The sequence below is a fragment of the Leptidea sinapis genome, chromosome 44 (assembly GCF_905404315.1).
Source record: "Leptidea sinapis chromosome 44, ilLepSina1.1, whole genome shotgun sequence".
NCBI classification, from domain to species: Eukaryota; Metazoa; Arthropoda; class Insecta; order Lepidoptera; family Pieridae; genus Leptidea; species Leptidea sinapis.
The window spans coordinates 7,124,501-7,610,777 of NC_066308.1; the positions used below are offsets into that span (position 1 = coordinate 7,124,501).

A 486,277-nucleotide genomic window follows, 5' to 3' on the forward strand; every position below is an offset into this window, starting at 1 on the left:
TCTTCGGGATCCTGTTTTTGACGGTTAACCATCGGCCTCGGTCCCCTATAAAAATAGGAGGCGGGCGCTTGGTCGGAGGCGGTACGCGGGCTTTAGCGGGCGCGGGCGCGGACGCGGGAGCGGAGCCAGTCGTGGCCGCGGCTTTCTTCGCGGGTGTGATATCCAGAGAAGGCGATTCACGACCGCGCTTCTTCTTGCGACTGACGGTGATGAAGCCGTCAGCATCCGACGCGACACTCTCCGCTCTCGACGGTAGAGCGGTTTCCGGCCGGGCCGGTGAAGCACTGGAAGCCTGAGGGGCTACCGTGCGGTCAGGACTGACCGCGGGGACCTTAGGGGTCGCCTGCGCGTCAAAGTACGCCTGAAGGACAGGCGGACGGGCTGATCGGGTGATCACTTTCCTCGGTTTGACCGAGGCCACGGAACTTGCGTCGGACGCATTACCTAACTCCATTTCGGATTCCCCGTCGGAACTCGAAACGTCAGTTGTCGATTTGTATTTTTTGGATTTCGCTTTAATAGCGGCATCCACTGTCTCATTTATAGATTCCTTCATTAACGGAGCGATCTTCTCCGTGAATAATCTATCTAAGAGAGCGCTGAAGAAGCCCTCGTCGGGAACCATTGGTGAAGCCATGGTTGTTATTATAAGTTAAGCGGGTGACAACCCCCGCTGCCCGAGTCAGGCAGAGGGGGAATATAATGATAAAGTGGACAACTATACTTTTGTTGTACACTTGCACATTAATAAAATACTATTAATAATAATGAAATATACAAAAATTAAAAGAAATTAATAATAATAATTAAGCCTAAGACTTAGCTTTGCTGGATGTGGACTGGCTGGGCCGGAACCCCGATGTACGCTGTGCAGGCCCCCACGGAGAAGACACACACGGCACGATCTGCAACACTCACAACATACACGATTAGCGTGCAGAATCACGAAACACAGCACAGGTGCTAACTAACACGATCGTAAAACCGGGTAATTAACACTTATAATCACTAAGCTACGTTCCGCGAAGGAACGTAACAGGTGCGAGACTCAAAGAGTCCCGAACAATAGCGCGCGATAACAATAGCTAGCCCAGGTGGCCTGAGCAGATAGTGCGATAACGCAGGTAATAAAATATTCGAAGGAGGACAGATAACGCGGCACGTGTGCTCGCGTTGCCTGCCTGAATCGAACTACGTGTTCGGAGGTTTTGGGTGTCTCTCATATAGAGTAAAAATGCCCTCGGTGAGATGATGGAGCCCTGTGGAACACCTGCTACTACTGGATGTGGGGAGGATAAACTATTTTTGACTCTAACTCTAAGAAATCTATTCGTAAGGAATGATTTTATTATTCTACAATATTCAAAGGGGACTTGTGCTTCGAATAATTTGTGAACTAAGGCATCATGCCAGACGGTATCGAAGGCTTTCTCAAGGTCGAGTAGAACCATACCAGTCTGGTGTCTGAAGTTAAATTGGTGTGTTATATGTTCGACTACGCGCGCCAGTTGGTGAGTAGTCGCGTGTGACCTTCGGAAACCGAATTGTTCGTCAGGTAGGTTTGATTCTATAAGTGAGTTTATTCTATTATTAATTAAAATTTCTAATATTTTACTTTGTGTGCAAAGTAAACTAATTGGTCTGTAGTTCGCGGGGGAGGTGGGATCTTTTCCCGGTTTGTGAATCGCGGTGATTACTGCTATTTTCCAGGACGAGGGAAAATAGGTAAGACGAAGGCACGCATTAAATATATTAACTAAGGTGTCTATTGCTTTTGAAGGGAGGTGTTTTAGAAGTATGTTCTGTATGTCGTCGTGCCCGGGGGCTTTTCGCGGTTTACAGGTTTTTAAAATTAATTTTACTTCGCGAGGTACAACTGGCGTAGGTGCGGTCGGTCCGTTTATTTTGTAAAGGTGGTCTAGAGACCGCGACACCTCGCGTTCGGTGTCGGGGTCGCTCAGATCCACGGTGAGTCTATGCTGTCGCTCGAAGTGTGTACCTAGGGCCTCGGCCTTTTCAGCGTCCGACCGGGCGGGGCCCGAGGGGGTGCTGAAACAGGGTAGAGGGGTGTGTACGTTTTTGAGGCGTCTCGCGAACTGCCAGAGGGAATTGTCGCGGGTGTCAAGCGATTCGAGCTTTTTGTTCCATTCGTTGGAAGTGAGAGATTTTATTTTAAAAGATATTTGGTTTTGAAGTGAGTTAATAATCGTGTTAAACCGACGCGTATGGAGTCTCTGTGCGTGAGGTTGGTATTGGTTTTTTAGTTTGATAAGTCTTGTTATGTCGTGTGGAAGTTTGTTTGTTTGTTTCGGTGTGAACGTCGGGATGTTCGCGTTACGGGCTTTGATTATAGCGTCAGTCAGTGTTTGTATGGCGTTGTCCACTAATTCGGGTCGGTGTAATTTTAAGGAGCCGGGGGAGGGGAGGGCTTCGTTAATCTGTTTTTTATAAGTGTCCCATTTAGCATTACCGTATTTAAAAATAGGTCGCGAGATGCGCAGGATGAGGCTATTAATTTCGAAAATAATGGGACAGTGGTCCGAGATAACGTCGTAAGTCAGTGGGTCTGTAACGTTTGTGATATTTTTGGCAAGGGTGAGTTGTAATTTAGCGGCAGAGTGCCTAGGGTTGGAGGGGAGGTGGGTCACTTTGTCCGGAATTAAAATATTATATTCGTGACCTGCAAAGTGATTAAAAAGACGCGATCCATTGGAATTTGCTCGATTGCAATCCCAGTGTCTATGGCGGGCGTTAAAATCTCCGGAACAGATGACGGTGTTGCCGAGAGAGAGAGCTTTTGCGATGGCTGTCGTGATTCTACTGTCTTGCTTAGGGCAATAAAAGTTAACTATTGTGATGGGTGTCTGTCCGCGGTGAGACTCTAATTTAATTGCAATTATATCGCATATATCATGCTCCACCGGTGCTACCTATGTATCATTGTTTTTGGTTTCATTTGAGTTTAATAGTTTTATTATTTGTCTGATACCAGTGATTGGTTTTGTTATGCTCGCTTAAGTGGCATTGCTTGTGGAGATGTCGTGGGGCGAGTCGTTACCTTCCCCTGTACATACATCCGAGGGTCACTCTCGTCCACGCGCGTCGCGTGTGGTGATTGGTCGATTCAATCACTGGCGATATCTTTTGTGTTGGTTATAATTATAAAATTTAAATTGATTAGAATATATATTATATTTATAACTAGCTGACCCGGCAAACGTTGTTTTGCCATATTAATTATTTTTAGAGTTTCTTGGACATTGCAACAGTACTTAATTTTTTTTAAACAAAAGAGTTTTTGTGAAATAGACGTAGCCTCAGTTACTCCTTATTACATCAGCAACCTGCCAATAAACTTCCCGTCAAAATCGGTCCAGCCATTTCAGAGATTAGCCGGAACAAACAGACAGACAGACAAAGATGGTAAATAATGTTATTTTGGTGTATGTACCGTATATATATTCATATAAATGTAGTAAAAAAAAAAAAAAAAAAAAAACGTTTATTTACATATTACAAAAAGATACTCCAATTTTATTTATATGTAAAGATGTATAGATATAGATGAGTATCGATAACTTTTGATTTGATTTCTTAAGTTAAGACAAAATGGGTGTGCATCTACTGCAGTTGTTACTCTTTTGAGGTTTTATATGTATATATTTTCTCACTTCCTTTCCTTTTTTTGGTTTCTTGTCTCTTCTTCTTATTAAATCACAACCCCAGTGAGGTGTTTTTTACCAGTGGGAGGCTCCTTTGCACAGCATGCCGGCTAGATTATGGGTACCACAACGGCGCCTATTTCTGCTGTGAAGCAATTATGTGTAAGCATTATTGTGTTTCGCTCTGAAGGGCGCCGTAGCTAGTGAAATTACTGAGCAATTGAGACTTAACATTTTATGTCTCATGGCGACGAGCGCAATTGTAGTGCCACTCAGGATTACTGTTTTTTTCAAGAATCCTTAGCGACACTGTATAATGGGCAGGGCGTATCAATTACCATCAGCTGAACGTCCGTCGAAAGTCTCATTCGTTATTTTAATAAAAAAAAATTTTGTTTTTTAAATAAATAAGTATAGTAATAATTTGTCTGGTCACTTCAACAGAAAATACAGTAAATATTCAGTCGAGACGCGCTCTAACTTCATCAACTCCGCTGAATTCCCCATTCATAAAATTTAATTTTCCGCTCTTCATAACCAGTTGTTTTGTTTGAAGCTCTCGTTCGATATTGCAATGTCATATCTTTTATTTTTTTAATTTCTGCTTTATTTGATTGTATGAGCTAGAAAGGTTACTGTTAAGGTAAAAGCAAGGGTTTATATTTAGACTGTTAACCAGCTGCTTTCAATGTAATATGATTTCGTAGTCAATTTCAAAATCAATTTAAATTCAAATATTTTTATTCAAAACTAGCTAAACCGGCAGACTTCGTACTGCTTCAATTAATACATAAAAGACCTAAACTTTTGTATATGAAATAAACTTAAAACAAACAAAAGAAATATTTTTTTTATTAAAACAAATAAAAAAAATCGGTATGAATGAAATTTTATTATTATTTACTAACAAAACGGAGTTTTCCTGAAATACTGGCTATTTATAAGGTTTCATTTTGATATTAACAGACACACACATGATACAGTCTGTTAACTTTTCAAATTTAAAGCTTTCTTATAAACTATATTTTATGCTTTTTTTTTGTTGTGCGGTTAGGTTAAGAAATTTTTATTTTTGACAAAATTTAATATTTATCTATCTACATATTGTAGTTTGTTGTCAAATATTATTATTTGCGTTCTGAAATTTGATTTGTGACAAAACTTAAGATTTATCAATTTACATAAAAAGATATAAAAATTCTGATTAGTTATTCATTTTAAACTATTATTTTAACTTGATTTCTGAAGGACCGCGACGGGGGACGAAATACCGATGAAAAATCAATATCGTTGTTTTTATTTAATTCCGAGCATTTTCATATTTATTCAGCTTTTAAACCTTCCTGGACTTCCACAAATAATTCAAGACCAAAATTAGCAATTCATTTTTACATATATAGATAGGATTTAAAATCTCTTATTGAATGTCAAAAAGTACCCATTCGAAATAGTGTGCCTTAGACATGAGAAGAACGGGCGCTAGAAATTCAGCGGACCTTTTTTTTCATAAAGATATGGTTACAATATAATATCGTACAATAAACATTTATAATTAAATAGCCTGAGTGTGTTCGTTCGAACTAGGCGCCACGTAGACAGATTGATGTACTATTAGTGTCAATTGCCAATGTGTCAAGAGTTTCTCGCCACCTCCGCAGTTCCGCCGCGACCACGATTCATGCAATTGGATCGAAATATCGGCATCAAATTAATAAAATATATATTGTGAGTACCCGTCATAATAATTACAATCATTATGAAAATCATTTTAAATGTTATAATAACTTTTATCTCACAATCGTTTTATAACAATTCCTTTAAATTTCGTAACACATTTGTATTGTACATTTTCTGGGATCATATTATAAAAGCATATACATCGCCAAATAAAAGACTTACTTAGCCGACCTAACCGAGTAGTAGGCATAACAAGTTGATGTTTGTTCTTCATATTAACATTATGACTGTCGCAGTGTCTAGCAAATTCCTTAATGTGCTTATTAACAGTATAGAACATTATTAAGAATATATTGAGATGCAACAGTCAAAATGTTTATTTCTTTGGATTCTTCTCTTAATAATGCTTTATGTCGATATTCATGATTAAATAGAATCTAGATCTTAAGTCCCCCGTTAATCGATTCAGAATTACATATCAATAATTATGTTTATTTCAATTTCCAAATCCATCAATCCGGGTAGGCATATTTGACATATGGAGGACAGCTGAATTATAACTAGATTTAAAGACAACATCTATTACCATCAGCTAAACGTCATGCTCGTCTAGTCCCTTATTTTCATAAAGGACTCTAGTCCTAGTTATGAAAATAAGGGACTCTCAAGAGGACAACTGGAGTCAAAAATGTCGATCTTATAATCTTATAGCTGACCCGGCAAACGTTGTTTTGCCATATAAAGTATAATTCACGCGATAGTTTTATAAGTAATAAAATATTGCCTATATTATAGCCTGTACATCATTTTGTTCTATTGTCAATAGTTTTTGCAGCGCACGCAAAAATAGGTTTTCGATTTTACACCTTGTGTTACAAAATAGCAATTTTATTACGAATTCCTTTGAAAACATAGCCTATAGCCTTCCTCGATAAATGGACTACCCAACACTGAAAGAATCATTCAAATCGGACCAGTAGTACCAGAGATTAGCGCGTTCAAACAAACAAACAAACAAACACTGCAGCTTTATAATATTAGTATAGATTTTGGGGCGTTAGGGAAAATTATTTGAATAGAGTGAATTTTTACGATGCGCGCACACACCAGTTGGCACAACGGCGCCTATTTCTGTCGTGAAGCAGTAATGTGTTACCATTACTGTTTTTTGGTCTGAAGGGTGCCGTAGCTAGTGAAATTACTGGGCAAATGAGACTTAATATCTAATGTCTCAAGGTGACGAGCGCAATTGTAGTGCCGCTCAGAATTTTTGGGCTTTTCAAGAATCCTGAGCGGCACTGCATTGTAATGGGCAGGGCGTATCAATTACCATCATCTGAACGTCCTGATCGTCTCGTCCCGTATTTTAATAAAAAAAAAACCGTCACGCAAATTCGACACCCTGACGTTAGCTGGTCAGCTAGACCATTTGTATCATACTTTAGCTACTTGGTAAAGAGGCTTGGGACATATATATGAGGTCACTACAAGAGGTCTACTGAACGACAACCAATGGACGGTAATTAAATTAAATTCCAATTTATACAAGTTTTTAACCGACTTCAAAAAAGGAGGAGGTTCTCAACTTGTCGGTATAATAATGATATTTAATAACACGTTATATAACAAAATTATGCGGTTATAATATTTTCAGAGGTTGAATTTAATAATTTGTTTATTACAATATTGTTCTTTCTACAAACGTAAAACAGCACGAGGAATAATTTTTGTTAAGGATTTTTAATTTTGTTATGCCAAATAAGAATATCTTTTTGTCGTACATAAGTACACACACACACTTTATATTTCATATTTATAAAATTATAAAATTGACTGAAATATGATATTCTTTCGCTAGTTTCTCCAGACAAAACGCATAAAAGGCATTAATTTTCTCAATATTAATTCCTTTAGAATTCATTTTGATGCGATTTCCTATATTAGATACTACTACCGCTTCGGAAACAAATGGCGCTTTGAGACAGAAGAAGCGTCGCATGAAACTCTCCCAGCATTCTTTTAAAATAATCGTAATCTAGTCCCAGGCTGTTCGTTCACTTAGATATTCAACTGTGGAGTAGTAGGATTTATGACAGAGCCATTTTTTAACAAAACATTTAAATTTATTTATAGATAATGTCTGAACAGTGGCTGGGACTTTATTATAAAAGTGTATACATTTACCCTTAATGCTATTATGTATCTTATGAAGCCTTTAGACAGATTTCATAGACGATCCTGTAACCGTAATTAAATCTTATTCAAGAGCCCACTCAGAATTTATTTTCATCATAATTTGTTTTGAAATATTCTCGACACAAATAAGTTTTTATGTGCCAGCGTTGAGACTGTCTGAGTTATTATCTGCTAATTTAATTACAGCTTCAATACAATTAATTATGACTCTAACAAAAAAGTAATAAAAAAATACAGATTAGTTTATGTAGGCTTTTTTTTATGAAAATAAGGGACAAGACGAGCGGGACGTTCAGCTGATGGTAATTGATACGCCCTGCCCATTACAATGCAGTGGCGCTCAGGATTCTTTAACAACCCAAAAAGTTCTGAATAGCACAACAACTGGCACTCACCTTGAGACATAAGATGTTAAGTCTCATTTGCCCAGTAATTTCACTAGCTACGGCGCCCTTCAGACCGAAACTCAGTAATGCTTACACATTACTGCTTCACGGCAGAAAAATGGCGGCTGAATGCTTAACAGAAATGAAACCCTTTCCATTTGAAAGCTTTTGGGGTTTAATCATAGAAATAAATTATGTCTTCTACCGCATTTATCACGGGGAGAGTTGCGAAGGGTTGTTTGACCAGATTCCTGCCACCGAATTCCACCTTCCTACGACACGCCACAAATTATGATATAATCCCCACCATCTGGATTTTGGCGTTCTTCCACTACGCGGTTTTCGAGGAATTCCACGTACAGCCAAGCTGTGGAATGAGCTTCTATGTGCGGTGTGCCCAGGTCTTTTACCAAAATCGAAAACCGCAGTTTTGGTCCGAAACAAAAGAACGTCGAACTTTGAATTAAATCCTATTACCAAAGTACTTCGGATCCGAATAGTGCGGACGGATTTCGAAACGAAAAAGTAAATGAGAAGTGAATTTGGGAATAAGGTAAACGAAAAACAAAATGTCTAATCGTGAACTTCGTATCCATCTTAGGATTCGAAACACTTTCATTACAGGAAAATGTACGATCCGTCAACCGAAACTACGTATTTCGATTTTGGTAATAGGTCTCCAGGTCGATACGACATGAGTAACTTCAAAATAAAAAAATGTGTATGTACGTATGTACGCAATTCTTCTTCTTCACGTGCCTCTCCGACGAGCGAAGGTTGGCAGTCAGCTTTGTAGTTTTAACTTTTTGTTCTTCGCGAGGCGAAATAGTTCTGCCGCACTCGCGATTTCTGTCCCCTCTCGGATGTTGCGCAGCCAACACCTTTTTCTGCGACCTACGCCTCTTCTTTTGGCAACTTTTCCCATCATGATGAGTTGTAGGATTTCGTACCTCTCCTGCCTAAGCACGTGACCCAAATATGCGACTTTCCTCACCTCATGGTTTGCATGAGTTTGCGTTTTTTATTGACGCGGTGCAGATCTTCCACATTCGTGAGCTTGTGAGTCCAAGTGTAATCAAATATAATTAAAGTGTTCAATACAATAAGCGAGATTTCTTAAACTTGTTTAAAAATTGAAATTATATGTTTATTTATTTAATTCTCATCCATTGGTTGTGGTTCAGTAGCCATATTATCAGTTACAAGAGACTTGGTAGCTGAAGTATGATACAAATGGTCAGACCAGCTAACATCAGGGTGTCGACTTTGCGTGACGGTGTGCGCGCGCATCGTTAATTTTCAGTCTGATATTTTTACACACTTTTATACACTTCAAAAATTAAACATTATAGTAGTTTATTAATAAATATAATATTAAAAAAGTAAAAATAAACGTCAGACAATATAATACCGAATTTCCTCAAGAAAAAAGATTGCTTACGATTTTTAATGTAAAAATATAAATACTTATAAATTTCATGATAAGTTCTACATAATGTTGTAATACTGCAATATGTTTGTCTACCGTGTGTTTGGAGTGAATGGAGAGGTTGTGATTGGAGAGAAGCCTCCTGGTTTTCTGTGCGACTAGAAGGGAATAAATAAATAAAAAAATATCCCAAATTCGTTCTCTGCACCCTCGAGAACCTCGGATTGGATATCCATATTGTTGACATCATAATTTGGCGCGTCGGTCAAAATAATAGTTTTATAAATAATAGCTGGCAACGGCGCCTATATAGTCTCGATTTTCCGTTTCATCGAGTTTTAAATCACAACGATTCTAAAGAAGTTTCACTTGAACATATTTCGTACCTTTCATTTCATCATTAAAACATTTTTGTTGGAGAAAATTTATTGAAGTAGGCGTTACTTTGCGGAAATCCATAATAATACAAATATTTTGAGTTTTCTATAGTGTTATTTCCGCCATTTTTTGTCTTTTAAACGAGAATCTCGTGCCAAATAATTATGGATTTAAATTATCAAAACTTTCGTGAGACAAAAACATTTGGATACTTTTTGTCGGAGCAAAAATATCTAGCCATAAACAAAGTGTAATTTAAAAGCAATCAATGACAGCGTTCAAAAAACGAACATCGACAATCACACTCTGATCGAAATTGTTAGTCAAGTCTCGGCGCGCGTGGAAGCGCTTTTTGCAATTATTTTTTATTTATTTACAAAAAAACATAGTAAACATGTCAGATTCCGATATGACTTTAAGTGATGATGTTGACGTTGGTATAATATTAATGACACTGCGAAAACCCACGGAGATAAAGAAAGTTATCGATACCATTCCGAAGCCGGATAGGGCTGTTCCGAAAAATGGCCTTCCACTTTGGTATAAGCTTGGTTTGGAAAGCAAGTTGCCAGTACCCAAAATGCCCAAGGGCAAAATTGTGTTTTCACGTGGGAGAATCGGTGAAGACGTAAGTAATTACATACGTACATACTTTTAAAAGCAGATCTTGTTCTTAGAACTGAGTATTGAAGTATTTTACGTAAGTTTATTTCTTTGACCCTCCCAAATCACCATGACTCGCGACTGTGTGAGTGTTATTGAAATTTTTGTTTTTAATCAAACTAAAAAAAACAAATATTGAATTAGGCGTTACTTTGCGGAAATCCATAATTATACAAATGATTTAAGTTTTATTTAGTGTTAATTCCGCCAATATTTGTTTTTAAAACAATTCGACACGTGTTTCGCCTCTACATGAGGCATCCTCAGGACGTGTTGTCTCGCCAAAATCTGGCACGAGACTCTATCTCAGTCTGAATCAGAATCAAATGTCAGAATTAACACTAAAGAAAACTTAAATCATATTGTATAATTAAACTTAAATTAGTTTGCTTACAAAAAAGATTAATCTCTGGCATCTTTCAAATTTTGTAGCTTATATATGCTTTGAATTTAAAATACATAACACTTACTGTAGATATGTGATCCCACTGTCTGTACTAATTCTAGTAGTATTATTTTTACAAAGTTTTACTTCGCATTTTAATTTAAATTATTAGTAAACTTTAACGGAACTTGTGGCACGTCAAAGTCATACATTGTTCGAGACTGGCTCGAGTACGCCCACTTTGTGACAACGCCTGCGGTATCTAGTTGATGCGCAGCGGACACCAATCCTTAATCTAAGTTATTATATGTATATCAATATTGATTTATTTGGAATTAACAACAGCGATTCAATTTTCAAATTGTTGTTTCCATTAGTAGGTATACATGTATATATATAAGCAAGCAGGTCTTGCGAAAGAGAATTTAATCTGGCCTACTTGTTTATTTATTCAGTAATCCAATTTAAGCGGGACCAAGTTATGTGCAAAGGTTTTTTTTTATGATTCATAAGATTCATATTATCTAACATTAATCCCTTAGATTAACTATTGGTCTCCGCTGCGCTCCAACTATAAGATACTGCAGGCGTAGTCGCAAAGTGCGGCAACTAATACTACGACCAAGTGGGCGTACTCGAGCCAGTCTCGAACAATGTGTGACGTTGTTCTGTTAAACTTTGCTAATAATTGAAACTAAAATGCCGACTTAATAAAAACTTAAGACTTTGTAAAAATAATACTACAAGAAATAAGAAAGACACTGGGATCGCTTATTATCATCAGTAAGTATTTTATTAATTACAATGTAAAATAAGACGAAACGTATGATAGAAAATTTGAAAGATGCCATTGAGTGTCAAGATGCCACGCACACAAGCATTTATTTTTATTATAAAAATAAGGGACTAGACGAGCAGGAGAGCGTCCTGCTGATGGTAATTGATACGACCTGCCCATTTCAATGCAGTGCCGCTCAGGATTCTTGAAAAACCCAAAAATTCTAAGCGGCACTACAATTGCGCTCGTCACAATTACAATCTAATAGTTGCCATAATAATATTGTTCTTAGGTAGTGCGGTATCTAGTTGGAGCCCAGCGAAGACCAATCCTTAATCTTATCTATCCCAACACAATGATATATATTTTTCTTCCATTTGCCTTCCTATCCAATGTCTGATAGGAAGCCATTATACTTAAAGCGTTTTGTGCACACTCACCAGTGGAAGGCTCCTTTGCACAGGAAGCCGGCTAGATTATGGGTACCACAACAGCGCCTATTTCTGCCGTGAAGCAGTAATGTGTAAATATTACTGTGTTTCGGTCTGAAGGGTGCCGTAGCTAGTGAAATTACTGGGCAAATGAGACTTAACATATTATGTCTCAAGGTTACGAGCGTAATTGTAGTGCCGCTCAGAATTTTTGGGCTTTACAAGAATCCTGAGCGGCACTGCATTGTAATGAGTAGGGCGTATCAATTACCATTAGCTGAACTTCCTGCTCGTCTCGTCCCTTATTGGATCAAAAAATGTTAGTATATTAAGTAGGTACATTTATATATATTTTGACAAATCGTCAAATTGAATCATTTTAATATCCTGAATGTCTGTGTGTATACGGTATTTAAATTCTTTAATACCTATTTTTTAGAACCTATTATTATTCACTATCGATTACTTATTCAGATGTTTTTCAATTTCAAGTTAATTTATTTAGAAATCCGAACTACTATCATACCATTAATGACAGAAAATATATCCCTTTATATCACAGTAAACCTTTCAACAGAATATTAGAGCTAAGTAATGAGATATTGTCTTTTGAAAGCTCAGGAAATTCACCGCTTTCTACTTGAAGGCTTTTAGAACGGCGTTGTGACTTCCGTTGAAACCTCGCTCGCAGCCTTAAGGTAAACTAATAGAGGCTAATACACAATTGTTTCTGCTTACATATACCTTCAGAACCTTGATTTTCTACTAATCACTACATATTTTAAAACAACGGACTACGCTGCGTCTGTCTGTCTGTCCAAATAATGGACGAAGAAACCAAAAAATATAACGAATGTCGCAAACGTCAGAAAATTTTTGGAACCAACTTCACCCGTTTCTTTTGTGTTACAGTGATGCGCGCGCATCATAAAATTTCACTCTCATACTCTCATTTTGATAACGCGCCCAAAAGAAGTATTACTTCAAAAATGCGTATCTTCTTCAAACTTGATTATGAACATATTTTTAGATTTCTCCTAAAAAAATAAAAGTAAAATTAAATTAAAAATATTATTAGACTTCATAAAAGTCAATCAAATTATTACGACAATATAATGTAGCCGCGGCCCTACTCGCCTCTCGCCTCGACACGACGCGCGTGCGACACAAGCACATCCCACCTCTAACTTAGTATGTAGTTGCAAGCCTACCTTGGCTGATACCGACTCCAAAAGTAACATAAATTGTAACTACATTATATTGTCGTAAAAATTTGATTGACTCTTAGAAACACGGGATGCACTAACGTTCAAATAAAAGAAGAATGATCAAAATCGGTTCACCCAGTCGAAAGTTCTGTGGTGACAAACATAAAAGTCGAATTGAGAACCTTCCCTTTTTTGAATTTGGCTAAAATTATCTGACCATAATAAAAAGTATAGATTTTATATGAGCTTTGTTTGTCAATACTCTAGTATAACTCTATGAGCGTCCTGCTCATAGAGTTATATACTATTATATAAAAAAGAATCATAGCATTAAAGTAATCATAAATTAAACTCCCATAACATTTCGACTAATTCGAATCATCAATATCAATGAAGTTACGTATCAGTAACTTCATAATAAATAGAACTTGCAAAACAATTATATTAATGCTGAGGCTATTTCGCGGTATTGTAGAGTTACTTACATCCATATCTCATTACCTGGTTATATAACACTATTAACTTATGTAATTATTTATGTGGCTATGAGTATGTCTATTCGTTTTTTACATCCTTCTGCTCTCATTTATTATGCCTATTTTATGTATTTGTTTCATATCATTCCATTTTTGGTGAACTACTTAAGCAAAACATATATTTTTCGTTGATTGCAAATATATGCTAATAATCTCAGATAATTTATATGTCTAGACTGTGACAGTTGTGAACACTTCGAAAAATAGCGGTGAACTGTTAACCTCTATTTTCAGAAACGCAACTTAAATAAAGTGACATACGTCGCTTGTCACGCACACTAAAGTAATAAACCTAGTCTGTTGTCGTTCTTTGACTAACAACAAGTATCTATTCATATAAATTATACAAGCTAATTTAACCTACATTACAGTAAATTTTTGTATATTATCCATAATAACAAACGCGCTGCAATGGCACTTAAAGCGGCAACATATTAGGCGTTTAGAAGCGCGCGCTATGCTAACGCGCGTTTCTAAAGGCGCGCTTGTAGATACGCCGCCATTTTGTTGTACATTCGATCGCGCGCTTTTGTATAGGATGGACGCGTTATTTACAAAAATGGTGAACGAACATCTCGATACAGACTTATTTATCGATGAAGTCCAAAAGCGTCCAACCATATGGGACAAGGAAAGTCCTGATAATAATAATTATCCATGCGTTACGTTGAGAATCTTAGGTGCACATTATGTGCACCTAAGATTCTCTTAGCCTCTGCCGCCATCTTTTATAGCGACGGTATAGAAGCCACACACAAACATCCACTTTGACGTCCATTTTGATACTGAGCTAGATTGGACGTAAATACTACGTAATAAGAGGCGCAACTGCCTAAGTAAAAATTGAAATTTAGTGGTATGAAACGTGCAGTTGACATAAGTTTGAAATAGTAGTAATTACAGTGTCGCGATTGGCCAGGAAGCATAATCCGGCTAAGTTTGAAAGCGAACAGTTGCTTATAACGTAGTGGATTTCGGCTATCTCCCTTTTTTACAAGGTTATAGCCGTCATCTGTCAATCTGTCAGTGAATCGCTTTTTAGAGTTTCGCTAGCCTGAAATTGGATACCTTGACCGCGCTCGTAAAACGCCGTGCTGAGTGCGGTGTGTGAACGCTACCTACACCCGCTGAAAGCATCGCCGAACGCCTAATGTGTACTTGCTGTTAAAGTGAGACAGTGTAAGCAACCAGTTGTAACAATATTACTATATTTCAGGTACGAAGACTTGGTCTGGGTAGAGACGAGCCAAATCCGTCCTTTGATCTAACAGATCCATATTGCTACAATGTCTCCTATGACTACGTTCCCATGCACGACCCACACTTGGCCAGTCACTTTGCGCAGAAGCCGGCGAGGACCAGAATGAAGATCCTCGGGTATTGCACTAAGGATAATAGGGCCGTCTGCTCTCTAAAAGAGTTTAATCAGTACAGAAAATATCTATACAACCAGTTTATGGACAGAATCCACACGGCTATCAAGAGAGTGGTACGTTATGTCATTACTTAGATGAATTATTAATTGTAGGATTGGTTTGTTCAGCTGCCATCATAACACTAAAATGTACCTGATGTTACCTTTTATAGTAACTAAATTAAGGAAAAAAAATAAGCCCGCTGAGTTTCTAGCGCCTATTATTCTCAGGTCTAACCATACTATGTCGAATAGGTAGTAGTTTTTTGACGTTCAATAAGTGATTTTAAATCCTATTTTCAATAAAAACATTTGAATTTGAATTGATAAGTGAAATGATATATAAACTGTCAATACATCTGTTAGACGTTATTGGTATTGCAAATTTCCACGGGCTACGGTTCACATTTTCCACCAAGAAAATTAATATAACGGTGTTTAAAAACTCGTGACAGATGTGAAAAGTTCATTAATGCGGGGCTACTACGAAATACAACTATTTTTTGTTATATATCAAAAAGGAAAGTAGAAAGTAAGATAACCTTAACAATAAAAGATATATTTGTCTACAAATTACTCTTCGTATTTTTTAAAATTATCACATCTTTATAATAATAATAATAAATCTTTATTTGTTGCAAAAAAAATACAATTTTGCTTAAAATTACCCTCGACTCCCAAACTAGGACAGCCCGTGACATGAGGGTTATAACTTTAGTTTTGAGTCTGTATTATTTTATGTGTTACGATCCGTTTTAATACATGTTAAATAGTTTATGGTTTGTCATTGTTATTGCTACCCAGTGTTTATATAATTTCTATCAGTGCAAACTTAGCTGACGTATGTATATTAGTGTCAAATAAGTACTAATATGCGGACGACCGAGCCTTGCTCGTTTTTTTAAGAATGTACTAAATTTGAACAAAAAAAAAACTAATGGGACATCTGGAATCGAACCCCGTCCCATCTGAGCTACTATAGTCTTGTATATCTTACCTATTAAACAGCTTGCCTGAGGAAATCCCACTAGAAACCAGTAAAAGAAAATTTAAAACTAAACTTAAGAAATATTCATTGTCAACACTGCCTTAAAATTAAAATGAGATTTTTAATTATATTTTTTATCAATATTTGTTAATTAGACTTAATAAGAATTAATGTATTACAAGAGACTTGATCCTGCAGACAAAATGTCCAAACAATTTTGCGGGACTATGCTAGCTTTTAAGATTCTTTCTGTAAATGATTAATAGTATAAATAAATAAATAATAAAATATAATGGCGAAATTTACCTGTCTTATGTTATTGTAGGTACTTTCTCATTAAAACACGGATAAAACTACATTTTATAAAATTTAAACCTAGCTAGTTCGATTTATCGCCTTGAAATCCCCTATATACTAAATTTTATTAAAATCGTTGGAGCCGTTTCCGAGATTCAGGTTATATATACAAGAATTGCTCGTTTAAAGATATAAGATTACATTGCTTGTTTCGCCAATAAATAAATGGATATTCCAATCAAACTGAGCTCATATATAATAAAGCCAAGCGAGACACCTCAGTTCACAAAATATCCACATAGTAAAGTGCATTACGCGCGTAAAGAAATGTTTATTCTTCAAAAAATGTTTGAACAGGACGAGCGTGCCCGAGACGACTTAACCCTGAAACGAGTGGACAATGACGTGGCAAGAAGACTTATGATATTCACGAAGGCTGAGAGAGCCAGGGAACATTTGGAAAGGATTGCACAAGAGCATGCCGACGAATGGGAGGAGAAGAAAAGATTGTAAGTTGAATACTGATAGTGTTACTTAAAAAAAGTGTGTGTACTGATGTATGCACGCAAGAAGTTATACTTCTTTGGCCTAACGAAACAAAAATCATTAAAATGCTTTAGTCCTTCTGCTATTCTACTTTTTTAGAAAGAACAATTTTGTAAAAATCTTGCGAAGATGGCTTTGACAATTATTTAATAATGAATACGGGCTGTATGGGCTTGAACCGTTTGCCTGTCATAATAATGGACGAAGAAACCAAAAAAAAATATCGAATGACCTGTTACTTTTGTGTTACAGTGATACGGCGCGCATCTTAAAATTTCGCTATCATCATTTTTTCATAACGCGCCTAAAGAATTATAACTTCAAAATATACGGTCGTTATTGCCGCAATAAAATTATTATTTAACACTATCAAACGAATCAAACTTACACTTTTCCGTTGACCTATGAAATTTGGCAAATATTATACCGTCTTAGCCTACAAGTATAGGGAAATATAATGTACCCTCACTTCTAGGATTAATTCATACATACATACAATCACGCCTCTTTCCCGTAGGGGTAGGCAGAGACCACTTCTTTCCACTTGCTACGATCCTTACATAATTGTTTTGCTTCGTCCAAATAAAATTTGCAAATATTGGGGTTGAGCAGGTTATGAACTGTAAAGCAAATCCTGTAGAAGCCACAACCTGAGAGTTGAGCAAAATATACAAGATTTTATGACGATACGTCACTCGAACGGTTAGCTCAGTCGGTTTGAGCACTGGCACGGAACGCCAGAGGTCCTGGGTGTTGTTTGTGTTTCACCTACCGCGACACGTCACAAATTAGGATTTCATCCCCACCATCTGGATGTGCGGTTTTCAATTAAGTTTCTTCCATCTACTACAAAGCTGTGGAATGAGCTTCCTTGTGTGGTATTTCCGGGACGATACGACGTGGGTACCCTTAAAAAAAGCATATACAAACCTTAAACGCCGGCAATGCTCATGTGATTCCTCTGGTACAATCAAACCGTACACTAGTTTGTCCTATTAAAAAAATAAAAAAGTGTGTCAGCTCCAACGCACGACTGGAGTTTACTCCTCAAGAACGATTATCTTTGAACAGGTGCTAAACAAAATCAAGTCCAATAGAGTCGGTTACAAACAGACATACAGCAAGTAATAAAAGCGTATTAATTAAAAAATCTAATAAATCCTTAACGCTCCAAATGAAAGGAAATGCCCAAACACAAAGGTCCATCAAGGAAGTTACATTTTGGCACACCCTAATAGATATAGTATACTGTGTATGCTAGCTACACACAAGTATATACACACACACACACACAACTGAAAAGTGAAACGTGCGCAAGAAATGATGCGCACCAAGAACGTTACTATCCCATTTGATGAGTAGGTTTTACTCTCCATATTTTTCTCATACCGGGCGCCTTATATGAAAATCGATTCTTAAGGAGTACACTCCAAAAAAATAAAGAAAAATATGCAGCGTAATATTAAATAGTCCTGAATTTTGTAACGTTACTTGAAACATTATCCATTAACACTCGCCTCAGCTTGCTACAAGTACGTGACGACGGCCAGCTGATTAATGGTGTTTTGTTTCCACTACGTTTGTGTGAAACTATTTTGTTCGCTACAAATTCTGTAGTCCTCACGAAAATGTACCAAGTTTATGAAGAATTCGATGCTAAGAATGCTTTTGTCTTGGAATTTAATTTTAGATGTATATTTCTCGTGTTTGAAATAGAATTTGAAGGTTGAAAATTGTCATAAAAACTGTCATAACCATAATGTTAACACCAGGAAGAGGCATAAATTTATAATGCCTACTACTCGCCTGAATCGAGTTAAGTCTATTATGGGGCGATGTATATGTTTTTACAACAAGATCCCAGAAAATGTTCAAGACAAAAGTATTACGTTATTCAAAAGAATTCATTCATATTTGCCAATGTGTGGCGTGTGCATTAGTTACTTATTTATTCAAAATACTTTGGGGCTAATGCCAAGCGTGGCTGACTGTTACGACTTGTCAATCAAAATCTGTTACAACAACAATAAATTCGCTTTCCTTTTATTTCTGGGTGTATGTCATTCTCATGCTTAGCTAAATATACGGTTCCACATTTTTCTTTAAGACTTTCACTTATTTATAATGCTGTAAATGATTATCTCTATTGGTAATTCCGCTCAATTCGACAATTCGATTAGTGTTTCGTCTCCACACGAGGCATCTTGAGGAGCTGTTAACTTGCCAAAGACTGGAACGAGAGCTCGCTTTATAACATTTTAAATATGCAATAGATTGTTGCAAAGTAACGCCTTAATCAATTAATTTGCCTCCCTTTGTATAAAGCAAAATATGTAATTTAGAAAAATCTATACACAGTCTTATTTTTAGGTTACTTTCCTTTAAAATAAGTACTACTTGACGTATTTCTAGTTATACGTATTTAAAAACTAAGAAATTTCATTCATTCGTTGCCTTATTTAAGTTTTTTTCAGAAAGCAGAGTAGATATAGGTACGTTTAGTCATCCACGATGTAGCCCGTATTCACGCCCGACTAATTGGCTTCGTCGAATGCTCAATGTTCGAGAACTTTCCATTTGATCTCTCGATGCTTTTGTTACGTGTCAGATTCGTATTTCGATTCAGGGATATTGGAAGTTTTTGCTGAGATAAAAAGTACTCGAGAGAGTGATTTGATCAAAGGTCGAAGTACTTTCTTTCTAGCTAGATATTTACTCTCAGGTATGCTTTAATAGGGTCAAATAATATGTAATAGTATAGAAGTCGCACTCCGCAAAATCAATTAGAGAAATAGAGACTCTTGCAAACATACAATAAGATGTAATTCAGATCGCACAGCGCTACTAACCTACATTTTTATTCACGTAGAAGTTGCCTCTCTTTCTATCGCGTGACTCTTACCTCTTCTAACCACATAAGGGTTGCCTTCTTTAAAACTGTAGCTATCTAGTGTAATGTATGCGTTGGGTGACAACGACATAGTCAAACCTACTTAGTACATGTAATAAATAGGTAGCTATCATGAATGGTAATTTAATTATAATAATAATCACTTTAAATTAGATTGTTTAAGCGTCTTTAGGAAGCTTAAAAAAATAATTTTGGATCTCAGGGACCTTTAATACGCTTTGCGTTTTCTATGTTTCTCCATTTTTAAATGGTCGGTCGGATAGTGATGTAGGTGTTGAGCAAAGCTCGTTGAGTCCGTACTGTAGCCACTCTGTAGAGGCCGCCGCGCGCACTTTGGATTTCGATACCTATACGGGGAGTGACACAGGCCTGATGTAAATTTGAACTGTGGTTATTTGACACTATAAATGCGTATTTGGAATATTATTTAGATTGCAATAAACTAGTTTCTTCAGATACTTTCTCATATTTAAGTTATATCCATTGAAAAAATCCATCGATGGATCTTTTTACACTTTTATATCCACTTTGATCCATTAATCAAGACTGTTGTACATAGTGGATTTTTATGGACAATGAGTGTCAAAAAATCCATTATTAGGATATTAATACACCAAGTGATTAAGAAAATATTTTTTACTATAATGTATGTATACCTAATTAATATATACAAGTTTTAACTATTACATTAGAATATTTTGAATTATAAATTATTTATATTTCCAATTCATCCTAAACAGGATACTTATGAATGTTCTCCAAAAAAACTGAAATTGTATGATGAATGATAACTTTCAAAGATATATAACTACCTAAAATTTATTTATTGTAATGATTCTGTTATTATGGTTCATAATCTGTTAAGAAAAACCAATTCATATATTTTTTGTAAAATTTGTTAAATAAAGGCATCAAGTTAGAATTTTTGCTGTTTTTGGAATGAAACAATGTTAGACGCCGCGCCGTCCGAAATATAACCGGCATGAATCAAAAAGGAACCCTCTCCCAGGGGTGAGGGTTCATATCATAGAGGCAATTGGGCAGCGCCTACCTTGTTATGAACCTAAATAAATAGAGTACTAGTGTTAAAACCAATTTAGTTTAATTTGGTTCCGATATATTATAACCAAACTTATTTTTAACGCCCTCTCATAATTTTTTTCCTTAAGCTAGATACTAAATATCTACGGTAAGCCATCTTTTCATATTCCAAAGCTCAACTACGACTAGTTAAATCCACAGTGCCTACCTTGCTAGAAAATCAATGCACGCCCCTGCCCTCACCTAAATGCAATGCAAAGCTTAGTGAGCAGTACGTCTACGATTTACTAGACTATAATTGCATCATATCAACAAGTTCTACACTTGTCACGGATATACATCAAAAGGATAAAGAGGGTCATTGTCCAAGTATTCGTCCAACGAGCAATTTTAAGTGATCTTGTCTCTGAGCTGTAGACAATTTTGGAAGATTCGATTGTCCAAAAGGATGTGGTATTACACACTTTTAGCCTCCTTCATGTGGCTCATGCACTAACTGCTATATAACACACCTCGTGGAGCATATTTCTAATGGTATAAGACACAAGAAAGCGATTTCACAAGGAAGTTGTCACAGGAAACTTGTTGTCACGAAAAGTTGTTCTCCCTTTTGTAAATTCGTGATAGATTTATAATTAGATTTACAGCAATTATTTTTTTGGAGGCCTTGCTGCAACAAAATAATATTTTTTGCGTTTCAGACGATATGTTTTATATTTCAAATAGAAAAGTGTGTTTTAAATAAAAATCTTAATTTATATAAATTATGTGACACGTTGTTTGTCCGCGATGGACTCCTAAACTAGTGAACGGATTTAAATGGGGATTACTTCATGGGGTGCAGTTTAGTCCAACTTGAGAGATAGGATACTTTTTATTTCGATTTGGCATCCATAATTATTTTAATTTTCAATATTTATTTGTATCGACATATTTTCTATGAGATAATTTATTGACGCACTTAAACGCCGGCAATGCTTATGTGATTCCTCTGGTACAATCAAACCGTACACTAGTTTGTCCTATTAAAAAAATAAAAAAAGTGTGTCAGCTCCAACGCACGACTGGAGTTTACTCCTCAAGAACGATTGTCTTTGAACAGGTACTAAACAAAATCAAGTCCAATGGAGTCTGTTACAAACAGACATACATCAGAAGCTAATAAAAGCGTATTAATTAAAAAATCTAATAAATCCTTAACGCTCCAAATGAAAGGAAATGCCCAAACACAAAAGGTCCTTCAAGGAAGTTACATTTTGGCACACCCTAATAGATATATTATGCTACATGCGTAAGCTATCACTCAGTATACTGTGTATGCTAGCTACACACAAGTATATACACACACACACACACACACACACACACAACTGAAAAGTGAAACGTGCGCAAGAAATGATGCGCACCAAGAACGTTACTATCCCATTTGATGAGTAGGTTTTACTCTCCATATTTTTCTTATACCGGGCGCCTTATATGAAAATCGATTCTTAAGGAGTACACTCCAAAAAAATAAAGAAAAATATGCAGCGTAAAATTAAATAGTCCTGAATTTTGTAACGTTACTTGAAACATTATCCATTAACACTCGCCTCAGCTTGCTACAAGTACGTGACGACGGCCAGCTGATTAATGGTGTTTTGTTTCCACTACGTTTGTGTGAAACTATTTTGTTCGCTACAAATTCTGTAGTCCTCACGAAAATGTACCAAGTTTATGAAGAATTCGATGCTAAGAATGCTTTTGTCTTGGAATTTCATTTTAGATGTATCTTTCTCATGTTTGAAATAGAATTTGAAGGTTGAAAATTGAAGTGTCTGTTTGAAGCAAAGACTTAGAATATTGTAGGATTGGCGAACAGACTTAGTTGTCCAGCATACGCGGTTAAAATATTAGACAATTAACTGACATAGATGCGGCGCGACTAGTATACTTTGGTTATTTCCATAGTATTGTGTCCTATGGTATATTGCTTTGGGGCAACGCTGCCAATAATAATACAATATTTGTGCTGCAGAAGAGGGCTATTCGCGCTATTTATAACCTAGGTCCTAAAGAATCATTGAGAGCAAAATTCAGAGAATTAATTAATTAACATCTTGTCAGTTGCTTCTCAATATATTCTGGATAATATAATGAAATATGTTCATAGGCACATGAGTGAATTTGCTCGAAACTGTCATAACCATAATGTTAACACCAGGAACAGGCATAAATTTATAATGCCTACTACTGGCTTGAATCGAGTTAAGTCTATTATGGGGCGATGTATATGTTTTTACAACAAGATCCCAGAAAATGTTCAAAACAAAAGTATTACGTTATTCAAATGAATTCATTCATATTTGCCAATTTGTGGCGTGTGCATTAGTTACTTATTTATTCAAAATACTTTGGGGCTAATGCCAAGCGTGGCTGACTGACTGTCAATCAAAATCTGTTACAACAACAATAAATTCGATTTCCTTTTATTTCTGGGTGTATGTCATTATCATGCTTAGCTAAATATACGGTTCCACATTTTTCTTTAAGACTTTCATTTATTTATAATGCTGTAGATGATTATCTCTATTGCTAATTCCGTTCAATTCGACAATTCGATAAGTGTTTCGTCTCCACACAAGGCATCTTGAGGAGCTGTTGACTTGCCAAAGACTGGAACGAGAGCTCGCTTTATAACATTTTAAATGTGCAATAGATTATTGCAAAATAACGCCTTAATCAATTAATTTGCCTCCCTTCGTATAAAGCAAAATATGTAATTTAGAAAAATTTATACACAGTCTTATTTTTAGGTTACTTTCCTTTAAAATAAGTACTACTAGACGTATTTCTAGTTATTCGTATTTAAAAACTAAGAAATTTCATTCATTCGTTGCCTTATTTAAGTTTTTTTCAGAAAGCAGAGTAGATATAGGTACGTTTAGTCATCCACGATGTAGCCCGTATTCACGCCCGACTAATTGGCTTCGTCGAATGCTCAATGTTCGAGAACTTTCCATTTGATCTCTCGATGCTTTTGTTACGTGTCAGATTCGTATTTCGATTCAGGGATATTGGAAGTTTTTGCTGAGATAAAAAGTACTCGAGAGAGTGATTTGATCAAAGGTCGAAGTACTTTCTTTCTAGCTAGATATTTACTCTCAGGTATGCTTTAATATGGTCAAATAATATGTAATAGTATAGAAGTCTCACTCCGCAAAATCAATTAGAGAAATAGAGACTCTTGCAAACATACAATAAGATGTAATTCAGATCGCACAGCGCTACTAACCTACATTTTTATTCACGTAGAAGTTGCCTCTCTTTCTATCGCGTGACTCTTACCTCTTCTAACCACATAAGGGTTGCCTTCTTTAAAACTGTACCTATCTAGTGTAATGTATGCGTTGGGTGACAACGACATAGTCAAACCTACTTAGTACATGTAATAAATAGGTAGCTATCATGAATGGTAATTTAATTATAATAATAATCACTTTAAATTATCTTGTTTAAGCGTCTTTAGGAAGCTTAAAAAAATAATTTTGGATCTCAGGGACCTTTAATACGCTTTGCTTTTTCTATGTTTCTCCATTTTTAAATGGTCGGTCGGATAGTGATGTAGGTGTTGAGCAAAGCTCGTTGAGTCCGTACTGTAGCCACTCTGTAGAGGCCGCCGCGCGCACTTTGGATTTCGATACCTATACGGGGAGTGACACAGGCCTGATGTAAATTTGAACTGTGGTTATTTGACACTATAAATGCGTATTTGGAATATTATTTAGATTGCAATAAACTAGTTTCTTCAGATACTTTCTCATATTTAAGTTATATCCATTGAAAAAATCCATCGATGGATCTTTTTACACTTTTATATCCACTTTGATCCATTAATCAAGACTGTTGTACATAGTGGATTTTTATGGACAATGAGTGTCAAAAAATCCATTATTAGGATATTAATACACCAAGTGATTAAGAAAATATTTTTTACTATAATGTATGTATACCTAATTAATATATACAAGTTTTAACTATTACATTAGAATATTTTGAATTATAAATTATTTATATTTCCAATTCATCCTAAACAGGATACTTATGAATGTTCTCCAAAAAAACTGAAATTGTATGATGAATGATAACTTTCAAAGATATATAACTACCTAAAATTTATTTATTGTAATGATTCTGTTATTATGGTTCATAATCTGTTAAGAAAAACCAATTCATATATTTTTTGTAAAATTTGTTAAATAAAGGCATCAAGTTAGAATTTTTGCTGTTTTTGGAATGAAACAATGTTAGACGCCGCGCCGTCCGAAATATAACCGGCATGAATCAAAAAGGAACCCTCTCCCAGGGGTGAGGGTTCATATCATAGAGGCAATTGGGCAGCGCCTACCTTGTTATGAACCTAAATAAATAGAGTACTAGTGTTAAAACCAATTTAGTTTAATTTGGTTCCGATATATTATAACCAAACTTATTTTTAACGCCCTCTCATAATTTTTTTCCTTAAGCTAGATATTAAATATCTACGGTAAGCCATCTTTTCATATTCCAAAGCTCAACTACGACTAGTTAAATCCACAGTGCCTACCTTGCTACAAAATCAATGCACGCCCCTGCCCTCACCTAAATGCAATGCAAAGCTTAGTGAGCAGTACGTCTACGATTTACTAGACTATAATTGCATCATATCAACAAGTTCTACACTTGTCAGGGATATACATGATAGGGATAAGGAGGCTCATTGTCCAAGTATTCGTCCAACGAGCAATTTTAAGTGATCTTGTCTCTGAGCTGTAGACAATTTTGGAAGATTCGATTGTCCAAGAGGATGTGGTATTACACACTTTTAGCCTTCTTCATGTGGCTCATGCACTAACTGCTATATAACACACCTCGTGGAGCATATTTCTAATTGTATAAGACACAAGAAAGCTATTTCACAAGGAAGTTGTCACAGGAAACTTGTTATCACGAAAAGTTGTTCTCCCTTTTGTAAACTCGAAAAATCGTAGACAGATTTATAATTAGATACACAGCAATTGTTTTTTGAAGGCTTTGCTGCAACAAAATAATATTTTTTGCTTTTCAGACGATATGTTTTATATTTCAAATAGAAAAGTGTATTTTAAATAAAAATCTTAATATATATAAATTACTTGACACGTTGTTTGTCCACGATGGACTCCTAAACTAATGAACGGATTTAAATGGGGATTACTTCATGGAGTGCAGTTTAGTCCAACTTGAGAGATAGGATACTTTTTATTTCGATTTGGGATCCATAATTATTTTAATTTTCAATATTTATTTATATCGACATATTTTCTATGAGATAATTTATTGACGCACGGTTTGACAGTTCCGCTGTGAAACAATTTTATTATAACAACAGAGAGCATTTTTTAACAAATTATTCTTGATGTTTTGAAATATTATTGGCGAATTCCTATTAAACAGTATTTTTTTTTATTATCTACAGAACAACGTCTGTTGAGTCAGCTAGTATTTATATATTATACAGGCTAGCAATTATACAATTCGTGGCAACAATTGAAATTGTATTGTGTACAATGGAAACATAAAAAAATTACATAAAATTACAAAAATTAAGTAACAGGGTCGTTTTTTAAGAATATTTAGTTTTGTTTTGTGTCCATAATTTTTGTGTTTATTTGCATCTTTTATACTTTAATATCTCCGCCAGCGTGTTTCGACAATTTTTCTAAGAAGTGCCCAATAGATGTGTCTATGTTTATAAGTTCAGTTTGACAGTGGTGAATAAAGGCATGTATTTTATTTGAAACTAGCTGACCCGGCAGACTTCGTACTGCCTCAATGGATAAATAAAAGACCTAAACTTTTGTATAAAATAAACTTAAAACAATCAAAAGGAATCCTTCTTTTTATTAAAACAAATTAAAAAAATGCTCGGTATGAATGAAATTTTATTATTATTTTCGATTGATGATGTTACTTACTTACAAAACAGAGTTTTCCTAAAATTCTGGCTATTTATAAAGTTTCAATTTAATATTGACAGACACACACAGTTGATACAGTCTGTTAATCAATTAAAGATCTCTGATAAACTATATTTTTTGATTTTTTTTGGTGCGGTTAGGTTCAGAAATTTTGTTTTTTGACAAAAATATAGATATAGATATAGATTTATCTACATAAAAATAATATGATAGATAGTTAACAACTGTCGTTAACGTATCTACTATAGTTACTTAAAATTAATAAATTTTATAATAATTAAATTTATATTTTACCTCCTGAGAAAGTTAGAAAGATATAAAAATTCTAATTAGTTATTCATTTAGTATTTAGTATTTCAAACTATTATTTTAAATTTTATTTCTGAACGACGGGGGACACATCGAAAGAAAATCAAAATCGTGGTTTTTATTTAATTCTGAGTATTTTCATATTTATTCACCTTCTAAACCTTCTCTGGACTCTAAATTAATTTAAGACCAAAATTAGCCAAATCGTACCAGCCGTTCTCGAGTTTTAGCGAGACTAACGAACAGCAATTCATTTTTATATATAGATTTGTGAATCCGTCCGCGTTGAATAGTTACTTTGGGCAATTTTTTTATTATCTTTTAGGATACTTTTCAAATACTACAAATACAAACTGCTCTTTCCGCTGCTGGCAGCGCTCTTCTATAATACAGCGCATATCCCTTGCCATTGTGGACAGTCTCTTAAATAGTATTTCTCTGTGAACTTTAATCTCCTATTTCATCCCCATGTAGGTCAAAGTTTCAAAAATTCACGAACAAATGTTTATAAATTATTTCTTATCAAGTCCCTTAATAGAAAGTTTCATGGTTTTATCTTCGATAATGACGAATATCCATATAAACTGCCATCCTCTATTTCAAACCCTCCATTTATTTTTTGCAATAAATGGTAGCTTATGTCCTATCTCTGTACTAAATTTTATCAAAATCGGTTCGGTGTTTTAGGCGTGAAAACGTAACAAACAAACTTACATTCACATTTATAATATTAGTAGGCTATATCTCACATTTGAATTTGTTCTTGTAAAGTCACACGAAAGTTTGATTTTATCAAACGCTTATACATTTTTCTTTTATTTCCGTCTTTCCACTTCTAGCATTGGATTGAACTTGTGCCAAGTTCCAGGTGTTTACTACCTACCGGAGTTTCTGGAGACATTAATTTATTTGCCCCGAGCTCTTACTTTTTATAACTTTTTGAGTATTGCATTTAATTCTTGCCAATTATATCAATTCAAAATCACTTTATTCATGTGGGACAAGCAAATGACACTTATGAATGTCAAAATTTTTCTATTCTTTTTATATTTACCGCCACTTCGGAAAGGGTTGAGCTTTAATTAGAAGAAGTGGCAAGAAACTCGTTGTAACTCTTATAAATAAACATTTACAGCTCATCTTTTAACAAATCATTTCAGTTGCAATACTAAGATCTAATACACGTCAAGTCAAAACTATTACAGCTGTAAAAACGTCGATAAAAATAGACTTTAGAACTAACCTCTATTTTGAGAAATTTTCGCACACTAACATAACACAAAGTTTCATACACCGCGAGTGTAAGACGTAGCTTGTCACGCACACTAAACTAATATTCCTGGCCTGTTTTTATTGGTTGTCTAACAGCAAATTACTCTATCTAGACGTATAAAATATGTAAGTTACAATATAATATGTAAAGTGATGCAACAAAAATACTCAAACGTCAAATACTCAAAGACTTAAGCGAATAAGTCAATATAATTTAATGTAAATTTATACGTAGAAACAAGTACAGTAGAGTTTTTGAGTACAGATTTTTTTTCGTAAATAAATAAAGGTATTATGAGAGCAAATGATTAGCATTAACATTTTATACCGCATCCCTTTTTTTATACGCTTTTATTAGCTACATACGTATGTCTGTATGTAACGGAATCTATGAACATGATTTTGACCCCCTTCAAAACGTCGAATTAGCCCGCAATTTGGCATACTTATTAAGGATGGATGACAATTCAATATAACAAAAAAAAACTAAAAAATGAAAAATAAATAATTGTTTAAAAATAAATAAAAAGGGGTGCTTTTGAGGATATTATCAAAATTACCCTTCTACTTATATCTGTTCATAAAATATTTATATCGTAATTCGTCGTAGCGTAATGGTCGAATTTCAACAAATTTCGTATTTAACAAAAAATATTTTAAACATACTTTGTACATAATATAAAAGTATTTATTTATGTGAAGCAAAGAGATATAAAATGTGCCGTGATGTTATAATTTCACTAATGATAATATAATTTACCGGTTCATTATCAATGGACTTCATTTCTTGCAATTTAACGGTCTGGTTTTAGGGACATTTAAATGTCACGGGTACACTTTAGTGATATTTTAATAAAGCTAGGTATATTACAAATGAAGTTAGCAGTGTGAGACGTCGAGCGTTCTGATTGGTAATTTTTTACACGCAATTTGCTAAACAATAATAATAAATATTCGAGCGTGTATACAAGTTTCCAACTGAAATTATTGTTGAAATAGTAGTGAACCAGGGCTGATTCGGTTCTTGCACTCGCCGGCCGCTGCCGCGGCATGCTGTGCTCGGCTCGAGCTTTGTGTTCAACAGTCTAAATTGGTTTTTGAGACCTACTAGTCCACAAAGGCCGATTCGCTTAGATACAAATTAGTTGATTACACTAACACATAACAAAATAAAATATTATCAATAAATACAAGAAACCGACCAATTAGAGACAACCTCATAAACTAACGACCAGTAAAATTGACAAAATATCATTGTCATACAATTTCAGTATAGTGTACCCGTGACATTACAATGTCACTAAAACCAGGCCGTTAAATTGTAAGAAATGAAGTCGATTGACAGTCTACCGGTAAATTGTAATTAATAATAATAATATAGCCATTTTAAAAGGCATAAAAGGCATTTATTTCCTCAAAATTGATTTCTTTAGAATTATTTTTATGTCATTTCTCATATACTAGATACTACTACCGCTTCGGGAACAAATCGCGCTCTGAGAGAAGAAGAATTTATTCCATATCTCGAAAAAAATAGTGTTCATTTCAAATATTGTTAGTTTTAGATAGTATTATTTGCTTTTAGTACAGTTGTTTTTTTTTAATTTTTCTAGATATGGATCCAACTATATCCACTACTTTCTGTTAAGTGCTTTCTGCATCCATTGTTTTCCTGCTTATTGGGCTGTGTCATCAGCCCACCGTTTTATTGGTTTTCCTAAATTTCTTTTTCCCTTAATTTCGATTTCCTACATTTCGTTTTCCTAATGTTGGCCACTTCCAACGTGTAAATAGTAAATTATAATTACGCTAGTGAAATTATAATATCATGACTTTGACAATATACCTGCGACAAATGTATTAATTTATTATGATCGTTCGCTCAAGATACTGTCTAAAATGAATCGTCAGTAAAATGCAAATGTGCACTAACGATATTAGCGTCGTACCGCGCTGGCTCAAGGCAGTTTCTCATCAACCGGCTGCAAACTTAGTAAGCACATTTGCATAACCCATTTAGTTGCTGTTGCCTGTTGCAACGATGCACAGCATTCATCTACCACGATTTTGATGAATGTTTACTGAATTGGTTAACAGGTGAATAGATTAACAATTACTTTGTTAACAGTCTGTGTATTTGTTTGTTTTCTAAAATTTAGATATACTATAATTAATCTACACCCATGCTTTAAATCCTCTATTAAAGATTCTAAAATAGTTAGCTTATTGCCAACATTAAAAAACGAGTGTTGTAATGAAATTCAGTACAATATTACAACACTCGTTTGGATGATATTATGGTTACTAGGACAGGCTTTTTTAATATTAGCAGTAAGCTAACTGTTTCAGAATCTTTTTATAGAGGATTCATATTATGGGTATAGGTGAAGTCTTGTGTGCAAGTGTTGATAATGAGATATTAAAACACTCATGTGATACTTTATCACACGAGGCGAAGCCGAGTATTTTAATACCCCTTATTACAACAACAGTTGCATAAATAACTTTTAAAAAATTGCGTGTGTGTGACCATTTATGTCAGAAGTTAAACCTGCATTGTGCATGAACCTCTTAACTGCATATGAAGTCCTGGTACATGTTGATAGGATGACACATGATTTAAACCATTATGAATGACATTAGTATCACCGCTACCATAATATTTATGTTCTCCTGCTGTCTATATAGTAATACGTTGTGTGCATGACGTCAGAATTATAATAGAAATATTAAAGTATGCTCGCATCACATAAGACAATCTCTTCTTCAACTATGATCTCCTGGTACCAAAACACTGTATAATGCTACCTGTCTCGTTTTGTCCCACATTAAATCTTATGAATTAATATGTGTGTCTCTTTTTATTGTCGTGCTTTTTCGTTTCATCGACTTTGAAATCACAACGATGCTAAAGAACTTTTCACTTCAAAAAGACACTCGCATACTCTTTAAGGCTAGTAAGACTCTCGTAATCTTTATATGTCAATAGCGACGGTAATTCTTATTTAATTTTATTGTTTTTACTGTTTTATTGCTGATTTATTATACATAATTTCGATTTCAATTCATGAAGGTACATAATATTAGTACTTAAATCATAATACTTTTCACAGAGCGAAAGAGCAAGAGAAGAAGATACAAGCTCGTATGAAATATCTCGCGGAGTTCAATGAAGAACAGCGGAAGGAGCGAGCAGCTCGTGCGCGCGAGAAACAGAATAGAATTAAACAGAGGGTGCAGGCGGCGGCGGAGATAGAGCTGCGACGAAAGATAACTATGGTGAGACTGTGGCGAGCGAATGAGAAGAAACGATTGAACCGGCTCAGGCAAGAGAGAGAAGCGAAACAGAAGAGACTGGAAGACGAGGTGAGGATTAGCACTTGGACATTATAAAACTTTGTTATTAATGTGGACGTCTATTTTCGTAAAGTGAATCTCCTTTTTTTTTAAATGAAAATAAGAGACTAGACGAATGGGGCGTTCAGTTGATGGTTATTGATAAGCACTACCCATTACAATGCAGTGCCGTTCAGGATTCTTGAAAAAACCCAAAAAATTTGAATTGCACTAAAAGTGCGCTCGTCACCTTGATACGTAAGATGTTAAGTCTCATTTGCCCAGTAATTTCACTAGCTACGGCGCCCTTCAGACTAAGACACAGAAATGCTTACACACTGCTTCACGGCAAAAATAGGCACTGCTGTGGTACCCATAATCTAGCCGGCATCCCGTGCAAAGGAGCCTCCCACTGGTAAAAAACATCTTAAAAAGTAATTAATGTGGAGGTCCATTTTCGTAAAGTGAACCCACTTAACTTTTTCTTACCAGCTCTTTTATTTATGGAAGAGAGTCTAACGAGCGTATGGGTCAACTGGTGTTAAGTGATCACCGCCACCGACATTCTCTTGCAACACTAGAGGAATTCCAGAAGCATCGCCGACCTTTCAGGAAGGTGTACGCCCTTTTTTCAAGATACCTATGTCGTATCGTCCCGAAAACACTGCTTAAGTTAAGCTTTGTAATACGTGGACGAAAGTTCATTGAAAACCGCTCTGTGGAGGAACGCCACACATCCAGAATGATATCATAATTTGTGGCGTGTTATGCGAAGGTGGAATTCAGTGGCAGGAATCAGGTAAAACAGGTCTTGTCAATACAAACAGCATTATGAGATGTCTCCTAATTCATTTGCAAGATTATGATAAAAAATAAAATTGACAGAAAAGTTAAAAGTAAAAAAGGAAAGGACAAAGGACAGTACTTGAAATTGAATTTTAGTTGTGGATTATGCGAGAGTTTTAAAGATGTATTAATTGTAAATATATTTTGAACAGGCCAACCAAAAGTGGAAGGCTCGCGTGGACGCTCAGAATCAAAAGATACAACAGGAGGCTCTTTTGTTGAAACTCTATTCTGACGACATGCACGCAGCCGCCGCGAGAAGAATCAGGTACTAGTGTTTTAATTTAATGTTATTTTATAGTGTAAAACAATTCGCATAATATAATAGTGTATTTCACTCACATACGAGCAAAAGTGCTAGCAACTTCTAAGGAGTAATTTTATTTTTTAAATGTTTATAAGATTTTTTTTTATACATAAATACATGGTTTGTAATTGTATGGTACTAAAACAGGGATATCTTATTCGTATACTAGATTTAAGACGTCGTTCACGTGGTATTCGAATCAGACATCGAAGAGGTAAACCTTCTTGGAAAGTCAAAAATCGGCAGTGCCCTAAGGGGCCGAGCAGAGCTAAAAATCTAGTATTTTTTAGATACACCAAAACCTAGAGTGCCGTACGGCACAATATTCCATCACCTAGTTCTGACCCTTATTTTGTTTATAAGATGGTTTATTTTGGCATGGTCTTTTAGCTTGTTTCAATAGCTTTCTGATACATTCACACAAATTAACCTATTAAAAGCAATCTATTGCTACACGTAAAAGAACGTACACATTGAGAGAACGTTGCGCGAGCACCAAAATCGTGTCGATCTTAGAAATACCGGGTGATCAGAGTTTCTCGGAGCGGAAAGAAAGGAATAAATCAAGATCATATTATTAAAGATCCCTCTTTAGTCCGTCTGAGACCCTGTTTGATTAACTGACTGATTAACGTTTGTTACTTTAGAAGGTGTTTATATTTATTTATGAACAACATTCTTAACCATTTTAGTGGAAGGACATAAAATAACCATAAAAAATAAAAATCACATCGCAATACACAACGCCATTAGTGAAACTTTGAAAAACATAAAAAAAATTGGTTGGGCCTAGAAATTTCTTGATCTGAGTCTTCTTCCAAGAAAACACGTTGTTTCACACAAACTTTGCTAGCCCCTTAAGGGTTGAATTTTCAAAAATACTATCAAGTGCACATCTACGTCGCTAAAGGATTTTTTGTGCAAAATTTTACTTTTCTAGACCCTGCAGTTTCAGCTGTGCGTTGATGGATCAGTCAGTCAGCTTATGTCCTGTTTCAATTTCGTCTGCGTAGATAAAGGGTTTTAAAAATAATAAGTAACTAAGTTTGTAATTAAAGATTATCTCATATCCTATTCCAGTTCCGGTTCCCGTCTTCGCTCCCATTCCCAACATATTATATTGATCTTATTTAGAGGAAGATTGCTATGGCAAACTAAACCTACTATTGGTATAGCTATAACTCATCGTGAATTTAAATTTTTCACAAATCCCGCGGGAACCATAGATTATGATATGTTCTTTCCCAAGCTCTAGTCTATCGCTGTACCAAATTCCATATAAATCGGTAAAAGCGTAAAAAACAAACTTATATAATATTCCCATATATAATATTATAGTAGGCATGTTTATATATTCGTATACGAGATATCATTGTTACACTGTAAGCCGCAAAGGTTAAATAGAATATAATTTGATAGGGCACTTACGTTACAGTATTTAATTCATTAATTTAATGATATCGATGCCCCAGGAATAATGATAATATGAATGAATTAATTATCAGACAGATGCTTCTGTGGTAACTTGTGGTTTTCTTTGACTTTCAAAATATTTTTATACGTGCTACTTAGGGTGTTTTGCTTTCATATTTTATTGTGATTGAAATTTTATTTGGGCAATGACGTTTTAGAGCTTAAAAATAGATGGATAATCACTTCAATAACGATAACCCTAAAACCTTAGATTAAGGATTGGTCTCCTAGATACCGCATTACTTAAGAACAATACTTTTTTATTACGGCTACTATTAGATGCTTATGTGCGTGGCATCGTGACACTCAATGGCATCTTCAAATTTTGTAACATACGCTTCGTGTTATTTTACATTGAACTTAATAAAATATAAAATACTTACTGATGTTAAATTATCCCTGTGTCTTTCTTATTTCTTGTAGTATTATTTATTTTTAGTTTTATTACGCAACCCGGCCTTTTAATTTGAATTATTAGCAAAGTTTAACAGAACATTTGCCACGTCAACGTCACACATTGTTCGAGACACTTGAGCGTTGTATTAGTTGCCACATTTTGCAACTAGGCTGCGTTATCTGGTTGGAGCGCAGCGGAGACCAATCCTTAATCTAAGCAATGGATGGATAAAACATAGGATGGCACATAGATATAAACATGAGATATTTTAAATTGAAATCCTTGTTTCTTGTGGAGATTAAATGTAAATTTTTTATGTTATATGATCTTACTAAGGCATATTTATGTCTGTATACCAGGAAAGCAGAAGTGTACGCGTACAATACAGATTTGGAGTTACAGCGACTTCGGCTCGCTAACTTGAAGTTGATGCACGGCGGAACTGCTAAAGCTAATCAACTGGTCAGGAAAATGGGGACAGAGTTTGAAAAGGTATGCGCTGCATTTTTTTTATGACAATAAGGGGCGAGACGAGCAGGACATTCAGCTGAAGGTAATTGATACGCCCTTCCCATTACAATGCAATGCCGCTCAGAATTCTTGAAACACCCAAAAATTCTAAGCGGCACTACTATTGCGCTCGTCACCTTGAGACATAAGCTGTTATGTCTCATTTGCCCAGTAATTTTACTTGCTACGGCGCCTTTCAGACCGAAACACAATAACGCTTACACATTTCTGCTTCATAGCTAAAATAGGCGCCGTTGTGGTACCCATAATCTAGCAGTGCTTCTGAAGCGGTAGAAGTATCTAGCATATTAGAAAAGACATCAAAAAGAATTCTAAAGGAATCAATTTTGATAAAATAAATGCCTTTTAATGGAGCCTCCCACCGGTCAATTTATGTAATTATATTGCAGACGTACTACACCGGTTTGCCTCCTGTACTATGGAAGCAAAAATTCCTACTTGTTATGCGTGTAGATTTCTTCCTTTCTAAATAAAATGTGCGAGAAAGGAGTTTGGCTGACCTGTGATTACAAAAAAACGCGTCAATAAACTTTAAACAAAGAGGATAGTAGTCGTCTGCGCGATCGATATCATTATAAAAGTTGAAGGCATGTCGCTGATCGCGTTGCAATTTGATGAAACTTTACTTGCTCGAAGTTTTCCTGTCTTTGTTCTTCGAAGACGCTATACCTACTGCTCTATAACCTGATTTTTAAAGCATTTTATTATTAATTATAATTATCTTTATTAACAAAATTGAGCTAAAGTTTAATGCAGCATAATTCTGGACAGATAATATATAATTTTTTTAATATATTATGAAGATGGTATGATCAAGGAAATAAGACCGAAAGGTGTTTTTTGTAACAAATTTTAATACCACCTACAAAAAATTTACGAACAAGAGATCATCTAAATAGTTAACTTTTAAATCAAATAGATCAATCTGTTAATCTTTGTAGAATAAATTACGAATGACTAATTTTCGAACAGAAATCGGATAGAGTAACATCTCACTCGTGAACGGTTGCAGTGAAAGTGTGTCGACGCAAAAAAAAAAACAAAATTCAAATTTCTGTATATGCTATTAAAATATGTACAAAATTACTTATAATCTACTTATTATAGAAATTTACAATTAAGTCTCATTTAAGTAGGTCTCAGAAACTTAAGGTCTTTGTATTGAGGGATAAAAACTTTATTATGCTTAAACCTAATATGGTTTGTGGGGGAAAATCCAGGTAACTGGGAAAACCTGGCTATTTGCTATCAGTGTGTCGACGCGAGGGAGACATCGCCTTTTATAGACCTTCACCCTGTCCACCTGTCACTATCAACAATTATAAATTATAATGCAGTCCACGCCAACAGACAACCAAAGCAGGCGCCATTGTAGCTGCCATTTCTCGATAATTATCATGCATCATAATTAAAGTTTTATACAAACCTGATATTTTATATAGAAGTTAGAAAAAGTAATGTTTTTTAGGTGCTACGGCATTAGTTTAACGTATTTTATTAATGGTAACCGACAACCTCAGCCCATAATAATGAAAATATAACAGACGACAGCAAACGAATCAAATTGCGGCAGGCAATCTCCAATATAAAGTTGGAATGCATGTAAATTAAGATGCGCTGATACCAAACATCTGATTTTAGTCGAAACGTGGTGCGAAAGGAATGAGTCTTGAGCTGGCGCATCGGCTGGCTGCGGAGAAAATGACGGTAGCGATATCAACCCGAGGAGACAGGCTGATGACGTTGGGCCAAGCACGGGCCCTGATGGATATCGAGACGGTGCTGCCCAGTCCTCCGATAAAGATAATCGAAGAGGTGCGTTCTTACTATTTTGTTCCTAAGCCGTTCATCCGATTGTAATTAATATTTATTAATGAAAATAAGGGAAGAGACACGCAGAACGTTTAGCTGATGGTAATTGATACGTCCTGCCTATTACAATGCAGTACCGCTCCGGATTCTTGAAAAACCCAAAAATTATGAGCGGCAATAAAATTGCGCTCAAATCACCTTGAGACATAAGATGTTAAGTCTCATTTTCCCAGTAATTTCACTAGCTACGGCGCCCTTAACACTGAAACACTGTAATGCTTACACATTTCTGTTTCACGGCAGAAACAGGCGCCGAAAGCGCTTGCCAATCCTGTGCAATGGTGCGTCCCACTGGTAGATAAATAACGTATTTCACAGAAATGGAATATATATCTTGAGTTTCTTTAACTCCCATATATACTTTAATATCGTTCTTTAGTCCATCTATTTTGTTTTATTACATTTTTTTCATTCTTTAGAAATACACAGGCAAAGAGACGTGCAAGACAGCTAGATCTAGAAATGGATTAGTTCTTTCAATAACTAGACTTGTTACTGATTTCTAATAACAGCCAAAACTATAATAAGCTAGCTTGATTTAAAGGCTCCTTCATAGGCTTGGTATTTAACTTTACAATAAAATACCAGACAGTATACAAGGACTCACTGAACAAAAATTCAAGAAAAATTCTTTGACAAAGAAGGCTTACTATAGTAATAATAAAGTATAGATTATATAGACTCTATATTATAGAGAATAATGATGCATGGTTCTTGTCTGGTTCAGCACAGGTCACCTAAAATTGTATGATATTATATTAAATAGGTTAAGTTGTGAAATTATTTGAATGATGGACTGGGTGTTGATTATCAACTCTTCTCCCCATGTCAAACCCCTTTACGAACTGATGCAGCTTCATAATGTTTACAAAGTGTTGTTGCAATATGCTTTGTTTTTGTCACTGCGCTAATGTAAACAACAGACGTATATATATAGGTACAAAGTCTTCAAGAAAACGCGAAGCAAATGTAACTGTTTGCGTATAATCTGAGTTGACTTTTTTTAATAACCGTTCCATAGCTGGTGGAGGGTGCAATACGCGAGTTTGCTCGACGTCGCTCGAACCTCTTGATGCTGGATATTGAGGGGATGGTGAGAGCGAGGGCTGCGGATGTCTTCTTCCAAAACTTCCGCCATCAAACGAAGAAAAGGTAAGATTCTAAGCACCAGTTAAATGAAGAGCCAGTTGTTGAACCAAATCATTGTATTTGTTGGATGCAATTACTAATTGTTACAGTAACCACTACCATCATGTTCACAGAGCACACAAACACTGAATCCAAGCTCTAAAGATTATTAAAAGATGTTTCCATTAAACCATAATTTATATTTATTCAGTGCATTCTTTATTACTTTTTTATGAAATAATTTATATTATTTAAACACGATTCATATATTGGATGCAGCACCTTACAAACTAATTTGTAATGTTTATTACAGCCATTGTAAAATACTCTTATTTGATTGAAAAGAGTGGACGTTGAGTTTCTCTTTCTTTTTTTACAGGTCAAGTCAGTATCAGGTTCTCGATTTTCTCTTTAATTTTTATTTATTACCATTTTCCGGTTATTATTTTCATTTAATATTCTATTTATAATTCATTAATACCACTTTTCCGTTTTAAGATCTTCACTTATTAAAAGAAATAATTGAAAATAAGAAATTGAAGGTTAGATTATTAATTGGTTATTAATAATCTAACCTTCTAATGGTAATTAATATGAAAACATTCACCGCGAACAAAATAAATAAAAATAATAGCTGGGAACCTAATTAAGGCGAATACTTCTTAATGCAAATTTTGATTACATTTTTTGGTGCATATGAATGTTTGAAAATATGGATAAATGTATACTCGTTTTCTTGAGTCGACTATATTGCCAGAGTTGCCACACAATGCAAAACATTGACTCGCCTCAAACGCCAGCAATTTACTGACTACTACAAAATGAACGGGATGCTTACTCGGATCCGAGTGGTGAGCATGGAATGTTTTAATATAACGTTGTTATTGAATATTAACGAATATGGCTGTATGAGCTCGAATCATTTACTTGCCCTACTAATGGACGAAACTTAAAACCGGAATTTACGGAAACTTGCCGTAACCGACTTCCGATGCATTGTCGTCCAGCTACCTCGAAGTCGCGCCTATAGACGTTTTAATTCAGAAAGTACTTATAATAATAATGGGTAAATTACGGATAAAATATAAACACCCGAAGAAATGGAAATCACTTGATACTGTTTTTTTTTATTGAACTTTAATAAAAATCATCGCAGAGGTCCAAGAGAGTCGCGGTGGGGCCGCCATGTTATAACGGAGCTGGCTCAGAAGTTCGTGAAGGGGGGCGCGGGGGGCGCAGGATACGGACGGGGGGCAGGGGGGGCCGCAGGGGGCGGTATTGCGTTCGGCGGGATTGAGGAACATGAGAACGAAATACCTGCCGAGGGCGACTACAAGAGCATCAAAGATCGACCACCTACTCCCGTGGTGAGCCATATTTGAATATACGTTAGGGATCTATAGGAAATCTACAGTTAAAAGTAATATTTTTTTTAAAAAGCCAAATGACACGCAAACTTAATAACACCTGCAATTTTAGCGCATGTCTGTTTATCTGTGGAGGCTCATCTCAGAAACTGTTAATTCAAATTTGTAAGTGGCTTTTACTGATGGGCTGTGGCAAGCTCTGGCCGTTTCTGAATAGAATATGTAATATACAAGTACTTCCAGCAAGCTTTCAACCAATTTGGCTTTGCCTCCCAGATGACCGACACCATTTTAATCAAATAAATAAATAAAAAAAAATAACCGCGGATTTTACAATCACTTGAGATTTCGAGACCCAGTATTCCGATACTAGGCGAGTCAACTTCGTCTACTTCCTTCTAGACCTACCTCCTCCCCATTTACTTGGGGTCGGCCTTTCTTGTGCTTTCTTTCCATTCGGTACGGTTTTGCGCCATGTTAGCCATTAAAAAAGCTTCTATGTAGTCTTTTTGGACCATCGTCAACTAGGCGGGTGGTCTTCCACGCGTACGCTTTGTTATTGGCATGTCTAGGGCAAGCTTCACCATATTATGATCGTCTGGTCGCCTTTGAATGTGACCGAACCACCCTCAGCCTTTCTCTTTGACCTTGTCGACTATTGGGGTAACTTTAAAACTTCCTCTGATGTACTCGTTCCAGGATTTTGTTTAGAAGTGCCAACCAGCGTAGCATGCGCATTTCTGTCGTGTGCAGTTTATTAAAGTGGGACTTGTTGGTCGCCCAACACTCTGATCCGTGTCAAGGATGAGGCGAGGCAACTAACAAAACTTAGTAAACTTCTCACACAGTAGAATATTATTACATAAAAAAATTATACGTACATACGAATTAAGCGGCTTGTTGACAGTACTACTAGGCACATTATTCACTCCAATAAATTGGATCCTTTTCTCAATAATAACATGAATGATGGCTTCTAGAAAAAAGTATCTTATAGTTGGTTTCATAAATATATGTTATTTTGGCACTGGACAAGAAAAACTTCATGTTGCTATTAATCGTCATGATGTTGTGTGTTGGGACTAAATGAAACGTGGCTTAAGGACGGAGAAGAGGGTCGCGCGCCTAAATTTTCGAATTATCGCCTGGCCCACATTCCACGTTCACGACATATCCGCAGCCGCGGAGGTGGAGTCGGGTTCTATATAAAAAATAACCTTAAAACTAGAGTATTAAAACATCCCAGCTGCAATGATATCGAATAAATGTGGATAAAAGCTTAAGCATTGGCGGCAAAAAGCTTGTAGTTGGCACTGGCTACCGTCCACCATGGCAGAACACTGACGTCTTTATTGGAGCATTGCATGACTTACTTATAAGTTTCTCTTGGGCTGATATCATAATCCTAATAGTAGATGTTAATATCAACATTTGGACAAAAATTATTTAGGATACAAGAAGCTGATGGACTTTTTAGCCATCACGAATTTGTCGCAACATGTCACGAGCCGACACACTTTTCATTCCATGGGGAAACCTTATTGGATTTAGTTTGCACCGATATGTCGTTAAGGCGTGTTACAGTGGAACATATTAATAACCTAAGCAATCACTCTTTTATTTCGTGCGACGTAAATGTAGCGAAGGAAAGGTCCATTCCTAAGCACAATTTATAGACCTATCAAAGACATTGATCCAAACTTATTCAGTAACTCAATAGGACTGGGAGTATTTTTCAACTGTTGAAGACTTAGATAGCTATGTTTTCAATTTTAATTACATCTTGCTTTCTATATTTGATAAACTTGCTCCAGTAAAAATCGTAAAAATAAAATAATGACTATTCGTGGATCACGTACAATATAAAGCAAATGATGAAACGTAGGGATGAAGCTTACCTAAGATCTAAAATATCTAAAAACAATGCACATAAATTAAAAAAAATCATCTTTGATGCCAATGAACGTGAAAAAAAATGCTATTTCTTTGGAAGACAATAAAAAAAAATAACGTACATAACAAAGGGGAAACTGTACTTCCAGACCACCATATGGCGGATGAAATTAATAATCATTTCCTCGATGTACCTGGGAATAAAATTGCACCTGCTTCTAAAATTGATTATTACCTTAAACATAAAGGGATTTTTCATTCTCAATTACTACTGTGTTAGAAACTGATATTATTAAACAACTTCGAATATTATTATATAATTCTTACATTTAAATGCATTGGGGTGTGATGGAATTTTATTAGATATGTTGAAATTATCTGTACCGTACACAAGTAATATTATAAAAGCTTTAATCAATCTCTCCATTGCATCGTCAACTTTTCAGACTGCCTGGCGTAAATCCCTAATAACTTCGATGCCAAAAACTACAAATCCATCTTCTTTTAAAGGCCGTTTAGTATTTTACCATGTATTTCAAAAGTCCTAGAAAAAGTGAACAAGTGTGAACAGCTCAGAGGATTCTTAGAAAAAAATGATTTACTTCCACAGTTACGGTCTGACTTCAGGAAACATAGGAGCATGACTACTGCATTACTAGATATGGTTGATAATGTTCTTGAAGTCCAGGATAGAGGAGAGTGTACTATTTTGATTTTATTAGACTTTTTCCGGGCTTTTGACTCAATAAACTATGAACTACTCTTAGCGAAACTATCTATTTACGGTTTCGAACCTGAGACTAACTGCTGGTTTAAAACCTTTATTTGTAATCGTTCACAGGTCGTCAACATTAGATCTGAAAATAGTCTTAGCACTAGTATCTCTCGTTGCGCCCATGTTTGTGGAGGAGTTCTCCAAGGTTCAATTTTAGGGCCACTTTTGTTTATACTTTACACAGCTGATGTTATTAACTGTATAAAAAACTGCAAATATCATATCTATGCTGATGATATACAGTTGTACATATGTTTTAAAGTAGAGGATTTGGATTCTGCACTTACAAAAATACAGGAAGACCTAAATCGTATTTCGATATGGTCAAAAATAACTGTCTTGAATTAAATGCGAAAAAAACAAAATATATATTATGAGGAAGTAATCATCAAGTAAACATAACATCAGAAAAAAAACATTTTTTTATAAATGGAGTACAAATAGACAGTCTCTGAAGCGCGCAACCTGGCAAATATATTTGACGAATCCTTGCGATTTCAAAACCATATTCTTGGTGTCGCCAAAAATAGTTTTTATAGGTTACTTTACCGAATCAGAAATGCGCTAAGCGTTTGCGTTCGCAAAGAACTATGTGAATCACTGATTCTAAATTTAACTACGCAAATACAGTGACTGGGCCTAGGTGTCTTCAAAAAACCTTATACAAAGGGTACAAAATGCTTACACAAGATTTTATTACGATGTTCCTTACCGCGCACACATAACACTCTTTTTGAACACCAACAACATAATGAAGATGGAGTTTCGTAGGCAGTTACATTTTGCCTCGTTACTTTTTAGTGTGGTTAAATATAGAATACCATTTTACCTATATAAAAGGCTTAAGTGGTTATCGGACTCAAATAAGAGTTATGAGACGCGTCACGGTAAGATTCTTCTCGGAATGCCTCTACACGGTACAGCAGCATTTAGGGGTAGCTTTAAATACAGCGCCTCCAAATGCTGGAATGATTTACCGCCACCTATTAAACATCAAAAAAGTTTTCTTTTTAAAACAAAGTGAAATCTTTTCTATTAGTGAAACAAAAGTGTTCAGAGGCAAAAAATAATAATAATCAGAAAATAAACAGCTTCAATAATAATATTTAAAAAAAATGTATCCTATTTATTATAATAAAAAATAAAACTTTTAGAACTCCCATTAGAATTCAACCTATTTAGTTTCTTCTCTTTTTGTAATATTTGTAGACGGTCACTTTTAAGATCTATAAATAAAGGAACCGTGTTGTCTACGGCTGCTGTCAACAGGTCGACTTGGTAGGTACCTACTGAAAATCAGTGTTGGAATTGGGGTGATCCTTATTTCAATTCCAAAAATACTGAGTGGGTGTCCGATCGTGACGCCGTATTTTTAATTTTGTTAATTTTACTATGTATATTATGTTTTGTGTTGTCATGAATAAATGAATACTTTACTTTAAAAAAATTCCATGTGTATGTCTAAAATAGTTGTTCTTGAAACTCTTGGAAAACTTACTCGTAAGATTGGCAACCTACAACTGTGCCGTTTACTATTAACCAATTTTTATAATAGTATTTAAAATTACAATTTCAAATATTCCCAACAGCCTTCCAAACTTGAACTGGCTGAAGTGACATTCACGGATCGTTTGGACGATCTACCGGACCCTGTGGCTATTGGCTCGGATTTGCCGGAAAGGGCAAAGCTCCTTGAAGTAAGTTAAACTTTATAAATATATATAAACAAAACGGTTATTAAATCAAATAAGCAAGACACATTCGTATGGAAACTATTGCCCTGTGCTGCCCCGGGGCGTAAAAAGAATAGGGTAGTCCCAGGTCCAAGGGTGTCGTAAGAGACGACTACGGGCTTTTTGAAAGTGGGAGAGTCACGCTGCTGTCTTATGACGTCAGCACAATCGGGCCAGACTCGTCCGGGTTACTTACCACACTCGCACAGAATACCGGCGTGAAGTAGCGGCCTAGTGCCGCTATGTTTCGCATAGGTTAGCGTCGAGGACCGGAGGCCATGCCCCCCCCCCCCGTCCTCCTCACCCCTTATATTATATTATATATATTATATACCAAGGATAATAAGGATATAGACCCCGGATATTTTTATACCAAGCTCTGTAGTACCGATCAGTGGCAGATCACAGCCCTGGTTCGATGCGTCAGTTAAAGCAGCATCTGACTGCAAAAAACAGGCGTATCGAACTTGGGTTGCGGCGCTGTGCTCAAAGGATCCGAACTGCAAAGTTCTGAAGACGAAATATAACCGTGCCTCCAGATTTTTTAAGCGGCAAATCGCCCGTGCGAAATCGAAGCACGTCGTCAAAATTGGCGAGCAGCTTTCCAGTTACCCGACCGGAACACGCAAGTTCTGGTCGTTGTCGAAAGCTGCTCTTGGTAACTTCAACCAGCCGTCCATGCCGCCGTTGCACGTGAGGAATGACACCCTGGCCCATACGGCAAAAGAGAAAGCCGATCTCCTGTGCACTCTTTTTGCCTCCAACTCGACTCTTGATGACAACGGAAAAACACCGCCGACCATCCCGCTGTGTCAGAGCTCCATGCCTGAAGTACAGTTCCGACAGAAAACTGTTAGGCGAGCTCTGTTTTCGTTGGACGTCAGGAAGTCGAGCGGGCCGGATGGCATTTCTCCAATCGTGCTTAGAACGTGTGCCCCTGAGTTGACGCCGGTGCTAAAGCGTTTATTCCGGCACTCTTATTCAAAAGGCGTAGTCCCTGATTCATGGAAGTCAGCCCTTATCCATCCGATCCCAAAAAAAGGAGACAGTTCGGATCCGGCAAACTACAGGCCTATTGCTATTACCTCCCTACTCTCCAAAATCATGGAGAGCATAATTAACCGTCAGCTCTTGGTATACCTTGAGGGTCACCAGTTATCAACGACCGGCAGTACGGCTTTCGCCATGGTCGGTCGACTGGCGATCTTCTGGTATACCTAACACATAGATGGGCGGCGGCTATTGAAAGCAAGGGGGAAGGCCTGGCAGTTGGTCTGGATATAGCGAAGGCCTTTGATCGTGTATGGCACAAGGCGCTCCTCGCAAAACTTCCATCATTTGGGCTTCCCGAGAGCTTATGCAAGTGGACCTCCAGCTTCCTCACTGGGCGCAGCATACAGGTCGTTGTCGACGGTTATTGCTCGAATCCCAAGCTCGTGAACGCTGGAGTGCCCCAAGGCTGTATGCTATCTCCCACGCTGTTTCTTCTGCATATCAATGATATGCTGGACACCGCCAACATGCATTGCTATGCAGACGACAGAACTGGTGATGCCGTATACACGGGCCATGCAGGTCTCTCTCGGGAAATCGTCGACCAGTGCCGGGAGAAACTTGTGTCTTCTATCGAGTCCTCTCTCGAGAAGGTCGCGGAATGGGGTAAGTTGAACCTTGTCCAATTTAATCCCCAGAAGACTCAAGTTGGCGCGTTTACCACTAAAAAACCCCTATTTGCCGTATCACCGCTCTTCGAGAACACTTCCCTTAAAGCCTCGCCTAGTATCGGAATACTGGGTCTCGAAATTTCGAGCAATTGCCAATTCCGTGGCCATCTGGAGGGCAAAGCCAAACTGGCTTCAAAGAAACTGGGCGTCATAAATAGAGTACGGCAATACTTCAAGCCGGCCCACATTCTAGCGCTCTACAAAGCGCAGGTCCGGCCTCACATGGAGTATTGCTGTCATCTCTGGTCTGGCGCACCCCAGTATCAGCTCGATCCATTTGACCGCGTGCAACGCAGAGCAGCTCGAATTGTCGGGGACCCTGTACTCTGTGAACGGCTGGATCACTTGGCGTTGCGTAGAGACGTCGCTTCATTGTGTGTCTTCTACCGCATTTATCACGGGGAGTGTTCCGAAGAGCTGTTCAACCTGATTCCTGTCGCCGAATTTCACCTTCGCACGACACGCCACAAGTTACGATATCATCTCCACCATCTGGATGTGTGGCGGTCCTCCACAGTGCGGTTTTCAAGGAGCTTTCTTCCTCCTACCACGAAGCTGTGGAATGAGCTTCCTTGTGCGGTGTTTCCGGGACGATACGACATGGGTACCTTCAAGAAAAGCGCGTACACCTTCCTTAAAGGCCGGCAACGCTCTTGTGATTCCTCTGGTGTTGCAGGAGAGTGTGGGCGGCGGTGATCACTTAACACCAGGTGACCCGTACGCTCGTTTGTCCTCCTATTCCATAAAAAAAAAAAAAAAAAACTTATTATTACTACGGACTAAGGGTCCATAAATAAGCCCGAATTGCATTGATCTGGGAATAACCTTTTTATGGAAGACAACGGACTGATTTCAAGTGACCACCGCCAGACACATTCTCCTAGAAAAGAGAGGACACACGCTTTCTTCGGCATATTTTAGTTAGTTAGGTTAGTGTATGCGCGATTGCTGATCATGTAATTAAAAAAGAAGATGATCAATATTGGAATGAGAGAGATAAAGAAAAGAGACAAAACATCCGTAGATCAGTGTTTCTTTAAAATATTGTTTGTTTGTATGTCAGTTACAAGAACATTCACTTCGCTAAAACTCTTCTGGCGATAGCAGTGGCTGGTTCATGAGCAACACTCGTGCACTGGCACTGTTTAATGTGACCGAGGACTGCTATGTTACTTACTCTGTTCACATAATGCGAAGCCTCCTACTTTATTCAAAATATTGTTAGTCTTTTTATAGGTCAAATGATCGTTGTGCATTTTGCATTAACTTTTTTATATAATTTATTGTTAATTACTGAAATTGTAAGTATCTGATAATTTAAAGTAGCAATGAGTCTCTTGTTACTCTTAGGGCTATATTACATCGGGACACCACAGTAGTGCAACCATTCGCGCCACCGTGGTGTCCGTAAGCTACCAAACTAGACACCATACAGACACCAGAGTCATGATGCGTCCGAGCTGAAGCGCCACAATATTGTTTGCGTAAACTGACACAAGGTGAGTAAGAACTACGTCCTACCCGAATCCGATCTGTACCCGTGAAAAACGGTCCGGTGTAGTCGTAGAACTACATATTTTTAATGGTCGAGGGAAACAAATCGGATCTAGTGCGTAAACTACCATAAAATAATAATAATACTTCGGACCGTGTTTTCACGGGTACGGATCGAAATCGGGATCGGACGTAGTGCGAAAGCGCTCTAACTCCCTATAGAGCTGTATATTTTTGTTGGTAGCGGCGACTGGTTGCGCCACCGTGGTGTCCCAGTGGAATATAGCCCTTACTCGTTGAAGCTCAACGTTTTTGAAGTGTTAGATCGTGAAATATAAGAGTTTGACACTTTTTGCATTATGAGCGTCATTGATCGACCTCAATGAATAAAAGATTTATCACATTTGATGGCTTACAGATGATAAACGCTGCAGCTAAGTTGCTGTCGCGCACTGTCACAGAAGGTGTTTCCAAGGGAATGGACATTATTACTGGAAAAGTTACGTTACCGTCAATGAGACAACCGAGTTAGTGCTCACAATATATTAGTCTAGTTATAGTAACTTTATTATCTTCTTATATTATCTGTATTGTATAGTGTGTCATAATACTTCAATATTTGGAAAAAAAAGTAGTCCATGAAGCTACTACAAGCGTTTGCAAATAGGGAGCTTCCAGCTTGTGAATTTGGTACTGTCGATCGTTGATACTAAGGGTTTAATACATCCACCGCTATCCTGTGAAAGTTAAGGTTTTAAAGCGTTGCTTATTATGGATTCCTTGGCATGAGGCACATAGTCTAACAGTATAGTGCAGCAGTATACTGCAACTGTATAGTGCAACTGTATAGTGCAACAGTATAGTGCAACTGTATAGTGCAACCGTATAGTACTGCATTATAGTGCAACAGTATTGTGCAACTGTATAGTGCAACAGTATAGTGCAACTGTATAGTGCAACAGTTTAGTGCTACAGTATAGTGCTTCAGTATAGTGCTACAGTATAGTGCAACAGTATAGTGAAACAGTATAATGCAATAGTATAATGACGACATTGCCCTGTACTTTTCCCGGGGCGTAAAAAGAATAGGGGAGTCCCAGGCCCATGGGTGTCGTAAGAGACGACTAAGGGCTTTTTAGAAGTGGGAGAGTCACGCTGCCGTCTTTTGACGTCAGCACAATCGGGCCAGACTCGTCCGGGTTAATTACCACACTCGCACAGAATACCGGCGTGAAGTAGCAGCCTAGTGCCGCTATGTTTCGCATAGGTTAGTGTCGAGGACCGGTGGCCATTCCCCCCCCCTCCACCCGAATATGACAGCGGTACTAAAAAAGATTTTACCCCAGGAGGGTACCGACCCAGAGTTGGGGAATCCCTCCCCGGGCACTCTAGCTCGGGCTGCCCTTCGTATTCTGGGGAGGGCACAGAACCACGCATGACCAAGGACAAACGAGGCAGTATCACCACGGCACCCCGCTCCACACTTAACGTGGACTTTTGCAATATCAGGGGAATTCACTCCAATTTAAACGCCGTCTTCCACCACCTTGAGACGGCGCAGCCGGCCTTGCGTTTCCTTACTGAGACGCAGATATCTCGACCTAGCGACGTCATATTTAACGTACCCCGGGTACAAAATTGAGCACAATTTTTTGCCTCATGCCGGGGTATGTGTGTACGTTAGGGAGGATATCTGCTGTCGCCGTCTCGGCAATTTTGAGGGTAGGGACCTGTCCACTCTCTGGCTCCGCGTAGATTTAGAGGACCGCGTCCGCATCTATGCGTGTGTCTACAGGTCCCATAGTGGTAACGCAGAAACCGATCATCTCATGGGCTGCGTTCAAGCGGCAATTGACGACGTACTTGCACAGATCCCCTCCGCTGAAGTCGTAGTCTTGGGTGATTTCAACGGGCACAATGCCGAATGGCTTGGATCACGTACCACAGACTACGCAGGACGATCTGTGCATAATTTTGCATTGGCGTATGGTCTGTCCCAATTGGTTGAGTCGCCAACGCGGCTCCCGGATGTGGATAGCCACATGCCGTCCTTATTGGATCTTCTGCTGACTACACATCCCGATGGTTACCAGGTCTTTGTCGACGCCCCTCTCGGAACGTCCGACCATTGCCTGGTCAGGAGTGTAGTGCCTATCCGACGCCAACGTCGCAGACCACCAGCGACCCGCCGCGTTTGGCAGATTGGGATAGGATGCGTTCCTTTTTTGCATACTACCCTTGGAGCAGGGTTTGTTTCCCTTCGGATGATCCTAGTGCCTGCGCCGTTGCAGTAGTCGATGTGATACTACAGGGTATGGATATTTTATACCAAACTCTGTAGTACCCATCGGTGGCAGATCACAGCCCTGGTTCGATGCGTCAGTTAAAGCAGCATCTGACTGCAAAAAACAGGCGTATCGAACTTGGGTTGCGGCGCTGGGCACAAAGGATCCGAACTGCACAGTTCTTAAGAGGAAATACAACCGTGCCTCCAGATTTTTTAAGCGGCAAATCGCCCGTGCAAAGTCAAAACACGTCGTCAAAATCGGCGAACAGCTTTCCAGTTACCCGACCGGAACACGCAAGTTCTGGTTGTTGTCGAAAGCTGCTCTTGGTAACTTCAGCCAGCCGTCCATGCCGCCGTTGTACATGAGGAATGACGTCCTGGCCCATACGGCAAAAGAGAAAGCCGATCTCTTGTGCACTCTTTTCGCCTCCAACTCGACTCTTGACGGCAACGGAAAAACACCGCCGACCATATCGCGGTGTCAGACCTCTATGCCTGAAGTACAGTTCAGACAGAAAACTGTTAGGCGAGCTCTGTTTTCGTTGGACGTCAGGAAGTCGAGCGGGCCGGATGGCATTTCTCCAATCGTGCTTAGAACGTGTGCCCCTGAGTTGACGCCGGTGCTAACGCGTTTATTCCGGCACTCTTATTCTAAAGGCGTAGTCCCTGACTCATGGAAGTCTGCCCTTGTCCATCCGATCCAAAAAAAAAGGAGACAGTTCGGATCCGGCAAACTACAGGCCTATTGCTATTACCTCCCTGCTCTCCAAAATAATGGAGAGCATAATTAGCCGTCAGCTTTTGGTATACCTAGAGGGTCACCAGTTGATCAACGACCGACAATACGGGTTTCGCCATGGTCGGTCGGCAGGTGATCTTCTGGTATACCTGACACATAGATGGGCTGCGGCTATTGAAAGCAAGGGGGAAGGCCTGGCAGTTAGCCTGGATATAGCGAAGGCCTTTGATCGTGTATGGCACAAGGCGCTCCTCTCCAAACTTCCATCATTTGGGCTTCCCGAGAGCTTGTGCAAGCGGACGTTCAGCTTCCTCACTGGGCGTAGCATACAGGTCGTTGTCGACGGATATTGCTCGAACCCGAGGCCCGTGAATGCTGGAGTGCCCCAAGGCTGTGTGCTGTCTCCCACGCTGTTTCTTCTGCATAACAATGATATGTTTGATACCTCCAACATTCATTGCTATGTAGACGACAGCATTGGTGATGCCATATACACGGGCCATGCAGGTCTCTCTCGGGAAATTGTCGACCAGTGCCGGAAGAAACTTGTGTCTTCTATCGAGTCCTCTCTTGAGAAGGTCGCGGAATGGGGAAAATTGAACCTTGTCCAATTTAACCCCCAGAAGACTCAAGTTTGCGCGTTTACAACTAAAAAAACCCCATTTGCCGTATCACCGCTCTTCGAGAACACTTCCCTTAAAGCCTCGCCTAGTATCGGAATACTGGGTCTCGAAATCACGAGCAATTGCCAATTCCGTGGCCATCTGGAAGGCAAAGCCAAATTGGCTTCAAAGAAACTGGGCGTCATTAATAGAGCACGGCAATACTTCAAGCCGGCCCACATACTAGCGCTCTACAAAGCGCAGGTCCGGCCACACATGGAGTATTGCTGTCATCTCTGGTCTGGCGCACCCCAGTATCAGCTCGATCCATTTGACCGCGTGCAACGCAGAGCAGCTCGAATTGTCAGGGACCCAGTGCTCTGTGAACGGCTGGATCACTTGGCGTTGCGTAGAGACGTCGCTTCATTGTGTGTCTTCTAACGCATTTATCACGGGGAGTGTTCCGAAGAGCTGTTTAACCTGATTCCTGCCGCCGAATTCCACCTTCGTACGACACGCCACAAGTTCCTCACTGGGCGTAGTAGTATCATCCTCACCATCTGGATGTGTGGCGGTCCTCCACAGTGCGGTTTTCAAGGAGCTTTCTTCCACGTATTACAAAGCTGTGGAATGAGCTTCCTTGTGCGGTGTTTCCGGGACGATACGACATGGGTACCTTCAAAAAAAGCGCGTACACCTTCCTTAAAGGCCGGCAACGCTCCTGTGATTCCTTTGGTGTTGCAAGAGATTGTGGGCGGCGGTGATCACTTAACAACAGGTGACCCGTACGCTCGTTTGTCCTCCTATTCCATAAAAAAAAAAGACGACATGGCCCTTATTTATTCCTCCAATTCTAGTTACGTATGTTTGTTAGTACTTTCATTTCTTAGTATTTGTTTCGTTGTTTGAATCCTTTTGACGAAGACTTCTTCTTGATTTGTTTGAATTTTTAGAAGTTCAATCATTATGAAAATAATTTCATTTTTCCCCGCGCTCGTAGTGAAATAATGTTACAATTTGCAAAACTGTCAAACAGTGCGTCATTGATAAATCTCATAGAATTATTTCAAACAGAAATAAAATTTGAAATATAAATTTTAAGGGTTACGAATCGAAGTAATAGCTATTCCATCTCTCAAGTTGGATAAAACTGAATCGTAGTTTAGAAGTACATCGCGAAAAATCAATGTGACACCAAATTTTTATAGTGAAAATTTTATTACATTGTCTCAAACTTTTTCGCCTGTGTGTTGCATGTCGCGTGACGTTCGGGCGGCGCCTATAGTTCAAAGCAGTTGACCGTGTAGTGTATAGACTATTACTGATGTGTGCCAGTGCTCCACGCTATTTTGTTTGTTTTTGTCAGTGTTTAATGTAAATATTATTCCAAACATTTTTAGTTAAATGTCTATAATGTGAAATAAAGTTTCACTTTTACCGTGGATTCATAAAACCACACAATCCTTTTTATTCTATACCAATGAAAATAATTTATATTTAAACTTGCCTTAATTGATCAGTGGAATGGGGTGAGGCTGTGGAAGGCCTCGCGAGCGCAGTGGTGGACAACAAGATCAACAGCGACTGTGGTGACGTAAGACGAACCAGTCTGTACCTGTCACATCGCGTCCTGCGCTCCCTGGCCGCGGAGATGAAGCAAGTCAAGAAGTCCTTGGTATGTTATGTGTTGGACCCCCACTTCGAGAACCGTCTCGATGTCAGTTGTGTAAATGTAGCTCATCTGTACTGAGCGTCTTGTTCTTTAGGTGATTTACGATATCTATATGCTGACCCAAGGCTATGCCACATGGAACGGAAGTACCTTAAATATTGTAGACATAACGTTTTACAGAAAGTAGACTATAATAATAATAATAAGCCTTTTTATTTCTTAAGGCGACACTAAATGCCAGCGACCTTGAGCGATATGTGTTCACGGCTGCCGGCCCGCCATCTTTGTAACAAAGCCAATATTTTCAAAATTCTTGCGTGGATAACAGTTTATATGCTTACAATCCTCGTTATTCACTACTAATCTGAATAAATGAACCTACACAAAAAAGTACAAGCTATAAGAATAACTTTTCTGAGAGAAGTACCAAAAAAATGCGTCACGCCATGCCAAAAAACTTGTTTAACTTCAAAGAAAAGTGGTAGTTCAAAAAGGCTCGGCAGTGTTAACTATAACCAACAACAAGCATTAGAACAAATAAGACTTAAGGATATGTGTAACAGGATTAAGTAGTGTTCACAGCTCCAAATGGTATACTTTCACCACAAAACTTGTCTAAAAACACCAAGTTTGCGTGGTTTCTGCTTACTCTTCGCCTTAACAGTAGTTTGTACAATCGATTTTTTTTACAGTAAACACAAATTTACATTGTATTTGTAATTAAGCTATGGTTAATTTTAGTAATATAAGTGTTTTAGATTAAATTAAAATATATAAACAATTATGGGTTAACAAGAACCTCTGTATGAGTAAAGGCCTCCTCCAATGATGCCCATTCTTGTCGGTCTTGTGCTAAAAGTATAAAAGTGCTGTGTTAAGAGTAGGCTATATATTTATTAAAAAAAATATTTTCATACAATGCTTAGTAGACGATAGTGGCGACGCTACGAAACATCGAACAAAGAGAAGACCGAGAACGTGTAATGTATTCTATCTCATTCTCTCGCCGCCTGAATCCTATACATTAACATGTTTGTGTCTCTATCGTCTCGCTTTTTCGTACATTGCGTTTCATCGAGTTTCAAATCACAACGATTCTAGAGTAGTTTCATTTCAACAATTTAAACTGCATTCATAGATTTTTAAGTGATTTCCTGATTGAACCAGGAATCGACCATGATAATGTCCGTTGTATATCCTTACGGCAATGACAGCATTTCATTTTTCTGAACAATATTTTACATTCGTGGTTTTCCTTTTATTTCTGATTCTATGTTATCTACCACAAAAAGCCTTATGATGAAGCCTTTCGATCGGTATAATGAAGCTGCAGTGTTTTGTTTTCTCTTGTAGCGGGTTATTTTAAAATTTATGAGCGCAGTTTAAATTGTTTTATTAATAAAAATAAAGTCCACTTTCAATAAAATGTTACATCTACAATATTTAAGGTACTTCCCTTCCATGTGTCGTAGCCTTTGTTCTAAAATAATTATTTTTCCAAGGCCTTGTTAGGCACATATAATACCAATAAGGCCTTCGAATATCTTTTTTTCACTGTGTGTATAATGTAGCTCTCATTTAATCCAGTAATTTGGATTGTTGAAAAATAGTTATTAAAAAGTGTGTGTACTTATGTATGCACGCAAGAAGTTATATTTCTTTGGCCTAACGAAAAGCAAAAATCATTAAAATTATTTATTCCTCGTGCTATTCTACTTTCTCGAAAGAACAATTTTGTAAAAATCTTGCTAAGATGGCTTTGACAATTAATTATTGAATAATTAATTTACGGCTGTATAGGCTTGAACCCAATGCCTGTCCTAATAAAGGACGAAGAAACCAAAAAAAAAATCTGAATGATGCAAAGGTCAGAAAATTTTAGGAACCAACTTCACCCTGTTACTTTTGTGATACATTGATACGCGCGCATCTTAAACTTTCACTTTCATCATTTTTTCATAACGCACCTAGAGAAGTATAACTTCAAAAAATCGATTTTAGTTTTTATGCTAGCTATGCAGTTGGTTAACAGTTAGATAACCCTTGTGTCTTTCTAATTTATTACATTGTCACCGACAGAAACAAAGAAACTCGTCAGCATCGGAAGAGGACAAAAAAGATTTCTACGACACACAAAAAGTTGCTGAAACGTAAAGTTAAAATTGGCGATTTATTGTCTAAGTTTGTTATAGTGTTTACATTTGCTAAATTCAATTTGAATCATGGAATTGAATATATGTTTTAATTTATTATACTGTTTGTATCTTTTGACTGTAACGGACATAATTGCTTCTACTAACTTAAACATGAAATAAACTAATCTAAATCTTTACAGTATACATATTGAATACTAATATTGGGGGTCTTAACAAACTTTAGTGTTTCTCAATGTATATTAATTATACTTGCATCTTGTTTTTGCCAGTTGAGCTAATGTGGTAATTGATATGCCCTGCCCATTCCAATGTACTGCCGCTCAGAATTCTTGAAAAACCAAAAAAATCTGAGCATCACTACAACTGCGCTCGTCACCTTGAGATATAAGATGTCTCATTTGCCCAGTAATTTCACTAGCCACGATGCCCTTCAGAACGAAACACAACTCTCTAAGCATTCTTTATTTGGGCTCTTTTTAATAATTGTAGCAGAATTTTAAGTAATTTTTGTACCAGAAATAGATGTGATGGCAGTTCTAATCCGGAAAAACATTCCGTTAGCTCTATAAGTCATCATTCTTTCTCTCAGCCATTCTAATCCAGTTTGCTGTATGTCTCCTTCAGATTCCGCCAGTTAGCCCTGTTTTGCAATCCTTCCCTCGAGTTCGTCTCTGCAGATTGGCATTAATCTGTGGTCTGCCGATGTCTCTTTTAAACCCAAGGCCTCCATTCAAAAACTATTTTGCCCCCCATGGAAACATTTTCCGGGCTATGTGACATGCCTACTGCCTCTTCAGACTTGTCACTCGTTTGAAGGCATCAGTGACCTTACCTAAACTTTATTATTTACGTATTTGACTCACTGCAGGTCTCTCAGCGTAATTTTTTTTCCTTTCTATTTTACTCTGGGCAACATTTTTATACTCTTCTTCTTAAGGCTTATTCTCTGTAAACATAATATTATAAGATATTATTTAAGCTCTAATTGTAGGTATTAAATACCAGAATAAATTATTAACCAATTTGTATGTATTTTGCTGGTTAAATATAAACTATGGAGGTTGAAAAAATCTTACAATTGAGGTAAGAGAAAATAAAACAAGCTTAGGTTTCCGACAACTATTTAATATATTCAGGGAATATTTCGAGCGTACGAGTCGCCAGATAGTTTAGGATAGTCTCTGAACAATAATCTGGACTTTTTGCCAATCTTAGACTCGTCGCCGTCAAAATTTATTCAAGAGTTTTAATTATAGGTTTTTTTTTTATAAAAGAATGTCGCCACTATTGTGTACAAATGTACCTACTCGAGTCTCAAGTGAAACCAGTAATTTGATGTCAAGTGAAGCATAATTATCTTTAAAAAAAATACAACTATGCCTTATTGGACTGTAAAAATCATAGCTGCCATAAAAATATATCCAACGAAGGGATTTTCTATCATCGGTAATTATAAGTTTCCGATTTAAATACAATTAAAATTTTCTGTGTTGTGCAAAATATACAATTACAAATGAACCATAATATTACAACGTATGATTCATTTACCTTTACGTTTGATCGATGAAACTTATGACATGAAGCCTCAGTGGTAATTTTTTTCGAAATCAGCTCATTATGTGTCGTGTGTGTGTATTATATTATATTTTACAACTTACAGCAGGAATTTATGTAAGTACCTATTCTCTTACATGCTCTGGTAAGGATGTAACTACCATAATATGAACTAAGGTGGATATATTGTATATTATACTCTTCGTGGCAATATCCAAGTAGGTTACGGCCGTTCCCAATATTCAGTCTATCTCTTACTTGAGATAAACATCGTAACTGTCGTTCACTTTTCTGTCCCAATAAACTTATCGACAGTAACTCACCTTATCCGTACACGCTGTCTGTCAATGGGACGACGTATAGCTTACCAGCGATAGAAGTTTGTATGAACATTGCAATTCACACGTTCCGTTATATGGTGATAAGAATGACTTATCGGGTATATTGGGACAGCTTCAGATTATTGACAGCTAATTACTGACAATAGAAGGTAGTAATTCTCTATCTGTAGTATATTGAGAACGGCCGTTAATGGGTAATTTAACATCAAAGGGAACAACGTCGGGCTACTTTTTAACTTTTAAGAAATAATTTATTAATGTGAAAGTGAACATATGCCATAATGAGTGCTTAGACAGACCAAAACCTTACCCTGGGAAGATGAGATATATAAATAAAATAAATAATATAAAATTGTCTTTTCGTACTAAAGAAATTTTAGTAATAAAGAAATAACTAATAATAAATCAAATAGTAAAAGTAGGTCAGTTAAAAACTGAAGTAGTAGAATTGAATAAGGTCCTACATACCAAAGCCAAATTAAAGGGTTTACCATAGATTGACAGATGACGGCTATAATCTTGTGAAAAACGGAGATAGCCGAAATCCACTACGTTTTAAGCAACTGTTCGCTTTCAAGCCGCTTTCTAGCCGGATTATACTTCGTCTCCAATCGACATACTGTGTTTTTTTTTATGGAATAGGAGGACAAACGAGCGTACGGGTCACCTGGTGTTAAATGATCACCGCCGCCCACATTCTCTTGCAACAACAGAGGAATCACAAGAGCGTTGTCGGCCTTTAAGGAAGGTGTACGCGCTTTTTTTGAAGGTACCCATGTCGTATCGTCCCGGAAACACCGCACAAGGAAGCTCATTCCACAGCTTTAGTAGTACGTGGAAGAAAGCTCCTTGAAAACCGCACTGTGGAGGACCGCCACACCCAGATGGTGGGGATGATATCCTAATTTGTGGCGTGTCGTGCAAAGTTGAAATTCGGCGGCAGGAATCAGGTGAACAGCTCTTCGGAACACTCCCCGTGATAAATGCGGTAGAAGACACACAATAATACAACTACAGGTTTCATACTAAACTTAATTTCAATTTTTACTTAAGCAGTCCCTCCTCTTATAAGGTAGTATTTTCATCGCACTGACCTCTACTATATACCACTGGACTGGTGGCTGTCAAAGTGTTTTTGTGAATGTTTGATATTCGCCATTTTGGCGCTGTTGGCCATGTAGCGACAGTGTGCGGATTAAATTGATTAGTGATGACATCGGGATATAAAACCTAGTGGACAACATAGATGGTGGGAAACTATTTACAAAAAAAAGTATATACTTTATTACGTTGATTCTTGAAGCATATAAAACGGAAAACGGAACGAAATTAATTCAAAATGCAAAAATACTTCAGGGTATTGTACGTTCCTTCGCAGCCATTTCGCAGCAGTATTATACATCAAAATTAGTTCTCCGGACGCTCGCGAGTGGCGCTTCAAATAGGCACAAAACTGTCCACCTTAAAGAACAGCCTGTTCAGTGGTATTTATACAGGTCAGTGTTTCATCCTCTTTACCAAAGAGAATACAAACACTACGTTCACGCTAGGCTCTTTATTTTGATTGAAAATCAGGATGAAAAAACCAACATTCCTTTAGTAACTCTTCATGTATTTTTTGCACGTTTGCATAAGTTTAATGTTAAAGATACTATAAACATATTATATATATAATATGAAATAGCACTAATAATGTACATCAAATACACTTTAAATTATGATAGGTATTAAAGAACTTTAAAAATGATTTGGTTCAATAATAACTGTCGGGATATAAAACCTTTTCTTAAGACCTTCATAAAGAAACAATACAATTTAAAATAGGAAATGTCAGATCAGTGTGAAAAATCCTAGGAACATGTAAAGACACGGACAAAATTCAACACTCCGAAAAACCGACAAAACATCAACACAATAATGCAACTTCTACACAAACACCAACCGACAATACTGTTGCGCGAAATGGCCCAATCTGCCCGAGAAGGATCGGCGCATAACTTCGAAGTTAAAGAGAAAGGATCATCCAACGCATCTCTTATGCTGATGAATCCAGTAGCGAGCGGTGATAACATGACGATCAATTTGAACACACAAAAAATTAAAGAAGATCTACCACCGCTTGTACCATGCTGTGAAGGAAGAGAACTACAGGTAAATTTTTCTAATATAAACTTTACCATTAACTTAACATTAGACATCTTGTAGAACTCATCTGTTTAGAGAGAAAATTGTAAATTTAAACGCATTCAGTACATACAAACACTCACGCCTTGTTCCCGTTGGGGTAGGCAGAGACAATAGAATGCCACTTGCTTCTATCCTTACAAACCTCACGCGCTTCATCAACATTCATTACTCTTTTCATACAAGCTCGCCGGTTGCGGGTGCTTCGGTCCTTTCCTTTTCTCAAAACGTCCACAATTTGGTCGGCGAATGTTCTAACGAGGTCTCGCTACCGACTTGCCACACACACTTGCCTTTATATATTTTACGCATTTACTAATTCGACCTTATTGCTTGAGCTGTTGGATAAGGTGTCTTTCATACGTTTATGATTCAAAGAACAGGGATTCTCTGTACAGGGAATCTCGAGCGTTGGTTCCGATTAATGGTGCCTTTACGGGCTGGTTTGATATCTCCAAAGGTGTCAGACAAGGTTGCGTAGCCTCGCCTTGGTTGTTCAAGCTATTCATGGATGTATGAATGATTTGAGAGAAATGCAATGTGGAATCAATATGGAAGGGTTGCTTGTTAAGTGCCTCTTGTACGCTTATGATGCAATGCAATGCTTGAGTTGCAACAAATGATGGACTGCTTGGATGGATCAAGGCGTGAGTATGGGTGTCTGTGTGTGTGACTCAATGCAATCTTGTTGTCTGTGCTGAATAACGCAATCTTGTTTTTTTAGATTTGAATTAGGTGACATTTTTTTGTAAAAATTTGTTTTTATGTCAGCCATCACGAAACATTGACACCGATATTTGATTTTCATTATATCCACCAATTTCATCAATGATGGGCTTTTGAAGAGCTTTGGTGAAATATTAACCTGATGTTAAGTGATCACCGCCACCCACATTCTCTTGCAACATGAGAGGAGTCACAGGAGCGTTGCCACCCTTTTAGAAAGGTACGCGCTTTTTGGTAAAAAAGTTTCTAGAAAACCGCACTGCAGAGAAACGCCCAACATTCGGATGGTAGAGATGATATCCTAATTTGTGAAAGTGAAATTCAGCGGCAGGAACCAGGTTAAACAGCTCTTCGTAATAGGTACTCCCCAATATAAATATGGGTTCGTATCCATACTGCAATGTACTAGGTACATCTAATGCACAAATAATATTCAAATTATTTTGGTTGAAAAAGACATTCTCAGTAATGAATGATCTTGAGGCTTACCAAAAAAGATGGCATTCATTTCTAAAACCCATTCAACAGAAAGCAATTTATATAGGGCATGTCCGCATTTCAGTGAAAGGAATGATGAATCACCTCTAAACGCAATTACGGAGTTTTGCTAGTTCGTTGTTTCTTTCGCTCTTCCATTATTTAGCTAGAAATCTCATTTTTCAGGGTTAGTTAAACTAAATATATTGACTGCAAAATATGAAAAATTTGTACGTTGCGTGAAACGAAAGCATCCTAGTTGGGGCATATTGTTACAGTAAACGTAAATGTTATTTACACAAATCTTTTATCACTTTAAATGACTGCAAAAATTTTTCCGTTTTTGTTGCTATGACCTATATTTTTTCTAAAATAAACGTAGCCTAAGCTACTCCTTATTACATCAGCTACCTGCCAATAAAAGTCCCGTCAAAATCGGTCCAGCCCTTTCAGAGGGTTAGTTGGGAAGGTTATATTGGTGTAAGTACCGTATATATATTCACATACATGTAGTCAAAAACGGTTATTTCAATATTACAAACAGACACTCCAATTTTATTTATATGTATGTATAGATAATTATAAAGGTCTTATATTCACTCAACTGTTTGAAAGGAGGTAGCTAGTAAGAATTAAATGTGCGATTTCTACTACCTCTTCATGAGAACTACTTCTAACATGTACAGCTGTACTTTGAAACGAACTTCTTAAGGCGGCGCTTTGTAAAAAAATGAGCACAAAGTGGCGGTCAAGAGCATTAAAACATGTGTGCAAACCACACGTGGTAGAAGTGAAACCTTCAAAAATGATTTAGAATATTATTGTAAAACGAATGAAAAAACTCTACAAACCTTGGTGTTTTGTATACGTACACAAAACATCACGGTTGTTGTGATGCCTTTTCTCAAGCTTTGTACTACCTGTGCTCGCAAAAACTTGTATTAACACATGTACCACGCTGAGGTCCAAGCAAACTTCCACTATACCTTGGTAAACACGAGTGGAGGGGATACGAAGCAGAGCACAAAGAAAACCACGACTACCAAAAAAGAACAACAACAATGGGTCAGCACTTGTTTAATAATTTTAAGATGGGCATTTTGCATGAACATCTAAGCTGCATATGAAGTCCTGGTACATGTTGCTAGGACGAGACATGATTTCAACCGCTATGAAAGGCATAACTATCACCGCTACCATATTTATGTTCTCCTGGTGTCTGTAGTTATACGTCGAGCGCATGAGTCAGAATATATTAAGGAATACCCGTGTCATACATAAGACAATCACTTCTTCAACTATGATCGCCTGGTACCAAAACTCTATATAATGCTTTCTATCTCATATTCTCCCACGTTATGAATGTCTCTCTTTTTCGTTTTATCTTTCAAATCACAACGATGCTAAAGAAGTTTTTCGTTCGTCCTCTCGTTGAACTGATGCTAAACAGCGCTAATGTTGTAGATAAACGAGGATATATTTGACAATTGTCTGTCAGCGATATCCGTGAAGCACGACGACAATGTTATCCATTCCGCTAGCATGTCTTGTGCCTGTGAGCGAATGCAGGTGCCACCAGGAATTGTCAAGGTATTTTAATTTTATTTTTGTTATTGGTCAACATACCATAAAGACTTAGCAGCAAAATTCTAACTAACTTGTTTAAGTCTACGATTTTTCGTAACTATTCGGAACTACTGTGGAACTATCGGAACTGACCTAAACTAATCAATTGATCTCAAAAAATCCTAATGTTGGTATATGGGGAGGGTAGTTTGTTTATACCAGTGCCGTCGTGTATTAAAAAATGTATTGTACGAAATTTCTTACTATGCTAAAACGATTGTTTTAGAAAACTTTATATTTTTATAATTATTTCCTGATTAACCGTTTTAATTACTCAAATTAAATTTGAAATCAAAACTTATGAACGATGCGGGACTTGAACCCGCGACCTTTTCCTCCGTGCGAGCGCTCTTCCACTGAATCAACCGTTCGAGTGACGTCACGTTCATTAATCTGGATATGTCTTCTTCAACTCTCTGGTTGTGGCTTTATCTACAAGATCTACTTAGTTATTATTACTTATCTACAGTTGATAACCTGCTCAACCCCAATATTTTCATATTAGGAAAATGACTTGAATTGATGAAGCCACAACCTGAGAGTTGAACAAGGCTTTTGAATATTTATGAACGTGACGTCACTGGAACGGTTGGCTCAGTGGAAGAGCGCTCGAATTTATTTTAGTTATGTTATTCATACCAAACGTGAGGAAAATAACAAACCGTTTAAGTTACTTGAGTAACTCAGACAGTCAGAGCTATCATATTATGAACATACGATTTTTACCGAAGCATCGAATAGTCCAACGAAAATTTCATTACATAAATCAACAAATGTTTACATCTCATATTTTCTACAGCATCGCAATTCGTTCCGAAGCTTGCACAGACCGGACTTGAAGCGGGTGCCGTACCTTCGTCGGATGACGGCAGAAGAATTGGAAACTCTATTCCTTGGTTATGCTGATATACACAATCGTATCACCGGCAAGAACGGTTGGTTTCCTTACTTTTTGAGAACAGTTTGTAATCATTATTGAAATAGAATCAATTACCGGCTGCAGTTTTCCCGAACCGACTTAGGGGCCTTCAAGGTTAGATTGTACTCCCACTTTCTAGGCCGGCAACGCATCTCTTGCCAGTTTGCTGCCTCTTATTAAAAAAAGTGTGTGTGTCAACTCCGACGCACGACTGGAGTTTACTCCTCAAGAACGATTGTCTTTGAACAGGTACTAACCAAAATCAAGGCCAATGGAGTCGGTTACAAACAGACATACAGCAGAAGCTATAAAAGCGTATTAATTAATTTATTTATTAAGGCTTACCAACTAGATACATAATTTTACATACACGAATAAGATAAACATTAATAAGTGTTACTATTTACATATCTAAATTAAAGGTATGCACATCGTTACTAAACTAAAAAACTAATGCTAAAAACAAATTAGTAAAATAACAATAATGAATATACTACTAATACTAATTACATAGTTTCTAATCTATATTCAAGCCTTTAAATGACAAGGACACCTGTTTTTTATAAAAGTTATTATTTGAAAATATATCGATGTTATGATCTAATTTAAATATTTTATTATAGCTTACACATATGAGTTGAATGGGAGAGTTTAATCCGTAGTTATTTCTATAAAATTTAATAAATATTGGGGAATAAGACCATTAAATTACGGTGCACAAATGCCAATATTTTGAAGAATATCTGGACAGTTTATCAGATTGTTTATGAGTTTGTAAAGAAAAATCAACTGGGCCGCCTTTCTACGCATTTCCAGGGAATCAATTTCAAGATTAATTAGCCTTTTTTGGTAATCATAAATATGATAAGTTTTATCGATATAACTGAGTCTAGATACAAATTTTTTTGCACTGATTCCATTCGTTTCGATTCGTATTAATGAAAAAAGATCGACATCATATGTAAGGGTAAATAAACACATTAATTAAAATTCTTAAAGAATATATTTTTTTTATTTACTTACATTTTTTAAGACTATTCGGCGAAATATTATTTATCACATATTTACATTTAAGTAGATCTTACATGATTACATCATTATAATTTTACTATCATTAATTATCATAACTGAAATTACAAAAATAGTCAATAGAAAATAAAATTTATGAAAGTATAATAATAAATCAATTTCAATAATATAATAAGGCTTCAAAATACAAGAAAGTGAAAGGTGCGCGAGAAATGATGCGCATCAAAAACGTTACTATGCCCATTTGATGAGGAAGTTTTACTTTCCATATTTTTCATACCGGGCGCCTTATATGAAATGATTCTTAAGGAGTAAACTCCAAAAAGTGTGTGTGTACTTATGTATGCATGCAAAAAGTTATATTTCTTTGGCGTAACAAAGCAAAAATCCTAAAAATTATTTATTGCTACTGCTATTCTACGTTTTTAGAAAGAACAATATTGTACAAATCTTGCAAAGATGACTTTGACAATTAATTATTAAGTAATGAATACGGCTGCATGGGCCTGAACCCTTGCCTGTCCCAATAATGGACGAAGAAATCAAAAAAAATAACGAATGACGCAAACGTCTGAAAATTTTAGGAAACAACTACACCCTGTTACTTTTGTGTTAGTGATACGCGCGCATCTTAAAATTTCACTTTCATATTTTTTTTTATAATGCGACTAAAGAAGTATAACTTCAAAAAATATACCAGAAACAAGTAGACAATTTGTAGTAGTACAACTAATTTTAACCGTCTACGCGCCCAATAGTGAGGCGGTGTAAAAACAGCATAGTTAAGTTGCCAATTAGCAATGGCGTTTACAATTAGTTGCAGTTATCAGTTTTTAAATAATTACTTATGCGAAGAAATCAAATGGAATTACATTTCAGCACAATTTTAAGTCATTTTATTAAAATATTGATTTTATTAAATAAGGCCCTGCCCTAAAAGCGGTAATGGAGCGATACTAGCACTGAGCGGGGGGTGAGGGTGCACAGGAGTTATTTTGTTCACAATGCGCTGCGTAGAAATTTGATTTGAAGACTTCTTTTTTCTGTTCTTTAGAGTTAGACTGTTAGACTTTGACTAAAAATAAATGCACGCTCGTTGGGTAGTTGCTACGGTCATTCTCAAAATTTATCCAGGTCTCTTTTATATTATACTAGCTGACCCGACAGACGTTGTTCTGTAGATAATATAAAAAATACTGTTAAATAGGAATTTGCCAATAATATTTGAAACCATCAAGATTTATTTCGTACAAAATGCTCCCTGTTGTTATAATGAAATTGTTTCACAGTGGAACTGTCAAACCGTGCGTCAACTCTTTCATAGAAAATATGTCTATACAAAACAAATATTGAAAATTAAAATAATTATGGGTCTCAAATCGAAATAAAAACTATCCTATCTCTCAAGTTGGACCAAACTGCACTCCATGGAGTAGTCCCCATTAAAATCCGTTCATTAGTTTAGCAGTCCATCGCGGAAAAACAACGTGTCACGTAATTTATATATATTAAGATATACCAACATATATATACGTTTGATAATAATTAAATTAATTAACAATGTTTTCTAATAAAGCAATAACATAATTTTATTTGATTTTGCGGTAAAGCTCTTGTGGTCGACAAACCTTGCATAGATCGTCAGTATGATCATGAACATAGATAATATTATTATTACATATCATGTCATCCAATATGGAGCGAGTTTTTATTGGTATCGAAGACAGGCGATCTTATGACACATTTAATATTGAATCATCAACTCCAACCATGCTTTGACAGTTACATTCCGACAAATACTGTTTAACATGTAAGTAACCTGTACCTATTAAGTAACCTGTGGCTTCGTTGCTTAAGAAACAACCAATATTGGTTATATTTGTGTTTAAAAGATTACTTGAATGTTCTTTCCTTTGATTGGAGGGAAATATAGCTTTATCTGTATCTCCCTATATAATATGGTCTTACCTTCCACCTAACCTAACCTAATTTTCACCACCTCCAATACGTCCTTGAAAATGTGCACACGTGGGTATCAAGGACCGATGACCACTAGGATATTTAAACAAAATTGGCAAATGTAGTGACTGCCGATAGAAGTAAATACTCAGAAAATTTGAAATTTCATAATGTTTAAATTCAATATAATTATTAATTTCATTTTATTTTTAAATTACTATTTCAACAGTGCACTATGCATTGTTGAAATAGTGTTTATGTTTAATCACATTTCACTAAATCCATTCAATTTCATATAAAGATATTAAATACACACAGCACTGATGTTGCACAGTACGTCACCAGTATAGCTACAGATATTTATCTCGTGCGCCAGTCATGAGCATGTCGGTGATGCGAGCCGATAAGATTTTCCCCTACCAGATAGTGCCCAACGCGGCTAACGGCCGTTTTCAATAACCTATCTATTCTTAATTTAACTTACTAGAGGTACACAAATCTATCCATTTACGCTTACTTACACTTCAATAACCAATCGACATAAAGCATTGGACTGTACTATATTTGACATAACTATGGATAGATAAGATCTTGTCACTAAACGGTGAAAACAATGTATCCGTAACTAGAGATACGTAATAACGTATCTCTAGTTACGGATATACGGATGATTTTCAATAGAAAAGGGCCGTAATAAGTTTTCACTTCAAAAATATTACATTCAAAATAAGATAATCGTATCTTTAATAATAAATATTTATGGTGCTGTTTTTGAACTAAAAAGTACTTTTTAATACTGAATTTTAAGCTGAATGAAGACGTAGAAGATAATTTTCAAATAGATATTATAGAGAAGTTTCTATAGCGATATAAAGTCTCTACTGGTTTATTATTACCTAGAATTTAAAAAGCTCCGTTCAATTAAATCAGTTTTTAGTTATAATTTATCATAACTGATTGATTCATAAATTAATATCTGGACGACCGAGCCTTGCTCGGATTTTAAAGAATGTATTTCCTGGATTCGAACTGGGGTCTTAGGTCTTAAAAAAACTAATAGGACATCTCAAGTTCTTCTGCTTTCCGGATCACCCATTGTCCCATCTGAGCTATTATAGTCTTGTATATAGTGGAGAAATTTACCTTTGTATTCTAATGTTATTGTAGCTGATTCTCATTAAAACACTGATAAAACAACATTTTTTAAAATTAAAACCTAGCTAGATCGATTTTTCGCCCCCGAAACAGCCTGTATACTAAATTTTATTAAAATCGTTGGAGCCGTTTCCGAGATTCAGATTATATATACAATAATTGCTCGTTTAAAGATATAAGTTTGATCGATTTGAAATACGTTATCCTGTATCTGAAATATTGTACGTAATTTATACTCGGAGCTTGATGACAGCATGAAATAATTTCAGATATCAAACTGGGTTCGCGAACTACACCACAGCCAGATACGAAGGATGTTAGGAGAAAGGACGAACTGAAATCTACGGCTGTTCCAGACGAGGGTGGGTATTAAAGAATAAAATATCTAATTATTATCTTATGTAGATCTTATAAAGGCTGGCGGTAAGCACATGCTGTTCTGCCGGGTTAGCATGCGAAGCATGCGTATATAATCTCTACATATTTTCTCATCTTATCTCTACTTGTCTATTGAAGCTAACATGGAGATAGAAGTAATTTTAACATATCTGTGGCATTGCCGATATGGTGATAAGCAGTGAGCAGGGCTCAATGTAAACCGAGGGGTTAAGATATCAATTCTAAGTCTGTTTATAGGTACGCTACATCCGATTCCTGAGATCCATTCAGGAGTTAATGAGATCCCGGCGGGGATGAGACTACATGGAGCGAGGGCCCGGCTCTACACCTCTGTGCTTTCCGGAGCTAAGGCTGGCGATCAACTAGAGTTAGTATTATTTCGTTACGGTTTGTTCAGAACTGATATTTCTTATGACGGGAAGTGCCCGCGTGGTTATCATAGCGCCGCACAGAGGCCAGTGTGTGTAGTGACGTCGACGGTCAACGACCCCGCCCATTTCGGAATCTGTATGGACGTTGTATCATAACTTTATAACCTTTTTAATTTGCTTTTAAGAACTGTAAAGATAAATTAAAAATTTTATTATTCCCCTTTTCCAACAGAGGTTGGAAGTTGGGAACTTCACATCGTCCAACCTCTACCAGGTTGGATAGTGAGAATGCATTATCGTAACTATTCCCAATTTCGAAACTGTCAACAATGCGGTACAGTCATCGACATTAAAGTTTTTTACAATTTAATCTATATATATAAAAATGAATTGCTGTTCGTTAGTCTCGCTAAAACTCGAGAACGGCTGGACCGATTTGGCAAATTTAGGTCTTGAATTATTTGTGGAAGTTCAGAGGTTTAAAAGGAATTTTTTTTATAAAAAAAAATGATGTGATGTCGTGGGACACCAGGTAGGAACGAAGTTCCTTCGGCTAATGTAGAATCGACACAAATTGCAAAAAAAAATCGTTCTAATATTGCTATAATCGTTATCATATATTAATATAATATATACACTACTCGCTTATGTATGCGACTGTCGCGCCTGCGCACGTCTCATTTAACGGTTTTATTCCACGCACTTTTTTCCACGGATTTTTTCTTACGTTTTTACTATCACATTTTTTTCAGTTCGGTCGCGCAGCAAAATCCCTATCCCCTCCAAGCCTGCCGTAAGGAACTTCGTTCCAATAAGAAAGATAAGAAATTTTTGAATAAATAAGAAAATGCTGCTAAATTAAATAAAAACAACTTTTTGTGTTTCCTTTGATGTGTCTATACATAATTTCTATGAGAGAATTTATTGACGCACGGTTTGACAGTTCTGCTGTGAAAGAAGTAATTTTTGATGTTATATTTTATTGACAAATTCATATAAAAAGATTATTTTATTTATGATATACAGAACGTGTCGGGTCAGCTAGTAATTGATAAAAATCAGTTATTTACATTTTGATGATTGCTTGGATATGGTTATGGTGGTGTTCCGAAAATTTCGTCTAAAAGATATTCAGATATACAATATTATTGTAACGATGATTTGATACATTTTTTTATACATAAAAAAATATATGTTGTTTACAGATAATGAAGTTCTTAAATGATTGCTTAATATGTTCTATAAGACAACCATCAGCATTACGTAAAATTTTAACAAGAATACCTAAACACAAATTTGGTATGAAGTGGTAAACACTATCGAAAACTATAATTAAAAACAGTGTTCTAAGATTTTTTTTTCCGAAGTCACGTTCACGTGTCACGTTCTCAATAATTTTCTTCTAAATTCTCGCGCACGGAACGCGGATTGGTTGCAGGTGGGACATAGTCTTGCGTGTGGCCAGGAGAGTTCGGAGTAAACGCATGCGGACTAGCTCCGCACGCGAATGGAATACCGCGTGACAGGAAAACCGCTTAAACTTATTCTCAATGTTGTAGGCTTTGTTCAATTTTGACGAATAAAATTGAAATTCGTCTTAACATCATGCCCTAATTTCCCCAGAAGTCTATCGGCTAACGAGCAGTTCGAGAATGGCGTCTTGGACAACTCTCTCCATGAAGACGAGGTACAGCTGAATGAAGAACTACAGATTATATTGCCGCCCCGATGTGATGACGTCGCCGACCCTTCAAATACCAACTCTGCGTTTAATTAAATATCCAAATACATTGCCAAAACATTACCTTTTGCCACGATACCATGTAGTTAATGAAGTCGCTAAAACTACAAAAGAAAGCGAAAAAATTGTTGACTACATTAAGCCTGTACACTTATTGGCTACTAAATGATTTTATAAACAGGGTGTAGGGTTGCATATTTGGAGAAATAAAAGATTATTCATGTGAATTTATATTTGTATAACGTATCTACAATATTTATACAGCAGATTGTAACTCGAGCAACGATCCTTTCATACACCACTTGCCTCAAGATAATAACAATAAAAAAAACATTGTCACTATATGTTCGAAACTTAAATAAAAACACAGGGACCAAAATAGTATCTTAACTACTGTGAATATATTGCGATTAACTTTTGCTAAACGATAAATTAAAAAAAATATGAAGGGATATCGTAACAATGAGTTTAATTATCTCGTGATTTGATACACTGGCCATAGAGTAAAAGGATCGTTGCAATAAAGTGGATTTTATGTAATTCATTAAATAAATCTTAACAAAAAATAGTTTTTCCATAATCAAATGAATTTATTATAAAACAATTTAATTAAACGTAATAGAAAGAAAATACATAACTAGTGAGACATACAATTTAAATAATTTCGGATCGCATGTTTTTGTCTGTAGTTTAACTTTATTGGAGGGTTGAGGTAATCTCTTAAGGGAGAAAAGGAAGTGTCCAGCTTATAAAGTAAATAACAGTTCAAAAAGCTTCCACAATGGCGCTGGTGTAGGCACAAAACAATAGTATGTAGTATGGTGAATGTAGTAGGTAATTGTAATCGAATTGAAGTATGCCGACTTAAAAAAATTAATATTGTCGACTTCGTTAACTCCGTTCCCAATATACTATCTACAGATGAAGATTCTACTGTCTGTAATTAGCTGTCAATAATTTGAAGCTGTCCCAATATAACCGATAAGTCATTCTTTCGCCTTATAGCGTGAATTGCAATTTCCATACAATCGCTGGAAAGCTATACGTCGTCCCATTGACAGATAAGTTTATTGAGACAGAACTGTCAACGATAATTACGATTTTTACCTCAAGTAAGAGAATGAATATTGGGAACGGCCGTAAAGTAGTTAAAAAGTGAAAATTCCAACAACTTCGTTTGTACAAAATAATGTAGTAAATATAACCATATAAATTATGTGCACCTAGAGTGATTAGTATTGTTTTAAATTTGCCGCTTCTTTGCTACTGTAACGCGACCCAAATTTAATGCATTTTGACGGACACTTTTTCACATACACAGATCCTCCTTGCCTCTACCCTCCATATTTAACTTTATTGGTCGTTTTGACATTTGACCGCTATTGAGTTTCTTTTAACAATATTTTTTCTATATTAAATTATTGATATACGGATCCGTAGATATATTGTCAACTTTAGGTCAGGCAGTTCTCCCCTAATCGAGAATGATTATTGTTTATGGCATATAATCAAAATTGTATGATTGAAACGATATATGCTTGGCATTACCGCGTGGCTTATGCCTCTCACGCCAATACCAGTTTAAAGGAAAATAAATATTTTTCAATTTGTGGTAGGTAAAATTAAACAATTGATTAGACAGGCCTGTTGATGACGTTAATATAGTCCTAACAATTTGTTATTATTTAAAGTGATTACCCTCATTGCTGTGATTAAATACACAGATGAAATTTGAAAACAATAAGTATGAACGATGCGGGACTCGAACCAGCGACCTTCTCGCGTTCCGTGCGAGCGCTCTTCCACTGAGCCAACCGTTCGAGTCACGCGTCGTTGATAATCTAAACAACTCTGTTTAGATTTGCAAGAGCGACATATTAAGTCAATTTCCTAATATGAAAATATTGGGATCGAGCAGGTTATCAACTGTAAAGTAGATCCTGTAGATGAAGCGACAACCTGAGAGTTGGACTAGACTATTAACAGATTATTAGAAGATTTATTAACGATACGTCACTCGAACGGTTGGCTCAGTTGGAAGAGCGCTCGCACGGAACGCGAGACTGCGGACTTTGAGTCTCGCATCGTTCTTAAATTTTGTTATCAAATTTAATTTGTGTCAATATAGTTTATCCAAATTACCCTATACTATGCATCACAATAATTTAATTATAACAAACATCATGAAAGAAGAGTACATCAATATAACTCTCTATACATATATATATATATATATATATTCGCAATGCAAATAATTCAATCAAGCAACCGAGGTCACCGGGAGTGAATAACTAGATGCCTATTGGTCTAGTAAAAATCACAACATATCGTAAATAATAAAATAAAAATGTAAACAATGTTTGAACAATGAAAATACCAAAATTATCAATGTCACGCTTAATGTTTATGAGCCCTCACACACACACATAGAAATCGTATACTTTGAGTTGCCTACACAGACCTCTACTATATGCCACTGGAGTGGCAGCTGTCAAAGTGCTTTTGTGCCTGTTTGAAATTCGCAATTTTGGCGCTGTTTGCCATGTAGCGAGAGTCTGCGGTACTAAAACTAGTGATGACAACCTCAGCTAAACAAACATCGATAGATGGTGGGAAACTATTTACAAAAAAAATGTGTCCTTTATTACATTAGATTCTTGAACTATAAATAACACGGTAAACGAACGAAATTTATTCAAAATGTAAAAAATAATTCTGAGTATTGTACGTTCCTTCGCAGCCATTTGTATTATACGTCAAATTTATTTCTTTGGACGCTCGCGAGTGGCGCTTCAAATAGGCACAAAAAATTTGCTGTCAAACATATAGAACAGCCTGTCCAGTGGTATTTATACAGGTCAGTGGTTGCCTACCAGTCATGTCAATGGTTTTGGATGAGTGATATATTTATTACAATATTTGCTTTTCACCGTATTACATTGATTCTAATTAGTTTTACTTGGCAAGTTTTATCGATCAACTTCCAACTATTAGTAACAACTTAGTACCAACACAAAACTCATAATACAGCTAGCATAAGAACCTAATGCATTTTTGAAGTTATACTTCTTTAGGCGCGTTATGAAAAAATGATGAGTGAAATTTTAAGATGCGCGTGCATCACTGTAACACAAAATTAACATGGTGAAGTTGGTTCCTAAAATTTTTGACGTTTGCGTCAATCGTTATTTTGGTTTCTTTCTTCATTATTAGGACAGGCAAAGGGTTCAAGCCCATACAGCCGTATTGATTATTTAATATATAATTGTCAAAGCCATCTTTGCAAGATTTTCACAAAATTGTTCTTTCTAAAAACGCAGCATAGCTCGAGGAACCCATCATTTTAATGATATCTGCTTCGTTAGGCCAAAGAAGTATAACTTCTTGCGTGCATACATAAGTACACACACACTTTTTCTCCAAACTACTTTGGTTGGTCCCCCTAAATAATATTGTGACAAGCCATAATTTTGGCCAAATTTATGTATGTATGTTACAAATGTATGATAGAATACAAAATATCATATATAAGCTATTGCCAAGTATTTTATCTAAAAAAAACACCCACTAGATTTAACATAAGGTCACGTTTGTACGGAAATTTGGCACTAAATATTTATAACCAATAGTTTTTGAAAGGAAATCACGCACCGTGCATACATTTCCCCTCAAAAATATTGAATCACCCATAATTTGTTTTAATCTCACATCTTAAGCGTCATAAATTTATACTATAACTGAAGGTTATTATTTTAAGGACCATCATATATGCAGGCAATAATCTCTTAAATGAAACAATTGGATAAATTAACTAAATTTGCAGATTTCATGTCACAAAGATACCAAATCACCAAAAAAATATATTCATAAGTGCTGGAATGATGAGATGAATCGATAAAATAGAACTGGAAAGTAGTATCACACGTATTATCAGAAGATATACCTTAGATCATAGTCTAGATACTATTAATATTACAGCTGTAAAAACGTCGAGTTTAGAACCAAGCTCTATTTTGAGCAAGACACGCATACTAACACAGTGTCATACAAATCGCGAGTGTAAGACGTAGCTTGTCACGCACACTAAACTAATATGCCTGGCCTGTTTTTATCGGTTGTCTAACAGCAAGAGACTATATAGACGTATAAATTATCTAAGAGATTGACAACTATTGGAAATAACAATAGAATTCTATATACCGGAGTTTTAAATTTTCCAAGTGCCAAGAAGAAATGTTTGAAGGATTTAATATTAAAAATAGCAGATTGGTACTAGGGCATCATAACTAAAACTTCGAATACTAATATCATCTACTTAATTGAAAAGATTTACTATTAATACTCATTATTATAATAAACAAGAGGACACAAACGGGAAAAGGGCAAATGTGATGGAAAGAGAAAAATCATGCGCAATACCTGAAGTTTAAACAGATGCGTTAGTAACCTTTAAGGTGAGAGTATACTTAACGTGACCATTCGTCCCGCTTTTTCTGGCAATCATCCCGGTGTCCCCGGCAAAGCCGACATAGACCCGCTTTTGCAAACAGGCCCAACAATAATTTAAAATGTACTTTTCCCGCTCGAAATGCGTGGCGCTTTATTGCCATACAGAACATTAAAGTGCAAAATTAGGCTAGGCAATAAGACAAATAGGCAAAATGGGAAGGCTCAGCTTCACCTCACATGGGATCATGGATTCATGTTTCATGCAGCACTGTTTTTGCAGCCATCCCCTCCTCCCTAAGGTGTTGAGTGGGAGTGGTGAATGTAATATTAAAATTAGTTATAACCCAAATTTACCGTTTTTGTGGTAAGAGGCCTGATGGCATGACATTGATTCCTTGGAGTCGTGGAAAGCCACTGGTGTGGGATGCGACTTGTGTGGACACGCTAGCCCCCTCTCATATTGAACAGAGCGGGAGGTGCAGCGGCGGAATCTGCCGAAAACCTAAAGCGGAGGAAATATTCATCACTCGGTGATGGATACATATTTGTTCCCTTTGGGGTGGAGACGATGGGTCCTTGGGGTTCATCGGCACAAAAACTCATAAAAAGTTATCCAGGCATCTAACCGATTTAACAGGTGACCGATCTGGTACGTACCTCTGTCAAAGGATAAGTTTGGCCATACAAAGAGGTAACATTGCCAGCTTTATGGGCACCTTACCTGCCGATAGCGATCCTAATGATATTTACTATTTGTAATTAATAAATTTTTTAGATTATTTAAGTTTTATTTTTTTTTTTTTTATATAAATAGTGTTATTAATTATTAAGTCATATGTAAATAATTTGAAAAAGTTATAACCCTTGTAAGTGTATTGGTGTATGTGTGAGTGTGCGTGTATGTGTAGGTATCATTGTGTGTGTTTCCAGTGGGCGTGTAAAAACAGTACTGCTTAAAGCTCTAAAGGAAATAATACAAGTGAATGAAAGATTGACACATATACTCCAATCAAATTACTTACTCTAGAACTTTTAATATCTGGACCTGATGTCGATGACGTCACAGCGTCGCTTTGTCACGGTGTGCAAAACAAGCATCTCTAGGATATTATTATTAATAAATAAACAACGATTTATTTTGTCAGTATTATAGATTGATTTAAAGGTGTTGTGATGTGATGCTGACTATTATTACAATTATGATAAAAATCTATAAAAGTATCTGGGTTAAGTAAAAAAAGTATTTATTTAATGGCAGTACTATTATTAGCGACCTAGAACTACAGAACTCTTAACAACAATAGTCAAAACGTAACAATGAAAAATATCATGTATCTAACGGTAATAAAACTGCAAACGGTACTGATGCAACCGGACGAGCGCGAGGGGGTGAAAAGGGGAACTGGAGGGGGGCTTCACATTCCAGCGAGGTCCATAGATAATGTGGCCGAGTAGTACTATGAGTTCTCTATAAAACGACATATTTAGTATATTGACAAAACTTTGGCTTTCTCAGGCTTTTTACGGGTCACCTGGTGTTAAGTGATCACCGCCGCCCACATTATCTTGCAACACCAGAGGAATCACAGGAGCGTTGCCGGCCTTTAAGGAAAAGCTCAGTAAGCGGCGTGATGGGTAAGGGCAAATATAGCCCGCGTCGTGTTTAATTCGTCCAAATAGGCACTCCATGAAAAGTGACTTTATTTAAATTAAACATTTACATAACTTCCATTTTAATTTTACTGATGAAATTTGGCAACTTGGTATTATAATGTTGTTATACAAGTCTGCTCATCACAGATCTCTTTATATTATAATAATAATAATAATCAAACAAAATGGTTCTTTAATTTATTAAATTTCCACTACGCACTTTTCAAGTTCTGGACATGTTTCTCACAAAATGTCAACAAATAGTTGAAATACATCATTAATCATACGACTGAAATATAAAGACAATCGCCATTTTTTTTTTCAACAATTTCAATCACATTTTTGACTTTTGTGAGTGATGTTTTGTTACTTGACCCGATAGAACTAGATCTCGTAATTACAATTGGCTAAATATAAAATATTACACATAAAAGATACAATATAAAAATATAAGAAAATAATCAATTTAATCAATTCCACACACACGAGTTTAACATCTACTGTATATTAATAATGATAATTTAGATAAGCCATACTGTACATGTAGCGTGCTCATATTGCTTTTATAAATATTAAAGTACCCTCAAAACTCATTCACACCACTATACTGCATTTGCCTACTGTACTATACAAAAGAGATTAAAGAAAAGAAAAAAACAATTGTTTCTACGTAATCACCGTTTAAATAATATAAAAAAATAATCAAATATTTCGATACAACAAAGCTCTATTTTCTCTTTAAATAATGGAATAATTGATTTGTTTCCGTGTAACAAACAGTTCACTTGTACGACTAACTAACTAAATAGTGTAAGAGTTTGATAAGTCCTCAGTAGTCGCAAGTATCACTTGCCTCACTGCACTTGCGTATAGTTCAGTTATCAACACTGGGTCACGAATATGTATCCGGCGATGCGGCGATGGTCGCGTACTTAAAATAAATGGCATCGAAATCCTCACCTGAAACATAAAAAAAAGTCATTAGTGAGAATGGATCAGAGTATACAGGATGGTTTTTTGAGAAGGGCGGTGATGGCCAAGTCGGGAACTACGAGTATTAGAGATTTATAAGAAAACAATAACTGCATATTTAGTTTTTTAAAATTTCTTTAACTTTTGACGGATATCGACCCGAATGATTTTTGAAAAAAAAAAATACACCTGTATTATTGGACCAATAGACTTTGTTGCTAATAAGGATCAATCTTTGCAAAGAAATGTATTAGTTAAAATGAAAGTAAAAACCATTTTTTTTGTTTTATTATTTTATACGGAAGAAATCCAACCTCCTATTCAATTTTTTTGTTAGAAATCCTACTTTTTTCGTTGATATTCTATCGTGTATAAGCCCTGTCATGGTATCAAATGCAATAAGGTCATTAAAGAGACGTAAAATAAACTTATGCATTGGAGTCATTCGGTAAAAGTAAGATAAAGAAAAACTAAATATGCAGTTATTATTTTCTTATAAATCGAGGGCATGCCTAAATTCACCACTATTCTCTAAGACTCATAGTTTCCGACTTGGCCATCACCTCTCAAAAAACCAACGTGTATATATAATTTGACTTCTTTGGGAATGGAGCGACCGCCCTCAAGCTATTAGATAATAAGTTTAATTGTACGATATTACATTGTAACCATAATATTTTTTTTATGTAAAAAACAAAAGCCCGCTGAGTTTGTAGCGCCCTATCTTCTCAGGTCTGAGGCATTCTTTTTGGAATGGGTGGTAGTTTCTGACTTTCAATAAGTGATGTCACATCCTATTTTGAATAAAAATATATTTGAATTGGAATATAAATTCGCTATACAAACAATCCAGTCAGCCAACTAAGATAAGCGGGCACGGGGCACTGTAATCTGAATGCTCATTGGTCAGGTAACAATCACAACATGTTGTAATTGGTCAGATAATAATTGTTAACAATACCTATAGGCTACTGTGGATTTATATAAGATCTGTGTTTTTATATGGTATCTGAAAGTTTCGTCTATTATCAGGGGTCTATATGTTATAAGGCCAATGGGTTGACGGGTGTGGAAGAAGCCGGTAAAGTAACCACCAGAAGGCACAAGTTTGTGGGTTCACTATCTGTCAAAGCTTGTATCGGCATACTGGCGATTGGCCTTTAAAAAGCCTGGTGTACTCTGTAAGGCGACCTATTTCAAGCCACCGCCTGCAATTGTATGAGGCGCTCGCACACTAACATGGAATACTATTAACGAGGAGCGTCTCGAATCACCGACGATCAAGTTAGCTCCGATCGGCTTGGTTCTTCGGCGTAACGTAGGCATGTGGGCTCTCCCTGTATTAGAGGAGATTTTAGTCTGAATCCTCTACCGCATATATCACGCGAGTGCTCAGAGGAATTGTTCGGGCTGATACCAGCAGTCAAATTCCACCACATAACATGTGGACGTCTGGCATTCTAGAACCGCCCATTTTGCGAGGAACTTTTTGTCTCGCGCAGTCACTTTGTAAAATGGGCTGAAGTTGCCTCGAACCAATATTACTAAGAGACCTTCAAGCTAACAAAATACTTCCAACATAAACGCCGGCAAGGCCTCACCGCTTTCCACCACGTGAGCCTCTGCCCCCTCTTATATAATAAAAATGGCAAATGGAGGTCGGTAACATCTGCCTATAACTCAATTGTATTATATATATAACGCGTGATTGTATTATCACGCCAGTCACCCGGCAGTCTTTATAGAATCAAGGATGTTTAGAGATCAACAATCAATGTAATAAAAAACAGAATGAAATATTATCACAATACAGTAAAACCGCAAAGGTCATATGGGGTTCATAAGTTGGCAGATAAAGTGAAACGATTGAATGATGTGGGTGTGTTGATTTCGCTTACTTCCCGCGTGTTTCTGACTCAGACTCTAGGCTAATTAGATGGACTGTAAAACAGAACTTTTATGGAATTTTTTTCTTTGCCAAGCTATTTGACAAAGTATAGCTTTCTAGAGTGGTATTGTTGGTGTTTTCCACAAACTTTTAATGAGATATGATATTGTATTTGTATGACTGGTATAAAATTGATAGGATAGTTCAAGAGATTTTAGTTTCAGTAATAAAGTGTGTGACAACCCTAACCTATTTTTTTGTACCCACCATTAGAGAGCGGGCGGTCATGCCGCCTACTCTGCAGCTCATAACTTGTGATTGCTGGTGAGCCACGTGAGCCCCTCGTAAAGACCGTCGCCGGTGGTCGCGCACGACGGCTGCACGTACCAGTTACGATCTCTGATGCGTGTCAACCCTAGCTTCTCTTGAATCTCGTGCGGTTTCATCGCTGTAAATGTACAGTTCAACTATATTATCTTTTTAAGCCAAAGTTAACACCTTGGATTATCTATTTCGGAGGGAGCAATTTGGGCAAGAAATTAGTTATTTACGCCTTGAATCACTGATCCTGATAGAGATGAACCAATCAAACGACCTTGCCGAAATTGCAGTCAATTCTGTAGAAGAAAATTAAGTTCAAAATAAATCCAAATGAAGAATAGTAACCGCAAGAGGCGTAACGATTCGGGTTAGATTCTGGCTTCGTCCAATAAACAATGACAGCCTTATATTAAAACTAATTCTTAATCATAGCAGCACAGCAAACAGCTCTTTTTCAGAGTCTTTCTTATTGTCACCATTGTGGTTAATGATGACGATTAGCATCAAGTGGCTCTCTTTTCGTTCTGCTCTGCTTGTTCAGAAATTTATCCCCATAAGAAATAAATATGGCAAAAAAATAGGTATAAATTACCCTTAGTAAACTTAAATAAGCCAACTACTACACAAACATTCAATTATTTCCAATTTACTTCTAGAATGGATAAAAGCTCTGTTTCTAAAGTTGAAAAGTAAATAAAAGAAGAATGGTAGGTAAACAAGTGATTTCGTTACCGTCAGGCAAGTCCTGCTTGTTGGCAAATATGAGTATTATTGCGTCCCTCATTTCCCTGTCGTTAATGATTCGGTGAAGCTCCTGGCGTGCTTCCTCGATGCGGTCTCTGTCCGCGCAGTCCACTACGAATATTAAACCCTGGGTTCCTGAAAATTATGATTAAATAATGTACAGTGGCGAGATGACCTTAGTTCTTGATTGGTTTAAAAAAAAAGTAACTTAATATTATTAAGAACCCTAATATTATGTCATCCTTAAATATTTCCTTAATCTGCATTTCAATATGTCAATCTCGATTATTTCCTTATTATAATATTACTAGGTCAAGCCCGCGACTTCGTCCACGTTCTTAAAAATAATAAGCAAGTTTGGAATTGAAGATTATCTCATGTCCTACTCCAGATCCTGTCACCGTTTTCGCTCCCGTTCCCAACATATTATATTAATCTTATTTCGAGGAAGATTGCTATGGCAAACTAATCCTACTATTGGTATAGATATAGGGCGTCGACGTGAATTTTACTTTTAAAAACCCGCAGGAACCATGGATTTTACCGGGATAAAATATAACCAATCTCCTTGTCTACCCTACACAAAATCGGTTCAGTAGCTCCAGCGTAAAAGCGTAACAAACTTACATTCACATTTATAATATTATAAATCGTGAAGTAATAAATTACCTGTGTAGTAATGCCTCCATAGCGGCCGTATCTTATCCTGCCCCCCAACGTCCCACACGTTGAATTTGACGTTCTTATACGTGACAGTTTCGACATTAAAACCGACGGTGGGTATCGTTGTCACCGACTGACCTAGTTTTAGTTTATATAAAATAGCTGTTCCACCAAGCTAAGGAAGTAAATATGGAATAAGGTATTTAATTTTACTTAGATCAAATTCAAGCCAACCGTTCGAGTGATAAATAGAGTTGATAAATCTCATATGCTTTTAACTCTCAGGTAGTGGCTTCACCTTTGTATACAAGATTAATCGACGACACGTCACTCGAACGGTTGGCTCAGTTGGAAGAGCGCCATTGAATAATTAAAAAAAGGCATTAAACCTAGTTATAGATATAAGAGAAATATTACATAACGACATTTACATATTACATTCTAAAGGTTAAAATAAATGATTCACTCATTTCATTTTTTTAATGCTCGTTTTTTTTTTGCTTGTTGTTTGTAATCCTCTACAAATTTGAATAAATAAGATGTTTCAAGGCTTATATTTGTAATGAAAAAATAAAATATGCCTAAGATATTGAGTTTAAACATGAACTTGACTTCTAACCCCAATCATATATGAGTATCGTTAACTTTAACTTTTTTTTATGGAATAGGAGGACAAACGAGCGTACGGGTCACCTGTTGTTAAGTGATCACCGCCGCCCACAATCTCTTGCAACACCAGAGGAATCACAGGAGCGTTGCCGGCCTTATAGGAAGGTGTACGCGCTTTTTTTGAAGGTGCCCATGTCGTATCGTCCCGGAAACACCGCACAAGGAAGCTCATTCCACAGCTTTGTAGTACGTGGAAGAAAGCTCCTTGAAAACCGCACTGTCCGGACCGCCATACATCCAGATACTTGAAGTAAATTCTTAAATCAATAATTCTTTGTTTGAGGCTCAACCACGCCTAAACCACTGATAGTATCCACATGAAACTACCACTATTCAATGCGAAATTTATACTAGATGTTTTTTGGCTACTTATTTTTCGAATTCCAAGGTTCCTTCATTAATGACGGGAACGGCTAGTTATTACATATTTATGACTATTTATCACTTCAAGACTAGAATTTGCGGTCACGGACATTTTGCCTGTATATATAGTGTGTACTAGACACAAAAAAGGATACTAGTCTTTCCAGCAGCGTCTAGCCCAAGCATCAATATTCTCATCTCCTTGTTGCCGAAGATCTTCGATAGTAGCTTTCCCATCGTACCGGGATCAACAGCTCTTCTGAAATTAAATTGCACAATATTAAATAAAAAAATTACCGCACATATTTTGAACTGGAAACTTCTTTAACGGCGCTGAGCACTTTTCTTGGGATGGGTATAAAATGTTAAACTCGCGTGACGGTGAGGATGTATCAGGTTAAAGCGATTTACGGCACGTCAATTCTCCTGATACTTGCGGTAGAAGACACACAATGAAGCAACGTCTCGTTCTAACCGTCCATAGAGTACAGAGTACAAAGTCAGATATTGCTGGGTATTACAATGTTTTAATGAATTAATTCTTTAATAATTACTCTACGTTTCGATCAATTTAGGTGTTAATTGGTCTTAAATGATCGCAACTTTTCATCGCGTTGAACTAGGTCTGTAATTCTGCGAGTAATTGAACACGTCTCACTCGAAAAGTAATGGGTGATTCGCTAACGGCCGTTTTCAATAACCTTTCTATCCTTAGTTTAACATTAATAGAGGTAGACACATCTATCCTTTTCCGCTTACTAATATTTTAATAACCTATCGACATAAAGCATTGGACTATAACTATATTTGACATAACTGGATAGATAAGATCTTGTCATTTAAACGGTGACAGCAACTAGAAATACGTTATTGAAAACGGCCGTTACACAATAACTACAACTTTATCATGGATTTCGTATTTAAGATACCGGCTAGAATACGAAGCTAAGAGACTGAAATGATTTACTACTTCATGAACTATCTCGTTAAGTTTATGGTGTTTACTTTGAACTTTTATCCGCGCGACTCCGAGAAAACTTAGGCTTCACAGGCATACAACTACGTGATCCTAAAAAGTTCGGATTCTAAAAATTCACCAGTGGGAAGCTCCTTTGAACACGATGACGGCTAGATTACGGACACCACTTCGACGCCTAATTCTGCCGTGAAGCAGTAATGTGTAAACATTATTGTGTTTCGGTCAGAAGGGCGCCGCAGCTAGTCTCAAGGTGAGGAGCGCAGTTGTAGTGACGCTCAGAATTTTTAAAGGAAAACTTAATGATTGAATGATCATCAAAAGAGCTTATAATAGGTCTCATAATATTTGACCGCAAATAAGTTTTCTGGCGTGACTAGCACTCTGGGTTTCCGAAATATATTTCGATGTTTCTACAACATTTTATTTCAATTAAACTGTCACCAGAAAATCAAGATGGTTTGAAACATTTTGATGATGCCACATCTTGGATCGCGACCAAAGTGCCGAAGAGGAAATCAACTATTAATCGCACCTGATGTAAATTTAAATTTAACTCAACAACTTAAATAGAATCGCCAAGCCCATTGGCAAGTTGTATGCTTTCGAATGAAGGGTTGTGGTTTGTATAGAAATTGTTTGCGGTCTTTGCCAAAATCATTTTTCCTATGGGTAAGAGTGAGTGTACTTTTGAGCATTTCTCGGTTGGGAAAAACAAATCCCAAGAAGCAACAAACTATTCATACTAAAATTATTTGTAAAAATAATTCTTTTATTGGCAAAATTAAAGGAGAACTCTAATTCAAATTATATTATATATTAAATCATTTATCATTCTACCTGAGTCTTTGCGAACTGTCTTTCGCCCTTATGGGCGAACTTTCTGTACCTTTAGGTAAATAACACAGCTGATTTTGATAAAACATCGGATGAAAATGAGACAAGGGATAAACATTTCCGATAACTGTACATCATCCAAAGAGGATGTAAGTACTACGAAAAAAGAGGCGTGACTGCCTAAGTAAAAATTCAAATTTGACATAAGTTTGAAATAGTAATTACAGTATGGCAATTCGCGACGAAGTATAATCCGGTTAAGTTTGAAAGAGAACAGTTGCTTAAAACGTAGTAGATTTCGACTATCTCCGTTTTTTATAAGGTTATAGCTGTCACCTGTCAATATATCAATGATATACAATGGAGTGAACTGCTTTTTTCTTATGGCCGTTCCCAATATTCAATCTATCTCCGGTTGTGACCTAAAATCGTAACTATCGTTGACTCTTCTCTAACCTATCGACGGTAACTCACCTTATCCGTACACGCTGTCTGTCAATGGAAAGATAGATTACCAGCGATTACCAGTTTGTATGGAAATTGCAATTCACGCGTCCTAATATAAGGCGATAAGAATGACTTATCGGGTATAATATCTCTATGTGTATGTAAGTATATTGGGAACGGCCTTTAGAGTTTCGCTAGGCTCGCATCATCCATTAATGGGTAAATAGAGAAAAAGTAGACAATTATGCATTATATTACAGAGCATTGAACCCAAAGCAACAAAAGGATATAGTTCATACATAATACGAGGTCGACTATGACATAATTGCAACATTTCCTTCACTGTTCAGCTCTCGAGTACGTAACGTGATCCAGTTGCTTTCTACAACTTACTCAGGTATCGAATGACTAATGCTTACTAAAACTATCCAATTACATTCCATGATTTTAATTGTATTTAAAAATGGAGCGGCGTAAAATCGGAAGCCTTAAATGGAATTGTAAGTCATAAATATTACCATACAAAAGATAAGAATGATTGATCTGAGTTATGACTCGGCAAATATATAGGTCATCGTAAGTTTTGACGAATTGTAATAAAAATTTGGCTGTGTGAATATATAAGGTATTATAATAATCATAAACATATACCCTAAGTCATTTTATATATGTATAAAATTCTCGTGTCGCGGTGTTTGTTACCAAACTCCAACAAAACGGCTTAATCAATTTGTTTGAAAAATTGTGTGTATATTGGGTAGGTCTGAGAATCCGCCAACATCTACCCTCTCTCCTTTTCATACCCCTAAATGAAAAGGGTCACCCACCCCTAAATATATTTTTTATTTTTTTGACAATTTTTTTACTTTTATTTTATTATGATTCAGCATTAAAAAATACACACAACTACAATTTCTTTCAAATTATCGCGATTTTAATATTAGTCTATTCCATCCACAGACACGCAATAGAGTTGCAAGATGGCAATCGAATAAAATGATCATTGTGGTACGATAAATTTTGTACGATATATTTGGTAGGTCTGAGAACCAGTCGTCATCTATTTTTTACACCCCAAACATTTTAAATTGTTACTTTATAATATGGCAATACCACGTTTGCTGGGTCAGCTAGTTATTTTATAAACTTAAGGTGATTTTTTACTTTCTCAAAATTGTCTGCATGCCCCAGTCCCACGTTATTATTAGGGCACCGCAAATCAATTCACAGAAAGCAAGTACATATACATATTTTTTATATTTCAATATCGCGAAGCACCTTAATGTCGACTACCAAAAAGCACCTTTATATTTATTTACAGTGAGTGTAAATTGATGAATCGGCTAATAGTATTTAAAACAATTAATTAAAAAAAAAATATTATGGAACCTTTAATAAAACGTAATTTATTTTTAACAATAGTAGTTACTCAATGGGTCACCTGGGGGCTGCTGAAAATCAGCGCTGTGTTGGTATTATTCCAATACAGCATGACGCTGAGTCAGTTCCTTTTGATAACAATAACTGCTACACAGTACTTTTAAATTAAGATAATCACTATAATATTATGCATACATTTGCTTTTTTTTATCATTTGTATATTTTTATGCTATAAGTTTTCAATTATTTTTTTTCCTCTAAGTCTTTTTAGTTGTATTATTCTGTGTGGTTTGTGTTTGTTATTAATAAAGTTTTCATTCATTCATTCATTCAATTTGTAAAATGATGAGGCTGTAAATATTGACTCAAAAGGGCAGCCATTAGTTTCTTGCCAATTCTTCACATTAAAGCTTAACTTTTCCAAAGTATTGATATTTTTTGATACAATGTACAACTTTGACATTCATAAGTGTTATTCTTTGGGCCAAATGAAGAAATATATTTTGATTTGTGACGGGTCCCTAAATGCGAACCGTGACAATATTCCTATAATTTACAAATGTGGATATGGGCCATATAACTACATAATTGTTCGCATATTGGTATAAAGAGGAGGCCAAGTGCGAGTCGGACTCGCCTATGAAGGGTTCCGTAGTAGCAAGTAACAGAATATAAAAGTTGTTGTAGTTCGTTGTAACTTTGATCGATGTTTTAATAGTAGTGTATATAAAAAATAATTACTTACTAGATCTCGTTCAACCCAATTTTCCTCAATATCATTTCTGAAGAGCTATGGCATTGATTAACACACGTTCTAAGTATGCAGAATCCCCAAAATTTATTGTTTTTTTTTTTTTGTGTGAATATCTTAAATGCGGTTCACAGAATACATCTACTTACCTACCATTTTTCAACCGTATAGTTCTTACAGTTTCGGAAAAAAGTGGCTGTGACATACGGACGGACAGACAGATTGACATGACAAAACTATAAGGGTTGAGAACCCTGAAAAGGTTTGACCAACATCCGATTGGATTGTAAAACACCATGTTAAATTTAATAATAACATGATCGCGATTCCATATTTATAGAGATAGAACGACTGTGTAAAGCTCACTAGAGTCCCAATAGCACTCTCGTCCCACTAACAACCTCCATACGGCCTAGATACAACATGATAAATATAGGCTCCGACATAAGGGCTCTACGGTGAAGCACTGGGCTTATACGTGCACACTTTACTGCATTTCTAATCTGAAATGCATCTCTAGATTTAAACAGCAACTTTACTAATACGCTTTTATTAGCTTCATAAGTATGTTAGTATGTAACGGAATCTTTTATCATGATTTTTTTCAAAATCGGATCAACTCGAAAAAAATAAATAAATAATAGTTTAAGAAAAACTAAAAAAAATAAGGTTTTATAGAAAATCCCAATAAAAAATAAATCTTAATAATAAATTTGAATTAAAAATACTGTAAGAAAAAAATATTTTATTGTAAAAGGCCCGTATTTAAAGTATACTAAACATCCATGTGAAAAAAAGTTATGTCAGAACGCTCTGGGATCTTGGACTATGAGATGCTGGCTTCGAAATACTCGAACATGCTCTCCATTGTGCATCTATGACGACCCATATAGCCGAATGGTTAGTGACTACTGAGCTTAGAGGTCCCGAGTTCGAATCCCGGTAGGTGTAATCATTTGTATGATGAATATGGATGTTTGTTTCCGAGTCATGGATGGTTTATAAGTATTCGTGTATGTTTAAGTAAGTATATTGTATTAAATATATCGTTGTCTTTTACCCATAGTACAGGCTATGCCTAGTTTGGGGCAAGACAATTTGTGTAAAAGTGTGTCAATATTATATTATATTATTATTACCCGGACCTAGCCCCTAGTGATTTCTTTGTATTTCCAAGGCTTAAAGGACACAGCTTCGATGAAAATGAAGCTGTAGTCGCTGCTGTACTGCAGTACAGGAATTTTTAGGTGCAGAATGAAACGTTTCTTAAGAAAGAAATTTTAAGTTTAGAAGAAATTATATTTCAAGTGCATTATGATAATAGGCCTTCGAAATTAAAAATTAGATTTAATAAGAGTTCCGGCAACAAACGCATTCTCACCTTTTAATGAACGCTCGACGCATTTTATGGAGCAATAGAGAATATAGAATGTTATATTCGAGACCAACAATTTGAAAGCTGTGTTCGGTTGAAAATAAAATGTACTCGCCAACCAAAAAAAATTACCGTATTAAAACATTTCGTTTCGTATCATTAAAAACAGGCCGGTAACGCTTCTGTGATTCCTCTGGTGTTGCAAGAAAAATGTGGGCGGCGGTGATCACTTGACACCAGGTGACCGGTACGCTCGTCTGTCCTCATTTACCAAAAAAAACACTGAAGGTCATGTGTGTTGTAGGCCTAAATACGAGGGCTGCACTAAAAGTATCGAGAATGGAATATTCCCACTGTTCCTGTCATATTAAAATCTTTTTAATTGAAAACTCATTGGTTTTAAAAATCGAATACAATTTATTTATTTAAAAAAAGATTCTCGGTCTTGTCACAAGGTCTTTTCAAAGTTGTTTAGTCGCTGAGAAAATGAAATTGACTCGAGAAAATTATAGAGCTATGATTTATTATGACTTTCGAAGTGGTTTAACACAAAAACAGTGTGTTGACCGGATGATTTCTGCATTTGGTGATGAAGCCCCATCCAAAACCACAATTTATCGCTGATTTGCTAAATTTCAACGTGGACGTGTCAAGCTCAGTGATGATCCCCGTCAAGGTCGTCCGAAAACTGCAGTCACCAAAGAAAACGTTGATGCTGTACGTACGCTGATTGAGGAAGATCGACATGTGACATACCGCGAAATTCAGGCAACTTTAGACATTGGCATGAACCGAATACAAATAATCTTGCATGTACAATTAGGTGTAAAAAAGTTGTTTTCCCGATGGATACCGCATTTGCTCTGTGAAGAGCAAAAAGCGGCTCGCGTTACTTGGTGCGTCAGAACTCTCGAAAGATTCCATGCAGGATCCTCAAATGCTGTATACAACATCGTATCAGGTGACGAATCCTGGATATACGCGTAGGAACCCGAAACAACAAACCAGTCATGAGTTTGGGTGTTCGAAAATGAGTTAAAGCCAACAAAAATTGTTCGTTCACGGAGTGTTGCAAAAAAAAATGGTGGCCACGTTTGTCTCTAAAACCGGCCATGTTGCGACTATTCCTCTTGAGGGACAAAGAACGGTTAATGCAGAATGGTATGCTAGCATTTGTTTGCCACAGGTCGTTTCTGAACTCCGTAAAGAGAACTGCAACCGCCGCATCATCCTCCATCACGACAATGCGAGTTCTCACACCGCGCACAGAACAAAAGAGTTTTTAGAGCAAGAAAACAGAATTATTAGACCATCCGCCGTACAGCCCCGACCTAAGCCCTAATGATTTCTATACTTTCCCTAAAATAAAGAATAAATTGCGTGGTCAGAGATTTTCATCACCTCAAAACGCAGTGGACGCCTACAAAACGGCCATTTTGGAGACCCCAACTTCCGAATGGAATGGTTGCTTCAATGATTGGTTCCATCGTATGGAAAAATGTGTCAAATTTCGAGGAGAATACTTCGAAAAGCAATAAATACAATTTTAAATATTAATGTTGTGTCACTTCCTTGATTCCCGAAATTTTCAGTGCCTTCCTCGTAATAGGTACCTACTGAGAAATATGAGATGCAGAACTCAATGCAAGACGAAAATATCAATGCATTGAAATAAGCATGCATATAAAATGGAACTTAGTGTGAATCAAGTAATGAAAGCATCTCCCTCGCTTTCACTACAAACGGCATTATTTTCTTATCAACTCGCTTGGAATGTAGGCGCTTACTTACTTTTGCTTTTCCTTATAACTTATTCATATGGTTATGTAAAACACTCTTCCCGTGTTACACCTCCTGATGTTGTCTTTACAATAACAAGTCTAGGCTTGAGTGTAATCCATATATATAAAAATGATTGATGATGAACTAATAACTGCTTGGTAACTAAGCCCGTTGCCACATCTGAACTTGACCTAAAAGTGCAAATTCTACAAGAATGTTTACGTTTTAGGTAGCAACGCAATCCTATACCTATTAGGTAATATTCAACAGAATGCGAGATGGAGGCTGTTCTTAAGGCTGACCTCATTTTGCACACTATCAATGCTTTTTCTATGAAAAGATTAAGCAGCCTCACAATGTGTTTCAATCATTAACTAGGTTTTAATGTTTTCGTTCATTAAGTACGCTTTTATTTTACTTACATGCCTTATCTCTCGTCTACCCGACACGTCATAACCAAGTCAAACGTTTTAAGATTATCGCATAAATATTTTAAAACCTAGAAGAAATAGGTTACATTTTAATTTTAATCCAAACTCTCAAGGCTAACTTAAGTCATGAACTGATTAGATACTAACCCAAAACTAAAAATGGCAGCCGTTTAAGACGGGGGAAGGTATCGTAGTGTTATTCTAAAATAATTAAATTTATTTAATAAACATATTAGCAGTTTTATATATATAAGCTCATGAAGCCACAACCTGAGAGCTGAACAAGACATACAATATTTATCAACGATACGTCACTCGAACGGTTGGCTCAGGGGAAAGAGCATTCGCAAGGAACGCGAGAAGTCATGGGTTCGAGTCCCGCATCGTTCATAAATTTTGTTTTCAAATTTAATTTGTGTAATTAATCTCAGAAGTGAGAGTTACCACTTTAAAAAAATACGTTTCTTAACAATAATATTCCATAGTAAGTAAATTTTATTCCTTTATCTGTAAATAACAAATCAGATCTTTAAAGTTTCAATTTAAAAAACATTAAAGACTCTCCAATTTCAAATTTAAAATTAAAATTTTATGTCAATTTGACATTTCAAATCGAGATACAATTTTAAAACCTTTATAACAAAGAACTTGTCCGTAAGTGGTCTTTTATATTTTTTAAACTTGATAATTAAAAAAAACTGTAATATTGCTATTATAAAAAAAAACGTTGATATTTAATTTTACAAAAACGTAGGTGTTTGGAATTATTGACGAAGCTTTTTTAGACTACTTAATTTAATGTTCTTTTGGGCATCGCAGTTGGTTTTGTTTAGTGATCGTTAAACGAAAAACCACAGTCCATACAAAAACGGGACATGTAGTTTATGTATGCTAATCACTAAATGAAGATATTAGAAACATGTTAACGGCCGTTCCCAATATTCAGTCTATCTCTTACTTGAGATAAAAAAAACTATCGTTGACTTTTCTGTCCCAATAAACATATCGATGGTAACTCACGGACGGGACGACGTATAGCTTACCAGCGATAGAAGTTTGTGTAGAAATTGCAATTCACGCGTCCCAATATAAGGCGATAAGAATGACTAATCGGGTATATTCAGATTATTGACAGCTAATTACTGATAGTAGAAGGTAGTAATTTATCTCTATCTGAGAATAGTATATTGGGAACGGCCGTAAATATATCAAAACAAAACATGAAGACAGTTGTTCAATAAGTTTGCAATAGATAACGAAATAATTGAAATTAAAAATTAAACCACCCAAAACTGTTGTCAAGATGTTGCGAATACAATATCGATCTACTAATAATCATATACTGTGTACGCCGATTTTACTGCGCTATCCTTCCATTTCCGACGGATCTGAGCTAGGGGCGTATACCATTTCCTGTGACTAGATTAGTAAAAGTAAAAAGCCGTTGTTGCCGGGTTGTGTTATTCTAGAAGCTATCCCAAATTTACGCGTGGCGAGTGTAGGTACCTACTATTACATTTGGCTTGGCACAGCCTTCATAGCTATCAATATGTAGCACATACAAAATATAATAGTATTTTATTAATATTAAAGGTAAAGGTGAGCATAAAAGGTGTATTAAATTGAATTTTTCGTTATTTGATACTTTTAAGCAGAGATCGGCTACTTTTAAAGTCTCAGATAAGGTATTCTTACATAAAAATCTTCTTCTTGGTCGCGTTCTTCATTTCTGAAGGTTGTGTCCGTAATTCAAGGCTTTCATAACGTTGGTCACTATTAAAACCTTCCACTACTTTCGGTCCTCGGCTTTCCTTATTGCTGTCGTAAGTGGTAGACCAGTATACGGCAGAAATAGGCGCCGTTGTGGTACCCATATTCTAGCTGGCATCCTGTGCAATGGACCTCCCCTCCCACTTATTTTCGTGGCCTACATGAATAAAGTGATTTGAAAATAATATCTGAGTACCACTCTTTCACTAGTGGGAAGATCCCGACTAGGTGTGAACCACAACGACGCCTTTATCTGCCGTGAAGAAGTAACTGGCTAATGAGACTAAAACTCTTACACTTTTAGGGTAGAGTCATGATGGTAAGATTGTGATATAAATTTTTGTGTTTCGAATGAATTTATTTAATATTGTATGAGTGAAAATCTACATTGTTACATAGGTAACAATTGGAATAGTCCAAGATTCTATTTACCAGAAGAAATTTAATAACAGATTAACGAATTCATTTCCAAAAAATGAGCTCTGTACGTTAATTTCAATTATGTAAAAACACTTAAAAATGTTTACTTCAGTTCACACACAACACTATCCAAGTCAGTTCTATATACTCATCCCAATTTTATGCTATTCAACAGCACAACTTAAACACGAAATGAATGAAATCGTTAGTAGGGTTGTGTAAGAGCTGCGCGCCAATTTCTGTACATTTAACATAAGACCAAAAATGTTGTCCAGAGGTTGCTGTTCGCATGGAACTGTGCCAAATATCCAGTAATTAGAATAAGTATTATGCAATCGTCTTCACACCTGTAGCTACTATAGATAGTCAAGTTCCATCGCACACTGTTGTAACAATCATTTTAGATTTGGCAAAAAAGAAATTAGCTACTCTTATCAATATCTTAGCAATAATATCTAACTAGTTTCTAAAATACTAAGGTAGGTACGCGCAGAGCATTGAAACTGTATAATTAATTGAATTAATCTTTAATATTCCTTTTTTGTTTGTAATTTTTCCTTTTAGTGTTACGTCTAATTAGTGTAAGCGGCACTGCCGTGCTAATTGGACAATGAATAAATAACAAAAAGTCTCATTTGCCCAGTATTTCACTAGCTACGGCGCCTTTCAGACCGAAACAAAATAATGCTTACACATTACTGCTTCAAGGCAGAAATAGGCGCCGTTGTGGTACCCATAATCTAGCCGGCATCCTGTGCAAAGGAGCCTCCCACAGATGGTTAAGACTTAACTGAACAGTAGTAACGCTTACTATTAATTGTAAAATTTAAAATGTAGAAATTATAGAGGCTACTTTCTAATTCTGCAACAAAACTGTCTCTCCATAACTCACATTAATAAGTATGCACGTTTACGTTTACAACAATTCTTTTGAAGAAGTCACGACTAGGAAATGACAATTATTTGTATTTATAATAAATTCAAACAAAATACTATTTACTTAGTAAAGATAAAATAACCCCAATGCCTCGTACCTGAGAAGAGGGGGAAACAAAACTATAAAACTAAGATTTTTAGTTTAGAGGCAACCGTAAACCACTACGTCAGCAGAAGTACGTCGGTCTACGCGTGTTTTCTGGACTAAGTCGTGCCTTTGACCTTGTAAATTATAATGCTTAAAAACGGTGAATCTGTTGAGGTATTGGTACGGAAACCAAACTAATAGTGTGAGATGGGGCGACGCGACGAATGCGGTGTTCGTCAGGGTGGATTGACCTCTCCGGACCTATTTACGTGAACGACCTGATTGCGTAGCTGAGGAGCACCAAGGTCGGTTGTCACATAGGGTCCACATGCATGAATAATTTCAGCTATGCAGATATGACATGGTTTTTCTCAGCACCTCAATCAGGGGGCTTCGTAAGCTTGTTGCAATATGTGAGTGTTACGCCACAGAACATGGCCTAAGTATAATGTTAAAAAAACAGTTACGATGGTCTTCCGTTCGGGTAGAGGTCCGGAGACGATTCCAGCTGTATTTCTCGACGGAGATGTACTTGAAAGAATTAATCGGTTGAGATACCTCGGACATATTATACTCGTACTAACGGAGGATCTCGTTGACGATGAAGATATAGAGGGAACGACGTGCTCTGGCTGTTAGATGCAACATGCTCGCACGTCGCTTCGCAAAGTGCAGTGACGAAGTAAAGGTGACATTGTTTAGAGCATTTGTTTATGTTTCTATACATGTCAACTTTGGGTCAAGTTCACCGGGCGTGCTGTCAACAACATCAGGGTGCAATACAATGACGCGTAGGTATGGTGTTGCCACGGTACTGACTGTTGCCTGATGAAGTTGCCACGGTACTGCAACGCGTCGGACATGATCGCTAAGGCCGGAGTACCAGACTTCTTCGCGATCATAAGATCACGAACAGCATCTTTTTGGAATCGTCTCCGTACCTCTAGTAATGAGATTCTCAGTACATTGGCGGAGGATTTGAACTGTTCAATTTTCACTGGCACTCAGTGCACCGGGAGACAAACAAAAAATAGCCCTGATACAACAGGTACGACCAATTTGCCTTAAGGGTGAAAACAAAATGTTAATTATGATAAGTTTATTGCCATCGGCAGTTTTTAACTATTAATTTTTAAGTTAAATAGGTTGTATTGGGTTTTATAACTTTTAATAAAGACTATTATTATTATTATAAGCGAACCTCTTGTTTTCATTAAAATTGCATTACAATAACGCTTATTCATTAAATAGCTTGGGGGCGGTCGCTCCATTTCTACGAAGGTGTGGTATCATTTAGAATGTCATTGATGCTAACCTCCAAGTAACCTTTGCCACACAAACGTTTTAATTCTTTTCAATGTCGCAAACATATATTGAAAACTCCAACCAAAGTGTAGATACACTTCACTTTCTTCTTCATAGTTTACTTAAACATTCTGGCTAAAATGGTATCAACGTTCGGCAAGTTTCCGTTATCTGCTTTCACAAAGCGACGAGGAATTGAAGACCACAATTGACGTAGCTCGAAGCACCTTTAGTAAAATGAAAAAATTACTTTGCAACCGCGGTCTTAAGTGTTCCTTGCGCACTCGTTTACTGAACTCTTACATCTGGCCCATACTTCTATATGGGTGTGAGGCGTGGACTATAAAAGAAGACCTCAGGAAACGTATAGAAGCTTTCGAAATGTGGGCCTATAGGCGTATATTGGCCATTAGTTGTACTAACAAGGTCACGAATGTGGAAGTTCTGGACCGCGTCAATCAAAAACGCCAACTCATAAAAACCAAAAAGATGAAGAAAGTCGCATATTTGGAGCACGAATTTAAGCACGAGAGGTAGAAACTCCTACAACTCATCATGACGGGAAAAGTTGCCGGAAGAAGAGGCATAGATGGCAGAAAAGAGTCTTGGTTGCGCAACATTCGAGAGTGGACAGGAATCGCGAGTGCGGCAGAACTATTTCACCTCGCGAAGAACCAGAAGTTGAATTTACAAAGCTGACTGCGAGCCTTCGCTAGTCGGAGAGGCACGCGAAGAAGAATAAGCTTTCACAAAACTCCTCCATCACTAATAGTACACACATAAGTTAATAGCAATGACAGAAGATGAATTTACAGACGTGTTACGTCAGCCACCTTTAAGCCAATCAAAACCGCTTCCGAACCTGTCGTTCGAACTCTAAATAAGGTTTACTTTGGGTTGGGTTGTATAATATATATTTATATATTTTAAGCTTAGATTAAGGATTGGTCTCCGCTATGCTCCAACAGATAGATACCGCACTACCTAAGAATAATAGCGTTTTTGTTGCGGCAACTATTAGATGCGGAGCGGCAGAGACCAATCTTTAATCTAAGATGTTAAGTCTGCAAATGGGATTTGATTTAATATCCACAATCGACGTGGATCGCAATGTCAAATGGTTTGTTTTTCAATGTTTCCGGGACGATACGACATGACTACCTTCAAAAAAAAACGCGTACACTTTACTTAAAGGCCGGCAACGCTTCTGTGATTCCTCTGGTGTTGCAAGAGAATGTGGGCGGCGGTGCTCACTTAACACCAGGTGACCCGACCCGTACGCACGTTTGTCCTCCTTTTCCATAAAAGAGAAATGAAAAAGAAATTACGTTAAATAGTGTCAAATAGCCTATTATAGCACGATTTAATATAACAGTGACGGTATCGGTTGTAATTTGAGTTATGACATAATATGAGTGTGACAGCGCGGCAACATATTTTATCGCGCTATCCCTCAGCGGAAGTATGGCGGGCCAACGCGCTTATTATGTGACTCATGTGCGAGTACGTTAGGCAGTGGGGTGACACGAGTGCTACAATCGATACATATCTTATATCTTTAAACGAGCAATTCTTGTATATAAATATATAATCTGAATCTCGGAAACGGCTCCAACGATTTTAATGAAATTTAGTATACAGTATACGATCTAGCTAGGTTTCAATTTTAGAAAATGTCGTTTTATCTGTGTTTTAATGAGAAACTGCTACAATAACATTAGAATACAAAGGTAAATTTCGCCCCTATATACAAGACTATAATAGCTCAGATGGGACATTGGGTGATCCGGATAGCAGAAGACCCCGGTTCGAATCCAGATGTCCTATTAGTCCTTTTTGTTCGAGTTTTATACCTTCTTAAAAATCCGAGCAATCTGGCTCGGTCGTCCACGTACTAAATATTATTTGAGTATCTGTGTGTCGTAAATAACAATGGAAATATGAATACATGCATGGTACTTATACAAAAATACAATTTTATTTTTGTTTGTTACAATCTAATTTTAACTAAAATGGAATTGACGCGAGCAGGGTCGCAAGCGGTCGCTATTGTATTAATAAAAAGCTTAGTAGGTAGGCGTATTTTGGCAATATTTACCCATTAACAGTACAAGTTACCCATAATTAATCATAAACTAATATATATTACTTATATCTATAAGTTAATATATCACTAAGGTCATCATAATTATTCAAATGTTGTTAGCCTTCTTGAGTGCAAACTCCGCTAAGATTCGTTTTCAATCAATTTGACACGTGTTTCGCCTCTACACGAGGAATCCTCAGGAGATGTTGACTCGCCAAATTCTGACACGACACTCGAGCAAAACAACGCCTAATTTAATAAATTTTCATCATAATTATAATAACTAACACAATAATAATACCATAATAAAGAAAGATTATTTCCAGAACAAATTCATTCTTACTGACCGCAGTAAAGAAGAAAAGGCAGAAAAACATGGCTGGGATCAAAAACTAGTGAAGCCATCTTCCCCCTCATAATAATTTAATATAATTTAAACGAGGGTCAAGGAAAATTTGGAACCCTTTGGTACGTGACACGAAATATAAAGAATATGGAGAATGGTGAATTAATGACGGCGCCTATTTCTGCCGTGAAGCAGTAATGCGTAAGCATTTCTGTGTTTCGGTTTGAAGGGCGCCGTTGCTAGTGAACTTACTGGGCAAATGAGACGAGCGCAACTTTAGTGCCGCTCAGAATTTTTGGGTTTAATAAGAATCCTGAGCGGCACTGCATTGTATTGGGCTTATCTAAATAAAATAAATAAGCTAAACGTACTGCTCGTCTCGTCCGTTATTGTCATTAAAAAAATGTAAGAGACCAAATTAAAGCCGGTACCAGACGTACAAGTAGCTAAATATAAAAAAATTAAGACAAAAATAATGTGAGTCGAAAAAAAAATCTGCAGTCAAATGCCATCTTGCTTGACGATTAAACTTACTGTCAGATTATTCGCCCTTTTCATAAACAAAAGAATGTATAAAGTTTCATTTGACACATAAAGCATAATAAAATCACACCAGTTCAATACACAGCTAACGGCCATTTAGATATTCGCCGCGTACTCGCTCTCAGTATCCGTTTCCTTCCAGCTAAATAAATGGCACTACCTACTGTAAATAAGGTCGCAATTATCTCTTCAGCCAATCTGTTTAGCCAAACCATTGCTGGTTAAATGAATTTGACAATCATGCAGTGGGAGGAGGCACCTTTGCACAGGATGCCGGCTAGATTATGGGTAGGACAACGGCACCTATTTCTGCCGTGAATTAAAGTGTAGACATTATTGTGTTTCGGTCTGAATAGCGCCATCTTGACATCTTATGTCTCAATGTGACTAACGCAGAATTTTTGCGTTACATATCATAACTTCCATCTCGTAGACCAGTTTTAATGTAGAAACGTATAACATTTTCAACAAAACTAACTTGTCCTTGCAAAATCATTTTGTCCGCATAAGTAACTATTAAAAGTACCTAGGTACAACACAATATGCAATCTAAGCAATTAGTTATTTTTTTAAAGTTATAACCCGAACTTCTGAGATTAATTATACAAATAAAATTTAAAAACAAAAAATAACAAATAGTTTAGATTTGAAAGAGCGACATCTAAACTCAATTTACTAATATACAAATATTGGGCTTGAGCAACGAGAGAAGAACTGTAAATTAGATCCTGTTGATGCCACAACCTGATAGTTTACCAAAGACATATCAAGATTTATGAACTTTACGTCACTCGAACGGTTGTCTCAGTGGAAGAGCTCTCGCACGGAACGCGAGAGGTCGCGGGTGCTTGCAATTTGTTCCTACTTATCGCAGTAAACCTAGCACTGTTTCGATAGTTAGGGAAAGAAACTTCTTTAGAAATCATACTCCAGTGTTACCTCATAGTAAAAAAGTGTGTGTGTACTTATGTATGCACGCAAGAAGTTATACTTCTATGGCGTAATAAAGCAAAAATCCTTAAAATTATTTATTGATCCTGCTATTCTACGTTTGTAGAAAGAACGATATTGTAAAAATCTTGCAAAGATGGCTTTGACAATTAATTATTAAATAACGAATACGGCTGTATGGGCTTGAACCCTTTGCCTGTCCTAATAATGGACGAAGAAACCAAAAAAAAAAAAAAACGAATGTCGCAAACGTCAGAAAATTTTAGGAAGCAACTACAACCTGTTACTTTTGTGTTACAGTTATGCGCGCGCATCTTAAAATTTCACTCTTATCATTTTTTCATAACGCGCCTAAAGAACTTCAAAAACTACACTGGCCTGCAAAAGTAAGTATCAAACTTTTCAAATTAATTTTTTTTCTTAACTATAGAAGGTCTACCTTAAATCTCTAGATTTAAGATTAAAAACGTTTTGTTGCAAATTTTATAGACTTTAATTCTTAGAAACTAAAATTATACATTAGTTACATTTTTAACTTAAAAAAGATAAAACAATGAAAATAGACATTTTTAGTTTAGTGTAAAAAAATTCAACTAAAATGTATTACATGTTATTTAATTTTTAATAACTGGTATTGCCTCCTCGAGTTCTGATTACAGCTTCGAGCCGGTTTGGCATACTGAACACTAGGTTTCGGAGCCGATGTTGGGGAATATTCTCCCATTCTTCTACCAGGGCCTGCTTTAGTGCCCTGAGGGTAGTAGGTGGTGGTCTGCGATTTCTGACTAGCCTCCCAAGCTCATCCCAGGCGTGTTCAATCGGGTTGAGACCAGGACTTCTTGATGGCCAAGCCATCACGCTGATACCGACCTCCTGAATATACTCTTGTACGATATGAGCCGAGTGTCGCCGGGCATTATCATGCATCAGCATCGATCCATCACCCATATTTGCTAAATACGGCCCTGCATACTCATTGAGAATCTCTTGAGCATATCTTTGCCCAGTGAGGGTGCCATTTTCTATGGCTACTAGCTCTGTGCGACCTTCTGAAGATATGCCAGCCCATACATGTACACTGCCTCCACCGTATTGGACTCTTTCTGAGATGCAGGCTTGAAGGTATCGCTCACCAGGTCGCCTTTAAACACTTCGCCTTCCATCACAAGTGTAAAGGGAGAATCGAGACTCATCTGCAAACAAAATTCTTGACCATTCTTCTTCATCCCACTGCATGTGTTCACGGGCGTATCGCAGTCTCGCTACTCGATGCTGTCTCTCGAGTTTTGGGCCACTCGCTGGTCTTCGGGGTTTCAAATTTGTTTCAGCAAGTCTTCTTCTCACTGTACTGTCACTAATGTAGTCCTCCGGGTCTGAAGTAGCTGTTGCTGGACTTCAACTGCATTTTGGTGGCGATTTCTTAACAAAGTGGAAATAATATAACGATCTTCTCGGGCACTGGTACACCTGGGTCTGCCATTACAAGGTCTCCTCAGATGGTGTCCAGTCTCTTCGTACCTTCGCTTTACCTTCTGGACCGTTCGTACCGTCACACCCACCATTCTTGCAGTGCGACGTATGCGTCGCATGACTGATGCCTAGTTGCAGAAAAGCCATGATCCTAGCACATTCTTCTTTAAATTCTCTTTAGAGTCCTTTTTATTTCGATAGTATATCTTGTGAACTTAAAACGTTATCCCAATTTTAAAAGTGTGATACTTACTTTTGAAGGCCAGTGTATTTTGAAGCGTTTGTTGGAAATTGCAGTCGAAAATCTTATCGAAAGTTCGGTAAATAAAAAAACACAGAATATTAAAAAATAGTTCAATAATATCCTTCAGTTTTCTCAGCCTTAACAATTTGCCCATAAATATATTTAACAACGACACACATACTAGCATCGTAAAATTATTTTAAGCAAAGTAAAGCAACATGTCTGCCCTCGATTTTTATAGCCCTTACCAACTATCAGCTTCCGAGAGCACACGAAGGCGCTACCGATAACCGGCATGATTTGTGGGAACAAAATTGTTGAGAACAAAGTAGGTCGCCATGTGTATAGTAACTTCAAGAAGTCATGCGATTGTGACTGGTGAAATTTTATTAGCTTTAGTAAGTTTCTCTTCGAATCAGGCATTTAGGTTACCAATATTTTCGTTGTGTGTGCTAAAAACGGCGAAGGTAAGCATACGAAGAAAAGTGAAAGAGTGTGTGTACGATTCACCGAAGGCGAAACTATCTAAACTTAGATATTATATTGTAAATAAGAGACATTTGTAGAAAGAACAAAATTGTATAAATCTTGCAACGATGGCTTTGACAATTAATTATTAAATAACGAATACAGCTGTGTGGGCTTGAACCCTTTGCCTTTCCTAATAATGGAGGAAGAAACCAACAAAAAAATAACGAATTTCGCAAACGTCCGAAAATTTTAGGAACCAACTTCACTCTGTTACTTTTGTGTTAGTGATGCGCGCGCATCTTAAAAATTTCACTCACTATATTTTTTCATAACGCGCCTAAAGAAGTATAACTTGAAAAATAGGGATCCCTGATAAAAATTCAAAAATATAACCCAAGGTGTGAAAAATTAGTCATAAAAAACTGTCATCGCGTGCGCTGCGGAAACTATTGATGTTAGAACAAAAAAATGTTCTAAAATAATAAAACGTATCAATATCTATAAAAAAGTCTGTGATACCATATGTGCAACTACTGTAGTTATGCCACTACAACACTTTTAACATTTTAAAAGTTGATAAAAGTGCCGACAATAATCAAACGATATTATTCATACCTCTGTTTTAATCGTAAAGTAAATTTCAGTAAAAAGAATGTTGGGCGAGTTTTTTACGCCGCTTCATCTCTCTCAGAGCGCTATTTGATTCCGAAGCGGTAGTATTAACTAGTATATTAGAAATGACATCAAAAAGAATTCTAAAGCAATCAATTTTGAGAAAATAAATGCCTTTTATCTTCGATCAACAATAGCAACTTGCTATTGCGTTGCTATTGTTGATCGAAGTCTTTTATGCCAAATTCCCTTGTTTCGAGATCATGATGACATAAAATAAGCATATAGTGAGTAATCGTTTTGAATATTGTGAGTAAATTCAAATATTTGTATTCAAAATAGGATGTGACATCACTTATTGAAAATCAAAAACTACCACACATTCCAAAACGAATGCCGCAGACCTGAGAAGAATGGGCGCAACAAACTCAGCGGGCTTTTTTTTCATCGAAAAAATATGTTTCCGAAGTAATATTGTACAATCAAACTTATTATTTAATAGGCTGAGGGCGGTCGCTTCATTCCCAATCTGTGGTATCATTAATGCTATTGTAACTTTTACCACACAAACGTTTTTTAACAATTCTTTTAAATAACGTAATACTCTTGTTTTGAACATTTTCCGGGATCTTGTTGTAAAAGCATATACATCGCCCCCCAAAAGATTTACTTACTATTTCGACTTAGCCGAGTAGTAGGCATTATAAGTGTATGTCTGTTCCTGGTGTTAGCATTATGGTTATGATAGTTTCTAGCAAATTCACTTATATGCCTATGTACATTACATTATCACTAATATATTGAGAAGCAACAGTCAAAAGTTGAAGGAAAGGAATGTTAGATACACCTACCTACAGCAACAATCCAGCCATTCTAGGTCATTGGCCAATGAGTACTAACGAAGTTAACTAGCACAATTGATACATAATTCATCGAACCTGGCATTTTTGATCGCGAGAAACACGGGCTTCAAATCCAATTCTCAGTTCAGGTCGGCATTTATTTTGCAATTTTTTGCCGTTGTAATGAACCGCTGAAAGCAACAGGAACTACACAGTAATATCCTTAAAGAGGGTAGTATTTCCAAAATTTACACTCAGGCAACCTCGAACTTTCGAATAGGAAGGAACTCCATTCTCTGCATAAACTCAAAAGGCGAGACTGCTAAACATGCATTGTCTTGCGTCTAGGGGGTTAGTGGCTCTTTCACGGAAAACTTTTAGATCATTTTAGATTTCATATTACCTATTTACCGTTATAATTGTTTTAATCTTCATTTTATATTTTTTTTTATCATCAGCCGAAAGACGGCCACTGCTGGACAAAGGCCTCCCCCAAAGATTTCCTTGACGATCGGTCCTGCGCTGCCCTCATCCAACATATTCCGGCGATCTTGACCAGATTGTTGATCCATCTTGTCTACCAACACTGCGTCTTCCGGTACGTGGTCGCCATTCGAGGACTTCACTGCCCCAATATGTGCCCTGCCCACTGCCAATTCAGTTTCGCAATCATTTGGACTATGTCGGTAAGTTTGGTTCTCCTACGGATCTCCTCATTTCTGATTCGATCTCGCAGGGAAACTCCGAGCATAGCCGTCTTCATTACCCTCTGATCGACATTTTTTATAGGTCAATAAATCAATAATGAAATAATGCCCAAAATATTCTTACGCGAAATAATAAAATAATTATCGAGTATGGAGCTAGCATGACATAACAAAATTTAAAATGAATATATATTTTTTCATATTAAGTATAACTAAATTTAAATTTTAAGTTTTTAATAAATATAACAATTCTGTTTGAAAGTCCTTTAATATTAGTCCTATTAAGACCAAAAATCTAATTATGCTAGTTTTTCCTTTTGAGTAAAATTTACTATCTTCATTTAGTGCAACTTAAAAATTTCATACGTAAAAATTAACCATATCTTTATACTAAGTCGGTTGCTTAAGCATAGGGACTACAATTTATTTCCCACGCATCATAGCTGCAGCAATACAGCGAGGCGGATGCCACGGGATTGTAATAATAATTGGCCATCTGTCATGTAGGTCATCTGAGGAATGGAATTTGTGTCGCAAACTCGCGGTCATTCGTAGACCACTCGGCATTGCATAGAAGATATAAATTCTAATTAAATTAATCCCGAAATAAGCAAGGATTTTATTATTTTAATTTTATTACGGCAGTTTTCAATAACCTATCTATCCTTAGTTTAACTTACGGATACATTGCTGTCACCGTTTAATGACAAGATCTTATCTATCCATAGTTATGTCCAATGCTATCTGTAAATAGTTTATAGAAATGTAAGTAACCGTAAAATGATAGATTTGTCTACCTCTAGTCAGTTAAACTAAGCATAGATAGGTTATTCAAGACGGCTGTTAAACTAAACTAAATCGTCCTAAATTGGGAATCCGAGGTTGATATTTTAAATACATTTCCTGCTTTTGGCATATCAACAACCGATTTTTTCAACGTTTTCGTGAACCTATAATCTATCAATGGGTTTACGTGTTTGATCTTATCTATCCATAGTTATGTCCAATGCTATCTGTAAATAGGTTATAGAAATGTAAGTAACCGTAAAATGATAGATTTGTCTACCTCTAGTCAGTTAAACTAAGCATAGATAGGTTATTCAAGACGGCTGTTAAACTAAACTAAATCGTCCTAAATTGGGAATCCGAGGTTGATATTTTAAATACATTTCCTGCTTTTGGCATATCAACAACCGATTTTTTCAACGTTTTCGTGAACCTATAATCTATCAATGGGTTTACGTGTTTGTTTTTAAGTTTGTTCTTCCCGCAGAGATATTGGTTTTACCCTGTTTTGCGAAAAAAGAGTTTTCATCAGATCTCGACGTTACAAGGTCTTAGGAAGATGGTAAAAGTTGGTGCCATTCGAAAGGGCTAGACCAAACTAAGATTTTGAATACAATTCGGACCGGTAGATTTTAAGAAATCTCAAAAAAACTACGAAAAAAACTATCATGTGTTTTTTTTTTTGGATTAACTTTTAACCGGCTTCACCGATCGATTTCAAAAAAAATATCAGCTCTTACCATCAAAAAACCACGTCGCTAGCCACCAAGACCGTCATGATCGGTTGATTCGCGATTTATCGTTGACAAAAGAAAACCGAAATAAGTGTTTTTTCGAAATTACTTCGAAATTCCGAGTTTGAGCAAATGAAACTCTTGTTTGAGAATGAGTTTATTTATGAGGCTCAAAAACTGCGTCAAATGCTGCCGCGTAAAAATCGGTTAAATAATTTGAGAGTTATTGCCGTTTGACAATTCAAAAATAGGATTTTATTTAACGTTTACCACAGTTTTAGCTCGAAGAGCTCAAAAACATAGAACAGCTAACGCCATAGGTACAATTTGAGGCGTTTAGGTAAGGAGTTAGCGGGAAGTTGCAGGGATGACTTTTTGGGTCAACCATTTTCCAAATTTTTTTTGATTGTATCTATAATGAATATGATCGTATTAGGTACTACCGTAACTTTGAAATATTTCCTACAATTTTTTTTATTTCAAGTGACCCCATTTCATTGATTTTTACAAAAATGATTTTGATAACAATTTGTTTCCAGGGGCGAAAAATTAAAACGTTCAACATGGCCCAGTTTTTTTAGATTATTTTAATGAGTATAGATTGAAATATCAATCAAACAGAGTCAACGGAAACCCTTGCAATATCAAAAGCCTTACAGCCAATCATGCAAAGGTGAACAAACTCCATAGGAACGGTCGCTCGAAGCTCGGTGAAGCGATGTAAACAGATCCAAGCTAACAGGGTTGACGGTACCGTAAATACATTTTGCCACGCTGCACGCGTGATAGTAGCGTAAAATCTATTTAGGGCTACTCGATGTAAATTGTAAACATACCGATGGACGCGTAGCACTCGTTGGCGTGGTATGTTTCATTATTTTGTAGCGTTTTTGGCGTGAATTCTTCAGTTGCTTTCATTTAAATATCTAACGAATGACTGCATGTAGTGATAGTAAGGTAGTTAAAACATCGCGTAGCAACAAGCTTGCTTGTCACGCCAGACCGCAAGTTGCGGAAATCGGAGAAGTTTATATTATATAAATGTCTGCCTATAAGGCTGCCAAGCTTAGTTATTTTATTTAAGGTTTGTTATAAAGTATTATTTATATAAAGTTTATCTTATATATAAAATTCTTGTGTCCCGGTGTTTGTTACCAAACTCCTCCGAAACGGCTAAACCAATTTGTTTGAAAAGTTGTGTGTATATCGGGTGGGTCTGAGAATCGGCCAACATGTATTTTCATAGATGTTTTTTTTGACAATTTTTTTAATTTTATATTATTATGATTCAGCATTAATAATACAAACAACTTCCAATTTTCACACAGCTACGATCAACGCATATTTTTGTATCGCGATTTTAATATTATTCTATTCCATCCACAGATACGCAATAGAGTTGCAAGATGGCAATCGAATATAATGATTATTGTAGTACGATAAATTTTATGTACGATATATTTGGTAGGTCTGAGAATCGGTCGTCATTTATTTTTTATTCCCCATAAATTTTAAATATTTACTTTTTTATTGCTTTATATGGCAACACAACATTTGCTGAGTCAGCTAGTTATATTATATAACTGGCTACTTAACTGTTTTCAAAAAGTGTCTTAAAATTTTGTATTTTATTTTATACGCCTCATTTCAATAATTACAGCGAGTAATTGTTACGTATTTTAATAAATAAAAAAATATTTATCATAATCAATATTAAATGTTGCACGCAAACTGTCAGTCACGTGAAATTTTTATTGATGACGTCACATTATAACAAACAAACAAAATACTCTTCTATACGGTAGGTACTAAGAAGAAGATGAAAACAGATGTTTAGATATAATGTGACGTCACGCACAACCGACAAGGTGGTCGTCGCGTTGAGATTGTTTTAGTCAACAGATAAAACATCGCATTTATTTTTACAAATTTAAAATACTTGCAATTAACAATTTGCAAACGAAATTACATATTTTAAAATTAATGTTTAGTTATAAGGTAACATAATATAATATTTATTTTATACTAGCTGACCCGACAGACGTTGTTCAGTATATAATAAATAAAATAATGTTTTTATATGAATTTGTCAATAATATATCATAACATCAAAAATTACTTCGTAAAATATGCACCCTGCTGTCGTAATGAAATTGTTTCACAGCAGAACTGTCAAACCTTGCGTCAATAAATTCTCTCATAGAAATTATGTATGGACACATGAAAGGAAAAACAAATTTTTTGTTTTTATTTAATTTAGCAGCATTTTCCTATTTATTCACCTTTTAAACCTTCCCTGTACTTCCACAAATAATTCAAGACCAAAATTAGCCAAATCGGTCCAGCCGTTCTTGAGTTTTAGCGAGACTAACTAACAGCAATTGATTTTTACATATATAGATATTATTGCAACAACTGTCAAATAATGGCACGTTTGGGAAAAAATAGTGAGAATTTTCACAATGCGCGTGCACAGCAATATGATAAATCAAGACTGTAAAGTTAATCAATAAATCTCTAGTATAGTGTGAAGTGCATCCATGGATATTCAGGACATTTATTTAGCAAGTGCCACTGTCATTCATAACTGCGGTAACAATGAAGCCAGAATAGTACAGAGGTTTTGTAATCAAAATCATTTATATTATGCGACCACGTTGTCGATATAAGTAGATTTGGGTTGTTGCCACACACATAGACATTCTAGGCGTGTTCTTTATAGGACATATTTCATTAGTACACGCTGCTTTTGAGGTAGAAAACGTATATGACGTAACGTAAACCTTACGATAAGGCGATAAGGTATAATTTGCATCAATAGATGTTTAGTATGTTAATGCGGACACTTTAATCGTTATTTTTATATTAAATCTTTTATCTATCTATCAATTTATTTAAAAAAAATACGTCCTCCACAGTGCGGTTTTCAAGGAGCTTTCTCCCTCGTACTACAAAGCTGTGGAATGAACTTCCTTGTGCGGTGTTTCCGGGACGATACGACATGGGTACCTTCAAACACGTACACCTTCCTTAAAGGCCGGCAACGCTCTTGTGATTCCTCTGGTGTTGCAAGAGAATGTGGGCGGCAGTGATCACTTAACACCAGGTGACCCGTACACTCGTTTGTCCTCCAGACAGACAGAAGCGGCGGAGGACTTTGTTTTATAATATGTAGTAATATAACAGACGATAACTGCTTCGTTCGCCACCTTTATAATTTTTTTGTTCAATTACAACACTACTCAATGCCCGACTAAAGCCATCTCAATAATATGACAGTATTCTCCTCATTGATAAAAATAAAATAACCTTATATCATTAAACGACCTCCTGTATTTATATAATCTGAATCTCGGAAACGGCTTCAACAATTTTTATAAAATTTAGTATACAGGGGATTTCGGGGGCGATGATAAATCGATTTAGTTTTGAATTTAAAAAATGTAGTTTTATCCGTGTTTTAATGAGAAACAGCTCTACAATAACATTAGAATACAGAGGTAAATTTCGCCACTATATACAAGACTATAATAGTTCAGTTGGGACATTGGATGATCCGGAAAGCAGAAGACCCCGGTTCGAATCCAGATGTCCTATTAGTTTTTTTTTGTTCAAGTTTTGTATATTCTTAAAAATTCGAGCAAGGCTCGGTCGTCCGGATATTACTATCATATAACAGATGATAAACTGCAAATAGTTCGCCACCTTAATCATTGTTTTGTTAAATTAAAACACTACTGTATGTATGCCCCACAAAAGCCAATGCTCCAATAATATTCCCTCAGACAGGATGGCCCTCAATAAGATTTTTTTTCTTACACCATAATAGGGCCACCTCGGCCCAGTAATAAACTTACATTGTATAGGTGAACTATTTAGAAGACAATGAACGAGGTCAGCATTGTATCAGCTCAATAACCCGCAGGGCACTGCATTAATTCTGCAGGCTTCGTTTACACCTCTATATTGTGAATTACGATAGTTATGTTTGAATCGTCTCTATAAATTATCTACATATATATATATATATATATATATATATATATATATATATATATATATATCTTAACATATATAAATTACAGGACACGATGTTTGTCCGCGATGGACTTAGACTAATGAACGGATTTTAATGGGGATTACTTCATGGAGTGCAGTTAGGTCCAACTTGAGAGATAGGATACTCTTTATATCGATTTGGGACCCATAATTATCTTTATTTCCAATATTTATTTTGTATGGACATATTATCTGTGAGAGAATTTATTGACGCACGGTTTGACAGTTCTGCTGTGAAACAATTGCATTATAACAACAAGGAGAATATGTTACGAAATAATTCTTGATGTTGTGAAAAATTATTGACAAATACGTAAAAACAATATTTTATTTATTATGTACAGTACAACGTCTATCGGGTCAGCTAGTTATAATATATATATATATTATACTAGCTGACACGACAAACGTTGTTATGTGCATGATAAATAAAATACTGGTTTTTTTTTTATGAATTTGTCAATAATATTTCATAACATCAAGAATTATTTTGTAAAATATGTTCCCTGACAATGACGAATATTATGTACAGAAAGTCATTGCTCCCCGTTGTTAACTATAATGAAATTGATTCACAACAGAACTGTCAAACCGTGCGTCAATAAATTCTCTCACAGGAAATATGTCCATACAAAATAAATATTGGAAATAAAAATAATTATGGGTCGCAAATCGAAATAAAAACTATCCTATCTCTCAAGTTGGACTAGACTGCACTCCATGAAGTAATCCCCGTTTGAATCCGTTCATTAGTTTAGGAGTCCATCGCGGACAAACAACGTGTCACGTAATTTATATATATTAAGATATATAATGAAAATCGTCTTTGAGGCTCTTTCAAGGCTAAACCACTGATCGTATCGACATGAAACTACCACCATTCGATGCGAAATTTGTCCTAGATGGTTAATTTTTCGAATTCCAACGTTCCTTCCTTTTAAAATTCGCAAAGCGAAGCGGACGGGAAGTTTGTAATAAATATAGCTCTTTCACTCTAATTCAGTCTTATACAGTATTACTAGCTTTTATTCGCGAATTCGTCCGCGTTAAATAGTTACTTTGGGATTTTTTTTCTTCTAGGATGATACTTTTCAAATAATACACATACAAACACTGCAAGAGCAGTGATCCGTTACTGACAGCGCTCTTCATATACAGCGCATATCCCTTGTCAATGTGGACAGTCTCTTTAATAGTATTTCCCTGTGAACTTGAATAAATTATTTCTTATCAAGTGTCTAAATACAAAGTTTCATGGTTTTATCTTCGATAATGACGAATTTCCATACAAACTTCCATCCCCTATATCAACCCCACCATTTATTTTTATGCACTAAAAGATAAAGGCCTATGTCCTTTTTCAAGCTCTCGTCTGTCTCTGTGCTAAATTTTATCAAAATAGGTTTGGTGGTTTATGCGTGAAAGCGTAACAAAAAAACTTACATTCACATTTTTAGTACGGTACGATATGAATAATAATATGTTCTCCATAACAGGATTTTTCGTAAACAAACCAGCGATTTTTCATGTTTTACCATTAAAGGCATTTTTTTTTTAATTTAATTTCTTCTAGGTTATTTAAACGATTCAAACGGCGTGCACCACAATTTCTACACTTACCGCGACTTAGAATTGAGTATATTCGAAATTTGAAAAGTTTTGGAACGAAAGAGATAGAGAATATGAAGCGAGGTGATTGAAAGAGAAGGGACCTTTCTGATTCCCTTTTTGTATGCAGATACGCCCTAACATTAAAATATCGTTTCCAACTAGTATTCGGTTACTATTTAGTAGTTCTTCTTTAGTTACTTCTTTCGAAGTTGCGTTATATATAATTGTAGAGTCAAATGAAAACACCACATATTTTTAGTCTTTATTAACTTTTAGTGTTTCAAACGCAACGGAACCACTATTACTAAGACTAACAGTCCGTCTGTCTGTCAGAGGGGTGCAACTGATAAACAGCAAATTAACTACTCGAACAATAATGTATTCGTCTCTCCTTTAATTTGTGTTTCTTGGTCATTTAAAAACGATGTTAACACATGAGTAAAGAAAACGTTACAGAGGCTAAGCTTCATAAGAGCGGGCAAAAATAACAAATAAAAGAATAGGTATATTATGTACCTATGACTGAAATAAAAGCGGCAATTGAAAACCGACTACATGACTATTGTGATTTATGTAACGCTGAATGACACAGCCGCTATATAGTAATTATTTCAACTTTATTCGACATTCAAGTTTTGCTACTTTTGCTCTTAGGTCACATAGAGATTGTATAAGAGCGTAGAGCTAAGGATGAGTTATTCTGTAATTAACTCTCACACTTTAAATTTATATAATATATAAAATTCTCGTGTCATGGTGTTAAACTTTGAACTCCTCCGAAACGGCTTGACCGATTCTCATGAAATTTTGAGTGGTAGGTCTGAGAATCAGACATCCATTTTTCATCCCCCTAAATGTTAAGGGTGGTCCACACGATTTTTTTTTTTAAATTTTTGATTATGAGTCAGCATTAAAAAATACATACAATTTCAAATTTTCACCCATCTACGATCAACAGTTACTTTTGTATCGCGATTTTAATATCGGCAATACAAAGCTTAAAATAATAAGTACCTTAAACAACACAAGACTGGTCATGGTTATTAGAAAAAAAAATATTAGTGTACATTCTAATCTAAAATCGAATAATCAGCTAGGAATAGCATGTATGAGTACTTTCAATTAAATATTTAAGTAAAATCGCTATTATCTACATCAGTAACATGTTTTAGTCATTATCAATATGTTTATACACTTAAAGCAATTAAATTACATCACAGCCAGGCTATACGATTCACTGATGATAATTGATTTAAGCAATTTATTTTATTCATACAAAATTAAGTTCCTCGAATATTATGTGATTGTTGTGTAGAGCCTACTTAAAACTTAAACGCTAGTTGTGTGGATATAGGTAAAAACAACTACATTTGAAAAGTTATTGGACTATTAATTTACCTACAGTAACCTGTTCACGTATAGCAATTACGCTCTTGGCGAGTGTTCTAACCGCTTCACGAGCCTATCCTTGATAGCTCCTGTCGCTCCGACAAACTAGTAGAGAGAGTTCTCAACGGTAGTGTGAACATTCTGCGATGTGTCTCTTTTATTCATACGGGTTTTAAATGTGTTGCACGTTTGTTGTGTAAGAAAATAGTTGATACTAAGACGCTTGCCGGCGTTGGACAAGAGCGTAAACGTCTCCCATCTTCATCACTAGTTTCACTACGCACATTATTTCTCTTACGTGTCGTTGCTTCGTTTCGCCGTGGTTCTTTGTATTTAGATCCGGCATTTGAGATCGGTACATCCAAAACACGATGTTTACTAATGACCGGAGTTTTTTTTGACATTAAAGACAAACATAGTGCGAGGTTGAATAGAAACCATACTCTAAATGCGTGACCTTGCTCATTGTTTAGCTAATTTTTATAAATTTGATAAGATAACCGACTGTTTCATTTTAATGAGACACGATTAATCATTTTGATTCTTATGAACAAGATAAAAGCACGCACGATAGGTCATGTTAATGTAGCTATATCGTTTTGACCTATAGCGTAAGTAACTCTGCTATTTTTCTGTGTCTCAAAACTATCATAAACCGCAATAGTTTCACAGCGTGAAAGTTTGACAGAGCCTAAATGAAGATGAAGAAATATTGTTATATCTTGTACAGACGAATAATTAAAAACTTACATGAGACATTATTATGAACTTAATTAGATTCTGACGATTTATCGGTTCGAAAAATGGACAGTAACACTTCGGCGGTGGTATTACTGTGCTTCGGTCTGAAGGGCGGCATAGCTAGTGAACATAGCTAGTTGACATCTTATATCTCAAGGTGACAAGCGCAGTTGTAGTGCCGCTCAGAATTTCTGGGTTTTTCAATAAGCTTGAGCGGCACTGCTTTGTAATGGGCAGGGCGTAACGTCCTACTCGTCTCGTTACATATTTTCATTAAAAAAAAATGTGAGTACATTTTGTGCATCCGTGAACGCCAATAGTGACACAAAACTTTCGGTGCTACCGTGTCGCATTCACCGGCAGCGCACACCGCGTCCCCCGCCCTGTCCAGCTGCGCACTACGATCGCAAATTCGTAGTGCGAAACGGGACGTTACCGAGAACTCACTACACTGTCCGAAACTAGTCGATACCAAGACCTTTGAATGGATGGTACAGTTCCCTACAGTGAACAGATACTAATGTAGGTATTATAAACAGTCCATCTCACAAAATGAATTTGATTCTATTTTTTTGACGTGAAACTGCATTAGAATGGTTGTGACTTGAAGGCTCGATGAAACGAAAAAGCGCGACGATCGAGGCGTCTTTGCCAGCATTATAAAACTATTATTTTAGCCGCCGCGTCAAATTATTATTTCAACAATATTGTTATCCTCTCCGGGGTTCTCGAGGGGGCAGAGGAAGAATTTGGTATCATTTTTTAAATCCAAGATGGCCGCCGCGCAAAATTATGATTTCGACAATAATGATATCGTACCCGGTTCTCGAGGGTGCAGAGAACGAATTTGGGATCATTTTTAACCGACTTCAAACAGGAGGAGGTTATCAATTTGATTCGTATTTTTTTTGACTGAAAATATTTACCTTATACATAACAGGGTTATCTGAAAAGTGACCAGTACCAGGCTATGTATGCTCACTCTCTATATCTCACCACGATCTCAAAAATTTCAACTATAACTAACTTAAATAGAATTTAAAACGTAGGTAGTAAATGTAACTTACTGTATTGACAAACCTCCGACACACCGGCACCATTCCCTCACCGCAACACGGCAATCACAATCGCACCTTATCTACACGGACACATAACCTGGAACAATGTATCATTACATGTAATTGCCTAGTTACATAATAACGAGTTATTCTTATATTACACTAACTGTTTCCCGCGTATGTTAAGAATAAGTTAAGTAAGTTACCGCGGAACTTTCTGGTGCTCTGATTTATAACTTAAACTAAAATATTTAAGATGGCACCGAGGTACTAGCAGGCCTGTCCCGTGTAGGTATCGAAATCGCAAAAAACGTGCGGCGGCCTCTGCACAGTAGGCCAGCCAACTTCACAGATCCGACCGATATTTTAAAAATGGAGAAACATAAAATAGCAAAGCATATTAAAGGTCATTGCGATCCAATTTTTTTTATAGAAATGCGAAAAAACTAAACACGCTGAAACAATCTAATTTAGACTATTATTATAATGAAATTACCATTCATGATAGCTACCTATTTATTTCCTATATACTAAGTAGGTTTGACTATGTCGTGGTCTTCCCACCCATACTACTATCTGCAACTAATGTAAGTTTGAGAACGAAAGAATATTCATTTATAATAACTATTCATATTATAGACGAAACTGAGCTATTTTTTAAAAGATGACCGTATACTAGATAAGGTATAGTTTTAGGTAAAGAAGTCAACCCTAATGTCGTAAGAAGAGGTAAGTCACGCGATAGAAAAGGAGGCAACTTCTAGGTGAATAAAAATGTAGGTTACTAGCGCTGTGCGATTTGAATCGAACCTTATTATATTAACACAAGAGTCCCTATTTCTTTAATTGATTTTGCAAAGTGAGATATTTTTGTTTGTATGGACATTGATTGACGCACGGTTTGACAGTTCTGCTGTGAAACGATTTCATTAAAACAACAAAGAGCATATTTTACGAGATAATTCTTGATGTTATAAAATATTATTGACAAATTCATTAAAAACAGTATTTTATTTATTATGAACACAACAATGTCGGTCGGGTCAACTAGTTATTTAAAAAAAAACCCCTATGTTGAGTTCAAGTTTATCTTCTACCCAAGTAAAACTCAAAACAGCTTCACACGCGCAGGAATGTGCGATGACTTCATTATTAATACGTATTCTCTGTACATACTGAGCCGCAGACACGCAATACTCGAATACGCGTTAAATCGAATCGGAAGGGGTGCGTTAACAATTTATAGAGCGCGCCTTTAACATATATTATTGCTATTGATAGAACAATTATTTTGCTTGATAGTAGGTAATTGATCTCCGTCAATTACAGGTATATTTATGTGTTATCTAGACTGTAGACGATCAAAGCGTGCAAGAGAGAAGACAATGTCGAACAGAGATACAGCATGAGGAGATAGAAAAGGTAAGCGAATCTTTTATTACTGTTACCGATTTTGATTGACAAGTCGTAAAAATTCAGATACGTTTAGCATTAGCTCCCTAGTTTTTGAGGTCCTCTACGCCATTTTATTCTAAATAACTGAAACTATACCAACAAACGTTAATTATATATTAATATATTTCAAGGTTTTGATCAAATAGTATCTGAGTGATTCAATAGCTAGGCTTTTCTCATCTGCCATTTTAATTTTGTTTTGTAACATTAACTAACTTAACTAGTTTAAGATTTTTAGGCGCTACTTCCACGAGCGAAAGAATTCCGCCCTTCTTCAATACATTAATGAAACTCTACTATGACGCGTTGTAAAACTTGCTTAATAATGCCGCGTGCAGCGTATAACAACCGGCATGGAATGACACGTTTACTTTTTGCTCGCGTTATTTGATAATTTTTAAATAAAACACCGAGAGATTTCTTATATACATATTATATTATATGAAACAAGGAGACTAATTGTTAACCTAGCACGAGACATCATAATTGAGATTAACAACCACGTTACAATTTTCTTAAATCATGGATAAGGTGACAGCTCTAACCATAGATAAAATTAAAAAAAAAGACAAAATATCATAGAGTAAATATTTAAGTCTGTTTTTAGCATACATATTTAAAACTACTATATTAGATAATATCACTCGCTCGTGGAAGTGACGCCTTAATAAAAACGTAAACGTAAAGATTTTTTTTAAATTCTAGTCCTCTAATGTCACACTTCTCAGTGCAAGTAGAATGATTAAAAGCCTGTAAATAATTTATCATATCTGACTCTGTCAATTTATATATTGCTCTATATATGTTTACAGCTTCATAGGTATACAGTTTGCATGTGACACAGCTCAATGAACACAATGTATGTAGTTGCTATGTGTATCTCAAAAGCATTGATCTACTGCACATTTATTTGACAGTGATCAAATAGTACAGGCACATACAGGTGTGATTTGTAAGCTGATATAAAAAGTTCTGTTGAGTTAGGTTATGTGCATGTATAAACAGGGTGGCCGAGAAGTTGATGCTAATCCAAAGCTAAAATTTGAAAGCCTCATGGTGATGAGTATCCGAATCACTCCTAAGTGTGTTCTACGATTTTGCGTAGTTTAGGAGATAATAATTATTTCCCCTTTTATCCACTTTTTTCACCTAATTGTGGTTTAGGACTTTTTTCAAATTTTTTTGAACACTTTTAGTTAATTTTATTGTTGATAATTATTAACCACAGTTGCAATAACCACATAAGAGACTATGAATAGGTTAGACAATGCGGAACTAGTTTTAAAAATAGTTATAAGCCACAGGCATTTTAATTTTAGAAGTAGAACATACATAGGGGTGATTCGGATACTCATAACCATGAGGCTTTCAAATTTTAGCTGTGGACGTCAACTTCTCGGCCACCCTGTATACAGTCCACTCTCGTTAATTCAATCTTGCGATAATTCGGATCTCTCTATAATTCAAACTAATCAACGAGTACCCTACAAAATCTCTTTATATTTAGAACGAAATTGATACATTCTTATGCACTTGGTAAATCGAACCATAAATCATTGCTACTTATCAGAACAACGCGTTAATTTGAACTCAATGTAGGTACATTTTGAGGCAAGTTCTTCATGAAGACAAGTCTTTCCTTAGTTTTTTAAACATAAGTTATTTAGCAGTCTGAGCGGCAGCAATGTGCTAAGAAGCAAACCAGTATAAGAAAGATCTTTTGAAAGATTATAATTATTATTATTACATTTCAAACACTCAATAACACTTCGATTTTAGCATTAAAATAACATTTTTATTTTGGTCGCCCTGACGTTTCAAGACCTTTCCAGATCTCGGTTTTCATCTACAGTTCCCCCGAAAATGAGTCTTTTATGCAAAAGTCTTATATTAAAACAGTAACAATTACACATGTTTTAATCCTTAAAAAGTGTTTTATTTAAATGTGTAACACTCGCGTTAATCAAAGAAAATACAAATATATTTATAATGTAATAAATTACATAACTCCATACATAGAAAAATTTAATATGCTGTTTTTCCTAATTACGTAAAAGCGCAAACCCTAGAGTAAAATTTGAATGAATTTAATTTATATTCGTCAATATGCAACGAGTACAATAAAAATAAGAATAAAGCTTTATAGCTCTATTGAATTAGCTTTCACATCATTATTATACATATGTGTAGTGAAAGTACAAGCACTGGGTCAGTGTTTATTTTGTTTTGTATCAAGAATAATATGATGCATTTCTTTAGGTATCAATTCAAGTAGTCTAGTAAAATTAGGTAACTAGACATTGATATACAAAGTTCATAACTAGGGATGAGAACACTACTTCTGCATCAATACTATTGAACGGCTTTATCGACTGTCCCGAACTGCTAAATAAATTTGGTCTAAGAGTACCAGTAAGAATTCCACATAAGCCTATTACTCCACTTTGTCCTCCACTTCGTCGAACGATCCTAGGTACCAATTCCCCAGTCCCTCGATTATGTAAAATTTTAAATTCTTATAGCATAGCTGATATTGATATATTTGCTGATTCCTTAGCCAAATTCCGCAAGACCATTTGCAGCAATATTGGTAATCTTTAATGTTATAATTGGAAAATTGATGTAACTGTGTAAAACTCATTTACTAATTTAAAATAAAAATGTTTTATTTGTAACTTATTGTATATAATACCTAAAATTAATTACTTCTGTGCATGCTGTGTTTATTTGTAAGTAATCACTACATTTAGTTCCTAGTTTTAAGTTCTACTTTTCTATATTTGTGTGTATTATTGTAAGTGATTGTAAATAAACCTAATAAATAAATAAATACTAGTATTGATACCAAAACGATACCACTTCGTCATCAATAATAGTATCAAGTATGTTATTGATAAATAGAACAATTAAAATAAGAAGAATAGAAAGAATATTACATTGATAAATTTATATTCAATGCTTTTTTATGTACTGGCACTAATTATTTAACTAAACCAAAAAATTATTCATATTATGTAGCACCTCCATTCGTTTCGACATCAAGTGTGGCCGCAAATTGAGTACTGGTATTGACAGAAAGTATCAGTATGTATGTACCTTATGAGTACTCAGTAGTATTGATTCATCCCTATTCATGACAATAGGGAATGACTGGGTTGTAGATATGGAACTATTTTTTTTAATGTTTAATAATTATTTTGAGTATATAATTAAATTTGAATTCATATATTTTGAATGAAAACAGGATTTATATCACTCCTGGAACATCAGTCTATAAAAATGAATTATTACGTGTAATGTAATAATTATATTATGAGAGAAGCTATGACAAGTGAGTTTGTTCTCATTGATATAATTGTTTATCATAAAATAGAGCCTTACTTAACATAATATACACATTGCCATATAAACAAAAATTTCCTTATTGTGATTATCTTACTAACTAGTAATTAAGATAATATGATAATTAAACTAATTTAGTATTAAATATTTTGGATTGAACATGTTACTTTTAAAATATCATATTGGAGGTAGATCACACACAATCCAAAAATTTATGTAAGTATTTAAAGTCATGTTCATGAATAGTTAATCATACCTAGGCAATATTCTTATCTAAATGTTGCAATAGACTGAGATTCAAATCATAACAGAATGCAAATTACATTCGATTCATGACAATGATTTATAATATATTATATGGAAAAGCAAAATTATCGTGATTCATCGCCAACAGCATGATTTATAAAAAGGGAGCGTTGCTTAGAAACAGATAATAGATCTTAAATTGGAGCATAAAATATTTTGATAGATAGACTGCTATCTTAAGATAAAATATCTACTTATTTCAATACTTAGATTTGGCTAAATGCTAGTGCAATGCTGTCATTCAAGCTAAGGCGGTGCCAGTAATCACCAGCGATACGATGGCGGTCAAATAACGGCCGGATGGTCAGACCCCAACAAATGTTTTCATGGTAACCATCAAAGAAAGGACTAAATTTTTAGAGTAAATTATAACGATGGCATAATTATATGATTACGTAAACTCACCACATTACAAAATACTAAATATTTCACTCACAAGTCACAACACAACATTACACAAAATTTCAATCCACTTTCTTCCACGATTTGACAAATTGTGGACAAATGACAAGAATATTCAAAATTGAAATTGACAATACCTTTTTCTTAAATCATATCTTCTTCAACTTACAATAAGGCAAAGAGACATAGCTATGCAGCCGTTGCGGAGAATAATAATAATTATTATTTTTAGAACAAAAATATATTTATTCTGCGCTTATTATTTGAGTCGTGCAGCAGGGTAATTCTGTTAAATAACTTTGTCATTTGAGTCGTGCAGTGCTAGGTGACCTATTCACAAATATTCACTGCACAGTGCACTGCTACTACTCGAATCCTGCAATAAAACTGCTACAAGTAATATAACCATATAATCCAAATTAATTTCTACAAATGAATGAATGGTCAAAAAAGCTATGTATGAATTAAAATAAATGGTAAATATATGCTGAAAAAACTTTAAGAGGTTTAAAAATTATTATCATTGTTTGGCTTGATGGCGTATCCTTTTAGATTTCGCTACTGACTAGTGTATATGTGGTCAACTCTGCTATATATGGCTTCGTGAATAAACAAGGTCTTCAGAAACACTGTTGATGTATCTAAAACAAAAAAGACGAACATAATTTATACAAAGAGTTAGTTTGTTAAAAAGGCAAACAAACAAAAGTTTCATATTATTTTGGGTAATGAATGAACATAAAATATTAACAAAAGGGGAATTAACAAATGAGAGTAAGGATTTGAAATCAGTGGGGCAAGGGATATCAGGAGGAAGGAGATCATAAAGAGAAGAAGACAGTCGAGGGCAACTGAAAAAGATGTGATTAGGAGTTCCTTCATCAAGTCCACACTCACAAAGAGAGCTGTCTCTTATACGCAGCTTAGCCAGATGGACGGGGGTACACGCATGGCCTAGCCTTAACCTACAGATTGTACTTGTAACGTGTTTATGAGTATCTTTGAAATTACAGAACCAAGGACGAGTAGGAATTGAGGATTGAACATCAGCGTAGTTTACGTTACCTTTAAAAGAACTAGTCTATTGCTAATACATTTTCCAGGATGTGTTTAATTATTCTAGTAGCCGCCAATATTGACAAATGATGTTCTTACATATTCTTAAGTTTGATAATATGTTTTTTTTGAACTGATGGCCTCGATGCCTATGTTAAAAAAGAGTGTAGTGTGGGGGCGTTTTCGTTTAAATAGTTATAAAATCGCAGTAAAAAAATAAAAATCTGTTAAACAAATACTTTAAGGATGCAGCTTTATTCATTATAGCATAAAATATATTTATTTTAAGCAAAAATCCAAAGTATTATTTTTTAACGGAGAAATTATCATTTTATTGGTACAAGAGGTTTACTCTTCCACTTTGTAACTTTTTAAAACGAAATTCAATAATAACACAGTGTTTTTTAATATTATATATTATTATTCAATTAGTATAATTTTACTAGAGATTGTAGATCTAATTTTTGCATCTCAATAGTAATAACTTCGTAGTGGTATTAAATAAATTGATGTATTATACCATTTTGAAAACTGTATGAACTGCGCATTCAAAATAGCTGGCCACTTACGTTTTCATACCTTTTTTTAAATGAAACACTCAAATTATGCCAAAATTATTTTGGTATCAAGAATCATGTCTAAAACTCAAGTTCTTATTTTGTTTTTGAAAAAAGTATCATAGATACTTATATTGTTTAATGTATTGCTAGTAATATAGTCTATCAGGAATAAGATGACACCAAAAACGCCACAAATTTCATTAATTTGTGGGCGTTGTGTGAAGTAAAGTAAAGAAAGTAGGTTTTTCTAAAAAAAAAACATATTTTGGGTATCACTAGGAATTATTATTTTTTGATATTTTTTTCTGAGCGCTGGAAAGCTGTCCCATGCGGGGTTCAAGTGTTATCCATTCTTTCTGGGACATCCTGTATACTAGAGCTATTTGTAACTATTTTAAATAGAGATGTAGTATCAAAAATCTTCCCCAAAAAAACCGCCCACGGTTTTTTCACTATGTCCATATATTTTTCGGCTTGTCCTATCAGTTTTAACCCTTGTTGTACAGAAACAAAAGATTTTTACTGGATATTACGCGATAGAGATGCAAGATTTGTCCCGTTCTATCTCAGCTTGTCGCAAGCTATCGCTTTTCCTTTCTATTTGTAAGGAAGTTACCGACGCCACTTCTGTAGCGTTAATATTCTAAGGCCAGACTATAGCAATCTCCATCACGTGACGCTGTGTTGATAAAACTTAAAATTATATATAGTGTCATTATGAAATGAATGAACATAAAATATTAACAAAAGGGGAATTAACAAATGAGAGTAAGGATTTGAAATCAGTGGGGCAAGGGATATCAGGAGGAAGGAGATCATAAAGAGAAGAAGACAGTCGAGGGCAACTGAAAAAGATGTGATTAGGAGTTCCTTCATCAAGTCCACACTCACAAAGAGAGCTGTCTCTTATACGCAGCTTAGCCAGATGGACGGGGGTACACGCATGGCCTAGCCTTAACCTACAGATTGTACTTGTAACGTGTTTATGAGTATCTTTGAAATTACAGAACCAAGGACGAGTAGGAATTGAGGATTGAACATCAGCGTAGTTTACGTTACCTTTAAAAGAACTAGTCTATTGCTAATACATTTTCCAGGATGTGTTTAATTATTCTAGTAGCCGCCAATATTGACAAATGATGTTCTTACATATTCTTAAGTTTGATAATATGTTTTTTTTTGAACTGATGGCCTCGATGCCTATGTTAAAAAAGAGTGTAGTGTGGGGGCGTTTTCGTTTAAATAGTTATAAAATCGCAGTAAAAAAATAAAAATCTGTTAAACAAATACTTTAAGGATGCAGCTTTATTCATTATAGCATAAAATATATTTATTTTAAGCAAAAATCCAAAGTATTATTTTTTAACGGAGAAATTATCATTTTATTGGTACAAGAGGTTTACTCTTCCACTTTGTAACTTTTTAAAACGAAATTCAATAATAACACAGTGTTTTTTAATATTATATATTATTATTCAATTAGTATAATTTTACTAGAGATTGTAGATCTAATTTTTGCATCTCAATAGTAATAACTTCGTAGTGGTATTAAATAAATTGATGTATTATACCATTTTGAAAACTGTATGAACTGCGCATTCAAAATAGCTGGCCACTTACGTTTTCATACCTTTTTTTAAATGAAACACTCAAATTATGCCAAAATTATTTTGGTATCAAGAATCATGTCTAAAACTCAAGTTCTTATTTTGTTTTTGAAAAAAGTATCATAGATACTTATATTGTTTAATGTATTGCTAGTAATATAGTCTATCAGGAATAAGATGACACCAAAAACGCCACAAATTTCATTAATTTGTGGGCGTTGTGTGAAGTAAAGTAAAGAAAGTAGGTTTTTCTAAAAAAAAAACATATTTTGGGTATCACTAGGAATTATTATTTTTTGATATTTTTTTCTGAGCGCTGGAAAGCTGTCCCATGCGGGGTTCAAGTGTTATCCATTCTTTCTGGGACATCCTGTATACTAGAGCTATTTGTAACTATTTTAAATAGAGATGTAGTATCAAAAATCTTCCCCAAAAAAACCGCCCACGGTTTTTTCACTATGTCCATATATTTTTCGGCTTGTCCTATCAGTTTTAACCCTTGTTGTACAGAAACAAAAGATTTTTACTGGATATTACGCGATAGAGATGCAAGATTTGTCCCGTTCTATCTCAGCTTGTCGCAAGCTATCGCTTTTCCTTTCTATTTGTAAGGAAGTTACCGACGCCACTTCTGTAGCGTTAATATTCTAAGGCCAGACTATAGCAATCTCCATCACGTGACGCTGTGTTGATAAAACTTAAAATTATATATAGTGTCATTACTATAAGCGAAAAAAAAAGAAAAAACTGTCATTAGTCACTTGTCAGTAATGTCATGTCTGCTAAGTGCTAATTTGTACTAAAGTTCACTTCAGATTTGTTTTTGATCAAGTTTTTGGTCTTATGTAAATTTAAATTTTTTGAAATGTTGTCCAGACATTATTTTAAAGTTTCCAGTTCTCTTAGATCAATAGTTACTTTAAAAATTCCACTTAATACAATAATAAATAAACCTCTATTTTGCAGTTGCAACATCAAATCTAGCAGGTTATAGTTAAATTAGTTGAATAAAAATACTGTTGTTTTATTATTTTTTTTATATTCACATTTTTCGTTATTTTCTTTATATTTTTACAGATGTCTGAGTGCTAATAAGGGCCCAGGACGGAAAACTCAATTTCCCAGTGAATTCTCCAAAAGCAGAAATGTAATCAACAATTCTATGAATTCTGAAGAGCTTTTGGAGAAGCTTATATCTGGGTTGTCATCAGATATTCATCAGAAAAATCGTGTTTATAAAAATGATTTATTAAGAGTTATTGATAAGATTAAAGAAACAAAATTCTCAACTAAAAAGCAAGATTTACTATTAATTAGATGCTGCTCTGAATTATTGCCAGATGAAGCACCATCATCAAGAAACTTATTGCTAGAAGAGGTTTGGAACACTATAAAGTATGTATTTATGAAGTAAAAACATAACTGTTTCCAAACTCTCTTACAACATGTTATTAACACCAGTCATACACATGCTAATGTTACTATTAAATCTATAGCTACAAACATGAAGTATCTCGCTTGGGCTAGCAATGATAGTAAATAATAAAATAATCAAATATAAATTTGAGTTAAAACACAATTCAAAAACAATATTTATTTTCAGTTAAAATATAGTTGTAACTTTTTATTTGTATTTAATTTTCAATTTTAAAAACATAAGAAACACATAATTCGAAAAGTCAAACAAACTTTTGTTCTATTTATATTGAATTTTGTTCTATTTGAAGTTGTCTTAGATTTCACTTTTAAGGTTACACACTGCTTGTTTTTTTTTAATTTAAGGATTATTTTCATAGGTAAATAATAAATTTATTGTATAAATTGAAATTTGCCAACTATTTATTTTAAATCTATGCCCTCATTTTCTTCATGAGACTTACTGTAATGTTGTAATAAATAATTCACAAACATTTTAATAATAGTACTATTATTATTAAGTCTTTGATCTATATTCCACAAGGTGCCTCAAAACATAATTCATAATCATTTGTATGGTTTTCGGTTTCTTCAAAACCATGCATAAAACATACAACAATATGATCATGGATTGTATCTTGAGATGCCATTTGAAATACATACCCATAATAAATAAAAAGGTCTTTTTTACAGATCACATGCCAAGTTTGATGTTGATTATTATAATGAACTTCTCAAGGTTTATAAAGAAAATAAGCGTCCACTCAAAGCCAGCAGTTTTATTCAGCAGATGTTACCTGTCAAACCAAACTCCACTACTTTTGAACTTTTGTTGAAAGTTATAGCTGAGGTATGGGTTGTTATACAACTCTTTTTTACTTATAGCATTATAAAATGACACATATATATATATATATATATATATATATACATAAATACATGCATGACTAGGTCAGAAAAAATTAAATTCTTCATAATATGTTAGCCCCTGTGGGGATTTAAACTCACTACCCATAACTTTGTAGTCAAGGTTACAAACCATACAGCCTGGAAGGTCATAAATTCTTAATTCAAAGTTATATTATGTGTAAAGTTAAACCTTCGGAAATCAGTATTGCCCCAGGACACTAGATTTTTCAGATACACTTAAACCAAGAGTGCCATATGGCACACTATTCCCTCACTAAGTTCTGACCTTTATTTTGTTTACAAGATGGTTTATTTTACATAGTATTATAGCTTGTTTCAATAGCTTTCAGATACATTCACTCAAATCATCCTAATTATAAACAATCTATTAATACACATAAAATAATACGTATTGACAGCACGCTGCCCTTGCACTAAAATAGCGACGATCTCAAGCATACCATACGATCAGAGTTTCCTTGAACGGAAAGGTTAAACTTTATAATACTTAATATTTTATTTCTGTTGTAGTTTGGGGATGTCAATCAAGCAACTGAAGTAGTTTTAAACATGAAGTCATTGGGAATGCCTGCAACTGAAGATACCTTCAACTCCCTTATCATATGCTATGGTAAAGGAGGGTTAGTAACAATTATTACTTACAACACATGACTGTCATAAGTTTACCATTTAATTTCCAGGGGTTTGATTACTTACCCTATCCAGATATGTTGACTACAAAATATACAACTAATGTTTTGTTACATTTAAGATTTTATATCAATTTGAAGGGGTTACAACAAGTGTACCAGTGGGAGGCACCTTTGCATAGGATGCTTGTTAGATTATGGGTACCACAACGGCATGTATTTCTGCAGTGAAGTAGTAATATGTAAACATTACTGCGTTGTGGTCCCAAGGGCGCTGTAGCAAATGAAATTACTGGGCAAATGAGACTTAACATCTTATGTCTCAAGGTGACGAGCGCAATTGTAGTGCCACTCAGAATTTTTTGGCTTTTCAAGAATCCTGACCGGCACTGCATTGTAATGGGCACGGTGTATTACCATCATTTGAATGTCCTGCTTGTCACATCCCGTATTTAAATTAAAATCAATCATTTTCTTGAAAAGAAAACTTGGAAATGAGCTATCCTACAGACTACAGTCTTGTAAATTACATACATATAAAAAAAAACTTAAGAATATTCTGATGTTGCAGGAGAATGTGGGCTATGATAATTATTATTCACATCAGATCACCCATTCTTATTTCTTCTCCTCTTCCATGAAATAAGATATCAAAAAGCTTTTCAGTTTAAGGAAGGAAGGGTAACTAATATGCTTAAGCATGTACAATATAGAATAACCAGTTTACATATTTATATCTCATTTTAAGAAGTTCTTCAGAAGTGTTCTTCTCCGTATCATTCCCACTTCCTGTGGTTCTACTTATTGTGGCATATCGAGTACGCCTCCATTGTCTGGTCACCACAATATAATACATATACTGATATGTTTGGTCTAAAAAGGGAGCTGACTACATATGAGGAAAGGCTCACTTCAAGTTACTGAGCCTGAGAGTCGTCGCAAATTGCATGGCCTAACGACTTTATACAAAATACTGGATGGCACAATTTCTACTTCCCTCTTGTCGAATATTCATCTAAGAGTTCCCAATCGGTCTTCAAGACATGAACAGCCTTTTATCATTCCGTTCTGCAATAATAACGTGTCCTTCCATAACCCTATCTATAGAATTTGTCGTCATTACAATGCACTACTACTCGAAATCAGTGAAGTACCTGACATCCACAGTTCATCTGTTTGTAAATGGAAATCTAGTTTATATAAATTCCTTAATTAGTTTAAATTTTTAAAAAAGCATCTTAATTTAACTACCATAATTATTCACTTCTATTTGTCCAAATATATATTCTCTCTATCTTTTTCTTTTATAATACTACATTACCTAAAGTAAGTTTTAAAATCGCTATTACTGTTGTATTTGCATTGTTATTAATTTATGCTTAACATGCTGAGTACACACCCTCATGGAGTTGCAGCCTATCTTGTATAAAATTCTAGTGTCCATGTGTTAGTTACCAAACCCCTCCGAAACGGCTCAACCGATTTGTATAAAATTTTGTGTGCATATCGGATAGGTCTGAGAATCGGCCAACATCTATTTTTCATACCCCTAAATGATAAGTGTTTACCACATACCTTGCATCATCTTGTGTGTGGAGTAAAGTATTCTCAAATCTACTTGCATACTTTTTTTTTATCAACATAACAATAATCATGTTGTTACAGAAAACTTGATAGCATAGAAGAAGTAATAACAATGATGAATTCGTTAAAGATTGAAAACTCAGTGGACACATATACGGCTACTGCATGTGTTTATGCATGTAATAATAAAAACAGCTTATTACTTGAAGAATTAGATAAGGCTCGTCAGGCAGGTGTACAGTTTGGAGAGTCTCATATCATGACTATTGTTAAAAATGCAGCATTTAGTAATAATTATGAACCAATTCCAACAGTAAGTAATGCTTTCTATTTTGTTAATAGTGAACAAATGTAAACAATTTGATTAGAAGATAAGATGAACAAATAGATTTGCAAGACCGACATCTCAAGTCAATTTCCTAATATGAAAAATATTGGGGATGAGCAGGTTATTAACTGTAGGTAAGATCTTGTATATGAAGCCACAACCTGAGAGTTGAACAAAGCATTCAAAATTTATCAACGAGACATCACTCGAACGGCTGGCTCATTTGTAAGAGCGCTTGCACGGAAGTTTAGAGGTCGCCGGTTCGATTCCCGCATCGCACACAAATTTTATGAACAAATTTCATAAAATACGAACTTTATCTGAATATTAATTTATATTTACTACAGTGTTTTCATATTTATTTCATAAGAAGTCAAATCTTTTTATTCAAAATACAATATTATCTCACTTATTGAAGTAAAAAAGCTTTAAATGTTTCGAGTGACGTAAAGTTCATAAATCTTGATATGTTTTTGTTCAGCTCTCGGGTTAAAAGGCATAAAAGGCATTTATTTTCTCAAAATTGATTACTTTAGAATTCTTTTTGATGTCATTTCTAATAACTACTAGATACTACTACCGCTTCGGAAACAAATGGCGCTCTGAGAGAGAAGAAGCGGCGCAAGAAACTCTCCCAGCATTCTTTTTTTTGCGCTCTTTTCAATAAAAATATACAATATTGTACAGTCATTTCTATCGATATAAAATAATCACAATCTAGTCCCAGGCTGTCCGATCATTCAGATATTCAGCAGTGGAGTAATAGGATTTACGACAGAGCCATTTTTTTTATAAAACATTTAAATTTATTTATAGATAATGCCTGAACAGTGGCTGGGACTTCATTATAGAAGTGTATACATTTACCCTTAAAGCTATTATGATGTATCCTATGAATCCTACCAGAATTAGTTACAAGCAATCCCTTATTTCTAGTGTTATAATAATGAAAATCACTATTAAGAGCAAAGAGCAGGTTGTGGCTTCATCTACACATGCAACATGCTAAACCCTAATATTGGCTTAATAGGAAATTAAATTGAGATTTCGCTCTTTCACATCTAAGCAACTTGTTATTTTTTAATGATGCGGGACTCGAACCCGCAATCACCTGTAAAGTAGACCCTGTAGATAAAGCCACAACCCAAGAGTTGAACAAATACATATAAGAATTTATGAACTTTACGTCACTCAAATGGTTGGCTCAGTGGAAGAGGAACGCCAGAGGTGGAGGGTTCGAGTCCCGTCTCGTTCATAAATTTTGTTTTTAAATTTCTTTGGTGTAATTTCTCACTTGTAGTGAGAGTTATCACTTATAAAATAACTAATTGTGTACATATTACTTAAATTTAGGTACAATATTCTTTCATTCTTATCCACATCTTTCTGTCACTGGCCTTTTCTGTTGCGGGATTCCATTGGAGATTTATTCCACATGGCTAAACTATATATTACTTACGTTTTGTATAATACTGTCATATATTTTCAGATATTGAAATACTTACCAGAACAAATACTAAAGTCTCCATCGATATCTCCATACATGCAAAGTGTATCCACACTATTGGTGTTTCAAAATCATCCCGTCGTTGCACTTGAGATCTATAAGTGTTTGCCGTTGCCTTCATTTGGTCCTAAAGATGATAAGGGTCTGCATGGAAGAAGTTTGGTTAGAGATTGTGTCAAAGCATCTATGGTAAGGAATAAAAAGATTTGATAAGTGTGGGGGATACTTCATGTTTTTTTTGTTTGTGTTAGAGGGGGCGAAGGGGAAATTTTATTACCGGGTTTTGTTGTGTATACTTTTACCCTTAGATCATTCATATGTCTAGAAAGATTGTGGCGATTCAAAAGCGCTTAGTTCAACCCTAATTGAATAAATTTATTTGACTTTGAGCAATGCAGACACACTATCACAAAGGGACATTCAAATTGCGAGTGTAAGACGTAGCTTGTCACACGTACCTAATTCTATGGAAATAGTGTAAAAGGCAAAAGGTTCCACAATATCTTTTCTTCTTAGCACAATATATATCAGTGGGAGGCTCCTTTGCACAGGATGCCGGCTAGATTATGGGTACCAAAACGGCGCCTATTTCTGCAATTGTGTTTCGGTATGAAAGGTGCCGTAGCTAGTAAAATTACTGGGCAAATGAAACTTAACATCTTATGTCTCAAGGTGACGTTTTTTAATAATTCTGAGTATTGTACTGAGCAGGGCGTATCAAATACCATCAGCTGAACGTCCTGCTCGTCTCGTCCCTTATTTTCATAAAAAAATCTAGATTTTAATTTTAATTTTCAGCCTTCTAGTGTTATAGGCCTTATAACCCAATATCTGATGGCAAGCGGTAGAAATCCGATAGCGCTGCAGAATGCTTGTGAGTGTGCCTTACAACAGGGCAAGGTCGCGTTGGCTTTGGATTTGTTCACGCGAATGAAGCAGCTGGGAATGCCACTTAGACCTCATTACTTCTGGCCAATATTTCTACATACATCTAAAACTTATGGAGAGAAAGGTAATATAGGTGTTTTGTTTGTTATGGTGCCCTAGTACATACAGGCCCAGGTACAGTCAGGTCCGTATTCTATTTAGTGCAGGCAAAGTTAAGGCATATAAAATACCATTCGAAAAGCTAGTAGTTTTAATTTAAAACACAAATTTCTAACTCAAACACTTTTTATTAAAAATGAAATTTAAAATCACTTAATGAATTTATAAAACTACTACCCATTCGAAAAGATATGCCACAGACCCAAGAAGAACAGGCGCAAGAAAATAAATTTCTTGAGCATCATTGTGATTTGAAAGTCGAAGAAACGAAACAAACAGACAGGCACACATAAATTCATAAGATTTCGTGGGAGAAAATGAGATAGGAAGCATTATAAAGTGTTTTGGTACCAGGCGATCATAGCTGAAGAAGAGATTGTCTTATGTATGACGCGAGTATACCTTAATATATTTTGACGTCATGGGCACGACGTAATACGTCGACACCAGGTGAAAATAATAATGGTAGTGGTGATAGTAATGTCTTTCATAGCGGTTGAAATCATGTGTCATTTTAGCAAATGCACCAGGACTTCATATGCAGAGGTTTAATGTAAATTTTGCATCGGATACAGCGATTCCGTTGATTGAGTTTTTGGACGCCAAATTTAATTTGAAAGTGTGCAGCAGTCGCACTGTATCAACAACAAGATCAAAAATAGTCATTGACCCAGTAGTTCAAAGATATATTGAGCATACTTAGACCAAAGTATTTATTTCATACTTCAGTTAGCATAAGCACTTGTATCATTTATCGAAAATGTAAGCTCTGAGTCAGAATGAATCTATGTAAGATATACGAATAAAATGAAAAATAATTAACAAACATTGTATTACTATAATCATTACTTAAACCTACAATTATCATCTTCCCGAAATTTACATTCGTCTCATTAACTTGAAGCCAAAAATCTTTGAAGGTTTCTACTCCTATTTTTAACACTTATTTTAAATTTCGCAATACTTTTTTTTACATTTTGTGGTATTCTGTAAAAGCAAATGCATCACGAAAGAAAAGTTTTATTAATCCAACTGAACCGAGTAGTAGGCATAAAGATTATTAGTTTCTAGAAAATTCGTTATTGTGCATCCAAATATTTTTGATTGTGTGTCATTGAGGTTGAAACTGGCTGTTAAATCCTGACAAACGCCTACCAAATTGCCAATCAATAATGTATTAAACTAGAACATAAATATTTTCAGGTATAATTAACACATTATCGACAATGGTATCAATGGATGTTAAGCCTGACCATGAGACAATTATGGAGTACATATTACCACACGTGAGCTTCACTTCACCACAGAATTTGATGAAGAAGTTTCTGGAAACCGGCCTCACTGTCAGCACTGTGCTAACTCCAATGATGGAAACCCTATTAAATGGTGGCCAACTGCGAGCTGCAAGTGAGATATGTATGTTATTTCTGATATTCAATTGATATTTTTTTATACGCCTTATATTAGCTTCACCTGTATGTTTGTATGTTTGTAACCGACTTCTTTGGGCGCGATTTTGACCCACTTTAAACGGCTAGATTTCGTTGAAACTGTAGATTTATCGAGAACCGATGACATTACACTAATTTGATAAAATTATTCAATTTTTCAATTTGCAAAATATGATTTTTGTTAATTTATATAGTTTTCATCTATAGTCGATTCGATAAGGCAGGAATTGATGTTTAAGTACTTAATAGTTTTAAAAATACGCTTTTATTGAAAATTTAACTAAAAAATTAAAAATAAATAATAGTTTAAAAAAATTAAAAAGCACGATTTTCAAGATATTATTAAAGTAATAATTCTTCTACATCCCACGCTTTTTTTTCAATAAAATATATTTTTTTTACACTATTTTCAATTTAAATTTATTTTCTATTTTTTTACTTGAATTTTATATAAAGCTTGCTATTTAGTTTTTTTTTACTATTATTAAAGTAAAAATTACCTAAGGCGCCGTCTGACTAGGATTGTAAACGCTACAAACAATGATACAATATTTATGTTGATCATGTGACTAAGCTGGGCAGCTAACTAAATGGGCATTTATTTTACTGATTTTCTTTTGTTTATTCAAAATTTACATATTAAGTTAAATAATTGTTCGGTTTAAGTTTTAGAAAAGTCTATATCTATTATATATCTCTATATCTATTAAATAAAAAAAAGAATGTTCTTTTCGTTGAAAATTCAGAGATTTTTGAATCCAATTTTTTTTTTATGGAATAGGAGGACAAACGAGCGTACGGGTCACCTGTTGTTAAGTGATCACCGCCGCCCATACTCTCTTGCAACACCAGAGGAATCACAGGAGCGTTGCCGGCCTTTAAGGAAGGTGTACGCGCTTTTTTTGAAGGTACCCATGTCGTATCGTCCCGGAAACACCGCACAAGGAAGTTCATTCCACAGCTTTGTAGTACGTGGAAGAAAGCTCCTTGTAAACCGCACTGTGGAGGACCGCCACACATCCAGATGGTGAGGATGATATCCTAACTTGTGGCGTGTCGTGCGAAGGTGGAATTCGGCGGCAGGAATCAGGTTAAACAGCTCTTCGGAACACTCCCCGTGATAAATGCGGTAGAAGACGCAACGCCAAGTGATCCAGCCGTTCACAGAGCACTGGGTCCCCGACAATTCGAGCTGCTCTGCGTTGCACGCGGTCAAATGGATCAAGCTGATACTGGGGTGCGCCAGACCAGAGATGACAGCCATACTCCATGTGTGGCCGGACCTGCGCTTTGTAGAGCGCTAGTATGTGGGCTTGAAGTATTGCCGTGCTCTATTAATGACGCCCAGTTTCTTTGAAGCCAATTTGGCTTTGCCTTCCAGATGACCACGAAATTGGCAATCGCTCGAGATTTCGAGACCCAGTATTCCGATACTAGGCGAGGCTTTGAGGGAAGTGTTGTCGAAGAGCGGTGATACGACAAATGGGGTTTTTTTAGTGGTAAACGCGCAAACTTGGGTCTTCTGGGGGTTAAATTGGACAAGGTTCAATTTTCCCCATTCCGCGACCTTCTCAAGAGAGGACTCGACAGAAGACACAAGTTTCTCCCGGCACTGGTCGACGATTTCCCGAGAGAGACCTGCATGGCCCGTGTATACGGCATTACCAGTGCTGTCATCTGCATAGCAATGAATGTTGGAGGTGTCCAACATATCATTGATATGCAGAAGAAACAGCGTAGGAGATAGCACACAGCCTTGGGGCACTCCAGCATTCACGGGCTTTGGGTTCGAGCAATGTCCGTCGACAACGACCTGTATGCTGCGCCCAGTGAGGAAGCTGGAGGTCCACTTGCACAAGCTCTCGGGAAGCTCAAATGATGGAAGTTTAGAGAGGAGCGCCTTATGCCATACACGATCAAAGGCCTTCGCTATATCCAGCCTAACTGCCAGGCCTTCCCCCTTGCTTTCAATAGCCGCAGCCCATCTATGTGTTAGGTATACCAGAAGATCACCTGCCGACCGACCATGGCGAAACCCGTATAGTCGGTCGTTGATCAACTGGTGACCCTCTAGGTATACCAAGAGCTGACGGCTAATTATGCTCTCCATGATTTTGGAGAGCAGGGAGGTAATAGCAATAGGCCTGTAGTTTGCCGGATCCGAACTGTCTCCTTTTTTTTGGATCGGATGGACAAGGGCTGACTTCCATGAGTCAGGGACTACGCCTTTGGAATAAGAGTGCCGGAATAAACGCGTTAGCACCGGCGTCAACTCAGGGGCACACGTTCTAAGCACGATTGGAGAAATGCCATCCGGCCCGCTCGACTTCCTGACGTCCAACGAAAACAGAGCTCGCCTAACAGTTTTCTGTCTGAACTGTACTTCTGGCATAGAGCTCTGACACCGCGAGATGGTCGGCGGTGTTTTTCCGTTGTCGTCAAGAGTCGAGTTGGAGGCCAAAAGAGCGCACAGGAGATCGGCTTTCTCTTTTGCCGTATGGGCCAGGGTGTCATTCCTCATGTGCAACGGCGGCATGGACGGCTGGCTGAAGTTACCAAGAGCAGCTTTCGACAACGACCAGAACTTGCGTGTTCCGGTCGGGTAACTGGAAAGCTGCTCGCCAATTTTGACGACGTGCTTCGATTTCGCACGGGCGATTTGCCGCTTAAAAAATCTGGAGGCACGGTTATATTTCGTCTTCAGAACTTTGCAGTTCGGATCCTTTGAGCACAGCGCCGCAACCCAAGTTCGATACGCCTGTTTTTTGCAGTCAGATGCTGCTTTAACTGACGCATCGAACCAGGGCTGTGATCTGCCACCGATCGGTACTACAGAGCTTGGTATAAAAATATCCAATGTTTATTTTTTGTGAAGAGACTTCCAAATTTTTTATTGGATATTTCAAATTATATATAAATATTCTGTTCTGTTCAAAAATTTCTTTAAGTATTATCAATCTGGAAGTATTTTCATTGCTTTATAATGTAATCGACTCTCTAAGAAATCTTTTGTGAATATTGAGGTACGACCTCGCATTAAGACGTAAATTGTCGGTGTTCGAGGTTAAAAAATGTGTAAGCGCCCAGTGCGATGATATTGAAGGTGGGAAATCTTGGCGATCAGTTAAAAAGTAGACTGTAGGTATTTAAAAGTATTTAATTCGTGAAGTATAATTATTAAAAAGTTAATATGTTACGTTAACACGACACCAGTTCGTTCGTATCTAAGCGATGATCGCGCGGCCCTCTGCTACGCGACCGTATCATATACAAAATCGGTCTGTCCGCGACCGCCTTAATTCGGTCGCTTAATACGCGAGGATACAGTATCCTCTTGAAGGTCTCTAAGTCGAAGTCAAATAAACTTTTTTCAATAAAGCCTAAAATTAGTGCATTTGAATCGTCACTATAATTAATATTTCTTTTAAATTACTGAATCTACCATTTGCTCGGAAAAAGTAGAGCTATGAAAGAAGAAGGATATATGAAACTCAACAGTCACTATAGAGTATTTTAAAATTGGCTGTTATATACTAAAACAAATTAGTTTGGAAGGTGCTGCATCCAACGGGGACTCAGTGCTCTGTGAACGGCTGGATCTCTTGGCGTTGCGTAGAGACGTCGCATCATTGTGTGTCTTCTACCGCATTTGTCACGGGGAGTGTTCCGAAGAGCTGTTTAACCTGATTCCTGCCGCCGAATTCCACCTTCGCACGACACGCCACAAGTTAGGATTTCATCCCCACCATCTGGTGGGCGTCGTCTGGTCTCCATGGCGGTCCTCCACAGTGCGGTTTTCAAGGAGCTTTCTCCCTCGTACTACAAAGCTATGGAATGGGCTTCCTTGTGCGGTGTTTCCGGGACAATACGACATGGGTACCTTCAAAACAAGCGCGTACACCTTCCTTAAAGGCCGGCAACGCTCTTGTGATTCCTCTGGTGTTGCAAGAGAATGTGGGCGGCCGTGATCACTTAACACCAGGTGACCCGTACGCTCGTTTGTCCTCCTATTCAATAAAAAAAAAATCCGATATATGAATCAAATGTTCAAAGTAAAAAGCGTTTAAAATGTCACATATTTTATAGAAAGTAATTAAAAATAAATTGTAGAAATATAAATTATCATATATTGGATGCATCAACCTTTAGAGCTTGAATTCATTTTTTTTATGAAAATATGGGTCGAGTAGAGTAGGACGTTCAGCTGATGGTAATTGATACGCTCTACTCATTACAATGCAGTTCCGATCAGGGTTCTTGATATACTCAAAAATTCTGAGCGGCACTACAATTGCGCTCGTCACCTTGACACATAAAATGTTAAGTCTCATTTGCCCAGTAATTTCACCAGTTACGGCGCCCTTCAGACCGCAACACAGCAATGTTTACACATTACGGCTTCACGGCAGAAATAGGCCCCGCTGTGGTACCTACAAACTAGCCGGCATCCTGTGCAAAGGAGCCTCCCACTGGTGATGAACATTTCGGTCGTATCTGCAAATTGCAGTTGACAAATGATTCTTACAAACTTGTTCTGTTACACAAAAATTAATAACTTTCCCGTGGTTGTATGTTGTAGAATATGGGGAGAGAGATTACATCTCTATGTAATACCTACAACAGGTGTTCAAACTGATTGGAGATGGCTTGATTCTTCCGCTCTTCTTTGTATGTACATTTCAGATAGAATGAACTGGTACCCATAACAACAGTAGTGCACATGGACCCAAAGTCAGGCTAATGGGCATAAAGCAAGCGTACCCGAAGTGAAGTTTTCCTTGAGAGGCCAACTTGTCCTTCCTTCCAAATTGACAAAAGATGAACTTCATATATCGACGTCAGGAATTCTGATACACTCTATGGTAGCTAGAGGATATGTTATAAAATGGAATATATATTATTAAGAGCTGTTTCAACTGATTCCTGCCGCCGAATTCCACCTTCGCACGACACGCTACACATAAGGATATCATCCCCATCATCCTCCACAGTGCAAGTGATCACTTAACACCAGGTGACCCGTACGCTCGTTTGCTTTATTTTCCATAATAAAATGGAGGTATATTGACACTGGAAAATTTAATGCCCGATATAATCACAGAAAACACTAAATCACCATGCACTTTTCAGGTGAACTATTCGAAGGCAAAGTTGATGTGGAACTTTTACTTAATCCATTGGTAAAAGGTTACTTTATGAGTAATGATATGAAATCTCTGGTACACATACTACAGGATATGAACGCCAAAGCTTTGGACAAGAGTAAAGATTGGACGGGCAGGTTCCTCTCCAAGGTGGTGAGGAGTAAGAGATCACAGAATGATATGAGTGATCTGTTCAACATTGCTAAAGTGAGTTGATAAAGTTATACTCATTTGAAGTATCTATGAATAAAGAAGTTTACTTGCAAATTTACTTGGACACAATTTAAAGGCATGAAAGGCATTTATTTTCTCAAAATTGATTATTTTTTGATACATTTCTAACCCTACTACTTCGGAAACAAATAGCGCTTTGAGAGAGAAATAGCGGCGCAAGAAACTCCCAGCATTCTTTTTTGTGCTCTTTTTAATAAAATATATAATATACAATTAAATAATCATAATTTAGTTCCAGGCTGTCCGATCACTTAGATATTCAGCCGTGGAGTATTTAAATTTATTTATAGATAATGCCTGAACAGTGGCTGGGACTTCATTATAGAAGTGTATACATTTACCCTTAAAGCTATTATGTATCTTATGAAGCCTACTAGAATTAGTTACAAACAATCCCTTATTTCTTGTGTTGTAAAAATGAAAATCACTATTTAGAGCAAAAAGGTGACGATTTTTGTGAACGTATATTAAATTTTGATAAATGTACTAAGAATTAACAGTCGTTATGTTTATTTCTTTATTTATTTGTATAATAAGTTCTAAACCTACCTGTTACACCGACTAATCACCCGAAGTGACACCTCGGAGTGTTATGAAATATCTACCATTGAAGTGGAAAATTTCGAACATTATTATATTATAGTATAACCATTTAATAAGGTTTATCAGCTATTTTAAGACAATGTTACATTTAGCCGTGTTTTTGATGACATATTTTCAACTAGCTGACCCGACAGACGTCGATCTGTAGGTACATAATAAATAGAATACTGTTTTTTTATGACTTTGTCAATAATATTTCATAACATCAAGAATAATTTCGTAAAATATGCTCGTCGTTGTTTGAAATTTCTCGATCAATGAATTCTCTCGTAGAAAATATATGCAAAACAAATATTGGAAATAAAAATAATTATGGGCCTGAAATCGAAATAAAATCTATCATATCTCTAAGTTGGACTAAACTGCACTCCACGAAGTAATCCCCATTAAAATCCGTTGATTAGTTTACTGGAAACAAACATCAGGACATTGAATTTACATATATTAAGTAGGAATACATTATTTCTTCTCGCATTTTGGTCTACGATCGCAATAAATCGAATAAAACTATTTTGATTTGAAAAAGGCATCCATACATAGACAGCTATTATTGCGATTCATATACCTAGCATACAAAGGTTGATTTAGTAGTTGTACTGACAATATATTCATATCATAGAACAATTAAAATTTCCAGGCTTTAATGTCCACAAATCTAAAGATATCAACAACCGCATCAGATATCTGCATGGCCAAGATACCAGACGGCTACAAGAACAGCGACGCATTGCGGGAAGCTCTCGTCGCGATAACGGACGAGCGATTGATAGAGGAGGGTGAAATGTACGTGCCACAGATGCCGCATCCGGTAAATGTTCATATAAAAAAAAAGCAGCCAAGTGCGAGTCGGACTCGCCCATGAAGGGTTTCGTAGCAGCAAGTAACAATATAAAAGTTCTTGAAGGCTTAATATTTATGACGTATTAAAAAAACTACTTACCGGTTTCCGTTTTTTGCCATTTGGCTACGGAACCCTAAAAATTATCTCTTTTCGTAACACTTTTCTTACTTAAGTTAATGCATCGTAACATTATTAAAATGTATATCGTATCGCCAGATCAGTAAGTATTGTACATATCAGCTATTTTGGTTACGAAATAGTATCAAATAATTTCTATAGGAAGACGTGGATTACTTGTTTTTTTTATGGAAAAAGGAGGACAAATGAGCATACGGGTCACCTGGTGTTAAGTGATCACTGCCGCCCACATTCTCTTGCAACACCAGAGGCATTGCAGAAGCGTTGCCGACCTTAATGGAAGGTGTACGCGCTTGTCCCATTGTGGTACCCGGAAACACCGCACAAGGAAGCTCATTCCACAGCTTTGTAATACGTGGAAGAGAGCCCCTTGAAAAGCGCACAGTTGAGGACCGCCACACATCCAGATGGTAGCGATGATATCCTAACTTATGGCGTGTCGTGAGGTGGTGGAATTCAAGTTAACAACATCCCATTAACACAATTAACCCAATTCTAATTTCTAGCCCACAATTGCAGCTTTCTTTTTTCTTCTAGAAACAAATGAACGAGGGATCACTGCGGGCTCATTTGAATGAACTAGAAGCTAAAGGCATGAATACACGAGGCGTCCTACGTAAACTCTTGCAGCAATACTGCCGAGAGAATAACCTGCAAGGTGCGAGGGAGATTGTAGAGAAGTGTGAGAAAGAGGGGGTGAGATATAACCTGTTTTTCTTGGAATATATCTATATAACATATTTATAAAAAAACAACATTATGAACATAAATATAAAAAAAATGTGAGCCGTAACGGGACGCCTGGCAGATGTGAAACATCGACATTATTTTGTAAAAGTAATATGCAGAAAAGAACATATTGTGATAGGAACTAAATATGTCATAATGATAAAATAAAATATTACGATTTTTTTCCAGATAACGATGACTATTTATTGAATAAACATTTATTTTCATTAAATACAAAAATTAACGAATTTATTTCAAATCGTGACTACTTAATTCGTTTAATCAGTGACTTCGGTAATAGTTATATTCGATGTTGCCTCTGAGGACGGTATTACTGTGACAAGGCGACTCGTCGCCACGGCACGCGTCGCCACGCCAGAAATCTGTTTTACGTGCGGCTATAGATGTTTCACATCAAAAATAGAGTCCGACCGGCGTAGGTTCACGACAATTCCGCCGGTTTAGGGCGTGCCGTTCCCTAAATAGCTACCTTCTGTCACTGACCCTTAACCCAGTTATTTAGCGAGAGCCTCATGAGATAATGGTCGAGGCTCTTTGCTATATAGGTCTAGATACTTCCAGAATTTGTCTATCTCAGTTTTCACGAAGCTATCATCACATGGAACAGTGATATTAACAATACTAATTCATTTCATAAGCTAATTAAATTAAACAATTTGTTATGTTTTTTAAAGTGATTACGATGTGGGACTCAACTGAGGTAACCGTTCGAGTGACGTATCGTCATAAAATCTTGTATGCTTTGTTCAACTCTCAGGTTGTGGCTCCATCTACAGGATCTGCTTTACAGCAGTTGATAACATCATCAACCCCAATATTTGCATATTAGGAAATTGACTTGAGATATCGCTCTTTTAATTCTAAACAATTTGTTATGTTTTTAAAGTGATAACCCTCACTTCATACAAGATTTATTGACGATACGTCACTCGAACAGAGCACTGGCACGGAACGCCAGAGGTCGTGGATTCGAGTCCCGCATCGTTCATAAAATTTTGTTTTCAAATTTTATTTGTGCAATTAAATTAAATTGTTTTACTGTAAATAAAGATATCTCTATTGATTGATAGGTATATATATCAGCGGGCATGAAAGCTGCCATCTTCGATCTACATGTGAAGCTTGGCGAGTTGGACTTGGCCGAGTTAACTCTCTCTGACCTGAACAAGAACACACCAGGGTTCGTCCTCGACGAGTACAAAATTATCGATTTTGCAACTCTTATGGTGTACAGGAACAAAGTGGATCGCGCTTTCAATTTGATCGAGGAGCAGTCTAAGAGAAGGTAGGACTTAGCTATTGAATATGGAATAGTATAGAAGATATACGGCGTGATAAATAAACTTGGTTTAGTTAGTTAGTTTAGCTGGGCTGTTTACACACTTACGGTCATTCCTAATATTCAGTCTATCTCTTACTTGAGATAAAATTCGTAACTATCGTTGACTTTTCTGTCCCAATAAACTTATCGACGGTAACTCACCTTATCCGTACACGCTGTCTGTCAATGGGACGACGTATAGCTTACCAGCGATATAAACTTTGTATGGAAATTGCACTTCACGCATCCCAATATAAGGTGATAAGAATTACTTATCGGGTATATTGGGACAGCTTCAGATTATTGAGAGCTAGAGCAGATTATTGTAGATAGTATATTGAGAACGGCCGTTAGCCTCTTAATTGGGCCATTGTGCGTTTTCATATGTCTTCTTACTCCAACCAGCCCAGATCATTCCAGAAGTCTAGCAGTCTTTTAAAGTTTCTGGAGGCATCCGGGAGCGATGCTGGTGATTGGAGTATTTGTGCCCGTTGTTCGACCACACTCTTGCACTTCATAAGCACGTGTTCTGGTGTTTCTTCTGCCTCCATGAATCCTCTGCACAAAGGGCTGTCTGTTACACCTATGCTAGATAGATGCTTGTTCAAGGGACAGTGACCAACCTGATGGTGACAACACCTCGTATTGTACCTATTTTGTCCCTGTATAGTCTCATCAGGTTGCGGGCGAACCTCTTTAAGAGCACCGGAACCCCATTCTTTGTTTTCCTGCTACCTTTGCTGTTTCTCCATTCTGTTTGGTGTAATAAACTTGGTATAAAGTTATACCAGTGAATAAACCAGGAATATGAAAAATGTTTATCTACAAATATACATTTTTTTTGGTGTATTTGGAAGTATAACGTTTCTCGGGTTTATTTGCAAGTCTGCCTTACATTCGTAAAACTTCACAATTATCATTGTATTGACAGTGTTGTCAACGATATAGTCAACATTTTGCATATTCTCAGGTATAAACTTTATACTAAGGTTATTTGTAAAAAGTTAAAGTTATCGATATTAGCAGATTAGGCGACATGATATTAAGAAGACATAATACGCCTTTTATTGTTCCCTTTGTCTCGCGGGTTTATCCGAAAATAAAGTTTATATCATAAAATACCTAAGAAAGAAACATATAGAATAAATTATCTTTGTAAAACTTAGTAATTACGTATTACGACAGCGAACGCGGATAAACCAGTTGAGGGCTTGTCTTCCGAAAATTCAATATTAATTTGACATATGGCTATCATGTGCCTGAGAATTTAAAATTCGTGTGATAGATCCAGAATTTAGCGCGTTCAAACAAATAAAAAAGCAATATTAATTAAGAATTGTTTAGTTGTGTGGTAAAGATTATTGTAACATAAATTATTTTCAATGATACTACAGATTAAGGGGGAACGCCCTTAGGCTATTTAATTATAAATTTTAATGTACGATACTACATATGTAATAACTAAATTAGGAAAATAAATTTCTACCGCCCCCGCTGAGTTTCTATCGTCCTTTCTTCCCAGGTCTGAGGCATACTATATCGAATGGGTGGTAGTTTTTTGACGTTCATTGAGTGATTTTAAATCCTATTTTGAATAATGGAATCCTAATTGAATTTGAAGTATCATCATCAGCCGGAAGTTGTCCACTGCTGGACAAAAGCCTCCCCCAAAGATTTCCATAACGATCGGTTCTGCGCTGCCTTCATCTAACGTATTCCGGCGATCTTGACCAGATCGTCGGTCCATCTTGTGGGGGGCCTACTAACACTGCGTCTTCCGATGTGAAGTATAGATAAACTTAATTATTACTATTCATAATTTATTTCATTCACAGTTTAGTCTAAGTCGCCATTTAACTTGTATTCTTAACATATATTCTTGATAATGTAATGTATGTTCATAGACACATAAGTAAATTTGCTAGAAACTGTCATAAACATAATGTTAACACCAGGAACAGACATAAACTTATAATGCCTATTACTCGGCTAAGTCGAGTTAGTAAGTCTTTTGTGGGGCAAGGTATATGCTTTTACAACAAGATCCCAGAAAAGAAAATAAAAAATAAATGTTCAAAACAAAAGTATTACGTTATTCAAAAGAATTGTTAAAAAACGTTTGTGTGGTAAAGTTTACTATAACATAAATGACTTTCTCAGTGATACCACCGCCGCCCCCAGGCTATTAAATAATAAGTTTAGTTGTACAATATTACTATTTAAACCTATTTTTTTGATGAAAAAAAAGCCCGCTGAGTTTGTTGCGCCCATTCTTCTCAGGTCTGAGGCATTCGTTTTGGAATGAGTGGTAGTTTTTGACTTTCAATAAGTGATATCACTTAAGTTATTAAAACTTTTGTGAGTAATTAAATTATTTACTAGTGCTGCTTTACTCACGTTTTTGTCGGTGTCGGTACCGACTAGTTTCGGACCATTCGGAAGTCCTTCATCAGGGTGAGTGTGGTGGGTTCGCGATAACGTCCCACCTCTTCTGAGTAAAGTCGTACTAGTCGGTACCGACACCGACAAAAACGTGAGTAAAGCCGTATTAATAAATCATTTAAGTAAGTGATGTCACATCCTATTTTGAATAAAAATATTTGAATTTTTTCGTATTTACAGACGTATAATGGGCGGTAACAGTATATCGATGAACTGCTGGCGACTTTTGGACGCGGTGTCGGCGCAGGGTACGCCCGAGGACGCGCGTCGCATGCTCGAGACACTGCTGGCACATAACTACTGCAAGCCCACCAACGTAATGCTGGGGCCTCTTGTCAGAGCCTATCTTAAAACGTGCGTATTTTATTCAATTTATTAAGCTAAGTTCATATTGCTGTGTTGGGGCGACTTCTGATATGTCGCGGAGTGTTCATAGTGATTTGTTGTGTTGTGGCGCAATATGGCGCATTTTCAGATCATTCATCATGTGGTGTCAATAAGTGATTTAAAATGGAACCATCTGATACTGGCATTGACTTTGATGGGGTTATTCAAATTCTGCTATTGGCGACTCTTCTTAAAAAAAAGAAAAAGGAATACTCCTTAATCCTTATATTCTTTACATTTAGTGTCATCTATGACACTAAATGTATATAGTACTCTAGTACTCTATATTGCCCTAGCTTTATCCGTTAAATTGTCACTTACTTTAGATGGCCTTGCAAGCACCATTATCGTGAATTGCGGGTAATCCTATTTCAGATTATTTACAGCATATACCTACAGAGAAAGGACTGAGCAATCACAATATTTTCTGTACAAAGCTTTTTAAGCTAATAAGAATGGTATAATTATTACCAATGTGGTGGTGTATTTTAGGCCTGAATCCCGTTGCGATCAGTAAAAATTTTTAGGCTGTGTAGTATTCTTCAAAATCAGGATAAGTTTATGCTCAACTTTATTCATTCTAATCTAAATAAAAGAGTATTTGTTTGAATCTAAATAGAAGGCCTAAAGAGAGAACACGGTGTAATTATCTCTCTTGGCTTTGCTCTATTTGACTGAGACACAGGTATCCTCTCTGGCTTACAATTATTTCCTCTCCTACTCGGGATAGAAACTGGAGCTGGAAACACCCGTGTTTATGTCAAGGGATAATGTATGTCCTCCACAAGAGCATATTCCCACTTCAAAGGCCGGTATACAATCTCTTGTTTTAAATTTTTATTAATTGAGTCACTTTCTGTGATTTTTTTTCTTTAAATTCATTCATTCATTATTCACTTCATGGTCTAGTCAAAATTGCCGGAATACGTTGGATGAGGGCGACGCGGGACCGATTGTCGTGGAGATAGTTGGGATAGGCCTTTGTTTAGCAGTGGACGTCTTCCGACTGATATCATGAGCAACTTGCCCGTTTTTCCTTCTAATATAAAAATATTATGAATGTGATCTAAGTTCGAAATGATAAAGATAAGCTACCAAGAAAGTGATATAAAATATTTTATCAAAGATTTCACTCAATTCCTGTAATTACTGCTTAATCTAATAATTTTTTTTTAGAGAGAATTACCAAGAAGCAGTGGATGAGTTTGTGCGCCTCTCGCAGCTGTACAAGAAGACGCCCCTAAAACACGAGCTGCTGTGCAGAATAATGAAGGTTCTTGGAGAAGGCAAGGGAGAGGAGACGTTCCTTCTTAACGAGAAGGTCATCGAGAAGTACAGCAAGATGGTGCAGACCATCCTCAACGTGTGCAAAAAGGTGCACGGGAATAGCGACATGCAGGTGGGTCTCTTGTGATCATTTGCCAGACTAGTACTGGTTGGTAGTATTAAAATAAAATTTCACAGGCTAGGACAAAACCATTCTTCTTTGTTTTACTAAACGTTGTTGATTTGACAAGTTACTATACAATTACTCAAATGTTCATTCGTGATCTTTAGCTCTTTTGCTATTAACTGACGCAAGAATTCTAGAAATAAGTGTAAAGCGGTCATGGAAAGTAAAAACAGTTTTCCATCACAAATCACTATATGTATTTCAGATTTTACAATTATAACTTTTAACTTTCAAATATAGACTCTCGTAGTTATTTAACAACACTTTAACACCGCAGAATAATTAATTGAATCCCGAGCAAGACATTATACGAGGGCGGCACTGAAAATTTCGGGAATCAAGGAAGTGACACAACATTACTATTTAAAAATGTATTTATTGTTTTTCGAAGTATTCTCCGCGAAATTTGACACATTTTTCCATACGATGGAACCAATCATTGAAGCAACCATTCCATTCGGAAGTTGGGGTCTCCAAAATGGCCATTTTGTAGGCGTCCACAGCTTCTTTAGGTGATGAAAATCTCTGACCACGCAATTTATTCTTTATTTTAGGGAAAGTATAGAAATCATTAGGGCTTAGGTCGGGGCTGTACGGCGGAGGGTCTAATAATTCAATGTTTTCTTTCTCTAAAAACTCTTTTGTTCTGTGCGCGGTGTGAGAACTCGCATTGTCGTGATGGAGGATGATGCTGCGGTTGCAGTTCTCTTTACGGAGTTCAAAAACGACCTGTGGCAAACAAATGCTAGCATACCATTCTGCACTCGCAACATGGCCGGTTTTGGAGATATAATATATTTGGTGGAATAAATGATATTCGACTTTTAAAACCAAGGGGTTTTCAATTAAAAAGATTTTACTATGACTGGAATAGTGGAAATATTCCATTCCCGATACTTTTAGTGCAGCTCTCGTATACCCTTCTGGTCTCCTCACCCTCTCTCCTCGAATCTCCTCTACTCGTCTCACACTTCCCACCGCTATACTAGCGCCACCTCTCAGACAACCGCTCCTCTCTTCACTTTACTCGTTACATAAGTAAATTTTGGTTATAAAAAAGGAGTTTGACGTTATATACAGATACATATATGCTGATTGTTTTGCCATAATATAATAAAGTACCCCGGGTCCGCTCATCGTATGAATTGTCATATGTAATGAAATTTTAAATACTGAATTATTTGTATCGCGAATATATAGGTATCTCTAAGTCAAAAAAGTTAGGTTCCGGATAAGTAAATCACCAACATTTCATAATATATTAAAGCCTTTTCCGAAACACGCTTCATCTTATGGTATTATTAATATACCGAATATCAATGACCTTTATAAATACAGGGTGTTTCATATGTTTGACAGCAATTTTTTGTGCCTATTTGATGCGCCACTCGCGAGCGTCCAGAGAACTAATTTTGCCGTATAATTCGAGAGAAGCGTTCAGTACTCTTAAGTATTATTGCATTTTGAATTAATTTCGTTCGTTTTCCGTGTTATTTATACTTCAGGATACAACGTAATAAAGTAGACAAGTATTTTTTTTTGTAAATAGATTCCCACTATCTATCGATGTTTGTTTAGCTGAGGTTGACATCAATAGTTTTAGTACCGCAGACTCTCACTATGGCTAACAGCGCCAAAATGGCGGATGTCAAACAGGCACAAAAGCACTTTGACAGCCGCCAGTCCAGTGGTTAATAGTAGAGGTCAGGAGCCCCATTACCAAAATCGAAATACGATGTTTCGGTTGACGGATCGTACATATTTCCCTATGACGAAAGTGTTTCGGATCCGAAAATCGATACGAAGTTCGCGATTAGACATTTTGTCTTTCGTTTACCTTATTCCCAAATTCAATTGACATTTACTTTTTATGGTTGTGGTTCCGAAACGAAATCCATCCGCACTATTCGGATCCGAAGTACTTTGGTAATAGGATTTAATTCGAAGTTCGACTATCTTTCGTTTCGGACCGAAACTACGGCTTTCGATTTTGGAAATAGACCTCCAGTGCCGTATATAGTATAGTTAAATAGTTTTCATTTTGATTTGACTAAAAAAACCGTACTGTTATAGCTCTCGCTGATAGCCGCTCTAGCCGACGTCGGATACAGGAAGACCCTCCGCAAGCAGTTTCTGGAGCCACAAACCAAGATCCACCCGGAAGCGCTGTTGCGCTACTGTGAGCGGTTCGCCGACGAGAAGAATCTCGACGCCCTCGAAGCCATCGCGGAATGTTCCAGAGGCCTGCGCTATATCGACCCCGAGGAGATCTATTGTCTGATCCTCAATGTATATCGTAAGTATGATCTAATTTTCTTGACGTGACTTATTTTAGCTTAGTGCTGATATTAAAGGAAACTGTTTATGAACGTAACAAAGTAATAAAACTATCGTTTAATTTAATAATATTTATTTCTTAGTAAGTACAAAATTTTGTATTTGAAGTGACGTTCTTGTCATGTGATAGAATATATTTGACGACCTTTATAGCCCAGTGGTTAGTGACCCTGCCTACTGAAGTAGAGGTCCCGGGTTCGAATCCCCGTAGGTGCAAACATTTATATGATGAATATGAATGATCTATTTAAAATTTTTATAACTTTTACAGAACGTGACGACAACTGGAAGGACGCTTTGGCTCTATGGGACCGAATGCAAGAAGCTGAAATAGTTCCTTCACAAAAGTTTATACGGAACATCTGTGCTTTGTGTGAGGCTAACAAGAAACCCGTGCCAGCCGAACTAAGCTTACTATTAAACAAATACTCAAAATCCGCCTCTAATTAATAAATGATATTTGTTTAGTTGCGTTCTTTCATGGCCTTTGTATTTTAGAATCTACAGATTACATTTCAGATGTCTTTTAAATTATGGGTTATTCATAAACTGGCAATGTTCAATGTGACTGCTAGTGTGATTAAAATTTGTTGTATCTGTGATATTTTTGTAAATATAATAATATGTTTTAATGTTAATTTTGTGAATTATTTATCGAAACATGGATTTATGATAACTACTCTACTTCAGATCGAACGATTTAGTATCTGTTGGATCCAAATGATTTGAGTTTTCTTTAATGTTAATTCCGCCAATATTTGTCTTTAAACAATCCGACACGTGTCAACTCACCAAAATCTGGCACGAGTCATATATCTATATTGTCGTGAGACAACACGTCCTGAGGATGCCTCGTCTAGAGGCGAAACACGTGTCGAATTGTTTAAAGACAAATATTGGCGAAAGAAAACTCAAATGATTTGGATATTTATGGATTTCCGCAAAGTAACTCCTACTTCATTAAATTATCCGTTGGATGACACTAGTATATTAAAAGCTAACTATTGTCAGGCCGCCATTTTAGTGACGTTAGGTCTAGACAGACATCCAGAGACCAATCAAAAGTGCCGTTTGCAAGCTGTCAACTGTTTGCTGTCGTCACCCAGATACGAAAAGTTTCCAAGGTAGAACGAAACGCTTTTATTCATAGTCATGACAATGCTTTTTTAAGGAAACAGTATCCACTAAACACTTGGAAAGATAAAAATTCTCGCCATCGGTCATGAAACGAGCAGGACGTCAGATCGGCTTGATTCTTTAGCATTGCGTAGAGATGTGGGTTCTCTCTGCATCTTCTACCGCATTTATCACGGGGAGTGCTCAGAGGAGTTCTTCGGGTTGATTCCAGCGGCCGAATTCCACCACCGGACATTACGTTCAAAGTACCATCTGCATCACGTAGACGTCTGGCATTCCACAACCGCGCGTTTTGTTCGAAATTTCTTGCCTCGCACAGCCACTTTGTGGAATCAACTACCGGCGGCGATCGTCCCGAACAGATACGACTTAGGGACCTTCAAGAAAAAAGCATACTCCCACCTTAAAGGCCGGCAACGCATTTCTTGACACACCTGTTGTTGAGGTTGGACATCCTCAACAACATGGGCGGTTGCCTCACCTCTCCCCATCCCGTGAGCCTCTTGCCCGTTTGCCCCCTCTCATATAAAAAAAGGACGTTCAGCTGATAGTAAGTTATACGCCCTGCCCATTACAATGCAGTACCGCTCTGGATTCTTGAAAAAATCAAAAAAGCTGAGTGGTACTGCAACTGCGGTCGTCACCTTGAGACAGAAGATGTTAAGTCTGATTTGCTGGTTAGGTATTTTTATTAGGTACTATTGCACAGGATGCCGGCTAGATTATGGGTACCACAACGGCGCCTATTCCTGCCGTGAAGCAGTAATGTGTCAGCATTACTGTGTTTCGGTCTGAAGGGCGCCGTAGCTAGTGAAATTACTGGGCAAATGAGACCTAACATCTTAAGTGTCAAGGTGACGAGAGCAGTTGTATTGCCACTCAGAATTTTTGGGGTTTTTCAAGAATCCTGAGCGGCACTGCATATTTATCTGCAGGGCGTATCCATTACCATCAGCTGTACGTCCTGCTCGTCTCGTCCCTTATTTTCATAAAAAAGACACATTAGCAATACAGTTATATAAACTGAATGAACTTTGGAGACATTCTTAAAACAGATATAAAGAACTATTTAAAGTTTCCCACCTTGATGAAAAGTTCGCTTTTAGTCCCTGGGACGAGAGAAAAAGGTGGGTGATTCTCTCCCGGCAAGCCGTCTTTTTCCAGTCACTATAAGCGAGCTATCCATCCAGTTTGGAAAAAGCCCAATCGCAGCCCAATAAGATGGTCCGCCCAGATCCACACATCTCTGGATACCGGACTTCATGACGCACTGCACGTAGCCAAAGCAGACACGGATGGCGAACTATTGTCAAAAAGTGAATCCTTAGAGAAATCACGACCCTCAGTAATGAGGGTTAAAATGCGAGGAGCAGGCGATTAGTAGGACATTTTCACCCGCTATTGTCAATATACCAAGGATGAGAATAACCTACTTTTCTCTCTAGGTGTGTAATATACTATTTCCACTTTACAATAGCTTCATTCAAGAATCAAGACAGAGAATGTTGTTATGCAAAGCATTGTATTTATTGTACTAATAAGGTTTAACATTTAAATCCTCAATAATCTTCTTGTTCAAAGTAGCCAATTCACTTAACGCCTCTTTCTTTATGGGTTCATAATCTGCTTTTAGTGTAATGGAAGCAATATCCTCTTCGAGAACCATCTTTCTGCTTTCCAACTGTACCTCTTGATCTTCTAAACTATTCAGTTTTGCATACATTTCGTTGCCTTCAAGACTTGCCTGCAAAATTAAATGTAGTCTGTTAGCAATTTCTTTCGTATGATATAGATACAAAAACATTTCATAAAATAAAAAAATCTCTCATTGACACCTAAAGTAGTAATTCCCACAAGGCAATTAATTATACACCCGTATTGAGAGGCAAATTGTTAAATGCACAATTAAAATTTTGGACTTATTCTTGATGCATTGCACAGTTTTACTATTTCTTTACCATTGTGTTTGGATGGGACAAACAAATGAGTTCTATAGAGTTAGTATGTCCGTGATAAATATACATAAATACAAATATATTTAATTCTAGCTGACCCGACAGACGTTTTTCGTACATAATAAACAAAATAGTGTTTTTTTATGAATCTGACAATAATATTTCAAAACATCAAGAATTATTTCGTAAAACATGTTGCCTGTTGTTATAATGAAAACTGTCAAACTGTGCGTAAACAAATTCTCTCATAGAAAATATACCATATCCATACAAAACAAATATTGGAAATAAAAATATGAGTCCCAAATCGAAATAAAAACAATCCTATCTCTCAAGTTGGACTTAACAACACTCCATGAAGTAATCCCCATCAAAATCCGTTGATTAGTTTAGGAGTAACTGGAAATAAACATCAGGACACTGGATTGATATATAATAAGATTATCACGAAAATCATAGATTCAACACCAGCAACTACAACAATCAGCAAAAGATTTAAATTACATGCTTGTTTAGATGTTGTGTAAACTATATTATGATTTTGACTAACCTGCAACTTTTTCAATTTGTTTGATGCTTCCAATACAGCACTTTGCGTGGGACCCAACTTGTCCTTTATCTGCTGCAACTCAATTTCAAGAGTTTTTTTCTGTTCTGCACCTATAAATATATGTATAAAGTAAATATTGAATACATACTTTGTAAGTTCTTTTACGTATAACAGATTCTTACCCTCATACTTAAGTTTGTCCAGATCGGTTAGTGTTATAAGTTCTTCTTTCATAACATTCGTCTTTTCTGGTAATGTTTTTAGTTCGGAAGCTAGTCTTTCACGGGTTGCTTCGGCCTAATAAGTCAAAATTTTATTTATTGAAAGACTTGCAAATACTTATTTATAGTTTTATGTATTTTTTTTTATTTATGACAAGTATTGGTTACTTGTCATGGTTAATAAAAAAATATATATTACATTTTATTACTTATATATCTTATATATCTTTACTTATATATCTATTTTCTGCTTATATAAATATTATAATTTCTTTCTACTTATATATATATTATAAATACCTTCTTAAGATTGGCCTGAAATCTTTCATAATCTTTGGTTAGCATTTCCACTGTCTTTTTACTGTCATCATAAGACGATGTATACCCATCTTTTTGTTTTAAGTTATCTATTTCGCTTAAATCTAAATCAATATTAGAACTGCTGTGCTCCAACGCAAAGACAATGTCTTTCTCTAATTGATTAATTCTCTCCTTCTCCTTGCTCAGATTCTCTTCGTATGAAGATATAAAGACATCCATTGTTTCCTCTCGTTTCTTAAGTTCACGATATTTTTGATGGCGTTCGGAATTTCCTTCTTCTAAATCCTTTCGTGAAAATGTATATGTAATGTATGTATGTATAAATATAACGTTGGTTAGTACCAACGTTATATTTATACATTCATACTGCAACAGTCATGATTAGTATCATGTCATATCAGGTTATGTATAAAATACTAAATTAGCTTACGATTGTTATGTAACGTGCATATCATCGTATGGTGAGTCATAGGTCTCCTAAATACATCGCTTTAAACAGTATTTGCCAACACATTTGTTGAGCGATGTCATTGAAGTTACAATAGTCCAATATAATAAATGAATTAAGCTTCTTGTGTATAAAATATACATGTGTCCAAAAATAAGCGCGTACACTTTTCTAAAAGGTTGGCATGCTCCTTGACTCCTGTGATGGACCCGTACCCGCATTGGTTCTCTTCCATAAAAAAATAAATACATCACACCAATCTAAGGATATATGAGATTTGGCATATTCTTGTTACATAATTAGTTTGATATACCTGTTCTGCTTGCTCGATCAATTCTTGAACTTTTTTTATTTGTTCTTTTAAATTGGCTGCGCTGCTGTCAAGAGATGCAATAGCTGCATTATCTTCCCGAACCTGTAGCATAAATTGTTTTTGACTGGCGTTATAAGTAAAAGAAAATTAATGCAGATTTGATTCAATTACTTGTAGTAACAATTTCTCTCGCTCCTCTGGAGGATCAAGTCTATTATTAATTTCATGCTTCATATTATCTCGTTTTTCTTCAGCAGCTGCCAATCGCTTACGTAATTCCAATAGTTGTAGTTTTATCTGAAAAAGTAATTTATAGAAGCTATGAATGGATTATTGATTACAAATAGTACGCAGCAGCATGAGTGAATCGGTTCTTTTACTTGAGATCCAGATATTTCTCGGCTGAATTCCTTCTTTTCATTATTTAGCATTTCAATTTTTATTCGAGCTTGTTCCACATCATTTCGAAGGGCAACTGCAGTAGCTTCCAACTCATTGTATTGGTCTTTATGCTTCTGTGTCATTTCGGATAAAATACTCGTTAGGTTTGACTGCTCCTAGAATTTTTTTTGTATTTTATAATTTGTACTTTTTATCAAAATAATACAATCAAAGATGTATGAATATATTACCTTGTCCATTTGTTCTCTTATCTGCTTCAGTTGATTTTCTTTCCTCTGTTTTTCGACAAAAATTAACTCAACTTCTTCCTGCAACTTTTTGTTACTTTGCTCCAAATATCTAGTTTGTTCCTCGACAGACTGATTCGATGCTTCGCCGTTCGCAATTCTTATTGCTGTATTGTAGTCTGCTAATCTCCCCTGTAAATCTAAAATATTTTTTTATTATGCATCGTAAAAATATAATTTTGAAGATTTGTTGATATTATGCAAGCAAATTGAATTCATTTGGAATGTTAAGACTTAAATGATTTTAACTCTAATATTCTATCCTTAATCACTCGCTGCGTATTTTAGAAGTATTCTAAAATCAAACCTGTCAACTCCTGTGCCAATTCCTTAACTCTCTTCTCATAGTGCTTCTTTGCTGACTTCTCCCTCTCTCCTGCATCAGCTTCTTCATTTAGCCTTGCGATTTCTGCTTTTATCTCCCGAATCTTCACTTGCATAAGTTCCTCCCAGTACCTTTTATCCTGAAGCTGTCTCGTACGGAAACCTCTAGCAGTGCCGGTGCGAAGTCCTGATATACCTTGCTGGGTTATCGGCCTGTCAATCTAAAAATAATGTGTAATGATCTAATAGATATAATTTAAACCATATAGTATATACTAGAATATAGATTCCAATAAATTACGCGGGAATGTTATAACATCCTTGTAATAATAATATAATCTATCTTCTATAAAAAATATCAATGTTTGTATGTTTGTTCTCTCTGGGTTACGAAACCAATGATCACACAAATTAAATTTGAAAACAAAATATATGAACGATGCGCGACTCGAACCCGCGACCTCTCGCGTTCCGCGCAAGCGCTATTTTCACTGTGCCAACCGTTCGAGTGACGTATCATTGATAAATCTAGTATCTCTTGTTCAACTCTCAGGTTGCCTCAGTCAATACATCTGCGAAAAAGTTTCAGCGTCGCGAACAGGGATAAGGAGTTGGAGGACATCCCAATTTATCATATATATCAACCTATATGCAGGTTGTTCTAATGAGGGACTCATTGAGAATCACATCTGTATAAGATTATAATGCTTATAATGCTTTCTTATATGCTTACTATAACGGCGCTTTTTTATAATTTATATTCTATGTTTTATGGCAATCAAAGCGATGGATCAATTATGATCCCCTCATGTGCTTTATGATTTCTTTGTCTTTGAGAAATATGGAAGTCAATGTTAGGACGTCCATCAAAATTGGAATCAAAATTCTAAAATGTATAAAAATGCCGCTCTGGATAAAATAAAAATTAAAGTACATCAGAAAATCACCATAGAAAACCCAGTCATAGCAGTCTGTTGCCTGGTCGCTGTCTGAGGAGCTGGTCCGAACCCAGCGGTGGACAAACCAGTGCTCCCTCTGTATGCAGATGTTGGGCGCATGCTGCCGCTCCTGAAAGTATGAGAGGCAGACGTAAAATTTCCCTTTTCTTTAATTGATTTCAAGTTCAGGCCAGGGTACACAATCAAATTGAAATATTTTTATTCAAAATTTCCTAAAGGTATGCCTAATATTTTCTGACGTCATGCGCACGACGTATTACTACATAGACACCAGGGGAACATAAATATGGTAGCGGTGATAGTAATGTCTTTCATAGCGGTTGAAATCATGTGTCATCCTAGCGACATGTACCAGGACCTCATATGCAGTTAAGAGGTTCATGCACATTGCACATCTTAAAATTAAGCTTAGATTAAGGATTGGTTTCCGCTGTGCTCTACGGACCGCAGGCATAGTTGCAAGGTGCGGCAACTAATATTACGCCCAAGGGGGCGTACTCGAGCCAGTCTCGAATAAACGCCACGCTGACTTGCCACATGTTCTGATAAACTTTGCTAATAATTGAATTACCGGGTTGCGTACTAAGTGTTCAGATCACATGATAATTATTATTATCCGTAAGTATTATATATTTTAATAATTTCAGACTAAAATAACACGAAGCGTATGTTAGAAAAATTTGAAAGATGCTATTGAGTATCAAGATGCCAATCAAACAAAAGCATCTAACTTGCCTTACTAAAAAGCTATTGTTCTTTGGTGCGGTATTTAGTTAGACCAATCCTTAATCTAAGTTTCTATGTTTATTATTAGACTACACTTATTATAAAACCCACATACGAATAAATATTACCAGCATTAAACACAACATAGACAACTAGATATCGTTGGGTTTGAATTAATACGTGGCTACCTAACATGTAGATAGCTGTGGTTACTTGATAAACAAATCTACAAAATATGAATAAAATCTTTCTGGCAGTATTACCTCTAATAATTATAAAATGTTCGTGTCGTGGTGTTAGTTACCAAACTACTCCGAAACGGCTGAACGATTTGTTTGATAATTTGTGTGTATATCGGGTAGGTCTGAGAATCGGCCCACATCTATTTTTCATACCCCTAGATGTCACCTACCCTAAATGTATTTTTTTATTCTTATTTTATTATTATCCAGAATTAAAAAATACGTGTGTATTTTAACTTTAAATTTTCTACCGCCTACGATTAACACCTACTTTTGTATCGCGATTTAAATATTATTCTATTCCATCCACAAATCCTCTATAAGGTTGCAAGATGGCAATCGACTACAATAATTGGACGTAATTCCAGAAAAATGTTCAAAACCATAATCATGTTGAAATTAATTAAGAACACAAAACTGGTCACGTGATTCATATTAGCGGACTGACAAAAATGGCAGCCCTACTGTCATTCTTTAAATGACACGATGACCAGTAGCCCAACCCACATGTATGGAATACACTAATACTTATTAAATTTCTTAAAATGTGATATTTGTAGCTTGAAACGTTTTTCAGAAACTACGTGCAATTGGAGTACGATATATTTGGTAGGTCTGAGAATCGGTTACATCTATTCTTTATAACCCAATTTTTTTTAAATTAAGTACTTTATATGGCAATATGTCAGTTAGTTAAATATATAAGTATCTAAATTAGTATCTTTATATCATAAGCAATATTTGATCAACAAAATGTTACTTACCTTGACAAAACTGAACCACTGTTGGTATATTCTCTAAAGCCCCGCCTGGACAGAGGTCGCGGTGCGTCAGACCGTCGGCTACTCTGCTCTGACTCGTCTGAATAATCCATAATTATTGACGTCGCACTTAATTTATTTTATTATAATTGGTATCGCGGACCACGCGCATTAGATTTGTTGTTTACTGGTTGCCATGACAACCAATGACACACGTAAACAGCCGTTTGAAGGAAATGAAGATATAGAACTAGTTTTTATGGAAGAGTGTTATAGGCTTTGGTTTCAGGCTAGCGAATCCACTGACCTCTACTATATACCACTGGACTGGCGGCTGTCAAAGTGCTTTTGTGCCTGATTGACATTCGCCATTTTGGCGCTGATGGCCATTTAGCGAGAGTCTGCGGTACTAAAACTATTGACGACAACCAAAGCAAACATCGATAGATGGTGCGACTCTATTTACAAAAAAGAAATTGTGTACTTTATTACGTTGATTCTTGGAGTATAAATAACACGGAAAACGAATAAAAATAATTCAAAATGCAAAAATACTTCAGAGTATTGTATTTACCTTTGCAGCCATTTGCATTATACGTCAAAATTAGTTCTCTGGACACTCGCGAGTGATGCTTCAAATAGACAAAAATACGTATACGTTTTAAGCAACTATTTGCTTTCAAACTTAGCCGGATTATACCAATCGCCATGCTGTAATTACTACTATTTCAAACTTAGGTATTTCAAATCACTGCACGTTTCATACTTATGTTTCATTTTTACTTAGGCAGTTCCGCGTCTCATTACGTAGTATTTACATCCTCTTTGAAATATATCTGCAACACATTTCCGACCAGGGGTGGGACAGACGCCTTAAAGTGACGTTTTCAGAAGGCTCTTAGTTGGCCCGAAAATGAAAGCTTTGTCAGCTGTCACTCGCTTTAAAACCTTTAAAATTTTCTTTAATTGTGTCACTGCCCACTGGTCATCAAATGGCGGCTACTTCTAGCGTTTGCGCATGTATGTAGCTCTCGTGTTCCATTTTGCATATTTACACTACTAAACCTATCCTTTATGTTCTGACAATATTAAATAACTAAATGTACGCGCAATTTCAACATGGAAAAAAATTGCAATACCTACATTAATTTTATAATTTCGAGCATATATATAGTTATTTTCGGGGCCAATCTCCAGATGGCGCTAGTTTTCAAATAGACAGCTCATAATGCGTAGAGAGGGCTCTCTTTTCCCTATATATTATTCTCTTTGCTTCCGATAGTTCACCAGCACTGACGTTTGTTCCACATATAAATCAAGTTCCACAGTAAAGTAGTTTTTTTTATAAAAATGGCTACCTATCTATCGTCACATCTGCCACCCTATTCGAGAATTTGCTACTTTGATAGATCTTCATGACGTTCATAACAGGTTTCTTGAAGGTGGTATCATGGGTATGTGCTACCGTCCTATAAACACCGCACAAGGAATCTCAGTTCAAGATTCATAGTCATTTGTTGTAAGTGGAAAAAAATTATTTGAAAATCGCATTGAAGAGAGGAATGCCAGACGTCCAGAGATAGTGATATATGATATCCTAGTTTTTGGCATGTTGTGCGAAGGTGGAATCGGTGGTAAGTCAAATAAAATTCTATAATTAAAATGTGTGTAGGTAATAGGTGGGTACCTAGACAAAATATAATGTACATAATCGAATACTTACTGCCGTATTGTTTGTGTAACTCGTGCTTAAGTTTTTATTTTTCAAGAGGTTTATATTACTGCTGAATATCTAAATGATCGGACAGCCTGGGTCTAGATTGTGATTATTTTATAGCGATAGAAATGACTGTACAATATTGTATATTTTTATTGAAAAGAGCGCAAAAAAGAATGCTGGGAGAGTTTCTTGCGCTGCTTCTTCTCTCTCAGAGCGCCATTTGTTTCCGAAGCGGTAGTAGTGTCTAGTAGTTATTAGAAATGACATCAGAAAGAATTCTAAAGGAATCAATTTTGAGAAAATTTTTGAGTCAAAATTGATTCAATTTTGAGTAAATACAATAAACTAGCGTATAGACAAACAAAGCGTACGAGAGAGAAGAACATTTCTAACTATATTCGAATCTATAGTTTTTTTTTTATGACAATATAGGATGAGACGAGCAGGACGTTCAGCTGATGGTGATACACAATGAAGTGCCGCTCAGGATTCTACAAAAACCCAAAAATTCTGAGCGGCACTATAACTGCGGTCGCCACCTTGAGGTCTCATTTGCCCGGTAATTTCTCTAGCTACGGTTACGGTTACGCTAGCCCTTCAGACCGAATCACAATAATGCTTGCACATTACTCCTTCCCGGCAGAAATAGGTGCCGTGTATTAAATTTAACTGAATCAAAACAAGTCGTAAACAGTCAGCCACGCTTGGCATTAGCTCTTTATTTTGATGATTTTAAACTAGCTAACCGCTAGCTAACGCAAACATTGACAAATCAATAGTAGTCGCAAATTTTCGGGCTGTCAGGTAGTCTACATTAGTATATTCTAAGTCTATGGTAAATACATGCCTCCTACTTTAATACATTATTTTAGTACTGTCTACTAAAAGCTTTTATTTACAAGGCTGTGGAAGGAGCTTCCTTGTGCGGTGTTTCTGGGACGACACGATATGGGTACCTTCAAAAAAAACGCTTACAACTTCCTTCCTTCCTTCCTTATAGGACGGCTACGCTCCGGTGATTGCTCTGGTGTTGCAAGAGAAATAGGGCGGCGGTCATCACTTAACACCGTGACCCGTACGCTCAATTGTCCTCCTTTTCCATAAGAAACTGTATTAATTTATTTATTTTAGCTTTGGCTTGGAAACTGAAAAAAAATAGTTGACGTTTAAGTAGGTAGGTACCTACACAGGTGACTATATATTCTTCATTTGACCACTATTTTTTTTTTTATAGTTTTTTGGTTATTTAAGTAAATGGCGATTTTCTGGAAGAAACCGGTGAAGAACGGTTATGTCCACCAACCTTCAACGGTGACTCATTTGATAGAGCAAAGTTTCAATTTTAGTGATATTCAACTACCACTTGACCGCACATAACGAGCGTAAGGTTTACGTCGAATGAGTTATTAAACCGATTATTTACTCACGTGGTTTACGTGTAGAAACTTAACAGTAATCTGTGGTACGGTCTCTACATTCGGCAAGAAAGCTCAACTGCTTTTGACTCTTCTGGAATTAAGCCGTTAATAAGGTTTAATAGTATGCTTATTTAACGTTTACACTCCGAGCAATGTTATAGATATGAACCGCTTTCAACCATCATGAACCGTTAAATTTAATACCTGTTCTTAGCCTGATGTTGAAGGTATCCACGAAACCCTATGGAACCACTCATAGCGAATGTGAACCTCGAAAACAACAGTACACATTACCTGACCGACACAACAGTAGGTATAAGAGCAATCGTGGTTGAACAGGAATATTAAGGAACAATAGATATCTTCTTGAGCATTATTATTTTACGCTATTAATTAGATGGTGTGTAACATATATATAGTGTTCCACTGACGTTAGCTGTGAAACGTCTTATTATATACATTTGAAAATGGTCACACTACTAGATACTTACTACACATAAATTCAGATAGAGCCACAAATCGCCACATTGACAAATGAAGGAGCTCCGAAGTGTGCAATTCATTCTTAGTATTTGGTTCTGAATCTTAGCCAAGATAAGTACACTACTAGATCATTTCTACAGAAAGAATTTGATAGACCCACAAATCGCCACATTGACGAATGAAAGGGCTCCTAAGTGTGCAATTCATTCTTAGGATTTGGTTCTGAATCTTGGCCAAGTTAAGTACATTACTAGATACTTACTACACATAAATTCAGATAGAGCCACAAATCGCCACATTGACAAATGAAAGAGCTCCGAAGTGTGCAATTCATTCTTAGTATTTGGTTCTGAATCTTGGCCAAGATAAGTACACTACTAGGTAATTTCTACAGAAAGAATTTGATAGACCCACAAATCGCCACATTGACAAATGAAAGAGCTCCGAAGTGTGCAATTCATTCTTAGGATTTGGTTCTGAATCTTGGCCAAGTTAAGTACATTACTAGATACTTACTACACATAAATTCAGATAGAGCCACAAATCGCCACATTGACAAATGAAAGAGCTCTGAAGTGTGCAATTCATTCTTAGTATTTGGTTCTGAATCTTGGCCAAGTTAAGTACATTACTAGATACTTACTACACACAAATTCAGATAAGAGTCACAAATCGTCACATTGACAAATGAAAGAGCTCCAAAGTGTGCAATTCATTCTTTGTATTTGGTTCTGAATCTTGGTCAAGCTATGTGTCTAACGGCCGTTCCCAATAGTCAGACTATCTCCGGTTGTGGCCGACTTGAAATAAAAATCGTAACTGTCGTGGACTATTCTGTCCCAATAAACTTATCGACGGCAACTCACCTTATCCGTACACGCTGTCTGTCAATGGGAAGACGTATAGCTTACCAGCGATAGAAGTTTGTATGGAAATTGCAATTCACGCGTCCCAATATAAGGCGATAAGAATGACTTATCTGGTATATTGGGACAGCTTCAGATTATTGACAGCTAATTACTGACGTAGAAGTTAGTAATATATCTCTATCTGTAGATAGTATATTGGGAACGAACGTAAATGAACTTGATCGAAGTTCACATACTCTCACATACTCTCACAGTCTCTCCAATTAGTAATTTAGGATAAGTAAAACAAGACAAATTAAAATATTCGTATATTGTATTCACATACTTAGGTTACGTTACTCGTAAACCAACACCCGGCTACATAGGGATGTTGATTAATTTATCAATTAATAAATCGATATCGATAGTGAAAATAATGCAAACGCCTACACAATCAACTTAAGATACGATATGAATTAAATATGTACTAGAAATTGTGATGGCGAATTCACTTGTGTTAAAACCTACTAAAATTAGTTATTATAAATACGAACAAAAAATAATTCGATTCATCTAAAGTTATTTTGATTAATTTAGGAGACATCGCACGAAGCAAACTATGCTCGGCTAAATTGTTTTCAATAATAAAGTCGTTCTGAATAAAATATAATTTACTACATAAATCATAATATAAAAAATGGTAACCGGCCTAGCACCTACAAAATTCAATTTTGATTCAGCTTATCAAAAACATTTAAAAAAATCTGTACAAACTACTTATTTTATTTATAGATAGGCTTGTAAAATTTACAATTGTAAGTAATCAATTAATAAAATCCTATATTAACGCTAATTCATAAAAAAAATATTATTAGTTGCATTCAGATTATTTTATAATTGAGTATTTAATATTATGGTTCTATAGTAAAGTCATATTATACCTAATTAAGCATTTAAAATGAAAGAAAATGTATCGTATTTACAAAGGTCAGGGAAGAACAGATAAAGTGAAAAAAGTGTATAAAAAATTTAAAAAGTATTTGTTAGAAGTAGTTTATCGATATAATTTCAGTAACAACTTCCCAACCCTGTAATGACTAGGAGGGACACAAAAGGGTCGCCTATGTAGTTGTAAAAAACTCAGAATTTTTAAAATTGCCCTTAAATATTCAGAATTCTTAAGTCATATAATTGAACCTTCTATAATAAACATATACATTGGCAGTGATATTGCAAAACACTCAATTATACATTTATACTTAGAATCTTACAAAATCTATAAAATCCTAAGAGAAATAAATCTAAAATAGGCGTACTTAACTAAAATATACTGTCTGTTTATTTTAAAGACAGAAATATATTTTAGTTTATAGCGACCAAAATTTAAATATTGTATTCCCTTGCAATATTTTTTCTTCGAACAACGCTTAATCGATGTAATCATATCTTTCGCAAATAAAATGTTTGGAAGAACTTAATAGTTCATAATTTACAAGTAAATATTTACAAAACTAATTGTTAAGCCATTTTCGTAGTCTTTTATAGTATAAGTTATTTCTAAGATTATCTTAGAAACAACTTTTCATAAGAATCATTCATAATCATTAATATTCATTGTTATAAATCTTTCGTCTACTTTATTATAAATTCCAATATTTATCTTTAGACAGTGAGTTGGTTATGATACTGTAATTATGTATCTACGTAAGTAATTAAATTTTATACATCTTAATTGACTTTCTCTGTAAATGTTTATCAATCTCTCTTATTTGGCCAGTTGGAGAAGGATTCTACGAAAAATGTTTATGAATGACCCTCATACATATTAGTCGTATTATCAAAAGATGATTCATTATCATCTTTTACAGCATTAATCCCATTCTCCAATGAACATGTGACGAGCGTGCGGTGCGGGTGCCGGAGGGAATCCCCGACCAGGCATCGGGAGGCGACCGTACAGTGCATAAGGGTCGTAATGATCTCTATCATCTGAAAGGAAAATATTTCATTAAAAAATAACCACAGGGAGTAATATTCCTTAGAAACAGGCAGTTTATTTGGTTTCCTAATTGGACGCAATTCCAGAAAAACGTTCCAAACCACAATCATGTCGAAATTGAGTAAAGAACACAAAACTGGTCACGTGATTCATATTAACGGACTGACTGAAAATGGCAGCCCTACTGTAACTCTTAAAATGATATCATGACTTAGTAGCCCAACTCACATGTAAAGAATACATAATATTTATTAAACTTTAAACACAAATTCCTTAAAATGTGATGTTTGTGGCTTGGAACATTTTTCAGGAACTACGTCCAATTAATTTTTACAAACACAAAAATAACTTCTAAACTTTAATAAACAACTTTTGCTATCACTGACTTGGAAAATATGTTTGGAAAGAGAGTCATCAATCCGGGACTCGACAAATTAATAATTCTTCCTTTTGTAAAATTCTTTAAAGGTTTCAAGTACAAATAATTTGCAACGCGATGTTATACACTTTAGCAAAAACTTGCAAATAATGCATTAAGTTAAAACCCTGTTGTAAATGTGAACATGGCGCTACAAATTTATAGCATTGAGTTCATGCAAGCTTTTCACATATGTTCTGGTATTATTTTCCAACACACAAAACAAAGAATGTACAAGTTACTAAATCTTGTAAGCTACATGCCCTAGGGCTTGTATTGTTCAATATTTATACAAATTTAATGTGTTTCATTCTACGATTTCTCAATCGAACCCTTTCTAAGGAACATATATTGGTTTAAGTAATCTTGTCAGTGGGGAACAAGAGATGTAATTTGAATCTTTATTTGTATGAAATATGCAATATTGTTGGTAATTTTATTAAATTGCAAATACTTGTGGTTTTTAAAGTTATTTATGTTAACTACTATTAGTTATACATGCTTGAGATTATTTTTGTTTTCTTTCTGTTATCTAAATATTATTAATATGTAAGAATTTATTGAAAATCTTTTCCACATCGCAACTTCAATTTATATATATTCATCAGTTACCAAGATATTTGTGGTATCTATTTGACTCAGAAAAGGTTTTCCATAAGATGTACAATCAAAAGATATTTGAGACCCATCTAACTGTTTAAAGTTGAATTAACTACTGCGGATAATTCGTCGTTTTAATTTAATGTCTATAATAGCTTTAATGTTATAGTTGCAATGGGTTTCAAATTGACTCTTGTATGCACAATCTTCTTATCTAGAGCCTATTCCAACACATGCTTGTAAAATTCATTCGTTAAAAGCATAAAAATAACCCGATATTGATCAAAACGAAATCAATATTATGACATAATCCTAATAAGCAAAGCGTCGCTAATGAGCTGCAAATCATGGTCGGCTTTGAACTCCTTTCAACTGAAATAAAACGTTGAAATAAATATCCATGTACCAAGAATCCCTTTTGATAAATAACCTAAAAATAAAATAAATGGAATTAGATGTAAGATAAAAAGAAAGAAGTGTAGACGGAAAGAGCTAGCGTGCTAGGTAATAACAGTACAATACGATCTGATGAAATATTCGATATTATAATAATTATTGAGCAGAATGTTGTAAGAAGTGAAAATAATGTGCATGAACTAAATAGTAACGAAGATTATGTAGCAGTGAGCCTATAAGATAAAAATGAAAAAGAAAATACCAGTGCAGTGGAAAACCCAAGCTTGGTGCATGGCAAGCGAAGCGAAAATCAGAAAGTGGTAAATACCAAGACTGGAGTGGAGATCCCTAAAATAGTTAGTTAGCGGGGCTGTTGTATCACCAAGGGACGAAGGCGGCGTTCTCTGTCGGGATAGAATTGGTACATGATCTTTTCTTTTCTCGGACGGTCGTACGCACCGATTCCGCTCTCGTAGGAACGGGCGTGCCATAAGGCGGCCTGTGGCATAGGAGCGTGAGCGAATGGCATATGGCCCGGGAACGGAGCGGGGTGGGCGTGAGCGACGCTGTAGCGCTTGCTTGGCACGGGCGTCTCCTTGAGAGTGAGACGCTCCGTCATCGCTGGCAGCACGTGCTTGCCTGTTGCTTTCACGAAGTTGGGGACGCGAGCCCGGAGACCGCAGTAGTAGGGGTCATCTGGAAAGAAAAAACTTCTATAAGTCACATACTCTCTTCTTCTTCTTGGTCACTAAAGCCTGCCACTCCTTCGATCCTCGGCCTTCCTTATTGCGGACGTAAGTGGTAGGCCAGTGAATGTCTTGATCTGATCCAACCAGCGGCTCGGTGAAAGTCCGCGTGGTTTTTTGCCCTGACTATCAGTTTGTCTTAATTAATGGTAAGGCGTCGGACAAAGCAAAATACCCCAAGATCTTTTAATACCAGATTGTGGACAATCTAGTCCACGGTATGCGAAGCATCCTTTTCCAACACCACATCTCAAACGCCTCAACCTTTTTCCTCTCTGCCGCTCGGATCGTCATGGCTTCAGATCCATAGTCAGGAGACCTCTACTACTATATATCACACTCTATTATTGCTAACTAAAAAAATTGTAGAGGTACCAAGTAATATATCTATGAGTAATATTGCCAATTCTCGTCACACGTGTTAATATTATTATTCTATTATGACTATTGTCTTGTGTGTGGATATTAAATGGGCCAATAGCTTCGAGATTCATTCGTGAACTCCCTTTAATGTTCCACATCCTACGACCAACACGAACGTTCAAATATCAAGGTTTTACATAAATGTCATGCGTTGCGAAACGCTTTTGAACTCCAAAGCGGTTAGTTCTGCTCTAGTACGAATTATATTAAAGAAATTTGCAATTAATAATTTTAGAATAATTGGTATGCCGTATTCGGCAAATGAGACTTCACATCTTATATCTCAACTAGTTGACCCGGCAAACGTTGTTTTGCCATATAAAGTATAATTCACGCGATAGTTTTATTCGATTTTACACCTTGTGCTACAAAATAGCAATTTTATTACGGTTCCCTAATTTTGAAAAAAAAAACATAGCCTATAGCCTTCCTCGATAAATGGACTACCCAACACTGAAAGAATCATTCAAATCGGACCAGTAGTACCAGAGATTAGCGCGTTCAAACAAACAAACAAACAAACAAACAAACAAACAAACAAACACTGCAGCCTTATAATATTAGTATAGATGTGACGAGCGCAATTGTAGGGCCGCTCAGAATTATTGGGTTTTTCAAGAATCCTGAGAGGCCATCTGCTGAATGTCCTGCTCATCTCGTCATATTTGCATAAAAAAGAAGGTTGATTAGGTATTTTTTCAACCACAATTACATGTTTGTACCAAATTGTCAAGAAACACGGTTACCAATTGAACAATAAAGTCAGAAAATAGTAATTATTTAAATGTTATGCTTCAGTACTTCCCACGACCTGATCATAGATTAAATTCGTGTATTTGCATAATTTGGGGATACGACGAGTCATTCAACATGAGTTGATTGTGACTCGACTTTTAAGTGAATTACGTTACTCGCTTTGCAATACAAATCAGCCTAGCGAAAGTCTCTAAGAAAGAAAAGATTCACTCGATTATATGAAAGGTGCAGTCATTGATAGATTGACAGATGACGGCTATAATCTTGTAGAAAATGGAGATAACGGAAATCCACTACATTTTAAGCAAATGTTCGCTTTTCAACTTAGCCGGATTATACTTCGTAGCCAATCGCCATACTGTCATTATCATTAAATAGCTTATGGACGGTCACTCCATTCCCAATCAGTGGTATCAGAAAGTCAATTATGTTCGAGTAACCTTTATAGCACAAACGCTTTTTAAATTCTTGTAAAAGCATATATAAAGCCCCACAAAAGACATACTAACTCGACTTAGCCTAGTGGTAGGCATTATTAGTAACATAAAACAGATGAAAAAGAAATGATGACAAATGTCTCATTTCATCTAACTCGCTTAAACTTGGAACTATGAAAGCAATAATTTCCAAATTGGTAGTAATTAATGGTGAAATGACTTTGATATTGGTAAAAGTCATCAATAACTAACGTTTGAGTTTTCTGTTGAGTTAAAATAAATGGGACAGTACAGTATGACGGTAAGACTAGGCCACAAAACCATACAAGCATATATTTCACTACATTTGTAATTAAAATACCCAACTGTTCCATTAAATTAGGAATGCAAAGCGCCAGGCACTTAGACTTAATTAACCGACGAGCAAAAAGTAGATTGGAACAATTGTCGCATTAATTACATGATCCAACTGGGTTTTTAACCCTTCAGATAGGATTTTACCTCATATGGTGTGATAAAAAATAAACTCTACGTATTCAAAATGATTTTCTTTTCCAAAGTATGAAAAATAACACAACAAAAAAAATGTTTACTAATTTTATTTACTTCTTCTGCCTGTAAAGAAAAATTGGTTAATCTAGTGCATAGTTTCTCAACCTTATTTTGCTCACCGCCCACTTCGAGAATATGTTTTTTTCTAGAGTATTTTTGTGTATTTTTTCGCGTTTTTAGACTATATTTTTTAATCTACCCACGCCCCATCTGCGCCATCTCAATGCCCCCTTATTTTCTCTGGGTCTTCTACTGCCCCTCCGAAAGTCTCAAACGTCCACAAGGGGGTGTTATCGCCCACGTTGAGAACCTATGATCTAGTGCAAATTGACTCTCGCGCAGGTTAGTAAACAATTGTCACCGAGCACCGGAATAGTCGCACGTATATTCATTAATAATTCATCAGTTGTCAATGGAATATTCGCAACGCATCAAAGTTCTTGGTGTAACGCAATCAGGAGTTAGGGAGTCCTAGAGGATAAGCGGGGGCAGACCATCATTACGTCAGGTACTATCTCTGTCTATTGTTTCGCCATAACTAACTAATCTAACTTTTGCTTTTATTCTTTCTTTGACTTGATTTAACTCATTTAAATAAGTACAAAACAGTTTTGGGGCATAGTTTTGTACTTACCATACTTTTTGTTGTCCTTTCCTTTGTCAGACTTTCCTCTTGGGAACTGCGTTGGTACACGGTCGTCGATGTCGTCATAGTCCGGCTGAAACAAACGAATAAATGAATAGTTTGACAAATCAGTCACTTGGAATATTTAAAACGCATATTGTATGACAGAACTGAGGTGTGACAAAGGTGAAATTATAGTCCACAAACATACGAGTACTAATCTTTACACAATAAATAATAGTTAAAAAAAACTAAAAAATACGCTTTTTTATAGAAAATCGAACTACAAAATAGAAAGGAAATTTAAAATTAACATCAATGGAGCCCAAGATGAAAGATGAAAATTAGATAATTTAACAAAAATCTGGAAATTGAAAAATGGATTAATTTTATCAAATTAATGTATTGTCATCGGTCCTCGACAAATCTACCAAGTTCAAACGAAATCTGGCCGTTTAAAGTGGGCCAAAATCACGCCCAAATGAGTCGGTTACAAACAAACATACATACAGATGAAGCTGATAAAAAACGTGTAAAAACAGTGATACTCTTATAGATTTTTTTTGCATTTATACACTTTATCAAAAAAATCATCATAGTATCTAATATTAAATATTAATTAAATATAATCAAATATTTGTATTCCGATTAATTGGCGAATTTTGCTGTACATCTACCAATTGTTAAGAACTATGTAATACTCACAAATAAATAAATTTCGTTTCATGTCAATAAAATTTTGCATTATCCTCGCAAGTTATAAAGTAAAAATAAATTCGTATTCATTGTAAAAGTCAGTTTTAAGAACAACAATTTCAATTTGATTTTTAGATCTGCGAGGCACACCTATAAATAAAGAGTGTGCCACATTGTGAGTGAACAAAACAAAAGATTCAGTAAGTGAGTATTGTGATACATAATAAATCAGTCCACAATACTTGACCACACAAGTACTATCCTACCCTAAGGGACTATTATTTTAAAGACGACAACATTACAATGCGTTTAAAGTGTTGAAATAAATACAGCGTTAAATAAGTTTAAGACTATGTCAAGTGGATTATTTTATTGGAGCTATGAACAAGGATTCGAGCAAAAAATGTACTATGAAGCGCGTGGGTCTTTCGAGCCTTATCTAGTTACAAGTTGAGACAACTAACACTGATACCTCATATTGTACAAGGGTTTATCAGAATGAAGAAATATATTTATATGCAATTGCCGTATAATGTAATAATGTATTTATAAATAAGCTAGCTGACCCGGCAGACGCTGTTCTGTTAAAATAAGATAATAGAAATAAAATGATGTGAGTATTAGGGAATAATGTAGTCTAAAGCCATCGGTAATGTAAAATCAAAGTTAATGAGTTAAGCATGAAATATAAAACAATTTTTTTTATTGATTAATATGCAGTGATAAAATGTTGAGATTAATATCGTATTTGTGTAAAAAGCTTTTCCATAACCGCTTAGACAGCGGTTTAGTTGAAAGCTCCCAGACGGTTACTTTTTCCCGATACCTACAACAACTATCATTAATTATTGCAAAAACTTTTTGTATATTTAGGTACTAAACGAAATTAATGATTTAAAAAAATTCTAGTGTATAAATGGAATTTAGGCTAATTAGATTCAGATTGTATACTAAAATGTTCTTTTGTAGATCCATATTATTTCGAATGTATTTTAATAAAATATGAAATCAAGATTTTATAGCCTGTTTGGGGGCGTCCACAATTAAGCGAGGCATTTAGGGGGTGAAGGGGTCGAGCCGAATCTCATTCGATCCCACGTGTAGGAGGGGAATTTCGGCAAATATCACGATACAATTTTCCCGCAAGAATTGCTGTAAATTTGTGAGTATCTGGGTTACACGAAAAGTAATTCACATTAAAGATTCGCATGTTGACAAAAAAGTTTAAACTATGTTTTAGGTTATTATTAAAAAGATATTTTGATTTGTACGAGATCGATACAGAGTTTCCATAATAATAAATTCGATGTAAAAATCTATAAAAGAATGATAACCGATATGAATTGTCTGTGCTCATGAATGTATGCCTGAGCTTGAAATATCACAGGATATCGTAGTCAATATAAATGTTCAGACATAGTGCGAAGTCTTAAATCAAGCTCAAAGTGATTGTAAAGGACAAAGGATATTCTTCATCTTTGTAATGTCATAGCATAAGAGCTCACGGCATTTGGAAGCCAATAAAAGGAGATCGAAGGTTACTCGGCCGACTGTCATTTATCTTTTGCGGCGTTGATATCTCAGATACGTCAGCGATATCTGCTCCGCCATTGTTCAGCGGTGTAGCTATGTGGATGCTAGCTCATCTTCCTTTATGCGACTACTCCACCAATACAAGACTTTTTGTGCAAGTAATTCGACACAATAACTACCATAGTTACGTAAGAAATGAGCTTAGTAAAAGTGTAGCGAATGTTTCACATGATTTGTATTTTGATACATATTTTCGTCTTGTTTTATTTCGCGTGTCACTGTGTTACATAAGGAATAACACACTACCTGTGTTAGGTATAGGTGTGTTATTTCATTTTACTATTTTAGCTACTATCCTTTATAGATATTAAAAGGATTATTGTTTACTAACTTAGTTCATGCCAATACTTTATATACTAACTAGCTTTCGATTTCATCCGCGTGGAATGCTTAATTTGGGCACCATGTTTTTATTTTTTTTAGGATAATTTTCAAATAATACATACACAAACTGTTCTTTTTTCGCTGCTGGCGGCGCTCTTCTATGATAAAGCGGATTTCAAAAATCGAATAAATATTTATAATTTACTTCTTATCAAGTGCCTTAATACAAAGGTTCATGGTTTTATCTCCGAAAATGCAGAATTCCCATGCAGACTTTTATCCCTTATTTCAACCCGTTCATGCCCCTTTTTAAGAAAAAATAAAATATAGGCTTATTTATAAATATGTAATTACGTGCTAAAGGTTATTAGATATATGCTATATTAGGAAATTGCTACTATATTATAGATTTAATATTATATGTGTGAAAGTAAGTTTGTTTGTTACGCTTTTACGTTGGAGCTACTGAACTGATTTTGATGAAATTTGGTACAGCGATAGACTAGAGATTGGGAAAGGACATATTTTATTCCGGAAAAATCCATGGTTCCCGTGGGATTTGTGTAAAAATGATTTACGTCGATAAGCTATAACTAAAACAATAGTAGGTTTAGTTTTCCATAGCAATCTTCCTCGAAATAAGATTGATATAATATGTTGAAAACGGGACCGAAGACGGGAACCGGAACTGGAATAGGACATGAGATAATCTTCGATTCGAAGCTTGCTTATTATTTTAAAAAACCCTTTATTTACGCGGACAAAGTCGCGGGCATCAGCTAGTACTTTATTAGTGTAATTTATTAAGCTATAAGAACATTGATATCCAACAAAAGTAGTATATGATACTAATTGTTCGACATTTATACATTGTTGGTTATAATATAAAATCCGGTAACATTCCATTGAAAGTACAGAGTTGGTAATTATTTCCGCTAAAATTAGATTGGTAATCTAATTTTGACTAACAAAAGATTAGAAACTTGTATCTTACCATGGTTATACTTTATCGACGATGACAACGCAAGAAGAATTAATTCAACTCTATAATTGAAGCACAGTTAAGTATTATTGGAAAGTGGAAAGTGAATATACTCGACGAACATTGTGCACAATGCAATGATAGATTCTGAATCATGTGTAGTTTTCCAATCGGAGTCTTTGATTATAGTTCCTCTAACTAATGCTTCTTTCTTACAATTTTAATATAATAAATATCCGGACAACCGAGCCTTGCTCGCATTTTTAAGAATGTATAAAACTTGAACAAAACAAAAAATACTAATAGGACATCTGGATTTGAACCGGGGTCTTCTGCTTTCCGGATCACCCAATGTCCTATCTGAGCTATTACAGTCTTGTATATAGTGACGAAATTTACCTTTGTATTCTAATATTATTGCAGGTGTTTCTCATTAAAACACAGATAAAACTACAATTTTTAAAATTGATACCTAGCTAGATCGATTTCTCTATATCATGTCTACTACATTTTATGAGAACCGTTGGAGCCATTTCCGAGATTCAGATTATATATATACAAGAATTGCTCGTTTAAAGATATAAGATAATAAATTTAAGAAAGAAGATTTACTTTACCAGTGGGAGGCTCCTTTGCACAGGATGCTGGCTAGATTATGGGTTTGAAGGGCACCGTAGCTAGTAAAATTAATGAGCAAATGAGACTTAACATCTTATGTCTCAAGGTGTCGAGCGCAATTGTGGTGCCGCTCAGAATTTTCGGGTATTTCGAGAATCCTGAGCGGCGCAGCAATGTAATGGGCAGGACGTATCAGTTACCATCAGCTGAACGTCCTGCTTGTCTCGTTCTTTATTTTCATAAAAAAAACTTCAGCAGCGTTGCCTCGTGCAGCAGTTTACCACGTGTCATGTCGACCTACCAGCACTGCAGACCATAGATGGAAGAATGGTCATGTACATTGAAACCATTCATGTGGTGAGAATAATAGTGGACTTTTTGTGGAATTGGAAGACAAACGAGGAATAGGTCTTCTGATGCTAAGTTATCATCGCCACCCACTCTTCTGCAGAACTGGAGGAATCACTGAAGAGGCCAGGTACACTTGTCATTCAAGAAAAACCGCGTACAAAGGTTCATTCCGATTGGCAGAATCTGAAAGAAAGTTTCTTAACAACCGTACTGTTAAGATGAACTGATTAAGATTCTTTCAGATGGTGAGGATTATGATAAAGTTTGTGGTGTGATGGTGGAATTCAGGTTAAACAACTCCTCGGAATACTCTCCCTTATAAATGCGGTAGAAGATCCACAAAGAAGGCACGTATCTATGAAACGCCTGGAACTGGATTCGTAATAATTTGAGTAGCTGAGTTGCCTGCAGTCAAATGGTCGAGCCAAGGCAAGAGCTGAGAGGAGTAACCCAAGCACCTTATAGTGAGAAAAATATGCGCCGGCTTAATTAAGTCCTGTCTCGTTCTGTCTCTAAACTCTAGATTCAATGAAACTAATTTAGCTTTGTCCTCCAAAAGACTGCAGAACTGGCATGCTATAGAAGTTTAACATACACACATACATAAAATCACGCCTCTTTCCCGTAGGGGTAGGCAGAGACCACTTCTTTCCACTTGCTACAATCCTTACATACTTGTTTCGCTTCGTCCACTTTCATTATTCCTTTTATACATGCTCTCCGGTTTAGGGTACTCTTGGCCTGGCCTTTTTTCAAGACTTCCTGACTTGATCTTGAAACGTCCGCCTAGGTCTACCCCTTCCAACACTTTCATTCACACTGGCCTTATACACTTTCTTCGTCAATCGTTCTTCATTCATTCTCTCGACATGTCCAAACCATCTCAGCATACCTTTCTCAATTTTTGTCACAACATCTTCTTTCAGACCACACTTATCCTGTCACTTAGTTTAACTCTTACCATACTTCTTAACGCTTTCATCTCAACTGCATTTATTCTGCTTTCATGTTTCTTCTGCCATACCCAACTTTCACTTCCGTACATGAGTGTTGGAACCAACGCCCCCTTATGTACAGCCAAACGAGCCTTATTAGACACCTTCTGCCTGCCCATAAAGGAGTGCAAAGCTCCATTCACCATGTTTCTTGCATTCACTCTTCTTTCTTATCACTCTCATACTTTCCTATTATAGAAGTTTAAGGACACATTATTCTGATAAAAGGTGTGATTGGGTATTATAATGGAGCTCTGATGTGGTCTGATTATTTATAGCTAATCTTCTAAATACCGTTAGTACATATAGTTCAAATGAATTTTAAGTGCAGCTTAACTGCTTAGATCGCTAAACACATTCTTATCTTTATGATAATGTAAAGTATTATGTCAAAATTAAGCTAAATTGATATATGATAAATTTTTTCTTAAGCATTGATTGATTCGACAGAGTCCATTATTCAGAGAGTGTTTTGAAATCACTTGGAGTAAATCGGATTTGCTTATCGCGGTTCGCATTTAGGAACGTTTGGAAATTTATTTTTAGGTGCAGATTTTGTTCCCATTAGGCGCTCACGATCTGGGTCCGTTCATTTGAATTTTATGATAATAATTCGGCTTAGAGGATGACATGGAGTGATAAGGTAATGGACGCAATAAATTCAATAATTTGAATTAGAGGCGTACAAATGAGTTTACTTGAAATTATTTCGGGTTGACGAATTTATGAGAAGACATTAGATTATGGATTTCTTTTGAAGTTATGCATCTTTAGGCGCGTTATGAAAAAATGATGAGAGTGAAATTTTAAGAAGCGCGCGCATCACTGTAACACAAGTAACAGGTTGAAGTTAGTTATTAAAATATGTCATTTAAACATTGACAATCAACAATTATTGACATTTGACACATTTCTGACGAATTACATTGATTTTTTGTTTTATTTATTTAGAGCATTGTTGACAAGACCAAACCAAAATACAATAAATACAATAATATTTAAATCATATTTAAAAAGGTTTATAACTGCAAAATTACATTGACATAAACGCAAAACATTATGACGTTTGTGCCTTTGTGATTTTATTGAAGATAAACTTCTTTGACTGTTACGTTGTGCGCGCACAATGACATCTAAAAATAAAAGTTTTCAGAAATTTTCTGACGTTTCCAGCATTATTTTTTTTTTTTTTGGTTTCTTCGTCCATTATTAGGACAGGAAAAGGGTTCAAGCCAATACAGGCGTATTCGTTAATATTCAATAATTGATTTTACGAATAGCACTACTAATAAATAATTTTAAGGATTTGTTTTGTTACGTCAAAGAAGATTAACTTCTTGCGAGCATACATAAGCATACACACACTTTTTTTTAAATTCAGTTCAAGTATTTCATTGTTCACGAAAGTCGATGGTGCCTTTTTTTTATGGAAAAAAGCATGCGGGTCATCTGATGGTATTTGATCACCGCGAGGATATAGAAATACTATGGTATGTTGCGGGTGATGATCAAACCTTCAAATGAAGTTTTCATCATAGGCAATATTCAAGAAACATAGTTTGAATCAGTTTTAATAAAACTCGAGTTGTTGACGTTGGTTTTCACTTTTAATTACAACCTCGCAATAAATATGACATTTTATACTTCATACTTTTTTATATAACTGTCGAACTTGAGATATTTTAAGATACGCTTTGTGGTAATAATATATTGACCATGTATAATATTTATTATTTATCGCCAACGATTTAATTAGGTATCTTACCATTGAGAGATAGGAAGTCTCCATGTAAGTGTAATAATGCTTGTGATTGGAGTCTCCACTCTTTTTGTTTGTTATTTTTTTATGATCTCTATTTATTTACCATAGAGTTGTTAATAATAATAATAATAATAATAATAATAATATTGTTAAATAATATGTTAACGCGACTGCTATACGAAACATGGAACTATCAATATATTTGTTTTACATGTGCTTTTTAAATTGTTTTAGGACTAAATCATTCATAATATTTTATATTTCTTAATCAGTTATGTACACAAAAACTACCTACTTGTATTTAAATATAATTGTAATTGGTTTTTAATCCAGTTATGAGTTAATCTCAATAGTCATCGAGCATAGTTATTTGGAACAGATCCTTTGCAATTTTCATTCAAGTATTTTGTCTTATAAATGACCAAAGAAGTATTTGAAACACTCAATATTATTCTCGCCGCCTCCGCAGTACCGCCGCGACCACGATACATGTAATTAGATCGAAATATCGGCATCAAACTTAATAAAGTATATATGGTGAGTACCCGTCAAAATAATTACAATGTTAAAGTTGCGCAATGATAAATGTCTAAAAACATACATATTATTGTGATCACTGATGTTAAGTCTACCATAGCCTAAATGCATTATCTTAGATCATCTATATGTCTACATAGACTATGACAGCTGTGAAAACGTCGAATACTTTAGAACTAACCTCTATATTGAGCAATTCACGTACACTAACACAAAGTGTCATACAAATCGCTAGTGTAAGACGTAGCTCACGTCACGCACACTAAACTTATATTCGTGGCCTATTTTTATTTAGCAGCAAGAGACTATCTAGACGTATAAATTATCTAAGTGCATTATAGTAGCTTTGGTATTTTTAAAAATGCGGGTACACGGGAATTTTATTTTATCTCATATTTATCTCTATTCAAGTCACACCGGAAATACTAAAGAAATTACATTTTCATTTCCATCAGTTCACTGTCGAAAGGAAAAGAAAGGAAGGGGGTCTATTTTAATCAAGTGTTATAGGTTTTTATGGATTAATATAACCTCAAACTATGTAATTAAAATTATATTAAACGAATTCTATCCGACCTCAGTTAATCACATTACAAAAGTTTAATTTAAGTCGAAGGGCGGTCAGACAATTTATTTTAATAAGTAGCTAATCTAATGACTAAGCTATTATGTGTAAGATTTAAGTCATTCGATTGAGTTCGATTGATGCAATTATCAAATTTATTTCTATAATTGAATTAAATGTTTGGAATTAGGAAATCATTACCTTGAATCACCTTAGCTCCTTTTAAATTTTAGACCAAATTATACTAATCACACAAATTGGGCTATTAAATGCGGAAATCTAATTTAAAGTTACTTTTGTTGCATTAAAAAATGATTATCCTGATTATATAAAAGCTTTACCATGGTACAACAACGGCGCCTATTTCTGCCGAGAAGCAGTAATGTTTAAGAATTATTGTGTTTCGGTCTGAAGGTCGTAGCTAGTAGAATTACTGCGCATTAAGGTGAAGAGCGCTACTGTAGTGCCGCTCAGAATTTATGCGGTTTTCAAGAATCCTGAGCAGCACTGCATTGTAATGGGCAGGGCGTATTAATTACCATCAGCTGAACGTCCTGCTCGTCTTGTCCCTTATTTTCATAAAAAAAAAACATCGATTTTCATAATCTTTTGCAAATACTTTGCCAGGGGGTAAATTAAAAGACATGGGTATTTTTAAGACTTCCCAGGAGCACGAAACAAACATGTCAGGGAATAAGGTAGTTCTGATTAAAACACAGACTTACTTTAGGAATATCAGCTGGTCCGTATCCGTTTTCCCGAGGTGGCAGCAATGGTGGCTTATCCCGTCTCTGTCCCATCTGCATCATCAGCTGTTCTCTGGTCGCTGCTACCACTCCGTGGCCGTTGTGGCCATTATGACCGTTGTGGCCGTTTTGTCCATTCTGGCCGTTATGACCGTAGCCTCCCGAGCTGCCGCTGGAGCCTGACCCGTTAGCGTTGGAGCTGGCGATGCTGTACGGATCTTCGTCTGGGATTGGAATGCGCGGCCGATTCTTGATGTCCATCGGTCTTTGAACTGTTGAAAAATACTTTTGTTACAATTTTGGACAATAATAATAATATTTTTATAACAACAAAATACAATATCAGTGTTGGGGCTCTCCTATTAAGCGTGAGTTGCCTGTAGTCGGAAGCCCCTGAATTCCACAGTAAGAACCGGTTAAAGCAATTATTAACGTTAAATAGCTAAATAGCGAACACTAATACAGAACACGACACCATTATTTTTAATTAATATCTGTTCAAACACGGAACAATAATGATAAAAACAGTTAATTTAAAACGCGTTCCAATTTGACAGGAGAGTTTTGGACACTAAATTGTTTTTAAAGCGGTTTCATGGTCTAAATCTATTCCGTCTCTTTCTTATATCTAGGTTTTTATGTAGGGATAGTTATCTCACTTTCACACAGGGTTCGTCTATTACATTAAGTAAGTTTATGATTTAATCTCGTCATGGCATGAAAATCGTTAACCACTAATAATAAAATTGACACACTTTTACACAAATTATCTTGCCTCAAATTAGACATAGCCTGTACTATGGGTACAAGACAACGATATATTTAATACAATATACTTACTTAAACATACAAATACATATAAACATCCATGACTCGGAAAGAAACATATGTATTCATCATATAAATGTTTTCACCTACCGGGATTCGAACCCGGGACCTCTAGCTTAGTATGTAGGGTCGCTAACCACTCGGCTATATAGGTCGTCACAAATGTAAAACAAAGTTTCATGTACAATATCTATATATATAAGAGATTTCCACGTATAGTCACTCATCATATCTCTGGAATCATTAGAGCGTAAAGACTTGAAATTTGGTAGTAATATACTTTTCACAGAGTAGAGGTCGGCTAAGAACGGATTTTCCAAAATTCCAACCGCAAGAGTTTTTTTATTATGAACGACTGTCGGGTCAGCTAGTATAATATATTTTAATTGAACAAACTTGAATGGATCTCATTGGTTTATAGACATAAGTGTGAAGTGAGAGGCATGTTTATAGTTCATGGCTCATACCCGATGCATTTGCTTATGCATTTTCCATTATTTCACACCAACATAAACTATATATTTCTGCAGCGTGAATATGAGATTGTGTCACTTGAATCATCTAGAACTTATCTTATATCATAAAATGTATATTTAATGATTAATTTAATAAGTACTAATGTGTAGATAAGTTTGTAGTTGCATTTTAATTGGTTTAATGGTATTGTTATGGCTGTTTGATGAGAATGAGATGATATGGACCAGGATATTATTGTAATTTAATTGTATTTTTCAAATTTATTTCAATTATGTATTCAATTATTAATAAATATGTTGTTGCTGTTATATTATTGTTAGTCTTTAGTGCGGTTTTTCTCATGCAATGTACTTTATTCTGTATTATAAGCACTCACAACAAAATTAAACTAGTCCTATTATATATCACATCATTACATAATATTATCTACTAGTTATTAAATTATGCATATATATATATATATATATATGCATATATATGTATAATGAAAATGGTCTTTGTTTGAGGCTCTTTCACGCCTAACCACTGATCGTAACGACATGAAACTACCACCATTCGATGCGAAATTTATCCTAGATTGTTTATGGCTACTTATTTTTTTTATTGTATAATTTATTTCCTTTTAAAATTCGCCCAGCGAAGTGGGCGGCAACGGCTAGTATATATATATAATATAGCAACGAATCAAATAAATCTCTACACCAATATTTACCACCACTTTGGAAAAGCTTGAGATCTAATGAGAAGTGGCCGGAAACGCATTGAAATAAAATCAATTACAAAGATGGGCGAAAATACGCAAATTTTTGAGAAAAACAGTATGCAAATTTAAATATGTTGGAGTATTAATGTAGTATTTTTTTTAATTATTTTGTTTTATAGATAAATGGAGTATAAAATTTAATAACATTCACATTGCACTTTCACCACTGACCTACCTAAACTTCCACACAATTAATATTGCCCAAATTAGACATAGTCTATTACTGAGTGTAATATAAAATTCTCATTTCGTTCATCGTATAAATTATATTTTAATATTTTCAACGGCTATAACAAAGGCACCTCACATGCTTTTTGAAACTATTTGAAATGCATCCTTAACGTTGGTGGCAAAATTTGGACGAGAAACATTAGTTAATTATTGTATTTTCTTGCTTGCCTTGCAGCCTGTAGTGATTTTCATTATTTTTTTGTGATTTTCATTTTTATAATTAATTCTCTATCCAGTCTATTTCCATCCAATACTATATCCATTTCTATAGAACTAGACATCATTTTGGTTTTGCTATGATTCATTTTGAGTGTAACCTCTTTACCTTTGTCTGCAAGGGCTTCTATCATTATCTGAAGTTTTGCAGGATCTTCTTCGAGCAATATTATATCATCTACAAATTGTTAGTTTTTTTTTAATGAAAATAAGGGACGAGACGAGCAGGACGTTCAGCTGATGGTAATTGATACGCCCTGCCCATTACAATGCAGTGCCGCTCAGAAGTCTTGAAAAACCCCAAAAGTTCTGAGCAGCACTGCAACCGCGCTCGTCATCTTGAGACATAAGATGTTAAGTCTCATTTGCCCAGTAATTTCACTAGCTACGGCACCCTTCAGACCGAAACACAGTAATGCTTACACATTACTGCGTCACGGCAGAAATAGGCGCCGTTGTGGGACCCATAAGGTATTGATTTTGGCAGTTGATGTTTGATCCAAAATCTTCCCAGTCTAATTTTCTGAAGATACTTTCGAGCTTTTTCAACTTCTTCAACGCTGTGAACAACTTCAGGGACAGTGGGTCTCCATGTTACACCTCTGTTTATAGGAAATGAGCACACGCTTACATAAATTGAAGTCTATAATAATTCAGAAATGATAATGCAGTGCTTGAGCAACACTAGATATCGTGATGTTTGTTACGAATGGCAATCTGTGCACGATTCTAAGCACAGCAGTTATTAGTATGTGCCGTAAAGGTCGAAAGTTTGTTTGAAATGCATTGCATCTCCGTTTATGATTACTTAGTGACTGGCAATTTGGTTAATTTGGCATTGTTTATTGCGTGGAATGTAGAACGTGGAAGCATGAATTCAGTTGAAGTATTTTTGATGTTTAAATTGCGACTCTGAATATTGGATTGAATTTAATCATGAAAAGTAATTCTTTAGGCGCGTTATGAAAAAGGATGAGAGTGAAATTTTTACGATGCGCGCGCATCACTGTAACACAAAAGTTGGACAAAACAGAATGAAGTTGGTTCCTAAAATTTTCTGACGTTTGCGACGTTTGTTTTTTTTGGTTTCTTCGTCCATTATTTGGACAGGCAAAGGGTTCAAGCCCACACAGCCGTATTCATTATTTAATAATTAATTGTCAAAGCCATCTTTGCAAGATTTTTATAAAATTGTTCTTTCTAAAAACGTAGAATAGCACGGTAAATCAAACGAATAAATTATTTTAATGATTTTTGCTTCGTTAGGCCAAAGAAGTACACATCTTGCGTGCATACATAATTTCACACACACAGTTTTTTTTTAATATTTAGAGGGGAAATGGCCCATCTGATCGAGAGTGAAAACAAGTTGCTCATAGACATCTGCAATGCCAGAGATTATCAGATACGCGGTAGGAGTGTGTTCATAGCTTGAAGGTCTCTAAATTGTATCGGTTCGGGAATATAAGAGAAACAACTTAGCCACGTAGAATAAAATAACTTTTATTAAGTAGATACGGTATAAGAAATTTAAAGTTTATAGATGTTATATGTATTTATTATGGAATAGGAGGACAAAAGAGCGTACGGGTCACCTGGTGTTAAGTGATCACCGCCGCCCACATTCTCTTGCAACACCAGAGAAATCACAGGAGCGTTGCCGGCCTTAAAGGAAGGTGTACGCGCTTTTTTAATGAATAAGTATTTTATTTATTTAGTAAAAAGAGTTAAGATTTTGTTTGTAATCGTTAAAGTTATATTAATAATAAGAAGTCCTTAAATCAACATAATTTGTACACTTCAACAAAAGTATACTTTAAAAGAATATTTACATTAGAATTACAAGTGGCATCTTCAATGGAGGATAATTGACGGGTACACACAACAGATAGACACACACAACACATAGATTTTACTGTAACATCTTTGCAATTCGAAAACTGTGCAATCTTTAACACTCGTAGCTACTGATTTTCGCAACTGTTTTGAGGCTCTGATTGCTAGAATATAGAGCATATTTCAGTGTGTTTCGTAAAATTTTGAAATATAAAAATCTTTTCCTTTTTGCTAGAGCTACTATTTAAGTATACTTATGTTGTAAATGACGAAAGTAACCTTGTCTGTCTGTCTCTCTTTTTTTTCTCGATTTTAAAGTATTTACAAGTTAGTTTAATTTAGTTCAACTTATTGTCATCAAAATAGTATATATTATGTATAATATTTTAGCGAGGTTTTCACAATTGTTAAATTTCACGAGTTAATGTAGAAGTCTACAGTATTCACTTATGGCCGTTCCCAATATTCAGTCTATCTCTTACTTGAGATAATAGTCGTAACTATCGTTGACTTTTCTGTCCCAATAAATTTATCGACGGTGACGCACCTTATCCGTACACGCTCTCTGTCAATGGGAGGAGGTATAGCTTACCAGCGATAGAAGTTTGTATGGAAATTGCAATTCACGCGTCCCAGTATAAGGCGATAAGACTTATCGGGTACATTGGGACAGATACAGATTATTGACAGCTAATTACTGACAGTAGAAGGTAGTAATTTATCTCTATCTGTAGATAGTATATTGGGAACGGCCGTTAACTACCGTGCTGGGTACAAAATCACAACTTGAGACAATAAATAACTATTAAAAGTCGATCATAGGCCCTGTCGGGTCCAATTATAAATTTAAGCCATTGAAGAGCCCATTCAAACACACACACAAAACTGCATCTAATCGGCTTAGCCGTTTTATATTTCTGTCTCAGGTAAGAGATGTTTTTTATTTTATGTTATTTCTTGACAGACCATTTATTACGTTCCAGTGATTTGTCCACTGGTTTATATAAATTTTTTATTTGTAAACCAATCAAAAATAAACATACAATAAATACTACGATTCATTCATCAGTAATAGCCACATTGAAATTAGGTTAACAGTTTGTGAACTGAAAAACATAGACAAAAAAAGTAATAGCTACTATAATGGCCCCAATTACATAAGTAAATCCAGTTTATGGAGTTTTTTTTCTTATTTATTGTACAGACATGACACGTCTTCATTTTCACTATGTTAAAAGAAAGGAAGCGACGCGCATAAGTATATGGTTGATTTGGTCTAAAACTTTAAAAAATAGATCGTTCCTTTTTATATATAACTAGCTGACCCAGCAAACGTTGTATTGCCGATATTAAAATCGCGATACAAAAGTAACTGTTGATCGTAGATGGGTGAAAATTTGAAGTTGTATGTATTTTTTAATGCTGACATAATCACACAAATTAAAAAAAAATGTCAAAAAAAATTACAATAAAATCGTGTGGACCGACCTTAACATTTAGGGGGCTGAAAAATAGATGTTTTCCGATTCTCAGACCTACCCAATATGCACTCATTTTTCATGAGAATCGGTCAAGCCGTTTCGGAGGAGTTCAATGTTTAACACCATGACACGAGAATTATATATTAGATTATAATAGTACTTACAAAAACAGTAGTACCCAATCCGCATTTACTTGAAAAAAACGATCTAGCGAGCGAACATTACCAACACTATATAGAACTCTATATTTTGTTTATAGGATATTTGAATGTTATAAGCCAACAAAGCATTATTTATAGTTTTTTAACTATATTATAAATGTCAACTAATATTTGACATACTCAACCGATAGATGTCGCCTAAGGCCGATATATAGAAGAGAGTCGTAACTTCTGCAATAAGAGAAAATCTGTGAGGCAGCGAATATAACACTAGTCGCATTAAATCGCAATCTTCAAGTAATTTGTTGACTTCTTTGAATATTTTGATATACGAGTGTATTAATAAAATTATACTTTTGATAGAAATGTAGCTGCAATGCAAAACTGTAAGCCCATTTTTATCTTTTATTTTATTATCTTCATAATCTTATCACGAAATCGAAAAGTTATACACATTAACACCTTCTATGAAACATTACTTTGTAAACGATAGATAAAACAATGAAGGAACTCACAGACATTATTCCTTAGATCTTAGATAGTGATTGCGTACCAGATAACTACAAATCCTGAACACGTAAGATATACTTGCTAGGGGTGTCAAATTCAACAATAAAATATATCGTATATACTTACTAAAAAAATGGTTTGTCCTTAAGAACGAAGCGATAACACGAAATACAAATATGTTTTCTGTGCTATATCCAATAAGCTTATATGTTGAGTTAAGTGAAAACTTCTTTAGCATCGTTGTTATTTGAAAGTCGATGAAACGAAAAAGCGAGACAAATGAGACAGACACATAAATTTATAAGATTTAACGTGGGAGAAAATGAGATAGGAAGCATTATACAACTATAATAATATACCTAAATAATACCTTAAAAATATATATTCTAACGTCATGCACACGTCGTATTACAACATACACACCAGCAGAACATAAATATGGTAGCGGTGATAGTAATGTCTTCGATAGCGGTTGAAATCATGTGTCATCTTAGCAACATGTACTAGGGCTACATATGCAGCTTAGAGGTTCAAGCACAATGCAGGTTTTTATTTCGATTTGGGACCCTTAATTATTTTTTTCCATTATTTGTTTTGTATAGACATATTTACTATGAGAGAATCTACTGACGTTTGACGGATCAGCTGTGAAAAAATTTGACAAATAATTATAACAACAAGGAGCATATTTTACGAAACAATTCTTGATCTTATGAACAAATTATTGACAAATTCATAAAAACAGTAGTTTATTTATTATGAACATAACAACAGTCTGTCGGGTCATCTAGTGTTTTATGCTCATTTTACATCTTTACATATGTATAAAAATGTGCTATTTATATTGGCATAAAGTTTTATTTACAGAATATAAAGCTTTGACAACCCTATATTATATACATAGAGTAGATACAATATTGTGGAAATACCGAGTACGATGTCGCAACGGGATTAGAATCCCGATTAGTACAGCTGATGATCTGAATGTTAAGCTGTTTAAGAACATTTTTCAATGTCGAAGACTATTTTAAAGGATGCGAAATAATAATACACATCAAACAGCCCAAAACCAAACATTTATAGAAGACTTTGTCTTGCTTTAAAGTATTCAAATAGATTATTATTCAGAAGATATCTCTTTTTAACCGACTACAAAAGCCGACTTCGTCGGTGTCAACCAAGGTAGATTTGTAACTATATATACAAAGTTGTAGGTCACATGTGCTTGTGTCGCACGCGCAACATGACAAGGCGACAGGCGAGGGTGAGGCTGCGGCGGGAGGACTCCGATTCCAAAAATAACAATAATTGTAACTATAATTAGATTAATTAATTTACCAGTGGGAGGCTTCTTAGCACAGGATGCCTGCTAGATTATGGGTACCAAAACGGCGCCGATTACTGCCGTGAAGCAGTAATGTACAAACATTACTGTTTTTCGGTCTGAAGTGCGCCGTAGCTAGTGAAATTACTGGGCAAATGAGACTTAACATCAGTAGTGCCGCTAGAATTTTTAGGTTTTTCAAGAATCCTAAGCGGCACTGTATTGTAATGAACAGGGCGTATCAATTACCATGAGCTCAACTCTTACCTTATTTTCATTTAAAAAAAAGATTATATAAAATAAGCAATTATTTTTTTACAAAAAGCAAAATGTGCATTTTATATCTATTGTTTTGCAAAAGTATTTTTTGAAGTTGTTTTTTTATCATTTTTTACCTCTAGAGGTATTTGTCCGTGGTTTATTGGAAATACCAGCAAAAGCATTATTATTAGTAAATTTATTTTCAGAAAAGTGAATGTGATAGCAATAATTTCTTTCCTTGATTGCTCAGTCTATAACAAATCCGACAACTATGTTTAATGGATAATTGAATATGGTGTAGTAATAATCATTCGAGCATAGATCTATTTGTGTTACGAGTGAATGATTTGTAAGCAATTGATTTACATCATCATAATCACTTTCGATTGGCGCACGCTTCCCTTCAACGAGTGCCTGTATTTTGCATAATTCTCGCCACGTCTGCCAAAGTGACCGCCACAAGCCAAATTGCCTCAAAGCTGAGCGGAGTTCAGTAACGTGATAGGTAAATGTACACCGAACTAGTTTTGCCATTATAAGTCACGACTAACCTTCTTGAAATCGAAATTTAACGCGAAATATATGAACTTAAGTGATTGTTTGTTAACAATAGAACAAACTGTCGCACAAGGTCATCAAGTATCCAAAAGAGTTTCTATTTAAGTAATAAAGCTTCCAAAAGCAGCACGCCACGGAACTAACATCGTAAAGGTGTAAAAAGTTTCCGACTTTAATAGTACTTATGTCACGACTATTAAACCCGGAACAAGAGATACAAGTAAATAAATTTATTTAGCCTCAGACGCAGTAAACAGTGGTTAGGCTGCCAACCGCAATGAAATCAAGGAAGAAATCTAATCAAAGGATCACGGGAATCTAACGAAGTGGTTACTTTCCCATAGTTTTCGTATGATTTGTTCAAAACCAATATTGTGGATTGTTATTAGGTCTGCTCTGAGTATAGTTAGAAAGCTAAGCGAGATGAGGTGCAATATATCATAAGATTGAAGATTGCATTGTTGTGTAAGACTTCTGCAGAGTGCGCTTGATGTGGTTGCGTGCCATGAGAAGTAAATCAGATTCGTAATTTGTTACAGAATTACATTAAACTGTAGATTTTATTACGAGTCGTATTTATAAATGTAATGATGTAGATTGTGAGATTTGCAAAGTACGAGTGTGTCTCAAGAACTTACAGTTTATACATTCGTTTAGTTCTTAGAAAGAGCAGATACTGTGAATTTCATATGTTTAATATGAACACATAAATTAGTCTAGAGCTTAAATTTAAAGATATTTATATAACTTACAAAATATATTATTTTAAAGCACGAGAATTTAGGGAATGATCAACATAATTTTGCGAAGGTATAATTAAATTAAAAACATAATACATAATTTAGTTTACAAAAATCAAAAGAATTGTTAAAGAACATTTGTGTGGTACAGGTTACTATAGCATAGATGGCTTTTTTAATGATACCACAGAAGGGGAATCAAGCGACCCCCCACAGGCTATTAAATAATAAATTTTTGTTGTACGATATTACAAAGAAGCCTGCTGATATTCTTGCGACAATTCTTCTTCGGTCTGAGGCATACTTTTTCGAATAGTTGACAGTTTTTGACATTCAATAAGTGATTTAATATTCAATTTGAATTTGAATATTAAAGCGTATAGATATGGCAGGCTTGCTTTAAGATAGACGAGCTAAAGGTTGGTGGAAAATATAGTGGGATTAAATATACAAATTTAATATGTACCAAATCTTTTTTTCGTTTCGAGTCCCGCATCGTCAATAAATCTTCATCGTCATCATCATCATTTCAGCCGGAACGTTTCATTTCACGTCGGCTGCTTGACAAAGCCTCACCCAAAGATCGTCATGACGATCGGTCCTGCGATGCCCTCATCCAACCTACTCCAGCAATCCGACCAGATCGTCGGTCCGTCTTGTTGGGGGCCTACCAATACTACGTCTACAGTGGTCACCATTCGAGGACTTTACTGCCCCAACGGCCATCTGTCCGTCGAGCTATGTGCCCTGCCCACAGCCACTTTAGTATGACTCACCATCAAACAAATTTATTGCTGGTCTCTTCATATTTTCTCATCAAAAAAGGTTATTACATTTAAAATTTCAAAAATTTGCAGACCTCGGCCAATATAATAATAGCACCATTCCTTATCTGTCGAAGCAAATTCACAATATCAGATGTTTTATCATTAAAACATCCATTTATAAGCACCATTATGATAACCGGTACAACACATACCATTTACCAATATCCGGAAGAGTGAAAAAGTCAATCGGTAGACTCGGCAACTCTAGATCACCTTGTTATAAAAACTTGTCATATAACTGGTCCCATAATAATTATATCGAGAAATTGCATTGACACTGCAAATGTCCTTTCTTAATTTATCATTGAGATATCCGTATTTTTAAACGTTACGAAAACTTCTTCAAGGTTGATTTTAAGAATAGTTGCCGTTTTAGCGTGAGAACGTATTTAATTTAGAATTGAATTATGTTCTTTAGTTTCAATGATTATAACTAAGGTTGTGCCATTGTTTTTGGTAATGTTTCCATGGTTCACTATAAGATTTTCAATAAGGCCGGCTTTATCATCTTCAACCTCATCCACATCATAAGCCAGTACATAAATACATAGTTTTCTTATCAATTTGAATTCAATCGAGTATTTCATTTTGTAAACTGTCTCGTTTTGGACAAGCTACATTATACATCATTCTACAAATGAGAAGCCTTTTTATAAATACTAGCTGACCCTACAGGCGTTGTTTTGTAATGTAATGTAAATAAAATAGTACATTTGTCAATGATATTTCATAACATAAAGAAATATTTCGTAAATATGCTCCCTGTTGTTATAAATGAAATTGTTTCACAGCAGAACTGTCAAACCGATGTCCATGGAAAACAAATATTGGAAATAAAAATAATTATGGTCCCAAATTGAAAAAAAAAGTTTCTCTCAATTTGGACAAAACTGCACTCCATGAAGTAATTAATCCCCATTAAAATCAGTTCATTAGTTTAGGGGTTCACTGGAAACAAACATCAGGACACTGGATTTATATATATTAAGATAAGCTTGTAAATAATACTAATATTATTCAGAAATACAGATCTTCAAAAAGAGCCCAATGAAAAGTTCTTTGCACCATTCCTTTTCTTTGAGCGTCCCATTTGTTTTGAAAGCAGTGGTAGTACTTGAATTGACATCAAAAAGTATTCATAAGTAAATAATATTTGAGAAAATATAAGTTTAAGAAAAATATCTATTTTGTATCATTTTTTGATCAAGCCTTTTCAAATATTTTTCCGTCTGGCTCTACTAGACACCTGCTTTAAATATGCTCTACATTATATTAACATACAAATACCCTAATACATAAAAATAACCTATTAATTTTATACCTATAACTGATTGTTCCTCAAACAGATAAACCAAGAATGACAAATTGATGAGAACAATTTGCAATTTTTTCTTTCTCTCTAAACAGAGACTGAACTATTGTAAACAACAGAACAAAAAAATAAATAAACGAAAAACGCAAAAAAATTGTGATATTTAAATGATGAATTATTAATGACGTCATATTTCGTAATTTTTAACTCACGCACTTCGTTCACGCCGTGTGTTCTAATTTAATAAATATTGAATGGCTCGCGGCAATGAAATAAATTGAATGGAATGATTTCCTGGTCTTCAGCTTTTTGTTGAACCAGTACCATGACAAATTTGTGGTGAGAGAGGGTCCGCGTGCAAATCAGCTGTGAATAACAAACTTTTTGTTAATATAAGTTCTGGACGCTTGTTATAGTTATATTATTTATGATAGAATTTTCACGAAAAACTGCTCAATAATATGATTAAACTCTCAATGACTTGAAATATTTTTGTTATAAAGCAAATCTGAACACTTAAGGAATTCATTATTTTGTTTGTTGTTTTAATGTACTGGTTGCCTGAGATTCTGCTTCTTACGAATAAACATGATCCTAAAATTGCCATGTACAAAATTTCAGCCCCATCGTTAAAGATTATTATAACAAGAATACAAGAATTGCCCTTTTAAATTGCGTTTCAACTTTAAATTCGTCTTGGATCAAGATCGATCCTATTTTAGATAATATGTAACTTTTTTCATGTAAGTAAATGATGAGACGAGCTTACAATTCACTGCCGCTCAGGATTCTTGAAAAACCCATACATTCTGAGCGGCACTGCAATTGCAGTCGTCACTTTGAGTCATAATATGTTAAGTCTCATTTGCCCTGTAATTTCAATAGCTACGACGCTCTTCAGACCGAAACACAGTAATGCTTACACATTACTACTTCACGGCAGAAATAGGCGCCGTTGTATCTAATCTAGCCGGCATTCTGTGCAAAGGAACCTCCTACTGGTAAAAAGTAAGATATGCACATAAATTCTTAATATTTTCTGCAACGAACTGAGATGTATATAGAGCCTCCCACTGGTGACTTATCGTTTGTACCATCAAGACGAGCGCGGAATTTGTAGAAATCAGGAAAATGAGAAATTTCACGAAAATTTATTTTTAGAAACGAAACCAAAGTATTAAAAGAATAAGAGGCAAATTCTGTCAATTAAGATTTCATACGTCAAAGCCTCTCTACAAGTTTGACTGCGCGCGAACCCTCCGAGATAATGGATAAATGTTCGCTAGCGTAGGCGCTACTAATTTTCTAATTGCCGCTGTTGAGGCATACGTCAGAAAAATATACAAGATAGCTATGATTTCGCACTTGGGCATAAATTAAAAAAAATATACCGCTAAACAAAGATATTTAAGCGTTTACTAGTCTAATTGGCCTTAAAAATACCAAATAGTTCCAAAAATGATAAAAAATAACAATATCAAAAATAACATTAGCGCTTTTCTTCGAAATAAAAAAGTTTTATATATGTACGCCTATTCATTACAACGAGGTGAGGTTTTAGATAGTTTAATAATCAAACTTTCTGCAATCCATCGATAGATGTCCAAATTAGTGATAATAAATTATGACGAAGAAATTAATTCAATCAACTGCGGAACCCAATAATCTATCTCGACTGAATAAAATCTGGATCAGTGCACAAATATAATAGTGAAAGGCAAACTGATTGAAAGTAGTCTGTGGGAATCGAGTATTTTTATCGTACTCGATCAATCGAGTGATTACACAAGTGACAGTTTGGTCAAATAGGATACATCAACATTTATAACTGGGGCAATATATTTGATATCAATAAATGCTCTTTAGTCTACACTAACTTATTTGTAGTTTTGCACTCATTATTATTTTAGTACCTTTATATTTTTTGTTTCTTTAAAAAACAACTTATCATTTAACTGAATTATTCTTATATTATTCTCATCCGGAATTTTAACAATGAATCTACGATAATATGGATTGGTGTAAGGATTAAATTTCGTCCCATGCAGTACGACATACTATTTTAAATTATGAGTTGCCAATTGTATGAATGAATTTTGTAAGCGTAATTATTAAAATTATTTATTGAAAAAAACCTTATATTTGCTATGACTACATAAAATTAAAACTATCATTACGTGGAAGCGTACCAAGAATACTGGGAGCATTTCCGCGTTGGATAGCTAGGCTGATCCATTGACTGAAATAGCTGCCAGCGCTTGGGTTTCCAGTAGCCTTATTGAGGCGTGAAGATAGTATTTTGAACATTCTCCGCGCATCTGGGCCCCACGGACCAAGTGTCCCGACACAAAACCAATTTTGGAAGCTCATCAAGCATATTTAAATATAAAAACTCCAGATTGCTTAGAAATATTCTTTTCTCCAAGTTAGTCTCTGGCACTAACTTGGAGAAAAGGATATAAGAAAAGGATCCCAACTGAGTCGACTAGCGTCAAAAGAAGTTATAATAACGGTAAATCAGCAAAAATAAAGGTCTAATTTCAATAAAGATTTTAATAAGCAAAAAAGCGTCGTAAGCGCTAATGTTAGGGAATTTGCCAATCATTATACCTATACATATGTTCGCTAATTCTGACAAACATCAAAATATTTCAGGCAAACCGACAGTAACTGCGAATTTAATGGTTGTTTGTAAAGTTGAACAATTCGCACTGGGCCATGTGGTAAAAATGGCCAAAAAAAATTACAAGCTCACGGGCCAGGGCTATTTTCACACCAAAAGACCCGCAGAGGACGCTGAGCTGCAGAATATATATATATAGCCCATGAATAATTAAGCATTACGTAATAACATCCATATTGATTAAAAGTCTAGAAAGCGAAACATAAATCAAGGTTAGTTCCGTTGTCGTTACGAGCCGGATTCTTAAACAAAGCACACGTGTCAATGTGAACATTATTACAACAACAATCACTGTTGTGACAAAACACAAAACAAGTCTTGTTTTAGAATTCTGCAGCTGCAATATCGGCCGGTCTAAATATTCCAAATAACATTAGGACAAGACAGTAAAGTGATTAGCTGTTCTTTGAATGAGTAATTATTCTGGAATTGACAAGCTTGCAGTCAATAGCTAAAGCAAATGGGATACTAGTCGAATATACTTTAAAATCATAAAAAGCGAATACTAATTTAGAAGAAGCAGAAATGAAATCATTCCAAATATTTGGACAAGACAGGCACAAGATCGGAAAAATGGCGAATAGAGAGGCATATAATTATATCATTAAAACATTTTATCATATTTCTATTTAGCAATAATTATGACATATTTTGTGTATTTTTTTTTAAAACATTAAAGTGCATACAGTGCGTGCTTCAACCTGAAGAAACATTGCATTTACCTGATATATACCATTCATAATTAAGGTTAACACTTTGTAAAATCGAGCAAAACAATCATTAACAGTGAATTGAACGTCAAACCATGTGAAACTATTCACCTTCCAAATCCGCGAAGTTTCACGTTGATGATCGCAGTGCTAAAGATAAAATAGTCCTCGACAGATTTACCTACAGGATTGAGCGAGTCTCATACAATAAATCCTAAAACGACTTTTACAATTAATATTACTTTCCCGTCGGATGTCCACTGGCAAACTATTAAGCAGATATGGTATTCTTTTCTATCGCCAAAGTAATTAACACTAGACTTAGGTGATCATCTGCACCAAGTGAATTTGTCGTTAATATTATTACAGTTAAGGTGCATATTATAACGTCTCTCTTTCACAGAAACGCCTCATATCATTTGCAATTGTATTTATATATAAAATAAGTGATAAATAATTCAATTTAATCTTGCTAAAAATTTTGAGCGGGCTAAATTTGTATTTTTTGTGATAGTAACTTACCATTCCAGAATGGTTTCTTCATATCAAAACAGACATAAAACAAAAGTCATCATTATTCCAGCTGAAATATACACTGGAATAACTGCCAATACTTTATATCTCCTGTGGGCTCCTTTGCACAGGATGCCGGCTAGATTATGGGTACCACGACGGCGCCTATTTCTTTCTGCCGTGGAGCAGTAATGTTTAAGCATTATTGTGTTTCGGTCTGAAGGGCGCCGTAGCTAGTGAAATTACTGGGCAAATGAGACTTGTAATAATTTCCACATACCTGGTGGGAGTTTAGACTTGAGCATGTCCATAGCAACGACGTTGATGACCAGCACCCAGATGGGACACTCCAAAAGATCAGCGTCGGATTTGACGAAGGCCACGGCGCTCAGGCACTGGGTCTCCAGTCGTTTCCGGTCAGGATACGCACGCCGAAGCTCACGGTTCACGTTTGATTGGAATTTCTTCATGTCGAATAACTGGAAATAAATATTACTTATTAATACTTGAGAAGTGATATCACTAACGGCTGAATTCACAATTTCATTTTCGCCAGGTGAACAATATATCATGGGTACTAAAGTTTAGAACTTTTATACAAATGATTTGAGTCTTATTTAGTGTTAATCTCCAATATTTGTCCTTAAACAATTCGACACGTGTTTCGCCTCTACACGAGACATCCTCAGGAGGTGTTGTCTCGCCAAAATCTGGCACGAGACTCAAACTCAAATCATTTGTATAATTATGGATTTCCGCAAAGTAACGCCTACTTCAATAAATTATCTTAAGAACTTTTAACAAATACGACATTGTTTCCTAATTAAAACTAATTATTATAATATGTTATTTTTTTAAGTGCTAGCCCTCACTTCTGGGATTAATTACACAAATTAAATTTATAAACAAAATTTATTAACGATGCGACTCGAACCTCTGACCTCTGGCGTACCGTGCCAGTGCTCTTCTACTGAGCCAACGTTCGAGTGACGTATCGTTGATAAATTTTGTCTTCAGGTTGTGGCTTAATCAATGTAATTCAGTTTTAGGTATAAGCTCATCATTGATAAGACAACAAAAGTCATCATCATCATCATCAGCCAGAAGACGTCCACTGCTGGACAAAGGCCTAAGCCCAAACAAAAGCATTCTTACTCCCTACCCTACCCTAATTCATAAGAGCCTATTGAAAATAGCGAGAGATTTAGATTAAGTATTTAAAATAGTATGTCGTAAAAGTGGTAAGCGATTAAAGAAAACAAAAGTTCAGAATTATCAGCAAATATCTTCGGACTAACTCCAATTTATTCTTAAACTACTACTTTTAAATATAGAATTAAAGAAGCTAAATAAACACAGATGTAACAATAGAAGGATATTCCGACTCGTGTTAAATTACAAATTAAATCGAACAGGAGACCAAAACGAACATCACAGTTCCAACAAAACAAATTAATAACCAGTTAAATCATGATTGTTACATCATAATAAGCAGAGAGACGAATCAAATCAAACAAGATGCCATCATATGATTACGACACAGGAGAACTCGACTCGAGCGCTCGATAATGATAGAACAATCAGCTTATCACAAGATCTGTCTGTTCCGAAACCCTTATAAATTGACGATTCAATCAGGTGGAAGTTATTTTGACTGTGAAGCGAAAGTAACTAGGATTCGATGATTGTGACTATGTGATAATAGATACTGAGAGTGGTGGGCATTTCGTGAATCGTTGATAAAGGATTTCTATAGCACCAATGATAAAAAATGACAGGATGAGTCAAATATTTGATAAAGTATAAAAGATTTTCTTTTAATTAGATAGGCTTCCCATACACAAATAATTATCAGAAAAGAATCTGCTTTTAGATCAAGCAGGATTTAAAGATTTTTCAAGCATGGATTTGGGATTCTGTGTAACTTACTCACATTGTAACCTTTTTAATTCCAAGTATGTCACGTTTCCAAAATTTCAAATAACGGATATGAGAAAAATAGAAGTTTAAATACTTAAAAGAACAGTTTAAATTTGAATGATCCTAACAGAATTGGTTTTACATCTACTTGGTCCTTTCAATTAAATTTTACTAATAGGGGAAATAGAAAATCCATGTACAATGTAACATCAAATAAAACAAACCACTAATTGGGTCAGTTCCACCAATTGTTTAGCTTCCTTGTATTTAGCGAAATGTTCATTAGTAATTCATACACCATTAAGTTTACGTAACCAACGAAAACAATGGTAAGAGATAGTTCTATTATTAAACTTAGTGCAATTGCCTCATCGAGGTGTATTCCGTTTTAATTGGGTAAGGAGTTAAGAAAGCAGATTGTACCATCTTGTACTGTGTTTGCAAGATATTGCCTTTGTTTTTGTTCGTGTAGATCAAGAATCCGTAATATGGAGGTTCCTCAAAGTTATGCCATTCTAGCTATCATGTGAATATTTCTAAAATTTTCTTCGTGCTATTTGCACGAAGAAAATTGTTGTCTCTATTATCTTTATTCTGATTTCTCTATTGCCTATGCCCTATGGTGTCTCTATTGAAATGCTTTTGAGTAGAAAATAAGTTTGGACTTCCATTTCACCTAAGGGAACCCACTATATTGATCAAAAAATAATTCAAAACTATGTTTTCCTACTTGTCTCCCAGAGATAATTTAGTTAATCGTAGTTCTTTATAATGTGGCTTTAAGTAATGTTTAATTATAAAAAAGTTATGATCGAGTATCAAATTAAGTTTCATAGACGGACCCGTGAATAGATAATGTAAGATAAAACTACTTGGGCCATGTAAGCGGTAGTTTTGTTGCCACTTATCAACGGCATCTTTCCACTTCGTTAGATGTTGAATAGACACAGACGCATCAAACATTTGACTGTTGGACCGCACATGTCACACATCACAATGGATCTGTCAAATATGTCCATCTCATCGAGTACGTTTGTATTAATTAGTGTTTATCAAAAACATTACAACGATGACGCAATACAATTTGTAGACTGAATATTTAAAGAATCTCCTGTTCTTTATACAAGTATACACATAAAGTAATGGCTGTTTCTTATAATTAAGACATGCGCTCCTTGCATGAGCCACCTTTAGATAGCCATAGTTTTAATTCAAAATTAGAACCATTTTCAATATATATAAATATACAAAAATGATACAATTTTCTTTACAAAACTAACAAAATTATGTCATGTTAAATAGTATTGGTAATAATAGTACAATTTTTATCAAGATTGAATGATTAGCAGGGCTCCAACTGTAAAAGTTATGGGTATTTTGGTGATTTTTTTTCGCACTGTCTGTAAAAAATAGAAAGGTAAAGAAAAAATTAATTTTCTTCCTGTATTCTGTATAAATATAATATTTTTTTTGTTAAAAATATAAACTTAATATAAACCGTCAAGAAATGGTTTGAATTATGTTCTATTTTGGAGATTTTTTGGGATAGCAGCCTTAACCTGGTCTCTTTTCAATACATTCTTGAACCAACTTTTGAACGTAACGTAAATTATAATTTGAAATGTATATATCATTCATAAAATGGTCAACCCCATTTATGTTTGCTGATGGTTGATGGCTGCAGTACTTTGTTTTAATATTTTATTAATTAGGTGTAGAAAGTAAGTAAAAATTGAAGAAGCGAAGAATTTTCTTCAAGGAATCAATTCAATGCTTGCTTTGGGTGCAAAAATAATGTTTATTTAATCACAACAGCTAGTGATGCTAAAGAATGGACGACGAAATCGACTGAAGTTGTTATTACCTCTCCTGTTCCAAAAGAATCGTATTTTATGAGAATTATTTGGGTGTTAATTAGAGGGTGATTGTGAAGTTGACGACTTTCTATGTAAGTAATTTGGATTTTAAAACAAACACATCTATTTAAAATGATAACCCTAACGTCTGGGATTAAATACACAAATAAAATTTAAAAACAAAATTTATGAACGATATGGGGCTCGAACACGCGACCTCTCGCGTTCCGTGCGAGCTCTCTTCCAACTGAACCAACCGTTCGAGTGACGTAATGTTCATGAAACTTGTATGCTTTGTTCAACTCTCAGGTTGTGTGTGTGTGTTTTTGTTTTGAAATTATATTTGTGTAAACATATCTAATACCCAAACCGATCATTTATTTTAGTCTTCTCTTCTTAAATTGGAAAGGCAAAGGAAGCATGCAGCAGGTAACCTAAATTGTATAATATTATATTAAGGAGGCTTACGTCTTATTTGATAAATCAAATGAACGTTTTTTAAATCCAATCAGTTTATAAGAGTTACAAGTACACTTACTATGTACTTTATAAACAGTTTAGTGTTAAAGTGGGTCATTATAAATGCTAGGAACATGCATCATACAATGACATAATAAGCTGTACGTGGGTTCGCTAATTGGTGTACTGTTACAACACTAAATACCTGTTTAATTTACATCAACTTATGTCTAACCTGTTGCTTGATAGAAAAGAGGAAATTGCTTTATACTTATTATCAAATAGCGTAGTATTATTCTTGTATAATTTGTTCAATTCTTTAGATTTATGTTGGTAGGCCCCCCACAAGATGGTCCGACGATCTGGTCAAGATCGCTGGAATACATTGGATGAGGGCAGCTCAGGACCGATCGTCTCGGAGATCTTTGGGTGTGACGTAGACGTCTTCCGGCTGATGATGATGATGATATCCTTGGATAATTTATACGTCTCGATAGACTGTGACAGCGGTAAGCAAGAAAAATAATTAAAAATATAATTACTTACCATAGAAGATGACAGTAACATAATAAATATTGCAATAGCAATTATAATGAAGATACATCAGTTCGAAGAAGGGTTTTGACCTTAGGAATTCGCCGCCACATTCCATCTTCACACGACATGCCACAAGTTAGGATATCATCCCCACCATCTGGATGTGTGGCGGTCCTCCACAGTGCGGTTTTCATGGAGCTTTCTTCCACATACTACAAAGCTGTGGAAGGAGCTTTCTTGTGTTGTGTTTCCGGGACTATACGACATTGGTACCATTATACATTCAAAAAAAGCGTGTACATCTTCCTTAAAGGCCGGCAACGCTCCTGTGACTCCTCTGGTGTTACAAGAGAATGTGCGCGGCGGTGATCACTTATCACCAAGTGACCCTTACGCTCGTTTGTCCTACTTTTCCATAAAAAAAGTAAAAGAACTGATAAGAAACTCCCAGCCCATCTTTTAAATCAAATAACAAGCCTACTTAATATAATATTATACAATTTAGGTGACCTGCGCAGAACCAAAAAAATGCGGCGAATTCTTAGCCTCTATTTTCTACAACACACGCATACTAAAACAAAGTGACTGACGTGTCGCGAGTATATAGTAATAAACTTGACCTGTTATCACGCATTGCCTAACAGCTATCGAGACGCATAAGTTATCTAAATATACATATATCTTATTTATTTGTTACTAGCTGACCCGGCAAACGTTGTTTTGCCATATAAATTATTTTTAGAGTAAGTAAGACCTTTTCTTGGACATTGCAACATTACTTTATTTTTCTAAAATCTAAAGTCTACTTTACATAAAATTATACATGGTACAATCATATCCCCAGAATGTCTTATAAATGTAAATCTAACAGTCCCTAGAAACAGACCAAGATTCCCTATTTAAAATATTGTCAGCCCAACAATCAACAGAACTCTTATAACGATATCACTGCTAAAAATGGTAATATAGATATTTTTCATATGACTAATATCATTAAGCTATGTAAGTTAAATATAAGAAGTAAATTATTGCATTATTGTATAGTTATTTATAAATCTCTTTTTTTAAAGTAAATTAAATAAACGTACTCTAAGTTACTCCTTATTACACGAGCTACCTGCCAATAAAGTCCCGTCAAAATCCGTTCAGTCATTTCAGAGATTAGCCGTAACAAACAGACAAAGTCAAACAGTCAAAAATTGTACCTAATGTTATTTTGGTGTTTGTACCGTATATTATACAGACACTCCAATTTTATTTGTATGTATGTATAAATGTAGAAGTTCTTATGACTTCTTTTTAATACTTATATTAAACATAACAAAAATTCTTTTAAACTATTTTTGATGAACTATTTGAAATGACAAACTATTTTGTAATGAACATTTGTCAGAACGCAATGTCACGGTCAAACCGAAAACCATTATGGAGTCGTGCATTCCGAATGGCTACAATGCACTATGAAACGCATTTTGGTAATGTTCTACAATTATTGCTTAGAACATAATAGCTGATGATGGAAAGAACTTCAAAGTGTATAATTATTTAGAAAGCTCGCTGTAGTTTAAAATGGCGGTATTCCCACAAACTATTCAGTAATAAGACTTCCTAATTATAAATACCTTGTGTGTATACTCGTTCTTAAATTTACAACGTTTTTTATCAATTTTCTTCCTCATTACTAATTATTTTAGAAGTCATTTGAAACTTTGACACAACTTATCTTGCTCATTGCATTAAATGAATTATCTTGCCCCAAACTAGACTAGACTAAACTGTGGATGCAGCACCACGATTTATTTAATACGATATACATACTTAACAAACATAAATATATATAAACATCCAGTAAGAATTTAACGTCCTATTTCCATTAAAGGTGAACGCACACTTATCCGAGCCGAACGCGTCGAACGAAACGGATTTAAGAATTCTATCTAATATGAAATCTCATGAAACCTTGCACACTTCTCCGCGTCGAATCGTCTGAATCTGCAAGAGATTTCATATACAGAATTCTAATCTACTTATGTACTTTAAGTATGTACTCAATAACTATAACTATTTTTTTACTTATTAATTTATATTTTTTTGACTTACTCGTGTAAGGCATTTAATAATTAACGTTGGTGTATTTTGTTGCATCACTTTGCATATACTGTATTTGAAATGATTTGTAAATTAAATTGAAAATAAGAGCCTGACCACTGAATACCATTCTGTTTTGAAAAGAGCAACTTTATAGTTCTTTGCTCGTTATTCTCTAAGGAAAAAAAGTACATATTTCAAGTGAAATGCATTTACCTACGAAATAAAATATTTTCGATTAATTCAAACTAAAATTCGTTTCGTTCGACTCGTTCGGTTCGGATAAGTGTGCGTTCACCTTTAAGGTCTCTCGAATGTTGATGCTTGGTAATTATGACGGTAGCCGTGAAATTAATAGAGCGACTTGCAACACAACATGAGTTAGTTTAACGGAAACCATTACTGTTCCACACCCGCTGGATATTGTCGGCCTTTTGGCTTATAATGACCACCTTACATCGTTTCGTGGCGTTAATAATAAACATTACTGTCTAAATTTATATATTTCAAAAGACTATACATAACTTAGCGGTTTGTGTTGACAATAAGTTACATTCAATAATTATTTAACTCCTAAACTTATGAATGGATTTAATAGGGATTACTACATGCAGTTTAGTCCAACTTGAGAGATAGTAAGTAGTAAGTAAACTAAATAAAAAATAACTGATAAAACGTAACTCCTTTAATAGGATGTCCCTCAGATAAGTGTGCCGGTTGTCATAGGCCTCCCCCAACTATCTCCATTGAGCTCTATCATTCGCAACCCTTGTCCAATATTTCACCATTCATAATATGATGTTATTGTTGATATTAATTGCACTGACCTTAAATATCTTTTCGTGTTCAAGCGCATAGCCGGGCAACTTGAGAACGTCTTGTCCTATAGCAGTCTCCTCACTGCTGGTGGCTGCTGTACTCTTCACAAACACACTACTCTTGGAGTAGCGCCTGATGAGTATGTTGCCTGCATCATCCATCTTTATCTTTACTCCCTGTAACAAAAAAGATGGATTAATTTAGATTTCCATGTATTTCTTTTGTATATTGTGTGCCTCATCCATTTTATTCATCGATTTTTCATTAAATATGGTGCAGTCCTAGATTGGTCATATTATAATAAAGTTTAATCTAATAATTATATTTTTTTATGAAAGTAAGGGACGAGACGAGCAGGATGTTCAGCTGATGGTTATTGATACGCTCTGCCCATTACAATGCAGTGTCACTCAGGATTCTTGAAGGATCAAACAGTTCTGAGCTGCACTACAACTGCGCTCGTCACCTTGAGACATAAGATGTTAAGTCTGATTGGCCCAGTAATTTCACTAGCTATGGCTCCCTACAGATCGGAACATAGTAATGCTTACACATTACTGCAGAAATAGGCGCCGTTGTGATACCCATAATCTAGCCAGCATCATGTGCTGAGGAGCCTCTCACTGGTACTGGTTTTCTTCACCAACAACTCAAACATTTATAAACAGAATGTAGGGAACTAAATGTTATGAGGTATCGTGTTAATTTAGCTTACTTAGTCTATGTACAGATTGCAAGTAAAGATGTAGGGTTGGGCACCACATCTTAGAGTAAGGGTTATACGCATCCTCCACCGAAGAATCGGCGCAAGCTGATCCCCCAATCAAACGATCGCGTTAATCATTAAGATGAACCTAAATGCCAGCGATGCTATCCCAGTTCGCGCATCAACGTTTGGAAAGCATAATGAAGCGCCTGATCTTTATTATCGAGCAAATTTCTTGCGTGGAAATCGTAACATTTTGTAAAATTCCAACAGGCGCAAACAGTTTATATGCTTACAGTCATTGTTGTTGATTACTAATTTGAATAAATGTACCTACACAAAAGAAGTACAAGCTAGAAGAATAACTCTTCTGAGTTTCATACTAAATAAATGCGCCATGCTGAGAAAAAACATGTTTAACCGTAAAAAATGGGAGTTCAAAAGATAAGACTTTATAGTATGTGTAACAGGATTCAGTAGTGTTAGGAGCTCCAATTTTCTATTTCCACATTTATATTTTTGTTTGCGTGTTTTCTAATTACCCTTGGCCTTAATCAAAGTAACTTAAAATTTATTTTTAAATTGAAACTCTTAAGTTATCTTATTCCAAAGAATATGCAAACTTAAAGTCTGTATTCTATAATATTTTTTTTTATATTACCTAAATAAATTGAGAAGTAGTTGATTATATTATGTAGATTCAACTAAATATCTATTTTTTTGTTGAAGGCTGAGATAGGTTCATTCCCATAATAGATATGATTTTATTGCGACGGATAATACTAGACAATAATAAAATGTCTAAAAGAATGAATAAATTATTACAATTAGGAATTATGAAGTTAATCCAAATTAACTGACATATAATATCTTTGTAAAATGTTTTATTAATATAACTTTTTACGTATTATAAATACAAGAGCTAGTAACTAACATATAAAACATCTTGGTAATTTCATAATTGTTCTGTTTTGATGTCATAGTTTATAACAATAGTCGAAACACACGTGACCTATGATATCATCAAGCCTCAGTAAAAATATCGATACAAAACAAATAGTACTAATGATAAAAGGTTTGTTCAAATTCTGCTCATACAAAATATAACGCCTGTTCTAAATGTTAGCTCTCCCATATTGCCGTAAAGAAAGATATAATAATCTTTTTGTTAGATTGTTTGTTTATATTTTTTAGACCAATTGTTTAGATTTGCAATTTTTTTTAAAGTGATTAATTACGTGTAATTAATCCTAGAAGTGAGGGTTATTACTGTCACTTTAAAATCATCACAAATTGTTAAGATTTACAAGAGCGACATCTCAAGTCAATTTCCTAATATGCAAATATTGGGGTTGAGCGGGTTATCAACTGTAAAGTAGATCCTGTAGATGAAGCCACAACCTAAGAGTTGAACAAAGCATACAAATTTTATCAACAATACGTCACTCGAACGGTTGGCTCAATTGGAAAGAGCTAGCACGGAACACGAGAGGTCGCGTGTTCGAGTCCCGCGTCGTTCATATAATTTGGTTTTCAGTTTCATTTGTTTAAAAATTATATGCTTTAAAATTAGATAAATAGAAATTTCGGATTTAATATATATATATATATAAACGTAAAAATGCCTATCTAAACTTTATGTAGTAAGCCTATTTTTTTTATTTTTATAAATCTGTTACCTACATCTGGGCATGTAAACATAAATAAAAAGCAACAATTAGTTTTTATTTACTTTCGTATAAATATGCAGTTAGTATTTTATATATGACAAAACGAAGATCATGTCTAATAATATAGCACCTACTCTACCTACCTTGGGAACTGTACTCTCGAAATTGTTGACGAGTACGTTTACGTTGGACAATAAATCAATTAACTAATTTTTTTCCTACTTCTTGACACTTATCCTAATGTTTTGGATACTTTACACTTTATTTTTATAAATTATAGCCCATGTGTTATTCTGATGTGTAAGCTACATGATTCTAAAGTTTCATTAAAATCCATTCAGTAGTTTTTGCGTGAAGACGTAACAAACATACACACACTCACTTACAAACTATCGCATTTATAATATTAGTATGAAGTATGATAATAAGCACACCCGAAGCCTTCCACAGTGTATCATATGATTAGTTCCACCACATGATTTATAAAATGAGGTGGCTCACGGAGTGACCTTATCAAATTAGAGATATTTGTTTTCAGATAATCTGCCCAAGAGCAAAAATTAGACATGGGCAATAAATAATTTATTATTCCACCCATTGTTTTAAATTGAATTTCGTAATAAGCTTCTACATATAGTAATTTGGGAGACCTTGTGACGTTTAATTAAAATAATAATAGGAACTTAGAATCAATCAGACATTAATGGGATTTAATTGAATCAATAATAATTTAGCTTAGCCTTGGTGTTAAAATACTCTTTTGCTTTTAAATATATGTAGCTTCAAATTATTATATACTAAGTGTACAAAAATCTAAAGTATATAAGGTATAATATAATATAGTCGAGTCGAAATCTGGATGTTTAAAGTGGGTCAAAATCGCGCCCAAATGAGTCAGTTACAAACAAACATACATACAGATGAAGCTAATAAAAAGCGTGTAAAAAGATTGTAGCCCTTGTAAATATATTCATTATATAAAAATCAGTATGTCAACAATAGATTTATGTTGTTATATAAACTGTGCAATCTTTTTTGTTATTTAAAAAAGTCTATATTACTTGTAAGCCAATGAATTTTTTACAGCAAAATTAGTAGCCCTTGTTCTTTTAATATTAATGATGCAAAAAGATTCTTGTATCTGAACCGATTCGGTACAAAAACTTAAGTTTTGCCGAACCTGACCTTGCGTTTGACAGCTTATTACTTAGGTGCTACATCAAATATTGGAAATTTGATGCTATTGTTATTCATGATTATTTTGATCTAGAACATTCTGATATGTTACGTTACTTTTATCATTGTTTTTCACGAAATATGATATCATAGCACGGTTATTCAATGAGAACAGTATGTGTACAATTTTGGCTTATAATAACATAGTTGTTTTTATATCTCAACATACATTTTAAATATGTAATATCTGCGAAAATATTCATTTAAATTACATGCTGTAAAGGGCTATAATGGTCTATATTAAATGTTTTTAGAGTACTTAAGTAATTGGATAACGGATAAATGCTGTATTGATTAAAATCGCTTCGTAAATATGTTATTATTTATTGTAAAAAGTAAAGAATTATTAACGGTTATTGTGGAATATCCCTAAAAGATCCTTTAAGACGTGCAATACTGAAGTACATTATTTTGTTCTATATCGTAGGGTTCAGTCAGCGTTGCCAATATAAGCGCAAAAATATGTATTTAATTAGAAACCTCTAAATTTATTAGTGTTGTTCTACTATGTAATGCATCTATTATACATATTAGCCTTCCTCTTGAATCACTCTATCTATAAAAGAAAACCGCATTAAAATCCGTTGCGTTTTTTTAAAGATCCAAGCATACATAGGGACAGGCAATGGTAAGCGATTTTGTTTTATAGAATGTGATGTAAAATATATTGAATTAAATATAGTTTTGATTAAATGTTCTATCAAACTACAAGGTTACATACATTTTGTAACTTTTTATTATATCTTGCGTCAGTTCTACAAATGAATACTCATATGGACTCATCTTGCCGCTAGCCACGGTTAATATTACCCAAATGCGTGCTCGGTTTATTAATGGTTCTATTTAATGTGTGGGCGTTTGCTGAACTTTGTTATTTGTGGCGTTACCCATCAGATCTTCTTCATCTTACGTCATTTCGACTTAGGTAGTCATAAATCTCCAAGAAACCAATTGTTTTTTATAGTTTTCTTAGTGATTACTACTATTCAATTTGTAACACTTATTTTTTTAAATAGGCAAATTAACTCCAGTCGCACATACAAAATTTAACGAATATTTATTTGATTTGAGATAAGAATATTATGTTAAACATTATGTTGAGTTAAAATAATTGTTTTGTATGAAGACAGAGTGCCAAGTGTGAGATTTTTTCATATTCGATCGCGTAAAAGTTAACTAATCTTAGTATGGCGTCGAAAGAGCGCTATGATGTTTTCCACGACTTTCACTAGATGGCGCTCTACTATAACTACTACTATGCTACTTGAAGTCACACACGAATATAGACGGTACTAAAATATTCATTTGTCGCACCGTGAGACATGCACGCACGAAAAGGCTGCCTCGAAAATTTTAAACGATAGATTAAGCAAACGTCAAATATTTAAACAATTAGGCCAAATTCGTGACGTCATGGGCTCAATCGCAGATGGGAATCAACAATAAAGCAACATGATAGATCTAGAATATAGATTTTGCGCATAATAAAAATATGTGAAGGATAGCGGCCGCCTTTACCCCATATTTTTTTTATTCATTTTCAAGTTATCTATCTAACACCGTCATAATTTGTATATTGTATTAGTATAGTATTACCAGTGGGAGGCTCCTTTGCACAGAGTGCCGGCTGGCTATGTGTATCACTATGGCGCCTATTTCTGCCATGAAGCAGTAATATGTAAACATTACTGTGTTTCGGTCTGAAGAGCGCCGTAGCTAGTGAAATTACTGGGCAAATGAGACTTAACATCTTATGTCTCAAGGTGACGAGCGCAATTGTAGTGCCGCTCAGAATTTCTGGGTTTTTCAAGAATCCTGAATGGAACTGCGTTGTAATAGGCAGGGCATATGAATAACCAACAGCTAAACGTCATGCTCGTCTCGTCCCTTATTTTCATAAAAAAAAAATATTATTATATAAAGTAGAAAATAAGGCCAAAACAAATTACAGGATATTCGTGTTATTTAAAAGAGTATTAGGTACTATATTAAGCAATGTAAAATATAAACTAAGTTTTTATAAAAACGTTGCATGCGCGATTTATTATGGAAAAGGAGCATTCTTGATTTAAAAGAGTGGCAATGAGTTTCTTCCTACTTCTTCTCATTAGCTCAACCCTTTACGAAGTAGCAGTAGATTTAATAAGAAGAAATATATTTTTTTGACATTCATAAGTGTCATTTTCGTAACCTACATGAATAAAGTGATTTTGATTTGATTTGATAAACAAGCATACGGGTCACCTGGTGTTAAGTGATCACCGCCGCCCACCCTCTCTTGCCACACCAGAGGAATCACAGGACCGTTGCCAGCCTTTAAGAAAAATGCCATATCGTCCCGGAATATAGAATAGTATTAGTTTTTGAAACTGCCAAGTAATATTAATTCTTTGATATGTGGGCGGTCTTGATCACCTATCATTATGACGTGTTGATACTTGGTACAAAACAGATCAGGATTTGAACTAATAATTTTTTTATCAGATGAAGGATAGGTTTTTAAGTATGAATTCAGTATTAACGGTAGTAATTACCTGTCCAATATGCTTTTTCAATTCATCCGTCTTCTGATCCCTGTGTGGATTGTCGAATCCGCAAAGTCCGATTCTGAAACAAAATACACAGTATTAATACATTTGATTATATAACTTATTCGGAACACGTAGCTCGTGTTTTTATGTGATGATTTTTATGCCCTGGAGAATAGCCAAGTTATATTAGAATAAATTGACGTAAACAAAATTCTATAAAATAAAATAATATTTCCTGTGATTGGTTAAATATTTTCTTTGTTTTCATTGTTCACTTTGAGTTTATATTTTACATTCAAATGGGGTATTTAAAAAAGTACTTATTGTATAAAAATATTATCAAATTATTTAATAGTAGGTAAGCTTAGGTTATGAGGAAAACTTCATTAGCATCGTTGTGATTTGAAAGTCAAAGAAACGAAAAAGCGCGGCAGTAAAAAGAGGGACACATTAATTCATAATTTAACGTGGGAGAAAATGAGATAGGAAGCATTATATAGTGTTTTGGTACCAGGCGATCATAGTTGAAGAAGAGATTGTATGAGATGTATTACACGAGTATACCTTAACATATTCTGACGTCATGCGCATGACGTTTTACTATATAGACACCAGGAGAACATAAATATGGTAGCGGTGATAGTCATGTCTTTCATAGTGGTTGAAATCATGTGTCATCCTAGCAACCAGGACTTCATATGCAGCTAAGAGGTGCATGCAGAATGTAGGTTTCACTTCTGACATGTGTACTTAGTATGCACGCAATTTTTTTTATAGTAGGTGTAATTTCACAGGTGATTTTTGACCAATTTTATGTACTAAATTAATTGTGTGACATCAACAGATCAAAAGCTATTAAAACGTTGTTAACGATCAATCCACCAAAAAGTTATTGTATGCTGAATTGATAATGACAAACTACAAAAACTGCCATTTTATTAGCAATACCATTTCATATATTTATAAGATTTAAGTGTCTTTCTCTAATAAACTTCATGACCGTTGTTGATTGACTCTTCTTAGAATACCTAAACCTAGTAAATCAGGTTCAATTCAAATTCTTTTGACTCGTAAACTAGGCTAGAAAAATATTGAAACGAATTTTTAATTTAAACAAGATCTAGATTCTTGCTGACTTTACCCAAGCGTTAGATAGCTTAGATCGTCTACTACCTACTGAAAAGTAAAGTTCACATCATACAAATAATAGAAATACACGAAAGGAATTTGTCAAACGCTTTAAACAACAAACACGTATCAGAATATTGTTTTCTCAAAACCGTTTCTTGTTCGCTATGAGAATCAACGTTCGTCTCTCATTGTCATTCTGTGTGGATACAGGCGTATGTCGCCGGTTACCGATTGGTAATTTCTATTTCGATATAATTCATTGTTTGAATTCCATTCAATACTGATAGTTTTCTATTGAAAGTAGGCTTCGTTTGAATTGTGAGGTTGTATTGTTTCTACGTCTACTACTTACATGCTCTCTTCATTGACGCGTTTGTAGTATTCATAGATTACTTTGTTTACCAACTGACTGGTTAAGGAATTTTTGTTTTGTCTTATTATACTTTATTCCCTATAAATCTCCGTATTCTTTAGCTATTATTTATTAATAAACTTGTAATTTTGTATTTTCTTCATGAATAAATTAACATTCTTGTTATTACGTACGTCGTACTAAGTTTTTTGAGTTTATAACCTTAGATAATTTATACGTCCTAGAGCCTCTTGCTGCTACACAACCGATGAAAACAAGCCAGGTTAATTGCTTTAGTGTGGGTGACAAGCTACGTGTTACACTCGCAATTTGTATGTCACTTTGTGTTGGTAATGCGTGCATTGCTCAAAATAGAGGTTAATTTTTAGAGGTCTTCACAGATGTCACAGTATATCTAGACGTATATTTATACGATTCTATACATGTATATATAATTTGATTTAAGATTATAACTTTACTCTGTCGGCAAGTCCGTCAGTCTTGATAGACTGTATTTGGTAAGCTGCAATAAAAAATTTGACTGCCTATTGCCACTGTGATAACAAAAGCAATATGACAGATTCCAAAATGGCTACCATGTTATGTAATATGAAATGTTTCTTTAATAAAAGTATTAAAAAGGTTTATTTGCACTTAGTAAGATAGCGTTTTATCTATATAGTTTTTCTAATACCCATTTACTATACTAAACTGGAATACGATATATGTTTAAATTTATTTTATGCCATGTATACTCAAGTTTTCGTTTTCTGTCACCTCCCTTTGAATAGAATTTCTAAAACATATGTCTTTAGCTGTTTATCTTGCTACCTATGCTTTCTTTTTTATACGCAACAGTTCAATTATAAGCAGATAGGTATTTGAATAAGTCAGTTCCTTTATTCAGAGAATCTCGCAAGGCACATTTTAATATAGGTAACCTAACTGTACAAGGCCAATGTTACAATACTTTTGCAAATGTAAGCCAGCCAACGGTATTGTTACATGATATTAATCGTATGTAACAACTGAAGCGACGGCTCGTAAAGCATTATGACACAAAAGTGATATTTAATGCAGTCGACACGCAACACCGTCGCGGACTTGGAATTTCTGAAGATTTATTGGGCCATTGATGCATTACAGTCTGACGTAAAAGCAACATCAAATTGGCTTTAAAAAAGAAAATCATTCACAATCTAACACATTCATAGCAGGGCTTTAAATCAATTATTAATATTAAACAAATTGTAACCTACAGGAACTTGAAGATTTGCATAATTCTACAAAGTACAATCTGTTAAATCCCAGAGGTTCTTCAAACAAACTGGCATGGGTCGTCGAAGCACTTACAAGCAGAATTAAACAAATTGTAACGGCTAATAAAATGAGAAAGACACTTAGAAGCATGGATACAGGAACACCAATCGAAAGAAATGGTAGTTAAGCAGCTCGTTGAAAATTTGCAAAATGCTACAAAGTACTAGCTGTTAAATTCTTGCATCAAAGTGGCATAGGTCGTCGAAGTACTTAGTAGCAGAATTAAACAAATTATAACCACTACTATAATGTGAAAAACACTTAGGAGCACCGAGACAGGAACTCTAATTCTACAAAGTACTAGCTGTTATATCCAAGAGTTTCTTGAATCATAGTGGCAAATCAAAACATTGTGACCACTATTAATAATTGAGATACATATGAGCGCGGAGAGAGGAACTCTGTTCGAATGAAATGCTAGTTAAGTAGCAAGTTAAAGATATATAAGATTAAAGAAATCAATAAAGTTCGAGCTGTTAAATGCAAGAGTTTGTTGCATCAAAGTGTCATTACGTCGAAATACTAAGTAGCAGAATCAAACAAATTGTAACCATTACAAAAATGAGAAAGAAATCTAGGAGCCCCTAGAAAGTAATTCCGTTCGAAATAAGGTCTTGTTGAAGATTTGCATAATTTTACAAAGTACTAGCTGTTAAATCTAAGAGTTTCTTGCATCAAAGTGGCATACGTCGATAGGTCGTCGAACCAGTTAGTAGCAGAGAATGGTGAGCGGCGACCTTGGCGCGTGGCAGGGCGGGGTGCAGCGAGGTTGTCGCGTGGCGCCTTTTGCGAACTATTTGTGTGATTGATCGTCTAGTACGCCGTTATTATGACTTGTGTTTCAACTAGGAACAATATATCATCAACAAATTCTATGCCTCTGCTGTCAAACAATCAGCAAATCGTGTTATTTATTGAAGTTTAGTTTTCTCTGCAGCAAAGTACTAGGGTTCTACCATTTCCATAATTAAACAAAATTGAAATTGTGTAATAATCGAATGAAAGAATTGAATATTTTTAGGTTAGGAGGAATTATCTTTTCAGCTACACTAATTTTATATCAGCGTTCTTCTAAAAATATACCTAGATACTGACAGAAAAATGAACTCTATTTGATAGATTAAATTTAAAACAGGATATCATGTGGACTTTTAAGTAAGAAACGAAATGGTTCTGCTGAGATTATTGAATAGTAGAACAAACGAGACTGCAGGTCAAGTCATAGAATTTATAAATCGCAGACAGTTTGACAGCCTGTGGTACTGCCAAGCTCTTCTAGACTCTTGAACGCAGTGTTATCTTATTTTACCTGAAGATCACGACAAAAAAATACTAATAACATAGGAAATGGAACTACTAGAGAACAGAACGTTAAAATAGAAGTACTTAGAGCACAAAACCTAAACAAAGAAACTGTACGGGAAATAAGCACTGCTAAAACTAGGCTAAAGTTAAGAACCATAATTAATTCATACTGTTTGACCACAGTCTAAATTATAATTGTAGTTTGACCATGGGCACGCGTGATTCAAGTCAAGGCTGTGTCACTTAATGCAATGGTATCCATATAACAACCGACTGCAACCCGTTATCTAACACAATTACATATTTTGCCATTAACTCTTTGAGTCACGAACTAATGAAACGGTGTTTCCGCCCGAGAAATGTATTCGACTATTCCACTTTAGCTCTTATTAGTTTGACGAAACGTCTCAAGTCGATCATTAGTATAGCTATTGTATAATTTTACCTTGAATATTACGCCCTAATTAATTCATGAGATGTTGTTCTGATTATTATCTTCAATATTGCGAAGTTAAGTGCGGAAGTATCTTTGAAGCTTCTGTATCTTAAGTTAAGTGTAAAGGTATTTAGTGAATCTGTTCAGTTTACCGATGATTGGATATTTCTGTATGTTTTATGTATACATTTAAATATTTCCATAGTATTAAATCCAGTAGTATTTTGGTAAGGAGCAATGCAGTCGATATTAATACCATTTTTGTGCTGCGGAAGAGTAGGTACTCGCGTATTCGCGCTATTTATTACCTATGTCCTAATCAAATCATCCCAAAGAGTCATAAAGAGAAAAATTTAAAGAAATAAACATTTTATATTTTGCATATCAGGATATTTCTGTTAATGTTATGTATGTTCATAGACACATTGGCGAATTTGGTAGAAACAAGAAACAAAAATAAACTTAACTACCATTTAGTCGAGTAAGTCTTTGCGTTGTTTATGTATAAGCTTGTACAACTCGAAAACAGAAAGTGTACAAAACAAATGTGTAACGAAATTCAAAATGTAGTTAATTAAATAATAAATTTCATTGTACTGAATTATAATGTTTGTATTAATTTTCATTTTTTTTATTAAAATGAATAAAAGTAATTTAATTTAGCAAAAAAAAAAATGAAAAGCCCGCTGAGTTTCTTGCTCCGCTCTTCTCAGTTCTTAGGCGTACATTTTCGAATGGGTTGTAGTTTCCTACGTTGATAAGTGATTTTAAATCGTATTTTAAATTTGTAGTAATATAGATTAATTTTTAGATTAGATACCGCTGTGATGAAAGTAGCAAAATTAAGCTATGATCTATTTTAAATGTATTCATAAGGCAATTTATGAAATTTATATTTTATTTTGTAGAATTTAGGTTAATACTAGATAGATAGATACTAGTAACAGACAAGAAATATTCTTAAATAGTCATGTTTTGAATTGATTTTACAAACCAGAGAGTAGGGAATGATATACAAATAGTCTTAAAATTTTACATTCACAGCAAAACACAATGTTTTTCGTGATTAATCGTATTAGCGGAAGGCTTTCTAGTAACGATATTTGTCACGGCAACTGTATTATAATTACATGGACTGCAACTGTCTAATTTGTGAAAATCAGGAAGTTATAAAAAACGTTATTTAACGATCTAAATTTAAATTATTACATTAAGCATACCTTGAAATAATAAAGTATTTTGTTACATTCAAGCATTGTAAGTCCTTTTGACTATTTCTTTTCAAATGAGAAGTAATATTATAATAAGAAGCGCGTACACCTTCCTTAAAGACTGGCAACGCTGCTGTGATTCCTCTGGTGTTGCAAGAGAATGTGGATGGAGGTGATCACTTGACACTAGGTGACCCTTACGCTCGATTGTCCTCCTTTTGCCATAAAAAACCTATGTTTTTGTTAATTTGAATGGAAATAACATTTAAATGGTGTTAAAAATAACGATTCGAAAAATCTCTTTATCAAAGTGTATCTGAATCTGTCAGGACTCTACATAAATAAATAAAATCTAATATATCCCATCACTAATCCATTTACCAACAAAACTAACCGAACTACGATATATATGACATCCGGTAGCTGTTCAATAAATAAATTAGTTACTATTTTTGATCTTCTAAGAATCGATTCTAGTTTTTGCACCTGTATCAAGTTACTTATATTTATCGGACATCGGCATCGTACACGCTCGAATTAATCATAATTTGGCAGAACCTTATATTTTGCCTGACCTTAGCAGAAAATACCACCTTAAGTCCTTTATATCTCGTAAACCAATTAAATGTGGCGGTTATTTTATTGTAACCCGTAGTTAGTGCAACCCATATCCAAAATCGCAGTGCCTATTAATTAAATGGTTATATAACGTAGAAAATAACATAGTTATTTCACCATTTGGGTCATCTTAAAACTAACTCAAAACTCTTGAAACTATCAAGGTAAATTGCCTAAAATATTTGAAATGATGAAAATAATCTCCATTACTGCAATTAAAAACATTAAATTAATCAATAATAACAATTAAAAAAAACTATTAATCTCAATAACTCCAACTACAACTCGTCACCTTGAGACATAAGATGTTAAGTCTCATTTGCCTAGTAATTTCCTATTCCATCTTTGCCTATTCCGACATATGATATTTATTACAACACTAACGTTTTAACTAATTTTATATCTTATTAAAGTGGTTTAGTTAAACCCACGGTGTGAAGGCGAGGAAAAAACAATTTCCATTCTTAATCATTCGTTATCTAAACTATCGAGAATGTCGATATCATGAGAATAGAAATTGACACATCACTTATATCAATTACCAACAGGGTGTAGTAAAACCCTTGGTGTGACCACGAGGAAATAAAATTACTCGTAGTCACACTGGTGTGACAAACTGGTGTGACCACGAGTCGTGAATGGTAATTTCACTAGCTACGGCGCCCTTCAGTCCGAAACACAGAAACGCTTATACATTACTGCTTCACGGCTGAAATAGGCGCCGTTGAGTTACCCATAATCTAGCTGGCATCCTGTGCAAAGGAGCCTCCTACTGGTGAGAGATGATCTTTTAAAGGAAAGGAAAAATAACGAATAATCCAAGCGAATAGCGCAGACGCATGTTAAATACCCAAAGATACCTCTCCCAATATCTTGGTAGAAGAAGTGTGAGGGTAAAGGTCTCAGCTCTAACACGCTCCTTCCGCCCTGACAGCAGGGGGTGAGAAGAAAACTCGACAAAGATGTTAATCGATGGCAGGCTTCCATTCGAGCCCAGAGCCACCAACCATGATCATCAGTAATGATGGATACGATAAAGAAGTTATTTTTTTATTTTAAATTCAGTCGTGATTCGGCTCTTTTTTGAATAATACCGTAAAAAATACACCTTTTAGTTGAACCTACGATGAGAAATAGTGAAAAAAAACAGCAATTCATTGCAAGTAGGTCATGGAACTACCTAGAATTGAGTGCTAATTGGTTCTCAAATAAATTCACGCTATATTATAGTGTTTCGATAACGTCGGTAATTGGTTAAAACACTTTCATTCGCGGAAGCGTTTCAATGAAAGTAAAAGCCGATTGGCCGGTACCGGAGCCACTCGAACGATTTACAACAATTATGCGCGGGAAATCGTTCCCATACTTGCTGTTTCCTCAAGAAAAAATATACCATTGATGTTTGCTATATAAAGATGGTGGAAGGTGAAGTTGCATTTGCGCTATTCTAGACAAAGCCCTATCTACACAGATTTATAGTTATATTATAATAAAACTGTTAAAGACTTTTGAGCATTAATATTTGTATTATTATCCAAAATAAAAATTGTTTAAATAATCTAAAAAAACACGCTTTGGTAGAAAAGATAATAGTTGAAATTTAAAATGAATATCAAAACCTTATCGAATACGAAGAAATTATAATTAACAAAAATCTTATTTTGCAAATTGAAATGGAATAATTGTATCAAATTATTGTATTAATATGTACCTTCGATGAATCTACGAAGTTTGAACGAAATCTGGACGTTTAAAGTGGGTCGAAATTGCACCTAAATGAGTCGGTTACAAACAAACATACATACAGGTGAAGCTTATAATAAGCGTGTAAAAATAGATTTACGCTGATATATGTTAGCAAAGTAGCAAGCTAAGAATTGCATGACGTAATATAATATAATGATTTTGTATATATATATATATATGTGTATAAATTACTATGGATAATTTTTCTTTGGCTGATTATCTCTTGTTGACTATTGCTAAACGAGCATTGCATAGATAACCCAAGCTCGTACATTATTCATGAAATAAAGGGCTGAGGTGTACCTAAAGAATTTTTCAAATGTGTCAAATGAAATAAATAAGCGAAAATTTAAAAAAAATTACTATCGCTAAATAGCCATTTCTTTGTGTCACTAGAGGAGAAATTTTATAAGACATTTATATCATCTGTAATTATTGTTTTTCGAGGAACCAAATATAATATTTGTTTTTAGGTAACTACTTATAACAGGCCAATGGTTAATGAATGAATAAAAACTTTTTTAATCACAAAAACAACCTCACAGAATAATAGACAAAAAAAATACAGAGATTAGAAAACAACGACGAATAAAAATAACACAAAAATATATTAAAAAAAAAATATTTATTAAGGTCCCTTAAGGTGCAGCAGTCATTGCTATCAAAAGGAATTGACTCAGAGCCAGGCTCCATTGACTGTATAATTTTTTTTACGACAATAAGGAAAAGAAACGAGCGACACGTTCAGCTGATGGTAATTGACACACCCTGCCCATTACATTGTAGTGCCGCTCAGCATTCTTGAAAAACCCAAAAATTCTGTATGGCTCTAAAATTGCGCTCGTCACCTTGAGACATAAGATGTTAAGTCTAATTTCAAACACCATTATGGTTGTGGTACCCATAATCTAGCCGGCAACCTGTGCAAGGAAGTCTCCCACTGGTAAGTACCCTAAGTCGCCTCCCTTGGGCCTGGGAGTTCCATGTTTTTTTAAGCCCCGGGGAAGCGCAAGCCAAAATATATGATACCACCGTGCTGACTTATTTTCAACAGCCCCCTTAACAAGATTTTGTTAAATCCAGAAACTCAAAAAACTAAAGAGAAGCTTCATTTATAATTACATTACTTTACACAGTTCCTTAATTTCCGACATGTTTTACTAATTAACAACAACAATGTGCCATAATCATTGTTTTGTTAAAGGTCGCATTTAATGTAAAGTTCAGCATGGGTCAGTCTTTGTATGTGACTTGTTATGAATGGCCAAGGCTACGTAGGCTTTAATAACGCCGCTAGGCTTTGTCTCCGTACTATTTTCTGGTAAGGATCTTAATAATAAAGCATGTCCACTTAATCGCATCCGTTTGACAGAGCAGCTCGAATTGTCGGTGACCCAGTGTTCTGTGAACGGCTAGAACACTTGGCGTTGCGTAGAGACGTCGCTTCATTGTGTGTTCTCTACCGCTTTTATCACGAGGAGTGTTCCGAAGAGCTGTTTCACCTGATGCCTGCTGGCGAATTCCACCTTCGCACGATACGCCACAATTTAGTTTATCATCGTGTGTCGGTCCTCCACAGTGTGCTTTTCAAGAAGCTTTTTTTCACGTGTTCCCGGGACGATACGTCATAGGTACCTTCAAGAAAAAGCGTGTACACCTTCCTTAATCGCGGTGATCACTTAACACCAGATGACCCGTACGCTTGTTTGTCCTCCTTTGTCCATAAAAAAATGTAATAAAACTGGTCAACTAAAACTAAAACTCGTGAGCATAAGTAAATATTGCGGAAGTAAGCGATTAAATGGTTCCGATCACGTTAATCGATCAACAAGAGGTATAGCTTGAAAAGTCTCATGTCAGATGTCGATGAGTCAACATGTACAAGAAGCACTGACCTCTACTATATACCACTGGACTGGCGGCTGTCAAAGTGCTTTTGTGCCTTTTTGATATTCGCTATTTTGGCACCGTTGGCCATGTAGCAAGAGTCTGCGGTACTAAAACTAGTGATGACAACCTCAGCAAACATCGATAGATGGTGGAAGTCTATTTACAAAAAAAAGGGTATTTTATAACGTTGATTCTTGAAGTATAAATAACATGGAAAATGAACGAAATTATTTTAAAATGCAAGAATACTTCAGTGTATTGTACGTTCCTTCGCAGCCATTTGTATTAAACGTCAAAATAATTTCGCTGGACGCTCGCGAGTGGCGCTCCAAATAGGCACAACAAATTTGCTGTCAAACATATGGAATAGCCTGTCCAGTGGTATTTATACAGGTCAGTGACAAGAAGTCAAATCTCATTAATCTAATCTATTATCTTATCTAAACATATTATGATGGGATTTGGTACGGCCAGCCTAGCGAAATTCTAACGATTCACTCAATTGTGTCAAACGTGTACTCATTGATAGATTGACAGTTAACGGTTATAATCTTAAAAAAAACAGAGATAACCGAAATCCTCTATGATTTAAGCAATTGTTTACTTTCAAACTTAGCCGGATTATGCTTCGTCGCCATATTATAATTACTATTTCACGTTTCATACCAAACTAAATTTCAATTATTACTTAGGCAGTCTCGCCTCTTATTACGTAGTATTTAGATCCTCTTTGGGTACGGCCGAGCCATCGGACGCGGTCTGGTAGAGGACTGGTTTAATTTCTGATGATGAACTTGAACAAATAATGAACTTCTGTATGTGAAGCCGACACGCACTTGACCCGGATTTTTAGCAATTCTAAAAGAAAATCGCATGAAAATCTCCCTTAAGTAAGTTTTTCTGAATATCTCTATTTTGAGCGATTCACGTACGCTACTACAAAGTGTCATACAAATCGCGAGTGTTACGAGTTTGTGAAGATAAAATTAACATGATATATTGACAGTTCCCATTAGAATTTACAATTTCCCACATTATTAAATTTTCGTAATTTTATCGTTCAAAGTTTATAAACAGGTTAATATCATGAACTTAATGCTACATTCTTCCAATATAATTTCACAAAATTATATTTGATTCACGAATTTAGCGATAAAAGTGGAAAAGATCGGTAATATGAATTTGAAACGATCATAAAATTGGTAGATAATAACCAGTATTAGTTATCAAAAACGGTGCGAATGAAGAACCAATTTAAATTTTGTTTTTATTTCGTCTGCAGCTTGATAATATCTAATAAATTGTTTATGTTAAATTTTGAACTAAAATATAGCAATAATTATGCGCTAAGTTTGGACAAGATATGTAATACAAGAATTTAGGGAAGTTTCTGTTTCTAAATATAATCAAACTTGCTGACCCGACAGACGTTGTTCTGTACATAGTAAGACGTTGTTTTTTATGGATTTGTCAATAAAATTTCATAACATTAAGAATTATTTCGTAAGATATGCTTGTTCTATAATGAAATTGTTACACAGCAGAACTGTCAAACCGTGCGTCAATAAACTCTCTCATAGAAATTATGTCCATACAAAAAAAATATTTGTAATAAAAATAGTTTTAAATAAGTATGGGTCCTAAATCGAAATAAAAACTATCCTATCTCTCAAGTTTGACTAAACTGCACTCCATGAAGTAATCCCCATTAAAATCTGTTTATTTATTGGCTTAGGAGTTCACTGGAAACAAACATCTGGACATTGGATTTACATATATTAAGATTGTGTTCGTCTCTGAAGGTATCTGTATTAAATATTATTTCAAAAAAATAAGTTATACCTCGTATTCATGTTACCAACACTAAATAAATAGTTTAAGTAAAATTGTCTGAGCGTTTGTCTTGACTTAGAAACAGCTAAGCCTAAAAAGTGGTTTTCACTTAAGTATTGTTGTAGCTCACGTGATATTTATTGTAAGTTTTTCAAAGTTATGTAAATTGAAATAATACGCACTATTCTATAAAAAGTAGTTTTAAAATCCAAGACTATATATATAACTTATTAACATTTATGTCTGTCTGTATTTTGTTTTGGCGAATATTTTAAACATATCTGATGAATTTTCATCATTATTATTTCGGAAAACGAAGTATGGTGCCGCGTAGCGCCTAAAAAAGTAGAAACCACTAAATTGTGACAAAATACCCACTCAACTGTCACATTGTGTCGTGGCAATCCACGTAATCTACACACGCGTCAGTTCTCTGATGTGACGGACGAAAAAAGTATGAGAAACCACACCATAATGAGGAAATAAAACACTTGATGTTAAGGGAACACACCTGCCTTTAACAGTTATAAAATGATATGAGTGAGCCAACAGAGCACGTAAAAAAACATTCAAAAGCAATTAAAAAAAATCCCTTTAAAATTAACTTTCACAACATTGACCAAATACCGTAAAATTTTGGTTAACGGTAGAAAAAACCGGAATGAAAAAGCCACGACAATTTTTTTACATGTACACAAATTAAATTTGAAAACAAACATTTATGATCGATGTGGGACTTGAAACGCACGACCTCTCGCGATCGGTGCGAGCGCTCTTCCACTGAGCCAACCCTTCGAGCGACGTCACGTTCAATATCTTGTTCAACTCTCAGGTTGCGGCTTCATCTACAAGATTTACTTTACTTTATCTACTCAACCCCTAAAATTTGCATATAAGGAAATTGACTTGAGTAGAATAAAAAATTGTTCTTAACATTGAAGTTTCTTGTACCATTGAAGTAAACTACATTTACTTTAGTGGTACAAAAATATGATGCGTTCACAAACAGAGGATTCGACATTGATCAAACACAATCGAATGTGTCTCACACCTCGTAGGTCGGAACACAATAGCGGTATTCTGTTCTGTGATCCGTGGAACGCACAAGTTGTGTGCCAAGGATGCGGGTGACTGTCCGACTAGTCGTGTCGTGAGATCATTTACAATACGATATTTTATAGTTGTCACGATTTTACCCACCCTTATAATATTTATTGCAGATTTTTCATAAGTGATATATTATACTGAACTTTAGATTCAATTTATGTATAAGGATCCAAAGAGTTACCAGTTTTTTATGGATTTCTTTCCCAAGAATGCCTACCGAAAAAGTTAGGTACCTTAGCATATTTTTTTGTCATGTTATATGTGAAAACTTTGAAGTAAGTTGGATGTCTTGGAAGTAATGCATCTTACGTTGAACACATATACATAAATAATGTAAACAATGCATACATATATGTTCATCAAGCTGATATACAGCATATAAAAACTAAGAAAGATCAAACCTTTTTTTTAAATTACCAAAAAGGTAAGAACCTAGTAACAATATGGAAAACAGTTAAAAATCAATAAAAAATTTTGAAGTAAGCGGTACTTTGCGGAAATCTATAATCATCCAAATGATTTGAGTTTTCTTTAGTGTTAATTCCGCCAATATTTGTCTTTAAACAATTCGACAAGTGCTTCGCCTCCACACGAGGCATCCCCAGGACGTGTTGACTCGCCAAAATCTCGTGCCAGATTTGCGGAAATATTGTCCCAAATATTGGCGGAATTAACACCTTTAGTGTAGTTCGTAAGTTAGTTCGTAGTTAGTGTAGTAACTCAAATCATTTGGATAAAAAATATATCAAAATATATAAATAAAAAATCATAAAAATAAAATATCACATTATAGGAAACTTTTTTTACATTAAAGCCACAGCTACAATAGATAACTTCTATTAAAGTAATCGATTAATTCTCGATAATGTTCCGATTGTTTAACTCGCGATTACCGATTAATAGAATCAAACTTTCTTTATTTTCCCTCTTCGTTTCCGCTCCACTTATATATTAACTCGGAAAATAAAACCGCCGATAGACTTAATGTAGTAATTGAAATTCAAGAAATCTGCAAATTAAAAGTGCGATAAAAGTGTCAACTGTAAATTGACGTAAATTTTATGCAAAATATATATTACAGTGGAGTGCCTTTTAGGTCTTTAAGAGGAAATTTTAGCGATTATTCTATACAAATTCCTGACTGTTTTCTCCTTAATTTTTAACCCCAGATTAATAATGTTTGTAATAAGATCAATATCAATTATGTGTATCTCTGTTGCATTTTTTTGACATTCTTATTTTATCCAAATGTTTTGTGTTAATTCCGCTAATATTTGTCATCGAACAATTCGACACGTGTTTCGCCTCTACACGAGGCATCCTCAGGAGATGTTGACTCGCCAAATTCAGAATTTGGCGCTATATTTTGGTGCCATATTGGCGGAATTAACACTAAAGAAAACTCAAAACATTTGGATTTTCGCAGAGTTACGCCTACTTCAATAATTATTCTTATTTTAATATTACGTACTAGATTAGATTACTTCAAACAGATCTCTAACAAAAGATTAGAATAAAAATCTGAAAGTAAAAGCGGAAAAACTAAAAGAGCCTCAGCACAGGATTCCGGCTAGATTATGGGTACCACAACGGCACCTATTTCTGCCGTGAAGCAGTAATGTGTAAGCATTATTGCGTTTCGGTCTGAAAGGCGCCGTAGCTAGTGAAATTACTGGGCAAACGAGACTTAACATATTATGTCTCTCAATCAATTACCATCAGCTGAACGTCCTGCTCGTCTCGTCCCTTATTGACATGCCTGAGTTTTGAATATTTCCTTTAAAAATATCGTTACCAATTGCTTAAGTTTTGATGAAGGCTACAGGGAACGTTTTTTGAGGTTTTTACTCATTATTTTTAGTCGGAGCTGTAGTTGTTGTAATCGTACTGACTTTAGTCTTACCCACGTCAGCGCGACAAATATATTAATTTAGAATTCATTCAACTGAGAGTGGCCTAAACTATAGTTACCTCTTAATGAGCAGGTATTTCCAGTGATTTAAATGTTGAAGAATTCCGCAAAAAATAGAAATTGATTATGACAATAAAATATATTATACATTTTTAAATGTAATGTCGCCTCATATCCTGTTCCCAGTGGCTCAGTATCGGTGGGTGTGTCGAAGGTCGTCGCGATCGACTCTCGGCGCGTGAACATAACGCCATTGTCTCGATCAAATGACGATACATTCATGTAAATTAAGAATACAATCGAATTCTTACGAATTTACGCCTTTTTTTGCATTCTTTAATTTTTTATTTTAACACAAAAATACTTCTACTAATGAGGTTGGCATTTTTAGTACGCTATGGGTCTGGAATAAATATAACTAGTGTAGCCTGAGAGTATTCATTTTCGTATTTAGATCAAGAGGCGTCCGCAAAAAAGTTGCTCGTTTTAGGTAAAGAAGACAACCCTAACGTCGCTAGAAGAGGTAAGAGTCACGCGATAGAAAGAGAGGCAACTTCCAAGTGAATAAAAATGTGGATTATTACCGCTGTGCGATCTGAATTACACCTTATTGTAGGGCCGGAAGAGTTCCTATTTTTTTAATTGATTTTCCGGAGTGAGTCTTCTGTATTTGCTACTATTACATATTCTTTGACAATGGTTAGAGTTATCGAGACGCAGAGACGTGGACGTTGCGACAAGCCGAGAAAAAGCAAATTGATGCTTTGGAGATGTGGTGCTAGAGGAGAATGCTAGGAGTTTCATGGACCGAGTTTCGCACCAACGTTTCCATTCTCCAAGAACTTGGCATAAAACAACGCCTTTCGGTGTTAATACAGAGTCGCATTCTTAAGTTCTTCGGACACGTCTCCTAGCGCGAGAGTGAGTGCATTGAGCACCTTGTCGTTCAGGGCAAAGTGGAGGGCACCGAAGGGCGGGGACCGTCGCCCATGCGAAGAACCGACCAAATTAACTCCGCTGTGGGCGGTCCATTGAATGAGTGCACCAGACTGACGGCTAGCAGGGAAAAGTGGCGAACTTTCGTGGGGCGATGTGATTACATCTGCCCCAAAAGATTTCACTTCGAGATGACCACGAGCGCGCTGTCAAGAGTGTAACAACGAAGAAGAAGAGTTATTCGTTCTACCTATTGCGTCACCGAAGCTTAATAAGCTGTAAGTGACAAAGTACAGTATACGGATTAAGGCAAGGTCAAACTGGTCTCGGAGAAACTTGGTGTGATTAGAATGAGACATTACGTGACGTCATAACAAAGATTTGGCACAGGTCCGGCTAAATAAAAATATTATATCACTTATTTTCTTAAACACCGTTTTCCGTACCGTTGCAAGTTTTAAACATTTCGTAGATCTTTCATTTTTACCACCAGAAACATTTTAAAGAGGAAAACGAGCGTAGCGGTCATCAAATGTTAAGTGATTATAACCAACAACATCAGGAGTTAGCGATCTTTTAAGAAAGTTTACGCATTGTTTTGTTAGTATTCATAGTCCCGGAAAATGGGAATATTCCACAGTTTGGTTGTAAATGGCAATTTTTTTTATTTTCTTTTAACGCAAGATTCTTGAAAAACCCAAACATTCTGAGCGGCACTACAATTGCACTCGTCACAATGAGATATATGTCAAGTCTGATTTGCCCAGTAATGTCACTAGCTATGGCGCCCTTCAGACCGAAACATAATAATAATTATTAATTAAATAATCAAAATTAACAAAATGGACATAAAGGAACCAAAATGGTGTCTAGTCAGCATTTTGTTGGTAATTTTACTTCTCAACAGTGGTATTCTCTAGACACCGTAGAAGTCAGATTGCGAGAATTAAATTTTTATTAATTAAAATAGATCTCCAATCCCCCAAGTCTACTGCTACCATAAACATTGGCAATGATAATGATAATAAATGAAATTAGTAATGATTACACATTACTGCTTCAAGGCAGAAATAGGCGCAGTTGTGCTACCCATATTCTAGCCAGCATCCTGTGCAAAGGAGCTTCCCAATTCCTTCAAAACACTAGATGGCGAGATCACCACCATCGTAAGGATGATAGGCAAGTCGGTACAATTCACACACAAACCTTCCCGGCGATTTGCTTCTTCTCCGAATAAACGTGACACTTAATCATCGTACCAGTCGTAATCATTTTACCAGTGGAGGCTCCTTTGCACAGGATTCCGGGTAGATTATGGCACCACGACGGCGCATTTTTCTACCGTGAAGTAGTAATGTGTAAGCATTACTGTGTTTCGGTCTGAAGGGCGCCGTAGCTAGTGAAATTATTGGGCAAATGAGACTCAACATCTTATGTCTCAAGGTGACGAGGGCAATTGTGGTGCCAATCAAATGTAATGTAAGTAATGGGCAGGGCGCATCAATTACCATCAGCTGAACGTCCTGCTCGTCTCGTCCCATAAAAAAAAATCGCAGTTTCAGTGGATGATAATAGAGAGACAAGCATTTATCAAAAGGTGGACGTGTTTTTGTTTTAACATCAAACGTTTAATCATCCATCGTTATAATAACAAAGAATGTGATTAACTTGTCAGGCATATCGCGCCTTCTTATATTTATATTGCCCTTTTTTCTAAGAAATAAATCGACCGTGTCGATCTTTTAATGTTTAAATTAGTAGATTAGATCGCTATTTCTATTGTTATTTAATAGCATAATTAAGGCACGCGATGAATTCACTAACCGCTCAAAATGTTATTTGAGTTTGATATTTTTCATGTTTCAAAAAATCTTGTCATTTATATTTTGCTATTTATAGTCAAGGTCTAGATGACAAAGCTTCACTGCTTAGTAGAAAAATTAAAAAAAAATCTCTAAAGAAGGGATGTTATGTACTTAAACGTTTAAAGGATCGATTTATTATCTCAGATCATCACAGAAATAGATAATAATAAATTATAAGCTTTGTCTCGCTAAACAAAGGTTCACAACACGTCAATATATTTTTTTCCCACCTTGATGAAAAACCTCACTTTTAGTCCCTGGTACGAGGGAGAAAATTGGCCGATTTTCTCTCGGTAAGACGACTTTTCTCATTCATACCAGGGACTAAAAGCGAGCTTTCCATCCAGGTTGGAAAAAAATTGTAAAGATAAGTAGGACATTTCCACCCGCGATTGTCACTACTAAATACTAAGCGTAATATACTAATCTGATACCAATGATAAAAAAAAATCACGTGTCCAGGAGCGACACTCATTCTCAGACACGAGTACATAATATCTCATGAATAATACTAATCCAGAAACACAATAATATTAACTCGCCTTTTGATGCCATACTGTAGAACAGCGCTTCATCAAAATAACGCAAATGTTATGTGTATTTACCTCTTTAACCATCTTCCAAAAAATATTAGAGAGATGCCTAAAACAATAATGCATAAAAAATTTGTTTAATAGAATACTTTAGCCAAAAATAATAGCATTTAAAAGTTATTATTTGAGGGTGGTACCTACAAAATAATGTTTATTTTATATTAAATTATTGAAATATAGCTATGTAATGTGTATTAATGACGAATTAATATAAAAATTCCAATATTGACAATCAAATATTTGTATGCCGATGTATTGGCGATGTGCTGTGTATCGACCAATTGTTAAGAACTATGATACCATGATTCATACAAATAAATAAATTTCACTTCATTTCATATAACAGAAGGCTTGACCTGAAGAAAATAATTTCTCATCCCCTAATGATCTAACAAATTCCTAGGCTGCGCTTACCCACCATCAGATGAACTTACACTTGCTTATTCTAATACCAATTATTCGCAAGACATTTACAATCTCTCAACATATTCCGATCTTAATTTAATCTACACGAAACGATAGGGTCAGTTCATAATGACCGGATAACCTTTCGAGATTCCTCTCAAAATGCAATTGACCTCATCACTGGCCGACCTGGGTAAAAGGTCACTTGATCTGAGCGCATAATTAAATATTATTAAAAAGTTGCCAATGACTTTAAACTATCATTTTCTTTTATCTCAAAGTCAAGGTTACAGTGTCCCCAACTAATCTGTGAACTGAGGGCATATTTACGCTTAAGTGCAGAAGTATCGCAATAAAACACACGGAACACTCGAAAGTAGTAGACACTGACAGTCGACTGATATTTCAACATGGCGACCGTAGTTCCTATTTTTGCCACTTCACAGAAAAGTTGGTATTACTATACTGTGCTTTCTAGTCAAAAAAACCAGGCAGTTATAAAAGTACGTAGGTGACGCAAAATCTAATGCCCATTGCCTGTCTGTTTAGAGAAACTCAAAACGAAACAATTTCGCACGACAGAATCAGATTAGCGAGACTCTCTAAAAAAGAAGCGCTTGTATGAAACGTGCAGTCATTGATAGATTGACAGATGACGGCTATAATCTTGTAAAAAACGGAGATTACCGAAATCTACTACGTTTTAAGCAACTCTTCGCTTTCAAACTTAGCCGGATTATTCTTCGTCGCCTACTACTGTACTATTTCGAACTAATTTCAAATCACTGCACGTTTCATACAAAACTAAATTTCAATTTTTGCTTAAGCAGTCCCGCCTCCTATTACGTACTATTTACATCCTCTTTGGTCAGAATGAAAACTTCACAAGAATGAGGTTAAAAATACGAATAGCTATATATATATTTAAATTTATAATTAAGTGTGTGTACATATTACTCTGGTATATTGTGCTCTAACTAATCGCGCGCTTATTCACTCGAGCAGACTTTACCCGAACAAGCGAATAAAGATGATTTACTTTAAAATGTTTATCTTAATACAAAATTTATTCAGTTCTTTGTCGATCAATAAGTATGCTTTGTTATTAATTATCAATTATTATAAAAGACACAAAGTCACTTTCCATTAATAGAGACATTAGGAAATGTGTTAATGGACACATTCTTAGTTTAATCTATCTAGCACTTCAAGTTAAAGTAGAATTACTTATTAGTCTAAGTTAACCTAGATTGTAATGTTACTGGGGCAACATTATAATAAATATTCCCTAGAGGAAACAAAAATTAGAACGCTTTAATTAAAAATAATTAGTAAATATCATGCTCACTACATAGAACTGCTTCACAATTAAATACGCCCTCAGGCATTTCGAGTAAACCAACGATGCCATTGAAGTTGTTACATGCGTCAAATTGTCGAAATCATTCTCACCGATGCGATGTTGTAATATCTACTAAATCATCTTCATGTTTTGATTTTAATGATGCTTTCGTATGTTAAAAATGACTGGCTTGAGGGTCACTTGGTTTGATGGTGATACATAGTTGACGTGGCCGGGAAGTCATTATGAGTTTGGCGTGACTTCAGCAGTTGTGGTGTTCAGCAGATGGCTTTTATTAATTTTGGGATAGAAATAAAACTTGGAAACAAAATTTTATTTATGAATGAAGCGGGACTTGAACATGTGACCTCGTTCGCGTGTTGTCACTTTAAAACATAACAAATTGTTTACATTTGCAAGAGCGACATCTCAAGTCAATTTTGTAATATGCAAATATTGGGGTTGAGCAGGTTATCAACTGTCAAGTAGATCCTGTAGATGATAGACACTAGCGTCCTCTCACACCTTGAAGGTACGTCTAACGCAGGAGGAGCAATAGCTGAAGGTAATAAAAACCTAAGCGGAGGAAGTATACGTCACTTGATGATGGATAAACATTTTTTTTTATGGAAAAGGAGGACAAACGAGCGTACGGGTCATCTGGTGTTAAGTGATCACCGCCGCCCACATTCTCTTGCAACACCAGAGGAATCACAGGAGGGTTGCCGGCATTTAAGGAAGGTGTAGGCGCTTTTTTTGAAGGTACCCATGTCGTATCGTCTCGGAAACACCGCACAAGGAAGTTCATTCCACAGCTTAGTGGTACGTGGAAGAAAAGCTCCTTGAAAACCGCACTGTGGAGGACCGCCACACATCCAGATGGTGGGGATGATATCCTAACTTGTGGCATGCCGTACGAAGGTGGAATTTGGCGGCAGGAATCAGGTGAAACAGCTCTTCGGAACATGATAAATGCGGTGGAGGACACACAATGAAGCGATGTCTCTACGCAACGCCAAGTGATCCAGCCGTTCACAGAGCACTGGTTCCCCGACAATTCAAGCTGCTCTACGTTGCACGCGGTCAAATGGATCGAGCTGATACTGGGGTGCGCCAGACCAGAGATGACAGCAATACTCCATGTGTGGCTGGACCATTTTAGAGCGCTAGAATGTGGGCCGGCTTCTGTATTTGATGGAAACGATGGGTTCGTGGCGTCTGCCTGCACTAACCCTGTGACCAGAGACCTACCTTTAATGAACACTTGGCATCATTTGCATCATTGATAATATACATCTTAGCCATATTATTTCTTAACCTGGTTTGTCTATTTCAAGAAATTAAATATGCTTCGAAATCCAGACAGTTTTCGATTCCGTATAATATAATGCAAAGGAAAACAATCCGTCATTAACTATATTATTTTGTACTGTGTACGTTAAAATTATCTATAGACAAATAAAATATACCAGAATACAATTTTCAAAAAAAAAATGTCTGTTTCTTCCCGCTAATCTTCAAAATGGCTGGTTTAAATTCGACGGGGCTCTCACAGCTCGTGCTATTTAGCTTAGTTATTTACCTATTATAATATATTAGTCAGGTTTTCGCGAAAAAATATTAAACGTAATTAAAAAGTGAACAATAGAATAATCGAGAACTATGGAACTCGTGTAAATAAAAACGCCTAGAGGCTTTCGTAGCACTCGTCTTACATTTGAAAACAATTAAGTCGATTAGTGAAACAAGGACATATTCGATCATGACGATCGATAAGCGATACATCGATATAAACAATAGAGTTTGATTTATCTCGAGCAATGTAGGCCAAGCCAAATTATTTAAGTGTAGAGGTGGTTTTGTAATGAAACACTAGCGACACTGTTACACAATACATTTATCGCATAAACTGTTATAACAGTTAATTGGTAAGAGTACCTACTTTTATATTTATTATCGAATAAACTGTTAATTATAACAGTTGATTGGTAAGCCACTCGGAGTATCGACTTCCACGTTTATAATGAGCACGAAGACTATTAAAACCTAGTATTTTCTTTGATTAACGCGAGTGTTACACATTTTAATAAAATAATTAAAAACAAAGAAAACTTTCTAATTTAATTCTCCAAAATTTCAGTTTTATATATTTCGACTATAACAATGTGTGTACCCAAATTCCTATTCAAACTACATTTAAATTATCAATATTCAAAGATTACGACATCAAAGGGTTACAAATTGATTACTGTGTAATTTAGATCCGAAAAAATTCAAGAGGGGATGACTAGTTTTATTATTTAAATAAAACACTTTTTATAGGATTAAAACGCGTGTAACTTAGGTGTATTTTTACATGAGATTTTGCACGTAAATTTTACATTTTTGTTATTATTTTAGTTATACACACGTTTCAAGACCTGTTTCCAGATCCATTTACGTTTTCAGGGCGAATGTAAATTTTACGCAAAATAGCATGTGAAATCACATTTAAAATTACACGTGTTTTAATCCTTTAAAAGATGGAAGTTCGTCTTTATCAAAGATGCCACTATGAAACTTTGTATTTAGGTACTTGATAAGAAATAAATATATTTATATGTTCTAGCGTTTTTGAAATTTCCACTTGTATAGGGTTGAAATAAGGGATGAAAGTAAAAAAAATAGAACGCTGAAAAGTATCTAACAGGAGTACTTTGAGCAAAAATTATTTTTCACATGGTAAAGTTTATGTGGCGTGCTCACGAGTATCGAACCCGCAAATTTTTATGATTTAGCAAAGGATTGAATGACAAAAAAGTAGTATATAATTATGTATTAAAGTAAGCAATTAATAGTTAGTCGCAGCAGCTTGTAGTAAATAACAAAGACAGTTCATAGATTATTTACTAGTGTGGGTATTTAATTTTATTTAGTTTTAAAATAGAATGTTACAAGCTATATAGTAAGAATACTAAACATTTCCTTAAAAGAAATCTATCGAGCGACGATATACAATAACTATGGTAAGACAAATCATAGTGAAACAGATTGCAAAATTGTATAAACAAAGCTAGAACTGTAAGCTCATGTTAAATTCATGCATTTCCTTGTTGGAGTGTGAAATGCGCCGCCAGCTATAAGATATCTGGTGTTCCCATACAAATATTACGTCTTGCGGCCGACTACTGTTTTGCATAACTCTATTGTGACTTCTGAACATGAATTCTATGGTTTCCACTTGTTATATTTAATAAGGCATAAAGTCCGCCTGTGACTTAAAGTATGTTTAGCAAGACACGACACATAGTCGTGTCATAAGATTGTTTTTCATAGTGAAATAGGTATAAGATAAAATAATTTCCTTCAAATTAAAGCCTTAATAATGAAATGATATATATCTTTATTGCACACCATAAAAAGGTTAAATATAACAAAAATCGAGAGTACTTATCAAGCCATAGGCGGCCTTATCGCTTAAGAGCGATTTCTTCCAGGCAACCAGGCAATAATGTTATTCAAAGAAATCTTGATATGAGGCAAAGTGTTTTCTTTGATTAACGCGAGTGTTACACATTTAAATGAAACACTTTTAAAAGGATTAAAACGCGTGTGATTGTAACTGTTTTTACATTAGTTTTTCTGTGAAAGTTACATTTTTATTATTGTTTTAGCTATCCCGACGTTTCGTGACCTTTACGGAGCACGTTTAAGGAGACATGTGAAAATATAAATTCATATGAGATACCGTAGCAGGTAGAATTAATAAATTATTGAAGCTTTGTGAACATATTATTTCCTACCAATAAGACCAACATACTTCAGCTTATTACGCTGTTCATCGAATATAAAATAAAACGCTAAAATCTCTGTTTACAACCGTTTAATTAAACGAATGCCTGGCTCGTATGGATTCGAAAAGTTTTGGAGTTAATAACAAAACCCATACATCAAAAGTATTAATTCAAGTAATTATACGTGCGCCATGTTTTAAAGCCGACATTTTGTTTTTATAACATGCAATTTATCAAAAGAATCAATTTGAATTGAAATTTACAAAAAAGACAAAAATATACACGCAGTGCAATTATATTTTAATATTTACCTTCATAGAAATAAATAACAGAAATAGTCTGAAACTGCAAACATGCACTAGAAAACGATAGGGCTACATTCGCGTGCAAAATTAGAGTCGTGTGACAAGCCTCTAATGCGGGAACAATCGTTCACGTGGGTCGAATCGGCCCCACTCATCTGTAATAAAGCACGGGAGCAAAACTAGCCCACGTGCTGGCCATCAGATAAACCCTATTTGCATATATTGACAGTTTAGATCTACCGAGAATAATGGTGGACCACAAGTCAATACAGTACAAGAACGCGGGAATTCTTCGGCTGAAATACGAGCGAAATAAAGTTTACTAGTGTTAGACGTCGGGAGAGCATCGCATGCGCAAATTGCGTTAAATCTTAATTGAATTCTTAATACAATTTTTGCTTTAAATTAGATTGCGCACGCAGGTGTTAGGAGTGTCGTTAAAGTAGTTCGATGTTGAAAAAGGAATGTATTTTTTTGCGCAGTTAGCGATGTTATATACGAGTTATGAAATTCAAAATGAAAGTTTAACACAACTGCAAAATTTTTACATACATATTATAATATATAGATTACATTACAGTTACCGATATTATTACTAATCGAATTTAAAAACATATTTATTAATTATTTATATTATGCTTTATAATTTGTACCATTCTGTGTTGGCAGGATTCTAGCGCTTTGATGTTTTTACTTAACATAAAATGAGGCTACATGCAATTAGAAAACGATCCAATATTATAGATAACCAGTGGGAGGCTCCTTTGCACAGGATGCCAGGTAGATTATGGGTACCACAACGGTGCCTATTTCTACAGTGAAGCAGTAATGTGTAAATGTAGCTAGTGAAACTACTGGGCAAATGAGAGTTAACATCTTTTGTCTCAAGGTGACGAGCGCATTTGAAGTGCCGGTCAGAAATTTTGGGTTTATCAAGAATCCTGAGCGGCACTGCATTGTCATGGGCAGGGCGTTTTACATAGGTTCTCAAACAAATTGTAACAGTAGATTTAAGATAGGAAATGTAACTGTACTTATTGATAGATGGCTAATAAAGAGTATAATTATATTATGCTTTATCAATTCAAAAAATCCATCGAACCCACGCTCCCTCTTATGGAACCAGAGCTTTAATCTGGCGGCTTTGACTACTTGACTAATCTGACTTGATAGCAGTACTTAAAATTAATGATTCAACTTCACCTCTTCTCCGCGGACGGCTGTTATGTGACATGCGATAGATAGACGAAATAATTTAATACATTGTAATAAACGTTTTAATTATCCATTATAATCACCGGTCTTTCACAGTGAAAATCGTGTCGGCTGAGAATAAATTTATATTTTAATACGCTTTTATTAGCTAATACGTATGTTAGTATGTAATGGAATCTTTGAACATGTTTTGACCCCCTTCAAAACGAAATTTGGCATACTTACTAAGGACCGATGACAATTCAATATAACAAAAAAAAAACTAAAAAATGAAAAATAAATAATAGTTTAAAAAACTATTATTTTTTAATAAATATAATACAAAACTTCTACTCAGTCATTTTGATAAGCGACCATAAATGTCTTTATTATAATTCATTAATTACCGCACGTAATACAGTTTCATAACAATGACAATTCCGATGACAATTCAATATAACAAAAAAAAAATAAAAAATGAAAAATAAGTAATAGTTAAAAAAACTATTATTTTTTAATAAATATAATACTAAACTTCAACTCAGTCATTTTGCTGAGCGACCATAAATGTCTTTATTATAATTTATTAATTTCTACTAAACCATTTTGGTGAGCGACCATAATTGTCTTTATTATAATTCATGCCGCACGTAATACAGTTTCATAACACCTGAAACAAATGCTTTGACACTGACCAATGGTATCGCTTGCAAAAGCCTACCTCAATGTCGACCCACTTTCCAATTGTAACCAAAGATAAGTGGACAATAACAAATAATTATGTCACACATAACCGCTCTAAGTTAACCCTTATCCATATGCATCAGAGTTCAAAGTTGGTTGTGGAAATCGACACGGTAATCAATCCTGTCGATATGTGTAACTTAATTTGTTTAGCGTGACGCAATTTGGATACTATAGTAAAGATATTAAAGTTCAATATTATTTGATGAATGTTTGGGCGCCAATTGATACGTCTTTTGTGCGCATGATAAAGTGGGCGCCAAATCCAGATTGATTAGTCTGGGTTTTGGGTAGCGAATTTGTAATTACGTATTCAGATATGCGACTACTGACTACAAACAGATTGTAATAAAACGTATAGATATATGTATATACTAGCTGACCCAGCAAACGTCGTATTGCCATATAACATTTAAAAAAAATACATTATTAAAATTTTGATGCAACCGATTCTCAGACCTACCAAATATATCGTACTACAATTATTGTATTCGATTGCCATCTTGCAACCCTATATCGGTTTGGTGGATGGAACAGAATAATATAAAAATCGTGATATAAAAATAGTTGTAGATTGTAGAAGGGCGAAAATTTAAATTTGTATGTATTTTTAAATGTTGAATCACAATAAAGTAAATATAAAAAAAAATTACCAAAAAAAATTGGGGGGGGACTACCCTTAACATTTAAGCGGATGAAAAAAAGATAGTAGCCGAAAGTCAGTAAAGCCGTTTCGGAGGAGTAAGGTAACTAACATTGTGACACGAGAATTTTATTTATAAGATTTCTTTGCGAAGATTTCAGAAATACTTTAATTTAAGAGTGTGGCGATGTTTTAAAAAAATTGTATTCGTCAGCTCCTCTAAAATTTGCTACCTGCTCGGTTTTTATGAGGAAAAAGAAACAAATAACTACAAAGAGGATATAAATACTACATAGTAAGAGGCGGCACATAAGTTTTGAAATAGTAGTAATTACAATATTATGGAGATTGGCGACAAAGTATGTATAATCCGGCTAAGTTTGAAAGAGAACATTTGCATAAAACGAAGCGGTATTATGTCAAAAAGCCAATTTCGCATTCTATTCACACAAATTGACAGTTCAGTTCCGATTATGATGTAGTAACGTTCCAATTTAGGGAAATCGTCTGATGTGTATCCTCGTAACGAAATAGAAAGTCAATTGTTGGAAGTTACGTAATCTGTAAAATTTTGACGTTTCGTTGAGTTGACAACGCAAAACAGATTAATAGTAGTAGAAATATATTAAATTTGGTAGAACAATCAAAGAGGATGTAAATACTACGTAGTACATAGTAAGAAGCGGGACTGCCTAAATAAAAACTGAAATTTAGTTTAGCACGAAACGTGCAGTGATTTGACATAGTCGTAATTTCAGTATCGCGATTGGCCACGAAGTATAAAACGGCTAAGTTTGAAAGCGAACAGTTGCTTATAATGTAGTGCATGTCGGCTAACTCCTTGTATTAAAAGATTATATCCGTCATTTATCAATCTGTCAATGACTGCACGTTTCATACAATCGAGTGAATCGCTTTTTCTTAGAGAGTTTCGTTAGCCTGAGAACAATATTGGTAACATCGTGCGAGTTTCGTTCAAAAGTTGTTAACGTGCGGCTACAATTCAGTTTACGTTCTTGTTTAAAATACGTGAATAACACCGAAGATGTCACTAGCCCAGTAATTTCAGTAGAAGCATTGCAATCCTCGTGCAAAGAAGCCTTCCTTACAATTAATAAAATAGCTGTGTTCTAGTTAAAAACTAAAGAGTGCAACTATTTCAATTCATAATTAAATCACGTCCGATCGTAATGTATAAACAGTCTCACTACGTGTTGCAATCACTGAATGTTATTGTCAATTGTCTTCTTATCAATATCTTTGTTAGTTTTGTAGCAAACAGCGGCAACAGCCACGACAACGTATAGAATGCGTGTAGCATTGGTTTTTGTTGTTAAAAACACAGTACCGATCAATGATTGGTCTATTGTCGCGTACATACTTATTCAAGTATGCGTTTCATCGAATCGTGTTTAATGAAACATAAGTTATATTTTTAAGGTGAAAACTTCTTTAGCGGCGTTAAGGAACTTTTCTTGGCTTGGGTATAAAATGTTGAACTCGCGTCAGGACACGGTGCCTGATCGAGTAAGATAGTGGTTGAAATTATGGATGAAAGATTTGTGCTATATAGTTGATTGAATTACGATTTAATATCGTACGGTACAAGAACTCATAATATATAATGTCATAGATGAGTAAAAAAAGGACTCCGCGCCGTGATTTTAGCAAGTGAAGCACCGTTATGCTAGTGTGTGTGCGGTTACGGGGGATACTAGTTACAATACAATTTTTTCTCCTTTAAATAATCATATACGGCCACAAATAATAATATAGTATAGTTTTAACATTTTTTCACAACCCACGACGGTATTTTTAAAATATTTTATTGAGACGCAAACTGATCTGTCACAAACAATGACAATTCTCATAATGGCCGCCTATCGGCCTGTAGTAGTGTAAGTGTGTGCGTGGGGCTATGTATTTCCACGTTAATCGGCTTGTTTTGGTGCTACACTGTGACACGGAGTCCTTATTTTTTTACTAGTCCGTGATATAATGTATTTAATATAAATCGTGCCGATTTCTAAACATGCGTGGGTTGTCATGGCGATACGAGATAATAGAAGGGGCTGGTTCGCAAATAAGATTAAGAACATGATTGGGCTCGGCTGTGTTGAGCAACCAGTCTTTAATATTGTTGTTAAGATTTCACTTTTAATAAAATATAGAATGACATTAAATTTAAACTATGTTTTAAGTTAATGAGTAAAATAAGTTCAGAATCATGTAGATTATTGGAACGATGATAAAGCGTCTTGCCTCGTCATGCCTAGCTCGGTACTTTCTTCTGTTTCTCTCAGATAATATCGCTTATTAGTTTAACAATGGACAGATAGTGAAGGCTTACTAGGATATAGTCTGCGGTGAAAATTTTATTGTGTTTATGTTTAATGTTTTTAGTATCTAATGTGTCACTCTTTATTGTATACCTATCAAATTTTTATCAAATGAATATTACGAAGTTTCTTTTTTCTCTCATACAAAAACAGTTCAGTCATAGAAAAACAAATAATAGGTGTAATTAGATAATTACAGATAGGAGAGAGAGAGAGAGAGTGAATGGAGAGTATATAATTTTTATTTCCTTTTTTTTCATTCCTTTTAAATTTTTAGATACGTGTACAACGTTTAATGCAATGAGCCTTATAGTACAGTGAATCCAGGACGGCACGACATCCTTCAGAAAAAAAGAAAAATAGCGCATATACCCATCTCTTTTATAAAAAAAATACTTCAGTTCGGGGCCTTTTCACTAATAAATACAAAATTCTTTATCCAAATATACATTTTGGTTACTAAATCCCACCGAAACGGAGTATTTGTATGCCTGTCATAACGTAAGTCGTAAGAATACAACCGTAATACAAAATTGCAAAATATAAAATAGGTTTTATCAAGAGACATAACATTCCATTCAGTTCAAGAATGCTGAGTGAAAACATTTATCAATTCTCAAACCAGTTCTAATTATTATTAGAGGGAATGTACGATCTTTATTGTACACAGAAATCGTAGCTAATTAGCCACTATAAGCTCTTTCATTAAAATAGTGAAATTCGTTTTGCATCTGATAGGATTCGCGACACTTCCTTGTAGCTGGGGAGATATGTTTAACAATTTTTGTGTAATTTGTGAGAATTTGTAGTCGTTCTGATAGTGAATACTTTGGAATTGAAACTATTTTGAAACGAAGTGAATACACACATTAAAAGAAAACTATTTTTAATACACCTCTTATGCAAACCTTTACCTTTAATATTAATAAAATACTATTATTTGTATGTGCTTCCTATTGATAGGTTTGAATTGGTGCCAGGCCTTAAACAAAATAAAACTAAATATTATTAACAGCTTACTTACTGTAATTATTAAGGTTGTTATTAAGGCTGGCCACGCGTGTCTGTTGTTTTGTTCTAGACGAAGCTATCCCTCTCAAAGTCACGCGTGGTCAGTGTAGGTACTTTCTATTACATTTAGCTTGTCACCGACTTCATAGCTATCGATATGCAGCACATACAAATAATAGTAATTTATTAATATTAAAGGTAAAGATTTGCAAAAGAGGTGCTTAAAGGTTAAATTTTATAAGAAGATAAAGCAAGATTGCCAGGAACGTAAAAGATTCTTAAATATCTAACAGTAGTTAAGGTATGCTTGACTTAGCACGTAGCGCGAACAGTGATTCCTTGATTAATTCATAATTTAATTTCGTTCGACAAATATTCTTTTGAATTTACATAATATTATAGACGCGTTTAAAAATTATCACAACAGTTATTTTTTAATAACGAGCTTCCGTCAAGGGTTAAGGTCTATTGCCTGCTCGTTGTGTGCTAAGGGATCGTAACACATTGACGGCCAAAACCACAATACTTTATGTAAACCAGGAAATGTGCACATGTGATGTAACAATTAGTAGAGAAAGTTGATCGCTTGTTAATGGATTATAAACGTTTTGACATGCTAATAGTTGACGTAACGCCATGTTAAGTAATACGGTGGTAAATTAGTATAACAGACGTTAACACGCGTTCTAACTCTGATCTGTCAATTTACAGACATACCGTTTCGTATGTGCTGTGTTTAATCATAAAATTGATCGAACATGCAATTTGCATATCTACCTAATATATAAATTTATTGTGTCCCGGTGTATGTTACCAAACTTATCCGATTCAGCATAAAAAAATACATACAACTTAAAATTTTCACCCGTCGCGATTAACACCTATTTTTGAATCACGATTTTTATATTATTTTGTTCCATCGACAGATTCGCAATAGGATTGTAAGATGGCAGTCGAATACAATCATTTTAGTACGATAAATTTGATGTACGAAATATTTGGTAGGTCTGAGAATCAGCCGTCATTTATTTTTTATACGCAAAAAAATTTTAATTATTGAATTTTTTTTATTACTTTAATTGGCAATACAACGTTTGCTGGGTCAGCCAGTATATATTATAAATCTTGAATTCTTTGCTAGCTGTACCCGCGATCTCGTCCGTATTTACCTATTAGTTGGTGTTACAATTCTGTCAAATACATAATAAATACAAAATTTTATATCAATTCAACGTATAGTTCAAAAATAGAAGATTTTTGAACTATTTGTATTTAAGCAGTTGATAAAAAATAAAATATTTGTTCAAGCGTTTTTAAAATTTAGACCTGTGTGGGGATGTAAGGAGGATAAACGTTCTATATTTGGTAGCTTATAAAAATGTATTAACCACAGAAAAGCTAGAAATCTATAATTTTACAACATTTGTATATTCATTAATTTAAATCTTTTAAAGTGTCTGCACTCTATAGCAACAAATATATTTATTTAAATTATATTATTTTAATTATTAAATTACGACAGTAAAGACCTTTGAGAAATAATAAAATACCAGTGGTAGGCTCCTTTGCACAGGATGCCGGCTAGAAAAATATATACAGAGACGATGACGATGACGAATTTGGTCTGTGTGATTTATTGCTGAGAAACTGAGTCACTTACCAAACTGTCAGACATTTGTAACAATAATATAATATCGTCGTACTAGCAATCTAACATGAAATCTATATGTCCTAAGGCAATGTAGGGCAGACACGTGCGCGGTTAGGTACTGCCAAGCCTATGGAACTGGTAGGACAAGTCTTAAGCAATGCGAATTAATATACACAAATAACTTGTTAGTTGGAAGATAAAATGTGAAATATGCCTATAACTATTCATTTATGAGCTGCTAGATTGTGCTTGTCATTAAATCCTTCTCCTCACGTCGTATTCCTCATTGCTGAGGGTCGTGATTTCTCTCAGGATTCAACTTTTTGACAATAGTTCGCCATCTGTGTCTGCCTTTGGCTACGTGCAGTGCGTCATGAAGTGTGGTATCAAGAGATGTGCGGATTTGGTCAGACCATCTTATAAGGCTGCGGCCTCTGGGGTGTCATCAGTCTACTTTCCCAGTAACCATCAGTTGTTCGAGATTGTGGCCATCTTTTCTGGTGATATGTCCAAATAACTCTAAGATACTACGGAGGAAGATGGATGAGAGTCTTGTTTTTACACCTAGAATGTTAAGGATGGATTGGTTGGTGCGGAATGCTGTCCTTTGAAGCATCTTCCTCCAGCATCACATCTTAAAAATACTAGACTTATTAATATAATAAAACAATGTATCGATGACCCGAAAAAACAATTATTCTCGTCAAAATTGGAGTCATAATTTCTTTTTTTTTATTGTATAAGTGGCAAAATTTGTATATAATCTGCCTTATGTAGTTTTTATTGTAATACTATTAATAAGGCAAACAATAATATTATTGCATGAGTTACATGCGCCGTTTCTTCTCTCTCGGAGCGCCATTTGTTTCCAAAGCAGTGGTAGCGAATCAATTAAAAAAAAAATAGCTATATTAGTTACTTATTTTTGTTATCCAAATGAATAATAAAATGTTAATATATATAAATTACGTGTCACGTTGTTTGTCCGCGATGGACTTCTAAACTAATGAACGGTTTTAAATGGAAATTATTACTTCATGGAGTGCAGTTTAGTCTTACTTGAGAAATAGGATAGTTTTTATTTCGATGTAGGACCCATAATTATTATTATTTCCAATATTTGTTTTGTATTGACACATTTTCTATGAGAGAATTTAGTGACGTACGGTTTGACAGTTCCACTGTGAAACAATTTCATTATAACAAAAGGGGGCATTTTTTACGAAATAATTTTTGATGTTTTGAAATACCTATTATTGGCAAATTCCTATAAAACATATTTTTTTTTATTATCTACAGAACAACGTCTGTTGGGTCAGCTAGTAGTATACAATAATTACTATATTTCACTCACCTCATGCCATCAAAACCGTCGTCCGACCCGTTAATAGTTAGTACTGGGGCTCGCGCGTACGCTTTCGCGACGCGACGATTTTTCTCAAATACAATTACTTTGGCCCATATTTCATCGTCGATCTGTGTCCATTTATCCAAAACTTCTTGTATATGTTCCTGTTGACAAAAAGACATCATAAATTATACATCATAGATTTCAAACAAAACGTTATAATAAATTATTAAAAGTAATAAATTAGTCGGCTCTCCTACTGCATATTAAAGTTAAAAATAAGGGACAGGACGAGCAGGACATTCAGCTGATGGTTATTGATACGCCCTGCCGATTACAATGCAGTGCCACTTTCTGAGCGACACTATAATTGCGCTCGTCACTTTGAAACATAAGATGTTTAGTCTCATTTGCCCAATAATTTCGTTAGCTACGGCGCCCTTCAAACGGAAAAAAAGTAATGTTTACACATTACTGCTTCACGGCACAAATAGGCGCCATTGTGGTACCCATAATCTATCTGGCATCCTGTGCAAAGGAGCCTCCCACTTGTCTCCTACTCCTCGACTTATAGCATATTCCAGTCATTTAAAAACAACTTTAGGATTCTTCTTTCGGATTTTCAATGACAATAAAACAGGTTAAAATAAACGTGTAGAAATCAATCTAATCGAAATTCTACCAGTGGGAGGCTCCTTTGCACAGGATGCCGGCTAGATTATGGGTACCACAACGGCGCCTATTTCTGCCGTGAAGCAGTAATGTGTAAACATTACTGTATTTCGGTCTGAAAGGCGTCGTAGCTAGTGAAATTACTGGGCAAATGAAACTTAACTTTCGTCTCAAGGTGACGAGCGCAATTGTAGTGCTGCCCTGCATTTTTTGATTTTTTAAAGAATCCTGAGCGGCACTGTATTGTAATTAGCAGGGCGTATCAATTACCATCAGCTGAACGTCCTGCTCGTACGTCTTGTATCTTAGTTTCACAAGAAAAAATCTCAATATAGGTACAAAATTACGGTACAAAAATATGATCATTGTTGATTCTCAAGTTCATCACACCATAAACACAAACTAAGCATATCAAAAAGCATCAGGAAACCCGAATTTTCCGGTGCTTAAGCTTTAGAAAATGACCTTGCAAGGGGAATCAGCGATTACTTCATTCGAGTTATAAGTTCTCATGTTGAAATGTTGTCGTAATAATATGACATCGGACCCTGGACGCAACTAGTTCTGCTCTACTAACTCTACAGTTGGTTTACACTCACTGCTACATTATTGAAGGTTTTATGTCTTCGTGACTTTCGGTCCACATTCACATTGATACAATATCTTAATAATTAGTAGAACAAAAGTTGTAATTATAAATAGGCAACAATACCTATCCGAGCTACATTACTTACATTACTAGCTTAAATAAAAAAAACAAATCTAACATGTCATCGAAATAACTTATTGTTGACTTTTAGAATTTATATATACAATATTTAATCTAAATGCAACTCTATCATTTGCAAGAAAATACCTCAACCCTGAAAACGGGCGCAAGAAACTCAGCGTTACATTTTTTTATATTCCAATTGGAATCAGGTGATTTACATCCTTATTTATTATTTTCATCATCATCATTATATTCCTCATCCTCCAAAGATCTCCACGACGATCGGTCCTGTGCTGCCCTCATCCAACCTATTCCGGCAATCTTGAGCAGATTATCGGTCGATCTAGTGGGGGGCCTACCAATACTTCGTCTTCCGGTACGTGGTCGCCATTCGAGAACTTTGCTGCCCCAACGGCCATAAGTCCGTGGAGCTAAGAGCCCTGCCCACTGCCACTTCAGTTACCTATCATTTGGGCTATGTCGATGATTTTGGTTCTCCTACGGATCTCCTGATTTTCGAATCGATCTATTTATTCTCTTATTGCACAATAATTGCCAAATTTATGTAACTATTTACAACAATTGTACACAAATTATCGCAATAGGAGAAACTGTAAACTGGACTGACGATTCAATCCAATGATTGGTCTGTCACTGTGGGGCGCCGTCTAATCATAATTATCCCAATCACAGCAAAGTAACTGCAGGTTTTTATGTGTTTCTTGTTAACAAACTTGTTCCAAGTCTCGCTTCCGTGGCTCCGTTGGCAAATTAACTTTCGTTTTTATTTCGCGAGCTTTGTGTGAAAGTAAAATTTTTGATTGCGGTTATTTTCCGGCGCGGCGTGCGGAGTTTGATTTTACTTTTGCTGTGGGTGTTAGTTAGATATCTAGTGCATAGAAAACGAGGCTTGCTGAGAATATATCAATCCATTGTTTTTATAGAACTTGTAAAAGTAAAAAATGCTGCATAGCATTATGTTTAACCTAAGTTGTTAATTCAAATTCAAATATATTTATTCAAAATAGGATTCAAAATCACTTATTGAACGTCAAAAAGTACCACCCATTCAAAATTAACTGCCTCAGACCTGAGAAGAACGGGCGCAAGAAACTCAGCGGGCTTCTTATAATAAATATATGGATTACAATATAATATCGTACAATAAAAATTTATTATTTAAGAGCCTGATGGCGTCCGCTCCATTCCCATGAATATCTGTAGTCTGTGGTATCCTCAAGAAAATCATTTATGTTATTTACCTTTCCAATAAAAACGTTTTTTAACAATTCTTTTAAATTTCGTAACTCATTTGTTATGCACATTTTCTGTTATCATAAAAGCATATACATCGCCCAATAAAATACTTACTAACTCGACTTAACGAAGTACTAGGCATAACAAGTTTATGTTTGTTCCTCGTGTTAATATTATGATCGTCGCAGTTTCTAGCAAATTACTTAATGTTTTATAAACATATAGAACATTACGAAGAATATATTGAGATGCAACAGTCAAAATGCCTATTTCTTTCAAATTTTCACTTAATATTTCTTTAGGACCTAGATTATAAATATCGCGAATAGCCGTCTTCTGCAGCACAAAGATGGTATTAATATCGGCTGCACTGCCCCATAAAAATATACCGTAGGACATAATAGTATGAAAATAACTAAACTAGTCGCACCGTCACCGTCATCTATGTCAGTTAATTGTCTAATTTTAATGCTGCAGAACTAAGCCTATTCGCCAATACTTCAATTCTAACCTTTACCTAAGGATTTGAGTATTTTTCATAGAAGATGAGGATACGGGCACGTGCCACATACGGTCCACGTGACGGCATGTGCGAACTGTGGCCCATACTCCTACTCTCTTGCAACATCAGAAGGGTCCAAGGTTGCCAGCCTTATATAGCGTCCAATATATATATGAATTCGAAACCCAAAGATACATTGATACACGTATCAATTCATTGATAATATCATTGAAACCCGGGCGAGGATTGAACCGAGACTCCGTGCTAAGAGTCACCGGTTCACCGACGTGTCAAAATATCTCAATATACGTTTAATAGTTACCTTAAACTAAAACAACAACCAAACTAACTTAAATTTAATAGTTAACATCGTGAACTTCATTCTCGTGATGTGAAATGTATACCCAGTGACGTCGAAATTAGACCCCTGTCCTGTGTTTGAAAATTAATTTGACTGATGTTTGGAACTATGAAACATCACATACAAAATGTTTACCTAACTCTTACAGGGTCTATAAAAAAATCAAAAGAATTTACATTAATCCTTCATTTAGTGTAAATAGTTTGTACCTACTAAAAATACTTTTATAAAGGAACTTTCTTAGATTTATACCAGTGAGAGGCTTCTTTGCATAGATTGCCGACTAGAGTATGGGTACCACAACGGTGCCTTTTTCTGCCGTGAAGCAGTAATGTGTAAGCATTACTGTGTTTCGGTCTGAAAGGTGCCATAGCTAGTGAAATTACTGGCCAAATGTGACTTAACAGCTTATGTTTCAAGGTGTATTGTAATGGCGTGCCCATGTCCCACGTGTGGACTATGGGCACACTCGTCTCGTCCCTTATTGTCATAAAATAAGATTTACAATAATGAAAATAAATAATTTAACTATGGATGACATATCATAGCCATAGTTAAGCAGTTTCAAAATTCAAGGGGCCAAAAGGGTACGAGGCTCACGTGTAATGGAAAAATACTAAGGGACACAACAGTGAATAATTATATTATACCATTAAATCAAATTGAAGCTCGCAATCCAAGCGTCAAAGGTTGAAAGCATCATTCAATAGATAATTACCCGGGCGAATTCTCCGACGGAACAAATCTAACATCACTTTCTTTGAATCGACCTCATTATTGTCGCTCCGTCATCTTCTATTATCTATTGGCACAAATGTTGAAGCCGATAAATATTTTCGCTAATACACGATTCATAGGTATAATTATATTCTAACGCCCAGATGTTAGGGCTGACGCTCCTGACTTATGCTTTACATACACTTGGTATTATATATTACTAGCTGACTTGACAGACGTTGTTCTGAACATAATAAATAAAATACTGTTTTTTTATGAATAATATTCCATAACATCAAGAATTATTTTATAAAATATGCTCCCTATTGTTATAATGAAATTGTTTCACAGCGGAACTGTATAACCGTGCGTCACTAAATTCTCTCATAGAAAATGTGTCCACACAAAACAAATATTGAAATTAAAAATAATTATGGGTCCCAAATCGAAATAAAAACTATCCTATCTCTCAAGTTGGACAAAACTGCACGCAATGAAGTAATCCCCATTAAAATCCGTTTATTAGTTTAGGAGTCCATCTCGGACAAAGAACGTGTCACGTAATTTATATATATATTAAGATATTGCAATAGAGACGTACGTCACATCCATAACAGTCTACTCCGAATTCTCCTCATTTTACTTTAAAAAAAATGCCTTAATGTTATCGTTTTGACAAATTAAAACACGGATTTGGATTTAGAGTACAATTTTTCCACCTATTTTTTATGAAAATACGGGACGAGACGTGCAGTACGTCCAGCTGATGGTAATTGATACGCCCTGTTCATAACAATGCAGTGCCGCTCAGGATTCTTGAAAAGCCCATGAATTCTGAGCGGCACTACAATTGCGCTCGTCACCTTGAGACATAAGATGTTAAGTCTCATTTGCCCAGTAATTTCACTAGCTACGGCGCCTTTCAGACTGAAACACAGCTTCACGGCAGAAATAGGTACATTGTGGAACCCATGCCCATATTCCTGTTGAATTCAATAGGTGATGCTGTTAGTCACCCCTGAATGTGAGTGAATACAGCTCGTTAGTGTCAAATGTATTCGCGTTGGACAGTCAGTCACTCATGGTTCATCATTTAACTGATTTATCGCACACAATATTGTTATGTAAAGCTTTGACGCCTCATAAGGATGCCCACTGTATTCCTGTGACAAAGAAAGAGTAATCATTGATCGAGTTTTATTAATCTTGGGTGATTGCTTTATATCTCAATTGCTTGCAAAAAATAAGTTATAATTCTTTATCGTTTTATGGTTGTTTTTCATTCGTACTTTGTACTTGAGTAATACTTAATGCTTTGCGAAATTCACTGTCACATTTAGTGTTTTTTTTATGATAGTAAGGGACGTGACGAGCAGGACGTTCAGCTGATGATAATTGATATGCCCTGCCCATTACAACGCTGTGCCAGACCGGGTTCTTGAAGAACCCAAAAATTCTGTGCGGCACTACAATTGCGCTCGTCACCTTGAGACATAAGATGTTAGTTAAGTCTCATTTGCCCAGTAATTTCACTCGCTACGGAGCTATGAAGCAGTAATGTTACACATTACTGCTTCATAGCTCCGTAGCGAATGGCAGAAATGTTCATGGCAGAAATAGGCGCCGTTGGTACCATAAGCTAGCCGGTATCCTGTGCAAAGGAGCCTCCCACTGGTAAAATTTACAAAGTATTATCTAATTTGCAACTTAAAAGGACCATGCCTACTTTTGAAAATATAGAAAACAAGAGTTAAGTCGGTAGCAGGCGTTAAAATTTAATAAATCTGATATTAAATTAAATTTCTAACTCTATGCGGGACTCGAACCCACGACCTCTCGCGTTCCGTCCGAGGGCACTTCCACTGAGCCAACCTTTGGAGTGGCGTATGGTTTGTAAATCTTGGTATGTCTTGGTCAACTCTAAGGTTATTCTGATATTATCAATAGCAAGAGAATATAAAACTAAGACATTTGAAATCCACGAACAATTACTTAAAAACGGTGTTTCGTTTTCCTATTGGCTCGTATTTAGAACCGTAACTCGTAATAAGACAGTTTAGCATAATATATTATAATGCATAATTTATAATTTATATTAGTATATGTGTTTTTTCATTGTTAAAATGCAATGAAAAATATTTATAGGCTTATTTAACATAATGTTTCTCATCTATTGGCCTATTCATGGTTTACTTGATATTGGAATATCAACACAGTGTAACGTATTTCTCAGCTGTTCTATTTAGTTGATATAGACCGGATGCCAGTAATGATGTGCTGGTAACCTTAATTAAAACAATATCCATAAAGTATAAGTAAGAATGATCTATCTATAGAAACCATGATCTATAAGTTCTTCATTAACATACGTATTTGGAAATATATGCAATCATGGAATGAATGATGATCTTTCAATACAAAAACAACGTCCGCATAGAAACAAAAAATAAAATTTTTCTAATATAATGGTTCATAGGTAATATCTTAATGAATATTTCTCATGAGGGTGTGAAAAAATCAGTGCGCCAAAGACAACAGAACGACTAAAAATGTTGGGCCATCATCATGATATAAGAAGAAAAACTCCTGGACAAAACCTCGTGGACGTCTTCCAACTGATATGATAGTGACGAAAAAAGCCTTTACAGGAATATGTTAGCTTTAAATATGAAACGATTCCAAAAAATTTAAACATAAACAACACAATATTTATCCAAACCTGAATTCCTAAATTCAATTAATTTCAATTTTAAAATAGCTTTTTCGGGACGAAAATAAATTGTTAACAGGTTTTGCAACTTTCTCATGTTTTCTTAGCAACAATCATGACTGACAGCTTGACAAGCGGCTTTGAGCTTTTTATAGATAAAACGAAAGTGTTGCCTACATCGTACATTGGGATAACAGTTGAATTTTTCAAAAGTAAAGAAAATAAAGGCGGTTTAAAGATACATAATATATATGATTCACTGTTTTGTATTAAATCTACTATGTGAAATTGTACCTACAATGCTTATTCAAAGTATGGATATTTTCTATGAGATATTTTGACTGACGCACAGTTTGACAGTTCTGCTGTGAAACAATTTCATTATAACAACAGGGAGCATATCTTACGAAATAATCCTTAATGTTATTCCATTTTATTGACAAATTCATAAAAAACTGTACATATTTTATTTATTATCTACAGAACAACGTCTTTCGGGTCAGCTAGTATTTAATATAATATATATTGTGCCAATGCCTGTAAAATGACCAGAGTTTCTCTATTTGTAACTATGTCATAGTTTTTATCACTGATATGTGACTTTTCACACATTTGAAAGGTATCTGTAAAACAATAAATCAAAAACGTCTTATCGAGGCGAGAACTTTAGTAAAGATTAATCTTTAATAATATGGCTTTTTTATAACAGTCATAAATGACATGACGTTCAAATGGTTATAGGTGACGACTATCTTATTATAGAATTGTTGCGCCGCCCATCGAGAGAATACTAGAGGATTCACAGGAGCGTTGTCGCCCTGGAAACACCGTGCAAGGAAGCTCATTCCATAGTTATGGTTGTACGTGATAAAAGTTCTATAGAAACCCAGTGGTTTCTACCAGTGTAGAGGAACGGTATACCACCAGACGGTGGGGATGATATTTAAGTTGGTGGCATATGGTGCGATATTGTAACTGGGCTATCAACTTCAAAGTGAATTAAAGTTATGCGAAGATGTGCAATCTGCTCTTCCAAAACCGACGATTTCAAGAAGCGTGGAAAATCTAAGAAAAACTTTTTTTGACTAGCCCTTTGGTCGAATGGTGTACATGTTTAATTATCGAGCAACAGGTCGCGAATTCGATTTCCGCTGGAAAACTGCATTTCTTTCATGTCTGGGTATATAATATTATACTAGTACATACTGGGTGTTAAGAAAACTTATTTAATTGATTTAATTTGTAAATGAAATGGCTGCCTCCGGTTACAATTTGGTATGCAACCAGGAAAAATGTATGCAAAAGTAAACTGAAAAAATTTGCAGACTCAATGGAATTCAAATACAGGTATAAACAACCCATACATACTGATTAGTTAAGTAGTTTTTACAAGGATGATACGACTTGGGTATTTCTTTGGTGTTGCAGGAAACGTGGATTCTATTTTTCGACAGGGAGATTAATGATATTATTGGTAGAGATAGTAATTTACCATCAAATGAGGTTTGTACTTGTCAGTTTCAAAAAGACAGTTATCGTCAAAAACAGCTAGATGTCAATAAATATCATTTAGTATCATATCCCAGAACCTAGCTATCATCAAGTCTTTAAGGAACACATAAAATTTTGAAACAAAACCGATCGAAAATTAAAATCGCTGGACAACCTTTCGATGCAATATCACATATCTCTAAAGCAAAATAAACAAATACTTAAATCTGTCGGTTTTTCTTTTTAAGGGACAATTATATCAAATTTTTATTGCAAAATGTGACAATATAACGACAATAAATTGTTGGAAGCCTCGTGATTTTAATTAGGGTTGCAAGAATTTGTGATTTTTGATACGAGACAGAGCTTGGTATCGAAAACAACGTCGTACCAAGACATTAGTAATAAGATATATCACATTTCCGTTCGATAACTTTCCGAACTTTTTCAATTACGGATGATTCAGTAAAAGTCAATGACATTTATTATACTTAACAATTTTCCTGGAAGCATGCTGTCATCAACTGTAATTTGAAATATATTGTGATTTGCCAGTTCTATTTTTTATGACAGTAAGGGACAAGATGAGTAGGACGTTCAGCGGATGGTAATTGATACGCCTTGCCCATAAAAATGCAATGCTGCTCCGGATTCTTGAATAACCCAAAAATTCTGAGCGGCGCTACTATTGCGCTCGTCACCTTGAGATATAACATGTTAAGTCCATTTGCCTAGTAATTTCACTAGCTACGGTGCCCTTCAAACCGAAACACAGTAATGCTTAAATATTACTGCTTCACGGCAGAAATAGGCGCCGTTGTGGTACCCATAATCTAGCCCGTAACCAGTGGCACCGGCAAAGGAGCGTCCCACTGGTAAAGACTTTAACTCTCAATAATCGAAAATATTAAATCCCAACTATTGATTCAGTCGTTACACTTCCATATATTATATATATATCTTATGCAATAGTAGAAAATAACATATCTATATCTAAAACCAGTTTATGGTTCAAAACATATCCTTATCATTAAATATAGTTTAATCGTTTATATTATTTAAATGTTAGAGCAAAAAATCTTTTGAGACAGTTTGACTACTTTGCCGTTGTTGTATAATTTTTAAATTTATGCCTAAAGTATTTTTCATTAATTTTTGAAAAACATGTAAATTCGTATAATTTCTCACAAAAGGTTAAAATCACCACGTGATTTACCATCACAAGGTTTTTTCGCAAATTTTCTAGTCTACGAAATATTGTTGACTATATTAAAATGCATTAAAAAGTAAATACAATCGCAGGTAATGTAAAAGTAAAATCTATAAAAATGCCTGTTAACTTCACTATTACAAATAAGCACTAAGAAAAAAAAAATATCTTTAAGGTTTCTTACATTTCGTATCGCCAGGTAAAAGTATCATGCCCCTAGAAGGCTATTACTTCGAAACAACCGGATATGTCGTCACTAATAATTAAAAATGCGTGATTAAAACTATTTCCATTTAAGGCAAGGACGTTAGAGGTAACTTATAATAAAGTGAAGTTTGCGCAACAGATAATTGTGCATTACTTGTGTATTTGTCATTATATCTGTGTGAAACTACAAATCATTATAATGCAATTATACTTATACTTAACAAACCAGCCTCGTAAGTATGTTGTTCTCTCTTATAACAATGGAAATAAGTATTGGTTCAAATTGGAACTGCTATTTATGAACAAATAAATAGAGATATTTAGTATTATTAGATATTTTATATTGGTGTTGACAAATCATCTAGCAGTTTTGCAAATTTTAGCAACTATTGAAAATTGTTGAAAACCTCATCAATGGTTAAACGCTTGTTGCCTTACTGAAGGCAACAATATGGGTATAAGTAATTAATTTATATCTACTAAGCAATATTTTTAATATAATACCGTTCGATGGATTTTCTTCGAATACATATAACATACATGTTAATCTTAACAACTAATGCTATTTATCTATGCTATAAATGCTATTTCTGTAAATAGCTCATTATTATCATCGCTCTTGTACATCAGGTGTCATCAACATTTTTACATTTCAAACAATGAAAGTCTACATTCATACACAGGTGTACTCCCACTTGAAATCATTCCGCATTCTTTACGTAAACACATCACGATATTATGAACTCTATTACGTTACAAATGAGATTGATATTAGTATGCATTCAATTTGAATGTTGCTCTACTTATTAAAACAGTGGCTTCGGCCTTGCGGTCAAGTTTCCATAGTTGTTGTATAAACATTTGTTCAGTGTTTTATTAAATGTTAATAAATTATATACATATAAAATACATTCCTTTCGTAAAGCATAAAGCTAATAATAAAGTATAGGATTAAATATTGTAATACATGAAGGAGATGAAAAAAAAGGATTTATTACAATTCTCGAAGCTTTCCTAGTTTTTTATTAGTATCATAATTATTTACGTTCGAAATAGTTTATATATATATTTTTTTATATCTGTACTTGTCTTCAACAACAATTATTCTTTAATTCAAAACAAAAAGTTAAACAAAAAATTTGACTGATAATGTAGGTTTATGTAAGGAGAAGGGTCCGATTAGTTGTATATGTTCGGTATTCTAAAACTTGTAACTAAATTGTTAAACAGCAGTGACGGGTTTCGATGGAACTTTTTCTTAAATATTGTTCTGTATTTATTTCCAAATCAATATAGTATAGATAACACCTTAAAATCACATTCATACTCGTATAATTACGAAGCAAAAAATATCTTTATGTCGTCGACAATGCTCGTGTAGTCAATATAAGATTAAGATTGAAAACAAAATCCAAAGTTAATCAAACTTTCAAAGTCGTTTAAAAGTTTTTCAATAATTTCACTGATTATATACGATAGTTTGTAATACCTACTAATATTATAAATGTGAATGTAAGTTTGTTTGTTACGCTTTCACGCCTAAACCATTGAACCCATTTTGATGAAATTTACTACAGAGATAGACAAGAGCTTGGGAAAGACAAACACAGAAAGGCTACGTTTTATCGCGAATAAAGGGCTTGGCGGGGTTGAAATAGGGAGTGGAAGTTTTTACGAAAGTTCGTCATTATAGAAGATAACGCCATTAAAAAAATTGTATTTAGGCTCATGAAAAGAAACAAATAAATATTTGTTCTAGCGTTTTTAAAATTTAGACCTGTGTGGGGATGAAAAAGGAGGATGAAAGTTCTATTGTTGGTATTTTATAACAATGTATTAACCACAGCAGTTTGTTGTGTATTATTTGCAAAGTGAGTATATTAAAAAATAAAAATTGCTGCCCAAAGTAACTATTGCACGCGGACGAAGTCACGGGTAAGAGCTAATGACATAAAAATATTTGTTTGTAATTTTATACTGCGTCATTCAATTCAACTGATCAAGAACCATTCACTTGGTCGGGACGGTATGCTGCTGACAAAGGTCATCGAGAGATGGCCAAGGTTGCTCCACTTGTTACTGCCTATGTGCAATTATAATCTCCTACTGCAATCAGTTGAGCTTATATCTTAATATCTTCTTAATATATATAAATTACGTGACACGTTGTTTGTCCGCGATGGACTCCTAAACTAATGAACTGATCTTATGACGGACTTCATGGAGTGCAGTTTAGTCCAACTTGAGAGATGGGATAATTTTTATTTCGATTTGGAGCCATAATTATATTTATTTCCAATACTTGTTTCGTATGGACATATTTTCTGTGAGAGAATTTATTGACGCACGGTTTGACAGTTCTGCTGTGAAACAATTTCATTTTAACAACAAGGAGCATATTATGTTACAATGAAATGAAATTATTGACAAATTCATCAAAAAAAGTATTCTATTTATTATGTACAGAACAACGTCTGTCGGGTCAGCTAGTATACATATATGTATATCCAGTATCCTGATGTTTGTTCCCAGTGAACTCCTAAACTAACGAACGGATTTTAATGGGGATTACTCCATGGTGTGCAGTTTAGTGCAACTTGAGAGATGGGATAATTTTTATTTCAATTTGGAGCCATAATTATATTTATTTCCAATATTTGTTTTGTATTGACATATTTTCTATAAGAGAATTTATTGACACACGGTTTGACAGTTCTGCTGTGAAACTATTTCATTATAACAATAGGGAGCATATTTTACGCAATAATTCTTGATGTTATGAAATATGATTGACTAATTCATAAAAACAGTTTTTTATTTATTATTTACAGAACAACGTCTGTCGGGTCTGCTAGTTTATAATAAAAAAACAAAACACACGCCGTATTACAATAGTAGATTAAGATTTTCTTTCCAAGTTTCAGGTAAGAGGTAGATTTAGAAAGATTATTTAAATTTGGTTCACAAAGCACACCTACAGCATTTAATCTTCATAAAGAACTTCGCAAAAGCTTGAGTTTGATAGTTTATTAGTCTGAGTAGCTCTGACTTCGCGCGCGTTTATGTCTATTGTATAGAAGAATATCAAGTGTTAACTCTTTTTACCAAACTCAATTTTTCAATAGAATTTTATTTTCAACCAATGAAGGAAATAACAATTTGCGTATAAAATTGAATAGTACTAATAAGATATTAGTAGTGATAGTTTTCTCATAAAGTAAAATCCTAACTAATATATAAAATGCTCGTGTCGCGGTTACCAATCTCCTCAGAAACGGCTGAAATTTTGTGCACATATCGTGTAGGTAGAAACAAGACAACGTCTTTTTTTTTATATCCCAAACTTATTTTTTATTGCAATATTTTTTGTTAATTTATATGGCAATACAACGTTTGCTGGGCAGCTAGTTATAAATAAATTTTAGGTTAAGAAGATAACAAAAAAGTACATCGACTTAGTTCGGTTGAAGACCTCATAGACTGTTATAATAGATGTCAAAGGTATTGTCGCGTGCTTTATGATCGATGGCTCAAAACGCGTTATCTATTGCAATAGGGTCTCTTAAAGGAATGCTTTGAAACTAAGCTTCCCCTTTCTTGCCCTTTCAATATATGTTACGGGATTCGCTTACAATTTAAGTTTTTTAACACTGAGTAAAGCGACTTTTGAAACAAAGATGGTGGTCCAACAGTAGGTTTGATTGGAAAATTCTACTTCTACTGTCATGACTTCTTCCCGGTGGTAAAAACAAATTTATAGACAAATTAAAGTTGTGTTGTAAATTTAAATGCATTAAAATCTTAGTATATTTGTAAGCTTTAATTAGAAAATGTGCAATATTGCAGTTACACGAATGTGCGTTTACAATTTTATGTAACGTTTATACCGACTTGTCACGAAAAGAAACTGTTCCAGTTTCTCAGATCACTAATAAATCTCTCGCACGTATACAGTCACATCTTTTGATGCCACATTAAAAACGTATAACTATTATTTTCACTTTTACATGTATTCTGTGTCATAGAGGTTGTTAAGAAGCGCTAAGTTATTTCGTGTTTGGTATTTAGTTTTGTTTCATTTTATTACATAGTACATATTGTCACTTAAATGAGAACATAATATGATGTTATAATTTGTTCATACATATAGTATTTTCTTAGTATATTCTTTTTCAAAAAATGTAAAATTATACATTTCTACAGGTCACTGTCGTATTACAAACTATTTCAGGCATGTTATTTTTTATAAAATCTTTAAAATAATGTAGTCCGATAACTTACATATAAATGTTTTAAACGACTTAATATTTTTGCGAGATATAGGTAGACTATTGGAAAGTTGTGAGCCCTCGTAAATAAACAGACATACACTTCCCATAAATTTAAATTAATATTGATGATTCCTATGTATTTGCTTAATCTTGTTGAGGTTACGACTTGGTTACGACAGGATACGTAGTTCATTATTTTTTGATCTTTCTATTCATAAAATGACTAATACTGCAACATTTAAGATTATAATCAAATGTAAATGACTGGAAAAATTTGCTCTCATTGATTACTGTTAACCTGACTCAACAATGTAGAGCGTTACGGCATAGTCTAATTCAATAATCGCCCCTAAAGAGGCTTTCACTTAAGAAATAAAGTGATACTTACGAAACTGGACATTAAATTTTCGTGTGAAAATAGGAAATGTGAGGGCATAAGTGAAAGTAAGGTTACGTCGGCCCGAGGACATAAATACTTGTTATAACTTAAATGGCTTTCTTACAACATTTTAATGCGCGAATTACTCAATTACGACTTGAATCGACAGCTTAGTTTTACTCACTTCATTCTTGTCAGTGTATATTATATAGAACGTGTAGAATTATTTTTAAACAGATACTTAAATGCGAGTCGTTACTTACATATAAGGGATTCGTGGTAATTTAATACTTACTAGAAATATAAGCATTATTTAACATGGATATATAAAAGCTTACATTATAAACTTATTATAAAAATTTAACAAGGCTATGTTTAATTATTGGTATAAAGTAAAAGGTGAGTAACGCGTTTTGATTCCTCTGGTATTATGCGATAGATTGGGCGATGGTGATCACTTAATGTTAAGTGAACCATAGCTCATTTGTGCTCCTCTTCCATCAAAAAACATAGTACTGTTATATGTTAGTTAATTTCCGATACCAACACATTTTTATGACAAGTAAAGGTTTAAATTTGTTTAATATTGACATAAAGCTTGGTTTCAAATCAGTGTTATTGTATTTTTAATATTAATTAACGAACAGCATCTTTTGATGCTATGAAAATATCGTCCATATAATTTACAAAATGAGAGGTACATTCTACGTTAAGACATTGCTATTTCGAAGGTCCTCAAAGAAATAAAATAAAGAATTTATTCCATCAGTCGCAATTCCAATAGATTTAAGACAATGCCATCGTCATACAGACATGTGAACTGAGGCATGAATTCAGTTACATCTAAAAAGGACTTTATTACAATGCAGAAGGTTATATTTTGGCAAAAAACTAACCGTCAAGACAGGTGTGCGAAATAGAAAGTTGTTTACTTCCTGCTCAGTGGTTAGCCTCGATCTGATCCTTAACTATCGGCAAAGTTCTTGATAAAACGTGTTTTATATAAATTAGCTTTTTACGTTAATCCACAATAAATATAAACCAAGGTTTAAGGCGCAAATCCTTTCTTTGTCGTATCTATTAATATTATACATATTGCATACTTATTAAAAAAAAACTAAATTCTGAAATAATATGTATCAAATCTGTTCTTGAAAATATAAATTCACATGGGATATCACATGTTGAAAATATTTTACTGGAATAAATAAATAATAAAAATCAAACTATTTTTTTTTATATTTTAATAGAAGGGACATAATGTATCATTAGTAAAAAAAATACTTATGTAACAGTTATCGACTGATTTGCATCACTGATTAATTTAATAGAATCAGAAAATTCTCAACAATTTACGTTTCAAATAAATAATATAATATTTCATACACATATCTGATTTTATTATTTCTTTATTACGTTTTTACTGCTTTTCACGGGCCTATTTTCCAAACCTCTAAGTTTATTGTATACATAAAAAATCTATTTTGTATATGCTTATAAAAACAACTACGGCCTTACAAATAAAATTGGCATAAAGTTATAACTAAGCATAAACCAAGAATATGTAAAATGTTTACAAATCGACATTTTGCTTACGAATGGTTTGTTCGGACGTATAACGTTTCCCGCGTTTATTTGCAAGGCAGCTTGTCATTAGGAAAACTTCAGAATTATATTGTATTGACATTGTTGTCAACGATATTGTAAACATTTTGCATTTTCTTTGTTTTTCATCAGTTATAACTTTATACCAAGTTTATTTGTAAGGCCGTTAGTGTTGAAGTCCATGTAAGCCCAGTGTCAGTTGGCAACCGATAAAAACAGAACAGGAATATTAGTTTAGTGTGCGTGACAAGCTACTTCTAACATCCGCGATTTGTATGATACTTTCTGTTAGAGTGCGTGAATTGCTCAAAATAGCGGTTAGTTCTAAATTCAAATTATTCGACGTTTTCACAGCTGCCATTGTCTATCTAGACTAACTACTAGTGTACTAGATCTAAGGTGCTATAATAGAGACCAACCTTAAAATATTAGCTACTAGACAGCTGCAGAATGATTTTTTAAGACCTAATCCAAAAATTACCGTTCAAACTGACATGTACATAATAAACACTCAGATTATTATCTTACAACACTCAATGTACGCGAGTAACCTTATTTATCGTCTAATCGAGCTACTGGTGTTGCAAGGTCGATGTAAAATGAATGCACAAATATTAATATTAAGTACGAAGCGATCCTTATATGTTTGGCATTAGATTGAAAAGCTTCTGCTTGGGCTCACTATAAACTTAGATCATTTAAGATAAAAACACAGCTGTGAAAACATCGAGGTTGACAGTTAACCTCTATTTTGAACACTAACATGCTAATGCACATTACTGCTTCACACCAGAAAAAGGCGCTGATGTGGTATATATTTTTTTATTGAAGAGGAGGACAAACGAGCGGGTCACCTGATGTTGTCACTGCCGCCCAGATTCTCTTGCAACACCAGAGGAATCATAGAAGCCTTGCCGGCTTTTAAGGAATGTGTACGCGATTTTTTGCGTATCTAGTTTTTTTTTTCATAATAAGGGACGAGACGAGCAGGACGATCAGCTGATGGTTATTGATACGCCCTGCGCATTAGAATGCAGTGCCACTCAGTATTCTTGAAAAACCCAATTGCGCTTGTCACCTTGAGATATAAGATGTAAAGTCTCATTTACCCAGTAATTTCAATAGCTATGGCGCCCTTCAGAATGAAACACAGTAATGTTTACACATTACTGCTTCACGGCAGAAATAGGCGCCGTTGTGGTACCCATGATCTAGCCGGCATCCTCTGCAAAGAAGCCTCTCACTAGCGCAATGCTATAGGTATTATGAATATGAGAACCGTCTTAAAAATGATACCGGGTAGTCTGGATATACCTTAAGATGGCAGGATTAATTACCCACAAACTCCATGCTGGCTCCAAGTTGCTGGATAAGTAACACTGACAACCAAGCGGATATATCCACCACGATCTTACATTTGAAAAAAACTAAGAGCGAGCATATTAAAATACAGATAACGTGTAAGTAAGTACCTTTGCTAATTAGTCGTGATATTCTTATGAATTTATTACAATATTTATACAAAAGTAAGAGTATGTATGAATAACTTTCACCGAGATCCGCTAAAAAGTGAAACCTTTGCCTCCAAATTTGTACTAAATGGTGAAATTCTCCATATTTTCATTCGAGATATAATATGTTATTTACATGTTTAAATACAGTCCAATTATAATAATTCATAGTTAGATTATTGTAAAAATTCCAATGAATTTAGCTAAATATAATTTAAGCCATAAATGTAGGAGAATAAACGGATATTTTAAATATGTTTAAAACTATTTAAACTCGGCCTTGGCTCGTCAATATAAGTAGATTAATAAGCGCATGGCCATACATGAAAACAATGTTTTGAACAAATTTGAAAACGATCAGTAAACAACTTTAGTAGATTTGCAACTTTGAACAAACGAACATATGATTTATATATATAATATATAGAAAGAGGAAAGAACCACCGTTCATAAACATATTGTTTTATAGAAAAACTAGCTGACCCAGCAAACGTTGTATTGCCGATATTAAAATCGCGATACAAAAGTAACTGTTGATCGTAGATGGGTGAAATTTTGAAGTTGTATGTATTTTTTAAGGCTGACTCATAATCAAACAAATATAAAAAAATTTCAAAAAAATAAAAAAAAAATCAAATGGACCACTCCTGACATTTAGGGGGATGAAAAATAGATGTTGCCCGATTCTCAGACCTACCCAATATGCCCTCAAAATTTCATGAGAATCGGTTCGTCGGTCAAGCGATTTCGGAGGAGTTCAAAGTTTAACACCATGACACGAGAATTTTATATATTAGATGTACTGGATATTTAATATACAATATCGAAGCAGAAGATTAAATAAAAAATCACAGGGGCCTTATTTATATACAACTTTTGATAAAAACCGCTTAAAAACATAATAATAGCAATTTTAACATAGAAGTCTTTGCAACGAAGAATATATACAATATTGTGAAGGAGAATTCGTATGTTGTTTCATATCTAACATGTGTAAATGGTAGATCCAAGGACGCCTACTTTCTGATTTAGCATAAATTATTATCTATGTTATACTAATTCAATAAGATCAGGTTAAGTATAAGATATAATATTGATATAAATATATACTAAACCAATTTACAGCAAACACCCACACTTTTTTTCTACTAACCCAGTCTTGAAAAAGTTCCTCCTATTTCAGACGGAAGAGAAATAGGATATTCATCCCCGCTATCTGGATGTGTGGCGATCCTCCACAATGCGGTTTTCAAAGAGCTTTCATCCATACTACAAAGCTGTTGAATGAGCTTTCTTGTGCGATGTTTCCGGGACGATACGATTTGGGTACACCTTCCTTTAAGGCCCGCAACGCTCCTTTGATTCCTCAGGTGTTTCAAGAAAATGTGGGTGACGGTGATCACTTTCTTGTGGGGGCCTACTAACACTACGTCTTCCGGTACGTGGTCGCCATTGGAGGACTTTACTGCACCAACGGCCATCTGTCCGTCAGGCTACAAACTTCCTTCCTGCTTCACAATTCTACTCTTTACGCAAGCCCTCATATTTTGGGACTCTTTATCTAACAGTACATCCCCAATCAAGGTTGCTACTTTTGAAAATCATGCGCTCGAAATTAATGACAAATGATCGACATTAACTGTTAAACGCAGCAATTTTTCATGTTTACTTTCATTAAAACCCAATTATTAGTCTTTATTACGTATTAATTATTATTTCAATGTTTATCATAATAATAAAAAAGTAATAAAATTTGGGTTTGTGCGATAATAATCGCACAAAATGGTGTTGAAAGGTCGTAATCTCGGCCATCATTATTGAATTCGAAACCCGAAAATCACTGACATTAGAATTTACTGTAACTTTGTCGCCTTTCAAACACTTCCATGTATATTTGTGCAGTGCATGACAAAAGCATAACAAAACCCACGTCGTAATTGCAATCGAGTTTATCATCAAAACAAATAATAGTAATTACTATCATGAATACACAAGTTGGAGGTCCTCAACATCTGAAGGGTTTGTTCCCAATAAAAAAATAACCCTCACGGTCCCTCTACGAATACTTAGTCATGCTTACGAATGTACTCGGTTAATTTCTTTATAATGATTCCTCTGCATTATTTTTGATACGTGATAGCGATCTGTTTCAAGTTTATTTTGCGATTTAACACGACCGTTGCGAATCTGCGGTTGTACTTAAAGGCATTAAGGGATGCTGACATTTCGTGAATGCAAAACGATACCATTTTGACGCACGTATACATCGTGTTTTGATGATTTGCCTGTCATTCGTTACATTGAAACTGCCTGATTTAGGTCTGTTATCCATTTTTAATCTCAAGATCAACTAACATGTTTTGACAGTTTTTTTTTTAATGATTTACGGCCGTTTTCAATAACCTTTCTATCCTTAGTTTAACTTACTATAGGTAGAAAAATCTATCCTTTTACGCTTACTTACATAACCTATCGGCGTAAAGCATTGGACTATAACTATATTGGACATAACTATGGATAGATAAGATCTTGTCTTAGCAATGTATTCGTAACTAGAGAAACGTTATTGGAAACAGCCATTATTAGATTGACAGTAATGTAATCACCACGCGGTGAGATAGGGACAGGCTGATCTTAATGACGTCATACTGAGGTTAGATCCAGGCATATATTATGTTACTTCAAAAATCATCAGTAAGGAGCATAGATTTCGAACAAACTTTAGCGTAAAGACACAATAGAGTAATAGAACAGTTAGTACTTTAACTAGAGCGCCCGAATCGACGCACGCACACATAGACATGATTTACACAACCGCTTAGAAATCTTGGGAAGACAAAACTTTTTTTTATAAAAATAAGTGATGAGACGAGCCGGACGTTCAGCTGATGGTAATTGATACACCCTGCCCATTACAATGCAGTGCCACTCAGGATTCTTGAAAAACCCAAAAATTCTGAGTGGCACAACAACTGCGCTCGTCACCTTGCGACATTAAATGTTAAGTCTCATTTGCCCAGTAATTTCACTAGCTATGGTGCTCTTCAGACTAAAATACAGTAATGCTTACACATTACTGCTTCACGACAGAAATAGGCGCCGTTGTGGTACCCCTAATCTAGCTGGCATCCTGTGCAAAGGAGCCTCCCACTGGTAAAAGTAATAGCGATATGTAATAGTTCGCAAATTATACGACTGAATCATTTTGCGGGGCTTTTAAAAACCATATATCCAATATTTAAATGCAATGTTATATTGAGAATGCTCAGACAAATTGTTATAAGCATAATCTAAATTAATTAATTGAAGTTGTACGTATTAATAGAATTAATAATTAATAGAACGTTATGATTTTGACGTTTGTATGTATGATATTGAAATGGCAGGGCGTACCAATTACCATCAGCTGAACGTCGTGCTCGTCTCGTCCCTTATCTTCATAAAAAATAATAATTATATAACATTACATTTAAACATTGCACGTATGGTTTTTTAAAAGCCTCACACAAAGATTCAGTCGTATATTTTGCGAACTACATATCGCTTCTTACTTGTAATACATGTGCAGTTTTTGTTATACTATTTTGCCTCTCCAAATGTCATGCTTAACCGGCCTTTCCATGTTCACGGATGTGGGAACAACTTTCAAGGTCGGCCTTCAGTTCCCACATGCTATAACAGACCTTAAAACTATACAAAATCATTTAGGGGAGCTATAATGACTTCATTTTTAAACAAGTTTGAGGATTTGCGTGATGCTCGATTATTTCGAACAAAATATCAGATCTAATTTTATATTCTGTAAATTTTATTGCAATTATGTAGGATCCAAATGTTGCAATTTTTGTTGCGTGTAAATTTCGCAAAATTTTGTCTTTAATCTATTCGACTCGTGTCTTAGTCTCATGACAGAATTTGGTGAATCCACGCCACTCCTGAAGATGCCTCGTGTATGCCCTTAAGTTTTACACTCAATAAAAATCACAGCATTTGGTTACTTATGGATTCAAATTCAATAGATTATGTAAAAGACCAATATCACGACAAGAAATTAAGTATTTCTTACTTACCCGAATCGCTTTTATTTACGTATTTATAATTTGCTAGAAGTTTGTTAAAATATGATAGTTTTGTTCCCACTAGCTCCAAAAGCAGAAAAAATCAAATGTTGTACTTATAGTAAAATGAAACTTCTGCCCAGAACTTTGTCGCTTGAAACTTAGTTATTTCGAGTTTCCTACAGGACTTTGGGATACAATAATGTAGCCTGTATTGACTCCCTACACCTCAAACTATATCCATGCTAGATTCATATAATTTAAATACCGAAATAAGAACAAAACCCTGTTTAAGTACAATAATTGAATTCATTAGAGCCATTTCAATGATACTTTGAAAGAAATATAATACTTGCAAAGTAATAAAGACAAAATAAATAGATTACATTTCTAAAATATATACAAATGGATACACCATAGATAGATTATACGTCTAGATAGAGCCTTTTACTGCTAGAATATCGATGAAAACAGGCCAGGTTTATTACTTTAGTGTGCGTGCATTGCTCAATCAATATTTTTATTCAAAATAGGATGTGACATCACTTATTGAAAGTCAAAAAATACCACCCATTTCAAAATGAATGCCTCAGGCCTGAGAAGAACGGGCGCAACAACTCAGCGGGCTATTTTTACATCAAAAAATATGTTTACAAAGTAACATTGTACAATCAATCTTATTAGTTAATAGCCTGAGGGCGGTCGCTCCATTCCCAATTTGTGGTATCATTGAGAAAGTCATTTATGTTATAGTAACCTTTACCACACAAACGTTCTTTTTAATAACGTAATATTTTTGTTTTGAAAATTTTCTGGGATCCTGTTGTAAAAGCATATACATCGCCCCACAAAAGACTTGAAATTTATCCTTTACAGTCTATCTGGACGTATAAATGGTCTAAAGCATACACTTTCCAATAATATCTGTCTATATGTATTACAAAACAACAATTTAATACACGATATATTTAATTGGACGAAACACAATTCGTTGATGCAACTCCTAACCTTTGTACGACTATTATTTGGCTGTTTAGATTTCTTTTCATGAATGTAGGTTAAATCGTTAATTCACAGTTCATACATCATTAATCACGGCCTTTCCTAACGGGTGATTACGGCCCGACCACGCAGCTTAATATCAAAAGTGCATCAAATGACATACAACTTTCGTAACATACAATTGAGTTTGCCAAGGTTTTTAGCACTTTGTTTAAGAATTAGCAAAGATAAACATCAAAATACCAGTTAAGTCCAATTAGAACATGTGCTTCGACGATATCGTATAAGATTCAAATCATTTTCAATGTATGTTGAATTATTTCTACATTAAAGCTTATAAACTTTAAATGTTATAATTATTATTATTTTGATCATTGTTTTAAATCTTGACTGTATTTTACTACAAGCATATTAAGGTTATTATTATTTTATACTTAGTGAGATCCAGTATGGATTTATGAAAAAAATAACGGGTTGCCGGCTGAAGTGAAAACTTGAACATTAACGTTGTGCATTTTTGAATGGTTAGGGAATAATTTCGCACGAATTACTTTATTTATCACTTTAAAAGTACTAGCATTTATATGGTTACACATAATATTAATTTATTGGGCTATCGAACGCAAAAATGACAATTTATATTACATAAAAATATTTAACACTTCAGAACGATTACATTAAAAAGTTCATCTCTCCGAAAAATCAACTTTCACCCATAATTTCAACGATTTTCTTGCGAATTTTCGATCAGGTCACGTGTCCTGACGCGAGTTTAACATTTTATGCCAAGAAAAGTGCTCAACGCCGCTAAAGAAGTTTTCACATCAAAAAAATGTACTAAACAAATCAGGAATCAAGAAGATTATTAACCGAAAAAAACCTACCACTCATAGTTTATCCTAATTAAAAAAAACACAGTATCCAACCTTTTAAACACCTTGTAAATTAGTATTATTACTATGTAGTTATAATATATAAGCTGTATATATCTTGAAGGTTCACACAAATACCAAGTAACATCGTAATATGGCGGTTACGTCATTTGAAAATGTCAAAGTTTGACCTGTGACAGGCCATCTGTAGTCACCAACTTATAAATTGTTTGGTCGAGAATAATTACAATCCTTAGAATCTATATTAGAATTAAAAATTCTGATGTTATTGCGTCATCCTATTTTACGGAAATCCATTCAAAATTTGAATATTTTAAGGCATCAATGGGTAAGGCTTATAAAATGGAAGGCCACTTCGGCAAAGGTGTATAATTTGCTGTGTATTTAAATTATGACTCTAAGCTCAAGCTAAGGCTATAAAATCTGGGTCAAACCAGCATTTATTTTATTACAAATCATATATAAATTAATTATTGATATAAATTTTCCATGGGTGGGAGCGTTTTTGACGTTTAATAATTAAATCATAATTCGAATAAAATTTTTTGAATTTGAAATTAGAAGATATAGATTGTATGCACCGTATATTTTTGTTATAATTTTTCGTTATAAAAGAATAATAATATATTTTTCAGATATTTACGTCCCAGACATACCTACAATATGAATTAAAACAATAAACTAGCTTTTACACGCGACTTCGTGCGGGGGCATTAGTTACTTTGGGCAGTATTTTTTTTTAATATACTCACTTTGCAAATAATACGCATAAAAACTGCTGTGGTCTCTCACTTTTTCATTTCCACACAGGTCTAAATTTAAAAAAACGCTAGAACAAATATTTAATAGTTTCATGGTGTTATCTTCGATAATGACGGACTTTCATACAAACTTCAACCCTCTAATTCAACCCCTTCAAGCATTTTAATCACAATAAAAGGTCTATGTCCTTTCCCAAGCTCTTGTTTATCTCTTGTTTAGCTCTGTAACAAATTTCATCAAAATCGGTTCAGTGGTTTAGGCGTGAAATCGTAACAAACAAACATACATTCACATTTGTAATATTAGTAGGAATTACAATTAAATCTTTAAATATAATGTCAATAATTAATGTTTCCGCAAACCATCTGTAAATAAGATTTCTGTTGCATTTCTTAATGTCTAAAGTATCACAAATTCTCGCATGACGTCTGTTACGTAAAGAACCTCAAAAATTTTCGGACGATAGTAAAAACAGAAACGCTGTTAAACAATTTAGCGAACGCACGCTAAGGTTTCACTTTCGTGTGGCGTGCTGAGGTCGTTGTATGAGATTTCGATGTGGTTTCTGAGCAATTAGCTGAACACGCGTTATGTTAGACGGAACTTATATCTTTGTAGTAGATTTTATCGCTGGTATAAATCGAGTCATAGCTTATTCTCTCTATGTATATAGTTGTTGAAGTGCTCTATGATAATGCAGTGTCTTATTAACATCAACTAATTGAAATATATTTCCTATCGCTATCGTACTGTAGCAGATGAAAGATATTTTTGAAGCAATCAATCATTTTTCTTTATAGACATTTCTGAGATATATATAAATACAATGGTTTTTTTAATAAAAATAAGCGACGAGACGAGCAGGACGTTCAGCTGATGGTAATTGATACGCCCTGCCCATTACAATGCAAGATTAAGATTATTGAAAAACCCATAAATTCTGAGCGGCACTACAACTGCGCTCGTCACCTTGAGACATAAGATGTCAACTCTCATTTGCCCATTAAAATTTTGAGTATTAATTTCCCTCTCACTACCAGTCCAACTGTATGTTACATTTTAATCATATCTTACTATACTTATTTTATAAAGAGGAAATATTTGATTCTATGTTTGTTTGCATTGGATAAGATCTGAAACTACTGAACTGATTTGGAAAATTCTTTCACTGTTGGGAAGCTACTCTATCCCCGAGTGACATAGGCTATAAATTTATTTAAAAAAAATTAGGGATCCTTACTAAAAGTCCAATAATGTAACCCAAGGTGTAAAAATGTACGCGGGGTATCAGCTAGTCTGCAATAAACTGAGGTACTGTCTATGAACGAATGTAAATTATTATGATACCCATGCGTTTATCGGCATCATTTGCTGCTAATTTTCGGGGAAACGATGTCAGATAGATGTTGCAACAAACAAGTTTGTTCTGCTAAATTCACGTACACGTTTTAAATATATCGTACGGCATTCCCTTATTAATTTCATCCATAGCATTAATATTATGATTTTTCGGAAATCATGTGTCTTGCTTTAAAACGTAGTGAAAATTTGACAGTTTCTTTGCACAGGTATCACAACGGCGCCTTTTTCTGCCGTGAAGCATTAATGTGTAAGCATATTATAGCATTTCAGTCTGAAGGGTGCCTAGGTGCGTATCTAGTGAAATCTCTAGGCAAATGTGACTTAACATCTTATGTTGATGCCGATCAGAATTTTTGGGTATTTCAAGAATCAATTCAATGTATTGTAAAGGGCAGGGCATCTCCATTACCATCAGCTGAACGTCCTGCACGTCGCATCCCTTACTGTCATAATAAAAACTTACTTAAAAACAATTATATCAACGATATAAGTATCTTGCAGTAATATTTTTCCTCTTGACGTGTATCACCCAAACACATAAATGCTAACAAATCAACCGCAAATGACTTCACATTTTTTCATAAGTTCAACAAAAAGTTGAACATGACAAACATATACACAAGTCATTCACTTTGCAAAATCGAATACGATTTAAGAATTCGCTTATAAAAATCGTGTCGTAGAACTAGCCTTGGACTAAATTCTAATTTCTTAGTAAATAATAAAATTATGATAGAGACTCTAGACTATATTGAAGGCAAAGTCGTGACCGAACATGTTCAATGTGTTTTAATTTAATTTATAGCTCTATATCTATCTAAACATATAAATAAAATTGGAGTATCTGTTTGTAATATTGAAATAACCGCTTTTACTACATGTATATGAATATACACCAAAATAATTTTTTTTTACAATGTTTGTCTGTCTGTCTGTTTGTTCCGGCTAATCTCTCAAATGGCTGGACCTATTTTGACGGGACTTTTATTGGCAGATAGCCGATGTTTGAAGGAGTAACTTAGGCTACGTTTATTTAAGAAAAAATAAAGTAATGTTGCAATGTCCAAGAAACGGTCTAACTCTAAAAATAATTTATATGGCAAAACAACGTTTGCCGGGTCAGCTAGTTATTATCTTAATATATATAAATTACGTGACACGTTGTTTGTCTGCGATGGACTCCTAAACGAATGAACGGATTTTAATGGGGATTACTTCATGGAGTGCAGTTTAGTCCAACTTGATTTTTCGGAGAGATAGGATATTTTATATTACCGTCGGGAACATGGCTGTAGGAAAAAATACTGTAACTGTACCCCAGGGGGGTACCGGCAGAGCCGGAGAATCCCCTCCTCCTCCTGTATCTGCAGGACGAGGCTGCTCCTCCTATTCTGGGGGGAGCAACCTAACAGCTGTAGGCGGCGACGATATTCGCCATACGTCACGCCAAAACCTAAGTCCAAATTGTTCTCGCCGGGGCGGAAAGTGGGCATCGGAATGCCGTTTTGCGACTTTGAATGTTAGAGGAGGAATGAATGAGAAACTGGATGAAACTTACGAGTTAATGAATGAAAGAAAATTAGATGTGCTGTGTGTGAATGAGACAAAACGTAAAGGGAAAGAGATACTGTCGCGCGGCCCGTTCACAGAAATATGGTCGGGAGTTCCAGATGAAGAACATGGCAGTAAAGGCGTCGGTATACTTCTTTCAGAGCGAATGGCAGAATGCATGCGAGAGTATGAGTGCGTAAGTCCCCGCCTTATCTGGGTCCGACTGAAAGTAGGTCTGACACCTCTATTTTTGGTAGGTGTATACGCTCCGGACTCTTCCCATAGTACGGCGGTAAGAGAAGAATTTTGGGAACAAACGAGAGAAGTTTTGTTATTGCGTAAGTTGAATGAACGTATTGTCATGCTTGGAGATTTCAAGGGTTGGAGTGAAGCGTGATGGGTATGAAAATGTGCTTGAGACGTTTGGGGATAAGAGTGTGAATGACAACGGCGTATACTTGTTAGATATATGTGTGGAGATGGGTCTGTCTGTGATGAATACGTGGTTTCAGCATAAGATGATACATATGTACACGTGGCAAAAGAAGGAAGGCAATGTTGTGTTAAGGAGTATGATAGATCTTGTGATAGTCGATGAAAGAATAAAAATGAAACTAGTGGATACTAGAGCCTATCGTGGACCAGATGTCGGCACAGATCACTATTTGGTAATAAGCAGAATAAGTGGTTTGTTTAAGCGCTGGCGGCACAGATCAAAAGGGTCAACTACTGAATTAGAACGTATAAAAGTGGAAAGATTGAAAGATCAGCAAGTAAAAGAGATGTATAAAAAGCAATTGAGTGAACGGCTAGAAAAAAGCTGGAGTGATGTTAATGAGGAAAGTGTGAATGATGTATGATTGGTATTTAAAACCAACATTATTAAATATGCTGATGATGTATGCGGTGTGAGTAAAAGAAGGCGCAAGAAATGCCAAAATGCCGACTGGTGGGATGATGAAACTAGAAGAATGGTTGAGGAAAAGAAAAAAGCATGGCTGGATGTCTTGGCAATAGAAGCAACAAATAGAGCGAGTGGCGGTATGAATGAAGATAATGTTAAAGAAATCAAGGACAAATATAGATGCGTGAAAGCGAAAGTTAAAGAATGTATAGAGAAGAAAAGGAATGAGAAAAAGGTGAAATATAAGGAACAATTCGGCGCAAGTTTCCGAGATAATATAAAACTGTTTTGGAAACTCGTGAAAGAAGCGCGGGGAACAAATATAAATTCATCTATGAAACTGATTAGGAATGAACAAGGTGAGGTCTTACATGAAGAAAGTGTGATACTAGAGTGCTGGAAGAATTATTTTGAGAGCTTATACGAGAAAGATGTAAGTGAAAAAGAGCAAGAAGAGATAATAGATATGTTTGTGGACCCGAGTGATGAAATAGGTTTGGATGAAATTATGAAAGCGTTAAGAGGTATGAGGTCGGGAAAGTCGTATGATCGAGTGACGACTGAAATGTTGAAGGCTGGCGATGGACTAATAGTGAGCCTGCTGCATCGCCTTTTTAATTTATGTTGGAAACAGGGCCAAGTTCCAGACGATTGGACGAAGGCAGTGATTGTCCCAATTTATAAAGGCAAAGGCTCGCAGCAGGAATGTCAAAATTATCGCGGGATCAGCCTTCTTAGTGTTGTTGGAAAAGTGTATGCCAGAATATTGATTGAAAGAGTAATGAATGTGACTAATGACAAGGTATGGGATGTGCAAGCGGGATTTCGGAACGGAATGGGATGTACGGATCAAGTCTTTTCCTTACGCTGCATCACTGAAAAATGTCTGGAAAAAAACCAGAAAGTATATTGCGCGTTCATAGACTTGGAAAAGGCATATGATAGGGTGAATAGAAAGGAATTATGGAAGGTCTTATCTATGTATGGGGTGGACAATTTTCTGATAAGGGCTCTGAAATCTCTGTACAGGGATTCTCAAGCCTGTGTTCGTGTTAATGGTGCCTATACGGGCTGGTTTGATATCTCCAAAGGTGTCAGACAGGGTTGTGTAGCGTCGCCTTGGTTGTTCAACCTATTCATGGATAGATGCATGAATGATGTGAGAGAAATGCAATGTGGAATCAATATGGAAGGGTTGTGTGTTAAGTGCCTCTTGTACGCCGATGATCAAGTCATTTTTTCATCATCGGTAAATGAGTTGCAACAAATGATTGACTGTTTGAACGGGAGCTTTAAAGAGAGAGGTTTGAAAGTAAATGCAAGAAAGACGAAAGTGATGGTATTTGAGAAGGATGAAAGGTTGACTGAGTGTACTATCACGATTGAAGATGAAAGGGTAGAACAAGTTACAGAATTCGTATATTTGGGTAGCATGTTTACAAGAGACGGAAGATTTGAAGGTGATATTGAAAGGAGAGTGACTGCGGGAAATTGTGTGAATGGAGCGCTGCATGCCTTTATAAACGGTAAGACTGTGCCAATAGAAGCGCGAATGGCTGTACATAATGGAGTGCTTGTCGCCACGTTAATGTATGGAAGTGAGAGTTGGGTATGGCAGAAGAAGCATAAAAGCAGAATTAACGCAGTTGAGATGCGATCACTGCGTAGTATGTGTGGGGTAAGACTGACTGATAGAATTCCGAATGCGGTAATACGAGCGCGCTGTGGTTTGAAAGAGGATGTTGTGACAAGGACTGAAAAAGGAATGCTTAAATGGTTTGGACACGTGGAGCGAATGAGTAAAGAAAGAATGACGCATCAAATATATAAGGCAAGTGTGTGTGGGCAAGCCGGTCGCGGGAGACCTCGTAGAACATTCGTCGATCAAATTGGGGACGTTTTGAGAAAAGGAGAGGTCCGAAGCACCCGCAACCGGCGAGCATGTATGAAAAGAGTAATGAATGTAGAGGAAGCGCGTGAGGTTTGTAAGGATAGAAGCAAATGGCATTCTATTGTCTCTGCCTCCCCCGACGGGAACAAGGCGTGAGTATGTGTGTGTGTGTGTGTGTGTGATATTTTATATTTTGATTTGGGACCCATTATTATTGTTATTTCCATTATTTGTTTTGTATGGAAATATTTTCTGTGAGAGAATTTATTGACGCACGGTTTGACAGTTATGCTGAGAAACAATTTCATTATAGCAACAAGGAGCATACGCTAAGAAAAAAATCTTGGTGTTATGAAATATTATTGACAAATTCATAAAAAAACATTATTTTGTTTATTATTATGTACAGAACAACGTCTGTAGGAAAAGCTAGTTAATATATATAAATTCAGTGTCCTGATGTGTGTTTCCAGTGAACTCCTAAACTAACGAACGGATTTTAATGGGGATTACTACATGGAGTGGAAATATTTTTTACTGTATGAAATAATATTGACAAATTCATAAAAGGCAGTATTTTATTTATTATGTACAGAACAACGTCTGTCGGGTCAGCTAGTTTTATTATAATCATCTTTAACTAAGGCACTTCTTTAGTAGGTAAGCGGAAGTAAATAGGTTTACGAAACAACTTTCAATGAAACAGATACTGTATCATCGTGGTAGCGTAAACTTAGAGTATATTATTGTATAGTCGATCTGACACACCGATAGCGACAAAAGTTAAGTTGATTGAAATAAATACACTGAGAAATCAACAATCAAGCAAATAGGTACATTAGCAGTCACCCGGAGGTATTTTCATAGGTTTGTCATAAAACTAATAAATAAAGTAATTTTTATAAATATTACAAACCCCATGATGCTCTATACATATAGAGAAATCACGTCATATAAAAACAAAGCTGGAATATGGAACATGCCACAAAGTACACCATAATAAACTTCGACTACTATATCCATACATTGCTGCATTTACTCCAGTTGTTTAAAATATTCTTGGTCAATAAGCAGCAATGTAAAACATTTATTCTGTTCTGGTTACATATGTTGAATTTAGAACCCGATTTCGATAGTGACAGTTTTTTTTATGTTAATAAGGGTAAAGACAAGCAGGACGTTTAGCTGATGGTAATTGATACGCTCTGCCCATTACAATGCAGTGCTGCTCCGGATTCTTGAAAAACCCAAAAATTCAGAGCGGCACTACAAATGCGCTCGTCACTTTGAGATAAAAAATGTTAAATCTCAGTTGCTTGTAATTTCACTAGCTACGGCTCCCTTCAGACCGAAACACAGTTATGCTTACACATTACTGCTTCACGGCGCCGAAATATCTGGTACCCATAATCTAGCCGGCATCCTGTGCAAAGGAGCCACTGGTGCTCCAGTTGACACACGACTAAAGAGAAAAGTGTGCTTACATCGTCTTTAAGCACACTTTTGCCGTTCCGCTATCAGACTTCAAATAATATGCCCTTATACTTATTTGTGTATAAGACGTCATTACGCATACAGTATACCGAATCAATCAAACGCAAGACTTGAAAGAATTACTCTTTTCCGGTAACAAAAAATGACTCAACATATATTGGAATCCCATCAAAAGTTGACCTGGTTTTTGACTTCAAAAGAATTTTACCTCAAATTTTAGATCAATTAATTTTTGAATTCTCCATAATTACATTGAAGTAACGCATATTGATACAAAATTTGCCTTCTCATCCTCTATCACATTAATGCATTACAATTTCGAAGGCTTTAAGAGCAGTCTTGCTAAAATCTTGTCAGGAATTCGGACTTAAATATATAATTGAGTTGTTGTTCTTACCGCTACAGAATTATTCCAAATGCGTCAGCACATATTTATTTATATGTTTTTTCCTTGAAGGTTATTCTTATGATGATAATAAACGGAAATAGATATATCTTTTAATATTTCAAACAAAAATGTAATTCTATGAAGTATAAAATATGAATAAAAATATCGTTTTTAGTTTGTAAAAAGATAACAAAATAACAATATGTAGTAAAGACTGAAGGATTGAAATAAGTTTTAAGCAAAACAAATTTTAAATTTAAAGCATTTTATCGTGGTGAAAAAAATTTCAGAATGTGACCTGTGTGATATTTTAATTTCTTATATCGAGTTTCATACTGGTCATTATATAGGAAATTTCTTTTTCTAGACACTAGAGTAGCATTACTTGAAAAAATTATTTTCTAGTAATTTTTTAACAAAAAAAAAATATTAATTTTCCAGTGCCACGAGCTCATCTCTATAAAACAAAATTACAGTTTTCTTTGCCTCATTATAAATCCTCTTAATACAATAATATTATCGTACGATAACCTCCGGATGTGAGAAACCAATATGATTTTTGACAGGAAGGATTCCTATGGCTTTAAGATGCAACATTGTTTATTTAATTTGCGAATTCACCGAGGAAGAAGCAAAACCACGTTCAATAAATTTTAACATTCGATTAATTTTGGTATATGTTGGAATATATAAAAGCCTAGCTGATGCCTGCGACTTCGCTCGCGTAGATAAAGGGTTTTTAAAAATAATAAGCAAGTAGGGAATTGAAGATTATCTCTTGTCCTATTACAGTTCCGGTTCCCGTTTTCTTTCCCGTTCCCAACATATTCTATGAATCTTATTTCGAGGAAGATTGCTATAGCAAACTAAACCTACTAGTAGGTATAGTTATGGTATAGTACATCGGCGTAAATTTCAGTTTTTCACAAATCCCTCCGGACCCATGGATATTTCCGGAATATACTGTAGCCTATGTCCTTTCCCAGGCTCCAGTCTATCGTTGTACCAAATTTTAACAAAATCTGTTCAGTAGCTCCGGTGTAAAAGCGTAACAAACAAACTTTCATTCACATTTATAATATTAGTAGGGATGTGAGACAATTTTTGATCACTAAGCAATTGAAAAATTCATACATATTGCATACATAATATAGACATTTAAAGGCCGGCAACGCTCTTGTGATTCCTCTGGTGTTGCAAGAGATTGTGGGCGGCGGTGATCACTTAACACCAGGTGACCCGTACGCTCGTTTGTCCTCCTATTCCATAAAATAAAAAGACATGCTTGTCAAAAATTATAGAAAGTACTTTTTGGATTCAGTGTTGATTGTGGAACACACAACTATTACTGGTATTCTTCAAAAAGATATTCAATGTACAGTATTATTAAATAGATAAAAGTATCGCAAATAAATAACACCACAACATATCATCCAAAAACGCCCAAAACAATGTTTGAAACTCCGTTCTGTTTACGTCTGGAAAATATTGAAGAAAGACATATTTATTGCCACTGAACTGGCTAGAAAAATTATTCGAAAAAACACAACACACGTCCTTTCTAAATTTATCAGCGATTGAGAAAAAGCTTTTTCCATTCAGCCAATAAGTTACTCGTACAGGTAAGGAGACAGTATCTTGTTTGTAAATTTCTAAATTTAATGCACCATTGACACTGTATAGAAAAGTTCACGGAGTTCAATGATCACTTTGGTCACCGATTCGCGATGCCGGAACTTGTATTGTCAGCGTTCACGATTCTCGCCAATAGGTTAAAACTCGTGCTTGTAAACACGGTAAACTTTTACTTTTAATTTTTACATTTGCTATGATTCTTTTTGATATTAGGATATGTTTAAAAAATATGGATATATATTAATTTAGAGTGGAGACGATGGGTCCTTGACTTCATCGGCACAGAAACTCACAACAGAGTTATCTAGGTGTCTTATCTATTTGACAGGTGAACCAAGGTGGAGTACTTCTGTCAAAGGATGAGTTTGGCTATACAAAGAGGTAACGTTGCCAGTTTCATGGGCAACTTACCTGTCCACCGCGATCTTGACGATTTACTCGTATATTATACTATTTGTAATCAATTAATTTTATTAGATTATTTAAGTTTTATTTTATTATTTTTATAAAAATAGTTTTGTTAATTTTTAAGTCATATGTCTATAATAAAGTGATCGTTAACTATGGGCCTTATGAGAAAGCTCATGGTCGCTCAGCGGGCAATGGAGAGGGCTATGCTTGGAGTTTCCCTGTGAGATCGAATCAGAAATGAGGAGATCCCCAGGACAACCAAAGTCACCGACATAGCTCAAATGATTGCAAAACTGAAATGGCAGTGGGTAGGGCACATAGTTCGACGGAAAGATGGTCGTTGGGGCATTAAAGTCCTCGAATGGCGACCACGTACCGGAAGACGCATTGTTGATAGGCCCCCCACAAGATGGAGCCACGATCTGTTCAATTTCGCCGGAATACGTTGGATGAGGGCAGCGCAGGTCCGATAGTCGTGGAAATATTTGGGGGAGGCCTTTGTCCAGCAGTGGACGTCTTCCGGCTGATGATGATTATGTATATAATCTGAATACTCACATGATATCTAATAATTTGTCAATGTTTCTGTACGACTTTGAAATATATAAAATCGATACGGAACAGATTCGGTAATACCTTTGAAGAATTAGTAAATGCTTTTCACAAATTTTTCATTTATTATTGTTACCCAACTGAATATCAAAGGTGTTTAAAATAAATGATTTATATACTAAGCATGCTTTCACATGGAAAACAAAGACATTAAAATCATTATTATATAATATTAACATAATTATAACATATAACATTCAATTACTTATTATTTGATTAAAATTTTGAGGCATTTGAAAAAAAAAATATTAATAATTTGAAAAAGTAACTTAACCTTCGACCAAATATTAGTCGTCATATTTCTAGATTCAAGCTATGAGTTAGATTACTATCTCATTTCTGCATAAGTCAGATTACTGACTGTGAATTTCCGCAACGTTGTTGTCTGAATACATATTATACAATCGAATTTAAATATTAAAATGTTGTAATATAACCGACGGAATTATAAGATGTAATATTTTGTTTATCGAACCCATTGTCCATTCGTTATGGTATTTTGTTGAAAGAATACCCGCGAAATCAAGGTAGCGTCATTTTGGATACCTTTTGGAACCTATAATTAATATACCTATATAGCATTAGAAAAATAGATTTTTATTTCTAGAAGAGTGTTATATTTATATGTATTATCGTGGGTGCAATATAAATTATTATTTTCTATTATAACACGCGTTTAACATAAATTATCTAGGAGATAGATGATGATTTGTATTAAAAGGGGCGTATGAAAACCAAATTATTTTATATTTAATACAAAATACATCAATACATAATATTAGATTAATATTTATGGCTTTGAAACAAACATTAATACAATCGATGTACCTATCGGGATTCAAACCCAGGATATTCTAGCTTAGCCAAGCGCACTAGTAGTGATCTTTTAGGATCATCCCATAAAATAAAGATGATTAATTTGAGTGAGAAAGGGAGAGTTGCTGGTTAAAGAAACTAAATCGAAACATAGAATGTATATAATATATTATCTTTTTATTTTTTATTAAAATTAAACAAACGGTGAAAGGGTTTTATTGAAAGAAAAAAAAACTTTTATTATATTCCGAAGTTACATGATAACTAATTCAAAGTTATTTTATTTATTTATTATTTGTGGTAACTAATAAAGATTGGCATGAAGTTCATTAGAGTCATCGTAGAGGGCAAATAAAAATATTTATTTACAATAAATATAAACTTCTTTTGATATTTTCCGATTAGCGTATCATCGGCTTGCTTTACGCCTAACAATTAATTGCAATTAATGCATATTAAGAAATACCAATCTATATTATGCTTTGATCTTTAGTAGCAGAGGGCATTTACTGGAAGTTATTTTAAATTGTATATCTCGCTGTAAGGTTTGTTAAGTTAATAATTAATCTGGAATCGACTTGGCCCATATCTATAGTAATATATAAAGAGTTCAAGGAGTTTGTCCATAACCTAGCCGGTATTCTGTGCAAAGGAGCCTCCCACTGGTAAAAATATATGAGTATCAAACCTACTTCATCAGCTGACAGAAACATCAAAGTAATATATAACGCTGCGAGTGAATAGCATTGTTAATTTTATTCTCACGTGCTTAATACTTGTTGTCGGAAACACTTACAAAAACGCAATCATAGACAAAGGAACGAAAATGTAATATGGACGCGGAACAACCATGGGACATTTCTGCAGTTAAATTAAGTTAGCAATGGGCCATTCAGAAGCTGCTGTTGCGCAAGAGTGAATATAATCCTCTTAACAGATCTCCAAGATGTTACTATAACATGTTATAATTTAGCTTGTTTAATTAGTTAATTAACCAGTGGGAGGCTCCTTTGCACAGGAAGCCGGCTAGATTATAGGTGCCACAACGGCGCTTATTTTCGCCGTGAAGCAGTAATTTGTAAATACAACTGTGTTTCGGTATGAAGGGCGCCGTAGCTAGTGGAATTACTGGGCAAATGAGACTTAACACCCTATGTCTCAAGGTGACGAGCGCAATTGTAGTGCCGCTCAGAATTTTTGGGTTTTTCTAGAATCCTGAGCGGCACTGCATTGTAATGGGTAGATGTATCAATTAACATCAGCTGAACGTCCTACTCAGACGAGTAGGACGTCCCTTATTTTCATAAAAAAAAGGAAAAAAAATCAAGAAGTATTAAAATTGTAACGTTTTTTTCCTCTTGCGCTTCTAAAATATTATCTACTACGTCTATAAGGGCCGTAGTAGTGCTGTGTTGTTCTTGTTGAAACCGGATTGGAAAAAAATTAGACACAGGTGCTATCGTATTTTTAATGTATTGTAATCACTTACAGATATCTTACCGCAGATTAATTAATGATTTTAATGTCTAATGTACCTTCGAAATTACTATTAAATTATTTTCTATATTTCGTCATATTGTTAAACTTCTAGTTGTTATGTTTTTTATTTATATTTATTTTAACTATTATATTTTGAAATAATTTACCTACAAGACCCGAAAAACATATGTCTTTTTAAATTAAAAGAAGTTTGCTTTTTTCCGTTTAACTACTCAATAAATAATGGAAATAAAAATTCAGTTTGCCGAGCAAGACATTATTTATCCTTTGCCACCCGTCTCCTTTCTCCTCCTCACCCCTCCACTACTCGCCTCACACTTCACACTTCTACACTAGCGCCACCTATCCGACCGCTCCTCACTTCACTTTACTCGTTACAGGAAAATGTTTTCATAATTAATTATTAATATCACAAACTGAAACTATGACGGTTACGTCGATTTTTGGTCGGTTTTGCGGACTTATGAGATGCCACTTCAAGAGAATTACATTTTAGAATATTTTTTTTTAAGTCATCATATGAATGACAAATAAAACAATGATATACATGTTTTTTAACTTCTATTATCGCGGAACTTTAACATTCTAATTATTTTGACGGGTACAAAGCGCAAACATGGAATCCCGTGGACTCACTCTGCAGTACAAATTCAATAAAAAGATCCAAAAGTATGGACGGCGTCAGTAGTGTGTGTCGTGAATTATGGAATCAAAGACCGAAACGAATTAGGCGCCACGTGAACAGATTAATGTACTATTAGTGTCAAGTGTCAATGTGACAAGAGTATCTCGTCGCCTCCGCAGTTCAGCCACGACCATTATCCATGCAGTTGGATCGAAATATAGGCACCAAATTAATAAAATTTATATCGTGAGTACCCGTCATTATAATATCTATAATGTTATATTATCAACTTATTTATTTCAATATTTACTTCAATTATTAACACGTTTGAAATGCTATGTACCTAGTATAATACTTGTGCAATAATTTCTCATACGCCTACCCAAATCACCGGTTCATTTGTTTTGACAAATGATCCAATCAAAACGAAAAGAGATATCGTTATACAGAGCTCTGCATTAGCTTGTAGACTATCGGGTCGTTGATTCGAAACTTTCTATACATCAATCACGTGGTTTCATGCATCAGTTCCCACAGAATTCGCAGTTGCAGCCCGTTAACGACAAATAGGTGTCTCATTGTTAAATAATATTGAATTTGTGCACCTAATTATTAGAGTGAAACTTTTATTACATCCTCTCAAACTTTTTCGTCTGTGTGTTGCATGTCACGTGACGGTCGGGCGGCGCCTAAAGTTCGCAGCAGCTAACCGTGTAGTGCATAGACTATTACTCATTTGTGCCATCTAAACAATTGTTAAGTATTATGTATGTCGTACTTTCCCTGATTAAAAGTCACCCCATGTTAACTGTATATCTATATAAACATGAAGAATAATTGAAAGTATTCAAAAATATTCAAATTTCATAATTTTTTATCCTTTTCAATCAATATTTTTAACTAGGGCTAAGACACAGAGTTCAATAAAAATATTAGTTGAAGACTTAGTCTACTTTTATTATTTTACCATTATCATTCCAATTTTCCACGTATAAAATTAAGATTGATAAAGCGATTTTTATACCCTTAATGGAATATTATTCCAAAAATATTTAGTTAAATGTCTTTGAAAAAAAAGTTTCTTTAACCGTGGTTTCATAAAACCAAGCAAATACTTTAATTTTGTATTTTAGGTGAACTTTGCATTATTTATACGATAATCAAGGGATAAAATGGTCATTCAGAGGGCATTGGAGTAGGCAATAGAAAAGCCTATGCTCGGCGTTTCCCTGCGAGATAGAATCAGAAATGAGAAGATCAAAACTGAAGTGGTAGTGAGCAGGGCACATAGCTCGAAGAATAGAAAGCCGTTGGGGCAGTAAAGTCTTCGAATGGCGACCACCTACTGGAAGACACAGTGATGGTAGGTCCTCCACTAGAATAGGTTTGATGAGGGCACCACAGGACGATGTGACAGTGGAAAACTTTGATGATGAAGCATTGAAGCGAAGGAGGAATGTGGAGGGGAATTAGGGACTGTGCTGGGCTTGAAAACCCCTTCCTCGTAGGAGAGAATATTGTAAATATTTCCGTAAATAATGCCTTAAAAATATTTCCGTAAATAATGCCTTAATTATGAGTTAAACTGGAACTCCACACAGTACACGTTTAGAATCGTGCGCTTATCTCACAACCCACGTAACCACCCTTATAATATTTTATTAAAAGCTCACCTTGTATAGTTTATCTTTCTGGTACCAGACATCTTCTTCCTCCTCCTGAGCGAGTGCTTGTGAGAGATCGTCCCGCGAACGTGACAATATCCGCCTACGTGACACCATTTCGCCCCCGGTCGACAATTCAAACGGTCCTAGACTGTAACAATAGAAAAAAAACTGATTACGAGATAAATTGTGGTTGGTTATATTTTCTTTGATTAACGCGAGAGTTACACATATAAATAAAATAATTTTTAAATAAGTTAAAAAATGCAACTCGTGTGGTAAAATAATAATAAAAATGTTTCTTTTACGCAAAATTCTTATGTCAAAATAGTGTTTTATAAATAAATATCTTTTAAATTAAAGTTACAATTATGCTTGAGTTCGGGATAAACCTATTCCTTTACCCTTTTCGAAAACAATATTTTAAGTGTGAACAAAAATGGTCTGCTTACAATTATCCATTTCCGTTGAAAATTACTATGTTTATTGGTGTTTGACATATTTTAAGTTAGAGGATGAGTAGTGGTTAAGTATATACTCTACCGTACCGCGTACCATAACTATTGGAATTATAAACACTTGTTACAAGTTCTCCCCAAAGCTCCCCAAAGTTTCCCCAAAGCTTTTCTCAAATATCTTCCATATATAGACATCAACAAGTTTTATTATATTAACAGGTTCATACCTATACATTTATTTCTCTGATAATTGGACAGATCCTGAGATAAGTTGGCTACTAAATGTATTATGAATAAAATTGCACGGAATTCTCGAAGGTACAGTATCATATTTTAGTACGAAATATATTTGATACACGCTGAAACTTTATGGGTCATCTCTAATAACTATGTGAAGTCAGAAATGAATTAGCATTATATTTTAATACAATATTTAAAGTGCTAAGTTTTCGCAAAAACTATGCACCCCGCAACCCTTATCAGCTGTTTTTCTGGACTCTCTTTGACCCAAAACAGATGAATAACGTAGATGCCTACTATTCATTGCAGCTGTGAGTCAATTTATGTTCTCATTGTGCCATGAAGACGAAGTTATTTTGCATGGGGTTTTTTTTAGCTGACATTGAAAATCATTCTACATTTGTATTTACTTTAGTAATGTAATTATCCAATAAAGATAGGTAATTCTAATACAATTATGAAACTATGTAATGCATATAAATTCAGTATCATCGAATTTATAGTTAAGAACTTCGACTTGAAAAAAAAACATTTTAACAATAACAGTAATATAACTGTTTAGCTCTAATTCTTATATATTCACAATGCACACAATTATATCAACCATCTGAGGTGAGCGGGCGCGGGGTATTAATATCATTGGTCAGGTAATAGCCACATATCGTAAACAATAGCTATTGGCTACCGTTGATTTAAATAGGGTTTATTGTACTATTTGAGGGCGTTTGCCGTTTTAAAATCGTCTATAGGTAAGGTTAATTGTTTAGAGTTTTTATGTCAATAAGGGACGAGACGAGGAGGACGTTCAGCTAATGGAAATGGATACGCCCAGCCCATTACAATGCAGCGCCGCTCAGGATTATTGAAAAACCCAAAAATTCTAAGCGGAACTACAATAGCGCTCGTCACCTTGAGACATAAGATTTTAAGTCTCATTTGCCCAGACCGCCCTTCAGACCAAAACACAGTTATGCTTACACATTACTGCTTTACGGCAGAAATAGGCGCCGTTGTGGTATTCATAATCTAGCCGGTATCCTGTGCAAAGGAGCCTGCCTGGAGTATTATTATACAATCATTCGACAAGATACAAATAACCTTTAAGACAGCGTCCTATCGTCTTCACATCCAGAACTAACAAAGCATATCACAGCAACACTTCCTTCCTATTCACAACAATGGACGTCATTGAAGTTGGCATTGGTCTCGTATCTACAATCTCTCAGTTCCTCCCATTCACAGCCTACGAAGCCGTCAGAGAAAGTCTGGATGTTCGCTACAGGTGTATGTGACGTAATCGGTGTGAGGATTTATGTTCGGGGACATGATAACTTCCTTTTAGGGGCATATTGATCTAGATATCTCGTGGGACAATAGTGATGTTTTACTCGTCTTCGCAAGATTTCAGACTGTTGTTATTAAGGACCGTCGTACTATTAGCTGTATCTAGTGTTGTTACGTTGTGCCGTTCCCAATATACTATCTACAGATAGAGATAAATTACTACCTTCTACTGTCAATAATTGGCTGTCAATAATCTGAAGCTGTACCAATATACCCGATAAGTCATTCTTATCGCCTTATATTGGGACGCGTGAATTGCAATTTCCATACAAACTTCTATCGCTGGTAAGCTATACGTCGTCCCATTGACAGACAGGATACGGATAAGATGAGTTACCGTTGATAAGTTTATTGGGACAGAAAAGTCAACGATAGTTACGATTTTTATCTTAAGTAAGAGGTAGACTGAATATTAAGAACTTATCAAATCAAATCAAAAAAAATAAATTTCGTAGGTAAATTGCATTACACATGAAATATGTAGTTTTTTCATACAGCTCGTTCGAAAGGCAGATTTCCTTAAAGAAGAACGAGCAAGAAACTCTAAGGTTGCTCTTTTCAAAACAGAATGGTATTACAGGTTCTAATTTTCAATTAAATTTACAAATCATTTAAATTACAATATATGCAAAGTGATGCAACAAAATACTCAAACGTTAATTACTAAATGCCTTACACGCGTAAGTTAAACATTATAAATTAATAAGTAAAAACATAGCTATAGTTATTGAGTACATACTTAAAGTACAATATAGGAGATGCATCAATCCACACATACCGTAAATAAAATGAAGGCATTGCGAGCATATTTGCCTGCATTGATATATCCATACGAGATAACTGGATGTTATAAAAATTGTAAATAAATGAATTATTGACTAATAAAATATTTTGACAGTTTGAAACGCTTTTTAACGCGTGAAAAACATAGCAATGGTGATCGAACGAGAAAATTTAAATTCGCAGATGTTGTAATGGCGCGAGTCACGGAAATGACACTTATGAATGTCAAAAAAGTATTTTTCTTATTGAATCTACCGCTACTTCGTAAAGAGTTGAGCTAATGAGAAGAAGTAGCTAGAAACTCATTGCCACTATTTTATATCAAGATTTACATTTCCATCGATTTACAAATAATTTCAAGCACGATATAATATGTAAAATGTAAAATGATGCAAAAAACATACTCAAACGTCAAATAGTCAATGACTTACACGAGTAAGTCAAAAAAGTAAATGTAAATTAATACAAAAGTTATTGGCTACAGTAGCTGCATCATCCACATACACCGTAAATAAATAAAGGTATTCTGTGAGCATTTTATAAAACCGTGTCTCCGGCAACAGGATCATCCTGCCACATGTTGCGTGGAAGGTTCTATAGTTCCACGCTTTATTGAGAAGCACCCAAGAGGATGACCACATATGCGTTGGAAAGACGATAAATAGATTTCGAACTGAATACATCTAGTCGTAGAGAGAATAATATATAGTCAACAAAAAGAGGCCTACAATATTACAGTTGAAATAACTCATTTAGAAGTTAGTTCATTTTATGAATAGTAAAGGTATTCTTATTAATGTTATTAAAAGTTTAAAAGCTCAGAGATGTTAACAATAATAGTTTCACTGACCCTGGCAATAGTTATGTCCAAATTCTACCCACGCAACTATAATGCTTATTAGATGTATGTGAACAACATCCTCGAATACCATCAATCATTTGAATCGGCCATAAAAATACTTAATGCGATTGTAATAGCCGTACGGTAAGTGAGACCTGTTTATGCTGACCTATATCCGCGGGCGTAGGGATGTGCAAACTACTGAATATTTATCGATTCTTAAATGATCTTCAAATCAAAATTTACATCGCACTCTCAATTGCTTTAAATGTTTATATATACTAAAAAGACAAAACATTCATATAAACAAAACATCTTTAAACAAAAATAGTAAATAAATAACAGTGCCATGACCAAGACGCCTGGGAAGAGCTTTTTTAATCTTTCCAGATAGATTATAAGTTTTTGTGTATATTTTACCTTTTATCTTTCTATAATGTATTAGAATATTACAACTTATTTATTTCATAATATGTATAGTGGGTAATTTTGCTTTTAATAAAAACTTATAATTATTATTATTATCTTTTACAATGAACTTTACCTAAAGTAGTAAAATAAAGTGGAATTTAAACATAAGAAAAATGATATTTTTCAGAATATTTTTTTTATCATTTTTATTTTATAAAAAAAAAATTGATTGAAATATAAGTCATTTTTAATATTTAGGTAAGAAAAGATGAGTAGATTGATGGAAATTCATTGATTTTGTTAAAATAAATTGGTTTTTCCATAGTTGTTTTAATGTGAACCTCAATTTATGTAAAATTGTAATAAAAACTAATGTAAGTTTAGTGTTTGTTGAATTGAACACATACAAATACTTATCATATACATAATACTAGCTGATAGCCGCGACTTCGCCCGCGTAGATAAAGGGTTTTTAAAAATAATAAGCAAGCTTGGAATTGAAGATTCAATTTAATGATATAGGATCTCATGTCCTATCCCAGTTCCGGTTCCCGTTTTCGCTCCCGTTTACAACATATTATATGAGTCTTATTTCGAGGAAGATTGCTATAGCAAACTAAACTAAACTATTGGCATAGTTATAGTACATCGACGTGAATTTCAATTTTTCAAAATCCCGCGGGAGCCATGGATTTTTTCCGGGATAAGAACAAGCAAAGTTATATTCACATTTATAATACTAGTAGGGATATGTATAAACACAAAAGTATCGATATCCGATCCACATCGTATGTCCCGTTACCACACTAGTGATCTGCCTAGCGGGCGCGTTGTGACTAACATTTTTTACTGATTGTAACGTGGAGGCATCTCACTATTACGGTACAGGATTCACATTACTGTAATATGTTACAAATTAATGGGAAATTTGTCTAGATTTTTTAGAGATTTCTATTTGACACGGATGCACAATTTTGTGAGATTTTAATAGTTGTACCTATTTTAATTATTGAATTTCGGCGAAATAAATTTAAATTATCATGTGTCAGGTCATAGATATTTTCATAGGTCAGTTGGTGAAATGATGAAATCGGAATCATAAAAATAAATGATAAATTACAGTTGAGGTTCACTTGTTCCAAGGGGTATAATATCAACAGGTGGTAAACTGCTATACAGCCAATATCCGGTGCAGTATATGAAATTAATATCCCGAAAAGTGAAAGTGAAAAAATGGATCATAGAATTATTGTTGCAAGATACATTTAGGAATCATGAACGAAAAAAAATTATTTAAATAGGTGGTGCCCGCGACTTCGTCCGCCTATATAAAAGGTTTTTAAAAAGTGGAATTTAAAATTATCTCATGTGCTATTCTAGTTCCAGTTTCCGTTGTCGCTCCCGTTACTAGCATATTATATGAATCTTATTTAGAGGAAGATTGCTATGGCAAACTAAACCTACTATTGGTATAGTTATAGCTCGTCGACGAGAATTTCAATTTTTCACAAATTCTGAATGAAACAATTCATTTTTCCGGGATAAAATGTAGCCTATTTCTATTCCCAAGGTTTAGTCTATCGCTGTATCAAATTCCATCAAAATTGGTTCAACAGCTCCGGCGTAAAAGCGTAACAAACAAACTAACAATCACATTTATAATGTTAGTTGGGATAAGTAAGAACCACCGTTACTGCCTAAAGTTACGAAACAAAAAAATTCTTTCCAACCAACATCAACGAAATTCTTGACCAAAGCATTCTTCCACACTGCTTTCCAAGTCAAATGAAAACGTGCTTGAGATTCTAATTATATGAGTCTATTATCTATTAACCGAAACGCGACTCAACAATAACCCATTCAAGTAATAAAAAGTTTTGTTGACTAGAATACAAGGCTTAAAGTTGAATATCCCAAGATATGAATGACCATGCAATCTCTTCACGACAAACTCTTTCAAAGATTTGCTGCGTTCTATTTTAAACAATTCCTGTTGCTTTTTTGCAATGCATTACATATTTGTCACACGGACGAGTAAAAAAATAAGGACTCCGTGTCACCTTACATAACAGTGAGGCACCAAAACAAGCCGGTAAACGTGTAAAGACGAGCCGATCGGCCGCCATTATGAGATTTGCCATCCTCGGTGACAGATCTGTTTGCGTCGCAATAAAATATTTTAAAAATGCCGTCGTGCGTTGTGAAAAAGTGTAAAAACAAATAATTGCGTATTTTTATACAATCTAATTAATCAAATTAATTCTAGTTACAATTACTGTTACTTTTGGAGTCGGTGCCAACCCTTCAAATAAAAAAAGAATTATCAAAATTGGTTAACCCAGTCGAATGTTCTGAGGTAACAAACATAAAAAATGGCGACGAATTGCGAACATCCTCCTTTTTTGAAATCGGTTAAAAATATAACCTAAAATCCAAAGACCACTTACCCTTTCAATTAAATTAACATATCGTGATAAATCATTTAAGTATACTAGCTGACCCGACAGATCCGTTGTTCTGTTCATAATAAATAAAATACTGTTTTTTTATGAATTCATAATATTTCGTAACATCAAGAATTATTTCCTAAGATATGCTCCCTATTGTTGAAAGGAAATTATTTCACAGCAGAACTGTCAAACCGTGCGTCAAAAAATTATCTCATAGAAAAAATGCACATACAAATATTGTAAATAAAAATAATTATGGGTCCCAAATCGAAATAAAAACCATCCCATGTCTCAAACTGACTTAAACTGCACTCCATCAAGTAATTCCAATTAAAATCCGATCATTAGTTTAGGAGTCCATCGCGGATAAACAACGTGACACGTAATTTATATATATTAAGATATATATGTCAATCTTTACACATTGCAATTCATGTATTGAGCATTGATATACTATTCGTAATCAGCTTTCTAATCTTCGTCATGTCATTACGTATGTATACCACAGATTATGTAGTTAAAAGAAGTTACATTGCTATAATCTAAGTCAGACAGCCTGACTAGGCAAATATTTATAGATTAGTAAACGATATGACTTTATTGAATTATTATAATAATAAATTATTTTGATGTTATACATTGAACGAATCAAAACACCAAATATTATGGGAAGCTTACCAAAATACCTACATCAGTGAAAACCGCACGTTGTGTTTGACATGGAACTATTTATTCAAATAAAAACAGATAAAGTGTAAAGGCCTTACAAATAAATGTTTGTTATACCAGAGAATACAGTTGTTCATAGGCACATAAGTGAATTTGCTAGAAACTTTCATAACCGTAATGTTAACACCAGGAACAGACACAAAAAATTTCAAAACATAAGTTTTACGTTATTAAAACGAATTGTTAAAAAACGTTTCTGTGGTAAAGGTACTATAACATAAATGACTTTCTTAATGATACCTCAGATTGGTAATGGAGCGACCGCCCTCAGGCTATTAAATAATTAGTTTAATTGTAGAATATTACTTTGTAAACATATTTTTTCCATGAAAAAAAAAAAGACTGCTAAGTTTGTTGCGCCCATTCTTCTCAGGTCTGAGGCATTCGTTTTGGAATGGGTGGTAGTTTTTGACTTAGAATAAGTGATGTCACATCCTATTTTGAATAAAAATATTTGAATTTGAAAAAACAAAGAATATGCAAAAATGTTGACTATATCGCTGACAACACTGTCAATATAATGACAAGTTGTAAGGCAGACAGTGTTTTAAATATATTATATATAAATTTAAATTCAGCAAAGTATCAACATAGGTACCATATAAGTTTTTGTAGTGTCTGTTCGCTAACTAATCTTTGATTTACGCATAATTTGGAACGTTTTCGTGGGCGTGGTTATTGTGTTTGATGATGGACACACTGTCGTTCAAAACAGGTATATATTTACATAGAGACAGTACAAGTGTATTATTGTATCGGCTTATTCAAACACTTTGCATTTAAATGGAGAAAGTGGTCTGATACTACTGCAAAACTATGGCGTGTTTTATAAGTAACATTCTGGTGCTAAGTGTTAACTTTCAATCAATTTCATTGCAAATAATTTTACTTTAATATTTATTTCTTTCTCCTATATTTCATTCCTTTAATAACAGACTACGAATATAAAAAACATGTGTGCAATTCACACGTGGGAGAACCGGAACTTTCGAAAATTCTGGCTTCAAGGTAACGAGACGAATGTAAAATTTTGGGAAGAGAATAATTGTCAAAAAACTCGATCAACGGAATCGCTGTACCCGATGCAAAATTAAATTAATAACCTCTGGAACTCCGGAACACCTGACTAAATCTGGAAGCTGAATTTCTGTCAAAAATGATACATATTGAGGATATCTATGATTGGACATGTATACAAATGATAGATCTACATGTAATGTGATTAAAACTTTACCTTTTACTTGTCTAATTAACTAACACAACTAACTTGTAGCGAATTTGAACAGAGTGTGTTCGACCTCCTACGCTAAACTACGACCTTTAACGTAACATACTGTGTGGGATGAGCATACCTTGCATAGAGCATACCTCAGTAAAGGTTGCGTTAGATAAAAACACACATATCATAGAAATCACTGAAAACTACTCCGTAGATATATTAGGCAATATACACAGATAATTCTATTGTTTATTTATTATTAACTGGCAGACCTAACATACGTTGTTCTATAAATAAGTATGTTTGTATGTTCCCTAATAACTTCTAAACTATTCGACCCATCTCAATGAAATCTTTTGTAATACATTCTTTGAAGCTCAAGGAAGGTTTACATATATAATGTATATGGCAAAACAACGTTTGCCAGGTCAGCTAGTAATAAATAAAATACTGTTTTTTAATGAATTTGTTCGAGAGATTTTTTTTGTAAAAAATGCATAATGCATAAACATGTCATAATGAATATTTTTCACAGCAGAACTGTCAAACTATGCGTCAATAAATTCTATTATAGAAAATATGTCCACACCAAACAAATATTGGAACTAAAAATAATTATCAGTCCCAAATAAAAAGTTGGACTAACCTGCATTCCATGAAGTAATCCCCATTAAATCCGTTCATTCGTTTAGGAGTTTACAGCGAACAAACATCAGGACAAATATGATATTCTAATTGATTTAAAAGTAAAAAAAAAAATTAAGTGATTCTAAATTTTGGAGTTTTCACTTCTTTCATGAAATATAATACTTTTTAAAGGAATAAAACGCGTCTTATTTATCTATATTTTTAAAACTTTTACCCAAAAACCTGATTTAAAAATATAGTTTTCACTTCTTCCTGCAGTCCTTATGATCGCCTCTTGTTTTTTATTATATCATGTCTTAAATCAAAATAAAATCACATTTGTATTATCTTAACAATCCATTTCTATATATTTATAGGTACTGCAAAAGGTTATGAGACGTGTGTGAGTTCGCTTAAGAAATAATAAGTAAAAAAAATACTTGTATAGAAACGCATTAAAATCATCCGAGTGCCATTGACGGAAAAGCAGACATACAAAAAGTTTTATTTATTATTACTATATTATTATTTATTTTTTACCAGTGGGAGGCTCCTTTGCACAGCATGCCGGCTAGTTTATGGGTACCACATGGGCGCCTATTTCTACCGTTAAGCAGTAATGTGTAAAAATTATCGTGTTTCGGTCTGAAGGGTGCCGTAGCTAGTGAAATTACTGAGAAAAACTGCAAATGAGACGTAACATCTTCTGTCTCAAGGTTACGAGCGCATTTATAGTGCTGCTCAGAATTTTTGGGCTTTTGGGCAGGGCGTTTCAATTACCATCAACTGAACGTCCAGCTCTTCTTGTCCCTTATTTTCATGAAAAATCATAAAAAAATCATTTTTATATATTGTAGTTATATCCAGTATTGTTATGGGACGTATCGCATTACACCGTCTGGTCATCTCGCTGTCAAACATGATCATATCTTGCGTTTACATTCAACTTTATATACCTGAATATCCAGATTTATGTAGAGAAAGACGATGACTCCACGAGTGTTATCAATGCGGGTCAGAGATACGAGAAGAGGTGATGATATCTCGTAATAAACCGAGCTGACATTCGCGACAGTGGACCTTCTTGGACGACGGGTTTTCAGGTCCAATGTCAGGTGTTACGAACCTACTGACAACCAGTTTCATGAATGCGACTTACTTGATGGACTTCTTGCTTTTCACTTTTATTTAAAAAAGATGTTATTTTGAAAATATTGACACACTTTTACACAAATTATCTTGGCCCAAACTAGGTATAGCCTGTACTATGGGTACAAAACAACGATAGATTTAAAATGATATACTTAACTTAAACGTACATAAATTTTTATAAACATCCATTACTCGGATACAAATATCCATATAAAATGTTTGCACTTACCCGGATTCGAACCCGGGCCAGTAGGCAGGGTCACTAACCACTTGGCTATAGGGGTCGTTAATTTCACTGGTGTTACAAGCGATAATGGGCGGTGGTGATCACAACCCGACATTCCAAGCGTGTTCGTTTGTCCTCCACTAAAAAAAACACTCCCCACTCACACACATGACAAATGTAATAGAAGACACACATTGAACCAAAATCTCTTCACAACGCCACACGATTATTATTTAAATAAACAAAAAATAATTTTGAAATTATAATTACTGTTATAAGAACAATATTGTAAATATCTTGCAAAGACGACTTTGTTTGCAACTATGCAATTCATTATTAAATAACGAATACGGCTGTATGGGCTTGAACCCTTTGCCTGTCCTAATAATGGACAAAGAAAAAAAAAACAACGAATGTCGCAAACGTCAGTAAATTTTAGGAACCAACTTCAACCAATTACTTTTGTGTTACAGTGATGCGCGCGCATCTTAAAATTTCACTATCATAATTTTTTCATTACGCCCCTAAAGAAGTATTACTTCAATAATAAAAATCTATTTTAATCGTCTCTAACTCTAGTGAATTATACTTGTGATGTCACCTTGGAACCGTTACGTGGACTTGAATCTTTTATCTGCCGTTAATATCTTAATTTTGTGTACTTTAATGCTTATTTTACATTCATTGCACGTATGGATTGCCTCGTAAGACCCGGTTTTATGAACAATATGCTACCGGTATTTCGTGAGAGAATATAAAACCCTTGAAACAATACCTTCAATCGATAGTGAGAATCAAGTAAAATAAACCATTTTTGAAGTTATACTTCTTTAGGCGCGTTATGAAAAAATGATAAGAGTGAAATTATAAAATGCGCGCGCATCACTACAACACAAAAGTTGAAGGTTGAAGTTGGTTCCTAAAATTTTCTGACGTTTGTGTCAATGGTAATTTTTTTTTTGGTTTGGTTGTCCATTATTAGGACAGGCAAAGGGTTCAGGCCCATACAGCCATATTCATTATCTAATTAATTGTCAAAGCCATCTTTGCAAGATATTTACAAAATTATTCTTTCTAAAATCGTAGAAAGCACGAGGAATAAATCATTGTAATGATTTTTGCTTCGTAAGGCCAAGAAGTATAACTTCTTGCGTGCATACATACAATTTTTTATATATAAACTATAAGTAAAAAAAGCCATTGTTCAGCCTAATTTAATCTAGCAACAACGAACAATTTAATTCCTGGTTTAGTGATAATAGCAGGTGTTATGAACATTTATTATTATGTTAATAATTATTGTGTTTTCATAAAAGGTTTACAAAAAGTTTTTAACAGAGGTTTAAGTTTCCAAGAAAGCGTAAATTCATTTTGACACAAATCATGACCTATACGGTCATCTAAAGCATTTTGCTAACGAGATTTTTTACGGTAAATAACCGGTATTTCACATGAACCGGTTCAAAACAAGAGATTTCCCGCCTGCAGTGCAGTTTACACAAAAACGTTGCCGCACGAGATGAAGATATTAGAACTAAGTAACTAACTGTTTAAGAATGTTACACAAAAATGGTGAACGTGATTTAACATAATTCCGTAAATCCCTGTTTTGGAGGTGTTTCTATAGTTTAAATAGAATAATTCTTGATAATTTTTTATGAAATAATTTCTATTAATACAACACGATTCATATATTGAATGCAGCACCTTACTAATTAATTTGTTATGTACATTACAGCCATTGTAAAATACTCTATTCGATTGAAAAGAGTGGACGTTGAGTTTGTTATATGTTCTTCTCACGAGCTCAACTTTTTACGAACATATGGTACATTCAGTAATTAAAAAAATATTTGTATGGACGATTCTAAAGCGCTTATTTTATGCCTAAATGAATAAAGTTTATTTGATTAGGAATAGAATAGGATAGAATATATATTTATTAACTCTATAGTCAGGGAGTAACAATAACATAACATATTGCAACAACACTAGGTTAACTTAGATAATAGCCTAGATTAAACCTAATGTTGTTAGAGAATCCATGACAACAGATCAGGTTTATTACATATGTGTGCATGATAAGCCGCGTCTTACACTCGCAATATTTATGTCATTTTATTTTAGTGTGCGTGGATTGCAGAAAATAGAGGCTAGCAGTTCACTGCTATTTTTTTCAACCTCTTCACAACTATCATCGTAGAGTATAAATGATCTAAGTTTGTAAATCTCAAGATACATCAGTTCGTAAAGAGGCTTTTAAATGGGGAGAAGAACTGACAAGAAACTCCCAGCCCATCTTTTTAAACATAGAATAACGTAATTGCGCTACTTAATATAATAATTATACAATTTTAAACTGTATAAAGGGTGAAAGTTGAATATAGGTTGAGTGGTAAGCCTTTGATCGCCTTGCAGATTTGATTCCTGCTTGATTTAATAATGTTGGAAACATTGTTTCTTTCTTCAATCAATATCAATATTAAATCAATGAACTCCAATCAATGTCAGTATTCTTAAATTTAAAGGCTCTGTGAATTTGAATGTTTGGCTTTTAATTTGTAAAAGTCTCTAGTCTAAGCTAATAATATCTATCTATATATATATATATATATATATATATATATATATATATATATAAATGAATTGCTGTTTGTTAGTCTCGCTAAAACTCGAGAACGGCTGAACCAATTTGGCTAATTTTGGTCTTGAATTATTTGTGGAAGTCCAGGGAAGGTTTAAAAGGTAAATAAATATGAAAATGCTCGGAATTAAATAAAAACAACAATTTTGTTTTTCCCTTGATGTGACCCCGTCGTTCTGAAATCAAATTGAAAGAATAGTAATTTAAAATGAATAACTAATTAGAATCTATATCTTTCTAACTTTCTCAGAAGGTAAAAAATAAACTTAATTTTATATACAGAACAACGTCTGTCGGGACCCTTATAATTTTCTTTTTAATTTTTTTTCACATAATTATTTATGATTCTCTTATTATGATTCAGCATTGTAATGAAATAATATACATACAATTTCAAATTAACACGCACTTATTTTTGTATTACGATTTTTATATTATTCTGTTACATTCGCAATAGGGTGGAATGAGCTTCCTTGTGCGGTGATTCCGGGACGATATGACATGGGTAAAAAAAAAGCGCGTACACCTTCATTAAAAGCCGGCAACGCTCTTATGATTCCTCTGGTTTCGAATACAATAATTGTAGTACGGTAAACTTAACGTACGATATAATATTTGTGATCGGTTAACATCAATTTTTTAAGCTTTTCAACAAATTTTCATTATTGAAATATTTTTATTTAACTTTATATGGTTAAATTCTAATATATAATTTATTATATTATATATTTATTATATAATATTTAATATATAAAATATATAATTATGGGGTACTCTCACCACTCCTTTGGAACCTTGTGGTGGACGAGCTCATCGCGGAGCTAAACAGAAAGAAACTATACACAGTAGGCTATGCGGACGATCTCGCCATTCTAATAACAGGTCCATTCGAGAATGTCCTATGTAATCTCATGAGATCTGCTTTTAAGATAATCGAATGGTGCACACAACATCGGCTAACCGCTAATCCATCAAAGACTGAGCTAATACTTTTCACTATCAAACGCAATTTTGGCAATCTTACATTACCTAAGTTGTTCAATCCCGAGATAAGCCTTACTAAAGAAGTTAAATACCTGGGGGTCATACTGGACAGTAAGCTGCTTTGGAATAAACACATAGACCACAAGCTGGAAAAATCATGTATAATATTTTGGCAGTGTAGAAGACTCGTAGGGAGAACCTGGGGTCTTGCTCCAAAGGTATGTAAATGGCTATATACAGCAGTTATTAGACCAATTATCACCTAAGGAGCAATAGCTTGGTGGCCCAGGACAGAGCTAACAATAGTACAAACCAAGCTGCAGCGATTCCAACGGCTGGCCTGCACAGCCATAACTGGTTGCATGGGCACTACGCCAACATTTGCCCTAGAAACCATTCTAGGGCTCACACCGCTTGACATACATATCCAAGATGAGGCGACAATGTCGGTTCTCCGCCTGAAGCTGATGGGTGTATGCAAGAATGATGACTGCCTCACAGGAAACCTCTGGAACAGAGTAAGGAAGGATTTCCCACTCTGTGAGGCACCCTGTGATAGAATACCCAAAACACACATCTTTCAAAAGAATTACCGTATTCAACTGTTCGAAGTGGGAGCAGACCAGTCAGGTGTAAATGAACTCAGAATTTACACAGACGGCTCCAAAATGGCAGCCGGAGCTGGCATCTTCTCACAGGACCTGAATATACATACCTCTATACCCTTAGGCACACACAGCTCCATATTCCAATGCGAATGCATTGCCATCAAGGAAGCTGCAGACGCGATACTAGGTAAATACATGGATATTATATCCGTATTCTATCCGATAGTATGGCAGTACTGACTGCGCTGGGGAGTAAGACCTATAACTCAGCGCTGATATACGAGTGCCACCGTTCCTTAGAACGTGCTGCCTCTAACAACTGGGTAACTCTGCAATGGATCAAAGGACACAGCGGTTCGTTGGGGAACGATGCAGCGGATGAACTTGCAAGGCGGGGGTCGGAAACGCAAGTGGCTGGCCCAGGGCCAGTCCTGCCGCTACCCTTCAGTCAAATGCGGTCATGGATATGCTCTCTCACCAACAACCTACATGGAACCCGATGGACAAATGTCTCAGGCTGCAGACAGTCGAAAGAGGCGATTCCTGCACTATCGCCCAAACTGACACGTCGACTTATTAGCCTAAACAGACATGACATCCGAATTATGGTCGGCACCCTAACGGGTGACACATTACTGAACAAACACCTATTTACAATCGGCATTACGGACAGTCCTAAGTGCAGGGGCTGTCTAACCGAAGATGAAACGGTCACTCACGTAACGGGCACAAACCTTAGTAAATACAAGGTCGCTCCAGGAAGTCTGCGAACACCCCAGGAGTGTTCTGAACTTCTGGAAGGAGCTGGGCTGGTTGGAATGACTGGCCAACACTGCACGCAAAATGGACCCAATTAAGCGGTCTAATTGCGGAAACAGGAGCCCTTTACCAATACCAATACCAATATGGTTAAATTTTGCTGGGTCAGCTAGAAAAATAATAAAATTTATGCGTTCAATCTGTTACACAGTTGGAATATATATAAATCGGCTAAAATCTTTGTACACACCTAAAAGGCACCGTGTGATTTTTTTCAAGTAATACCGTGAGAATATAATGATTGCTTACACAAGGTTAAGCGCAGATATATCTAGACCTAAATTTCCTTTTTTGTATTTAGCATTGCAGCATCCGGCTGAACTAAATATGAATGATTCAATTACTTAGTGACAGACGGGGATACCACTATACTACCGAGGAAACCATTCGGAGGCTCCATTGCACAGGAAGCCGGCTAGATTATGGGTACCATAACGGCGCCTATTTCTGCCGCGAAGCAGTAATGTGTAAACATTATTGTGTTTCTGTCTGGAGGGCGCCGTAGCTAGTGAAATTACTGGGCAAATGAGACCTAACATCTTATGTCTCAAGGTGACGAGCGCAATTGTAGTTCCGCTAAAAATTTTTGGGTTTTTCAAGAATCTTGAGCGGCACTGCATTTTAATGCGTACGGCGTATCAATTACCATCAGTTGAACGTCCTGCTCGTCTCGTCACTTATTTTCATAAAAACAATATTACACTATGTAATTTTGGAAGTACTACAGGGCTTTATCGCTGATCCTCGCTAGAACGTGAAGCCCTTTCTCCTTCCCCATTCACCCCTTCGGGCTCGTCCTGTTGCGTCAGTACGGTTTGTAGTTTCATTACCGTTAGGTACATGTCGTGATATCACTGCTTTGTTTTTGAAGTTTCCATTGTTACGTTTTTACTTTTGTTATTAATAGTTCTGTAGTTTCTGTTCTTCTGTGTCGCTACGAAAGTTCCACCTTTTTTTTAGGAAAGGAAAAGTTTGACATCACCAATGAGACACGCCTTGTTACTAAATATAACAGAAGGCTGTTTAATTTGATACATAGTTTTGTATTATTTTACAGTTTGAGTCTTAAGTAATTATTACGCAACCTGCGAAAAAACTGCCGAATGTTAAGCATTTATGTAACGAGAGTCCGCCTCCGTCGAAGCCTCGCTTTCACAAACTCTGTAGACCGCTGTGCAATTGTATTTATAATGATGTTATGATTTAAAATTATTTCGACTCATATTACATATCTAAATATTAATAGGTAAAAGCAATTTGTTATTTTTTTAAGTGATAACTCATTTCTGGGATGCACAATAATATGCAAATATTGCGATTAAGTAGGTTATTAACTGTAAAGTGGATCCTGTAGATGAAGCCATAACCTGAGAGTTGAATAAAGACATATCAAGATTTATGAGCTTTACGTCACTCGAACGGTCGACTCAGTGGAAGAGCCATCGCATGGAACGCGAGAGGTCGCGGGTTCGAGCATTGTTCCGCATTGTTCATTCATTAACGGATTTTAATGGGGATTACTTCATGGAGTGCAGTTTAGTCCAACTTGAGAGATTTGGAACCCATAATTATTTTTATTACCATTATTTGTTTTTTATATGGACATATATTCTTTGAGAGAATTTACTGACGCACGGTTTGACAGTTCTGCTTTGAAACAAATTCTCGAACGGTTGGGTCAGTTCGGAACGCCAGAGGTCGAAGTTTGAGTCCAGCATCGTTCATATAATTTCGTTTTACAAATTTTATTTGTGGATTTATAGCCATTTGACAGATGAAATTATGCTGATCTTAATCTAGGACAGGCCAATGCAAAAGCCAAGTCTAAGTAGGCTCTATAGATTTTAGCCTAAGTATAGCTGACATAATAGCCACTGTAGAGTCAGTAGTTTTATAATAAGATGAAAAGCTTACGTTACTTAACAATTAACGTGCATACTCGATGACGTGCATTTTAAATACATTTCACTACATGTTTACATACGCGATGTGAATTATAGTTTAATCGTATGATTGGTATGTATGTATACATATATTATGGGCATGATATATAGTAATTAAAATGCAATGATTACTTTTATTATGACTAATACTTTAGAACGAGGATAATATTCCACCTTCGCATGACACGCCACAAGTTAGGATATCATCCTCACCATCTGGATGTGTGGCGGTCCTCCACAGTGCGGTATATATAAAGGTAAAGGCCGGCAACGCTCCTGTGATTCCTCTGGTGTTGCAAGAGATTGTGGGCGGCGGTGATCACTTAACAACAGGTGACCCGTACGCTCGTTAGTTCTCCTATTCCATAAAAAAAAATAGAAGTAAATGAATAAAAGTTTACTATGTGATATATTTAGCAGTGGGAGGCCCCTTTGCATAGGATGCCGGCTAGATTATGGCTACCACAACGGCGCCTATTTCTGCCGTGAAGCAGTAATGTGTAAGCATTACTGTGTTTGAGACTTAACATCTTATGTCTCATGATCAAAAGCGCAGTTGTAGTGCCGCTAAGAATTTATGTGGCTTTTCAAGAATCCTGAACGGCACTGCATTGTAATGGTCAAGGCGTATCAATTACCATCAGCTGAACGTCCTGCTCGTCTCGTCCCTTATGTTCATTAAAAAAAATATTTTCGTATGCCGAAATACACATATGTATTTTTAATATTGTATATAATGAAAGATTTTAAATTGAATAGTTTAAGCAACAAATCAACTTAAGACACATCCTTAAAACATATTTTATTTTCTTCTATTTCCTCTCCTATCTCCTAAACTATTGCCAAAGCACGGCTTTGTTGATTGATAAGAGCTTAAGCATCCTTATCATTGTATTTTTTTCTCATTGTTACACAATAATCTTACCGCTATTTAAAATTATAATTAAAATTGCGTAACACTAAAGATAAAAGGTTTTTGTCTGCGAAAGCTTACGGTTAGATTGTGTTCCACAGTGAAAGTTCATAAGCTTCGGTGAGCTTAACGAAGTACACACAGTCAAGTTTCTGCCTTGTACATAAAGAGCTTCGTCGCTCACCATTTAAGTAGTAAAGCTATCGATGTATCTTCTTAAAGTTTTAGAGACACATAAAACTAAGCAATTTGTAATTTTTTCAAAGTGATAACCCTCACTTCTGGGATTAATTACACAAATTAAATATGAAAACAAAATTTACGAACGATGCGGGTTCGCGTACCGGTCTCATAAATCTCTCATAAGATCTCTCGCATTCCGTGCGGGCGCTCTTTCCATTCAGCCAACCGTTCAAGTGACGTATCGTTGATAAATCTTGTATGTCTTGTTCAACTCTCAGGTTGTGGCTTCATCTATAGGATCTACTTTACAGTTAATAACCTGCTCAACCCCAACATTTGTATATTAAGGAGTTGAATTGAGATGTCGTTCTTTCACATTTAATATAGACATACAAGATAGATCAACGATACGTCACTCGAGCTGTTGGCTCAGAGGAAAGAGCGCTCGCACGGAATACGTGAGGTCGCGGTTCGAGTCCCGCATCGTTCATAAATTTTGTTTTCATATTAAATTTGTGTAAACAAAAACTAAATAAATATCATATTATATCTTAAGATATATTTTACTATTGCTTTTTAAAAGGAATATTGAACAAAACAATGTGTACAAAAAGAATTATGACAAATCTTTAGTCACTTGAGGTTCAAGTAATTTGTTAGAGAAAAAATCTTTTAGACTAGACTTAAGGCTGGGGACCGAGCCAATGGCCTTGAGGAATTGAGCGGAGCTAAGTTACCTCTCCCGAACAAGATCGCCATAGTTTTAATTCAGAGTTAGAAGCATTTTTAATTTATTACGAACATAATACAATTTTCTTTACAAAATTATGTCATTTTAAATAGTATTGGTGTACAATTAATAAATTTTACATACAATTTTTATCTAGATTGTGTGACTATCGTGGCTCCCACTGTAAAAGTTAAGGTATTTTGGTGAAGTAAAGAAAAAAATTATCTTCTCGTATTTTGTAGATATATAATTATTTTTTGTTAAAATATAAGCTACATATTAACCGTAAAGAAATGGTTGCAATTATGCACTATTTTGAATATTTCTTGGGATAGCAGCCTTAAACAACAAAATAATTGACTCTCGGTTTTTATGCCACAATGACTCAATTACGCAAACTTACCTCACAATTCTATGAGTGAAAGTTTAGAATAAATTGTTATAATGTTTTTGATATTAATAACAGTCAAATAATTATTTCAAACAAACTTTTTTGAAGTGAAAACTTATTTAGCGGTCAACACCGCACTTTTCTTGGGATGGGTATAAAATGTTAAACTCGCGTCAGGACACGTGAACTGATCGAAAATTCGTAAGACAGTCGTTGAAATTATGGATGAAAGATGATCTTTCTGAGAGGTAAGCTTTTTAATGTAAATTAATTGTAATAATTCTGATATTGTCATTTTCGTGTAGGTACGATAGCGCAATAAATGAATATTGTATTTAACCACACAAATGGCAGTACTTGTATACAGATAAATAAAACAATTCGTGCGAAATTATACTCTAATGTTCAAGTTTTCACTTCTGCCGGCGCTCCCGGAGTGCAACCCGTTATTTTTTCTATTGTTTCTTTCAACAATGCTTAGTTCTAAGATTCAGTGTATTCTACTAAAGAAGGGTTTGAATATTTTACCAAAATCAGTAAAGTACTATTATGCCTGTATATTGGTGTAGTTTTTTATCTTTTACTATCTGAATTGTAATTTTAATAATAATAATTACAATAAATATAGTGAAATAAACGTGGGATCATAGAATAACTGAAACCTTTCTCAATTAAATCAAATATCTCTGATATTCAGTTATTATTTTTAAGCAACATATAATTTTCAATGTATGACCAACAGTGTAACAATGAGATCTCATTTGCAAATAAAATCTAGTCGCTACATCTTGTACTTTACAAAATAGTCTACAGAATGCTATAGTTACATTACACGTTTTGAACATAAATAATTTACTTATAGGGAGTAATTTAGTATCCAAAGGTTTTAACAGCAGCCTTTAAAAATTTCATATGCCTAATTATTAACCTTAAGGATTGACGTAGCTTGCTAACTTATCCATTAATGAAGACTATATCTTAGATTTGGACTGAGAACTAATACCGTAGTGGAAACTTACCTCGGTGATGACATAGACACAGATCTGGACAAGTTAGTTCTCCTCATTCTAAACAATTTATGATTCCGCAAATCCATCTTCACTTCACACGCGACCACTCACAAGCGATTCTCACTTTTTACTAACGAATCTAATTAGAACACATCGCAATCTTATTATCATAAAAATTTCAATTTAACCTCACACTTAGTAAGTGTCCGATTGTTTGCTTTCTTGCTCATGCGAGCGCGGTAATTATGAAGCTGAAAAGAGAGAGATATATCGTTTGCGTTGTCGAAATCTTCTAATTAATAAAAGAGTGAATGGTTCTAAAATAGAGGGGTTCCGGTGTGTATGTTAAATTATTTATCATAGGTATTCACTTGAAAGATAACTTGAGTACATTATGTTAAAATACAAAATAATACAAATTAAATAAATCTTTATAAGAGTTAATAATGGGAGAAAAAACAGCCGCCAGGCTAAAGTGGAACTGGGCTAGGCATGTATGTCGGATGCACACAGACCGATGGGCACATGTCGTCACGCATTGGGTGCCTCAGGACGGGTAAAAACGTCCTGGATGCCTTTAATAAGATCTAGTCGGAGCTGGCACAGGACCGCAATAAATTGAGTAAAGCAAAGGCAAAAAAGAGTTAATATCTTAAAACGTCGTCAGGATTTTATTAATAAAAAAAAACTACGAAATGTTTATAAGATTTGTAAGAACATATAATAAAACAAGGATAGCTGCTGTTACTGCATTCAATATTGAAGAGCTAATAAAAAATGATTAATATTTCGGCGTTGAAACAAGATTATTAGTCATTGGTGTAGTTCTAATGAATTCTAGATATACTCAGGCACTGTCATAGTTCATAACTAGTTAAATTTACATACATGCACACAGGCGAAGAAATGACTCCAGTACATATATGGCCACGTGACTAAGATATAAACAGTAAACAATTATGTTATGAGCTGTTGCCTAGGTATTCACTACGGGAATATAGAATGTGAGATATGAAGTGACGTACAATGTATGAGCTAATCTTGCCTGGGAACATTGTGCAATCAGGTCAATACTGAGCTAATTTACTTAGTTGAATAAATATAGAACAGTTATTTAAAGCTGAGTAAACTATGTGAATCTAAAATTATTGGTGTGTCCTAGGGTTTTACTCTTGGTCCCATTCTATTATTCCTCGCTGAATAGACACTAGCAAGCCTAGACCATTAGGCTACATATTATATGCATATATATGCAAATATGTGAAGAACAAATCAAATTCTCTTTTGTGCTGGTTAAAACTGAACCGAACACTATATCCAAACGTGGAGATCATTCAACTACCTAACTTAAGAATTTGTTAAAAAAAAACTAACAGAAAATAAATAAATCACTAATTATAAATTGGAATATTATTGCTAATCTATCAGTAAAAGCAAAATCTGTACTAATAAAACTCAATTTACGAGAGCAAACTCATTACAAGGGACAAAAAAGTAATAAATCTAAGTTTATTCTAAGTTTTAAATCAGGCCCAAAAGGGTAAAATGTATGTCATGGCTAGACGACTAAATCTGTCTTGTCCGTATTTCTTTCATTATAATATCTAACGACCCACACATAAGACATCGTATATTATACGGACTTGATCAAACAATAAACCAGTAGTAAAAACCGCCATAGCGTGATATTGATAAGATCGGGCCGCCAACGCCTGCCCGTGATTGAGTGATCAAGAACAAAAGTGGGCAACGATCTAGTTTACCTTATAAAATTTATTTGAAAGAACTTTTTAAGCCATTCACAGCTGCAAAGTTATGTGGTAACTCTACAAACTAAACAAGTGTAACATTAAGTATGTACACTTTATTGTAACATTGAGTAGTTTAAAAAAGATGCGTGATGTCTACATTATATCAGTTTAAAATTATAGGGAACTCATAGCCCCGATTAAACAGTTGAAGAAAAACGCGATAAGAACACTTTGAACTAAGCTTACGCCTGTAAAGAAGCTAACAGATTAATTTCCATTTCACCAATACTAAACGCAGTGATAGCCTAAACGGGTTAAAATTCTGACTGCCGAATTTTGAATGATTAACATATTTGACCACTTTTATAATTGGAGTAGGCGTTATTTTGCGGAAATCCATAATTTAAGACAAAATAGAGTTAAAACGTATTAATAAATAACTTAATAATGTCTCACGAAAGTTTTGGTGATTTAAATCAATAATTATCTGGTACCAGACTCGCATGCTAGAGTTTGGCGAGTCAACATCTCCTAAGGATGCCTCATGTAGAGGTGAGACACGTGTCGAATTGTTTGTAGACAAATATTGGCGGAATTAATACTCAAGAAAACTCAAAAAATTTGGATATTTGATCGCGTTCAAGAGCTGTCACTGTTGTTATCGTAACAGATACATTGATTTTTTTCATACTTATCGATGACAGTTTTGAGAGGTTTTGGATACATTCTATTGTTTGTGACACATAGATACAGTTTACGTTAACAAGCTCAAAAGGTATTGGTGTGATCGCTTTGTGTTTAATCGAGATAAAGACTGGGATTTGAACTCGTTTAAGCAAAACTGAGTTTTATTAAACTACGTTTGAAGTTTCATTGGTCACATCGGCGCTTAGACAGCCCACATCACTGAGCATGAAAAATACTAATTATCTTGTTATATTTTATTTATTATTATACTAGTTGAGGCTGTTTCATGCGGTAAATATTTTTTCTATCAATATAAGATTTATATTTGTGGAAACCAAAATAAAAAGGCATACAAATACATTAACTTAAATTGTTTTGCATTTATATATGCTTGATGTTGTCACCTGTGGATGCAGATATGTAGTTTTTAATATCCTTCCATTATAAGTTTTTCATTTTAAGGAGGATCATATAAGGGGTGACTACCCCCCCAATATATATATATATATATATTGGGGGGGTAGTAACAATAATATATATATATATATATACATATGCGTGTAGCATTGCATTACAACATAATATATTCACTACTGGAGGCTATCTGTGTTTGACCCAAAAAATTGTTTACACTAAAGGTTTACAACAGATTTACATTGAACAGTTCAATAAAATATAGCTATTTATAGACCGATCACATATTTATCTGTATGACAAAACTTAGTCACAGAAGCGGCAAACAAAATAAAATTGACACTTTGGTCCATTATTATGTCGCCTATTCATTGTCGCAAAAAGACAACTTCACCACACAGACATAGACGTGGGCTTCTTTACTTATAACGTGGGCTTTCAAATAAAAATAACACTAAGGCTTGGTGCTCACTGGTAATATAAAAGAAAATGTGATCTATTTAAAATTCAAAATTAAAATGACTAATATTCTACATGCTATTATGTAGTTCTACAAATTCTCATATTAATTGAGTTGTAAGTAAAAGTGATGAATTAAAACAATAGCATGACTAAATATCCAAATAATATGAAATATTTGAGGTTTATTTTGCGTAAAAGTTTTATTTTATTTTAACAATATTATTTACAAACAAAAGTAATTCAAAAAAAAATTATTTGTTAACCTAAGTGAAATAGACATGCACATATTTATATATATAAAAATTGCCAATAATTAACAAGCATCTAACCTTAACAATAACGAACAAAAAATAATATAATTACATATTTTAAGTACATAAAGACAGAAATGATATTTTATCAAGTACACAAACTGACGTGCCCTTAACAGACTTGTAAATGCAACTTCCTACTAATATTATAAATGTGAAAGTTTGTATGTCTGGATGTATGTTTGAACTTCTTTAACGCAAAATCTACTCAATAGATTTTGATGAAACTTTACAAATATAAAACTTACACACCAGAATAACAAATAGGCTAGAATTTATAAAACTATAGTGTGAATTATACAAAATATAAAAGAAGTGTGATTGTTACTAATGAATACAACTAGCGCCATCTCTTATCAACTAGCAAGCATAAGATCAATACAATTTATATGGAAAAACAACGTTTGCCGGGTCAGCTAGTTCTAAATACATCTCGAAATCATACTCCAGTGTGCTCCACGCCTTATGTTGATAAAGTTTGACACGTGGTAGACACGCGCAGCCGATCTCAATCTAAGGAATAATACCATTACACTTGCAAAATGTAATCTATGCAGGCTATCGCGTACTTAAACCTATTGTTATCACAAACCTGATCACTGACTTTTTCTTTCTTCTTGCCCCTGATTCGTTCCGAGTGGAACGTAGTTAAGTAAATGTCACATTGTTTTTGTATTTTTTTTTTTAGTTCTCATTGCTTGCTTTAATACTGTTTAATCAAGCGTGGCTATTAGTATGTGGATTATGCCCATCAATATTTGTTATGCATGAACAAGCTGGGTATTTTCATATTTCATTGCTTAGTTTTTTTTATCTATTATAGTATTTAAAACGGTTATAATAGTCTACTTTCTTGGTTGGGAGCCAAGATAAAGTTGTTGAGTTGATGGAAAGTGAAATTTGGAAGAGTTTTTTTTTACTCACTGCTTTTAACTTATGTACGAATACTATACCATACCTCAGAATAGCAATGTAAGATTAGCAATAATTTTGACCTCAAAAAAATATTTTAAATAATTTAAATTCAATATACATTTAGGGATTAAATAGTTTAGTAACATGTAAATATAGTACATTTTAATTCGATGTAAAATTTGAGCCAGCTGAGGAACCTAATATAAAAATGATATTTTTTGCAAAGAATATCATCGAGTGATATAATTTGGAACTACGTCCATATATAATTTTTAAAACTATTTCACGTATGAGTTAGGTATGAATAAAATATATATAAAATAATGAACGGGAGTCTCCAAGTTAAAAATTTATATTTAAATTCCCGAATCCTGCTAATTACTACGCAATTTCCCAAAACTTAGGGATTAGCCTATAGCCATTATATTCGCCTTACCATTCAATTTATTCGTACAAAAATCAACAATGTTTTTTGAGTAGGTAATATGTAAATACTTAGATCATTTACATCTAGATAGACTATGACAGCTGTGATAACGTCGAAAAAAATGAGTTAAGAACTAACCTCTATTTTGAGCAATTCACGCACACTAACACAAAGTGTCATACAAATCGTGAGTGTACGATGTAGCTTGTCACACACACAAAACTAATATTCGTGGCCTGTTTTTATCGGTTGTCTAACAGCAACAGACTATCATCTATGTATATAAATTATCTAACTGTAAAATTAACAACTTATTTTTTTTAATTGATAAATTCATACTTATTGTGCTTATAGAAGAGTAAAAAAGACTTAAATTGACTTAAAAAACCAATTTAGCTGCAAAACATAAAATTAATGATTTTTTATTCTAAAACATTTTGTGCTATATCGATAGGTCAACTATGTGATTTAAGATTAAATCATTTAATTATTGATGTTGTCAATATGTGATATATTTTAGGTTATGTTAAATTCATAATAAGTAAATCTTCAATCTGAGGTTCATAACTCACGGTGATTAGTAACAAGGTTGTAGATGTCTTTATAAATATTGATTTGATACATAAATGTCAAGATTCGTGAAGAATCTTCAATGTAACAGGATGTCATTATAATTTGCATAAATTACGGGTCTGTATCAATGAGATCAAAACTAATGAATCAGAAAATAATTAATTCTTACACATCCTGCTCTAAATATTATAAATTTTCTTCTATTATTACTAAGAGATCATGTAACATTACAAGATAATAAACGAATAAAAATAAAAAAAATGTAAAGATGATAATATTGATCCTACTTATGAGTGCTGTCACCTGCAGTTTTGCAGCATAAAACTACAAGCCTGGTACTAAAATATTGTTGTATCACGCAACTTCCTTGCATATTTTGCAGGTCGATGTGACTACAAAACAAGCGTGCCAAAGTTATTCGAAGCCTGGTAACGGAAAATATCTGGTGTTGCAAGAAAGTGTAAACGAAAATAATTACTTCCAGTCTTTTTCAATGGCCTACAAACTCCTATAAACTATCCTATTAAAAGTCTATATTACCATAAATATCGGTACTAATAAATGGATAGCCAGTTTTTCCCTTCGGTTATACTGCGAAAACTACTGAACCGATCGGAATAAAACTCATACCATAAGATGCAGCGTGTTTCGGAAAAGGTTTTAGTAAATTTTGGATTGGTGATTACATATTCGAAACCTATATTTTTTGACTTATAAATACTTATACGCAACACAAATAATTTTGTCAGTGACATTTCATTTCACATTGCACATCATATGACATTTAATATAATAAACGGGCGCGGAGTACTTAATTTATATTGCAAAACAACGTTGGCTGGGTATGTTTACTCTAATAAGTTGTGTATACTGGGAAATGTAAAATCATATAGTAATTTCTTTGATTAACGGAGTGTTACACTTTAAATTATTAATATTTAAGGATTAAAACGCGTGTAATTGTAACTGTGTTTTTAAATAAGATTTTTGCGTAAAAAATACATTTTTATTATTATTTTAGTTAACCCGACGTTTGATCGACCCTCAAAACGAGCTCTGGAGTGGTCTTGAAAAAGAGATTTATTTAAATATAAAATCATATTTATCATAAAAATAAATGTTACATACATTTTTGTAAATTAAACTTCAAAAGTAGAAATAATAACAATGTACTCTCTCACTAATGGTATTTATTTGAATTGTCTCGCACGGATAGTTTCGGTTCGTGGAACTTACACTTTACTGATACCGACAATCGACATGAGCAGTTCAAAATCAATATGCATAAATTGCATTCGATACAGGAAATATGTCGGTTGTTCAACCATTTGTCACGTCAAACGGTTTATTTAACAGTGTTTCAGATACTTTGTCAAATTGTTTTAAATTAAAATTGTATTGTAGGTATCAAATAATTCAGAGTAAGTGCCTTTCGAATGAATCTTTTTACTGTGTTTACCTGAAGCTAGAAGTGCAATAAAGCGAATCATCCTAGCACCAATGTTATGGACAGCCACAAAAATACATAACATGTTAAGCCTCATTGGCTCAGTAATTTCACTAGCTTCGAATCCCTTCAAACCATAAATAGGAAATATAATAATGCATAGAACTACTTCACGGCAGAAAAAGCTTCCTAGCTGGCAGCTGTGCAAAGAAGTGGAGAGAAGAGGAAGGTGACTACTATTTTTTTTTAATTAAATGGCCCCGTCGACTGAATGCTGACGATCCAGCCAACGTCAAGAGAGATTTTTTTCTATTTAGCTGATTGAAGTACATAAAGAATTAATTAAAAGGAAATGATTGGTTGAAATAGCTGTGGTTTTCTTTTGTGAACTGAAAAATAGGCAACAAGAGTTAGTAGGGTTAGTAATAAACACCCATAATATTAAGTACCTTGTTAGTATCTAATCTAAAATTAATTTTTTTAAGGGAGAAATGTGTGAATGTAAGTGGGAATATGTGCCTAATAGAAGCGTAGAAATTATGGAGGATAAAAATTACAATTTAATATTATTGCAGGAAATAAATTTATGTAAAGAATCTTTATTAAAGGTGGATGGCATAAAGTAAGAAGAAAAGGAATGTTAATGGGGCGAGGGATATCCTTCGGTAGAATGTCATATAAAGGAATTGACAATTTGGGGCAATAGAAAAATATATATTCAGGAGAGGTAAGTTGACATTAAAATGTATACAAACGTCACAAGAAGTCAACAATCAACTTCATAATTGCATACGTCAGACGACTCCAGAGTGCTAAGTGTGAGATTTTTTCTCTATTCGGTCGCATAAAGTATACTATGATTTGATTTGGCGTCTACGATGTTTTCCCATACTTTCACTAGATGGCGCTGTTTCGAAAAAAATAAACAGCAACAATTTTGATAGGCGTAAATATATAAAATGCCTATCTCTGCATTCTTGTAAAAACCAAGTGATGTTATAAATAAATGTAGATTTAATCAAATATCTGTTATTCGTATGAGTAAAGCCATAATTGCATCATAAATCTAAATCAAAAGTGTACATTTGGGTATGATGGATAAGGTATGCGAAGAATATTCGATTTGATTTATTCCAGGTACCGTTACTTACAATTTGTTTTATTGAACGCCTCTTAAGAAGGAACCATTAATTCACAGCTAACACATACCTGTAACAAACAAGAACATGATTAATAAATATTATTCAAATCAAATAACTGAATCAGTAGCGTGTCCAATCGATATGTATACGAATTATTTGAATATTTATACACCATCACGCTTATGCAATGCACCTTAGGAAAGTAGTTAACTACACTTTCACAGTCTGTGTTACACAGTTATAATACGGACGAATTCAGAAGTATATTGATTAATTTTGAATTTCAAAGACTAAAGAAATTATTTTTGTTTAATATTAATTAATACTAAATTTATGCCCCATTAGGTGCCCACGTATTTAGAAAACTTAAGATCGTGTGGTTGCATAGATTTTAAATTATAGATAGAATTTTAAATTATAAACTGTACAGAAATTATTATTTTACACAGTTATATATGTGGTGGCTTGGGAGTCCGATAAATTCATTTCGAATAATTTCATAAAAAGTTTGGTTATTTTTTTACTTATACATTAGATATATATATGTATATACCCATGGATTTATGACTGAAATTTATTGATTCGTAAAATACGCACGACTAAAAATATAAATGTTTTCATAGTTATCATTCAAATTATAATATTAAAATTACAACAGATTTATGTATTCATTTCGATGACAGAAACTTAAAAACTGTTATAACATTCTTAAGAAATTTCAAGTGAAAATAAAAACGTAAAATGACCTCCCTAATTTGTCAGTATTATAATTATCTAATAAGGGTGTCAATCATTACGTGTGATGGGCGCGTTTCGTTTAAAATGATTTATGGTCATAAACAAGATTCGGTAATGAGTTTTGATATGATAACTCTACGGTTTAAAATTGGTTGTGGTTACGAGATAAGATATCAATGTCTATTTAATTTGTTAATAGCTTCCAAGACATTAATACGATCTTGTGAAAGTTTTAAGCAGAACAGTATTAACAACACCTTGCCCATGATGGTTTGTGATTACGAGATGAGATACTGCATTTTTTAAGCACTAAAATTTTTAAATACGAGCATGTAATCTTACATAGGGTTTCCCCCTTTCGGAAGAAGCTAAAAGTATGTATAAGTTGGTTAAGTCAGATTTGGATAGGCGAAAATATAAAATGAGTTTTTTTTTGTTAGTACCATTCTGAGGGTGGCATGTTCACTCTGTGATCAACCCCTTTATAAATAAATAAATATAAAAAAAGGAATTAAATCCTTTATAACTATTAATGTTATGACGATACAATTGAAGAAACATATCTTGAAATGCCAAATATGTACAAATAATAATGTACTTAATTTCTTTTATTTTTAATAATGTATGATTTCAAGAATATTTAAATAATATGGCATGAAAGAATGTACTATAGGTACATTCTACTACTATTAAATTACAGTAATATTGGCGGAAAATTCAACCAAATGTATTTTATTGAACATTTGTCTGTCTGTCCGTTTGTCTGTATGTATGTCTGGCCGACACGCAAAACTAGCAAATTGATTTATTTCTAATTTTGTCTATAATATTTAACAATTTATGATTTCAAGCATATTAAGATAAAATGGGAGAAAAAGAATACACCTATATATACTATTATCCAATTACAGTAATATTGGCGAAAAAATCCAACCAAAAGTACTGTATACAGTACAGAAATTTTGTCTGTTTGTCTACTACCGAATAGATTTATTTCTAATTTTGCATGAATATTAATGAGAGGTCGGAAAAAGATAAAGGCTACAATTTGACACGCTAGGATGTATCCTAGCATAGTATTTTTGCTGCTTTATCGCTATATGTGGACGCTTCCACGGGGATGATGGCGCGGGCAGCAGCTAGTGTTAAATAATATGAAGTGAGCTACTTGTGTTCCGGTGCATAAGGCATCACATCCGTTCGATTGTCCATAGTTCCATTTATATTGATTCACAGTTAAGTGTCAATAATTTATATGTGAGTATGTGTATAATTTATAATCTGTGGCTGTGAAGTATCGATTAGGTAAAGAAGATGTGTTACACTTATTTGACAAATTATTCCAGTTTATAATTTACTCATACCATTACGATGTTCAAGTTTTCAACCAGTTAGATTTTACGAGCGTGATTGCAGACCATTAGCCGTTGAAGGAATTTGATATGCGAAATCTTCGCTTTCAAACTTACCCGTATTTATACTTCGTCGCCAATCGCCATACTGTAATTACTACTATTTCAAACTTATGTCAAACCACTGCAAGTTTCATTCTTTAGGAATCATGAGGGTAGTTGTACGTGCTCCACTATCCGATGACACAAGTCGCGCTTGGGTTGACAAGCGGGCAGAGACATTTGATCTTTGCTCGGGCGTGGTCGATAGCACTACATATGTTAACCGTGTTTACCCTGAGTGATCATCAAGTATAGTGTTATTATTATTACATCAAGTCTACATATTAACTTTGCAAGCTTGCGATCGCCAGTAATGTTCACCTGGAACACCAGAGTCAGGACCGTTGGAGCTGTTGCTCCGCCGCCGCCAGAGTGACGTGTGAGTGTTCAAAGTGGATTACATTTTACTTCTTTTCTCATGATTCTTGGTTGATTGCAAGTGCCTACATAAATTGATTTATTAAACGAGCCAAAACCGGCGACTATAGGAAACCTTAATACAGTCCCAGATATTATTCCTGAGCCCGAACTAAACTAAATTTCAATTTTTACCTACGCATCCCCGCCTCATATTACATAGTATTTACATTATCATCTTCAATGTTATATATTAATATTATAACAAAAATAAACAAATATTTTTATAACAGTTATCATTTTGACATTCACCTTAACGCCACAGATTCTTAATTTTAACTGTCAAATACTGATTACGCTGTCAATTCTGCCCTGTCAGCGTTCTGTGGTTAGTTTCCGAACTAATCCGTCCACGCTGTGATTAATAGTCTATCGGCTTTACAATCGACAAAAGAGTCTTCGTAGATGATTTGTCGGTGCACTTGACGGTCTGTCGTTACGTCACCGCCTGACTTATGATGTTCTAAGGAGTTGTTGGGTCTTTGATGTAATTGTTTGAAGTAAAATGGCATTTAAAAGTAGCTTATACAATCTCTACTTAATATTATAAATGTGAATGTAAGTTGTTACGCTTTCACGGATAAACCACTGAAATGATTTTGATGAAATTTAGTACAGAGATTGACAAGAGCTTGGGAATGGATATAGGCTATCTTTTATTGCGAATAAAAAGGCTTGGCGGGGTTGAAATAGTGGAAATGATGTAAGTATGAAAGTTCATCATTATCGAAGATTACACCACGAAAATTTGTATTTACAAATTTCAGCTTGAAGGTTGCTAAGTCGGCGGTAGGTAGCGGTCCGGGAAAACTGCACCCAGTATAAAATACCTACATTGAGTAGATATGAAGATAGCATCAAACACAGTAAACAAACTAAAACCACGTGTTCTTTGTTTTCCTTCGTTTACGGAACGCGAATCTCAGATTTCTCCGCTTTCCAAGTTGAATAACCCGACATTAGCGCATACTCAAGTGTGGATAATAATTACTTACCTACTTACTTAATACACGTGTGTTACCTACGGCATCCTCTATTTAGTTATTTCGGAATGTGGCTTCACTTTTACTTAAATTACGAGGAAAACTCGGCTTACGATCAAGGAACTTTCTTCGTAGTAATTCGTACATAACCAGACTGTGGAAAGAAGTTCCTTCCGCTAAGGAAACACCCTGAAAATACCGCGAACAAAAGTTTGTTTGCACGAGGTAAAAAGATTCCTGTAAGACAGACTGTTGAGGAACGCCACACAATCGGACGGAGAGATTGGATTGAAGTTTATGACGTTTGGTTAAACGATGGCATTTAGCAGCAGGAACTGCAGTGTATAATCAAAACTAATAGATCAACCTACACGGCACGGCACCTATTTCTGCCGTGCAGTAATGTGTAAGCATTACTGTGATTCGGTTTGAGGGGCGTAGCTAGTGAAATTACTGGGCAAATGAGACTTAACATCTTATGTCACAAGATGACAATCGCATTTATAGGACCGCTCAGAATTTATGGGTTTTTCAAGAATCCTGAGCGACATTGCATTTTAATGGGCGTATCAATTACAATCAGCTGAACGTCCTGCTCGTCTCGTTCCTTAATTTCATAAAAAAAAGGTAGAAACTTTACGCACGTCTGTCTGTCTGTCTGTCTGTCAAGACCCTTTATATCAAACGCGTAGACGTAGTGTTGAAATAACACGATATACTCAGGCGTACTGTCTCTTGAAGCTGTGAGTAAATCAACTTCTTAGTTAACATATAAAAAAAAACTTAAGTTTGTAATTTGACGTTATTTGGAAATCAACATCTGTCAGAACTTGCTAGGAACAACGACAAAAAATACTAGTTTCGATGCACTTAATGCTTTATAAGACAATCAAAACCCGTTTCGTAGCTACTGTTGTGACCTATTTACCACCGACTACAAACCACAAGCCGAAGCGTCTATCAATAAAGTAATAATTTAACTAAACCACCAATTATAGACTCTTGCCACAAAGCGACCTTGTTATTTGAAAACTTGAGTCTAGACTCGAGAAAGTCTAGCGTTTGCGTCAATAGCGTAATCACTTGCAATTTATAGGTTTCCCCCATTACTTGTGTAAATGTGAGAAATAGACTGTCTTTTGAACTACATAGTATTAGAATTGACTGGGAATTTAAAAAAAACTGGCTGTTATGATTTAGAATAAATATTTGTATTGAACGGGTGATTAACGAAAAATATTGTATCACTACACAAATTTATAAAGTGAATGAGAGTAGATGATTTTATGAAATAATTTATATATTATATTATATATTAATTATAATATAGCGGCGGAAACTGCCGAAAACCGAAAGCGGGGGAAATATGCATCACTCGGTGATGGATACATATTTGTTCCCTTTCGGGTGGAGACGATGGGTGCTTGGGGTTCATCGGCACAAAAACTAATAAAAGAGTTTTCCGAGCGTCTAACCGATTTAACAGGTGACCCTAGATCAGGTACCTCTGTCAAAGGATAAATTTGGCCATACAAAGGGGTAACGTTGCCAGCTTCATGTGCCACCTGCCGACAGCGTTCTTAATGATATTTACAATTTTTAATTAATTAATTTTATTAGATTATATACGTTTTATTTTATATTTTTTATATAAATATTGTTATTAATTACTAAGTCATGTATAAATAATTTGAAATAAAATTTATTATTTTATATAGTATAGAAATTATTTAAATATAAAGACAAAAAATTGGCTTGTTAAATTTTTTTATCATATATTTAGTTAGTTCTTTCGATTGTATTTCAACTGGTTTTGACATTTGAAATTGTGTAACTAATAACTACTTATTATTATTATTATTGTGTGACTAGTACCTATAATCTATATGACTAAGCTTTTAAATTGTACCCATTAATTTGACATATTATATGAAATAATTTTTATGGACAATTGCACGAGCGCATAAGGTTCACCCTGTAATGTTAGTGTAAAATTGAAATGATAATAAATAAATAAATATTGGAAGCAGCCAGCACTTTTCAAACTAATTTATTACGCATATAACAGCCATTCTAAAATACTCTATTTGATATTTGAAAAGAGTGGCCGTTGAGTTTCTTGTATGTTCTTCTCACGAGCTCAACTTATTACAAACATATGGTAAATTCAGTAATTTAATAGAAAAATTTGTAGTGATGATACAAAATTTAAGCTTAATTGAATAAAGTTTATTTCACTTTGACTTTGAAAGGCAAAGGTTCGGACTCGGCTTCGGACGCTCGAGTTCAAAGATGAGTTTGCGAGAATAATTGTGATATACGATAATTTGTTACAATTATTTTTGCACGAAACTAATAATCATTTTAATGCTTATCATTCGAAATTCAAGTTAAAACACACGTAGTAAAACATAATATAACAGTTTAGGACTTTTGAGAATATATTAACATTTTAGAAAAAGGCGACCAATTCTCGACCACTTGTCTTTAAACGTGAAATGTTTTTTTTGTGTACATGCACAGAATCAGTCATTGAAATTTATTAGTTATTATTATTTTCGTTTTAATATAAGTAATAATCACTATTTTCCTGAAACTCTGATAGAGCGGCGATATCACAGCACGAATCTATCATAAATCACGTTTTTTGTTTACAATAACCAAGCTAGTTTATCAAGCAATTCGTAACATAAACTGCACCATGCTACCACGACTATTGTAAACACAAGTGGGTATAGCGTCTCAAGTAGCCAGCATTGGGTTTGGCGCCAAAACACCTGGATTCTACGGGCGCGAGGGACGTGAAGAAAGGAGAAAAAATAATAACCCAAAAATTATTTAAACAAAAAAACAGAAACATCAAAGGGCTTATCACAATTCGCACCCAATAAATATTGATATAATATATTTGTAAGAATAATCACTTGAATTATTTTCTTAATAGTTTTAAGTAAGAAGGACTCACTACATTAACGATAGAAGCTGAAAGTGGAACGTTGTATTCACAAGACTTTACATAGTCTATGGTACTTTCTATCGTAATTTGATGGAGAAATCTGTTTCTGATTCAAGTACCCGACCGAATAGATTGAACCTTCATTCTAATCGGTTTACACTATTTGTCAATTCATGCTGATACAGAACAAATGCTTCTAGTAGAGAAAACTTGGTAATTAAATGAAATATTGACAATTTAATCCACAAAGTAGATCTCGAATGCAAAATATAACTATAATATATTATTAAACACTGTCTGTATGTTCGCGATTAACTCAAAAACTAGTGCACTGATTGCCATGCTGTTTCCACCAATGGATAGCGTGATTGTCGACGAAGGTTTAAGTATATAATTTCTTAAGTTTTTGTTTAAACTTTGTATACATTAACGATATTTGTTGGAGGTGTCGGAAAAAGTTAAGCCGTCTGGAGGTTTCTGCGAAAACGCTGTCTAAGCCCATTAAGATGTAATAAAATAATGTATGGTGGAATTGTGTATCTTATATAGGTCTACTGGTTGGCCTACTCTAAAGGTCGCCGCACGTACTTACGACTTCAATACTTACACTGGGAGTGAGACAGGCCTGCTTTAAGGTAGATTTTAAGTTATTATGAAGTTTTTAAATAAACATGCAACGTAGAGCAGCTCGAATTGTGGGGGACCCAGTGCTCTGTGAACGGCTGGATCACTTGGCGTTGCGTTGAAAGCGTCTACTACCGCATTTATCATGGGGAGTGTTCCAAAGAGCTGTTTAACCTGATTCCTGCCGCCGAATTCCACCTTCACACGACACGCCGCAAGTTAGGATATCATCCTCTCAATCTGGATGTGTGGCGGTCCTTCACAGTGCGGTTTTCAAGGAGCTTTCTTCCACGTACTACAAAGCTGTGGAATGAACTTCCTTGTGCGGTGTTTTCGGGACGATATGGGTACCTTCAAAAAAAGCGCGTACACCTTTCTTAAAGGCCGGCAACGCTCCTATGATTCCTCTGGTGTTACAAGAGATTGTGGGTAGCGGTGATCACTAAAAACAACTTTGCTATGCTTTAAAATATACTTTTCGTTTAAGTAAAAGTGACATTAAAACCCACATATACAAATATGTTTTCAGTAACTTATCCAAAGCTTCCATGTACGAATATCGAATTAACATTCAAAACTTAATCAAGCAGTAGGTTGTTAAGGTCGTCTGGTTTTACCGAATCGCAACAAGTTTCCGAAATGTCACTCGATCGTAAACATATTCCAATGTAGTGGAGTTTTTTCGTACAACTTAGCAACGAATTTATTTTTAAATAGATTATGTAGGACTTAAACGAAGAATATTGTTCCAGTTGCTTGACGATTTATTTTTTGCATACCTTTTAAATTTTTTATTTTATTTTAGATTTCGGGGTGAGAAAGGTTATGCGCAATCGTGAATATATTTATTTGTATTTAATAAGGTAACGTTTTAGACATTATTATAATGTGATAGCTTCAAGGTACCCTTTAATTATATTAATACTAACTGATGCCCGCGACTTCGTCCGCATAGATAAAGGGTATTTAAAAATAATAAGCAAGTTTGTAATTAAAGATAATCTCAGTTCCGGTTCCCGTTTTCGCTCCCGTTCCCAACATATTATATGAATCTTATTTCAAGGAAGATTGCTATGGGAAACTAAACCTAGTATTGGTACAGTTTTTCACAACTCCCGCGGGAACTATAGAAAATAATAGGATTACTGTTGATATTTGAAGGATACCGAATACCTACAGAATCTCTTCTATATTTCTGGCAAAAAATTACAAAAGTGAACCATTCTGTCAAAATTTAAAACATCATTAGAATTGTCTCTAACTACCTAAGTTCCCACTTAAAAAGTCAAAAAAGTAATTTATTTTCTCTTCAAAATTATTTCCTTATTATTTCCTTATTGTAAATCAATGATAAGATATCTTGTTTAACAAAGAGCTTTTCATCGATATAAATTAGATAAAAAAGATTTTAGAACGTATAATAAGGACGTGACCTTTTTCTTATGCCGACGACATGTATGTAAGGCCGACAGTGAACGCCCATATTATCTTGATTTCGAGTTCAGCAAAACCAATCTATAACATTGGCATTTGACGTTGCTCGAATGGTTTAACATCCGCAAATTAATAAAGGGCTTATGACCCTGCGTCTTTATGACGCCAGGTCATAAATAACACTTCTAAAAATTAGTACCGTTTGCAAAAATGTCGGATGATAAAAAAAATGTAGCTGTTGGAACCTACATAACATTAGAACATATTTATCACGCAACACATAAATAGCGATCTAACAACAGATTGTTTTTCAAATAATATTATAAATAAGAGTTTAAAGAAACTAAAAAAACACCCTAAAATGCACAATATATTCTTTGGTGTTCGAAATTTCCTAATATTAGATAAATCAGTTAAAGATAATGGGTAAAATTTAAAATAATATTAATTCCTGCCTTATCGACGATAGATGAGAATTATAGAAATTAACATGGATAAATTTTATCAAATTAATGTACTGTCATCGGTCCTCGATAAATCTACAAAGTCAAAACGAAATCTGGCCGTTTAAAGCGGGTCAAAATCGCGCCCAAATGAGTCGGTTACAAGCAAACATACATACAGGTTAAGCTAATAAAAAAGCATATAAAATAGGAGGATAAAGGAGTTTACCGGTTACGTAACACTAAAAATATTACCAAAACGTTGAAAGAGTGAAAAATTTTACATCTAAGTACATCACGGATAGTTTGAAAAAAGCGATGTGTGTGAAACTACATTTCTTTTATTATATATGCAGTATTTTTTTAATAACACATAAAATAAACGTATTGATAAAGTATTTTCGGAATTTTTCAGAACTTTTTTAGTAGTAGAAAAAACAAACATCGTAATAAGCCACAGTATCTCCAGGCATATCTTATTAATAACCAATCTATAAATTTAGTTCAATTTTTATTTTAAAATGAAACAAATTTAACGGAACAAATTGGACTTCCTATTTCATTTCGTTCGCTCGATCAAGGTTGTTGGTGTAAGTTTAATTAATATTTGATTTATTATGGCCTGGGGCATTACACCATGATATTGTAATGATAATAACATTCGATAAAAATATCTGTTTCAAGGGTTAATTTTTTATTTTATTTTGAATTTTAATCGATTTAATCCAAAACACTATCTTTTTATGAGAAAGTTTTTAAACAGCATTGCAATTGCGCGCATCTGTTTGATCCATAATATGTTTCAGACTCATCTCACACTATCTGGCCTGTAAGGCACTTCAAACCGAAACTCAAACAGTGCTTGCACCGGCCTCCTTGAAAACAAAAAAATCCGCTGTGCTACCCACCTAGCCGGTGAGTCTTCTATACCTGTGGAAAGCATCCTGAAGGTTTAGTTGGTGATATTACTTTAAATATAAATAATCGGTTTATTGTAATTCGGGAAACTCTGTAACAACATACTGTCCCAAATACCACAGTGTCTGAAGACGAAGGTTTTTAAGCAGTGTGTAATTGCCAATTGCCAGTGATAACTTACGGAACGCAGACGTGGTATTGAAGAGGGCTATGCCCAGAGTTTCTCTGCGAGATCGACTCCTTTGCACAGGATGCCGGCTAGATTATTGGTACCACAACGGCACCTATTTCTGCCGTGAAGCAGTAATATGTAAGCATTATTGTGTTTCGGTCTGAAGGATGCCGTAGCTAGTGAAATTACTGGGCAAACGAGACTTAACATCTTATGTCTCATGCAGACGCGCGCAATTGTGCCGATCAGAATTTTTGGAATTTTCAAGAATCCTGAGCGGTACTACAATGTAATGGGCAGGGCGTATCTATTACCATCAGATGAACGACCTGCTCGTCTCGTCCCTTATTGTCATAAAAAAAACCAACATATGGACATGATGGCGAAACGCAAGTGGCAGTGGTGAGGGGACATAGCTCAACGGACAGACGGCTGTTGGGAGAGTAAAATCCTCGAATGTTGACCGTGTACCGGAAGTCGCAGTGTTGGTAGCCCCCCCCCCAAATTCGAAATATAACTATCAATATGAACACTTTTAGCTGAGTAGTACATAATTATTATTGGCACAATGATTTTTTGTCTTGATTCCATTTTGTAATCAGACAGGAAAGAAAATAATAATGCTATATTTAACAACATTAGGATTAAAATCATTTATTCCTCTAATTTCAGTTGTACGTATAGGATAAAATTGTTTGATAGTTTTTGTTTAAGTTTCTTTTTTAAAATGTTTGCTTTATGTTCGATCTTTTTATTTTTAAAGTAGTATCAATGTAGTTTTAATATCTTCCAACAATCTATAATGACAACCAAAACTTGTTTAGTATTTTATTAGTTTCTTAAACAGCAAACGACCTCTCAATGTAAACCAGATCTAATAACGACATTAGCAGGATGTGATTGGGCTTTGGAATTTTATATACTTATTAGACATTGGTCTTGTCAAAATTAATTAAACATTCTATGAATTTTAACATTATCAGTTTTAGCTCAAAACCTCTGCTCTTAGAACTAGTGTCTCGAGATTGATTTTATTAAAATTTTGACCGGATATACGGATAAGATAAGGTATACATTTTCTATATTAGCAACGATTTTATATATTTTATTAACAGACTTCAAAAAAGGAGGAGGTTCTCAATTCGTTGGTATTTTCTTTTTTTTCTTATAATTAAAATATAAATGAAATACGTGTTTTGCAATGTCACAGGTTGCAGTTAGGTAGATAAAGGCAAACTAAACCTGCTATTGGTATAGTTATAGCTCATAAAAAAAGATTTTCCTGGGATAAAATGTAGCCTATATCTTTTCCTAAGCTCTAGTCTATCACTGTACCAAATTTCATCAAAATCGGTTCTGTAGTTCCGGCGTACAAGCGTAACAAATTAAACTTACTTTCACATTAATTATAATATGAGTAGGTGTTATTCTTTCGTTTTTAATATTGATTAAGGATAAGGAACCCTAACAAACTGACTTAGGAACGCTTTTGTTTATTTTTTATACCTGAAGATACGCAAGCCCAAATTTAAATTTAGAAAACACAATTCTTTTTTTAAACTTCAGTGATTGATGTAATATATAAGAATGTTTCCCAAAAATCCATTAGAAACAGGTTCAAAAGATCCGGGTCATTTACGCTACCTATAATTAAATCAAAATTAAAGGTTGTTGTGAAATAAATCACATCGCATATTGTTCATCGCAACTTATGTTTATTAAACAGGATATTACCATTAATTCACTATTAGTTGATTTTTAAATAATTTTATTAAGTTCGCTAGGTCATTGTAAGGTCAACGATAAACTTATTATAATAGAGATGTTATCAATTTAGCTTTTTTTTTATAACAGCTGATGGCAATTGATACGCCCTGCCCAATACAATGCAGTAACGCTCAGGATTTTTTGTAAACCGAATAACTCTGAGCGGCATTTCAATTGCGCTCGTCACATTGAGACAAAGATGTTAAGTCTCATTTGCCCAGTAATTTCACTAGCTACGGCGCCCTTTTGACCGAAACATCCTAATGCTTACACATTACTGCTTCACGGCAGAAATAGAAAATATATAATATAGAAATAGCTTTGAAAAGGATGCGAATCACCTGTTGTTAAGTGATCACCGCTTTTTTTGGTCACTTTGAGTTAGGTTACCGAGCTTTTTATTTCCGTGTATCAATGTTTAAGTTATTTAATAGAGTACTTCAAAGTAATATGGTCAATGTAAATGTGTCTTACATGGTTATAAAAAAATAATACTGTTATTCTTGCTATCTCTAGAGTTCAGACAGTTTTGTTTAAATTACCGTATAAATCTTAAAGTTTAAGGCTTTGTTTATGTAGAATTTTATGTATAATTCAGTGACATTGACATATGATATGTACAAATAGGATGTTTAGTATGAGCAACGTAGTGCGAGATACATTCTGTGTACGGCAGACCTTGTGAATAGACATTATATGTACATTTATATGGTTATAGTCACACATGATACTATTCCAGATTGATTAAAACTATACTTGTATCCTAAGATCATTTAAAAGGCATAAAAGGCATTTATTTTCTCAAAATTGATTCCTTTACAATTTGTTTTGATGTCATTTCTAATATACTAGATACTACTGCCGCTTCGGAAATAAATGGAGCTGGAGAGAGAAGAAGCGGCGCAAGAAACTCTCCCAGCATTATTTTTTTGCGCTCTTTTTAATAAAATATACAATTTTGTACTGCCATTGCTATTGCTATAAAATAAACATAATCTAGTCCCAGGCTGTCCAATCACTTAGAAATTCAGCTGTGGAGTAGTAGGATTAACGAAAGAGCCATTTTTTAATAAAATATTTATACGTCTAGAAAGACTGTGACCGCTGTGAAAGCGTCGAAAAAAATTGAGGTTGACAGTTAACCTCTATTTTAAACAATGCTCGCACACTAACAATAAATACTAAAATGATAATAATAATTTTAACACACTCTTACACAAACTATCTTGCCCCAAGTTAGGCATAGCCTGTGCTATGGGTGCAAGACAACGATATATTTAATACAATATACTTACTTAAACATACATAAATACAAATATACTCGTACATCGATGACTCGGAAACAAACATTCATATTCATCATATAAATAATTGCACCTACCAGGATTCGAACCCGGGATCTCTAGCTCAGTAGTAAGGTTCACTAACCACTGGGCTATCTATAGCCTCTCAATGTAAACCAGATCTAATAACGATCTAATAACTCGTTACATTATGGTCTGCCCTCTAGGACCATAATGTAACGAGTGTAAGACATAGCTTGTCACGCACACTAAAGTAATAAACCTGGCCTGTTTTCATCGGTTGTCTTTAGACTCTAGAGATATAAATATCTATAAGAAGCTCTATCTAGCCGTATAAATTATCTAAGGTTGTATCTAAATATTGTAAGAGATTTTATTTGACAGTTAAAATTTTTTAAAATTATATAAATTGGTTTAACTTAATCGTTGATTTTTTTTTTCTAAAATGACATTCGTACAAAAACTATGATAGTTAAAAGGCATTTATTTTCTTAAAATTGATTCCTTTAGAATTCTTTTTGATGTCATTCTAACACTACCACAGTTCAATGAGTATAATACACACATTAATTGTTGATAAGCCCCTTGTGAAACGAAATTGATTATTGTTCAATAATTTATAAAAATGCAATTGTAGCTGCTGACGCAAAAGTTTTGCAAAAATTTTACTTAAGAACAGGCAGTACTGAAAAATAGGCCTAAAATTAGCAGGATCAAAATAACTGCCAGATTTGAACAAAAGGCTATATATAACTTTGCTGTATTTCATGTGGTAAAGGAACACATCCTCTTTGTTAGTTTAATGTGAAACTCCAAGGCATTGAATCCACGAACTAATATGCATCCAGTACCTACCAATAAAACCTTAAATCAACAATTACACTAAGTGTGCTGAAACTGAGACGAGCTCAGTTTAATTTGGAAAATCGTCTGAAAGTGCCGGATACTTGTAATCTTTAAACAGTTTCAAACTTTATACAAACGCCGTTAGAGTTGAAGTTTATTTGTTTCGTATAATTACGATCATTTTAAAATCGGAAGACAGATAATGGGCCTGTGGTGAAGTAGGCATACTTGAAATTATCCTTTTCCGATGGCCTCAATTCTCCGTAATGAATAAGATAGTAGGTTAAATAGTTTCGTGAAAACGGTTAATGTTATCTTTGTTATAGATAAAGATAATCTATTCTATTATTTTAATAACCAAAGATAAAGATAACATAAGACATAGCCCAGGTGGTTGCGAAACTGAAGTGGCAGTCGGCAAGGCATAGCTCGACGGATAGATGGCTGTTTGGGCAGTAAAGTCCTCAAATCGACCATGTGCCGGAAGACGTAGTGTTGGTAGGTCTGCCATAAGATGAACCGTCGATCTGGTCAAGATCGTCGGAATACATTGGATGAGGACAGTGCAGGACCGATCGTCATAGCGATCTTTGGGGGAGGCCTTTGTCCAGCAGTGGACGTCTTCCGGCTGAAATCATGATTTAACCACAAACCTAACACTGATGTTTGTAATGTAAGGATGTTATCTAAGTGGGGGCTTTATTTTCTTTTTAAATAAAGAACAATAAGCTACATCTACTTGCTGAAATTATCATATATTTCAAGAAGGATTATTTATATATTAATTAATTATTTCATATACTTCAAGTACATCTGAGGAAACTTATTTAAAGCAATAACAATTTTCTTTGATTAACGTGAGTGTTACACATTTAAATAAAACACTTTTTAAAGGATTAAAACGCGTGTAATTGTAACTTTGTTTTACAGTAGATTTTTGCGTAAAAGTTTCACCTCCAGTCTCCCTGAAAACGAGATCTGAAAAGGTGTTCAAACGTTCGCGTCGGGTTAACTACAATAATACTAAAAATTTAACTTTTACGCAAAAAACTAATGTAAAACAAAGTTACAGTTACACGCGTATTAATCTTTTAAAAGGTGTTTTATTTAAAAGCAATAACAATTTCAAACTGTATAACTTGCTCATTTATTTACGTATACAATAAATATATTCTTTAAATGAAACATCTAATAAAATGAAATTAAATCTATAAATGATCCTGGGTACAAGAGAGCTATTAGAGAGAAATTTATAAGGTTATAAGATATTAATGAATTAACAGGGTTCTATAATAATAATTGAGAAAATAATGTATTAATTTCGTTAATATTATTTGAGTATTTATTATAATTTTAGCGGTCTCATAATTGTAACCAAATCGGCAAGGTTGACGGATGTTAATCGCTTCGCCCGCGATAGCGGCGGCGCCAACATAATATCACGGTATACATAATATGTTGCAGTAGGTATGTGGGTATGCATATCAGCAAAAACAACATTAACTATTAAGGATATCTTTGAATAATAATGATGAAAACATCTACAAAAGTTGTGATGAATTTTAGAACATTTGAAATCATTGTTTAAACCGACGGTGAAGATAAATATAAAAAAGCCAGTTTGCAAGACCAATTGATAGAAGTAAAATCTTCATCTAAGCAAGGTTAATAATAAAAACATCATCTATTTTTTGTTTTTATTTGCTCCTTGATTTATCACGCTCCCTTACTAGACTCGAGCCGACTATACCTCAATGAGCGTCACATAGCCGAGCTTGTCATATAGTATCATTCAACCCACTAATTAAGTTTTCAGAGCACCTTAAGAAATTTTCACTTATTATTTATTATTGAACATAAAAATTTTCCTTTTTCAATATATTGGAATGGTAAGGGAATAAATTCACACGAATTATTTTATTTATTAGTATAAAAGTACTAGCATTTATGTGGTTAAATATAATAAACTTTTATTGCGCTATCGTACACAAAAATGACAATTTATATAACATAAAAAATTACCACTTCTGAACTATTAAAATTATTTTACATTAAAAAGTTTATTTCTCAGAAAAATCAATGTTCATACATAATTTCAACGACTGCCTGACGCGAGTGTAACATTGTACACCCATCCCTAGAAAAGTATTCAACGCCGCTAAAGAAGTTTACACTTCAAAAAAATAACAGATTTCTGTTAGATTTTTTATAACAGTTTCATTGTAGTTTCATTATATTCAAACAAAGTCATTTAAGTTATAGTAACCTTTACCACACACACGTTTTCCAATTTAATTTCGATATACATTTGCTTTGAACGTTATCTGGGATCTTTTTGGAAAAGCATATACAACGCCCCACAAAAGACTTACAAACTCGACTTAGCCGAGTAGTAGGCATTATAAGTTTATGTTTGTCCCTGTTGTTATCATTATGGTTAGGACAGTTTCTAGCAAATTCACTTATGTGCCTATGAAATAACATTATCAAAATATATATTGCGAGGCATCATTCAAGATGTTTATTTCTTTAAATTTTTCTCTCAATGATTCTTTAAGACCTAGGTTATAATTAGGGCGAATAGCCCTCTTCTGCAGCAAAAAGATGGTATTAATATCGGCAGCATTGCCCCATAGTAATATACCGTAGGACATAAACTATAAAAAAAACTAAAGTAAACTAGTCACGCCGTTACTACGTCAGTTAATTGTCTAAACTTTTTAACCACGTATGCTGCAGAGCTAAGTCTATGTGCCAATACTTCAATATGGGCACTATTGTTATTTTATTGTCGTATTTAAACCATATTAGGAAAAGATATAGAATAAAAATTGAGAAAACAATGAAATGGGATCGTATCGTGGGATTGTCAACTCTATTAATACTCTGTTGATATTTTGTTAAGCGTTTACTGACAACAATAGCCTAACACTAACAGGAAATACATTCGAAAATTGTTGCTTTTGTGAACTACAAATACAACGGTCATAGTATTATCAATACGAGAGCCCGCTTGCTTTTTACTAGAAATAGACAAAAGCAAATATATAACTACAAATGACATACATCTTATGTATACATCTTGTCGGGATCTTGTGCATCTATACATAAATATAAATAAAATTGGAGTGTCTGTTTGTAATATTGAAATAACCGTTTTTTACTACATGTATATGAATACATCAAAATAACATTTTTTAAAATTTTTGTCTATCTGTCTGTTTGTTCCGGCTAATCTCTGAAATAGCTGGACCGATTTTGACGGGACGGGAGCGTATATTGACATATAATTATATTATTGGAAGTTTTCCAATTTCAAATAACTTGAAGTAAAAGATTTATTTGTGCAACGTTTTTATATAAACAAAGTTTTCAAAAAAAAAAATCGGTTATTTTTTTACATTATTATCTTCTCTCATGCCTTTATATCTCCAAAAGGGTACACAGAAGGTCACCAGATTGCAGCAGCATACATCCACATACATACATGTACATAATGAAGGCAAACCCAACGAGAAAAACGGGAACAATTCTAGACTCTGTGCTGCTAATAAGAATTCTCTCACAGACAAACTTAACATAACTTTTTTATCGCATATTAATATTTTTTATTATGAAAACTGATGAGACATTCAACGGTAAGTGATATCAATTAGAATGCAGTGCCGCTCAGAATACTAGAAAAACACAAAATTATGAGGGACATCACAATTACGCTCGTCAGTTTAAGACAAGTTTTGTTTAGTCTTATTAACTCAGTACAGGAAAAGGCTCTGGAACCCTCTTGTCGGGATCTTGTGCATAGAAGACCCACTGGTAAAATAACCCACCATTCGAACCCAAGATCTCAATCACATCATATAATACTTTCTATTTATTGGAATCTTTATGATCATGAAAACACCCCGCATTACTCACAACTTAACTTTAGTAAGAATTAGTGTAGTAATTTATACAGTTGGTAATTTTTGTAACAACATGTTTAAAAATGTTCTAAGCAAAATTTATTTTATTAATTTCCAAGTTGAATTAATAATTTTTATGTATTTCTATAGCCTTTACACATTTTGCATATGCCAAAACAAATAACATAATATAATTAACATAAACTCATTAATATACGCTCATAAAATTTATAAATCACAAATAAATATGTCGCGCGTAACTCTCAAGGCGATTATTATGAAACTTTAGCACCGACCTGTCGAGCTATTAGGAAACCGCGAAATATTCGACTTTATATTATCATATTTATATTAAAATTCTATTGGCTATTTCAAGCCATTTATTTTAGCTTTATAAGTTTAACGTAACATCTATATTATAATAGTAATAATAGTACATCTATATAATTTAATAAGGCAAAAATTTACATAAGTAATTTTTTTTTACTCTTATTCATTTCATTATTAATCATTGTTAATAGAGTGAATATGCTATTATACCTATCTTTCTCATATTATAGACAGAATACTATTTCCTCCGAAAGAGGACATCCTATAAGATTACATGTTCATATTTCACATAAAATAATTCCAGATTTTTCTTCTTTCAGAATTGATTTGGTCCTATTTTACCATAATATAATGTTAATATCCACATGAAATTAACTTTAATATTTGGAAATGTTAATGGCTCAAATAATCACCTATTATGTAAGTACGTCCTACTTAGGAATACTTAATTTGACCTCTAAGTAAGTAGAGTGAGACCGGATTGGTACAACTCGAATTTTACTCGTTCGATTCCCACGAATATCTTAAGGTTTTCTTAATCAGTCCTTCAAAGTTATATTGCAAACTTCTAAAGTAAAGGTGACATAAAAATTGGCTTTTTTCATATTATATTTATTGTTCAAAAATATCATAATGCAATCAATACTTATAATCATACGAAAGACTTCAACGCGCTCATTATTACGCGTTCATATCTTTTGTATACCACATCGAAGCTTGCGAATCATTTTCGTATCATTAAATTTAAATTAATACTAACTCATAATTCCTTAAAGATTAACCACATACTTAGCGTTGTCCAATTATGTTAATTATCACGCAATTTGTTAACTAATTAAGCGCAATTAATTCCGATAAATTTCTTCATTTATCACATATTTCGTTTCAAATTATTATTGTACATTATCAACTAGTTCAAATCTTATATAGAAATAATATAAAACCATAAAACAGCATGTGGTCCTCACGCAGATCAGTCAATCTTTTTTCACGTATCAGGATGCAAATTGTGTAATACATATTAACACTCACCGTTTGCAAAAACTCTTTGGTAACCGTAGCGTAGCTATTCGCAAACGTCACTGGCACAACACAACACACAGGATGAAAAAGAAAATTCACAGTGTTCTATGTTCAAAAATAGTTTCAGGTTCACGGGATAAGCGCGCTTCAGTGCGGTGCGCGCTACGGCGGCGAGCGGGCGCACGGATTGACTGGCGGCAAGAGACTGCGCACTCCCACCATTCGCGCCCGAAATACTAATCACCTTGCTATCGATGGTGATTGAGACACAAGGGAAAAGAGTCCGCGGTTGCACTGAGCTTTAGATTATTAATGTTTACCGAGTAATATTACAATGCATCTATTAGCACTCACGGAGCGTAAAAGGATTTACGTGTTTTAAAATAAAAATAATAATTGTTAAAAATTTTATTAAGAAAAAATACCTTAGAACTGTTCTTAGAATGGTCTTTTTTTGAGGCTCTTTCACGCCTAAACCACTGATCGTATCAACATAAAACTACCACCATTCGATGCAAAATTTATCCTAGACGGTTACATATTTTTTGAATTCCAACGTTTCTTAATTTTTTTATTGCTGATTTACTTTTGTGAACATTTTTTGAAAGGAAAATAATTAAAATATCAATATGAATAAAAATAAATTTAATAATAATTTTGATTTATTTCTTTTTAAAATTCGCCCTGGCGGGAACGGCTAGTAATATATATTTATATAGTTATTTTTAAAGTGATAACCCTCACTTCTGGGATAAATTAAATTAAATTTTTGGTAGCAAATTTAATTTAAATACCTCAGAAATCTTTTCACCTATTAACCGCAGTTATCTATTCAACATCAAATCATAAAAACTATGTTAAATTTTATTTGAATTAAAGTAAAAAAAAGTAAGTTATTTCATATTTTTATATTTTGATCTGTGTCTAGTTTCCTTAAACATATTTAGAGGTGTTCGAGGGTTCAATTCTTTCTTACGCTAGATATACCTGCTAATTCTAAATTGTAATTTCTTAACAGTTTAGTTTCGCTTAGGCTAAATTGTAACACTGACTCGATAACCATTCGCTAACGCTTTTAACTTAAACCGCAGTTGATAGATATATCACTGATCACTCATGACGTTATACATTTCACTCGCAGCGCTTGAGGCCACATTAGTGACCTAACTATACCCAAATTGTGACGTGGAGATGCCTCATACCAGCCTCCAGGCCTTTCCGGTGCCAAAACCTTGAGCTACCGATAAAGGTCAATACTATTCGAAATTATATTGCTGTGTCACGCATACTACTTCATCGCTGTTGTAAAAGTCTTAATCGAATTTTATTTGGTTAATAAAAGATGTTTAACTACAAAAATCATTGAATTTTATGCGTAAATAGAACATCATAATATGTTTCGATAGAATACAAAAGAATAGGATACTATTCTACGAGATATCAAAATATTGAATTAAGAAAAACACTCTGAAACTAAAACACGACCGTTCCCAATATTCTATCTACAGATAGAGATAAATTACTACCTTCTACTGTCAGTAATTAGCTTTTAGTAATCTGAAGCTGTCCCAATATACCCGATAAGTCCTCCTTATCGCCTTATATTGGGACGCGTGAATTGCAATTTCCATACAAACTTCTATCGCTGGTAAGCTATACGTCGTCCCATTGACAGACAGCGTGTACGGATAAGGTGAGCTACCGTCGATAAGTTTATTGGGACAGAAAAGTCAACGATAGTTACGATTTTTATCTCAAGTAAGAGATAGAATGAATATTGGGAACGGCTGTAAATCAGTGGGAGGCTCCTTTGCACAGGATGCCGGCTAGATTATGAGTGCCACAATGGCGTCTTTTTCTGCTATGAAGCAGTAATGTGTAAGCATTACTGTGTTTCAATCTGAAGAGTACTATTACTATTGAAATTTATTTTGCAAATGAGACTTTACATCTTATGTCTCAAGTTGACGAGCGAAGTTGTAAAGCCGCTCCGAATTTTTGGGTTTCTTTTTGAGAATCCTGAGCGATACTGCATTGTAAAAAGCAGGGCGTATCAATAATCATCAGCTGAACGTCCTGCTCGTCTCGTCCCTTGGCATAAAAAAACTAGAAGTTTAAAATAAATTTTCTGTACAATATTTGGAAGTTGATATCAACTTAAACTTAAAAATTATGGCTAATGCGGATATTTATATATAGCGTTACGGCCTAGTGAAATTTGACAATTAATTAATATAAGTTACTTACTTTTATGGTAAGACCGGTGGGTTATACATTATTCTTTTATATGTATATATTATTCGTAAAGAAAAACCCGCCCTACTCACTTCCTTCTACTAACGGGAAAACCACAAAACTAGAATATAAGTTATAAGGCATCATAAGGTACTTTTTGCTTTTGGGTTTTATAAAAAGTATTTATGAAACTGTTTTAGTAACTTATTTTTTACACCTACTCGACAATGTCCAAATAAATGTCATCATATCACAGATGTACATAATATTATCAAAACTGTCTAACGGCCGTTCCCAATATACTATCTACAGATAGAGATAAATAACTACCTTCTACTGTCAGTAATAGCTGTCAATAATCTGAAGCTGTCCCAATATACCCGATAAGTCATTCTTATCGCCTTATATTGGGACGTGAGAATTGCCATTTCTATACAAACTTCTATCGCTGGTTAGCTATGCGTCGTCCCATTGACAGACAGCGTGTACGGATTAGGTGAGTTACCGTCGATAAGTTTATTGGGACAGAAAAGTCAACGATAGTTACGATTTTTATCTCAAGTAAGAGATAGACTGAATATTGGGAACGGCCGTAAGGGAGTAAAATAATTTAAATTTGGAACATCGAGGTTCGTATGAATACTCTTAGCATACAAATAGTATATAGAAATGAGCTTGTGAAATGAGATAAATGAGACTTTAAAAAAACGAGCCCTTTTATGAATTTCAGTATGAGTGATCGTGTATTAAATTGAATGATTTAATACTAATTGATAAGATTTATATGATCAATTCACAGTCTCAGACGATTTTGAAATCATTCAATTGTAAAGGATGTAAGTGAATGTAGATGAAGACATACATACAATCACGCATGTCTTCCAGAAGTATAGTTTAGAAACTATAGCTGCTTCCTGGCCTACCTCGTTTCTGGCAGTTTCTTATTAGTAATAATTCTTCTTTACATGCCCCTTTACGAACTTATGTACCTAGCTTCATCACCTTTAGCAAGTGTTAATACGATATTTTATAATAAAAATTATTGAAGTAGGCGTTACTTTGCGGAAATCTATATTTATCCAAATGTTTTGAGTTTTATTTAGTGTTAATTTCGCAAATATTTGTCATTTAAACAATTCGACACGTGTTTTGACTCTACACGAGGCTTCCTCAGGACATACATGAGGTTCATACATGCTCAGTTAATCTTGCAACTCTAGATTTGGCCGTTCTTAATAATTCCCCAACCTTTGCAACCTCTGTATATTTGTGCAGTCAATCTATTTTCATACATTGTGTCTACATGATCCAAACACCTCTATTATAATTAATATCTCTTCCGATTCAGTAAGCTTATTTTTGTGCACGGGTCTCCTGGAGTTAAGTGATCATCGCCGCCCAACATTCTCTTGCAACACCAGAGGAATCACAGGAGCGTTTCCGGCCTTTAAGGAAGGTTTACGCGCTTTTATTGAAGGTACCCATGTTGTATCGTCCTGGAAACACCACACAAGGAAGTTCATTCCACAGCTTTCTAGTACGTGGACGAAAGCTCCTTGAAAACCGCACTGTAGAGGACCGCCACACATCCAGATGGTGGGGATGATATTCTTACTTGTGGCGTGTCGTGCGAAGGTGGAATTTGATGGCAGAAATCAGCATTAGATACAGATAAGTCGGGTGATTTGAATCAATTCGACTTAGTCATTAAAAAACTTTATAACACTGATGTACTAATTAAGAGATACAATTTATTAAATAAATTCATTGGACATTCAAAAATTGCTCTAATGAAAAACAGGTATAATAAACCTTAATCAGCATTTAACAGTATTTGATAACAATGATGTAATAATTTAATAAGTGTCAATTCAATGATTAAATTTACACCCATTAACTAATTATAACTTATAAAATATCTTGAGAAACCAACCCTACCTTAAACCAAGAAAAGTCAAAGCTCATAGCTATAAACCGTTTCAAGCCATAGATCGAGTATTTAAAATTCAATGATTACTAACAGCCGTTCCCAACATTCTCTTGCACTCACAGGAGCGTTACCGGCGTTTAAGGAAGGTGAAAGCGCTTTTTTTGAAGGTAGCCATGTCTCATCGTCCCGGAAACAGCGCACAAGGGTCAAGAAAGCTCATTCCACAGTTTTATTGTATGTGGAAGAAAGTTCCTTGAAAGCCACACTGTGGAGGAACATCACACATCCAGATGGTGGGGTGAATGTTGTGTGACCATGGTTTGCTAAAAGCTCCACCTCTTTAAAAGTAATTAGTGACATCGGAATATTAACACTTGCACGACGCACGTTGACGAACTATTACATGTTGATACGGCACCGATGACATAAGGGCGGACACAGACTAGACTTTATTATACATTCAAATGGGAGAAAGCGATTAATTGGGAGTTTTGCTTTATAATATATATATAGAAAGATATAGGAAAATAAAGGTATTTTTAAAGTGAAATTATTATAACATCACCTCAAAGCGTGAGTTCGAATAAGTAAAGTATATTATTATATTGTAAATTTTTTTCTATTAATACGCTAATATTAATTTGTTATTTAATAAAAAAAATCACTTGGGTAGTAGTTTCAAAAAACCACTCACTTGCTTTTTTATTACTCAACCAACGACGACAGTTTCTTAATAGAATCAAATCATAATTTATTTAAAGCACTGATCTGTATGCATGTAAGTGTACCTTATATGTAATATAAGGGTACCTATAAAATAGAACGACTTAAGGTCTGTGATATGGAGAAGCTACATAGTTGCGTGAATTGCCAGTAAGTATTAGGCATTATTATGTAGATATTCCTTCTTATCCTGAACCTCTCTAAATAACAGTATTATAGTGAGCTGTCAAATTAACAACTGCAGTTCACAAATTGTTACTTGATGGTTTTTTTTAATGTTCCACAAGTTTGCTTATATTAACTATTTATGTCTAACTACTTTAATGTTATACTTTATTTCTTATTAATTATAAATCAAATAAGAATATATTTCCCACCAACTGGATGTGGATCCTCCACAGTGCCGTTTTAAGGAACTTTTTTCCACGTACATAAAAGCTGTGGAATGAGCTTCCTTCTTCGGAGTTTACGGGATGTTACGACTCGGGTACCTTTTACAGTTTTAATTAGTTTCGGGATCAGAGGTCCACCCCTTTTAATATTACAGCAAAACCGTATATCAATGTTATTATTATTACAATTAACAATAAAAAATATATAGATAATTAGTATTATTTAGTAATATGTATATATAATATATTATTTAGTAATTTAAGTTATATTAGTTTAAGTTAGTAAGCAGTCAGTGTAAAAAAAATGAAATAAAGTATTATTATTATTAAAAATCATCACATTTCACAATATTTCAAGATCTACGTCGAAGGGATCGTCTGTGGCAGACCTTACGTCACACGATCGTGGTAACATCTGGCATTGGCCTACATGTATCCGACTCAATATTCGATTACAACACACAGGTGACGAATTTATCCTTCTGCATGTGATTAAGTGTTAAACAACGGTTACACCTCTCATGTTAGTAGATTTGACTTAGATGTTTGTTGACATCCATATTTATAGTATCGTTCGTTCTGACGGACTATAAACACACACCTTAAATAACATAGTCTGTACAGTTACAATTTAAATATAGATTTTTTTATTAGAACGTTAACATTAATTTAGACAGAATCTTGTACACAAATAAAAATCGTCAGATATACCTGAGAGTTGAACGTAGCATGCAAGATTTTTTAATGATACGTCACTCGAACGGTCAGCTCAGTTGAGAGAGCACTCGCACGGAACGCGAGAGGTCGTGGGTTCGAGTCCCGCATCGTTCATAAAATTTTGTTTTCCAATTTCATTTGTGTATTAATCCCAGAATTGAGGGCTATCACTTTAAAAACATAAAAAATTGTTCAGAATCATGTAATTTTATGGCGTGAAATGGAAAGAGAATTATTTGGGAGGAATGTGAATTGATTTTTATAGTATTGGTATTATTTATTTAGGTATGTGAGTAGGATATTTAATACAACGATTGTATTCATTTATCTTACAATAATATTAAAATTATCTGATAGGAGAAACACAGGAAAAGTAAATTCACATAAATGAAACAATTGGTATTATCTTTCCGGAAAAAAAATAATTTTTCAAACAAAAAAAATCTTTTAACTATATCTGCTGTACTATGATTATATTTAAATAAAACTACCATTACGGGGAAGCGTACCAAGAAAATTGGCAGCATTTCCGCATTGGATAGCTAGGCTGATCCGTTGATTGAAATAGCTGCCAGCGCTTGGGTTTACAGTAGCCATTTCGAGGCGCGAAGATAGTACTTTGTACATTCTCCGCGCCTCTGGCCCAACGGGTCAAATGTCTCGACACCAAACGCCACAAAGATGTATGACTCACTGAGACCGACATATTTGCCACGCTTGCTGTCTTATAAAAAAATGAACTGTAAATAAGTTGAATAATCAATCTAATAATATAGGAATCAACGTTCAATCAACAAGTATAAGCTAGTATTAAATTTACAGGAAATTTTTCTGAATTAGAACCAAGAGTATGTCTTTGTTGTAAGCTCATCGCAGTCTAACTTAGCTTAATTGACTAACTGAACTTTTTAAAAGGCTTAAACAAAAATGGCCTCATGATTTTATAACGTAAATCGCGTCTTGTTTTGAAATAATAACTAAGGTTTTCTCGGTGTTTCGCTCTATTCTAACCGAAAAACCGGGAAAACATTTGTAAATTACATTTTGCTTTTTTTCTTCTTTTATGAGAAAATATTTTTTTTTAGCATTTCTTTAGTTGGGCAATCTTAATGCTTGTCATCAGAATATTTACAAATATATGTCCATTGTAACTATAATAAAAAAAAACATAATTCGTGTAAGAGTTACTATGACAGTGTATTTTTTTGTGGTTATTATTTCATTCAACTCATGGTTCAAAGGGGCAAATCAGTTATTATTTTTTACGTAATGATGATCCAACAAGATCTACTATAATTTATAGCATCACCGATTACTCACCGAAATAAATTCATACGTCATAATCTCGTTAGCTTTGGGGAAACCCGAAAACAGCGTGTCATGAGCAATCTCTTCTGTTCAAGAAAACTGGTTATATCTAGATATGACAAAATTTGAATGTTCTAATAGATCCTTTTATAAAAAAAGAGGTGGCAAGTGGACAATGAGCTCACGTTAAGTCAGAAAAAACTGTAGCTCGTAATTGATTATACAAAGTAGATAGTAGAAGTACGAGGCAAGAAGCGGGGAGAATTTCTCATTTGGCGTTATGTCCGATGTTGCAATTCTATACTCTATCAAGGCGATCGGAGATGACTTGATCGTGGATGATTCGAGCCGCTCTTGGTTGTACGGTCAAATGGAAAAAGCTGGTACTGGGGAGCGCCCACCCAGAGGTGAGGAAGTAGTAGAAGTTAGTAGTTATCAACGAAAATAGGAAATTGTTTAGATTTGAAAGAGTGACATCTCAAGTCAATTTCCTAATATGCAAATATTGGGGTTGAGCAGATTATCAACTGTAAAGTCTCTCCTGTAGATGAAGCCACAACGTAAGAGTTGAACAAGCCATACAAGATTTATCTACGATACGTCATTCGAACGGTTGTATCAGTTGGAAGAGCACTCGCACGGAATGCCAGAGGTTGCGCTTAGAGACCCGCATATCATTAAGTACAAATCCTAATAAAAAATAAATGTACGACCAATCCTATAACAAATATTCCAAAACCTTAAGCAAATATCGAACACTTTAAATATTTTCGCCATTTGTAATTCCGAATATCAGCTTGAAATACAGTTGTTCAAACACGTACTCACATACGTCTCATATCCGCAGAACTACGCAAAACAAAATATCTCCCTTTTGAGACCGTTCACTGACCTGTTGACAGATAATTTTCCTTCTATGTGAATGTGACATCATTCTCATACAGAGGCGTTTGATAATTTTATAATGATAGTAGCCTGCCTTGCATTAATATAATGCGCCCACGTGAAATAGGCTGACATGGTTCATTGATTATTAGTGTAGCAGTTACACTATTGTTTATAGTGGAACTTTAGTCTTCTTTACATATAAATAAAATGGGAGTGTGTTTGTAATATTGAAATAACTGTTTTTTACTACATGTATATGAATACGAATATATACACGGTATGTACACCAAAATAACATTTTTTACAATTTTTGTCTGTCTGTCTGTTTGTTCCGGCTAATCTCTGAAATGGCTGGACCAATTTTGACGGGACTTTTATAGGCAGGTAGCTGATGTAATAAAGAGTAACTACCTTTATTTTAGAAAAATAAAGTAATATTGCAATGACCAAGAAACGGTCTAACTTTAAAAATAATTTATATGACAAGACAACGTTTGCCGAGTCAGTTAGTATTTAAATATAGGCGTTGTCTATAAATTTATATTTTAAATATAAATAAATACTATACTATAAATCTTTGTATAACTATTCTGTAGACAATAATTGAAACAGTATTTTTTTTTTAAATACGGGACGAGACGAGCAGGACGTTCAGCTGATGGTAGTTTATACGCCCTACCCATTCAAATTCAAATTCAAATATTTTTATTCCAAATAGGATTCAAAATCACTTATTGAATGTCCAAAACTACCACCCATTCAAAAGAGACTGCCTCAGACCTGAGAAGAATGGGCGCAAGAAACTCAGCGGGCTTTTTTTTAAATATAAAATTTATTTTATCATGACAATGCAGTACCGCTATAAAATATAAAAGATGAAAATTTTATGTATCCCCGCATTACGGTGATTTGTTAACTTAAGATTATTTTTGTAAAAAATTAATAATTTTAATAAATGAAAATAATAAATTCCATTTTCAAACTTAAACAATCACACAGTCACTTAAGCCACCAGCTTACCAGTGGATGCTACTTTGCACAGGATGCCGGCTAGATTATGGGTACCACAACGGCGCCTATTTCTACCGTGAAACAATAATATGTAAGCATTAATGTGTTTCGGTCTGAAGGGCGCCGTAGCTAGTGAAATTACTGGGCAAATGAGACTTCTTAAGGTGACGAGCGCAATTGTAGTTCTGCTCAAATTTTTTTGGCATTTCAAGAATCGGGAGTGGCACTGCATTGTAATGGGCAGGGCGTATCGATGACCATCAGCTGAACGTCCTGCTCGTCTCGTCCCGTATTTTCATAAAAAAGTCGCAATATGCTTTCAAGTGTCAGCGAAATTGTCTCTTATAAAAATAATGATGCATGGTAAAGGAATATTATCAAATTAATAAATGCAAACAATTTATTAACACGCACAATAATCATAAAACTTTTATTATTTATGACCTCACATTTCGACAACACCTGATATATCGCCGCTACGGGGGTATATTTAAAAACCTATTACTCTCAACACGAAACTGAAATAACTTTTCAATTTGTGCAACGAATTAATTCTGTTTCTTGTAAGTCGATGTATGTATTATACTTAGTTGAGCTGTAGATGGCGTGGCTGTCGTAGCGAGGAAAATGTGTACGTGCATTACGAAAATGATATGGAGGTCCCTTGACAAGAAGAGTCTTCAAATAATAATAATAATATTGACACACTTTTACACAAATTATCTTACCCCAAACTAGACATAGCCTATACTATGGGTACAAGAAAACGATATATTTAATTCAATATACTTACAGAAACAAACATCTTCTTCTATGTATATAAATAAAATTGAAGTGTCTTTTACTACATGTATATGAATATATATACGGTACTAAATTATTTAATTTTTTACAATCTGTCTGTGTGTCTGTTCCGGCTAATCTCTGAAATGGCTGGACCGATTTTGACGGGACTTTTATTGCCAGGTAGCTGGTGTAATAATGAGTAACTTAGGCTACGTTTATTTCAGAAAAAATCTTTTATTTTTGAAAAATAATTTATATGGCAAAACAACATCTGCCGGGTCAGCTAGTAAATACATATAAACATCCATGGTCGGAAACAAACATCCATATTCATCATATACATAATTGCGCTTACCGGGATTCGAACCGCGGACCTCTAACTAAATAGTCAGGGTCACTAATCATTCGGCTTTATGGTCGTCAAATGGATATAGAAATGGAATTAAATGGAGACCAGTAGAGAGAGAGATATCAGTAGTATCTTAGTAGTAATATATTAGAAATGACATCAAAAAGGATTGTGAAGGAATCAATTATGAGAAAACAAATACCTTTTATGCCTTCTAATAAACCAAAGAATTGGAAATAATTTTTAGAATGTCTCTATCAAAAGTACAATAAGAACGGTTCAGGAGTCTAAGAGAAAAGAAATGATTCAAAAGAAAATTTTGGGTGTTTGCCTTGTGCAAAAGAACAAGGTATATTGAACTAAATGTTGAAATCAAAAAGACGATATTCAAAAATATTGGAAATAATAATGACCTAATAATTGAAATAATAATTTGCCACAGTATAATTAATCCGTAATTTCATGACAACCTCTTAATATTAAATGTATAACCTGTGTGGTCGCTTAAGGCGCCGAGACACTGCCTTACTTCGATAAATCAGGCCCAGTGCAAACATTGAATACTTTCCCGAAGCATCTCCGTTTCAAGTCATCACAGGGTTGGCACACGTAACAAAATTAAAGCAGTTTATAACTTTTGTGGTACATAAAGGTTTAGGCTTAGTGAACCAATATCTTAGTAATAATTATTATCAAAATATGTATATTTAGATACCTAATTATAAATATCCGGACGACCGCGCCTTGCTCGGAGTTTTAAGAATGTACAAAACTTGAAAAAAAAAAACTAATAGGAGATCTGGATTCAAACCGGGGTCTTCTGCTTTCCGGATCACCCAATGTTCCATCTGAGCTATTATAGTCTTGTATATAGTGGCGAAATTTACTTTTGTATACTAATGTTATTGTAGATGTTTTTCATTAAAAAACGGATAAAACTATATTTTTTTTAATTGAAACCTAGCTAGGTCGATTTATTGCCCACGAAATCCCCTGTATACTAAATTATATAAAAATCGTTGGAGCCGTTTCCGGGATTAAGATTAAATATACTTATAAGATTTGCTCGTTTAAAGATATAAGATATCTGGTACAAAAGTTTATAAATCTTTAAAAGAAATCAACAGAAAACCCATTTACTAATTCACTTAAAAACGAATTTAAAATTAGTAACAGAACTTATTCGGCTTTCTGATTAACTCTCTAATTCATGATGATGATAAAAAAAAGTCTATACCTACTTGTGAAAACCTTACATTTGACCAAACTAATACCAAAGAGTAGGGATGGATATTTTAATCATAATCGTAAGGATGAAAATTCTGTTGGAAGTTCAAATGGTTTAAGAGACTTTCGTTCTTTAGATATACACTCTCAGGTTCCATAATCGTTTAAACTTTAAATATTTATAGTATTAATACACAAATAACATTTGAAAAACAAAATTTTATGAACGATGCGGGACTCGAACCCACGACCTCCGGCGTTCCGTGCCGGTGTTATTTGTGTATTAATCCTAGAAGTGAGGGCTATCACTTTAAAAACATAACATATTGTTTACATATAGTATTATCATGTTTTTGTGTGCTTGTAGAATTCAACCAGCTAATTTATAAATAATTTTTATTGCCACAATCGTCTGTACGCAAAAAAATTAACAATATTGAAAAACTTAAGTTTTAACTAAGGTTTGACAACCCTATACAGAGCTAAGTTTAATCAGGAACCAGAACAAATTACAAAACGAGTTCGTTGAAATTCTTAATGTAACTGAAAAGTAAATATTTTGTTGAAATAATGATTATAACATCAGTGGGAGGATCCTTTGCACAGGATGCCGGCTAGATTACGATTACTGGGCAAATGAGACTTAACATCGTATGTCTCAATTTGACGAGCGCAGTTGTGGTGAAGCTCAGAATTTTTGTATTTTTCAAGAATCCTGAGCGGTACTGCATGTAATGGGCAGGGCGTATCAATTACCATCAGCTGAACGTCTTGATCGAAAGGTATGTTACAATTATTACATTGACTATCAAATGATCCCCATCCTGGCATAAGATAGATTATTTTTAGTACTCAAGTGAATAATCTAAACGCAAACATGTATATATATTCGTAACAAGGATGGATTTTTAACTAAGCATCAGAATTCAGACTTCAAGTTTGTCTATGCCTTCATCCCAAAAATACAAGAAATGAGTTACATCGCAAACGAAGGACCGCTATGGCAACAGATTTAACACGAACAAACACATTTTATAAAATATATTGTAGGTAATTCCAAACACCCAGGTTGTATTACAATTTGAGTATTAGGTAGTTTATCACCCCGTGTTCGCTGAATTTGATGATATAAGCACAACGTTATTGTTCGGCCTCCAAGGCCCCCGCCCGGCTTCACTGTAAAAGCCTTTGGGGCTATCAGCAAAGAGGAGGTTTTTAGTCGGTAGGGGGTGTTTACACCCGAGCCCGACATATGGCCCCGCTTCGGGATCTTCAATACGTAAATGTATTTTACTCATCTCGAAAAAAAAGAACGTTATTGTTAAAGAAACAAAAAAATTAAGGTCTGGAATTTTTTAAGAGGATATTGTTGTAATCAAAAGTGGCTACCATGTTCAAATATTGCACAGATGAATTTAAAATTTTGGTAAGCTTTTTCTGATGCAACGACGAAGAAATTCATCTTTGTATTTTATTGGGCCACACAATGTTCGATGGAATGGCAAATAACTTTTTGGCGGCAAACGTGCTTTTTATCCCTAAAACAATATGCCGTAAGTAAACTGCTTTTGCAATTGTAATAGAGTTCAAATTGTTGTGATCAAGCGATCTCTCACATTGTGTATTGGGATTTAGTTACACGCACCGTAAGCTGTCTCCGCTATTTTATTTTCGTACTTACCGTTACGATTTAAACGGTCAAAGCACAATGAAACTATAGCTACTCGTATAGTTGAATCACTTTGTTATTTAGTAAGCCACCCACATCTACAGCGAATAATACCGTAACGAGTTTATCAGCTGTTTTTGCACAAAATCTGCGTAGAGTTTGTCTATTTCTCTGTGCTATTCCAAATAGTTTATATTATACTTACTTAAAAACCTAGCCTTGGAAACCCAAGCGCTGGTAGCTATTTCGGTCAACGGATCAGCCCTGCTATCCAACGCGGTAATGCTGCCAGTATTCTTGGTACGCTTCCACGTAATGATAGTTTTAATTTAATGTAATCATCTTATATATAAAATTCTCGTGTCACAATGTTCGTTCCCGTAATCCTCCGAAACGGCTTGACCGATTCTCATGAAATTTTGTGAGCATATTGAGTAGGTCTGAGAATCGGCCAACATCTATTTTTCATACCCCTAAATGTTAAGGGTGGTCACAATTTTTTTTATTTTTTATTTTTTCTGACATTTCTTTTAAATTTATTGAATTATGAGTCAACATTAAAAAATACATACAACTTCAAATTTTCACCCATCTACGATCAACAGTTACTTTTGTATCGCGATTTTAATATCGGCAATACAACGTTTGCTGGGTCAGCTAGTAGTATTGTAAATATGTTAAATCTTTAAATTTTGCTCTCAATGATTCTTTACGACCTTGGTTATAAATCTCTTCTGCAGCACAAATATTGTAGTAACATCAGCAGCTTTGCCCCATAGCGATATACCAACGAAAGCGTTACTTTCACACCCCACGACGCCAGTGCCACAGTAACAAACAGTATGTAAAATGTCCATTAACAAAATTTATCACCAAATATTATAAAATTATAACAATTTATTATATTTTAGGAAGACAAACGAGCGTACGGGTCACCTGGTGTTAAGTGATCACCGCCGCCCTCACTCTCTTGCAACACCAGAGGAATCACAAGAGCGTTGCCGGCCTTTAAGGAATCGAAGGATCGCCACACAGCCAGATGGTGGGGATGATATCCTAACTAAGCGCTGTACAAAGCGCAGGTCCGGCCACACATGGAGTATTGCTGTCATCTCTGGTCTGACGCACCCCAGTATCAGCTCGATCCATTTGACCGCGTGCAACGCAGAGCAGCTCGAATTGTCGGGGACCCAGTACTCTGTGAACGGCTGGATCACTTGGCGTTGCGTAGAGACGTCGCTTCATTGTGTGTCTTCTACCGCATTTACCACGGGGAGTGTTCCGAAGAGCTGTTTTACCTAATTCCTGCCGCCGAATTTCACCTTCGCACGACACGACAAGAGAGTGTGGGCGGTGGTGATCACTTAACAACAGGTGACCCGTACGCTCGTTTATCCTCCTATTCCATAAAAAAAAATAACTTGTGGCGTGTCATGCGAAGGTGAAATTCGGCGGCAGGAATCAGGTTAAACGGCTCTACGGAACACTTCCCGTGATAAATGTGGTAGAAGACACAATATATGTGATATTCATAATTATTTAAATCAGAAAGGTCAGAGCAATCGAACTTGCGTGACATATTTGCCAGCTTCTTGGACACCTTATCTGCAGACTGAAGCCTTAATTCAACTTGTTTCATACTTAATTTGTTATCACTTACTTATAATGATGGATATATAGGTTTAACTTTATATATAAAAATAACAGTATCAAAGAGTTTATTTAAGCATTTCTGTTACAACATGCAACTTTTCTGAGACCAAACTTTTGTACCTGGAATACGTAACAGTTTTGTATACTATATTATAATTAGGTAAATTTTATGAGTTTGCTTGTGATTTTGTGTTGGATTGGCTGTAGGGGTAATCTCTGGATCTACTGAACCGATTATGATAATTCTTTTACCAATAGAAAGCCACGTTATTTGTGAGTATAATAAGCTATATATATTTGTCCAAATAAAATCGTGGTATTTATTTGCAAGGTAAGTCAGAGAAAGAGGTTCGAACATTAAAAATAATTTATATGGCAAAGAACAACACATTAAATATTAGTTGTTTACATATTTAGAAAGATAAATTATTGCTGTTTTGACACTTTTCATATTGTTAGCATTTTTGGTATGTTCCACGTGTTTCAAGTACTGTTAATTTACTCATTTTTTATTGTTTAACATATCTAAGTATATTTTTGTTTTTCATTAGAAAAACATAGACTTGGCCACGTTTTTCACCTTTGTAAAATATGTAAAAAAACTAGAAATCACAATGAGTACTGCTTAGTAATAAATAACAAATCGATAAATTAAAAAAAGTCATAAATTACTTATCATTTTCATCATTTACTCACTTAGGTTAAAATAATACATTCCACCACTTTGGAATAGTTCAGTTTAAGTGGCAAGAATTGGCATTGCTACCCTTTTAAATAAATAATATAATAATAATAATATTCACACACTCTTACACATATTAGGCCCCAAACTAGGCATAGCCTATACTATGGGCACAACACAACTATATAAATAAAATAAATAAATAATTGCAAAGTTATTCAAATTACTCAAACTATTGGAATGATTTAAGTCAACCCAAGAAGCGTCCGTTCAAGAGCACGAGCCACTATGTCCTTCACCTTATTTAAGGCAAGGGAACGGCCCGTCCCACGATACCACCACAAAAAAGACATTTACAAGAACATAATGAGCCTACCTTGAAAACTCAACCAAAATAAAAAATGATTAAGTTTTACTTTCTGTGATACAATTCTATCAAAAGTATTTTGGGCATAAACCGAAAACGACCTTGACATAACTTATATTACCAAACAAAATTCTTCACGCCCGCAAGTCGCAATATCTTACCAAATCGCCGCAATTACAATTAAACCTATAGCACATTACATAAACAAATTTAATACGATTAAACCACGTGATACCTCAGTAACGGCATTTATACACGACGCAAGTGTGCCATGCCCCCTGCGGGTGTACAATGCCGAAATGAGACGTCCTTCTTCCATGAATAACAGTACAATGTCGAGGACGAACGCTGACGTCCAATACACAGCGAACTAAATCATATCAACTTCGATAATAAATTAGTAGAATACTTATAGCTTAAAGCCTTTAACTTCATTTGCGTGGAAACTGACCCGACAGACGTTTTTCTGTAAATAAGAAATAAAATACTGTTCTTTAAGAATTTGTCAATATTTATAATTTATATATATTTCATAACATCAAGAATTATTTCGTAAAATATGCTCCCTAGTTATAATGAAATTATTTTACAGCAGAACTGTCAAACCGTGCGTCAATAAATTCTCTCACAGAAAATCGGAATATAAACTATGCTATCTCTCAAGTTGGACCAAACTGCACTCCATGAAGTAATCCCCATTGAAATCCGTTAATTAGTTTAAGAGTTCACTGGAAACAAACATCAGGACACTTGATGTATATATATTAAGATATATTTATGAAAAAATATTATGTTGTACGGTATACCGGATGAGTAATTTAAAGTATAAAAATTCTCATTCTCATTATAACAGTTGAGGGAGTAAATTCCTCGAATGGCCACCACCTACCGGAAGATGTAGTGTTGGTAGGCCCCCACAAGATGGACGTACGATCTGGTCAAGATCGCCAAAATACGTTGGATGAGGGCAGTGCAGGACCTATAGTCATGGCCTTTGGTGGAGGCCTTTGTCCAGCAGTGGACGTCTTCCGTCTGAAATTATGATGATGATAATGGATGTAAATTTCTATTTATTTAGTCAAAATCTTGCCTATATGATGAAATACCTCTCCCAATTTTTTTCACTATGAGCATTTCTTGGCATTACTGAACAAAGTTTTTGCTGATAACATTTTATCTTATTTTCGTTAAGAGCATGGCCTGCCTTTTTTCTTTTAATTTTGTTAGTCACCATTTAATTAAAATGGGCATAAATGTGCCAACATTGCGCCCGTATAACCGTTCATTCTTTAATTAAAATCCTTAGTGATGAAATTGCCAATTTCTCAGCCACACTTACGTAAACTTAATAGGTACCGAAAAGGAGTTAAGACGATCCATTCAGGAGCTTGATGTAAAAGCCTTAAAAAAGAGGGCTTAAATAGGGGCATGGAGTGGTCTTTTATACCTTCTCTCAGCCCACATTGGGGAGGGGGCGTGGGAACGCCTCATTGTGTTAAAACCAGGAAACTTTGTGCAATTTGAAGTATGTCCCTGTAGTTAAATTATTAGAAAACATTTAAAAACAGATGAATAAAATCGGTAAAGCCGTTCTCAAGTTATTGCGTGATCAGGAATAGGGGATCATTTATATATATATATATATATATATATATATAGATAACTAGCTGACCTAGCAAACGTTGTATGGCCCATATTAAAATCGCGATACAAAAGTAACTGTTGATCGTAGATGGGTGAAAATTTGAAGTTGTATGTATTTTTTAATGCTGACTCATAATCAAACAAATTTAAAAAAAAATAAAAAAAAAAATCGTGCGGACCACCCTTAACATTTAGGGGGATGAAAAATAGATGTTGTCCGATTCTCAGACTTACCCAATATGCGCTCAAAATTTCATGAGAATCGGTGAAGCCGTTTCGGAGGAGTTCAATGTTTAACACCATGACCCGAGAATTTTATATATTAGATTATCATTATGTGGCTAAACTTTTTTTTTACTTAAAGACACACATTATATATTCATAACATTAAACCATGCCAAACATGAGCATGTGCAAGACTCTTCGGTCTATTCTAAAATGGCTTCTGTATAAAAGAAATGACCTAACACGTCTCGGTTCGCAGCCCGTTGTCTATATTTGGTCATTTAAGTAACAGTTGGATGATAAAAAAAAGGCAAATCAAGGTTGGAGCGCAAGACTTGCTAATTAACTTAAGCTAATTAGGTAAACGACATTTTTATCTGTTACATCTTTTTACTTTTAAGGTGCAGATTAAATGTCTGTTACAACAGTTTTGTTTGTAAACGATATAAATATTTTATTTTGAAATTAAAATTTGTCTTGGCGCAGTAAATTATTTGGCAATTGACAATTGATTTAATAAATGAATAAGCCTATATTTTATTTTTATCTAAGTGATATTATAAGTCTCCTCAAGGCCTACTCAAAAATTTTCCATTGTGATCTGTCCAGAGCAGGTCGTCTCCACGTTGGTTCAGTCAATTTTATATATTTTTTATAATCATCTTCCTATCTTTAGTAGATTTTGTTAATTTCGTAATTTCATTACATTATAGAATGGTTGTTTTATAACTTATATTTATTTTATGTAACTATTTCACACAATATAATTTAGCATGCGGTATTCACCTTAAAAGGTTATGCATTTAGTAATAAGACCCTTGTAAATTAGCATAATAATAATAATTATAAATGTATTATTGTAATTACCACTGGTGAATCTAAATAAAAAAATAAAAAATAAAAATAAAAATTAAATTAAATTACTGGTCAAATGAGACTTAACATCTTATGTCTTGATTATATATATATATATATATATATATTATATGATCTTTATGACTTATCATCTTAAGATGACGAGCACAGTTGTAGTGCTGCTCAGGATTTATGGGGTTTTTGAAGAATCTTGAGCGGCACTTCATTGTAATGGGCAGGGCATATCAATTATCATCAGCTGAACGTCCTGCTCGTCTCGTCCCTTATTTTGTTAAAAAAAATCCCTTGTCCACACTTGATTTATTTTAAATAAAACATAAATGACATTTTTGATATTTTACATACTAAAACATTATATTTTTTTGATTGATTATTGTAGATGCAACATTTTACAGAATGAAGACTATATTTTAATTTAAAAAACGAATTAAACTGCATTCACAGATTTTTAAATAATTGCATTCAGTAAAATGTTACATCTACATAATATCTGGTATCTCTGTTTGGCGTACCCCAGTCATCAGCTCACACCATTTGACCGCGTGCAACGCAGATTTGTCGGAGACACAGTGCTCTGTGAACGGCTAGATCACTCGGCGTTGCGTAGAGACGTCGCTTCATTGTGTGTCTTCTACCGCATTTATCACGGGGAGTGTTCCGAAGAGCTTTTTCACCTGATTCCTGCCGCCGAATTCCACTTTCGCACGAGACGCCACAAGTTATGATATTATTCCCACCATCTGGGTCTGGGATCTTACTCCACATTGCGGTTTTCAAGGAACTTTCTTCCACAAACGACCAAGCTGTAGAATGAGCTTTCTTGTGCAGTGTTTCCATAATGTAGTCCAAGTCTTTTTTATTTGGTCTACGCTCAAGAGTAGTGACTTAATAATTGAAACAAACAATCAAGGTAAGATTAGGATAGATGTTGCTAACTAAAATTAAATTAACATAGTTTACCTGAATAATGATACTAAAAATTAAAAAGTTCGTTAAAAAAAACCGACTTCAAAAACTGAAAAGTATAAAATAACTTAATACACCTCTTATGCAAATCTAATACCTTTAATCTTAAAAAAAACTGTTATATGTATGTGCTACCTATTGATAGGGTTTAAGTCAGTGCCTGCCCGCTTGGGTTGTTTGTTTCTAGACGAAGCTATTCCGCTCAAAGTTACGCGTAGCGAGTGTAGATACCTGCAATTACATTTGGCTTGGCACTGCCTTCAAAAATGAAACATGTTAATAAAATGAAAACTACTGGGGCAAACTATGTCAACTTTTTATGGGAACAAATGGCAAACACTTAACATCAAATCGAATTGAGAACCTCCTCCTTTTTGAAGTCGGTTAAAAATAAAAATATTCGAAAGAGTCACAGCAACTATGGCAACATAATAATATCTCGAGCATCTCCATTCTCAAAAAAGCAATTGTTTTATGAAACCACGATGCAAGTGAAACTTTTTTTCACAAAATAACATAGGTGCTAATATCAGCATAGAAATAAAAATGTATATATTATGCTTCACATTTTCATAAAATAAAAAAACCTTTATCAAGTGGGGTTCGAACCTACTCTTCCACCCGAACGCAATTGCATCCAATATGAGAGGAAGAGAACTATAGACGCCGCCCGACCGTCACGCGACATGCAACACACAGACGAAAAAGTTTGAGACGATGTAATAAAAGTTTCACTTTAAAAAATCCCGACGTTTTGTTGCATATTATATAAACTTAGTTGTACTGTAACCAAATACAAAAAGGATAAAATTCCTGTTCCTCCTGACACCATAACCCGGTGACGCAATAACGGGACAACGGTACTGAGATATACCCAAATAATACATCTGGTTTTAATTCACTCAGCTTTTGAATCCGACATCAGCTCGCCGATTTATTTGACACATTGAAGTGTATACGATACGTGATTATAATTTTCATGGAATGTTGCTTCGTAAAATGAATTTCATTTTTAAATGCTTGCTGCCTTTGTGACTTGGAGAGTTATTCATAAACTTCGTGGGTATTGTAATAGAGAAAGGGAGGTCTTGTTTCATAGAACATAATAAATTTAATAATAGTCTATCTATATAATAAAGTAAAAAAAATATATATAAAATATATATTCTGCTTACTTTTAAAGCATGTTTATTTAAGTTTTTAAAACTACAATTTGTGTTGGAAGTACTTTAGAATTTTACAGTCTAAAGTGTTTCCACCTTTAAATGCTATAATAGCCGTTCGGGATTTATTATTTATATATTTTTACCAGCCGAAATATATATACATAACAAAACGTATCACCCAGACATGGAAAAATCTATTCCCAGCAGGAATAAAAAATGCAACCCGATACTCCATATCAGCCGGAAGACGTCCACTGCTGGAGAAAGGCCTCCCCCAAAGTTTTCCACGAGGCACGGTCCTGCGCTGACCTCGTCCAACGTATTCCGGCGATCATGACCAGATCGTCGGTCCATCTTCTGGGGGACTTAATAACACTCCGTCTTCCGGTACGTGCTCGCTATTTGAGGAATTTACTGCCCTACCAGCCATCTGTCCATCAAGCTATGTGCCCTGCCCTCTGCCACTTCAGTTTTGTTATGTCGATTCTCCTTTAGATCTCCTACGGATCTCCTCGTTTCTGATTCGATCTCGCAGGGAAACTCCGATCATAGCTCCATTGCCCTCTGAGCTACCATGAGCTTTCTCATCAGGCCCATAGTTACCACGTCTGCGTACCGTAAGTCATCAATGGCAACACACAAGAAAAGAAAAAGCCAAAAAGTATGCCAGACGCTTAAACCTAAAATTTGACAAACATTTAACTTCTGTTAAATTTTACGTTTTAATAACTGGTCTGTTCATCGTTGACAGAAAAAAGAGAGGTTGTAGACAGGGGATTGGACACACTGGTGATTATTGTGGAAGGCATGTCATGTGCAGACATTTAACAGACAGTATAATGTTGATATTGCAAGCGAACTGCGATTAAGGTAATGCATCTCATCAATTTACGTGTTTCCAAATAAGCCCGAAGGAACAACCAATGATCAACCGTACCACGTCAGTATTTGGCGAATGAGCAAAATTGTTGTATTACACGCTGTGTTTCAGCTTGACTTGTATCTAAATATCTAACTAACAGAATCTTTAAAAGTAATTTTGATCTCCTTCAAGGCCACCGATTTGGATAAAAATTTGGACAGGAATCAAGGACCAACGTTTTTATATAACAAAATAACCCAATTATTTATTAAAACAGCTTTACTCACGTTTCATGGGTGTCGGTACCGACTAGATTTGAATAATAACTCACGAAAGTTTTAATAATTTAACATAACCTAACCCAAAAATAACTCAAACAAAACATATCTCAAAAATAAAATTCAGCTCAGAAGCAAATATAGGATTAATGACACAAATAAAACTGAAAACAAAATTTTATGCTCGATGCAGGACTCGAACCCGCAATCTCTCGCGTCCCGTGAGAGCGCTCTTTCCAACTGAGCCAACCGTTCGAGTGACGTATCGTTTATAAAATCTAGTATGCTTTGTTCAACTCTTAGGTTGTGGCTACATCTAAAGGATCTACTTTACAGTTGATAACCTGCTCAACCCCCCAATATTTGCATATTAGGAAATTGACTTAAGATGTCGCTCTTGTAAATCTAAACAATTTGTTATGAATTTAGATGATATTTAGAAGTATGAATACAAGTGCATCAAGTAAGTTTATATTAGTTTCTGACAAAATTGGCCAAGGGTTTGGAGCTTTATTAAATAATGCACTAGCAAAGAATTGTGAGGTGATAAATATATGTAAGCCCAATATAACTTTTAATAACCTCATAAGTTCCATACAAAAACTAAATCGATTATTTAAATTTAATAAAAAAAATGGCTGTGTCGTAAATCCTGCTACTCCATAGCTGAATATCTAAGTGATCCGACAGCCTGTAACTAGAATATATTTATTTTATACCAATAACACTGACAGTACAATATTGTATATTTTATTTAAAAAAGCGCAAAAAAAGAATCTGGGAGAGTTTGTTTCACCGCTTCTTCTACATATATCAGAGCACCATTTGTTTTCGAAGCTGTAGTAGTAACTAGTACAGGGGTGCTCAAGCTTGAACTGTTGGCGATCTACCTCAAAATTGTTAGACTACGATCGATCGGCTCTGAGAGGCTTCAAGTATGTGTGATGAAGGATTGTCGTCTAGGAAGAGTGTCACGATGACATAGATATTAGTTTTGCGCAAAATATGCATTTTTTTAGTCAAGGTAAGTGTAGGTCTGCTCTTAAATGTCAATGAAAAAACTCATAATTATTGTTCAAAATTGCGAGTTTATTGGTTCTTACAAAACAAACGCGTTCTATAGTTCTAAGCTTAACTAAATAGTGACTTTATATGTTGAAGCGTGACATTGCATGTCCTGAGCATACTTTTCATAAGATGGTACGTAATTACCGATTTTAGTTTATTATACCGGATGTTTTTCTCGAGATCGACTCAAAAAGCACTCGCGATCGACCTGTCGATCCTGATCGATCGTTTGAGCACCCCTGACTTAGTACATTAGAAATGACATCCCAAAAGAATTCTAAAGGAAACAATTTTGACTAAATAAATGCCTTTTTTTATATATATTTTTAAACTATAACCATATATCCTAACCAGGCTCCACGTCTCATGTAGCCTTAAATATTAATTATTAAGAAAATCGGTCAAAAATGCGCTCTTGCATTGCTTTGGCCTGACGTAATACTTAGCGATACGTTATTAGAATATTATACAAAAATATGATCCTTACGTCATTTAAAAAGTTTGTCAAGTCAATTTTTATTTTTATTAATAAAAAAAAATGAACAAAAAATAACCAACTTCAAAAGAAACTATTCCTATTAACAATAGATATAATGTTCACTAAAAAGTAAAAAAGAATTATTGCGTATTTCATACAATCTAATTAATCTACATTTACTGACAATTATTGTTATTTTTGGAATCCGTGTCCTCCCTCCGCGGCCCAAGCCTCGCCTCTCTCTCGCCTTGTCACGTTGCGCGTACGACACAAGCGCATCTCACCTACAAAAATGTACATCTAGTTACCTTGGCTGACACCGAATACCACACGGGAAGCACCAGCTTTTAAATAAAATATTTTTATCAAAATCTGTTAACCTGGTCGAAAGTTCTGAGGTAACAAACATAAAAAAACATACCAACGAATTGAGAACCTGCTCCTTTCTTGAAGGTGGTTAACAAAACAAATCAAGTACTACTTTCTCATAGCAAGTATTACGTTTGGATGTTACCAGCATTTAGGAGCCACTATGACCTTTCCTCTTTGAATCGTTAAAATGAGTTTCTAGAAAAATAAATTTAATTACAACCATTTTGGTAAGCTTTTTATAGCCCCAGTTTTGAACATCGTTTAAATGCATTTCAGCAACATAACATAATATTACGTAATACCTCAATTTGTTGCTTCTGTACTGGGCATAATATATAAAGTATATAACTTAGTTAAATATTGCATTTTTTGTCTTTTTCTGTACCCTTGACGAGGCCATCAAACATATATTCGTATTTCTTTGTATGGATAAAGAGGGCAAACGAGGGTACGAGTCACCTGGTGTTAAGTGATCACCGCCGCCCACATTCTCTTGCAACACCAGGAAGAATCAGGAATTACAGAAGCGTTGCTGGCCTTCAAGGAAGGTGTACGCGCTTTTTTTGAAGGTCATTCCACAGCTTTGTAGTACGTGGAAGAAAGCTCCTTGAAAACCGCACTGTGGAGGACCGTCACACATCCAGATGGTGGGGATGATATGCTAGTTTGTGGCGTATCGTGCTAAGGTCGAATTCAGCGGCAGAAATCAGGTGATACAGCTCTTCCGAACATTCCCCGTGATAAATGCGATAGAAGACATGAAGAGATGTCTCCACGCAACGCCAAGTGATCCAACCTTTCATAGAGAACTGGGTCCCCGACAATTCGAGCTGCTCTGCGTTGCACGTGGTCAAATGGATCGAGCTGATACTTTGTACATTCTCTGCGCCTCTGGGCCCGCGGGACAACAGTCTCGACACCAAATGGCACAAAGATGTTAGAGACACTAAGAGCGACATATTTCTTCGGCAGTCGAAGCAGCAGCCCCAGTAGGTACCAACTGAAGTAACTTGGACATGAGAAGGAGCCAGAGTATCGACGCAAGTCGCGTCCCGCACCAGCGCCCTACCCCATGCCCAAGCCACCAGGGTCATTCCATCAGGTACTAAGCGATTATTATATGCATGTCTTACTGAATACAATTATAATAAAAAAAAAAAGAGACAAGTGCGTTCAAACTGCAAACTAATAATAAGCTCGATATGTAAATAAAGATTTTAAAAAAACAACAATTTTTCCTGGATTTATGGTATTCCGATGTTTGGTTGCAAAATATTTCATTCGGAGAATCAATGATTCAGAATAATTCCAAATACATCCAAAATCGAATCATTGAAGTATTCTCTTAAAAATGGCTCAAGGTTTGTATGACGTCAATTAAAAATTACTATTTCGACACTTGCGGACCGGTAACAATGATAGGAAGCATAATATGAGAAGGCAACCATTGCAATTTGGTGATAATACCCGGCAATAGCCCGCGCCCGCTCATTCATGTATGAATCAAAGAGGATGTAAATACTATGTAATAAGAGGCGAGACTGCCTAACTAAAAATTTAAATTTAGTTTAGTATGAAACGTGCAGTGATTTGACATAAGTTTGAGATAGTAGTAATTACAGTATCGCGTTTGGACACGAAGTACAATCCGGCTAAGTTTAAAAGCGAACAATTTGTTTTAAAGTGATAACCCTCACTTCTAGGATTAATACACAAATAAAATTTGAAAAACATCAAAATTTATGATTTTTTAACAATACGACACCCGAACGCTTAGCTCAGTTGGTTAAAGCACCGCCACGGAACGCCGAAGGTCGTGGGTTCGTGTCCCGCATCGTTCATAAAATTATGTTGTTTTTCAAATTTTATTTGTGTAAAAGCGAACAGTTGCTCAAACCGTAGTGGATATCGGCTATCCCCGTTATTTACATTATCATAGCGGTCATCTGTCAATCTGTCAATAACTGCATGTTTCATACAAGTTTTTCTTAGAGAATTTCCCTAGCCTGGTATGAATTATCATAATATTATATAGTTAAATGTTATTGACTAAATTAGTTGATCGCGAATTTATAGGTATTTCTAAGTAAAAAAAATGAATGTTCCTCATAAGTAATCACCAACATTTTGTATACCAAAACCTTCTATATCTTCAGTATTATTCCGATCACTTCAGTAGTTTTCGCAGTATAACTGACGGAAAAAACCAGCCACACATTTATTAGTACAATATAGATAGTTGTTATAGACTCTGACGTCACAGAAAGCCCGCGCTTTTTTTTTTAAATCATGCATATTCGAAGTCGTTTCATTCGGCTAATTATGGATTTCCGTAAATTATCGCCTAATTCAATAAACTTTATTTGATTTTGATAAGTTTAAATATTGACAATAAAAGCTCCGATCCGTATGGCAATCACGGAAACTGACACGGAGAGTTAAGCTCAAAATATTCCGGTCCATCGTGAAGATCGATGCCTTCGCAATATCCTCGGTATTCATTGACCCGACAAAATTTTGAACGATCATCTTTGGCAACGCTGTTATGAAGTCCCAATCGACCAACAGATAAAACGCCGCAAAACGGAGCTGGATAGGCCACACACACACTCCAGAGGGATCCCAACCATATACCGAGACAAGCCCTAGATTGGCACCGTCAAGGAAAACGCAAACTTAGCCGTCCAAAGCAAACCTGACGGCTGTCGAACTGTCATTGACGAAGCGAAAAACATCGGAAAGACCTGGAGTGAAATTAAGCGAGATGCTCAGGACCAATCTTGATGGAGATTTTATTTTAGAAAATAAGGGACGAGACGAGCAGGACGTTAAGCTGATGGTAATTGATACGCCCATCCCATAACAATGCAGTTTCGCTCAGGATTCTAGAAAATCTCCAAAAAATCTGAGCGGCACTACAACTGCACTCGTTACCTTGAGACATAAGATGTTATGTCTCATTTACCCAGTAATATCACTAGCTCCGGCGCCCTTCTGACCAAAACACAATAATGCTTACACATTCACGGCAGAAATAGGCGCCGTGGTGGTACCCATAATCTAGCCAGCATCCTGTGTTAAGGAGCCTCTCTAGCTAGGGGATACAGGAACATAAGCAAGCAGCAAGGAAATTTTGACAACAGCATTCTAATATTATTGTTTAAATACAAATAAATAAAAGGGTGTCCCTAAAGAAGCGATATAGCCGAATTCTACGTGGTTATAGTAGAAGGCAGGGCTCTCGAATATGATAGAATGAATACAATTTATTAAGTCTTACTTTTAATATATTATACACATACAAAGTCACAGTATTAAGATTATCAATAAAATATTACTCACGAGAATGAAGTATTATAACAATTCTGATAAATTGTCATTGGTTTTAAATTTATAAGCAAACTGGGCCACTGTTTCTATCATGTACTCGTAATCTGTGGAATTTTTAAGAATTCAACGTCAGGCGCCAGCGCATATGCGTTGACGTATCATATTTATTGCATATGCTAGCTGCCAATGGGCGCAGTTAAGTTGATGCATACACTTCTGGGCGTAATAAGTGGCTATTCAATATCTAGTATCAGATTTGTATCGGTGCTTGCGAACGAAACCGATGCACGTCGTGTACTATCATAGTTAGATGATCATTTTGATTTAAACTGAACTTAGTTTGTATTTATTTTAATAGGTATAGAAAATAACCTTTTCACTTCTCATGCTCTGAAAGTGCTTATTTTTGCACGATATAGGCAGCACAAAATCGATTTTTGTGCACGTATCTACTCATAATTGTATCTACTCGTATATTAAGGCAAAGAAAATGAGCCATACATGTAGAGATAGAATTTGTTATTTTATAATATTTACTTTAATTTATTTGCCTCATGTGTTTTTTAAGACATAAAATATATTAAAATTTAAATTAAAATACGGTAGGTTATTTAATTAATTAAAATATAATACATTTTACAAAATTAATTTAATAGTAGGCTGTATAGGTCTGGAGCCCAAGCCTAATATCAATGTCGTAAGATTAAAAAAAAGCGGCGGGAAACAGGTCTTGTTTTTTCGTGCGTTTATTAATCTCGTCAAATTTGCTAAAATTGTTAAAAATGTCCATATGTTATACTGCTGTTTTATATCCTCGCAATCGAAATGAAAAGCACAGTTTATAACTCGTCCACAAAACCATTTTATCCTTGACATTACTATCAGCTATGCTAAAAGTCTCGGATAAAAATGGTTCGTGTGCACTCGTTGTAAAATCTACTATTATTTTTCTTTGACTTAAGGGTATAATATACGTAAACCTTTATATTATAACTAGCTGATCCGACAGACGCTGTTCTGACAATTGAAAAAAATGGATACTGTATATTATCCTTAATAGATAGACATATGAAAATTTATTGAAGTAGGCGTTACTTTGCGGAAATCCATAATTATACAAATGATTTGAGTTTTCGCCAAAATCTGGCACGAGACATTTTTGGCGAGACAACACGTCCTGAGGATGCCTTGTGTAGAGGCGAAACACGTGTCAAATTGCTTAAAGACAAATATTGGCGGGATAAATACTAAAGAAATCTCAAATGACATATGAATGTCAAAAAACAAATCTTATTGAATGTACCGCTACTTCGTAAAGGGTTGAGCTAATGAGAAGAAGTAGCAAGAAACTCATTGCCACTCTTTTATATCTAGATTTACAGATCATTTCAATTACAATATAATATGTAAAATGTAAAATGATGCAACAAACACACTCAAACGTCAAATAGTCAATGTCTTACACGAGTAAGTCAAAAAAGTAAATGTAAATGAATACAAAAGTTATTGAGTACATTAGCTGCATCATCCACATACACCATAAATATATAAAGGTATTCTGTGAGCATTTTATAAGCGATTATAAATAAATAAACATGTATATATCCATACATATACAGGATGTCCCAAAGCTATGGGACATGAAGGGAAAGTACCTTAAATATCGAAGATAGACTATTTTACTGAAAGAAGACTTTACGTTATTTTTAAAAGTTAGTACTTCTGCATTTAAAGATTTTCTAAAAATTACTTGCCTCGTCTGGGAATCGAACCGACTGAAATGTAAAAAAAACACCCCTACTTTTATGATGCCAATCGAAAGAATGGCCAAAAACTAATAACTCTTCTTAAGTAACATGCAACCACATGCAGCGCCCGTTCACGAGCATAACGCATGAGCCAGCCATCGCCTCCTTCAACCATATTTAAGGGAAGGGGACGACCCGTCCCATGTCGCCGACACAAGCAGTGACATCAAAGGCCGGCAACGCTCCTGTGATACTTCTAGTGTTGCAAGAGAATGTGGGCGGTGGTGATCACTAAACATCAGATGACCCGTACGCTCGTTAGTCCTCCTTTTCCATTAAAAAATATGGAATTATGAAGATATAAATCTAACATCGTCTCTATGATAAATGTAGGGAGACACATAAAGAAAGTAAAATGATTTACCTTAACTGTGTACTACGCATCGACGATGATCTTTTTAATCTATTTAAATTGTTTCACACATTTGAGGACGAATTTTTTTTTATGGAGTAGGAGGACAAACGAGCGTATCGCCTTTTGTTAAGTGATCACCACCGCCCACAATCTCTTGCAACAACACAGGAATCACAGGAGCGTTGCCGGCCTTTAAGGAAGGTGTACGCGCTTTTTTTGAAGGTACCCATATCGTATCGTCCCGGAAACACGGTACAAGGAAGTTCATTCCACAGCTTTGTAGTACGTGGAAGAAAGCTCCTTGAAAACCGAATGGCATGAAAAAAAAAAACAATTACACGATCAAAAATATAAAAAAATAATTTGAAGAACGAGCGCAAATGTTTTAAGCTTAAGTTGATATGGATGGTAATAAGTTGATATTGAAGGAAATGTCCGGAGCCCGCCGAATAATATGTAAAAGTAGAAAATATTTGTATAAATTCAAATTCATATAGTTCTACTCAAAGTAGAATTTAAAGTCAAAAAACTCAGACAACTTCATTTTAAAAAAAAATTTCGCTACAAAAAAAAATATTAAAGTTTTAAAAAAAATAGTAATAATAACTTAAATAATAGTAATATAAGTTGGTATATGAATAATAATATTAATTGGTAAAGCATATAAGTAAGTAGTTTTGTTATTATTAAAAACAATGAGAATGATGTTTTCAAAATAAAAGAAATTCACTATACAAAAACATCCTTATACTTGACACTAAATGGTTTAAATAATTCTCTGGTAACTATATTAAATAAAAAAGTTATTAAAAGGCATAAAAGGCACTTATTTCCTCAAAATTGATTGCTTTAGAATACTTTTTTGATGTCATTTCTAATATACTAGACACTACTACCGCTTCGGATACAAATGGCGCTCTGACAGAGAAGAAGCGGCGCGAGAAACTCTCCCAGCATTATTTTTCTTGCGCTCTTTTTAATGAAATATATAAAATTTGTACTGTCATTGCTATTGCTATAAAAAAATCATAATCTAGTCCCTGGCTGTCGGATCACTTAGATATTCAGCTGTGGAGTAGTAGGATTAACGACTAAGACATTTTTTTATAAAACAAAATAATTAAATAAAATATTATATGGTTAAGATATTATGATATTGTAATATAAAAACAAATGCAAAAGATAAAATACAATTCACGGCTAAGCCTACTGACTATAATATAGCTGTGTTTTACGGTAATGCCTTCACTTTTCATCCCTTTCCTGGCTCCTAGCCGTGTAAAGTCGTGTACTTCCTCAAATACTAGGATACCGTACTATTGTTCGCTAAACATTAGACGCGTTACACGAGCTATACTGTCCATACACTATTCACTAACACGACCTGTTTCATGTTCAACTTTACATATTTACATTTATGAAATATTATTGTTTTATTATTTTACTTGTTCATTTTATCGGTTATATCGATAATGTATCGCTTTCTTTATTTGTGATTTAACCATTGTGAAATTTATTTCTAAAAAAAACTATTTTGAGATAATAATGACGCTTTACGAATTAATTTTAAGAAAAGTGTGTGTGGCACGCAAAAAACTTATACTTGTTTGGCGTAACAAAGCAAAAATCCTTAAAATTATTTATTGCTCCTGATATTCTACGTTTGTAGAAAGAACAATATTGTAAAAATATTGCATGGATGGCTTTGACAATTAATTATTAAATAACGAATACAGCTGTATGGGCTTGTACCCTTTGCCTGTCCTAATAATGGACGAAGAAACCAAAAAAAATAACGAATGTCGCAAACGTTAGAACATTTTAGTGATGCGCGCGCATCTTAAAATTTCCCTCTCATAATTTTTTCATAACGCGAATAAAGAAGCAAAACTTCAAAAATCCAAAGGTTTAAACACGATAATTGCTGAATTACTCACCTATGGTTGATATTGGTGAGCTGGAAGGCTAAAATTAAAAATAATTAATTGGACGCATTAATCTGTTCTCTAGGTTCACAAGCAAACAGTTCTTGTCTTAATGTAATAAGTAAAATTATTATTTAAAAAATGGCAGCATAGAGCACCTCTTGACTCCTGGTGTTGCAGATGTTGTTGGGCCTCCACGCTTCATAAAGTTAAACTCTTGCCTTTGCCCCCTTTTATAAAATATGAATATGGAATGAAAAGAAATGATTGATTTTATAAAATTTTGAGCAATTTCAATCTGATACATTTTAGTAATGTCATTTTAAAAATATTAACTACAAAAAATTTCAATTGTTTATCTCATTACAATGCGATTAGTGCGTGGAAATGGAACAGAAAGACTACGCCTACCTCAACAATCTGTAATTTTGTGTTTTTTAAATTATTTTTACTAGCTTATTATTATTGTTAACTTGTTATTATTGTTAACTTCAATGGAACAATTTTAGTCTCTGAATGACGAGTGCAATGCCCACTGCTCAGAATGCGTGCTTTTCAAGAATAATATTGCATTTTAATTGGCTTAGATTATGCGGAAGCCTTGCTCGTGTCAACAGTTTTTTAACATAAAAACAAAGGCGTTTTTATACAATTATATCGTTAAAAATAACTAATAACAAAAAAGTCTTAAGAACTCTTAAGAACATATTTTTTTATAATAATGAGATATTGAGGTTGAACATGCAACAGCCGCACGGCCGCTAGTCGGCATAAGATCTAAGTAAGAGGTTCAATACTACGCGAACACAATGCCAGCAAGTTGCATTGCGTTGTCACTTGTATTCAACTCTCCATAACTATTCATACACTGATCGACATCCTAATTTCATTACATTTATTTTTATCCATTTAATATCATAAATTTGATTTGTGTGAAAATATTTTGATTTCGAAAATTTTTACAGTCATTATTATTAATATCGGGACGACCGAGCCTTGCTCGGATTTTTAAGAATGTACAAAACTTGACCAAAAAAAAAACTAATAGGACAGCTGGATTCGAACCGGGTCTTCTGCTTTCCGGATCACCCAATGTCCCATCTGAGCTATTTCAGTCTTATTTTACGGCCGTTCCCAATATTCAGTCTATCTCTTACTTGAGATAAAAATCGTAACTATCGCTGACTTTTTTGTCCCAATCAAGTTATATAGTCGATAAAACTTATCGACGGTAACTCACCTTATCCGTACACGCTTTCTGTCAATGGGACGACGTATTGCTTACCAGCGATAGAAGTTTGTATGGAAATTGCAATTCACGCGTCACAATATAAGGCGATAAGAATGACTTATTGGGTATATTGGGACAGCTTCAGATTATTGGCAGGTAATCTGACAGTAGAAGATAGTAATTTATCTATATCTGTAGATAGTATATTGGGAACGGCCGTTAGTCTTGTATTTAGAGGCGAAATTTACCTTTGTATTACAATACCGTTTATTGTAGGTGTTTCTCATTAAAACACGGATAAAACTACATTTTTTTAAATTGAAATATAGCTGGATCGATTTATCGTCCCCGAAATCCTTTGTATACAAAATTTTATGAAAATCGTTGTAGCCGTTTCTGAGATTCAGTTATATATAATATATATATATATATATATACACAAGAATTGCTCGTTTAAAGATATAATATCTGGACGACCGAGCCTTGCTCGGATTTTTAAGAATGTACAAAACTTGAACAAAAAAAAAACTAATAGGACATCTGGATTCGAACCGGGGTCTTCTGCTTTCCGGATCACCTAATGTCCCATCTGAGCTATAATAGTCTTGTATATAGTGGCGAAATTTACCTTTGTATTCTAATGTTATTGTAGCTGTTTCTCATTCAAACATGGATAAAACCATTTTTTTTTAAATTGAAACCTAGCTAGATCGATTTATCGCCCCCGAAATCCCCTGCATACTTAATTTTATGAAAATCGTTGGAGCCGTTTCCGAGATTCAGATTATATATATATATATATATATGCAAGAATTGCTCGTTTAAAGATATAAAATATAATAATATATACTAGCTGATATCCGCGTAGATTAAGGGTTTTCAAAAATTATTAAGCAGTTTGGAATTGAAGATTATCTCATGTCCTATTCCAGTTCTGGTCCCCGTTTTCGCTCCCATTCCCAATATATTATATGAATCTTATTTCGAGGAAGATTGCTATCGCAAACTAAACCAACTATTGGTATAGTTATAGCTCATTGACGTGAATTTCAGCTTTTTATTAATCTCGCGGGATCCATGGATTTTACTCTGCACCAAATTTCATCAAAATCAGTTCACTAGCTCCGGCGTAAATGTGTAACAATTAAACTTACATTCATATTTATAATATTAATAAGGATTACATGTATGATGATGAGAAGACGACGAATCAGATATAATCAATTTGTTATTTTTAAAGTGATATCTCTCACTTCTGGGAAAAATTAAATTAAATTTGTAATCAAAACTTATGAACTACATGGTACTCGAACCTGCAACCTCTCGGGTTCCGTATACAGGATCTACTTTACAGTTGATAACCTGTTCAACCCCAATATCTGCATATTAGGAAATTGATTTGAGATGTCTCGCTCTTTCAAATTTAAGCAATTTGTTATTTTTAAAGTTATATCACTCTAAAGTAGAGCCTGTAGGTGAAGCCACAACCTGAGAGTTGAACTAGACATACCAAGAATTACGAACGTCACTCGAAAGGTTGGCTCAGTTAGAAGAACTCGGATGGAACCTGAGAGGTCGCGGGTTCGAGTCCCGCATAGTGCATAAATTTTGGTGACAAATTTAATTAAATCAGGTATACATATGTAAAAACACAAGCAATAATAGATAGTCTTAAAACTGTTTGATTCGATTCTTAACGCAGACGTACAGAAAGATTTAAAATATAACTTAGTTTTAAAGTATTTTTTCATATTTGAGAGCATCATCTAGGTGACAAGCAATATAGTTAGATATTAAATTAAAATAAAAATCATCGAGGTTACATAAATAATAAATTAAATTTCAAAATATGAAGTTATTTCAGAATTTATGTTACGATATGATTACGTTGTAATCAAAAACCTTCTATCCAAACTAATATATAATATTTTACTTTATCTCCAATCTAAAGCGTAAACTATTCAACATTTCAACCCCACACTGACTACACAAATCAGACACTCGTGTGTTCTACGACTTCAAAAGCCTCAACGATTTTAAGGGTTGGCAGCTGTGATATCCGGGAAAAAATTAAAATTTACTATTAGTTTTTGCAAATATCAAAAAAATAATTGAAATTACTCTTGGGGCATTATGAAAAAAAGTGAGAATGGAGTTTTATGATGAGCACGCACAGACTAACGTGAAACCTATATTTGTTAAGCTAACACAAATGCAGACTAGACCTAGAATAGGGGGAGGCTCCTTTGCACAGGGTGCCGACTAGATTATGGGAACCACAACGGCGCCTATTTCTGCGGTGAAGCAGTAATGTGTAACCATTTTTGTGTTTCGTTCTGAAGGGCGACGTAGCTAGTGAAATTACTGTGCAAATGAGACTTAACATCTTATGTCTCGAGGTGACGGGCGCTAATGTATTGCCGCTCAGAATTTTTGTGTTTTTGAAGAACCCTGAGCGGCTCTGCATTGTAGTGGGCAGGGCGTATCAAATACAATCAACTGAACGTCCTGCTCGTCTCGTCCCTTACCTTCATAAAAAGAGATCAAAAACAGATACCCAACAAAATTTCATGTCGTTCATAAAATGAGAAGAGACAAGTTTAATTTTTATTAGGTATTAATTTGTCTTCTCCACTTAAAATTCCATTATTAACCAAATAATTCTTATTTGATTTTCGATTAGTTTCTGCTTCACAAACGTCCAGGAAGTCATGAGCCAGATATATTTTGTACTGTTGTTGACAACCCTATTGATAGCCCATATCAAATAATAAAGTTAAATAAAGAGTCTCTATTATCTTGTCAAGTATACCATTCGAGACGTGTCCGTCCTGCAATATGTCGGTTTATATGTCTATAAATAACGCTTTTACGAATACAATCCGCTTAATTTATTGCCATTTTGGACACAATTTGAATAGTTGTTACCTACCGCCTCTGAAGACCATATTGGGGTACTGCGGATTGTTTCGTGTTTTATTTCGGTGATATAAATACTGCTTGCGCGATTCTGTCTTCTTGAAAGGAACTAACAGCACAAAGGTACAGCATCTGTTATTAAGTATTTGTTCAGGAATGTTTGTGCAAATAATGTATCTGAAGTTTCTACTTAGCGATGTTACCAACTTAAATGGCGAGATATTTTATTTTTTACATTGTACAGGTAAAATAGGCGCTAATATTTACTGGACATTAATAGAAAACAATATAAGCACACGTCATTAATAATAAACACTGGAGATCCGTAGGAGAACCAAAGAACTGAAGTGGCAATGGGCAGGGCATCCTCGAAGAGCGACCACGTACCGCAAGACGCAGTGTTGGTAGGCCACGGAATACGTTCGAGGAGGGCAGCGCAGGACCGATCGTGATGGAGATCTTTGGGGGAAGCCTTTATCCAGCTGTGAACGTCTTCCGACTGAGGATGATGTTGATGATGATGTATATAAGCATGTAGATACAGACTAGGTTAATCTTATTTATTATAATATTTCTGGTTTCTCTTTTATTTATTCTGTGATAGAGTAGGAACTTCTATCATGATTTAATCTATATGAAATATACAGTTTCATAATTTTGTCCGATTCAGCTGTTCGGTTATATCTTTATGAATTATAGTTATAGTATTGATTATAAATCATAAATTGTTAAAAAAACATGTTTTTTGGTAGGAAAATTCAGCTATTTTAAATTGTGATTATGTAAGTGGAGTGGGTGGTCCTTTGCACAGGATGCCGGCTAGATTATGGGTACCACAACGGCGCCTATTTCTGCCGTGAAAAGTCGAAAGGGCGCCGTAGCTAGTGAAATTATTGGGCAAATGAGACTTAACATCCTATGTCTCAAGGTGATGAGCGAAATTGTACTGCCGCTCAGAATTTTTAGTGATATGGGCAGGGCGTAACAATTACCATTAGCTGAACGACCTGCTGGTCTCGTCCCTTATTTTCATTAAAAAAAATACTTAAAATACAGACTTACTACCGCTCAGAATTTTTAGAGATATGGGCAGGGCGTAACAATTACCATCAGCTGAACGACCTGCTGGTCTCGTCCCTTATTTTCATTTAAAAAAAAAATATTTAAAATACAGACTTAAATCCACACAAGGCAATCTTGTAAAAATATACAATTATACCCAAAATGTATATATGCAAAATATGTGCATTAGATGGGTGAATTTCAAATCTTTCCTACACTAAATTCCTGCACAAAAAGAGTATTATTTTTTAATAATTTCATGAAACAAAACTAATTATATTCGTCAATAGACTGAACTTTTAAAAAATTCACTTAGTCGTTGTTTGAAATTAAATTTAAAAAGTTTTGATTTTACTATATAAAACAAAATAACCGTAAATATTTATTTCTATAATTAATCGCCATTATACGGAGTTTTTAGAATTCTGTTTCAACAAAAGAATTACTACTAATTTATGCTACATTGACTGACCTATTGCAAGTTTATATATTATTATTTAGATGAATTGATTTCAACGAATGTGAATGACAAAATACACCTTTAAGTATGAAGTATGAAGAAGTACGTTCGAAATGACACACTCACACAAACATGTGCATCGACAAGGCCCCTAAGTGGTTTTCGCGGTTAATACGAGTCGAGTGCCACTGTTGTTATTTGTTTCCGCGATTTTTTTTTAAAATACCAGCGTATTGCGTGGTATACGGCTATTTGAACTCGGCTCCATCAAAACTCCAGTTTTCGTTTTTTAAATAATCTTAATATATATAAATTACGTGACACGTTGTTTGTCCGCGATGAACTCCTTAACTAATGAACGGATTTTAATGGGGATTACTTCATGGAGTGCAATTTAGTCCAACTTAAGAGATAGGATAGTTTTTATTTCGATTTGGGACCCATAATTATTCTTGTTTCCAATATTTGATTTGTATGTACATATGTTCTGTGAGAGAATTTATTGACGCACGGTTTGACAGTTCTGCTGTAAAACAATTTCACTATTACAACAGCGAGCATATTTTGACGAAATAATTCTTGATTTTATGAAATATTATTGACAAATTCATAGTAAACAGTATTTTATTTGTTATGTACAGGACAACGTCTGTCAATTCAGCTAGTAAAGTATATAAATAAGAATGATTTATTTTTATATTATTATTATAATTAGTATTTGAATTGTAAGTCCATGAGATCGATTATAATAAATTCGTGAACATAATTCACAATTTACACTAAGACGGCGGCTGCAATATTTATAATATTTTTTTGTGAGTGTGGTTTAATGGTTTTCTAATATGTTTTTTATATTTATTTATTTTACACAAACACAACAGTGTACGCACATGTAGGTAAGTATTTTATCAACAAGTCTCAGTTTCCATACTGATACATATGTCTACTGTGTTATGCATCACAAATGAAACTTTCGAATCTGTTAATTTGACTGCATAGTTCTTAATTTGAAACTTTACAATGTCATTAGTATTACGAATTATGGAGCATTCTAAGCAAACCCTTCGTGGAATCACTATCATCACTTTAATACGCACTTCACATAAAATTTCAATCTCAAAACGCAGTGCACACAATTATATGCCTTAATAACGCCGTCATACATTCACATAAAACTTATTGCTTCTTATAAATTAATTCAAAATGCACATAAGTGTTTGTTTTGCGCTTTACTTTCGAATTAAATGTTTTTATTGCCCATAAAAGTGTTAATGTTCGTCGTGGCGTGAATTTTGATGGTTTATGACCAAATTTTGCCCACGGGAAGGGCCAGTTAGGGATTTTTTCATTTGGATGAGTTATGTGTCAAACTTGTACAAGTTTGGTCGGCTGGTGATAATGTTCACAGTATGACTATGACAGCTGTGAAAACGTCGATAAAAATAGACTTTAGAACTAACCGGCTAGATTATGGGTACCACAACGGCGCCTATTTCTGCCGTGAAGCAGTAATGTGTAAGCATTTTTGTGTTTAAGTCTGTAGGGCGCCGTAGCTTGTGAAATTACTAGTTATATGACTTAACATCTTATGTCTCAAGGTGACGAGCGCAGTTGTAGTACCGCTCAGAGTTATTGGGGTTTTTCGTAAAAAACCTCTATTTTGACCAATTCATTCATGCACGAGCATTCAAAGTACACTAACAAAAAGTGTCATACAAATCGCGATTGTAAGACGCAGTTTGTCACGCACACTAAACTAATATTCCTGGCCTGTTTTTATCGCTTGTCTAACAGTGAGAGACTCTATCGAGACGTATTAACTAACATTCACACTTCGTTTGCCCCACCATCTGGATGTGTGGCGGTCCTCCACAGTGCAGTTTTCAATGAGCTTTCTTTCACGTACTACAAAGCTGTGGAATGAGATTCCTTGTGCGGTGTTTCCGGGACAATACGACATGGGTACCTTCAAAAAAAGCGCAACGCTCTTGTGATTCCTCTGGTGTTGCAAGAGAATGTGGGCGGCGGTGAACACTTTACACCAGGTGACCCGTATGCTCGTTTGTTCTCCTATTCCATAAAAAAAAATATATAATATATCATACTCGTCCGCGTAGATAAAGGGTTTTTAAAGCTTGGAATTGAAGATTATTTCATGTCCTATTCCAGTTCCTGTTACCATTTCCGCTCCCGTTCCACACATATTATATGAATCTTATTTCAAAGAAGATTGCTATGGCAAAGTAAACCTACTATTGGTATTGTTATAGCTCATCGAAGTGAATTCAGTTTTTCATAAGTCCCGCGGGAACCATGGATTTTTCCGGGATAAAATGTAGCCTATCTCCTTTCCCAAGCTCTACCTATCGATGTACCAAATTTCATCAAAATCGGTTCAGTAGCTCCAGCGTAAAAACACATACATTCACGTTTATGATAATAGTAGGGATATATTTCACGTAGAAGTTCTTTATTGTAGATAATATACACATAACCGATGGACGGTAATTAAACGAGAGACTATTGGCTATGTGCTGCAAAAAAAAATATTGCTACAGAAAGACACTGCAAAAAACCCTAAAGTAAAAAGATTCCATTTTACTTAAAGTAGCCAAACACACATTTACAGTACTCAATATTTACATCTTTAACCTTGCCCACCAGTCCTACACTAAAGGACATGTGTGCGTGCCAAATCACGCAAACATTACACCCGTAGTAATAAACAACGGCAATTAGTACCGAAGCGTTCTTATCCTGAAATAATAACGGTACGTGCGTTAAATGAAGCAAAATTAACGGTAATCTGTATCGAGATAACTTGTAGGAGGAATTTGGGGATGTGATGATAATGGATGCTAATTTGAACCTTATTGTAATCCAACTGGACGCAGATATTTATCGGCAATATCAAAATAAGTGTATTTTAAATGGAACCAGATTTAACTGATTAATAAGTTCCGTCTTAAAAAGTATATTCATATGCGTATTATTCAGAGATTTCTATGACTACTTATTCTTTGTGTGAAAAACTACCACCTATTCCAAAAAGAAAGCCTTAGACATGAGAAGAACGGGCGCAAAAACTTAGCGGGCTTATTTTTCATAAAAAAATATGTTTACAAAGCAATATCGTACAATTAAACTTATTATTTAATAGCTTGAGGGCGGTCGCCCTCGGTGTCCTTCCGCCGCAACCTGCTCTCGCCTCTCGCCTCCTCACGACTCAAGCATATCTCACCTATAACTATGTATGTAGTAACAAACCTATCCTGGATGACACCGACACCAAAAATTACAATAATCGTAACTAGTATTAGATTGTAGAAAAATACGCAATTATTTTCATACTTTTTAGTGCACATTATATCTATTGTTTTGGAATAGTGTTTTTGAAGTCGGTTGTTAAATTGTTTTGTCTATTTTATGATTTTTAATGAATTTGAAGTACACTAACTAATAATTTGTCTAAATCTGTGTATATATATTATAGCATAAAAAAGATTCGGCAGAGTATCGTAAATTTGCTCCTAATAATTGAAGAGTATCGTTACTTTTTCATGGATTCCGTAATCAGAACTCTCTTTTTTTTTTATTGAATAGGAGGTCAAACGAGCGTACGGGTCACCTGGTGTTAAGTGATCACCGCCGCTCACATTCTCTTGCAACACCAGAGGAATCACAAGAGCCGGCCTTTAAGGAAGGTGTACGCGCTTTTTTTCAAGGTACCCATGTCGTATTGTCCCGGAAACACCGCACAAGGAAGCTCATTCCATAGCTTTGTAGTACGAGGGGAAAGCTCCTTGAAAACCGCACTGTGGAGGACCGCCACACATCCAGATGGTGGGGATGAAATCCTAACTTGTTGCGTGTCGTGCGAAGGTGGAATTCGGCGGCAGGAATCAGGTTAAACAGCTCTTCGGAACACTCCCCGTGATAAATGCGGTAGAAGACACACAATGAAGCGACGTCTCTACGCAACGCCAAGAGATCCAGCCGTTCACAGAGCACTGAGTCCCCGACAATTCGAGCTGCTCTACGTTGCACTCGGTCAAATGGATCGAGCAGATACTGGGGTGCGCCAGACCAGAGATGACAGCAATACTCCATGTGTGGCCGGACCTGCGCTTTGTAGAGCGCTAGAATGTGGGCCGGCTTGAAGTATTGCCGTGCTCTATTGATGACGCCCAGCTTCTTCGAAGCCAATTTGGCTTTGCCCTCCAGATGGCCACGGAATTGGCAATCGCTCGAGATTTTGAGACCCAGTATTCCGATACTAGGCGCGGCTTTAAGTGAAGTGTTCTCGAAGAGCGGTGATACGACAAATGGGGTTTTTTTTGTGGTAAACGCGCAAACTTGAGTCTTCTGGGGGTTAAATTGGAAGGTTCAATTTACCCCATTCCGCGACCTTCTCGAGAGAGGACTCGATAGAAGACACAAGTTTCTCCCGGCACTGGTCGACGATTTCCCGAGAGAGACCTGCATGGCCCGTGTATACGGCATCACCAGTGCTGTCGTCCGCATAGCAATGTATGTTGGAGGTGTCCAACATATCATTGATATTATGCAGAAGAAACAGCGTAGGAGATAGCACACAGCCTTGGGGCACTCCAGCATTCACGGGCTTCGGGTTCGAGCAATATCCGTCGACAACGACCTGTATGCTACGCCCAGTGAGGAAGCTAGAGGTCCACTTGCACAAGCTCTCGGGAAGCCCAAATGATGGAAGTTTGGAGAGGAGCGCCTTGTGCCATACACGATCAAAGGCCTTCGCTATATCCAGGCTAACTGCCAGGCCTTCCCCCTTGCTTTCAATAGCCGCAGCCCATCTATGTGTTAGGTATACCAGAAGATCACCTGCCGACCGTCCATGGCGAAAGCCGTACTGTCGGTCGTTGATCAACTGGTGACCCTCTAGGTATACTAAAAGCTGGCGGCTAATTATGCTCTCCATGATTTTAGAGAGCAGGGAGGTGATAGCAATAGGCCTGTAGTTCGCCGGATCCGAACTGTCTCCTTTTTTTTGGATCGGATGGACAAGGGCTGACTTCCATGAGTCAGGGACTACGCCTTTGGAATAAGAGTGCCGGAATAAACGCGTTAGCACCGGCGTCAACTCAGGGGCACACGTTCTAAGCACGATTGGAGAAATGCCATCCGGCCCGCTCGACTTCCTGACATCCAACGAAAACAGAGCTCGCCTAACAGTTTTCTGTCTGAACTGTACTTCAGGCATAGAGCTCTGACATCGCGGGATGGTCGGCTGTGTTTTTCCGTTGTCGTCAAGTGTCGAGTTGGAGGCGAAAAGAGCGCACAGGAGCTCGGCTTTCTCTTTTGCCGTATGGGCCAGGGTGTCATTCCTCATGTGCGACGGCGGCATGGACGGCTGGTTGAAGTTACCAAGAGCAGCTTTCGACAACAACCAGAACTTGCGTGTTCCGGTCGGGTAACTGGATAGCTGCTCGCCGATTTTGACGACGTGCTTAAACTTCGCACGGGCGATTTGCCGCTAAAAAAATCTGGAGGCACGGTTATATTTCCTCTTAAGAACTTTGCAGTTCGGATCCTTTGTGCCCAGCGCCGCAACCCAAGTACAATACGCCTGTTTTTTGCAGCCAGATGCTGCTTTAACTGACGCATCGAACCAGGGCTGCGATCTGCCACCGATCGGTACTACAGAGCTTGGTATAAAAATATCCATGTCCTGCAGCACCACATCGGCTACTGCAACGGCGCAGGCACTAGGATCATCCGAAGGGAAACAAACCTTGCCCCAAGGGTAGGATGCAAAAAAGGAACGCATCCTATCCCAATCTGCTGACTCGTAGTGCCAAACGCGGCGGGTCGCTGGTGGTCTGCGACGTTGGCGTCGGATAGGCACTACACTCCTGACCAGGCAATGGTCGGACGTTCCAAGAGGGGCGTCGACAAAGACCTGGTAACCATCGGGATGTGTAGTCAGCAGAAGATGTAATAAGGACGGCATGTGGCTATCCACATCCGGGAGCCGCGTTGGCGACTCAACCAATTGGAACAGACCATACGCCAATGCAAAATTATGCACAGATCGCCCTGCGTAGTCTGTGGTACGTGATCCAAGCCATTCGGCATTGTGCCCGTTGAAATCACCCAAGACTACGATTTCAGCGGAGGGGATCTGTGCAAGCACGTCGTCAATTGCCGCTTGAACGCAGCCCATGAGATGATCGGTTTCTGCGTTACCACTATGGGACCTGTAGACACACGCATAGATACGGACGCGGTCCTCTAAATCTACGCGGAGCCAGAGAGGGGACAGGTCCCTTGCCTCAAAATTGCCGAGACGGTGACAGCAGATTAATCCCTAACGTACATACATACCCCGGCATGAGGCAAAAAATTGTGCTCAATTTTGTACCCGGGGTACGTTAAATATGACGTATCGCTAGGTCGAGATATCTGCGTCTCCGTAAGGAAACACAAGGCCGGCTGCGCCGTCTCAAGGTGGTGGTGGACGGCGTTTAAATTCGAGTGAATTCCCCTGATATTGCAAAAGTCCACGTTGAGCGTGAAGCGGGGTGCCGTGGTGTTTCTGCCTCGTTTGTCCTCGGTCATGCGCGGTTCTGTGTCCACCCCAGAATACGAAGGGCAGCCCGAGCGAGAGTGCTCGGGGAGGGATTCTCCGGCTCTGGTAGAGCCGGTACCCTCCTGGGGTAATATCTCTTTATGGACCGCTCTCATATTTTGTTGGGGGGAGGGGGTGGGGGTAAGGGATGGCCTCCGGTCCTCGACACTAACCTATGCGAAACATAGCGGCACTAGGCCGCTACTTCACGCCGGTATTCTGTGCGAGTGTGGTAATTAACCCGGACGAGTCTGGCCCGATTGTGCTGACGTCATAAGACGGCAGCGTGACTCTCCCACCTCTAAAAAGCCCTTAGTCGCCTCTTACGACACCCATGGGCCTGGGACTCCCCTATTCTTTTTACGCCCCGGGGAAAGTACAGGGCAAAATCAAGATCTTTGAAGTAAATCCTTTCCAATAAAAAAAGAATCATCGAAATCGGTTGGCGCGATATTAAGTTATTCGTAAATTCAATAAACATCCAATTTGCTAAACATATGTATAGCAAATTTAAAGACTTTTATGGTTTTCTCATGGATGCCATTGTCAAATTTGGACAATGGGACCATACAGGAAGCACCAGCTTTCAAATAAAAAAAGAATTATCAAAATCGGTTCACCCAGTCAAAAGTTATGAGGTAACCAAACATAAAAAAAATACCGACGAACTGCGAACCTCCTCCTTTTTTGAAGTCGGCTAAAAATATCGTAAAAAAAAATGCTTGAAAGGGAGAGTTTCTTGCCGCCCCTTCTCTCTCAGACTCATTTGTTTCATGAAGCGAAGACATCAATAAGAAATCTAAAGGAATCCATTTTGAAAAAATAAATGCCCTATATGCCTTTAGCCATAATCATATGCCAAGCAACCTTATGCTTCATTTAGAATATGATTTGTAAACTTTTAAAACTTTGTTTATTTTACAAGTTCTTGTATTGAGCGCACATATTAATTTCTCCTAGGTTACTGAAACAACTCAAACATCCCTACCTAAACTCTTCAAGAATCTTAACAACTGTACCGTTAAAGCCATTAAAGTTGTAGGTGATGATTTGATCAAATCTAACGCTGTCAGAATGTTAACAATGCGGAAAATAACCTTAAATATAAATGAGTCAGCCACTAATGTATTCGAGTTTTATTAGCTCGGCATAACATTAAGATGATTTTGAGGCCCGTGAAGCGATGTAAGCCTATAGCCATTTCATTAATTAATAGGTGTCACGTAGTTTTAGCAGTAGAAACACATCTAATTATTACCAGTGGGAGGCTCCTCTGCACAGAAGGCCGGCTAGATTATGGGTACCACAACGGCGCCTATTTCTGCCGTGAAGGAGTAATGTATAAACATTACTGTGTGTTTCGGTCTAAACGGCGCCGTATCTAGTGAAATTGCTGGGCAAATGATACTTAACATCTTATGTCTCAAGGTGACGAGCGCAATTGTAGTGCCGCTTAGAATTTTTGTGTTTTTCAAGAATCCTGAGCGGCACTGCGTTGTAATGGGCAGGGCGTATCAATTACCATCTAAGCTGTATGTCCTGCTCGTCTCGTCCCTTATTTTCCTTAAAAATATTGATATAAAATCCGTAAATCTCTCTTTTTTTTTAATTCTTTATTTTTACAAGGCATACATACATAACATTATTAAGTCGGCTTTGATATGTTTCAGATTTAAGGACAAACTAGTTTTTTCCTTAGCCAAATCAGTTCATCTTTTAGGCGATAGGATAAGCCGGTACAGACTAAGTTAAACTAGTTTAAAAGTAGAGTTAGTGTATCTGTAAAAATGAACCGAAATTGGAAAATATTTAAGTTTTTCCTTGATTTATATACTAAACACTCGAATCTTCTATGTCTGGTAGAAGTGCCTTAGATTTTTGATGATCGGTCAGTCAGTCAATGAGTTATAACAGAAGTAAGAAACTTTCATTTGTTATAATTCTTAAAGTACTAGTTCAAATTATGTGTTTATTCAATATCTGCCTGCGTACTGAAAATTCACAGAAAATCCACAATGAAGTGACAAATTAAATGAAATAGGGGTCGAAAATGGCCTAAACTGCTTCGTGAAAAGGAGCTTACGGCCGTGCCGCTGGATTTAATTCTACTTTGCGGGGGCACTGCTATGCCTTCAGATAATTAATAAAAAAACAAACTTGGTCCAGATAAAACCTCTGGATAGCGCGAAGGCTTATAGAACTCGACTATCAAATGTACTAATATTATAAATGTGAATGTAAGTTTGTTTGATATACTTTTACGACGGAGCTACTGAACCGATTTTGATGAAATTTAGTACAGCGATAGACTAGAGCTTGGGAAAGGACATAGGCTAAATTATATCCCAAAGAAATCCATGGTTCCCGCGGGATTTGTGAAAAACTGATATTCACGTCGATGATAGCGTATCACGCCAATCGAAGGTTTGGTTTGCCATAGCAATCTTCCTCGAAATAAGATTCGTGTAATATATTGGGAACAGGAGCGAAAACGGGAACCGGAACTGGAATAGGACAAGAGATAATCTTCAATTCCAAACATGCTTATTATTTTTAAAAACCCTTTATCTACGTGGACGTCGCAGGCATCAGCTAGTTATACTATAAGAATGAACCGAAGTAATATGTTGCAGGGTTTAAACTAGTATACAGGGTGGCTTTTTGAGACGGGCCTTTCATTCTTAATTATCTTTCCAAAGTTTTATACAACACATATTATTTCCAAAGTTTAATACTTATCAACAACAGAGTCCATTGGTTCAATAATACAGGATGTATTTTTTTTAAATAATTCGGGTTGATCTCCTTCAAAAGTTCAAGAAATTTTAAAAAACTAAATATGCAGTTATTTGTTTCTTATCAATCGTGCGCATGACTCCTTTCACGACTTTCCTCTAAGTCTCATAGTTTCCGACTAGGCCATCAACGCACTTCTAAAAAAAACATAGTAAACATTCATACATACACCTGGCAATAGCTTTCACAGAAACACATAGTCTTTGTTACAATTATCACAAACACTCACCATTATCTATAACACGGCACTTTTAATCGAGCGCACACTATTTGCCATTTAAAACCGAGGATGATACAATTAAAACATAAATTCTCACTTAGCACGCATTTATCTCGTGTATTGTTGCTTATCTTACAGATAAGAAAATGCTATTTAAAATTTGTTCTAGCAATGACTTGAAAGTCGTATTGTCAAATTCATTTTATTTTTGCCAGCGCCGAATGCATGTTAAACAATTAAAATCGTTTTAATTTAAATATATTTACGAATAAGGATTCACGTCCTAAATTGCTGAATGCAAATGAAAATTTTGTTTATATAAATATAACTGAATCATTAAAATAAAAAGTGGTAAATAACTCAATAGTTCTTTGTCAGTTTAAGAGGTTTTCCTACTGTATTAATGCATAATTAATTAATCTATATATATAAAAATGAATTGCTGTTCGTTAGTCTCGCTAAAACTCGAGAACGGCTGGACCGATTTGGCAAATTTAGGTCTTGAATTATTTGTGGAAGTCCAGAGAAGGTTTAAAAGGTGAATAAATAGGAAAATGCTGCTAAATTAAATTAAAACAACAAATTTGTTTTTCCTTTGATGTGTCCATACATAATTTCTATGAGAGAATTTATTGAAGCACGGTTTGACAGTTCTGCTGTGAAACAATTTCATTACGACAGCAGGGTGCATATTTTACAAAGTAATTTTTTATTTTGTAATATATTATTGACAAATTCATATAAAAACAATATTTTATTTATAGAACAACGTCTGTCGGGTCAGGTAGATATATATTTTTATTAATCTGGAAAGAGCTCAAAAAGCTATTCTAAAGATAATGCTTTATAAACCTATCCGATACTCTACCAACCTCATTTACTCAGAATGCCAATTTTTCGGTCTGGCAACAATATATTCTTCGTAATATATTTTAAGAAAACAAGCTAGCCTACCCCTCAACTTGTCTGTTCTAGAACGACGCCGCACTCAAATATCTCCCATAATAAAATGTAAAACGGCCTTCGCAAAAGTCAATATGATGCTCTCTCCTCTAAGCTTTACAATAAGATTCATGAGAAGACTTTTTTTTATCTACACACTAAACAATTTTGAGGTAAAAAAGAAAACCACCGCCTATCTTAAACAATTATCATATTCAGAAACGAAAAGTCTATTGTACTGAGTATTAAACACACAAACACACACACACATACATACATGTAATTTCTATTTATTATTAATTATTTCATTGGTTATTATCATTTGTTGAGGAGTTACTGACCCCGAAGATACAATTTTAACTAGTTTCGGGGTCAGAGGTCCACCCCCTTTAATATCACTGCAAAACCGTTTTCCAATGTTATTATTAATACAATTAACGATGGTAATAGTACTTACACAGGTGAAACTTCAGTTTGTAATGGATTCAGTCAATACTTTGAGAGCATCTTTGTAAAACCAGCAAACTCGTACGATGAACCAAGTTCTCTAAACTTGAATCATAATGAAACCATTTGCAAAATTACTATAAGTGTATATGAGGTTCGTAAATTGCTTAAAGCTTTAAAAACTAATAAGGGAGCTGGCAGTGATGGAATCCCACCGATTTTTTTAAATAAGTGTGCTAACAATTTAGCCTTACCGCTATCCATAATATTTAATCTCTCCATTAACGTCTTCAGTAGTTTCCCTGATGTGTGGAAAGAAGCACTTATATTACCGTTACATAAAAGCGGATCAAGAGCCCAAATAGAGAATTACCGGCCCATATCGATTCTGAACGCAATGAGTAAGTTATTCGAAACAGTTGTCTATAGATACATATGCCCCATTATAACTAGATCTATTCCCTACGAGCAGCACGGATTTATGAAGAACCGTTCTACCGTTACAAATTTAGCTGTTTTTACGGATTACGTAGTACAGAGCATGGACGAGAAATATCAAGTGGATGTGATCTACACGGATTTCGAAAAAGCATTTGACCGAGTAGATCACGTAATTCTACTGCAAAAACTAAGCGTGCTAGGCGTAAATGGGAGCTTACTTCGATGGTTTACTTCATACATTAAGAACCGTATGCAAGCAGTTGTGACGGGTAGTGCTAGAAGTAACTTTGTAATAATACCCTCAGGAGTACCACAGGGGTCCATCCTAGGTCCGCTTTTATATAACGCCTACCTATTTGATATTGGAAGTTGCTTCCACCTTGCACAGTATTTAATGTTCGCTGACGACACAAAAATATTTGTCAAAATACGTTCACTTGACGATTGTCATAAACTACAACATGACCTAAATGCATTGACAGAATACTACGCAAGGAACAGAATTATAGTTAATGTTAAAAAGTGCCATCATTTTACTCTGACTCGTAAAAAAAATATAATTGAATTTAACTTCAAAATTAATGGCACATATATACCCAGAGTGACTGCGGTTAGAGACCTGGGTATCCAAATCGATGCTAAGTTTTCAATGAATGAGCACGTTGATAATGTAGCAAATAGAGCTTTCAAACAACTAGGTTTCATAAAACGAGTGACCCGTTCCTTCAGTAATCTGGAATGTATAAAGGCACTTTACTTTGCGTACGTCCGGAGTATTCTTGAATACGCATGTAATGTCTGGACACCCCAATATATTATACATATCGAAAGGCTTGAAACCATACAGAAACAGTTTATTAAATACTTAACTTTTAAAGATTTTAAAGAATTCAACAGTTATGAGGAAGCGTGTTCTCACTATGGTATCGACACACTGGAACAAAGAAGGAATCAAAGTGACATGTTACTTCTGCAAGCAATTTTGAGTGGCTCCATCGACTGTCCTAGTCTACTGTCAGCCTTTTCATTAAACGCTCAATCTTTAAGATCGCGTCACACGCGCCTTTTACATGTTCCCAAACCTAATACAAATTATGCCCAAAATTCCATAATTCCGCGTCTGTCACGAATTTATAATAAACAGTACGCTGAGTTTGACGTATTTCACTTATCAAAAATTAAGTTAAAAACAGAAATAATAAAACATCATCGTAAAAAATAACAATAATAGGTAACGCAACACACACAAACACACACGCACACACACACACCACACACGCATACACACACCACACATGCACACACACACCACACACGCACACACACACCACACACGCACACACACACACAGACACGCGCGCGCTATTGTAATCTTTTATTTGTTAGTATATATAGTACATTTTTAAGTCTATTCTGTTAATATATGATTTCTTTTTATAATTTAAAATGTATGTAATCCTTAGTGGCTTTATGTAAAACCTAGGTTAATTTTGTAAAAATAATTGTTGTGTACGCTGTTGATTACTTTTATTATAAAAAAAAAAAAAAAATAAAATAAAGATGTTAATAATTAGTATTATACAATAAATTTGTACATGTAGTAAATTAAGTTACTTGTAGTGAGTGTAAGAAATAGATGAAATAAAGTATTTTTAATATTAAAATACCTTAATATATTTACAGCATGTGTGTGTATTTACGCATCTACTTTACACAATTCAACTGTAGTGGATTTATTTTAATATTTTAAAATTTAGATTTTTAACTTACTCATTTCAGTCGTTGAGTTTTTTGTCGTTTGAGTATTTTGTTACATCACTTTGCATATATTGTAATTCAAATGATTTGTAAATTTAAATGTAAATAAGAACCTGTAATACCATTCTGTTTTGTAAAGAGCAACCTTAGAGTTTCTTGCTCGTTCTTCTCCAAGGAAATCTGCCTTCTGAACGAGCTGTATGAAAAACAAAGACAGTTCAAGTGTAATGCAGTTTACCGACGAAATAAAATATTTTTGTTTTTTTTTTTATTTTGATTTGAACAGTGGTTGACGATACGGTTATCCAGTGTCATGTGGTGGTGCCTGAATGTCGCGTAACGCCGGAGCATTCACGCACACATCTGGGTCAGAGATCGTACCTGCAAGCGGGATCGTGTTACGTGTGCCGTTGGGACCGGATCAACAACATATCAGTTTTGGTATCGTCCTGGTAGGCATCGACGTCAAATCTTAAGAGATTTTCATTTTCCTTATCAATTTCTGTTAACCTGGTAGTAGAAACAGATTTTGTTTTGAAAATTTGATAGCTTTTGGCAGTAAATCCTTTTTTTATACGCTTTTACCCTCGATTTCTCTCGCATGGGATAGTAACTGGGCAGCATTATTTATTTGTTAGGATACTTCGCAAATAATAAGCTCACGGACTGCTCTTTACGTTAACGGCGCGGCCTGCCTTTTTTTCTGCGAACTTTAATCTCGTTTTTCTTCCCCAAGTTTCAAAAATGCTCGAACACATTTTATAAATTACTTCTTATCAAGTGCCTAAATTCAAAGTTTTATGGAGTCATCTTCAATAATGACAAACTTATTAATGACATACAAACTTTCATCCCTTATTTCAACCCCTCCTTTTATAATTTCGTAACAAAAGCCTACGTTCTTTTCAAGCTCGATTCCATCTTTGTATTAAATTTCATCGAAATCGGTTGATTGGTTTCGGCGTGAAAGCGTAACAATCAAATTTACATTCACATTTATAATATTAATAGGGATTTACACACTTTATATTAGCCCCGCTTGCGTGTAAGTTTGTAAGGGAATCATTAAACTGTTTTTCACCTGGGTTTTTACGCTTAAGACGTGCGATTTACTTGAAAACTGCACACGTACGTATTTTCATTACTTTCCTTTTATTATAATAAACAAGTTAGTTAATAAATATTGACACAAAAACGATCCAAGAAAAAATAAAGCCTTCTGTTTTTGATTCTATTTTTGATTCTATTTTTGATACAATAATATATTAGTTTAAAAAAAGTAAGCTATCACCTTAAAACAAAATCTCCACATTAAAAATGTGTTCTCATTAGTGCATAACTTGTGGGTGGTATTTTTTGTTGTCGTGGTTGTTGTGGTTTATAGGACACGATTATGAAAAATAAGTATATTATAATATTATATACCAGCTGTTTTAAAGCCAATTGGTATTACCCACCACGAAGGCAAGCGTCCTGATGGAATAAGCCTGGTGGCTTGTGATCGGGGAAGGGCGCTGGTGTGGGACGCGACTTGCGTCGACACTCTGGCTCCTTCTCATGTCCAAGTTACGTCAGTTGGTGCTGGGGCTGCTGCTTCGAATGCCATAGACAGCATCCTTCGCAAATCTTTTTTTTTAAAGAAGTGTCCAGACGACCAATACGTTAATTTGATTATGGCAAGTATATGTCGTACGCCCTCCCAATACAATGCAGAACACCTCAGGATTCTTGAAAATCCAAATTATTAAGTAGTTTCCGTCACTAGTAGCATCATGATTGTATTGATATCAACCATCACCAGTCACAGCTAGGGCTGCTAAGTATTTTTTAGACCGAATATAGTATTTTTGATTTAATTAAAAAAAAATTAAATCATTTCTATGAATATTTTTTACTGCTTTGAGCTTCTATTGATATCTTTATATTTTTATGGAACTCTTTACTACAACAATTTCATTACTATCTTATTTTAAATTACAGAACCAGAATCTCCGCCGCTCATATTCTCTTGCAACACCAGAGGAAACACAGGAGCGTTGCCGGCCTTTAAGGAAGGTGTACGCGCTTTTTTTTACCCACGTCGTATCCTCCCGGAAAAACCGCACAAGGAAGCTCATTCCACAGCTTTGTAGTACGTGGAAGAAGGTTCCTTGAAAATCGCACTGTGGAAGACTGCCACACATCCAGATGGTGGGGTTGATATCCTGTGCGAAGGTGGAATTCGGCGGCAGGAATCTGATGAAACAACTCTTTGGAAGACTCCCCGAGATAAATGCGGTAGAAAACACACAATGAAGCGACGTCTCTACGCAACGCCAAGTGATCCGGCCGTTCACAGAGCACAAAATACTAACTCTACTCGTATTAATATGCTTTGTTCATCATCATATCTAAGAATACTGATCAAATATAGTAGTATCGCCTACTATATTATATTTTTTAAATAATTGTTGTAGATAGGATACCTTAAATATAATATATGATATTGGCACACTTTAACACAAATTATCTTAGCCTGTATTATGGGTACAAGACAACGATATATTTATTTTTATTTTATTTATACTTTTTAAAATCCATGACTCGGAAACAAACATCTACATTCATCATATAAATGATTACCGGGATTCGAACCCGGGACCTCTAGCTTAGGAGTCAGGGTCACTAACCATTCGGCTATTTGGGTCGTCACTATATATCACCAACCTGTATAAATACCACTGGACAGGCTGTTCCATATGTTTGACAGCAAATATTTTGTGCCTATTTGAAGCGCCACTTGCGGGTGTCCAAAGAACTAATTTTAACATATAATACAAATGGCTGCGGGTGACGCGTACCATTCTCTGAAATATTTTTGCATTTTCAATGAAAATTTCATTTTTTTTTGTAAATAGTTTTCATATCGATGTTTGTTTAGCTGAGGCTGTCATCACTAGTTTTAGTACCACATACTCTCACTTCATGGCCAACAGCGCCAAAATAGCGAAGATCAAACAGGCACAAAAGCACTTTGACAGCCGCCAGTCCAGTGGTAAATAGTTGAGGTCAGTGCTATACATAAATATAATATTAGAATACTATATTATAATATATATAGTAGGATTGGCAACCCTAGCCACAACCCTCAGTTCTAGGTTTATTTTCTTTCTTAAAACTCTCAGTCGGCAAAGATCTACAATCAATGACAAATGAAACAATGTTATCGATCTAATGGACCTCTATTATGAACTCATCGTGTTAATTAGAATACAAGATTTTTAATAACTCAATTAACTTTTTGTTCGCCGTTATTCCTGCCTGTCAGCTTAGCGTTTTAATAATAGACTCAAATGAGAAGCGAATAAAACTTAATCATTTCTAGTTATCATATATTTGGTTGTATATTGGCTAGATGGAATAATAATATTTTGACTTCACGCTTCTGTTATTCGGCCTTTGTTTTGGTAAAAAACTTATATTTTTTTATTAAAATACGGGACGAAACGAGCAGGATGTTCAGCTGATGGTAATTGATACGCTCTGCCCATTACAATGCAGTGCCGCTCAGGTTTCTTGAAAAGCCCAAAAATTCTGAGCGGCACTACAACTGCGCTCGTCACCTTAAGACATAAGATGTTAAGTCTCTTTTGCCCAATAATTTCACTAGCTACGGCGCCCTTCAGACCGAAACACAGTAAAGTTTACAGATTACTGCTTCACGGCAGAAATAGCCGCCGTTGCGGTACCCCTAATCTATCCGGCATCCTGTGCAAAGGAGCCTCTCACTGGTAAACTTACCAATGTCTATTACAGATATTCTAATTTTTTACCACACTACTATCTTTTGCATTCACCTGCCTATACTTTTTCTTAATTTTTTTATTAATATAATACAATTCCTTAGTATATACATACACTTTTAACTTAATTGGACCCATTCTTAATTAGTTATCCACAAAAATCAGTCTCTTGTATTTTATTATCAAATTAATTATTATATTACTTTCACCGTTACAGTTCTTTACAAATGGTATTAATAAGTAATATAATTAATTATTTTATCTTAACTTTATCGCAACCGCGCCATCTAGCGTTGATTTCTTATACTTCGTCAATGTGTAGAGGCGTCAATTTTGTAGTACGCGTACGATTTTCTGCGTGTAGAGCCGATTGATGTTTTCCTTTCACCGCATGTGTGGCGCTAAGGTACCGTAGCTTAACGGCATAGCATACAGTAAGGAGGATATTTACGTATGAAGCCATACTATATAAATAAAATTCTATTTTATAAGCGACGATAATCGAAGCGGATACTCCATAGAGGGTGTCGCTTGCACCTCTCTCTCCCCAAGAGAAGGTCGCCTTCGATGAAGGCTTAGAGGGCACTTGTCCAAAGCCAATCTCAGGTGGTGGTTAGAGGGTAGGCACATACTTAGGTTTTAGGTGAGTCCCACATAACCAACGCAGATATAGGCTGCGTTAGTATGCATGAGCATTCACCACCTACCTTCTGTAGTTATCGCGGAGGGTAGCCCTTTCCCGTTGTCTGGGTGCAAAAAAAACGCCGCTATTATTTAATCATTTGTTCTATTATTATAATATGTATAGAATATAATTCCGTCCTTTTTACATCGTTTCATGTGTCATTATTATCCGCAGGTTCGTCGCGTCAGTTTTTTTAATGAAAAAGAATTTATTTATTTAATTATTATTATTTTTATAAAAAAAAACGTGTGGTGTCGTGGGACACCAGATAGGAACGAAGTTCCTTATTATAAAAATATTTCCACTGAATTCCACTGTCTAAAATAAAAAAAGTGTGTGTATACTTATGTATACACGCAAGAAGTTATACTTCTTTGGCGTAACAAAACAAATCCTTTAAATTATCTATTCGTCGTGCTATTCCACGTTTGAAGAAAGAACTATTTTTCCCGGACGTTTTTTCCCGGTTCCCTAACCGTACCCTTACCCCTCCGCATCGTCCCATAAACCAAAACCGTATACTGTAATATGATAAAATGATTTTATAAGATTCTTTGCTATTAGTAAACACGCATACAATTATGCAAATCATTCACACAAAAGACTCAGCTATGCGCGGTATTCAGTGAAAAGCCATAACGGGTTTAGATTGAGAGTTTAAAAAGAACTGACCTTCTTTCGCGTTTCTTCCGTTTTGTGGTGCTGGTGCCTTTTATGGTTCTGTATAGAGTCATCATCTTGATCTGTATACACTCACACTACACTGTGCACATAGGTAGACCACTTCACACAATCAAAAATTAACGTTTCCTGCGAACAAAAAAAATGTGTTTTATTCCTAGTTAAGTAATTAAATATTTGTTATATGTTATGGGGCAGTGCAGCCGATATTGATACGAGCATCATCTCGTACCATCTTTGTGCTGCAGAAAAGGGCTATTCGCGCTATTTATAACCTAAAGTCCTACTGAATCATTAAGAGAAAAATTTAAAGAAATAAACATTTTGACTGTTGCATCTCAATTAATTCTTGATAATGTTAAGGAATTTGCTAGAATATTGTTATTCCTACTACTCGGTTAAGTCAAGTTAGTAAGTCTTTTATTGGGCGATGTATATACTTTTACAATATGATCGCAGAAAAAGTACAAAACAAATGTGTTTCGAAATTTAAAAGAATTGTTAAAAAACGTTTGTGTGGGAAAGGTTATTTTAATATAAAAGATTTCTTAATGATACCACAGACTGGAAATGAAGCGAACACCCTCAGTGTCTTTAATTATAAATGTTTATTGTACGATATTACATAGTAATCCATATTTTTATAGAAAAGAAGCCCGCTGAGTTTCTTGCGCCCGTTCTTCTCAGGGGAGGCCGTCTATTTTAAATAGGTGGTAGTTTTTGACGTTCAATAAATGATTTTGAATCCTAATTTGAATATTTGAATTTGAATTTAAATTATATTAGAGAAAATATAGCTTCAGAGTTGTTTGTATGTATGTATGGAATATGGTAGAGTTAATTGTCGAATTTGAATGTTTTTTTGCATATGATAGTCAAATTAACAGTAGGAATCCTGAGGCATGCATTCTGAGGGAATACCTTCCAGCAAACCTTAAATACTTATTGGTTTAGTGAAATAATTCTAAATAAAAATGCTCCCGAAATGCTCTATTAGCATGCGCTGGTACAAATGCGTAAATACAATGTTCTACATACATTTGGACCCTGGATCCAAAGTACATTAAAACAGTCCAACATACCATATTCCAATTTTCTTTACGAAAGCCACTATAGGTACTTTTCGTTGAAACCTTTAAATTTTTCAAACTTACCCACTTCTATACTATAATATAATATTATAAAGCTGCAGTGTTTGTATGTTTGTTTTGAACGCGCTAATCTCTGGTACTACTGGTCCGATTTGAATGATTCTTTCAGTGTTGGGTAGTCCATTTATAAAGGAAGGCTATAGGCTATGTTTTTTTTTTCAAAATTAGGGATCCGTAATAAAATTGCTATTTTGTAACACAAGGTGTAAAATCGAAAAACCTATTTTTGCGTGCGCTACAAAAACTATTGACAATAGAACAAAATGATGTACAGGCTATAATATAGGCAATATTTTATTACTTACAAAACTATCGCGTGAATTATACTTTATATGGCAAAACAACGTTTGCCGGGTCAGCTAGTCTATTATAATTCATTAATTTTACACATGTCAAAAATTCAAAAGCGCTTAATTTAAGCCTAATTGAATACAGTTTACTTGACTCTGATTTTGACAAAGCTAGATTATTTTACAATGTTTTGGATGAGATAGATGTGATCTAAGATATGTGCAATCCGCATTTAGATTTGTGAACGGTGGTTGGAATTGGGGAGATTCACAAACAATATATATATATAAGAAATAATGATTATGGGTTACTTATAAATCAACGTGTACAGGTGCAGCATTTTACAAATTATGTGAACAATGTATTCAAAATGCAGCAGAAATACTTGAAGGTTTCGGCTTACTTGGGTACTTAAGTAAAAAACTAAATGTCTGCTCGTACTGTTATTAAATAAAGGTGATTAATAACGTGTGAAAAAATCGGCTTTATAGGTCAGTCTATTAAGTTGAGTGCCAAGAAGACGATAAGACATTATTTTAGGGTCCAGTGGTACCACTTCTCACTAAACCGGCTCACTGACCCAGTGACCTTCGGTTTGTGTGTGGATCCCATCTGATTAGCTTTGACAGCGGCAGTAACCATAAATGATGATTCAATCATTATTATTTTACGAGCGGTCTTCATAGAACTTGTGTGGGACGAATATTTTAAGAAATTATAGAAAGTTAGAGGTCATGATTATAGCTTTATAACCTACTAAAATATTAAGTTTTTAATGTTGTTATATTGCTTATCAGTGTATATAACTAGTCTTGCCATTAATACTGAAACAATGAAAAAAACAATTACATACAAATTTATTTATTTATTAATGTAACATTACAGATTAAATCTAAAGCGTTACAAATGTATTATACTTAAGAAAAAACAAGCAATCTTAATTATAAACTAGTTATCTTATTTTATACAGCTTACAGGCATCATACTCTCAAATCTTTTCTTACATTCTTTGACCATTCCATCGAGCTGACAAATAGAGAGATACATTTCGATACACTTGTTGATGCCCATGTTTTGATATCTTTTTCACAAAAGTATGTCTCAGTCACTCCTTCATAGCTAATACCACACCAAACTATCACTGAATTGGTATAGTGCTAATTGGGAAGCTTAAAAATTAAAAATGTTCTCCTCCTTAAACAAAAATTTTCTGTGACCTCCCTTTGCGTACCGCGTCAGTAGTTGTCGCAACTATAGAATAGGGCGGTAAAATCGAAATTTTACCACCCTATTCTTTTTTAAATTATCAGTTAAATAATGACTAGTACGTCTCTTATAGGCTGCAAGTCCTAAATCATCATGGTTGTAGGTGGCAGTAACCACCTTTTTCGTACGAATACTACGTGGATGGCCAGATCTTTTTCTGTCACAAACATAGGAGGTCTCATTGTACCTATGAATAGCCCGGTATACAAACATTTTACTAATACCAAGTGTATGGAGAGTTTTAAAAATTGCATTTGGCTCCATACACACTTTGTGTAATTTAATATAATCCAAAATGAAAAAAACTCAATAAACAATCATATTATAAAAATGACAGATATCAAATTCAAATGTAATATTTTGTATTACCGAAGAGGCGGGTACACAGCGCCGCCTTTATCAGAAAAATTATTTCCTCTACAGTTGAGCAGTAATGTGCAAGAATTATTGTGTTTCTCTTTCTAGCCCTAGCTACTGAAATTACTAGTCAAGTGAAACTTAACAACTTATGTTTTAAGTGGATGTCTTGTTTGTCTCGTCAATAACTCTCCTACATAAATCACTGACTTTCTATACATATAGGCACATACGACGTATATAAACTATGCCGAAATATAGAACATGCAACAAATTATACCAAAATATATAAACTTCAACTACTTTATCTATACATTACCGCATTTACTCAGTTGTTTAAAATATTTTTGGTCAATAAGCAGCAATGTAAAACATTTATTCAGTCCAGGTTAGATTCAGACATTGTCTTTAAAATGTACTTGCATTACATTGTCGTTAAGCACACTTTTGACGTCATTGAAAAAAATACACAATCTTGCTCATAACTTTGAAAACGTTAAGAAATTCTTAGTAGCATGCAAATTAGCAAATTCTGAGGCCATGCTATTTTCTTAGTTTTTATTTTTGTTATTTTTTCCGTTAAGAGATCAATAAAAATCAATCTTAGAAATGAGACTTAGAATTAGATTGTGAGCTTTGCTAATAGATACCTCTACCCACTGTGTACCAGGAAAACATCGGCCGCGTTCTTTGCACCAGAGTTCATTCATTATAATTTATAGCATTAACGGAAAAGGAAAGTCGGAAGACATATTTATTTTCACTTAAGGTCACATAGGTGTCTAGTATCGCCGGCTATTAATCTATGCAATTAGAAATATTGTTTTGTGTTTGTAGGATTTGGTGTCATACTGATCGAAAGATACGAACTTGTAAAGGTGAGAGTTTTATTTAGCATTTTCGACTCCATTGTTCTGGTATTTTACAAATTAAGATATACTATCTGACCAGACAGACGCTGTTCTGTCAATATAAAAAAAATATTCGGGAATATTTCAAATTCAAATATTTTTATTCAAAATCACTAATTGAACGTCAAAAACTACCACGCATTAAAAAAAGACTGCCTTAGACCTGAGATGAACGGGCGCAAGATATTCAGCGGGCATATGTAAAGTTAATGAGTTAAAAAATAAACAAAACCTAATTTCTGAATGATTTTTAATATTATGTGGTAATTAAGGGATAAGGATTAATGTTGCATTTGTGTAAACAGCTTTTACATGACCGCTTTATAATTGCCAATCTTTTTAAGTATTAGAATGAATTTAGTATGTTATATTTAAGAGGTATACATTTTTTATATGACAGTAAGGGATGAGATGAGCAGGACATTCAGATGATGGTAATTAATACGCCCTGCCCATACAATGCAATGCCGCTCTTATTTCTTTTCTTAAAAACCCCAAAAACTCTAAGCGGCACTACAACTGGGCTCGTCACCTTGAGACAAAAGATGTTAAGTCCCATTTGCCCAGTAATTTTACTAGCTACGGCGCCCTTCAGACCGAAACACAATAATGTTTATACATAACTGCTTCACGGCAGAAATAGGCGCCGTTGTGGTACCCATAATCCAGCCGGCATCCTGTGCAAAGGTGTCACCCACATATGCCATCTCATACTTTTCAGTAGATCTTAATAAGATTCCACCATTCATTATTTTGTAAAATCTCAAAGGGCTTAGACAGCGATTTCGTTGAAAGCTACCAGACAGTTTTTTTTCTGACACCTCCAATAAATATCGTTAATGTATATAAAAACTTAACAAATGATATACTTAAACCTTCCTCGATAACCACGCTATCCATTTGTGAAAACAGCATGAAAATTGATGTAGTAGTTTTTGAGTTTATTGCGAACAGACGCGGTGGAGGATATTGTTTTATGATATGTAGTGATTCTATAATTACTGTTCTTTGGTGTTTATAAGCGGTTATTTTGAATATATTCTAACTCAATGAAAGTTGGAATCTTTTTACATAAATTAGACTTGTGTATACTAACGTAACATTTAATAATTAACTTTTATAATTTAAAGCATAACGTAATGTTCATTATACTTCCTTCCTTTCATTGCCTCGATTCATTTCTATCATACTATTAGTATTATAATGCTGGAGAGAGAGAGAGAGATAAGAGAGATATCAAAAGCAAATATTATAGTTGGTTAGCAATGGGTGAGCTCATGGCCTCATTTTTAACACGTCTTTTATTAGCTTCACTACTATGTATGTTTGTTTGTAACCGACTTATTTTGGCGCAATTTAGACCCACTTTAAACGGCCAGATTTCGTTCAAACTTCGTAGATTTATCGAGGACCGATGACAATACATAAATTTGATAAAATTATTCCATTTTTCAATTTACAAAATAAGATTTTTGTTACTATATATAATTATTGTTAAATTATATACAGTCTTTATGTATCGTCGATAAGGCAAAAAATGATGTTACTTTTAAATTTCAACCATTATCTTTAACCGATTTATCTACTGTTAGGAAATTTTCGAATACGAAAGAGAATTTTGTGCTTTTTAGCGTGTTTGTGTGTTCCTTTGCAAAGTAAATTGTTAAGTTTATTTTAAATTCGATTATGGAACAATTACTCAAATAAAGAGAGAAGACTGGCAGTTGAGTTTCCTCTATGTTCATCTCACAAGCTCTCCTTTTTCGGAAAATAATCTTATAGTAGATTCAGTAATGTAAAAGAAATATTCATAATGACGATTCAAAAGCGCTCAGTTTCAGCCTATTTGTATAACTCGTTTACGAGTTGCAGCATGGACCAGCCATCTTTCAACTCGCACATATTTGAGGGAAGGAGACGAGCCGGCACACAACAGACACTTATATGAGAGACAGATTTTATGAGGAATAGTAAAACTTATCTAGCTATACCTGTCATTTACCCTTTAATATTTATCGGATGAAAAAACGCTCCCAAATTGCCATAATACCTCCGTACATAATGGTCAGTGATATTTAACTAGATTGTTCTACAAAATCATTAATCCGTAGTACCTACATTCATCTAAAAATACCTGGGATATCATATGTATATTTCTTATATATAACCTACAATATGTGTCATTTGACATATATGACAGACTGTTACAATTATTCCAGTCGAATATAAAAGAGTATGGATTGTTTGCTGAGTCAGTCTACCTTGGAAAAACAATCCATTTAGGCAGGTCCAATTTCGCGAAAAAGGTCACTCGTCGAATCCAACTCAGATGGGCAGTATTCAGAAAGATCGGAAAAGTCTTCTCGTGCCAAATACCACAGTGTCTGAAGATGAAGGTTTTCAACCAGTGTGTTTTGCCAGTGATGGCATACGCTGCGCAGACGTGGTCGCTAACTATGAGTCTTATGAGAAAGCTCATGGTCGCTCAGAGCACAATGGCAGGGCTATGCTCGGAGTTCCTGCAAGATCGAAGAATGAGATCAGAAATCAGAAATGAGGAGATTCGTAGGACAACAACGTTACCGACACAGCCCAAATGATCGCGAAACTGAAGTTGAAGTGGGCAGGGTACATAGTTCGACGGACAGATGGCCATTGGGGTAGTAAAGTACTGGAATGGCGAACACGTACCAGAAGACGCAATGTTGGTAGGCCCCCCCACAAAATGGACCGACGATCAGGTTAAGGGCGCCGGAATTCGTTGGATGAGGGCAGCGCAGGACTGATTGTCGTGGAGCTCTTTGGGGGAGGCGTTTCTTTGTCAGCAGTGGACGTCTTCCGGCTGATGATGATATTTATATATACAAAGTTATAACTTTACTGCACACAGTAATAATAATAGTTACATCTACTGCAATGCGGTCATTAGATCCGTGAGACGCACAATCAAACGCTCCATTGCATTTTAATATATTCTTGACTGATGTATTTACCCTACATTCTATCAACACCATATTACACAAGCCACTAACCAATATAAGACAACCTACGCATAGCAAGATTACTTTTAATAAATAATTTGTCAGTTTTAGTTGAAGCTAGCATAACTATTTAGCACACAATTATTTGTAGAATAACAATTTAATTGATTTTCAACTCTAACAAAACAAATCTTATAACTATATTTAAAATATAGCATTACATTAAATTAAAACTATCATTATGGGGAAGCATACCAAGAATACTGGCAGCATTTCCACGTTGGATAGCAGCTAGGCTGATCCGTTGATCGAAATAGCTGCCAGCAATTGGGTTACCAGTAGCCCTATTGATGCGAGAAGATAGTACTTTGTACATTCTCCGCGCCTCTGGGGTCCAACAGGCCAAGTGTCTCGACACCAAACGGCACAAAGATGTATGACTCACTGAGACCGACATATTTGCGACGCTTGCTGTCTTCGGCAGTCGAAGCACCAACTGACGTAACGTAGACATGAGAAGGAGCCAGAGTGTCGACGCACTTCGCGTCCCACACCAGCGTCTTTGCCCATGCCCAAGAATAGTTTTAATTATCATTATTATTTATAGAATAATGTTATAATACTAATATGCTCTCGTTACTTCCTGACTACCAACATGTTTAATATAATATACAAATGTAAATGTGGTTTCTCTAATACATAATTCATTTTGTTGATACCAAGAAGCTAATGAGAGAATTGGAATCTATGTACGTAACTTTAGTACGCCTCTTGTTACGGTACCAGTTGTTACTTATTCGTTTACAAGCGTTATTGAGAGGTCTGTATCACATTGCTTATCCCAAACGTACCCAACAATGGTAGGTAAGGGTACCACGGGTATTTTGTTCAAGTACTTTATTATCTACAAATTTAGCCAATTTGTATACTTTTGAATCTACAACAATGAAATTATTGTAACGTGTTTGAAATCAAATTAATTTGCTGTTTTGAGGTGCATTATATTAATCATGTCACCAGTAATTGGGCTTGAAGTAACTTTGAACGAACAGGCCGGTAACGACTGACCATGTCTAGCCTAAACTTAACTCTGTTGAATTTGTTGAAACTACGGCATTCTTTTTGTCCTTGTGTGCTATTGAAAAACAAAGCATAACATTATTGGAAACTGAACAAAACCTAACATGCTTGTTATAATATTAAAAGGCATATAAGGTAATTATTTTGTGTAAATTTATAATATACTAGATACTACTAGAAGAAGAAGCGGCGCAAGAAACTCTTCCAGCATTCTTTATAATAAAATATACATATATACATTGCTATTGCTATAAAATAATCATAATCTAGTCCCAGGCCGATCTCTCGATCAGCTGTGGAGTAGTAGGATTTAAGGCAGAGCCATTTTTAATAAAATATTTAAGTTTATTTATAGATAATGCCTGAACAGTGGCTGGCACTTCATTATAAAAGTATATACATTCCCCCTTAAGCTAATATGTATCTTATGAAGCCTTCTAGAATTAGTTACAAGCAATCCCTTATTTCTAGTTTTACAATAATGAAAATGGCCAATAAGAGCAAAAAGGTGACGATTTTTGTGAATGTATATTTAATTTTCATAAATGTACGGACAATATTATATTTCATCCCGCGACTTAGCTTAGAATCGATAAAATTTTATCTAAACTGAAAGCGTTCAAAACGCTTACTTAGATAATTAAAATAATGTACATTATAATAGTGAATGTTCATAATTTTTATGGTGAACATATAGTTTCTATTTCATTTGATCGTAACTCCATTGAAACTCATCAATCATTAGACCTCGACAACTGCATGCAATGTGTTGAAACACACTTTAAATGCGTGTCGAAATACTATAAAATCTAATGGTTACTGGGAAAAACTCACCAAACAAGCATTTTACTTTTAGCACATAACTCAAGTGTCCTTCGCAAGGTAACCAAGTTTACTTATATGAACACTCCTTGAATCTAGTTCACTATATGCTTCAAATGAAACCTCAAGCTTATTTTGAGGTATAGATATTATATAAATAATATATAAGGTCAGTTCAATTTTACAATTTATAGCCAAGTGTAATTGGTAATTAATACCTTCTATATCTTAATAACTTCTCAGCTTCTGCTTTACCACCGCCTATTATCAGCTCAATTTACTAGTCAATTACATCTCTTTGGCTTAAAAAAACCTTTTATCCTATTTTTTACATAATTGATATTAATTTATTATATTTTAACCAGTGGAACTTCATTGGTCACAGGACGCCAGCTAGATTATGGGTGCCACAACGGCGCCTAATTCTGCCGTGGAGCAGTAATGTGTAAACATTATTGTGTTTCGGTCTGAAGGACGCCGTAGCTAGTGAAATTACTGGGCAAATGTGAATTAACATCTTATGTCTCATGGTGACGAGCGCAATAATTGTAGTGCCGCTCAGAATGTCAGGGTTTTTCAAGAATTCTGAGCGGTACTGTATTGTAATGGGCAGGTCGTATCAATTACCATCAGCTCAACTTTCTGTTCATCTCGTCCCCTTGTTTTCATAAAAATAAATACACAGCGAACATGTTTTCTTAGCTCCAGTTAGATTGAAATTAACTGAATTATTTTTATAGTATATCGGAAAGGGATATAGATAAAATAATTAAAATTAAAAAAAGACAATTATTTTTGCAATATTAAAATCATAATTATGATTCGTTAGATACCGGCTGTGCAATGAGCATTTTATAGAATACCCGGGCAAAGTATAAAATTAATAATATTTCAAACATTATTCATAATATATTTAAAAAAAGGCTTCACTGACGTTCTGGTGAAAAGCCATTTTCTTGTAAAGTGTGTGGTAAGAGTTTCAATCAATCAGGTCTCTTGAAGAGACACAATAGAATACACACTGGTGAAAGGTTATATTCTTGATGTGGTAAGAGCTTCAATCAATCAGGTATAAATAAATAATTTAAATATTGTCAGCTTGATGTGCTTACAAGCGCTACTAACGTCATGAACTGTCATAAGATATTTGACATTTTTGACATTATTTGACATTTTTAAGTTCACGATATATGATTGATTAGATTAGACATCCCAATTAATTATAATATATATTTGTCTACTTACTGTGTTAGTATCGTTTTAAATAATTATAACCATAATTTTAGAAATAACTATAATAGCAATTGTATTCAATTCTTTGGTTAATTTGATTCGTTAGTTGGCACTACAGTAGTGCCAACTAACAGTTGGTAGCATCATCACTGTGACGGTCGTGCCCTATATAAGCCAGAGCTTTCAGTTCGAGAGAACATTGCGTACAGACACTCGTCTAAATCGCGATCTCCGCTACCTGCGCTTGAACGGACGGGACGTGTTTGCGCGCTGGTTTTTGTGGAATTATTATCATCGCAATTTCTTTTATTATTAACTACACGCGCCCCTTTGGCGCGCTTTTTAACGGTTTCGAAGCAGTTTATTAATTAGTGTATTGAACTCTGTGTCGCAGGACATGAAGAGGGGCTGCCCTAGCCCCGGTGAGCAACCCGCGGCGAAGGTGATCGCCGAAATGGACATCGACAGCCCGGCCTCGCCGCCGGAGCAGGAGTCCGGCCAGCGGCTGCACGGCGGCCTGCCGGACTGGATCGCCGTGACGCGGCGACGTGCGGCCAAGCCGCGCCCGGACAACGGACGCCCCAAGCCGTTGGCAACGGCCAACGTATTTAAGCCGCTCCCGGTACAGGAGACACCGGGAGCCAAGGTAACGGCCAAGCCCTCACAGGCGAGGCCGACTCCAATTGTTATCTCTAAGGAGAATTTCGACTTTGAAAGATGCCGAGCGGCGCTTATCGCCGCGGGCATCAAAAACTTTAATTTCAACATCCAGCCACATATGGCACAGCTGTCCTGCAAGACTAAGGCCGATAAAGAATCGGCCCTTGCAGCGCTCAAAGGTGTGGAACGTTTGCAGTTCCACACATACACGGATAAGGACGACAGAGCTCACATCTCTGTCGTCCAAGGGCTGTACTACAGCTCCGCAGAGGAGCTAGGTAGTGCACTCCTAGAACTGGGGTTCAAACCCACTAAAGTTGTCGCCTTCAAGGGCGATGCACTGGTACCAAGGTACCAAGTGACGCTCCCGAAGAGCACTGATATCGGTGCCTTCAGGAAAATTAAATATATTTGCCACCAATCGGTGCGAATCTACAAATACAAACCAAACAATAAATACGGCACCATGTGTTCCAGGTGCCAGACTTTCGGACATGCAGAACGGAACTGCAACCGGGCCGCCCGCTGCGTCAAGTGCACGGGAGCCCACCTCACAGCGGAGTGCGACCGGAAGGAGGAGGCTCCAGTCCGGTGCTGCAACTGCGGCGGAGAGCACGCGGCCTCGTACCGCCAGTGCCCCCAACGCCGCATCTACCTTGCGGCCGTCAAGGAGCGCCAGGAGCGCTTCCAGACCCGCCAAAGCGCACCACCCCAGCCCCGCATGTTCAAATCGAACATGGCGAACGGCCGCGGGTGGAACTCAGTTATGACAGGGAACGCCCCGTCACCGTCAGGCCTTCAGCCACAGGGCCTTCAGCCACCCACAACGCGGTCCACTGCCGGACCGCCGCCCCTCACGGGCACCCAGTCCGGAAGACAAATCTTCCCAGGCCTTAGGCCCACTGGCCCTATGCCAGGTGGCTTTAAAAGAGTCGAGACAGACTCAGCCGCCTTTAAAACAACCGAAGAGCCAGACTCGGAGGAAATGTCAACACATGAAATTATAAAATTAATTAAAATCGCAGGTCAGCTGAAGCCTCTGCTCCGCCGTAGCATGAGCTACGAGGAGCAAATCATCACAGTATTCGAGTTTCTGAGCATCCATGGATGAAGAGACGGCGACCCCTCCCCCGACTGGCACTGCTCGTCCTCTACGAGTAGCGTCGCTTAACATAAACGGTATTGTGAGTAGGAAAAGAGAACTCATACATTTCCTAGGTACACACAACATCGACATTACACTCATACAAGAAAGACACCTCGTTCCCGCACGACGTTTTTCAATTCCCGGTTACACCTGCTACAGACGTGACGGACAGACAGACAACCGCGCCCGAGGTGGCGTCGCAATTTTTGTCAAGTCAAATATATCGCATCATTCACTCCCACCGGTGGAGCATGATATATGCGATATAATTGCAATTAGATTAGAGTCTCACCGCGGACAAACACCCATCACAATAGTTAACTTTTATTGCCCTAAGCAAGACAGTAGAATCACGACAGCCATCGCAAAAGCTCTCTCTCTCGGCAACACCGTCATCTGTTCCGGAGATTTTAACGCCCGCCATAGACACTGGGATTGCAATCGAGCAAATTCCAACGGATCGCGTCTTTTTAATCACTTTGCAGGTCACGAATATAATATTTTAATTCCGGACAAAGCGACCCACCTCCCCTCCAACCCTAGGCACTCTGCCGCTAAATTACAACTCACCCTTGCCAAAAATATCACAAACGTTACAGACCCACTGACTTACGACGTTATCTCGGACCATTGTCCCATTATTTTCGAAATTAATAGCCTCATCCCGCGCATCTCGCGACCTATTTTTAAATACGGTAATGCTAAATGGGACACTTATAAAAAACAGATTAACGAAGCCCTCCCCTCCCCCGGCTCCTTAAAATTACACCGACCCGAATTAGTGGACAACGCCATACAAACACTGACTGACGCTATTATCAAAGCCCGTAACGCGAACATCCCGACGTTCACACCGAAACAAACAAACAAACTTCCACACGACATAACAAGACTTATCAAACTAAAAAACCAATACCGACATCACGCACAGAGACTCCATACGCGTCGGTTTAACACGATTATTAATTCACTTCAAAACCAAATATCTTTTAAAATAAAATCTCTCACTTCCAACGAATGGAACAAAAAGCTCGAATCGCTTGACACCCGCGACAATTCCCTCTGGCAGTTCGCGAGACGCCTCAAAAACGTACACACCCCTCTACCCTGCTTCAGCACCCCCTCGGGCCCCGCCCGGTCGGACGCTGAAAAGGCCGAGGCCCTAGGTACACACTTCGAGCGACAGCATAGACTCACCGTGGATCTGAGCGACCCCGACACCGAACGCGAGGTGTCGCGGTCTCTAGACCACCTTTACAAAATAAACGGACCGACCGCACCTACGCCAGTTGTACCTCGCGAAGTAAAATTAATTTTAAAAACCTGTAAACCGCGAAAAGCCCCCGGGCACGACGACATACAGAACATACTTCTAAAACACCTCCCTTCAAAAGCAATAGACACCTTAGTTAATATATTTAATGCGTGCCTTCGTCTTACCTATTTTCCCTCGTCCTGGAAAATAGCAGTAATCACCGCGATTCACAAACCGGGAAAAGATCCCACCTCCCCCGCGAACTACAGACCAATTAGTTTACTTTGCACACAAAGTAAAATATTAGAAATTTTAATTAATAATAGAATAAACTCACTTATAGAATCAAACCTACCTGACGAACAATTCGGTTTCCGAAGGTCACACGCGACTACTCACCAACTGGCGCGCGTAGTCGAACATATAACACACCAATTTAACTTGAGACACCAGACTGGTATGGTTCTACTCGACCTTGAGAAAGCCTTCGATACCGTCTGGCATGATGCCTTAGTTCACAAATTATTCGAAGCACAAGTCCCCTTTGAATACTGTAGAATAATAAAATCATTCCTTACGAATAGATTTCTTCGAGTTAGAGTCAAAAATAGTTTATCCTCCCCACATCCAGTAGTAGCAGGTGTTCCACAGGGCTCCATCATCTCACCGAGGGCATTTTTACTCTATATGAGAGACATCCCAAAACCTCCGAACACGGTCCTCGCCCTGTACGCTGATGACACAGCTTATCTGTGCAGCAGTAAGAACATCAAATCTATAGTCTCACACCTTAATACAGCCCTACATTGTGTAAGCAACTACTTCTCTAAGTGGAAGCTTAAAATCAATGACACAAAGACCGAGGCGGTTCTTTTCTCATACAAAACTTCCCGTAAACTCAATATCTCTTTAAAGCCACATATTAATAACCACCCGGTCGAATGGCAGTCACAGGCTAAATACCTAGGACTTATCCTCGACCGGAAACTTTCCTTCACGCCTCATATTAATTACGCCCGCTCTAAGGCACTTACTGCCTTGAGCCTGTTGAGACCCATTTTCTATAGGAATTCCACTCTCTCAACTAGTAACAAGCGTCTACTATACCAGTCGTACATACGCCCGGTCATGACATACGCAAGTCCGGTATGGATTAACACAAATCAAAACAATTATCGTAAACTACAAACTGTGCAAAATAGATCCCTTAAAACCATCTACCGGACCCACCCGCGTACAAATCTTAAACGACTTCATGTAAAGAAAAACATCCCAACACTAGAACAACACATACAAGAGATATCTCATAACTTCTACAGAGGGCTACGCCGACTGAAGGACGGAATAAACCCCGCCCTCCGGTCGACTTGTAGTCGTAAGTCACTCACAGAGTACTGCCTCAGCATAAAACGTTATAAACATGCATTACCACATCACAACTGGTTAGAGCTCACAGAACACTAGCGTATAGACAAACACACACTCACGCACACAGAGTTCTAGCTAGGTATGAATAAATGTAAAACCAATATATTGTAAATTGGTTTAGTTATAAGAATTAAATAACGGCGAAAACTGGCCTCCTATTCCCTCTCCCTCCTTCCCTTTCCCAAGATCCCCCCCTCCCCCCTCTTATATTTATGTTATATATGTATGTATACATATCTATGTATTTATTTACCTAGTTTTTAAGTTAGTTTTAAGTTCTAGTCATTAGTCTTAAGTTAGGTTAAGTGATAGGTTACGATTAATATTACGTTATATCAATAGCAAATAGCCAGGTTTTCCCAGTTTCCTGGATTCCCCCCCCACAAACCTCATGTATTAGTTTTTAAGCATAATAAAGTTTTATCCCTCAATACGTAGATAGGGTTGTAGAAATAAGTTTTCTGATACCTACATATATAAGGCTTAATTGTAAATTGCTTTAATAAGTAGATTTAAGTAATTTTGTAAAATGTATTTAATACCAAATATAGAAATCTTGAATTTGATTTTTTTTTTTTTTCGAGAGAACATTAATTATTGTGAATTGTAAGGGGTAACTCTGTATTGAGACATTTATTATAATTATTATTATTAGTGGAAATAGTAAAATACAGATTTTCTATTTTACATGCGTTTAAACGCAATAAAATACATACTGGTGTAAAGCCATATTCTGGCTTAGATATCGGAGTTCGGATCAATTTGAGGTTCTTCATCTGGTGATGAGGAGGTGATGCACCAACTGCCTGCTAGAATAGACGCTTCCGCGAACCTTTTTAAATATATACAATATAAAATAACTTTATTTTATTTGATTTACTAAGAGCATTATTTCCTTTCATCTATAAGTATTTATTTGTTTTATTTATTAGGATGTTTATTATTTTATTTTTATTAGGATGTGTTAATGTTTCATAGTTTTAAATAAAAGTATTTTGTTAGTATTGTTAGTCATAATTTTTTAGGTAAGGACCACCTTTAAACCGCGGTAAATATATATTTTTTGTTAATTTTATGTTAATTGCAGTTTGAATAATCTACTTTCATACATTGCTTAAACGTTCTAGTCATTCTATATGTCGTAGGGTATGGACTAGTAAAAAAATAAGGACTCCTTGTCCCCTTACATAACAGTGTAGCACCAAAACAAGCCGATTAACGTGCAAATAAATAACCCTACGCACACACTACAACAGGCCGATAGGCGGCCATTATGAGAATTGTCATCGTTTGTGACAGATCAGTTTGCGTCTCAATAAAATATTTTAAAAATGCCGTCGTGCGTTGTGAAAAAGTGTAAAAACGATACTTTATAAGTATTAGTGGCCATATATGATTATTTAAGGGAGAAAAAATTGTGTAACTAGTATCCCCCGTAACCGCATACACACTAGCATAACGGTGCTTCACTTGCTAATATCACGGCGCGGAGTCCTTCTTTTTTTACTCGTCCGTGGTCGCAGGGATATAATAAAAACAGAGATTTGGTCAAATCCCTAAGTGATTTGATCAAATCACGGCAGATGTTAAAATAACAACAGTATTTTATCATTTCTCTATAGTGATTTGATCAAATACCAGAATTGGTTCCGTGAAATGACAAAAAAACATGACAGTTCTTGTTTTGGTAGAGTCCGCGCATGCTGGTCAATGATACTATTGGGATAATGTTAGAGCGGCGGCAAGATAACGTAAAATCGTAGGGACTCGAGAAATGAGAGAAGAGGCTATAGCATCGATTGAACAATTTAAATCAGCTGCAGCAATGAAAGTAAGGAGTATGTAATGGAGGTAGCTACTACAAAATATTTATTTATGAAAAGAAAGTGTTCTTCTGACTCTGTGATGAAATATTGCCTCCAGATGAATATTATGTTATACTTCGTGAGACTCACCAATTGACGGGCCACGGCGGCAGAGATAAAATGCTGTAAAATTTTAAATGCAGATATTTAATTCCCACTTCTGTTATATTTGAATTTTTGAAACTCTGTACGGTGTGTCATTCCAAAAAGAAAAATCCCAAGAAAAGGACAAGAAAACAAACATAACCTAGGCGTTATATAGAATACCGGATTAAACATATTGCCGGTAACTTATAAATGGCCAATTTTTTTGCTGCAATGTGCAAAATTTGCGGTAAATACATCTTTTGTAATAAAATAATAAGAGATGACAACACAGCTGCAATTTTCAGCGCCTACTTCCACTCATGCATGGAAAGTCAATCAGCTATGAACCACCCAATAATTAAGTCGAAATCAAGAATCTTGATAATTAGATTTAATTGTTATAATTTATAGATTACTAGCTGACCCGACAGACGTTGTTCTGTGCATAATAAATAAAGTATTGTTTTTTTTATGAATTTGTCAGAAATATTTCATAACACCGAGTATTATTTTGTAAAATATACTCCCTGTCAATGACGTTCTATATTACGAGGGGCACACTGAAATGATCGGGAATAGAATATTTCTGATTGAGTTATAATAAAACCTTTTTTCAGAATTTGAATACTGGCCTCTTAGAACCATAATGACATTCATACAATTAAAAAAAAGTTCAAAAACAAAAACTATGTTGGTTTAAAGTTGACACGTCGTTGACAGAAATGGAGCTCACGTATGAACATTTCCGTGCCATAATTTATCACAATTTTCGTCGCGCCTTGTCTCCAGATAAATGTCTCAGCGAACTTGTTTCGATTTAAGATTAAGCACCGAGTCAAACGACAATATACGCTTGGTATGCCGAGTTCCGACGCGGTCGTGTGTCGCTCAGCACTGTTTCTTCTGCAGGTCGACCAAGAACAGCGGTCACGCCTGAAAACATCGCAGCTGTGCGAACTATTGTATTAGTTGACCGTCATGTGACATACGAGCAGATTCAGGCTGTTATCAGTATCGGAATGAGTGCAATTCAGTTGATATTACATAATGAACTTTGTGAAAGAAAGCTAGTTTCTTGATGGGTACCCCACAATTTGTCCGAAGAGCAAAAGGCGGCTCGTGTAGATTGGAGCCGGAATACTCTGCAACGCTTTCACAGAGGGAAGTCAAATGCCGTTTATAATATCGTCTCAGGTGACGAATCATGGATTTATTCATACGAACCTGAAAGAAAACATCAGTCAGAAGTTTGGGTCTTCGAAGACCAGGTCTAACCAACGAAAGTGGTTCGCTCCCTCAGCGTGTAAAAGAAAATGGTCGCTACGTTTGTCTCGTAAAAGGGACATTTTGCTACAATTCTTTTACAGGATCTTAGAACAGTTACCGCTGAGTGGTATATCACGGTTTGTTTGCCAGTAATGATAGCCGAACACCGAAAAAATAACCCGAAACGCATCATCTTACATCACGAAAATGCGAGCTCCCAACGGCTCGGAATACAAATTATTTTTTGAAGCAGGAAAACGTTGAGCTGATGGGCCATCCTCCGTACAGTCCTGACCTGAGCCCAAACGATTTCTTTACATTCGCTAGAATGAAAGATTTATTATGCGGTCAACGGTTTGAAGACCCCGAAGCAGCTGTGGAAGTGTACAAATCAGCCATTTTGTCAATATCAACTTCAGACTGGAATTACTGTTTTAATGATTGGTTTGCACGAATGGAAAAGTGCATTAAGTTGAACGGAGAATACTTCGAAAAACAATAAAATACAATTTAGCTATACAGTGCATGTGGTTTTTCTTATTCCCAATCATTTCAGTGTGCCCCTCTGTATATATAGAACATCTCCCTCTTGTTAACTGTAATGAAATTGTTTCACAGGAGAACTGTCAAACCGGGAGTCGATAAATTATCTCATAGAAAATATGTTCATACAAAACAAATATTGGAAATAAAAGTAATTATGGGTCATTGGTAACATTTAAAAGAAAATAGGGATCCCTAATAAAATGCAATAATATAACCCAAGGTGTGAAAAAGTAGTCATCAAAAATCTGTCATCACGTGCGCCACGGAAATTATTGATGACAGAACAAAAAATATTCTACAGTATTATAGAACATATCAATATCTACATATTTTAAACTACTGTATTTATGCCACTATAACTACTTTTTTATATCTTAAATGTTGACGAAAGAGCCGTCAATAATCAAACCTAATGTGGTTTCAAACCTTTGTACCCATTAAATGATATGTTTTTAAAGACCGTCTTAATACCTGTAAAATATATTTTTAATGAATTAAAATCGGACATTTTATTTAAACGATATAACGAACATAAAAATGTCAATCTAAAGAAAATAATGCAATAATAACTAAGTGAAATAAAACTTTTATGTTAACACAAATAAATCTATAGTCCAACTCATACTTTCACCAGTGGGGGAGGCTCTTTTGCACAGGAAGCCGGGTAGATTATGGGTACCACAACGGTGCCTATTGCTGCCGTGAAGCAGTAATGTGTAAATATTACTGTGTTTCAGTCTTAAGGGCGCCGTAGCTAAGGAAATTACTGGGCAAATGAGACTTAAAATCTTATGTCTTAAGGTGACGAGCGCAATCGCAGGCACTGCATTTGTAATGGGTAGGGCGTATCAATTAACATCAGTTCAACGTCCTGCTCGTCCTGTCCCTTATTTTCATAAAAAAATTTGAGTTTCCAGTATCGCGAGATCGGTATCGAGGCATTGCTAGTAAATAAATTAATACATCAAACGGACACTTCAGTTTCATTAATATGTAAACAGAGTTCTTTCGATTATTCAATGTTACATAATCGTGTTAGTATGAAACAATACTTATTCTATATTTATACATATGACCTTCATTGGAGACGAGATATTTTGTATAAGTATTACATGAATTTCGTTTGTGTGGAGTGAAATTTGCGTAAGTCCAAGGGATGACTAAGATAACTTACAACATAATATTACAACAATATTCTGACTAAGGCGAACACTCAACACTCTCACCAAAACATAATCTGCGACTGCACAATATACTACGATAATTTATTTCTAAAGATAAATCTTAACATGTTTGTCTCATTGTGTTAGAAAAATTTAAAAAAAAACTGTGTATTAGGAATAGCGATTGTTTGGGAATGGAGCGACCACGCTCAGGCTATGTAATATTTTTTTTTGATTTTGTTGCGAAATTTTATTAAAATAATACTTGGTTGCTCTCCAAGAGAGCCGGCAGGAGTGAAAACTTGAACAAAAATATAAAATGAGTCTTCTTAATGACAAAGTTTACAAATCCAATAATTAAACTATAAAAATAATTCACGGCTTAGATTCGACCCCTAGCTCGGTTTTTCGCAATCACAATGATTCAACCACTGGTCCAATGACCTAATGATAATTAAGTTGAAATAGCCGAACTATAATTAAAAGTATAAATCTATTATTTATAATTTCAACGACTATCTTACGAATTTTCGATCGGCCCACGTGTCCTGACGCGAGTTTAACATTTTTATACCCATTCCATGAAAAGTGCCCAACGCCGCTAAAGAAGTATTCACTTCAAAAAAGTAGCCCGCTGAATTTCTTACGACCGTTCCTCTCACGTTCAATAAATGATTTTAAATACAATTTTGTTTAAAAATATTTGAATTTACGACACCTGTATTCGGACGACTTACAGACTACAGTCAGTTTATTTCCTCCATTTGGTCCTCCATTTTATTTATGTCAATTAATAAACGTGTATTAATTTCAAGACTTACTTTAATCACTACATTGCTTAAAGTTGCCTAAATGTCATTTGAAAATATAAAATTGATGTAAAGTTTGTTTGTATTGAGCCTAAGGAAAATACATACAGTTATTAGTTATTGGATCAAATTCCGGCGTTAGTTGAGCAACCACGCTGATGGTTAATTATAATATCCTCTACACAGTACTGATCGATGCCTAATTACGACTCATTTCAAGGAAATTTGTTTTTTAATTTGGTTTAACATACGGCGAACCGCAGTTTAGGTATCATTAGTTTATTTTTAAATTTCTAATAATTTAAATATAACTTTGCGTACCGCAACAACTTGAACGTGGTAACTATAATTACTATTCATCGAAAAGCGGGAAATGAAATTGGTTTTCTGTCACGTATATGTTTCTAAGATATTTTATTAAAAACTATTATTTTTCACGCTACCGACACATGGGTACTAACATAGTTAACGTAGGGCTATGGATAATAAACAGGCATAAAAGGCATTTATTTTCTCAAAATTGATTCCTTTACAATTCTTTTTGATGTCATTTCTAATACTACCGCTTTGCATACAAATGGATCTGAGAGAGCAGAAACGGCGCAAGAAACTCACCCAGCATTCTTTTTTTGCGCTCTTTTTAATAAAATGTACAGTATTGTACTGTTATTGCTAAAAATAATCATAATCTAGTCCCAGACTGTCCGCTCACTTAGATATTCAGTCCCATATAATTTGGTAAAAACTTTTAGAAATGTAGAAGAATTGCGTCTGGTATAAGAAAATATATTTTCGATTACTTCAAACAATCTATCGCTTCAAAATAATTATGAATAACATCAAGATGATCACCTTATTGTATTGATTTGGTTTTCCATCGTCTTGTGAGTGATTTATCACTTTCGAAAGATTTCAGTTCAAGAGCCAACAACAACTGTGTATGGCAAATAAATTGTTCTGACGAAATGATGCTTTTGCTGAGCCCATTATGTACCGTTTGCATATTAATAATCGGAAGTAATTGTGCCTTTTTATTTTTTTTTCAATGACAAGTTAATTAATAATATTTGAATTACCTAACTTAACCGTTTAAATACCTTTATTTTTTTTGAACAAAAACTAATTCACTATTTTATTTTATGAAATTAAGGGACGAGACGAGCAGGACGTTCAGTTGATGGTAAGTGATACGCCCAGTTTATTAAAATTCAGTGCCGCTCAGGATTATTGAAAATCCCAATAATTCTGAGCAGCACTACAACTGCGCTCGTCACCTTGAGATATAAGTTGTCAAGTCTCCTTTGGCCAGTAATTTCACTAGCTACCGCACCCTTCAGACCGAAACACAGTAATGTTTATACATTACTGCTTCACGGCAGAAATAGGCGCTATAATATAACCGGCATCCGGTGCAAAGGAGCCTAAAAACTACGAGGTATTTTCAAACTACATTTAACTAAATTTACCCTCGTACTAAAATTATGTTAATACAAAATCATTGTATCGGCTTTCATCGCAAATCACTTACACCAATATTACGAAACAGCTTCACGCAAACGTTACATAATATCATGATCAGTAGTTGTACAGTAATTATTAATATAATGTATCATGTTTGTTTAATTATTAACATTTGATTTATAGCTAGACAAAATATTACAATGATTGACGTTAAAGAGCCGGTTATACGAGTGGTTAACTTGATGTTTGGCTTGAGTTCCCACTAGGATTTGATTTGATTTATAAAAAAAATACTGTTGCCTGCGACGTCGTCCACGTGGACGTTTTTGTAAACAGTTATGACTATTTGTTCTTGATATATACAGGTGTCCCAAAGTTATGGGACATGAAGGGAAAGTACCTTAAATATCGAAGAAAATACTATGTTACTTAAGAAGAGTTATTAGTTTTTGGCCATTATTTCGATTGGCATCATAAGAGTAGAGGTGTTTTTTTTTTACATTTAGGTCGGTTCGATTCCCAGACAAGTAATTTTTAGAAAATCTTTGAATGCACAATTACTAACTTTTAAAAATAACATAAAGTCTTCTTTCAGTAAAATAGCCTATCTTTGATATTTAAGGTACTTTCCCTCCATGTCCGATAACTTTGGGACACCTGTATATCAGCTTAGTTATAGACAGTCTCTCAAAGAAAAATTTAAAGAAATAAATATTATGACTGATCAGAATGAACACATTCTGAGAACATTTATGAAAATATACACGTTCCCAAAAACCGTCCTATCCGTCCCTTCGTCCCCTTTTTGGTCTTAATGGTGATTTTCATTATTATAACACTAGAAATAAGGGATTGCTTGTAACTAATTCTAGTAGGCTTCATAAGATCCATAATAGCTGTAAGGGTAAATGTATACACTTCTACAATAAAGTCCCAGCCACTGTTCAGGCATTATCTATAAATAAATTTAAATGTTTTATAAAAAATGGCTCTATCGTAAATCCTATTACTCCACAGCTGAATATCTAATTGATTGGACAGCCTGGGACTAGATTATGATTATTTTATAGCAATAGCTATGACAGTACAATATTGTATATTTTAATTAAAAATAGCGCAAAAAAGGAATGCTGGGAGAGTTTCTTGCACCGCTTCTTCTCACTTAGAGCGCCATTTGTTTCCGAAGCGGTAGTAGTATCTAGTTTATTACAAATGACATCAAGAAGTTAAAGTGAAATTTTGAGAAAATAAATGCCAATGATTTTGTTATTACGTAAATATGTTTTTCCATTTCATGTCATTCATAATTTTTTATTCATTTGTTAGCTTTCTATCATCATCATAATTAGTTAGATAGAGAGCCGGCATAAATCTAACATAAAAAAAAAATTCTTTATTATCCTTAGCTCTAGTCTTTATCCGTAATAATTAAATTTTTAACATCGTATTGTAAAATAATTAATCACATCGTCAAAAGGAATTATTATCTCATTTATTTATTTATTCATTACATCATTTCTATAAGTTTTGATATAGCATTGAAGTTATAAATTTGCTTATAATATTCCATGGTCAAAAACTATAATTTAAATTTAATTAATTTATAGATGAGTCAGTGTTAATATCATATTCACAGAATGTTAAAAATTTATATTTAAACGACGACAAATATATAAATTAATTTAGCGATAAAAGATGCCATTACAAATCAATTTAACAATTGCATTACATCATAAAACTACGAGTACCCGCGCGTATTCTCACACCAATTATCTCGCTTAAGCGAATTATGAAAATCCATCGCAAAAAGTGAATCAATCTGTGATTATGCCTTACTTATGTCATCATAGATTCTGTGTAATCTATAAATAAAAACTCTTAAAGTGAATTCAATTATGGTTTATTTACTCATTTAAATAAACAATTTCGATACACTTCTATTGTACAATGACTCACCGTTTTTGGAACGTTGAGGGTTTTGCGAGAGCTCACAAGGTATTTTTATTATGAAAATAAGGGATGAGACGAACATGATGTTCCGCTGATGCTTATTCGGTAAGTCAGACTCATTTGCCCAGTAATTTCACTAGCTACGGCGTTTCAGCTGCTTCACGGCAGAAATAAGCGTCTGTGAAAGGAGCCTCCCACTGGTACTGGATATACGATAATTCAAAATAGTTAAGAGATGATTAATAATTATTGTCATTTTAACTAGTGGTATTTTTATAAGACTTGACCAAGATTAAAATATAACAGCACGTAAAATTTACTTACTGTATGTTAGTATGTATGTAAGATGTTATCTAGCAAGGAACATTACTATATTGTAGTAAAATAATATTCAGAAAAAAATTGATTTTGGTGAACGTGACTACTGTTCTGTGGAAGAAATTTTGAAATTAATTGTGAATGTCCTGTACTGGCTTGAAGATGGAAATCTGTCGATAGTCATTTTGTAACAAATTAACACAAATCCTTAATTTTCCACGTTAATATATAGTAGCCAAAAGTTTTATGGAGGCAAAATATAACACCGACATCTACTGTAATAATGAAACGCACAATTTTTTTGTCAAAGATTACAATATTGTGATTACATAAAGTAAAAACTATCAGTACGAAGAAGTGTACCAAGAATACTGGCATTATTTTCGCATTGGATAGCTAGACTTATCCGTTGGCTGAAATAGTTGCCAGTACTATGGTTTCCAGTAGATCTATTAAGACGCGTATATAGTACCACAGTACAGTAAGAGAACAGTAGCGTAATTCAGCGATATCCTTGAAATTTATACCTACGTCTGAAAGGAGCGTTAGGGTTGGTACAAACAAAAAGTAAATGTCGGACAAACTCGGACCAGTAACTCTATTCACGTAATAAATCGAAGCGTACTTATGCCAAATAGTTATATTTCGTATTCTTGTAACTAATTCTGTCCAGTAACCTCAGTAGACGTAGAACGCTCCTTTTCCGCTTACAAAAATTTACTAAGCAATCGTAGACACAATTTGTCTACAGAACATTTAGAACAGTACTTAGTAGTACATATTTTTAAAGGTAAATCTTAAATTTCATTATTACCTGAGTAGGCATATCTTTTAATAGTTTTTTTCACAAATACGATTGTCAGTACAAGCCTCTATAAAATAATTAAAATAGTTTAAAAATATGACATTATATTTTTTCCTGTTTCTAATTGTATGCATATTTTGCCCCTTTTAATAAATAGATTTTCGTGCATATTTTAGCTATTTTACTTGCATGTTTTGGGTATTTTTTGTAGCATATAACCCGGTCTCTAGTGATGAAGATTGGTTCCGATTTAGGTAAATCGTATGTTGCGTATTCTCGTAACAAATTTTGACGCTGAGTTTACAATGTAAAACAATATTCAATGGAGCATAGATAGTTGTAGAAATGTTTTAGATTTGTGTACGTTCTAGGGAAACGATAGGAGAATATGAATCTAGAGCAAAACGTGGATAGGATAGGAACTAAATGTCAACGATTTTGTGATAACGAGAACAGCCCCACGATATCGGCGTCGCACGGCGTGCCAATCAATAGTTTTGTCTCCCCAAGATTGCTTAGCGGCAGTGTAAATTTCATTTTTATAACACTAGAAATAAGGGATTGCTTGTATCTAATTCTAGTAGGCTTCATAATATACATAATAGCTTTAATGGTAAATAAACTTTTATAATAAAGTCCCAGTCATTGTTTAGGCATTATCTACAAATAAATTTAAATGTTTTATAAAAAAAAATGGCTCTGTCGTAAATCCTACTACTCCACAGCTGAATATCTTAATGATCGGACAGCCTGGAACTAGATTATGATTGTTTTATAGCAAAAGCAATGATAGTACAATATTGTATATTTTATTAAAAAGAGCGCAAAAAAAGAATGCTTGGAGAATTTCTTGTGCCACTTCTTCTCTCTCAGAGTGCCATTTATTTCCGAAGCGGTAGTAGTATCTAGTATATTAGAAATGACATCAAAAATAATTCTAAAGGAATCATTTTAGAGAAAATAAAATGCCTTTTATGACTTTTAATCACGTGTATGTGAGCGTGCGTCCATTCGGGTGTTCACATGTATGTAGTATGAAATAAAAGTACTATTCTATTGCTCCATTGTGAAAGTACATTGTACATTCTCCGTCTTCTCCAAACACCTCCACATCCTCTGGGCCCCCGGGGCAAGTGTTTTGACAGTAAATTATTTATTATATTATTATTAGATAGATTGACGAAGAGAGTGTATAAGACCAGTGTGAATGAAAGTGTTGGAAGGGGTAGACCTAAGCGGACGTTTCAAGATCAAATCAGGGACGTTTTGAAAAAAGGCCAGGTCAAGAATACCCTAAACCGGAAAGCATGTATGAAAGGAATAATGAAAGTGGACGAAGCGAAACAAGTATGTAAGGATCGTAGCAAGTGGAAAGAAGTGGTCACTGCCTACCCCTACGGGAAAGAGGCGTGATTGTATGTATGTATGTATTATTAGATAAGATTCATGTGATTTCAATGGCGTATACAGCAAAAATTATTGTATACTATCGCTTTAGCTTACTTTTGTTTGTAAAGATTCGCATTTCGATACAGCCAGCATTAAAATGAAAGTGAAAGTCAAATAGTATATAATTGCATAATTGTAACATTACTATTATTGTTATCAGATAGAAATTATAAATATAGACACTACGTTTTTATTGTGTTGACGGTACCAAGTACATCTCTTTGATCACTTTCGATGGATGTTACGCAACACACTGTACTTTTGTATGTCAGAGCAGGATTCCAGACGAAAGAAAATTCAACGAAATATAACACAACACAAGAGAACATAAATATAATTTATATTATTTTAAAATACAGCTTTTTAAGAATTCTTGTGTTGAAGTTTCTAGAAACAGTAAATAATAATAAAATAATCATGAAAATAAACTTTTTATTGGCTTGATCTGTTTCGTTCTGTGGGTCATCATATTATTATAATCCAACAAGTTTTGACCCATACGTGTTTGTGATTTAATTAGAATAAAAAAGTAGTTTAAAAAACTAATAAATACGCTTCCTATAGAAAACCGAACTAGCAAATAGAACTATATATTTCCTACTTTTTATCAAATTAATGTATTGTCATCGGTCCTCGATAAATATACGAAGTTTGAACGAAATGGAGTCAAAATCACGAGTCGGTTACAAACAATCAAACATACAGGTGAAGCTAACAAAAAGCATGTAAAAAGGTATTCATGAATGACTCACTTTTTGTTGATAACATTTTTGGGTTTCATGAATATATTTTCCAATAAAATATCTATATTATATTTATAGGTAAAGCGAAAACTATGTACTAATCGCGTAATTTTTAATAAAAGGATTCTATTAAAAATTGCGCGAACAGATGACCGTGAAACTTAACATAGTTAAATTTTATATGGAGAAGAAATGCATAAAGCAATTTTTTTAAATAATATGCTTTATTAATACAATAAAAATTTTTAAAATAAATATTTCACACACTACTGCTTGAATGACACACAACATACACACACATACATCTTAGGTATTTGACAAATAAACCTTAAGAAAGTTCAAACTTAAAATTAAATGTATTATGGTCAAATCTCGACCAACACATGATCCAGGTACTACGTGAGACATAAAAACTTAATAGAATATAAGTTATAGCATTCTTTGAAATTGTTGAGTACCTTTTTCGAATTAAGTTATCCCAATTATCATACTTACCTACATATCTTTTAATTTTGTGAAATAATTATTTAAACACGATTCATACATTGGATGCTGAACGGATTAGTTTGTAAGTTACTAATTGTAAAATATTCTATTTGATTAAAAGAGTAGCCGTTGAGTTTCATATAATATATTCTGCGAACTCAACTTTTTACGAACATAATTATGGTAAATTCAGTAATTTAAAAGAAATATTTGTAGTGATGATTCAAAAGCGCTTAGTTTTAGCCTAATTGAATAAAGTTTATATGACTTTGAACTTTAATTTTAACATTTGAAGCTGTTTTTATGGAAAGAATTGACGAGACGTACATTTTTATTTATTAAAATAAGGGACGAGATGAGCAGGACGTTGAGTTGATGGTAATTGATACGCTCTGCCCATTACAATGCAGTACCGCTCAGGATTATTGAAAAACCCAAAAGTTCTGAGCGGCACTGCAATTGCGCTCGTCACCTTGAGACATTAGATGTCAAGTCTCATTTGCCCAGTAATTTCACTAGCTACGGCGCCCTTCAGACCGAAACACAATAATGCTCGCACATTACTGCTTCACGGCAGAAATAGGCGCCGTTGTGGTACCCAAAATCTAGCCGGCATCCGCCATTATTTGACATAAGTGATATCGTTCACACATTTCAATGCAGTGCTACTCACGCCAAAAATTTTAGTGTCAACGCAATCGCGTTTGTTACTTTGAGGCATAAGGTGTAAGCCTCATTAGCCGAGTAATTTCACTAAATACAACGCCCTTTAAAAGGAAACTAAAAAAAAACTTGCACAGTGCATACTGATAGCAGAAAATGGTGCTACTATACCCAGCCTCGGTATCCTGTGAACAGCCACCATAATCATCAGCCGGAAGACGTCCACTGCTAGACAAAGGCCTCCCCCAAAGATTTCTACGACGATCGGTCTAGCGCTGCCCTCATCCAACGTATTCCAGTAATATTTTACCAGTGGGAGGCTCCTTTGCACAGGATGCCGGCTACATTATGGGTACCACAACGGCGTCTATTTCTGCCGTGAAGCAGTAATGTGTAGCCATTACTGTGTTTCGGTCTGAAGGGCGCCGTAGCTAGTGAAATTACTGGGCAAATGAGACTTAACATCTTATGACTCAAGGTGACGAGCGCTGTTGTAGCGCCACTCAGAGTTTTTGGGATTTTCATGAATCCTGAGCGGCACTGCATTGTAATGGGCAGGGCGTATCAATTACCATCAGCTGAACGTCCTGCTCGTCTCGTTCCTTATTTTCATTTAAAAAAAACCGGCGATCTTGAACAGATCATCGGTCCATTTTGTGGGGGGGCCTACCAACATTGCGTCTTCCGGTACGTGGTCGCCATTCGAGGACTTTACTGCCCCAATGGCCATCTGTCCGTCGAACTATGTGCCCTGCCCACAGCCACTTCAGTTTCGCAATCGTTTGTAAAGCCTCCCGCTGGTAAATCTTGGGTCATTATTCAATTCTTACAAACATTTTGCTTCTTGCTCGGCACGTCAGAAAAAATATTTTTTCATAATTTGCTTATTTTAAAGTATTACATTCAAATCAACTCAACATAGTATCTGTGTTATTAGTTTCAAATCTCGAAATGTTTGTCGAATCGCTTGTTAGCTTAGCCTTGATTTCTAACAAGAAATCTCAGCCTACTGTTGATTCAAGGCGGGTCTTGGCGGGTCTCAGACTCATAGATTTCACAAGTGTGAATCAATATTTAAATGTGGTTAGACTCTTGTTATGACGTGCCATTATCATATTTCAATTAGACAAAGTCTTTGCGATGTACAACTGTTTGATGTATGAATTATTTTTATAAGTTTTAAATGAATATACCTGTACTGTATTTGGGTGTAAATATTCATAATTGAGAAAATAATCATTACACAAATTTAATTTGTAACCAAAATTTATGAACGATGCGCGACTCGAAAGTTAAACAAAATGTGCGAAAATTTACGACCCATGCGTACTCGAACGTTTGTTTCAGTTGGAAAGAGCGCTCGGATGGAACCCACCCATAAATTTTAGTTACAAATTTAATATGTATAGAAGTGGGGGCTATCACTTCAAATATAACAAATTGATTAAAGCAATCGGGATTTATAAATACAGAATAACGAATTTGTCAAAATAACTTATTTGTGTTCTTGGTTCACTTTCCGGGTGGTATATTAACATAGAAAAGAATCTAGATAAAATTGGCGGGGTATTGATGAGATCATCGACCGTTCCCAATATTATCTACAGATAGAGATAAATTACTACCTTCTACTGTCAGTAATTAGCTGTAAATAATCTGAAGCTGTCCCAATGTACCCGATAAGTCATTCTTATCGCCTTATATTGGGACGCGTAACTTGCAAATTTCCATTCAAACCTTTAGCGCTGGTAATCATACGTCGTCCGATTGGCAGACAGCGTGTATGGATAAGGTGAGTTACCGTCGATAAGTTTATTGGGACAGCAAAGTCAACGATAGTTGCGATTTTTATCTCAAGTAAGAGATAGAATATTGGAAACGGCCGTTATACGTCTAGATAGACTATGACAGCTGTGAAAACGTCGAAAAAATATGATATAACCTCAAGTTTGAGAGTTTCACGCACACTAACCCAGTGTCATACAAATCGCGAGTGTAAGACGTAGCTTGTCACGTACACTATACTAATATTCCTGGTCTGTTTGCATCGGTTGTCTGACAGCAAGATACTCTATCTAGACGTATAAATTATCTAAAGGGGAATTGCTTATTTTAATTTACCTATATAGCTGTATGGAATATCTCCAATTAGTAAGAAACCTGGGTACTAATTGGAATACGTTATTCTAATTGTTTTTCCACAAAATGTAAATAAATCGTGCTTGTTGCAATTTCAAAATTGTTTTATACACTCATTGACCTAAGGGAGAGTTTAATTTACTATCACTACATAATATTATAAAACAAAGTCCTCCGTCGCGTCTGTCTGAATATCTGTTCGCGATAAACTCAAAACTACAGCGCCAATGTCAATGCTGGTTTCACCAATGGATAGCGTGGTTCTCGATGAAGGTTTTCGTATATAATTTGATAAGATATATGTTGGCAGGGGCGTGCATTAGTTTTTTAGCAAGATAGGCACATCAGATCTAACAAGTTTTATATAGTTGTGCTTTAGTCCGACACTTCGACATAAGTTGTATGAAACGCTATGCCTACAATAGGTAGTAAATTAACTTTAACACTAGTGCTATATTTATTTAGGCTCATAACGAGTTAGGCACTGCTTAATTGCCTATATGATATGCACGCCCCTGTATGTTGAAGGTGTCGGAAAAAAGTGAGCCATCTGGGAGCTTTAAATGAAAACGCTGTCTAAGCCCGATATTACAAAATAATGTATTGTGCAATTGTGTATCTTAAACAGGTGTACCTCTTAAGAATAACATACTATATCCATTTTAATACTTTAAAAAGCTGTTTACGCAAATACGATATTATTCCATATAATTTTAAACAAGTTAGATATTTCACTCTTTAACTCCATATAATTGTTTGATGCGATATTACTGTCCCCCACACAATCTCGCTCACTACAAACAAGAACCGGTATTTGAAGGGTATGATCATTCAGTAATACGTTTTTGTTTCATTTTTAACTAATTAAGATTACACTTACGCTTAAGACTACATTTTTCCCAAACACTTATATCATATTTTTTTTTTATTTACAGAACAACATCTGTCAGGTCTAGTTTTAAAAAAACTGACATCAAAAACTGAAAAGTAACAAATAACTTAAAATGTAATATAATACACCTCTTATGCAAACCTTTACCTTTAATATTAAAAGAATTTTTCCATAATAGACGTAGCCTAAGTTACTCCTTATTACATAAGCTACCTGCCAATAAAAATCCCGTCAAAATTGGTCCAGCCATTTCAGAGATTAGCCGGAACAAACAGACAGACAGACAGACAAAATTTGTAAAAAAAAATATTTTGGTGTATGTACCGCATATATATATTCATATACATGTAGTAAAAAACGGTTATTTCATTATTAAAAACAGACACTCCAATACGAGACGAGCAGGACTTTCAGCTGATATGAACATTTACCTAATTTACTCACTTGTCATGAAAATTTTACAGTTTAAAATCAAACACAGGCTGTGATAATGAATTGTTTTTACACAATCACATATTCACCCATCGAGTATTGAAATATTAATTTATTTCTGTAATAACCTTGGATTTTAGTTAATAGTGGTCAGGTTATAAAATGACTCATCACAGTTTGACTTTAACCCAATACCGATAAATATCATGTAACATATATATATATATATATACTATGCTGGTTTTTATCACATAATATATAAATCTGCGTGACATAAGGCGGATTTCGTTTAGAGGTCATGTTTGTTTAGAGTTTTTAACTTTAGAGTTAATACCGTCGGTTTAAAAACGGGTTTTTCTGATGTTTTTTCTTGTAATAAAATGAATAGTTAAATGCTACGGGTATAACAAATGTGTATTTTTTATCATTTATTTAGTTATATTATATTTAAAGCCGCTATCCCACGAAATCGCCAAAATTTGCGCATAATTGAAACCATTTCATAACTGTTTATATAAGCTTTTATATTAAAAAAAAAATAATGATATGCCTTCATACTCTGAGAAGAAAATTATTGTTTTTACATTTCTATCTTTTATAGACCTTGAGAAAATAATCACGAAAGTACTAACTTTTACATCATTCAATCTAGATAAAAATTGTATGAAAAATGATTTACCAATACTATATATATAACATGACAAAATAATGCTTTATTTGTAAAGAAATTTGTATTATGTTTGTAACAAATTAAAATTGCTTCTAATTCTGAATTAAAACTATGGCGATCTTGTGCGAGAGAGGTAACCTAGCTCGGCTCAATTCCTCAAGGCCATTGGCTCTGTCCCCAGCCTTAAAAGTATGCACAGTAGGACCATCATAGGTGGGGAACCTATGATGGTCCTACTGTGCATACTTTTAGGTGTGAAAAACTTAATACTAGCTCAAACAGCCATAAAGAGACATTGACAATAAATTTACGAGCCTAACGCCATAAAATTTATGCACACAGATAGTCACTTTCTACGGTGGAAATAGTTATGGAAAGGTGGAAGTCATAATTAATAAGGAATTATATTGTTTTATGACAGTAAGGGACGAGACGAGCAGGACGTTCAGCTGATATTTCAGCTGATATATAGTATTTGATAAGTCCTGCCCGTTACAATGAAAAACCGCTCAGGATTCTTGAAAAATCCAAAAATTCTGGGCGGCACTACAATTGCGTTCGTCACCTTGAGACATGAGATGTTAAGTCTCATTTGCACAGTAATTTCACTAGCTACGGCAACCTTCAGACCGAAACACAATAATGCTTACACATTACTGCTTCACGGTAGAAATAGATAAATAAAATTAATTTATTTATGACAGTGAATATTTCATTTCACACCATTATAAATTACGACACTTATCAAGTAAGATTACTAAAATCTGTTATAATTTTAATGTAAATATTGGTACCTTTATGATTTCTTTGATCATCATACAAATCATAAGGGTAGATGCCCAGTTCTTTGGGCAGGAGGAAAAAAATATTTTGCAGTTTATGTTGTTCTGATGTCTTGTTTTAACAGAGAACAGTCAACGACAATGACGTTCTATATGTATAGAACGTCATTGGTCGACGAAGAATATCACTGACGTTGTGAACTGAAGATTTCAAACACGAGTATTTTCTTATGGATTTAATTTATAGTTGCTATTTTTGCCATCAACCACAATATGCCCTCAACTGATTTAAGTTTTACCGTGGGACCTTTGCACAGGATGCCGGCTAGATTATGGGTACCTCATTTACCGGCGCATTATTGTGTTTCGGTCTGAAGGGCGCCGTGGCTAGTTAAATAACTGGGCAAATGAGACTTAACATCTTATGTCTCATGGTGACGACCGCAGTTGTAGTGCCGCTCAGAATTTTGGGGTTTTTCAAGTATCCCAAGCGGCACTGAATTGTAATGGGCGTATCAATTACCATCAGCTGAACTTCCTGCTCGTTTCATCCCTTATTTTCATTAAAAACAAAAGTACTCGTACTTAAAAAAGACCATCAAGTAGTATGGACGCTTTTGTCCATACCCTTATAAAAAAAATTGTTAATTTGACAGAATATACCGATAAGGCTGACAGACCAACAAAGGCCAATGATTCGGTTGACAGCTCGGAAGCCGAATTTGTTCCGAAAACAGCTTCAGATCCGATTGAACTCGGACGTGTTTTATATGGATGAAATTACATCACCTAGGATAAAGCTCTATTCGTTACTAGAAGTTTGAGTCTAACAAGTCTCTTATATCTGTAAACGAGCAATTCTTGTATATATAATCTGAATCTCGGAAAGGGCTCCAACGATTTTCATAAAATTTATTATACAGGGGATTTCGGGGGTAATAAATCTATCTAGTTAGGGTTCAATTAAAAAAAATATAGCTTAATCCGTGTTTTAATGAGAAACAGCTAAAATAACAATAGAATACAAAGGTAAATTTCGACACTATATACAAGAGTATAATAGCTCAGATGGGACATTGGGTGATCCGGAAAGCAGAAGACCCCGGTTCTAATCCAGATTTTTTTTTGTTCAAGTTTTGTACATTCTTAAGAATCCGAGCAAGGCTCGGTCGTCCAGATATTTACTCTTTATACGATAGTGGTGCTTGTCCACAGAACATCCAAAGATATACATATTTCCTTAAATACGTTACAAGTCATGGACTTAGATATAGTTTGGGGTATATCCGGGCTGCCCATTATTGTATCCTACTTTGTTTCTGTTAGGCATGGTGGGTTATTACAAAATTGAGGTTAGAAGAGAAGTCGCTTTAGCTACTTTTATTTACTAAAAGTAATTAGAGGTAAGATACACAGTCCTAGGCTCCTGGAGTCAGTACTGCTGTGTGTCCCTGACGAGTACGTAGGACGGCGGCGGCGACCACCGCTGCTGGTGGTGCCTCGTGCACGCACCAACCTTCAGCAGCGGGTGCTCAACGCAATGTCCGAACACTTAGACCTGTTCTCTTGTTCGATGACTGAACTCACTAGAGCTGCGTATTGTATAGCTTGTATTCAATTAGGGTAATCTAGGTAATTAAGTTTTTCTTTTACGAAATATGTTTTTCAATGATAGTATTGTTATAACTTTATTTATTCTACTCTGTGGCATTAGGTTAAGCCTGTAATGATGGATGTAGTGTGGTTATTTAAAAAAAATATATAAGCGTAAAGATGAATTGGCAGCCCGATAAATTTTGATTTATGAATGTGTGCATTACCTAGTGGTATAATATTCAAAATACTAAGAAGTTAATGCTAACCGTGGCTGACTTTTAAGACCTCTCAATCGTAATCGGTTACAATAGATTCTCTCACCTTTTTATCTTGCTGCATCTCCGTTACAGATATTCTTCTCTCTCGTATAACATATTGTAAGTCTCTGTTGCAAACTATTAACTCATTTATAATTCACATAACTATATTCAGTATATAGTTCCTATTATTCATTCACCTCTGGTGAAAGTATTGCTAAAAGCCTCGCTGTCAAAGCATCATAAAACTCCGCCACAAAGATAAATCGAACGAAGGTAATGATGCAGATTCTCAGGCAGGTAAGTACATCAATATAACTTCCGATCTAACGTAACGAGTCGAAGACGCCGGAGTAGCGAAAGACGTTATCTAACATTTGATATTGTTAACATTATGTATTTAGAGTTCCATAATGAAAGAGGTCTACACTACCCAATTAAGCCACTAAACAATTCTACAGATCACTAGATTTAATAAGGTAAATAATAAATTAATAACTCACGAAACACAACAATATCTGTTTTGTGTTTTTTTACACGCTTTTTATTAGCTTCACCTGTATGTATATTTATTTGTAACCGACTCATTCGGGTACGATTTAGAACCACTTTTTTTTGTTAAAACTTCGTAGATTTATCGAGGACCGATGACAATACATTAATTTGATAAAATATACCATAATTATTCAACTTGCAAAATAATGTTTTTGTTAGTATAAATAATCATATTTTCATCTATATATAAGGCAGGAATTGATGTTAATTTTAAATTTCAATCATTACCTTTTACTGATTTATCAAATATTAGCATATTTTCGAATACCAAAGAGAATTTTTTGCTCTTTTGAATTTGAATGTGAGTTTTGATGTCGACTCGCCAAATTCTGGCACGAGACAGACGAGTCTTTTGACACACGAGAAATTTGAATAAAATTAGATCATAGTAAAGATGCAACCATATTTCGGTGAAATGAATTTCCCAGGATAATCTATGAGACATTCCATTTTCCCAAGTACTGCGTCATGTAAACTATAGATTCAATGATAACATGGGACGCTTGAGACAAGCAGGACATATTCATAATACTGAAGCCAACACAATTTCCCACAGTTCTAGGTTAAATAACAGAAAGTGTACAGAAAATGTATTTTTTAATGATAATAATGGACAAGACGAGCAGGACGTTCAGCTGATGGTAATTGATACGCCCTGTCCATTATAATGCAGTGGCCGCTCAGGATTATTGAATAACCCAAAAAATTCTGAGAAATAAGATGTTAAGTCTCATTTGCCCAGTAATTTCAGTAGCTACGGCGGCCTTCAGACCGAAATACAATATTACATATACATATATACAGTATTGACTGCTCCACGGTAGAAATTGACGTCGTTGTGGTACCCATAATCTAGCCGATATCCTGTGCAAAGGAGCTTCCACTAGTGAGTGTACTTTAAGAAGTTTCGTAGCACAAAAGTATTAAGCCTCGTAATGAAATACAACGCTCTCTGCCTGTTCATATCAGCTGGAAGACATCCACTGCTACACAAAGACCTCCATCCTCCACCTCCAAAGATCACCATGACGATCTATCCTGCGCTGCCCTCATCCAACGTATTCCGATGACCTTGACCAGATCATCTGTCCATCTTATGGAGGACCTAGGTACCAACATTGCGTCTTCCGGTACATGGTCGCCATTCGAGAACTTTCCTGCCCCAACGGCCATCTGTCCTTCGAGCTATGTGCCCTGCCCACTGCCACTTCAGTTTCACAATCATTTGGGCTATATCGATGACTTTGGTTCTCCTACAGATCTCGTCAGATTCGATCACGCAGGAAAACTCCGAGCATAGCCCTCTCCATCACTCTCTGAGCGATCCTTAGGCCTCTTATCAGACCCAAAGTTAGCGACCACGTTTGTGTACCGTAAGTCATCAATGGCAATACACACTGGTTAAAAACCTTCAACTTTAGGCACTGTGGTTGCGCATCCGAATTTTCAGTCATCCGTCCCATTCGAGTCAGATATGCATGCTATTAATTATTAATAATTTTATCTACTTTGGTACCGAACTGTTTGTGAAATAATATTACTCACACCTGGCTTGTGTCAATTCCCTATACTCGTATGATGCGTCTTACGCAAGCTCGCGTGTAATTGAATCCCTTTCATCATGAGTGCTTGCAACGATAATATTATTTAACATCAATATTTTGCATGTTAATTTTATTTTTATCAGTAATTATTATATTGTACAAAAATTAAAATAATATGGGTTACTATTTAAAGATGGCAAGTGGTTATCGCTGGCTACGCTCTTAACGCCAGAGCTGCAAACCTTTTTAGGTCAGCAATGTATACCTAGAGCATAAAAATATTCCCCTAAGTTCTTAATATATTATGGAACCGTTAGTTTGTTTTTATATCATTACCTTTAATTTATAAGAGTAACGATATTCAATATAAGTATCTTATTATTATTCAATAAAGCGGTCTATTCGTCAATAGAAACTTTTATTATTGCAGGCGTTAAAAACATTTTGTATTTCAACTGACGAATCAAAGAAATTTATATTTTTTATTATAAATTACTGTGGGCTGTTAGATCACATTTTTTAAAAAATTAAAACGTATAATTATTAACGTAATTTATTGGTCCATATGACCATATGACCATCAAAATTGGTCCAGCCATTTAGAAATTAGTTCGACTGTGAATCTAAACCATCCTCTAATCCACATGAAAACACACAGAAAATTTCATTCAAATCGGTCCAGCCGTTTAGTAGGAGTTCACTGTCAACACACGTAAAGAAGAATTATATATATGAAGATTTAACTTTGGTAAACATGCTAATATTATAAGAGGTGTAATCCCTAATACTTAAACCTTTAAATAATATTTCCGACTTTTGCCGCATGTATATTTGGTATAATATGGTTATTAGATCAATAAATTTATAATTAACATATACAAATAAACTTACTGTCAAAATAGGAAAAAACCTCAAAACACGCACAATTAATTCACTTCACTGAAAATTCACACAAATTGCACACACACTTAAGGTCGATAATCGATTAAAAGGTGCTATAGATGAGCGACTACGCGTGTGAGCGGCGCAATGAGTGCCGCTGGTTTGCGCATGCGCACCTGTCCGTCCGCGGTTCACGCAGCTATGTAGGTGACACAGAAAACATCAGTAATATCCAAAAAAGGGTTATTTTATAATAATCATAACTTTATTTCACAAATATTACAATAAATAATACTAGCTGACCCATCAAACGTTGTATTGCCATATAAAGTAATAAAAATAATTCAATAAATAGATCCGTTTCTCAGACCTACCAAATATATAGTACTTAAAATGTATCGTACTACAATAATTATTATAATCGATTGCCATCTTGCAACTCTATTGTTTATGATGGATGGAATAGAATATTATTAAAATTCCGATAAAAAATATGTGTGAGACGGGTGAAAATTTGAAGTTGTAAGTATGTTTTTATTTATAAAAATTAAAAAAAAATATTAAGGGGTGGGCGCATGGACACTTATCATTTATAGGTATGAAAAATAGATGTTTTTTCGATTCTCAGACCTGCCCTATATACATACAAAATTCAAAAAAAAATGTTTTAGCCGTTTCAGAGGAGTTTGGTAACAAACACCGGGACACGAGAATTTTATATACTTATAAGATTAAAAATATGTTTCAACAAATAAGATTAAATAAAATAAAAATTGTTTGAAAAACTAGAAAACACGCTTTGGTTCAAAAGATAACGGTTGAAATTTAAATTTAACATAAATTCCTGCCTTATTGGCGATAGATGAAAAAAAATACATAAATTAACAAAAAATTTCTTTTGCAAATTGAAAAATAGAATAATTTTGCTAAAAAATTGTCAGCGGTAAATCTACTAAGTTTGAAAGAAATCTGGCCGTTTAAAGTAGGTCTAAATCGCGCCCAAATGAGTCTGTTACAAACAAACATACATACAGGTGAAGCTAATAAAAAGCTTGTAAAAATAATCTTTTGTGGACGTCTGTGTGTGTGTAGCAGGCAAGTTGGTCGAAAAAATTATCATACTGGATATTTTTTAGTATCTAAACTAACAAACACACTTCGGACTTTCTTTATTAATATGAACGTTCAATTTACTGTCGTTTAATTATTATTTATAAAAAACTAAGATACGACTGGTTATAATGATGGTAATATTGTTGATGTTTTTTTAATGAAAATACGAGGACGAGACGAGCAGAACGTTAAGGTGATGGTAATTGATACGCCCTGCCCATTACAATGCAGTGCCGCTCAGGATTATTGTAAAACGCAAAAAAATTTTAGTAAAAAAGTTTATTTACAACTGCGCTTGTCACCTTCTGACATAAAATGTTAAGTCTCATTTGCCCAGTAATTCCACTAGCTATGGCACCCTTCAGACCGAAACACAGTAATGCTTACACATTACTGCTTCTCGGCAGAAATAGGCGCCGTTGTGGTACCCATAATAACCCTACCCATGAGCCTCCCACTGTTCACTGATAACTTCACAATTATACTGACAGTTAAAAAAATTGCAGTCTCTCATTCTCTTAAATCTCTTAAATAATGATGATTTTACCATTTTAGATAATATATTTTTGTCATGACATTGTACTTGTCACTTGGTTCTCCTTAACTCTATTCAAATTTTTAATTTAAAATACCACCCACTTCGACAGTACTGACTCCTAAGGCACAGTAAACATATATGTCTACCGTGCCTAAGGCCTTCAGAGAATACAAGAACTTTGGAACACACACATGAGTGCATCTGCGTACTTGTGTACACTTTTACAAATATATTTTTTTCTGCAAGTCACATAAAAACAAAATCATAGTAAGTACAATTATTTTTCTTTTTCGTGACACTTCTTGGCGGAGCGGTCGTGGTCATCACGACATGACATCTTTTGGGGCAGATGTGTTTCCTTCTAGCCGACAGGCTGGTATATTCATTCAATTGACCGCTCACTCAGACTTAATTTGGTCGGACCATCGCGTGGGCACAAGAAGGCGCTCAATGGACACACTCTCGCGCCGGGAGACGTGTCCGAAAAACTTAGGTATGCGACTCTGTACTAACACTGAAAGGCATTGATTGTGCCAAGCTCTTGGTAAATGGAGACGTTGGTGCGAAACTAGGTCCATGAAACTCCCAGCATTCTCCTCTAGCACCACATCTCAAAAACATCAATTTTCTTTTTCGTCGTGTCTCGTTACTTATTTTCATTAAAAAAAACCGAACTACACAATATAACTACTATACTATAGAACGGATACTATACTATACAATAGAACCTACTAGAATCACTTCTACAACAGCAACCTGTTTAGATAATATTTTTACAGATGTTACTATAACTAGTAAACTCATAATTAATAATCTTCAGTCCGACCATAGTGGGCAACTTATAAAAGTAAATACAAGATTGGACAATGTCAGACCAAAAAAGGTGACGATTATACCAGTTACGGGTAGCCGTCTTGAGAGGTTTAGAAATAATTTGGTAAATACGATACCATTTTTACACTGTGGTGAAACTGCTAATTTTCACTATAACTTAGTCTTCAATTCCTTCTGTGAGGAATTTGACAGGATTTTTACTCCAGTAACGGTGACAGTAAACAACAAACATAGTTTTAATGATTGGGCAACAATGGGTATCCACAAAAGTCGTAAACGCTTATATGACCTTTATTATGAGAAACATTACAATAATAGTGAAGAATTTAAAATATATGTTAAAAAATTCTCCAAGCTTTTTAAAATAGTTTGTCATGAAGCGAAAACACGTTTCATTGCAGATAAAATAAAAAACAGTAATAATAAAGTAAAAGCGACTTGGAGTGTAATTAACAATGAAACTGGTAGATCGAATTGCCGTAACACCTCTATCTGTTTAAATATTAATAATCGCGTTATAAATTCGGAAATAGAAATTGCAAATGAATTTGATAAATACTTCTCCGAAATCCCGATTGTCACGACCAAATACCTTAACGCTTCGCCAAAAGCAGCATATGATATGCTTAAATTACACGTACCAGTATCTTCTACTGACTTGAAATTTAAGTATGTTACAGGTAGCGATATAATAAAAATCTTCAAATTAATTAACCTAAAAAATACAAAAGACCTATGGGGCCATTCGACTAATATTGTTAAATACATACTTGACATTATAGCACCTGAATTAGCAATAATATTTAATGAATGCATAGATGAGGGTGTGTTCCCTGACCTCATGAAATACAGCAAAGTTATACCTTTGTTTAAATCGGGCAGTTCTTTTGACCCTGCTAATTTCAGACCTATTTCAGTGCTGCCTGTTTTTAGTAAAATTTTTGAAAAACTTTTGCTTCAACAGCTACAAATGCATTTTTGTAAATTAATGAACAAAAATCAGTTTGGTTTCACTAGGGGTTTATCAACAATTAATGCGGGTACTAGACTCATTGAGCACATCTTTGACGCCTGGGAAGAGTCACAGGATGCATTGGGCATTTTTTGTGATTTGTCAAAAGCATTTGACTGCGTCCACCATGAAACTTTACTCCTAAAACTAAAGCATTATGGAGTGAAAAATAGAGCCCTAAATCTGTTAAAATCATATTTAAGCGAAAGAGTTCAGATAGTCGATGTAAATGGCAAACGGTCTTCGGGTAAACCTGTGCGAATAGGTGTTCCACAGGGTTCTATTCTCGGTCCTTTCTTGTTTCTTATATATATTAACGATCTACCGTTTGTGGTAGATGATAGCCATGAGATTGTATTGTTTGCTGATGATACTTCACTTATTTTTAAAGTGAAGCGACGTGCGGATATTGATGACGAGGTAAGCAATGCACTCTCAAAGATAGTGCGTTGGTTTGAGACGAATAATCTGCACTTAAACAGTAAAAAAACAAAGTGTTTACGGTTCATTACACCAAACACAGCGGAGGTACAAACCAACGTACTTATAAATGACCAGAGATTGGAACTTGTGGACACTACGGTCTTCCTGGGTATCACGTTAGATAAAAAGCTTCAGTGGGGTCCACATATTACCCATCTAGCAGATAGACTCAGCTCTGCGGCATATGCAGTTACACGAATGTTGCGACCGCTAGATTAGTGTACTTTAGTTATTTTCACAGCATCATGACGTACGGTATATTACTATGGGGTCATGCTGCTGACATTGATATAGTGTTTGCTCTGCAAAAGAGAGCTGTTCGTGCTATATATCAGCTTGGTTATAGACAGTCTCTCAAAGAAAAATTTAAAGAAATAAATATTATGACTGTTTATTGTCAGTACATTTATGAAAATTTAATATATGTTCACAAAAATCGTCACCTTTTTGCTCTTAATAGTGATTTTCATTATTATAACACTAGAAATAAGGGATTGCTTGTAACTAATTCTAGTAGGCTTCATAAGATACATAATAGCTTTAAGGGTAAATGTATACACTTCTACTTTATAGTCCCAGCCACTGTTCAGGCATTGTCTATAAATAAATTTAAATGTTTTATAAAAAAATGGCTCTGTCGTAAATCCTATTACTCCACTGCTGAATATCTAAATGATCGGACAGCCTGGGACTAGATTGTGATTATTTTATAGCAACTGTACAATATTGTATATTTTTATTGAAAAGAGCGCAAAAAAAAAGAATGCTGGGAGAGTTTCTTGCGCCGCTTCTTCTCTCTCAGAGCGCCATTTGTTTCCGAAGCGGTAGTAGTATCTAGTAGTATAAGAAATGACATCAAAAGGAGTTCTAAGGGAATCAATTTTGAGAAAATAAATGCCTTTTATGCCTTTTATGCCTTTTAGCACACACAATATTCTAACAAGCAATTTCGCTAATGGACAATCATTTTCAATGCATGTAATTTAAAAATAATTTTCTCAAACTTTCACTCTCTTAACTACTTTTAAATCGTGACTAACTAATGTCGGCCTACGTCACGCTACTAAACTTGATTCAGAAGATAAAAACCGGGACAGTTAACTGTGTTTATTAATTCTTTGTTTACATTTCCATTATTAATAAGAACATAATATATCTTCATAAATTTATATAAGTTTCTTTTCAAAAGGGTTTTATCTATAGATATTATATGGTCCTGGTCCGTCCATATAATATAATTCTCCTCTTGAGTTGACTGAGAATCTAAACCAATCTCAAATTCTCTGGAACAACCAAAAACTTCATCAAAATCGGTCCAGCCGTCTAGGAGGAGTTCAGTGACATACACACGCACATAAGAAATATATAAATAAAGATAGATGAGTTTTCCACCTATGTATTGATTCATCGCGGTATCTCTGGAACCATAAGGCGTAACTTGAAATTTTGGAGGGTAGTTCTTTGGCCGAGTATAGGTCAGCTAAGAAGTTCAGATTTTACGAAATTCCATCTGCAAGAGTTTTTTTTTAATAAACAGACGTCTGGTCGGGTCAGCCAGTTAGTTTATATATGAGGATAAAATACATTAAACAAATCAAAGAAATCAAGAAAATTGTTTCAAAATTATATTCGGTGAGATTACCATAAAATTTATATACTTACATTGTTATTATTATAAAATAATATCGGGGAACATGTGAAAAATCATTTCATAAAGGTATTATGGTCTTACCTATGAAAGACAACTTTTCTGTAAAATTAGAACTAAAGAAAACTTTTAACAGAAAAGGCAACGTACTACGCAAGGATTTTTTACTATTTAAAATCCTTGAAAAAACGGTTTTTCATTGTCCAATAAGTAGAATTTTGGCAAAGTGACAATATTGCCATGCGGTTTGTCAAGGATAGTAAGAAATTACGATTAGAAAAGAAATAAAACACAAATACAGCATATCTCATATTTTACCTTCATATTATATTTGGGTATCATAAAGTTCTTGAATACAACAAAAGGAAAATTTCTTCGAAACAATCCTAATTATTATTATTATGGTCTTAAGTCCCTGGATCTATTGTGCCCTGCTTGCGCGTGCGCACCTGCCCACAATTCCCTCTGTTAAAAAATGAGATGTGGAAAAATCGAGGCTTCTAACTAGGAAACGTGTGCCCACGTAATCGGTTCACCCAGTCGAAAGTTCTCAGGTAACAAACATAAAAAAAACATACCGACGAATTGAGAACCGCCTCCTTTTTTGAAGTCGGTTCGGAAAAGAATCCCATACGACTGTACAAACAGCAGTGAAAGAATATTGTAATAAATCAAATTGACGCCTTCTTGAAATAAATAAAATACTCGCTCAGTCCGTCGCTACGTCCGTGATCGCGATACAAAATAGGTTCCATTCATTATTGCCACGAACTAACGGGCTTATTCCTTAACAGGTGGATGACCGCGCGCCCGATAGTCAAACAACAATAAATCTATTGCATTCTTTATCATGTCACCGATTTGTTCTAGAAGTTACTCCACGTATCCTACTATTAACGTAACTGTTTGAATTTTACTTATCAACCATTACGAGATGAGTTCAACTGATGGAAATGAAGTCAGAATACTTTATTAGCATAAAAATGAACACACATTGCTCGTTAACGTCGAACAGCTAAAAATCGATGACGTAACGGAAAGAGAAGATGTCTGGATGATAAGTCATACCATATTCCTCTAACAGAGACATCATAATCAGAGTCATAGAGTAATTATATAATTTGTGTTATTAATCCCAGAAGTGAGGGCTATCACTTTAAAAATAACAAATTGTTTAGATTTACAAGAGCGACATCTCAAGTAAATTTCCTAATATGCAAATATTGGGGTTGAGCAGGTTATCAACTGTAAAGTAGATCCTTTAGATGTAGCCACAACCTGAGAGTTGAACAAAGCATACAAGATTTATGAACTTTACGCCACTCAAATAATAAATATCTAGGTCAATTAAAATAGTTGTTTAAATTAATTAATTGATTTCATTATGTTCACGACGAGACGTGAATTGGCGACCGTCACAGGACAGTGATCAGTTTTACAAAATTATTACATTATACGAGAAACAAAAGTTATCACCTTTGCACATTTCCATACATTTTTAACTTACTAATGTGACTTCATTTACAACTGCAGCTTCAAATTAAGAAGAAGACTTTCTCCTTTGAGTAATGATTTTAAATATTGGCATAGCCATGTGTTCAAAAAAATATCGCTGCGACTTTACTGCCAGTACAATAATCATCATAAATCGCTGACCCAAATCTTCACGCAATTTGAATTGAATGAACATGAACGAAATGAGCCAATTTCTAAGCAAATGACACGTAACAAAATGTGACAAAATAATGATATAAGTGTGACGAATTGTAAACAAGAGTGTCAACTTTGTATCGACTATGGCGACCACAGATTTCATTTTACACCTAGAGTTACACTAAACGTAATTATGCAAATAGAAGTGTTTTAAGTACATTAACAGTTAATTATAACATTCTTTCGCACAACAAAAAATTTGGATATACTTCCTTGCGCGGCTTAGGCAATAGTTCCAGGTTTATTTGACCAGGGGATTATAAAATAGGGCGCGAACATATTTTTTTATTCTAGAGGCGGCAAATAGGCAGGTGGGTTAGATGGAAGAGAAAACCAGCACTGAGAGGCTCCTTTGCACAGGAAAACGGGTAGATTATGTGTACCACAACGGTTCCTATTTCTGCCGTGAAGCAGTAATGTGTAAACATTACTGTGTTTCGGTCTGAAGAGCGCCGTAGCTATTGAAATTACTGGGCAAATGAGACTGAACATCTTATGTTTTAAGGTAACAGAATTTTTGAGGTTTTTCAAGAATCCTGAGCGGCACTGCATTGTAAGCTGAACATCCTGCTCGTCTCGTCCCTTGTCTTCATAAAAAAAAGGTAAACCAGCAACTACGTACAGCTGAATAATAAACTGTAAATGACTTATTCGTTGATGATTCAAGCTGCATTTTGTTGTATGCTGTCAATCAAATAGAAGAAGGTTGTACTGGGGAGCCGCCGTCCAGAGGTGAGAAGAGTACTGCCGAATTTGCGGTTTATATAGTTGCATCGTATGAGCAGGCGGTGGCTTGAAGTGAAGTACTGTCTCTGAGCACACCAAGCTTGTACGAGGCCAATTTGGCCATCTCTTCTAAATGTCGGAACGTCGCTCGATATAATGACGCCAAGTATGGAACGACGAACGACGGCGCCAATTTTAAACTTTTAGGCCATCTAATTTATACATAGTTTATCAAGTCTTAATTAAATTATTTTTTGGAATAGTTTATCTTTATTTTAGAATTTCTAAAGTACTGTTGTTATCACGAAGCGGCTGTAGTTTATCGATCACCATTGCCACAACAACAAACCAATTGCTTTCGTTGCAGACAAATATACTTTCTACTATAAATACACAAATATAGTATCTACTAAGTTAATGACTATGATTTCAAGTTACTGCCTTTCTTACGAACAAATCGGAATAGAAAATTGTCATGAGCTCATTTAAGCTTTAAGTCATAATAGGGGAATGAACAAGAAAACGCTCTTTGTAACGTTTACAATACTATTTAATATTTAGACGCAAACTTTTTCTAATTAATAAAGTAATACTCATTTTAGACACGCTTTTTTATTTTTGAAGTTACACTTCTTTAGGCGCGTTATGAAAACATGATGAGAGTGAAGTTTTAAGATGCGCGCGCATCACTGTAACACAAAAGTGAAAGGGTGAAGTTGGTTCCTAAAATTTTAGGACATTTGCGACATGTGTTTTTTTTTTTTGGTTTCTTCGTCCATTGAGCCCGTACAGCCATTTTCGTTATTTAATAATTAATTATCAAAGCCATCGTTGCAAGATTTTTACAATATTGTTCTTTCTACAAATGCTATATTTCGTATATATTAGCACGAGGAATAAATAATTTAATTTTTGGATTTTTGCTTCCTTAGGCCAAAGAAGTATAACTTCTTTCGTGTATACATAAGTATACACACACTTTTTTTATTTATTACAGCGAACTCGGAATCTTTCACAAGTTACTCGGAATTTTTCACAGTCTTAACCATCCCAGCGGATAATCCATAGGGAGTGCCGCTTGCGCCTCTATCTCCCCAGGAGAAGGTCGCCTTCGATGATGGCTTAGAGGGCACTTGCCCACAGCCAAACTCAGGTGGTGTTTAGTGAGTAGGCACTTATGTTTTTACGTGAGTCCCACATAACTAACGCAGACTTAGTCTGCGTTGGTATGCATGAGCATTCACCTCCCTCCCGTCGTTATCCCAGAGAGTAGCCCTTTCCCTTTATCTGGGCGCAAAAATTTATTTACTTATTTTGACAGGTCCGATTAACTTCAATTTTTTATGGTAGACAAACGAGCGTAAGTATCAACTGATGTTAAGTGATCACCACCGCCCACATTCTCTAGCAATACCAAAGGAATTACAGGAGAATTTGTATAAGAGTACAAAACATTCTGGTATCCTAACCAAGATTATCGGGAAACAGATATTTTCTTTCCGGTCCGGTTTTATTATTGAAGTAAATCGTTATTTTCTACGTTCAGTTTGCTATGCTAGAGCATGCTTTGTTACCTGCAATGTCCGTGGTTGAACAATTAATATTATCAACTGCCACAATATTTAAAAAAAAACCAAACGCTTTTACGCCTTCAGACATTTTTTTATGACAAGGGACGAGACGAACAGGACGTTCAGCTGATGATAATTGATACGACCTGCCCATTACAATGCAGTGCCACTCAGGATTCTTGAAAAACTCAAATTCTAAGCGGCACTACAACTGCGCTCATCACCTTGAGACATAAGATGTTAAGTCTCATTTGCCAGTAATTTCACTAGCTACGGCGCCCTTCAGACCGAAACACAATAATGCTTACGGTAGAAATAGACGCCGTTGTGGTACCAATAAGATCCTACTAAAGAAGTAAGCAGTTAACGATAGAATAATATATTCTTTAACGATCTTTCAAATTGTTATAAATATTCGTCTCATAATCTTGCTTTACCTTGCAAACTAAATACGGGTTTTCTACTTTTTGTATCTAACACGCGTTATTGCCCTGTATTTAATCAATTATTATTGCTAAAAGTAGCGATAAATATTTTGTGTATTGCTTCAGTAAAAAGACTTAGTATGTAGGTCTAGCTAACTATCAAGTAGCTAATTGTGTTTACGTCATAATTTCAACTTATCTACTAGATTTTCTTTCTCATTTGCTCCGTGTTCCCTTCCTCAACGTATTATTTTACAATATACTAGCTGACCCGCCTTATGCTGTTTTGTTAATAGAAAAAAAAGATATCCCTAAGTATTCGGGAATAACGTAGCTTTAGAAGCCATCGGAAATAATAATAAAAATATTGAGTTAAAAATGAAACAATTACGTATTTCTGAATGAGTTTATGCAATATGTAGCAGTAATAAAATGATAAAGATTAATATTCAAATTCAAATATTTCTATTCAAAATAGGATGTGACATCACTTATTGAAAGTCAAAAAAACCAAGTCAAAATGAATGCCTCAGGCCTGAGAAGAATAGGCGCAACAAACTCAGCGGGCTTTTTTTTATCAATAAATATGTTTATAAAGTAATATTGTACAATTGAATTTATAATTTAATAACCTGAGGGCGGTCGCTCCGTTCCCAATCTGTGGTATCAATAAGAAAGTCATTTATGTTATAGTAACCTTTACCACACAAACGTTTTTTAACGATTCTTTTGAATAACGTTATACTTTTGTTTTGAACATTTTCTGGGATCTTGCTGTAAAAGCATATAAATCGCCCCACAAGACTTACTAACTCGATTTAGACGAGTGGTAGGCATAATAAGCTTATATGTGTTCCTGGTGATAACATTATGGTTATGACAGTTTCTACCAATTATTCACTTATGTGCCTATGAACATACATTATATTATCAAGAATATATTGAGAGGCAACAGTCAAGATGTTAATTTCTTTGAATTTTGCTCTCAACGATTCTTTAGGGCCTAGGTTATAAATAGCCCTTTTCTGCAGTACAAATATAGTATTAATATCGGCAGCGTTGCCCCATAGCATCATACCGATATTGAATGTAATCAGCTTTTACATAACCGCTTTATAATTGCAAATTGTTTAAAGTATTAAAATGGATAAGATATGTTTTTCTTAAGAGATAGACATGTGCCAATGCGGGCTTTTCTGTAGTCCTATGTAAGATACACAATTCCACCATTCATTTTGTTATATCTCAAAGGGTACAAACAGCATTTTCATTGAAAGCACCCAGACGACTTAAACCTGTCACGAGATCTCAACCAAATAACAAAAAAAGAATGTTCATCTACAATATTATATTAAGCAATACTCACTAAATACATCTACTTTAACCATTTTGCAATATAAGTCATTTTTAAAACATACATTGCCCCGCCGAAGTTCATTTAATCTAAAAAAAACATGGCTTAATTTACTTCGTATAAGTTAGATATTTTAAGTACCCACTTACTCACTTTTGATAATGCTAAATTGATTCGTATTAAATTGACTTTAACAATATTAAGTACTTAAACAATACAATAAATGATTATAATATGATGAGCCAAACGTCACAAAAAACAAGGAAACATAAGACCCGATCAATTTTGCGTCCAATTTAACCTTCAATTTTGCACGATTTGTGCAAAAAATTATAAATATAAATCAATATTGACCCATAGGTGTAACTTGTTCACGAATATTTTGATCTGATAAGCTATAAATTATGAGCTTTCATAAATGGAAATATATTATTTACACAGAAGTATATGTATATTATTAGATTTTTTATTTGTTTATGACGTCATAAGAAATAATGAATCTTGGGTGTGGCAGAAGAATGAATATAATAAACTAGCAGACCCGACAGACGCCGTTTTGTCAATAAAGAAAAAGTGTGTGTGTACTTATGTATGCACGCAAGAAGTTATACTTCTTTGGCCTAACGAAGCAAAAATCGTTAAAATGATTTATTCCTCGTGCTATTCTACGTTTTTAGAGAGAACAATTTTGTAAAAATCTTGTGAAGATGTTGTTGTCAAAGAAGGCTTTAACAATTAATTATTAAATAATTAATACGGCTGTATGGGCTGGATCCCTTTGCCTGTCCTAATAATGGACGAAGAAACCAAACAAAAATTAAAAAAAAACGCAATCGTCAGAAAATTTTAGGAACCAACTTCAATCTATTACTTTTGTGTAACAGTGATCAGCATATTAAAATTTAAGTCTCATCATTTTTTCAAAACGCGCCTAAAGAAGTATAACTTCAAAAATGTGAGTATTCGGGAATAATGTAGTCTAAAGCTATTAAGAATATGCAATCAAAATTAATGAGTGACAAATGAAACAAAAACGTATTTCTGAATGATTTTATAATATGTAGAAATAAAATGATAGGAATTAATATCGTATTTGTGTCAACAGCTTTGATATAACCGCTTTATAATTGCTAAGATTATTCATATGAGAGATATTCTTAAGAGATAGACATATGCCCACATGGACTTTTCACTTACCCCATACATTATTTTGTTATATGTCAAAGGGTTTTTATGTTTTAGACAGCGTTTTCGATGAAAGCTCCCAGACGGTTTTTTTTACATCAGCTGTATTTGAAATCTCCAACAAATGTAGACAAACACTTAACTCATCATGTGGTAACATTAAGAAAGTCATTTATGTTATAGTAACCTTTACCACACAAACGTTTTTTTAACAATTCTTTTGAATTTTGTAATACATTTGTTTTGAACATTTTCTGGGACCTTGTTTTAAAAGCATAAACAATGTGCAAGCACAAAAGACTTACTAACTCAACTTAGCCGAGTAATAGGCATTACAAGTTTATGTCTGTTCCTGGTGTTAACATTATGGTTATGACAGTTTCTAGCAAATTCACTTATGTGCCTATGAACATATATTATATTATCAAGAATATATTGAGAAGCAACATTCAAGATATTAATTTCTTTAAATTTTGCTTTCAATGATTCTTTCGGACGTAGGATATATATATATGTTTATATAATAATATATGTTTTTATATATGTTTTTCTTTTCTTGCAGTATCTGTGTTAGAAATTTTAATTGGATCTATTAAAAGTATTGTATGTTTGTGTTAGTACATATTTATTTCTCCTTGTCTTTTTTTATGACCATAAGGGACAAGACGTACAGGCCGTTAGGCAAATGGTAATTCATACGCCCTACCCATTACAATGCAATGCCGAAAATTCTGAGTGTCACTACAACTGCCCTCGTCACCTTGAGACATAAGATGTTAAGCCTCATTTGCCCAGTAATTTCACTAGCTACAGCGCAGACTGAAACACAAAAATGTTTACACATTACTGCTTCACGGCAGAAATAGGCGCCCGTTGTGTTACCCATAATATAGCTGGCACCGTGTGCAAAGGAGCCTCCCACTGTCTATTTGTTTACGTGATGTATGTGTCATCGAAGCCCTCTGTTGTTGGCAACCGGTACCCGACCTACACATATGCATACAATATCTGTTAGCTATGTCAAGGTTGCATTATTCAATATTTCCTTTAATTGTTACCAAACAGTACAAGGACCCTAATATAATATATTATACAATCTTAAAATATATAAATCCAGTGCCCTGATGTTTGTTTCCAGTGAACTTTAATAATTAATGAACGGATTTTAATGCGGATTACTTCATGGAGTGCAGTTAAGTCCAACTTGAGAGATAGATTTTGGTTTTTTATTTCGATTCCAGGCGTATCTTCTATGAGAGAATTTATTGACGCACGGTTTGACAGTTCTGCTGTGAAACAATTTCATTATAACAACAGGGAGCATGCTTTCCGAATAATTCTTGATACAGTTGATGTTGAATGAATGATATATTAGATTTTAATCATTGATTATTATTCGTTTTTACTTCTTATGTAATATTTGATATTATTTAAACGCGACTCATATAATATTGGATGCAGCACCTTACAAACTAATTTGTTATGTATATTACAGCCATTGTAAAATACTCTATTTGATTGAAAAGAGTGGCCGTTGAGATTCTGGTATGTAACGAGCTCTATTTTTACGAACATGTGGTAGATTCAGTAATATCTATATATACTATTATAATATTATAAAGCTGCAGTGTTTGTTTGTTTGTTTGAACGCGCTAATCTCTGGTACTACTGGTCCGATTTGAATGATTCTTTCAGTGTTGGGTAGTCCATTTATCGAGGAAGGCTATAGGCTATGTTTTTTTTTCAAAATTAGGGATCCGTAATAAAATTGCTATTTTGTAACACAAGGTGTAAAATCGAAAACCTATTTTTGCGTGCGCTGCAAAAACTATTGACAATGGAACAAAATGATGTACAGGCTATAATATAGGCAATATTTTATTACTTATAAAACTATCGCGTGAATTATCGATTAATAACAATTATAAAACTAGCTGACCCAGCAAACGTTGTATAACCATATTATAAAGTTATAAAAAAATCAATAATCTAAATTTTTGGGGTATAAAAACCGATTCTCAAACCTTCGAAATATATCGTAATAAATTTATCGTACTACAATAATTATTATATTCGATTGCCATCTTGCCAACCCATTGTCTGTGGATGGAACAGAATAATATAAAAATCGCGATGCTATAACAGGGTTTTATCGCAGAAAAGTAAAAATTTTAAGTTGTAGGTACTTATATATTTTTTTAATGCTGAGAAATAATAAAATAAAAATAAAAAAAGGGTATGAAAAATAGATAGAGATACCCACAAATTTTTCATTAAAAAAAGCCCTTTCGGAGGAGTTTGGTAACAAAGTGTCAAAGCAAAGTTAGAACAAAAAAATTACATTTAAATTTTTGGATGTATTTTATACTATATTACAAAGAGAAAACATTGTGCAATATTTGTTTTATGTATTTATACTACACTTATAATTTTAAAAAGATATTTTAGTACATTTCAACAGGCACAACGGCATTTCCATTGTGCCATCCGTTATTATTTTTAGCTGTTGGCAACACCGTTGTTTACATTTTTGATCTCGAATTACATTTCTGACTATAGTACTGTCGGACTAAAGCTCAAATACGACTAGTTAGTAAAGTTAGTTAATACTCCAAATGTGTTATAAAGTTGGATGTACACCACCTACCCGTTTCCAACAAGGTTAGTTTACTTGCGCTAACTAACTCCCACACGCAAGACGACTACAATTAATTAAATTTACAATCACTGTTACTTTTTACTTGTACGAGCTCGAGCTCTGAGAATCGAACACAATTATGCAATTGGATTTATATTTATATACAATTAAACTGATTTTGGTAAGCTTGTTCGGTGAATTCAACTGGCAATGTTTATAGAAATACGTTATTTTCATTTATTTATTTACCAGTGGGAGGCTCCGTTGCACAGGAAGCCGGCAGATTATGGGTACCAAAACTGCGCCTATTTCTGCCGTGAAGCAGTAATGTGTAAACATTACTGTGTTTCGGTCTGAAGGGCGCCGTAGCTAGTGAAATTACTGATGCGGCGAATGAGACGTAGCATCTTATGTGTCAAGGTGAGGAGCGCAATTGTAGTGCCACTCAGAATTTTTCGAGCCAGTTAGTTCCGCCAATCTCTCTAATCTCATCGGTCCACCTTTTATGTGGTCTGCCCACATTTCTCTTTCCTGCAGGTCCCTTCTATGTTGTGGTCTGAGCCCTCCATTAGGTATATACTATGTTTATTATTTACTAGGTTTAACCCGCGACTTTGTTCGCGTGGAATAGTTGTAACATTGGGGAGATTTTTTTTATTTTTTTGGATACTTTACAAATAATACATATACAAACTGCTCATTCCGCTGCTGACACGCTCTTCTACGATACAATAGATATGTATACCTTGTCAATGTGTACAGTAATCATCATCATCACCAGCCGAAAGACGTCCACTGCTGGACAAAGGTTTCCCCCAAAGATTACCACGACGATCGGTCCTGCGCTGCCATCATCCAACGTATTCCGGCGATCTTGACCAGAACGTCAGTCCATCTTGTGGGGGGCCTACCAACACTGCGTCATCCGGTACGTGGTCGCCATTCGAGGACTTTACTGCCCCAACAGCCATCTGTATGTCGAACTATGTGCCCTGCCCACTGCCACTTCATTTGGACTATGTCGGTAACTTTGGTTCTTCTACCCATTTATTATCTCTATTTAGTATCTCTTCATTTCTGATTCGATCTTGCAGGAAAACTCCGAGCATAGCCCTCTCCATTGCCCTCTGAGCGACCATGAGCTTTCTTATAAGGCCCATAGTTAGCGACCACGTCAGTGTGTACTGTCTCTTTAATAGTATTTCCCTGTGATCTTTAATCTCCTATTTCATTTCCATGTCAAAGTTTCCAAAATGCTCAATCGAATACTTACAAATTACTTCTTACGAGTATCAAGTGACTAAATACAAAATTTCATGGCGTCATCTTCGATAATGACGAACTTCCATACAAACTTCCATCCCCTATCTCAACCCCTCCATTCATTTTTTCGCAATAAAAAGTAGTCTATCTCTGTACAAAATTTCATCAAAATTGGTTCATTGGCTCAGGAGTAAAAGCGTAACAAACAAACTTACATTCTTATTTATAATATTAGTGGGGATAACTAATTCATTATTTCCATGTTGTTATTGTTAATTTCTGTTAAATTTAATTAATGTGATCTATACAATTGTTGTTTTTTAACTGTATTTTTACGTGTCTAAGAATTAAACTGTTTTTCATGCATTTTATTTTATTTTTTCGCAAATACATTAAAATACTATAAATAAACTGGTGATCCACCCACGACGACTCATATAATTATTATTCTAAAAATGGTTAAAATAGTCGAAATGATACTGGTATTAATAATTAAATCAATTAGGAGTTTTTTTTTTAATTGACCTAAATAATCTGTTTCAAATACATTTACTTTTGTTTGCTTGTAGCCCTGAACCTTCGAAAAATCTTATCTTTATTATTATTAATGAACATTAATGTCATATTGAATATTAATTATCGGTAAAGGCGGTTGCTTCAAAGATTTTAATTAGTCAAGAATGACGGATGAGTAACCTTGTCATTGTTAATTAGAGAAGTAATGAAGGACGCACACTAGACAAAATTAATGATCGAGTGACGATTATGAGTCATAAATATTGTTAAGATTGTAAATTCAGAATATAAATGTCCTATTACGAACCCGCCTTGGACCGATAACTCGCCAATAGCTAATTATCACTTTCTTGAAGCATCACACATCACAAAATAATTTTCCCGTTGTATGCTAAACAAAAATGGCCGCCGCCAGCTAAACCCAAATAAATACTAATATATTTTGTCTTCAAAAGCGTTGCGCTTTGTTTTATGGCTAGAACCAATGGCAATTAATAATACTCCCGGAAAAAATTATGTCTGGTGTTTTTGTTTAGGGATACGTAGATATTGACTTTTTTTTGACTGCTGTGTTGCCGTGCCCACAGGGACACGGTAGCATAGGAACATAGAAACACTTGCCGTGTATATGCACTGGAGCACATGGTAGGTTTTAAAAATAGAAATTGTAATAAACACTCTACAAAAGTAGTCTCCACTGACCTCTACTATATACCACAGCCGCGAGGGCTGTCAAAGAACTTTTGTGCCATATTGGCGCTGTTGGCCATGTAGCGAGAGTCTGGGGTACTAAAACTACTAATGACAACCTCAGCAAACATTCGTAGATGGTGGGAAACTATTTACAAAAAAAAATTGTGCACTTTATTACGTTGATTCTTAAAGTATAAATGACACGGAAAACGAACGAAATTAATTCAAAATGCAAAAATACTTCAGAGTATTGTACGATCCTTCGCAGCCATTTGTATTATACGTCAAAATTAGTTCTCTGGACGCTCGCGATTGGCGCTTCAAATAGGCACAAAATTTTCTGTCAAACATGGAACAGCCTGTCCAGTGGTATTTATACAGGTCAGTGGTCGGTGGTCTCTCAAATGAAATAGGCCGCTGACAGACCATCTGTCTCCGACCACGGAGCCATACAAATGACTGATTTCACTTTAAAATAGAAGGCAATAAGAACACTTTGAAATTAGTTTACAGCTGTGAATCGGATTACATTTTCAATTCGCATTTCACTAACACAAACTCGCGACTTCGGCCGTGTGGAACAGTTACTTTGGGCAGCTTTTTTTTAAGGATACTTTGTAAATAATACACATACAAACTGCTGTGGTTAACTGTACATTGCTTTCCGCATTTTATTTAATTTAAGTACATGGTTTTATTGACGATTAAAATGACGACATTCCATACAAACTCTCATCCCCAATATTGACCCCTCCAAACCTACTTTTCACCATAAATGGTAGATTTGTCCGTTCCCAAGCTCTAGTCATAGACTATGTCCTACATATCATGACAGTTGGTTGAGTAGTTTCGGCGTGAAAGCGTAACAAACAAACCTACGTTCATATTTATAAAGTTCGTAAATGGATTTTAATGCTGACTGCCGAATTTTGGACGTTGATCGCATCCAGGAGCTATCCCTGTCCTTATCGTATCTTGTCGACATAGAAAGATACATCAGAATTTTAATTTATCTCATACTTACCGATGATAGTTTAGACAGCTATTTCATACACTCCATCGATTATGACACGTAAACTCAGTTTTTGTGAACGCGTTTAAAATATATTGGTGAAATCGTTTTTTGTTTAATTTAGATCAAGATTTGCATTTGAACTAGTTTAAGTAAAACTGAGCTTTTTTAAACTCAGTTTAATGTTTCATTGGTGAAATCGGAGCTTAAAGGGTTCCAGTTACTTACCCTTCGCGTACAAAAACCCTTAAAATAAACAATTTGTTATTTTTTTAGGTGATAACACTCACTTCTAGGATTAATTACATAAATTAAATCTGAGCACAAAAATTTTTAACGATGCGGGACTCGAACCCGTGACTTCTCGTGTTCAATGCGAGCGCTCTTTCCACTGAGCGAACCTTTCGAGTGACGTATCGTTGATAAATCTTGTGTCTTGATCAACTCTCAATGAAGCCACAACCCGTTGATCAAGACACACAACATTTATCAATAATACTCGAATGGTTGGCTCAGTGAAAAGAGCGCTCGCTTGGAACGCGAGGTTTGCGACCCGCATCGTTCATAAATTTTGTTTTCAAATTTAAAATCCTTAAAGTAATATAGAATTCAAACTAAAATCAAAAACTTGAGTATTTTCTTATATCTTTTTAATATTTCGTCTAAAGAGGCGTGATTTGATCACTTGTAATTAATGTGCCTATGGACTTTAGTGACTTGTGATACTTTCCTTAATTGTTTTTTTTTTATTACATTAATGGTATAAAGATACAAACTTATGAAAATACAGCCCAACGACATATCATTTACAAACACATTCATGGTTACTCAAATGAAAATAACTTCGATAATTTATACGTATAGGAGGCTTTTACCGCTAAAGGCGGTCCTTATGTCGGAAATAATAACTAATTTTACTAACAAAATAAGTATTTTTATTTAAAACAGTGAAATACTAACACATACTAACAAATACAATTTATAAGTAAATTTATAGATGTAAGGAAATAAAGCTATAAATAAATAATAATAAATTTATACGTCGAGATACGTCTCTTGCTGTTAGGGAACCGATAAAAATAGGCCAGGAATATTAGATTAGTGCGCGTGACAAGCTACGTCTTACACTCGCAATTTGTATGACACTTTGTGTTAGTGTGCGTGAAGTGCTAAAAATAGAAATTAGTTCTGAAGTCAATTTTTATCGACGTTTTATCACAGCTGTCATACGGCCGTTACCAATATTCAGTCATATAGTCAGTATGAATGCGTAATTTAAAGGTGACAATGAGTTTCCTGCCTCTTCTCATTTAAGCATTTAACTTATCCTAAGTAAGTGTGGTAAGTAGTAGGTGGTAGATGGTAAAATGTTTGACTTTGGTATTCATACGTAATTTAAGTGACAATGAGTTTCTTGCCTCTTCTCATTAAAGCATTTAAACTTTCCTAAGTAAGTGTGGTAAGTAGTTGGTGGTAAATGACAAAATATTTAATTTTGGTATTCATACGTTATTTCAGTGACAATGAGTTTCTTGCCTCTTCTCATTTAAGCATTTAACCTTTCCTAAGTAAGTTGGTAGGTGGTTAATGGTAAAATGTTTGAATTTGGTATTCATAAGTGTTATTTCTGGCCCTACGTGAAAAAAATATTTTGCTTATGACTTTTGAGTTTTATGTCTGCAGCAAGAGCGCCACCCCAGCTAGCGTCCACTTGGCGGGTTTATCCTTGGTCTTCAGGTTGAAAGTCCACACGTAGGTAGGACCACGCGTGCGGGTCTTGTAAACGGGACACTCGTACATGTTTCGCAAGTCCTGCTTGTCTTGTGTTATTGCCTGCAAGAAGGAGAGAAACTGTTATTGCCGCCTCTGTTTTAAGGTAACAAAATTTACCGCATCTTGATTACATAACTAGATCCTTTACACAGGATGCCGGCTAGATTATGGGTGCCAAAACGGCGCTTTTTTCTGCTGTGAAGCAGTAATGTATAAGCATTACTGTGTTTCGGTCTGAAGGGCGCCGTAGCTATTGAAATTACTGGGAAAATGAGACTTAACATGTCTCAAGGTGACGAGCGCAATTGAAGTGCCGCTCGGAATTCTTGGGTTTTTCAAGAATCAAGTATTGTAATGGGCAGGGCGTATCAATTACCATCAGTTGAACGTCCTGCTCGTTTCATCCCTTATTGGCATTACAAAAAACGCCATATATACAACAAAGAACTAAATTTATCATGGTATAATATAAATATAAACATGTCCTAAAGTCTTTGTCATAAGTCAACTCACCCGCACGTTGATAACTGGCATCGGCGGGAACAGATCCTTGAGGCGTGCGTCCATTATGATGCCGGTCTGAGCGTCCCACCGCGCTCCCTCCATCAACAGACCATGCACGTAAGCGCCATCTCTCGGCGTCCCGCGGGAGTCCGCGATGCTATTTACAATTTGAATTTTGGAACGCCATAAGGACAGAATGCTATTATTTTACTAAGCGACGTCAAAAAAGGAGGAGGTTCGTAATTCGAATGTATTTTTTATGTTTGTTACCTCAGAATTTTCGACTGGGTTACTATGACATAAATGACTTTCTTAATGATACCATAGATTGGGAATGGAGCGACCGCCAACGGGCTATTAAAATATACATTTTATTGTACGATTATACATTTTAGCCACATTTATATAAAAATAAGAAGCCCACTGGGTTTGTTGCGCCCGTTCTTCTCAGTTCCGAGGCATACCTTTCGGAATGGGTGGTAGTTTTTAACTTTCAATAAGTGATATTATATTCTATTTTGAATAAAAATATTTGAATTTGAATATTATATTAAAAAAATATTACTGAGGCCTTCTGCTTTGCTGATAAATTGCCAATTAATGACGTCACAGTACAGATACTCACGTAAATTCCTCCTTCATCTTCTTGGTGACGTCACACTGGAGGCACATCTTATCCAGCGGCAGCTCGTACCTCCTCGCTGTGCTCTGCATAATCGCCGTCAGCAGACTCTGAGGGTTGAAGAACCCTCCCAACCACACTGACGTTGGCAGCTAATAGATATATAAATAGATTTATATACAAGATACATTTTATTAGAAACTATTACTGAAATGAAATGAAATTTTATTTACAAGAAACATTGTAGTTTAGATGTTAACATAATATTCTTAATAATACAATATGTTTCGTCAATTGACATGCAAAATTTGATATAGAGTTGTCTAAGTACCAACACACTACTGTTATACTTAAACATGTCGGAATTCACAATTCCATCATTAATAGTAACAAAAATTTTAAGATATTATAAAATAAGATGTAAGTAATTTAATAATACATTTATTACCTATGTCAACCAATTTAATGTCACAAAAGTATAATATAATTAACATAATATATGATTATTAAATAGGCTAGTTCATAATAATAATTCATTTTGTATTAAAAAATTCATTCAAACTATAGAAGCACTTATTTGTTAACCATTGATGCAGTCTTCTTTCAAAAACCTTGATTGGTAAATAATTGGGCAATTTATTATATATTTTATTATTGTCTTCTCTGTTGATACGCTTTCGACGGAGTGGTCATCATGAAGTTCTCCTGTATGAGAATTCTCTTGGGAAAGACAATGCAGTAATTTTCCGTTGTCTCTGCACCAGACTGTTCTGGGTTTATTTAAGACCCAAAGTTGCAGAAACTTCTTCTGCTCAGTCGCAGGATCAGGTGTGTGGACAAACAGCCACTACTCAGTTGCCAGTGCCTCGTTGATTATCTATCAGGGGGACCGCGATAGCCTCGGCGCTACTGCCGATGCAAAAATAGCCTGAATTTGCCGTGCGTGCAGATGAGTCCGATTAGGTCCGGCATGATGGTAGGTCCATTCTCCCCTCACCCCCAACTGCTGTTGTAGCCTTTTATAAATCTAATATACACTAAATCATTTAATAAAAATTGATGAATTAAAGGTCAGACTGGCAACTAAAGGTTATTACTAGCACCATAAAAATATATAAAACAATGTACATTTGAATTATTTTTTAAAAGGATTTTTTTTTTGTTGCTATACATATCAGCAAAATTAATACAAGTCTGTGGAGATTGCATTGCTGTCCAAGAGAACGCTGCAGGGCAGTCCATGTGGGGAAAAAAATTCTCATTATTATTATTTAAATGTTATTATTAACAGCCAATATTTGCCACACTAAAAATGGGCTGAAAAAGAAACAGAAGTGTCACAAAATGGTACCCAGCCCAAAGCAAAATGGCGCAGAGATGATTTTCCCAAGAAGAGCAGCCCTGGATGGCGGAAAATATTGGGAGGCCAGCTATGTCTCACAACTTCTTTTTTGACAATTTTTTTTTATTTTGATTTTAATATGATTTAGCATTAAAAATACATACAACTTCAAATTTTTACCCTTCTATGATCAACACCTATTTTTGTATCACGGTTTTTATAATATTATTCTGTTCCATTCACAGATCCGCAATAGGGTTTTGCAAGATGGCAATCGAATATAACAATTATTGTAGTACGATAAATTTTATGTACGATATATTTGGTAGGTCTGAGAATCGGTCGTCATTGTCTATTTTGTATACCCCAAATATTTTAATTATTGAATTTTTTTTATTAATTTTTACCTCTTTGTCAGTTTGTTTGTCAGTGCACGATCTAAGATAAATAAACTAATTTGAATGCGATTTTGAATGATGCCTGAGTAGCAACCTGCTCTAATATTTGGTGTTTATTTCATTTCGATCGGTTCACAAACACATCATAATATGCTGGTGCTACGCCGGCGACCGTTTCTGTAGGTATACATATAATAGGAATAAATACAGACATGGACTAACCACAAAATCTGTTGCCCAGGTCTCCAGCTCTCGCAGTCTCAGCAGCAGATCCACAAACCAGGCGGACAGTCCCAGCAGCGACGGGTACGCCCGGTTGGCCCAAATCGCCGGCACCTGGACATACGCCACTTGTGAAGGAGTATTCTGTGAAACTTGTGTATGTCTCAGGGTTTTGCTCTTAGACTTAGACACTAAATTAAAAAAAAAATTATGATTGCTGCAAAACCTCGCAAAGTAGATTCCTCAAAATAGAAATTTGACAAATTAAATTTCAAAACAAATAATTAACAATAAAATTCTAGTGACGCATCGTTATAAATCTTGTATATCTTGTTCAACTCTCAGGTTGTGGCTTCATCTACAGTATCTACTTTATAGCTAATAACCTGCTCAAGCCCAATATATATTTGCATATAAGGAAATTGACTTCAGATGTCGCTCTTTCAAATCTAAGCAATTTGGCTAATCTAAACGGTTGGCTCAGTGGAAAGAGCGCTCGCACGGAACATGAGAGGTCGTGGGTTCGAGTCCCGCATCGTTCATAAATTTTGGTTACAAATTTAATTTCTGTAATTAATCCCAGAAGTGAGGGTTATCACTTTAAAAAATAACAAATTGTTTAGAATTGAAAAGTGCTATCACTTACGAGCATGTGCAATAGCATAGGCGGTTATTATAATACAATTACAAACTACACTGGCCTGCAAAAGTAAGTATCACACTTTTAAAATTAATTTTTTTCTTAACTATAGAAGATAGAGATTTAAGATTAAAAACGTTTTGTTGCAAATTTTATAGGCTTTAATTCTTAGAAACTAAAATTATACATTATTTACATTTTTAACTTAAAAAAGATAAAACAATGAAAATAAACATTTTTAGTTTAGTGTAAAAAAATTCATCTAAAATGTATTTCATGTTATTTAATTTTTAATAACTGGTATTGCCTCTTCGAGCTCTGATTACAGCCTCGAGCCGGTTTGGCATACTGAACACTAGGTTTCGGAGCCGATGTTGGGGAATATTCTCCCATTCTTCTACCAGGGCCTGCTTTAGTGCCCTGAGGGTAGTAGGTGGTGGTCTGCGATTTCTGGCTAGCCTCCCAAGCTCATCCCAGGCGTGTTCAATCGGGTTGAGATCAGGACTTCTTGATGGCCAAGCCATCACGCTGATACCGACCTCCTAAATATACTCTTGTACGATATGAGCCGTGTGTGGCTGGGCATTATCATGCATCAGCATCGATCCCCATATTTGCTAAATGCGGCCCTGCATACTCATTGAGAATCTCTTGAGCATATCTTTGCCCAGTGAGGGTGCCATTTTCTATGGCTACAAGCTCTGTGCGACCTTCTGAAGATATGCCAGCCCATACATGTACACTGCCTCTACCGTATTGGACTCTTTCTGAGATGCAAGCTTGAAGGTATCGCTCACCGGGTCGCCTGTGAATACTTCGCCTTCCATCAGAAGTGTAAAGGGAGAATCGAGACTTATCTGCAAACAAAATTCTTGACCATTCTTCTTCATCCCACTGCATGTGTTCACGGGCGTATCGCAGTCTCGCTACTCGATGCTGTCTCTCGAGTTTTGGGCCACTCGCTGGTCTTCGGGGTTTCAAATTTGCTTCAGCAAGTCTTCTTCTCACTGTACTGTCACTAATGTAGTCCCTCCGGGTCTGAAGAAGCTGTTGCTGGACTTCAACTGCATTTTGGTGGCGATTTCTTAAAACAGTGGAAATAATATAACGATCTTCTCGGGCACTGGTACACCTGGGTCTGCCATTACAAGGTCTCCTCAGATGGTGTCCAGTCTCTTCGTACCTTCGCTTTACCTTCTGGACCGTTCGTACCGTCACACCCACCATTCTTGCAGTGCGACGCATACTGATGCCTAGTTCCAGAAAAGCCATGATCGTAGCACATTTTTCAACTGAAAGAGGCATGATAAATAAATGTTATGTGCTTTTTAGCATAATAAATTTTTGAAACAAGACCCATCGATCTTGAAAAAAATTTAAAACAGAAAGAAAAATGTGAATGGTAAAACTGTAATTCGGAAACGTCCACTTTGAAAAAGGAATGGTTTTGTTTTTGAAGTTTTTTTTCAGCCAATTCTTAAAAGAAGGTTACCGACTATAAAGTTTTTATGTACAAAATTAAATTCTCTTTGGAGTCCTTTTTATTTCGAAAGTATATCTTGTGAACTTAAAACTTTATCCCAATTTTAAAAGTGTGATACTTACTTTTGAAGGCCAGTGTATAACCTCACCTGATCTAAAAACAGAGCATTTTCCAACTCCTCCATATCTGATGTAATGGTAAGCTCTCCCTGTATAAAACAAGTTAACTTTTATAATTTAAAGGTAATTGTAAATAATTAAATAACATAATTGAAACATGAAATTCCAATTCTTATATTTTTATACTATACCTATATTCTAGTATATTATATATATTAGAATATTTATTTATTAACTAGGGGCCGGTCGCTTCATTTCCAAGGTGGGCTATTCTTTTGAGGTAAAACAATTTGGTTTGGGAGGAATGAGGAGTCTGAGGTGGAGAAAACTAGTGAGATAGTAAGATAGGAATCGATCTGAATCTTCTTTAGATCCTATCCCTGAGGCAGAGTTTGTTTGGTGCAAAGACCGGCCAGCTAGATGACTTTGCGTGTGAGGCACATCGCTTCATTGTGTGTCTTCCACTGCATTTATCACGGGAAATGTTTTGAAAAGCTCAGAGACTAGGTCCCTGCCACCAAAATCCAAAAATGGAGCACATGCTACAAACTACGATATCACCTCCACCATCTAGATGTGTGACGTTTCTCAACAGTTATTACTTAAAGTAGCATACTTCCATCTACAACAAAATGGTGGAGTCACTTGGACACACGCTCTTCCTTGCGCGCTGTTGCGAAACGCCGAATGCTTATTTGTGGATGTGATAGAGAGTGGTTGGCGCTTATTACTAATCATCAGTTAACGTATACGCTGCAGTGCCTTCTGCGAAAAAAACAATGATGAGTCCTGTACCTTTAATCCTAAGTCCAGTTCCCTCAAGGAGCGCTTCATCTCTCCAGTGAGGTGGTTCATCCTCTCGCACTCCTGGAACGCCACGATCACGTATGGCGTCCGCTCTTCGACCTTGCCCATTATCTCCACCATGTTGAATTCCTCTGGCAGCTTCTCCGCTATTTCATCGAGCATTTGTTTGACCTTGAATCATTGCGACGTTCAAAGTTATTATTATTATATCTAAGAGTTTACCTTGTTTATTTTTAATAGAATCGAAGGATAATAGATAATTCAAGGCAGAAATCATATCATTACGCCTTACGGCGTAAAGGCTATTTGAGTTTCGTATAAGTTTCAGAAAATGTTCGAACCTTAAGATGAAGTGAAGTTATAATACATATAAATTCGAAGAAAACGACATTAAATTATCGCTATTATGTCATTTCGCAATTACACTAATTATATCATTCTGGTATAATAAATATATATAAAAATATTAAGAACTCTTTAAAATCTTGCCTTATCTTCTCTAGTAACAGTAGTAGCCCCAGAAGCCTGTGCGTCTCTTGGCTGCATCTCAAATATAGTTCTGAACAGGTTCTCCGAGGTGGTGGTGAGGAATCCGATCTCTGCGTTGGGGTGCAGACCGTAGAGATAAGGAGACTCGGCGGGCATGGCATCTTCGATGTACTGATGGTAGCCCGCGTAGTCTGTGTTAGGGGGCGCGGGGAAACCTGGAGCCAGCTGCAACTCTCCATCCACCTAGATGTATACTTAGCCATCTTATACCAGTTGGAGGCTCAATTGCACAGCATGCTGGTAGATTATAGGTACCACAACAGCCTATTTCTGCCGTGAAGCAGTAATGTGTAAGCATTACTGTGTTTCAGTCTGAACGGCGCCGTAGCTAGTGATATTACTGAGCAAATGAGACGGTGACGAGCGCAATAGTAGTGCCGCTCAGAATTTTTGGGTTTTTCGAGAATGGCACTGCATTGTAATAGGCAGGGCGTATTAATTACTACAGCTGAATTTCCTGCTCGTCTCGTCCCTTATTTTCATATAATTAAAAATTTTATCTACACCTAGGCTTTAAATCCTCTATTAAAGATTCTGAAATAGTTAGCTTATTGCCAACATTAAAACACCCAATGTTCTAATAACCATTACATCATCCAAACGAGTGTTGTAATGTTGTACTGAATTTCATAACAACACTCCTAATTTTTTTTTTCAATCCCTTCGTGCTCAATGAGTTTTAACAGACAGCCACATTCTTATTGCTCTATGCGTGGTATCTGTATGAATTTCAAAAAAAGAACATTTTCGTTTACGCGCGTTCCGCACTACCAGAACATCGCGCGCCTTAAAAAAAGTAGGTTATTCGAATCCCCGCCATTTTTCTTAGATATTTTTATTGTTTTGTTTACAAAAATGAGCGATTCATTTTAAACGCTGAATATTCGAGTGAATTTTAATTATTGCACTATATAAAATGTAAATTACTACTAAAATAAATAATTGATACATTAATACTTAGTTTATTTGTATATAATCAGTATTGGATGATATTAGATTACTACTACCTACTGGACTGGCTGTTTTAATGTTAGCAGTAAGCTAACTGTTCCAGAATCTTTTAGAGGATTCATATTCTAGGTGTAGGTAAAGTCTTGTATGCAACTGTTGATAATTAGGTATTAAAACACTCATGTGATACTATTATCACACTCGGCTTCGCCTCGTGTGATAAATCCACGTTCGTGTTTTAATACCCCTTATTACACAACAGTTGCATAAATAACTATAAGAGCTTCACAGGGAAATATGTAGAAGTAGAGAGAGTAAGAGGCCGAGTAAGTAAAACTATAACTTATTTTCATCCCTCAGGACGGCAAAAGCAAACAGCACAGAACAAAATACTAACCCCCTTATTCATAATAGTCTGCTAACTTAAAGCATTGCTAATTCTCACTCTGTCTTCTTCTATTGACCTAAGTCGGAATGAGAAAAAACACTCCTAAGCGGCTGTTTAAAGTTAGCGGACCATTATGAATAAGGGGGTAAGTCTATCCATATTATTTGATGGTGGAATGCATTTAGTTTGATCAGTATCTAAATTATTGTCTAATTATTCTTAACAATAAAAATTTAAATAAAAAACATCTCCTTAAAAGTATATCTGAAGACAAAATAATTTTATATTAAAAAAATGGTAGGTGATATATATCTCATGTCGCGGTGTTTGTAGTTAAACTCCTTCGAAACCGGCTTGACCGATTCTCATGAATTTGAGTGCATTTTGGGTAGGTCTTAGAATCGGACAACATCTATTTTTCATCCCCCTAAATGTTAAGGGTGGTCCACGCCAAATTTTATTTATTTATGATTTTGACATTTTTTTTTTATTTTTTTTGATTATGAGTCAGCATTATTAAAAATACATACAACTTCAAATTTTCACCCATCTACGATCAACAGTTACTTTTGCTTATAAAGATTCTCTGCGACCAGTTTCGGGTTTTGAACAGACGTTCGTGTCCCCGTTACAACTAGTATATTAACTACTACGCTACTAAAGTACGCCTCTACATTTCCAGATTTGAATTTGACTGGAAAATAGTTGTAAGATACCTATTCTTTAATTAGTTATGAATGAAAGAGCTGATTTTAAATAGTCGTACGTAATTTATACTTTAACTTTGAAAATATTCACTGTTGCCATTACCAGGCACTACTAACTATAATTTTTTACGGATCACTTTTATCATTATTAAGGTAATAACTAAAAGTTTGAGATTAAATTTATTTTATGAGGCACACAAAATTATTTTCTGGATCGATACAAATACCTTGATACCTTGATCAGTCTGAAATCACTGATGTTAACATTTTTAACCCATTAGCTTTTTTCAAAGTCAAATTCAAATAAAATTTATTCAATTAGGCTTAAACTAAGCGCTTTACAATCGTCACTATAAATATTAATTTTTAATTACTTAATCTACCATATGTACGTTAAAAGTAGAGGTAGTGAGAAGAACATTTAAGTAACTCAATGGCCACTCTTCCTTCTCGTTTGTTCATTTGTATTGAATGACTTTTGAAAAATACGTACAAACAGTCATATTATTACATTTTAATGTATTTCGGGTCATCTTGTAGCTGTATGAACTTCAAATAATCTATACTAATATTATAAAACTGCAGTGTTTGTTTGTTTGTTTGAACGCGCTAATCTCTGGTACTACTGGTCCGATTTGAATGATTCTTTCAGTGTTGGGTAGTCCATTTATCGAGGAAGGCTATAGGCTATGTTTTTTTTTTCAAAATTAGGGATCCGTAATAAAATTGCTATTTTGTAACACAAGGTGTAAAATCGAAAAACCAATTTTTGCGTGCGCTGCAAAAACTATTGACAATAGAACAAAATGATGTACAATATATATATAAAGGCAATATTTTATTACTTATAAAACTATCGGGTGAATTATACTTTATATGGCAAAACAACGTTTGCCGGGTCAGCTAGTAATAATAATATTGACACACTTTTTACACAAATTATCTTGTCCCAAATTAAGCATATATAGCCTGTGTTATGGGTTGCAAGACAATGATATATTTAATACAATATACTTACTTAAGCATTGTCGGAGAATAAGAATATAAAAGTAATATGGCCTGTATGATAATATTCTACTCTGTGTATTGGGCTGAACTGATGGCGAACGTCATCTTTCAAAGTGTGTTTGAAGTTGTCACATTGTACGTCACTGTCGGTGACGTCATTGAAGTTAGTTATTATTGTCCGTCAGTAAAGCGCTCATTGAAAAGTGGCAGTCGTTTTCAAGCTAGCGCCCGCCCCGGTTGTGCACACTGATCGACTTAAAACAACATGGTGGATACCAACACCGTGACGCTCGATTTTAAATCCAAATAAATCTCCGAGATACATATAAAAATAAATAAATAAATTTAAACATCCATGACTCGTAAACATACATCCATATTCATCATATGCTTGCATCTACCGGGATTCGAACCCGGGACCAATGAGCTAATAAATATTTATTTGTACTTTCAACGACACTTACCAGGTCAGGTTGCATTAACTCTTCCAGATAAGCGTTACACAATCTTCTATCCCAGTCGTCAGTAATATGTCCGCCGTACATTATCTCACCAAACAGATATCGTAGATCCTCCCAGGGTACTTTAGAATTGGCTTCTAAATAATTGTACAGTACAAATACGCTGATCGTTAAATCACCTTAAAACAATTATAGCTATGGGTCATACTTTATACTAATAAGTAGCTAGGAGTAACTTACATTTTGGTAGGGTACATTCTTGAAGTTATACTTCTTTAGGCACGTTATGAAATAATGATGAGTGTGAAATTTTATGATACTCGCGCATCACTGTAACACAAATGTAGCAGGTTGAAGTTGGTTCCTAAAATTTACTGATGTTTGCGTTATTCGTTATTTTTTTTTTTTGGATTCTTCGTCCATTAATAGGACAGCAAAGGGTTCAAGCCCGTACAGCCGTATTCTTTATTTAATAATTAATTGTCAAAGCGATCTTTGCAAGATTTTCGCAAAATTGTTCTTTCTAAAAACGTAGAATAGCACGAGGAATAAATCATTTTAATGATTTTTTCTTCGGTAGGCCACAGAAGTATAACTTCTTGCGTGCATACATAAGTACACACACACTTTTTTTTATATTATGTGATTGTAATTTTATGATTTAGAATTATCGTCACAACATTATTATTATGTATCTATAAGGGTCTAATGTAGAATCACCATCGTTTACTTACTTTAAACTTCTTTGCCTATATCACAGACTTACAATATTTTGTGGACCACACAAAAAATATATAAATAGTTTAGTTATTAGAAGGTAAAACAATCAATTCTATTCATAAAATAAAATGTGCAACTGTGGAGAATTTAGTAAAAATTAATATATAGTTTAACGAACTATTATTCTCGGTCTACTAAATAGCATAAGTATTGTAAAATAAGCATTCATATATGACGAACTGTTTAGTCAGCGCTGGTGGAAAATCTTTTCAAGCGAGCGTGTTGCTAGCTTAAAATTATATTTCAATTCCGAGTTGCAGCTCCAGGGATTTGGAGGGTAACAACCAAAAAACCCTTCAGCTTAATAAAAATAGTATGTCTTCAATACGTATTATATTTTTGTTTCTTACCAACGTTAAATGGATATATCTTATTCCAACCTTGAGGACCAAATTTACGTCTTTCCGCAACGACGGCGTGGAAGTAGCACAGAGAAAATAAAATGGCTTTGAATTCAGCTTCCTTTCCACACATCTCTAAAGTCTCTTGGTTAAAGTTATCAAGGGCTTTATGAAGATTTGCCTGAAAATTCAAATACACACAATATTTAGGCTTATAAAAGAATTATAAGATTTTTGAAGTGAAAACTTCTTTAGATTCTTTCTTGGGATGGGTATAAAATGTTTAACTCGCGTCAGGACACGTGACCTGATCGTAAATTCGTAAGACAGTCGTTGAAATTATGGACGAAGTTGATTTTTCTGAGAGATTAACCTTTAAATGATAAATAAGTGTAATAGTTCTGAAGTGTTATATTTTTTATGTGATGAAAATTGTCAATTTTGTGTACGATAGCACAAAATATCAATATTGTATTTATCCAAATAAATGCTAGTACTTTTACACTGCTAAATAAAGCCATTCGTGCGAAATTATTCCCTAACCATTCCATAACATTCAAAAATGCACAACGTTAATGTTCAAGTTTTCACTTGCCGGCACTCCTGAAGTTAACCCGATATTTTTTTTCATATTAGAGGGGTCAAATGGGCTGTAGCTTACCGGATAATTAGTGAAAATCTAGCTGCCCATGAACATCAGCAATACCAGAGGTAAAGAGTTGTGTTGCCTGCCTTTGAGATGGTAGTTTAGGCGAGATTTCAAGGTCCATAAACTGTATCGGTTCGGTAATACAACAGCCTACTAACGGTAATAACAACATATAAATGGTAACCTGCATTCCCGTCGGAGGTTCATTGGTGATTTTAATGCTAGACTCCAGTATCCCTTGCGGTATGATGTGGGCAGCCGCAGTAGCAGCGGGCTCTGCAGACATGAATAGCCGGTACTCTTCGTGATATCCATGCGCGTAACTTTCCATCTTCTTTTCAAGGCTTGGCAACCATTTCTTAACCAGGTGAATGTTCTACGGTGTTAAATATAATTTATTTTCTGCCAGAAATTATTTCAATTTAGAGCTTTATTTAAATTAGCAAACACTTGTACTTTCTCTGCAGTGCGGATTAGGTACGCACTCTCAGATGATTCAGTATAGAGGAAGTATTGTAAAAACAAAGGCGGAACTTAAAAATATTATACAGCTTAAGCTACGCGCAAAACAAGTATCACATTTAAAAAAAATATTTTCTTTAAAATAAAATTTCAATACAAAATTAAATTACTGTTTTCTATAAGGGTACATGTAGATACAGACGTATAGATAATGGACGGCTGGTAGATCTGAATAGAAAAAAAATATCGCTCAAGTACAGGACTCTCTAAATCAAAATGTACAAGTTTTTTAAAAGATTATATTATTGTAATTGGAACAAAAGTCAATCATAAGGCAAACATATGAAAAACATGCTTAAGTAACAAATGCACCTGTAACTAGTCACCGTGCCATATTTACTGGGGGTATTTGAGTGATTTACAAAGAATTCAACACGTCAACTGTGCACCCATTTTGCATGAAAACACTCACGATTCAAGCCTTTGTAAGCCAAGTGCAAGTAGGTTAATATTTCACACCATTGAATTTCTTTGGAGGCTTGTGAAAGATAATCAACTCACCTGTAATACAACCCAGTGACCTTTCTTCAGAGCTTCATCCATCGCTTGCTCGGCCACCACCTCTTGACCCTGACCCAACGAGACGTTGTGGAAGTTACCCTTATCAGTATTAAAACCCATAGCTTTCCCTAGAGCCTCTACATCTTTGAGAGGATTGACTCCGGGAGACAGAATAAAGAATATTGGAGTGGTAGGACTTGTCTCTTCAAACGACTTACTAAATTCCATAGTCCTATTTTCGACATATTTAGTGCCCATCTTCTCTTCTATGTAAGTTCTGGAAATCACAAAATACTTACAGCATTGATCGTTTTTTTATGCAAAAGTCAATGTATGAGAACAAATACTTACGCTACTGCATACGTCATTCGATCAGGTCGTAAAGCTCTGAGCATACAAAGTCGTTGAAGAGCAGTTTTATTTTTCCATTCCTAAAAATACGTTAAATTAAATTAGAAGATATTTTAGTGACAGATGAAGAATTTACCCTACCAATATGGTATATGGTACTACCAATATTTCATGGTAGTATTAGTAAGTTTTTACAAAAACTAGTATTTTATAGCAAAAGCCATTTTTTTTATTAAGCTGCGCCAAAAGTAAAAAGATATTACATTGATCAACTAGTTGGTAACGAAGTCTCATAATTGCTTCTTATAAGCGGTCTCTCTTCCGTTCGAGTTAAACTTACTTGTGGAAATTTCTCACGTTCAGGACACTCCATTTCCACAATCTTTTTCCATCTCTTTGGCGACGTTTCTATGTCTCTGTCAAGATTTCTAAACTCATCTTTACTCGCCAGGGAACATATTCCGCCCCAACTCTGATTAGACAGAAAATCTACCGGACTCGTGACGTGAGGCTTAACTGGGAATCGGAGGAAGAAATCTAGCTCCACTGGTGATACTTCTTCACTCATAAGTAAAATCTAAGAATAATGAACAAAATTAGATGGTGAGTTTACTGGACTTCATAACATAAATAATATATACACAATAACATTATATAATAACATTAAAAAGAGCAAACATATTATTTAAGCTTGCATCGTAAGGCTATAAATTGTCCTAATTGGGATGGATTTTGGCAATTATTACAGTTAATTGACACTCACGATAAAACTATTTAAAATGTATTGTATGTATTAGTATCGGTTATGATATTAGAAAATAAATAAAGCTAACCAAAACCTTAAAAAGTATACCTTTTATATTTTACGATATTAAAATAAGAAGTAATCTTAGTGGGGCTAGCATTTATTGAAATAATATGTTCAATTGTACCTGGAACGTCATTTGAGACGCAAAAATCAATTTATCACATTCAAATAGCCCTCTCGACGTGTATTGGAAAACTGAGTAGGTAATGCAATCAATTAGATTTCTTATTCTTTGAGCCACTTCGTCTGCAGGTTCGGCTTTACAGATAGCCTTTTGGAATACAACACTGAAAGCCTATAAATAATATTAATTAATTTCAAAGTCAACCGCATTTATGAAACTCTTTATGGAACTACTTTTAATTACCTTTAGTGAGAATTGATAAATAGGATTGATTGTATTTAAGTCATTCAGAATAAAATATAAAAGAGACGCTCTAGCAGCAGCTGGCCGATAAAATTCTCTGGCTTGATCTATTTGATGCGATGTCACTTTGGCTTCTGTGACCTATATAAATAAAATTTCTATTAATTACACATATAGCGAGTAAGATAATATGAACCAAATAGAAACTACACAAGTCTAAACTATAGAATTTAAAAACAACACTGTCATTTTAGTCACTTATTTTAAGAAGATATCGCGTACCTTTTTTTCGATATCAGCAGCCGTTTTCTTTGTGATTTCTAAATTTTCTATCAATGCCGTATCTCCTAGTATGTTTTCTCCAGCTGACGAAAGCCGAGATAGTAAATTATCCTCCAATTTCTTCAGTTGTATCTTAAACTCATTTTGTTGTTTGGTTAATTCCGCTTTCAGTTCTTCTAAATCAGGTCTTTCAGCTTTAACTACTTCAGCTAACAATTGATCTTCTAATCCATCTCTCGTTACAGTAAAATTAACCAAAGTTGTTTGGGCCTGCATTTCCGGTTTGTAGTGAGGATTTGCTAATTTTGTGTGCAAAATCAACCTAAAGTTGGAACTGTACTCAATCTCTTTGTCACCAATTTTGATCGCTCTGAAACAAATCATCCATTGTTAAGTATTGAAGTAGATTTCATTGATAACTTTTTCTTCCAATAAGAGATTGTTACCTGCCCTTTTTCATTAAATTCCGTCCTAATAGAGGATCAAGCACGGGGTCTACAGTCTCTCCTATATTTTCTAACAACACTGTTTCACCCTTTATAATTGCCTTTTCAATCGTATCCAAATAACCTTTTTGTCCGAGACGTATTACTCGTAACATATCTCCATATTTTTGCTTTATCCACTTTACTCCTTGCAACTACAAATATTAATGAACACATAAACACTCTTATAATTTTTAAGGATAGAATATATTCACTAGTTATTACCTGAGGATCTATCATAAGTGGCCAACGATCTGAGTTTGATAGTATGGTTGCATTTTCAGTGCTCATTCGATCTGAAGGCAAACCCTCATTTTGCCAAATTGCAATTGTGGTATCGTCTGTCAACATTGTTAGCGGATCTAAGCCCTCGGTTATTGGAATTGGTGGCTGAAACATGGGTATGAATAGTAAATAATAATTAACAATACAAAAATGAAACCTATCAATTTTATTAACTGTAAGTACCTCTAAAGTCTTTAGGAATGGAAGCCAGTTCTTTTGCAATAAATCCAATCGATACAGTTTAGTAAAACAGCCTACATATGATATGAATGCACACACTAATAAGACATCGCCAGGTAAAGTAGTACTTTGCTGCATAAAACTAAAATAAAGATAAAAATTACCCGTGATAGCTTTCCTTAAAAATTGTATTGTACCAACAGAATGAAAGAATCTTACTTAGATACCGCTTCGGCCCAGCGGACATTTTCACTCGCAAGACCATTAACAAGTCGATTTGCAAGTTGTATTGTTCGATTTGTTGCATCAGCTTCTTGTTGACATTTAAGTTTCTCTAAAGTGGCTTTCTCAAAGTCTGCTGTTAATGTAGCTAATTGTTCTTCAAGGGACTGAAATCGGAATTGGTTACTAAGAAAAGAAGAAACTAGTTGTTTTTTATAGATTTTCATCTTAGGTAAAATCAAATTTATTCAAATGACTGATGGTGGAAGCAGTAACATAATATGTATATAACTCACCGCTACTTTAGATTTAATAGATTTTAATTTTTCAGTGGCGGCTGCAAGTTCGGCATTTGCAGCAGCTAATGCCTTTCTTTTTGGTTCAACGTCACAAAATACTTCAAAAAACTTAATAATGTTTATAACCCAGGCACACAGACCAGCAGCTGCTGCCGATTTTGATCTAACAAATTCTGTAACATTTACATTCATAACAATTTAATGTAATTAATAATAGATGGTATTAAAATATTCACCGTATAATTTATAACATACCTGGCTCAAACTCAGAATCTTTTAAATATGGCTGAATAGCTTTTATAACGTCAGGATGAATGTTTTCTTTATCATAATGTATAAGAGCTTCCAAAAAGACATCAACTTTTGCCATCACCATCTGTAGTAAAAATATCATTATTTATAAACAATTTGAAAAACAATATTTTTTTTATTGTTTCAATATCAAATCTTAATAATACCTTGGCTGATTTCCAACTTCTGTCTTTGGGTATTTTTCCACCAGGGGCCAACAAAACCATAACTGCAGCAGTGACATTAGTTACAGCTCCTGGAGGAGAGCCGAATGATTTTAGTTCAGTCAGGTTGGCTTTGTTTAAAGTGTTCAAAGCTTCTTGTGCGGCGACAAGTGCTGGTTCAGCCTTGATGAGATCCTCTTCGCAGTCTTTTTGTTTTTTAGAAACTTCTTCGGCTATCACTGCTACCTTTTCTTCTTCCTCATCCGCTGTTAAAGTTTTTTATTATTATATATTTCAATTTCCTTTACATAATATATATAATACACATATACAGGATATTCAGAAATTTAATAAAGTTAAACAAATATCTTATGTTACTTACCGAGAGCTTTTTCACTTTGCACTTTTGCCGTTTCAACACCAACCATTTCAATGAGCTTATCAGCAGCTTCATTCTTTTGTTGCAACTCTATCTCTTGAATTGCTAATTTAACTTTTAACGCATCAACCTGTGAGGCAGTACTCCGTAATTTCTCTAAGCCATTTTCTAATCTGCGAAGAGAATAACCGAAATCAAATAGTATTTAGCTTGAATATTTCAGATCCATTTATTTAAATTTTCATAATTTTTAGCAATCAAACAAGCTTTAGGGGAGAGCTACAAAATCTAAATGATTAAAAGGTCCAGTTCGCACTCCTTTTAAATTAGAGTACGATACGCTCGACCAATTCTAAAAAGCCATTAAACTAAAAATAGTGTATATGACTTCATATACCTAGATATTTTAGCCCGAAGCTCATCCGCTTTCAAATTAACTAGTTTAGAATATAAGCTAATTTGTTCCAGATAACTTTTAGGAGTTGTATAATTATATCTCCTTTCATTTGCAAGATATGCTTTGGAAATTGTGTTCACTGATGTATGAACGTAGGCCATGAATCTTGAAACAGAATCACGTAATGGTATCTGCAAGAAAAATTCAGGAATTAAATGCAATAGTTACCAAAAAAATTGGAGGTGAAATTATTTAAACTTATATCATTTAACTTACAGGTAATACAAGTAATTCTTCTAAAAACCGCATAGAAACTGATACTAAAGCTTCTTGCGGCCATTCGTGGAACCAATTAATAGATGTACAGTTGATGAGAGCTGGAAACTTTCTAGATCTGACTCGTAAAGTGGAGCCTACTGGAGAAAAACATAGAACTACTTTTAATTGCTTTCGGACTCTATCAATGAAGAATTTCCAGCAAATCTCTCTAGTATCGGGTAAGCCTGCGCCTTTCACCTAGAAAAACCGTAATTATGAGGCTTATAGTATCTGCTGACTACTCTTAAATTACTCTTATATTTACATTATAAAATCAAAAGCTAAATTTAGGAGTCAGAATGTAATTTTAAAAATTTATTGACGAAGAAAAAAGTATTCTTCGTGTTTTTTGATTCTCTAGGAAAATCTTCAATAACTACCTCATTTCTCACTCCTGCAATAATATTTTCAATCTCATCATCAGGAAACAAATCACCAACTTCTCCCGAGGCCAACAAATCATTAATTAAAACCAAGAACTGCTCATTGGCGACCTGAGCATCAGTCATCAGAAACATAATGCCGACGTTTTTGAGACCAGTTTTAATGTACAACCCAGAAAGTTCATGCTGAAATAAAACTAATGATTAATATTTTTCTACAAAATTATATAGAACATGTTTATATTTTTTTGCAATACTAAAAATTATAGTACATAGTAAGTAACCACCGCGGTCGAATTTTATTTTACGGTTACGGTTTGAGGTTTCGGCGTATTTCAACCAACACAACTTTTTGATTCCTGAAGCGATTCTTTCATTCAATCAATAATCAATGAAAACCGCATTCAAATAGATTTTATTCTCTTTCGCCCTCTGTTCACAAACACACAAACCGATAAACAGACAAAAATTCTAAACGTATCCCCTCGCTTACATAAAAAATATTTAATTCATTTTATTTTTTGTATATGTTATAAATTATTAATAGTTCACTTCTACACATAAATTCATTATTAATACCTTTGCGGTCTAACAAATAAAATTGGCATATAGTTATAACTAATCATAAATCAAGAAAATGCAAAATGTTTACAAAAAGACATTTTGCTTACGATTGGTTAATCGGGCGTTTAACGTGTCCCGCGTTTATTTTCAAGGCAGCTTGTTATTCGGAAAACTTCAGAATTATCATTGTATTGACAGTGTTGTCAACGATACTGTAAACATTTTGCGTATTCTTATTTTATGCTTAGTTATAACTTTATACCAAGTTTATTTGTAAGGCCGTTGGTGTTTTAATGAAAAGAGAAAACCCTAGATAATTTTTACACAAAGTGTAATTCAATTTATTTATTTTATACCAATGAATTCATTTAAAATTTACACTCAAATATCTATACTATATCATTTCACTTAAATAATTTGAATATATAATATACCTTCAAATCGGATACTCCATAGCCTTTCTTCAACTGAATCTGTGAAACTTCCAGACTGGCAATAAATGCAGCTAAGCGCGATAGAGACTGCTTACCAGAACCTCCAACACCAACTAATAAGGCACTGCCTCTAGGACTCTCCAAGATTCGGCTGATTCTATTTAACCAGAAGATATCATTTTAAGTAGAAAATGTAAAAAAAAACTAGAGATTACCGCAATGTACCGCTTCACACAAAACTCAGTTAACCTACATCTTTTTAATGACAATTAGGGACGAGACGAGCAGGACGTTCAAGTGATGGTAATTGATACGCCCTGCCCATTACAACGCAGCGCCGCTCAGGATTCTTGAAAAACCCAAATTTCTGAGCAGCATTACTATTGCGGTCGTCACTTTAAGAAAAAGATGTTTAGTCTCATTTGTCCAGTAATTTCACTTGCTACGGCGCCCTTAAGACCGAAACACAATAATACTTATACATTACTTCTTCACAGCAGACATAACCGCCGTTGTGGTACCGATAATCTTGCCGGCATCCTGCGCAAAGGATCCTCCAACTGGTAAATTCTGTACTATTCTATAACTTTAACCTTCGCGGTTAAATTTTCAACAAACCTGCAAATATGCATCATGGCATCTTCAAAAAGCACCAGGTTCATGGCTGCAATGAGATCGTTGTAACTGGACAGTGCTTCCGTTAACAATTTGTGAAGCTGATCCCATGTAACTATTGGCATATACTTCGGTTCTCCGATACCGCCAGCAAAATGACAGTAAATATTGGGACGCTCAAATACAACACCTTCATCTATATCCTAAAATATATATATTAACATCATTAATTTTTTTAAAGTACAGTATTCCAACTTATAACATGGTACTCTTATAACGCGTTTTCATATTACGCTATTTCAATACCCCATATAAATCCCACATACATATTTCTGTAATGTGAATATTGTGTTATTACGAAATTAAATAATTTTATTAAATTTGTGTATTATAAACTTTTATAAAAAGGTAAAACTAGGCAAACAATTCAAAAATACTTGTCTCGAATTGTGATAAATTATTATTACGAATTACGATATAGTAAAAACGCGTTATGCAGAAATCGCTATTTATCGCCGAATCAGTCTACCGCGTTATAGGCGGGATATACTTGTATTTGAAGCATGGTGGCCATCCAAATATTTGGTGATAGATTATTAATTATATCAGTATTGAGACTTGGAAATATCAATGGTGCTCGGATATGTAACCTGTCTGACACTTCAACGGTGTTATTACAAAAAATAATTAAAACATGGCTTAGACACGTGTTTTGTTAAACAGTGTCTAGCTATTTAAGCGACGTCTAAATATTGAGGCTAACCAACAGAAAGACACGGATTTGTAACAGAACTTTTTTGACCTCGTGTTTGACTTGTTTGTAATAACACCGCAAGTGTTTACAAACCAACGTAGTTAAATGTTACATCACGTCAAATTATATAAGACATAAGACTTAGCAAAATATAATATTGTGGACTAAAATCATATATTCAATATAAATATATTTGACCAAATCGTTCACCATAATATTGTTATTATTATCTATTATTTAACATTTTAGAACTTCCATAGCAAATTTGATAGTTAACCTTTCAATTACTGTATTATATTACAGTTATAAAACTCAATCAAATGGATGTTGTTGCGAATTATGATTGGTGAGAATGGTAAAACTAAGGTCACCTTAATCATTGTAATAAAACGAACAATTTATTTCATATTTACATCTTGAATTGATAACGAACATCTGTATTTTCAAAAAGACAACTGCCTCCTAATGTGTATGCAGTCTTAGGGTAAAAACATGCGAAGATGCCTCGAGATCGCGGTCGCTGCCTCGATACCTAAAAGTCTATCTCGCGATTTCTGCATGAATGTCGGTGCGAAGAATTCGGTTCAGCCTCAACTGTTGTTTTTTTTTATGACAATAAGGGGCGAGACGAGCAGGACGTTCAGTTGATGGTATTTGGTACGCCTTGCCCATTACAATACAGTGCCGTTCAGGATTCTTGAAAAACACAAAAAGTTACCTCGAGACATAAGACATAAGTCTCATTTGCCCAGTAATTTCACTAGCTACGGCGCCCTTGAAATCGAAACACAATAATGGTTCAAGGCAGAAATAGATGCCGTTATGGTACCCATAATCTAGCTGGCATACTGTGCAAAGAAGCCTCCTGCTGGTGTGAGGTGTGGTTGTTAGTTAGCAATATATGAATTAGCAGTTTACCTGTTGATCTAAAGATGCTAAAAATACGAGGTTGCGAGCTAAACCGCGACTGAGATATCGCAGTGAGGATTCTTCGGCATATTTTTACCCTAAGCGGAGAGGAGAATCTTATTTCGAGGAAAATTTATATGGCAAACTAAACCTACTATTGGTATAGTTATAGCTCATCGACGTGAATTTCAGTTTTTTTACAAATCCCGCGGAATTCATTGATTTTCCGGGATTAAATGTAGCCTGTACGTATGTCCTATCCCAAGCTCTAGTCTATCGCTTCACTACTAAATTACATCAAAATCGGTTCAGTAGCTCCGGCGTAAAAGCGTAACAAACAAACTTACATTTACATTATAATTATAAGTAGGGATACGATAAGAAAAATAATAACCTCAAAACTTTTTTTACAAATGTCCACTTGCATCTTTAGAAATGCGTCTATGTCCTTATCCTCGGTCAACTTATCTCCGTATACTCTGTGCGTCTCGTGTAGCCACAGTCGTATCAAGTCCGATGGATTCACCAGGCATTCGTTTGTACTAAACAGAAATCCCTGGAGAAAATAATTTCATTGTTAATAGGATCACAATAATTGTGTAACAATTAATGTTATTGCTTGAGGAGGCTTAGCTTGCACTAAATTAAGTACAGAATACTTATTGTAATTTTAATCACGTTGACCTAAAAACACCGATCAAGAATATTCGCTCACACGTACCCGGATGGCCATAATAAAGATGGAGATTAAATGATGAAAATGAAAGTCAGAGGAATATATTTGAGTAAAATACTTTTAAAGGATTAAAACGCCTGTAATTGTGTGTTTTAATCCGCGTAGAACGCGTTTTAATCCTTGAAAAAGTGTTTTATTTAATTGAGTAACACTCGCGTTAATCAAAGAAATTATTTGAGATATTTGAGTCTACCTAGTGCATTATAAGAAATTAAAAAAATAACTTCCTTCCAAAACAAGATAATATGCACTAAAAAGTAAAAAACAAATATTGCGTATTCTTCTACAACTTAATAATCAATATAATGTAGTAACAATGTTTTTTTAATCTAATTTAAATGGGACCCCACGGGCGCAAATAAAAAAAGAATCATCAAATCGACTGACCCAGTCGATAGTTCAGAGGTAACAAACATAAAAAAACACAGTCGAATTGATAACCTCCTCCTTTTGCAAACAAAGCAAACTTACTTGAAATACATTGGACAAATCCCGCAGGTTGAATATGTAATGGAATTTGATAGCGGTTGGAAGAAACACTTGAGCCACTTTGTTGTGTAGAGCCACGGTTGCGCTCACAACATTTGCTAAAACAACATCAAAATTTAAGCAGCTATAACATTGTCATGATTCTACCTAGTCATATTTTAGAAAGATTCATCAAAACCGCAGTTTCAAATAACTTTCTACTCAATACAATATTCAAAACATTATATAAGTCTTTATGTTTTTGCCTGCCTCCGTTCCAAAATACTGTAAACCCGCTGGAAACCAAAACACTCCAATTACCCATAATAAACTCATTAAAAGACATTTATTTTCTCAAAATTGATTCCCTCAGAATTCTTTTGGACGTCATTTCTAATATACTAGATACTACTCCGCTTCGGAAACAAACGGCGCAAGAAACTCTTCCAGCATTCTTTTTTTAGCGCTCTTTTATTGTATTACAATATACATTGTTGTACTATCATTGCTATAATCATAATCTAGTCCCAGACTGTACGATCACTTAGATATTCATATATTGCAATCAAAAATAGGTGGTTTTTAATTTTTGACAAATTAATTGTAACTCAAATTGAATAGACAATCAAAAATTAATGCTGAATCCAATAATGACATCATCTCTAATATTTTTATAAAGGTACTTTTGATGTTAATATTTTATCTGAGTACACGTACGCAGATCCGGTACGACAAAGGAAAAGCATTTGATGGTTTTAGTTTTTATTTAATGTCCTTAAGAGAATAAGGTATAGAAGAAAAAAATATACAAACGTAACAGCTCGGCGTGCATTCTGACTATAAAAGAAAGTATACGCTTAAGATACAAAAACGAGAAGAGGAGATGGAGATCCTCTCTCTCCAAAACTTTTCTCTATCTTGGTCTAAAATAAAAAGGCTTAACTGGTAGTAGTCGTGACAAATGATCAGAGAAAAGGACAAATGGACGAAAATAATTACACATTGGTACCCAAAGGAACTATGAAACATAATTGTATACCAATTAAAAGGCTTCATATTATTATACTAGAATTTATGTCTGTGTAACAAAAGAAACTTACTTGACAGTTTCGCGATCAGCGCACCAATCCTCAACTCAGGGTTTGTTAAATGTTGACTCAGTATCGAAAGATAAATATTATTCAGAGCTTCTGTATTTGGGAAACTTATTGCAAACACGCAAAAGTGCCTCTGCAGTCGGGGGTTAATTGTGAAGCTTCCTGAAGTGGGATTCATACAGGACACGTACTGGGTGTTGTGAATATCTTTAAGAGTCAACTTGGTACGATCGTACCAATGGTTGTAGTCCAAGTGTTGTCTTATAATCGTGTGTGGTTGAACCGTCCCGTACGAGTCCACCTCGGGCATATTCATGTCGTCAATGAAATAGATCAACGTTTTGTTTCCCGGTGGCCCATAATTTCTACCAGCCTTCTTTTCAAGCGGTTTCTCTAGTATCTTTTGCAACATTTCAGATGTTGTATAGAAATTGAATGGGATGGATTGAATTGCGTAGCTTTCTGGTAAACTGAAAAATAACAACTATGTTTAATGATAAAGTGAACTAATTTATATATATTGTCTTTTAAATATTACTCTGTTTGCTTATAACTATATTAATTACAATACTTAAAATTAATTCAAATATTTTTATTCAAAGCAGGATTAAAAATTATTTATTGTACGTCAAAAACTACTACCCATTCGAGAAAGTATGCCTCAGATCTGAGAAGAAAGGGTACAATAAACTCAGTGGCCTTCCTTTTCTTAATAAAATTTCGTTGCTATAATGTTGTTCGTTATAATGTTGTACAATAAAATTTCTTATTGAATAACCTGAGGGGGGGTTGCTCTATTCCCAATCTATCAATATAGAAACTACACTAGGAAGTATATATTGGATAGCTAGGTTGACCTTTGGCCGAAATAGCTGTCCGCTCTTGGGAGTCCAGTTGCCCTATGCAACGAACAATGCCGTAGGCACGTTTATTAACCGCTGAAATTGCTTGGATATGAGAAGGAGCCTTTTTGATATTATTTTATAATTAAAACGTTCATTAGTTCAAACATTTATAACAACCACAACGGCGCAACGGCAAAACAAAATTTCTTTTCATGTAGATCACCAGTGGGAGGCTCCTTTGCACAGGGTGCCGGCTAGATTATGGGTACCGCAACGGCGCTTATTTCTGCCGTGAAGCAGTCATGTGTAAACATTACTGTCTTTCGGTCTGAAGGTCGCCGTAGCTAGTGAAATTACTCTGCAAATGAAACTCAACATGCTTACGTCTCAAGGTGACGTGCGTAATTTTAGGGTAATTTTTGGGTTTTTCGAGAATCCTTAGCGGAACTACATTGTAATGGGCAGGGCGTATCAATTACCATCAGCTGAAAATCCTTCTCGTCTCATCCCTTATTTTAATAAAAAAAAGATCATTTACCGAATTGCGAACATCAAATAATGAACAATTCGAAACATTATAAATATCTATATTAAAGGCAAATGCTGCGCAATAAAATATTGCTAAATAAATGTATACACAGATATATCAAGAGTCTGAACTACTAATACTAACCTTTGCAATTTTTCATTTACCAGAACAGTTTTCCCGCACCCGGCCCCTCCAACTAACATCACTGGATGTTTATTCTTCATCAAAAGATCTAAGAAATACCTGACTCTTATTGTTTCTGCCGTAGGAACTAGAACCGCCTATAAAGACAATAAAATTTAAAATTTACATAACGTTAGACTTTGGATATTAGCACAATTTCACTGGACAGGCTCTCTTTTGGTAGGCTCATTTGGTTGGTACATTTCCAAAATTACCTATATCTCATATTAGTAAACTATAACTATAAAAACAATGGGATATAATGTAACGCAAATCGGAACATTAAATTTGGGAACTTTGCTTTTTATTCAATAAATAAAATAATTTTAATGGGTTTAAAATTTTCTTTGATTAACATAAGTATCACACATTTATTAAATAGAAGGATTAAAACTAATATTTAAAAAAAAAGTATGTATGCACGCAAGAAGTTATACTTCTTCGGCCTTACAAAGCAAAAGTCATAAAAATTATTTATCCCTCGTGCTTTTCTACGTTTGTAGATTTTTTTATGGAATAGGAGGACAAACGAGCGTACGGGTCACCTGGTGTTAAGTGATCACCGCCGCCCACATTCTCTTGCAACACCAGAGGAATTACAAGAGCGTTGCCGGCCTTTAAGGAAGGTGTACGCGTTTTTTCAAGGTACCCATGTCGTATCATCCCTGAAACACCGCACAAGGACGCTCATTCCACAGCTTTGTAGTACGAGGAAGAAAGCTCCTTGATAATCGCACTGTGGAGGACCGCCACACATCCAGATGGTGGTGATGATGATATCCTAACTTGTGGCGTGATGTTGCGCGCGCATCTTAAAATTACACTCTCATCATTTTTTCATAACGCGCCTAAAGAAGTATAACTTCAAAAACATTTTCAGCTTGGTTTCAGGCGTAAAATATGAATTCAGTTATATAAATTCAATCATTCATAATGTATTTTATTATATTGAATGTATCTGTGTTAGGTTTTACCTGTAATGGCACATCCGAATCCAATTCAAATTTAGTAATTTTCTCGGTCCATGGTGTAAACTGTTTCGTCTCTGAATCGATGTAGTAATCGAAAACTGTACCTCCAGCAGGAAACTTTATATTTTTGAACTCATTCACCCACCATTTCGAAAATTCTGAAATGAAAGATAGGAAAAAACTCTGTTTATAAATAAATATGTAGGTATAAATTCATTATTAGTAATACCAGATGACAATAATGTAAAAAACGGTTTTTAACATTTATCTGGTAAAACAAATGTTTTACAATTAGTATAAATATATTTTCTTACCAACTCTGTAATCGACGTTTGTTTCTTGAAACATAGCAGATCCAAATGCCCAAACACAAGCAAACACAAAAAAAATATCATGCCATTCTTTAGGGCAATCCGGGGGTGTATTTTCCTGAACCAGTAGACAGTTCAAAAGATGACAGAGCATCTGTATATGAGCCATATCAGCAATCGGGGTGATCTTCTTAAATCGATTCCTTACTGTCTCCAAACACGGTGGAATGTATTTGTCGAAAAGTATAACTAGGTTAGATTTTTCCGATGGTATTTTACGTGTTTCGATCCAACTTGTCACATAACTAAAAGTAAAAACAAGATAAATAACATTTGAACATAGTATAAGTAAAAATTTAAAATATGGAAATATAAAAATGATACCCGTAATCAAAATAGGCTAAAATTGATGCAAGAATCTTTATTACATAAACTTTCATTTTTATCGAACAACTTGTCTTCAAATGAAAAGGATCTCGAAAGTAATAATTATAGTTTAAATATTTACTAGAAAATCTTGTGACTTTTTTGTATTAGTGGCAAATATGAGTACCTAGGTATACTCGTATTTGTCACATTTGAGTTTTAGAACTTACGGATTCCATCCTAAGTCTTGGGGGTTTATATATAAAATACCAGCACGAGAGACGGTTGCAGGTGTAGCAGTTCGAAGATTTGATATTTCAAACATCAGCCTCATACTCGGTGTAAGCGCAATACGTTCATTGCTCGCTAAAGTGAGTATTTTGTTATCATCCATAACAGTATTCAATGATTCAATCCACATAGGATCTATGTCTCCATCTAAGACAATCCATTTTGGATTTTCGCCCGCTATATTCGCCTGATCTCTCATGATTACAGAAAATAAACCATCTTTCCATTCTCTAGTTGCCGGATTGATAATTCCAAATAACTCATCATTTGTAACTGCTTTAGGATTCAAGTCATTGAAAATTGGCTTTTTCTTCAAATTTTGGTAGGTTTTGAACAATGTTTTCCATACTTGTGTTTTACCCGTGCCCGCATTTCCGACTATGAATACAGAATGACGCACTTCAAGTAACTCTTCCAACTGAACGACTTTTAATATAAAATTATCTTCTGGTTGAAGCAGAAGGTCCATTGCAGCTTGTTTAACAGTTCTTTCAAACTCTAAGTCCCTTTTCCTTGGTACCTCCAAAGCGGGAAAGAGGTCTCCAATCAGACCCATGAACACAGGCATGTCGTCTGTTATTATTTTCGGTATATTAAAATCTCGAAGAGTTCTCATTAGCACCTCCTCTTCCGGTCTTCCTGGATCACCTCTCTAAAAAGAGCAGCATCAAATTTTAATTACCGCTCAGAAAATATAACATCTTATGAAATCTTCAGAAATAATTACAAATTTTAGGAATTACCTTTAGGGAACCGGCTACCACCAAAACTGACTTTATTGCTCTAAGACCCCAGTCATAATGATCTTGTTTCGATAACAATTCTTTACAAAGTGTATATAGTGTTATAAATTTTCTAGCTAATATTTTCGCCTCTTGAAAACCTTCCGCAACCAACATTATTTCACAAATTAATTCAAAATCAGGTACAACCATAGCACAGGGTCGGAAAAGAGCTTTCAAGTTTTCGGGTAATTCCGTTCTTCCCGCATACCCAGGATTCATTGTAATGAATATACCAACGCTTGGCTCTAATACTATTATTTCACCCATAAAATTAAACTTTTCCTTTTTGTCTCTACAAAAGAAAAATAATATAACAGACCAAAACTATTTGGGGAGAATTGAAGCAATAAATCTTAAGATTGAAATGATTACCGTATGGCATCCTGCACAGACTTGACTTGAACGGCAACTACAGATAAAACCTCAACGGAAATTCTATTAAACTCGTCAAAACATCCCCACGCACCTGTTTGCGCTAAGCCTTTGTATATATTTCCGCAAGACTAGAAGATATATAAAGAATTACCATTTAGCAAGCATTACAGATCATCAGATTACTTTGATTAACATAACTTACTTGATAGTCCATTTGCTCCGAGCAATTAAATACATACACCATTATCCCTAACGCTCTGCCTAAATCTTTTGTGGTCTCAGTTTTACCGGTACCAGCCGGTCCAGCCGGTCCACCGCCCATTACTAGATGCAATGATTGAGTCAATGTTATATAGCATCGATCTGTCAAAGGCGTTATCACTAACCGAGGAGTATTACCCAAGTACTCGTAGCTGTATTTGAACTGTGCATCGCAAATGTTCGCAAAACAATGCGTTTCTTTATCATCCCACCTGAAAATGATTTTCATTCTTGAAATTTTTATTTTAAATATTAAAGATTTTTAAACAGAAAACTTCTAGCCGCACTAAGCTATTTCATGTGTGGATATTGAATGACACTGATCTACGATCAGAGGGCCTACCATCAACTTTTAATAAGCGATGCGAATCCGATGCAGTTCAGTTTAGGTACCCAAACTGAATCACTTAACTTCGTACCATGAAGTGCCTTTTACTGAATGGCGTTTGGATCGCTTATGAAGAATGAACGAAATAAAATTGCGTTTCGAAACCTAAAATGATATGATTTTAGGAGTTTTTTTTGCGTAGAAAATACTAAAAATACATTTTAAATTGCGCAATTGCGTCAAATTATAAACCATTAAGCCCTTTTTATACTTATTAAATAATAGTAATATAAATAAATATAGTTCTTTGAATTACAAATTAAATGTGTGCTTATGTGTTTTCGTAAAAATAACGAGTTATGAACGCACCTCCATTGATGTTTGATTTGACAGGACCCCAGAGTACATTTTTTTTAATAGCTGCCTCGTATTTTCATTTTTGGTATTTATTTTCAGTATTTTGTTTTACAAAAAAGTCCAATAAAGTATACTCATCTCATCTTATATTAATCAATAAAATTTTTCTTTTCTATATTTTCACTATTTTTTAAAAGTTATTAACAACACGATTCACTTTCCTCTAAGGAAGTAGCAACTTTTTTCGAGTCGGTCACTTTGACAAATAAGCTATCCAGTTTAGGTTGAAATAACATATCTCATGGTACGAATGAATGAACAAACTTAATAAGTTTGCGATTCAGTTGATATCATATTTTGACATTCAATTGCGATTTAATCAGTTGATTTGATGTCAACCTAAATTTGATTTTAATTACTAGAGGTAGACAAATCTATTCTTTTACGCTTACTTACATTTCAATAACCTATCGACATAAAGCATTGGACTATAACTATATTAGACATAACTATGGATAAGTTCTTGTCATTATACGGTGACAGCAATGTATCCGTAACTAGAGATACGTTATTGAAAATGGCCGTAAGGGAACGCGGTCAATTATAATAAAATTATCCTCATTAATAACTAATTATTAATATTATTACTTTATGAAAACAAAAAAAAACGTATTTTTAATTATTAACTTTACCAACACATCGTTTGTTTAATGCATTCATAAAATAAAGTTAAATGTATAACTAATTACCTGTGCCTCAGTTGAGATTGCCACTGAAATGCAGAGCCAGCTTCTACTTTTCCTTGGATAAGCTTACCGACGACGTCTCTTGAATGAACATCTATGGTGCAAATAGTCATAATCTTTTGACGATCCTGTTTAGTCAACTCTCCAATAAGTAAAGTAATCAACGTACTTAATTGTGATAATTGTTTTTTGTAGTAATCCTTAAGAGCGTTATCATATCCTTCTTCTAGCCTGCCAAATGCCAAATTAACTTCAGTTGTCCACCATATCTGAGAGCAACAAAGTGAAACTTGTGCCATGTAATCAAACAGCCATTGTTCGCGAGGTTTTTCTTCATAAGTAACAATAGCTTCACTGAAGTACTGACGTATGCTTGACCTCATTATATCTTGCAATCTATTCAGCCATATTTCCACCTAAAATAATAGTTAAAGAAGTAATTATCTATAATTTAAATTACTTATAAGAAACTCATACAAAATTCTATTCAAATTTACCGCGCCACTGCAATCGCATATACCATGAAATGGGACGTATTCACCATCTTTAGCAATCATTCCGGCTGCCATTTTTTCTTCAGGCTTATCATTCTCACCAAACCTTAATTTGGCTATAGAATCAAACAGCTTTGTTAAATGCCTGGAAATACATTATAATTAGTGCCAAATCTGAGTATTTTTACACGCTTTTTATTAGCTTCAGCTGTATGTATGTTTGTTTGTATCAGACTCATTTTGCGCCATTTTGACCCACTTTAAAGGGCCAGATTTAGTTCAAACTTCGTAGATTTATCGAGGACCGATGACAATACATTAATTTGATAAAATTATTCCATTTTTCAATTTGCAAAATATGATTTTTGTTCATTTATATAATTTTCACCAATCGTCTATTGGCAGGAAGGCAGAATTGATGTTAATTTTAAATTTCAAAATAAATCTTTAAATATTTTGTTTTGTGCAAAGCGTGTTTTTTAGTTTTTTTTTAACTACTATTTATTCAGAAATATAGTTGACACCTACACATAGTAACATACCTTATTACTAATTCAGCCTGATTACCATTCGATAATATATCGAGCAAATCCGCTGATGATACAAAATAAAATCTAGGGAAAGCCAATCTTTTTGTTTCTAGATATTCAGCTAATGCTTTCTCACACATAATGAGATCCTTCTGCAATCCGTCTAATGTTGAAACCAAACCTTCTTTGTTCGTACCTTTTACCACGTTTGGCGTTTTGGACATATCACTAGATAATATCTGAAAAATACACAGTTAGCTTTTGTAGCCAAAGGGCAAAACTCAAATATATCAAAATATATATATCACTTAAAAATTCAAACCTCTAATTCATTAAATTAGAGATAGTACCATACCGTAATAAAGTTATTAAAATACTTGTTTTTTAACATAATATTATTTTCTATATTCTGTTTAATTTTAAAGCTTAACATTATGAATCAACCTTAAACTCTGCATCCACTCTGTCGAATCTGGCAGAATCTTCGGGCAACTGTTTCCGTATGTCTTCAGAACTCATAAAAATACTCTCCAAATGAGTCCACGTCCTTTGCACTTCAAACCACACAGTAATGACTTGATCAGCTATTGACAATTTTTGTTGCCAGGTTGAAACTTCTTCTAAGAAGTGGGCAATAAACTTCGAAGTAATGAGATTTTGCAGTTGGACCTAAGGACAACGTTTTTATTAATATATTGTCACCATTTTATATAAACGTGGTGGAAATTTCCTTACTTGATTTTCCTCAAGAGTTTCGATAAGCTCTTCACTCGCTCGTAGCAAAATACATCCAGTTCTTGAATGTACTTCTTGTTCAAACTCCATATGACTCCAAGTTGTATTAAGATCTTTCAATATTTTTTCCATTGACATTTCTTTAACGGCTTTGTCGACGATATTCTTAACTTCTTCTTCAAATTCGTGTAAGTTCAGAGCAAGTAAATCTGCTAGAGTTGTATTTGCATCCATGACTATTCTTACCTATATTATGGAATATTTATTAACCGTAAAATTCGATTACCTGATTCAGAGGTATGTTTTATACACAAATTAAACTACCAGATATTAACAAATTTGTTCAGTATCTCATGCATATTATTATTGCACAGATATTTACATTTCATATTCCAATGTGACAAACACAAGCACATAACACAATACTAAACTTAAATGCTAGGTTGTTTTCATACTTACAGTGAGTTCGGGTGGTAATGCAGCTAAGCTCTGTGAAGCATAAACGTATTTACATTCCAAAATTTTTCAAAAACATTTTAAACAAAATATTCTTTAAAAATATACATAAATATACATATATTTACAATCCAGGAAAATAGCATTCCATTCAAGCATACATTCCGCAAACAGAAGGCATAACAACAATGTCATGCAACTTCATAAGATTTGTGCATTCAAAAATATATTATGCGGAGCAGCCGAGAATTTATTATGTATTTTTACATACCCTTCAGCCAAAATTGATGTCTTTGCTTCTAAATTAATTTAGATGGTATATAAAAGAATACACTTTAATATTGTTAATTTGGATGTTCATGCAAATTTTGATTAATAAAGTGCCTTTTTAATAATATTTACATTTTATATACATATCGGAGTATGTACAGATAAATAAAGAAATCCTGTAGTTACCTTTGTTGTTCTCATTAATTGGTCCCAATGCCTTTCGCGAATTGCGGGGTTTTGTAATTCACCAACTGCCCGTAATGACGTAAGCATATTTTTAACAGTTGCTTCTAGATTAAGATATGTATCCCAACTAAAAATTAAAAACAATTAAGTTCGGGAAGCTCCGTAGAATCTTCTCGTCCCAAATACCGCAGTGTCTGAAGACGAAGGTTTTTCAACCAGTGTGTGTTGCCAGTGATGACTTAGGGTAGGCAGACGTGGTAGCTAACTATGGGCCTTATTAGTAAGCTCATGGTCGCTCAGAGGGCAATGGAGGGCTTTGCTTGGAGTTTCCCTGCGAGATCGACATCACAAATGCGGAGATCCGTAGCAGAACTAAAGTTACCGACATAGCCCAAATGACGAAACTCAAGTGGCAGTGGGAAGGGCACATAGTTCGACAGACAGATGGCCGTTGGGGCAGTAAAGTCCTGGAATGGCGACCACCACCGAACTGGAAGGCGTTGTGTTGGTAGGCCCCCTTCAAGATGGACCGACGATCTGGTCAAGATCACCGGAATACGTTGGATGAGGACAGCGCAGGACCAATCGTCGTTGATATCTTTGGGGGAGGCCTTTGTCCAGCAGTGGACGTCTTCCGGCTGATGATGATGATGATGATAAAGTTGGAATTTACAAATAGTCAAAATGATGATGATTGAAATCATACTTATACCTTCTCATTTCTTTATCCAATAGCCTGATTTCTTTTGCGAACTTTTTACATTCAATATCCATATTTTCCACATCAATTTTTCTCCAAGGTGTGGTTTTCCAATCCTCGATACTTGTTCGCACAATGTAAACATAATCCCACAGTTGCTATTCATAAACATTATAATATTACAGATGATTAAATTATTTAAAATATAATTCAGTTGAAATTGTAAGATACATGAGATAAATTACCTTAAGCATTCTTAATTCTTTCCTGCATTGCTTCAGTAGTTTAAATTCGGGCACATTGACTTCAAAAAGAGAACCAGAATCTTGTATATTCTTCATATCATCCTCTAAATACAACATTTCCATGTCCACTCTCGACATTACCTCATATGGATCATCGCATTCATATTTGAAGAACTAATGTGAAATAAACGTAAATTTTTATTTATAATTGATTTCACTTAACCTACAAAATCTACCTTTTCACGTAATTTTTTGTATAAAGAGATTTTGTAGACCTTTTCAAGCCAAAAATATATACAATAATTTATAAGGTGTTGCCCACTATTAGACATTATTATTTGTTTGTATTGATCTGATATAAATCTTTAAGCTCGTTAAACGTTTCATAAACTTAACTTTACGATGATGAGTAAAGGCCATAGAAATCTTAATAATAGCACTGCCTTCTTATTAAGATTTCTATGGTAAAAGCACTCTAAGTCGTAGTATGATCACGCGACTTTCCACCTTTTTGAGCAAGATTATACTGCCCTTATTATTATTAATAATTAAAAGACAGTAAACGTGAATCCGCAATGTTACCACAAAATATGAGTGACCAAAAAGAATATGTTGCGTTCAATTAGTTGTCGATTTGTTGTCATCGAGTTTTAAGTTAATAATAGAATCATTGTCATTACATCATATTTCTTGAAAACTTCTCTGTAATATGTGACATGTGAATCAAACGCCGTTATTTTCTTCCTTATACACGATACTTCAGCGGCTTGGAGCGGAGCTACTTGTTGCTTAACAGTCAGTGCCAATTTCTTTGTTGCTTGCCATTGTTCCGGTAATTCCTTAAAATCAATTAAAACAACAGTTTCATTAAATAACTTTAATTAGAGATTTCCGTTGAAAGGAGTTGAATCTTCTAATTTATTTCTAAATACACTTATTAGTTGATTAATTAATTTAGATTATTTTTCAACAACCAATAATGTAAAAAGCTAAGTATATAGTTTTTTTTAAATACTATCTATTACATTATAAATATACATACTTGTAAGAGTACATTCACTTCTTCAGGTATATCCATATCATAAAATTTAAGCAGTTCAATGGTTTCTGTAAGAGGTTGGAACATGTCATCTGTAGTTAAGGTTCTATCTTTGACGTTCATTAAGTAGCCCATCACTGTGACTAATGCTTCATAATCTCCTTCAGGAACGGGTTGAAGTAAACCTATAAAAATTATATATTATGTAGCCTAGTGGCATAAAATATATGCCAAGCTATTTTCTTCTAATTTAACATCCGACTTAATTCTAGATGTGATAATTTTTTTATTAAAATAAAATATTTTTTTATCATTATTAAACATAGTGTACCTTCGTCAGCTTCTCGTATAAAGTTACCCAAATCAGATAAATTTGATGTTACATTTTCGACCAAATGTTCTTTATACATATTACCCCACTTGCGACTTAAGTTTAATAGAGCTTGCCGGAATGGTCTTATATCAACCTAAGAAAGTTTATAATTAGTTTCATGAGAGAAGTTTTAGAACTACCTCAATTTCGTGCAATTTCTCTTACCTGAAACCATGAATTAAATACTTTATACGACTGCATATCTTCTATTTCCATAAACAAGTTTTCATAATGGTCGATTTGTTCTCTAAATGCTTCCATTTTTGGTGGACATGGTTCAGGTGGCTGAACGTCTTTATCCTCAGAACCTATTTTGTCTATTTCATCTGGTGTTAGAATTCGACCATATTCGAGGAATATTTCCATTATTGCGTCCCTTTCCTCTAACCATAAAAATGAATAATTTTCAAATGTCTTGCAGAAATCATTGGCTTCTTCTATGACCTATTTATAAAAGTAATCAATTAATCAATCAATTTAATCTGTGATGCTGATTAAAATTGATCGTCAAGATAATATTAACTTACTCTTTCAATTCCATTTAAAACATCTTCTTTCATATCCATGATATCGTTGTGATTTTTTATTTGTTCATAATAAGATATAGTTTCCTTTAAATCAATTCTATCAATGAAAGTAGACATTCTCAAAATATCCTCTATCAAATTGTTTATTAGCGCTGTAAATCCCTTTTCATCATTTATATCTAAAGTAGGACTGAAAACCATATCGGGTTCTAATAACTCCAATTGTGCTTCAAACAATGGTGATAATTTATTTTTTGGATTCATGTGTTCAGAAATGTATCCCAAACTACAACAAACAAAGATTTCTGAGTTGATAGTTATTTTTATTTTATAATATTCAGCTTACATAATCTAATCATTATACCTGCAAGCTATCGATTTAAATAGTTCCTCTTCGATCAATTTATCAATAAAAGCTACATAAGCTAACCATTTCTCACTATTTTGGTTATCTTGCATATTAAATAGTTCCATGTTTTCATCCAGAAGAGTTCTTATACGTTCAGCAGTTTCTTTTATGTCATTATATCTTTTGCTTGTACGCTCTTTCCGGTCATCTAAATTCATCAAAGTATCCTACAAATATAATGTATTTACGCGTACCTGAAGTTTCTATCTATCAGCACACTTATATTTAAATAATGTATACCTTACCTTTTTACCTTCTTTTCTTTCGAATAGGGGTTGTGATGACCAAGCTTTCATAATTGATTTTATTTCTTTTAAATTATCTTGAATTTTGGACATACGATCATATAAATTACCGACCAACTTATGCAATTCTTCCAAATAGCTCCACAAATCTAAAATAGGTTTCATTGTAAAAATAACACTGTAACATATATTGATCATGCTACCATACCTAGCTACGCTCCTAAAGCTACCATATTGATATCATTATTGTTACAATTATAAGATTTTGTACCTTTGGAATTCCAATTAAGTCCACGTTGAGCCAATTCAATTCTTTGATCAATAGCTTTAATTTCATCTTCCACTAAGTCAAATTCAACTTTCTGGCTATTTCTATGTATCTGATTATACCAGTCAATAGTTATACCCAAATTTATTCTGTATTGACGATAGGTTTCCTGTTTCTCAAATAAGGCCAAACAATCTTGAGGTAACCCTTTTTGTATCTCAGAATTTTCTCTCAGGTGATCAACTTCTTTCATCACATCTATCAACTAAAAACATCATTATTTTACGATTATTTAGTTGTCGATGTATGTATTGTATATATTATTGAACTTTAATATCAATTACTTACTGCCGGACTGAAATTTAGAATTAAATCAGCACCTTGTCTTATTATTATTGGATTATTCGTCTTTTCTTCGATAAATTTAGGAATAGCCTTCGCCCAATCATCAAAGTATTTCTTTTTGAAGTCGTTTATTCTTTCAATTAATTTTTCATAGCGTGAAAATAGCCTTTGCGCATCCTCGCAATCTTTTATCCTGTAATTATTATATATCATTAGCAATACAATATTTAAAAAAAATTTGCTATTTGTTAAAAATGAAGCGAAAAATAAAACCTTGCACGATATATTGTGATTGTTCTACAAATTCTACTCGCGTAATGATTATGAGATGATTCAAAGCCCAATAATCAGCTTTCGCAATTTGCCCCACCCAGAATACTTACGGGTGCGGCAAACTGCGAAAGCTAGCTACAGGCTTGGATATCCTTGCAGCTAGCATCGTCATGTAAAGTAAACCGCCTGCCACCGGAGGAAAAAAGGCATCAATCTCCATGTGTCCATACTTCTCCTGTCTATGACTCTGTTCGTTGAAGAGTTCCTGTAATAGAAAATTCATTTGAATGATTGTTTCATTTTGCTTGATTGTTCACAAATATGAATACCAAAACTTGCCTCGCAATTTTCAATTTCTTGTTTGAGCATAACAATTATTTCCACGTACTTTGCTGTAAACTCATTTTTTATTAGCGGACGCTCTAGAACTGAACCGACTATATCTATCAACTACAAAAAACACAGTAAAATAATTAATGTACTAGTTTTTTAATACTGTAAATACTACCTTAGAAAGTAATTTTAAAAAATACCTTGAATATCGCTTCTAAAGTTGAACAATTATCAAATGATTCTACTAACACGGTGGAGAGTTTTAAATCTAAATCGATAATGCTGTCTTGAAATTTTTTAAAGTCCTCATTGAATGTTTCGTCATCTGGATCGAGGACATCATAGGATTTAGATGCAAAACTATGAAAATATGACTCAAATTCGGCTGATATTTCTCTTATCTGACCTCCGAGAACACGACCTTTCATACCACCTATTTCAATCTTCTCTAATTTCTGAAACTCTATCACGGTTTTGAAGAACCATTGTATTGTGTTGAGTCTATCTAAAAACTTATTCATTCTTTCAAAAACGACATTGGGGTGGAACGTCCATGGTATAACAGTTCTATTTTCAAAATACTTCGCGAGATTTTCTTTGAAATTCTCAAAGGTATGTCGGAAATTCTTTAGTATATCAATTGTAAGCTGAATTCTCTGTTTTGCTTCATCGATGTCACTATGGAAAAGAGTACTTGGATCCAAACATTTTTTTGCCTGAAAAACAATAACGTTACCTCTACTCTACTACGAACAAGTTTTTTTCTGGACTCTGCCATTCATTTAAATGCTTACCTGATAAATAATTAAGTTAGAGATTTGCCTTATCAATACCATTAACTTCGAAGAGCTACAGTAATACTTAGAATCTCTCCACACCATACATATCACATGAAACAGCGGCCTAAATAAAGGTTGACACTCTGTGAAATCTGTATCTTCCAAAGCTTGAAAATGTTTTTCTAAAGTCCTCAAATAAAAATCAATTTCGCGAGCCTCTGCTAATGCTAAAATAATCGGAAGTAACACATTAAAATAAGTTTCTTGATATTTTGAATAATTTCAACATCTTACGATTGTAACACAAACCGGATACAATATTTTTGAACAGTCTGCTAAAGCAGGGATAATACGCAGAATTTGTTTTCTCCAGTATAACGGCCATGCACCGCACTCTCTCGTTTCGTAACTGATCGTAGATATAATTCAGATTACTCAATCTTGATCTCCAAAAGGCCAGTTCTGCAAAGATTATTACATTAATAATTTATATACTTAAATAATATACTTATACGTGTACCAGTTGTGTAAAAGTGAAATCGGTTACTACTATAGGACCTCTATGGGCATGCGTAGACTCTCCGATGGCCATCGCTGTCTTTACGCAGCCAGAGAACAGATAGATGCTATCCTTCAAGTGTATTTAGACGTCGAGAAAAGGTATGTCTCTGACATAAAATCACACACCAGCCCGAGGTATAAGTACAGGTATAATAGGAGTGCTCCAGTTGATACCTCGTTGGTAAGAGAGGTAAGAATTACAAGCCAGACAGGATATCAGTGTCCAGACAAAGAGCAAGGACGGTTGCGCCGCCTCAAGATAGAAGTGGACAGCATTTGTATTATAAAGAAGTCTTTTCAAGCATCCACCATCAGATACAGGTGGACTTCCAGGGGCGGATTCACCAGAACTATTAATTCTGATATCGTCCTCTAGTAATTCATTTGTAAACGGTGCTGCCTTTTCCTCATTGAGCCTCCAGGTAGCCCATAGTCCGACCGAAACACAACGTAGCCGTAAATCCATTACAGTTTAGGAGTCTCGATCGCCGCCGTTTATCTTCGTAAGATTTTAGCAGTGGGAGACTTATTACACAGGATGCCGATAAGATACGTACCACAGTGGTGCTTTTTCTGTCGTCAAACATACACTATTCGGGTTTAAATTTAAAGGGACCTGTGGCTACTGAAAAAGTGGGCTGATGACCGCTCAGATTTTTGGTTTTTCCAGTAGAGTGGTCTGCATTGTAATGGGCAGCGCGTATCACTTCCTCATATAAAAAAATAAATCATCTGCCATACCACCTCCTGTCCTATCCAGCATGAACGCACAGCGTACTTGCAACTTTTATTCCAAGGAACCTGGATTTGTTAATATAACGAAGACTTACCGACGTTGGGCAGTGGGTTTTGTCCATTATCAAAAGCCTGTGCAGAATCTTCCATCATCACATCATTAATCTGTTGAGCCCATTTGATGACGACACCTTCTATAGCACTTTTTAGATACAAATCCACTTCCTTACCCTTCAGCACCTCTTTTTCAGCTTCATGTACGAACTCTACCCCAACTGGCAATGGTAAAACGGTTTGCCCATTTACTTTTCCCTTAACCTAAAATTTCCATTGAATTGTTTAACTATAAATGGATAGTACAGTATTCAGACGGGGAACAATTGCAAGAGGATAATTATATCTTTTGTATACTAAAAAAATTACCTCAAGCATATTTAAAAGTGGATGCTTATCAATGTTCAATTCCGTCATTAAGGAATATTGGTGCAAAATTTAAGTTTATAGCTCCACGAGTAAGTGGTTGATGAATCAGTCAGTCAGTAGGGATTAGTACCTATTTATACTTATAGATATATCCATCCTGCTTTTATGCTAAAAAAATCTTTTAAGCAACATACATTGTAATGGAATCTTTTTTGAAGTGAAAACTTCTCGTGGCGCTTTTGCGGCGCTGAGTACTTTTCTTGAGATGGGTATAAAATGTTAAGATCGCGTCATGACACGTGACCCTCATCGAAAATTCGTAAGATAGTCGTTGAAATTATGGAAAAGGAAAGGATTCATACTAGATAGTGAAACTTTAACTTGAGTTTTTTATTTTTAAAGTGAACCTTTTATTACATCGTCTCAAACTTTTTCATCTATGTATTGCATGTCGCGTGACGGTCGGGCGGCGCCTATAGTTCGCAGTAGCTAACCGTGAAGTGTATAGACTATTACTCACTTGTGCCAGTGCTCCACGCTATTTTGTTTTTTTTTTTTTTATGATTTCATAATCCTTTTGTTGTGGTTTCGCAATTCGCGGGACGGGACGAGCAGGACGTTCAGCTGATGGTAAATGATACGCCCTACCCATTAAAATGCAGTGCCGCTCAGGATTCTTGAAAAACCTAGAAATTCTGAGCAGCACTACAGTCGCGCTCGTCACCTTGAGACATAAGATGTTAAGTCTCATTTGCGCAGTAATTTCACTAGCTACGGCGCCCTTCAGTCAGAAATATGCAATAAATGTATATGCTATTTAACCACATAAATTCTTTTACTTCTATACTAATAAATAAAGCAATTTCTGCGTAATTATTTCCCATAAACCATTCGAAAGATATTCACTTCTGCCAGCACTACCGGAGTGCAACCCATTACTTTTTTTTTCATGGTAGAGGAGGACAAACGAGCGTGCGGCTCACTTTATGTTAAGTGATCACCGCCGCGGCCAACCACGAAATCTTGTAACACCAGAGTATTCACACTTTTTTCGTAGGATAAAAAAGCCAAACACTCAAGGCTGAGTGATCTCTACCGCCCATATTTTCTTAAAAAAAATAAAAAAGCCAAACTAAAAATTAATTAAAATAACAAACTCGGCGGAAGTTTCTTCTATTATCACATTGTATCAGCTTTATCTATAATCTGCAGAACAATAATGGCCTGGACTCGCCTTTTTGCCGAAAATTGTGAGGGCACATACATACCTCATAAACGGTGCTCTTAAGATTATGTATTTGTTTAAGGATATCCTTAGAAACAACACGCGGCCAGCCTTCGTGGTTCAAGGGGTTTGACAGCAGAGGAACAAACACTTCGTCTACGAGAGATGCTAATTCATCAATAATTCTCGGCGCTAAGTCACCTTAAAGAACAACCATTACGTTTTTGAAAAGTAAATAATTTTATCAGTATTCAAATAGATTATTCAATTGTTAATGTATGTTATAAATAATTATATTTGGGGCAGTAAAGTCCTCGAATGGCGACCACGTAACGGAAGACGCAGTGTTGGTAGGCCTGCCCACAAGATGGACGGACGATCTGATCGCCGGAATACGTTGGATGAGGGCAGCGCAGCACCAATCGTCGTGGAAATCTGTGGGGTAGGCCTTTGTCCAGCTGAAGCTGTGGACGTCGTCTGGCTGATGATGATGATGATGATGATGAAATAATGTTATCGTTATGAACATTTCAATCATGTATCTATTTAGTGTAGTAACTTACCAAATATGACCATTTCGGCGCATCGCTCCTTCGGAACGATATCAGCCCGTTTTTTAACAAAGTACACAGCTTTGTTTTTCAAGTAGCACGGAAATGATAATACTGGAACTAACTGTGCAGCATGAGTAAGTATAATTACTAAGAGTAAATTATTGGGTTTGTCGACAAAGTCTCTCAGAGTCGACCGGTGTTCCTCGATTGTTAGGACCCGCATCCATTTCTCTGGTTTTAATTTCAGAGATTTAACAACGTATGAACCAATGAAATCAAAACGCGGGTCCTGATTACTTGACGAGGGACCTGGTTGATCCATATTTAGTGCTTAAGATGTCATTATTTTGAATTTATCAGATCTTAAGACCGCTTGGTTTGAAGTCTTGGGACTTATTGAAGGCGTATGAAAAGACACAGACTACGGAATAGCGAAGTCACGCAAAACGACCGGCAGGCCATTATGGCACGATGTCTCCTTTGTAACGAGCCTGTGATTGCTCTACTAAAATAGAGCAGTCCGTAGGGTCGGCAGAAATAGAAGGCGATTTATTTTTTATAATACTTTATGTTTAATATGAATATTCTTGTTCCGTGACTCTTACTTAGAATGTGTTGTTCATTATAAACATTCAAATAAAAATATATAATTTTAGTAAGTAGAGCATTTTTCATGACAAATAATAACCCACTTCTCTTATTTGTCCCTACTAATATTATAAATGTTTGTTTGTTACGCTTTCACGGCTAAAGCACTGAACTGATTTAGATAAAAATTAGTGTAGGTATAGACAAGAGCTTGGGAGAGGAAATAGGCTTACTTTTATATCGAATAAAAAGCTTGGTGGGTTTGAAATAGGAGTTGGAAATTTGTATAAAAGTTCGGCACTATCGAAGATAGCACCAAGAAAATTTGTATTTAGGCATTTGATAAGAAATTAATATTTGTTTAAGCGTTTTTAAAATTAATACCTGTGCGGGGATGAAAAAGGGGGATGAAAGTTCTATCGTTGGTAACTTTTTTTTATTATTATTAATTTTTTTTATTTATTTATTAATTAAAAAATAAAAAATGCTGCCCAAAGTATTTATTGCACGCGCACGAAGTCGCGGGTAAAAGCTAGTACATATTAATATAATCGAGTGTCTATTTGTAATGTAAATATGTTATTTTGTGGTGTAAAAATGTTTTTTTTTACTTGATGCATATGAGTTTTGGTAAGTGTGTCTGTGTATTTGTACCAGTGGATCTCCGAAACGCCTGAACCAAACAGGACTTTCACTGCTCATACTTTAAGTAGTAATGTAGATTTTTAATTTTAGAAATGAATGAATACATCTTGCGAGTTTATAAAAGAAAAGAACATGCAATTGTGAACTTATGTTTTACTTATATTATATAGTATATATTATTATTTATAGTGATCATATGCAGATGAAGCCACATTACAAAATAATATTATTTGTACGTCCGTGTGTGTATAGGTGTATGTGGTAGGCTCAAATCATTTATACGTCTAGATAGATTATGACAGCTGTGAACACGTCGAAAAAATATGGAGTTTAGAACTTACCTCTATTTTGCAATTCACGCACACTAACACAAAGTGTCATACAAATCGCGACTGTAAGACGTAGCTTGTCACGCACACTAAACTAATATTCCTGGCCTGTCTTTATGGGTTGTCTAACAGCAAGAGACTCTATCTAGGCGCATAAATTATCTAAGGTGGCAGGGAAATTGGTCGAAAAAATCATTTTACCATAATCATTTTTTATTATCTTAAGTAAACACATTGTGGACTTTCTCAATTAATGCATTAAATTCACTGTCGTTTAATTATTATTTATAAAAAACTTAGATACGACTGGACATCGATAACACTCGTTACAATATTGTTGTCAAACTACACAATTATACTGACAGTTAGAATATTCTGGAAAATAAGATTATGAGGTCTGCAGTTTTGAATTTCTAAAATGTTTTTTTTTATTTTTGAACGGAAATAAAACTGTAGAGATAAAACTGTGTCATTTCATATAATGTATACAGCAAAAACTGCGCTGTTGTCAGGCTTAATTGATACTTCGTTCGATTTTTAAAAAAGTAAACATTCCATGTTGTGTGAACATAGCTCGTGGAAAGTCAAAACTACATTTACCTCGACCATAGCAAAGACGATGCAGACAGGGAGTGTTCTATAAATTAAATCTAGCAGTGACAAAGTATTTTATTAAGTTTCTATGTCTTATTTTCTCTATAATAATCAATTCCAAAATAAAATAGTCCAACCGTCATTGGACGAAGCCATGTTACTATATATATAGTAAATAATATTATATATTATGTAGTATTGGATCTCATTAGTAGAATAAATCAAATTAATTAGTTTCGTTTTCGTATTCTGCAAAGGAAACATGAGTTGGAGATAACTAATACAAAAAATAATTATCATTATTACGTATTAATATTATAATATATATTTATTAACAACAGAGGAGAGCAGCTGACTGTATCTTTCTCGTTTGGGCACACTAAGTACGTCCCCGAGTGCAACCCGATCGAGCGTTTCACCTCAGAGCGTGACGGATCCGCCTAACTTATTACCTACAAAAAATGTATGTGCGGTGCGCCAAATGAAGTTTCCACTTCAAAAATTGATTAAAAACTGATGATTTATGTAAAATTCAATAATAATGTGTCAAACTCGCGTTAAATAATAGAAAGTACTACTTCTTATCTTCGTTCTCATCAGGTTTTAAGTCAATATGAGAGCTAATGCGTTGCTTTCATAAACAATACACAAATGATTCATATTAAACTTGAAATATTTATTGAAAATATTGAATTTCCTGTCGGTATGATGGTTATGAGCGGGTGCCAGGCGTTCCCGGCACCGCCCACCTCCAGCAAGATGACACTCGCGATGTCGCGAATAAGGTCAACCGTCAACCACCCGCCGGTACTGTAGCTCTGAAATATAATACGAATTTATACTTATGAATAACTTTATACTAGATAGCTGATGCCCGCGACTTCGTCCGCGTAGATAAAGGGTTTTTAAAAATAGTAAGCAAAATTGGAATTGAAAATTATTTCATGTCCTATTCCTCGTTCACGTTCCCAACATTTTATATGAATCTTGTTTCGAGGAAGATTGCCATGGCAAACTAATTCTACTAATAGTATAGTTACAGCTGATTGAAGTGAATTTCAGTTTTTCCCAAATCCCGCGGGAGCCATGCTTTTTCCGGGATAAAATGTAGCCTATGTCCTTTCCCAAGCTCTAGTCTATCGCAGTACCAAATTCCATCAAAATCGGCTCAGTAAAAGGCGTAAAACCGTAGCCAACAAACTTACTTACCTCTTTATAATATTAGTACAGATAAGATGATGTTTTTAAGAAAGTTTCTATTACATAAATTTGTATACTATCATCGAATAATGCCCCGCGATTTCACCCTTTTAATATATTTTGTTGTAAATAACCTGATTATGCAAGAAATAGACAAAGGAGTTTGACCAAAAACAATATCGCTATAAAGTAAAAGAAGAAGTATGTAAGGTTTAAGGTTTTGTATTTTACTAGTAATACTATGTTATACCTAAACTCATTTGCAAAAAAATCAAGCGGTTTTAATTTTTTATATCCCTTTAGAAAATACGATACTAAAAGAGGTTTTAATAATTTGAGAATATTACTGGCACGTTTTTAAAGTGTTGTGATACATAAAAAAGTTTATTCCAAATTTAAAAACGTAGTAGGGCATTAACAAAATGTGGCTAATTGCGTATCGTGGCGGGAATCGTTGATAGTTGGTATTGACTTTATCATTTTTACATAGTTATTATCGGATTGTCCTTGATATTTTTAAATCTTGATGCCATTATTTAGCGGTCTCTAAAATGGTAAATAGAAATATAACAGCGATCAAAATTATAGTGCTACTTGAGGAAGGGTGTAGTCAATGTTATGTGTCCCAGAGGCCAAATGAGAGTCGTCCGACTGTCCAGAGGGCTTGGCAACTATATCAAGAGACTGTTCCATCAGTAGATGGCCTGGGTCTGGATGAAAAACATGCACAGAAGCTCGAGATGACCGCTTCGTAGTTAACCAGACATTGAGAAATCGCAAGTCTTCATATGTCGACCTCAAAAAGACTAGACTCTAGAGTCTATCTCTAGAGGAAGTGAGGGATATAAAAACCATCCTATGGACTGTCAGGAGGAGGCTTATCGCTGCTAATATATGCAGTCGCCGTCAAGCATGTGGCCCTTTAGTACTCAGCTAGCACAGAGTTGCTAGACTTAGCTTCGCTAGAAATTGTGCAACATTGTGCGATAATTCGGTTGAAGCCAGAATATGACTATATTGTGAGGACCGACGTCGGCGAGTACTGCGAAGGCTTGGGCATCGTTTCGCAGAAGTAAATATTATATAAACCTATTGATACTATCAACTGATAAGAACTGATGACGTAGGTTCATATATATTCACGGACTATATCCGCAACTAGACATCTATAACTGTGCTCCTATTTCGTGTGAATACCAGAACACTCAGAAAGCAAGCACTGAAAAAAGGTTTTATGTACCTACCTATGAAGCCCTGGCTAATAGTAATCATTTAAAAATATGTGATCATTTATGAGTCAAATACCATCGTTCTAATTTCAAATGTCCTTCATAATTCTTGAGCGCTAAATTGAATTATCGTGTCGCATTTAAAAATGGATTTTCGTCGGGAACATTTCCGATGATTTTTAGATTTCAAATGTGGCCTTACCAGAAGAGTCATTTGATCGACTTCAAATGGCGTTTATGGATGAAGGGACCTTAAAGCATTAAAGCAACCATATACCGTTGCCATAACGAATTTCAGCGCGGTCTTATCGTTCGGGAATGAAGAAAGAAATGGCTGTCTTTCGACGGCTTTAATGAGAAATAATATGACCTAGCTGTAAAAAATTTAATTCAAGAAAACAAACGAATTAAATACGAAGATATTAAGCATATATTGCGGATTGGATCCGGAAGCGTTCATAAGATTCTACACGTGCACCTTCGCGTGAGAAGGATAGAAGCTGCAGAATCTGGCCCGTGTGGAATGATGCCATGATCAATAAATTTTAAGCAGGCTTGTCTCAATGCTTTTAGGTATTACATTGTGAAGAATCATGGATTTATCAATACGATCCCGAAAAAAAGCGTCAGTCAACCTACGCGCCTACCATAATGTAGCAATCGAAAAGTGCACGTAAAATTTTGATCTCGGCACGGTGAATATACTAGATCTTCACCGTGACGAGGTACTGTCGATTCCATTACCATAAATCAAGCTGCAGGAGCACCGAACCAGTTTCTTATTTTAGTATAAGAACCCCGGAATATTCATAGCTTCACTCTCTTCTCAGGCTTGTTGATTTGTAGTTTTGTATTTGGGTTCTGCAATCTCGGTTCATCGTCGATTTCGTGGGTATTTTCTACATGAAGATCCCAAATTATTACTATGAAAGCACGTGTATTTTAGTTTTGTTTTAGAAATAACATAGAAAGTTGATTATAAAATCTGAGATACTAATAAATAAAACCAAATGTTTTCAATGAAAATACTCATTTATTCTAAAATATAACAGTTTCTCAACTTTTTGTCGAAAGATGTCTGTGTAAAATAAACTAATAACACCAATTAGATCACTTCAGAAAAATCCACTGAAATTACTCTAACTATAAGCATTATTTTGCTACACGTCAAATAATACGCATAGATACACTCGCTCGCATTCCAAAATCGCTCGGTACACAAGCGACATTCGATGTTTAGAGAGCACGGAACTCAAAGGTTAATCATGTTTCAGATCAGTCCACAAATTTATAAATTATATTTTCGGTTTAATTGCCATATTCAATCCAAATATGTTTTGTAAGAGGCGTGCTACAGAGTGGAGCGGATGGAAGGGGGCGCGCGACTTCTACCAGGCAGTCATAAAAATATACAACATAGGTACTTCTAATCATTCTACTAAACTGATCACTAATCACTCACACTTAACGATTACGTTACACTTGTGTTAACACAATCACTATAAATCTGCTACTATCACCCTCATTAGCACTAATCAAAGTGGAAAAAAAAAGATAACATTAGACTAATTTTGCTATTGCCAGGTTATCAGGTCATTTCGACCATGAACCCCGGAGAATCAACTCGCTCGCAATTATTTTTCTGCTATTTTATGGAAGTATGGGATGTAATAATAGGGGTTAAAGTATAAAATTGCCGTTTTATTTGAAAAGGTACTTCGAATTGACTTAGAACCTTCATGATTTGAGATTTTTGAGTGAAATTTTTTTTACATGGTACCTATGTATCTTCATTAGGAGGCTCCTTTTTTGCATAGGATGCCGTCTTATTATGGATTATTG

At 35.0% G+C, this 486,277-nt stretch overlaps 7 protein-coding genes across 15 annotated transcripts; 3 read left to right on the forward strand and 4 right to left on the reverse strand.

The window, feature by feature from the left end:
* The first annotated feature begins 10,050 nt into the window (after positions 1-10,050).
* Positions 10,051-54,888, forward strand: LOC126977203 (uncharacterized). Its single transcript, XM_050825915.1, has 13 exons — positions 10,051-10,356; positions 14,946-15,218; positions 16,786-16,937; positions 31,599-31,851; positions 32,820-32,935; positions 35,204-35,336; positions 37,017-37,190; positions 38,269-38,399; positions 39,532-39,742; positions 44,000-44,107; positions 47,780-47,888; positions 52,510-52,664; positions 54,741-54,888. The coding sequence occupies exons 1-13, from the start codon at positions 10,123-10,125 to the stop codon at positions 54,813-54,815; spliced, it is 2,124 nt and encodes a 707-aa protein (XP_050681872.1). The 5' UTR covers positions 10,051-10,122; the 3' UTR covers positions 54,816-54,888.
* Positions 54,889-58,560: 3,672 nt separating this feature from the next.
* Positions 58,561-69,525, forward strand: LOC126977298 (uncharacterized). The gene is made up of 6 exons (XM_050826068.1): positions 58,561-58,863; positions 61,564-61,689; positions 62,525-62,660; positions 67,057-67,149; positions 67,424-67,553; positions 69,181-69,525. Exons 1-6 carry the CDS (start codon positions 58,630-58,632, stop codon positions 69,332-69,334), a joined length of 873 nt encoding a protein of 290 aa, XP_050682025.1. The 5' UTR covers positions 58,561-58,629; the 3' UTR covers positions 69,335-69,525.
* On the reverse strand, positions 69,513-117,767 carry LOC126977313 (ADP-ribosylation factor 6). 2 transcript variants are annotated; one of them, XM_050826087.1, is made up of 7 exons: positions 117,677-117,767; positions 112,191-112,265; positions 81,176-81,279; positions 79,995-80,150; positions 79,314-79,460; positions 78,528-78,708; positions 69,513-76,360 (listed from the first exon to the last, which is right to left on the reverse strand). In XM_050826087.1, the coding sequence occupies exons 2-6, from the start codon at positions 112,208-112,210 to the stop codon at positions 78,566-78,568; spliced, it is 570 nt and encodes a 189-aa protein (XP_050682044.1). In that variant the 5' UTR covers positions 112,211-112,265; positions 117,677-117,767; the 3' UTR covers positions 69,513-76,360; positions 78,528-78,565. The 2 variants fall into 2 exon arrangements, with proteins under 2 accessions (XP_050682044.1, XP_050682045.1); XM_050826088.1 differs by having other exon boundaries at positions 112,178-112,265; positions 117,677-117,751.
* Positions 117,768-121,706: 3,939 nt separating this feature from the next.
* On the forward strand, positions 121,707-146,076 carry LOC126977223 (leucine-rich PPR motif-containing protein, mitochondrial-like). Of its 2 annotated transcripts, XM_050825945.1 has the most exons (16): positions 121,707-121,883; positions 121,974-122,291; positions 123,006-123,162; positions 123,753-123,862; positions 125,537-125,768; positions 127,273-127,479; positions 128,089-128,302; positions 129,541-129,753; positions 134,919-135,139; positions 136,407-136,577; positions 137,286-137,444; positions 138,569-138,783; positions 141,442-141,615; positions 142,825-143,047; positions 145,175-145,397; positions 145,710-146,076. In XM_050825945.1, the coding sequence occupies exons 1-16, from the start codon at positions 121,762-121,764 to the stop codon at positions 145,886-145,888; spliced, it is 3,138 nt and encodes a 1,045-aa protein (XP_050681902.1). In that variant the 5' UTR covers positions 121,707-121,761; the 3' UTR covers positions 145,889-146,076. The 2 variants fall into 2 exon arrangements, with proteins under 2 accessions (XP_050681902.1, XP_050681903.1); XM_050825946.1 differs by lacking the exons at positions 121,707-121,883; positions 121,974-122,291; positions 123,006-123,162; ... (4 more) ...; positions 129,541-129,753; positions 134,919-135,139 and having other exon boundaries at positions 136,414-136,552.
* A 2,002-nt stretch (positions 146,077-148,078) lies between these two features.
* LOC126977239 (intraflagellar transport protein 74 homolog) lies at positions 148,079-154,271 on the reverse strand. 3 transcript variants are annotated; one of them, XM_050825968.1, is made up of 11 exons: positions 154,088-154,271; positions 152,344-152,464; positions 151,380-151,617; positions 151,016-151,212; positions 150,764-150,934; positions 150,555-150,680; positions 150,384-150,485; positions 149,602-149,907; positions 149,263-149,377; positions 149,081-149,190; positions 148,079-148,319 (listed from the first exon to the last, which is right to left on the reverse strand). In XM_050825968.1, the coding sequence occupies exons 1-11, from the start codon at positions 154,195-154,197 to the stop codon at positions 148,110-148,112; spliced, it is 1,806 nt and encodes a 601-aa protein (XP_050681925.1). In that variant the 5' UTR covers positions 154,198-154,271; the 3' UTR covers positions 148,079-148,109. The 3 variants fall into 3 exon arrangements, with proteins under 3 accessions (XP_050681925.1, XP_050681924.1, XP_050681926.1); XM_050825967.1 differs by having other exon boundaries at positions 150,764-150,940; XM_050825969.1 differs by lacking the exons at positions 150,384-150,485; positions 150,555-150,680; positions 150,764-150,934; ... (2 more) ...; positions 152,344-152,464; positions 154,088-154,271 and having other exon boundaries at positions 149,602-150,024.
* Positions 154,272-158,869: 4,598 nt separating this feature from the next.
* Positions 158,870-417,668, reverse strand: LOC126977255 (uncharacterized). Of its 5 annotated transcripts, XM_050825993.1 has the most exons (11): positions 417,528-417,668; positions 379,568-379,705; positions 276,120-276,261; positions 236,944-237,101; positions 203,931-204,003; positions 197,793-197,960; positions 190,386-190,584; positions 174,654-174,946; positions 165,515-165,599; positions 162,426-162,662; positions 158,870-160,542 (listed from the first exon to the last, which is right to left on the reverse strand). In XM_050825993.1, the coding sequence occupies exons 2-11, from the start codon at positions 379,630-379,632 to the stop codon at positions 160,424-160,426; spliced, it is 1,539 nt and encodes a 512-aa protein (XP_050681950.1). In that variant the 5' UTR covers positions 379,633-379,705; positions 417,528-417,668; the 3' UTR covers positions 158,870-160,423. The 5 variants fall into 5 exon arrangements, with proteins under 5 accessions (XP_050681950.1, XP_050681952.1, XP_050681954.1 ...); XM_050825995.1 differs by lacking the exons at positions 379,568-379,705; positions 417,528-417,668 and adding an exon at positions 324,268-324,457; XM_050825997.1 differs by lacking the exons at positions 379,568-379,705; positions 417,528-417,668 and adding an exon at positions 304,954-304,971.
* Positions 417,669-436,874: 19,206 nt separating this feature from the next.
* LOC126977226 (dynein beta chain, ciliary-like) lies at positions 436,875-453,643 on the reverse strand. Its single transcript, XM_050825949.1, has 17 exons — positions 453,528-453,643; positions 452,818-453,187; positions 452,536-452,676; positions 452,293-452,463; positions 451,701-451,937; positions 451,361-451,440; positions 451,010-451,286; positions 450,171-450,362; positions 449,347-449,518; positions 448,220-448,395; positions 444,642-444,884; positions 444,141-444,323; positions 443,375-443,434; positions 441,104-441,217; positions 439,145-439,293; positions 438,529-438,676; positions 436,875-438,075 (listed from the first exon to the last, which is right to left on the reverse strand). The coding sequence occupies exons 2-17, from the start codon at positions 453,091-453,093 to the stop codon at positions 437,914-437,916; spliced, it is 2,781 nt and encodes a 926-aa protein (XP_050681906.1). The 5' UTR covers positions 453,094-453,187; positions 453,528-453,643; the 3' UTR covers positions 436,875-437,913.
* Between the last annotated feature and the right edge of the window lie 32,634 nt (positions 453,644-486,277).

Coding starts and splice junctions, on each gene's coding strand:
- LOC126977203 (XM_050825915.1), top strand. CDS start 10,123: ATGTCAGATTCCGATATGACTTTAAGTGATGATGTTGACGTTGGTATA. Junction 38,400..39,531: donor CGCCATCAAACGAAGAAAAG/GTAAGATTCTAA, acceptor AAATCATCGCAG/AGGTCCAAGAGAGTCGCGGT. Junction 44,108..47,779: donor AAAGGGCAAAGCTCCTTGAA/GTAAGTTAAACT, acceptor GATGGCTTACAG/ATGATAAACGCTGCAGCTAA.
- LOC126977298 (XM_050826068.1), top strand. CDS start 58,630: ATGCAACTTCTACACAAACACCAACCGACAATACTGTTGCGCGAAATG. Junction 62,661..67,056: donor TCGTATCACCGGCAAGAACG/GTTGGTTTCCTT, acceptor AAATAATTTCAG/ATATCAAACTGGGTTCGCGA. Junction 67,150..67,423: donor TACGGCTGTTCCAGACGAGG/GTGGGTATTAAA, acceptor GTCTGTTTATAG/GTACGCTACATCCGATTCCT.
- LOC126977313 (XM_050826087.1), bottom strand. CDS start 112,210: ATGGTGCCGGTGTGTCGGAG. Junction 81,280..112,190: donor ATGGTGCCGGTGTGTCGGAG/GTTTGTCAATAC, acceptor ATTTAATTTCAG/AAGAGCTGTTGATCCCGGTA. Junction 79,461..79,994: donor ATGGAGGCATTACTACACAG/GTAATTTATTAC, acceptor CATAATTTTCAG/GAACCCAGGGTTTAATATTC.
- LOC126977223 (XM_050825945.1), top strand. CDS start 121,762: ATGTTGTCCAGACATTATTTTAAAGTTTCCAGTTCTCTTAGATCAATA. Junction 123,863..125,536: donor ATATGCTATGGTAAAGGAGG/GTTAGTAACAAT, acceptor ATGTTGTTACAG/AAAACTTGATAGCATAGAAG. Junction 145,398..145,709: donor TCTGATCCTCAATGTATATC/GTAAGTATGATC, acceptor TAACTTTTACAG/AACGTGACGACAACTGGAAG.
- LOC126977239 (XM_050825967.1), bottom strand. CDS start 154,197: ATGGATTATTCAGACGAGTCAGAGCAGAGTAGCCGACGGTCTGACGCA. Junction 150,941..151,015: donor TAAGAGAACAAATGGACAAG/GTAATATATTCA, acceptor AAAAAATTCTAG/GAGCAGTCAAACCTAACGAG. Junction 150,486..150,554: donor GAGAGAAATTGTTACTACAA/GTAATTGAATCA, acceptor TTTATGCTACAG/GTTCGGGAAGATAATGCAGC.
- LOC126977255 (XM_050825993.1), bottom strand. CDS start 379,632: ATGATGACTCTATACAGAACCATAAAAGGCACCAGCACCACAAAACGG. Junction 237,102..276,119: donor AGAAAGATAAACTATACAAG/GTGAGCTTTTAA, acceptor TTTTGTCAACAG/GAACATATACAAGAAGTTTT. Junction 174,947..190,385: donor CAAGTCTAAACTCCCACCAG/GTATGTGGAAAT, acceptor ATTTTTCAACAG/TTCAAAGACCGATGGACATC.
- LOC126977226 (XM_050825949.1), bottom strand. CDS start 453,093: ATGCAGGCCCAAACAACTTTGGTTAATTTTACTGTAACGAGAGATGGA. Junction 452,677..452,817: donor CTGCTGATATCGAAAAAAAG/GTACGCGATATC, acceptor TTATTTATATAG/GTCACAGAAGCCAAAGTGAC. Junction 451,441..451,700: donor AACGTGAGAAATTTCCACAA/GTAAGTTTAACT, acceptor ACGTATTTTTAG/GAATGGAAAAATAAAACTGC.